Below are 406,924 nucleotides of genomic sequence, written 5' to 3' on the forward strand. Positions count from 1 at the left end.
CAAGGTATTCTCGTAGGACTTGATTTTCTTTTTCTGATAATGCATAAATTCTACAATTTGGTATATTGGCGCCAGGTACCAGGTCGATCTGACAATCGTACGGCCTGTGAGGTGGTAAAGAACTCTCTTTCTTTTCACTGAAAACGTCAGTATATTCTGAATACTGGGATGGCAGATCAACTTCCTTCTCAACTGCAGTAGCAATAGAGTGTTGAAGATTTCTTTCTTTGTTTCGCCTTGGTTGAAAACATCTTTTTGCACAAAAGGAAGAAGAAAAACGCAAAACCTGGTTACGCCAGTTGATGCATGGATTGTGTAACAATAACCACGGAATTCCTAGGATAAAACCATATTGGGGTGCTTGGATTATATCGAGAGCGAAAGATCTCACAGTGGTTCTGATTCTCATCATCTTTGCAAATCATTTGTATTCTTGAAGTTTGTTTGGTAACAGGGCCTCCTGCCAATTCACTGCCATCAACTGCATAAACGACTTTGGGAATCTTTTTCTTGACACTGGGCATATGTAAGTCTAGTGCAGTTTGTTGATCCACAAAATTTCCTGTTGCCCCTGAATCAATTAGAACTTGTACATTATGTCTTTTTCCCTGCACAGGCATTTGTACTAAAATTCAAAAATGTTTGACATAACGACTTGTGCACGAGCACACTGAAGGGATTGTTAATTTGCCCAAGAGGTCCCCTTCATTTTTTCTTGGGCACTTTAGTTTTCCTGTGAGTCTTCCAAAGCAACCGCTATCTTTTTCTTTGTTACAAATGTTGGATCAATTTTACCTTTGGGTTTCTTTTGACATTCTTTTATGAAATTATCCTTTTTTTTCCACAATACAGACACTGACCATTTCTCTGTTGCATGTCTTTTTCCTCTTTGGCCAAAGATGGGCGAACAGTTCCAATATCCATTGGGTCTACCATAGAATCTGAGGACACTTGAAGGTGTCTGGGCCTTTCCATTCCCCAGTTAGTTTTTTCCCATTTTTTCCTTACTCCTTTTCTTTCAGAGAGTCTATGATCTAACCGTAAGGTTAGATTAACCCCTTCGCTGCCAGGCCTTTTCCCCCTCCTGTGCCGAGCCTTTTTTTGGCTATTTGGAGCAGTTCGCGCTTAGGCCCTCATAACTTTTTGTTCACGTAAGCTACCCACGCCAAATTTGCGTCCTTTTTTTCCAACATCCTACGGATTCTAGAGGTACCCAGACTTTGTGGGTTCCCCAGAAGGAGGCCAAGAAATTAGCCAAAAAACTGTGAAAATTTTGTTTTTCTAAAAAAAATTGGAAAAATGGGCTGCAGAAGAAGGCTTGTGGTTTTTTCCCTGAAAAGGGCATCAACAAAGGGTTTGCGGTGATAAAATCACCAGCTTCCCAGCTTTCAGGAACAGGCAGACTTGAATCAGAAAACCCAATTTTTCAACACAATTTTGGCATTTTACTGGGACATATCCCATTTTTACGATTTTTTGTGCTTTCAGCCTCCTTCCAGTCAGTGACAGAAATGGGCATGAAACCAATGCTGGATCCCAGAAACCGCAACATTTCTGAAAAGTAGACAAAATTCTGAATTCAGCAAGGGGTGATTTGTGTAGATCCTAGAAGGGTTTCCTACAGAAAATAACAACTGAAAAAGAAAAATATTGTAATTGAGGTGAAAAAAACATCAATTTTTCTCTAAGTTTTACTCTGTAATTTTTTCCTGCAATGTCAGATTTTCGAAAGCAATATACCGTTACGTCTGCTGGACTCTTCTGGTTGCGGGGATATATAGGCCTTGTAGGTTCATCAAGAACTCTAGGTACCCAGAGCCAATAAATGACCTGCACCCTGCAGTGGGTTTTCATTCTATGCCGGGTATACAGCAATTCATTTGCTGAAATATAAAGAGTAAAAAATAGCTATCAAGAAAACCTTTGTATTTCCAAAATGGGCACAAGATAAGGTGTTGAGAAGCAGTGGTTATTTGCACATCTCTGAATTCCGGGGTGCCCATACTAGCATGTGAATTACAGGGCATTTCTCAAATAGACGTCTTTTTTTACACACTGTCTTACATTTGGAAGGGAAAAATGTAGAGAAAGACAAGGGGCAATAACACTTGTTTTGCTATTCTATGTTCCCCCAAGTCTCCCGATAAAAATGATACCTCACTTGTGTGGGTAGGCCTAGCGCCCGCGACAGGATATGCCCCAAAACACAACGTGGACACATCACAGAAAACAGACCTGTTTTTAGCAAAGTGCCTAACTGAAGATTTTGGCCTGTAGCTCAGCCGCCACCTAGGGAAACCTACCAAACCTGTGTATTTCTGAAAACTAGAGACCTAGGGGAATCCAAGATGGGGTGACTTGTGTGGCTGGGACCAGGTTCTGTTACCCAGAATCCTTTGCAAACCTCAAAATTTGGCTAAAAAAACACATGTTCCTCACATTTCTGTGGCAGAAAGTTCTGGAATCTGAGAGGAGCCACAAATTTCCTTCCACCCACCGTTCCCCCACGTCTCCTGATAAAAATGATACCTCACTTGTGTGGGTAGGCCTAGCGCCCGCGACAGGAAACGCCCCAAAGCGCAACGTGGACACAGCCAAATTTTTGAAGGAAAACAGAGGTGTTTTTTGCAAAGTGCCTACCTGTAGATTTTGGCCTGTAGCTCAGCCGCCACCTAGGGAAACCTACCAAACCTGTGCATTTCTGAAAACTAGAGACCTAGGGGAATCCAAGATGGCGTGACTTGTGTGGCTGGGACCAGGTTCTGTTACCCAGAATCCTTTGCAAACCTCAAAATGTGGCTAAAAAAACACATGTTCCTCACATTTCTGTGGCAGAAAGTTCTGGAATCTGAGAGGAGCCACAAATTTCCTTCCACCCAGCGTTCCCCCACGTTTCCCGATAAAAATGATACCTCACTTGTGTGGGTAGGCCTAGCGCCCGCGACAGGAAACGCCCCAAAGCGCAACGTGGACACATCACAGAAAACAGACCTGTTTTTAGCAAAGTGCCTACCTGTAGATTTTGGCCTGTAGCTCAGCCGCCACCTTGGGAAACCTACCAAACCTGTGCATTTCTGAAAACTAGAGACCTAGGGGAATCCAAGATGGGGTGACTTGTGTGGCTGGGACCAGGTTCTGTTACCCAGAATCCTTTGCAAACCTCAAAATTTGGCTAAAAAAACACATGTTCCTCACATTTCTGTAGCAGAAAGTTCTACAATCTGAGAGGAGCCACAAATTTCCTTCCACCCAGCGTTCCCCCATGTCTCCCGATAAAAATGATACCTCACTTGTGTGGGTAGGCCTAGCGCTCGCGACAGGAAATGGCCCAAAACACAACGTGGACACATCACATTTTTTCATAGAAAACAGTGCCTACGTGTGGATTTTGGCCTCTAGCTCAGCCGGCACCTGGGGAAACCTAGCAAACCAGTGCATTTTTGAAAACTAGAGACCTAGCGGAATCCAAGATGGGGTGATTTGCGGGGCTCTGACCAGGTTCAGTTACCCAGAATCCTTTGCAAACATCAAAATCTGGCCACAAAACACTTTTTCCTCTCATTTCGGTGACAGAAAGTTCTGGAATTTGAGAGGAGCCACAAATTTCCTTCCACCCAGCGTTCCCCTAAGTCTCTCCATAAAAATGGTACCTCACTTGTGTGGGTAGGCCTAGCGCCCACGAAAGGAAATGGCCCAAAACACAACGTGGACACAACATATTTTTTCACAGAAAACAGAGGTGTTTTTTGCAAAGTGCCTACATGTGGATTTTGGCCTCTAGCTCAGCCGGCCCCAGGGGGGGTGGAAAAATGCCCTAAAATAAATTTGACCCCCCACCCACCCAAACCCCCCCTGCCCAGGTGCGACCCTTGCCTACGGGGTCGCTACCCCTGCGTGACATTGGCGCCAAAAAACATTTTCCCGGTGCCTAGTGGTTTCTGCCCCCTTGGGGGCAGATTGACCTAAAATCGACCAATCTGCCCCCAAAGGGGGCAGAAATGCTCTAAATACAGTTTGCCCCCCAGGGAAGCGACCCTTGTCTGATGGGTCGCTCCCCATCTCTAAAAAAACAAACAAACAAAAAACAAACAAAAAAAAAAAAACATTTGCCCTGGCGCCTAAAGGTTTCTGCCCCCCCTGGGGGCAGATCGGCCTAAAATAAATTTGCCCCCCCAAACCCCCCCCCACCTCGGAGCGACCCTTGCCTACTGGGTCGCTCCCCCTGCGTGACATTGGCGCCAAAAAACAAATCCCCGGTGCCTAGTGGTTTCTGCCCCCTTGGGGCAGATTGACCTCAAATCGACCAATCTGCCCCCAAGGTGGGCAGAAATGGTCTAAACACAGTTTGCCCCCCAGTGGAGCGACCCTTGTCTGATGGGTCGCTCCCCATCTCTAAAAAAACAAACAAACAAAAAAAAAAAAAAAAAAATTGCCCTGGCGCCTACAGGTTTCTGCCCCCCCTGGGGGCAGATCGGCCTAATAATAGGCCGATCTGCCCCCAGGGGGGGCAGAAATGGCCTAAAATAAATTTGCCCCCCGAACACCCCCTCCCCCCCCACCCCCCGGAGCGACCCTTGCCTACGGGGTCGCTCCCCTTGCGTGACATTGGCGCCAAAAAACAAATCCCCGGTGCCTAGTGGTTTCTGCCCCCTTGGGGCAGATTGACCTAAAATCGACCAATCTGCCCCCAAGGGGGGCAGAAATGGTCTAAATACAATTTGCCCCCCAGGGGAGCGACCCTTGCCTGATGGGTCGCTGCCCATCTCAAAAAAACAAAAAAAAACCAAAAAAAAACACACAAAAAAAAATTGCCCTGGCGCCTAGAGGTTTCTGCCCCCCCGGGGGTAGATCGGCCTAATAGCAATAGGCCGATCTGCCCCCAGGGGGGGCAGAGATGGCCTAAAATAATTTTGCCCCCCCCACCCCCCCCCCCGGGGAGCGACCCTTGACTACAAGGTCGCTCCCCTTGTGTGACGGCGCAAAAAAAAGATCCCTGGTGCCTATTGGTTTTTGCCCCCCTTGGGGGCAGATTGACCTAAAATCGGCCGATCTGCCCCCAAAGCGGGCAGAAATGGCCTAAATACATTTTGCCCCTCCAGGGGAGCGACCCTTGTCCAAGGGGGTCGCTCCCCATCTGTAAAACAGAAAAACAAAAAAATCCCTGGTGCCTAGTGGTTTCTGCCCCCCTTGGGGGCACATCAGCCGAATCAAAATAGGCTGATCTACCCCCCCCAGGGGGGCAGAAATGGCCTAAAATATTCCCCCCCCCCCCCAGGGAGCGACCCTTGCCTAAGGGGTCGCTCCCCTTGTGTGAAATTCACGCAAAAAAAAAAAAACTCCCTGGTGTCTAATGGTTTCTGCCCCCCTTGGGGGCAGATTGGCCTCATCAAAATAGGCCAATCTGCCCCCAAGGGGGGCAGAAATGGCCTAAATATATATTGCCCCGTAGGGGAGCGACCCTTGCCTAAGGGATCTCTCCCCACCTAAAAAAAAAAAAATCATCAAAAAAAAAAAAGAAAAAAGGTCCCTGGTGCCTAGAGGTTTCTGCCCCCCTGGGGGCAGATCGGCCTAATAATAGGCCGATCTGACCCCAGGGGGGGGCAGGAAAGGCCTTCCTAAAAAAAATGCCCCCCCTGGGAGCGACCCTTGCCCAAGGGGTCGCTCCCTTTTGCCAATTTCACTGAAAAAAAAAAAAATCCCTGGTGTCTAGTGGGGTTTCAAAAGCCGGATTGCAAGCAATCCGGCTTTTGAAACCTGTGAGAGACTTCAAAGGGAAGGAAATACATTTCCTTCCCTTTGAAGCCTCTCGGGGCCTCCCCCATGGGATTGAAAAAGAAATGCAAAAGCATTTCTTTTTCAATCGCGCTGGAAGCTCTGCTTCCAGCGCGATGGGGGAGACCCTGTGACTAATCAGCGCGCGCTGACGTCACAGAGGGGGTTGAGGGGGTTGGGGGGGTCGGGGGTGGAAGGGGAAGGGCTTCCCCTTCCATCCCTGACTTGGGGGGGTGGGGGGGAACCCCACAGAGGGAGCGCTAGCTCTCCCTCTGGGCTCTGTGCACAGGACGTAATGGTTACGTCCTGGGCACAGCAGCACTGTGCCTCAGGACATAACCATTACGTCCTGGGCACAGAAGGGGTTAATTAAATCAGTGCAAGTTTCTGGTTGAGGCTCATCCTGGGCCAATACATCTTTTAGTTAGTCTTTTAGCCCTTGATTAAATACTATTGACCTTTTTTCCTCAGGCCAAGCGTTTTCCACTACTAACCGATTGAAGTGTGACAAATACGTTATCAAGTCTTTATTTCCTTGGCGTAATTCTAGTAACTCTTTCTCTGCAGACATAGTTATTGCACGTCTATCAAATACCTTTACAAATTCTTCTATAAAACAACGCCAATTATATAAAAGGGGACTGTCTAATTGAACTAATGGCACTGCCTAAGATGCTGCATCACCATTCAGATATGATATCATAAATGCAATTCTAGATTGTGCGTCCGGAAAAGCACTGGGGCGACACGTAAAATGTAACTCCACCTGTGTCAGAAAAATTTGAACCTTTTTGGGGTCCCCTGAAAACCTTTCTGGTGCAGCTAGAGGAATCTGTGTCGGCACGTTCACAGCTATGTTAGTAGGTGTGGAAAGCGTAGGACGCGACTCAGAATCAGAACCATGTAACTGGGTTACTTTACTTACTAAATTAGCTGCAAATTTTTTTTGAGTCTGTCAAATACCTTTGCATCTGAGCAACTGCTTGCACAAGGGTGTCTAAGGTGGCCATTTTTGCGCAGCTCACGTACAGACCAAGAGGAAAGTATAAATTTGTGGGCTCACTATTCTGTCACGGTGCCCTTTCCTCTGGATCTGCACGTTGCCGGTGTCACCAACTCAGAGAGCTATTAAAGCACAGAGTTATGATGAGCCAGGCGGGGGGGAAGGGAATTAGGATAGGTAACTGCAGGGAGAGAGGTCTGAAAGGAAAAGGTTAGAACAAATATGCATATACTCATTCATAACAATATAACTCGCCAATAGATTGTTGAAAAAGGAGTCTCGGTAATATCAGATTGAGACCCTTTATGAATTGGGCATAGCCCCTTTGAATCATGAAACAAGAAATTAACTGAGACCTCTGAACCTTGAGAAGGCAAGAGCCTTGGACTATGGGCAAACTCTGATTATCAATCATGCAACTACTATGCATTCATAAAACGTTTGATCTCAGTCTAGACATTCGCAAAAACTTAAATATATATATCTCACATATCATCAAAGACTTAAATATGTATCTCACATATTATGCTTCCAAAAACAATGAAACTGTGACTTGCTTATCTTTGAAACATTTTCACAATTGCCATCTAGGCCTGAAAGTTTTACTCATGAAAACTGAAGTGCTTTGATTATTTGACCAAGGGAGCTTTACTCATGTGAACTGAAGCGCTTTGATTACTGTGCCAAGGGCGCTTCACTTTCTGTGAACTAAAGCGTTTTGAATGCTGTGTCGAGGGCGCCTTACTCATGTGAACTGAAGCGATTTGCTTTCCGTGCCTATGGTGCTTTACTTCCTATGAACTGAAGTGCTTTGAATACCAAGGCAAGTGCACTTTACTCCTGTGAACTGAAGCGCTTTGAATATCGAGGCAAGTGCGCTTTACTCCTGTGAACTGAAGCGCTTTGAATAACGAGGCAAATGTGCTTTACTCTGGAGAAACGAAGCGCTTTGAATATCGAGGCAAGTCCGCTTTACTCCTGGGAACTGAAGCGCTTGGTATATTGAGCCAAGAGAGCTTTACCCCTGTGAACCGAAGCGCTTTGAGTGTTGTGCCCGGGGCGCTTTACCGATGAGGCCTGAAACGCTGGATGGGCAAGTGAAGTATAGTACCCCCTGTGGTGGTCAGGCTGGTGATCTGTGTTCCCCCTGCTGTCGGATGAACCAATCAGGCCAATAACCTCCTGCCTTCATGTACTGTAGCTATGTATCTCTTGTAGTCATGGCAGCGAAGGCGCTCTAGTGCCACATTGTACAGCTTTCTGGTCTCCAGCAGCTTTGCCTGCGACTCTGGTGTACCGTCAAGGTTGTTGTCATGTTGGTGTAGTCTGTCCTCTAGCCTTGTAATATCCTGATCAAGGTTGCACCCGATACCCACTGTTTGTCCCAGACAGTGTCCCCGTATTACCATTTTGAGGGCCTCCCACTCAATACCTCTACTAGATGCTGACCCAGAATTCAGTGTCAAATATTCAGACAGTCTAGTTATCAGTGCCTTCCGGTAGGCATCGTCTTCCAATGCTGTAGAGTGTAATCGCCACGTCAGGACAAGTCAACGGGTCTGCCATGTTCATAAGTAGATCAGCAGTGGGCTGTGGTCTGATATTGTCCTACCTAGGTACTCTGTGTGCTTCACCATACTACTAAGGGAAGCAGAGCAGAGTATACTGTATATTCTGGTGTGCACTTGGTAAATGTGTGAATAGTATGAGTAGTCCACAGAGTTCTAATCGGAGGAGTCCTCCAGCTCCAGGGGGTCTGGCTCAGACCCGAGCTCCTTGTCTGAGCCTCCCGTTTCTGCCAGAGATTTCTGCTGACACCCACTTTCTGTGGCGTGCCTGATGCTGTGTGGGCTTTGTCACTCATTTGTTTTCCGTCTGGTCTCGTGGACGCCTTCTCTTGCCACGGCGCAAGGGGGTGGGGGAGGGCTTGAGTGGGTGTGGCCCTCCAACATACTCTTCAGTTTAGAGAGAAATATCAGGAAATACCTGATTCCCTCTTCACGGAGCCCGTTTCACCTCCATGAAGGTGGCTCATCATGACTGGACCGCCGCTGTGAAGTCTAGAAATAGGGTGGCCTGACCTCCCTATTTCTATTTCAAATGGTCCTGCCTCGCAGGCCCTCTGCAGCAATAGGTCGCGGTCTCTATAGTGTAGAAGTTTTGCCACTATTGGTCTCGGGGGTCACCCCGGTGCTGGCTGACGGGCTGGGACATGGTGCGCCCGTTCCAGTGCAAAAAATTGTATGAGGGGGCGTTCAGCCATAATCGATTGCAGCCAGGACTCTAGGTAGGCTACTTCATCAGGCCCCTCCACTCCCTTTAGCACTCCCACAATGCGCACATTGTTGCACCGGCTGCAGCCTTCTGCGTCTTCAGCTCTGTGTTTGAGTTGTTGGATACGCTCTGTAAGTTGAGCAATTTGGGATTTAATTGCTTGGTGTGAGGGCTGTAGATCCTCCTGGGCTGCCTCTGTGTCTTTCGCCCTGTCAGATAACCTATGATGGTCCGTACGTAGGTGACTTAATTCCTCTGAGACTTTGCCTATCTCTTGGCTCAGAGTCAGTTGGGTAGCTTCGATGGCCCCCAGAATTCTGTTCAGGTTGTCTTGCACATTGGAAGGCATCAAGTCTTCACTCACTTCTCCATGCATCTGTGGTTGGTCACGGCCAGAGGCCGGCAAGTGTAACCCTTGTGATTTAGGTCTGGGTTTCCCCATGGTCAGCATGTGTCGGTTAACAAGTGAAACTCAGAACTGCCATGCTTGTCCCCAGTGTTCAGGCAGCAGGGTCAGCTTTTCCAGGTGCAACTCAGGTGGTTGCCGGTAGCCCACCACTCCCCGGGGACCACCGGCCACAGTCCAGACACTGGAGGGTCCGCCAGATGCCCAGGGTGCACCACTCACACAAAGCAGCAGTAGCCGTCAATCCACTGGCTCCCCACCCCAGTTATTGGGTGCTACTTCCCCAACAAATCGCCTGTAGCTTGGGAGCTGTATGCTTACTCCATGCTGGGGGTGCGTGAGCCACTCCACACCGGCTCCCACAGAGTCTCACTCCGCTCCCACAGGTTCACAGGACTCACGCAGTTCCTCCTCGCCAAATCGGGCCCACCTGCGGCAGCTCATGCACTCTCTGCTGCTCATCGCCTCCTCGGTGCGGGCCCTCACTGTCAATCCTCCAGGGAGGGCTCGGGCTCTCTCCCTCACACTGGGAGGTCTTCCTCCCGATGGCTGCACTCTGCCATCTGATGGGTCTGCAAAACCGGGGACAGGCTGGGGGTCTACACCACCCCCCCATGCAGGGATGTCTATTCATGCCATGGCCACACTCTGCCACCCCACCGATCAGCAGCAACCAAGGGTCGGCTCCAGGCCTCTCCCCTCCATGCAAGGAGAGCTTTCCGTTCTACTTCTGCACTCTCCCGCTCTCTAGACCAGCAGCAGATCGAATCAGGCCTCTGGCCACCTCCCAGTCGTCCACGCGCTAGACCTCACCATTCCGCCCGTTTCCGTCGGCCTTCAGACTAGCCTTCCAGTGCATCCAGGACACCTCCCCCAGAATCTCTGCTCATAAGAGAGCCTCCGACCCCACTTCTGCACGACACGGCCCCCCATCGCCGGACCAGATATTTGTTGAGCCGATCTGGAGCTCTGAGATTAGGCGGCTGCCATCTTGTCCAGCTAGGCTCCGCACCTTTTCACCTGTTTGGGAAAGGTCCAGTTTCAATGCTTGGGCACTGAAGGTGGTACAGAGAGGGTACATGTAAGGAAATGCCTCCTTGGCATGGTTACCCCCTGACTTTTTGCCTTTGCTGATGCTATGTTTTGATTTGAAAGTGTGCTGAGGCCTGCTAACCAGGCCCCAGCACCAGTGTTCTTTCCCTAACCTGTACTTTTGTTTTACACAATTGGCACACCCTGGCATCCAGATAAGTCCCTTGTAACTGGTACCCCCTGGTACCAAGGGCCCTGATGCCAGGGAAGGTCTCTAAGGGCCGCAGCATATCTTATGCCACCCTGGGGATCCCTTACTCAGCACAGACACACTGCTTGCCAGCTTGTGTGTGCTGGTGAGGACAAAACGAGTAAGTCGACATGGCACTCCCCTCAGGGTGCCATGCCAACCTCACACTGCCTATGCAGTATAGATAAGTCACCCCTCTAGCAGGCCTTACAGCCCTAAGGCAGGGGGCACTATACCATAGGTGAGGGCACCAGTGCATGAGCACTGTGCCCCTACAGTGTCTAAGCAAAACCTTAGACATTGTAAGTGCAGGGTAGCCATAAGAGTATATGGTCTGGGAGTCTGTCAAACACGAACTCCACAGCACCATAATGGCTACACTGAAAACTGGGAAGTTTGGTATCAAACTTCTCAGCACAATAAATGCACACTGATGCCAGTGTACATTTTATTGTGAAATACACCCCAGAGGGCACCTTAGAGGTGCCCCCTGAAACCTTAACCAACTACCTGTGTAGGCTGACTGGTTTTAGCAGCCTGCCACACTCGAGACATGTTGCTGGGGAGAGTGCCTTTGTCACTCTGTGGCTAGTAACAAAGCCTGCACTGGGTGGAGATGCTATCCACCTCCCCCTTGCAGGAGCTGTAACACCTGGCTGTGAGCCTCAAAGGCTCACCCCCTTTGTTCCAGCGCCACAGGGCATTCCAGCTAGTGGAGTTGCCCGCCCCCTCCGGCCACGGCCCCACTTTTGGCGGCAAGGCCGGAGGAGATAATGAGAAAAACAAGGAGGAGTCACTGGCCAGTCAGGACAGCCCCTAAGGCAACCTGAGCTGAAGTGACTCTGACTTTTAGGAATCCTCCATCTTGCAGATGGAGGATCCCCCCAATAGGGATAGGAATGTGACCCCCTCCCCTTGGGAGGAGGCACAAAGAGGGTGTACCCACCCTCAGGGCTAGTAGCCATTGGCTACTAACCCCCCAGACCTAAACACGCCCTTAAATTTAGTATTTAAGGGCTCCCCTGAACCTAAGAATTTAGATTCCTGCAACTTACGAAGAAGAGGACTGCTGAGCTGAAAAACCCCTGCAGAGAAGAAGAAGACACCAACTGCTTTGGCCCCAGCCCTACCGGCCTGTCTCCCTCCTTCAGAAGAGAACTGCTCCAGCGACGCTTTCCCTGCGACCAGCGACCTCTGAATCCTCAGAGGACTGCCCTGCTTCCAAAAGACCAAGAAACTCCAGAGAACAGCGGCCCTGTTCAACAAAGACTGCAACTTTGTTTCCAGAGGAGCAGCTTTAAAGACCCCTGCAATCCCCGCCAGAAGCGTGAGACTTGCAACACTGCACCCGGCGACCCTGACGCGACTGGTGGAGAAACAACACTTCAGGGAGGACCCTCCGGCGACTCCGAGACTGTGAGTAACCAAAGTTGTACCCCCTGAGCCCCCACAGCGACGCCTGCAGAGTGAATCCCGAGGCTCCACCTGACCGCGACTGCCTGACTCTAAAATCCCGACGGCTGGAAAAGACCCTGCACCCGCAGCCCCCAGCACCTGAAGGATCGGAACTCCAGTGCAGGAGTGACCCCCAGGAGGCCCTCTCCCTTGCCCAGGTGGTGGCTACCCCGAGGAGCCCCCCCCTTGCCTGCGTGCATCGCTGAAGAGACCCCTTGGTCTCTCATTGAAACCTATTGAAAACCCGACGCGTGTTTGCACACTGCACCCGGCCGCCCCAGTGCCGCTGAGGGTGTACTTTTTGTGTGAGCTTGTGTCCCCCCCCCGGTGCCCTACAAAACCCCCCTGGTCTGCCCTCCGAAGACGCGGGTACTTACCTGCTGGCAGACTGGAACCGGGGCACCCCCTTCTCCATTGAAGCCTATGTGTTTTGGGCACCACTTTGACCTCTGCACCTGACCGGCCCTGAGCTGCCGGTGTGGTGACTTTGGGGTTGCTCTGAACCCCCAACGGTGGGCTACCTTGGACCCCAATTTGAACCCCATAGGTGGTTTACTTACCTGCAAGAACTAACATTACTTTACCTCCCCCAGGAACTGTGAAAATTGCACTGTGTCCACTTTTAAAGTAGCTATATGTGTTTTATGTAAAAAGTATATATGCTATTGTGATTATTCAAAGTTCCTAAAGTACTTACCTGCAATACCTTTCAAATGAGATACTACATGTAGAATTTGAACCTGTGGTTCTTAAAATAAACTAAGAAAATATATTTTTCTATAACAAAACCTATTGGCCTGGAATTGTCTCTGAGTGTGTGTTCCTCATTTATTGCCTGTGTGTATGTACAACAAATGCTTAACACTACTCCTTTGATAAGCCTACTGCTCGACCACACTACCACAAAATAGAGCATTAGTATTATCTCTTTTTGCCACTATCTTACCTCTAAGGGGAACCCTTGGACTCTGTGCATACTATTCCTTACTTTGAAATAGTGCATACAGAGCCAACTTCCTACAGTACATGAAAGAACTTTCGGCTTTGCCTCAACAAACTGGGACTAACCAGGAAAGCTGCTGTGTGGGATGATTTCAATCTCTGTTCAAGGAGGCAAAAGTACCTGTCCCTACAGAGGAGGAAGGCGAAGGGTGCTATTCTTTTGTCTTTTTGGTCCCAAAGCCTTCAGGGAAATTCAGAATGATCGATCTCAGAAAAGTCAACAAGTTCATATCGAGTATCCCTTTCAAGATGGAGACCCTCCAGAACATTATACCACTAATTTTGAAGGGAGACTTCCTAATCTTCTTAATCACAGTGGATTTGGATGATACCATCGGAAGTTCCTCCACTTTAGTCTGTGTGGGGCCCATCAGTTGCAGTTTCAAATTCTTCATTTTAGGATACACCAAGCCTAGAGATTCTTCACCAAAACAATGCAATAGTTAGTGGCTTCACGTCATTTAGAGGGATAGAAAATGTATTCCTACCTAACTGGCTTCTTCAGTAGGCTGAAAATAAGCTGCTTTGGAAGGTTGGAGATATGTTCAACATTGCCTTCAGATGCATGGCTTATTAATAGATTGTCTGAAATGCCAGAGTATGCCAGCCTAGAATAGACTTATAGGGCCCAGCTCAGGAATGACTTGAGCATGGTGTTGTAGTGACCAGGCCACACAAAAGGTAGAGTTTGAAGTTGATTTATTGGTAAGGCAAAGCAAGCCTACATGTCTTGCCTGACAGAAGTCCCAACTAGCTGTCAGCCCTCAAAATTCCATGGTTGGAATCTTAACCTATGACAAGCTGTGACATCAACACCCACTATCTGGCATCATCATAGCTTAGCAACACCACACACACCTCCCCCTTTACAATAACAAAAAATATAATAATGTTCAGCTAAAGAAAGTTAAAACATGATTATTGTATATACCCTTTGTATCCTGCATTAAAAACATAAAGAAAACACTAATGGTATGAAGAGAATAGCAAATATAAACAAAATAACTATCATGAGTATAGTAATACATTAAAAAACATAGTCCCATATTTATACTTTTTTAGCTCCGCATTTGCATCATTTTTTGACGCAAAAGCGGCACAAGCTTACAAAATACAATTGCATTTTGTAAGTTTGCGCCTCTTTTGCGTGCAAATGCAGCGCTAAAAAAGTATGAATATGGGCCGTAGTGAGTATAAAGTGTGAAAATCATGAGTATAGCAAACGCAACAATTACCCCACCATAAAATTCTTTAACTTTGCAGGAAATGCCACAGCTCTTGTTGAAGAGGTCACTTTCAATCCTTTAATAGATTTAGCTGAATTCACATTGTGAGAGGAAGCTTGTTTTCATTGTCCCCCAGCACTAATAGATGCATGTACATTCAAGGGTCGGGTCACATTATCCACATTCATGGGCAGTATACCTTGATTTAATGGAGTATCACTTTGCAGAGCAGTTGGAGAACCATTACTTGGTATACCATACTTCTCCTCTTCTCATAACCATGGTTTGGAATTTCCTGATTCACCACAGTTCCATAACACATTTTTGTTACAATTTGAGAGTTTGCTCAAATGCCAAACTTTCCCATTACTTAACTTCGCCAAACAAGAATACACGTTACACACTTTGAATGGTTCAGAGAAGTGATTGTCACACTTCCTTACTACTTTGTCCAGCTTAACACACACCCAATCACCTTCCTATAGAGATACTTCTTTGACTGTTTATCTTATCATAATACCTTTTGTAAGTCTGACGTGCTTTTTCTGGGTTGGCTCTGACAACTTCAGGTGACCTCTTACTCTGATATTCTTGAGACATCCAAACAACTAAGTTTTGTGAACTGTTAACATATGTTAAAGAGCTTAAAGGGGCTATATCCTGGTATTGTGGGTGTTATTCTGTGCACCCAAACAAGTTTATCAAGCTCTTGCTCCCAGTTTTCACCAGCATTGATGGCAGCCTGAATACTCCCCTTAATCATTCTATTGAATCTTTCCACGGCACCATACTGGGGAGATGATACACCAATGTCTTCTTTATTTTGATGCCATTTCTCACAGGGAAAATTAATTTTTTTTTTCAGCTGTGAATTGTCGACCATTGTCACTCTGAAATGACTTGGGAACCCCTTCTCTCAAGAACATCTCCTCGAGGAATATAACTAAGCATTCTGCATCCACACGCCCACACACTTCCAACTCAGGCCATTGGAGTAAGTGTAGTACAATAATATTCCTAGGAACCCCTTTACCATCAAAATCTGACCTAGAATATCTATGGTCAGAACCCCCCCCCCCCCCCCCCACCCCAAATGCGTTATGAGGAATTTCACTTGGGCCTAAAGGTTTTTTTTAAACTACAAGCATTTTATCAGCATTTGTACAGTGTACACAATTCCTCATAAATGTTTCCATGTCATTATCAATTCCTGGCCACCAGTAGGAAACCTTTACTCTTTGTTACGACGTCTCTGAAATCAATCTTACACTCTGTGACTTCTTATTCTTCTTCCTGCATACTTTAGCCTAATGCCCCATAGCCCCACAAATCAAACATTTGGCTCTTAGAACACAATATTATTATTTTTTTTTATCTCTGGCAAGTTGATTCTTACTACCGCACCTGAAACAGCTAAAATTCTTGTCCTGTTTAGCCCTTTTGGTCTTCCGTTTAACACCTTCGCTCTCTTTCCCTTTATTTATGCAGACATTTACAAATTTATACAGACACATCGTCCTTTTCTTTGTGAACGGATGCAGTGGAAGTGGTTGTGGCAGCCTTGGCACACCTCCTTGAGAGTTCACTCTTTTTGACAATAGCAATGATAGCTTTCAGGGATTAATCACCATTTGCCCAAAGCCTTCCTTGTAAGTTTGAATCATTGGTGTGCATGATAATTTGATCACAGATGAATTCATCGTGCAATGTGCCACACTTAAAACAAATTGCTAGCTTTTTCAGCGCAGACGCATAATTCTCAATGAAATGTGAAATGTTCTTTAATCACAAGAGAACAGTACTGGGATCGGAGAACATGGCGGGCTACGGAGGTCACGTAGCGTGCTAGAGCGCTTCCTGTTCCGGTTCCTGGGGGCGTGGCAGGTCGCGGTGGGCGAGCGGGCTGCGGCTGCAAGCACACAGATGTGCGCACCGCAACTAGTGAGACCCGAGGCAGTCTGGAGGACAGCGGGGGCTGTCTGGTGGCACCGGGCCGCGCTGGAGCTGCACCGGACCCGTAAAAGCGTGGCACGAATTCCCCTTCGGGGGAATAGCGGCAGCGGTAGCTGCAGAACGGGCGGAGCAGCAACAGAGAAGTTGCGGCTGGGAGAGCAACCCAAAGAGAATCCAGAGAAGGGAGCCAGGAAGAAAACGGTGAGGCAGCGTGGGAGGGGGGGCGTCTTCCCTGCTCCCCCGCTTCCCTTAACAAGAGTGGAGGGGACAGTCCAGTCGCCCCAGGACAATTTGGTTGCGATTACAGAGGAGAAGGGGGACAAGGGAGGATCAGCAAAAAAAAAAAAATCCTGAGACCTAAATCTGGGGAAGGAGGTAGGAGTGCGGGGAGGAAAGCGGGAGAGAGCAAGCTTAAGGGTAGAGATAAGTTGACGCCCTTTCTAAGGTCTTTTTTTAAAGTGAGACCTGAGGTAGTTACACTTACCCCTGGTCAGGTTAGAGTTGCAATGGAGGTTACCACCAGGCAGGTGGAAAACGGTACGGGTGAGGGCAGGGAGGGGACGAGGTCCGCCCCGCCACGGCCAGGAGAAGAACAGACGGCCCCAGTACTAGTTCAGACTCCAAACGATAACCCTTCAGAGGTTCAAGACTTCGCGCCTAAGTTGGCAGTGCTGGAGCCCCCTCAAGCTGCCTCGGTGATCGCCCCTTTACTGAGTTCCTCGTTGGAGGCGTTAATCTTGTCCATTTCTGAGGATGTAAAAACGGGCTTTGCGAACTCAGAAGTAAACCAAGGGGAGATAAGAGAGGTTTGTGCTAATTTAGAAAAATAAATTGATGGCGTAATGGAAAGAACGCAGGCCCTGGAAGAAGCGATGGGGGGTATGAAGGAGGAGCTGGTACAGCATAAGGGCGAGATCGATACATTGAAGAGGAGCGAACAGGCTCTAAAAAACAGGGTGGAGCAGATGGAAAACTATTCAAGAAGAAATAATCTAAAACTGCAGAAAGTGCCGGAAGGTGCGGAAGGGAGCGATCTTAAAACCTTTGTAGTATCACTAATCAAATCAGCGGTGGATCTGGAGGAGACCGAGGATGAAATCGGGAAGGATATTCAGAGAATCCATCGAGACCCCTTTAAGCTACGAACAAACAGTAGTAGACCTCGGAAAATTTTGATAAACTTTTTGTCGTACCAGATGAAGGAAAAGATTTTATCTAGAGCATTGAAACAGAAGTCCTTAAGAGTGAAGGATATTGTGTTTGAGATTAGATCTGACCTATCCAGGGTGACTATGGATAGGCAGTGGGAACTGGGGAAACGGTTGGAGATTTTTAAATCTTTGGGGGTCTCGGTCCAGCTGAAATTTCCAGCCTTCCTTAGGGTCATGTATAACAACAAAATGTATAACATCAGAGACATTAGTGAAGCGGATGAATTATTGGTTGTGGTCAAAAATGCGCAGTCTACTGAATAAGGCTGCGTGTAATGTGCAATGATGAAATTCTCCCAGGAACCTCGGGGTGCTCTAAAATTTGGATCATTATGGTCCTTAGTTGGGGGGGGGGGGGGGGGGGGGGGGGGGTTCTCCACGGGTGGGGGTGAAGGAGGCGGGGAGGGGGAGTTGGAAGAAAGTAAAAAGTAGTGCCTCGTTCAGCCCAGCTATCTGTTACCTAAGATTGATAGATGGTTAGCAGGGAGGGAAGCCAGAGGGTGCAGAATACACCATTACAAATTCTTTCATGGAATGTCAATGGCTTAAGGGTGCGAGGAAGAAGGGAATGAATATTACAGTATCTGCAGGATTCTACGGCACAAATTTTAGTTTTGCAGGAAACGCATCTCACAAAGGTGGAGTGTACTAACATAATACAAAAACTAAGATGGGTTCGAACATTTGCATGTACAGAACACAACTATCATAATAAAGGGGTGGCAATTTTAGTTAAACATGCACAGCAGGGGGGTGTGGCAATCCTGGAGTCTAGATCAGATTTAGAAGGGCGATGGGTGATAGCTAAAATACAATTTGGGGGTTGGAATCTGGTCTTAGCAGGCTACTATGGGCCCAACTGCGACAATATAGAACCCTTAAAGCAGCTTTTTTCTCAGCTTTTGGAATTTGTCGGACCCGGTGATTTTGATGGGTGACTTTAATGTGGTATTAGACAATGAGTTGGATAGGCATAACTGTAAATCACGAGGTACACCTAAGTCGCAACAGTATTTAAGGAGAATGATGAAGGAATTTGGTTTGTGCGATATTTGGAGGCAAAGGGCAGGGAATAGCAGGGACTTTTCTTTTTTTTAATAAGAAATATAGACATGCGTCGCGAATTGATTATTTTCTATTAGATATGCGTTTGAGAGAGGAGGTGAAGAATATTGCGTATCTGCCTTCGCATTTATCAGATCACTCTGCGGTGGTGTTAAATATGTGCTTTCGTCCGACAAGTTGTAGTGACCGGTGGACGATTGATCGGACATTGTTATTAGATCAGGAGGGGTTGCTAAAACTGCGTAAGGAAGCCAAATTCTTTTTTAGTGTAAACTTGGGCTCTGCTCCTTTATCTGTAGTATGGGACACGTTTAAAGCGGTCATCCGTGGGGAGTTAAGGAGTTGTTCTATCCAGAAACATAAACGGCAGAAAGAAGAGATTTATGCACTGGAGCAGGAAATGCGAAAATATAAAGTTAAAATAATTGAAGCAGGGGAGACGGAGGCTTTGAGGGCCAGCTGGGATGGGTTGAGAAGCCAGTTGGAAAAGATACTACAGGGAAGAATTCAAAGCAAATGGGGAAGCAAGCAAACTGGCCCATTTCGAATACGGGGAAAATGCGGGGAAGTTGTTAGCCTGGAAAGGCAAAGCTGATCGTGTTAGGAACTACATCAAGGAGGTTGAAGTGGAGCATTCAGGTGAAAAAAGAACAGATGAGGCGGCAATAGAATCGGCCTTTCGAAAAAAAAATTCGCAACTGTATTCGGAAAGGCTAGAGGTGGATGAAGGTATGGTAACGGATTGGATGGGGGCTGATAGATTTTTAGGTTTATCGTTGCAGGAGAAGGAAGCATTGAACGCCCCAATAACGGCTGAGGAAATTAGGAGAATCCTGACTAGTAGTAAGTCGGGAACGGCGCCAGGCCCGGATGGTATTCCAGTGGAAGTTTATAAGGTATTAGGGGACTCAGTTATCCCAGTATTGACAGAATTGTTTGGAGGGATCCTGGAATTTGGCAATGATATTCCTCTTTCATGGAATGAAGCGGTGATCTCCTTAATTTTGAAACCGGATAAAAATCCAGCGAAGTGTGCCTCATACAGGCCTATATTATTGCTGAACAGCGATTATAAACTGCTAGCTAAGCTTCTAGCGGATAGGCTGAGTAGGATAGCGAATAATCTAGTGCACCCCGATCAAAAAGGCTTTTCTAAAGGCAGATATTTGCATGAATTAACTTTCGAACTGATCGGGGCAATAGATATGGCCACAACGTTTGGGTCGCCTTTGGCAGTTATTATTTTAGACGCAATGAAGGCTTTCGACCAAGTTAATTGGAATTTTTTTAAATCGGTTTTGAGGCGGGCCAATTTAGGCTCCAAGTTTTGTGGGGTAATTGACCGGATTTATACATCCCCTTGTGCTAAGATTTTGGTGAACGGTAAACTTACAGGCCCTATTACTATTTCAAGAGGTACGAGGCAGGGCTGCCCCCTGTCGCCGGTTTTGTTCAATCTGTATATTGAGCCATTTGCTAGAAAAATCAGACAAAACCCTCTTATTTCGCCCTTCTGCTGCAATGGCTGGGAAAAGAAAATTTCTTTATATGCAGATGATCTACTAATATATACTAATAACCTGCCCCTTGCCTTTAACACAATCAAAGATCTGGCTGAACAATTTGGAAGGATATCAGGGTACTGGATTAATGTGGGGAAAACAGAAACAATGCAGTGGAATATGGAAGTAGGGTCAATAACAAATAAGCAGGAAATACGGTACCTGGGTATCTTAGTGACCCAAAATTTGAAGGACTTAGCGGAAAGGAATGCTCGAAAGTTATTAGCAGAATGTAAAATTATGCTTCAAAAATGGGCATGTCTCCCTTTGACGATTCTTGGGAGGATAAATCTAATTAAGATGTTTATTCTGCCCAAATGGAACTTAGGCCCGTATTTATACTTTTTTTAGCGCTGCATTTGCGCCGCTTTTTGACGCAAAACGGCGCAAACCTACAAAATACAATGGTATATTGCAAGTTTGCGCCGTTTTTGCGTCAAAAAACTATGCAAATGCGGCGCAAAAAAAGTATAAATACGGGCCTTTGTGTTTTCAGCTATACCCCTGGCAATGCACAAGGGACACCTGGATAAAATGCAACAAGCGATAAGTGGTTTCATCTGGAACTCAAAGGGGCCGAGGATATCATGGAAAAAGCTACGCAGAAGGAGGGAAAAAGGAGGATTGGCTCTCCCTGATTTGACATATTATGCGTGGGCTTTCTTGTTTAAAAACTCAAGGATGCTGTTTATATCCCCAGACGGTTCAGCAGTGGGCCGAATGTACAAGGCTATGGTGTTGTCTGAAAAAGGGGGCTTACAGTCTTTTCTATTCAAATTTGGTGACCCTAAATTCTTCAAAAAAGTTAAACTAAAAGTGCTGCAAGGAATGGCAAGGAGTTGGTACCAGTTGAGGCGGCGGTTAGGTGTACATTATTATAGCTATCAGGCCCCTATATGGGATTCCCCGGGCACCCCAGAATGCTGTCAGGATATCCTCGCATTACCACTTAAAAGGGCAGGTGTGGAAAGGTGGGGGGAGATTGCGCGAGATGGTACTTTATGCCTTTGGGATGAATTGGTAAGAATAACGGTTCTCTGTCCAGGTTAAAATATTTACAGATAAGACAGTGGGAAAAAGAAACTAAGGGGGGATTGGGAGTGGTAAATGCCCTGGAAGACTCTTTTATAGACCTGGCGCTCTCGGCTTCGGGGAAGAGGGTGGCGGTTTGGTATTGGGAAATATTAGAAACTTTGGATGAGAACTTTGACCTACCAAGCAAGTTATGGGGCAAGGTGATGTCAGGCGACAAGATTGGGTTATGGTGGAAGAAGTCGTATACGACATTGTATGAAGTAGTGAAGCCGGCCCCATTAAGGAAAAACCATCTTTATACTCAACATAGAGCATACATATCTCCGGCAAAACTGTCCAAATTTAAGAAGGGGGAGGTGATCAAGTGTCCGAAATGTGGCGGGCTAGGAGCAACGGATATACACATGTTCTGGGATTGCCCCGCTATCCGGTTGTTCTGGGAGGAGGTTTTTAGGGCATTATCATCTATGTTAGGCTGGAAAATTAATGTATCATTCCCATTAATTATATTTGGGCAGCTCCAGGATGAGGGGATATGGAAAAGGGTGAACAAAACTAATCGTTCATTTGTGTTCTATGTAATTGTGCTGGGACGGAATGAAATCTGCAAAAAATGGTTGAAGGAGCACTCTCCGAGCTATACTGACTGGTTGAATGCTGCTCTCCGTGCGGCAAATATGGACCTAAATGTGCAGGGCTCAAAGAAAAGCGTAGAAATGTGGTCACCATTATTAAATTGGCAGGGAATAGCCTAAATCCGCTCCCCTGCTAAGTTTACTGCTGGGTATCTATGTGAAACTGTCTCAATGATCTTTTCTTTGCCTCAGTCCAATGATTAAGCACCGTTCGACGCCTCGGCAGGTCTGTTTAGGCAGACCGGGAGTTACAAAGGTGCACCCCCTGACTTGAGTCTCTCTTCTTAGTCAAGAGGGCGAAAAGGTTACAGGAACGAAGAGGTGTCTCAGTAAGCGGAGCTGAATGAGGACAACAAAAAAAAAAAACAAGAGAACAGTACTAAACACACTAGTAAGAAATATACTACTGTAATTATACACCCCTGGTACTTACAGTTTCTCAAACTGACAGAACTTCAGTTCCAAAAAAATATCAGATCACCCCTTCAGGCGCAAGATATTTTAGAGTGGAAGGAAATGTAATCATACTGTGCTAAATCCTTGTCAAAAGGAGGGCATGTCACCACTGAAATCCTGAAACTCCATTCTCAATGTGCGTATCACCGCTAAGATATTGTACAAAACAGCCTTGGTGTGTGACATAGTTAGACAGGAGAGCGTATCGCTGGTAACCAATGAAGAATAACATTTCCTGTAAAATACACGTGGTGTGCATGTAGGAAGCTGGCCTGGTGTGTGGTGGTTTCCTAAGGTACTTACTCCTCATACCAGGTCCAGGTATCCCCTCTTAGAGAAGTGTAGGCAGTGTCTAGAAACCAGGCTCTCTAGAGGAAGCTGTGGATGAGCAACTTAGACTTATCTAGGAGACATGGAAAGCTCATGCAAAACCACTGTAGTCACACAGCACTTACACACATGAAAGAAAACACTCAGTTGTACAAAAATAAAGGTACTTTATTTTTGGTCACACAATACCACAAAGTACTAGAAGGGCAACCCTCCAACAGGAGGTAAGTAATAAGCTAATTATATACACTAATAAACAGTAATAGGCATAGAAAAGGTTAGAAAACAGTACAAATGTAAATAACCAATAGTGACCCTAGGGGGAGCCCAAACCATATATTTAAAAAAATGGAATATAAACACAGGACCCCCTCCTAGGGGAGTGGAATGTGTAGAGGGGAGCTAAGAGTACCAGAAAACCACAGTAAGTAGCACAGTACCCCCCCACGACCAGGAAAGCAGCAGTAAATCACTGGAATTTCACTAAACCACCCAAAAGGAAGGAAAAGAAGGAAAGAAGACACCCAGACAAGTCTGCAAGAAACCAGCGGTGGATTCCTGGAGAGGAAGACCTGTGAAGACAGGGGACCAAGTCCAAGAGTCACAGTGGAGTCCAGGAGGAGTAGGAGCTACTACCCACCCAGCTGTACTTGCAGGAGTTGGTTGACTGTGATGAACATCAGGTCATCACTGCATCCAAGGAGCCGGAGAAGAGTTCCTGAGGGATGCAGAAGATGTCCCACACCAGAGTAAAGATTGCAGATGGGTGTTGGTGCAGGAATTCCACCAACAAGCCTTGGCTAAGGCAAATTTGCGATTAGTGGAAAAGTGGTGCTGCCGGGGACCAGCAAGGCCCAGGATGATTCAATCCAGGAGGGGGAGTCAGAGGGGACCCTGAGCAACACAGAGCCCACAGGAGCAAAGGCAGCACCTACAGAGTCCCACAGGATGGGGAATACAGAGGGCTGTGCGTCGCAGGAAGATGTGCTGAGGGCTGGAGCTGCACATAGCCTGAAGTTCCCTTGGAGGAGATGCAAACAAGCCTTGGCAGATGCAAGAGGTGCAGTGCACAGGGGTACTGACCTGCGTGGGAAGGCAAGGGCTTACCTCCACCAAAGTTGGACAGCTGGCAGAGAGGACCAAGAGGATTACTCTGGACCACCACCCGTGATTCAGGATCCACGCAGCTCAGGATGAAAGGAGATCCAAGCCGTCTGTCATAGTTGCAGTAAGTGCCTGCGGATGCAGTGGAGTGACTCCTTCACTTCAAGGGAGATTCCTTCTTCCTTCTCATGCAGGCTGAAGACTTGCCGCCCACAGAGGATGCACAGCCGGGGAAATGTTGCAGAAGCTGGAAGGAGCAGTGGAAACAGTATTGCAAGAAGAGTCTTCTTCATGGATGTATATTGTCGGTTCCTGGAGGGTCCAGTCACTGTTCCAGTGGCTAGATGTCGAAGTGGAGGTTGCATAGGAGTCCTGCTGGAATCTTGCAAGCCGAATCTGAGGAACCACCCAAGAGAGAGACCATAAATAGCCCTGAAACGGGGATTAGTCACCTAGCCAGGTGACCACCTGTCAGGAAGGGGGCTCTGATGTCACCTGCTTGGCCACTCATATGGATTCAAAATGGCAGAACCAAGTGGCCACTTAAAGGAGCTCTGGGCACCACCCCTGAGGTGGTTATGGAGAGGGGAATGGTCACTCCCCTTTCCTTTTCCAGTTTCGCACCAGAGCAGGGACTGAGAGTCCCTGGACTGGTGCAAACCGGTTAATGCAAGGAGGGCACCAAATGTACCCTTCAAAGTATACCGGTGGCTTGAGGAGGCTACCCCTCCCAAGCCATGTAACACCTATTTCCAAGGGGAGAGCGTGTTGCCTCCCTCTCCCACAGGAAATCCTTTGTTCTGCCTTCCCTTGCTTGAGCAGGTCAAGCAGAAGGAGGGCAGAAACCTGTCTATGGGGTGGCAGCAGCACAGGCTGCCCTGAAAACCCCAGAAGACTGGTAGGAGCAATAATGGGGGTCCTCCAAGGAGCCCCCAGAGTGCATGAAATCATACAACCAACATGTCTGATACCAAATATGATCAGGTCCAGAGTTACCATTATGTAGCTGAACCTGTGTCGAGTTTCACGGGTAAAATGGCTTTCCCACACATACAGAGTCCAGTACAATGGAGCTGGAGTTCATAGGGGCACCTCTGCTCATGCAGGGGTGCCCTCACACACAGGGGCCTGCACCCTGCCCTCTAGATTAGGAGGGCCTACCATAGGGGTGACTTATAGTGACCTCTGGTGAAAGGGCACATGCATCTTTTCATGCATCCTGCAATATGGCATACCTGCAGACACATTTTGCATGGGCTCCCATGGGTGGAATAATGCATGCTGCAGCCAATGGGGAACCCCCGGTCCCCACTGCCCCGGGTCCCTAAGTACCATATACTAGAGACTTGTATGGGGGCACTAGTATGTCAATTGTGGGGTGTGCAAAGTCCTAAGAAACCAAATTTAGAGGGAGAGAGTACAATCACTGGGGTCCTTATTAGCAGGATCCCAGTGAAAACAGTTCAAGAATACTGATAGCAGGCAAAAAGTAACCATGCCAAAAAAGAGAGTACTTTCCTACAGTAATGTTGAGTGGATGTGTGCAGAGATGTCCACTTCACTGCCTGGCAGATATCCAGGACTGGAACTCTGCATGCTAACACTGTGGAAGCAGCAGTTGCTCTGGTGGAATAAGCACGCAAACCCTCAGAGGGGTTGCTTTTTCGACAAAGCGTAGCACATCTTGATGCAGATTAATACCCATCTTGAGATGGTCCTTTTCTGTACCACCCTTCCTTTCTTTGCACCCACATAGCCCACAAAGAGTTGATTGTCCACATGGAAATATCTGGTACGATTGAGGTAGACCACCAACGCTCTTTTTGGATCCAGGTGGTGGAGTCCCTCCTCCTCATGAGAGGGATGTGGGGGTATGTAAAAAGTAGGCAAGGTGATTGGCCAACATGAAAATGTGTCACCACTTTGGGAAGGAAGGAAGCCCTGGTACGATGCACCACTTCATCAGGATGGACAGCTACAAAATGGTGGCTTTGAAGAGAGAGCCTGGAACTCACTCACTCTGCGAGCAGAGGTGATGGCAATCAGGGAGGCAATTTTAAGAGTCTAGAGCCACAGGAGACGGTTGTAGAGTGGCTTGAAAGTAGCACACACAAGATGTTAGGACCAAGTTCAAAGCCCACAGGAGCATCATGAATGGGATAGGAGGTAACTGGGGGTGGGTCCTTTAAGAAACCTCTCAACGATGGGAGATTTGAACAAAGAAAGTTTGTCTGGCAGTCTTAAAAAGGCAGAGATGGCAGACAAATAACAATGAGGGTGCCCAGAGCAGAGCCCTGCTGGGCAAGAGAGAGAATGAAGAGGAGAACCTCTGAGAGGTGCAGAAAAGGGATCAATATATTTGTCAATACACCATGCCACAAATTAGTTCCATTGACAGGCGTATACTGTTTGGTGGAGGGACACCTGGCTGCCAAGTTAACGTCACATACTTCAGGCGGAAGGTCAAAAGCTGTCAACCACTGCCGCTTAATCTCCACGGAAGGAGGTGGAGACTGGAGAGTTTCGGTTACAAGACCCTCCCCTGCTGCTGCGACAGAAGATCCTCCCAAAGGGGAAGTCTGGTCAGAGGATCGATGGCCATGCTCAATAGCTCGGGATTGCAGACTGTTTGTGCCCAGTCCGGAGCCACCAAGGTTACTTGGGCCTGGTTGTGCCTGATCTTCTTCAGAACTCTGGGCAAAAGTGACATAGGCGGGAAGGCGTAAAAAAAGGCCTGAGCTCCACTCGAGACGAAAAGCCTCGCCGAGTGAGTGCCGCCTTGGAAACTCCAATGCTGAAAACAGCTGACCTTGCACATTCTCTGGGGAGGCAAACAGATCTAACCAAGGCTCTTCCCACTACTGAAAGAGACCTCACACCACCTCCGGATGGAGACGCCATTTGTGATTGACTATGCATCGACGGCTGAGTTCATCTGCTCTGGTGTTCAGAGAGCCCGCCAGATGTTGGACAACTGGCAAATGCCCTGGCGTTCCAGCCATGTCCAGAGGCAATGAGCCTCTTGACAGAGGGTCTACGATCCCACTGCACCCTGCTTGTTGCAGTACCACATGGCAGTGGTGTTGTCGGTGAACACTACTACTGCACTACTTTCCTCTTGAGAGAGGGAAGCAATGCCTTCAATGCAAGTCAGAACACCTGGAGCTCCAAAAGGTTGATGTGGAGGCCAGACTCCCCCAGAGACGAGAGGACTCTGATCTCCACCTTTCCCATGTGGCTGCCCCATCCCAGTAGTGACGAATCTGTCACTATAGTGAGATCTGCAGCTGACCCAATCTGAATTCAACAGCCACCACTGCAGATCTAGTGCAGTCCCCTCTGAGATCTGGACCATGTCAGAGAGGTTCCCCTGATGCTGCGCCCACTGGAACTTCAGGTCCCACTGCAGAGCCTACATATGTCATCTGGCATGTTCAACCAGCAGGATGAATGCGGCCATGAGGCCCAGCAGCCTCAGTTATTCTCCCCGAAATCCAGGATAAAGGCTGAAACATTGGAAACATAGCCCAAATATCCTGGACTCACTTATTGTGAGGAGAAGCTCGAAACTGCAGTGTGTCCAGAACTGCTCTGATGAAAGGGAGCTTCTGAGAGAGGAGTCAGGTACGACTTTGGCACATTTATAGTTAACCCTATTGAATGCAGGAGGTTCGCTGTAGTCTGGAGGTGGGAGACAACAGCCTGGGGCGAGTTCGCCTTCAACAGCCAATTGTCAGGGTAGGAGAAGACTGAAACCCCTAACCTGCACAGATAAGCTCCAACCACTACCACCATCTTTTTGAACACCGAAGGGTGCTTTAAGGCCAAAGGGGAGGTCGGCAAACTGAAAGTGGTCGTGACCTACCACAAAACACAAGTAGCGTCTGTGGGCTGGCAGGATGGGAATGTGAAAATAGGTGTCCTGCAAGTCCAACGCTACCATCCAGTCTCCAGGGTACATGGCTGACAGGACCTGAGCTAGAGTTAGCATTTTGAACTTCTTCTTGAGGAATAGATTGATGAACCGGAGGTCTAAAATAATGTGAATGCCCTTGTCCTTTTTGGGTACCAGAAAGTAGCAGGAATAACAACTACAACCTACATCTGGCACAGGGACTCTCTCTATGACTGTCTAGGCCAAGAGAGCCAAGACTTGCTCACCGAGAAGTGCCAAGTGATCCTCCAACATATGATCATATGATGGTGGAATGTCTGGAGGGGAAGTCTCGAAGGGGAGGGAGTAGCCCCTTCAGACAATTTGCAACACCCAACTGTCCGTGGTGATGGATTCGCAGTGGGGCAGGTGATGGAGGATCCTGTTGCCAACTGGTCTGGGATGTTCCAAAGGACTAGGAAAGCTTGGAGGCATTGGAAGGATGTGGGTGGGCCTCTGGCTCCCTGATCCACGAGCATGTGGAATCCTGTGTCCGCGTAGAGACTATGAAGTATGTGCGGTTCGGTGGCCATGTGGAAAAGGACGCGGCTGGGTGCCCCTTCTGTAGTCACAAAAGGGGTGAAAATTGGACTGGGGGGGGGGGGGGGTGAGGAGCAGCTACGAGGCCAAGGGACTGAGACGTAGTCTGGGAGTCCTTAAAGGGCTCGAGGTCTGAGTCCACCGTGTCTCCGAAGAGACAGGTGCCTTCAAAGGCAATGTCCACTGGAGATTGATGGACATCCCCTAAAAAGCCACATGTCCTCAACCAGGCATGGCGCCTCAAGGCAACCGATTTCCCTAGTGAGTCGGTCATATACAACCCACAACGAATCATGAACTTTGCTGCATTTCTCCCGTCAGTAACAGCTTGGGAGAGACCTGCCCTTGTCTCCTCTGGGACTCGAGGAAGGAGCTGCTTGACCGTATCCCAGACAGTATGGGAATATCGGCCCAAAAGGCATGCAGTGTTCACAGACTGCAGTGCTAGACTGGGTTTTGTCTCCCCGTTCCCCTTTCTGTTGCTGTGCCACCCATTCCAACTCCTTCATTGGTTTGCACCTCCCCAGTTTTTTTTTTTTTTTTTTTGTAATTTACCATTTTAAAACGGCAATCATCCATGGGCCCAGTTCGCAAAGGTAAACTTAAGCAGTTGGGCTAAACTTAGACACAACGTCTAAGTTTACGACTTTGGGAATTCACAAAGGGCATTTACGAGTACTATCTATAGGTCCGTACTCTAAGTTTAGACCAAACATCTAAGTTTACCTATGTGAATCTGTTAACATTAAGAGGCATATTTATACTTGGTTTGCTCCCTTTTAGCGTCATTTATTTTGACTCCAAAACAGGGCAAACTTGACTCCATATTTATATTTTGACACTAGATGGGTCTAGCGTCAAAATATAAATATAGGAATTAGTGTTATATTGTGGATGCAGCAAACTACCTTGCGCTAATTAGATGCAAGGTAGGCATTTCCGTCCCCCCTACCGCCTTATTTATACTCCGGGACAAAAACAACGCTCACTGAGTAGGCAGACCCAAATAATAGTGGTAAGCCTGCTGAGCGCCATTATTTAACGCCTGGGTCTGACCAGTCATTAGGGGACCTGCGGACCCATTTCCATGGCTAAACACCATGGAATGGGTCCACAGATGCCCGCTCCACGAACATTCCCACCCACACCAGAGGGATGCCATAGGATGGCGGACCCCATCCTGGGTAAGTACAGGTAAGTATTTTTTATTCTATGCCATTGGGGGCCCCTTACATGGGGCCATCTGCCTGGCACTGGGTATTATGGCTTTTCCCAGGGGGCACTGGTCCCCTGGGCTGGCCATTGGGGTGGTGGGCATGACTCCTGTCTTTACCAAGACAGGAGTCATTTCTGGCCCACTATCCCCCCCCCCCCCCCCCCCCCAACCCCCTGGCTAGCATTTATTTGTTAGATGCTAGCCATTCCTTGGCGCCAGTGCATGCCATTCCATAAATATGGCGCCCACCTGGTGCTATGGAATGGTGCTAGCAGGCGCTAAGGATTTTGACGCAAACCGTGTTCGTGCAGCTTTGCGTCAAGATCCATAAATATGGCCCTGAATGTTTTTTTTTCTTTTTAAACATTAGTAGGTTGAATATGAACACATGCATGTAACTTTACATTCAATATATTGAATCTTGTTCCACAACTTGACCCAGCATAGTGATTTAGATACTATCAGCTTCAGTTCAAGAACGATTTCCAAAGTAACTCCAAAGATGACATTTAAAGAAAGAAGAAACCATTCATCATGCACCCGAGTCAATTACTTTCAATTATAATTATTCATTATACACCGTTCACCCGCTGTGGAGGGGAAAAGGCAACCCTTTATGCCGCACACATATTTGTCATCAATTAGGCACTGGAAAGGCATCATCATTAAGCAGCTATTTTTGTAGCAGAACCCAAAAATACTCTGCGGCGTGACACTGGAGGTGGCGACTATGCATTGGCGTCTAGTTGCAATACATAAAGGCCCCTGAGCAGTAACTCGGCTCACGTGGGTGTGGGTCCTCATCCCCAGTCCATAGCCACAAAATGTTTCATGAACAATAATACCACACTTGGGAACTGTTTCACACCAGCGGGGATATTCTTGACAAGTACTAAGACTCAGATTCTTTGGAGAATTTTGAAATGTATGATGTACAGCCTTCTGATGGGTGTTAATGCACCAATTCGTGAGCTGGAGTGGTCCAAATCTGCTTCTGAGAATTGGTTTTGGAGCTCTTAAGTCCATCGAGCTGGGCTTGCTAACAGGAGCTTCAGAGTGCATGGGAATATAGAGGTATGTGATGAGGCCTTTAGGGGTCATGGTTGTAATTAGGAGGGTGGTCTTGAAGTGAGGTTATTTGGTGCAGGAAAGTGTCAAAGGTGGCTTTACAAACCATCAGCAACCTGTAGTATAGGAGTGTTACCAGGGGTGCGACCCTCCTGTTCCAGCTATGTCCTACATTTGAACAACCGTCCCTCCAGAAAGGGGTCACCAACTTAAAATTAATAATAAATGAATATATACATATATATATCTAAATAAAAATCCGCTATGAGCAGGACACAACTACATCGTGTCTGGAGACTTCAACAATCGGAACATGTCCCAACCAGAGACAAGGCTGGGCTACCGCCGCCGAAGCATCCTGAAATACTGCATCAGCGAGCTTGCGCTGAGGAGCTCAGCCAACCAAAATTACTCTGTCAAGGAAAAATCTAAGTCTACCTATAAAAAATCTCTCTATATTGGATTACATCTTTTTAAGTAAAAATCTCTTAAACAGATGTGCAAGTTACCAAATCCAACACAGAAGTGAAAGTGACCATCACCCTATAATCATCAAGTTCAATGTGAGCGCAGTGATTTAAGAGGAACAAAATTCAGCAGGTCAACAACTGTCTACCAACGTCAGCTTACTTATCTAGAGAGTTAAATGGGGCCCGGCCTGTGTGACCAGATACTCTGGTTGGAAACAAGCCAACGCACACCTGGACATGGGCTCTGTGAATCAATGGGCTGTAATAGTAGAACACTTATTTAAAGCCTTAAACGCACACAAACTCATCAATCTGCGAGGGGTGTCGACTCGTGGATGGCTGCACTGGAAACTGGACGACAACAAAGAATTTAACAAGAGTAAAGGGAAGTGTTGTTGAGCTGAGCTACTACACATACGGGAGAAGAGTGCGAGCACAGAAAGTCGGATGAAGGAGGCAAGGAAACAACAACAAAAAAATCTGTTGAAGCACAGACATATGGAGGAGGAATGGAAAAATATATATATATATATATGTATTCCTTGCTAGCAACCTGTAAGTTTTGGAGCTATGTTAATAGTTTGACAAACAGGTGCACAAGGGAAAATGCTGTACAGGCAGAGGAGTGGTTGGCACAAGTTACAAAACTCTACGTCAATCCTGAAAAAACTGACAGCCCAAAAGATGCCCCCCGAAGATAACCTATAAGAACTATATGTGGACCCAAGGGTCTAAAACAAGGATGTGTTGTTGCCCCTACCTTGTTTAATCTATATACGGCTGACTTGGGCAGGGAACTACTGAAAGGGAATATCTTCCCACCCAAGTTAGGATGCCTCAGAGTGCCCATCATGCAGCATGCTGATGATCTTGTCCTGTTGTCAAAATCGGGATGAAAAGGATTCTGGACATACTCCATCTACAATGTTAAGAATGCCTTACAAGCAAATGCCACTAAAACTATGGTCCTTCTATTTGGATGACGTACGAGGAAACGTCAGTTGGAGTGGCACCTGGGCCCTTTAAGTGTTAACACTGCCAACAAATATAATTACTTAGGTGTCTGGTTGTCAGACACAGGTAAACAGACTCTGCATTATAGCCTACAAAGCCACTCAACAGAGGGAGTTTGCATTTACCAACTTCGAAACTTTTAAGCGCCTGCTTGATTTCCTGCCAGTGCTAGGTTACTCTTCTCGAAAGTAGCATCTGTGATAAGGAGTTTACAATTCTATGTCAGAACCAGAGGCGAGGATTATACTTCCTTTTTTTCCTTTGCTTGAACATAGCAGACTTTAAAAGCAAACTACATTTCCCAGAACAGCCTGGGTCAGAACTACAACTCTTCGTCAACCAGTCCTGTGACTCCATGGACCATATCCTGCTGCACCGCTTCAGGCACTTCCTCTTTCTTTCCTGCTCTCATGAGGATAAGTGCAGTTCCTTTGTATTTCCCTTTCTTCCCCCTTGTGGCGCGTGCAGTGCTTAGGGCAAGTCTCCGCAGCGGCGCCCTAACCTTTTCTTTTTCAGGAGAGCCGCTGGGGCGTTCGTCACCACCCCATTCATGGCCTGTTTTACCCAGTCGGCTCTGCGGTGATCCCGCGCACCTGCAGAGGGCAGGGCGGTGCTCATTTATGGAGCAACCGTCCGCGTCAACCCATTTGGAGACGCCAATGGCCTTGGAAGCCCTGATGCCCTGCGGTGGGGACTGGATCCAGGTCACACACAAGTGCCTTGGCCTGATTATTAGCAGTAGAGGCCCATGGTTCAAAGGTCTGTGCGGAGTCGCAAGGCTCGTTTTGCACCATTGGCCAGTATTTCCCATTTTAGGGGCGAGAGAGCGCCACCGTCCGCTGCAAGGGGCCGGGCCCAGGCGTTTTAGACTCTCCCTAGATACCTTAAGGAAGGTGGCCCCAGGGGATTACCCCAGAAGTGTTCTGCCACGGCTTTAAGCCTTTCAGGCCCAGGGGATTACTGCTATCAGTTGGCACACTGTGCGTCAAATTGCTAGTGCGGACCTAGACTCAGCCAAATCGCCTGCTATTCACCACCACATTGAGCGACTGCAATAGTGCACCCCATTTTGGCCTGTACTGTCACAGCTCTGCCATACAAGATGAGGAATATGTGAAGGAGGAGACCATCTTGGTCCTCCCATTGACAGTGAATTCTGCAAGGTGGTAGATGCCTCTATCCATCATGCAGTGGCCACCGAAATTGAGCCTCTCGAGAGACGCCTTCTACAGTTGGCGTATTTCTGCCCAATCCCCCTCAATCTTTCCTACCCACTAAAAGGTCCTCGAACTGGGAGCAGGTGACTCAGCGGCCCCCTAAATGCAAAATAGAAAGCGGACTGAATATGTCAGCTTTCGAAAAAATGAAGCAGACGTTCATAGAGCCCCCTCTTCTGGACACCCCGCAAAGCGACCCTTTCACGCTGCCGCCGTCATCAGATGCTGACGAGGATGACTCAGGCAACTCCAACGACGAGGCTGGCCCATCTAGACCTTGGAGGCCAACTCAGACTCTACCAGAGCCCTCTCAGGTTGCTGGGTCATCTGACATGCTTGAACCAGAGGACCTGCTTCACCCCGCTCCTCAGAGTGGGTCCTCTCTAACAAGATTACCTGTGGCCGGCAGGCTGTGCAAACCACCAGAGAAAGTGTCCGCCACCCCGGACATTGACACTGAGATGGCCACGTTTCTACCGAAATTTATCAAAGACCCCAAAAAAGGGATGAAAAGGATCTGGAGGGCCTGTCAAGATAATTTGCTGGACATTTCAGGCCCCCACATGAGGATTTTAAAGCCGGCAGATCAAGCCAAGGCAACAGATACCCAGCTATCCCCGGAGGTGGTCTCTGCTTGGGCTCAGAGAGCTGTCATATTCCTGGGCAACTCCAATTGGGCTTTCTCTGCTGAGATAAAGGTGGCCCGAAGCTCAGGGATCTCGCGTCTATGGAGGCGGGGCTGGTGACTCAGGGTAATCTCTTTGGGGACCCGTTTACCAAGTAGCTTTTGAAGTTCATCTCCACCTTTACATCCTTGGATAAGGCACAATCCTCCATAAAAGAGATTTTCCAGCCCCGCCTTTTCATGGCAGCCGGTCGTAGGAGAGGCCGCTCGATCACCCGTTTTTATATTGAAGGCCCCACCAGAGGACAAGCCCCATGTAGGTCAATGGAGCAACCTCGTTATGGAGAATTCTTCCCCACCAGACGGGATCAACAAGGCAGAGATGCCAAATGGTCCTTCCGTTGACAACTGCAGGGAACCAGACCGGTGAGTGTCATGTCAGGAGTTTTCACTCCAGTTGGGGGCGGCTGGCTCAGTTTGTGCACATTTGGGAGTCTCTTACATCAGATCCTTGGGTTCTCAAGACCATCTGTAGGTTTCAGCTAAAGTTCTTTGGGTCCCCAGTTCATACTTCACTCCCCCTTCCTTGGCCTTGTCCTGCGCTCAGGAAACTCAGGAAATGGGGGAACTGCTCCACAAGGCAGCTACAGCCCCAGCTTTGCTTCATCCTCTGGGTTTCTTGAGCAATATCTTCTTAGTGGACAAAAGAGATGGAGGTCAGCGTCCTGTGATCAACATGAGAGAATTCAATGGTTGGCTGTTGTACCGCCACTTGAAGATGGAGGGTATCCATCTGTTGTGCGATCTTCTGTGCCCCAGTGACTTGATGGTGCACCTAGATCTGCCGGATGCTTACCTTGCGGTCCTGATTTTACCCCCAGTGCAGTTTTCTGCAATTCCAATCGAAGGGGCAGGTCTACAAGTTCACGACCCTACAGTTTGGACTGTCCTCAGCCCCCTGGTGTTTCATCAAGGTTTTGAGACCAGTAATAGAGCACCTCAGAGAAAGGAGCATCCGATTGATCATCTACCTCAACCTATTGATGATGGATAAATGCCCCTACAAGCTCCAAGAACAGCTACAGTACGCCATTTCCCTTCTGGAGAGTTTGGGGTTCTTGATTAAATCTCTGCTGGCACCCTCCAGGCAAACAACATTTCTCAGGTTTGTCATAAACTTGGTGGACAAAAACCTTCAGTTTGCAGTCATGCAAAATAGCGAAAATTTGCATGGAGTTAAGGAGGATTCTTTCGAAGGCCTCAACCTCTCTGCGCCAGATCACTCGAGTAGTGGGGTTTCTTATTTTCTCGATTCAGGCGATCTTTCCAGGCCCTATGCATTACAGGGCCCTTCAGCATCTAAACTCCTCCAATCTGTGCAGAGGTCTCTCCTATTCAGAACAGGTGTCACTGACAGAGGACGCAAAGGGCGAGATGCGTTAGTGGCTCTTGCACATGGAGGCCTGGAATGGCGAGGCAATTTTCGGCTTGTATCCAGACATTATCATAGAGTCAGATGCCAGCAGCTCCGGTTGGGGAGCTTGTTCACTGGGTGTAGGAAGCTGGCTCTGTATATACTATATCAAAATTAGATATAGTGTGCACAGAGTCCAGGGGTTCCCCAGAGGCTTGACAGAGGCAATAATAGATAATACTAATGCTCTATTTCTGGTAGTGTGGTGGAGCAGCTAGGCTTATCAGAGGGTAGTGTTAAGCATTTGTTGTATAGACACAAGCAATAGAAGAAACAACCACTCAATGACAACTCCAGACCAATAAAATTTTATATAGAAAAATATATTTTTGTTACTTTATTACTAGAGCCACAAGACGCAGTTCAGAAGTAAATACTGTTGCAGCATAGACATCAATGTAACTTTGTTTCACTTAAGTCAAGTAAACAGTTTTTAAGAAAACAGAGAATATCTATTTTAAAAGTGGACACTGCATTTTCAGAACAGTTCCTGTGGGAAGAAAGTACAGTTTTATAGGTAAGTACACAATTTACAGTTCCAGTCTCCAGGTTATAGGTAGTCCACCACTGGGGGTTCAAGTCAACCCGAAACACCCACCACCAACAAAATGGGCCTGGCCAGGTACAGAGGTCAAAGTTGAGCAATTTTAACGTGGGCTCCTATGGAGACTAGGTACTCTGAATTCGGCTTGCCAGCAGGTAAGTACCCACGGCTCGGAGGGCAGACAAGGGGGGATTAGAGGAGCACTGGAGGGGTCCCAAGTAGGCACCAATCCCACACCCTCAGCAGCACTGGGGCGGCCAGGTGCAGGGTGCAGACAGGGCATCGGGTTTCCAATGAAACTCTATGAGGGGCCCCGGGGGTCACTCAGTCGCTGCAGGCGAGGTCCAGGGGGGTGGCTCTGGCATACCACCAGGTGGACAGAGAAGAGGGCTGCCTGCTAATCGTCGCTGCACCGGGTGTCGATTTCTCCAAGGCCTAGGGGCTGCGGGTGCAGTGGGTCCTTTGGCGTTGGTTATCTTTGTCCAGGGCAGTCGCGGTGGGGGTCATCGTGGAGAAGTGGAGAGGTCAACGCATGGTGGGCTCTTGGTCGCCATCGCCTGGGGGTCCTCTCTGGTCGGTTGGGCCACCTGGACTCGGGCTGTGGGCGTCGGGTGCAGAGTGGGTAGGACTTGCGCTTCTGGAGTGAGGTGGGAGTCTTTTAGAAGAGGTTTCTTCTTTGGACAGGGCCACTGTCCACTGGAGTTTTTGATCCTCTGTGATGCAGGCAGTCCTCTGGAGGTTTTTCAGGTAGCTGGACCTGCAGGACGCGTCGCCTTTCTTCTGCAGGTTCTTTGAAGCAGGAGACAGGCCGGTAGGGCTGGGGGCAAGTCAGTTGTTGTCTCCCTTCCTTCTCTGCGGGGTTGTCAGCTCAGCAGCCCTTCTTTTCTTGTGGTCATCAGGAATCTGGCTAACATGGTTCAGAGATAAATACTGGATTTATGGGCGTTTTTATGGGGTAGAGGGCAGTAGCCAATGGATAATGTCCCTGAGGGTGGCTACACCCTCCTTGAGCTCACTCCCTTTGGGGAGGGGAGCACATCCCTATCCCTATTGGTTCTAGTCCTCCAAAATAAGATGGAGGATTTCTCAAAGAGGGGGTCACTTCAGCTCTGGACACCTTAGGGGTGGTCCTGGCTGAGGGGGTGACTCCTCCTTGTTTTTCTTAATTATCCCTCTGGACTTGTCGCCAAAAGTGGGGGCTGGTCCAGGGGCGGGCATATCCACTAGCTGGAGTGCCCCGGGGCACTGTAACACGAGGCCTGAGCCTTTGAGGCTCACCACTACGTTCTACAGTTCCTGCAGGGGGGAGGTGTGAAGCACCCCCACTCAGTGAAGGCTTTGTTTCTGGCTTCAGAGAGCACAAAGGCTCTCACTCCAAGGGGTCAGAAACACATCTGCGAGTGGCAGGCTGGCACAGACCAGTCGGTCCTACATTAGAGGATTGGGTAAAATGCAGGGGCACCGCTAAGATGCCTTCTGTGTGCATTTTTTAATACATCCAACACTGGCATCAGTGTGCGTTTATTATTCTGAGAAGTTTGATACCAAACCTCCCAGTATTCAGTATAGCCATTATGGAACTGTGGAGTTCGTTTTGACACACCCACAGACCATATACTTAATATGGCCACTTTGGACTTACAATGTCTAAGAATGAACTTAGACACTGTAGGGGCATATTGCTCATGCAGATATGCCCTCACCTGTAGTATAGTTCACACTGCCTTAGGGCTTTAAGACCTGCTAGAGAGGTGACTTACCTATGACAGGCAGTGTTTTGTGTGCAGGGCATCCTGAGGGGGATGCCATGTCGACTTTACCTTTTTCTCCCCACCAACATACACAACCTGCAGTGGCAGTGTGCATGTGTTAGGTGGGGGGGTCCCTAAGGGTGGAACAATACATGCTGCAGCCCTTAGGAACCTTCCCTGGTCACAGGGCCCTTGGTACCACCAGTACCTTTTACAAGGGACTTATCTGTGTGCCAATTGTAGAAACAATAGTACGTTTTTAGTGAAAGAGAACTGGTGCTGGGGCCTGGTTAGCAGGGTCCCAGCACACTCTGTCAAGTCAGCATCAATATCAGGTAAAAAAAAAAAGGTTGGGGGGGTAACTGCAACAAGGGCCATTTTCCTACACCGGAAGAAAGTGGTCGTTGGCTAAATATGCACTTCACATCAACTGCTTGGAGCTCCTGGCAGGCTCTTTCGCGATTCAACGCTGGACCAAGAACAGGGTGAACTGCATGGTTCTACTCAAGATGGACAATTGGTCAGCGGTCCATTATATCAACCACCTAGGGGGCCCAAGATTGAAAGTCCTGGCAGACCTGGCCAAGGAGCTTTGGCCGTATTGTCTGGCGTACAATATATCTGTCACGGGGGAGTACCTCCCAGGGTCCTTGAATCAGATAGCAGATTGGTGTTCATGGGGATGGCTAGACACGAGTTTGTTGCATTTAGATCTTCAAGTTTTTGCAAAACTCAGCTCAATCTGGGGTCCGTTCACTGTGGATCTTTTTGTGTCAAGGCTGGACCATCAACTTCCCAGCTACGTGTGCTGGAAGCCGAACCCTCAGACTTGGGTGACAGATGCGTTTCTCCAGGACTGGTTGAAGGAGAAGGGCTATACCTTTCCGCCTTTTGCCATGATCAAGCACCTGGTGATGCAGGTACACAGGCAGCGCAGGTTGTACTGATCACACCGGTTTGGAGATCTCAAGTGTGGTTTCCGGTTCTTCTGGAACTTTCTTGGGATTTTCCAATTCCTCTCTCCCAAGATCCAGATATTCTGTAGGATCCGCCAGCTCAGAGTCACCTGTTGGTTCTCCAAGGACGCCTTCCTCCCATGGCCTGGAGGATTACAGGGAACGATGGAGAGTCCCAGACCGGAGACGTGGAGGAGCAAAGACTCCTGGCCTCAGCCTGGGCAGATAGCACCTCTAAGAGGTATACGTCCGCATGGTCACAGTGAGTTCGTTGGGGTCTTCAATTGGAAGAAGATCCCATGGGGTGCGACTTTGTCAGTCTTTAATTTCTTGGCCTCTTTGGCATCCAAGGGTATAGCTTACTGTACAGTACATGCGTATCGGTCTGCCATCTCAGCGGGTCACTTGCCCATTCAGAACTTGCCGGTGTTAACATCCTTTAACGTGTAAACTGTTAGTAGGTATTCGCCTTGCTCTTCCCCCACAACCCAAATATTCAAATTTATGGGATGTTAATCTGGTCCTCAACCTTTTTCAGTCCTGGCAATCGAACAAATACCTGTTGAGGAAGGAAATATCTGCCAAGCTAGCGATGTTACTGTGCCTGGTTTCTTACAGAAGGGTTTCGGATATTCGTGTTCTTGACCTTTTGAGCAGGGTTTTTACGCCCTTAGGAGTCACCTTTCATGTGTCCAGACAGACAAAAACTGACACAAGGTTGATTTCTTATCCTGCTTTTGACAGGGCACCTAAGTTGTTTGTAGTGAGATGCCTCAAAGCTTATGAGCATGGAATGAAAACATACGCCCCCAAGGGGAACGTCAATTGCTGATTTCCATTAGGAAACCATTCAAGGCGGTCTCATCACCAACCGTAGCTCAATGGGTGCGATGGGTTATGCATGAGGCAGGGATCAATGTGGCTCATTTTGGGGCACAGTCGGTCAGGGGTGCTATGGCATCTAAAGCTTTTTCTCTGGGTGCTAGGCTGGAAGACATTATAAATGCAGCTGAATGGTCATCTGATTCCATGTTCAAGCGGTTCTATTTTAAGCCCATAATGGACATGGCATCATTAGTGGTGGATAAACTTTGAACAAGCATAATCCTCGCCTCCGGTCCGGACATAGAATGAAAGATGTCCTAGCTGTCGTAACGGAAAGTTTCAACTCTATTAAGGACACGGAGACAAGGATTATTCCCTCCCACACGGTATGTCATGCTCCCGCCTGGGGAATGAGTTTCATGGATCAGAAGTCTGGTTAGGAGTAAGTAATCAAATGTTTTGTTGCTATTTAAGACTTTGGTTTCTATTGGATGTGTTGGTCAAGATATTGGTAATAACTGTTCTTTTGCAGCAACAATGGAGGGTAAGTGGTTTTAACTATAAGTTCAGACGTTCTTGTTTGGCTTGCAGGTAATGAATCTAGCAAAGGTGATCGAGTTGTCTGTTATCTTCCTCTTGTGTCAAGAAAGAGGAAGCGCCTGAAGCAGTGCAGCAGGATATGGTCCATGGAGTGATGGGGCTGGCTGACAAAGAGTTGTAGTTCTGGCCCAGGGTGTTGTGGGAAATGTAGGTTGCTTTTGAAGTCTGCTGTGTTCGAATAAAGGAAAGAAAAGAAGCATAATCCTTGCCTCTGTGTCCTTAATAGAATTGAAACTTTCCGTTAGACAGCTAGGACATTTTTCACTATCAGAAGACTTTAACTTCTATTTAGATTTGGATTTAGATTAAGATACTGTTGCCCTGTTAGATTAACTGCATTGGTCTGTCTCAAAAAATAGGATGCTCTATTCGCGTTGCCAGTCACATGTTGGGCAGGGCATTCTCAAATAATGCCTTGCTCACACAAAGAGGGTCCTTACCTCTGATATGGTCAGATCACCATGGCTTACTTTTTGAGATCCCTTTGAAAACTAAGCATTGACAGATTGTCAATAAGCAGAGTTCTATCAAGTTGTACGCTTGGAATAAGATCACCCCCACAGAACTCCAGTCAAAATTGGAGCAGTCTTTTCCAGAGATAACCAACAGATGTAGATTCAGCTAGTACTACCTATTTTCTTTGGGTGAGCCCAGCAGTTTCTATGCTTGCACCAATCAAAACACACTTGTCACATAGAAGCATACCCTCAGCACCTTAGTGTACTGAAGCTTTAAATGCTCAAAAACAACAGTGTAAAAAAACAAGAACACTGATGGAGAATAGCTTATAGTGAGGCAGAGAAGGAACAATATCAACGCTGTCTAGCGGAGTACAAAGCCGTGCTGATCAAAGAAAAATCAGATTATATTGAGCAAATAATTGAGTTGTCTAAGAACTTGCCCACAGAGCATTTCCAGGCAGTAAAGAAAATATTGTCAACTCCAGAAAATAATCAATTGAACTACAGTCAAGAGTTTTGTAATTCACTTGCGATCTTCTTTCAGGATAAGGTCATGCATATTTATCAGAAGATCCAGTAAAGTAACCAAGAGGGATTTCCCCCCCCCAACACAGGAAACCCTAATGTCTCTACAGCTTAGTTTCTCATAATTCTCTCCTTTCTCCCTACAGCAGACATCTAAACATCATCTTCTGTCGAAATTAGGCTTGCCTTTTGATCCCTGTCCCCCTTTGGTGAGTAAATTAGTACCCAACACAACTGTTTTTTTTATTTTATTTTTTTAAACCTATCTTTAACTCTGTTGAAGATCGTCTGTTTCCCTAGATCTTGGAAGTTAGCATAGATTCTGCCTCTGTCGAAGAAATCTAATCTGAATCCAGCAATAATTATAGGCCTATCTCTCCTCTACCGCTACCTGCAACAATTATTGAAAAAGAAATGAATCAGCAGCTCTCATACTTTATTGAAAATAATCACGTACTAGATTCCACTTAATCTGGGTTTCGTAGTGGGCATAGTACTAGGACTGCTCTTATTAAAGCAATGGAAGAGATATGAGTTGCCACGGATGATGGTGGATGTTTTGCCTTGGTCCTGTTGGACCTATTGGCAGCATTTGACACAGTTAATCATGAACTCCTAGTTGAAAGGCTCAGAGATCGGAATTGGTAGTTCTGCCCTGGCCCATCTTTGGTCTTTCATCTCAGAACAGAAGCAAATAGTGGCTTTGGGTCAATTCGTGTCAGCATCCTTTTCACTCCCTTGTGGGGTCTGCTCTGAGTCCCACACTGTTTAATGTGCATGTCACCGCCCTTCCCATCTTGATTAGATCCTTTGGCTTTGCTTTAACATCGTATGCGGATGATACACAAATAGTGGTTGCCTTGACCAAAAAATCTAAGAGCACAGGAATGAGGTTCCTTGACTGTATGTTGGCTGCTAGCCCGTGGATGTACAAAAACTATCAAACTCAATTCTGAGAAGACCGAGGTGATTCCATTTGGGAATTAGACCTCCTCCTGGATGCCACAATGGTGGCCTGAAGACCTGGGAAAATTACCTGTCTCGGTCAACAAAGTAAAAGAAATTTAGTAATTATAATGTATAATAAACTGCACTAACTTGGTCTCCAAATGATAATCACCTTTTCTACTTTCCACTCATTGAAATTAATAATAAAAAACAAAAACTCCCTTTTGTGCCTTTTGAGGCCCGGAAAACGCTAGTAACTGCATTTGTACTTTCAAAACTAGATTATTGCAATGGGATCTACCTTGGAATGTTACACCAGCATCTAAATAAATTACAAACTCTTCTAAATGCTGCTGCTTGTCTTTTGCAAGGGTTCCCCAAGTATAAATCTGCAGCACCAGCAATCCAATCACTACACTGGTTGCCTATTAGGAAACGAATTCAGTTCAAGGCTTTAGCATTGCTCACAAAGCATTGCATCACATTGGCCCAGACTATCTAATGAAGAGATTTAAATGGTCTCAACGTAATTGGAGCATACGCTCCTCAGGTCTAAACAAACAGATCATCCCAAAAATTAAACGGGCCCAATGGAGAGGTAGGAGTTTTGTTTTCAACAACTAGAACCATTGCACCCCCCCGCCCCCTAAAAATCAGATAGATTTCCAATCTCTTGGCATTCCGGAAAGAACTGAAAACCTGGCTTTTCTAGGTCTGATCCTCTCGAGCAATTTCTTTGTATTAAAATTTTCTTGGGCCGCACCTTTTTAGCAGTACTCCTAGCACCAGGACACCTTCCGGTAATCATGTGCTCTATAAAAACTTGTAACTAACATTCGAAGGGTGCTGTGGGTGAAACTCTTACCAACTATAACGAATGGCCATTTGGCCTTCCAAGGTATGCTTACTGAACCTTTGGAGCACTGGCATATAACTGCATATAGGAAAAAATGTTAACATCCTAAAATTTACCCGGCACACCTTGATTGACCTTGAGAAAATAGACATTTTGTGCAAAAATCTCATCAAGTACCATCACTAAGTACTCAGAGCGGATTTTCATTGAGAGGAGCATTGTCTGATCTTCCAGGATAAGATCTGTTGGTCTACACTCTTGGGCAGTGCTATCGCCCAATTGAACGTGTTACTAGAGGGCATAATAGACCCTTTAAAAACAGAGATGATTAAATAACTCTCAGTTACATCAATGAAATGCGCAGTCAATCCACAGCCGCACGGGAAACATGTGCCATGACATAGCAGTGTGCAGTTGAAAGCTTTCATGTCGATAAATCACTTGAACATCTGGTCTCAGACCAGGGTAGGCGTTACCCTCCAAGTGCGCCATGACTTCTACCATCATGCAAGTTGTAGGCAGCTGTCTCTATATATGGTGCACTAAAATGAAGTACACCGTGCAGAGTCCAGTGGATCCCCAAAGGTTTGCAGAGGTAGAAATAGATAGGTCTAATGCTCTGTTTGTGGTAGTGTGGGCAAGCAGTGAGGCTTATCAAGGAGTTGTGTAAAGCATTTGTTGTACTTAGAGGCAATAAACGAGACACTCTCAAAGAATAAATCTGAGACCGAATTAGAAAAATAACATTTGCTTTTATATATGCTTTGAAGCAAAGAACTTCGTTATAAGGTACGCAGTTTTTTAAATGAAAATACTTTTCAGTTTAAAAAAAAAAAAAAAAAAAAAACGACAGTACAATTTTCAGAGACTTCAATGTTAACCTATAGGAGGAAAAAAAGAATGCAGTTTTGCAGGTAAGTACTTGACTTACAAATCCAGTCTTCGGGTTTTAGGTCTACACCAGGCAAGGTTCAAATCAGTACCAAGAGTGCACCCACAGCGGCAGCCCCGTGCAGAGTTCAAATTTGGAGTTGGGTGCCTAGTGTTAATCAATAGAGACTGGGGGTGAACAAGGCAGTACCAAACTTACATGATCAGCGACACAGGGGTGGCTGGGTGCAGTGTGCCAACACAGCGGCGGGTGCCCAATGTTAACCAATAGAGACGGGGTAACTGAAGATGTGTTGCTCTCAGGTGAGTAAAGCAAGGTCAGGGGTCGATCTCCTGAAGTTGAGGTAAGTACAAGTGGGGGGAACAAGGCAGCATCAAACTTACACCCTCAGCGGCCGGGCGCAGAGTGCCAACACAGAATCTGCCGCCCAATTTTATCCAATGGAGGAGATCGGTTTCAGAAACAGGTTGCAGGCTCTGACCAGAAGGCCAGGCAACGAGAACCCACAGCTGCCCAGATAAGCAGAGGTGCTGGGGGACATAGAGGCACTGTTGGTCGTGCTCCCCAAGGCCCTAGGGCTACGGGTGCAGGGGTGTCCTTAGGCCTCAGAAAAGTCTTACCTGGCAGGTTGAAGGCAGGGGGAGTCTTAGAGGTGAGGTTACAGGCATTGCCGTGGAATCCGGCAGGGGTCAGCCCACAGCATACTCTTGCTCAGAAGCGCTGGGGAACCATCACAGGACCGGTGGGCCACTTGGTCTTGCGCCATGGGCATCGGGTGCAGAGTTGGGCCCGGAGACGGTTTCACGATTCCTCAGGCAGAGTTCTTTTTCTTTAAAGTTGGTTTCTTTTGGACGGGTCTGCTGTCCACGGGAGATCTTGGTCTTTATCAAAGGTAGGCAGTCCTGGAGGTCACTGGGCTGCAGGACAAGTCGTCTTTTGGCCCAGGATCTTTGAGGGCTGCGGACAGGTTGGTAGGGCTGGGGCCAAGTCAGTTGGTGTCTTCCGTCTTCTCTGCTGGAGCGACTCTGAAGTGTCCTGCTCTTCTTAGGTTGTCAGGAATCTGAGTTCCAGTGTTCAGGGGTGCCACCTAAATACTGAAGTTACAGGGAGTGCCAGGTGGTAGCCAATGGGCTACTCACCTTTAGGGTGACTGCACTCTTTTTATGACCACGTCAGTTGGGAAGTGGGCATGACCCTAACCCTAGTGGCCTAATTCCTTCCAAACATGATTTAAAAAGTAGTGCCCACGTTAGCTTGTCTACCGAAGGGGCACTCCTAATTGAACTGATTTTCCCGCCTGTGCTGTCGCCAAAAGTGGCGGTCAGAACAGGGGTGGTTGGTCATCACCATCTGGAGAGACCTGGGTCACATTACAAAGGCAGCAAGGCCTTTGAAGCTCTCCATCCCCCGCATCCTGCCTGGGAGAGGACGTAACACCTCTGCCCACTGCAGGCTTTTGTCTCTGGGCCTTAAGATCATTGGCTCTCACCATGTGGGTAACTAAACACGTCTGTGGTGGATAAACTGGTTAGGACCAGTCAGTCAACACACTAGTAGCTGGTTAGTTTTCAGGGGGCATCACTGGAATCAGTGAGGGTTTTTTTACTATGAGATGTTTGATACCAAACATCACAGGGTTCAGTGAAGTCATCATGCAGCTGGGGAACTGGTAGTGAGCAATGTCCAGCACATGCATTTAAAATGGTTATTCTGTAAACTTACTATGTCTAGGAATCTACAAAGACATAGTAGGGGAATATTTGATCATGCATATATGCCCTCACATGTAATATAATGCACCCTGCCTTAGGGCTGTAAGGCCTACTAGAGAGGTACCTTACATATACTGCATGCAGTGTTAGGGGAGATGGCACACAGGCTGTGTGCCACGCCGTGTTTTCAATTTTGGGAGTGCCTTGTCATGCAGACTGCAGCAGCAGTCTGCATAGAGATGGGATGGTCACTTGGAGATCAAGTGACCAGGTGTCTTGTTTCAGGGAAGGAACACTGGCAATGCAAACCTTGTTAGCGGGAGCCCAGTGCACTTCAGTCAAAGTTGCATCTAAAAAACATGCAAAAAGTAGGGGGTTACTACAACCAGAACCGAGCTCCCTACACAGCTGAAACGTGCTGCATGACAGAGCAGTGCGCTCTTTAACGCGGTATGTTCACAAAGTGCTTGTCTTTAAGTTTTCTGTTTGCAGAAGGAGTCCTGAGCCTCAACATTACGCCCGTCCTCACACACAAGATACTATGCTCTTTATTGCATACTTATATACTAACCTGCACATGGCACTTGTATGTTCAATCTGTACAGGCTACATAATCTGGCTTGAAAGATGCAGAACAGCAACCATGCTCAGGCATATCGCACTTCATTGCATGAACACTAAAATGCAGCATCCACCCATCAGCCCGTCAGTGTTTGTTCAGATCAGTATATAGATCACAGGTGTTGACCGTCCGCTCCCCACTTTGCATAGTCGTCCTTAAAAACTTCTTGGCTGGGCACACACAAAATAGCAGGCGTGGCTTGTGCATGTTGATTCTCTTCGGATCTTTACTGTCAGTTTAAGTTAGTGTTTTGCACCTTAGGGTTTTTAACCTATTGGTGGCCCAATTTTAATATTGCATTGCTGGCATGGTTGTGCTCCTAAGATGGTTGCTCTTGTGTTATCCTTAATTTGAGTGTTTTAACCCTTTTATGTGTTTGTAATGACTTTCAGTAATCAAACAATAAAGAATTGTTGGGTTGCTGGCTATATTTGTTACGACATATACACCTGTGTTGTGATGTCATGAAACATGTACTAGTGGCCATCTTGGAATGCTTTTTAGTAAAAAAAAAAAAAAAAAAAAAAAAAAAAAAAAAAAACTTGTTTCATGATGCCCACAGACACGTGCACATGCATCAAATGCACTGATGGTCATCTTTTTTTTCCTTTAAGACATCCCCAGATCGCTGCCGGTGCAAGTACATTGGTATTCCTAAGCTTTGCCTTGAACTGTGTGCTCAAATCAGACACACTGCTGGCCATTTTATCACTTTTTCTTTTTTTTAAATATTTTTCACACTGCTTTACAAACAAGTGTTGGCAATTTAAAGGAAATACTTATCGCTGTTGCTAATGATTGCTTAAATATTCAACGAAAGTCTTCCACAGCGGAGTCTGGGGGAAGAAACATTTAGGAAATTGACGTGCTGCTATTGGCATAGTACCTGTGCCCCACACAACCACACAAGAGATAAATAACAGAAGTATGAATGTGGGAAAGCCATATGCACGGGAGAACAAAAAAGTAAAGAAAACATTGTGCACGAAAGCCTGTGCCTTCTGAACGCCATGAAGCTCAGTGCTCAGAGGTCACCTAAATTCCAATGTTGTTCACATGCTCCCTCGGCTACTGTCGCCCCCCCACCTTCTATAATGAGCTGAGGGGTTCCTTGGAAGATTTTTGTGAGCTCTCTGATGGCATAACGGAAGGTAAGAAAAAAGGATCAGAGAGTTAAATAGATCTGTTTAGGCAGGGGGAAGATACATTTAAAAATAACAAAAAAAAAAAAAAAAAAAAAAATTGTTCTTCACTACCACCATCCTCTCCTGCCGCCTCGCTTGTCCTCCTTTCCTGTTCTGGTGTCCCAGTAAATGCTCCATAGCAATCCTGGTGCTGCTTTCATGCTAAAGCTAGCATGAAAGCAGCATCAGGATTGGTCTGAGTGGCAGTGACTGCCGCTCAGACACGACCCTGGGGCCTGTGCAGTTTCTCCAGTCCGGCTATGTACAAAGCGGGGCTGGAGAAACCTAGGTGCGCATGTGTTTGGACAGCAGTCTTAGGCCGTCCAAACACATGCGCACAATTCCACCCCCACCCCACCTCCTGTGGCCCAGCCCCGCCCCTCCCTGTATCTTCTGGCTGAGCCAGTAGCGGAAAAATAAAATAATATTCAAATATCGTTTTATTTTTCTGCCTCTGGCTTTTAGCCAGTGGGGCGACACTCCTCCGCCGTTGCGGAGGAACTGCCCCTGGTTTTAAGAAAAATATTACATCTCACCTACATCCACTGGCCGGTGAGAGACAACAGGAAGCAAGAGAAGTAGGGAAAAGAGAAGAAGCGGGAGGAGGAGTGTATATATAGAGAGATGGAGGGGGAGTCGCAAGGGCCGATCAGGTTTGCCCAGCAACCCTCCCAGTAGGTAAAGCATTCACGATGCCTGCAACATGACTTAGAAGCGTGAGAGGTCTGTACAGAGATATCTCAGTCAGCAGTTTGCTCTGCACGGGTGAGGTGGAGTATGAGCAAGTATGCAGGGCATGTTCATTCCCTGGGTTTGTGGGAGAATAACTGTATATATGGTTCCTAGATCTTATCAAATTGTGGCATCTTCTGCTCAGCGACCGCCGTCAATTTTTCCAGGCCAAGAAGTTCCCACAGTGTATACAGCCAGCACAGCTGTGTAGGTATTCTGGCCATGCCCCAACACGACAATATGACTTGTTTGGCTGCGCAAAGGGCCAGGGTAGCTCATCCCTTTGCTGAGCTCAAAGGGTAGGTCAGAGCAGTAGGGAGCCCCAAGAATATACAGCTTGGGAACCTGGGGAGATCAGTATCATACATCTTATCAATGTCGGCTAGGACCTTAGCCCAGTATTGTTGCAGTTTACGGCAGTGCAGGGAGGATGTCCACTGACTCGCCCAACAATGTGCACCCCTGCCCTGCTTCCACTTAGCCGTTCTGGCTGGAGTGTAATAGCAGTAGTGTGCAAGCTTAAGAAGCGTCTCTTTACCTGAGGCGCTGAGCAGAGGCATGGGTTTGGCGCAAGGTGGCCGACCATTCTTTGGGAGTAAAAGAACGTTCTCATTCCTGTTCTCATCACTGCTATGCTGCCATTTTGGCATGGGAGAGCTGAGTATTGAGAAAAGCGTAGATGTCAGAGACAAGGCGATTATCTTTGGGTCGTGTGAGTAGTCACTTTTTGAAGGGCAGGAGGAGTCGACTAGCCTGTGGTCGGTTCTGTAACCCAGTCGCAGATTGCTATATATTGCCAATGTGCGGTGGTGGTGGTGGTGGTGGGGGGGGCGATATCATGGTTAATCCGAATCTGTGCAAAGTTAATTAGCCCAGCCTGATCAAAGAAGTCCCCTATCCTTTAATAGGTGGCTTGCTGTCATTGTACAAGTGTAGTTCCCGGTATGCAGGGGAGAAAGTCGGGGTTCCCTATTATCAGGGTTTGGGGTGAGAAGCAGGTGGTTAGTTTCTTCGATAGTTGTACCCTATCCAAAATACCTCTCATCGTCCTAAGCACAGGGGAAATATACACCCCGGGTGGCCTATGGGGTTTAGGCAGCCATGGCACCTTCCAGCTATAGAAGCATCAGTGCTTCTCCGTGCAGGGTCCAGCCTGGTCCATCAAGTAGCAGAACTGGGATGCTTGACTGTCATGTGCGATGGGGAATGCCAAGACCACCCTCAGCTCGGGACAAGTATGTCTGTTTTTTCGCCGTGCTGGCCTTCTTACTCACCCAGATGTAGTCCTCTATAAGGTGTTGCAATTTGCGCAGGATGAGTGTGTGGTTGTTGCAATGGCAGTTTATGACAGAGTATCTTGGGAAGTAGGGTCATTTTGACCACTGCAAGCTGTCCCAGCCAAGAGACAGTGTAACCTTTCTAGGAAAGGAGATCGGACTGCGCGGTACAGAGGAGTGCTGAATAGTTACTTTCTACAGTGCGCGCCAGCCTAGAGTGCATGTGAAGGCCCATATATACAACCCCTTGGACAACTCCGATAAATGGGAAGAGATGCGTTGGTCAGTCTTTGGGACAGTGAGATTAAGTGCTTGTGATTTCTGAAGGTTGACTTTGAACACTGATGCTTTCCCAAAAGCCTCCAACTCTCTCATCAGTGGGAGTAATGAGTGGATCAGATGTGTGGAGCCGATCATAACATCATCCGTATATAGGACAGGCTTGTGTTCTCTCCCTCCCATGATTATAACCATAGTAGTAGGATTTCTGCTGATTCGTTCTGCAAAGGGCTCCATGTACAGGGCAAAAAGGACTAGGGCCAGGTAGCAGCCTTATCCAATGCCTCTGGAGATGTCAAATGATGGGGAGATCAGGCCACTGACCCTATCGGCCACATTGGAAGCCCATGTAGCTACAACAGATCCAGTGATGGAACTACTGCCCAAAGATGATTTTATTGAGCAATAATTGACGGTACAGCTGAATGCTTTCTCGGCATTGACCGACAACAGAAGGGCAGGTATTCATAAGTGCTGGGTTTTATCAGAGAGATGGCAGTTGTTTGGTATCACTGCAGCCCCTCTCAGGTATAAACCCGGCTTGATCGGGAGCCACCAGACTCTGCATGTAGGGGGCAAGTTGGACCACCAGTATGGTAGTAAAGATCTTGTCGTCAACATTCAATAATGAAGTTGGCCGGTAGGATGAGCAGAGTGCTGGATCCTTGCCCGCCTTAGGGAGCACTGTAGTAGTAGCCATTTTCATGGTGTCTGTAAGAGAACCAGTAGTGCTAAATGAGTTGTAAAAACGAGTAAGGAGGGGGGTAGGGGTGCTGTGAACATTTGATAGAATTGAGATGTGTAGCCACCGTGACCCGGGATTTTGCCTGGTTGCAACTGATTAAGAGCCGCAAGTACCTCATCAGCGTGAATGTCCATGTTTAGTCGCGAGGTGTCCTCTTTCGGAATGCAGTAAAAGGACCTGCGTCAGGTAGGACTCAGCATCTTCCCTTGGAGCGCCTCAGCTGAATATAAGGAGGTGTAGAAGTGTTCAAAAGTCTGAGCAATTCGCTCATCTTGGTATTGCTTAATACCTTGCGGTCCCTTAATTTCTGCCACTCCTTGTTTAAGGTCATGAGCCTGTAAGTGACTAGATCTGTTTAGACTAGTCTTCTTGTGCTGCTCAGTCATATTCAGCGAATATGAAGTTCAACCTCCCAGCCAAAACCTGCAGATTTGAAGAAAAACACTGCAAAGGGTGAGTTAAGCACACAGCAGTGGAACTTTTCAAAAGGTTGAGTGAACCTGCAGGCCTCACTCCAGGGACACAGGGTAAAAAGGACCTGTTCATTATTACTGAACTGTGTATGCTGACACCACCGTGCCTGTGCTGCTTAGCTCTTGGTGAAGTCGGTATCCTTCCACCACTATGAGGGTAGCGCTTTAGGCTCCCCTCCCAGTTCCACAAGACCGCAATTCGTGAGGCAGTCATTTGTCATGGCGCACATGCATGATCTGTGGTTGCCTACGGCAAAAAAAAAAATATATATCAATATCGGGGATCCAGACAACAGTACAATTGGGCACTCATGGCAGAGGTACATGTATTTAACCACGCAGAGCACCTTTCCATCCAAGAAGTACAAAAGATTTGCACATCTACAGATGAGAAACTAAAAGAGTGCATTTACAGATAACTACAAGTACTCATAGGATGGTTCTTTCAATATTGCTTTTATGTTTTAAGGTAAATATATGCAATGAGAACCCAGTTAATGAGTTCTCAATGTAAAGAGTAGAGTAAGAATACCTGCAGAAGCTACCGAAGAAAAACAAAGGGTAAAATTAGAAACAGCAGATTTTCCTACAATGATCAAAAGACTAACACTGGATGGCAAATCTGCAACAATGTAATGGTTCAGGTAGCAGTAGTTTAGACAAGAGATTTTAATCCCAGTGAGGAACTGGTCTCCTGGATAAAGGTAGCAACTTCTTAATCCAACCAAGGTAATTACTGATCACAAGGAGGCAAACGTCTGTATGCTCAAACTAAAATTCACGGTCACCTCACTGTCCAGTATGGACAGTAGCCCCCCTCAATATGTTTGGAAATCAGACAAAGGGCAGGGTTGGTTGACACAGCTTTTCCAAACCAAGCCAAGGAAGTCTATACCAACTGCACATGCCTCCCAGATCAAACTACTGCAGATCACTTCTGTCCAGGTGGTGCTCAGTTGTCTGACAGGAGACCTTTGTGAAAGGCAATCTGCAGTCCCTGCGATGTTCTGACCTTAAGCTCAACTGAAAAAGACAAATCCTTCAGGCAAATAGACCAGGGCAAAATTTCCACCCGTTAAAGACAAGAGGCACTTGAAGGGCTTGTAATCTATTGGGACAGTAAACAGCCACCCACAAATAAGGTCTAAAGTGCCTGAATAGGCAATCAAAAATAATTCCTTCCTAGTTGCAACCAAGTACTGTGTTCTGTGTAAAAACCTGACCAAGGCAATAGGATCTTCCACAGCCCTTGTTGAGTTGAGCTATGTCCAAAAAGGGTTGAAGCCAAGCGCGGGGCCAACTCATTGGAATAACCTTTCATGTCTGGAAGTAGGCTATGCGGTCTGGCGGTGAGTCTGCTGGCAGCAGTGTTGGTGGGCTTTTCACGGAGACAACAATCATCCCAATCGTAAAATTTTGGTGATAGACAATCAGGGATTGCCATCCATTTTTCTCCTCATCTATCGCATAAAGACACACTGGCCAGGCAAGCCGAACGGGTGGCTTAACTGGTACTGGATAAGTCAGTCATTGTGGAGTAACAGACGGCAACTGTGCCAATGGCTCAGGTATGGTTGCTGTGAAAGTTGAAGAGTCTGTGGCGACCGGTTTCTAGAGAGGGTTGAGATGGAAACCAGAATAGTCCATCATATTATGTATCTCATTAGCAAGGTGTACTGGTACTTTAAACATTGCTGGCTCTTGGTAGCACACCTCTTCATAATGCCCATCATAATGACCACTGTAAGAGTGACCATAATTCTTGAAACTACTACTCAGGGTTGTACTCCTCCACTCACCCTCGTTCTACATGGGGTAATAAGGTTGTTTTTCTTCTTCTTGCCACCCAATTTGTAGTTAAGCAGGACTAATGACAAGACCAAAATGACATTTTCCCTGTAACTCCTGAGTATCTAGAACTTTCGGCAGATGCTGAGTGAAGATCTTGCCCGGCCAGGTCTATTCAAGAAGGAGAACAGTTGAAATCTTCTTTGCACTCTTTTTAAGAAGTGTCAACTGTGTTGTTGGTAGTAGCATCATCAATAGAGGCCAGGCTGCCACAGGAGGTGTCATCAGTGGGGTAGTTGGCAGGCTAACTATAGATGAAGTAGCAGTTATCCAGGTAGAAGACACAGTCAACTGTGAGCCAGGCAGTGACAAGGCTTCTATGATGACTGGCATTCAAGATGGAAATATCAGCAGGAAATTTAATGGATGTGGGAAAGCTCCCCAAGACTAGTGATGGAGTAGGCATCAACCGTGCTGTCAGCGAGAATTTGTCTGGAGGATTGCATTTGATGAGGCCTGGCCTGAGGGGACACTTTGGTTTGCCTGTCTGGCTTGGTCAGACCTTTTCACGGCTTTATGAGGGGTGCTCTGCAAATTTTGAAACCGTCAAAGATAACTTAATCCAGTGGACTTTTCTGCGGTTTCTTAACATCTGAACGGGCACACCAGGTAGGCTCATCACTTGAAGAGGATGCTTTCCCCGCCCTAGTCGTCTTCTGTAGCCATATGAGAGTTATGGAACAAAAAGTCCAGCAAATCATGCAGTATTTTGGCTCAGTGTATGGGGTGAGGCAATAGATACACTCCTTGTGTGGGTCGTGTGAGTAAAGACATTTACCACAGGAGTCAAAGGGCCAAAATAAGGCATTTTGTCACAAGGGAAACATTTGCTCTTCTACTAGGCCAAACTCAAAAGGCAATTGTCTTTGGAAATAAATGCCAGAAAAGATGCAGCAATCCAGGAAAGATGCAAGTTTAACGACTAGAGTAAAGACCGGTCTGCATGCATTAGAAATTTGAAGTATCGCGATCTCTATGGGAGTGGCGGTCAGTACACTCACCTGACTGGTTGGAGTTTGGATCATTTCAACTAAGTGACTGTGCTTCAAATGTGTAGCAGCTGTTAACTATTCTAATATAATGTTCTCCTTATTCCAATATAAACGTTCCTAGCGCCACAGGAGTCATACAGATTTAAAAGGTTTTCTTCTTGGAACATTCGGCCATGGTTGACAAAATAGATGCTCTTGACTAGACAATCAACTACAAAAGGAAGCACAAGACTTAATTTCTTCAACAAATGTGTAAAGGGTGTATTGATGACTCAACTCAACTCTCTGCCCTCTCCACAGCAACCTTAAGGCTTGAGATGGGCCTGCAAAATGCTTTTGTTCAAGATCTCACTGGGGTTGTACGATGGGTGGTTAGCATAATGAACTGTGGTTCGTTGAGGTTACTGTTAAAAAAAAGAAAAAAAGTAAAAAAAAAAAAAAAAGTCTTGGCCGGCAGCAGGACAAAATACACAATTGGCTGGAATTTTATACATGCCACAGAGCTCCTACAGTTAGACGCTGCCTCTATTCCCACACTTCCTCAGTCACAGTTAAAAGCCATTCTTAGACAATTACCTTGGCTCGCAAGCCTTCGCCGAGATAAAAAGGCCTGCGCATACAGGCAGGGCTTTCAATCTGCAACGGACACTATCATTTTGAGGAAAATGCAGCCCTACCCCAGCTGGAACCTGCCTCACGGGATCAGGCGATTCTGGCTCCTACTGCGTCAGGGGCTGCTTCCCCTCAAAATATTGCGGGCCATATGGATCTTCAGCCACTTGTAATCTTGGTCATAATGGTGATCAAGACCTGAACCATGTAGTTTTCATATGTCAGGCCTTGCTGTTATTCTGCCGTAAGTGGATACGCCCTATCCGTCTCAAATTTTCTTTACGTACTGCTTCTGAGCTAATGCTGGCCTTGTCTGATCCCCCTAATGAGATGTTTTTCTACAGAGTTTAACTAATATTGTGTTATTTATTCATTTTATGTATTTGTTCTTTATATGTGGACCTCTATAGAGTTACTTAACATAATAAACTTGAAACTTGACAAGAGACTCAAAAGTTTAAAATTATATTTCAAAAGTAGTTCTTTATAAGAGTAAAGATAATTCTCACCCATTTCCCAAACGTAGTAGAAATTCACGGCAATTGAGTCTGAGGGAGAGAGAAGAGAGAGAAGAGAGAGAGAGAGGTAGGGAGAAAGAGAGAGGTAGGGAGAAAGAGAGAGGTAGGGAGAAAGAGAGGTAGGGAGAAAGAGAGAGGTAGGGAGAAAGAGAGAGGTAGGGAGAGAGTGAGAGCGAGCGGGTGAAAGAGGGAGAGAATGGGAGCAGGAGAGAGAGAGAAGCTCACTCTCTCCACCTAAATGCCCAAAATTTGGTCATAAATGAGGTGAATAGACTGCATATAGTCTATGGATTTTTTCAGTATGTTTGAATGCATGTAAACATTGCTATGGTAACATTGCTTACCAATGGTTCCCAGCCAGCATGTGAATCTATGAAAGATCTCTGCTGGAGAGTCCAGCATGTGAATCTATGAAAGATCTCTGCTGGAGAGTTGATAATTTTAGTGGCTTCAGGGTTAAACCCATTGGTTCGCTTAGTTTTAAGCTCTTAAGTGCAGAGATGCCTCCATCATTATTTCTGAGAACATAACTGACTTCTTACTGTTCATACATAAAACAAATGGTATTTAATGTTTTCTGAAACCTGGACTCTAGTGACCCAATTCCACTACCAAGGGAGGCCCTATTCTTGTGGTCCTGGGACAGTCGATGCTTTCGTATTGATGATGCCAAGACTTTTGCAATGTTTAGCTTGATTATGCCAAAGTAGTCAAGTGTTACCTTGCACCTGCAGAGCTCGAGGAGCACCCAGATATCAAGCTTAAATGGTTTGGAAGCTTCATTGTTTGTTGGGTTGGTGCTCTTCACCACAGACACACACTTAACAGGCTCTGCAGCCTTTGGGTCTAAACTTCGGTGCCAGTTTCACGATTAGCTATGGACTCCCATTCCTTGAACTGCAGCAAAGGCATTCTCTCACCGCCTAATAGCCAAGCATGTGCAGTTCATTCAAACACCCTGCACCATCAGATACCTAGTCCAACATTTCTCCACATTCTTACTACAACATATAATTTTGAAGGTTTTGGGGTATGGTTCAAAAGAAGACATTCTGTTTGCTTGCTGATGCTATGCAGTGAAATTAGCAAACAAAACAGCAATTCTCATATGGACTGGAGAATTACTTCGAAAAATTGGTGATAAAATGTAATCTTTTGCATGCTGCTATCTGTATTTGTGGTTCTCTTTTCTCAAGGGTTTTGCGAGGGGAAAGAACATCGCTACAAAGACACTCCATTGGGACAACCTCACACATTATTGTTATTTTTAATAGCAACTCTGGATTCACTAATTCAATAGCAGAACTACACTTTCTGTGTAAATCTGCAACCTTGGCTTTGTCACCATCTGACTAGAGTTCGGAATAGTCAAGTGTGGAAGACTGAGTACCAAGTGGACATAGAGGCAAGAAAAGAAATGGTCACTATGTATCTTGATTTCAGATTGCTTGTGTACTCCTCAGTGAACAAGGGAAGGACTGAGAGTTGCTACTGAAGTGGGCGTGCAAGCCATTATTTACTTATATCCAGTTTAGATAGCTAACTACTAAAAAGGCCTAAAGGGTACACCTTAAAAACTTCTTCACAGATAGAGATTAGCCTTTCGAGATAGGGATAAATGGATGAAATGGTTCTATTTCATGTAAAGGCTAGGTGCTAGGACCATTCAGAATCCACAAAGGTCTAGATGAAACTGCTGCACCACTTCTCCCCATTTTCACGTTATGATAAATATGGTGACTGCTTACAAGAAAACCATGAGGGTGAGGACAGAGTCTACGATGCCACAACTCAGGGCCGGCTTTAGGGCGGTGTGAGTGGGTATGGTCACACCAGGTGCCGGCCTGGATTAGGGGGCGCTGACCCTAGGGGACGCTGTGTTTAGCAATAACTTAAATTCCTGGTGCCTCCAGCCTTCAGGAAGCAATTATAATGTCAAGATACCTCTTGTGATTAATGTTGCTGCTAGGGAAAGAGATGGGAGTTTTATCTAGTGGCAGCTTTGACTCAACAAAGTAGTGTAAAGGGTTAATGTGCCTGCTGCAAAGAACAGAACTATATTTTATGAGGATAGCTGAGTGGATTAGTAAAGCCAACCTTAACAAGCGCTTAATGGAGAGATGTGGGGCAAAGTTGCCGGGCGGTAGTGAGGGGATCCGAGGAGGTGGTTATGGGCTGGTGGGGTGCCAAAAAAGACTGTTGCACAGGGCACCACCAGCACTAAAGCCGGCCCTGCCACGCCTGATGTGTCTTCCTTTCCCTTCTGTGTACTTTATCTGTGAATAAACAATTGAAAGCTAATTCTAAATAAAGGAACACAGATCGCCAATATTCTGAACAGTGCTGGTTAAAGAGATTATTATTGACAAAGAACATCATATCATGCAGGGTTGCAACAACACTCATGCGATCAGCAAGTGTTCTCACTGGCATCTAGGTGGACAGCACATTAAAAAGGCAGCAATGAAGACTACATATTATCTTCTTAAAACTCTGAAGAATAGTGTATTCAGTGAGTGGTGTTTTACACTTGGTTTATTCATATGTACCGAGAGGTATATAAACGGAGAACATTGGGGGTGCAAACATTATTTTGGTTGCATGAAAAGCCCAATCAGTAAACCTGAGAGCTTAAAAATGTTTAATTGGAGAGAAAGCAGAATTCGATTTTTCGTGACAATGATTGCAAACAATATATAATGCAACAGCTTGATGCAATTGGGAGAGTGCAAAAAACAGTACTTCTTTTTGTTTGGATAAGTAACGTATTCTAATACAACTCTACACCCAGTTTGGTAAAACAGTTTACAGGAATTATGGGGTTCTGGATTTTCCTTCAAAGGTGAACTATTAGGCAAAGGAGTTCACCCCCAATTTTACCCAATCATCTCACTGCACTTGAGTTGTCCCTAACCCTACTGCACTGGCATAAGCGGAGAGGATATCTATTACTTGTTTGGTTTCTAAGGTTAGTCTGGCTTCTGTTAACCAGTCCTTTGCCACTCTTCTGGACTCCCCCTTTAACTGGTTGATGAATTTAGCTGCCAGCTCCAAATCTCCATGCTCAATGCAGTAAGAGGCATAAGAAAGTAGCTTGAAGGTATCCAGGTCTTCAGGGCTGAGCGCCTTAGGAGGCTTCAGTTGTTTAGGTTCAAAGAGAAGAAGGGACTGCAGATAAGACAAAAAGTATTGATATAGACTATTCCTGGTTTCGTCAATCAGGGCCACCCTGCGTGCCAGTTTATGGATGACGTAAAAGCGAGCTCTCAGTGCTTCTTCACTATAAATACCGCGATTCAAAGACTCATGTGGAAGTGCTGCAGTTAAGGCTTGTGTAAATTCATTGTCGGAACAGCAGGACTGGATAGCTTGGACCGAACTTTCAAGAGGTTCAGTAGGGCTATCCCCTGATGCAGTCTTCAAGGTAAATTTCAAAGCTTCTACTGAAAGCCACAACTGATGCGCCTTCCGGGCCTCCTCTTCAGCAACTGCATGTCCTAAAAAAAAAAAAAAGTTTTAATAGATCACTTATTCAAGACTGTAAAAGTCATTGTTTAAGATTCAGTAAAGACATCACATGCATCTTGAAGGAAAATATAGTTACCTGTAATCCTATTCCATTTACAGGGTAATCCTCATCAAAGTTAACACTGAATTGCTCAGCTCATGTGCGGGATCACAGAGAACTTTACAGAAGGAAAATGTTACTCACCTGTAAGCATTTGTTTGTGGCATGTAGTGAAGTAGATTCACATGCTGTGCATACTCCAATCATCTATTGTTGGGCTCGGACATGTGCAAGTTGTTTTTCTTCAAAGAAGTCTTTCGAGTCACAAGGTACAGGGACTTCTCCTATTGCTAGTATTGCGCATAGGCAGTATATTGTTTTATCCGCACAGCAGGTGATGCTGGAATGGAGCTGAGAAAAGAGAAAAAAGATTGACCATGCAAAGCAAATAGAAAAGAGAGATAGCTGCAAAAACCTAAGGCATCCGTGAATCTACAGCACTACGTGCCCATGAACAGTTGCTTACAGGGAAAGTAACATATTCCTTTGTGGCTTGTGTAGCTGTAGATACACATGCTATGCATAGACTGTGAAGCAGCCCTCCATGAGCAGTGGCTAGCCTGAGGATTGAAAAAGTGAACTTCATACAGCCTGGTCACCATTAGTTTGCTGGTGAGCTAATACATCCACAAAGTAATGTTTAATGACGGTGTGTGGGGTGGACCAAGAACCTGCATAACATATATTAACTATTGCTATAGGAATGTTACCTAAGAAAGCCATCGACACCACATTTTTGCAGGTAAAGTGGGGTTTGGGTGGGGAAGGATGTTGCTTTTTGGTTTTAAAATCACAGGTTTAAATGAACCTCACTAACCACTGGGCTATGATTGCATTAGAGAAAGCATGGCCATTGCATGATTTTGTGAAAGAGACACAAATCATGTTTTGTGAAAGGGTTTCGTCCTGTGAAAGTGGTACATGAGGGCCCTTTTAAACCCAGTGAGTGAAGGCTCCTTTGTGCTATATATTCTGGGTGTGGGCAGAACATCAGCCATTCAATGGATTGATTAAGGTGGAAAGAGGATACCACCGTAGGGTAGGAATTTAGGATTTACCCTCAGGGCGACCCTGTCCTTGTGTACCAACAAAAACGGTTCTTCTTCTAGGGTGAGGGTTTGAGGCTCAATACACATCTGGGAGACGTGATAGCCACAAAAAAGGCTACCTTCCAAGCTAAGTACTGGAGTGGACATGCATAGAAGAGTTAAAAAAAAAGAAAAAAAAAAAAAAGGGCCCATGAGGCATGTGAGAACAATATTGAGGTTCCATAGAGAGGCAGGGGCTGCCCTAGTGCTTCCTAGAAGGCCTTAGCAACAGGGATCTTGCACAGGGATGTGTGTTTCCTGTTCTGCACATATGCAGCAACTGCAGCTAAGTGAAGCCAGATAGACGTGAAGGCAAGGCTTGAGGTGTGCAAATGGCACAGGTATGAGACTGTCGTGGACTGCAGGGTTGAGAAGCTTGAAAGGGATGATGTGTTTAGAGAGACACTATTGGACAAATCATTTCCATTTGCATGCCTAGTAGGCTTGCATTGTGGGTCCACCCACCTCCGTGAGGGTAGACTTACATTCAAAAACCAAGGTTGAGCTGCCTGAGGTTTGGGTGTTTGACTGTGCCTTGGCTCTAGGTGAGGCAGTCTGGCTAGTTGGGCAGTTTCACGTGAGGCACTAGGGAGAGATTGAGAAGGGTGGTGAGCAACTAGGATCAGCATGAGGGATGTTTGCTTTTGAACCACAAATGGAAGGAGTGGGAATGACGGAAAAGCATAGGCAAATATCCCTGACTAATTTAGCCATAGTGCATTGCCCGTGGATTGAGGGTGTGGGTATCAGGAGAAGAACCTTGGGTATTTTGTGTTTCAGTAGTGGCGAATAAGTCTACGTCGGAAATGGAAGCACAGGAGTAGGAATAGCTTGTGGAGCCTTCACTCAGTCTTTTTGCTGTATCCTGCCGAGCATGTCTGCGAAGTTGGTGTCCACCCTCAGCAGTTGCTCCTCTAGAATGTGGACGCTGTGGTAAAATGCCCACTGCCAAATGCCCTGAGCTAGTGCTTACAGCTGTGGTGAGCGAGTGCTGCCTGTTTCTGAAGGTAGTACATGGCCGTCATGTTGTCTAGTCATATAAGGCATACCTTGTGCTGAATGCGGCAGAGAAAGTTAACTGGACGGCTATTAGCTTTAGATGGTTCAAGTGGAGACCCATTTGGGGCGGTATCCACATGGCCTGATCGGTTAAGTCTTGTAAAGGTGCCGTCCCAAGCGGTCCGGGAAGCGTCCATGATGGTGGTCACTTGCACTACTGGGTAGCGAAAGGACTGGTCCTGCAACAAACTGTTGCTGGTCGACCACTGTAGAGAGCAACACATACTAGCCTGAATCAACGCTAGATCTTCCTAGTTGCGAAAGGATCAGTCCCGCAACAGGTTGTTGCTGTTCCACCACTGCAGAGAGTGAAAGATGCTGGCCTGAATCAACACTTGATCTTCCCCGTGACCCTTTGCTGGTGACCATGGTGTTATTAGGCACTCCTGGAGCAACTGTATGTGTAGTCTGGCTCTGAAAACTATGGCGAGTCAAAGCGCCATCATGCCGTGGAGGCACATGAAAATGCTGACAGTTAATTGGCAACCTAGCTCAAAAAGGGACATTAAAGAATGGAAGGCTTGGATCCTTATTAGGCTAGGGTAAGCCTTTCTGGTGACTTAGTTGAGAACTGCCCCTAGAAAGGGCTGAACCTGAAGGGACTGAAGGTGGGGCTTCACTGTGTTGATGGTAAATTCCAAATTGTGCCAAAGGTCCAGCCAGCCGTCCAAGTAAGGGAATATGTTGATGCCACCCCTCCTTTGGTGGGCAGCTACCACGGCAAGACACTTTGAAAACTGGGCACCATGGTGACCTAGAAAGTTAGAACCTTGAACTGCAAATGCTTGCCACTAACTTGAGCTGGAGGTACGGGCGGTGTACAGGGTGGATAGGGATGTGAAAGGAGGCATCCTTCAGTTGGAGGGCAGTCATGAAGTTGCCTTATTGCAGTAGAGGACTGACATCCTGGAGCGTTACCATGTGGAATTAGTCTGAGAGGATGTATTTGTTGATGGGCCCGAGGTCGAGGTAAGGGTGGAGGGACCTGTCCTTTTAGGGGATGCATGTACACCCCTTTGCCGCAGTGATTGGGAGCACCGGTTCTTTAGCCCCTTTGCAAATTAGCAGATTCTTCTTCCTGAATAAGGTGCTGGTGTTCTGGGGAAAGGGTGTATCTGTGGGGAGTGGATAATGTACTGAGGGCGTTGCAGTGAGTTTTAGACAGTAACACTGTCATATGATGGAGATGACCCAATTATCAGAGGTGATCTCCTGGCACAGGTGTTGTGTGCTGCTTCGGAGAGGTGCCTCCTTTAGTAGCTCCGCCTTTCCCTCTACCCCTGGAACTGTTCTCCCAGTAGCTTCCCCGTGAATACCACTGTGAAGGGGTTTGTGGCTGCTGTGGCCTAGGGGAGGTGATCTTGGCACCTCCTCTGAATTATGACCTGTGAAACGAACCCTGTGGAGTAGGGGTTTGGAGGGCCCCCATGCCATTTGTGGTATGCTTGTCCATCTTAATTATTTTGAGCATCTGGTCAACCCGGGATATATGTACTACAAGGGTGTCTGGCGGGAGTTGTCCCTTAATGTATGCATCGTCTGAGGGTCAGGCTTTGCATTTTTTGTTCACCCTTGGGGTGACTACCCTGGCTTTAACTAGCTAATTGAACATCTAAGGAGACGTTTTCAGCATTCCCATTAGCATAGGGAGGAACTGTAAGGAACGTTGGATGGAGGATGTCTCCTCCTCCTGAACTTAATGAATTTCCATTTAGTGGCATCCTGCTTTAGGACCTCATGGTAAGAGGATTTGTCATCTGGGGAGGATAGCTTGGTGGGTTGGGTAGGGGAGCTGCATGTGATTGAAGTGAAGGATCCAAAATGTGTTTTTGGTGCTAACCACTTTAGGTTGTGGTGGACCGGAACCCTGAATCTGGGCTTTGGCGCTTGATGAGACTCCCACAGGGGCAGTGCTTCGCCTCAATTCAGTAATGGGAATGTTGAGGATGGAGGGGTGTCTAACTCACTGCCAAGTATTCCTCGTCTGGGCCTGGACAGGCTGAGAGTCTTTGATCTCAGATTCAGAGTGGGAACTAGCCTCTGGACTGAAAAGCAGAAGCTGGTCGGCTGAAGGCCATGGCTGTAATTCTTCTTCAAAATCCTAGTCCCCAAAGAAGTCTGGACGTAGTCTCCCAGCTGCTTTGCCGTAAGGCTCCATACAGTGTGCTAAAGAAATACAGCTCGTTGAGATGGATGGGGTAGTGTGAAGACTCCGAAAGAGTAATAGACTCAACAAGTACTATACTAACTGGTCTCGAGAATCTGAACGGGCCTCAAGACCATCACACAGGGGCGTCGACCTGGAGCTTGGTTGAAACATTGCTGAACCAGATGGTGGGCAAAAAAACAACATACAGTTGGAACAGATGCCCATGATGTACTTGGGCATCTGCTCTGGAGCTCCAATCCAGACAGCAGTGTCTCATAATTGTATGTATGGACCTACAATCTTTCTTACAGACTGAAGACTTGCCGCCCTGTGGAGACAATGTTGCAAGCAGTCTCTTCATCGTGGGTGCAGTTTGTTGGTTCCTGGAGAGTCCAATAGCGGTTCCAGTGGCTATAAGTCGAAGTAAAGTTGCAGAGGAGTCCTGCTGGAATCTTGCAAGCCGAACCAGAGGACCCATCCAAGAGAGAGACCCTAAATAGCCCTGTAAAGGGGATTGGTCACCTAGTCAGGTTACCAACAATCAGGAGAGGGCTCTGACGTCACCTGCCTGGCCTGGCCATTCAGATGCTCCCAGAGGACCCTGCCAACCTTGGATTCAAGATGGCAGAACCCAGGGACCCTGGTGATTGACAGGGGAGCGGTCACTCCCCTTTCCATTGTCCAGTTTCACACCATAGCAGGGACTGGAGGTCCCTGAACCGGTGTAGACTGGTTTATGCACAGATGGCAACAAATGTTCCCTTCAAAGCATACCAGTGGCTTGGGGAGGCAACCCTTTCCAAGCCTTGTAATATCTATTTCCAAAGGGAGAGGGCGTTACCTCCCGCTTCCAAAGGAAATCCTTTGTTCTGCCTTCCTGGGCTTGAGCTGTTCAAGCAGCAGGAGGGCAGAAACCTGTCAGAGGGGTGGCAGAATCAAGGGCTGCCCAGAAAACCCCAGAAGGCTGGTAGGAGTAAAGCTACGGGTCCTCTAAAGGAGCCCCCAGAGTGCATGGAATCATACTTCCGATACTGGCAACAGTATTGGGGTATGATTCCAACATGTTTGATACCAAACATGCCTAGGTTCAGAGTTACCATAATGTAGCTGGATAAAATACCTATGTCCAGTACACGCATTAAATGGCGTCCCTGCACTCACTAAGTCCGTGCAAATAGCACTGGAGTTTGTGAGGGCACCTTTGCTAGTGTAGGGATGCCTTCACACACAGGTACTTGCACCCTGCCCTCTGGGCTAGGAGGGCCTCCCATAGGGGTGACTTGCAGTGACCTGTAGTGCAAAAAGGTGCATGCACCCTTTCATGCAGGCTGCAGTGGCAGGCCTGCGGAACAATTTGCATGGGCTCCCCATGGGTGTCATAATACATGCTGCAGCCCATGGGGATCCCCTGGTACCCCATTACCCTCAGTACCTGGGAATCATATACTAGGGACTTACATGAGGGCACCAGTATGCCAGATGTGGAGTTAAATTACAAAGTTAGAAGGGAGACAGCATAACCACTGGGGTCCTGGTTAGGAAACACATTGGCAAACAGGCAAAAAGTGGGGGTAACCATGCTAAAAAGAGGCTACTTCCCCACAACAACCTACTTCTGATGCCAGCACCTTCCCAATGGCTCCGCTGGCCAAAAGAGCCAATACTTCCTCATGGAACAAGGAGGGTTGGTCCTCCGTCAGAGCGGCCTGGCTCCGGCACGTAGGTAACCCCCATGGTATTCCCTTTGGCGTGAGTGTGACTACAAGGGAAAACCCCCCCCCGGTTCTAGCCAGACCAGAGGCAACACGCCCCCAGCTCCGGGGCCTACCCCACCGTGAACTACCTGTTCAGGTAGGACACACACGTTTACTTTGAGCACCGTATTGATTACACGTGCTCCGACCCTGACGAATGCCCCTGACCTACCAGCACTTAGTGAGGGCAGAAACATGTTGGTCATGTACAACCCCTTTTAGACTCCAAGAGACATTATCCTCTAACGAGCCTTTCCCCTTAGTTTTAGTCTTACCAACATGCACCACTATTAAAATTAATAAGAGCCACCGGTGACATGTTAGGTAATTTTATTATTCACCCCCTCTGGATCACTGTAATTATCCAGTCAATTTAATTTCAGCACTCCCTCTGGTTCTTTTAACCAGAGGTTGAGTCCGCCCGAGTAGTATCATCTTACTTAGGTGGGGCTAGGTGGTCATATGATGAAGCATGACACTACTATGTGTGTGAGACCACCTAGTCCGTAAAGGAAAATCCCCCGTCATTCCTGTAGGTCAACACAGCACCCCTTATCCAGCAATCTTAAATAACCAGACACTGGTTAAAAGACTAACCCAGTCTTACCCCCTGTTCCCACTACCCCACACCTTTTGTGATTATATGGTCCTCCGTCAGCCAGTCGTGAAACTGTAGGCCAGGTGGGTGGTTTTCAGAAATGGGATGGAGTAGCCCATATGGACGATTTAAGAACCCACTTGTCCGATGTTATGGACTGCCAGTGGGGCAGGTGATGGCGAATCCTGCCTCCCACTGGACGTCCGTGCTGGTGTAAGATGGACTGCTAGTGGGGCAGGTGAAGGCGAATCCTGCCTCCCATTTGATGCTCGTGCTAGTATAAGGGCAAATTAATAGGGCTTGTAAGTTGTGGCTCGCCTAGGAGAACCCTCTGGCTGGTGGTCCCTCATGGTTTGTGCAATCTGCGGCCACAAAAAAGCTGTAAAGGATTTAGTTGGTAGCCCCCACCGTATCCACAGAAGGGGTGAAAGGCAGACAGCGGTTGGTGGGGAGCCATACATAGGTCCGCAAATCTGTCTGTAGCCCTGCTGTCTTTAAGGCCCTCCAACCCAGAATGTGCAGTGGTTCTCAGGCAATGGTGGCGTCAGGGTGCCATTGACAACGCAATAGTTCTGCCTAGCGAGTCGGTTGTGTCCAGCCCAGATTGGATGGTGAACTTTCCTGCATCTCGCCTGTCAGCAATGGCTTGGGCGAGTATGGCACGGGCCTCCTCCAAGACAATGGGTAGAACTTGCACAACCGAATCTCACACATTATGGGTTTATTGGCCCAAACTGCATACAGCTTTCACCGGCTGCAGTGCTAGGCTTCTAGAAGAGAACATGCTCTTACCAAAAAGATGTCCAGCTTTTTGGATTCCCTATCTGGTGGTGTGGTAGAAAATGCGCCAGGGTTAACACACGAGGTGGAGGCTTGGACCACCAAGTTTTCTGGAGCGGGATGCTGGGTGAGAAAACTAGTGTCCGCAGGAGTGGGGCAATCATTCTATGCACAGAAGACCATGTGCAGGGAATGGACCAGGCCCCACACAGAATATCTGTAAGAGCTTCAATAAATGAAAGGTGAGGTTCCTTTGGGGAGACTCCCAGCTGTAGCACCTCTGTCAGAGGAAAGCCTGAAGTGGTATTGTCATTCCTGTGCCTGTTTGCATTGACTGCCACTGTGGGCAGCATAAGGTCCAGGACCTCTGTTGCCCTCTGCACCACCATTACATCAGAGGCTCCCACCTCCATACCCTTAGTAGAAGGAAAGACCGAGCCAGTGTCTAGTGAGGTGTTTAACTCACTGGCATTGGCAGTTCTTCATGTCTTCTGGTTCATCAAGGGGGTGGGGGATATATAAGGGTCTTCAGACCCCTCCCAATCGACCGGTTCTCCTGGCTTATCAAAAGAAAAATGCACTGGCTCAGACTCAGAAGGCATGGTCCAGCCGGAGTCAGGTGATGCTGATCTGGCTCTGTATCAGATAGGAATGACGATGGGGAACAATAGCACTGGTGGCTCAGTGTAATGTTGTGGCCACATGGGCCACTTGGATCCAGTACTGGATCCCTGGGGGTCAACTGGCACCTAGGGCGGGCTCGCCAGTGGGAATCTAGTATGGACCACTTCCAAGCCCATAGGTCCCAAAGGTTCTCCAGAGGGGTCAGCCCATCCAAACAGGAGGTGCATGTCCTCATAAAAACGTTAGTCTTGGGCAGGGGTCATTCCTGCTCTGGGAAACTCAGGACCCAGGCACATGCTCCATCGCAGAGGAAAGCCTGAAGTGGTGTTGTCATTCCTGTGCCTGTCTGAGGACTTGGACCCGTGTGGTGAAGTTGAAGAGCACTTCAAATGCTTATGCTTTTTGGACTTACCCGATTACTGGAATTGGGGCTGGGGCTACTATTGTCGGGAGCGGCTCTGCGAGCGGTCCTGGAACCTTACGTATGACTCGATCAAGAGTGTCCCAGGGTCGTCAGAGTTGTAAGAGGCTCGAAGGAACGTTCCTGCAGCACCTTCGGATTCATGGCTTGTCAGTCCTTGGAATCATGGTGCTGCTCCAAGCACCACAAAAAAGCAACTGTGGGTCTCTTCATAGACAATTGCGTGTGACAGGCACCACAGTTCAAAATCTGCTGTTTTTTCTGTTTTTTAAGAGACAACCCCCGTACACCAGGAGAGAAAACCACCCCCTCCTTCACAGACACTATACCTGACACTCCTGCAGCCATCACTTCAAAATAGTTTTGACTAAACGTTGAAAAGAAGTCAATCAAAAATTTACTGTGGTAGCTCTCTCTGGATCCGCTCTGACTGACATGAATAGAACTGATGTCAGGGTGCTGGGGTGGCTCCTATATAGGCATGGACATCACAGATCTGAACAATGCCACCGACCAGCACACTGGGGTGCTGCTCAAGAATTTCTGGATCCAGTCTGCTGCCTAGGGATAATTCTAAGGTAAGTAAACTGCAGCTAGTCGTAAGAGAGAGTAAGAGAGAGAGTAAGAGAGTGACATAGAGAATAAGTATATAGAGTTTTTTTTTCACAAAAAAAAAAGGTTATAGGGACGTTATAATTAGGTTCTGAATTTACTCATACAAAACCACAGAAATGCAGCTTTTATAGTAAAAATTATTGCAAGTAAATATAACTCGCGGATAGTCTCTAATATCACGCATGGTGAAAAATCATTTTAAACCCATGATTTGACCCTCATGCACCGCTTTTCCACATCCCTGGAGCCAGAGTACCTTCACCCTGACCACTTATATCACCTTTCATTACAATTATCAGCCCTGGGGATTTTCACCCGTAACATAATATGGTGGCCGCAACTTTCTACTCAGGTTGTGGGCAGCCAATCACATCATTCCTGTTGGCATGCGCATTCCGACCAGAGATTTCCAAATTTATTTTCCTTTTTATATCTCCTAACCTACTGAACGGATTTACAGCAGATAAGCAAAAGCGTAATCTGCGCACCGAAAACTAACTTTCTAACAAATTTGGTGCAATTCCGTCCAGTGGTTCGAGCTGTAGTTGTGTTTAAAGGTCCTATGAGAATTAATATGGGAAAAGCAACTTTTTTTGACACCTCCTTTTTCTCGGCCCCTGCTGGGCGCATCACCCCGAAAGTTTCTGTGCGCAACAAGAACCACCGGCACACATTTTTGGGAAATGTTTGTGAAGACTTGTCAAATGGTGCCAAAGATATGGGCAAGTCAAAAAACGTTTTTTCTACGTAAACATGGTTCTAACTATAACTACTTAATGGCGACTGCCACTAGGTAATTAATATATATATATCTATATATAGATCTATATATAGATATATATATACATACATACATACACACATGAAACGAGTTGCGGTATGAAGATTGCTTTTTTTATTACTTCACAAGAAAAGGCAACGTGCAGAAAAAACACCCGATGGGTTTTGGTGCATTAGACATCTTGATCACATGTAACCAGTGTTCACCCCAAATCAGACATAAATCATTACTTGTCACTAACATAGAAGGGACAAGGATCCAACCGAAGTCCACTCTTGTGTCAGACATCTTGTAATGTGTCAACCATAAGCATCATTGTTAAGGATGCAATGATAGAAAGTGTTCTCAATAGAGCAAACATTTATACTACTAGGAATTGGTGGCAGCCATTTTGGTACTCGACTCGAGTCCCAAGAAAAAAGGAAAAAAATAAAATAAAATAAATAAAGCTGGCAGGATTGGAATACCCTGACCCTATAGGCCTGGTGGTGGGGTCCCACAGGAACCCTGCCTGGGATCTGCAGCAAAATGTTTTTAAATAAAGCAAGTGCATTCTCCATCTTTCTTTAATCCTCCCACCCCCTCGGGTGGGCCAGGTCCTGGGGGGGAACAATATATATATTTTCCCCTAAAACAAATGTGCCAAGCCCCTGTTCCTGTTGGACAAAATCAGCCCAGGGATGGGGACATATGCCCCCTCCCTTACAAAAATGTGCCGGGCTCTGGATGATGGCGTACCAGCCAAAATTGTCACGGAACACCAGACTCTGCCGGGCCAAAAAAATGTGCCAGGTCCCTGGGGCCAAAAGCAGACCAGGACTGTATTTTAGCACAAGCAAATATGCATGTGTAGATGTGCTCACGCAAAAATCTACTGAGCGTTAAGTTCACTTTCCCTCCAATTAAATGATATGGGAAGAGCTTGTGAAAATCCTTAAAACATGCAAGTTAGTAGGTTTGCAAAGACTCCAAGGTATTCCAGCCCTGGAACTATTGCTTCCTTCAGCCCCAGTATGTAGATCTTGAGAAAGGTGGCAAAATAAGGAAACTGCTATAGTGGGACTTAAATTGCTAGTGTTCAAGCCCTACTACCGTATTAGCCCTGGCATATTCAGAGAGGTTGTTATCAGAGCTCTTACATAATGCGATCACTGCCATAGCCTTCACACTAATTGCCAACAAAGGAACAAGTAGATTTTCTATTAAATTCCACACCCCTAGTCAGGAGTGAAAGGTCTCGTAGGGTACAGGGAAGGGTCTATGGCACCTGGAGGGACAACTACATAATAATCCCAAGGGTCATCCTGGGGCTCCTGGTTTTAATGAGTATCAAAGGGGTCTAATGGTGGAGGGCTTCAGGAGGAGGAGGAGGTGGAGGGCTTCAGGAGGAGGAGGTGGAGGGCTTCAGGAGGAGGAGGAGGTGGAGGGCTTCAGGAGGAGGAGGAGGGGGAGGAGGAAAGCTTCAGGAGGAGGAGGGCTTCAGGAGGAGGAGGAGGGCTTCAGGAGGAGGAGGAGGGCGAGGACTTCAGGAGGTGGAGGAGGGCTTCAGGAGGAGGAGGTGAAGGGCTTCAGGAGGAGGAGGAGGCGGAGGGCTTCAGGAGGAGGAGGAGGTGGAGGGCTTCAGGAGGAGGAGGAGGGCTTCAGGAGGAGGAGGAGGAGGAGGAGGAGGAGGGCTTCAGGAGGAGGTGGAGGGCTTCAGGAGGAAGAGGAGGAGGGCTTCAGGAGGAGGTTGTTTGGATGAGCAGGTCTTGGGTAGAGCAGACTGGTGGCGCTTTTTAGTTTCTTTTTCTGCTTTGGAGGTGATGGGGGTCTAACGCAAATTGCTCCACAAAAGTGAGCTTCCTCTTGCAAGGGAGAGTCTCATGCACCTGTGGAGGGGGACTTTGCTATGATTTTGCCCATGTGAGGCTGGATATACATCCTTCCTTGGTGAGAGTATAGTTCCTTCTGGAGGCGTTGTAATATAGGTAGCTCCTGGTCTAAAGGCTCCCATTGATGGATAGTGTTTGTGATGGTTTGTCCCTCCATTACCAACTGCTAACCCTGTTTTCTGTGCTCCTCTGGAAGATATTGAAGTAACTTCTCCATTTCGTCCTAGTGAGGTTCATCGTACTGCACCAAGAGAGCCTGGGAAGGGGCAAAACGGCAGTGGTTAGCAGCCCTATGCTGCAACCCTTTTCCTCCCATGGAGTCTTATCCTCTTGCTCTCCATATCTGGAGGCAATGTGTCTCCAGTGGCTTGGAAGTTGGCTCTTGAGAACTGTGGTAGCAACTAGAGAGTCTGGTGACCTCCATGATATGGTCAGCTGGTGCAGGCTTATATTTTTTTGTCCACTCTTTGTTATGACCCTAGCCCTAATAGGGTCCTTAAAAATCTCTTCATTATGTTGGAGCATACCCTTTAACATGAGCAGGTATTGTTTGGCCCTGTGTGTGTTGAACAGTGTCAAAAAGGAAGTCATCCTCCAATAGCTCCCTTTGTAACTCCACAGTGTGGAACGCTGCTGCCCTCGCTATTGACCTCTTGATAAGAGGCTGCGTCCTGTGGGGAGGGGAAGGGAGACCGGGGTAAAGATCAGGATCATTGTCTACATGGGAATCTGTGTTGTATATGTCCTATGGATCGTTCCCTTGTGCCGCCCCCCCCCGCCATACCCACCAGTGTCTGAATGTGGCAACCACTAAGGGGTGAAGATAGTGGTGGAGGGGAATAGAGAAATGAGGTAATGGTGAAGGTGAAGGTGGTGGATGTATGGAAGGATGTGGAAGGCAGAGCTGGTGGCCTTGTCCATAGTTTCCTCCCAAGGAGGAAGTGGCATTTCCAGAGTTTGCTCAGAAGTCAGCTTCCTACTGAGTGGTGGAAGAGAGCAGAGTTTTGCAATTATGCAGCCAGTACCCACCTGCATGTGTTTCTTTCTTTTGTCGAATGTCCAGTTTTACCAAAATGGGTGGACAGGTTAAGTAGAGGCAGAGGAAGTCTTTGCAGTTTTCGTCTCTGAGGGTTTCAGGTCCGCAGCTTTGGACTTCAAGGGGGAGGCACTGTCTGGGTCGAGGTGGTGGAAGTTAACTACGCGTCCGGCACTGAAGGTTGAGTCAGCGCTGAACGTTAGTCTCGGTCCAGATACGTCGATGCCAAAGGTTTTGGCTCGGCATGTACTTTTGGAGCCAGGCCCAGGGGCAGGGTGTACAAAACAGTTTCAGATTCGACTATGGCTAGATAGAAGTGGTGGATCGGGGACCTGAGATTCTAAGACCATGGAAGCCGAAGGCCTTTTGGCCAGCTTGGGTTGGAGGGAAGGGGTAGGGGACTGCAGTACTCACAGTGTTGAGCAGATGGAAGTTCTTACATCTCCAAATCTACTTGGAGGTTGGAGCCACAGCTTTCATCAAGAGAGAAGGCTTCCACTTATTTGACAACTGGTTGCTCCTGGGTATGCGCCTCAAAGAAAATATCGGGTGTGTTGTCTATGGCTCTATAAATCATCTTGAGGCAATGAGTCCTGTGGTCCCTGTAAGGAAATGCCTCCTTGGCATGGTTACCCCCTGACTTTTTGCCTTTGCTGATGCTATGTTTTGAATTGAAAGTGTGCTGAGGCCTGCTAACCAGGCCCCAGCACCAGTGTTCTTTCCCTAACCTGTACTTTTGTTTTCACAATTGGCACACCCTGGCATCCAGGTAAGTCCCTTGTAACTTGTACCCCTGGTACCAAGGGCCCTGATTCCAGGGAAGGTCTCTAAGGGCTGCAGCATATCTTATGCCACCCTGGGGACCCCTCACTCAGCACAGACACACTGCTTACCAGCTTGTGTGTGGTAGTGAGGACAAAATGAGTAAGTCGACATGGCACTCCCCTCAGGGTGCCATGCCAGCCTCACACTGCCTATGCAGTATAGATAAGTCACCCCTCTAGCAGGCCTTACAGCCCTAAGGCAGGGTGCACAATACCATAGGTGAGGGCACCAGTGCATGAGCACTGTGCCCCTACAGTGTCTAAGCCAAACCTTAGACATTGTAAGTACAGGGTAACCATAAGAGTATATGGTCTGGGAGTCTGTCAAACACGAACTCCACAGCACCATAATGGCTACACTGAAAACTGGGAAGTTTGGTATCAAACTTCTCAGCACAATAAATGCACACTGATGCCAGTGTACATTTTATTGTAAAATACACCCCAGAGGGCACCTTAGAGGTGCCCCCTGAAACCTTAACCAACTACCTGTGTAGGCTGACTGGTTTTAGCAGCCTGCCACACTCGAGACATGTTGCTGGCCACATGGGGAGAGTGCCTTTGTCACTCTGTGGCCAGTAACAAAGCCTGCACTGGGTGGAGATGCTATCACCTCCCCCAGGCAGGAGCTGTAACACCTGGCGGTGAGCCTCAAAGGCTCACCCCCTTTGTTCCAGCACCACAGGGCACGCCAGCTAGTGGAGTTGCCCGCCCCCTCCGGCCACGGCCCCACTTTTGGCGGCAAGGCCGGAGGAGATAATGAGAATAACAAGGAGGAGTCACTGGCCAGTCAGGACAGCCCCTAAGGTGTCCTGAGCGGAAGTGACTAACTTTTAGAAATCCTCCATCTTGCAGATGGAGGATTCCCCCAATAGGGATAGGAATGTGACCCCCTCCCCTTGGGAGGAGGCACAAAGAGGGTGTACCCACCCTCAGGGCTAGTAGCCATTGGCTACTAACCCCCCCAGACCTAAACACGCCCTTAAATTTAGTATTTAAGGGCTCCCCTGAACCTCAGAAATGAGATTCCTGCAACTCACGAAGAAGAGGACTGCTGAGCTGAAAAACCCCTGCAGAGAAGACAGAGACACCAACTGCTTTGGCCCCAGCCCTACCGGCCTGTCTCCCCTCCTTCAGAAGAAAACTGCTCCAGCGACGCTTTCCCCAGGACCAGCGACCTCTGAATCCTCAGAGGACTGCCCTGCTTCCAAAAGACCAAGAAACTCCCGAGAACAGCGGCCCTGTTCAACAAAGACTGCAACTTTGTTTCCAGAGGAGCAGATGTACAGACCCCTGCAATCCCCGCGAGAAGCGTGAGACTTGCAACACTGCACCCGGCGACCCCGACTCGACTGGTGGAGAAACAACGCTACTGGGAGGACCCCCCGGTGACTCCAAGACTGTGAGTAACCAAAGTTGTCCCCCCTGAGCCCCCACAGCGACGCCTGCAGAGGGAATCCCGACGCCTGGAAAAGACCTTGCACCTGCAGCCCCCAGGACCTGAAGGATCGGAACTCCAGTGCAGGAGTGACCCCCAGGAGGCCCTCTCCCTTGCCCAGGTGGTGGCTACCCCGAGGAGCCCCCCCCTTGCCTGCCTGCAACGCTGAAGAGACCCCTTGGTCTCCCATTGATTCCTATTACAAACCCAACGCTTGTTTACACACTGCACCCGGCCGACCCCGCGCTGCTGAGGGTGTACTTTTTGTGTGGACTTGTGTCCCCCCCCCCCGGTGCCCTACAAAACCCCCCTGGTCTGCCCTCCAAAGACGCGGGTACTTACCTGCTGGCAGACTGGAACCGGGGCACCCCCTTCTCCATTGAAGCCTATGTGTTTTGGGCACCGCTTTGAACTCTGCACCTGACCGGCCCTGAGCTGCTGGTGTGGTGACTTTGGGGTTGCTCTGAACCCCCAACGGTGGGCTACCTTGGACCCCAATTTGAACCCTGTAGGTGGTTTACTTACCTGCAAGAACTAACAATAACTTACCTCCCCCAGGAACTGTGAAAATTACACTGTGTCCACTTTTAAAATAGCTATATGTGTTTTATGTAAAAAGTATATATGCTATTGTGATTATTCAAAGTTCCTAAAATACTTACCTGCAATACCTTTTAAATGAGATATTACATGTAGAATTTGAACCTGTGGTTCTTAAAATAAACTAAGAAAATATATTTTTCTATACAAAAACCTATTGGCCTGGAATTGTCTCTGAGTGTGTGTTCCTCATTTATTGCCTGTGTGTATGTACAACAAATGCTTAACACTACTTATTTGATAAGCCTACTGCTCGACCACACTACCACAAAATAGAGCATTAGTATTATCTCTTTTTGCCACTATCTTACCTCTAAGGGGAACCCTTGGACTCTGTGCATGCTATTCCTTACTTTGAAATAGCACATACAGAGCCAACTTCCTACAGCCCCGAAGTATTTTCTTCCACCTGAAGAACAAGTTACTTACCTTCTTTATGACACTATTTGGTAGAGACTATGGCCCTCATTCTGACCCTGGCGGTTCCCTACCGCCAGGGCCAACGGGGGCGGGAGCACCGCCGACAGGCCGGCGGTGCTCCCTTGGTCATTCTGACCGCGGCGCTTTGGCCGCGGTCAGAACGGGAAAACCGGCGGTCTCCCGCCGGTTTTCCACTGACCCTTAGAATCCTCCAAGGCGGCGCAGCTCGCTGCGCCGCCGAGGGGATTCTGACCCCCCCTACCGCCATCCTGTTCATGGCGGGAAAGCCGCCATGAACAGGATGGCGGTAGGGGGGGGTCGCGGGGCCCCCTAACAGGGCCCAACTAGGCTTTTCAGTGTCTGCGATGCAGACACTGAAAAGCGCGACGGGTGCTGCTGCACCCGTCGCACGCCTTCCACTCCGCCGGCTCGATTCCGAGCCGGCTTCCTTGTGGAAGGCGCTTTCCCGCTGGGCCGGCGGGCGATCTGAATCAGATCGCCCGCCGGCCCAGCGGGAAAGTCAGAATACCCCTCGCGGTCTATTGACCGCGGGGCGGTATTCAGGCGGCTTCCGACGGGCGGGCGGCAACCGCCGCCCGCCTAGGTCGGAATGACCACCTATATCTAGCTGCAGAATCCGTATCTTTGATTTCCCAGGCGTCAGGCTGGATCTGGAAACTTTTGCTTCAGAAATACCCTTGTGCGTGCCATCGGGTGGCTCGGTTCGGTTTCACGTGGTGTTGTCAGCCCCAATGTGACAGTCACCTATATAGGAGTGCAGAGCCATGAAGCAAACTGACTATTGCGTGTCCAATCAACGGCCGTGAAAACAGATCACCCTGACCCTAGCAAATGAGCCCAAAGAGTGGGGAGGCATAGGTAGGTGTATGGAATCTGCAGCTATATATAGTATTTACCAGATAATGCAATACCAAAGGTAAGTAACTTGTTCATCTGATAGAGACTTCTAGCTGCAGATTCATTACCTCTGAACATACACCCCAGCCATATCCTCCTGGCGGTGTGCTGTGGACAGATTTTCTAAACTAGAAAGTCCTGCAGGACCCAACGTGCAAAATGCCCGCTCCTGCGGACCTGACTGTCCAGGCAGTAGTGTTTAGCAAACGTGTATAGGGACGTCCACGTTGCTGCCTGACTGATGTCCAGGACTGTGACTCCATGAGCCAACGCTGTGGTTGCAGCTTTTCCTCTAGTGGAATGAGCTTGTAAGCCCTCTTGAGGCTGATTTTTAGCCAGGGCGTAACAGATCTTTATGCAGAGAACGACTGTAGGAAAGCATTTTTTGGTGTGGTTAGCCTCCCACATTTTGCATGGTACCTGAAGTAATTTCAACTGTTAGTGCACTGTGTCCCTGTTAACCGGGTCCCTGTTAACCAGGTCCCCAGTGCCAGAGCTCTTTCCCAGAACCACACAGTTGTTTACAATTGGCACATTCTTTAGCAGCCACTGTAAGTCCCTAGTAAATGGTACCCCTGGTACCTAGGGCCTGGGGTACTAAGGAAGGCCCCTGAGGGCTGTAGCACCTGTTGTGCCATCCCTTGGGACCTCTCACCAAACCCACAAAGAGCTGCCATTGCAGACTGTGTGTGTTGGTGCAGGTAAAATTGAAAACATGACCTGTCACATACCCCAGTGTGCCAGGTCCCCTACCACAGCATGTACCAGGTGTAAGTCACCCCTACGGCAGGGTGCAGCAAGACACATGTGAGGGCATATATGCATGAGCAAATATGCCCCTACAAAGTCTGTCAATTCTTAGTCATAGTAAGTGAACAGGGAAGCCATTTTAAATACAAGGTCTAGACATGGTACCTAAGGGTTTCCCAGCTACATGATGACTTCTCTGACTATAGGGATGTATAGTATCAAACATCTCAGATTAATAAACCCTCACTGATTCCACTGAGGATTTATTAATAACTGTACCCAGAGGGCACCTTAGAGGTGCCCCCTGAAAACCTACCAGCTACTACGTTGTTGACTGACTGGTCCTGACCAGTTAAGCCACCACAGCTGCATTTCTGACCCCCGCACCCCTCTCCACACCACCCTCCTGACACCTCCAAGGTGAGGGCCAGCAATCTCAAGGGCCAGCGACAAAAGCCTGCATTGGGCAGGGGTAGGATGGACATTCCAGGGCGTGAAGCTTCAAATACCTGGCCACATTTGAAATGAGACCAAGGTCTCTCCAAATGGCGGAGATGATCAACCTCCTGTCCTGACCCCACTTTTGATAGCAGAACAAGTGGTAAAATTAGGCAGATTAGTAGATGTGCCAACTTCATGCCAGTCCCACCCCTAAGGTGGACAAGCTGAAGTGGACACCACTTTTTAAATTCCTCCATCTTCGTTTGGAAGGTATTACATCACTAGGGTTGGGGTTATGCCCAATTCCCAGCAGAAGTCACCCTAAAGGTGGTCAGCCCATTGGCTACCACCTGGGACTCCCTGTAATGCCCCTAAATTAAGTATTTACGTGGCACCCTGAACCGCAGAATTCAGATCCTGATGATCTACAAAGAAAATAATATAGAAGAGTCACACCTGCAGAAAAGGAAAAGAAAAAGCAGCTGACCTGGTACCAACCCCACAGGTGCCTGCCTGCTGACCTCAGAGGACTATGCCCAAAGACGACTTGTCCTGCAGCTGCTCTCCAGAAACCAAGGAGGACTGCCTGCCTCCCACAAAGACTCAAGACTGCTGTGAGCAGCTGATATGCTCTGCAACAAAGCCTCAAGAAAGCACTCTAGAGCAGCAAAGACCAGACACCCGAAGTGATCACTGCACCCAACGTCCATGACGCGAGGTGAAGCCAACCAATGGTGCCAGCAAGGGTCCCCTGCTGTCCTGAGTCTGAGTCCATTGTGGTCTCCCCCATCTTGGACTCCCCCAGGTCTCCTGCAGCCTCTGCATGCTGGCCCCCTCTCCATGACCTTGTGGTGAGAGAAAACCCGACACCTCCAGCAACCACTGCCCCTGACTCAATCTGAGGTGGGTCACTGAAATCAACAATGTCTCCAGCTCACCTGAGCTCAAGTGCACCCTGGGTTCACCCTTGCTGGACTTCCCGATGACACCTGCAGCGTCAACCCACATCACACTCTGACCAAGAGTACTCCCGGACGAAGAAATCCGACACCTCTCAATCCGTCACCCTTGGGCCCTGGAGGAAAGGACCAAAGGTGTACCTACTCCCCCCCCTGAGCACCCCATGTTTGTAACCTACCAGCTTATTGTCCCTGACTGGCCCTCTAGCCAGAGCTTGCAGCCTTTTTCAACAAGGTCTGTGTCCCACTGAAAATCATTGGCACCTGACACCTTACTGCACCTGTGTGCTGTCCTGAGTGACTGGCCAATGTGGTTCTGATCATTGCCTAGTACTTACTTTAACTCTACGAGATTGGCCTTGTAGGTCGTTGTTAACTGTGTGTTTGCTGAACATTCTTTTCCTTCACAGGTTAACATTGAAGAACTCAATACAAAGTGCCAATTTTTTAAAACTAAAAAGCATTTATGCTTGAAAACGTACTCCCTTATAATGAAGTTCTTGGGTTTAAAGTATAAATAAAAAGAAGCATTATTTTTCTAAATTGGTCTTGGATTTATTCTTTGAGTGTGTGTCTCATTTATTGCCTCTGTGATGCTTAGCACTACCCTCTGATAAGCTTAACTGCTTGCCCACACTACCACAAAATAGAGCATGAGTCCCATCTACTTTTGCCTCTGCAAACCAATTGGGGATCCACTGGACTCTCTGCACATTGTACTTCTTTTTAGCGCACTATATAGAGAGACAGCTTCCTACAATGACCCAGTGTGAAATGGTTAGTTTCTGTACTGCCTGACATTTCTTTGCTCCCACATATCCCATAAAGAGTTGGTCATCCACCCAGAACTCTTTTGTGCGATCAAGATAGAACGATAATGCTCTTTTTGGGTCCAGTCGGTTTCCTTAGAGAAATGCAGGGGAGCAAAGAAGGTGGGCAGGGTGATAGTCTGTCCCAAATGAAATGGGGTCACCACCCTTGGGAGAAAAGAGGCACAGATGCGAAACACCACTTTGTCAGGAAACACTGAGATATGGAGGCCTGGGTGATGAAGCCTGCAGCTCACTCACCCTCCGGGCATATGTTATGGCGATGAGACAGGCTTTTTTGATGGTGAGCAGCCTGAGGGGACAGTTGTGAAGTGGCTGAAATGGAGCAGGCATGAGGAACATGAGAACCAGTTTCAGGTCCCACTGGGGCATGATGAAGGGCGAGGGGGAAAAACATATGTACGAGCCCCTTTAGAACCCTATCTACAATAGGGAACTTAATCGAAGAAGGTTGACCAGGTAGCCGCAGATAAAGCAGTTTTGTAGGGAGCTGGGTTCTGGTTTGAGTACCCGCTGCCCCCCCACACTTTTTGCCTTGTTTTTAGATGCAACAAGTACATTGGATTCCTGCTAACCAGGTCCCCAGTGTCAATGTTCCTTCTCTCAAACAAGACACCTGGTAACTTGATCCCGAAGTGACCAGGCCCTTTAGCCCCCTATAAGTGACTAGTAAATGGTACCTAGGCGATGGGTACTGAAGAGGGCCCCTCAGAGCTGCAGCACAACTTGTGCCATTCTGAGAGACCCAGCACCAACCTTAGGCAGACTGCCATTGCAGGCTGTGTGAGAAGGTGCTCCCAAATTGAAATGGCACACCGCCTCTGTGCCATGTCCCCTAACACTGCATTGAATATATGCAAGTCACCCCTCTAGCATGCCTTACAGCCCTAAGGCAGGGTGCATTATATTACATGTGAGGGCATATATGCATGAGCAGATATTCCTCTGCTATGTCTGTTGATTCTTAGACATAGTAAGTGAACAGGGAAGCCATTTTAAATGTGTGTTGAATCTATTTTAGTTTCCCCTTGGACCACAGGAGTCAGCTTAGCCTTTGGCTTGCAGGCCTGTGCTTCCGTCACCTAGTGACCTTTGACCTACTTAGCTTGCTCTGTTTTATTTAATTTATTTTATCATTTGTTTTAGCTTTTGCCAAGTGCTTACATTTTATAAGAGCGTTTTTAATTGGCATCACTAGCACTGCTACACGTGGATATTGTCACCATGTCAGTTTCCGACTTATGTGATAGGAACAGATTTATTCTTTGTGTCCCATTTATTGCCTCTGTGAGTACAACAAATGCTTGCCACTACTCTTCGATAAGCCTAATGCTCACTCACACTACCACAAAATAGAGCACCAGTCCTATCTACTTTGGTCTCTGCAAAACCAATTGGGGAGCCACTGGAGACTCTGCACAGTATATTTCATTTTAGTGCACTATATAGAGAGTCAGCTTCCTAAACAGATAGATAGCCCTTAAGAGTTTCCAGTGCAGAGTTCTGCTGTGCAATGGACAGAATGAAAAGAACATCGGAGAGAGAAGCAGAAAGTGGATCTAAAGACTTCTCTGTACAATATTTTGGAAATCTTTGCCAACAGCAGGCATTTACAGTTTTTGTGAGGAACCCCTGGCTGCTAAAAAAACATTACAGATTTTGGGAGGAAGGTCAAAGGCTGTCAACTGTTGCCGCACAATCTCCACAAACCAAGGTGCACAGTTGACAGGTTCCGGTGGAGAACCCTCCGCAGATGCTGTGACAGATGATCTTTCTCAATACGCAGCCGGATCAATGCTAATTTTCAGAGGTTCTGGATACCAGACTCTCTGTGGCCAATTCGGAGCCACAAGGATTACTTGGGCCTGGTCTTTCTTAATCTTCTTCAGAACTCTGGCCAGGAGTGGAACGGACAGAAAGGCGTATAGCAGGCCTGAGCTCCACTTGCGATGAACATCATAAAGTGATTGCCGCCTTGGAAACTCCAATGCGCAATACTGGTGACATTGAGCATTCTCTTCAGAGATGAAGAGATCTAACCAAGGCTCTCCCCACTGCTGAGAGTCCTTGTGCCACCTCTGAGTGGAGACACCTCTCGTGATCTGCTAGACAACGACCGTTGGTTATTCTGTCCTGGCGTTTAGAGAACCTGCCAGTTGTTGAACCACCAGGATTATGCCCTGTTGTTCCAGCCATTTCCAGAGATTTAGGGCCTCTTGACAAAGGGTCCATGACCCCACTCTGCCCTGCTTGTTTCAGTACCACCTGGTGGTGGTGTTGTCTGAATACCTGCATTAACTTCCCCTTGACAGAGGAAACAAATGCTTTCAATGCCAGCCAGAGCACCCGGAGCTCCAGCAGATGGATGTGGAGTCCAGATTCCCCTGGAGACCAGAGTCCTCTGATCTCCACCTCTCCCAGATGGCCGTCCAATCCCAGAAGTCATGCATCTGTCACTACTGTGAGGTCTGGTTGGGGAAGGAAGAGGCGTCTGCCCTTGACCCAATCGTGGTTGGTAATCCACCACTGCAAGTCTTTTGCCGTTTCCCTCCGAGATCTGGACCATTTCGGAGCGATTTCCCAGATGTTGCGCACACTGGAATTTCAGGTCCCACTCCAGAGCTGCATATGCCATCTGCCAGGATTTACCAGCGGGATGCAGGAGGCCAGCAGCCTCAGAGTCAGTCTCACGACACCCTGGATGGAGGATTCAGCATAACCTGAATATTCTGGACTCTGAAACTGCACTGTGTCCAGAACAGCTCCTATGAAAAACAGTGTCTGAGAGGGAGTCATGTGTGACTTCAGCACGCATATAGTGAACCCCAGCGAATGCCCAGCGTGTCAGTCATATGCAGGCCACACGGAATGGTGAACTTCGCTGCATCCCTCCTATTTTTCACCGTTTGGGAGAGGATGGCCCAGGCCTCCTCCGGGACCTGAGGCAGCACTTGCGCAACCATATATCATAAGGTGTGCAAGAAACTGCCCAATAAGCATGATGTGTTCACCGACCTCAATGCCAGTCTGGTGGAAGAAAACATCTTTCCAAGCTGGTCTAGCCTCCTGGATTCCCTCTCCAGGGGAGCGGAAGGGAATGCCCTGTGGGAAGTTGAGGCTTGAACTACCAAGCTCTCATGGGTGGGGTGTTGGCTGAGGAAACTAGGGTCGCCCCTGTGCTGGGCTTGGACCAAGTTCTTAGCAGGATGTCAATAATGTGCCTCATTAAAGGGTAGAAGGGGTTCGGAAGTGGAAGACCCAGGTTGAAGAACTTCAGTCAAGGAGTGTGTCTTAACAGCCACCGAAGGCAGTTTGAGGTCTAGGACCTCAACTGCCCTACGCACCACCATAACTTTGGAAGCTCCTTCCTTCGTGGCCACAGTGGGGGAAAGAGTAAGCCAGTATCTGGAGGGGTGTTAAGTCCACTAGCGTCTCCTAGTTCCTCATACCAGTCCAAAAACCTTTCTCACTTGGTGTTCTAAAGGGTCCTGTGACCCCTTCCCAATCTTCTTCCATGCCTGCCTGCTGAAAATAAGGTTCAGGCTACGATCTGCCACCACTGGGCACAATTGAAACAGTTCTGGCTCTGGATCGTCTGAAATCAGAATGAAACTGGTGCTGCTGCTGGATGCCTAGAGTATCGGCGCCATGACAGGTGCTTGAGAAAGTCGCATGGGTACAACCAGCGCCAGTCAGGAATCGGATCCGTGAGACCCCATCAGAGCTGAGACCGAAGTAGACGACACGGCTGCTGTATGCCACTTCATTCTACACTATTACTCTGTAACAGCTTCAATCTTTGCCCCTTTATTGTATGGTATTCCACCCTACCTCACTCCACTCTAAGGCAGGCACGCAGGGGCACTGTCTGGGCCACACAGTGGGAATACGCAGTGAACTCTACCTGGAGTTGTCTCCTTTCGATGTCACTATCCATGGACTAGATAATGTGCTGGATGAGGACCTGGAAGGTCTTCCTAGGTTGCTTGAGGCTAGGGAACAGTATAACTTGGCACTGGAGCACCTTTGGTGCCATAATTATTGGCAATATATTGCCCACACCCATGAAGAGGAGGAGAAGCCGGGGAGGGTACTGGCCTGGTTGGTCTGTCCAGAGGTACACTCATCACCCGTGTAATGTCCACAGAAATATATAATGAAGCACTTTCACATATGTTTCGAGACCTCTGGAGACTGGGAGACACCGAACCAGCGACCCACCTAGTTTTACAGCAAATGTTGCAGCTGGGTACAGGGAGCCACTTAATCAAGTCCTTTTATAGAGCCGCATAGCTTGGGGCAATCTCTGAGGGCAAGCCCAGGCCGTGCCCCAGATGTGCGACTTTAGATGCGGACTACATCCACATGACGCGGGGATGCACTCAACTGCATCCCCACATCCTCACCTGGTGTTCTGGGTGGCAGTTCTTACGAGGCTACATGCAACCCTGAACCGCACTTTGGAGAATTCAGTATAGATCTGACTTCTGGGGAACTTTCCTAGGCCCAGGCCTAAAAAATTAGGGAATAGATTTAGAGATATAGCCCTGATACTGTTTAAAAGGAGAATCACCATGTCCTGGAAGTCAACAGGAGGAGAGGTGGGCGGTTCTAGATTTGTGGAATTGGCCAGGGATGTGATACTGTAGGCCAGGGCAGAGAAAGGGGCGTTGCAGAGGGAGGAAGCATGCGGAGTCCACAGATGCAGCATAGTTGATTTGTGGCCAGAAGTGTTAGATGAGTGGGAACACCAGTCAGAAACACAGGCTGCGAAAAGGTGTTCTCCAGGGGGGAAGACGGAGACTGGACTGAGACTGTTCATGCAGACCCTGGGGGTGCTGCGTAGACGTGGGGTGAGTGGTCTGGACCAGTAGGCCTTGGAGTATTCTTCCCACCCCTTCTATTCTTATGCCTTATTTTCCCCCTTCCCATGTGCAACTTTGGGGTGAGAGTGTACCATCCACACCCAGTTCAGCATTAGTAGCAATCTCTCATGGGACATAGTTCGAAATATATAGTTTGTTTAGGGCAGTTTTGCAAGATAAGATGGGCACCCACATGTAGGATAGGCCAACACATTGGGCAGTGTTGAATCCTTGCACTGAGTCCCGACCAGGGTAGGAAAAACACTGGGCGGTCTAATAGTCACGACCACTTTACACATGCACGGGGCCTTGTGGCCACACAGGGACAACAAGGACTCCACGCTTACTGTCCAACACCCCATCGGGGCTCTGGGAGTAATGGGACCATTCTCAGGCCACAGCGGAGACATTTCAGCAATATTGACAATTTTTAATATGTAAGATGGATACGTATACACTGTATTTACACACTAAATGCCTATAAAAACATAGTTTTTTTTTTTTAATTGTCCCCATGGCAGCTTCAAGGCAATCCCCAGATACACTTGCCCTACTTTTCCTTTATTTTTCCTTTTAAAAACGATTTATGAAATTACTTTATCTCACAATCTTTATACCAGTTACTTTAGGATACATTTGATTACTTTTATTAAAGAAAATAAAGGCCAGAATAGCCTGCATTCAGACTGCAAAACCGTTTAAAAAAAAAAAAAAAAACATTAATTGGACTTTTAGAGGTCTCAGGGAACCTAGCGTGTTAGCAGGACAGTTCAGAGCTTAGGACTATTATTTAGGATCCTATGGAAACATGCTTTTAAGAAATATCTAGAGTGATCATATCACAGGAAGTCTGATCCTACCTTTCCTAGTGCCCATAGAATTGCTGGATGGTTGCGCACACGAAACAATTGGTAATATTGCTACTAAAATAGCCTTCTATAAGCAATTCCGAGCCTAGTAACTATCCTGTCTCAAACTACTGCTGCCCAGCATGCATGTTAGCAGTACGGAGGCGAAGCAACTCCATTTGGTTTTTGCAGACCTGCTCCTCTCTATCCTGCTAGACTGGGTTCTGGCCAATGCATGGAGTCAAATGATGCATCTGTGGCTTTTGATACCTTCTAAAAGAGAAGACAGTTCTGCATTTAACTGAAGACCTTTTTTGCTACATTATCAGAGTGAGTGGGCTGAATTACAAATTTCCATTTCCACTGAAGAGTCACTACAACCTAGAATTCCTCACAGGTCATCTCTAAAGTCCAGTGTTGTTCAACATTAGCTTACTCGTTTAACATGACTTGTTGAATCTTCAATTTCTTTTCTCCACTATAGTTATTTTTGCAGTCAGATGATTCTAAACTAAACTCTTTAATATGTGCATGCATTCAAGCTGTACACCGGTAGATTCAAAATTAGCTTTCTTAACTAAATAGCAATATAGAAGAAATTCTAGTGTTAAGCGATAACAACCTCGGGACCTATGACCTCTCGTTGGCTGTACTTGGCCTGATACTAGTGAGAGAGAGCAAGTTTTACTAATAAATTAGTGGCACAGAAGTAGCATATGCATCTGTAATTTTAAAGGCCTAATAAAGAAAATAACGTAGAAATTAAAATGTGCACTTTTTAATTGTAGTGAGTCATGTGGCCACCATTTGTAGTTTAACATCACGTTTAACATGAAAATATCATGCATTTATAAATGTGTTAATTTTTAATGAATATTAACATTAAAGTATTTATGTAGAAACAGTAGAAATTAAGTATGTTATGAGTATTATTTGAATATGGATTAAACACACAAATTAAATGATTTCATTACGTTCAAAGAAAATAAATCTACATTTAAAATTACTAAATTGCTTTGACATAACGAATTATATTATTATAGATCAATAATTTGCTTTGCATATTTGATTTGAAATATAAGGTGTGCAATAGGTTTACTAATGTATTAATTGTATTAATGTGTATTTAGGCTTTTTAACATGATTAGGCATGGAAGGTTCATTTTGGAGACAGTAATGGAAAAGTACTTGTTTAGGTTGTCCCCTCTGACCTGATTTTTTTTCCTAGGCAGCAAATGTAATGTAACAATATTTGTTCTAGCTTTTGAACTAGACAGGAAATTTTCCATTCTTATGTGAAAGAATATTAGTTTAGTTTATTGTGTATCATGAGAAAGGAACTGTAAGTAGCAAGTTATTAGAAAATGAATTATTTTGGCGGAACCATATGAAGTCATGTGGATAACAATGGAACTTTGCTGTGAAAACAGAGAAGTTGCGAATTTGGTAGCATCACTGCTCAACCAACGGATTCTTAAACTGATGCATAGTGTGCCCATCTGAAGAATCAATGAATGAATTTTGCATATTTTAATTAGTGAGGAACTTTGAAACTTAAGTTAGTGCATTGCCAGTTCTATGTCTGCTAAAGTCTGCTGTCACATTCGCTTCACTAAGTCCCCAGATGAGTTCTCATCAGTCATAATTGTCCAATGCGGTTTCAGTACTAATATACCCAACTATTTCTAAACTGCTGATTAACCCTACGTGCAGACTGTGTTCTGCACCATTCTGATGTTGCTGATAACTGACGCCAAAAGAAGACGTCCATTCCTGTGTAATCATCTTGTACGCGGTCTCATGAGGAGAGGTATAACTAAATGTGGTTTCTTGTTTCCTTTCTAGCTTAGTCACTTACACCAGTGTGTGTATATATATATATATATATATATATATATATATGGAAAATGTCACTTACCCAGTGTACATCTGTTTGTGGCATGAGACGCTGCAGATTCACATGCTGTGCATTATCCTGCCATCTAGTGTTGGGCTCGGAGTGTTACAAGTTGTTTTTCTTCGAAGAAGTCTTTTAGAGTCACGAGACCGAGGGACTCCTCCCTTTCGGCTCCATTGCGCATGGGCGTCGACTCCATCTTAGATTGTTTTCCCCGCAGAGGGTGAGGTAGGAGTTGTGTATATAGTAAACATGCCCATGCAATGGAGTAAGTATGTATGTACATAATGTGTATAAAAAATAGTATATATTTACAAATTTACAAGTTTCATCCAACGTATAACGGCTACAGGCTCCCGGAGAGGCGGGAGGGCACATGTGAATCTGCAGCATCTCATGCCACGAACAGATGTACACTGGGTAAGTGACATTTTCCGTTCGATGGCATGTGTAGCTGCAGATACACATGCTGTGCATAGACTAGTAAGCAGTAATCTCCCCAAAAGCGGTGGTCTAGCCTGTAGGAGTTGAAGTTGTTTGAAATAATGTTCGTAATACAGCCTGTCCTACTGTGGCTTGTTGTGTTGTTAACACATCTACACAGTAATGTTTTGTGAATGTATGAGGCATAGACCATGTGGCTGCCTTACAGATTTCTGTCATAGGTATATTTCATAGAAAAGCCACTGTGGCGCCTTTTGTTCTAGTGGAGTGCGCCTTTGGTGTAATAGGTAGATCTCTTTTTGCTTTGAAATAGCAGGTCTGAATACATTTCACTATCCATCTGGCAATACCTTGTTTGGATACTGGATTTCCTGCATGAGGTTTTTGGAAGGCTCCAAACAATTGTTTTGTTTTGCGAAACTGTTTTGTTCTATCAATGTAATACATTAGTGCTCTTTTAATGTCTAACGTAAGTAATGCTCTTTCGGCTACTGAGTCTGGTTGTGGAAAAAAAAAAACTGGGAGTTCCACTGTTTGGTTTAGGTGGAACGGTGATATAACTTTTGGTAAGAATTTGGGATTTGTACGGAGAACCACTTTATGTTTATGTATTTGTATAAAGGGTTCTTGTATAGTAAATGCTTGTATTTCACTTACTCTTCTAAGAGATGTGATAGCTATCAGGAAGGCTACTTTCCAAGTTAAGTATTGCATCTCACAAGAGTGCATGGGTTCAAATGGTGGTCCCATGAGTCGTGTTAACACAATATTGAGGTTCCACAAGGGGACTGGTGGTGTTCTCGGGGGTATGATTCTTTTTAATCCCTCCATAAATGCTTTGATGACTGGGATTCTAAAAAGTGATGTTGAATGTGTAATTTGCAGATAGGCAGATATTGCTGTGAGATGTATTTTAATAGAAGAAAAAGCTAGTTTCGATTTTTTAAAGTGTAATAAGTAGCTTACAATGTTTTTTGCGGAAGCATGTAGTGGTTGAATTTGATCATTATGGCAGTAATAAACAAATCTTTTCCATTTGTTTGTGTAACAATGTATTTTCTAGCTTGTTTAATAACTTCCATACATTCTTGTGTAAGGTCTAAATGTCCAAATTCTCAGACTTCAGGAGCCAGATTGCTAGATTGAGCGATGCTGGATTCGGGTGTCTGATCTGTTGTTTGTGTGGAGTTAACAGATCTGGTCTGTTAGGTAATTTGATATGAGGTACTACTGACAGGTCTAGTAGTGTTGTTTACCACGGTTGGCGAGCCCGGGTTGGTGCTATTAGTATTAGTTTGAGTTTGTTTTGACTCAGTTTGTTTAACAGATAAGGAAGGAGTGGGAGAGGGGGAAAAGCGTAACCAAATATCCCTGACCAACTCATCCATAACGCATTGCCCTTGGACTGAGGGTGTGGATACCTGGACACGAAGTCTTGGCATTTTGCATTTTCTTTTGTTGCGAATAGGTCTATTTCTGGCGTTCCCCAGCGTAGAAAGTAATTTTGTAGTATCTGGGGATGAATTTGCCATTCGTGTGTTTGTTGGTGATCTCGACTGAGATTGTCGGCCAACTGGTTTTGAATCCCTGGGATGTACTGTGCTATTAAGCAAATGTGATTGTGAATCGCCCAATGCCAAACCTTTTGTGCTAAGACACCGTTGTGATGAGTGTGTCCCTCCTTGTTTGTTTAAGTAATACATTGTTGTCATGTTGTCTGTTGAACCACAGGTTCAAATTTTACATGTAATATCTTGTTTGAAAGGTATTGCAGGTAAGTACTCTAGGAACTTTGAATCATTACTTTAGCATGTATACTTTTCACATAAAACACAATAAGCTGTTTTAAAAGTGGACACAGTGCAATTTTCACAGTTCCTGGGGGAGGTAAGTTATTGTTAGTTTTCACAGGTAAGTAAGTCACTTACAGGTTTGAGTTTTTGGTCCAAGGTAGCCCACCGTTGGGGGTTCAGAGCAACCCCAAAGTTATCACACCAGCAGCTCAGGGCCGGTCAGGTGCAAAGGTCAAAGAGGTGCCCAAAACACATAGGCTATAATGGAGAGAGGGGGGTGCCCCGGTTCCAGTCTGCCAGCAGGTAAGTACCCGCGTCTTCGGAGGGCAGACCAGGGGGGTTTTGTAGGGCACCGGGGGGGACACAAAGTAGCACAGAAAGTACACCCTCAGCAGCGCGGGGGCGGCCGGGTGCAGTGTGCAAACACACGTCGGGTTTCATTCGGTTTTCAATGGGAGACCAAGGAGTCTCTTCAGCGATGCAAGCAGGCAAGGGGGGGGCTCCTCGGGGTAGCCACCACCTGGGCAAGGGAGAGGGCCTCCTGGGGGTCACTCCTGCACAGAAGTTCCGTTTCTTTAGGGGCTGGGGGCTGCGGGTGCAGGGTCTTTTCCAGCCGTCGGGAAATGGAGTTCAGACAGTCGCGGTCAGGGGGAGCCTGGGGATTCCCTCTGCAGGCGTCGCTGTGGGGGCTCAGGGGGGACAACTTTGGTTACTCACAGTCGTAGAGTCGCCGGAGGGTCCTCCCTGAGTTGGTTGTTCTCCACCAGTCGAGTCGGGGTCGCCGGGTGCAGTGTTGCTTCTTGCGGGGAATTGCAGGGGTCTTTAAATCTGCTCCTTGTAACAAAGTTGCAGTTCTTTTGGAGCAGTGCCGCTGTCCTCGGGAGTTTCTAGTCTTTTTCGAAGCAGGGCAGTCCTCAGAGGATTCAGAGGTCGCTGGTCCCTTGGAAAGCGTCGCTGGATCAGGTTTCTTTGGAAGGCAGGAGACAGGCCGGTAAGTCTGGGGCCAAGGCAGTTGGTGTCTTCTGTTCTTCCTCTGCAGGGGTTTGTCAGCTCGGCAGTCCTTCTTGTAGTTGCATGAATCTGTTTTTCTAGGTTCAGGGGAGCCCTTAAATACTAAATTTAAGGGCGTGTTTAGGTCTGGGGGGTTAGTAGCCAATGGCTACTAGCCCTGAGGGTGGGTACACCCTCTTTGTGCCTCCTCCCAAGGGGAGGGGGGTCACATCCCTAATCCTATTGGGGGAATCCTCCATCTGCAAGATGGAGGATTTCTAAAAGTTAGTCTCACCTCAGCTCAGGACACCTTAGGGGCTGTCCTGACTGGCCAGTGACGACTCCTTGTTATTCTCATTATTTTCTCCGGCCTTGCCGCCAAAAGTGGGGGCCGGGGCCGGAGGGGGCGGGCAACTCCACTAGCTGGAGTGTCCTGCGGGGCTGTGACAAAGGGGTGAGCCTTTGAGGCTCACCGCCAGGTGTTACAGCTCCTGCCTGGGGGAGGTGTTAGCATCTCCACCCAGTGCAGGCTTTGTTACTGGCCTCAGAGTGACAAAGGCACTCTCCCCATGGGGCCAGCAACATGTCTCTAGTGTGGCAGGCTGCTGGAACCAGTCAGCCTACACAGATAGTCGGTTAAGTTTCAGGGGGCACCTCTAAGGTGCCCTCTGTGGTGTATTTTACAATAAAATGTACACTGGCATCAGTGTGCATTTATTGTGCTGAGAAGTTTGATACCAAACTTCCCAGTTTTCAGTGTAGCCATTATGGTGCTGTGGAGTTTGTGTAAAACAGACTCCCAGACCATATACTCTTATGGCTACCCTGCACTTACAATGTCTAAGGTTTTGCTTAGACACTGTAGGGGCACAGTGCTCATGCACTGGTACCCTCACCTATGGTATAGTGCACCCTGGCTTATGGCTGTAAGGCCTGCTAGAGGGGTGTCTTACTTATACTGCATAGGCAGTGAGAGGCTGGCATGGCACCCTGAGGGGAGTGCCATGTCGACTTACTCATTTTGTTCTCACTAGCACACACAAGCTGGTAAGCAGTGTGTCTGTGCTGAGCGAGGGGTCTCTTAGGGTGGCATAATACATGCTGCAGCCCTTAGAGACCTTCCCTGGCATCAGGGCCCTTGGTACCAGAGGTACCAGTTACAAGGGACTTATCTGGATGCCAGGGTGTGCCAATTGTGGAATCAAAAGTACAGGTTAGGGAAAGAACACTGGTGCTGGGGCCTGGTTAGCAGGCCTCAGCACACTTTCAATTCAAAACATAGCATCAGCAAAGGCAAAAAGTCAGGGGGTAACCATGCCAAGGAGGCATTTCCTTACAAATGTGTTTGTGGGTTATTAGTGGTTGAAATGCTTTCAATGCTAGAAAACACTGCTAACAGTTCTAAATGATTTATATGCAGTTGTTTTTGGTGAACGCCCCATTGTCCCTGTATACTGTGCTGGTTGAGGTGTGCTCCCCACCAGATCATGGAAGCATCTGTTGTGATCACGTATTGAGGCACTGGGTCTTGGAATGGCCTTGGTTTAAATTTATAGGGTTCCACCACTGAAGCAAGGACTGTGTCTGGCGGTCAATCAACACTAGATCTTGGAGTTGACTCTGTGCTTGTGTCCATTGCTTTGCTAGGCACTGTTGTAGGGGCCGCATGTGTAGGCTTGCGTTTGGGACAATGGCTATGCATGAAGACATCATGCCTAGAAGTTTCATTACAAACCTTACTTGATAGTGCTGGTTTGGGTACATGTTTAACATTATACTTTGGAAGGCTTGTACTCTGTGTGGACTTGGAGTGGCAATCGCCTTTTGTGTGTCGATTGTTGCTCCTAAATATTGTTGTATTTGGCACGGTTGTAGATGTGATTTTTGGTAGTTTAGAGGGAACCCTAGTTTGTGTAGGGCTTCTATGACGTATTGTGTGTGTAGAAGACACTGTTGCTGAGTGCTGTTTTTTTATTAACCAATCGTCTAAGTAAGGGAATACGTGCATTTGCTGTCTCCTGATGTGAGTGGCTACTACTGCAAGGCATTTTGTGAATACCCTTGGGGCGGTTATCCCGAATGGTAACACTTGGAATTGGTAATGCACGCCTTGGATTACAAACCTTAAGTATTTCCTGTGGGAAGGATGTATGGGTATGTGGAAATAAGCATCCTTGAGATCTAATGTTGACATGTAGTCTTGTTTTTTGAGCAAGGGAATCACGTCTTGAAGTGTCACCATGAGAAAGTGATCTGATTTGATGTAAAGATTCAGTGTTCTGAGGTCTAATATGGGTCTCAGAGTTTTGTCTTTCTTTGGAATTGGGAAATACAGGGAGTAGACACCTGTTCCTTTTTGATGTTTGGGCACTTGCTTGTTTTTGTAACAATGCTTGGACTTCTAGTTGTAACAGGTCTAAGTGTTGTTTGGACATATTGTGTGCTCTTGGAGGCACATCTGGTGGCAACTGTAGGAATTCTATGCAATAACCATGTTGGATAATGGCTAGGACCCATGCGTCCGTAGTTATGTGTTCCCAGTTGTGGTAATATGCAGTAAGTCTTCCCCCTACTGGTGTTGAGTGGTGGGGGTTTGTGACATTGAAGTCACTGTTTGGTTTGTGGGGTTTTTGAGCTCTGGAATTTCCCTCTTGCTTTAGGGAATTGTCCACCCCTATATTGTCCTCGAAAACCTCCTCTCTGATACTGGCCCCGATATGTGGGTCTGACTTGTTAGGTGGAAGGCTCTGTGGTTTGGGAACGAAACCCCCCCCCCCCCTAAAGTGCGGCTTTCTAAAAGTGCCTCTGCTCTGTGGGGAGTAGAGCGCGCCCATGGCTTTGGCTGTGTCCGTGTCCTTTTTGAGTTTTTCTATTGCCGTATCCACCTCCGGCCCAAACAATTGTTCTTGGTTGAACGGCATATTCAGCACAGCCTGCTGGATTTCTGGCTTAAATCCGGAGCTCCGTAACCATGCGTGCCAACGGATGGTTACTGCAGTGTTCGGACCCCTGCCCGCACTTCATCTTTAACAAAGCCGACGACATCATCGACCCGCACCTCCAGACCGTCATCAACTCTTCTTTTTCTTCTGCTACCTTCCCCGAATGCTGGAAACACGCCGAAGTCAACGCCCTACTAAAGAAACCTACGGCTGACCCGAGCGACCTGAAAAACTTCCGCCCCATCTCTCTTCTGCCTTTCCCAGCCAAAGTAATAGAGAAGACCGTCAACAAACAGCTGACCACCTTCCTGGAAGACAACAACCTGCTCGACCCCTCACAAACCGGATTCCGAACCAACCACAGCACTGAAACCACCCTCATCTCAGTCACTGACGACATCAGAACCCTGATGGACAACGGTGAAACAGTCGCCTTCATTCTGCTCGACCTCTCGGCTGCCTTTGACACCGTCTGTCACCGCACCCTAATCACCCGCCTCCGCTCCACCGGAATCCAAGGCCAGGCCCTGGACTGGATCGCCTCCTTCCTCTCAAACCGTTCCCAAAGAGTTTACCTCCCTCCGTTTCGCTCAGAACCCACCGAGATCATCTGCGGCGTACCCCAAGGCTCATCACTCAGCCCGACACTCTTCGATGTCTACATGAGCCCCCTCGCCAACATCGTACGCAAGCACGACATCATCATCACCTCCTACGCCGACGACACCCAACTTATACTCTCCCTCACCAAGGACCCCGCCAGCGCCAAGACCAACCTACAAGAGGGTATGAAGGACGTCGCAGATTGGATGAGGCTCAGCCGCCTAAAGCTGAACTCTGGAAAAACGGAAGTCCTCATCCTCGGCAACACCCCGTCCGCCTGGGACGACTCCTGGTGGCCCACGGCCCTCGGCACCGCACCGACCCCCACAGACCACGCCTGCAACCTCGGCTTCATCTTGGACCCTCTTCTCACCATGACCAAGCAAGTCAACGCCGTGTCCTCTGCCTGCTTCCTCACCCTCCGCATGCTCCGCAAGATCTTCCGCTGGATCCCCGCCGACACCAGAAAAACCGTGACCCACGCCCTTGTCACGAGCCGCCTGGACTACGGCAACACCCTCTACGCCGGGACCACAGCCAAACTCCAAAATCGGCTGCAACGCATTCAAAACGCCTCGGCCCGCCTCATCCTCGACATACCCCGCAGCAGCCACATCTCTGCACACCTGAGACACCTGCACTGGCTCCCAGTCAGCAAAAGGATCACCTTCCGACTTCTCACCCATGCACACAAAGCCCTCCACGACAAGGGACCGGAATACCTCAACAGACGCCTCAGCTTCTACGTCCCCACGCACCTCCTCCGCTCCTCTGGCCTCGCACTCGCTGCTGTCCCTCGCATCCGCCGCTCCACGGCGGGTGGGAGATCTTTCTCCTTCCTGGCGGCCAAGACCTGGAACTCCCTCCCCACCAGCCTCAGGACCACTCCGCTTTCCGGAGACTCCTAAAGACCTGGCTGTTTGAGCAGCGATACCCCCCCCCCTTTTCCCCTAGCGCCTTGAGACCCGCATGGGTGAGTAGCGCGCTTTATAAATGTTAATGATTTGATTTAATGATTTGATTTGTTCACTGTCCTTGCCGCCGTGTCTGCTGAGTCCATAGCCGACCTTATTTAGTTGTTAGAAATAGTTTGACCTTCCTCAACAACCGGGTGGGCACGTTTTTGGTACTCTTTGGGAGGGTGCTGAATGAGATGTTGCATTTCATCTCAATGTGCCCTGTCGTATCGTGCAAGTAGAGCCTGAGAATTGGCAATCCGCCATTGATTGCTGCCTGTGCTGCCACCCGCTTGCCTGCTGCATCGAATTTCCGACTTTCCTTGTCGGGCGGTGGTGCGTCTCCTGAGGATTGGGAGTTTGCCCTCTTTCGGGCTGCTGCCACTACCACCGAATCAGGAGTTAATTGTTGTGTGATAAACACAGGGTCCGTTGGGGGAGGTTTATATTTCTTCTCCACCCTAGGCGTGATGGCTCTGCCTTTTACTGGGTCCTGGAACACTTGTTTGGCGTGTTTTAACATGCCTGGCAGCATTGGCAAACTTTGGTATGAGCTGTGAGTAGATTACAAGGTGTTAAACAAAAAGTCGTCCTCTATGGGCTCTGCATGCATTGCTACATTATGGAATGTAGCTACCCTTGAAACCACCTGCATATATGCAGTGCGGTCCTCAGGTGGTGACGGCCTTGGCGGGTAGCAATCGGGACTACTGTCTGAGACCGGTGCATCATACAAGTCCCATGCATCCGGGTCATCTTGGGTCATCCCCGTGTGTGTCGGCTATTGCATCATTGGGGGTGTTGCTACCGGGGACAGGTGTGGCGAATGCAATGGAGATTGCTGTGGCGAGAAACTTGGTGGTGTTTTCTCTTTAGCCACTTTCGCTTTTGGCTACATTTCCGTCTCCTGGAATGCTAGCTTACGCTTGATTTTTATTGGAGGAAGAGTTTGGATTTTCCCCGTGTACTTCTGTATGTGCAACCTCCTCTGGGTATGGTCTGGCTCTCCCATGCCCAGTTCTTGTTCAAATCTGTGCCCTTGCAACTGAGTTGAAAGGCCTTGCTCTTCTGTATAGGAGCCTGGTTTCGGCTCCGAGGCTGCATGTTTCGGCACCAAAGCTTTTTTTACAGTCTTTTTCGGCTCCGAGGAAACCTTCTTGACTTTAGGGGTGCCGAACTCTCGGTGCCGAGATGGTTCGGAGCCGGTATCTCGACCGGAGTCGGATGTCTTCGGCTGCTGGGAGGCCTTTTTCGGTGCCGATGTTTGGTCACCGTGTTTTTGGGTTAAGCCATGGCCTGTTGGCAGTGGCACCCCCTTGGCCTTTATTATCTTTGAGTAAGTCTTTGCCGGGGCTGGTTTACTCACTGTTTGTTGCTGTTTCGGCTGCTCACTTTTGGACTCGTCCGAGTCGGAATCTCGAATGGAGAATCTCTCCTCTTCCTCGACGTCAATCTGCTCGGCGTCGATGCCATCCGGAGTCTTTGATCTCGTAGTGTTTTCTTGGATCGAAATGCCCGACAGGCCTCGCAAGTATCCTCCCTGTGTTCCGGAGATAAACACAGATTACAGACCAAGTGTTGGTCTGTATAAAGATACTTTGCGTGGCAATTGGGGCAGAAGCGGAAGGGGGTCCGGTCCATGAGGTTTGAAGATGGACGTAGTCGGGCCGACCAGGCCCAGCTGGAGAGTGGAAGCCCCGAAGGGCCGCCGGAGCGCTTCTTTCTTCGGTGTCGATGTGCTAACACTAAATCGGTACCAAGCACGAACAATACCGTCAAATTTTCCAATAACTAACTTTCCGAATCGAAATACAGAGCAAACAGCAACACGTCCGAACCCGATGGCGGAAAGAAAACGATCTAAGATGGAGTCTACGACCATGCGCAATGGAGCCGAAAGGGAGGAGTCCCTCGGTCTCGTGACTCGAAAAGACTTCTTCGAAGAAAAACAACTTGTAACACTCCGAGCCCAACACTAGAGGCAGGATAATGCACAGCATGTGTATCTGCAGCTATACAAGCCATCGAACATATATATATTTAGTTAGTTGCCCTAGTTAGATGATTTTTCCAAATTATTTTTGTCCTTTTATTTTTGTTTTTGCCCGCATGTGCTAGCCCGTTCCCACACATCCTAGTCCCAATCTTGGTTAGTCTTAGGAATGGCCCAGATCTGAAAGTGATTGATAAAACTGTATTTTGATGATTTACTGATATCATCATCTGCTTTGATGTCTGAAAATAATGTTCACATTGTATTGTTGCTAATCTATATCATCCTTTTGGAGTGTCTAACAGTATTGATCTTTTCTAGGTTGAATCTTTTCAGACACTTTGATCAGCCTATGGTTTAATGTATGTTTATAACTTAGTTTTGCGCACCATTTACGTGACATTGATTTTGGGATTGTAATAAAGCTTTGAAACTTTATTTAGTTTGGAGTTTTGATTTATTGTTGAATTGTTCATGGCGTTTAATACTGTATGGTTTTTATGCCAATGACTTGCAATTGTATAATTCTGACTACTGACTCTGTCACCAAGTCCAAAGATTGAGTCGACCTCTGAAGGTGAGTATTTATGATGGTGTCTCACCCGAGCACTTGTGGTTTCTGAACCTAAGGTGGGAAGAAGACCTCCGAAGGTGCTCCAGCACTAGCTCCTGCTAATTCAGTCTGTAACCTCCTTGTGCAACTTGACGCGAAAGTGATCTTTCAAGGTCATATTAAAATTGTGACTAAACTATGCCACTTTCACTCTGTAGCTTGAATAAAATCATTCTGCTTCTTCCTGAGCAAGTGATGAATATAACTGGTGCAGCAACATTTTTATTTATTTATGGTATTTCTGCAGTGTGATTACCCCAAAGGTGCCCAGGAACACTAAGTCTTCTAACCACTGGCTACTACAAAGGCAGCTGGATTATTTGTTGGTACTGATTCAGCAACTACAAAAAGCTGCAGTCAAATTAATAACTGGTGCTAGCTGGAGTAGTGATACTGTGCTTATTGTAGATCAGCTTCACTGGCTGCCTTTTCTCACAGGTTGCTATGAGCAATATGTCTCCATGCATACCATTAGTCGAAAATGGAGCTGTTAACAGTTTATTTTTGGAAAGCCTGTATAAATAATCATGCTATTGAAGTTTAGGCAACCACATTACGAAACTACATTTCAGTTTCTTTCCAGAAAGGACAGAACACTCATGCCTCCTGCACACAAACTGAAGACATGGCAGTTTACGCCATAAACATAAACCGCATGATTTGTAGGCTTTGTTGTATGTTTCAATTTCATGCCGTTTGCATGCTATGCTTGTGATGTAGTCACCATCCAGATCACCTCGACAGCAGCATACTTAATTGAAGGACTAAAATAAAGGATAGTACTGCCTCACATACAAGAGTCGGTGCCTACTGTGCTCAACCTGCTAAAACGGTGGTTAGCAGTAGGCAGGTCATTTTTATATAACCTCTTTATCTCTGCATTCACAACAGTTACAATGGTCTTACCTTCAATAGCCTGTTCAATGCCTTTCAGGCGGGCATAGGCTGTGTTTATGTCCAATGTAAAGTTGTCTAGTTGCTCCTGAGAACGCTGTCTGAACTCCATTTCTTGATCAGATAATTTTTCAAACAAATCCTGGAAGCAATGTAAACAAATTTAACATTTCACAGGTAAGAAAGTAGCATGACAAGAGTAGAAAAAAAATTATGACCTCAATACAGCACCCAATACATCACTATTAAGTAGAACAACCACTGTATTGCAAAACGTTAACAAGGAATCATCTCTTTTCCTTCCATTAAAATGTATTCAGAAGCACCAAAGTACTTGCAGGGAACCTGTAATATTATTTGCATTACTCATAGGTAAAGTTGACAAGAAAAGGTTATGTACCTTTAGACTGGTTCTCCATTTTATGAGTCCTCATTGAAGTCAAACACTTGAATAATTCCATATAGTGTGCAGACCCCGGAACACCTTTTTGCTATGTTTTCTTCCATGGAAACAGCATCCTAGAATGTCTCTGTCCATTAATTCATATACAGATCTGAAGAATGGTGGCATAACTGAGAACCCATGGATCACTGCCAGAACACTGGAAACATAAATATTGTGTGGAAAGAATAACGTGTCCCGTTTCAGATTTCTGTTTAAATATCTGCCACATTATTTCACAAATATTCTAAATACCTCTCCAGATTATACTCAAAGAACTGCACTGCAACATTCAGATGGAGAGAAAATTCCTTTCAGCAGAGAACATGAAGATAAAATGCAGCCGGTTGCATTTAGACTGAACAAACAGAAAGTAAGAGCTTCAATCAATCACGGTCTTGTATAGCACACTACTAGCCCATAGAGTCTCAAGGCGCTGAGGGGTAACCTCACAGATCAGTTGAAGAGCCATGTCTTGAGGTCCTTCTTGAACTGAGGCAGCGATGGCGACTGTCTGAGGTGCAGTGGTAAGGTGTTCCGGCAATTTGCTGCCAGGTATGAAAACGATCTTCCTCCAGCCGAGGACTTCTTAATTTGGGGTACGTTGGGGAGTGACTGTTGGGACGAGCGGAGCAGTGTGGGAGGGGAGAACCAGTTGATAAAGTTGTTGAGGTAGTTGGGTCTGTCGTCGTGGAGGGCTTTGTAGGCGTGTATTAGGAGATTGAAGTTGATCGTCTCTTCGACGGTGATCCAGTGGAGGTTTTTCAGGTGTTCTGTGATGTGTTCTCGGCAGGGGAGGGCTAGGACGAGTCCGGCGGTGGCATTCTGGATCTGTTGTAGCTTGTTCAGGTTTTTCTTGGAGGTTCCAGCATAGAGGGCGTTGCCGTAGTCAAGTCTGCCTGTGATAAGGGCATGTGTCACAGTTTTCCGGCAGTCGGTTGGTATCCATCTGACGATCTTTCGTAGGAGTCAGAGGGTGTGGAAGAAGGTGGAGGCAACGGAGTTGACTTGCCTGGTCTTAAAGCTTGACCCTTTAACAACCTCTTAAGCACCCGTTTTCTATATCAATATCTATATATACACCAATGTCCAGTATTAAAGCAGTCAGGGAGGAGTGCAGGTCCTTTAGGATTTCAATGTAGATTCCTACAATGCAGGACCAGCACTACAGGTATGTAACCTTTTCTTCTGCATTGAAGGAGTAGCAAGTTAAGTAGTCAAGGTAGCTGATATCTAACGAAATTATATACAGTGGTCGCCACTGCTTAGGTACTAAGGTGGGGAGGGGGGTCCCAAAACAAAATTTCCAGATGCAACTTCCATAGGAAATTTTAGATAGCTTTAAAGCTAAAACGGCAGAACAGAATTACACAAAACTTGGCAAAAAGCTAGATCTTTAACCCAGAAAGCATGCTTTTTGTTATTTTGTGTAAACGTTAGGTAGATTTTGAGAAATTAAGGTTCAAAATATATTGATATATTGACAGTTCAGCTTGAAGTAAAAAGAAAAAAATATATCAAACATTGTGAATGGCTACAGAGGCTTTTTGGAGCAAGCACTCTGATTGGCTGGCTGCAACAAGAACAGAAATGTTGCGGCCGGAATTACAGGACTCTTGGACTTGGTCCTGATGTTGTGAATATGTGTTTTTTAAAAACTGATGTAAGGGGGCAGGGTAAAGACACCCTGCCTCCCTAGTCCTTGTGGGGAGATCCAAGAGGGTCCCCCTAAGGGACAAAATTGTTACAATTCTTTTGTGTTGCGATCCCATGGGAGTCCAATGAGACCAACCCAAAAAAATGAAAAAATGGAGTGCTGTATGTATTTCTCCCTCTCTCCAAACTAACTTTTGGTTCCAGGGACTCCATTCTCCGGGGCCCAATGCAACGCTGTTCCCTGGAACATGCACAAAGAGCAAGGAGCAGACTGAGGCCACAGGAGCCTTAGGGCTTCCCCCACATCCCCCAATGACGCTCAAGTTGTGGGGTTCCAGGTAGGTCCAAAAACTCACTTAAATCAATGTTGTTCCTGGCTGCTGCTGCAGGGCAGGCAAGAATAGAATACATGCCAGTTCCGCAGCGCTGGAGTAGGCTTGGCCTTTGACCCCCAATGACTCAATACCAGGCCACCCACAATATAAAAAAAAATATATAAAAAAAATTGCTGCCTTGCCGCTCATTAAATATTCACAGCGCTCCGGCTGGAGTGACCCATAATGACCTGCGTAGGCTTGGTTTTAATTATTTTACTTCTCAAAGTGCACCTAGGAGAGGCAAGGACACCACCAAAAAGCTCCTCCAATGATATTGAATTGATGACCCCAGCAGAGGAGGTTTTAATTCAATTGGGATTTTTGTTCGTAGGCTCTGGAGTGCAGGAACCTCTTGTGGTTGATCAGATGGCTACATTATGTAGTCTGGAGAGAGTATAAATACTCAAACATGTTGATGATTATTATGAATACAAAGGCTTTATTGCCAATTCCAATAACAAATGTTTATATTGATTACTCCACACCATAAGGATGCTATGAAAAACCTTTAAGTGGCACCGTTAGAAACACCAAGAAAACAGTAACACAGGCCCTGATCACCAGCAGATACGTCCAGGCCAACACATTCTACGCAGAGTGCACAACACATCTCCTGAACAGGCTCCAAACCGTCCAGAACACAGCAGCATGACTCGTCCTCAACCTATCTCACCGTGCCCACATTGTCTGTCTCTCACTCACACACACAAATATATGTGTATATATTTATATATATATGTGTTTGTGTATATATGTGTTTGTGTATATATATATATATATATATATATATATATATATATATATATATATATATATATATATATATATATATATATATATATATATATATATTCACACACACAAAGCATTACACATCACAAGCCCCCACCTACCTCAAAAGCTGCATATGCTTCCACCACCCCACGAGACAACTTGGATTCACAGGACTCTCAATAGCACAGGTAGCCCGCACACAAAAGTACACAACTGGAGGGGGCACGCTCTCATGTTATCCCTCAAAGCCTGGAATGACGGGCTAGTAGGCAAGCCTTTTATAAAAATGACACCCCTTTATACTATGATACCGTGGCTGGTATAGGTGGAGGTATTTTAAATATGGTGTTCAGGATCCACTAGAGGTGAAATAGGATTTGAGGGCATCAACAAAGTTAATTCCATCTACCGTAAAGCGTAGTATTTAATAGTGCATTCAATAAATATACTTTTCCTTTTAACAAGGAAGCATACTGACTGGACATTAATTCCAGTGGAATCGGAAAACCAAAATAGATTTAACTCCTGTCCATCATCTTTTAATATTCACTGGAAAATAAACACAGCTTACGCCACCACATATATATCTTTACTGGTGGAAAAATAGTTTTAAGTACTTCTAGAAAATCTTTACTGACTGGATTCTTAGAAAATTAATCTTGCTGTGGTGATTTTCTATACGAAGTTTTAGCAACCAAGCACAATTTTTTGGAAGAGATTTGTAATTTGGATTTGGCTAGATACAGCAAGAAAGGAAGTAGGGCTTCTTCCTGGCAGGAGACAAGATAGCGGTCCTTACTGAAGCACCATATACAGAATCTCTTCAATCTGAGGGCCTAGCATGATCTTGTCAATTGACATTTCGCCTCTTTAAGTATGTCCATGCATTCTTCAGGAAGACTCAGATGTCTATTCTTTCTGATGTCAGAAGCCTGACAGCCAAATTGAAGGACTGCAGACACAAGTGATGTATTGATAATACAGAATTGAAGGTCAGGTCTATTTCATCTGCAAAGTAGTTTCTTGCAGTGTATGAGTGACCTCTCTACCAGGTCTGGGTACCACCACTTCCTCGGCCAGTCTGGAGCTATTAATATCACATTGACCTTGGATTGGCTTAGTTTACCATTCACCATAGGAATGATTGAGATTGGAGGAAAAAAGAGTTGACAAATGGTGTTGTCCAATTAATCAACAGGGTATTGCCCGATGAGCTCTGTTTTTGGTGCCCTTGATGTGAAGCCTCAGTATTTTTTATTTCTTGCCCAGGAGAATACATCTACTGTTGGGAATCAACTTTCTCAAAAGATGGCTCGGGAAACGTCCTCGTTCAGGACCCATTTCTGATTTTTATAGTGATGTTAATTGAGAAAATTCACTTCTTGGTTGTGGCTTCCTAAGATGTGCATTACTGTCAGAAAAGAACACCGCATATATTAACTTTGTTTATTGGTATTTTCAAGACATTACATCTCATAATCAGTGTAGACACAGCATGGTATTTACGTCATATACAATATCCAGTAGAATTATTGTCTTCTTGGAAGTACCACAATGGGACCATGTCTGTTTCAGAGTCATACATTAAGTCCAATTGAGACATTTAGCATGAATGTACCCATGGATCGTTACATTAGGGGTATCACATCTGAGATCCATTATTCAGCATTAACTTGGTGTTACCAATCAAACTTTTAAACAGAACTAGTAACATTTAACATAGCGCCTGAAGAACATTTCTTTGCATAAGTGTGTAAGGGTAGTCAGGGTATGGTGGGGGTATCCAGTAGGTGGAGCCAGCGTCTTTAGACTTTACAAGCTCCGGCAGCTGGGGAGGGTCATTGTAATTAGGTATGGGGCGCATCCATAGTCTGCACGTATAGCTGGTGCACTGCGCAGCAGTATACCCCAAGCAGTTCCCACCCATCAGCCTCCGCAGGTGCTCCTGTAGATTGGTGTCTGCGGTGCATGTATAAGGTGTCCCCTTCTTGAGACCTCATCCACTCAGTGTTTGGGCCCGGGATTAATCAGATTATACGAACCCTGTCCTCCGCTTCCCGGCCGTCCTCTCGCTCCTGCATCTCCCACATCTCCAGCACCTCAGACCACAGGGGGGGGGGGCAATGGGGTGCACACACTCCTCTTGCCTCCTCCATTTTGAACACACGTATCTCTGCCTGTGCCAACTTCATAACATCCCACTTCATCTGCCAGGGTGGGACCTGTGGGGGATTTCCAGGCCAAAGCTATCTGCGCCTAGCCAATACCAAAGCGAGATCCAAAAACTTGTTGCCAACTTTACTGGCGGTGGTCTGGGGAATAATCCTATTAGGCAGTGAGAGGGGCCTAGTGTTAGGGGCCGGTTTAAGACCTCCACTAAGGTTCCCAGGGCCTGGCACCAAAACTGCTGCAGCCTAGGGCACTCCCATGTCATGTGATCGAAGTCTCGATCAGTTGTGTTGCATCTGGGACATCCCCTGGGTTCCCCGCTGTATATTGTCCTAAGTCTGTGGGGGTTAAGTACGTTCTGTGGACATAATTATACTGAGTATTTAAATCATGAAATACGGGACACCCTGTAGGGGTAGGCCAGCACCCTCTGCCACTCTGTCTGTTACCTCCCCTCCCAGCGTCGTCTCCTATTTGGTTCTCAGCTATTGCAGCAACTTCAGTCAGCTCGCTAAGGGCCCCGTAGAGCCAGACGACTAAGTGAGTACCCTCCTCCATTGTCAGTAAGAGCTGGAGTATTTTCTGCACGCCAGGCTCTGCGTTCACCGTGCTCCACAGATCCCTCACAGCATACACCAACACTCGGTAGGTGAGAAATTGCCCCAGCAGTATTCCAGTCTCTGCAGCAAGTTCCTCAAGTAGCATTAGAACACCAGTCCTGAAGCAGTCCCCCAGTGTCTTCACGCCTGCCTCCGTCAAGGGTTGCATTTGGCCTGCCTTAAAGGGGTGGGCCGGGGCCCCATAAGGTACAATCGTCAATGGCAGCTCGAGGTGTATGGGACCTTCACCCCAGTGCACCTCAGGCACCGTCGCTAACAGGTCAAGGTCACCTTTAGTAGCGTACTCTGGGTCACGAGGTGAACCTTGGGGTCCAGCATCTTAGTTAACACAGGTCAATGCAAAAATGGAACTGAGCCGCGAGGGGTTCAATAATTATGGCAAATAGCAGGGGGGAGAGAGACGGCAGCCCTGCCTGGTGCCTCAGAATATTCTGTAGACTTCTGAGATTTTCTTGTCTGTCCTCACTCTTGCCACTGGAAAACTATATAGTAGCTCCATCCTCCTAGTCCCATCCTGATCATCACCGCCTGCAGGTAATCCCATCTCAGTGAATCGAATGCTTTCTCCAAGTCAATTGAAAGGAGCACAGCATTAGGATGTTGCACATCATAAGGGACCTGCAGAAGTGAGTACAAACATCTATGGGTCAGAGATGTGTTGCGTGCAGGTACAAAACCATTTTGATCTTCATACATCATTTGGGAGTTGTGAGGGAGTAGTCTGTTAGCTGTGGTTTTGCTCAGTATCTTGAAGTCGCAGTCCAGCATACATAGAGGCATAGATAGAGGCCGGAAATCGGTCATTGAGGCTTCTTTAGATTTAGTTTTGGGCAAGGGGACCACTAGTGCTTCCCTCATCGTCTCTGGGAGAATACCCTTGTCGTACGCTTCTGTGTACAGTTCAACCAATTTGGGTGTTAGGATGTCTGCATATAACTTATTGAACTCCATGGAGTCTGTCCAGTGTTTTGCCTGCTGCCAGTTGTTTAATGGCAGCCTTAAGCTCCTCTAATGTTACTGGTTTGCCCAGGGGGTCCCTATCTGCCTGTTCAAGTGTTCGTAGTGGCAGTGTCTGCAATTGGTGTCCCAACGTCCACAGCAGATCATCCTCAGGCTGTCTGTAATGTATGTTGGGGAGTATACCCACATCCAATCGGACACACAGAGACTTGTGATCATACTGCACTCATTTCCAAGGCACACCAACCAGGCTAACATTCTACCAGATTTACCCTCCTCTTTATGTATTGAAGCCAAGTACCTCCGATAATTGTGGCAGCGCAGCCTTTCCAATGTCTCATTATATGCCTCACATGTATTAAGCAGCCGTTGTCGCCCCCCTGACTTGTGCCCTGTTCATTATCTCTATGATGTAGCTCCCTCTCTAGCCAGGTTAGGTCACGCTCAAGGGTTCGCCGGATTCCCACCGTCTGTCCGATAGAGTGTCCCTGTGTCACTACCTTTAAGGCCTCCCCTTCTATACTTTGGGCTGTGGTGGACTCCTTATTGATGTTAATATGTTCTGTTAAGTGTTTCCTGAGGGAGTCTCTATTAGTCATGTCTTCCAGAGATGCTGGCTGGAGTCTCCACGTAGGACTGGAGTGCTTTCGCTTGCACAGTGCCAGGTGAGCAGCAACGGACTCAGGTCCGACAGGGTGCGGCCAAGATATTCGGTGTGCACGACCTCGGGGCTGAGAGTCTTAGAACATACCACCAGTCTATTCTAGTGTGGAGGTGATGAGGGCTCAAGTAATATGAGTAGTCCCCATCTTGGGGGTGCTGGATTCGCCAGACATCCTCCATGCCCCAGTGGGTTACTCAGTCGGTCAGTCCCTTCGTCGTCCTGTGTGCCACGGGTAGTGGGGGAAGAGAGCAATCCATCTCTGTGTTAAGAGTGCAATTAAAGTCCCCTCCCACCAGTAACTGTCTGCCCCGAGAATCTAGCCAATCGGCTTGCGAGGGTATGCAGGAATAGGATCTGGTCCTGGTTGGGCGCATAAATACATCCCAAGGTGATATGCCTCCTGTGCATTCTGCCCTCCACCAGGACGTAATGATCGTCCTGCTCTATATCAGCGGCTATGACTTTGAAAGGAACCCCAGCCCTTAAACATATCAGAGTGTCCCATGCAAATGCAGAATATGTGGTGGCCTATACCTGCCCCGTCCATCTGCGTCAGACTTTAGTGCGGTGATGTGCGTTTCTTACAGTAATGCTTTATGGACCCCTCTTCTCTTCAGATACACAAGGATCTTGTGGCATTTAGTGATAGTCCCCATACACCGGACACTCCATGTTACCAGCTTGTAATCAGCCATAATAGTAAATTGTGGTCTGAGTGAAGTGCATGTCTTCCCTATTGGCAGCACCCCACTATCTCCCTCCCTCGTTCTCTGTCCACCTGGATCCTTGTCAGAACAGCAATATTTGACCTCACTTGCGCAATTTGGTAACGCTCCAACAACAATCCCCAACTCCCACTTCCCAGAGCAATCCAGCAACCGCCAACTGCCCAGACTATAAAGGTTAAAATTAACAACTGAAACAGGTCATGTAGTAATCTCGCCATCAACTAGCGGGTGGGCAAGAACCTTAGACATGGCCGCCGCCGCCTGTTGAGTTGGGAAAATTCCCCATCAGGGGCTGTTTGTAGGATCCATGGTGATGAGAGATCTATCAGCCCAGTTTCTCCACGGTGTGGGGGTAACTATCGGGATCTCATCCGTATGATGTGAGTCAGAGTCAGTGGAGGGTGCTCGCTGGTAGCTTTCTTCTCCGCTGGATTCTCTTGTCAGTTTGTTGCTCTGTAAGGATGCAGCTGCTTTCAGCGCCGTCTTCCTGTCATTGTCACTTTGTGCCGGGGTATGTCCAGGTCTACGTTGGGGGCGGTCCCGTGGCCTCGGAGACCTCCTGCGTTTCCGCTGGGTCAGCTTTCCCTTTTTGGTGATGGTGTCTGTGCCGGGCCCAAACCTCCTCCAATGTTTAGTATAAGAGTGTGTTATTCATTATTACCCGCAGGTTGGCTGGGAACAAGAGCAAATACTGGATGCCCTCCTCCTGAAGCGCTCATTTCACCTCTGTGTAAGAGGCCCGTCTGGCCTGTACCTCAGCTGTTAAGTCTTGGAATAGGGACACCATTCTGTTAGCCACCCTGAAAGGTCCAGCCTCTTTGGCATGTTGCAGCAGTATTTCTCTGTCTCTGTAATGTATTAATTTGGCCACAACTGTGCACGGGGCGGCCTGGGGCCAGCAGCCTCATTGACACTCTGTGCACCCTCTCTAACGCAAAAAAGGCAGTGAGCCGCTCCGGAGCCACCTCCATCCTCATCCACTGCTCCAGGTAGGACACCTCCGGAAGACCAATAATGCGTACATTATTTCTTCAATTTTGGCCTTTCGCATCCTTCACTCTGCGCTCCAACCAATGGACACGTTCAGTCAATTGTACCATTTGGGCTTTCATCTCTTGGTGAGATGGGTTTAAGTCTGTGAGTGTGGTTTTGGTGTTCCGGACCCTATCAGCTAGCTTCAGATGATCAGGTGTCAACAGGCCCAATTCAACCGAGACCTGGCCTATTTCACGTTGCAGCATTGTTTTGGTGTCCTCAATAGCCCCAAAGATAAGAATCCAGGGTAGCCTGGAGTGAGGTGGGGACGGGGTTTATCATATCTGACTGCGCCATTTCGCTCGCTCATTGCTGTCCTTGTGGTTCGGCCCTATGTCTGCCCTATGTAGTCATCCACAATGCAGTTAGAGAGTTCCCAGGGGAGCCCCAGTCTGTTCCCAGTGGGCTTAAGGACGACTATCTTTCCCCAGAGCCTCCTGCAACGGCACGGTGAGGCCGGGTCTTGCGTAGCATAACAGTACAGCTATGAACGAGGCTCCTTTCGTTCAATTAGCCTCCCCGGTCATTATCTTATATTGTAGTGTCTTCTCCTGTGCAGGTTGTCTGGTCCTGCCTAAAATGCACCAGTGGAGAGTGTGGGCTTAATTCTGACCCTGGTCACCACAGCTCACCAGTCCCCCAGGGACCTGAAAAGAGGAGGGGGGTGTTCGAGGTGGGAGAAGTGGGGTTGGTCTCTTGCCACCAACGTTAGCTCCTCCGCCTATCAACCCTGGGGGGGGGGGGGGGCGATGGCAGTGAACGTATCAGGTGGCCCTCCCAACCCAGCGACTCCCCCACGCCTCTCTGCAAGGCCACTCATCCTTCAGCCGCCTTCCCGGCCCGGGTTCTCACTGCTGCTCACCTCCGTTCACTACCTGTCTCTCTCCGCCTGCTGGGCCATCAACCAGGCAAGCAGCCAACACCGGGGTCCCGCAGCAGCACCCCTTCAGGGCTCCCCTGGCCACCAGGCAGGGCAAAGCTCGTCATGGTGTCGCGCTCTGCTCCTGCTCGATCAGTGACTATGGTGGGGGTGGGGAGACAGGAGGTTGCAGGTCTGCTCCTTCCCCGGTGTCCCCCACCTAGTCCGCCACTCCTCTCTCAACGGTCTGTGGGCAATGGAGAGGACAGGCAGGTCCAGCCCTCCCCCTGATGTGTTTCACCTAGACCAGGCCAGACCACGACTCTCCTCAGCCCAGGCTAGGCCACAAGGTCGCACATGCAGTCCCCGGCCAAGCACTCTGCCCAGATCCACAGGGTTGCCTCGTCACCAGCCTCCTGGGCCCCCTACTCAGGGCCTCCACCTCCGCTCGGCATGCCAGTCTGACCGATGCAGGCCCTCCCGCCAGCACCACCTCCTCTCAGTCGGCCACGGCCCGCTTCCCTGGCACTTCGGAGTGAACAAGTTGATTCGGCTTCTGCCCTGCACTGCGGTCTTGCAGGGTCAGGATCTGGGCCCTGATGGGGCATGCAGTGGAGGATATTTGTTGGGCCGATGCGGAGCTGGCTGATTGAGCGTCCGCCATGTTAGCCGACCTGGCCACGCCCCGGCATCCATCACTATGGTCTGTGTTGGAATTTTCTTTTGGAAGAATACTCCTGTTAGGAGATTCTGGTCGCTGCATCATCTCAGTAGCTGTGTCACCTAGCTTGTTAGGGTTAAAGTCTTCTCATTTGCCTGTCTTAAAGATCACTGATTTTTGAGTCACTGTTGGAGGTCTCATAAAAAGTCTCTCTCACCATGTGATCATTTTTCCCTATTCTAATTTCCTCTCAATAGTTCAACATTACTTTGTCCAATATACTGTAATTCTTCTTTGTATTTACTGGACAATTTAGAGCTAAGATTTCTTGTCTTGTCCCCTCTATCTCCCTATTTAGCTTGATCTATAAACATCCTGTTAAGATCCCTAGATGTCTTCTTTAACTTATTTTCCAACTTATTTGCTCTTTCAAAACGTTTATTCTTAGGCCCTTTGAATCCAGTTAATCAATATCATCGAGTCCCACCACTTTGATGACTCATGCTTACACAGTCTCTCCAGTTTGATGAACGAATCTTTAAGGCTTTTCGGTTTGTTTCCTTGCTTTCATGCTTGATTCTCCTTGTTTCTGTAAATAAGTCACTTGTCAACTCTCCATGTTTATTCAAATGTTTCGCAATACCTCCTTTATCCAAAACTACTGTTCGTCTTGAAACTCCCTTTTAGTTGAAAGCCTTGCCTTCTTCCAAATTCAGATAACCATTTACTGAGACTAGGAATCATCATTTCAGAGCACTAAACCTCCAACACCATAACCCCAATGGTGTGTTTCCACAATCCATTCAAGCTCCAATGGAGTTGAATTATATCATTATTCCAATTCTCTTTACTCAATCTATAAATTAAAAATTCTATACTACAATTTCTTCAATAGTTCATTTTATGTAATTATCTTTTAAATTTGAATCTTCACAAACTCCAGAGGGAAAAGCCACACAACTAACACGTGTTTCAAGGTAAAAACATCCTTTTCAAGGCTTCAAATTAAGGACATTTTATAAGTTGAGATAAAATCATATAGCCATTTTTGTTATATTCAATGTAACCTCCTTCAAATTCCGTATCAGGAGATCATCATACTGGAATTCATAATGGATCAGCTTCCCGTTTTGTTTTTGTGGAGAATTGATCCATTGGGAACTCCAATTGTTCATTGGGAGTTGATCCATTGAAAGGGAGCGTGGCTATTTTGAGCAGTGCTTCGTGTTTTATACTGGACAGCTTTACCCACAAAGTCCTGCTCAGAGGGATGCCATGGCAGTATTCTGTGCCAGAGTTAGGATGAGTCCACAGCAGCACTAATAACCTGTTTGGAGGATAGCAGGCACGGCTCTTCTGCTATGGCAGAGGAGCGTTACTCCCTGCTCCACCCTTCCCCCCCTCCCCACACCCTCTTCTAGCCAGCAGGAGCAGCTGCAAAACTTTTACAATAAAATTATAATTAACTATGTTTATTATTGTTTTATTGTAAAAGGGGTGGGGCCATGGGCTATGACTAGCATGGAGGGGGCAGTGCACAGCACTCCCCTCAGTGCGCATGTATGTTTGGCCACCTGTCTCGGGACGGCCAAGCACACATGGGCACTGTGCTCTCGCCAACTTGGAACTGTGTCACTGGGTTGGAGACAGCAGGCAGAGACCCCCACTCTGCCTCCAAGCACCCTTGGCTTGGCGCTGGGGCCAATCCAATAGTTGCTGTCATGCTGCCAGCAGCATGACAGCAGCGTTCGGATTGGCCGTAGGGCAGGCTGGGAGCCTGTGCCTGCATGCAGCTTCAGTGGAGGCAGAGGAGCATTGCCGTGGTGGCAGCGGGAATCAGTTTTTTTTCCTTTTTCTAAATGAATCCCAGCCACGCACAGTCCCGCCCCTTCAACGCGCCACAAGCCACATCTGGAGAACTTTCAATAACCATCTCGAAGCAATCTTGTTGGTGTCTGGCAAATCTTCCATAGAGGATTTCATTCCATACCAGATTTCTGGTGACTACTCTACAGCAGCGCTGCTGCATTCTTAGGAGAGGTTGATGCTGTGCCACATGTTTTTTGCAAGGAAAAGTTGTACTTTCTCTTTAGGGAGGAGTAGCTGACTCAAGAGTGGATGTGTTTTTGTCTTACCACCATAATAATGAGTATAGTTTAGGGCCTACCCTGAGGAATTTAGTGTTTTGTTGAGGTGGTCTATACCTCAGTGGGTTTGGGGTAACTGCCTTTATAACGGCCAGTCAAAAATGAATCTTCTTCCATACCTCGAAACCCCAGACCTAGAGTCAACAAAGGTTTAGGAGCTGTCCTAGTATCAAGTGTCCAACCTTACTCACACTGATGGGAGGGATGTCTTACTGGTACCTCATGAAAGATAATGTCATCAACTGGCGTGATTACTGATGGAGATTGTTCAGGAGAAGTAGGAGTGTATGTAGCCAAGTCTGGGGTCCGAACAAGGTGTACAATACTGGAAAAATATCCGCTAGCTTTGGATGAAGTAGAGCTCCAAGGTGAAATCAATCAAGGAATTTGTAAAGCGCACTACTCACCCGTGACGGTCTCAAGGGGCTGGGGGGGGGGGAGTTTGCACTGCTACTGTTTGAATAGCCAGGTCTTGAGAAGACTCCTAAAGGTAAGGAGGTCCTTCGTCTGACGCAGGTGGGTGGGAAGAGTGTTCCACGTATTAGCAGCGAGGTGCAAAAAAGATCTGCTGCCAGTTGTAGTTCTGCGTAGGACGGTTGCGAGGGCTTCGGAGTGGAGCTCTCGGGTCAGGGTGTAGAAGGAGAGCTGTCTCTTGAGGTATTCTGGTCCAGTGTTGTGCAGTGCTTTGTGAGCATGGGTGAGGAGTTTGAAGGTGATTCTCTTGTTGACAGGGAGCCAGTGCAGGTCTCTCATGGCCTGTGATGTTGCAGTGGTGGGGGATGTCCAGGATGAGGCGTGTGGAGGTGTTCTGGATGTGTTGCAGCTTTTTCTGGAGTTTGGCCGTGGTAACTGGGTAGAGGGCATTGCCGTAGTCCAGTTTACTGCTTACGAGGGCTTGGGTGACTGTTCTTCTGGTTTCCATGGGAATTCATATGTAGAACTTTCGGAGCATGCGCAGGGTGTTGAAGGAGGAGGAGGAGATGAAGTTGACTTGCTGGGTCATGGATAGTGAGGAGTCGAGGATGGGGAGGTAGAGAGGACTTGGAGGGGTTGTTTGGCGCTGACCACAAAACCCCTCCCCGCATTCAAAATTTCAATGCCCCCGGGACCTGACACACTTGGTGGCTTCATAAAAACAAAGTCGGGAGCCCACACTTGTTTTTTGTTTCTTTTACATTTTTGCAGTCACTTTGTGCAATCACGAGTCTGCAGCAATATGTTCTTTTCTTAAAAAGAAAAAAGTGCTTTTTTGCCCTGGCGGGCTACCCCTGGGAACCCAGCACCAGAGCTAAGCGAGGGGTCAGGGTGTCCCTGGAAGCAGAGTCCCAAGATGGCTGCCAACACTTTCTAGTTTGAAGTGTTGGCACCCAATCAGAGCTCTGCAGCTTCGTGCACGAGCTCTTATTATTCGTGACCGCGTCAGGGAGGATCCGCGGCCATAGACATACAAGTTTATTTTCCCTTTAATATCTCAAAAACTACTTTTACATCAAATAACCAAAAGCACAATCTGCAGAACAAAATCTAGCTTTCTGCCAAATTTGGTGTCATTTCGTCCAGCAGTTTGGACTGTAGTCGTGTTCAAAACTCCTATAGGACTTAACATGGAAAACACATGTTTTTTTACCCCCCCCCCTCCCTTTTTTCCTCAGCCCCCGCTTGACGAATCACCCCAACATGTCCCATGCGCAACAAGAATCAACGGCACACTTTTGTTTGGGAAATTTTGGGAAATTTCATCAAACATGCCAAAGATAGGGAAGTCAATAAACGCTTTTTCTATGGAAACATGGCCTTAACTATAACTACCTAGTGGCTACCACCACTAGGTAATTATATTTGTGTGTGTATATATGTGTGTGTGTGTGTGTATGTGTGTGTGTGTGTGTGTGTGTGTGTGTGTGTGTGTGGTGGGTGTGTGGTGTGTGTGTGTGGTGTGTGTGTGTGGTGTGTGTGTGTGGTGTGTGTGTGGTGTGTGTGTGGTGTGTGTGTGGTGTGTGTGTGGTGTGTGTGTGGTGTGTGTGTGGTGTGTGTGTGGTGTGTGTGTGGTGTGTGTGGTGTGTGTGGTGTGTGCGCATAATCACTGAAAAAATTCAAGGTTACAGGGATGTTATATTTAGGTTGATATTTTACCCATACAAAGCCTTAGAAATTCAGCAGTTATCGTTATATTTATAGTTATACCTAGGTTAAGAAACCATAACTCATGGCCTAAAGTTACTTTCCGGCACAAGTTATAGTTTATTCAGATAAGTATAACTTTAAGTATAACTACAACTGCTAAATAGCTATGGTTTTGTATGGGTAACTATAACGTTCCTGTAACCCTTGTTTTTTTTCAGTGAATTTCTATGTTTTTTTAACACACACGTTAATATTTGTGTCAGGTTGCAGCAAGCCAACCAGGGCCTTGCTTTTCCCCAGGATCTGAGTAGGACCCTCAAATCTGCGGATTGGCCAGAAAGCAAAGAAATTTTTTTACCCATGTGTCCTATGGGGTCAGGATACCTGTATCCTCAACCCTTATAAGTGTTTACCCCCCCTTCAGGCAATGCAGAAAAATTGGCAGTCAAAACTTTCCTGTCAGGTTGCGGCCAAGCAATCAGGGCCATGCTTTTCCTCAAATCCAAGGAGGATCTGCGTGACCTATATATACACATTTTGTTTTCATTTAATAACTAGAAAAATACTGAATGGATTTCCACCAAATAACAAAAAGGCCTCTTTCTGGATCAAGAGCTACCTTTCTGCCTAATGTTGTGTAATTTTGTCCAGTGGTTTCGGCGCTATTGCTGTTCAAAATCGCATGGACAAATGAATGGGGAAAATGTGTTTTGACCCGCCCCCCCCTCCTATTTAGCGGCCCCTGCTTGACGGATCACCCCAAAACTGTCTAGACCAGTGGTTCCCAACCTTTTGACTCCTGAGGACCCCCAATGAATCATTACTGGAAGCCGGGGACCCCCAGCAACTTGTACGATTTAATTTTCAAATATTAAAACAGTAATTCACAAAAAATATAACAAGTACACACCAAACAAATAGTCAAATTATGACAGATAAAATGTGTTTAAATATATTGTTTTACTGATTTTATACTGCTTCTTACTAGAACTCGTTTAATATTTTGTAATGTAATCTGCTATATGGTTTTTATTTTCTTTTTTTGTATGGCTTCATTTATTTTGTGTTTTCTTTATTCTTTTTGATTGTTGATTAATGTTATTAGTATGTATTCTTTGCTTTTATGATTGAATTAAATCGAATAAAGTATTTTGATGATGACAGATAAAATTCTTTTATATTGAAAAAATCGAAACATTTTATTGGGAAGGTTGGCGCTGCATCTCGGCAACTACCTTTTCAATGTTGGGTTTTAATTAGGAAAGGTGAATCCTCAGGTCAGATTCTACATTTCCGGAGTGATTTCTGTTTTTATTTTTTAGGTATGCAAGATCTGAGAAAGCTTTTTCACATAAATAAGTGAAGGGGAAAGGAAGTAAACCATAAGGGCCTCTCATCTCTCCCTAGCCACTCTGTCACATGTACTTCATTTGTTTTATAGCACCTCTCATACCACTGTAGGGTGTCAGGGCACTTTACAGGGGACTACAAGGTGTAGGATTCACATGTCATCCACACTGGTAGGCATTTTCTAAGAGTGCTTGGTCCGGAAAAGAAACAAACTTAGGATTCAGAACACAGCACAGTGATTAGCGATGACGTTAGCGCAGTGCTTAATTTGTAAATAAAAACGTGCCGGTGCCCAAAGCCCTCCTTTTAAACACGTGCCTAGTGCAATTAAATGTGGGTACATGGAATACTGAAAGCCATCTCAGACTCTTCAATCCAAATAAAGCCACTCCCTGCCACTTCAGCTCACTCTTCCCTTCCTCCGTCTTTCCCATATGTGTCTTTTGCTCGCAGCAAATGCTTGAGACAAAAGAATAAGCCCCGGCCCGCAAAAATAAGTGCTGGTGCTCAGCACTGGAAACAACAAGCACAAATTAAGCACTGCGTTAGCAATAAGAATGTATTTCTACACAAGCAAACCTTTTTAGCAGCATAAGGAAAATGAAAGACAAGGAAAAAACAACATTCTAATTTGTGCCATGCGGTTTGCATGCAGTTCTTTAATGGCAGTTCACAGCTCACTGTGCTAGATTACGATTATAAACTGCATAGTAACAAAAGAATCTCTGTGACAAATGCAGTAACCCACTGTGCCATGCACATAAAATACTGTTTTTTGCATGATACACATTCTTTGCAGCAGGCATATTAACCATCTGCGCTACCTTTGAGTCAAAACTGCCACTGCACAAGACTCCCATCTCTCTCCAGCAGATACATTAATCACTTGAGTTAGCTTGAGCTTTTATTTTTGCAGTACAAGGAGCTTTGCAGTGCGTTTAAAACTGCTCAACAACGGAAGTAATAAATATGAAAACACGCGCGCGCTGTTTGTCAGATGCCCCAGCTGGAGAAGTGCCTTCCTCCCAGCCCAGGCCTGTGGATCCCCTGGGAATGTGCCATGGACCCCTGGGGGTCCGCGGACCACAGGTTGGGAACCACTGGTCTAGACAGCAGCTGAAGCGACCACCATTGTGTTTTGGAACATTTTGTGAAGATTCATCAAACGGCGACAAAGTTATTGGCAAAACAAAATGCTTTTTCTATAGAAAATAGGTCCCAACTATAATTAACTTGTGGCTACTGTCACTAGGTAATATATAAATTCAAAGCTAACAGTTTAAAACTTTTTCACAAATCCTTTTCGTAAAAGTAAAGAGATAAAAGTTAGTAGGATAGTGTAGCCCTATAAGCTGTCATGTGAGTTTAAATACAAAAAATGGACAGCACACTACCTTTGTCACAATTAAGACCAGTAACCGCCTTTCAAATTCTTTTAAGGGTGAACGGAGGTATCACCCTCTGACCATTGGTGTGGTAAATTCAACAACTGCACGGTACTGGGGGGAAAAAACACTGGGGAGATACAAAAGGGTGTAACTGACGTACTCTTGAATTAGAGATGGTATAGTGACTGCATCTTAGGTTACTATGTGGCAATGAGGAAGCGTTTATAAAGAAAGATATTTCCCCTGAACATGGACAGGAACCCGAAATGTATCGGAGTTTTTCAGTTTGATTGTTGAATCAAGATTCATGACGATACTGAATTTGCATGGAAAGTTTGTCATTGTAACGAGAAATTAAACCACAATAAATGTATGTATGTATTTATGTTAGATTTATAGAGCGCATTCCGGCTCACAAAGAGCATCGAAGCGCTAGATGATTGGAGAATATTCAACTAATGAAGTAACATATGTCATGGAATCGAAAAACATATATGAGTTTTAACCTCAACAGAGGTATTTGTGAGTGCACAGAAGGGACGCTGCTCCAGCTCAGGAGCCAGTGCTTTTATTATGTGAGTTTAAAACAGTGCCTGCACCTTAAAGGACCCTGGGACCACCAGTATCCCATCATGCCCAGCCGGTGGCAGTTGCTTCAGTTCTTTTTGACGACATGTGTGTGTGTGTGATAGGTAGATCCCGTAATCGCCTCGGTCATCTCCACCGGGGAGGCGGGAGGGTTTCTTATGACTTCAATGGAGAGTCCCCTAAAAGATAACTGGGATTTCAGGTAAGAAACCTTTCCTTCTCTCTCAGGGGATCTCCATTGATAGGCATGAGCAATTAATAGAGTAGCAAGCTCCTCTCCACTAAGGGAGGTGGAAAAGAGAGGAACAACTAATCTAGCCATTCAAGCAGATACATTTCTGAGGGAGGCCTGTCCTACTGGAGCATTTATTCTAGCATCCGAGCCTAAGCAATAATGCTTGGTAAATGTGTAGAGAGATCTCCATGTAGCTGCTTTGCAAATTTCAGCTATAGGGACATTTGTCATTAATGCGGTAGTAGTGGCTATAGCCCTAGTAGAACGTGTTTTAGGTCTAGCTGATAAGGTCTTGTTGGCTTTCTGGTAGCATTAAAAAAATGCAGGATACTATCCATCAGAAGATAGATTGTTTGGAAGTAGCTAGACCTGTGCGGAATGGACCATAGTTGATAAGCAGTTGGTCCGACCTTAGTAAATCTCATATTTGTTTATGTAAAACTTTAATATTCACGTCAAGGGAATGGAGTGTTCTTTCTACGGGAGTGTGAGGAGGCTGAAAGAAGGTTGGTAAGGTAATTGTCTGATTAACATGAAAACCAGAAATCACCTTTAGAAGGAATTTCGGATGAGTCCTCATTACTATCTTATTGGAATGGAAGACGGTGTAAGGTTCATGAACACACCCCTGGATTTCGCTAACCCCACGTCCTGATGTGATTGCACAGAGGAAAGCAGTTTTCCACGAGAGGTTATGCAAGGAGGATTTGTGAATGGGCTCAAAAGGAACCTGTGTGAGGTGTGAATGTACTATATAGTGCACCCACGGAGGAGATAGGCGCCTTATGGGAGGAAAAACCTTTTTTAAACCCTCTAAGAAGTCTTTTATGACTTGCATTTTGAAAAAAGAGGTTAGTGAAGGACATTTTCTGTAGGCAGTAAGAGCTGTTAGATGAACTTTTATGGAAAGGAATTGTATGCCAGACTTTGCCAAACAGAGTAGATAAAGAAGGATGACATCTTCCTGGCAGATTGTTTGGTCCACGTTCTTGAACAGTAAGTTGTCCATCTGAACAAGCAGGAATCTGGCTGTGAATAAGGGAAGAAAAAGTTCAAGCTCCAGGTGAACTGTACAAAGTTCGAGAAGACTGAGAAGGGATGACGTACCACATCGAGAAGACTGATGTGGTACGTCATCTCTTTCTGAAACCATCCTCCTTAGACTGCATCAAATTGTACTCCTCAGCCAGACCTCTCCTCTCAACAGGCACTAGCCACCGTACCCCGCATATGGAAGACCACGACCGGAGGAAGATCCTTCACCTACCTTGTGGCAAACATCTGGAACACCTTGCTCTTCATCTCAGGCAGTCACCATCATTGCTTCAATTCAAGAAGGACCTTAAGACCTGGCCCTTTAACTGAAGCACAGACGTCCGACCCCCTCAGCGCCTTGAGATCCTTACAGGTGAGTAGTTGCGCTCTATAAATAGGACTGATTGATTGATCTGGAGGTGATCCATGTGTGCTCCCCATCCTAGTAACAAGGCATCTGTTACTATGGTCTGGGAGGGGACCTCCTGATGGAAGGGCATACCTCAAAGCAGATTCTTTGGATAGCACCACCATTTTAGACATTGCGATGAATGGGGGTAGAACGTGATCCTGTCCTCCCAATTGCCTGCGAGTTGTTCCCATTGACATTTTGGAGAGGACTCATACAGATATGGGCAGTGGGAGTTAGGAAGATGCATAAAGCCACTGAGCCGAGGAGAGAGGACACTGATCTCATCGATAATCTCTTCTCCAAAGGACACAATCTTCCTTGATTGGTGTCTATGAAGGTCACCAAATAATGCAGCTTCTGAATAGGAGTAGACATTGACTTGGTGTGGCTGATATGGAGCCCTAACTTTTGAAGGAGATCACCTGTCCACTGGTAATGAAGATGGGTTTCTTTAAGATTTGATGCCTTGATGAGTCAATCATCTAGGCAGGGTGTAGACCAAGACTCAATGTTTCCTTAGGTGGGCAGCTACCACCGCCATGCACTTTGATGTTCAACTCCAATGTTCTGGGTGCTGACTTGAGGCCAAATGGATGCATTTCGTATTGGTAATGGTCTTGACCCCACCACAAACCTCAAGAACTTGCGATGCTTCCTGGCTATTGGTATGTGGAAGTATGCATCCGGAAGGTCTATGGAGCAGAGCCATTGTCTCTGGTGTACCTGGAGATAGATCTGATGTAGTGATAGTATTCGAAACTTCTCTTGCCAAATCCATTTACTGGCCAATTTCAAGTCAAGAATGGGTCTGAACTAGTTCTTGGGGCCTTTCTTCTTTACCAGAAAGTATCAAGAGTAAATGCCTATTGCATGTTGTATGAGAGTAACAGACTGCACTGCCTGCTTCTGGAGAAGGATGTTGACCTCCGATTGCCGCACCTGTAGACGTTGATTGGATGGCTTTTGTGGTATATGCGGTGGAGGACTTGAGAACATGAGAAAATACTAATTTTGAACCAAATTTAGCACTCAGGTGTCTTTAGCGATGTTTTGCAACTCTCCCAGAAAATAAGAAATGCGTCCCCCTACCAGAGTGGGTAATGGGAGAGGGGGAAAGATTCATGGTTTTGAGCCTGTGGTGGGTTTTCCATCTTAAGCAGGCTGTTGGTTGTTTCCTAACTCTAGGTTGCTTATGGTGCTGTTGCAGCAAGGTCTCTGCTGATGGGACTGCTGGCCACCTTGATACCAGTGAGGGTTTTGAACCCTCTGGGAGTAAAAATGCCACTAGTAGGGCTTGTGATGCCACTTCTGTTCTTTCTGTGTTTCTAGGCCGACTGCCTTGAGAGTCTCCACTTTGGATTTCATCTGAGCCATCTCATCTTCTGTGTGGCTGCCAAGGAGTGTAGATCCTGAAAATGGCAGATTCATGATTCTTTGTTGAGTCTACATTTTTGGGGGCCGTGAGTTTAAGCCAGGAATGCCTGCACAAAGCCACTCTATGACAGTGTTCATGTGCCGCTAGCAAGGAGGAGTCAGCTGCGACACTAATGATCGGATTGGAGACCATCATTCCTTCATTGACGACCTCTAGGAAATCTTCCTGTCTTTCTCTGGGAAGATCATCGTAAAAGGCTCTATTGTAACTTCCTAGAAGAACCGATGCACTTGCTGCTTTCATAGTTGTTACAGCTGTACTGCATTCTTTGCGGCCTACGGAGTCCAGCTTCCAGCTCTCCTTGTCAGGTGGTACAAAAGAGGAAGGAGTGGTAGCATGTGGTTTCTTGACCGCTAACACAACCACAGAATCTAGAGTTGGGTCGAAGCAGAGAAACAGAGGATCCTGCTCAGGAGGTCTATATTTCTTCTGCAGCCTGGATAGAGCAGACTTGGCTGAGTCTGGAGTCAGGAATAGTTCCATTGCTGGTTCTAAGAGGCCCAGCACCAATGGGAGGAGAGGTTGTGATGCAGAGCGATGATGAAGCATCTCAAATATGACTGACGTGCAAGGGGTTGTGAAGGGCATCGGTGTGTTGAGCTTCGCAGCTCCTCTCACCAGTACCTCTTGGAAAGTGGTGATATCATCCACCGGGGAAACTCGTGGTGGTGGCGGTGAGTCTGACAGTTGGTGAATATCTTCCTGTAGAAGCAGAAGTAAAGTAACATGAATGATGTCTGATTCTTGTCTGTAATCTTGATCATAATGTCCTCCTATTGTGATGTCCTTGACATTGATATACTCTTTGCCGTCATCCTCCCACGCTTCAATGCCGACAGACTCCTCAAGGTCAACCTTCTCTTTGACATCAACAGACTCCTCAGCATCGACCTTCTCCTCGATGTCAACCTCCTTCTTCATGGTGCGTCTTCAATGTCGACCTACTCTGTGTTGATGCTGGCCGTTGCCTCTTCCTCAACGTCAACCCAGCCTTTGATGGTAAACAAGTAGGCCCCCTACCTTGTCTCGACATTAATCCTCTCAAAGTTGATCTGGAACAATGTTGTTTTTGGGCTGAACTCGTCTTTTTGGACATTTCATGTCTGGGGTACTTAGAGGTAGATGGAAACGCCCTGGTAGAGGACCAACCCTATCCTCGCCTTGATGTCCCAGCTTCAGACTGCACCTGTTGCCTGCGTCTCTCTTCTGTGCCATGGAGGCTTTGAAAATGTCCTGCAGTGTTAGCATTTGTCAGGAACATGACTCTGGAGGGCAAATAATGCAGACAGCTGTTTGAAACTCACATAATGACATGACAGACAAGAGGACTATGCTACACCTTCCTACTATCCTTCATCTCTTTACTTTTACAAAAAGGGTTTGTGAAAGAGATTTAAGCTGTTGGCTTTAAATGATATATATATATATATATATATATAGATAGATAGATATATATATAGATATAGATATATATATCTATATATATATCTCTATCTCTCTATCTATCTATCTATCTATCTATCTATCTATATATATATATATATATATATATATATATATATATATATATATATATATATGGGTTGCTTGACCCTTTTTTAAGTACAATCTGGAGAATTTGCCCCTTGTAGCCGGTTCCTAAAGACTGGATAATGTTTTCCTCTTAAGCGATTTTGCGAGCCCCTCCAAAACAAAGCCAAACATCTACACTAAAGTTATACTATGGAAAAGTGCTCCGGGATCTCTGCACGTGGGTGGGACTATTCAGTGTTTAGGAGTTCAATGGAGATCCCCCCAAGAGAGAACTGAGTGTTCCTAATGTCATTGAGTGACGGTGTCTTTTCGAGGTCTATTTAGAATGGTGAATGCTTCATGTCATCAATGTGCAGAAGTGGATCCTTCTTTAAAAAGAAAGTAGTTCTGAGCTGAAGGGCTTGTCTGCAATGTCGGAGTCTTGTCTATAGTCTCCAATGATATTCAGAGGACATCGTTTTTACCTGCCACTTGTTTTTCTCCCTCTTTAAACCGTCCTCTGTGGTGGTCTGTACCACAAGGTGGTAAGGAGAGTGAGGCATGTTGAGAGACCTATGATTCAAGTCTCCTTTTCTTTTTCTCCCTTCTGCCCTCATATCCTCCAGAGTGCTTCTTACCTTGTACCCCATCTATCCTTCATAGCTCTTTTTGACTTTTGCTTGCAGACAGAATGAGAGGCTGGGAGACAAACCAAACATAATTTGTGGGCGTTAATTGCAGCCTTCTCTCTACTACATGAAGGGCATGCTTAGAAAAGAGATGGCATTTAGACAAATTCAATCAGACTGAGAAAACAGGATTTGGTCTGCAGCAGATGGCAAAAACGTTACTTGAAGTAGAGAACACACACACACACACACACAAAAAGGTGTTCTGAGATCTTAGTCTCACAAGCCGGGAAAAAAAACCTGGATCTGAGAAGCAACTGCCAGTGCAGTAAATTCTGGGAAGAGGTGTCTCCCAGATTCTTAAAAGGGCAGGCTCCTTATTTCTGTGCTCAATGTAAGACTAACAGGCTCTATTTTACCTTTATGTTCTCTGCAGAAAGGACTTTCATCTGAATACGGCAAAACGGATCTGTGTATACACTTTGGAGATTAATTTTGAGCGTTCATGAAAAAATGAGGCCTCATTCATGCTTCCATTCCATAGATATAGGATGCAGTTTCCATTGAAGAAAACTATACAAAAATGTGTTTCGGGGTCAGCAGGGAATTATTCAAGTGTTTAGGGATATGAATGAAGATCCTACAATGCAGAAGTATCTTTATCGATTTGCTAGAATGCTACAATGCTGCAGGTAATGGCAACTAAAGAGACCGTCTAAATCCAGTAACGAGGCCTTGTGTAATGGTGGACGCATTTGCTTTTAAAGGAAAATGAGTAGTTCCCAAGCTGAACACTAGGATCTACTGGGAGGAAAGACTGTCTCACTGACCTCCAAGAAGTCTTATCGTCATTCTTAAGATCGAGCTTTGTGACTGAGATTTCCAATAAAATTCCTGTAGGCAGTGAGTGCCAAAAGATGTACATTAAGTGATGAAAATTATATCCAAGACCTTACAAGATGAAGAAAGTAAGGAATCGTCACTTCTGACATCTGGAGGAGGGGTAGTTCTTTTGTATACACCAGATGCAGAACCTCTTCCACTTGAAAGCGTGTAATGTAGTGATGGAAGGACACTCTGGGCCTGATTACAACTTTGGAGGAGGTGTTAATCCGTCCCAAAAGTGACGGTAAAGTGAAGGATATACCACCAGCCGTATTACGAGTCCATTATATCCTATGGAACTCGTAATACGGCTGGTGGTATATCCGTCACATTTGGGACGGATTAACACCTCCTCCAAAGTTGTAATCAGGCCCTTTATCTCTTGTAAAATGTCCTCAAAGTCTAGAGGCAGGTTTAGATGTCCATATTGTAGGAATTTAGGAGGCAGGATACTAAGCTCAACAATTAAAGGCTGGGGTGTGGGATCTGGCCCCCAAACTTGTACAGGAACATTGGTCTGCACAGCAGCTTTTGTTGTGGGTACTCAGTTAGATGTAGGAGTCTGAACTAACACTGTCACAGGTGTGCCTGAGGTATCAGGATCATACTTACCTGTTAATCACACAGTTTGATCGGCACATTCAGGATTAATGGAAAAGCGTTGGTGGAGCGTACAAAAATGTCCCTGACTAGTCTATGAAAATGGTACTGCAATTCAACCTTTGTTGGTAGTACCTGGAGGCGAAATCTGGGAATTTACTGTTTGCTATCTCCACACAATGTGTGGAAAGACCCATTTCTTGAAGACAATTTGCAGTACTCCAATCTGAATGGCTAGCAGTTGAACTGGTGTGATATGCAAATCTCTTGCAATCAGCTATCTACAGAACGTTTGTGCTTCTAGAGACAATGGTCTGCGGCAAATCCACCCCTGCTTGTGCAACTAATACATTGTGCTGTATTATACATCAGAACAAGAAGGAATTTTGTTTTCTTGAAAGACAGAAGGAACAACTTCAGAGCTAGATGGACAGCTCTTAATTCCTCCAGGTTAATTTGAAAGGATATCTTCTTTTCTGACCAAGCAACTTAAATTTAGAGAGGGCCAGTGCATGCACCACCATCCCTGAAGAGATGTGGTGTTTGTAATGGACTACAACATGGATGGCTACATACAAGTCGTTCTTCCCACGGATACACTCTTGTGACCTGTGACTGCGCCCAAATAGTAAATCCTTTAAAATGGAATAGCAGTAAATTTCATCATGTTGATATATCGAACCAGGTGGCAAGGAATGTCTCTTAGTCTGATCAAAAGACCTCAGAAGTTACTCTTGAGGCACTGCTTTTGTAAGCCAGATGTCTAGATATGTGACGACGCACATCTTTTGTCACCTAAGTTGCGCAGAAACTACTACCATGCACTTCGAGAACGTTTAAGGGTCTGATTTCAGTCGGAAAAGGCAGGACTTTGAACTGGAAGTGTTTGTTGCCTGCCTCAAACCCTAAAATTGTTATGCTTTTTTATAATGGACTTGAGAAAATAAGCATAAGAGGAAGAAAGATCTGGAGACAATGCCTGGAGCTTGACCATGTCATGGATAGTTGCACTCTCCATGTCTGTCACAGCACACCTTCAACTTTGTGCACCCAATGTAGACGTGGAATGTACGCCTGATCACTTAGAAAAATGCACTCTGTGCTGGGTAGAGTATCAGTGAAAGACAGCCCCATCTTTTATGGATGTATTACTGAATATCGACACCAACAAAACCATGGTACAAGAACATAGAGGACAGAGTACTGAGGAATAAAATATCTAAAGGTAACTCCACATCTACGTATCTTGAAGATGTATGTACATTTACGAATATGGAATAGAAAATCTAGACTTGCTTACCTGTTGATATTTTGTCCATGAAGTTCTGTGCCACAAGTATTCTGAGTTCACTATTCAGGGAGCACACCTTCTTTTACCCGAGACAGACTTGGCCGCATTTGGAAAAGAGGATAAAGATCCCTGTGTACGTGCACCTGCCTGCATTGTGATATTAGAGTAGTTCCTGGGGCTCCTTTCATACGGCTGCTCTTGAGATGAGGCAGGGAGTGGGGGCGGGGAAAGGGGAGGTTGTGCATCAACCTTTAAGTGGAATTCTTTGCAATCATATCTGTAAAAGGCTTCTCTCAGTTGCAGGTGGCCATGCCTCTCTGCAAATCAGCTAATGCCCAATTGGGGTTGTAACAGCTCACATTCTATGCTGGTGCAATACAAATTGAAGAAGGCGTACAGATGTTAGTGGCTCCTTCCATAAAAACAAATTAGTCCAGGGGCGCAATAAGGAAGAGTAAATGTCTATTGCACTTTGTGTAATATTGCCAACGGAAGAAGAAAGGTGATTGAGATTACGCCATGTTTGAAAAAAACATAACAAAACCAATTGCCATCCTATTCTTGGAAAAACAGATTTGTTAGTTTAAGATAAATTCAATACTCATTTTCTACACAATAGACGACCTGACAGAAAACTGCTCACCCTCTGTAACTCTGCTTTCAGCTCCAGTTCTTGAATATTGAGAACATCTTTCAGGTGATCACTATGGGCAGCAGCCTGTCTGCGCATCTGTGTTCTCATTTCAGCCTCCATAATTTCACGGACCTCTTCAATCTGTGAGATTAAGGAAAAGAGTAATGCACATACAGCAAGGAATTGACAAAGGATTAGTCAAACAGCCAAACCCATTTAATTGCCTCCCAACTAAGGGATGGGCTTGCTAACTAACCCAACATTGGCAAGAAACAAAAGTAGATGATCCATTTACTTTGTTTTATTCTCACTTTATAAAGCCAATAGTAAGAAACAAGTTACCTGTAACTCTAGTTCTCCAGTGCTGGTATCTTTTATAGTCACATGCTTGAATCATTCCCAGTCATCAGGGTGGGAATCCCGGTTAATTTTAAATAGCAGTTAATATTATTAAAATGGTCATGGGCCTCAAAAGTATTAGCTTAGTCGAACATCCATTTCATTTGAGGCAACTTGAACTTCAGCCAAGGAGGTGGAAGTGCTAGCTCACCTACTCTGCCTAGATGCCAACATAGCTTCGATTTCATAGTAGAAAGCATGAGAAGAGTATGTAATAAATGAACCTCGGACCGAGGGTAGGTCGCTCCCCCTGCCGCTGCAGCTCCTCCAGGTTCCTGAGTTCCTGAGACCCACCTCACAGTAAGTACCCCCCACCTCCCAGCCCCTCGCCCTGCCCTGCCCTGCGCTACTCACCCTCTCTCCTGCTTCTTTTCCTCCTCTCTGTCTCTTCCTCCTCGCTCCTCCTCTGCAATCTTCTTCTGTACTCTTCTTTTCCCCGTCTTCTCTCTTCTTCTGTGTGCTCCTCAGCCTCTCCTGTCGCCTCTCTTCTTCCTCATCTCGTTCTGTGGTCTTCTGCCTTCTGCTCTTCGTCTTCTTTATCTTCTTTGGTGATCTTCTGTTCGTCTGCTCTTCTGCTTCCTCGTCCCCTGCATCTTCCTCTGTGTTCTTCTGTTCTTCTGTGTTCTTCTGCTCCTCTGTGTTCTTCTGCTCTTCTGTGTTCTTCTCTTCTGTTCTTCTGTGTTCTTCTCTTCTGTTCTTCGGTTTTCCCCGACTTCTGTCTCTTCCCGCCCCTGTCTCTGCCCTCCTGCTCCTGCCTCACCCCCCTCCCTCACTCGCCTCCCCCTCACTATCACCGCCATCTACCCTTTTGCTACCTGCCTCCCTCACTCCTCTACCTATCTCTCCATCTAACTCCCTCACTCACCCCCTCCTCCTATCTACCTATTTTTCTATCTCTCCACCTATTTCTCCATCTATCTATTTCACTATCTCTCCCCCGTCCCGACACCCCCTCTGTTACCTATCTTCCTATCCTCTCACTCTACCTCTCACCCTCACCCACCTCTACCACCCCCCCTCCCCTATCTTCTCAACCCTACTCCTATCTATCTCCCTATTCTCCTAAAACTCTAACACTCACCCCCCTCCACCCTTAAACCTACCTCCCCCAGCTCTTCTCACTCTACCTGTCCCCCCCTCCCTCGCGCTTTCCCGCCGCGACCTCCTGCACACCCCCGCCCCCCAGCTCCCATTCGCCCCCAGCTGACCCTTCCTCCCCTCCCCCCCTCCCTCTTATGGCGGGCGCGCGCAGCGGGAGAGGCGCGCCAGAGGCAAGCCCTTCTGCGCCCGTCTGCGCCTGGCCCGCGCCCAGCGCCACGACCCCTGGTCCCCAGCTCTCCCGTACCCTGCTGACCCGCTACGACCCCACCACCCTCCACGCCCTCAACCCCGGGCGCTCCAACACCTGCTTCCAAGCCCACCCCAAACGCACCCATGGACCCTTCGCCTGTAACTCCTGCAAACGCATCTTCCACCACGCAACTACCACGACCACCAGCCCACGCCCCATCAACCACCTCAAGTGCATCCTGGTCAACGCTCGCTCTGTCCACAAGCACGCCGTTGAACTCTGGGACCTCCTGGACTCCACAGCTCCGGACGTCACCTTCATCACGGAAACCTGGATGAACGCCTCATCAGCTCCAGACATCGCCACTGCCATCCCCGAAGGCTACAAGATCTCCAGAAAAGACTGCACCAACCAAGTAGGAGGAGGTATCGCCATCGTCTTCAAAGACCCCATCAGCGTCACCACCTCCACCGAAGACACCCCTCTCGCCGCTGAACATCTGCATTTTCAGATTCGCACCGACCCCAGGACCACCCTCAGAGGATCCCTCGTCTACCGTCCTGCCGGACCGCGCGCCCCTTTCAGCGACGCCATCGCCGACTTCATCTCCCCGCACGCCCTTGCCTCGCCGGACTACATCCTCCTAGGTGACCTCAACTTCCATCTGGAACAGAACAACGACCCCAACACCACCGCCCTGCTCGACAACCTTGCCAACCTCGGCCTCAAGCAACTGGTGAACACCGCCACCCACATCGCCGGACACACGCTGGACCCTATCTTCTCCGCCAGCAAACACATCTTCTTCAGCCACACCTCCGCTCTACACTGGACCGACCACAGCTGTGTCCACTTCACATTCCGTTGCGAGACCCACCACCTCCGCACTCAACCCACCCCTCGTCGACAGTGGAACAAGATCCCCGAAGAGCAACTCTTCTCCGCACTCGCCGCAAACCAACCCACCCTCACCACCGACCACAACGACGCAACCCCCAGCCTCACGAACTGGATCCCCAACTGCGCAGACAACCTTGCTCCCCTCAAACGCACGCATCGATAGGCCAACACCAAAAAACCTCTCTGGTTCTCCGACACCCTCAAAGAATACTTGTCGCACCCTCGAGAAGGCCTGGCGCAAGGACCACACCGCTGACAACATGGCCGCCCTCAAGAACGCTACCCGCGAACACCACCACCTGATCCGCGCTGCCAAAAGGAACTTTTTCACCGACAGACTGGACAAAAACAGCCACAACAGTAGAGAACTTTTTAGCATCGTCAAGGAGTTCGCCAACGCCGTCATGCCCTCACAGGATCTGTGCGATTCCCTCGCCACCTTCTTCCATCGCAAGATCAGCGACCTCCACGACAGCTTCGGACACCAGACCCAACCAAGCATCACCGAACCCGCACCCCCGGCCATCACCCTCAACGACTGGACCCACATCAACACTGAAGAAATCAAATCCATCATGAACTCTATCCACTCCGGCGCCCCTTCGGACCCCTGCCCTCACTTCATCTTTAATAAAGCCGACGACATCATCGCCCCCCACCTCCAGGCCATCATCAACTCTTCTTTTTCTTCTGCTACCTTCCCCGAATGCTGGAAACACGCCGAAGTCAACGCCCTACTAAAGAAACCTACGGCTGACCTGAGCGACCTGAAAATCTTCCGCCCCATCTCTCTCCTGCCCTTCCCAGCCAAGGTAATAGAGAAGACCGTCAACAAACAGCTGACCACCTTCCTGGAAAACAACAACCTGCTCGACCCTTCACAAACCGGATTCCGAACCAACCACAGCACGGAAACCGCCCTCATCTCAGTCACAGATGACATCAGAACCCTGATGGACAACGGTGAAACAGTCGCCCTCATCCTCCTCGACCTCTCGGCTGCCTTCGACACAGTCTGTCACCGCACACTAATCACCCGCCTCCGCTCCACCGGGATCCAAGGCCAGGCCCTGGACTGGATCGCCTCCTTCCTCTCAAACCGTTTCCAAAGAGTTTACCTCCCACCGTTTCGCTCAGACCCCACCGAGATCATCTGCGGCGTACCTCAAGGCTCATCGCTCAGCCCGACACTCTTCAATGTCTACATGAGCCCCCTCGCCGACATCGTACGCAAGCACGACATCATCACCTCCTACGCCGACGACACCCAACTTATACTCTCCCTCACCAAGGACCCCGCCAGCGCCAAGACCAACCTACAAGAGGGTATGAAGGATGTCGCAGATTGGATGAGGCTCAGCCGCCTAAAGCTGAACTCTGACAAAACGGAAGTCCTCATCCTCGGCAACACCCCATCCGCTTGGGACGACTCCTGGTGGCCCACGGCCCTCGGCACCGCACCGACCTCTGCAGACCACGCCCGCAACCTCGGCTTCATCTTGGACCCTCTTCTCACCATGACCAAGCAAGTCAACGCCGTGTCCTCCGCCTGCTTCCTCACCCTCCGCATGCTCCGCTAGATCTTCCGCTGGATCCCCGCCGACACTAGAAAAACCGTGACCCACGCCCTCATCACGAGCCGCCTGGACTACGGCAACACCCTCTACGCTGGAACCACCGCCAAACTCCAAAATCGCCTGCAACGCATTCAAAACGCCTCGGCCCGCCTCATCCTCGACGTACCCCGCAACAGCCACATCTCCGCACACCTGAGACACCTGCATTGGCTCCCAGTCAGCAAAAGGATCACCTTTCGACTTCTCACCCACGCACACAAAGCCCTCCACAACAAGGGACCAGAATACCTCAACCGACGCCTCAGCTTCTACGTCCCCACCCGCCTCCTCCGTTCCTCTGTCCTCGTGCTCGCTGCCGTCCCTCGCATCCACCGCTCCACGGCGGGTGGGAGGTCTTTCTCCTTCCTGGCAGCCAAGACCTGGAACTCCCTCCCCACCAGCCTCAGGACCACCCAGGACCACTCCGCATTCCGGAGACTCCTAAAAACCTGGCTTTTCGAGCAGCAGTAACCCCCCCCCTTTTTTTTCCCCTAGCGCCTTGAGACCCGCACGGGTGAGTAGCGCGCTTTATAAATGTTAATGATTTGATTTGATTGCATGTGAATGCATGAAAGCGCTGGGGTAAGTGAATAATTTAATCTCCAACATTAGATCCTTCATATAATCAGAAGCTTGAATCACAATGGTAAGCAGTACATAACAATCATGCGGAATGCCGAGTAACCTTCACTGAAACAGATCACAGAGGAAAGCCTGTCCCACTGCTTAGTCTACTTCACAAAGGTAGTAGTGCTTTCTGAATGTGTGCCCGCCCCTCGAAATATCTGCATGCCAGATGCCTTGCAAAGGTACACTTGTGTAGCCATGCTTCCGGTGGAATGCGCCCTCACTCTTCCTTGTGCGGATGCTTTGGTTTGTTGTGGCAGAAGGTAATGTAGTCTGAGAGCCAATGTGTTATTCCCCATTCGGACAGGGATTGGCCTATCCTTGGGTGGCTGAAGTTGACAAAACAGTTGGTCAGAAGATACAATGTTTTTCATCTCGTCCATGTAAAAACTTGATGCGCCTGCTCCCATCAAGTGAGAGCAATTATTTTTCTGCTGACACTGTGCGACTGGGAATAAAAGACCACAGAATGACAAGCTCAAAGGTGAAAATCAGTAGGGACCTTGGGTACAAACATAGGATTGGTTTGTAAGATGACTTTCTCCTTAGTAAAGCAGAGAAAGGGTTCTTTCACTTTAAGTGCATGCATTTCCCCTACTCTGCGATAATTTGAGTGCCAAGATAAGGTCTGTCTTTCTTATACATGCTGGGTGGATTGGTTCAAACAGTCGCAGCAGGAGCTGGCTGAGGAAAGTACTAAGCTCCCAGTATAATGGTGAGCGCAATACAGGAAGAAATGCTCTGAAAAGTCAATTCATAAAATTGTTTTGTTAGTCTCTGTGGAAAAAAGTGGTCGAATTATCTTCTGTTTTTCAACATTATGAGATTGCTGTCAGATGGGCTTGTACTGACGAACAAGCTACTCACCTTCAGCGACAACTTTTCTGGTAAAAACTATTCAATCACAGATTTCTCACCTTGTTAATTTCCTAATGTCCCAGACTGGATCTAAAAACTTTAAAGCAACTCCCTTGAGCAAGAACAGGTGGCGTTGTGAGGCTGCACATTGGATACATATGCTCTGAATATGATTTTGGGGCCTCCGTTGTGGCCTCCAGCCACCTGTGCGTGCTTTCAGTTTCTTTCTGATCTCTGTCCGTGTCGTTGATGCGGAGACCTTGCAACCAAACAGTGCAGTGCGCAGATCTTTAGATTTGGCAGATTAAGAAATTGTATGAATCCATTCCACGGAATAGGGAGGAAGGCGGGTCGGTAAGGAACCTGTTTTTCTGATAGACTTCTAACCACAGATTCCTCACCTGGTGAATAGATACAAAAGCAGTACACCTCCTAAGGTGGTGGAACTGTGGAATGCCTCAGATCAGGAAATCTTGCAGGATAGATTGGGAAAAGTGCCTATTCTGCCAGACCTGACCATCGAGGCATTAATGTTTTGTGAAAGTGTGGAGAGATGCCCAAGAATCAGCCTAGCAGATGTCCAAAGACTGGCATTTCTTGCACCAGCGCTCTGGTGGAGTAGGTGTGCATGCCTTCAGGAGGCTGCTTCTTGGTTAGTTTACAGCAGATCTTTATACAGAGCACAATCTATCTGAAGACGGTCCTCTTATGCACCGCCTTGTCTTTCTCACCCCCTGCGAAATGGACAAAAAGTTGGTCTTCCTGTCGGTAATCTCTAGTTCAGTCAACGTAAGAACTTAGCGCCCTTGGAGGGTCAACAAGATTAATACATTCTTCTTACATGGAGGGATGAAGTGGCGCAAAGAAAGCTGGGAAAGTGATGGATTGCCCTATGTGAAAGAGTGTGACTAGCTTGGGCAGGGACGCCTTTTTGTCTGCAGGGTTAGTTCATTTAGTGAAACAAATGTGTATAGTAGAACCACAGACAAACCTTCAGGTTCACTCACTCACACACCTAGTTGATATAATGGTGATGAGAAAGTCTGTTATGATGGGGTGTACATCAGGTAGATGAGAACCAAATTAAGCTCGTACTGTGGCATTTTTAAGGGGGGTGGGGAGAAATATGTGGACTAGACCTTTCAAAAAACTCATCAAAACAGGTGACTTGAAGAGGGATGGGTGGTTAGGTAAACTTAAGTTTAAAAGAGCCAAGAGAATGTTTAACTGTTGTCACAGAAATGTCTTACTGGACTTAGGATAGACAGAATAACAAAACATCTGATAACTTTACGGCATAAAAAGATTTTGTGGCCTGGCTGCCACAGTGACACCAATCACTGTGCGAGGAAGATCGAAAGCCATTGTTGTTGCTCAATCTTCACACAAGGAGGTGTACAGTGTGCAGAGCCTGGTGGCGGACTCTGCTGTGTTACTGCAACTGGAGGCTATCCCACAGGGGCAGCTCAATGCCAAAAATCCCAGGTACTACAAACTCCTTTACCAGTCTGAAACATTGAAAATGACGTGGACCCGGTCTCCCTTGGTCCTTTTCAGAACTATGGAAAGAAGCAGGAGAAGAAAAATGATCTACAGGAGTACATACCCCCAGTGCTGCATGTTCTCTGCGGCAGCACAAAAATTGTACCAGGGTTCTTCCCACTGATGAAAGATGCCCGGTGCCACCTGAGTTCATCTGCCATTCTTGATCCAGTTTGCAACAATTACTTACTTTGTCTGCCCTGGTATTTAAAGGTCCTGCCAGGTGCTGGGCAGTCAAGGATATCTAGACAGTACTGCTTCATTAAAGAAAGTATCTATTCCCAGATTGCATTTGTCAAATCTCTATCAGCGATATAGTAATATAACCGCAAACACCAAAGCTGGGGCTGCTATGCCTCTAGTGGAGTTGACCCTGCTCTACGCAGTGACCTGCCAGCTTTGAAAAGGAGCATGGCAATTAGGGGTTATCTAAAGAAAGGAATAACTGCTCTGATTTTTTTAAAGACCTTAGTTCCATCAAGGTATGACTTTAGATAGCATTAGACAACTAAGGAATGCAGCGAGCTCTGCAATTGATGGAGGCTTTAGAAATTTCATGGAGATACTGTAGGTGTCAGGTGTGACTGTACCCTGATCTTTAAAACCTGTTCCCCAGCAACAACAAGCATTGGCAAAGCCAATAGGTTTCGCCTTTGTTCTTTCTTTTGCATTCTATTTTAGTAACTGGATAATAAATATTAGATTAAAGTTATAATAATGTTTGTTTTAGATTTCATGAACCGTTAATAGTTGTTTATGTTGTAGTATATTTTAAATTAATATCCCAGGGTTCCAAACTCTTAATTTGTACCTTATTTAATATAGCACTGTTTTAGAGTATTGTAATGCGCAGTTAGTAAAGTGCCACTGCACCTGCAGCACCATTCATATCATGTCCCTTTTAACTGCAAAGTAACTGCAATTGTGACTGCCTGTTTAGTAGTAAAATATAGCAATATTTGGTGTTTAGAGGAGCTATGACAACTTTTGGCCCCGGTGACACTGCGCCTGCTGCACAATTCAAATCATGACCTTAATGCCTTCAAGATAACTGCCCTTGTGACTGCCTGTTAATATGCCACTGAGAGCATAACAATCCGAAAAAAAAAACTTAGCTCAATTATCCGAATTACTCTTCTTTAAAAATGAGTGACTGATAATTAAAGAAACGGACACAAAAATAATTTTAATATTTACAACTGTTATTCAGCAGAAATGTAATTATTAAGTAATGAAAAACACAACATAATGAGCCCACTCACTGCTTGCTTTATATCTGCACTCGATACTCCATTGCAAGATGGCCGACATGTTTACACACATTTCAACGCAAATCGACTTGCGTTCAGTTCATCTTTTCGCGTACAAACACCAAGAAACCAATCACTAAAAACCGTCAGGTGTACTTCGGGCATGCTCCAGCAACGGCAAAATCAGAACAGAAAGCAGAAGAGCAGGAAGTGACCTGCTAGCCAATAAAAAGCAAGTAAATTCAAGCAAAACTGGAGTGACATTTGAATGAATAAACAGGAAGTTTAGGTAAGTAAGGGGCGAAGTGGGAAAGGTTCTAAGTCCCTTTAATTCCTTTAGTGCATCCTACCTGGTGCGGGTCACGACCACTGGACGTCACCAGTGAGGGCTTTGAAAAATCCTCTGGTGCTTTGCAGTGGAGGATTTATTTATTTTTTTTATCCCTAGGGAGAGACAGAAGAGCGCCCGAGTCATCTCCTGCCCTTCCGTCCATCTGTGATGTCAAAACACCGCGAGGTGCAATGACGTCACATTTGTTTTCCCCACCAGACCAGAGACAGCAGGTAAGGCCGCTCTCTACTCCTGTGGGGATAACAGGCCCAAAAAAGGGCTCCCCAGCTTTCAGGGAAGCCTCGTTTTAAAGGGGGAGAGTCTCCCCTTTCAAACAAAGTCTTCATGAAAGGGTTTCCTGGGTGTGGATAGGGGCCACGCTGCAATCCACGGTCAGGAAACACCACTAGACACCAGGGATTTCATTTAAGGGGTCGGCCCTCATTAGCCAGTAGCAGATATGGCGTCTTGTTGGATGACTGCTCCTCAAGCCCTAACTCAGGTTATGTAAGACAGCTCTAAGGCAGGATTAGACACCGAGACAGCAGATACTGAGACCAGCATCTGAGGGAGAGGACAACGGAGCAGAATCTGAAAGTGATTCTTTCAGTTGGCGGTGTCCCATCTGTAACTCCTCTTCCAGCAATTCTGAGGGAGATGATGACAGTCGTGCTGTCCCTTCACAAGCACAGTCTGTGCAGCGGGACAACAGCAGCAAGTTAGCTCAACCCAGAAAGCAGGCACGTGTTACAGCAAGCACAGAGAGTGCTCTCTTGGCAGCCCCCCAATTTAGTTCAGCCTCAAATGTTACTTTTCACTAGCGACGCAGGACTGGATGTAAAGTCGTTAGGACTAACTTTTTGCCAATTGACTAAGTCCATCTCTTTCTGCACAGTTCACCCCAGGGTCACTAGCAGTCCTCATGCAAGAACTACCGTTGACCCTTGTGAGATCCATTCCTGCCGCGGGGACTAGACCCAGGCACACCAGTGGGGTAGTGTTTTTATCAGGACAAGTTGGGGAACCCTGGGTGGTAGAACGTTTGTAGATCCCTGCACATTCATGTAGTTTTAGTTTACATCACAGGAATGAAAGGAAAAATTGTGTTTTTATTCCAGGTTTCACCTTTGAAGGGTATTCTGAGTAAGACAATTTTGAAGGATCCACACAAGCAATACCTCCTTGGACTCTCCTTGATGTCTACTTTTCAGAAATTTCTGGGTTTGATAGGTTTCCCTACATGGTTGCCGATCCCAGGACTAATTAATACACTCACCATTGTTATCATAATCGCCACAATATGTTTTGGCCCATCCCTCACGTGGGCACTTGGCCCACCCAAACAAGTGAGGTACCATTTTTATTGGGAGAACTGGGGGAATGCTGGGTGGTAGGAAATTTGTGACTGCCTGCAGATTTCAGAACTTTCCATTACAGAAATGTGAGGAAATTTTGTTTTTTTAGTCAAAGTTTGAGGTTTGCAAGGGATTCTGGGTAACTAAATGTGGCAATAGCCAGGCATCAGCCCACCCTGGATACCTCTAGGTGGTTAGTTTTTAAAAATGTACAGGTTGGCTAGGTTTCCCTAGGTGCTGACTGAGCTAGGGCCCAAAATTGAGCTACCTACACTGGAAAAAAGAACAGTTCTCAGTTGAAAAATGTGATGCTTCCATGTTTCATTTTTGGGATGTTTCCTGTTGCAGGCACTTGGTATACCCACACAACTGAGGTACCTTTTTTTATCGGGAGGCCTGGCGCAATGTCGTGTGGAAGGAAGTTAGAGGCTCCTCACAGATTACAGAACGTTTCATCACAGAAATATGACGAAAATGTTTTTTTCAGTCAAAGTCTGAGGTTTGCAAGAGATTCTGGGTACAAAAAAAACATGATATGAGCCCACTCTGGATACCCCTAGGTGTCTAGTTTTAAAAAATGTACAGTTTGGCTCAGTTTCCCTAGCTGCTGGCTGAGCTAGGGTCCAAACTCTCGAGCTTCCCATATTGGAAAACAATAGCCAGTTTCAGTGGAAAAATGTGAGGAGTCCAATGTTGCATTTTAGGACATTTCCAGTCACAGGCACTAGACCTACCCACAAAAGTGAGGCTCCATTTTTTTTAAGAGACTTGTGGGAGCATAGAATAGTAGAACATTTATTATAACCTATTGGATTCTGCTGCATTTGTGCCTTTCAAATGTAAGCCGGTGTATAAGAAAGATGACATTTTGAAACACCCTCCAAATCATAGGCTAGCATGGGCACCCACAAATTCAGAAATGCAGAAATGTCCACTGCTCCTAAACTCCATATCTTGTGCCCATTTCAGAAATACATAAGTTTCCTTGATACCCATTTTTCACGCTGCCTATTTTGCTATAAGAATTGAACTATACTCGATACTCAATGAAAAACCATTGTACGGTGCACCTCAGCTGTTGGTTCTGGGTACCTAGGGTTCTTAGAGAACCTACAAACCTTATATTTCCCTGAAATCAGAAGGGTCTACCTGATGTAATGGTATATTCCTTTTGTCAATCAGCCATCGTGACAAAAAGTTAAAGATGAAAATGTTGCCACAAATGCCTGATTTTTCATACTCATTTTTAATATTTATTTCCACAGTTATTTTCCTTAGCAAAACCTTGAGGGATCTACACATATGATCCCTTGCTGAATTCAGAATTTTGTCTACTTTTCAGAAATCTATAGCTTTTCTGCATCACCTACAGGTTTCACACTGGTTTTCACCACAAACTAGAAATAAGTTGAGAGCCCAAAAAATAGGGAAAATAGGCTAAGGGTTAATGTTTTTTTCTTTTTTTAGCAACATAGGACTTCGCAAGCGCAGTGCAGGTGAAACCTAAAAAAAAAAACTGGTGGGGCAAGTAGGAAACTAGGTAAGGCGGGATCCCCTCAACAACTGAAATCTAAGATAGTGATCACAAAAAAATGACTTCTACTTTACAGTTTGTTGAAGCTAATGAAATTTAACATTCAGCTCAGACTGGATTTCGCTCTAATCACAGCACGAAATTAACAGTTGTGCCTGCTCTTGGACAAATTATGAAGCCATGGAGTTTTTAACATTCCTGCTGCGCTGATTCCTTTATATCTTTTCGTGGCTTTTGACCGAGTTATCGACCACATTCCTCTGTCTAGGCTGTGTGGCTTAGGAATAAAAGATCTCGTCCTATCAAGGTTTTGTTATTTCATTTACTCTATGTATCTTTCTGCATCTCATTTGCATCAATTGACTCCTCTAGCAGACTGTGCATCTGCAGTGTTCCCCCCAGGTTCAATCTGGTCACCTTTGTTTTTAACCCATATACAATCCCACTACCTTACCTGATTCGATCTTTTGGGTTTAGTCTATTTCTTTAGGCGTACAATACCTAAAACGTTGTAAAGCTAACCAGTGATCGTCAGTCAGTGATGGCTCAGTTATATGACTCCCTCCCTAAGGTTCAGCACTGGGTAAGTGAAAATCATATAAAATTGAACAGGAACAAGACGGAAATCCCATGCCCTACTAAACCTCTCTGTTTTGGGAACTTTCATTTTGGTCCCCCACCATGGGCCCTGTGCCCACCCCAGCGGTGATTCTTGTCTTACTTTGATAGATCAGGCTTCTTCATTAGTTACATTTTGTATTTTCCAACTGAATCCACTAAAAATAATTCTGTACTTTTTTCCCTTCCCTGGAGTAAAAGTTTTAAATAAAAAAAAAAAAAAAAAAAAAATGTTCCAAGTCAAGTCCTACTTCCGGCAGAACCTCTATGAAGCCCCTTTAACTGATCTGTAAATAAATAAAAATAAAAAATTCAAAATATTTATTACACACATATATATATATAAATATATATATATATATTATTGTAAAGTACTATGCTCCATCTTTTTCTTTCAATGTGTTTAACACGTTGGTTTTCGTACAATGTTCGGGACAATTTGACTTAGAATAACAAACACTTAAGGAGTATAAATAATATTAAGCTTTAAAAACATCCATTCTGGAACGGAAATGATGACCAGCTGTGCCACCGAGGATCTGTGGCAATCTTATGTTTTTCTCTCTCTGTACCTTTTTGTCCTGTTCCAGTTTTATGTCACTTCTGTAGTGCTCCAGTGCTTTCGCCACTGAAGCCTCCAGTGCTTTCTGGTCTTCGAGTTTCTGGTGTTCCAGGGCCGTCTCAATATGCTGCTTTTCTCGGACCCGTTGCTCAGCCATCTCCTTGTTCAGCTGGTCAATTCGCCGATGAGCGTGGGCAATGAGCGAATTCAAGTCGTCTGTACTCAGCTTCTCAGCTAAGTGGGACAGAAATGGTTTGCATGTTAGCTAAATTAACTCAAATGTAAAAATGTAAGTGATCTTTGCTCAGCAGGAGACAAACAATAACAGCAGCAGGATGAATACTATCTTGAATATTATCAGTGGGACAAACTGCGGGTAGCTATTATAGATCATCTTTTTCAAAAAGCAGTGCATTTAAATTCATCTCCACCTGTGTACAGTGCAAGATCTCTCGCACTTTTCTAGTTACGATAACATCTGAAATGCTTTATTAATCCCTTTCAACACCTGAAGATAAACCACTGATCAGCTACATGCATATCTATTTCACAGGCTCATGCAATATCTTTATCAATGGTTTGGTTTTTGTACTTAATCAATCGGTTTAAAGCAGAAAATGAACTTCTATCCTTCAATAAAACAAAGGATCAATAACCTATAGTGGAATGTGGAGTTAAATGCCAGTTCCATTGTGTTCCTCGAATAAAGCTTTGGTAATTTTTTCCACATGAACATGCACTTTGTAAACCTTCACTAAGAAAAGTATTTATTCTTTCAACTAAGCTGTTTGGTTTATGAGAAACAAGTTGTGTGTATCACGGAATGTTTAATCTTCTGAGAGATAAACTACACTTCACTATCAGAAATTATAGTTTTACGGAAACCTTCATTGCCAAAAAAAAAAACTCATTAAAAAATCCCAACACAGTATCAGATGCCCCGACGAACATCCAAGCACAATAATTGAATATTTGCATTCATTTTAAAACTGATGTGTTTGCTGCACTCGGACAGGTTTTCCCAGCATTGCCCCAGTTACGTGGCGTCTCTCACGCAGCCGGTCTCTCTCGGATGCCACCAGTGCTGGCATCGGCGTCAGTTCCCTGCTATCCTGGTTTAAGTTCCATATTCTGAGCCGCTGCTACGAGGCTCCAGAAACTCCAGTGGCTGACTACTGTCATGTCTCCAGGCTTTGGGACTCAACAGAGGATGCTTTTGCTAAACACTCAAGTTCTCGAACTCTCGATTAATGATCAGACCACTAGAGGACATTCAGTAGATTATTGTGTTGAGAAAACAGAACCACTCCGAAACCAAGCATGGCGAAGAAATATTCTGAGAAATGATCCAGTAATCAGAGCTTGGTATAACTTGTGAATCAATGAAGGCAGAATTCCTACACTGGGAGCTACATGACTTCAGGTAAAAGCAGAGAGGTTTATATGCTCTCCCAGTGCATGACTTAGTACAGCTTGTGTAAACTTCCCGTCTCGTGGATGGAGTTAGCCACTGGTGTGAAGGCGAGGAGACATCTTACTAGATACTGCAGAGTTTGATACAAGAGGCAATCCACCGCAAGATGCGTGTCTTTCAAAGCGCTAAAGTAGTCTCATCTTCCAGAAACTCACTATCTGAAATGCAGCGGCGGAGAGCACCTGTAATTTAAAGGCTTTGTTTTGTTGCTTCAGAGATTAAAAATCAAACGTGGTTTAACAAACAGCCAAAACACATCTCTAAAATTGTACGTCCTTTGAAAAAAAACACACAGAGCTACATGAAGAATATCATACAGCGTAAAACATTCAGAGCCTGGATTTCAGGAGCTCTTTGAATTCATCAGGTGCAAAGAACTTACACTTCGCGGGTAAAGATGTGCCCAGAGTCACAACGCTAGCAGCAGAAGTTCCTTGTTGGGAACAGTTAATATCTAGTACTGTTCACAAATCTGGAAAAGCCAGTTAACGGTCTTGAAAATGTAATTTTTCTGATCCATGCTCTAGGTTCTCGCAGATTCTATACCGTGAAATACCCCCTACAGCACCCAGACTTAACATGAAAAGCCTGCACGCACAGAAGAACATCTATTACAACAAAGCACATACATCTTTGTGGTGGTAGGTCAACTGGCTGCCATGAAAAACGTCAACATCTTCCTCAAAAACAGAAAAACCATTTGGTGTGTTTTTTAGCCGCCATACATAATCCTTTAAAAGGAAGAGAACAAGTATCAAAGCAAACAATTTGAAACTGTTATAGCAGGTGCAAATACACCTACTTTCGTGGAAGCTATAACAATTATAACCTCCACAAGAACGCTCAGTTTCCTTAACCAGCGAAAGGACAAGGTTTAGCAAACATATACTGGAAATTCACGTCACAGTCCACTAAAATATGCCCCTCAGAGATCGACTTCACAAACAATGAAGAAGGCACACTGCAGTTTAACAAGAGGAAAACATAGTATTGAAAGACTACCAAATAGAAAATATAATCTCCACTATTTCCTGATGTAACTGCTACTCATGCAAATCATTGTGAAAAAAACCTGATGGAATATCCCCACTTAGGTCAGTTGTGCAGCTACAATGGAAATTATGTGACCAATTTACCAAGAGCAGAGAGGCAGACCTACCTGTTAGAATTGAAATAACTTTGTTCCCAAGACCAGAGTCAGGTTTGGCTTGCAGGCTTGAAAAGACTCCCCTCCCTCTCCTTCAGACTTTCTGACATAACATGTCACCATCGTGTTTCCATGTAGGTCTAGAACATGTTAATGTGCACTCAAGTAAAGAGGTCTGGATTAGGAGACTTGCCCAAGGTAATAGTTCATCTGGACCCACAATCCTCTGACAAATAGAACTTGAGACTGTTTCATGAGTAAACACCCTAAACTAAGAGAGGGGCATTCATAATCATCTGTGCCTCAGGCCAGGGCTGTTGGCATGCCTACTCCATAAGCAGGATATTCACCAAGGCTTACTAGTGCAAATCCTACTATTACACCTAGATTTAAATAGGATTGGGCCTGATAACATCTCAGGATCCACAGGATCTTCAATGGAGCATAAGTAGTTGGGAATATGCAAGAAGCTATGATTGCCAGAATGGAAAGAAAAAACAAGCCAAGCAGATAAGTTCATGGTATAAACAAGTGTACTACGTGCTGTGTGTAGAACAGCTGACACTCTTCAGTGGATGAAAGGTGCTTCCCTGAACTGTTTGGAACTGTACTGAAACCTGAACCTCAGGCTTAGCACCAGAAAAACATTTGAGATGCGGACAAAAAAATCCCAGCTGGTGTAAAAAAGCATGCCCTTGTTGATGACAGTACTCTGGATGGCTAGTCCACTCACAACTGCCAGTCGTCCAGGTAAAGACAAATGTGGAGAACTGAGCACCACAAATGTTTAGCCAATATATCCATGTTAACCATCTTCTAGACACAGATCTGTCACCAAAATAAAGTGTCTTCAGCAGGTAGTGCTGACACTAACCATAAACCTGGGAAACCTCAGATGACCATGTCTTACTCAGAATATGAAAATAGGTGTGCTGGAGATCAAGTGACCAGACAATAACAAGGCCCATAAACAGACTTCTTCCCTTGCTTTCCTTTTCTGCCAGAAAATACATTTCGCAGAAGCTCAGTCCACATGTTCACGGATACACTGGCTTGATCACCTACATATGTGGAATAAGTGCACTTACAGCAAAAATACGTCCAGCTAGGGTGGGACTAAGGGGGAGGGAAGATACTGGGGATAGAGTAATGGCAGGTGGCTTTCTAATGATGGGAAGGAAAGATCCTTTGTGAATAATGTGAAAACCATACGGTTTCCTATTCAGTCTCTTTCAGTACTTTGGAAAGGAGGACAATGGTCCACAATCAGGGTCTCATGGACAGGGATGATGCTGCTGCTAGTGGCAAGAAGGCAATTTACAGTTTATCCCTAATGGAGTCCCTGCCCTCAGAAGGTTGATTATGCTGCTGCTGCTGAAGCATTTGAGGATGCTGTCCTTACTGTGCCTACTGTGACCCCTTAACTAGAATGGAATGCACAGCATGGCGAAACAAGTCCCAGTGCCCTTGTAGTTGGCAAATTCTTAATATTAAGCTTATTGTTCTCTTGATCACCAAATCTTTTTTCTCATCAAATGATATAACCAAAAAGTGTGCCCTAATACCTCCTTGAGATCATTGTGAAAATCATTCTGGAGTGCACGTGCAACAGCACACTCGAAACGGCCATAACATTACAGTTCAAGGTAGTCCCACAAAGTGTGCTTAGAAGAACAAGTTACTTGCCGCTGGCACTATTCTTTCCTCACCATTTGAATATCTCTAGGAACCAGGCTAGGTCTGGTTACGTAACAGCAATTGCTCCCGTGTCTGACCCCGTAAGGATTTTGCACCGTTCCGTAAGTGACAGTGTAGAGGTGCATATAAGAGACACCCCTGCAAGCTGATGCCTGTTTTCTCACTTTTCTGCGTGCCTAGATGCAGATCAGCCATTAAAGATTGGAGGCGACAGTGTGCCGAATCTAACTTGAAACAGTTAGAGACTACTCCACAAAATGGGGACATGGGAAATCGAAGAAAGAATCTGCTGTTAGACTATCCACCACAAAGAGTGTTACCAAAAGTAAATAATTTGCTTTGATAATGAATACTTCTAACCTTATCTTCTCAAGCACCCAAGCAGCAGCTACCAAAAAGATGCAAGGCTGAGGAGGGAGCTCATACCAAGTCCTGTAAGACTGAGATGGCAAAATGATTCTCCCTGTGGTTTAGAGTGTTGAGTCAGTAGTGCTTGACAAACGTATCCACAGACGTCCAGGTGGTAGCCTGCAGATGTTTAGGCCAGGAACACATCTTGGCACTGCTGTGGATGCAGCCTTGGCTCTGGTGGAATGAGCCCATCCACCCTCGGGACAAGGTGGCTCCTTCTGGGCCTGGCAATAGCACGTCTATAGGTACAGGACAATCCACCTGGACAGAACTTTCTTTGGGTCTAACTCATGAAGCCGCTCCTCTTCTTCAGAGGGAGATAGCAAAGAGAAAGAGGAAAGAGGCAAAAAGAGAGATGAACCACATAGAAGGGCAATAAAACCTTCAGCAGAAAGGCTTGAGACCTCAACACCAGTTTGTCAGGAAAGCAAGCAGTACACAGAGGTTACATTGACACGTAACTGCAGCTCTCTCACATGGCATACAAAGGTAACAGTTCTAAGGAAAAACATCTTGATGGCTAGAAGCAATAGAAAACAACCATGCACGGACTTGAAAGGACTGCACACCAAGAATGCAAAGTAGGTTCCACTGAGGCATATTGAAAGGCATTGATGGAAACGTGCATCAGTTGTTTTAAGAATCTCACCACAATGGGCGATTTGGCCACAGGCAGCTGATCAGATATATGTAAAAAGGGGGAGACGGCAGACATAAGGCCTTTCACTGTTCCCACAGTAAAGCACTGCTATACCAAAAATAAAACAAAAAATATAAGGTCAGATAGCTTGGCCAACAGAGGATGGTCCTCGCATCAGGCCACACATTTCACCAAATGCCCCAAACAGATAGATTAAGTCAAATGGCATTTAGCCGCAGTAATCACAACCTCTACTCAAGCTCCATTCCTGGAAGTCTAGGTTTTGAAGATTCAGGTGCAGGACTCTTGTCTGTTGCAGAGACAGGAGGTCCTCTTAATGAGGAAGAAGATTAGAGGGCAAATACTCAGCTCTGGTACCACAATTCCCTGGCCTAATCCACGACAATCAAGATGACTTGAGCCCAGACTGTTCTGATTGTCCTCAGTACTCAAGAAAGGAGGTAGCAAGGAAATGCACAGGAGCACTGCAATGCATTGCAGACAAAATGCAACCAAAAGACATTCTCCTAGCAGGAACTAAAGTGAACACAAATCATAACACTGTTAGTTGTAAGCAGTGGCTAAAAGGTCCTGCCAGGGTACACTCAATGGGCTACGATGTTCTGAGCCACCCAGACTGACATCTTGATTAACTTGTCCTCCCTGGCACTGAGCAACTCTCATCACAAGCGAGATCCCTTGATTGTCAAGCCATTTCCAAGGTACAGTCCGATCTGGCACAAGATGCAAGAACGTACTTCCTCCTGCTTATTATAGTACCACATGGTGGCTGTATTGTTTGCCAGGACAAGCAGTCTCCCCTTTGATGTACAGGAGAAAGGCCTTCTGAGCCAATTGAATGACACAAAGCTATAGATGATTGAGCTTTCATTTCGCTGGGGACCAGAGAACTCTTCTCCCAAGTGATGGTCCTAACCATGAAATGATGCACTACTGTGAGCTCTTGTTGTAGTATGGAGAACGGCCTGGCACATGACAAGCTAGTGTCCACCTGCCATCACTGAAGGCCCTGAGCTCTCTTCTTGAGATAAAGGTGCTATGTCTCTAGGAATCAAAATTGGCAGGACGATGCCTGAGGCCAGGTCTCCAAGAAGCCTCAGAACCGCCCACATCAAGACCCAGGATTCAGCCTCAAACATCAGGTCTTTGGTTTGCTGCTGGAAAGCCCCCCAGGCATGGAAGAAACGTGAATGCCATACAGAGGGAGTCTGCGACTGACTGTACCAAGAATGCTTTTATCATCCATTCATCGAGGTACAGGAATACATGTATCCCTAATCGACAAAGGTGGGCTGTGACCACCGCTGTGATTTTTGTGAACACCTGAGTGGCCAAGTTAAGACTTAAAGACAGAACCGCAAATTGAAAATGTTCTGACCTCACTACAAACCAGTGTGTCTGCGGGACTGCTGGACTGGCACATGAAAGTATGCATCTTGCAAGTCCAAGGATACCATCCAATCCCAGGGATCCAGGTTGGAAAGATCTTTGGTCAGAACGAGCATCTTAAATTTGTCCCTTTGCAGGAAATGTTCAGTTGTGAAGATCCAAAATAGGCCAGTGCCTTCCTTCCTTCTTGTGCACCAAGACGTGCATCAGTAACACTCTTTGCCGTTCTCTACTTCTGGTACCCTCAACTATGACCCCTTGGGCCAAGATTGATTGAAACTTCTGCAGAAGAATGGCACCATGGTCTGTTGAAGTGTGAATAAGAATAGGATACAAGGGGCGGGGAGGAGGGGACATGTATGGTAGGGTGTAACATTTCAGTAAAATCTATAGTTTGAGGATTGCGGGTTTTGAGTTAAAAATTGCGAGTCTTGCAGGAAAACTCAAAATCTGCCCTCAAACACCTGTGCATGGCTCTGGAAGGGAAAATCAGAGAAGCTTGGAAGTTGTTGAGGTGGGTGAGAAGGTTGAAGTCTGCTGTCCGTGACCTCTGCTACCACCACATCCTTTGGAGCTGAAAAACCTCTGAGCTGGCTGCTCCACATAGTGTGTGGATTGAGGACTGTGATATGCTAGGCCATGGAAGTGCCCCATAAATTACCTATGTTGTTTGTGGAACTGATGATGCACTGAAAGCAAGCCTAAATAGTGGGCTGAACTTTAAAATGCTCGAGATCAGAGTCAGCCTTTTCTCTGAAGAATCTGGAGTCAAAGGGCATATAAATTAGTGATGCCATCTGCACTGCCAGAGAAACCTGTGGCACACATCTACGCATGCCACATGATTACAACACTTGTGCACATGGCGCAGGCCACACAGTCCATTTTGGTAAGGCTGCCTCTCAAAATATATTTTGCTATGTCTTGTTCATCTTGACTTATTAAGATAAGGACATTCTTGAAAATGAATCAGTACGACCAACAATATCTTGCTGGCCATCTCCTAAGGGGCATGTGCGTAGTCCGCCACAAAACAGTATTTAGGGACTGAGGATCAAATTGGCAACGAAAAATCATACTTTTTGCTAAATATGTGAATGTGCTTTGACTCCCTAACTGGTGGCGCAGAAGGGAATACATCTGGGTTGGCCTGCTTTGTGAATGCCTGGACCACGTGATGATTAAGAAAGGCCGGGTTTCCTGGGACTTGCCTGTGTGGCCTAGCTATTGGGCGACCATCCTGGAGAGGCAAGCACAGCTTCACCCATGATGCCATCAAGGTTTCTATCAGGTCTTCTTTAAATAGTTGCAAGGGCTCCAATGTGCCATGCAGAGTAAACATGATTTATGTCTAAACAATGGATTCTGACTCAGCGGTTGGGAGCTTAAAAATAAAGTACTTCTGTCACTATGCGGACAACAACTGTGAACAAGGCACTTTCTTCAGGGGTGATGGTGGAGATTCTAATTCAGTCTCAGGAGAAGTGTCTAGTGCACTAATATTTTGCAAATACATGTACAATCCAGCTGCAGAACAGTGAGGGAAGAGTGAGTTGTCTCCCCTGTCATAGTAGTCTTCATCATGTAGTACACTTGTAATATGTGGACTATCTGACTCAGAATTTAACATGACTTACATCCTCTTATAGTAGTGGCATCGAGGAAGAGGATGGGGGGTCATCGAAAGTTGGATTTTGAGTTTTGGTTACTTCATAGAGCAAATGGGCCTAGCTTGGGCGCACACTGGTTCTAGGTCAGAGGATGATGATGGTACTGAATCCGAATAGATGCTGCTAGAGTTGGGGGATTAAGCACTGGTGTGATGGAGATCGGCGTGACCTTTAGGGCTGGAATGAAAGACTGGGCTTAAACCAGTAGGGAGTCAGTAGAGGGCCCAACAAGTTCAGTCAACAACATATGAGCAAGTTAGTGGAAGTGACATTAGGGCTCATACAGGTTCATAAGATCCCAAAGGCACGCCATAGAAAGGTGGCATCACCTTGAAAGCATGGCCTCTTTGCTGCATAGTAGACAATGGTGCTTGGGGCAGCCTCCTAATGTGCTTGGAGTCGGATAACATCTGCAGAGCTGGACCAGTTAGTGTCAACTGATAGCGTCCTGCCTGTGGGGGAGTGGCAGGAAGGTGACGAATCCCACTTGGACTTTTTGCGCTTATGGCACACCTTGGACTTCGACTTACCCCATGATTTGCAACTTGGATTGGGATTTGGTGTCTAAGCAGCCCCATGACTTGGGCCACATGACTTGGAAGCAGAACATGATCACAGTTTTGAACATGGCTGTTTCTTGTGTTCTGGGATGTAGTTTTGCTACCAAACCCCCTGACCACCTTCAGGTGCATCGGGGATCATATTTTGCATAACTGAGTCATGACTGGAACCTAGCCACCACAGGCAAACGTATTGCAGATCCATGACCAACATTTGCAGTCACAGCAGGAGTCCGTATAATCAAAGTTGTGAGTGTAGCATTTGATCCGCATTAAAGGATGCAGAAATAAGTAACTAACTGTGTTGCACATGGGCGGCTCCGCACCACTACTTCCAGAGCACCACTACTTTCAGTGCAATAGGTCATTGCAGAGTTTGACAGTGCCACCTACCAGCACAGGGGACCAACTGCTATTAAAACTCCAGACCCAGTCTGGCACCTGTGGATAGTCAAAAGGGGAGGAATATGTTGTCTATATATGATCATACTGCAAGATGATGTTTGAAATGGCCTCAAATGTGTTGCGGTAAGTGGGGAGTTGACATCTTAGCCACTTCCCAAATGATGGGGGAGATATGGCTGAGGAGGCTGAGTTATTCACTTAAAAAATGCTTGCCAATGCAAAATTTTATTTTGCCTAATAGTTTAGCCTTTTAACTTTTAGTATTCAACAGGATTGCGGGAAAATGATACCAGATTCTCTATCAAAATGGAGGGATCCACCTAAGCTTTCTGCCAGCTTGTTTATCAATGGGCTGACAACAGCTTCCTGCACGCAGCTAAAATAGGGTCAAGGGCCAAAGACTGACATTCAAATTTAGCAAAAGCATGGACTAAACATAAGAACTATTGACATTTCTATTCTTAAATAAGCCATAAAAATGGGATGAAGGAGACATATGGACTTACGGTATGGGAGACCCAACAGTGGTGGTTTGTGAATTTATTTTGGATTTGCTCTGAATGCACTTTCATGGTCTGGAAGTATGGTGCCATGGAAGGCGTTAGCTGCTACTAAGAGAAAACACAGTTCCACCGCTTACTGCTTGTGTGCCTCCGCACCTCTCCAGTAGCATTTAACAGCTCCATGAGTCATTCAGCTGCCTACTGGACACTTGCCGTCTTTTACGTTACCAAAAACACCACTAGCTTTCCCATTGCTTACAGCTCTTCATTCACAATGGATGGAGCCATCTCACAGCGCTACAAATAGAGCACTACAGTTAAAAAACACGACATTTGAATTCTGATGTGTACTTTCATGTGTGCAGTGGCTGTTCCCGGCCAGACATAACCATGAGAAACTAAAACCAAACCTGGTTTTAGGCACTGTTTGACCCACTCTCAAAGCGGCAGTGATATAAAGCTGTAAACTAAATAAAGGCACAATGCTATGTAGGAATGATTTCCACATTAAACACCCTAATCTTATGATAACACCGTTTTAATAAAGGAATCAAGAAAGACACTGCAGAAAACTGGTAAGAAGCACTTCACTTGTTCCACGATTAAAAGTTAGGCAGAGCCGTATACACCGGGGGAATCACAAGTGGCACGATGGTCCTATACCCAACACTGCTGGGTGTGGGAACAGTAAACCCACTGTTGAACAGGGCAGGGTCTGAGGGCACCAGCTCAACACGGCCCCAGTCAGAAGAATGTGAATCTATTGGGAGTGAAGTTTGAAAGGGCACAGAATGCTTCCCAGGGCATGACAACAGCCTCTACTGGCACAAGATGCACTGGCCACTCACTGGGCCCCACCCTGCTGCGACCCCTCACTCAGATTTACTACTCACACCTGGGACCGGCAATCATTTCTTAGACCTGGTAAAACTGGGTTAGCCTGTTATACTCCATTCGGGGCTGACTATTTTCTAGTAGCTTGATTTAGGTGCTGGAATACCCGACCAAAAATGTGCATTACTGACACCTGGCATTGCCACAACTAAATCCAGCTAACTTGTAATCAGTGCCTAAATGAGTCTAAGACTTCAAATGTAGATTTCAAAAATTAATATTTTCGTTCACTGCATGAAAAGTGTCAAAGATACTGAAGTAAATGCGCTAATGAACATTTTGAAAAAGAGCACTCGCCCAAATCTCAAATGTCTATAATAGGAAAGGAAGTTTTGAAAATGTTAATGAAAATTCTTCACTTATTAAGTTAGTGTTTATCTATGCAACACCCGACAACCACAAGCAAGCAACCAAAGTTTCCCAATTAGTCTCTTACAAAAAAAATAAAATAAAAAAATAAATTATATACGGCAGTGGACTACGTCGCAATATGAATTAACTTTACAAATATAAAAAGAGAAGAATGTTTACAAGTGTCTATGTTCTGCAAAATTCTCACCGACGTGGAAATTGATTCATATGCAAGATAGTTCAATACACTATTACAAAATCAATTAAATGCAAATAACTAAACATGACAATAACGAATCCTCATGTCATAAATGCAATAATGATAAAAAGATGAGGATACAGTATTAATAAAATGCGTAGGATAGTCAATATTCAATTAAGGCTCTATTTAACACGGACTACCTTTTTATACTCCATGCCTTTTTTTTTTTTTTAGGAAATCCTTAGACAGAAACTATAATTCCCATGCAAGTCCTATTGTTTCAAGTTCTATTGCTTGTCCTAGCTGCTTTAAAATGCACCAGTAACCAGTTTTCTCCTAAATTTGTTAGGGTAGACCGCATATAGTCACAACTATAAATAAAATGCTGTGATTAATGTTACTTGCTGGCTCAGCTCCTGTACACATGACCAGGCAGATCTGAGGAAAAGTGTCAGAAAAGTCCCTGACCAATCTATCAAAAGCAGATTCCCCTTCATCCTCTGTTGTTAATAGGGTGTCATCTGTGCATTTTTTGCTGTTAATGTCTGAACAGCTTCATTTTGTTTCTGTGCATTTATTTTTCTAATGAAGTTTATAAATAAAAATGAAAATGTCACTTACCCAGTGTACATCTGTTCGTGGCATCAGTCGCAGTAGATTCGCATGTTCTGCAATAGCTCGCCATCTGGTGTTGGGCCGGAGTGTTACAAGTTGTTTTTCTTCGAAGAAGTCTTTCGAGTCACGGGACCGAGTGACTCCTCCTTTTGTCTCCATTGCGCATGGGCGTCGACTCCATCTTCGATTGTTTTTCCCCGCAGAGGGTGAGATAGGAGTTGAATTGTAATAATAGTGCCCATGCAATGGAGTGACTAAGTATGCACCTATTTAAGGTTGAGATGATACATATATAAATAATTGAAGGTAACTTCCAAACTGCTACAGGCTCCCGGGGAGGCGGGTGGGCACATGCGAATCTACTGCGACTGATGCCACGAACAGATGTACACTGGGTAAGTGACATTTTCAGTTCAATGGCATCTGTCGCTGTAGATACGCATGTTCTGCAATAAACTAGTAAGCAGTTATTTCCCCAAAAGCGGTGGATCAGCCTGTAGGAGTGGAAGTAGTCTGAAATAATGTCCTTAATACAGCTTGACCTACTGTGGCTTGTTGTGCGGATAACACGTCTACACAGTAGTGCTTGGTGAATGTGTGAGGCGTAGACCATGTGGCTGCCTTACATATTTCTTGCATTGGGATGTTTCCTAGAAAGGCCATGGTAGCACCTTTCTTTCTGGTTGAGTGCCCTTGGTGTAATGGGCAGCTGTCGTTTAGCTTTAAGGTAGCAGATTTGGATGCATTTAACTATCCATCTGGCTATACCTTGTTTTGAAATTGGGTTTCCTGCATGAGGTTTTTGAAATGCAATAAAGAGTTGTTTAGTCTTTCTGATGTTCTTTGTTCTGTCAATGTAATACATTAATGCTCTCTTGACATCTAATGTATGTAGTGCCCTTTCAGCTACGGTATCTGGCTGTGGAAAGAACACTGGAAGTTCCACTGTTTGATTTAGATGGAACGGTGAAATAACCTTCGGCAAAAATTTAGGATTGGTCCTTAGGACGACTTTATTTTTGTGTAGTTGTATAAAAGGTTCCTGTATAGTAAACGCCTGAATCTCGCTTACTCTTCTCAGGGAAGTAATGGCGATGAGAAATGCCACCTTCCAGGTTAGGAACTGTATGTCGCAGGAGTGCATGGGTTCAAAAGGTGGACCCATAAGTCTAGTTAGGACAACATTTAGGTTCCATGAAGGAACAGGTAGTGTTCTTGGTGGTATAATTCTCCTAAGGCCCTCCATGAATGCTTTAATGACTGGTATTTTATATAGGGAAGTTGAATAGGTAGTTTGCAGGTATGCAGATATTGCTGCAAGGTGAATCTTAATGGAAGAGAAAGCTAGGTTAGATTTTTGTAAGTGAAGCAAGTAACCCACTACATGTTCTGGAGTTGTGTGTAATGGTTGTATTTGATTAATATGGCAGTAGCAAACAAATCTCTTCCATTTACTTGCATAGCAGTGCCTGGTGGATGGCCTTCTTGCTTGTTTTATGACTTCCATACATTCTTGGGTAAGTTGTAAGTGCCCGAATTCTAGGATTTCAGGAGCCAGATTGCTAGATTCAGCGATGCTGGATCTGGGTGTCTGATCTTTTGGTTGTGCTGTGTCAACAGATCTGGCTTGTTGGGCAATTTGATGCAGGGTACCACTGATAGGTCTAGCAGCGTTGTGTACCAGGGTTGCCTTGCCCAAGTTGGTGCTATCAATATGAGTTTGAGTTTGCTTTGACTGAGTTTGTTTACCAGGTAAGGAAGGAGAGGGAGAGGAGGAAAAGCGTAAGCAAATATCCCTGACCAGTTCATCCATAGGGCATTGCCTTGGGATTGTTTGTGTGGGTATCTGGATGCGAAGTTTTGGCATTTCGCGTTCTCCCTTGTCGCAAACAAGTCTATCTGAGGTGTTCCCCAGAGTTTGAAATAAGTGTTCAGTATTTGGGGGTGAATTTCCCATTCGTGGACCTGTTGGTGATCTCGAGAGAGATTGTCTGCGAATTGATTTTGTATCCCTGGTATAAACTGTGCAATTAGGCGAATTTGGTTGTGAATTGCCCAATGCCAAATTTTTTGTGCTAGCAGGCTTAACTGCGTGGAGTGCGTCCCTCCCTGCTTGTTTAGATAATACATTGTTGTCATGTTGTCTGTTTTGACGAGAATGTATTTGTGAACTATTATTGGTTGGAAAGCTTTTAGTGCTTGAAAAACTGCTAGAAGTTCTAGGTGATTGATATGCAGTTTTGTTTGATGTACGTTCCATTGTCCTTGTATGCTGTGTTGATTGAGGTGTGCTCCCCACCCTGTCATGGAAGCATCTGTTGTTATTACGTATTGTGGCACTGGGTCTTGGAAAGGCCGCCCCTTGTTTAAATTTATGTTGTTCCACCACAGAAGCGAGAGGTAAGTTTGGCGGTCTATTAACACCAGATCTAGGAGGTGACCCTGTGCTTGAGACCACTGTGATGCTAGGCATTGTTGTAAGGGCCTCATGTGCAGTCTTGCGTTTGGGACAATGGCTATGCATGATGACATCATGCCTAGGAGTTGTAATACCATCTTTGCCTGTATCTTTTGTGTTGGATACATGCGTTGTATGATGGTGTTGAAATTTTGAATTCTTTGTGGACTTGGAGTGGCTACTCCTTTTGATGTGTTTATTATGGCTCCCAGGTATTGTTGTGCCTTGCGTGGCAGAATTTTGGATTTTGTGAAATTGACGGTGAACCCTAGTTTGAAGAGTGTTTGTATGATATGATTTGTGTGATTTGAGCACTCTATTAACGAATGGGCTTTGATTAGCCAGTCGTCTAGATATGGGAACACATGTATTTGCTGCCTTCTTATGTGTGCTGCGACTACTGCTAGACATTTGGTAAAGACTCTTGGTGCAGTTGTTAATCCGAAAGGCAGTACCTTGAATTGGTAATGTATTCCTTTGAATACAAACCTTAGGTATTTCCTGTGCGATGGGTGTATTGGTATATGGAAATAAGCATCCTTGAGGTCTAAAGTTGCCATGTAGTCGTGCAGTTTTAGCAATGGCAATACTTCTTGTAGTGTGACCATGTGGAAGTGGTCTGATTTGATGAAAGTGTTCACTACTCTGAGGTCTAGGATTGGTCTCAGCGTTTTGTCCTTCTTTGGTATCAGAAAGTACAGTGAGTAAACTCCTGTGTTTATTTGTGTGTTTGGCACTAATTCGATTGCATTCTTTTGCAATAGTGCCTGCACTTCTATCTCCAGGAGATTGGAATGGTGTGTTGTTAAATTTTGTGCTTTTGGTGGTATGTTTGGAGGGAATTGTAGAAATTCTATGCAATAACCATGTTGGATAATTGCTAGAACCCAAGTGTCTGTAGTGATTTCCTCCCATGCTTTGTAATAATGACCTATTCTTCCCCCCACTGGTGTTGTGTGGAGGGGGTGAGTGACATGTGAGTCATTGTTTAGTAGTAGGGGTTTTGGGGCTTTGAAATCTCCCTCTATTTCTAGGGAATTGCCCTCCTCTATATTGTCCCCGAAAACCTCCTCTATACTGTCCCTGGTAAGTGGACGGTGTTGCTTGTGAGGTGCTGGCTTGTGTGCTTTGACCCCGAAACCCCCCTCGAAAGGGCGTTTTACGGAATGTGCTGTAATTCCCTCTGCTCTGCGGGGAGTAGAGTGCGCCCATGGCTTTGGCAGTGTCCGTATCTTTTTTGAGTTTCTCAATCGCTGTGTCCACTTCTGGACCGAACAGTTCTTTTTCATTAAAAGGCATATTGAGAACTGCTTGTTGAATCTCTGGTTTAAATCCAGACGTTCGGAGCCATGCATGCCTTCTGATAGTTACAGATGTATTAATTGTCCGTGCAGCTGTATCTGCAGCGTCCATGGAGGAACGTATCTGGTTGTTGGAGATGGTCTGTCCCTCCTCAACCACTTGTTTTGCCCTATTTTGGAAGTCTTTGGGCAGATGTTCAATGAGATGTTGCATCTCGTCCCAGTGGGCTCTGTCATAGCGCGCAAGTAGTGCCTGGGAGTTCGCGATGCGCCACTGGTTTGCAGCTTGTGCTGCAACTCTCTTACCAGCTGCATCGAACTTGCGGCTTTCTTTATCTGGGGGTGGTGCATCTCCAGATGTGTGAGAGTTGGCCCTTTTCCTAGCTGCTCCTACAACAACAGAGTCTGGTGGCAGCTGTGTTGTGATGAAAACCGGGTCCGTAGGAGGCGGTTTATACTTTTTTTCCACCCTTGGTGTGATTGCCCTACTTTTGACCGGGTCCTTAAATATGTCTTTTGCGTGCCGGAGCATACCAGGGAGCATAGGCAGGCTTTGGTAGGAGCTGTGGGTGGAGGAGAGTGTGTTGAACAAGAAATCATCCTCGACCTGTTCTGAGTGGAGGCTTACGTTGTGAAATTGTGCTGCTCTAGCCACCACCTGAGAGTACGCGGTGCTGTCTTCTGGTGGAGATGGTTTTGTAGGGTATGCCTCCGGGCTGTTATCTGACACTGGGGCGTCGTATAGGTCCCATGCGTCCTGATCTTGGTCACCCTGGCTCATGGTGGTGTGAGCTGGGGAGTGTGATGGCGTTTGTGCTGGTGAAACGTTAATCACGGGCGGAGGAGAGGGTGGTGGTGTAACTCTTTTCACCACTTTTGGTTGTGGTGCTTGTTCCGTCTGGAACTCCAACCTTCTCTTTCTCCTAATGGGGGGAAGGGTGCTTATTCTTCCTGTCCCCTGCTGAATGAAGATACGCTTTTGCGTATGGTCCACATCAGTTGCTTGTAGCTCTTCCTCAAACCTATGCTTTTGCATTTGGGAGGTTAGCGAGTGCTCTTCTGTATAAGAGCCTGAAGCCGGGTCGCTTGCAGTTTGTTTCGGCATCGAAACTTTGTCTGCGTGTTTTTTCGGCTCCGAGGTGACTTTTTTCCTTTTCGGGGCCGAAACCTCTCGGCGTCGATCTGTTTCGGTGCCGCTGTCTCGGCGTCGAGCCGTGTCCGCACCGGCATCTCGGTGTCGAGGCTTGTCTCCAGCACTTTCTCGGTCCCGAGAAGGCTGCGTGCCGGTGTCTCGACCGGAGTCGGACGATCTCGGCACTGTTTGGGCCTTTTTCGGTGCCAACGGTCGGTCACCGAATTTATGGGTCGAGCCATGGCCTGGTGGCAGTGGCGTCCCCTGGGCCTTGTAAATGTTTCTTTGTGTGGTTTTCGACGTCTTACTCACGGTTTGTGTATCGTCGAATCCTTCGGAGTCCGAGTCTTGGATCGAGAAGGTACCTTCCTCTTCTTGTTCCTCGAACTCCCGTTGGGCTGTCGGTGCGGACGCCATTTGAAGTCTTCTGGCTCGACGGTCTCGGAGTGTTTTTCGGGACCGGAACGCACGACAGGCTTCGCAGGTGTCTTCGCTGTGCTCAGGTGACAGGCACAGGTTGCAGACCAAGTGTTGGTCTGTGTAGGGGTATTTATTGTGGCATTTGGGGCAGAAACGGAACGGGGTCCGTTCCATCGGCGTTCTTCAGCACGCGGTCGGGCCGACCAGGCCACGACGGAGGATCGAAAAACTACCCCGAAGGGCACCGGAGCTCTTCGATCTTCGATGCGGTGTGGAATCTAAGTACGCCGATCCCGAACGCAACAATACCGACGAAAATCTTCCGAAATTAACTATTTTTTCTGTTCCGAAACTCGGAGCGACAGGAACACGTCCGAACCCGATGGCGGAAAAAAAACAATCGAAGATGGAGTCGACGCCCATGCGCAATGGAGACAAAAGGAGGAGTCACTCGGTCCCGTGACTCGAAAGACTTCTTCGAAGAAAAACAACTTGTAACACTCCGGCCCAACACCAGATGGCGAGCTATTGCAGAACATGCGTATCTACAGCGACAGATGCCATCGAACACAGAGTTATGTACAAAATACTGAAGACTCTTAACAGAATTCTTTGAGATAATTATTTTCTTACTAAAAGCCAGAATTAATCTAGCTGATATAGCTTATCTCATTAGTGTATCACATAAATAATCATTTACTAACATCCTGTGCAGTTATACCAGTGCTCATCTCCTAAAGTACATTTCAAAAAGCCATAATCAATTACATTGTTATTTGTGTTTAATGAAGTGACTATAAGGTGGCTAAGTTACCCAGGGTACAGGCCACGAAATTATGTATTTTGAGAAAAATTAAAAAATATCTTTCTAGCAAAGCAAACTATACTCCTCTATTTTCACATTTTGCTCCGAGGTGTAGAAAATAATTTTCTACTAGCATTACTAAATTCATTTTATTTTCCCATAATTGTAAGGAAGTCTATTCTTCCATTGTTGCTCTATAACTGATCTTTCTATCACTGATGCGGTGAACCTTAAATTTAATTTTACATCTAACTTGGAAACTAATTCTCCTTCCTACAATACAACCCAGAGATATCAAATTTCACTTTTGTTGGGCAAAATCTTCCCACTCATCTTCCTAGATAAGATTAACATTTTATTGACACAGGTCAATTATAAAAGAGCCGTTCCCAATCACCTAGATGGATGCTGCATAGGGTATCTATCAATGGTTTGTAGGATGCCTTCTAAATAATTTACGGATCTAATATAAGACGAACATCCAATAAAACAGTACATACTTTAAATTAGGTCCAGGAGAACCTTATGCTTCATTTGGTGGAAATAAACCAGTCCTTTCTTTTAAATTCCTATTGTTCTTTTTTCCCCACCATTGTTCCAGAATGTCTTCATGTACAATAAAATGTAGATTCAGTTTTTTATACAACCTTGATATAGGGGTACCTACTCCCTAAACACAAACATCCTCTGATATCTCCAAAGTACCCCAACCCCTTTCAATCTCATCCTATAAACTACAGAAATGCATATATTAAGAACAAAATCCTCACTAAGGTAACTTGAATTCCATTTGAAGGGCAGAGAAGGGCTTAAACCTGTAGTCTTTCTGTAACTGTTCTTACATGAAATAAATAATTTAGTTATCTTCGATAGCTCTTTATCTCATGGATACTCCAAGTAACAGCAGATTCCTCATCTGAGGAATCTCGCCAGGCACCAAACTGGATCCCGAATCTTTTGTAGTAGCTCTTGCATGCTGTCAGGTGGTGCCATCCACCTCTGTTGTGACTTCTTCTGGCCTTAGGACATGATGAGAGCCCCATAAAGATGCCACTAAATGGGATGACCTCAGTTTACTCAGTCAGCATTCAATGCCAAAGAATAAAGAGCATAGCATACAGAGCTGATCTTTCAATGGCACCACTAGACAGCTAACCTGGGACCTTAACAAGATCCGAAAGTCCACAACACAGAATGGGAAGGTGGGCGGATGGCGAGGAATCTGCTGTTAGAGTATTCAACAGAAAGAAAGTTACTGAAGATAGTTAATATTCTTGTGATGGATATTTCCAATTTCATCAATGCTAATGTGACTGCCTAGCAGATGTTCAAAACTAGAATACCACAGACTAAAGCAGCAGTTGTAGCCTTTGGAAGAATGCCCCTGGAGGTGCTCTGGAGGATCTATTTTTTGGCAAGAGCATAAAACAATTTGATGCAGAGGACAACCCATCCGGACAGGGTAATTTTCTAGACCATCTTTCCTTTATTTGTACCAGCGAGTCCAGCAAACGCTTGATCATCTACCTGTTACTCCTCAGTGCTATGAATGTAGAAGCTAAGGGCAAGCTGTGGGTCCAACTACTGTAGCCCCTGTTTTTTAGATTCATGTGGCATGAGAACACGAACACCAGAAGCTTGTCAGCCATGTGTGGAGAGGTGACATCACGTTTGGAAGACAGGATGCACATATAGTAAACACCAGTTTGTCAGGAAATAGGGTAGTATGTGGTGGTTGAACTGACCAGGCATGCAGCTCACAAACACAACATGCAGGAATGATGGCAATGGAAAACACGGACTTCAAAGTTAAAGAGTCTTATAGTACAACTGTAAAGAGGCTTAAAAAGAGCACACATCAAGCATGTTAGAACAAAATTGGGGTCCAACTGCCACATAATTAAGGGTGCAAGAGGAAACATGTGTAATCCTTTTTAGACAGTGCATCACAACTAGTGATTTCAATAACAAAGGCTGAACAGGAAAATTAAATAAGGCAGATAGGGCTGATAAATATCTTTTCACAGGGCCCACAACAAAGCTTTGTCAGGTCAAAGATAACACACATACAAATATATCTGCCAATCTAGTTTGTAGAGGATTAACCTGCTTCTTCTCGCTAGAGGCGAGAAACTCGGAGCAGCGACCAGAAGAAACTGATTTGGTAGTAGGCAGGAGACCAGCCAAAATCACATGCAATACCACAAATGATAGATCAAACTCATCTGTTGTGTCAGCTCTGTCTTCACATACGAAGGTGTAGATTGTGTAGGTATGCACCCTGACTTGTTGCTCGGACAGAAAATCCTCCCGAACAGGAAGACAAAGTAGAGGGCAGATGCTAAGCATCAGCAGTTCAGAGTATCAGACCTACTTGGGCCAGTCAGGGGCCATCAGAAACAACTGCACTTTGTCCCCTTTGACTTTCCTCAGGACCTGCCGGATCAGCAGGAGAGTCTGAAACACTTATAGGAGGATGGAGCCTAACCAAAGGCAGAGAAGCTTTCTTAGAGACCCATGAGGAGGAAACTCCAAAGTGGAAAAGGATGGAGAGTAAGAGGTTTTTTTTGTTTTGTTTAGAAGTAGCGAATAAGTCTATACCCCACTGGGTGAAGATCTTCTGTGGCGCCTCCAGAGCAGCAAGATGATGCCTTTGAGTTCCTTTGCCCTAATGCTGAGGGATCCCACTAGCTGAGTGACTGTCAGGAGAACTCTGTGAATTGCCAGAGCTCCCAAACCTCCAGAAGCAGGCTCAAGACCCCATTCCATCCTACTTGTTGCAGCCCCAAATGGCATACATATTGTCTGTCAGCAACAGGAACGACCTGTCCTTGATGCTTGAAGTCTTTAGGGCGAGCCAAATGGCTCTTACCTCCCGAATATGTATGTGGCAGCATGGCTGCATCTGAAAAGAAAGACCTCTGAACCCCACCTTGTCCAGGTGACATCCCGAGCCCAGAGAGGACGAATCCATCACTACAGTAAGCTCTGAAGGGACAAGGACTAATTCAGCTTGAAAGCAGAAACTATGAAAGGGTGTGCATTTGCCAATGTGTGCGAGACAACATCAGGATGCATCTTGCCAAGAGCCTAAGCAGTTTTACAACCATCAAGGCTGGAACACAAGCTCTTCTCTGACACACTGGGATCATTGTATGAATGTCCAATATCATTGCAGGAAGGATTTCAAGGCAACTGTGCCCAGAAAGGCCTGATTAAGAAAATCCTCTGCAGTAGCTGAAGATGGTATTTGGGGTAGTGGATGGAAAACCTTAGGGTGGACAGTACCACTGCTTCAGCTTCCAGCAGCTGCGGTACAGGAATAAGAGTGTTCCCGACTTAGCAAGATATCTCACAACCATCTACATTACCTTTGTAAAGACTTGACAACTAATGTAAGTCCAAGGGCAGTATGATCAATTGATAATGGCCTAAACGCCGCACAAAGCAGAGATATTTCCTGTAGGACTGCAGGACTGACACATAAGCAATATCGTACAAGTCAAAAGACATCCATTACTCAGAATCCAAGGCCTACAGAATCTAGCTTCTGCTTTTTGGGGAAGGTTTGTTCCCTTACAGCCTGGTCCTTGACATAAATTATAATAGAGGGAAAATTTAGGACCTTAATCTAATCTATGATACGCAAGGGATTCAGATCACTTGATCAGGGGAAGAATAGTGACTGTCACTATCTGGCAAATGTCTGCTGGAGTCCTGGGAATGGTGGATGCTTAAAGAGTACAGTATCCTCAGGGAGCAGGATTATTCACATTTCCCGGGGCACACAGATCATAATCCAGGCTCAATCCCCTGATCCTAGATAAACAACTGATTCACCCCTCTTTGAGGCAATTCAACAGCCCATCATACTTTCAGACTATGGGTCAATCTCTTGCAGTCACCTTCAGGCGACCTAAACTCCAGGGGCTTAGAGGTACATGGCAGCTACAGGATTCCCTCCTGCAAAACCCTATAACGATTTCCAACATAAAAACTAGCATTACAGACTATATCTCATACAATGATGCACAGGAAATATAAGCAGATACCCTTTGAAATGCATTAAAAGCTGTTCTCCTATGTAACTTTATTGCAGAATCAACCAGCCTCCTCAAAATGTGTACAGCGTTTTGAGCGAAGCTCACAGACGAACTCAGTGAACTGGAACGCATCCACAAACATACTCCTTACCAGGAAATTTAAAGAAGATCCTCATCAAACGAGGACAAATCAAAACTTTAAAAACAGATCAGGTAATTTATCTACTGGCCAAGCGTGACACAAAATACTGTACATTGGGAAACAAATCAGCTTATTGGTAGCCAAACGTTTCAGGCGCGGCAAGCCAAAAGCACAATAACTGAAGTTAAATCCTCTGATGAGTGCGTACACACCCCCCATTCAGAAAAGGCTAGATGTGACCACGAGTATTATCCATGACTACGCAAAAGCCAACAGACCCACAAACCAGAACCATTTGCATGGCGGGAGCTGCAAAACCCAATCTGCGGCAAGTGGGTAGTGAACATCTTACCAACCCTAAATCAAAAGAGGAGATTCTCATGGCTGTCCCTGGCTTATGGCCCTCTAGGGCTCCAAGCTCAGATTGCTTTACTACCGTCTTTTATAAATGATTGCATTAAAGCCCTTCCCCATGCTTCATAAGGTCTATGACCAGATAATCCAGGAGGGACAAATGATCCCACAATGTCAGAATCTATCATTCTCCAGCCAGGCAAGGATTCAGATGAGCGCCTGCCGTACTGCCCAATCTCCCTCCTCAACATGACGCCAATGTTTTCAGAACAGTAGAGACACTGAAATTGCAGACATTGATGGAGGAGCTGGTGCATTCAGCCTAGTCGGACTTCATTCAGAAACAACATGGGGGGGGAATACTAAAAAGGCTCTACACTTCCTGGATTTAGATTAAACGAGGTCTAAACAATCCTCCCTAGATGCGGAAAAAGCATTTGGCAATATGGACTGGGAATTTATGGAAGACACATTGAGGGCAGTGGGGATAAAGGAGGGCTTTGTGAAATAGCTACTGATGAGGTATCATGGCCCCAGAGCCAGTACAAGGGTTAATGGGCTCATAACGCGTGAATATTATCAGAGGCCCGCTGTCTCTTTGCCCTTACTCTACAAGCCTTGGCGCCCAGCACATACAAGCCAACCCCCACATAAAAGAAATCACATTTTGCACCCAGGACCTAAAACTGTTCCTGTTTGCCAACAACATTTTGCTTTCTCTCATGGACATCCTGAGCTCCCTCCTATATGTGTTAGAGGAACCGGCAGGCTATCAGAACGTCTCAAGATTTAAAATCAATATTTGCAAATCAGAAATCCTAAACATTTTGACTCCCAAAGCTGTGGTCCAACTGGCAAGGACACTCACCGTGCTGCGAATATCAATTACCTTTGCTTGACTTTGACCCTCAACCTATCCAAAACCAAAAAAAAAGAAATTTCTACGATTCAGGAGAAGGGTGAAGGCTGAACTTAAAAGCTGGGAACATGAAGCACTATCTTTACTATGCCAAATAGTAGCTTATAAAATGTTCATTCTACCTAAGATGCTCTACACTTTTCAAACAGTGTTGCTCCATATATCCAAACATTAAATTAAATACCTTCAATCAATGTGCTAATCTTATGTATGATTAGGCAAACAAAGAAAGACAACTGTGTCTGCACCAGGGAGAGCTGGTGGTCCCAAACGTAGCCCACTATTATGAGGCAGCCCACCTGTGATTCCTGATAAATTGGACAAGTAGGAGACCAAAAAAGGATGGCTAAAGCATGATGTATGATTGACCACACTCTTGTGGCAGGGCCGCTTGGCAGCCCAGAGACACAGCAAACTAAACACTCTATAAATTGCCAGTCACATGGGTACACTAGATAGCTTGAATACAGTGACAGTTTGATATGGGCTCACCTCGTTCCCATCCTTCTTCACTCACGTTTGGGCAATTAGGATTTCACTTTGGGTCTTACCAGGGCTCCTTATCAGAAATAGCTAGAGGGCAAATGTAAAACCTGTATGCCACTGGTTGCTCAATCCTAACATTAAACAGGGAGCCATCATGGTCTTCACCCCCTTTGAAAAATACCTCATATATTGCCCAGGGGATAAACATTCTAGTTCCAAAATGTACACAATGTTAAATGGCAACCGTGGAGACTGTAAATTACATTCCAACATTCCTAGGAAAAGGAATTAGGCATTACACTAAATCAAAAACAGTGGGAAGAAATAGTGGCACAAGCCTATAACTTTGCCACCCAGGTTGAACGGAGGGAACCACTTTTAAATATTCGCTATAGGTGTCACTATACCCCGGAACACCTTGCAAAGATAGGAGACGGGAGAAGCGAATTATGCTGGAGGGTGGATAGGCTGTGTAGAGGAGGGGATGTTGGCCGAAGTGTTTTTGTCCGGTACTTGATTGGTGCATTTCTGGATTGGGGTCTTAACATTTAACTGATCACAGAACTGGAGGTAGCTCAATTACCCAAAGTGATAACGTTGGGTCACCCAGCTGCAGATATTTATTCCTTGCATGGCAGTTGCCTAATATTTCATGTTATTTTATATGTTACTGGTAGCCTACCAATCAATCCTTGCCCTGAGTCCCACAACTACCCTCCACAGAGAACAGAAATGGTCTCAGGAATGCATCACATCTTCAATTTTCTTCAGGAGCTCAGATGAAACACGAAGAACAGTATGACTGGTTTCTGAAGGCAAACTGGTTCCCCTTGAACCTGTTTGATATTTCAGTCCTCGGCGTCGACCAGAAAGAGGTGGTTCGGCATGTTTAGGTCTCAAGTTGGATCTCTCCCAGTGGGAATCCTCAGATACTGTGTTTTCATCCTTTCCTGGGTGCAGCTTACTGTCTATAACCTATATTTTCCTTAATTTTTCATTTAAAAACCAAACTAAGGCTTTCTAAAAGACATTTTTTTCCCATCACGCTAGCAACAGTTTTCCTTAAGTATACATTTATAGAAAAAGAAACAAAAAATGGCCTGTAGATAGGCTTCCAAAATTACTATTTTTGCTATCTTTTTTTATCAGAAAGTAATACCTTTTTTTATTTTAAAGTACCAGGTGTTCCCAGTGTGTGAGTGAAGTCACTGCTATGGCTATTAATGTAGATCCACTGGAAGAGAGGAAATGCTGCTGCTAGGTATGTCAGACTTTATTTCTCAGTACATTGCTGTTTTAGACTATTGGCCCATCAAAAGTGCTAAAGAGTACACATTTGCAATCTGGCAAGGGATCAATGAAGATACAAGAAGCCATGCTGCCTAGAGCAAAGGAATCTTGTCTACTGTTGGCGACGGAGTCTTCAGTCACCAAATCACCATTTGCATGAATGTTTGTTGACAAAAAATACTTTTGCAGGTTTTGTGTTTAGCGTTGACCCCAAGTATGGATCAACTTGGATGAGATGACCCTCAGTCCCAAGTCTTAAAGTAGTTCCAGGGTTGACTGGAGGTCCTTTAGTATATTTGGAGCGAAGTTGGAGTTCACTAGCCAGTCATTTAGGTGCAGATACATCAAGATGCTTTTTCATTATAGATCCATTGCTACCACTGCCATGCACTTGGAGACTGACTTCAGGCCAAAAGGTAGAAGTCAGTATTGGTAGTGAGGGCTTCCTATTTGAAACCCCTGGAATCTCCTTTGCTCACAGAATAACAGAATTTGAAGGCACTCATTTGTAGAACTATGGAAACCACCCCATCTCCTTGAAGAAAGGTGAAAGAAGATATGATGAAGGAGCAAGCATTCGGATTTCTTTCCTTCCAACAAATTTGTTGGCATTATTTAGATCCATGAAAGTAAATATACCAGACTTGATCACCTTTTTAGTAGTAAGAAATATCAGAAGTAAATGTCTTTGCTTTTCTTGTGTCTGAGGACACACTCCACCACATTCTTTTGAAGAAGAGATTTCACTTCCCATACTAGCCAGCCTCAGGTTAAGAGACACAGGTGATTATTATGACATTGGCGGTAAATACCGCCTAGGTGACACCCTCCAACATACCGCCACACCAGCTACCATCCGATATGAGCACTGCCTGTCTTCCGCAACAATAAGGGCAGAAATCCTGCAGTGCTCATGGTGGTGGACGGTGGTAAGCTTGCACTGCTAACACGAACACCACCCTGCCAGAAAGACTCCGCCAGCCATATTTTGACCTGAAATATGGCATGGCGGTGTTCTGCTGGCGGTAGCAGCACCCCTTCCTGGTCCCTGTCGGACGACTTCCTCGCCGGACAAGGCAAGTCATCCGACCAGGGTGGGAGGGTGGTGGTTGTTGTGAGTGTGTGTCTGAGTGTGTGTCTGAGTGTGTGTCTGAGTGTGTGTCTGAGTGTGTGTCTGAGTGTGTGCATGAGTGTGTGCATGAGTGTGTGCATGAGTGTGTGCATGAGTGTGTGCATGAGTGTGTGCGTGTGTGTGTGCGTGTGTGTGCATGAGTGTGTGTGCGTGTGTGTGTGCGTGTGTGTGTGCGTGTGTGTGTGTGTGCGTGTGTGTGTGTGTGTGTGTGTGTGAATGAGTGTTCTGGTCGTATGCGTGAGTAAATGCGTGTAAGAATTATGAAGTGAGCGCATGTCTGCATGTCAGTGTGTAAGAATGTGTGAGTATGTCTGGAAGTATGCGTGTATGCCATTGTGTGTATGAATGTGTGTATGCCAGTGTAAGTGAATGAGTGTATGCATGGTGTGTGTGGGTGTCTGTGTGCGTGTATGAGGGGTGGGGGTGTGTGTGAATGTATTGGAGGGGGTGGGGGTGTCAGACGCCAGCCTGGAGATAGACATTTCTGACCTGGTGGCTCATACCGCCATGGCTGAAATAGGCCGATCAGCCCCCCAGGGGGGCAGAAATGGCCTACAAATATTTTGGCCCCCTGGGGAGCAACCCTTGCCTAAGGGGTTGCTCCCCTAAAGCCAATAAAAAAAAAACCAAAAACCTCTGGTGTCTAGTGGGCTTTTGTGCAGCACTATCGCTATGCCAATGTCATCTGATGTCACAGGGGTGGGGGGGAAGGTAGGGAGGAGGGGGGTTTGGTGGGCCGGGGAAGTGCTTTCTCTGCCATGCCTGCCAACAGGGAGGGAGGCCCACAGGGCACGCAAGGAGTTAAGGGCCTTATTTGTGATATTATTCTAATTGGCCTGAACATGTGTAATTCACCATGCTCTTTAGGGACTAAATATATGGTTACACTGCATTACGTTCTCCCATTCTGTTTTCATGTGGGGCTGACTATATGGTTACATGACCATGTTTCTTACAAATGTTATTTTTATAGTGGTGCCCTCTAGGGGCTGTTCTGAGCATTACAGTCAGGATACTACAATATTCACTGCACTTGGAAACTGGCCTCATAATGCTTTGCAGGGCATTCTTTTTACAAAACTTTTTGCCCATAACTCCCCGCACAACGTGCTCTTTCTGTCTAGGTCATCTCTGGGTCCCCAACACTAGACTAGGGGAACCCCAAAACAACAATATAAAGTATAATAAATAATGGCAATATTTTCATTTTTTGCTGCAGAGGAAGAAGGTAAATGGAAGTGCTTTAGTTATATGCAGAGCCACTGGAATTATGTGGCAGAGAACCAAATTATGCGGCAGGATTGACCAATTTATGTAGCAAGAAAAGTCGAGTTATGCATTTACAACGCCAGTAGCTCTAACTCAAGCAAATGCGAGACCTATTACATTACAAATGCTTGCTTCCTTTTATGTTGGTTAGTTGTTGACTGTTACATTCAGGTTTTCATAAATTTTTGGCGAAGACCAAGGATCAAGTTTATTCTGTGACACACGGAAGCAGCTGAGATAATATGACAACTGAAATTAGCATCTGCTGACCTGTATAATTTGGGCTGCACACTTAAACTACTAATCTGAGTATGTCCAGAAAGATAATTGTTAGAAATGATGATAATCATATTGATTGGGGCGGCGTGACCAGCAGGAGAACTGGTGGCACGTCACTCTTGAAGAATACTGTTTTGCACCATAATTTTTCATATTGTATGCTTGAGATAACGCATAATATGTGACATATAAGAATGCTTGAATGTCAATAAAAATATATTTGAAAAATGGAAGGGTCAAGTGTGAAGAGTACATAGACACTGAGTGAGAAACTGAGTGCATTTTGCTTTACACTTGAATCTGATCGTCAAAAGATCTGAATACTTGAAGCCACTGGATATCCAGTTTTTACTGTAGGTGGGTATATTAACAGTCTGTATTAAGTATTAAGAGGAATTCAAGATGACATGGCCATCAACAGTTTGATCAATCAAACTAATGTTGATTTCAGCTTTTCGATTTGTCAGGTGGAAGACTGAAGATATAATTATTGTTTATGATGGAAATGATTTGCCTGCACTGGTGTTTAGAAGAACACCTAGTAAGAACTAGATTGATACTGTGGGCAAAGGTTGAGAGTTAGCCACGTTGATGGAAAGACCCAGCATGTTGAAGAGCTTCATGCATTGCTTTGTGGATTTTTCTGATATTGAACATTCTTCCCTTACAGCAGCCAGTTGGCTAGCTCTGAAAAGCTAGACAATTTGCCACTGGACTCATCCACTTTGTATATATTTGTGGCACTGACTTGCAACCAAATGGCTTTGAAATGCTAATGGTCATAGGCTATCTCAAATCTCAGAATTTTGCAATGTTTGGGGTGGATGAGTAAACATCAAACCAGTAAGGCCACAAACTGCTTCCTTGAATAGTGTTCAAGCTGGTCAAGATCCAGAAAGGGATGCACTCTCTTGATGTTTTCCTTAGAGTGAATAACCTGGAGTAGAACCCTTATCTGTGATAGGATTAGGGGAAGGGTATCAGGATCCCTTTGAAGCATAGACAGTATCTCTGCCTGAAACATTTCCCAATGATGGCAAGGAATCTTCCACAGTGGCATTTGTTTTGAGGGAATGACCATATTTTACCTGGTCCAAAATCCATACTTTGGTTGTTACAACTTGCCACTGTGCACAGAAAGTAGAAAATCTGTCACTCACAGGCCCCGTGAAACGTAGCCAGGATCAGACCAGCACAGTGTCATGGATACTGCTGTTCAGAAGTCTTATCTGGATGGTATAGTGGAGTAAGGTTGTCTATTGGAGAGGAGCGACTAATAATATTGTCTGTGGTATGGCAGCTGTGGAAGTTGCTGTTATGGAGAATAGTATGGTTTGTAACAGCATCTGTTAGACACTTCTGTATCGATGTTATCGTCGACATTGATGCACCCCCACGTGCCTTTCACAAAGGTGATTTACATCAAAAATCGGATCCAACATTCTATGCTGAACTTCGTGTTTGAAGGAAGTAAAACTTAGTCATTCATGCTCTATAAGAACAACCTCGCCTGCCATCCCCCAGAAACCAGTGCTGTCCACATCTAGAACTGCTATCAATCATGGCTGCAGAAACGCTTTCAATTTCCCATTGAATGGCAGATGCTTTATCAAAATTTGTGTGCACACTAGGCTATGGTGAAATCTTCATGTAAAATAAAGTTGCATCAAACCCTTGACATGCCCGTTTTGCACCGGCGTCTTTTGTCCTATTGTGGCTTGAACCTGTTCCCCCAGCTTATAAGCTGGATGGCATAAACCTTCGGAGCCTCCAATCAGCACAAGTGCAATGGCTGCTGCACTCAGCACTTTACATATTGTTTTTATTTGTCCTACATTTACTAGCCTGTAGCATATGTTTACACACCCACTTCTTCTGCTGATCAATTTTATTTAAGTAAGGCCTGCTTTACTGTTTCTTTAATTTTACCCAGCTATAATACTTATTTTTATTTATCCTGGTTTGTCACTCTCTCATGAATTGTGATATACTATTTGTAAGTGATTTTACTATACTGTTTTTATTTAGGAGCTTTTATGATTTACTGTGCTAAATCGAATAAAGTGATTACTCAACTGAATGGCAAATGCTTCTTCCCGTATCTCCTCTAGCTACAAATTAATGTATGGAGCCATATCTGCCCACCTCTGGTCATCGTATGTGCCAACAATGGCCATAAAATTTGCTGCCTGAATGACCGTCATTGCTACTTTGGGAATTACTCTCCCAAGATTGTGTCTATCACGACCTTCTCAGTTCGGCGTAGCTCTGCAAGGCAAAAATAGGTTTCTAGAACAGTGCTGTGGTGCTTGCATCACCAACAAATTGGCTTTACGATGGCAGAAGAGAAATGTAGGCATAATATGCTATGTCACTTTTTATTTATTGGGCACAAAACCTTTTCTTGGTATTATGGGCTAAATTGCTGACAACAGAGCAGTAAAGACAATTAGTAACAGGAATTTCTGAAAAACTATTTTTTTAGTTCTTTGCATAAGGAAACCTAATTAGTCAGACCAAAGGGAGGGAGAGAATTTCAGATAGATGGAGCCACATAAGGAAAACTGTGGCCACCCATTTCCACTTTCCTGAATCTGGGGCCTGCAGAGACGTAAATGAAGAACAAAGTACTTGAACCGGACAGTACTTAATATTTCTTTACAAACTAAGGTCTCTCACCTACTTAATCTTTGAAGATAAGGTAGCAGATCTTGAATTTGATCCTTTAATTTCACACACAACCAGCGAATTTCTCAGAGCATCGGAGAAGTATGTGAATACCTCAGTGCTTTATAAATTAATCTAACTGCTTTATTCTGAATCGCTTGTAGTAGGAATTGCAACTTTTTTGTGAGGCTCGAGTATAGGAAATTTGCAGTTTAGTTAGAATTTTACTAGAGCTAGAATAACCATTTTAAAGTTAAAGAACTCCAAAGCCTTCAGCTGGTGCCTGGGAGTGGGAGCCAGGACAAACTCCCAGGTGATCCCTATAATTGACTTCAGAAGATTTCCTTATTGTGTAAAATTACTATTTTGGTCTCATCATAAGTTATCATATAGGTTTGAGTTGGTTACTGGTCATCCATTCCTAAACATACCACATAGTGTGAAATGTTTCCTTAGAGGCAAAAGAATCCTCCAGCTAAAAAAAGGATATGGGAGTCACTCACTTAGTTTTATAAAATCCTATCTCAAGTTCTTTAATGAGAGACCTCACAAAGGTTAAAAAGGTAGGGGGATAAAGAAGATCCCTGAGGCACCTCACCTTTGACCTGGCCTGCCTTGGCTTTAAATACGTCAAGGTGAACAAGCTTGGGTAGAGCTATCAAGGAAAGATCCAATCCATTCTATAGTTAAACCTTTTATACCAGCAACTTCCACATAACCGACCAAGATTTTATGGCTGGTTGAGTCATAAGCCTCAGAGAGGTCCAACAGGGTCAAAGTTACTGTTTGTCCGATGACGCCGCCCCATGCACGAATGGTGAGCATAACCGATTACGCATTATAGCCGGCTTGGGGGAGAGACATTTTGTAGGGGGGGGGGGGGGGGGTGTTGGTAGGGAGTGTTGTGGGGAGGTTAAGATAAAACAGTTTTCTGAACATTGTGTGCCACATGCACTTCCAAACCTTGGAAGTAAATGGTAAACGGTGTCAGATTTGTTCAAATATTGGGGTTCTTCCCCTTGCTTTTTTTTGCAGCAGGATGACAATAGCCCCTTTACAGAGAGGGAATTATATCCCTCTTTGAGAGGGATAGTAATGGACCAGCAATTTCAGATTTAAAAAGTTTTAAAATGCGACAAGGATAAGAATCCAAAGAGAAACCAGATTTCACCTCAAACATCAGAGAAATTAGACTATCTTTCTCAACTGAAAAGAACCTGTACATGGTTGTAGGATTCCAATTCAAGGCAGGACAGGACATTACATGATTGGGTTTCTCTATACTTCTAGACAACCTAGGGATAGTCTATGATCATCACACACTCTTTACAGACATCAGCGATGATTGGGATCACGTTCACCAACTTCCTCTAAGCCACCTTAACAACATAGAGTAAGCGATCCATATTTGTCACATACACTGGCAAATTAAATTGTTTTGATTTCATATCTACTAATGAAAACGGGAACTATTGCATGAAGTGGAGTGTGTGCAGTTGATAATGGATATTCATGGTTGGCCAGTTCAGCAGACGTTCTTCTAGAATGTTTAAAAAGTTCTGCTTCTACAACATCATTGAGATGGAAAGTACCGATGTAGAAATCTTGCACAGTGTTGTAACGTAGGTAATGTATGTAATTCTTTACACTTATGTATATTGATAGATTAGCACAGTCTTGTGCTATGATGTAACATTAGAACCTTTGGTGTGGGGAATTCTATGGGTGGCGGTTGGAGTGGAGGAAGCTGGTGGTGAAGGATCCTCTGCTTGTACAATGTTGTCTGGGGCTGCTAAATAAAGAACCTACATCAAAATAAGACTGCAGAGATTACAACAGAAATTGGCGACGAAAGTGGCGCAGCCCTGGACATGGTGAAGCAGATTGTGTTGATGGAGAGACAGTGACACTACTCTGCCTGTTGCAATGATACTGGAGGCCCTACCGTAATCAAGCTTGGCAGGTGAATCGGACGCAGTACAGGATTGAAGAGGACCAAGGAAACTGTTAATTAGTGAGCCACAAAATACTTGTTTGTTTCCACATGAGTCCTCTAAACATACAAGGAATGCACTTCGACAGTCTCAGAGGATGGATTCAGCTGTGGCAAGTATAGGCTTAAATCAGCACGAACGTGAGTACATCTAAAATCCATTACCTACTTTATGCGTCTCCCAGCCAGTCCTCAACTGCCGGATCTCGAGGATTGTGTATCCTCATTACCATATGATATAACTGTACTGTGAATTTACCCACAGTGTCTCCTCGTGGCAGACATATTTCTGGTACATTTGCTGTTGGTTAAATTTCAGCATTACAAAGATTCGCTGATCAGCACAGCTTATATTGTTGATAGATGAGTCAATCATTCTCTGCTGATCATCAAAGCTGATTACGAACACGAACGTTCGAACATTTTGAATGTGGAATCAATTTGAAGAGTTTAATATCATTAAAATGTTATACAACTACGCCACCTACAGGGCTTTTATGTAATAACAGCATTTTACACAATTGTATTATTACAATCAATGTTCACGTTAGTTGATCTCTATTACTAACACATTGCTGTTTATTATCAAATTTAACCGATATATTGTGCACTTGTGTTATTTTCTTTGTTTCTGCCATCTCATTACAAGCAGTGAAACATGGGTGCATTACGCTCATTGAACTTATCCAATCCTCAACCATTTATTCCTGCGAAAGGAGAGCCCACTATGCCTTGGAAGGAATGGAAAGAGTATTTTTGTAATTATATAGACACTTTTGAGGAAGAGGATTTTTCACCGGAGACAAAAAAAAAAAGGTACTGCTGTATTGCTTAGGTCCAGGAGGGCTTAAAACATACAATCAGATTGAAAAGAAACCCAGAGAAGGAGGGAATGTATTTACGCATGCTTTGGAGGATCTTGATGCACATTTTTCACCTATAGTGTGTGTTACTGTAAATAGGTATAAGTTTTTCCAGAGGAAACAAGGAAAAACTGAGAATGTTGATGACTACGTTGCTGCACTTCGTGCTCTGGCGTTAACATGTCGTTTTGGTCCACTCCAAGAAGAACTTATTTGTGATCAAATTATTATGCATGCGAACAACCCAAATATTCAGGATAAACTGTGGGTCAACGGTGAAGCACCTCTAAAGGAAGTGATTGCTCTAGTAAAGAAAGCAGAACTTACTGGTAGATGTGCCTAAGCGGTAATGGAAGTACAAGAAATAAAAGAAGTTAACAAAATATCTCATGCAAAATACTGGAAAGGTGGTGAAACTAAAAAAAAGCTTCAAGAAGCAACGGATTATAATTGCAAACCCATAAGTGTGGAACAAAAGAAGTGTTATAGGTGTGGGAGCGCTGACCACTTAGCATTTTTCAAAAAATGCCCTGCAAGGAACCAAAAGTGTTCTCATTGTGGTGTTGTAGGTCACTATGCAAAGGTTTGCAGGAGGAAATCTGTTAACTCAAAAGTGAATGTTAAATACAATAGAGAGGACAGTGACTCGAATTCCGATGATTTGGAGAATACGAATGTTCATCAGGTGTTTTGTATAGATTACGACATTTTAGGTGTAGATCAAGTTAAAAGGATGAAACCATGGTGTGAATTGGCGGTAGGAGGGGTGATGGTTAAGGTGATTGCAGGTTCAGGTTCACCCTTTACTATAGTGAATGAAGATGTATGGAAGGATAAATTGGTGGAAAAATTAGGCACAAATCTGAGGTTGTTGCCAAGAGCTATACTGGAGACAAAATTGAATTTGTGGGTTTCCGGGAGTTAGAATTTCAGTTTAAAGAAAGGAAAGCACAGTGCAAATTGTACGTTTCTAAAAAGGGACCCTCAGTCTTCGGTTGGACGGACCAGGGTGATTTAGGAATAATTTTGAACCCCAACAGTCCAGATCCAGTGTTGACAATTAAAGAAAATTGTGAGGGAAAGGAAGAAATGAACGAGTTACTTACCTTCGGCAACAACTTTTCTGGTGGATACATTAGCTACCTGTGGATTCCTCACCTAATGAATACTCCCATTGCGCCAGCATTCGACGGAAATCTTCTTCCTAGCTTCTGCACGAGGACGTCACAATTGCCCACGCAACGCCGTCTGACGTCATACAGGCAATAAGAGGTCCTCGCCGATGTGCCAACATCAGTACCAACATTTTTTACGTGCCTGAGAATAATAGGCCATTGAGATAAAAGAACAAACAGCAATATTTAATGATATTCTAAATAAATACAGTATCCTAAGAACTTAATTTTTTTTTTAAAAACAAATAAAGAAACATATGAACAATTATATATATATACATATGAACATATATACAGAATATATATATACATATAAGTCCTCAAAACCAAGAGGAGCACACTCAAGAACTACTTGGTTAGACCAGACAGGCAACATGGAGGCGGGTGGGACCGTGAGGAATCCACAGGTAGCTAATGTATCCACCAGAAAAGTCGTTACCGAAGGTAAGTAACTCGTTCTTCTGATGGATACAACTACCTGTGGATTCTCACCTAATGAATAGAGTCCCAAAGCAATACCGCACTCGGTGGAGGGTGCCTGAATGGTCAAACCAAGAAATCCTGCAGCACCGACCGTGCAAAATGGCCATCCCTTCTGACCTCAGAGTCCAAGCAGTAATGCTTCGCAAAAGTGTGAAGGGATGACCAAGTTGCTGCCTTGCAGATTTCAACCACAGGAACACCCCTAGCCAAGGCCGAAGAGGCCGACTTAGCTCTGGTGGAATGAGCTCTTATACCATCAGGAGGTTCTTTCTTTGCTAAAGAGTACCACATTTTAATGCGAAGAACAACCCATCTGGAGAATGTTCTCTTGTGGACTGCCTTTCCTCTCCTCTTTCCCACGTACCTGATGAAGAGCTGATCCTCCAGCCTGAAATCCTTCGTTCTATCCATATAAAAGCTTAGCGCCCTCCTTGGATCTAAGTGGTGCAGTCTCTCTTCTTCCTTTGAAGGATGAGGCAGAGGATAAAACGTGGAAAGAGTAATCGTTTGGGCCATATGAAAGGGTGAAACAACCTTCGGTAGGAAAGCAGCCTTGGTCCTCAACACCACCTTATCCCCATAAAAAGATGTATAAGGGGGCTTTACAGATAGAGCTTGCAACTCACTTACTCTCCTTGCAGAAGTAATTGCAACCAGAAAAAACGTCTTTAGGACCAATAACCTTATGGGGCAAGAATGCATAGGCTCAAAAGGAGACCCCATAAGGAAAGTTAGAACCAAGTTTAAGTCCCATTGAGGCATAACGAAAGGAGTAGGAGGGAATTTATTAATAAGACCTTTCAAGAATCTAAGTACTATAGGGGATTTGAACAAAGAAGGCTGGTCTGGAAGACAAAGAAAGGCTGAAAGGGAAGACAAGTATCCCTTAACCATAGCCACTGCACAACCCCTCTGTGCTAGAGACAATGCAAAAGATAAAATATCTGACAAGTGAGCACGTAAGGGATCAATCTGCCTCTCTCCACACCAAACCACAAATTTAGACCACCTATTAGCGTAGATAGATTTAGTGGAGTGTCGCCTGGCCGCTAAGATAACATCCACTACATCAGGCGGGAGAGAGAAAGAACTCAGGTTGCCCCGTTCAATCTCCAGGCATGAAGGTGCAGGCTCTGGAGGTGGGGGTGTAAAACCTGCCCCTGCGACTGCGAGAGGAGGTCTGCCCTGAGAGGGAGACGGAGCGGAGGGCACAGAGAGAGTTGGAGAAGGTCCGTGTACCATACCCTCCTTGGCCAATCCGGAGCTATTAAGATTACTTGGGCCCGGTCTTGGCGTATTTTCCTCAAAACTCGAGGAACCAAAGGTATGGGGGGAAACGCGTAAAGCAACTGGTCGCACCAGGTCATCTGAAACGCGTCCCCCAATGATCCTTGTCCCGGATACTGGAGGCTGCAGAATAACGGGCAGTGCGAGTTCTCCCGAGTGGCAAACAGATCTATCCGAGGAAACCCCCACATCTGGAAGATTAGACGGACTTGATCCGGATGGAGGCGCCACTCGTGATCGGCCGAGAAATGGCGACTGAGACTGTCCGCATGTACGTTCAAGACTCCGGCCAGATGATTTGCTACCAAGCAAATCTGATGGTCCTTTGCCCAGGACCATAGCCGAAGAGCTTCTCTGCAGAGAAGGTACGACCCTACCCCTCCCTGCTTGTTTATATACCACATCGCGGTAGTATTGTCCGTCAGGACCTGAACCGACTGACCGCGAAGGGATGGGAGGAAGGCCTTGAGAGCCAGTACAGTCCGTAACTCCAACAGATTTATATGAAACATCTGTTCTACTGGAGACCAAAGACCTTTGATCTCCAGGTCCCCCAGATGAGCTCCCCACCCTAGAGTGGAAGCATCCGTTATTACTGTGGCCACAGGTGGAGCTTGCGAGAACGGCCTTCCTCGGGAAAGATTGCCGTCCACAATCCACCATTTCAAATCCGTGGCAGCATCTCTGGAGATCCTCACCGAGCCTTCGAGATCTCCTTTGTGTTGAGACCACTGCCTTCGGAGACACCACTGAAGAGCCCTCATGTGCCAGCGAGCATGTGTGACCAACAGTATGCAAGAAGCAAACAGACCGAGCAAACGTAGGACCTTGAGGACCGGAATAACCGCTCCAATTCGAAACATTGGATCCAACGCCTGAATGTCCTGAGTCCGCTGAGGTGGAGGAAAGGCTCGATCCAATGTTGTATCCAGTACTGCCCCTATGAACAGGAGGCTCTGTGAGGGCTCTAGGTGAGATTTGGGCACGTTCACTGAAAAGCCCAGGTCGAACAACAACTGAGTGGTCAACTGAAGGTGATGCAACACGAGCTCCGGAGACTTGGCTTTGATCAACCAGTCGTCCAGATAAGGAAATACTGCTATCCCCTTCCTTCTGAGCTCCGCTGCAACCACCGACATCACCTTCGTGAAGACTCGAGGTGCTGAAGTCAGACCAAACGGGAGGACCGCAAACTGATAGTGCTGCGACCCCACCACAAACCGGAGATACTTCCTGTGCGATTTGAGTATCGGGATATGAAAGTAAGCATCCTGCAAGTCGACAGACACCATCCAATCTCCATTGTTCAGCGCCAAAAGCACCTGAGCTAGGGTCAGCATCTTGAACTTTTCCTGTTTGAGGAACCAATTCAAGATCCTCAGGTCCAGGATTGGCCTCAACCGACCATCCTTCTTGGGAATCAGGAAGTATCTCGAGTAACAACCTTGACCCCTTTCCTGCTCTGGAACCAACTCCACCGCGCCCTTTGAAAGGAGGACTTGAACCTCCTGTTCTAGCAACAGGAGGTGTTCTTCTGAGCAATGAGATGGGCGGGGCGGGATGGGGGGCGGAAACGCCCGAAAGGGTAGGGTATAGCCTTTTCTCACAATGCCGGTAACCCAGGAGTCTGATGTTATGACCTCCCACTTGTGGAGAAAATTCAGTAACGTCCCCCCTACAGGAGTGGAGTGAGAAGGAATTGGCGGAAGCCTAAGGCTGCTTCCCATACTGCACCCCTCCAGAGGATGAGGAAGAGGCAGAGTGCTGCTGAGTGGCTCCCCTGGTACGGACCCTACCCCTCCCTCTGAAAGATCTATAGGAGAGAGCAGAGGTGGGTTGCTGGAATTTTCCTCGAAAGGAGGAGGAGGAGGAACCACGACCAAATCCTCAAAACCTCCTAAAAAATCTGGAGGAAGTAGAAGAAGTGGCTTGCAAGCCCAACGACTTGGCAGTGGCCCTACTCTCCTTGAACCTTTCTAAGGCAGAATCCGCCTTGGCGCCGAAAAGCTTGTCACCATCAAAAGGAAGGTCTAATAGGGTCGATTGCACATCAGAGGAAAATCCAGAGCTACGGAGCCAGGCCTGCCTCCTCGAAGCCACAGCAGTGCCCATTGCTCTAGCAACCGAGTCAGATGTATCCAACCCAGATTGAATAACCTGGGTTGCAGCTGCCTGAGCATCAGAGACCAGGTTCATTAATTCCTGAGGGACCTCTGTGTGCATCGATTTAATCTCATCCATCAGGGCGTAAATGTATCTCCCTAAGATGCATGTAGCATTGGTGGACTTCAACGCCATGCTACATGACGAGAAAACCTTTTTGGCAGACATGTCCATCTTTTTAGAGTCTCTATCCGAGGGTACAGCTGGAAAGGACCCAGGAGCAGATCGAGCTGAGCACGAAGCCTGGACCACCAGGCTTTCAGGTGTTGGATGCCTGGAAAGAAAGCCTGGGTCAGCCGGTGCAACCCGATACCTCCGAGCCACAGATCTATTGACGGCCGAAGAAGACACCGGCTTCTTCCAGACTTCCATAATGGGGTTCAGTAGTGCTTCATTGAAAGGCAAAAGTGGCTCTGCAGATGTAGAAGCAGGGTGCAACACTTCTGTCAGGATGTTCTGCTTGGCCTCAGTCACTGGCAAAGGGAGGTCCAGAAAGTCAGCCGCCTTTCTAATGACAGAATGAAAAGAGGCTGCCTCCTCTGTGTATTCCCCAGGTGATGACAAGTCCCATTCAGGGGAGGTATCCAGACCACTAGCAGTGTCCAGTCCATGGAGACCCTCTCGAGAGTCCTCAATCTCCCCTTCCTCCAAAGTTTGTCTCCGGTATTCCTGTTCTTCAAGGAGGCGAAGAGCAAGCCTCCTTGAATGCAGCCTCTCCTCTATCCTCGGCGTCGACATGGCGTCAGCAGACATCGAAGATTGACGCCGATCCTAGGATCCGTCAGATGCCGGGTCTAAAGGCACCATGGTTTTCTTTGGCGCCGAACGTGGAGCCGGACGGAGTGAAGACTGTTCCGGAGTCGGAGGAGGTCTAGTCGGCGTCACTGGCTGAGACGTCGAAGCCGCAGGAGCCGAAGCCACCGGAGCAGATACCAGCGCCACGTTTCCCAGGGGAAGAAAGGGCATAAAGGGTGCCGGTCGAAGTGGAGCCGGAGCACCCATGTTGAAGGCCAAAGGCCCTGAAGGACCAGCCGGTCCACCACCTGGAGCCATCTGTTGGAAGATGGAAAACATTGCATTCAGGAATGCGGTACTATCAGCTCCAGGGGCCGGGAAAGCTGGGTACTGAGGTGCCTGGTTCGAAGGCGACATCGACACCGGTCTCGACGTCTGCATAGACGGAGAAAACACCTGAAGCTGCGGAACCTCGAAAACTGAAGGAGGATGAACCGATGACATGGGTGAAGTCGGTGAAGCCGGAGAAGGTAACGGCGTCGTCGGCTGGGGAGAGACAGTGGGACTAACTTCCCAAGTCTTCCGACGTCGAGCTGATGGTGACCTCGAACAAGACCTCTCCCTACTCGACCGGCGCCAAGATTCGACGACGCGAGTCTCGATGACGCCGATGCGACTTCGGTGACGACGACTTTCGGTGACGTCTCTTCTACTTCTTTTTCGATTTCGCAAGAAAAAGTTTAGCCTCACGTTCTTTCAGGGCCTAAGGATTCATATGTTGACAAGAATCGCACTTGTCAACATCGTGGTCGGAACTAAGACACCACAAACAGTCAGAATGTGGGTCCGTTACCGACATTTTGCCTCCACACTCACGGCAGGGCTTGAATCCTGACTTTCTTTGCGACATTGTAATGCCTCAAAGCAAAAACAGCCAAAAACACACTGTAATTGTCGATACAGCAACAGTAGCTCCCTCGAAGATAACCGTTTCGAATGGCACTGAAAAAAGGGAACTGACGTCAGCAAGGACCTCTTATTGGCCGTATGACGTCAGACGGCGTCACGTGGGCAATTGTGACGTCCTCGTCGACGTGCAGAAGCTAGGAAGAAGATTTCCGTCGAATGCTGGCGCAATGGGAGTATTCATTAGGTGAGGAATCCACAGGTAGTTGTATCCATCAGAAATTGGATTCTTACCCAGAATTATTTTCTGGTAACGTGGGGCTGTTGAATGATTTTCAGCACAAAATAGAAATAAAATCCTCAGCAATTCCATGTATTCATAAGGTTAGACAAATACCTATGTCTATTAAGGAGGAGGTTCATGATGAATTGAAAAAACTGGTGGAGGGTGGCATTATTGAGCAAGTTGAGTCAGCAGAATGGGTTTCTCCATTTGTAGTTGTAAGGCGTTCCAATGGTAAAGTAAGATTATGTGTGGACCTTAAGGAGCTGAATAAAAACATCTTAATTGACCAGTATCCATTACCACGCATAAATGAAATGTTTTCCGCAACAAAGAATATGTGTTGGTTTTCAACTATCGACCTAAAATCTGCTTAACATCAGGTGCCATTACACCAGGATAGTAAGAAATACACAACGTTCATAACGCCTTTTGGATGTTAGCAATATACCCGAGTGCCTTTTGGACTAGCATCAGCTGCAGCGATGTTTCAAAGGATTATGAGTAATATATTTAGTGGAATATCTGGGGTGATGTTTTTCCAAGATGACATCCTAGTCATGGGTAAAAATAGAGAGTAACATGACAATAAGTTGAAACAGGTTCTAGAAATCCTTAAGAGGAAAGGTTTGACAATAGAAGCGCGTTTAGAGGAAGGAGGAGGCGGCACACAGGGCAGGAGCCCTTTAAATTTGACTCGCGCTCCCGCCGTCGCGGGAAGCGCGTTTAGAGGAAGGAGGAGGCGGCACACAGGGCAGGAGCCCTTTAAATCTGATTCGCGCTCCCGCCGTCGCGGGAAGCGCGTTTAGAGGAAGGAGGAGGCGGCACACAGGGCAGGAGCCCTTTAAATCTGATTCGCGCTCCCGCCGTCGCGGGAAGCGCGTTTAGAGGAAGGAGGAGGCGGCACACAGGGCAGGAACTCATGATGACAACCCTGTATTAGGGTCGACAAGGGAAGTTTCTTCCTCTAGGACACACGACAAAGGTCCAAATAAACTTACTAACCATGCAGACTTTTTACATTTACCACCTGCCTGCAATCCGTACGTTTTGGTTCTCTCAAATGTTCCTCCCCTGGAGTGCTCCAAACAAGAAGATACCCACTCCCTAATCAGAAAAGCTGGTCACTGGCTGAACTCTAATTTCAAATCTAATTGTTTTTATAATTATAAGATTCTCATGGCCCGAAGAGTGAGGAGGGTAGGATATTCCAAGGCATTGGAGGAGGGAGACTATGTCGTCTTAAATTTTGCTAATCCTCGTTCAGTAGACCTTTTTTTGACCAGTTTGGGCCATTGTAATATGTCAAATAACAGGATTCAAATACATCCATTGTGTCATTTTTACGACCCTATGCTCCTACCAAGCCACACTGTCACTAATTCAAGTATTTACAGACCAGACCCAGAAAGGCTTCAATTACAGGTTACTGTACCCTCTAGCCACCGGTTCTCGACTCTTAGCCGTCTTGACGAGAACGATTGACTAACGGTGTTCCACCCCTGTTTTTTTTAACAGGGAGAGACCGAAGGCTGGGAACGTCGACGTGGAATGTACCTGGGACACAGGAAACCCTGAATTGGATCTGAAAGTTCCTATAAATACTAAAGTTCTAATGTCATGCCCTGTGTCTAGACCATTAACTCTGCTTAGTTGGAATATAGCAGGGCTGCGATCCAAATCTGACAATTCGGACTGGAAGAGTTTTATTTCCTCCTACGATATAATCTGTCTACAGGAGACCTGGTCCAAAGATACGTTCCTTCTGAACGGTTTCACCTCTCTGTGTCAGCCAGCACTAACCTCCCAAATGGGGAGAGCTAGTGGCGGCCTTTTAGTTCTTGTCTCCGTACATCTTCCGCTTTTAAATGTGTCTTTAATCTGGTCTTCTCTTTATTTTATGGTTGTCTTGGTCTCTATTAGTGGCCTAAAGGATATCCTAATTTTAAATTTTTATAATAATATCCCTAGGGGCTTCCTTATGGGTCATCTGGAAGAGGTATCGGACCTTATAGATTCCTCACATGTTTTGCAGAATAGTGATCTAATTATTATCTGGGTGGGCGATTTCAATACTCCTCTGTGCAGCAAAGAACACATGGATCTGTGTGCCTTTCCTGCCGAGGGCAGAGAGTCAGTAATTCATTTTAACCATACATCTGAAGGAGATGCCTTAAATCTTTTTACTTCTAAATTTGATCTGGTTCATGTCACCGAGAAATTGGCCCCTGACGCCTGTAATACACCAACCTTTACAGGGAATTTGAGGGGGAGCATTATCGACTTCATACTTATCAGCTCCTCTGATTTATATGTAATTCAAGAATTTAAGATTACGCCCCATTGTGCAAGCGATCATAACCCCCTTAGCATCATATTGGACCTAAAAATTTTCCAGGCACCCAAGAATAAAAGCTTGAGCATTGCTACTGCTTATAATCCAAATTGTGGCATACGTCTAAAATGGGACAAAATAGATCCAAACATTTTTAACCAGGAAATTGTAAGAAGTAGGTCTGACTCGATTCATATGTGTCTGTCCCAGCAGTTCGATTCTGACCGCATAGTGTGTGAATTTGAATCCTTAAGCATTGATATCTCACGCGCCCTGGCGGCGGACAGGCCCACGAAGGGGCAGGTGGCCCATAGATGGTTCGATTCTGCGTGTTCATCCGCCCATAAAAAACTCAAAGTTGCACTTAAAGCAGTTCCTTTCTCCCGTCAATTAGTCAAAATAGCAAGAGACGATTATAAGGCTGCCATTGACAAACGGAAATCAGAAATTAGGTCTAGGGCCTGGGGCGAACTTTTGGCTGCATCTGAACAGAAGGATACTTCTAAATTCTGGAGAGTGATAAATCACTCTTACTTTTCTGATAACCATTCTTTGGCAAATGAATGTCTTATAGCTGAGGACGTCTGGCTAACTCATTTCAGGAAAGTCTTCTGCTCAGAAACTTATGAGAATACAGGGAGTGCAGAATTATTAGGCAAGTTGTATTTTTGAGGATTAATTTTATTATTGAACAACAACCATGTTCTCAATGAACCCAAAAAACTCATTAATATCAAAGCTGAATATTTTTGGAAGTAGTTTTTAGTTTGTTTTTAGTTTTAGCTATGTTAGGGGGATATCTGTGTGTGCAGGTGACTATTACTGTGCATAATTATTAGGCAACTTAACAAAAAAAAAATATATACCCATTTCAATTATTTATTATTACCAGTGAAACCAATATAACATCTCAACATTCACAAATATACATTTCTGACATTCAAAAACAAAACAAAAACAAATCAGTGACCAATATAGCCACCTTTCTTTGCAAGGACACTCAAAAGCCTGCCATCCATGGATTCTGTCAGTGTTTTGATCTGTTCACCATCAACATTGTGTGCAGCAGCAACCACAGCCTCCCAGACACTGTTCAGAGAGGTGTACTGTTTTCCCTCCTTGTAAATCTCACATTTGATGATGGACCACAGGTTCTCAATGGGGTTCAGATCAGGTGAACAAGGAGGCCATGTCATTAGATTTCCTTCTTTTATACCCTTTCTTGCCAGCCACGCTGTGGAGTACTTGGACGCGTGTGATGGAGCATTGTCCTGCAAGAAAATCATGTTTTTCTTGAAGGATGCAGACTTCTTCCTGTACCACTGCTTGAAGAAGGTGTCTTCCAGGAACTGGCAGTAGGACTGGGAGTTGAGCTTGACTCTATCCTCAACCCGAAAAGGCCCCACAAGCTCATCTTTGATGATACCAGCCCAAACCAGTACTCCACCTCCACCTTGCTGGCGTCTGAGTCGGACTGGAGCTCTCTGCCCTTTACCAATCCAGCCACGGGCCCATCAAGACTCACTCTCATTTCATCAGTCCATAAAACCTTAGAAAAATCAGTCTTGAGATATTTATTGGCCCAGTCTTGACGTTTCAGCTTGTGTGTCTTGTTCAGTGGTGGTCGTCTTTCAGCCTTTCTTACCTTGGCCATGTCTCTGAGTATTGCACACCTTGTGCTTTTGGGCACTCCAGTGATGTTGCAGCTCTGAAATATGGCCAAACTGGTGGCAAGTGGCATCGTGGCAGCTGCACGCTTGACTTTTCTCAGTTCATGGGCAGTTATTTTGCGCCTTGGTTTTTCCACACGCTTCTTGCGACCCTGTTGACTATTTTGAATGAAACGCTTGATTGTTCAATGATCACGCTTCAGAAGCTTTGCAATTTTAAGACTGCTGCATCCCTCTGCAAGATATCTCACTATTTTTGACTTTTCTGAGCCTGTCAAGTCCTTCTTTTGACCCATTTTGCCAAAGGAAAGGAAGTTGCCTAATAATTATGCACACCTGATATAGGGTGTTGATGTCATTAGACCACACCCCTTCTCATTACAGAGATGCACATCACCTAATATGCTTAATTGGTAGTAGGCTTTCGAGCCTATACAGCTTGGAGTAAGACAACATGCATAAAGAGGATGATGTGGTCAAAATACTCATTTGCCTAATAATTCTGCACTCCCTGTATGTATGTAAATTCCTCTGCACCTTTTATTTTAGACTCCAAAACTAAGGCCCCAAACATCATTTTTGATCTCTATGAGGTCAAAAATGCCATTGACAGATCAAGGCAGGGAAAAGCTCCTGGCCCCGATGGGGTTCCCGCTGATCTTTTTAAATCAGAAATTGATCTTTGGGGTCCGTTAGTTACCAATGTGTTGAATAGCGTGGCAAATAGTAACGTGCCCCTCTCATGGAAATCGGCTATTATTGTTCCTATCTTCAAAAAAGGAAATAGACAAGATCCTTCTTGTTACAGACCAATTTCTCTTATCGATTCGACGGCAAAGATTTTAGGTAGCGTGATCCTGTCCCGTTTGGAAGATTGGGTGTCCGAGGCCCAGATTTTATCTCCTATTCAATTCGGTTTCAGACCTGGTGTAGGCACAGTTGAGCAAGTCTTAAACTTGCAGCTGATACTCAGCAAATATGTGACAGTCAAAAAAGAGTCGATTCACATGGCTTTCATCGATCTAACCAGTGCCTTCGATATGGTTAATAGGTCAAAGTTATGGCAAATTTTGGAAGCCTTAGGCTGCGATCCGCCACTATTGGAACTTATTAAACGCCTACACACAGACATAACGATTTCTGTTCAAACCGGCTCACACGGGCAGAGAACCTCCCCCATCCCGTCAACTAGGGGTGTAAGGCAGGGATGCACCTTAGCCCCTTTTCTTTTTCTGATTTACATTAATGGGCTCTATGATTCACTGTTAAAACATGCAAAGGATATACCGAGGATGGGCCAGAGACAACTTCGTTTTATTATATGCAGACGATGCAGTTTTAATTGCTCGTACAGCAAACGGTTTACAAGGACTACTGGATGTATTTTATGATTTTATGTTGAACCTTGATCTGAAAGTAAATTACCCCAAGACTTTTGTTATGACTTGTGGCCCACGCAATACAAAGTCTAAACAATTTACTATGGGAGGGCACACCCTTACTAAGGTCAAAGAATTTTGTTATCTAGGCATGTACATGAGTTCCTCTCTGTCCTGGAAGACACACATTAATTTTAAGCTTCAACAGTTGATAAGGAACAACAAAGCAATTTTTCGCTTTTCAAATAAATTAGGTCACAGGCCCCCTGCACAGTTGAAAATTCTTTACAATTCCAAATGCACTGCATCAGTCCTTTACGGGGCAGGCGTCTGGGGCTATAATAAAATACCGTTTCTCCAGAGTGTTGAAAATAAATTCCTGCGCAGATTATTGTTGGTTCCAAAATGCACCGCAAATATCATCTGCCATGAAGAACTTGGTCAGTGCTTTTTGGAGGACAGGGTCTTTTTGGCCCCCCTATTACTCTGGATCAGATGCTGGTCAAACCCTACGGCAAGTTTGGTTCAAGACTGTATCTCTGACTGTCTACATTTGGAAAATTCAAATAGGATTCCTTGGCTTATGTTTTTGCAAAACTCCTTTGAGAACCTAGGCCTTAGATACATGTTTGATGACCCTCATTTGTTAACTATAAACTCTAGGTCGGTCTTGAAGTCTACTTACTTCAAGCATATATCAGAGCTGAGATTTTATAATTCCCTGAAATTGAAATCCTTTGATTCCTACTCTCGGATCGTGACCGTTCCATGCCTTGAACCCTATTTGACTTGGTTTTCGAGTTTTAGAACAATTTCCCTTTTAACACTTTTTAGACTTAATCTAATTCATTTTAAGGTAGCTTTCCCCGAACCATGTTTCTGGAAAAAGGATTTACCACTTTGTCCCTGTGACTCCAAATCAACTCAGAGCACTTTGCACTTTTTCTTTTTGCCCTTTATACGCTACTCCTAGAGGGGCTTTTATTTTACCTACGCTACGTCTTCTTAGACCCATTCATTTTAAGGAAGCCCTACTATATTTTCAGAGATTGTCTGATATTCAAATTTGTCATCATGTATTAGACTTTGTCACAGCTTCCTTAAGTATTAGGAAAAGGCCTACTCCTTTTTAAAAATTTTATGCACGTATAGTATATTATTTTAAAGCCAATATTTGTACTTTTTTGACTTTGTGATTTTTAATTATGTCTTGTATATTTATCTATGTATGTTAAGGGGTTTTAGATTGGATGCTCATGTGGTGTTTTCAGCAATGGTATTAAGTTTTATTTTTTTATTATTTATAGATCGGTAAATGTGTCTTGGTTTGTACTTTTATGGCAACTGCCGAATAAAGTTAATTTGACTGACTGACAATAGAGTATAGTAAATGTAAATTGGCTGAAGAAGAAGTGGTTTACTTGGGTCATAGCATCAGCAAGAATGGCATTAAACCGAAGCAAGCTTTAGTGGAAGCTATCAAAGAGGCTCCTTGTCCTGCTGGGAAAGAGGATGTGAGAGCTTTTCTAGGTTTAATTGAATTTTATTCCAAGTTCATTAGGAACTTTTCTGAAAAAACGTACCATATACAACAATTACTCAAGAACAAATCCAAATTTATTTGGTCAGATGAGTGTCAAAGGGCGTTTCAGGATTTAAAAATTGAAATTTGTAAAGCACCATTTCTGAAGGGATTTGATCCCAAATGCAAATCCATTGTGACAACAGATGCAAGTAATAAAGGGTTGGGGGCTGTACTAACACAGTGTGATGATGAGAACAATGAATGGGTTGTTGCCTTTGCATCACGGTCTTTGACCCCAGCTGAAGTGAGATACTCAGTCATAGAGAGAGAAACACTAGCTTGTGTGTGAGCATTGAACCATTTTCGTCAATTTGTGTGGGGACTGCATGTCGTGTTGAGGTCTGATCATAAACCTTTAACAAAGGTTTTGACCACTGCTGGATTACAAAATGCATCTCCGAGATTGAGCAGGATGTCAGTAAAATTGTTGGATTTTACTTATGATGTACAGTATTGGCCTGGAGTCAAGAACAAAGTAGCTGATTTTCTAAGTAGAATGTCATTACCAATTAAAAATGTAGATGAATTTATGTGTGAGGAGAGTTGTGTGGCTGTATTATTTGATGAGGGAATGGAAGGTATTGATATTATGGAATGGAAGGAAGGATGGATTAAAGATGACAGTTTAAAAAGAATAGCTGGTTACATAAATGGAGGTTGGCCTGAAAAAAGAAATCTTGGGGCAGATGGAAACATTTTCTGGGAGGTGAGAAATGAACTTTATTTAGAAAACAATATAATGTACAGAGGTGGAAGAGCTGTACCTCCAGTTTCTCTTAGGAGAAAGATCCTAGATTTATGTCATGAAGGGCATCTTGGAATATCCAAAACTAAACAAAGAGTCAAAAGCAGATATTGGTGGCTTGGTCTTGATAAGCAAATTGAAAAAAAAACAATGGACTGCATAGAATGCAATAGTTCTGATAAGTGTCAGAAAACATTTAAACCACCTTTATTACCCATTGCTTACCCCAATATGCCCTGGGAAAAGATAGGTTTGGATGTGGTGGGACCGGTGGAATGCAATAATGGCGAATACAAATTTATTCTGGTCGCAGTGGACCATTTTTCAAAATGGCCAGAGATTGAAATAGTTCATAAGGCAGAATGGGAAAGAATTATTACATTTTTAGACCAAATATTTACAAGAGAAGGTCTACCTAAAACTATGATTACTGGCAATGGTCCTCAATTTGTGGCTGAGAAATTCGATTTAAAAAAAAAAGAAATGGTGTAATCCATATCACTACCTCATTATACCATCCAGAAGGAAACGGTTTAGTGGAACGATTCAACAGGGTCATCAAAGGGAGTATCCAGTTGGCCAAGAGTAATGGTTTGAATTGGGAAAGTGAGCTATGTAAGTTAATTTGGGCTTACAGAATTACTCCCAGTAGCGTCCCTGAGGAAAGTCCATTTTCCTTGATGAGAGGTCGTGAACCTATCAGCAAGGATCTTGGTTGGCTATCGTCTGGTAAGCGAGTCGAATGGTAACCTGATCAAGTAAGATTGAAAATCAACAAGGCTCAACAAGCATATAAGGAGTGGAATGACAAGAAAATCGGTACAAGAGAATCCAAAGTAAAATGTGGAGATTGGGTTAAAGTGAGAAAAAAGATAAAAGTCTGAAAAGGAGAAAGCAGATATTCAGAGCCTTTGAAAGTATATGAAGTATTCCGTAACTCAGTTAAATTAAGTGATGGGAAAGTGTGGCATTTGGGCAGGGTTTCCAAGTGTAGGAATGTTAAACAAGCTGAAACAGAGAATGTCAAGAGTTATGATTGGTTGGAAACAGATGAAAAGGCGAGTAGTGAAGAGGTAAATTTATACAGTAGATTAGTGAGGAGTGACAGTAAAATACGTGCGCTTGAAACACCAATTCATGATAGTATTCAGCATTCGCTGCGTGAAAGTGAAGCAACAGGTACACAAAACAGTACAAACAATGACAGTCAAATCAACACTGGAAGGTTTGGTAGGATTAGTTATAATAATAACTTTTATTCGGTATGAAAAAATTCATCCATTACAATAAATAATCTCCAATACATTTGTTAAAATTAGCAATAAAACCATAAAGAAGAAGAACACCCATCAGGAATAAAAACATATATAACCACATGCATAGAAATAATAAAATAGAAAAAATTCATTCTAAAAACTCTACATTGTTACGCCAAGTAATAGCTCCCTTCAGGAATGATCCCAGCCCCTTCCACACCAATACATCTGAGGCCATCTGCAGCCACATAAAAGCAGGACGATATTGCACAAAACCCTTGGGCCTTAGGAGAGGTAATAAAAAACGAGTTCTGAATGGTGCATAAAAAACATAAAACAAAGTAAAAAGGGGCAAGGTCTGTTGGGACACCCCATCACAGGGACAGGGTCTAATACATTTGTCCCCATACTGACCTAACGGGAAACACAAATTACTTCTAATGATCCCCTAAACGGAAACGGGTTATGAGAGACCTTTCCCTCACATCCTTTATCTCTAAGAGATAGCGCTCAGGACCTACCCACATCTTTAACATAATGAAATCTCTGATCGATTTTTTCCCTAAGGCCTCCCCCTCCCTCCTGTTCTACTGGATTCTTAAAAAATTCTCCTTAGCCCAATTCTTATCACACCTGGTCAGGCCTTCAGGATAATCAACCAAGTCAGGCCGCCCCAAATCACGAGCCATCTTCCTTATGTGCATCACCCAGGGAATATTCTTTACATTGTCACAAGCCAGACAATCCTTTAAGATATCCCTATTCGGAGTGGCATGTTCGTTAGTCCAAATTGAGATCCATAGCAGAAGGGGAGCCAACTGAATAGTGTCCTGAACAAACTCAAGCTCCAGCTCCAAATGAAGGCTAAAACCAGGTATATTTTGTCCAACTCCCAATAGCCTTCTACAAAACCGATTTTCTTCTACCGTAAGGGCTCGGGAGTCCCCATACCCCCAAAGTGCAGCACCATACAGTAGGACGGGGAGGCATTTCCGCCTATAAATTTCAAGCAAAGGCTTGATGGGTTTACTACCTACCCTTACAGCAAAATCAAAAGTTGCGCCAACTGCTGCGTGAAAAAGCGCACCCCTTCTGGCAATACAAGGTTTCCAAAAATAATCCCTAGGTATGGAAACTCATGAACCCTACTAATAATTTGATCCTCCACCCTTAGCTCCCCCACCCTACTCAGGGGTCTTCCACACACCATAAAATGAGATTTCTTAAAATTGACCTCTAAACCCAAAGCTGACAAAGGAGGCATAAGCTCTAACTATTTCCCGGAGACCATTCATAGTACGGGCCATGAGGACTGCGTCATCCGTGTACGTTAGCACAGGGATATCAGTACCATTCACTTTTGGAACATCCCTACAGTGTTTCATCGGAAAATCAGACAATCCATTTGTATATAGAAGGAACAAAGTAGGAGCCAGAACACACCCCTGGCGCACACCCCTTGAAAGCTTAAAGGCCTCTGAGCTTTCCCCATTCGACCCCACCCTCACATTAGCAACCGTCCCAGAATGTAGATATCGGAGCAACTCTACAATATTAGGATCCAGCCCTAGCTGATTTAATCTTTCCCATAATATAGAGAGGTTCACCTTATCAAAGGCACAGCTAAGATCCATAAAAGCAAGATAGAGCGTACCTTTCCTAGCCTGCGTGTATTTGCCAATCAGCATCAGTAGGTTGAGACATTGATCTCGCGTGCCAAGGCCTTCCCTAAAACCATACTGGTCCCGGATTAAGATATCATTCCCTATCATCCAGGACTCCAGACGCCTTAAAATAATCCGTCCCAGGATCTTCACCGAAGAGTCCAGTAGAGAAATAGGGCGGTAGGACTTAGGATCATTCCGGTCGCCCTTTTTAAACACTGGGACAATACATGCCAGTCTCCAAGAGGCAGGGATACCCACAGTAACTGCTGCATTAAGGACATTTAAGAGAACAGGTGCCCATAAACTGGGGGTCCGCTTTATACAAGTCCATAGGGATCGAATCCGGGCCCGGAGCTTTGTTGCTCGCACTACTCTGTATCGCATCCATAACCTCCTGGAGCGAAAACCTAATGGCTAGGTTCGGAGCCATCTCAAACTCGTTCTCCCGGTTATTTCTTAGGGGAGAACCCTAAAAAATACTACAAAAATGAATTACCCATGCATCCGGGGCAATGTTACAGCCAAGGCCCTCAGATGTATCTGTTCCAACGGAACCTCTATTTACCACTCTCCAAAACAGGCCAGGATCCTTCAGAGCTATGGCACGTTCTAACTCTTCCCAGGCTTTATCTTTATGTTTTATCTTGCTATCCCTCAGGGCCCTCTTATATTTCATTCTAGCTTCTTTTACGAGGACCCAATCTCTCGGATGTTTCTTAGTGGCCATCTTCAGGTTTGCCCTTGCAACATAGCAGGTCTTATCATACCAACCACAATTACGTTTACTAGGTTGGCTGCTTACTGAAAAAAAGGCAGTCTCTCACTGCTGCATTTACTACTGTTATTGCATCCATAACAGTTTTAGAATTAGGAGCCTCTGTCAAGAGTGTGTCCATAAATAAATGTAAATTTTCCTCCACCACCCTTTCTACAACTTTTAGGGAATCCACTTGCTTCCACCCAAGCCGCCTACCCTGGTCCTTTATCTCCACTACTACCGGCCTACCTCGTCCTAAATTACGTAGGGCTCCAGGGAGTTTAAAGGATACTATAAGGGGATTATGATCACTGAAACTCTCCCCCAGCACCTCCCCCCGAGTCACCAGGTCTTTCTTAGGTGGAGACATAAAGATATAGTCAATAGTGGATTCAGATCCTCTTCCCACATAGGTTGGGAGTTGATGAGTGCCTACAGCTTCACACACATTCAGAAGGCCCATCTTCCTGAGTTCCTTGATTAGAACCCTGCCTCTGGAATCCTGCAGGCCATCCACTGAATGATCCTCGCAGTCAAAGATAAAGGGATTAACCACAGTACTGAGCCTCCCAGCTTAGCATTAAAGTCTCCAGAGACAATAGCACAGAATTCTAACCCCATCTCCTCCATTCTGTATTTCAAAACCTGAAGAACGGAAAACAGGGCCCCAATTTGGCATCCCATATCCCACACAGCGTTATAAAAGTTAACCAGTAAAATATTCAAATTATTAGAGAAAATTACCCATACCAGCAATATACCTTGGTGATTGAAGTTAATTTGAAAAGCACCCACTATCTTAGATAGGCGGATTAGGGTAACCAAGCCACCTTTTGAGCGGCCACCAAGAGACTTCACAGCTGGAATTGCAAATCTATTATACCCATCCCACACAGACAACCCCTCTGACCAGGTTTCCTGAAGCATGATCACATCAAAATTAGTCACACACCTAATCCACGCCTGATCAGATAACTTGGCATCATAGCCCGCAATATTCCATGAGAAGTTTACACTGTGGGGGCACCTCTTCCCGTATAGCCAGGGTCTTGGCGCATTGTCAGTCCACCCCTTCCAAGGATAAATTACTGTTAGTGACAGTTCTTCTGTTGGTTGCCTGGTGATTATTCTGACCAGGGGGGAAACCTACCAGAACCTGGAAACACCCCGGCACTCAATCGCATGTGGTCATAAAAATAGCCCAAAGGGACCATACCAATTGTACCAGGTCTAAAAACAGCAGGGTGGTAGGTAGAAAGGAGCCTTTGACTCAGGGCAGGGTATCTAACATTTATAATAACACAATCTTCATCCCCCACTTTATTTTTGGGCCCAACCCATCCAATTCTTCTGGCAAACAGAATATCATTGAAATCCTTACATGAGAAATCACAGTTCTTACTCAACCAATATCCAGCCTTGTTTGTGAGTTGGGCCGTGGACTCAGTTACCCCAGGGGCAAGAGCAGGTACATTCGTCAATACCACCACACAGGGGGCACAAGCTGGGGGGAGATCCAAACAGGTCAATGCAGGCCTGGCCGTCGGGAGATTCAGATTATTCCCAACCAGCTGTTGGTCAGCCCCCCCGCTACCACAATTTCAGGATCAGGCTGTCTACTACAGCTAGGCCTATTGACAGTCCTATCTGCCCTTAATATAGAAGTCGGTGCAGCCGGCGCAACTTCAGCATGAGCGCCCTGACCCCCAGAATTTCCAGAATTAACCAATAGCTGAGATGATTTTCCCAGAGGCCCCAATGGCCCTGCAACGCCCTCCGGCAGGAGCAACTCCTCACAAGGATGGGATCGCCTGGTTGGGGCCACACATCCACCTACACAATGCCTCCCCTGACTTCCTTGCACAGATATCAGAGAAACTGCCTTTTCTATGGCCAATAGTTTCGCCACAACGGGGATAAAATCTCCTGGATCATTTCACGAAATTTTTACAGTAAATTAGTAACATCACAACCCAGCTGCTGGCAAGGTGCAGGGTCATTACTCGTACCCTTAGGAAGTTCCAAGGGGGATGTTTTCGACTTGGGAATCGATTTCTTTAAGACCTTTTTTTTTCTCGGGGGGGGGGCTACATTTATCCAGGGGGCAGGCCGGGGGAGAAGATAATAAAAGTCTTTTACTTCTTCTGGAAGGGCCTTGGCCACCAGAACCCTCTGTAGTCTCTATTAGCTCAATTTGAGCAGGTTCAACATCAACCATAACAGTACCTTGGTCTCCCACCGGATAAGTTACCTCCACATCCACAACCTCACGAGGACCACTATCTATTGGGGCCAGACGCCAGTCCTCCAGTTCCATGGATAACCTCCTTTCTGCCAGATCAATCTCCTTTGTTACGACCCCGACAGCTCTTGCAAGGAAGGAGTCCAATGTGGTGGTACCACTTCCCTGTCTACTGCCGCCACCGCCCCCTCCCATGGGCCCAGTTAATGGACCTCTTTTCCTGCCCATTTTAACAAAATGCTTCAATAACGAGATAACAGACTATAAAATTTAAAATATTAGAAACCCACTAGATCCACTAAGAAGGCTCCAAAATGATCCCCAATATATAATAAATGTATAAATAGTCACCATTCACTGCAGATTAAAGAGGGGTGGCCCAGCCCAGCCTCTAACGGGCGATGACGGGCGCCGCCCGCGCGCGTCCCGCGGTTGCAGGAGCACGTAGCAGTTTTTAAAGGGCTCCTGCCCCGTTTGGTGCCGCCGCCTTCACTAATGACGCGGTAGGATTAGTTCCAAACCAAATATGTTTGATGACTTTGTATGTATTGATACAGTTTAATGGAAAAATATAATGTTTGTTTCTGTTAGATTTTTTTTTTTTACATTTCTGTTTTTATCAACCTGTATGAATTTAAAAAGAAAATGTGTAACTTGCTTGTAGTGTATTTATGTGATAAGATATACGTGTATGGAAGTTCTACTATTATTATTATTTATTTATTTTTAAATATAAAAAGGGAAGATGTGTTGTAACATAGGTAATGTATGTAATTCTTTACACTTATGTATATTGATAGATTAGCACAGTCTTGTGCTATGATGTAACATTAGAACCTTTGGTGTGGGGAATTCTATGGGTGGCAGTTGGAGTGGAGGAAGCTGGTGGTGAAGGATCCTCTGCCTGTACAATGTTGTCTGGGGCTGCTAAATAAAGAACATACATCAAAATAAGACTGCAGTGATTACTACACACAGTAGCGCTGAATACTACACAAACATCATTAAGAAAGTTTACATACCCTAAACTTTGGTGGTTCCTGATTCGATAGTCCCCATCATATTGTCTGTCGTTATGAGAGGTGTGTTGGTCCTGGCCCTTTTTACAGGGTTTTCTTCGTTCTTTTTGCCTTTTTCCTCCCATTTTTCCTGACTTGTTTTGGTTGGCTTTAGGACTTTGGGCACTTTACCACTGCTAACCAGCGCTAAAGTGCATATGCTCTCTGTCAAAATTGTATTGGTGATTGGTTTATCTATGATTGCATATCTGACTTACTAGCAAGTCCTTAGTAAAGTGCACTATGTGTGCCCAGGGACTGTAAATCAAATGCTACTGGTGGCCCTGCATCACTAATTGTGCCACCCACATAAGTAGCCCTGTAAACAGGTCTCAAACCTGCCACTGCAGTGTCAGTGTGGTCAGTTTTAAACTGCCAGTACGACCTGACAAGTGTACCCACTTGTGAGGCCCAAACCTTCCCTTTTACTATATGATAGTCACCCCTAAGGTAGGCCCAAGCCAGCCCCATGGGCAGGGTGCAGTGTGTTTGTGTATTTAAGAGGTAGGACATGTATTGGTGTGTTTTACATGTCCTGATAGTGAAAAACTGCTAAATTTGGGTTTCACTATTGTAAGACCTATCTCTTTCATAGGTTAACATGGAGATTGCCTTGAAATATCTTAAGCGCGTTTTTCCACTGGGAGCAGATAGCGATATGGAGTTTTGGGTCTCTGATCTCACAATAATTTAAAAGTACATCTTTCGGTGAAGTTGTTTTTTTAAACTGTACGGATGAAAATTCAATTTTCAGAAAGTGGGCATTTTCTTGCTTAACCATTTTGTACCTTTGCCTGTCTGCTGGATTACACGTCTGGGGCAGGGTGAAAGTTAGGCTGTTTGTGAATTCACTCTAGACAGTTAAAAAAGGGAGGTGAGGTGTTCTCCCAATATCCTGATGGGTATTCGTGGGCTACAGTGGTGGGAGGAGCGGACGCTTTCACCTGAAAAGGGCTGTGCCTTTACTCACACAAAGCAGTCTCTAACCCCCTGGAGTGTGTCTGGGGTCAGGGTACTACACTACAAAACTTTCCTTTGAAGTTCACTTACTTCAAAGACAGAAAGGAGTATACGTATTGGACCCCCTGAGCTCACAACTTTAGAATCCTTTTGGACTGAGGACATTCTGCCAGGGAGAAGAGCTGGATGCTATAGGATGGACTGCCATTCTGCCTGTTGTTTTGCTGTGCTGGCCTGATGCTTGCTGCTACTGTCTTAGGAATAAAAGGACTGGACTTTGCTTTCTACATCCTTCTTCCAAAGGTTCTCCAAGGGCTTGGACTGAGCTTGCCTCCTGTTAGAAGTCTCAGTGACATCAAAGACTTCATCTGCTGGCACCTGGGCTTTCTTGCTGAAAGTCCTGATTTGCCAAGTGATGCCAAATCCAGCCTCTGGGCCCTTGGAAGTGAGTTCTGGTGAAACCAAGTACATTGACTCTACAGCGACTACGGAACCAACGCCGCTATCTGCACTGGAGCTGTGGTCCCTGCTGAGTCTACTACTGCGACTGACAACGCAGGCCCGGCACCACTGCAGCGCCTCCGAACTCCTGCCACAGTGCCATGTACCTGACATCCAGGACACCTGACTCTGCGGCAGGACCTGTGGCCCTGTGGTGTGATAATGACACTGCGAAGTCAACGCGTTGCATCTTGACCTGCTGGATTCATCGACCCTGCCGGATCATAAGGAAATGATGCCTCATCACAGATGCCACCTCACCTCTCCTGCAACCGTAAGGAACCAACGCATCACTTTCCCTGCTGAGCAGTAAGGAACCGATGCCTCAGCTCCCGAGTAGCAGCAAGGAACTGAAGCCACACCAGCTCTGGCGACACCTCACCTCCCCGACTCCGTGCAACATCTTTGTTTAATCGTTGTAGGAAAGCACACTTTTTTTGGCATGGTTACCCCCACTTTTTGACTGCTGTCAGTGTGTTTTGACTGAGTTCACAGGGACCCTGCTAACCAGGATCACAGTGACTGCTCTCTCCCTCTAAATTTGGTTGTCCCTGACTAAGTACACCCCACAATTGGCATAATGGTGCCCCATGTAAGTCCCTAGTATATGGTACCTAGGTACCCAGGGCATTGAGGCACCAGGGGTTCCCCATGGGCTGCAGCATGTATTATGCCACCCAGGGGAGCCCATGCAAAATAGGTCTGCGGGCCTGCCATTGCAGCCTGTGTAAAAAGGTGCATGCACCCTTTCACTATAGATCACTGTACCAGGTCACTGTAAATCAATCCTTGTGGGGCCTTTATAGCCCAGAGGGCAGGGTGCAAGTACCTGTGTGAGGGAACCCCTGCATGAGCAGAGGTGCCCCGACGAACTCCAGCTCAATTTTCCTGAACTTCGTGAGTGAAGAGAAACCATGTTAGCTGTGTACTGGACATAGGTCACTACCTATGTCCAGCTACATAATGGTAAACCCTGAACCTAGGCATGTTTGGTATCAAACATGTCGGAATCATACCTCAATACTGTTGCCAGTATTGGTTGTGCGATTCCATGCACTCTGGGAGCTTCTTAGAGGACCCCTAGCTTTGCTCCTACCAGTTTACAGGGTTTTCCCTAGCAGCCCTCGCTGCTGCCACCCTACAGACAGGTTTCTACCCTCCTTCTGCTTTAACAGCCCAGGAAGGCAGAACAAAGGATTTCCTTTGGGGGAGGGTGGCAACACTTGGTGCCCTCCTTGCATAAACCAGTGTGCACCGGTTCAGGGACCTCCAGTCCCTGCTCTGGAACGAAACTGGACAATGGAAGGGGAGTAACCATTCCCCTGCCCATCACTACCCCAGGTGTGTTGTCCAGAGTTTCTCCAGGTGGCCACTTGATTCTGCCATATTGAATCCAAGGTAGGCAGAGGCCTCTTGGAGCATCTGAGTGGCCAGGTCAGGCAGGTGATGTCACAGCTCCCTCCAGATAGGTGGTCACACTGCTAGGTGACCAATCCCTCTTTTAGGGCTATATAGGGTCTCCCTCTTGGTCTGGTCCTCAGATTCAAAGTGCAAGATTTCAGTAGGCCTCCTCTGCAACGTTTACTTTGACTTCTGGCCACTAGAACCACAACTGGACTCCACAGGAACCTACAATCTGCAGCTCCAGCGAGGACTTCGCTCTGCAACATTGTTTCTATGGCTCCTTCGAGCAACTGCAACATTTCTCCAGCTGTGCATCTTCTGAGGGTGGCAAGTCTTCAGTCTGCACCAAGGCTCAAGAAGGAATCTCCCTTGAAGTGAAGGAGTCACTCCCCTGCATCCGCAGGCACCAACTGCAATGACGACCGGCGTGGGTCATCTATCCTGCAACTCTGTGTGGATCCAGCAACACAGGTGGTAGTCTTGAGTGGTCCCCTTGGACCCCTCTACCAGCTGTCCAACTTTGGCGGTGGTGAGTCTTTGCCTCTCCTTGCAGGACGGTACCTGTTGGACCTGGCCCTTTTTACAGGGTCATCCCCAAACTTTTGCCTCCTTCCTCCTATTTTTTCTGACCTGTTGTTGTTGGCTTTTGAACTCTGGGCACTTTACCACTGCTAACCAGTGCTAAAGTGCATATGCTCTCTGTGTAAATTGTACTGTTGATTGGTTTATCCATGATTGGCATATTTAATTTACTTATAAGTCCCTAGTAATGTGCACTGTATGTGCCAAGGGCCTGTAGATTAAATGCTACTAGTGGGCCTGCAGCACTGGTTGTGCCACCCACTTAAGTAGCCCCTTAACCTTGTCTCAGGCCTGCCATTGCAAGGCCTGTTTGTGCAGTTTCACGGCCACTTCGACTTGGCATTTAAAAGTACTTGCCAAGCCTAAAACTCCCCTCTTTCTACAAAACTCCCCTTTTTCTACATCTAAGTCACCTCTAATGTGTGCCCTAGGTAACTCCTCGAGCAGGGTGCTGTGTGGGTAAAAGGCAGGACATGTACCTGTGTGGTTTACATGTCCTGGTAGTGTAAAACTCCTAAATTCGTTTTTACACTACTGTGAGGCCTGCTCCCTTCATAGGCTAGCATTGGGGTTGCCCTCATACATTATTGAAGTGGTAGCTGCTGATCTGAAAGTAGGAAGGTCATATTTAGTATGGCCAGAATAGTAATACAAAATCCTGCTGACTGGTGAAGTTGGATTTAATATTACTATTGTAGAAATGCCACTTTTAGAAAGTGAGCATTTCTCTGCACTTAAATCTTTCTGTGCCTTACAATCCACGCCTGGCTGGGTTTAGTTGACAGCGCCTTGTGCATTCACTGAGACACACCCCAAACACAGGGTACTCAGCCTCACTTGCATACATCTGCATTTTGAATGGGTCTTCCTGGACTGGGAGGGTGGAGGGCCTGCTCTCACACAAAGGACTTCCACACCCCCTACTGGGACCCTGGCAGACAGGATTGAACTGAAAGGGGACCTGGTGCAATTCTAAGCCACTCTTTGCAGTCTCCCCCACTCCAAAGGCACATTTAGGTATAAAGAAGGGACTCTACCCTATCACCTCAGACACTTCCTGGAGAAGAAACCTGAACCAGAACCTGCACCCTGATAAGAAGAACTGCCTGGCTGCCTAAAGGACTCACCTGACTGCTTTCTACAGAGGACTGCTGCCTTGCTGTTGCCCTGCTGCAGAAGTGCTCTCCATGGGCTTGGAAAGAGCTTGCCTCGTGTTCTCTGAGGTCTCAGGACCAAAAAGACTTCTCTCTTTCAACTGGACTCCTTGTGCGGCAAAACATTCGACACACAGCTTGTTCCGCGGTGAATAATTCACTGCACGTCGAACCGGAAAGACGCTGCTCGACTTCCCGAGGAAAAGAACGACGCTGCGCCTGCGGTGCGACTGGAACTTCGACACACGGGCCGCCTGGACAACGCCGCCCGACTCCCAGAGGGGAAATCGACGCAGCGCCTGCCGTGAGGAAGAAAATTCCACGCACAGCCCACCGGAACGACACGCAGCTGGACTACAAGCCCAGGATTCCACGCACAGACCCTGGGCGTCTGAAAACCCCACGACCCACAGAGGAGACCTGTCCGCGCACCGGAAATCAACGCAACGTCTTACCCGTGTGAAAAATAACAACATAAGTCCGTGTGTGAAGGGGCGAAACTAACACACACCATTTTTCCACGCATCTCCTCCTCTGTGGCCCTTTGCAGAGATTTTTCACTCCAAACCAGGTACTTTGTGCTTGAAAGAGACTTGGTTTGCTTTTTAAAGACTTAAGACACTTTATATCACTTTCCAGTGATATCTTTACATTTTCATATTGCATCTTTGATCGTTTTGACCTGAAAATATCCAGATAAATATTATATATTTTTCTAAACACTGTGTGGTGTATTTTTGTGGTGCTATATTGTGTTATTGTATGATTTATTACACAAATACTTTACACATTGCCTTCTAAGTTAAGCCTGACTGCTCAGTGCCAAGCTACCAGAGGGTGGGCACAGGATAATTTGGATTGTGTGTGACTTACCCTGACTAAGGTGAGGGTCCTTGCTTGGACAGGGGGTAACCTGACTGCGAACCAAAGACCCCATTTCTAACAGTACCCCTGTGTACTGCGAATCTTGCAGCTACCAAGGCTGCTTGTATCTCCTTTCAAAGGTTCTTCAGGCTCCGTGTAGGCCCGGCCTCCAGCACTCTTCACTGCAACGCGTGGTCTCCTGCCTGCTGCTTCAGTGACGTGGGACTCCTTTCCAGGTGTGCTGAGTGGGCCTCACTGCGAATCTGTGCCTGCAAGTTGCCTGTGGGGGCTGCATCCACGATTCCTTGCTCTCCTGGCTGAATGGGGGAGGGGGTCACCTGGAACTCCCCTTCTTGGGTTGAGTCCCGTTGGCCCTTCCTGGTCCCAAGCAGCACTGCAACTTCTCCTCTGCAACTCTTGCCTTTGCCAAGGCTTGTTGGTGGTTTTTCCACACCACTGGTGGACTCCAACTCTTCTTCCGACGTGGGACATCAACTGCATAATTTCTAGAATGCTTCCTCTGCTGCATAACAGACTCCTGGTCCTCGCCGTCGACCTGGTCCTGCATCACGAAAAGGGTGGGTGGTGGCTCCTACCTCAACCAAACATTCCAACTGGAACTGGACTTGGTCCCCTTCATGTGCAGGTCCTCTTCTGTCTGGATCCATCGTCTGTTTCTTGCAGTCTTGCTTGGGTCCTGCACAGTCCTTTCACAAAGTTTCTCTGTGGCTTTGGGAAAAAACAGGCACTAACCTCTTCTCTCCTGGTCACTGGGGGGCACTCTGGTACTTACCTTTTGGGGTTCCTAGTTCCTCCAGCTCCCCTCTACAGATTCCACTTACCTGACTGGGGGTCTGACTTTCACATTCCATTTTTTTAGTGTATGGTTTGGTCTCCCGTTAGGGTCTCAATTGTTTACTTTTATTTCACTGTTTTTTATGTCTTTCTATGCCCATTCCTGATTACTAAGGTGTATATAATAGTGTGTTTACTCACCTGCTAACAGAGTATTGCCTATACATTATTGGTGTCACTAAAATAAAGTACCTTTATTTTTATAACACTGTGTGGTTCTTTCATATGTGTATGAAGTGGTATTGCATGAGCTTTGCATGTCTCCTAGATAAGCCTTGGTTGCTTATCCGCAGCTACCTGGCTTTCTAGACATTGACTACACCTCACTAATAGGGGATACCTGATATAGGGTGATAACACAGGTGCTCACCACACACCAAGCAGGCTTTCTACAATTGTTTTCAAAGGTACAGTACTGGGGGTCCATGCAACTCTATTACAGGCCTGCATACCCTCTTGAGTGGTGTCAGACAGTTGGTAACAATTCTCTCAAGATGTTGTGATATCCCCAGTTGGAGCTATGGTGTTTCTAAGCACTATAGTAAGTTTTATCTTTAAGAATTCATATCTATGCTTGTGCATGTTAGTTTTTTTTCGTTTTAGTATTGTTTTATTCGGATAAATGTTGGCTATTTTTCTAAACTTGTGTGGAGTGTGGAGGTGTGTGGAGCGCAGAGTGGTGGTGCGTGGAGGTGTGTGGAGTGCAGAGAGTGGTGGTGTGTGGAGGTGGTGTGTGGAGGTGGAGTGTGGAGGTGTGTGAAGTGTGGTGGTGGAGTGTGGCGTGTGGAGGTGGAGTGTGGAGGTGTGTGGAGTGTGGAGGTGTGTGAAGTGTGGTGGTGGAGTGTGGCGTGTGGAGGTGTGTGAAGTGTGGAGGCGGAGTGTGGAGGTGTGTGGAGTGTGGAGGTAATGGTGGGTACACAAATACTTTACATATTACCTCTGAGATATGTCTGACTGCTTGAGCCAAGCTACCAAGTGGTGAGGGCAGAGGTTATGTTAGCTGTCCCTACTTGAACAGGTTTCACACCACTGCCCACTAGAGACAGGGTGTCATAACCCCAATTAAATGTTCCTCTTCATTGAACCTGCATCCGCTTTCTTCATGTAGACAGTGCCAATAGCATCATCATTATCCTCTACTCCTGGCATTTCACACAGTCATTTGAACACAGCTGGTTGCAGTACCAAATAGTCCCTCGTCATGGGACTCACCCTGAATGTCAAGGAACTTCGCAGGTAATTGAGAACATACCTTGCTGGGTGGTGGACCAAAGACATCTTTGTCAAGAGCAGCCTTCCTTTCAGGAATCGCTGAGGGTGGTGACAATGAAGGTACAGCAATTGTCAACAGAACAGCAGGCTTCGTGTCAAATTGTCAACAGAACATGTTTTAGACAGTGTTTTCAGCAGAACCAGTTTTGTCAGCAACGGTGGATGAAGCTTAATCTGTGATTGAACAGGTGCAAACTAGACTAGGACAGCCGGAATAATCTGTTGGAGAGGTCGTTAGTGGTTGGATCATCTGACAGAGGTGTCACGGTCAATATGGCAGCGTTTAAATTTAAGATGAATCTCAGAAGGAGATTTTGAAGTTGAATTTCTGGGGTACTGAAGCCTCAGCTGAGGGGGAGAGGGTTTTGAATGCACAAACACTCACTGGCTGGTGTTGGAGTCTATTCTTACGGAGAAAAAGCAAACAGTAATGAACTTTGGTACAGTAGTTATCAACATGATACACTGCACATCATTTAGGAGAATAATCAGGAAATAGAATACTTGCTGTGTTTTGATCATACGATTATCACAGACGAGGCACTCGGCATGGGGTGTACGGTAGGTAATAAAGGAAAACCCTGGGTCACAGTTTTATTAGTTAGCATTATGGTCAAGGTCTATTGTTCAGTCCGAGTTATCTGGCTCCAGGGTGACTAAATAATCCCTCAGAGGTTAGAATGTTTATTACATCTCATATTCCATGAAGATTCATCATTTCAAACTTGTGCTTTTGAGTGAACATGTATATTTCTTAGTCATAAAAACAGTGCCCTGTGAAAGTCTGCTGTGTTTGGAGATCTTTCTCTGGGAGCTAGAAAACGATGTAGCTGATCCTCTAGAGCCCAATGGGAAACTAGTAGATGCTAGAATTATTGAAGGCGTAGTCTCAGTTTGACTGCACACAACTCTGCCAGAGGCTACTTTTCTTTTCTTTCAGTTTTATTGTTAAAAATGGCAAACGTTTCCAGTTAAATATACGTGGTGAATAATTTGATTACTTGATATTAAAAAAAAAAAGATCGCTGCCTTGCACTGGCATGTTTTTCGTTTATTTCATGTTTTTGTATATGAATAATATACTAGAATATGCATTCCAAGAAACATGTACATATCAAGAAATATTCTATTGTTTTTATCAGACAGAATCCTGGGCACAGAGTTATTGTTGGGTATTTGCTGTATTGCAAATCCACACACTGCTTTGGAGAAGCAGGTGCAGTGGCTTCTTGAAGATCTCCATAGTTTCTTTAGAGAAAGGAAGTTTCAATAATGTCAATGTTCCCAAGGATGGACTCTGGGAGGTGAAGCTAAAAAAATAAACGTATGGGTAAATGGGGCTAGATGTCGAACCAAAGAAGCAGATTAGGACGGGCTGATGAACACCTATGCCCCACTAGGATGTCAACCAGGACCCTAGATGTCGAAACTATGTCAAAAGAGCTGCCAAGGCCAATTACTCTGGAAAAAGAATTAACGCAGTACTCTCAAGAGAAACGCTTTTTTAGAGAAACTGCAGTTAACATAAAACTCCCAAAAACATATGGATGTCTCAGGCAGCCTTACCCAAGAGTACCCAAGTATTTCAAAGTCTTTTAAATTAGATCTTTTGCCCAAATTAGCTGCTACAGTTTAACCATCTTAAAAGACAGATAAATAATATGGCTAGCTTTAAAAGGACATATCAGCACAAGAGTGGATGTATGTTGCATCGTAATGCTGCCACAGTGACAATGAAAAAAAGGCTCAGGGCGTTAAAAAAAAAAAAAAAAAAAAGTATTAAGTGAAAAACGTAAAGATATAGGAGATATCATGTGACCCAAAAAACATATTTTAATCACTTCATTAGCAGTTTAAACAAACAGTAGGAAGCAGGGTATAGACCCATAATAGGAGCCACCAGTTCATAATAACAAACTAGCTTATGGTCACTAACCATACCTCAGAACCCAAACCAGGATATTCGCCACACGTCAGCAATTCAAATTAGTTTGCATCTTTATGATCGCATTTAAGTAAATCTTCAATGACATGACACAACCATCATTAATGAGTATAGAATGTGTGAGTGACAAGTAAAATAATGGGTAAGAAGCACACCTTCAATGAGTGTGCTCAGGCAATGAACACTGTGGGTAAGAACTGGTCCCACTTCCCACAAGGCTGCTCCTTTCTGCACCTCCGGACATAAAAAGCAGTGCACCCCCCCCCGCCCTCCCCCCGTGAGTACCTCTTTTTTGCACCCAGACCGTATCATAATCTCTCTCACTAGGGTCCGGTAGCCTAACAACAATCATTGCTCCTCTGTTCCTCCATATCATGAGGCCCGCTTTAATGACCAAGGTTGGTCGATCAACCATCCACTAGAGTACAGTTGTTTAGTGATAAGACATAGACCTTACTATATGTTTTTAATTTTCTGCTGTGGCAGAGCAGTGTTCAATTGAAGGAATAATTCAGTTAGAGCTTAAACCTTTCAGTCTCCATTTTGTCCTTCCAATCGTTCCACAACTTCAGCACAAAAATCAACGTCCCAGTATTTGCTGCATTATTCACTGCACGATCATGAGCCCTACTGTTTAATTTGTGCTTTTTTCCTTCTACTAATGCCTGTGTTTTATTTAAAGCACAACGCTCACCACTATGCAAGAGTGATCTCTTGTACACTGCAGCCGATTCAGACCGCCACACGCGTCACCTGCGCCTGTTGAGTACTCGGTCATACTCTGCCACAGCGACAGCTCGGTTGCTGCTAGCCCTGGTTTGGCTGCTGTCCCTTCTATTAGGGACGCCTCCCTGGGGCACGAGTGCCACTGTTTTTGGCTCAACCATCAGTTCCCTAGCTCATCATTTGTTTGACCTCCTCACATTCTCGGAGCTCCATCACAGACAGGTCGCAAGATTAGGCACGTCAAATCCAGGGTTTCAGAAAAACTCAGAACGTTACACCAGCATTAAACCTGTAGGTTCATTGTTACAGGGATAACATTCTCAGCAACACAGCTTACCTACTGTGAGCTAGCTCACAAGTGCTGTGATCTGACTCGGGCTAGCTTAGCTCCCACCACTTTCAAAAACATTATTTTCAAAATCAAAAGAGTCAAGAGAAGAGAGAAGTGTTTCAGGTTCCATGATGAAAATATACTTGAGATTGTAACTGTCAGTGTAGCGCGTTCTGGGCTGCATGTCATGTCTGGCTGCCTTAATGAAGCAGATTTATTCAGTTTAATGCCATCAGATTAATTTTCCCATCTATTCTGTTTATCGTTTTCTTTTACAATTGAACTTGTTACGAAAAATAGAGTTATAATTCTTACCCATTCTTAGCTATTTCCATCAGCTATTTAAAAAACAGTGATTACATTTATTTTTATAGCGAAAAATAATTTTCCGTCTGCTGAAAAATGTTACAATATTCTACTTGCACGCAGAGTTATTTGATGTTCGACTTTAAAGGAAACATCACGAGTAGAGGGGCCATCTGGAGTTCTTAAAGGGACAGGACTCTTTTCACCCTTTCACATAAAGTCTATAAAGTTACATTGTTTAACAGTTTTTTATTTTTAACCCGCCTTTGCACCCAATATTTTGACATCTATTTTTAAAATGATTCAGGGTGAACCGGTTAGAAAACCAGACTGTTTTTCATGGAGCTCTTTTTTAGCCTATGAACAAATGGATTCTTGACACCCTGTGTAATATCACCAAAGCACAGAGTCCACGCAGGCAGTGGAAAATAACTCAACCATTTATGGCTATCAATGAACATCCTACGATGCAGAATCATTTGTCCTCTCTTGAAGAAACAGGGCCAGCCTCCTTGCTCTATCCTGACGTTTTTGAAGTAGGCATTTTGAAGATGTCACAGCATAATGCTTTGTGCTTGTGGGCAAGCAGTACATTCACTGTTCTGTTGTCATCAGCATGACTTTTCACACTTCACAAAATTACCAAGCCATCTCTTCTTTTTGTCGTGGAAGTTACAATTTTCCTCTGGGAAAAAAAAAATATGAAATAACCCCTGAGCCAGCTCACTGTACAGCGCAGCTAAAGCTAGGAATGGAAAAGTGCCAGGGGGAGTTGAAGGAAATACAAATCCAGTCAAATGCAAAGAATATGTCCAGATAGCGCACAGCTCTGACTGGGAACACCACTCTATATGGTGTATGGTAGAAATCTGAGCTATGGTGCTGAGCACATTCTCCTCAATGGCCAAAGAGTCATTCAAAATAGGACAAATATGTTACTAAACAAACACAACTGTTTAACCCTATGGGCGTTTCAACAATGTTCATTGCTTTTTAAATGTACCAGAGTATCCCCTGCTGGATGAGACGGAATGCTTCAAGCATGTGAATTTATGAAAGTGTCATATCAGATAAATCAAAAAGTAACCGCATGATCTAATTATAAAACATCAAAGCAACAGATGTTGTAGCAGATCCACCACTGGCAGTGTCTTCAGACAGACTCCAGGCATCCATGGTGTGTGACAAGAATACCTTCCCTAGCAATAGCTTCACATTACCTTTCCTTCATCACGCTGTTTGTTAGTAAGAATTAAAGACTTGAATGATCTCTCCAATGGTCACCTTCACACTATCCAGTTGCTTTCATTATTCACAACAGTAACCAAAACCCCAGTAAAAGTGTGAGCGGTATCATTCACTTCAGCTTCCAGCAGCGTTAATATTCTATTTTTCAGATTTCAAATCAACATCTTTATGAGCAGTTGTGTCTTAGCAAAATGTGCTTACTCAGAAAGAAGCGCTGTTAATCTCAAAATCATTTACCATGAGTAAGCTCGTCTTACTCCTGCAAACTATGAGCAAGTACCTTATTTAGGGGGTCACTAGGGTAACGCATTTGGCTGATTTAGCGTCTGCGCACCTGGTGGTTTCCCGGTCTCATTTAGAGGTGAGTAACTGCCAGGTAAGGACCGATGGAGATGGTTTCAGCAGGACTGTCCTTTTTAGGGTAGCTCTCCAGACACCATGCACGGTGAATGTCCAAGTCCTCCCAGCAGTGTCAGGCCGGCTTTTCCCCAAACCAAACTACGCTACGACTGCTTCTGGAGAACACAAAAGAATGCAGACCTGTCCGCCGGCCGAGCAGGAGTATTTTTGCCAAAGGTGTTAGCACCATGTTACCACCATGGCAGTGGATGCACTTTCGGGCAGGCTGCGGCTAAAACTCTCCTACAGAAGCCTAAAGGAACTTGCAACTCACACTTCTGCCTGGAGATTCAGGTGTAATTCACAACTAAGACAGAAGTAAGACAACTACTTAGGAGAAAATCTTTGGGACTCATACACACAGTATTTAATGTGACACACAGCCAATCAAGTTGAGTTTGTTTTTAAATGCGATGAAAACAATGTGCAAAATAAAGTTCAGAGGTGTACTTATGTGCTACTATAGACTTACTTCTTCCTTTCCACCCAGATGTTAAATCCGGAGTTACACTGTCCAGTTCTCGCTGAAACTCTGCTCTGGCCGCAGCCACTAGCTCATGATACTGAGCTACAATCTTAGCTTCAGATTGAGCAGCCTGGACCTAGGAAACAGAGATGGGAAGAGTTAGTGCACCATCAACTAAAACAATTACGTACATTACAAGTTTTGTCCATTCTAAATCAACTTACAGAAATTTGAGGATGCTTTAGAGTTCAATAAATTGTCAAGCAGCCCGCTTAAGGTCCAACAGGGACAGGCCTGGAGAAGGCCACCTTAGCGGTCATGTGTGCACAGACATTGCTGGAAGGTCTGACCCATGCAGTATGTAGTAGAGAAAATGCAAAACATGACTCATCTGGAAAAGAGGGTCTTGGATGTAGATCAACTGGTATCACGGACTTAAAAGATAACAAAAACTGTATGGAGGGCATGATATAGGAAAAGTTATCAGGGGACCTGGTTGAGGGAAGAGTTTGTTCACCAGAGCACCACAAATTCTATTCCCAGTCAAAACCTTGGAAGACAAAATGGGTAAGTCCCCAGGAACACTTTTTTTTTCACTAATGAACTCTGGCCTAGTTTCAAAAATGGAGCTTCAAGTCGCATGTGCCCTGGGTGCAGAGGATTTCTGTATCGATCTGGACAGAATCAGGTTAAGTTCCTACAAGACTAATGAGGACCTTACTCACCACGATCCAGTGCACCAGTGACCTAGGCTATCCAAGTACCTCATCCCTCTTCTGCACTAAAAATCCTCAATTTTGAGGGGGGCCGACCCACATCGACAGGCAGCTTTTAGCTCTATTCCCCACTAAACAGATCTGAAGCTGTAGAGGTGCATTCTTCTGTGTTGCATTCTTCCGTTTACTTATAAGGTCTATAAAAGACTCAAATGACAGAGGAATGGCAGGTTTGCTATCATTAAGATACCTTTGCATGAGGTTCCGGTTGGAGGGACCCCCCCCTCCCCCCCATTCCCCCACTACTCCAAATCTGAGAAGGTTCCAATGGCTACTAGGTTCAAGTGAGGATTACATTTAAAACTTGTGTGAATGGTGAAGCGCGTAACTATTTCAAGAAGCCAATTCTATGTTAGATATCAGCAAATACACTTCAGTAAAAAATTCAACTATTTACCATGCCAAAAAGAGCCAGAGGAAGAAGCTCTTCATTTGTGCAACATGCTCATACCTTCTGCAACTCCATTCTGTAACACCTTTGTGAAAAGGAGACTACATACATTTAGGTTTTGGATGCAGTTAATACATCTGCTGTTCTTGTTGTTGCAATCTATTGGATTAATGAGTACTCAAATGTTCCATGCATGTGTGGGGAAGAAGGCGAGTCGAGAGAAAGAGATGGTAATGACTAATAAGAAACATACTGAGGATGATACAGACAATGATGCCACTACTGATGCAATGCAGAGCACATTCTCTCTCCTGAGATAACAGGATAGGTCCTAAACCTGCAAAACTGAATCTGGTACAAAGACAGGTCTTCAAGTTCAAGCCTCTTTCGGCATGTCTGCAAGTAGATTTTACAGTTTCTCCTCATTGGATTTGGGAACTGTGCATTCAGTCTTTCTTTGCAGGACCAACATAGCTGGCTTGGAAGGAGTTAGGGGGACATGGCTGTTCCAGTCTCAGTTCTGCCAGATACTAGTCTCCAGAGTTAGTTAGTGGAGGAAAACCTCTCCGGGGGGATAGAAAACTAGTTATGTGTAATCCAGTTCTTCACTGGGGTTATCTTTCTCTCACATGCTTTATTCGTTCCATAGTGTCAGGCTGAGAATCCACTGTACTTTTGTTTAAAATACCAATAAATAATATTGAAATGGCCATAAGCCTGACAATAGTGTTTGTTTAGTAGCACATACACCTCATCTGCAACAACGAAAACTTCAGCCAATGAGGTGTAAGTGTGGCAAATCAATCAGGTTTACTAATGCTGGAGACCTGAAGTCTACTGTTTTTTTTCCCTCCAGAACTGGATTTTTAATAGATTCATATGCTTGAATCAGAACAGTAAGGAATATATGTAATTTCACAATAATTCACAATGAGCAGTAATCAGGCTTACTTAAAATGAAACAGACTAAGTTGTCGCACGAGGAACTTTCAACTTGCTACATTCTGCACTATATTTTTATTAACGTCTCCCATCAAAGTGCCTTTTTGTAAGTTTCGATTTTAAAGGTTTTATGTACGTACTTAGAGCAACAGTTTTCATTAACTGCGTACTTAATAAAATTGAACTGGAAAAAAAAATTGAAACAGATTGCCCAGGACTTTTTGGTACACTGTTGAATCAGCGGAGGCACTCAAGTAGGAAGTAGTGCTTGGTGAACGTGTGCTTTCTCATAGCCGCGTGGCATTTATCTGTATAAGCAGTCCCGTAAAGAATGCAGCAACTTCTGACACGCTTACAGTGGAACGCGCAGTCACCCTATCTTGAAGGGGGGTCAGCGATTTCTTGCGGCAAAAGGTAATATAGGCTGAGAAACAGTGGACAACGCTGTACTTAGAGGGCAACACCTGCCTGGATAGCCAAAGGAGACAAAGCTGCTGAGCGGATATCTTTGGTTTTCTTCATGTAGAACTTGATGCACCTGGATACATCCAATGTATGTCCAGTGCATGTAGTGTCCTAATAATAAGCATTAAAGGGTTTGGGAAGAACAAATGAAGAATGACCGGCTCACTCAAATTAAAGCCCGAAGACACTGTGGGCAAGAACTCTGGGTTGGTGCACAAAATACATTTATACTTTTTGTTAAGTGCAAATATACTTCTTTTATCATGAAGGCCAGGCGCTACTGCCTCTCGCTGATAATGTCACAGCCATAAAAGTGCTGTTTTCCACAAGATACTAGGGATACTTCCGGTGGATGGGCTCAAAGGGGACAGCACTAGCGGACTGGGCGCAATGTTCAACTCCCTGGCATAGGGAGATGTTGAACGGAGATGGGGAGAAACTCTGAAAAAGACTTTCATTAACTGTTTGATGATACTTTGGGCAAATAAAGAGTGGAGCATTCTCAGATCTTCGAACTCCTGCTAAAGCTGCCAGATGGACTCTAATCGAGGAGCACTCCAGGCTTCTTTAGCTGAGTGAACAAGGCAAGGCCATACATTGTGAGACTTTATAGTATTGAGATGTAGACTTATTTTCGCCTCATTGGTAAAAGCGCTTCTGTTGTCAGGTTTATGTGTAGTAGGCAGACAATCTCGAGCTACTACTGCTGTGCAGTCTGCCAAGATGTCCAAGTAGCCAAATCCTAAATGATCAGGTACAACGCTGTTAGGTTCAGTGACTTCAAGGAGTGATGCTGGACTTGTCTGTTGTTACTGGAGACAAGTGTTGGATGAAGCTTCAACGTGATAGTCAGACGTTGGGTCAACTGAATTAAGTGTCTTCCAAAAGTGGCATGGCCATGCTGGGGTTATCAAAATCCGTGAGCACGGCTCTGCTTTGGCCTTCCAGAGCCTGGTTGGCCTCTCAGCTACCTGCGCTAGTACTATCGCATCCTGGTACTTTCCCCAATAGCGCTGCTTATACTGCAGGGAATTGGCATACTCTGGCTGGCTCTATTTGTCTCCCTTCGTGAGCCCTGTTCTGGTATTCTTCGCATGGTGAGCATTCACTCTGACTTGATTGGGCCCCACCTGTGTGTCAGGCCCTAGGGAGTTAACTCATTTCACCCCGGAGAGTACGCTTGAGCGGAGATTGCATCCAGATGATCTTACGACAGCCGCTGATTTTCCTACCTTTTCGTTTCAGTTATTCTCTCTTACCACTGAGTACAAGTTCTCAGGCATAAACTGTAATGTCCTGATGATGATCCTGTTATTGTGTAAGGAAAAATGTCATTGACTCTCGCGTACTGACCCTATTAAATGTATAAAATAATGAACATAAGGGCAAAAGTGCTGCTGTAGATTGATTTGTGACTAACCATTTAAAAAAAAAAAAAACTTTTTTCACACATTATTGTCCGAGTTCTTTTGTTTATTTAATTTTGTGTCCTTTGTGTTTTGTGTTTTGACCCACCGATTTGATTTATTTGTTAAATAAATGTGATTTTAATTGTTCTAATGAATATCTCGTCTGGGCATAATTGTTTCTTAGTAAAATCTTGTATACGTGTGGTATAGGGGCCCTTGTTCCTTTGCAGCATTCCAAAGAACTCTGGCAATGAGTGGAAATGGTAGAAAGGTGCAGGTGAAGACATTCAGCCACCCTATGAAAAAGGAGTGGTCTTTGGAATCCGGTTGCCAGTACCAGCTTGCATAGAAAGGGCATTTCTTGCTCTGCAGTGTGCCGAATAGGTCTAGAGTGGGGCGACGCCACTCCTTGAAGACTTGCTGGAGTTCACAGTGGAGTTCCTGTTTACGGTAACTCAGCCGACACCAACAGAGGCAGTCTGCCGGTTTGGTTCACAAAGATATCTACACTGTTCATGATGGCCCAGTCAGATAACAGCTGTGCCATTTCAGACAGTGTGGGATATTGTACCTTCTTGCTTGGTGATTTGACACATTGAGGTTGTGCTGACAGATCTGAATTAGATCAGCATGGTTGACTAGTTATTGGTGAAACGTCTGCAATCATAATCAGCTTGCTTGCAGTTTCAGGACGCTGATGTGGAAGGATCAATTCTTCAGACCACATGCCTCTAGTGGACAGTTCTTACAAGGGAATCCCTAGTCTTTCTTTGTGGCTCAAAAAGGAGGCTTGCATTGAGGGTTTTCTCAAAATCTTCACCACAAAAGAGCTTTTCTGAGGCGACAAGAGATACTCAGCACATTGTCCCACAAGTGTGTCAGTTGTTGTCACTCAAGTTCCAGCTCCTGTTTGATTGGTCTCGGTTACAGGTGGCAAACTAGAATGAGTCCTATGCAGAATGATATAAGACCCATCAATGACTTGAAAATTCTGACCACGTCTGTCTGGCATCTGCAGTGAGTTGCAGGAGCTTATTCAGGATGAAAGGAAATCTCCGAATGAATAGTTCTACCCTGCATCCAGGAACATCAAGTATAGGGTATAAGGATGTGTGGCATCCTTTAGATTTAGAGATCTTTCTTTCCTGCCCCAAAAGGATTGCTTTTGAGGGACGTGCAAGTGTTGTTCCTAAAAACGAGGGTGATAAGGGGGCTTCTGATTACAGTTTGTGTCCTAATTCTGTTGTTTGTAGCGACCAGCAGTTTGTAGTGATTACCCTCCAGTTGGATGCAAAGTGCAAGATCTTTTCCCCTGGTGCCTGATTGGGGGTGATGGTGGTGTGTAGCCATTTTTAGCTATAGTTTTATACATGTTATTTTAGCAAACTAGGCCTGCCGCTACATTGCCATAGATATGTTTTATTTTAGCTTTGTTATATAATTTTAACAGTAGCCACATTTGCGGTCTTGTTTTATTTTCACTATCTAGCTGTTCTTCGCCCAGGTCAGCACTAAGTTCTTAAACAAGACATTTCTTTCACTCTGTGCTTTATCAAGGCTGCAATGAGATAGGTTGCCGGCAAAAGTGGTACTCTGTCTTCAATGGTCACAGAAACATACACACTCTTAAGTGGGGATCCTTTCTTAAAACATCAGCTGTTTTATTATAAAAACACTACTTTGACCCATATACATTAGAGGGCAATTCTAGCCACATGACCACAACTATATGCTGATTGCTTCCCTACAGCTGCTTATGTAGACTACAGGCCTCTTGCTCAGGTATGAGGGATGATGTCTTCCCAGGGGAAACCTAAGGGCAGAATTAGAGATTAACATGCTGTGCTCTAACATAGCTTAGGTAGGAACTATCCCTAAAGACCCTAGTGACAACATGGTAGCGTTATTTTTGTGTTTTACTCTTCTTGCCACAATTTTAATCTTGGTGTGCTTCATCGTCCTAGTTATTGCAATACATGCCTTAGTATCTAAGATGCAGTTACTTCAATAAAACCTTATTGAACTATACTCTGCCTCGGATTGTCCTTGCATACGTGAGACTAATGTAACTGAGAGAAACAGATGAGATCTGAGGGACCACGATTTCCCTGAGGAGTCATTTAGGTCATGCGCCCAGTTGCCCAATCATCCCTGCTCTTGGGTGGAGGTGAGGCACTGCTAGTTAGCCAGAACAAAACCCGGAATAGGCCGACAGGTGTCACATGGTGTGGGACGAGACTCAGTCCCCCGCAGTACAGGTGATTCTGCCGCCCAAATCCAGTAGTCTCATTATGATAATGAGAACCTACGCAACATTGGGAAGTGTAGCACTGGAAGTAGGGTGCACTTAGTTTTGCCATAAAGGCATCTCTGGGACAACCTTCTTTTTGCCAGAGGCCGTTTGCAGGATCGGAGTGGTGTTTTCTGTCTCATGGAGCAACCCTTACCTTATAGCAACTGTCTGTAAGGATAATATTCTCTGCCCTGGCTGCCAAACTAACCAGAAGCACCTCTATAAAATACCTTCATTGAGGGGCTCCCTAGGCACAAGCGGTGTCTGTCTACTGATTGTCGACCTGCTTTCTAAAAAGAGGCTCCATATCAAAGGGCATATTGGGGATGTTAGCTTACACTTCAGGATGAAGAGATGGGTTTCATAGAGAACTGCTGTCTAAGTGCAGTGACACTAACAACTTCCTTAACATTGCCTTAACAACTTCCTCAACTCGTCAAGAACCAAGTCTTCAATGGCTCCCTTGATGACATCACCATCAAAAGCACAACTGAGAGCTACTTTGTCGTCCCAGAGTACTTTCACTCCCAGCATGTCCCTGATGTAGACCATTTCTACCATTTGAATCACACTGATGTTGTCACCACGGATCCTCAAGGAGCTTCCATACTGTATGACGGCAGAGGATGTTTGTCCAAGAAGAATCCATCTTGGATTCAAAAATTTCCTCAGAAGGGGAAGCACAATGATGAACAGGCAGTTGATACTCATGACTTTGATATTCACTGAAAACCTTGTGACTATGAGGACAATCTACTTGAGGGAAAATTACTCTACTCTGATTAACCTGGCTTTCCACTGCCTCCATTAATCCATGCCGCACTGGACCTGGACTCTAAAAAAATAAAATGGAGAGCTTATGAACCACAATACCTCCACTGGGATACTATACGCAATACACAGCTCTGTGCCCTTTGCCAGTTTTACAACATGCTCTTTCTCAGTCAAGCACTTCAGTCTCATAACAGCCTTTATGTGCAGTGCTGCCTCTGCTTACACTTAACATGACAATGGACTGCAGGAGATACCTGTGGATTTACAATCTGCAGAGCCTCTAGGCAAACATGTATGCCTCTACCCTGAAGTAGAGGAAAGGATATTTCACCACCCAAATTCTATCAACACAGAACAGAGTCATATTGACGTAAATGGTAGCAATGACTAAGAGAGCATCCTTCATGGGTGAAGAGCCAAGTCCTGGGCTACACCAAAGAGGTTCACCTCCTGATAACGTTCATAGTTTTCATAGCCTTGCTAAGAGGGCTTCTCAAAAATTCAACCTACTGATTTCCACAATCAAAAAAGTAATTCACTGTTGATTTTTAAGACAAGTTGAAGCGCTCCATCAAAGCCATTCCCTTGATGGATAATTTGTGGGATGAATGCCTTTGCCTGTATGAAGAATTCAGCAAGAGAGACAACTTCTGTTGCCAGGCTTGGTAAATATTGCAATGCTACAAGTTCAGCTCCAGCTTATCTACTCAATCGGGTCAAGACAAAATAAGTAGGATCAGTGGCCACCCAGAGAAGATCTAAATCTCTTTTTACTTTGCATAGTGCCTTCATGCAAGGAAGATTTTTGCCTTGTTGTACGAAATCTACCTTTTTTTGTGTAGTCATCCTACGTTTGTAGCCTTTTGCGGGACCCTATACAATTCTGCCTGCTTTAGAACTCTGTGCACTTTACTCGTGCTGACCAGCAGTGAAATGCTTGTGCTCCCCCTTCTAACATGATTGAATTGGCATACTGCTAATGCGCATATTTAAGTTACTTATGAGTCGTACTAAGAGTACAAACGTGGCTTCAGGCCTACCACTGTAGCCTAACTGAAGCAGCGTAAAAACTGCAATGCGACAGGTCAAAATAAACCAGTCAGGTAAACCTCCCTTTTAAATGTTAACATGTCACCCCTCTGTAGGCAGCATAGCCCACATGGCAGGATGTATGGTATTTACAAGTAGGACATGTAAGAAATGTAATGTTAACACCCTCATTGTAGACCCACCGTCTGGTCGCTGGAGGATTATGCTTTTTTACAGTGGCCTCCTCAGACTGGACTTTAGAGTTAGATGTGATAGGACTCATGATTACCATAGATTCCCACACACACCTACAGCCCTCAGACCTAAATACTGTCTGAATACTTTAGCCACCATGAAAATGCCCAAAGTCAGTAGGGTTGGGCCCAGTACCTTTTACCCCATTGGTTAGCATGTGCTCAGGAGTGTTTCTCACACACTAGCTGGTGCCATGTGTAAATGTGGCAGTTTCAGGCACCCATGCTACTTCAGAACACTTCCTGGACCTGTGAAAGATCAGACAATGCTATGTGACTGGTATAAAGCGCTGAAGGACTGGACTTGCTCCTTCTTGTACCCAATGGACATAAGGCATACATCCTTTGTGGCTACAGGGAGACAATGAACTACAAGAGGCCTTTACTGCAACTGCTCAGCTGATATGTGGCAACTGGGCCTGGGCTGGAACCTGATGCTGGCCTCTACATGACACCCTGTGAGTTTTTAAGTGCCTCCGCTGAGGTCCTGGGGGCTTTGGAAGTGTACTTCTGTGGACTGCAACTCAAAAGCGCACATCAGAAGGTAAAATGTTAGACCAGAATGAACCTGAATGGTGTATCCCACCCATGCTTCATTGCATTTTAGCCTTCAATTGTGCATAGGCCCCATTCTACAGTGACTATTGACTACCATTGGCGCTTTGTGGTTTTTGGCGTTCTTGCTACTTAAATTTAAAAAAAAAAAAAAATCATCTTTCTGGTTGCCTTTACTGTATTTTTGTTATTTGGGTGTCACTTTTCTTTTATATTAAACATTTATTTTTTTGTGTATTTTTCTTATTCGGTTTGGGGTTCCTAATTCTATTGCATTTTGCCCTAATTAGTGTTTTGGAACTGCATAACTACCTTCAACATTGCCCTACAATAAGCCTGTCTGTTCTGTGCCATAGCTACCACAGGCTAATTTAGTGACTTTGAGGGTTCACCCTGACAAGGGTTTTTATTGTTCCTTGAGGTGGGCAGTCACCCACCTCAATTAATCTAATTTATTTTGTTAACATGGCCAAAAAGTAGAAGCATTCCCATCAATGCCTTTAATGATTTCAAGTGCCAGTGCTATTCTGTCAAGTTATAACAGACAGTTATGGAATGACATTTCTTCCTTGGAAAAATTACCTCCGACTGCAATGGAAAGGGGCAGAGTTTTGCTTTGTGGGAGGAGGGGTGGGGGAGGGGTCGAGATGTATTTGATGCTCCACTGCATGCCTCTAATTACAGTTTTAGGCAAATAACAGAAGCAGTGTTATATGGTTGGATGAGAAGCACATCCTTCCATATCGACATCTAATATAAAGTGCTTGATATGCTTTTTGATGGGAAGCAGCAACAGCTTTTTGGGAATTATGTTGATGATGCATTACATTCTATGAAGATGGCTACAGATAATGCCTGACCACTGTACACCTTTAAATGTAGGCAGGGCTTTGAATCTAATAGAAAGATCTTATATGGGCAACATGGACATTCCTCTTCTGGTAATGTTCGACCATATAACATCAGCCATTCTCATCCGCTACCTACCAATAAGCCATATAGCGATAATCCAAAAAATTTCAGTGAAGAGGCACCTGCTCCTTCTTTTCCAGCAAGTCCAAAGACCATGGCAACATGCCTGACTTATAGGGCCACCGCCTCTCTCTCCATCCATAAAGGTAGAGGAGAAAATATGGTCTTTCCTCCTAACCTGATGGCTTATAATGTCTTTAATGGCAGGTCTTGGATATCATCTGGCATGGTCACATGTTAGAATAAACTTATAGACTGTTTCCAGCACCTCAGAGAAGGCAGCACCATATGTTTCTGAATGTATCTCAGGAAGTGAGCACAAACCTTCAAAAAAATGTTTATTAAGCTACTGCCCAAATCCCAACACAATCAGGGAATCTACTTAAGGGTCTTCCTCGCATGAAAGAAAGCATAAGAGTGGCACCTGATTCTAGATCTAAAAGCACTCAGCACGTTTATCAATGATCAGTCTTTAAGGATGGGCTCACTGCTCGAGTTCCTGCAACCCATCAACAGGAACAATTTTCCAGCATCGCTATACTTGTAGGTTGCCTATTTTCTTGTACCAGTCTACCTGAAAAAAAAACAGGAAGTTCCTTTGACTCCTGGCTAATTCAACATCTCTAAGAACAGCTGGATCTTCAGAGGAGAGAGGTTAATGGGAAAACCTGGTCTTGGTGATTGCTAAGATCAAATAGTCACTCATCTGCTGGTTGAGATTGTGCAACATCTTTACAAGTCAAGACCTGTATTTGTCAGAATCTCAACGTCGTCTCACCACAGAAGCATTCCTATGAGCTTGGGGAGACCTTCTCAAGGAACTCTTTACCAGCAGCTTGAGGTCAGCAGAGGAAACAATTCCACATCATTATACTGGGACTGTATACTGTATTGGAATGGACAATGTGACCACCCTCCATAATGGCTGGACAAAGCCTCATGAACTGCCGAAAGAAGCTAAAAACATTCCCTACAACATCAGACTGTGGGTAGAGCATGATCCAGATCTCCAGAACGTAATAGAAGATGCCCACGCCATGCTCAGCTTGGACCAACACGAACTGCAACTGATTTTCAACAGATGGAGTGGATCGTCCCTTGATCAGCATGGACTTAAGATGACCTAAGCTTTCTTACACACTAACCGATAAAGACTTATTTCCTATTACAGTTAGGGCACTATAACCCCTCCTTTTTCTGGTTGGGACTCTTACTACATGGGTCTGGATCTGGTTGGCGATAAATTGCAAATAGTCAGCCCTGCTTTCGAGTATGCTTGTATAGTGTACAGTAAAGCAGCATAATACTTAAACTATACAAGCATTCTTTGAACCTCCTCCCTGATTTTAAGTCTGGGAAACCTCCACTGTGTATTAGTATATTCACTTGCGTAAGTTGCATACTTTTGGAAGTATACTTAAATATCTGCCATTGCTAGTTAATAAGAAGCGAGTCAGTTAGAAGAAAATCATTTACTTGCCTGTAACTATAGTTCTCCAGTCCAAGATTCACATGCTTGAACCAATCCCCGTCATTGAGATAGGAGTCCCACAGTACCTTCGAAAAAGTAGTACAATGATAGGCACAGACTGGAAAGGCCCTAGGCCCTTCAGTTTAGTTAACATATTCTAGTTTTTTTTTTTTAAAAGAAACTAAACTTAACTTTCAATCAATTAGGTTGCAAAACCCTTTTGAACACCCCTTTGCGAAGCTCCAGTCCCTCAGATTTTCAGAGCAGGAGTGTAAATAAATACCCAATGAGAGAGAAGGGGAAATTCACCGGGGAGGAGGGTGGATTGCATGTGAGTCTATGAAAGATTCCAATAGTGGGGAACTACAGTTGCAGGAAAGAAACTTATTATCTTACTCCGGTATTGGATCTTTCATTGAGTCACATGCTTAGCACATTTTTGCACAACGTTTAAGATATATTCACATAGGGATAGAAACATACAAATAGGTATTTTTTTATTATTATAATATTATTATAATACCGTCACATTAACAGATATAGAAACAGGGCAAAATGTGCGTTACGGATTAGCAGATGGTGGGAATGGTTTAGTGTAATGGCTCACCTTCACCGGAAAAGATGTTCTAATATCGCTTGGCCCACTGCTGTATCTTTGTGCACTGCTGCATCTCTGAACTGCAGCTTCCAAGTAGCAATGCAGAGTAAAAGTGTGTCTATTTGTTCCAGGTTGCTGCCCTGCATATTTCCTGGCAAGATAAACCAGCAAATAATGCAGCTGAAGTAGACATAGTTCTTGTAGAATGAGCACACACTGTTGTCTGTAACAGCATGCCAACTTTCCTGGGACAGAATTGAACAGTGCTGGATATCCATCAAGCTATGCTCTGTTTCGTTGAAGGATAGCCTTTCCTTGGAGTGCTGGATACTATGAAAAGGTGATTCGACTTGCAGGGTGTTTTGTCCAAGGAGAACTTTAAGCACCTCTTAACAGCCAAGGAGTGCAATGGTTTTTCTGCTGGCATCTTTGGGTCTGTCAAAAAGGTTTTCAAGAATACTGGTTCATTGAGGTGAAAGTATGATGGAACATTTGTAATAAATTTAGAGTTTGTTCAAAGAACCACCCTATCGTTTACAAATTGCAGGAAAGGTTCTTGAATGGTGAACGCCTATATCTCACTGACTCGTCTCACAGATGTTAGAGCCAATAGAAAAGCTAATTTCCAGGACAGGAATTTAATTTTTGGATGGGTTTGAATGGAACTCTCATTAGTTGTGTTTAGATGCCAAATAGATGGAGGCCTAACTAATCCCTTCAGGAACTGCTTTAAGAGTCAGCTCGGCCATAATGATTATGATGTTGTTGATCTTCTGAAGCAGGAACTAGCTGCCAAGTGAACTTTTATGGATGTCTGAGCAAGACCAGATTTTGCCAGATGCAGGAGATAAGGAATGGTTTCTTCCTGTGTGGATGATATTGGATGTATATTAGAATGCTGGCACCACATGCAAACTCGCTTCCATTTGAGGCAGTACGTTTTATTTAAATGGTCTCCCCCAAGCTCTGGTTAAGATGTCTCCGCACAGGAAAATTTAAATGTGCAAATTGGTTAAATTTAGGAACCAGGTTGACAAGTGCAAGGATTTGGTATCTGGATGCAGACCTTGGCCCTGGCTCATCATCAGAAGAGACGGTATCAGTTTCAGCTGGATGTGAGGTCTCACAGAGGAGGAGCAACTCTGTGAACCAATACTGATGTGGCCATGTTGGAGCTATGAGAGTGATACTGAATGGCTCGGTCTTTATCTTCCTGAGGATGTTTGGGAGGACAGGAATCGGAGGAACAGCATAGGCAAAGATTCCTGACCATGCAATTGAAAATGCATTCCCCCACAATCCCAGTTGTGGATGCCAACTTGAGTAGAACCACCATTTCCAGCTATGGGATGTATGGAAGAGGTCTAGATTTGGTTCACCCCACTGGTAAAATATGTTCTGCAGAATCTTCTGATCAAGTTCCCACTTGTGGCAAGCAGTTCTCATTCTGCTGAGAGTATCTGCTATGGTGTTTTTCTTACCCAGAACATGTTCCGCTGTTAAATGCACTTAATGACGATTAAACTATTCCCAGATATGTCGTGCTTCCTGGGATAGCGGGTGAGATTTCATGCCACCCTGCTTGTTGATGTAGTGCTCAGTCGTAGTATCATCTGCATGAATGAATACAGCAGAATTTTTGATTCTGGAAAGAATGGCTTGCAAGGCTAGATATTCCGCCTGGAGCTCGAGCAGAGACTGGTATGAAGTAGAATCTGAAAGAATTCCCATTTGCTGTGGACTTGTAAATCCTGTAGATGAGCTCCCTAGCCCTCTAAGGAAGCAGTGGTGGTGATGACCAATGAAGAAGCCTGAGGTGTAGAGGAAAGACTGACTGAAAGGTTTGGGTGGCAGGTCCTCCAGGGTAAGGCCTTGATCATGCCCGGAGTGACTTGGATGAGGTCGTTGAAAGATCCTGTCATTTGTATCCATTGCCTGTCCAATTCCTCCCGGAGTTGACGCATGCGCAGGTGGCAAAAAGGAGGACTGCAAGATGACATCACCTCAAGGAGGGATTTGTAAAGGCGAACAGAAAGTGACTTTTCTTTGGACTATATGTGCTGGGTTAGCAATTTTGTTTGTCTTTCTGGTGCTGGATATGCTTGATCAGAGTAATCAGTGTGGCTCCCTAAAATGTTATCCTTTGAGTTGGTTGAAGACTTGTCTTCTGTGGATTTAGTATAAGACCCAGATTGTTGAATAGGAGCATGCAAGCGGTGGTCGATCTTTGAGGGGCTTGGCGCAAGGGTGCTTTCTCTAACCAGTCGTACAACAAAGGGAACATCTGGTGTTTCTCTTGTCGCAGAAAGGCCGCTACTGGTGCCAAACACTTAGTAAAAATGAGATGACTTCAGGCCAGATGGGTGCACTGTGAAATGATAATGGCGGCCAGGTACAGTGAATCTAGAATTATTCTGTGTTTTGGGTGGGTAGAGGCATGAAAATATGCATTTAGGAGATCGAGGGTCATCATATGGTCTCCTTGGTTTAGAAGGTGCAGTATGTCCTGCAGTGTTACCATGCAGAATGTTTGCTTCTTTAGATGGGTACTCAGGTTTCTTAGATCTAGGATCGGTCACCACTCCCTTGACTTCTTCTGGACCAAGAAGAAACAGGAGTAGAAGCATCTCCCTTTCTGAGGTGAGGGAACGGTATTGGCAATGTCCATGGCGCAATTGATGATTTAGGATGAAGAGCACTGTCTACTGCAATATCGAGAGGTTTATCTAAGTAGGGACTGATATCCGACCACATCTGGTGATCATACCTACCAAGAACAGCTAGAGGGTCTGTTGGTCACATCATAAGTGCTGAAATTGAGGAGAAACATTTTCCTATTCCATTGTCGAGGCGCATAACCTCTATATCTGGAGGTACTGATATGGGCGCTGAAGGGTTTTTTGAGCGATGCTGGGCTGACTGGGTAATCACAGAGTAGGGCTTGGGATGTCCAGTGACATAAGCAGGAGAGGCATCTGGGGTTTCTATTCTTTATATAGGCGTGGTAACACAGCAGCTACTGGGGCTGGGTTTTTTAATGCTGTCATCTCAGATGTAATCGACAATGGGTACAGACCTGATGCTCTTGTGGTAGGGCTCCTTAAAATCATAGAGAAAACAGACTGTTTTGTAGGCAGGGGAAGCTCGAATCTCCCTGCTGCTCTCTCTAAAAGATTATGGAACCCTCTTAGATCTTCGGGAGGTGAATCTGCAGAAGGTGGCATTGGGGATGACGGTGTTGAAAGAAGGAAGTTATCTCACTCATTGTGAACATCACATAGCTCACCCTTTTCTCTTTATGAAGTTGAAGAGTCCTAAAGAGGAATGATTTGCTGGGTTGGTCTCGTAGATGAGTGTGTAAGCAATGGCCGTAGTGTTTGTGTGGTCAATGGTTGCAAAAGCAGAGACTTCACAGATGGAGGCATCTGCCTTAGTGATGGTGTTGTAGGCAGGAAACACTTTTGGCAATCTGCCAACATAAATTGTAGATCAAATACCAATGATCTGGGGAGACATAACGTGTACTCTTGATATTGTTGGTGAAATTGTTCTAGAGGCTGATAATAGCTCTGGTTATAATATTAGTAGTCTTCATCTTCCTGTTGGTATTTGACCTGAAGCTCAGATGGACTGTGCGCAATGCCAACAGGACATTGGTGATCAGAGTCATCCTCATCCAGGAGGCGACTAGGCTGCAAGGATGACACTTTACTGGGTAATGTGTGTTCTGGCCAGATATATTTGGATGTCTGGTTTCTCTTGAGTTTTCACTCGTGAACGAGGTCATTGATGGGGTCATTGACAAGGTTGTCAACGTGGTAGTTGACTGATGATTCATTGACGACAATGTCATTGTAGATTTTAACGTTGATGGGGCTGACCTCAATGAAGCCGGAATAATCTTCACTGTCGACGGTATGGGGGTCTGAGCTGTTGGCGACACTGTAGTAGTCAAGTTGGACGTCATTGTCAACAGGGTGGTCATAGTTGCCATATTGACCCCGCAGTGGTTGTCTTAGCTATAGCCCCCACCATGCGCAGATTTTTCTTCATTATTTTGACTGCTAATGCTTCACTTATATTTTTAATAATAACGTTATAGAAGTGGTCACGAGTGCTGTAATATCTGGGGCAATTAGCAGTGCATGGCAAGGACGCGAGTTATAGTTACCTTAGGGCACAATTACAGTTACTTGTAATAAGTAAGTATAACTGCTGAATTTCTAAGATTTTGTATGAGTAAATGGAGAACCTAACCATAATGTCCCTGTAACCTTTGGTTTTTTTCCAGTGAATTTCTATGCTTTTTAACATGAATTAATTTTAGTTACTATACGTTAATCCAACCAATGTGGCCAGGTCCTGCGGCCAACCCTCTATAACCACCCAACCCCGTGCACAGCCTTCAACCGTGTGCGGCACATGTTGGCATCAGGGCCTGTCTCTGGTTGTGATAGTGAGTGTGACAGTGTCTGACTGGGTGTGAGTGGGTGTGACAGTGTCTGCCTGGGTGCGAGCAAGTCTGAGTGGATGCGAGAGTGTCTGTCTGGGTGTAAGAGTAGGTGTGATAGGGAGTCTGTGGGTCTGAGTGTCTGTGTGTGGTGTGAGAGTGTCCGAGTGGGTATGTGAGTGTCTGTGTAGGTGTGTCAGTAACTGCATGAGTGACTTTTGCAAAGTCATCTTTTAGCCCTATTCATCCCCATTTTTGTTTGTTGCTGACTGGTGCTGATGACAACTGACTGACTGTGCCCTGGGCTCTGTTACCCAGACCCAGGCCAGTGCTATTTCAAAACACACACATGAGTAGAGTACACTAGGTATTAGGGTGAACTTCCAATTGTCCTGACAGACTCTGTAAGTCCCTAGTATATAACAGGGCAAGGGTGTACAATCTGCCTATAAGCCCCTAGTATATAATAGGGCATGGAGATTAACCCTACAGAATTTCTGCACTTGCACATGTGCACTGCTGCATGCATCCTGCCCTTTTAAATGCAGACTTGCCTTGCAGCCTGCCTTTAAAAGTTAAATTCCTACCATTTACATGGCAGCCCCTATAAGTCCCTAGTAAAAAAATGTGGCAATAGGTGCCAATTACCTATAAGACCCTAGTACATAATAGGGCATGGAAGTAGAGGCCTAGCAGAATTGCTGCCCTTAAGATGTGGGCACTGCTGGACATTTTCTGTCATTTTTAAATGCAGCCTGACTCTGCAGACTGTATTTAAATGGAACTGGTGCCCCAATTCGACTTTGGTGCTGCGGGCACTTTAAATGTGATGATCTACCTTATTCTCACATATTAGGTACCCCCAGGTTCTCCCCTAGGTGTTCCAGGGCCAGGGGGCCATGAAACTATAAGCAGGGGCCTTATAAAAGATGTTTTATAAACCCTGGTTAGGGAAAAACTGATCATTTCATTTTTTCCCCATTATGGATATTGGCCTTTATAGGCCATCATTGCTATATTGTATTTCATGGTAATAAATAGTAAGGAAAAGCGCCGAAAAGTCATTCTAGGAATTAAACGATTTGTTTTCATAAATCCATCAAATTGACATTGGTGAATTTATCACAACTTGTACAGAAAATAAGTTATAAGACTTTTCTTTCTGTAAGCCAAAAATCCAGCCTTCTGAAGGTCCCCTCGGATTAGTCAGTGCTAACAGGATTAGCAGAGCTGCTTGATTAAGTGATAAGTGGCTGTCCAGAGTAAAGCCTAGGATGGTTTAGTCAGCTCTTAATTTCAGACATCATGGATTTTGAAAGAATAGTGCTTTCTGGGACAGGAATATGCCACACTTTGTAGGGAGTAGTCATGCATCTGGGTGTCACTGCATTCTATTGGTTTAATAGAGAGAGAGAGTTACAGTAGTACAAGAGGGTTCCCAAACAATATCTTATTATAGTAGAACCATGAAGGGAGAACACACCCATTCTATGATGTAGCTGTGGTACAGTATCGTTATACTAGCTGCAGGGTTCAATAGCGTTCTAATAATCTCCCTCTGCTCTGCCCCAGATCTCCAAAAGGGAACCAGACAGTTGTTTCCTTCTAGAATAATCCTCCCCCAGGCAAGCGAAGTAAGCGGGGGAGGGCAGGTACAAATAAAATGTTATAGGAGGACACGAGTGTTGGTGAGGAGAAGGTAGTTTCAAATGACCTCCGGCTAGGGAAATATGAGCTGGGGATTAGGGATGACGTTCCAGCATGGTGTAGAAGAGAGTAGTGTCCTTCCCTTGATACGGGGAAAGGAGCCCTGAGAGAGGACCTTAATATAGGGATATAGGGGTATGGGGTGCAGAAGTGTAAGAATTCCTCAGTAATAGTAGTGTAGATAAATAGAATGGACAACTCGGAATGTTACGAAGAGCAGATATGGAGTAATCAGAGGCGGGCAGGAATTATCCAAAGGAGGAGGGATTTTCAAACCAGACTAGTAAAAAGAGAAGAGTGAGGCTGTAAGTATGCAAAAGAGGAAAAGATAAGGGAGGAAAGGAAGAGATGAGGAATAAGAATAGAGGAAAGAGAGAAGAGGAGGAGCATAGGCAAAGGCGGGGATGTATATAAGAGAGAGGTTAATGTTGATAGGAGTGATGGCAGTAATAGTATTAGTAGTAGTAGTAGTGACCGAGGGGGGAAGAAAGAATCACATAAAGAGGGGGGGTGGTGGTAGAACTGGGGTCGTAGGGCAGGCGGAGCGATGGTAGCACGTAAGAGGGGAGAGGTTAATGAAAATGAGAATGAAGAAAGAGAAAAAGATAATGACGGGGGGGTGACACAGCCACGACAGACTGCATGTTAGCATTCAGTAGAGGTCAATACTGAATCAGAGGGGATATAATTCAATAAGGAGCGACTTTGAATGATTCAGAGAGGTGGAGCCTCATCTGTGTAAGTTGGTTGTGATCTCTCGTGGGGGGGGGGGGGGGGGGGGGGGACTTAGTTTGTTGATCCGAAGAGAAAGGGCGACCAGGTTTGTAAGAACACATCTGTTCTATCCTGTAGGTCATATATGAGTCGTTCATGGGAGGCCGCCTGATACACTGCAGCGATCCATTCTTCATGAGAGGGGACGGCTGCTGCACGCCAATGTCTGAGGATACATAATTTTGCCTTGGCCAGTGCGGTGTGCAGTAGTCGGCCTTGTGGTCGGGAAAGATCATACAGCTCTCTAGTATCATGCAGTAGTAGGAGGAGGGATGGGGTGAGGAGTAGTGGCAGGGGCAACACCTCCCCAAGGGTATTTCCCACCAATCGCCAAAAGGGTTGTATGGCCGGACAATCATGTAGAATATGGGGTAAGTCGCAATGAGTGTGCGGGCATCTTCAGCAAGATGCATAGGATAATAATACTGCAGTGTGCAGTTTCTGGGGGTCCAATACCAATCATGTAAGGTCTTAAAGACAAAATTTCAAAACGGGCCTCTCGGGCCCCTCGGGCCCCTCGGTCTCTGGCCTCGATCAAGTCTGCCCGGTCCTCTAGGTCGTAGTCAATCTGTAGGCATGTCTGCCATTTATTCTTAAGGGAATTAAAGGAGGGGGAGTGAGAAAAGGTGCTGATTCAATAATGCCTGTAGTCCGGATACGGCCCCCTTCAGTTGACCCCAGGTTTCCATGTATTCAACGTCTTCCAGGTATTCCCCGATATGAGCTGGTCTACCCGCGTGATACCTCTCAGGTTCCAGTCCCTCCAGAAGATAGTCTCTTCCCCCCCCCCCCCCCCAATCTGAAAACTTTTATTGCGCCATAATGGGGCTCTACCATGTAAATGGGGGTCTACTTTTAAGGATCTGCGCCTGCCGCAAAGCTTTCCTCATAGCTCCAATCATAGGATTGGTGGTTCATTGATCCACCGGACCTGTACCATAAAGCATCTGGAGGCCGTATGAGGCACTTGAGAGCGTCCGTTCTACTTCCACCCAGAGTGGTGGATCTCGTGCGTTCAGGAGTAAAAAGACCAGTTGCGAGAGATGTAATGCGGAGGCATAGTGTTCAAATGAGGGGAGGTTTAGACCTCCAAACTCACGTCGGGCTAGTAGCGTGGATCTAGGTAATCGTGGCCGTGTGGATCCCCAGGCGAAAGCGCGAATACAGCGGTCTATCTCTCGGAGGAGAGATAGGGGTATATGCAGGGGGAGCATGCCCAGGATATATAGAAATCTTGGTACGGTCACCATTCACACCGCTTGCACTCTGCCCCACATAGAGAGACCTAACTGAGTCCACTTCTCAAAATCTCGCTTCATATTGCTAAGCAAGGGATCTAGATTGTCAGTCACTATTTTATCCAAACCTTTGTTTATGTCGATGCCCAGGTAGCGAAGACATGAGTGTTTCCATTTGACCGGGAGTCCTTGTACTGAGGTGCTGACTGCAATAGGGGATAATGGTAGTGCTTCACTTTTACCCCAGTTTATCCGATAGCCCGAAAGATGTTCAAATTCCATTAGGATCTCTCTAAGGGCTGGGGGGGAGTTGGGTAAGTCGGTGAGGGTTAGTAGAATATCGTCCGCGTATAGGTAAATGATGGAGCTCCCGTCTGGGATCGAGATTCCCGATATAAGATTGGAGCTACGAATAACCGCTGCTAAGGGTTCTACGGCCAGTAGAAACAGTCAGGGGGATAGCGGGAGCCCTGTCGTGTCCCTCTGTGGATTGTAAAGGTGTCCAAGAGGAATCCTCTGCCGTTTACCTGGGCTGTTGGGGAGTCATATAGTAGGCGCACTCTATTAATGAAACTAGTCCCTAATCCAAAATGTTTTAGGATTTCAAAAGGGTACCACCATTGTATTCGGTCAAATGCCTTCTCGGCGTCTAATGAGAGGGCAAGGGCTTCCTCTCATGTGTCTTGTGCTGTCCAGATAGAATGAAAAAGTGTGCGGAGGTGGTTCCTTGAGGAGCGGACCGGTACAAAGCCCACTTGGGTGTGGTGAATTAGGGAGGGGATTACTTTTTTGAGGCGAGACGCCAATTTCTGCCAATATCTTGATATCCCCATTAAGGAGGGAGATGGGGCGGTAGCTTCCACAGAGAAGAGGGTCCTTTCCTGGTTTGGGTAAGACTGTGATGGAGGCTTTGTTGGAGAGAAGGTGTAGAGAACCTGTCTGATCAGCCCCTTTGAATGCCTCATATAACGCTTCCACAGTGTCAGCTCCTGTTCATTTATAGAATTCGGATGTAATCCTCTCCTGGTGCTTTATGATATGATAGGTTGGCTATCACCTGTTGGATCTCTACTTTGCTAATGTCGCCCTCTAAGAGCGCCCTACCTTCGGCCGAGAGACAGGATATATTTGCTCTCCGCAGGAAGGCATCCAAGCGGTTAGTGTCCTCGAACGTTTCTGGGGTATAGAGGGCTTGGTAATATCGGCCGAATTAATTTGCAATATCCTGAGGGTGTGTGATAAGTGTGTTGTCTCGGTTACGTATTGCTGGTATGGCTAGTGCAGCTTCCCTTTGATGGAATTGTGCGGCTAGCAGGCGACCTGCCTTCTCCCAGTGTTCATAGTGGCAGCCTTTCAGCCTTTGTAATGCATATTCCGCCTGTGAAGTAGAGAGGGAGTTGAGCTCCATTTTAGCTTTTCTGGTGGCGACGGTTGAGCGGGTGGGGGCTCGAGTGTACTCCCTGGTGGCGTGGGCTATACTATCTTCTAGGTTGCTCTGCTGATCCCTCCTTTGAGCATCGAGGATGGCCGCATCCCTCATTATAAGTCTTCCAATAGTTGCCTTCTCCGCCGCCCAGAGAAGCTGGGGCGAAGACACCGAGCCCTTATTATGCTGAGGGTATGTGGCTACGAGTGCTTTAAGTTGTTCCTTTCCTTTCGGGGTTCGGTATCTGGGATTGGAGAGCCGCCAAGGCTTACGGCCGGGTGTGATCATCCTGAGTTCTAGAGTTAACAAAACCAGGGAATGATCAGACAGTGCAGCCATGAGAATTTCTGACATTCAAATTGATTGCACTATCCGGTGATTGACCAGAAAGTAGTCTTGTCGTGATTGAGTGCCATGGACAGAGAAGACAAAAGTGTATTCATGATCGGAGGGGTGGGAAAGATGCCAGCAATCTAGCAAGTCGTGATCTGGTAGGACATCATGTAGAGGGGCTCGATCTGCATTGTTGCCCATATCAAGACCGCTTGAGCGATCCAGGATGGCGTCTTGAACAATGTTCCCCTAGTATACATTGTGAGGCGCCAATCTGCGTTAATAGGCGGTTGAGAGAGAGAAAGAAGGAACGTTTGGAGCCTGTGGGAGCGTATATGGAACCTATACAAATTGTGGCAGGGTCTACCGTGAGTTTGGCGAGGACGTAGCGTCATTCCGGGTCATGCCATGTTTTGAGTAGCCGAAACTGTAATGAGCGACAAAGGAGTATTGCCACCCCGCACCTCCTCCCTGTGCCCTGCGTTCCGTCATGTACGGAGGGTAGTCCACTGAAAAGCACTTTGCCCACCCAATCTCTACGAAGTTTTTCGGACTCTGATGAGGAGAGGTGTGTTTCCTGTAGTAGGGCAACGTCGGCATGTTTGGAGCGGAGATAGGATTGAATCTTCTGCCGTTTGATGTAGTGGGTCATACTGTGTGCATTCCATGACAAGACTGAGCGGAGTCGTCGACCCCATGGATGTGCGTAGGGAGGGCCTAGTCTGCAAGATGCTCAAGTTTCTGTGTTCGATGATAGAGAGAGAGAGAAAAGGGGAAAGGAGGTGTTACGTGTAAAAGAACTACGCCCAAGCGTAAGATGGGGAGGGGACGAGGAAGAGAGTGTGGTGGAGATAAAGCCCTCGGTCACAGAGTGAGGGAGAGTTAGGTAGGTGGAAGGGCAAGTCAGAGGGATAGGAGATAATGTATAGAGAGCAGTATAGAGAGACAAGAGGGAGAGAGAAGTAACCCCTAAGTAACCGGGAAGTGGTTAGCGCTCTAGTAAGCACAGGGGTGAGGAAAGGGGTATAGAGATCTAAGAAAAAGCAACAGGAATAAGCAATGTTAGGGAAGGGGAGAGGGATGAGAACAGTAGCGGAGAATAGCTCGCTACCGAAAGTCCTATTAAACTGCAGGTCTGAACCTGTAGGGCCCACGCGCCGGGAGGGCATTGTTGTGGGGTGAAGGTGAAGTGGGGGATTGATGGTTCGCTTGCAATCTTTTAAGTCCGCCAGGGGACCTCCTTGTTAAATAATTTTGTATGGCAGTGGGTAGGTCACTGAAGGTTATGGGGGCTGAGGTTTGGGAAGGCAGATATGATGAATCATGAGGTATTACTTAGGATATAGACAATGTATGGCATGTATCATAGTGGTGTAGGGTGTAAAGAATTACGGCGGGCGGGGCTGTGCTCTGGGTGGGCGCCCAAGTAAATACTCAGAGGGCGTAGTACCAGTGCTGTCAGAGACAGGGTGAGGGCGGTGCTGCCATTGTCCCCAACCGGGGAAGACAGTACCCGAAAGGCCTGCTTTAGCGGTTGGTAAATGTGCCCTTGCTAATCTTAGGGGCTAGGGACAGGGGGTAACTGTATGACTTCGTCTAGGGGATGTCTAGGGAGGGCCGATATGTCTCCGAGGACTTAGTGTAGGGAGTTTGTTGTACTAGAGCACCGAGCGCCCTTCCAATCGGTCATGTGTGGGGGAATAATCTGCTGGTGTGGAGTCAGCCTTCCCCTTGGCCGAAATGTGAAAAATGTTGAGGGGGGGCGTGGGGAGAGGCTCGTTATAAGGAAAAACATTTTTTAATCTTGTAACAACTGTGTCAGAGAAACCACATCACAAAAAATAAAGAATATGCAAAAACAAGTTAACAGGACATTTACCACCGCTGTGATTTTTCATTTGTCCAATCATAAGTTTGACCCCGGACTATTATAGCAGCAGCACTGAGAAGAGGTAGCGGACGTTTTGAACCTTTCACTTACAATAGGAGGAGGTTGGGGCCCAAATCCCTCCCAGATCCCCTCCTGCCAAAAAGATAGTAATCAATTAGATTAATTGAGTTTGCCACTTAGCTGTCCGAAAGTGGGAGGATCTGGTGACAGATTCGAATCAAGAATTCCTCCGGGTCTCTAGGAGATCAATGTCCTGGATGGTCGCCGATTAATGGTTTCAAGGGAGAACGGGATTAGTCTCTGCCCGTGTCCTGGGTGTGGTCGATCACCGCTTGAAGGACATGATCACGATTGCCATGAGATTTAGGGGGACGTTCGTACATTCTGCCTCTCTTTTGTGAGGATGGGCGCTGGGGTGAGACCGCGGGGATAGAGTAGTGAAGGTGTCCCCTATAGGGAGGGAGTCAGAGTCCAGGTGTACGGAGGTAGTATCCATGGGGTGGGAGGCAAGGTTGCTCAGAAAGGAGCCGAGGTCTTCTGTTTTGGTAAAGTCTCTGGATTTGCCGTTGTATGTGATCCACATTCGAGCTGGCTCGAAAAGGCCATATTTAATATCCAGGTTCCTAAGTTGCGGGCGGAGAGCCAGAAATGCCTTTCGTTTTTCATTTGTCAGTCTGGAGAAATCTGCTGCCACTCTGATCTCGTGACCCTCCAGGGAGACCGGGCCTTCAGATCCCTCTTTATGTTCCGGGATACCAAAAAAGCGTATGTTGTTTCTGCGACTCCTATGTTCCAGATCGGTAATCTTTGCTCGGAGGGATCGTAACTCCACCTCCTGATCGGGCAGTACCACTACTTGGTCATCCACGGCTGTGAGACGTTGGTCCAAGGCATTTGCTGTCTCCTGGAAGCCGGCAATGTTAGCGTGGATGGAGGAGGAGGCCACAGTTAAATCTGTTATTTTTATTTCCATTGCCTCTAGGCGGCGTCCTACCAAAGCAATCTCCTGCAATATGCTGTCTGTCGCTCCCAGCGTAGAGGGGTCAGCTGGCGAGGGTGAGGGGCAGAGTGGGGTCATCTGTGCCGCCATGGTTTTTGGTTGTACAATGGCCTCTGAGAACAGCAGTTGGCGAGAGTTTACCTTTTCCTGTTTGGCATTTCCCCGAATGTACGAAGGTCCCAGGGGGAGGGTATCTAGTAGGTATGTGTGTATTGGTCCCAGGTCTCGCCGCTCGTGGCCCTTGGTACAGTCGGACAGGCTATTGGGACTGCAGCCGTTGTAGGTGGGTAACTCGGCAGATTGTGGATGGGGGGGGTTTCACATGGGATGGGTTAGTTGTTGAGCTGTGCGACCAGTGGATGGTGTTTTCACTTCTAGACGATCTGGATGTCCATAGGCCCAGATTCCTGTGCCATCTGAAGCAGTTCGTGCTATGTCTAAATCTACCTCGGGTCCCCCACCGGGTGCTGAGGTGAGGGTATAGAGGTTAAAAGAACGGTGGTCGCAGGGAAGAGTCTGGAGGGGGAGCGACTTCAGGTGTAGTGCCGCTATAGTCCGGTGAGAGATCCCTCCCCTTTGTATTGTCTCGTTGAAAGAATCAGCCTCATCACCCCAGCGAGGAGTTCCCTGTCAGGACTACTGAAGAGGATGCCAGTTTGTTTCAGAAAGAGAGCTTCGGTTATGATTGTATTACCCTCTTGTTTGTGAGCCAAGGGTTTGCCTGGTGAATCTTTCATTATTCCATCCAGGAATGCTGTGGAGCAAAAGTCAAAGTTTCTTTAGGGGATCCCACCATTGTTTGTCAGTTTAAGGGCCTCCTGGTGCAGGGCTTCGTCATGGCTCTATGATCGAGCCGAAGCATGGGGTTAAATAGTTAATTGCAGCAATGCCCCGGGGGGGGGGGGGGGGGGGGGGGGGGAAGGCAGGTATGTCCCCCCACTCCTTAGTTGTGGGCTCCGGATGTGTGGTTCTGTTCGCGTGTCTCCTGTCACGGGGTGCAGGGATAGTGGCGTCCTCAGCTTCCCCTGAAGACGCACTTGTCTCCGGGTTCGTTGCGTGCACTAGACCGTGGCTCGACGCACCACGGTAGGCCGCTTGCGGTCCGACGTCTGATTCAGCTGAAGCGGCTGTTCCGAGCCGCGAATCCGCATTGTTTCTCAAGTCCACGTCTCCTGAGGTATTGAGAGGCTGCGGAGGAGGTTGCTGACGGAGAATTGCACCCCCGCTGAGCCTCCGATCCAGCCCGGCACGCAGAGCTTCTCCTTCAGGCGGCCATTCGCTTCGGCAGCCAGACCACGCCCCCCCTTTGCGCCCCCCCCCCCCCCCCCCCCAGCATCCAGTGGATTTCAAGGATTTGGCCAGGTGCAATGTGGGAATTGTGGTCCAACTTTCCAAGGACCATCCAGGAGATTCCTGACCCTTGGATTTATATTTTGGACCCTCTGTACCTGCAAGGACGACTTCAGGAAATGCCTCCTGAAGATTGGAGAATTTTGGTAAAGTCGGCACTTTGAATTTCTAAGCACTAGAAAGTGTTTATTCTTTTAAAATTCATATCTCTGGTTTCCTATATTGGACTTATGTCATTTTGGTGTCTATTTACTCATAAAAATACCTTCGCCCAGTGTAGTTTTTGTTTCTGGCCACAGAGAGCACAAAGGCTCTCACCCCATGTGGTCAGAAACTCGTCTGGAAGTGGCAGGCTGGCACAGATCGGTCAGTCCTGCACTAAAGGATTGGGTAAAATACAGGAGGCATCTCTAATATTCGCGATCCTAGATATCCATATTTTTTAATCTCATACCTCAAAAACTACTGAACGGATTTACATCAAATCATAAATAAAACGCTTTCTGGACCAAGAGCTAGCTTTCTGCCAAATTTGGTGTAATTCTGTCTAGTGGTTTGGGCTGTAGTCATGTACAAAATCCCTATGAGAAAATGCATGGGGGAAATGTGTTTTGGGACTCCCCCTTTTTTGCCTGACATTTGCAATATGCTCGGTTTCTTTTAAACAACAAAAAAAACACTTTCAGAAACAAAATATTACCTTTTTGACAACATTGTCAAGATCAACAATCATGTGGTGAAGATTCTCTTCTGCTGATGTTATGTGAGGTTTTGCTCCATCAACTGGTGTTTTCTTGGCATTATCAATGACACTCTTCATCCTCTCCAACTCTTCCCTTAAAAACAAATTGGTGAGTATAAGTAAAAACAGTTTGAGTAAAATAATCAATATACTCAGGTATTCAGATTTATGAAATTAATTTTAAAAACATGCATACTAAGCAAAATTAACACCCTGTAGTGAATGCTGCAATGTGTTTGGACAATCAATGTTTAGAAAGCTGTAATTACCTATTTGCCTGTATTCAGAGTTTAGGGAAAATATGAATCAAGGAAATGAAGCAGATGGGGGCAAAGTAGTTGAGAGGAGTGTGATGCCTGTAGTGACCAGCTACTGTTATTTATCCTCAGGGGTAAGTAAAAAAAAAAAAAAAAAAAACAGTAGTAGAAGTTGCAAATTTAAAGATTTAGCCATGATAAATGGCAGAGGGTTCTTTAATATTGCAAATTTAAAATATACATTTTGTGAAAAGCCCTCCGAGATACTGATTTTGAATAAGATATTATACAGTCACCTTACACTTCTCATTGGATATCCCACATGACATCATCGCCCTACATGTATAAGTGTGTGTGTGTGTAATCTTTGCTAATCCATAAACTAGAACAGGTTATGTTAGTGTATTTTAGTCTTACTCACATGTTTGTAAACACATGTTGGAACTTTGAGGTTCCTGGGTAGACCCAGAGCTATATATGCCCAATGAAACACACTACGTAGATTGTGAAGTCATGTACACATGATGCAGGAGCAGTGTATATTTATATGAATTCCATTTTGAGTTGGCAGTATAGTGTGAGGGAAAGATTGGAACAAGAGGGAGCAGCACATCAGAATGATCTGCTAGACCCATTAATCTGATGTTATGGACTGACAGTGGATTCCCCCTCCAACCGTGCACCCAGGGTCTTGCAGAATCAAACTAGGAGGGCTTTGAGGATGCAGCTGCCGGGGGATTGGTGGCAGATGACTCCTAGCTACCAGACCCCCAGGGTCGAAATTCACTGAGTCCACATCACTGCATAGCTTGGGGAGCTTGCCCAGCATGGTGGCGGGGATATGGTTGGCGCGGTGCCATGCGCCTTCCGTACCATAGCCACGAAAGGGGTAAAAGGCAAACTGGGGGGAGAGGTGTCACTGAGAGCCCAAGGACTTGGCCGTAGCCTGCAAGTCCTTGAAGTGCTCCAGCTCCAAATCTGCCTTTTCTCTGAAGAAATGAGTCCAATCGAAGGGCATGTCCACGAGGTTGGCCTGGACATCACCCAAAAAGCCAGATGTTAGCTAGGTGTGCACTGAACGTTCGCCATCAAAACTGCTCTGCCCAGCGAGTCTGTGTATCCAAACCACACCTAATGGTGAACTTTGCTGCATCCCTCCAGTCTTTCACTGCTTGGGAGAGGATGGCCCAGGCCTCCTCCGGGACCTGTGCCAGCACTTGCGCAACCGTATGGTATGGGAGTAATGGCCCAAAAGGCATGCGGTGTTCAACGACCCCAATGCCAGGGTGGTGAAAAAAACATTCTTCCCAAGCGTGTCCTGTCTCTTGGATTCCCCACAACGCTCTCCGGGGTGGGATGGTGGCTGAGGAAGTTAGGATCACCTGGGGCAGGGTGATGACAGTGGGCAATTGTCCTGTTCACAGGAGCCCCTGTGCTGGGCTTGGACCAAGTTCCCAGAAGAGCTGCATTAAAGGGCAATAGGGGTTCACACTCTTGACTGAAGCACTTCAGTCAAGAGTTTAGTCTTGACCGCCACAGAGGAAAGTTCGAGGTCAAGGACCTCAGCTGCTCCTTCACCTCCACCGCCATTGCGTATGATGCCCCCCTCCTCCGTAGCAATGGTGAGTAGAGAGAGCAAGCCAGAATCTGGATAGGTGTCCAGTCCACTGGCCTCTCCTAGCTCCTCATATCAGTCCAAGGAAGTTGGAGTCTTTAGCTAGTATTCTAAAGGGTCCAGTGACCCCTCTCATTCATCAGCCAAAACTGGCTACTCAGAAAAATGCTCAGGGAATGACATAGGACCAATAGGCCCTAGCAGCTCCAGAATCGGTGTTGAGCGATGCCGTTCTGACTACGAGTCATTGGGGATCAGAATGGGGCTGGTGCTGCCCGGGGCATCGGCAATGTGATCGGCGCTGGAGAAGGATCGCTGGCACGACAGGTGAAGTCGTAGTCAAAATCACTAGTCTTAGCTCCAGGTAAGGTTCCAAGTGGTTCATAAAATGAAACATATGGACCGTTTCCCAGGGTGCCTTTTTGCAGCAGTGGCCCCTACCTCAAAATTTACCAATCACAGACATTTTTTTTCCGAAGGAAGGAAAACCATAGCCAATACTGTTGGCATCAGTACCAACTGCTTGTCTACTTAAAGAAAAGTGTGAATGAAATATAAACCTTCAAACTGCAAAGGCTGTAATGATTGTTCAAACGGTTCCGGATACTTTAACTAATGGGACAGGACTTCACACTGCATGATGAAGACAAAGTTGATCCGGATACCATAGGAGTAACCTTGCACCCATTTCTCATATCATTTCTTCTCTCTTTGGGGCAAGCAGAAAAGTGGATCCACAGGCTACTCATAAGTAGGCACAGTCAACAGGGAGGCAACCAATCCTGGCTTCTGTTGTTGTCTTGTACACAGGTGTACTCAGTGTCAAGCTGATACTCTGAACACCATATTGGCTTAGAGGGTCAGAACTATCTTTTTCAAAAGTGAAGCCAGAGACTTACCAGAAGGGCTGAACTTTTTAAAAGTCCAAATCCTGATCACATCTTTTTCCTAACTGTTGTAGAGCACATTTATAAACTTCATGCAGTTCTGTTGAAAAGGAGACCAGTTTGGGCTAGAGAAGATGGAGATGTCCACTGGTCTTGCCTGGAGGACCATTGTAATTACAGGCACCATTCATATATATCCTAGACATGCTGAAGGTCAAGGTCCCCAATTTGAAGGAGGGACTTAATTTCACTATATCAACAAAAGTAAAACTATCACCGCTCCCGTTTTTTGTTCTGTGTTTTGCACACACAAAAAAACATTTGCAATATGTGCATGAAGTGGTGTTATGCATTTCAATTCAAGCTTTGTTTTACAGTGTGGCGGGTCCCCCTACTGTCTGAAAATTAAATATCCCACACAATATTGCATCAGATTCTATTTGCATTCCACAGCGTTTGCTGGGTTATAGCGCTTTTTACATGACTCTCAGCCGTACTGTTCAGCATGGATAAAAGAAATTAACATTGACAACTCCAATAGCCACTGAAAAGGGGATAGAGGAGCTAGGTTTCCTTTAGAAAATAGATTAGAATTTTTGCTGCGCAAGGAACTGCTGATAGTCTTTCTGTACACTGCCATCTTATAGATAGTGGGGTGATGGGTGGGACTGCAACCTCTGTTGTTCAAGGTGAAAGGGACCCCTTGGGTGAGGATGGCATTTGTTTCCCTCCCCCCGTAACAAACGCTCTTCGTTTAGGCTGATGACCTCCAAGTGTAGAAATCTCACACCTTTTTATGCTTCTGTTGTGGGTGCTCCAGGTTGGAGAAAATCCTGCTGTGAAGAACACCATGCTACACGAAGGCTGGGTCTGGAGAGTGGCCTTAAGAAGGCACATGAAATGAGCTAGTTCTGAAACCACAGGCAGAAATGGGACCCCCTGATCCACACTTCAGTTCCAATTCCTCTATGTTTAAGGGAATGTAGTGTGCAACAGAATTCTCAAAGGACTGCTATGCCACCAGAGTTGGTGTCGGCCTGAAATGGAGCTTGCCAGAGGTGAGGGGTCATCACATCAGCTGTGGTAAGCCGAATCAATCCAGATCCGATCAGATCATTAGAGCTGCAACGAGCACCTGCCAGGCCAGCTGGGAAGAGGATCCAGCTCGCCTTGCTTCGATTTTCCCTGATCACAGCCATAATCCCAGCCCCCTGACCTACCTCAGTAAAAAATTGTTGTCCAGAGGACCAAGTTACTTACCTTCGGTAACGAATTATCTGGTAGAGACTATCTAGCTGCAGATTCCTTACCTTAGAATTCCCTGGCATCAGCTTCGAATCTGAAATTTTTCTGCTGAGCAGTACCCTGCACATGCCGTCCGGTGGCGTCTTTCGGATCCGCGTGCGTCATCCGGCTCCGCGTGGCGTCGGAGGCTTGGGTGGGTGTAAGGAATCTGCAGCTAGATAGAGTCTCCACCAGATAATTTGTTACCAAAGGTAAGTAACTTGTTCATCTGATAGAGACTTCTAGCTGCAGATTCCTTACCTTAGATACTCAAGCTATAACCCCTGGTGGTGGGTTTGAAGGATATATTTTATATTAGGAAGTCCTGCAGGACTGAGCGGGCAAAATGCCCCTCCCTTCTCACTTGGCTATTCAGGCAGTAGTGTCTCGCAAACGTGTGTAAGGAAGCCCACGTTGCCGCTTGGCAGATGTCAAGCACCAGCACACCACGACCTAATGCAGTGGTAGCATGCTTTCCCCTCTAGTAGAGTGAGCCCTCAAGCCCTCTGGATGCTGCTTCTTGGTCAAAGCGTAGCAGATCTTTATACAGAGAACAACCCAGCGCAAAATGGACAGTTTCTGTACTGCCCAACCCTTCTTTGCACCAACGTACCCCACAAAGAGTTGGTCGTCCACTCGGAAATCTTTTGTGCGCTTAAGGTAGAACAATAATGCTCTTTTTGGGTCCAGCCGATGGAGACGTGCCTCTTCCTTAGAGGGATGCAGTGGTGCAAAGAAGGTGGGCAGGGTGATATTTTGACCCAGATGGAAAGGGGTCACCACCCTGGGGAGGAAATAGGCACGAGTTCTTAATATTACCTTGTCAGGATATATCGTGATATACGGTGGTTTTGAAGATAAAGCCTGCAGCTCACTCACTCCCCTGGCAGATGTAATTGCCACCAAAAAGGCTGTTTTAATAGTGAGCAGTCGGAGAGGACAGTTATGCAAGGGCTCAAAAGGAGTACACATTAGAAAAGTGAGAACTAGATTAAGCTCCCACTGGGGCATCACAAAAGGCACAGGTGGAAACATATTTACAAGCCCTTTTAAGAATCTCTGTACAATGGGAGACAAACAAAAATGGTTGAATCGGGCAAACGTAGAAAAGCCGATAAGACAGCAAGATAACCCATGAGGGTCCCCAAACAGGAACTTTGTTGGGCAAGAGATAAAATAAACAAAAGGATATTAGAAAGAGAAGAAGAAAGAGGATCTATAGAGCTCTCTGTACAATATGAAACAAAACGTTTCCATTGGCAGGTGTAAAATCGACTCAGTAGAGGCACGCCTGGCTGCCAGAATGACATTACAGACATCAGAAGGGAGGTCATAAACCATCAACTGTCGCCCCTCAACCTCCACGCAGGGAGCCGCAAAGTTGCCAGGTTCGGGTGAAGAAGCTTACCCTGCTGCTGCGACAGAAGACCCTCCCGAAGAGGCAACCTGATTGGAGGACTGATGCTCATTTTGAGAAGCTCTGGATACCAGACTATCCGTGCCCAATCCGGAGCCACTAGGATTACTTGGGCCCGGTCGTTCTCGATTTTCTTGAGAACTCTGGGCAGAAGTGGTATGGGCGGAAAGGCGTACAGGAGGCCTGAACTCCACTTGCGACAAAAAGCGTTGCCTACCGAGAGCCCCCTTGGAAACTCCAACGCACAAAACTGCTGACATTGCGCGCTCTCTACGGAGGCGAACAGATCGAACCAAGGCTCTCTTCACTGCTGAAAGAGTCCTTGCGCCACCTCCGGATGGAGATACCATTCGGGATCTGCTAAGCATTTTTGGCTGAGCTCCTCCGCCCCAGTGATCAGAGGACCTGCCAAGTGTTGAACCACCAGGGTTATGCCCTGCTGTCCCACCCATGTCCAGAGACGCAGAGCCTCCTGACAAAGGGTCCACGACCCATCCCAGAAGTGATGCATCTGTCACTACTGTGAGATCTGGCTGGGGAAGGGAGAGGGGTCTGCCTTTAACCCAAACGCAGTTCACTAACCACCACTGCAGAACCTTTGCAGTTCCCTCCGAGATCTGAACCACGTCGGTAAGATTCTCCTGATGCTGTGCCCGTTGGAACTTCAGGTCCCACTGCAGAGCCCTCGTATGCCATCTGGCATGCTTGACCAATAGGATGCAGGAGGCCATGAGTCCCAGCAGCCTCAGAGTCTGTCTCACCGAAATCCAGGATAGAGGCCGAAACATCGGTATCATAACCTGAATATCCTGGACTCGCTGCTCGGGAGGACAGGCCCGATACTGCACTGTGTCCAGAACAACTCCGATAAAAGTGAGCTTCTGAGAGGGAGTCAGGCGTGACTTCGGCACATTGATAGTGAACCCCAGCAAGTGCAGGAGGTTCACCGTGATCTGGAGATGAGTGACGAGAGCCTGGGGCGTGGGAGCCTTCAACAGCCAATCGTCGAGGTAGGGGAAGACTGAATTCCCTGACCTGCGCAAATGCGCTGCCACCACCGCCATCACCTTCGTGAACACCCGAGGGGCACTGGTGAGACCGAAAGGGAGCACGGTAAACCAAAAGTGCTTGTGGCCCACCTTGAACCGCAGGTAACGCCTGAGGGCTGGCAGGATGGGGAGATGAAAATATGCGTCCTGCAAGTTCAACGCTACCATCCAGTCTCCTTGATTTAGGGCAAACAAGACCATCTTGAATTTCTCCTTCTTGAGGAAGAGATTGATGTCCCTTAAATCCAGGATAGGGTGAAGGCCCTTGTTCTTTTTGGGAATCAGAAAGTAGCGGGAATAACAACCACTGCCTGCTTCTGACATCAGGACCCTTTCTATGGCTCCCTTGGCCAAGAGAGCTGTAACTTCCTTGTGGAGCAAAATTAAATGATCGTCCATCAGCCGTTCTTTTGTCGGAGGGATAGAGGAAGGGAAAGACTGGTAGAGAGGGAATAGCCCTTCCGTATGATCTGCAGAACCCATTTGTCCGTTGTGATGGAAAGCCAGTGAGGGAGATTAAACTGAATCTTCCCTCCAACTGGAAGGACGTGGTCCTGCAGAACCACACTAGGAGGGCTTAGGTGCAGTGGAGAGGGGGCTGTGTGGTGGCCGACCTCTGGCCAGATCATCTGGGTCTGATGGTACCACAACCACGTCCTCTTCTGGGATGGTGTGAAGCCTGAGAACGGTGGCTAAACTGTGGCTGGCGTGGTACCACGCCCCTTCCGAAGGCTCGGAAGGGGCGAAAGACAGACTGCTGTAGTTGAAAGGCCCAAGGATCTGGCCATAGCTCAAGAATCCTTGAACCTCTCAAGCGTGGAGTCTGCCTTCTCACCAAAAAGGCGAGAGCCATCAAAAGGCATGCCCATCAAACTTGACTGGACATCCCCCAAAAAGCCAGTTGAACGTAGCCAGGCGTGGCGACACAGGGCCACTGATGATGAAATCGCTCTGCCCAGCGAGTCGATCGTGTCCAATCCACACCTGATCGTAAACTTGGCTGCATCTCTCCCATCCTTGACAGCCTGGGTGAGAGTGTCCCGTACGGCCTACGGGACTTGGGGCAGCACCTGTGCCACCGTATCCCATAAAGCATTGGGAAAAACGGCCCAATAGGCAAGAGGTGTTTACAGACCTCAATGCCAGGCTGGTGGAAGAAAACAATGTTTTTCCAAGCTGGTCCAGCCTCTAGGATTCCCTATCCAGAGGAGCGGAAGGGAAGGCATCATGGGAAGTAGAGGCTTGGACCATCAAGCCCTCTGGGGTGGGGTGCTGGGTCAGGAAACTCGGGTCACTTGGAGCGGGCCTATGGCGGCGGCCGACCGTCCTATTCACAGTAGCCCCTGTGCTGGGACCATGTACCCAGAAGGACATCTGTTCGGGCCGCAATGAAGGGCAACATTGGCTCTGATGTTGTCACCCCTGGGTGACACACCTCTGTCAGGAGATTCATCCTGACTGGCACCGTAGTCAAGTCTAGGTCCAAGGCCTCAGCTGCCCTATGCACCACCATAGCATAAGAAGATCCCTCTTCTGTAGCCACATTAGGGGGAGAGAGCATACCAGTATCTGGAGATGTGTCCAGTCCACTGGCCTCCCCTAGATCCTCGTACCAATCCTGTTCCAGGTCATATTCCAAAGGGTCCTCAGAACCCTCCCATTCCTCTCCTGTGCCTGGCAGTTCAGAACAATGCCCAGACAATGATCTGGGCCGAATCTGCGCCATTGGAGTCGGCGTCGTACAACGTTGCTCCAGCTCTGGAACATCCGGTCTGAGGATGGGGCTACCACCGGTAGGCGCCAGTGGTGGAGGAAGCGTCTACGTCGTACCCGGCGCCGGAGGAGGTCGACTGTGAGGGACCAGCGCCGGTCCGGAACTGGTATCGGATCCTCGGGTCCCCAACGGCACCGAGGCTGAAGCTGCTGATATCTAACACGAAGGGGCCCCTGCTGACACCATAGGGCCCGAAGACCCACCCGAGGGTGCAGCCCGCTCAAAAACGAGACGCATGGCCTCGTAAAATTATTTTATTTGAGCGGGGGTTGCTCCGGTCCTCGGAAAAGGAGGAAGACGCGGAGTCGACCCTGGCGACGGCACCACGGAACCGCGCTCAGAACGTCGACGTTCCCTAGAAACCTCGTCGGCCGACGGGCATGGCAAAGTCGTAGTCCGCTTGGACTTCTTCTTCTTGTGCCTCTTACCTGAATGATCAGAGGACCTCGAATGCGAGGAAGAGGACTTGGGGCTCCAGGAGCAGTGCCGCGACCTCCTCCTACTGCAGGACCGTGACCTCCTCAGAGTCACGCTGACCGAAGACGGCTGTCGGGTCGAAAGAAGCTTGAGGGGTCTCTCCCTCAAGGCCTTTGGAGTCATGGCCTGACAGACTGAGCACGAGGTGGAGTCGTGATCCTTCTCGAGGCACCAAAGGCAAACTCGGTGCAGGTCCATCACCGACATGGCGCGATGACATGCACCACACAGCTTGAACCCAGTGTTTCTCGCAGACATGACTTCAAACAGTCAAAAAGGTGAGAAAAACCTTGACGTTCGAAGAAAGGGTAGCTCTAATCCGTATCTGCGCTTAACGGGCGCGGAAGGAAAAGAAATGACGTATGCGCGCCGAGGTGGCGTCTATATAGACAACTGTCACGTCATTGATGGCTCCAAAGACTCCATGTGGAGCCGGGCGACGCCACGCTGATCCGAACAATGCTACCTGACGGCGCGCGCAGGGTACTGCTCAGCAGAAAAATTCCAGATTCGAAGCGGATGCCAGGGAATTCTAAGGTAAGGAATCTGCAGCTAGAAGTCTCCATCAGATATTTTCATTTTTGATTTGTGTTTTTGGATCATTAGAGTAGTAATGTTGCTTGGGTAGACATTACTGATCTGGGCCAAATTTTTCTGGACAACATTTTTAAAAATGGCAGATGTGTTGCAGTGATGATGTAATATTTCAAGAACTATGAGACCTATTTACTTCATTTTGGTGGCAAAACATAGGTTTTGGGGGTCAAGTAGTTTTATAGAGACAGCAAATTACTCCTCAGAGCAACCCTTCTGCCATTTACCAAAATGGCAGCTATAATAGAGGAAGAAGGGATATATAGAAATGAAACAAATAATGTTTTTTAATCCTTTTATGTATACACCAAACAATGTTTATGATCTGAATATGAAAAATAAAAAATGCTTATCACTCCTGTTTTAGACACATTTTCATAGTTCACTTTATTTGTTTCGACAGTCGTCTGTGGCACACATGCAGGATGTTGAACACTTGAAAAGAACATATCGACAGGCACATCTTTTTATAGCATAGGTTTTGCAAGTACATGTACATTCTGTGGGTAGAAACTTAAAGGTTCATAGGTTTTAGCACCCCATCAATATCCCCAACCAAATTGACACGGATCTTCTTTTAGATATGCATGATCCAAAACATTTACACATCTTCTGATCAAGTAGAACCCTCTTTTAATGTGTCCACGCACAGAATATGGAAGGCCGGTGGAAAGTCACTTAGTGGGACTGATCCATTCAACTCACTGTACCGAAGATCGTCAAATGTGCAACAATCGGAACTCGTTTTCCACACATGAACGAGGTATTTGTTTACAACTTCAAAGTCACAGTCTTCTTCTGTCTGAGCAAATCCTTTTACGTTCAGCAGTTAAAGCTCCAAGCTTTGTTCCAATTTTGCTCATAGTGTCATCACTATAAGAATACGTGCCTTGATAAGAACACTGGGCATCTCTGGGTCAAGTTTCTTGTACAGAATATGAAGCGGGATTAAGTGTCTTTTCTTGACTGTTCCATAATGTATACATAGTTGACAATCCTTGACTTATAAATACTGCAACAAATCTAAGTAGCACAATAATAAGATCTGTGACATTTGACAGTACAGAGACTCGACTGGAACCATTTCGAATAACCTACTCAACATGTGGCATAACATGAAGATTAGCTTCCTCCAATTTGTTTTTAAGTTCTTGAACAATATGGCCTGTACCTTTTGAATCTCTCTGCAGGCACCAACTCCTTATTGACAACCATTCAACTTGCAATAATTGAAAATTCAGCGTTCACTGAAGTATCAGCAATGTTTTGGCAAGTTAACATCTCCCAGCTCATCTTGTTTGATGTTGATGACCAGAATTTATCAAGTTGCACAGGTATATGTGGCCAATTTTTGGTGCAGACAAGGTCAATTGTTCCACTTGTGGACATTCATCTGATTCTCTCACCTTCTTCGACAGATTGTTCAAGGTAACTGTCAAAGACAATGTGCAGTTCTTGCAAGGTGCACACTGACTGACATCTGTAGAACAGTCTGAAATACCTCTACGAAGTTTGGCATGGATGAAATCTTGACCATTCACAATTGTGACATAGTCCATAACAGTTTTCAAGGAGGACACCTTTTCAGATTTAAATTCTTCAGGTGAAGGTTTTGTTTTGAGCTCTTGATTTTACAGCATGAGCTGCCAACAAGTTCCTGCTCTGTACTAGGTCATTATAATTTCTGGATACACCAATCCTGTTCATTGAAGTGATTTACCCTATACTTTTGCACCTATCATACACTGCTTGGGCAGCCATGTGTAGCTGAGTTTTCTTTTTGCCGTGATCGGATTCATAATATGTGATTTAGAAAAGACAGTACATTTGCACAGCCTAAGCCTATCAAGTTCATGGGATTGTCTACCTCTTCTCCGCTTATATCTTCAAAGCCATCATCAATGTTGTCTGCTTATATCCCGAACTCAACAACTTTAGTTTGTAACAGTTTTGCTTTGCGGATATAACAATGGTGTAAAAAATGTTAAGACAACATCAGGCATTCTTTTTGACTCCAATGATTTGCAGAGCTCTGAGGCATCACTAAATTTGTCATTAAGACCAAAATCTAAATCTTTCAGGACATTTCTTAAAATGGTTCCTGTGCTTTTACTGTATTCTGTGATCTTATTTTGGCAGCCAGAACTTCAGGAGTCAAATCAGTTGAGAACACAATAAGTGGCTCATTCTTTTTGTTAATGTGGCAAAAATGAATTCTGCCATTGTACATTCTCACCAGAAAAAAATCTTGATTTCATTATTATGGATCAATACAGTTTCATCAATGTTGACCATTATTTCTCTGATCCCACTGAGTCTGACCCCGCAGCCAGCACTCAAGAGTGGCTTTAAATCTTAATTTGCTTTTTCAAAGAGGGCAAATTTAACAGAAGGCTGGTGGTTCCGTTGCTGCTCAGAGCTCATTGTACATTCATATTTTTGAATGTATGCATGCATGCAGTTCAGTTGGGAATACAAATCCGCTGCAAATACATTCACTTCACTGTTTAGATCAGCTACTTGGCTGAAAACTTCATCTTGCAAGAAACTAGCTGCAGATAAAAACATGTATGCCCATTGAGACTTGCATACTCTGTACTTTGTTCATTCGTCAGTCCCTTTGACTCTTGTTCTGGCTAAACCACAGATAACACATTGAAGATCCTCTGCTTTCTGATCAGTTGTTGGAGGTGGACAAGGGGTAACGATTGATCTTCTAAGTAGATGGGCACTGGGTTTGATTGTCCTCGCTTTCTCGGAAGAGTCAAATTCTTGTTGTGATTCATTGGTTTCTGCTATTTTTTGATGATTTTTCCCAAGTTTTTTTCCACTGATACAACTCGTTGTTCCAATGATCAAATAACTGATCCTCTTCACCCATCAGTTTCAATCTTTTGCAAACTTCATCTTGTCTTATTTCTGCAGCATCTCAAACTCTTCTCTGTCCAGTCGCAGTTAATGTTAGCTTTTCTTTCGGATTAGTTTGGAATATGACACATTTTTCTTTGTTGAATGAGTACTCAGATTTTGTAGTTAGCAGCACTCTGTCAGGAGGTAAAGATCCTAGGTAAAGATCATCTTCAACCACCTGCTGCGCTCATGTTTATGAATTTAGATCAACGGAAAACCTGAAACAAAAAGGATATTAAAATAAATTACAAATATGATGGCTAAAGCACATCATTATAGAGCAGCCAATATGCAAAATGGCAAAAAGGTTTCTCTGAGGAGTTATTTTCTGTCTCTATAAGACTACCTGACCCCCAAAACATAAGTTTTGAAACCAAAATAAAGTATATAGGTCTCATGGTTCCTGGAATATTACATCACTGAAAAACATCCACCATTTTTAAAAATGTCATCCAGAAAAATTTGGCATGGATCAGCAATGTCTACTGAAGCTAAATTACTTCTCTAGTGATAATGTGTGGTTTTTTTTTTCTTTTTTTTAATTTTTTTAAGAGAGGTGTATCAAGGGGCCAGGACTATCACATCCACAAACATGAACACTGAGGAGGTGGAAAGAGATTGCAAGTTTGCGCATAGCCCAAAAGTAGGTGATCGTGCAAGGAGCTGGGCAGCTGCTGCAGTAGCACCAGCCCCTCATGAAGGCCAACTAACACAAGACTTAGATGTTGAGATGAGACTTAGCTTTTGTTCAGGAAGGACAGGGGTGATTTGCACCCTGCTCTAAAAGTCAGGTCACCAAATTGTATTGTGTGTGTATTATTGCATATAGTATAGTTCAAGTGTTCATTAAAGTACTTTTTATATTTAAAGTGAAGCACTGGGTTAAATGACTGGAAGTTTGTTGAGTGCTGAGCTCTGGCACCCCAAGACTATCTCTCGGAGAAGCTCAAGGCTGCATCAAGTGCTGAAAGGGCTGTACTTGGCCCAGACAGGGACAGCCACAGTAAGATGGATCTTGGGACATCAGATGCAGACAACCTCAACCCCCGTGACTGAGGTCTGGTTACAGACCACCTCCTCCCTGTGAACAGGTTCTGAGAATAGAGACAAGAAAGAGATAAAATACAAGGGGCAATGTTTTCTCTTCCCAGGGCTGACGTGAAGCAGGGTATGGTGTCAAAAGGGTGATACAGACTAGATTAAGCAAAACTGAAGGCTACAAAAACAAAAATCAAACTGTAGAGGCTCATGAGTCTTACCATTTAAGAGTTACTTCTGGCATACAGGGAAAAGTGGACAAGAAGCATCTTCACGTCTCATCTAAATTCTTCCTTACATACGGTTTAAGAACATGCATAAGTTATGGCTACGGATTACTTCTTGTTAGCTATCTCCCTTTCTTCTTATAGTTTAAAATGCTTTTATTGAAGATCATCTTTGGAATGGGAGCCAGAGACATCTACTACAAGGCATTCGGTTTAATTTTTGGTCTTCCTTTTTAAACATGGTCTTTAAAAGGGGAATTGGGGCAGTAACATCAAGAAAAGTATTTGAAACAAATGGTATTAAGTTTAGAAAGGCATTTTTAGGGGAGAGAAATTTCTTTTTTTACATAACATGTTCTACAACTACATGTAGTCTAGGGTTTATCAATATTAAGATCCTATAATTAAGAAAGAACAAGTTACTTACCTTTGGTAACGCCTTATCTTGAAAGACAATATCTAGTTGCAGATTCCTTACCTTTGAATTCACCCTAGGAGTCAGACTGGGTCTGGAGATTTTTCATGAGCAGTACCCATGCACACCATTAGGTGGGGCAGATTGGCTCAAAAGCTGCGCAGATATAATATGACATTGAAGTTCCTATATAGGCGCACCAGAAGCGCAGAGCCTTGAAGAACACCAACTACTGGTGCGTCAAACCTAAGGCCCAGAAAGGAGAGTCCCTGCCCCTAAAATCGGTTTGCAGAGCGGGGTGGATGGGAAGTTTGGTAAGGAATCTGCAACTAGATATTGTCTCTATCAGATAATGCATTACCAAAGGTAAGAAACTTGTTCATTTGATAGAGATTTCTAGTTGCAGATTCCTCTCCTTTGACTAGATACCCAAGCAATACCACTCCCTGGAGGAGGGTCTGCGAACCAAGATCACACTAGAAAGTCCTGCAAGACAAAACAGGAAGAAACCTATTCCTACACACCTGACTGTTCAGGCAGTAGTGTTTGGTGAATGTGTGCAGAAATGCCCATGTGCATTGGTCGCAGCTGTAGCTCGGGTAGAATGAGCACCCAAACCTTCAGGGGGTTTCTTTTTGGCCAGTACATAGAAGATCTTAATGCAGAGTACACCCCATCTGGAGATACTCCACTTCTGCACTGCCTAACCTTTCTTCGCATCCACATAACTGAAAGAGCTGATAATCCACCTGGAACTCTTCTACGATCAAAGCAGAATGCCAACACTCTTTTTGGGTCCAGGCGGTGGGGTCTCTCCTCTTCCTTAGAAGTGCAAGGGAGTGAGTAAAAAGTAGGCAAGGTGATGGATTGGCCTACATGAAAGGGCGTAACCTCTTTTGGCAAAAAGAAGGCCCTAGTGTGAAGCACCACTTTGTCAGGGTAGATGGAAAGATTGGGCAACTTAGATGACAATGCTGCAGCTCACTCACCCTCTGAGCAGATGTAATGGCCACAAGGAAGACCGTTTTCAAAGTGAGAAGACTGAGAAGACAACAATTGTCGAGAGGCTTGAAAGGAGCGCACATCAAAAATGTAAAAAACTAAATCAGATCCCACTGGGGCATAATGAATGAGGATGGAAGAAAAAGATGTGTAAGGCTTTTGAGGGACCTATTAAGAAGGTTCATCAGGCACCCTAAAAAAATGAAGAAATAGCAGATAAATAACCTTTAAGGGTGCCCACAGCAGAGCCCTCCTGGGCCAGGGAAAGAATAAACAACAGGACCTCAGAGAGAGGGGCAGAAAGAGGGTCAACAGACTTGTCAGTGCACCTTGCCATAAATTTCTTCCGACAACAGGCCTATACCATTCAGGGATGTGGAATTCCTAAGGACATCTTGTTTGGGGTCAAGGGCAACAAGTTTTTATGTTTACTTTGTCCTCGGGACAAGTAGGCCCAACCCTCTGCAGCACAAACCCTTTGGCTGCTTGTTTACAGAGAGTGGAACTCTCTGCAGTTGAGGTAATGTGTTTCCAAAAGATAATGCTGTTCGAACTTGTATTTATGGTTCATTATTTGAAAGCCTTCATTATTAGGGTGAGTGCTGTAAATAAATGTTTTAAGGTCACACTTCACTACGGACGTTGGTTCCAGTACAAAAAAAAAAAAAAAATGTGTATACACATGTTTGAAAAGTTTAGGCTATGAGGCTAAGTATAATGCTCCCAGAATGCTCTCTGATTAGATGCAAATGAAGTGTCATTTAGTAAAATGTGTTGATGCATGCTAGTATTTCCCAAAAATATTTCTAATGGAAAATCAGTGTAACCATTTTTAACACGAATATGGGAAGCATGAAAATAAACAAACACTGACAAAGCCAACTGATCTGACATATTTTTATAAGTCTTTTAGTTTCATCAATGCATGTCTTGTTTTGACACGGCTTTTGTAACATTTTATTGTTGTGGGACCTACCAGGCCCTCAACATTGTAACAAACACTGGCAAAAAAAAAAAAAAAAAAAAACAGTTTTTGAACTCTAAAAGCACACTTTGCCACCTGTGGCATAACAAAGGCCCTGCAGCCGCCCTCCTGGGGGCCCCTTTAGCACAACACCTGCCCTGAGTGAGTCTGGAGAGGGGGCTCCTCCATGTTCTTTGCAAAGGGGCAGCCTCCAGTTTCGTTACGTCACTGATTGCCACTGTAGTTCCTGACACTGAACAAAACTACTTTGTGTGCCAATATGCTCCTTGTGGAAGAGTAGAATGCGATCACTCACAGTGAAGCCAGCCGAAAGAGTGTCTTTGTTAACACCAGACCTAATTAGGGACCAAGACCCACATGTAGGTAGCTTTTTGCATGTCGCAAACAGCGAAAGTCGCTGTTTGCGACGTGCAAAAAGCACATTGCGATGCACAAACCCAGTTTTGCGATTCGGTAACCTGGTTACCGAATCGCAAAACGGGTTGTCGCAATTAGGAAGGGGTGTTCCCTTCCTAATTGCGACTAGCAGTGCAATGTAGGATTGTTTTGTGACCGCGAACGCGTGCACAAACCATTCCCAGTTTGCACCCATTTCAAATGGGCGCTAACACTTTCGCAAAAGGAAAGGGGTCCCCATGGGACCCCTTCCCCTTTGTGAATGTCACTGTAAACATTTTTTCAGAGCAGGCAGTGGTCCTGGGGACCATTGCCTGCTCTGAAAAAATGAAACGAAAACGTTTCATTTTTCGTTTTTGTAATGCATCTCGTTTTCCTTTAAGGAAAACGGGCTGCATTACAAAAAAAAAAAGAAACTGCTTTATTGAAAAGCAGTCACAGACATGGTGGTCTGCTGTCTCCAGCAGGCCACCATCCCTGTGAGGGCCGCTATTCGCAAGGGGGTTGCAAATTGCGACCCACCTCATGATTATTCATTAGGTGGGCATTTGCGAAGCCCTTTCGAATCACAGATGTGTCAGGGACACCATCCTACATTCGGATTTGCGAGTCGCAAATCCAAACCTACCTACATGTGGCCCCAATTTCTTAAAGAAAGTCACAAAAGTGCACCCATGGTATATGTCGTACCCCTATAAAATATTTGTGAACTGTATTTTAGCATGGGTAAATACGCATGTGTAGATTTGCTCATGTGAAAATCTATTGAGCATTTGCAAGTTCATTTTCCCTCCAGCCACTTTCTTCCCAACCCTGGAAGAAGTTCTAATTCTGCCATTGTCAGGAGTAAATGTCCAACCTTTCTTATTATAGGAAAATATTAGAGAGAAGCTGGTGAAAATCTTTAAAACATGCAGGTTAGTAGGTTTGCAGACTCAAAGGCATTCCAGCCCTGGAACTATTGCTTACTGCTTCCTCCAGCCCCAGTATGCAGATCTGCAGAAAGGTGGCAAAATAAGGAAATTGCTACAGTAGGGATTGAAACTGCAAGTATTCAAGCCCTACTATGGTAGTAGCCCTGGCATAATCAGAGAGGCTATTATCAGAGCTCTTCATAATGAGATTGCTGCCATAATTTGTCGCCACACTACATGGCACCAAAGGGACAAGTAGATCTTTTTACAGGACAAGTAGATTTGAGAAGCAACCTGTCCCCTGGACAAGTAGATATTTTAATAAATTCCACACCCCTGCCATTTTGGTGGAGGGACACCTGGCTGCCAAAATTGCATTACAAACTTTGAGTGCAAGGTCAGAAGCAGTCAACTGTTGCCGCTCTTTCTCTATGCAAGAAGACGAAGATTGGACAGGTTCAGGAGCAGGATCCTCCCTTGCTGCTGCGACAGAGGGTCCTTCCAAAGGGGCACTCTGATCGGAGGATCCCTGGACATGCTCAGCAGCTCAGGATACCAGACTCTCCGTGCACAGTCCGGAGTCACAGGGATTACTGGGGCCTGATCATTCTTGATCTTCTTGAAAACTCTAGGCAGAAGTGGTATGGGTGGCAAGGCGTACAGGAGGTCTAAGTTCCACTCAAGAATCAAAAGCGTCTCAGAGTGAATGCTGCCTTGGAAACTCAAACGTGCAAAACTGATGACATTGCGCATTCTCTGCAGAGACGAAAAGATCTAACCAAGGCTCTCCCCACTGCTGAAAAATCATGACACCTACAGATGGAGGCGCCATTTGTGATCTGCTGGACCTTTTTGGCTGAGGTCATCTGCTCTGGAGTTCAGAGAGCCTGCCAGATGTTGAACCACCAGGATTATGCCCTGCTGTTCCAGCCATGTCCAGAGGCGCAAAGCCAACTGACAAACGGTCCACAACTCCACCGTGCCCTGCTTGCTGCAGTACCACATGGCGGTGATGTTGTCCATCAACAATCAACAGCTACACCATATTTCCCTTGATAGAGGGAAGAAATGCTTTTAATGCTAGCCAGCTTGCACAGAGCTCCAACAGGTTGATGTGGAGTCCGGATTCTGCTGGAGACCAGATGTCTCTGACCTCCACCTCTCCTAGATAGCTGCACCATCCCAGGAGTGCTGCATCTGTCATTAATGTCAGATCTAGTTGAAGAAAGGAGAGAGATCTGTCTCTGACCCAATCGCAATTCCTTAACCACCACTGCAGATCTTTTGCAGTTCTCTCTGAAATCTGGACCTTGTCAGAGATTCCCCTGATGTTGCACCCACTGGAACCTCCGGTCCCACTGCAGAGCCCACATATACCACCTGGCATGTGTCACCACTAGCAGGAGCCATGAGGCCCAGCAGTCTCAGAGTAATTCTCACCGAAATTCAGGATAGAGGCTGAAACATTGGTATCATAGCCTCAACATCCTGAACTCACCGCTGGGGAAAAGAAGCCCACAACTGCATTGTGTCCAGAACAGCTTGAAAAAGAAGGAGCGTCTGAGAGGGATTCAGGTGCGACTTGGGCATTTTTATAGTGAACTCTAACAACTGCAGGAGGTGGGAGACGAGAGCCTGGGGCAAGTCTGCCTTAAGCAGACAGTCAACGAGATGGGGAAGACTGGAATCCCTGATCTGCGCAGATTAGCTGCGACCACCGCCATCACCTTGGTGAACACCAAAGGGGTGCTAGTAAGGCCAAAGGGGAGCATAGTAAACTGAAAATGCTTGTGGCCTCCCATGAACCGCAAGCAACAGGCAGGATGGGAATGTGAAAATAAGTGTCTTGAAAGTCCAATGCTACCATTCAGTCTCCTGGGTCCAGGGAAGATAAAACCTGAGCCAGAGTGAGCATATTGGTCTAGGACAGGGCGGAGGTCTTTTTTTAGTACCGCAACAGCAATGTCATATCCGGCGCGGACAACAAGGACAGTAGGACGATGATGCCACCTAACGGCATGCAGTGGTACTGCTCACAAAAAAACTCTGGATCCAGTCGGACGCCTGGGGGAAATTCAAAGGTAAGAGATCTGCAACTAGTAGTCTCGATCAGCTCCCAGTTGTTTTGTTGGCTTTAATATGCTTTCTATAACATCAAACTGTGCACAAGGTGCCTTGCTTCAAAAACATTGTGGATTCAACTGAAAAACCATAACACGTAACATTTTGGATTACAAGAATGGAGTATCAATGTCTGCCAGAGCCGCAGGGAGTTTAATCAGCAAACTTGACCAGCACACTCACTCATAATTCGTGTTGTGGCATGGCCTGGTGGTCAGGAAGGGGCAATACAGACAAAGTTTAGTTGGATGCCCCACCGCATGCTGGATGTTCCTTTCATCATTGTGGCTCTGCACCTTACATGTTTTTCTTGATGTTCATTTCAGAGCTTGAGCTTGTCCAATACACTCCTGTAGGGCCTACAGCACCTCCACAGGCTGGAGCAGCACCTATGAGATCCCACAGGACTTCCTGTAACTACTACAGGCTAAAGCAGGACCCATGAGATGCCACAGGACTTCCTGCAAACTATCACAAGTGAAGCTTAGTGGCCCATTTTTTATTTCAGATATACATTCTCACCTAATTTGCAATGTAACCGGTCAAATTTAGAATGCAGGCGCAAGGGTCCTCAATTTACTTTCCTGGCTTGCCTTCAATTATTTTAGCAAGTGATCAATCTTAATACTTTTGATGCACGAACTGGCAGTCTTGTTTTTGCAAATCTTGGAGGGAAACTGTGGAGTCTGTATTGTGTAGGTTATGAAACTTTGTATAGCTGTAAAGTATTACAACTGTTAAACATACACTTCTGCAAATTGGAAAACATATGTGTAAAAGTGAAGACCCTGAAAATTGAAATTGGAGTACATTTAAACTTTGAAGTAAGGAAGTAAAACATCAATGTGAGAACACTGCAGAACACTGAAAGCATGAAACAAGGGTGGAATTACACTTGTATGTGGGACTAAGTTAAACTAAGAGGCAACTCTGAAGGACAGAAACCCAATACCCGGCACACAGAAATGCATAAATAGGTAAAAGGGACACGATAATGGATTATACCCAGAAATGTAAATGCTGAGCATTGCTTTAATTATTTTTGTGTACTATCTAATAGGATAAAGCATCTTGCTGGCCCAGAATTCCACTAGAAAATTCTTTAGGATGCATGTTAGTGCATCCTGCTGTGGGAGGCTACGGAGTGATGACAGCAAACTATTGTGATGAACATGTTTCTTTTTCAGGTGAGACTCCAGCCTCTTATTTTGCCTTTGCTCAAATGTATTACTTAATCTGACACAAGCCTCCTGGGTTCATGAGTGGGGGCTGGAAGTTCCTCGGAGCACACAGGCCTTGCAGTCTCTCCAGTCATAAGGGTAGGAGATCAGTATCTCGCTTGACTGGTTTTGTAGTCAGAATGATTCAAGATATCACAGAATTATAAATGCATGAATATTTTAACTTACTCCTGTGGGATCATTAAGTCCATCACCATTCTCATTTATTCGATGGTGGTCTGATATTTACAGGGCAACCTAGCTTCCAGACTACCTCCACGATCAAGCGAGGAGTACATGTGCTGCTGGTTTGATCAGACTTCAGAATGTTTCCAGATATTGCACATGTATAAATGCATGAGCATTAGAACTTATTTTTAGATGATAAACACAGTGCATGTATGTCTTAAAGTTGCTGGTCAGCAACACATTTATGAAAATGAGCATAAAAATAACAAAAAAATTCAATACACTTTTGATAATGTCAAAATGATCAGCTCAAAGAAGCATTGAACAATCACTTATCTCTAGGCTTGATTATGGCAACATGCTGTACTTCAGTGCGCCCACAAAATTGCTGAAAAAACTTCAGATTGTACAAAATGCGACAGCATGTTTGCTTTGCCATGCACCAAGGCACTCTTCGGTTGCTACTTATTTACATAGTCTTCACTGCCTACTTAGTGTAAGAGTGTTCAATTCAAAACATTGTGCCACCTGGATATAGTCATGTGTTTATCAATGGGCAAGTGGTGATACTACAGATATATAAGAAAGTGGTCAAAATTTAACAGTAGTGTTAAAAACAGTTCATAGCTGACACATTAAAGTACAACTTTTTTCTTAGTTTAAATCAGCGCTTATAAGAACTAGACAGCGCCATTTCGTAAACAAATGTCTACCTTTTATCTGAATGACACAGTGTTTCACGATACCCCCAGGAGTCTCTCCCATAAAGCCTTGCAGCTCATGGACGCCATCAACAGTCACATAATTGATAAATGTGACACAAGCCATGGTGTTGTACCAGGGACACTTTATATTGTGTGCGTGAGAATTTACAGCAATTATAGAATTATAGCAATCACAGAATACATTTTTCAATAGTAAGAAACCACAGAATACTGAGGATTCTTTCCATGTGATGAAGTCTAATACAAAGTCAGTTAGTGCTGTACTATTCTTGGAAGGTTTGCCCTTGCGGAGTGATCTTCTAGTCATGTACCAGCTCAGACCACAAAGTTACACAAAAGGGTGAACAAACATACAACACAAAGAAAATGTACATTTAGATGTATATGTCTACTATGGCACAAGTGTCAATTATAAATTGAAACACACTGAAACAGTCCTCGTTAATAATTGTAGATGTCTGGTAGTAAACTGTGGGTCAAGGCTACTCACTTGGCTTTCAGAAGAGCATCAGCAGCTTCATCTACTGCCTTTCGTCGTACAGTTAATGCATCATCCAAGGCACGCCACTGAGCAGATTTCTTTTCTGCTGGAACCTAGAAATGTATCGGTTTCAATTCACTCATATATAAACAGTGTCTTTATTTTCAAGTTGACAAACAGATCTAAAAAATATTTTGTTTCTGGAAAAACATTTAAAAAAAGGAAAGTTATTTAACTGTGATTCTAGTTCTCGGTCAGGGGAATCTCCCCTAAAATCATGAGCACTTAATTGCCCTGGTTGCAAAAAGGGTCCCAGAGAACGTTTTACCAAATCTATACAAGATATACTTTTCTTTAGAAAACAGTTTTTAAACAAAGCATTTTTAAGCAAACTATTATGCCTATATTGGACACAATGGTGTGTGTGTGTATATATATATATATATTTTTTAATTATTATTAAAAGAAGGCAATTTAAAATGATCACTTAGCTAAGAAAAATTACTAGAAAAAATATTTCAAAAATGTTTTTAAGGAAATGTAAGTGTAATGAAGAGAACTGTAACTACACAGTCTGTACCCTACGAAGTCTAGAAAACTGGCAATGCACCTTTAAGGAGCTGCTTTAAGAAATATATCATCGTTTATAACCCAGTTGTAATTCTCCTAAGCATTCTGCTGAGGTAACCTGTGTCTTCATTCTGAGCACCTGGAAAGTGCATCATTGTTAAATGAAAATTTCTCGCTATTAACCACTTGGAAAAGTCTGGCTCTCATTTCTCATTGCGTGTTCAGATAATACATTAATGATGTATGGTTCGTCAGCATAAGCACAGAGTAACTCCTTGTTGATGGAAGAAAAGAGTTAAGAACCAGATTCACTGCTCTCAATTTCAGTAGCTTGATATGGTTGGACGTTTCTTTTTAAGATCATGTCCCTTGTCCTCAAAATTGATATTAGCTAAGCAACCCATCATAATTATTCATTACGATGGTCTGGACTGAAATGTCTTTGTGAAAACAACCCCTTTCAAATGATTCTTCAGTCTGCACCGCTATGCAACAGACTGAATCATAGCCGGAGATAGGATCAATTTGCATCCCTAACTGCTGTAGCACTCTCAACAGGCCTCATATGGTGGAGTGCATGAGGCATCAGAAGTTGCAAGAAGCCACGATCTCAATGAGGGTGAGATTTGATAGGTTTTCACCTGTGTCATCTTCAGAAGATTGTGACAATCCAGACGGACAGATGACAGGCTCTCTCCCAAACAGTACACTTTGCCACCTATCAAGCAATGCTCACAGATAATGAATGAACTCTATTGGGAAAATCCATTCTGTTAGGATGGCAGTGTCCTCTAAAAATGAAGCATAAGCTCCTGCGCAATTGTGGCGAACACCATCATACACGTGGAGAAGGGTGCAGGTGTTAAGTCCAATCAAAGGCATTTTTGCTGGTAATGGTCTTTCTCGACAAGGAATCCGAGAACGTTTTGATGCTTATCCACATTTGGAGTATTAAAATATGCATTCACAAAGTCTATAGCATACATCCAGTATTCTAGACAGAGTTGAGAGAAGCTGTGGTGAGAGGCTAGCATCCGCAATTTATCTCTGTTTATCTGTTTGTTCTGCAATTTTAAGTCAAATATAGGTCCGAATTCTTGCTTTGGTCTCTTCCCTTCAACAAGAAACCAGAAGGTAGACCAAGTACACTCACTTTCTGTTTTAGAAAGGAGGAACTCCTTCCACAGCTAGTTTTTAAGAAGAGTGCGGACTTCTTCTTGAAGCCAATTTAGATGACAAGACCTATTTCAAAGAATAGCTGGATCAGGTGACATGCGCCTCAAAAGCCATTTTGGAAAACACAGAGTCAATCATTTGTGTAGCTGTATCACTCTATTTCTATATTCCTCCTACTGGTGTGGCAGATGGAATGGGGAGCGGGGGGCATAAGTCCTGGTTTTCCTTGTGAGGCAGCTGCTCACCACATCTATCTCTTGTTGACCTATTTATGCTGGAACAACTTCTGCTGCTGGTGTTGTTGCTGCTGGAACAGTTGTGGGGTTTAAATCCGCTGTGAGAAATCACACTTCCAATGCTTTTTATATTATATTTTTTCCAAACCTACAGCTTTGAGCAATTCTATCTGTCTTCATGCTCTACATTTTCTCATCAGCTTGTCACACAAAAGGTGTGGCGCTAAATAACTGAAGATTTAGAAACTAAACACAGTTTTAGGCCTGTGAATCTTGAATCTAAGCCAAGACAAATCGTATGTGGCCTAGGTAAGGGTCATACGCAACTAGGACTGATGACTTGGCAGATGCATTGACCACACGGAGACCATCATGCCATCGGTGAGAAACTCTTGAAAATCTTCCTTATGTTCATCTAAATCTTCATCAAACACAGCAGATATAAAATATCACTCTGGGATTCCCAACAAAGTAAAGCTGTTGCATTGGCAGTTTCATAGCACCAGCACACATGGCGCACATCTTACTTGCGAATGAAACAAGGCATTTTCATCTTCTTGTCAGAATAAACTGTGGATTTGTCTACAAGTAAAAATGGGCCTTCACCTCTAGCCTTTAGTTTTCTAGTCTAACTTACCTAGCTCAAGCCAAAAATCAAGAAAGGGTACAAATATGTTTTATAAGCCTTGGAACAAGAGTAAGCAATAGTCTTGCAATGGAGCACTGACTAACTCAAAAATCAATAAATGGCCATAGCGGGAGGCACTTACATTGAGCTTCGCTGCCGCTCTAATAAAAAAAAAAAAAAAAACGTCCTTGAAAGTACCGAGGGTTGTCATCCTGCAGTGCTCAGACAAGAAGTACCAATTCAGTAGCCTGAGGTCGAGAATATTCTGCAAGATACTATCCTTTTTGGAAACTAGAAAGTGTAAGGAGCCCGAAAGTGACCACAGGTGTGGTGACACCTGCTCAATGGCACCCTTGGTCAGGTGACGGAACATTCCTTTTCCAACAGCCACTGCAGTTCCTGTCTGACTGCATGCTGATAAGATGGTATGTCTGGCAGCATGGTGCAGGAATCCAAGAATTATCAGGTGCTGAATTACGAACAGGACTCACTTGTCTAAAGTTATTTTCTCCCACTGAGGAAGGGATATCCTGATTCTTCGTCTGACAGGCGTTATGTGGTCACGAGGATGGAGGGCAAGTCACTGCAAGTCACTGTTTGGAAGTTGTGGCACCCTTGCCAGAGTCACCTCAACCCGGGTAACCTCCTGTTCTGTAAGACTTGGAGGTGTGCCCTTTCTGAAAGGACTGCTGCTGTCTGAATCCAGTATTCTGGGTTGTGGTGGCAGCCTTACTTCCATCTCCTTTTTGCTGCTTAAAACACTCGGTTTTGGGGCACTGGGTTTGCAGGGCCCCCAGTGGCTTCAGCAGTGTATTCATCTTTCCAAATTGTCCACCTGACACCCAAAAAAATATTCCCGTTGAATTGCACAGTGGAGAGGTATGTGAAACCTCAGGGTGAACACCCAACACTCATAAGACATGCAAAGTATCAGAGAATAACACTTTTATTCACCTGCCTGGAGGCTGTATCAGTACCGTCCAAGGCACACCAATTATTAGAATTAGAGAGGACTTTCCCCTTCTGCACAAGTTCTTTACCTCTCTTTCAGTACACCTCTAACAGATGTTTCATTAGAGCCCACCCAATTGAGGCCACCAATGTACGTGCTAATTTCTGTAGTGGTCACCCAGTAAAATTCATGTTTGTCTTCCTGTACTAACTGTTCTACTACTCTCCCCAGTCTGTTTGTGAGTAGTTCAGAAAGGACCTTAAAGTCTCCATTAAAAAGAGGTATCTCTTTGAATGCCTCCCCGTGTTTAGGTTCCTTGAGGATTTCAGGATTATTGAAACAGTTTGCTCAGTCCAAGGGTTAGGAACTGGTTCACCCTCAATTAAAAATCAGTTGAACAGGGTCTCCGAGAATGAAACAATTGTATATTTATTTATATAACTCGAGGAATCTTATGTTTGCAAGCAGATATGCCTCTTTATAGTTTCTAGTTTCCCCAATTTTCTTTTACAGCTCTTTCTCTGAAAATGGTTCACTTACACGTCCATTTTGTCCCTCCGTGAGCACCATAAATGGCTCCCCAACAAATGTTTTTCCCACTCAGGTACTATATCTTTATATAGCTTGTGAAAATAAACGGAATCACTGCGTCTATATCCTTTATATCCCTGAAGTTCAGACCGATGTCCCTATTTAAAATCTGCTTAACACAGTTCCTATGTGTTAAGCAGAGTTAGAGTTCCAATTTCTCACCATACACAAAATGCTTTAACTTGCTGTTCTACAGTTTCTTTATTCTGTTCTCTTTCACCATTAATCGAACAGTCAATTGCATCCTAATTCCTTCCCTAACTAAAATTAGGCTGCAGTAGCCTAATTTCATAGCTTTTAATGTAACCTGCCAGTTTATTCTGCTCTTCACATTCTCTTCATATTCTTATTTTGATATTTTCCCTGAGATTTTAATAATTATCCCTCTGAAATAAGACATATGAATCTCAGATCTTTGCGACCAAGGCTGTTCTAATAATGAACCTAAACTTCCTTTAGAATAGTGTCTTATCTCTACCATAATCTCATTTCCTACAAGTAATTTAAGGTCAATAGTCCATGTAATACTACAGAGAGACTAACTAAAAAGAGTGAACAAAACGTATCAAATCATTCAGAAATGGAGTGATATTGCTGTCAAGAGATATGGTCAGGTAAACATAAAAATATCAATTGTAGCTAAACATACCTCTCTGTTTAATACCAGTCCCATTAGTTTTGACAAAAAATACATTTTGAGACTACAAGAAAAAGTTAGTAGTTTTATTAGGCCATGTAAGGTTGTGAAGCATTCATAGAATAAGTTGAGGACGCATTTCGATAAGGGTGAGTTGGTTCTTCACTTTTTACTATAGTGTTGGGATTTTCAATTGAAAACTGTAAATACTTATGGCATTTTCGGGCAACACAAAAATGACTATCATTGCATGAAGGACTACATGGAATATGTAGATAATTTACTTATGAAATTGCAGCTCCAAAGTAATTCAAACGTTGAAATTATTGGAACAACCATCAAAGTTATGGTATGACCCTCCAAGGTACATTACTAAAGCAATTTAGCTCCAATTTGGGAATCTCCAGATACTCCATCATTCTTGAAAGATCAGCACAGTGCCCCTTTGAGGGTTGTGGGAATAGTGACATGGGGGCTATCGATGGAAAAGGACAAATTGTAGTCTTGGAGTCAGTTTGAAGAGGTGACAAAGTTATCAAGGTTCAAGTATGTGTAATTAACATCATTGTTCAAGAGACTAAAATAGGAAGTAGATCTACAAAGTAGATCAGTTAAAAATAAAGTTTCAAAATAGTATCAGCAACTACGTGGCGCAGCGGATGTCAATCTATGTCTATCTTATAAAGTATGGGAAATAGACTTGCCAGTGCTGGAGCTAGATGACTTATGGCAAGCATCGTTATGCACTCTTTATACAACAGTATAACTTGCACCAATAAGGAGAAACCGCTTCTCTGCTTTGCACAGGTTTTACTGAATACCACAGATAATGGCTGGGTACCAGATCGAACAAAGGGGAGATTTAAGAGGGGAGAACAGCAAGCAAATTATATTGGTACATTTGTAAGCTGCCCAAGTATAACAACGTTCTTGGAGTGGGTAACTGCTGCACTACAGCACTTACTCGAGGTAAGCCAGACTCCTATTCTATTTGGGTTAAACGATATTGGAGACGGGAAATACATCTGTACAGGGGGCAACAGGTTTAAATGTATGTATTAGATTTTAAAATGTGCAATTAAAAAGAGAATGAATATATGGAGATGCTATGAAAAGTGGTAAGAACCAAGAGATTGAGAACATCATGCAGTCCAATTACTACAGAAGATAAATATTGTTCATTAACAATGTGATGTCCTTAAAGTGATGCCTTTGAGCCTTACAGTCAGTCCAGTATCTACAGAGATACATTAAATTGTGATGATATGACGACTTAACATAAAAAGCATTTGTGATACATTAAGTGTCGCATTTGCGAAAGTTAGAGGTATTGGCGGTGACAATGACACTTTTTTTTTTTTTTTTACTTTTGCTTTTTGTATGCAGCAAAAAAAAAAAGAAGCAGTTTAATCAGATGAAAGTGCAAAGCAATGTTCCATGAAACAAGTACTTTGAGAAGTTGGGAAATGTGTGTTTGAGATCCCCCACTACAAACAAATCTCGAGGACCCGGGGGAGGGTTACTATCTGGCTGTGTGGAGAGAGGTCACAGACACAAAGGACCAAGGGCCATATGTACGAACACGTTTTCCCATAGACACAGAATGGGCAAAACTGCTTGCTACATCTGGCCCCGAGTGAGAAGCCAAGCCCCTGCCACAAAGGTGCAGGCATGGACCTCTCCTGCTTGCTTCGGAGTTATGAACACCGCAGCATGAGACCAGCTCAATATTTCAATCTAGCTTTAGCACCCGGCAGGTGTCTATGGGAATTCACCTGTCCAAACGTGAGGCAGGGGAAATCTCCAGAGGGCGAGTTGGCCATAAAATGACTAAGAATTCCGCGTTTGTTAACTGATTTCCGCTGCACTAACGAGTATTTTGAAAGGCAGAAGTAAAAAGTTGTAAGCGTTCATCCGAAATAAGAAATTCTGAATTACATTACATCTGTATACACGGATTAGAGTTCTTCGCACAGACACATTATCACCTCCCTCCGAAGCAATACACTAATCGTGGCAGCCAGAAACAAAAATAGTGACCACGAACTCAGAGCAGTGTGAAGAACTATTGAGAGGGCAAGGTGCTTCTTTTAATAAGGAGGCGTTTCCACAACAAGTGAACACTGGAGGAACACGTTGCACAAAGCGTGTTCCCCAAAGAGCGTGCAAAGACAAACAAAAGTCAATCAACGGGCGGAAGTTTGACCCGAAGGTTTACTGCTATGTTAGGCGCAAAGGACATAAACCACGCATTAAAAGGATAACAATGGTAAAAGCCTGCTGTGTATTGTCGCCTTGTGAGATTTCAAAGGGGGCGGCAGGGCGATGAAATGTGGCCGAGAATATTTGTGGCAAAAGCAGTGTGGCGTAACATACAGAGTTGCCAACTTTGAGAACCGGGAACTGAGTTCCAGTCTGCCACCGGCTCTATTAAAAAAAAACAATAAAAAAATGCTGATCTAAAAATAAACAATGGAAATCAAAAGGCAGGTAGATAGTGTGAGTGTGTGGAAGTCCACAAAGGAAGCGCATTACCACTGAATAAAGAATGAGGCCCCTGTCGCTTAGAGACACGCGGAAGAATTAACCATGGTGCGTGGGCTCCAATAAACACAACAATGCTAAACATGAAGCCGAGGCAAGAGAAACAATATATGGCAACGTGAAGCGGAGGGGGCAAAGAAAAAAAACAGAGTGCCACACTAACCTATATGGCCATCTGTGCAATCATCCATGTAACAAAGCAGCCTCAAGGCGGGACTAACATGAAGCTTTTTCCTATGAAATCAAGGGAATTTCGAAAGGCATGTCAAGGAACTAATTAAAGTGATCGGCGTGATGTGGGCGTGTTTAAACCCCACAGATGTAGATTACAATGTGTCCAAGACAGCGCTGTCTAGCTCGACCTAAAAAAGAAATTCTTGCTTGTTTATTTGTTTTACTTTACTGTCATAAAAACAGACTAGCATGCATGTATACTATTTTAAACACATAAAAATATACTGGCCTTTCCACAAAAATATCTATTACGTTTGTGTGCCTTTTAAGATAACCACTTACAAGGCAAAATTCATTAGCTAGAGCTCCCTCTACCCCCCGGCTATCGCTAACTAGTTTGACAAATTTTGTGCCCAAAAAACTATAAAATTGTGGCCGAAAACAGCACAATTTGAGGTATTTTTGCAACAGGATCACAATGTGCTTGTCACAAATTTACTGAGCATATACTGTGAGCACACCAGCACCACACATGCAGCAAGTCCAGCTGGAAAGGGGGGTGAGTGATGCCAAAGAGACCGCAGATTACAATTTAAAACGTGCACTCTCTCTGGCACCATCCTGATGTCTCTGAAATACATTCTGCTGGAGGGGGCTGTGAATGTGGCTCCTCTACATTCCGCCATTTTATTGTAAAGTACGTTGGTGTTGCTTAACGCCTCACTGCAGCAGCATGTATTTCATCATGGTCTGAACATGAGGCTGATGCATGGAGGGTCGGGTCCAGGAGGTCTAAGAAAACATGGCAATGGGACTGCAGGAAAGCGAAAACTGGAGGGGGCCGTTGGGGTGTGGGCTGGTGAAGGTGACACGGGAAGAGTGAATGCAGGTCTGCTCTCCCGCCAGGAAGCTCGTAGTGATGCTTTTTACTGACCCAGCACGGCAGCGCAGTCTCAATACAATGTGGGTTTAACAGTTTGAAGATTTTGCAGGGACTTTTGCAAAAATCATGGGATTTTTTCTTAATTTATTTATTTTATTAAACAAAAGTACAAATTTTGCGAATTTATGGAAATCACAAAATCCTAAAGGGCATCTTCAGCCTGCTGGGCAAAGGAACCCGATGGCCAGCATCACTATAGTTGGAGACTAAGATTTTGCTTCAGCCTGGGATTTTTTTCACACAACAGTAGATCACAACACGCACCAAGTTATGCACTATTACCAAACACTTCCGTAACAAAAAGCCAGAGCTGGTCGCTTCGCCGTTGCTGGCTTGCAGTTTACCTCGGAGTCGTCCATGGCCTCTTTCAATCTTCGGGCATGAGCACTGACCGCGTGCACTGCAGCATCCTGGGCAGTAATTGCCTGAAGTGTAACATTAGCAGTATGGCTCAGAGCTTCTTCCAGAGCTGCAGCAATAGCTACGGAAAAAACATGAATAACGATGTTTACACTCTACTTCAGAATACAAATGTAATTCCTACAATCGCTTTGCTTTCCCAACCGCTCCACTCGCAGGGGTCTGGGCACAGGGGAATTGTGAAACTCTCACTTGAGAAAACTTAGAAGGATGTGGATAATACTGGGCAGAACTGAGTAACATAAAACAACTTAACTTCTTGTTTATGCTCCTTTAAAACAGTGACGGGACACGCTAGTCAGAAGTCTCTAAAGAGACACTCTAATACAGCCATAAGGTGTTACATAATGAAGCTGTAAGATGGGGGAACAAATGAAACAGAGGAGGAGGAAAATGAGGGAAGGTAGAGAAAGATGGACAGGTTAGAAGGATAGAGAGAAGGATGAATGAAGATAAAGGATGGGTGGAGTGGGTGATGGAGGATCAATGGAGAGAAAGATGGAAGAATGGATGATGGATGGATTGAATGGCTATAGGAGAGAAGGATGAGTGGGTAAAGAGGATGGATGGGCAGAAGGATCGTTAGAAAGAAGGATAGATGATGGATGCTGCACTGTTTGATGAATTGAGAAAATGACAGGCAATGGAAAGAAAGATGGATGGATAGATAGATGAGTGAGAAAGAAAATTAAGTATGGATAGGGAAGGAAGATTGAGTAGATGGATAAAAAAAAGACAATTATGACAAGGAGGTAAAGATGAAAAAGATAAAGGATGAGCCATTTCAAAAGAGTGTCAGAGCTATGCCCATTGTGAACTACTTATGGGAGTAGGGCTTAAAAGTAATGAAGAATCCAGCCATAGTGACTATGGTTCTACAGCGCCTGGATAAGACGTAAAGACTTTAGAGGATGCTCCTGCATTTCTCACTGGCCACCCAAAGCCTGATTCAGTTTTCACACAGGTAGCCCAGCGCAGATCTCAGTGCCAATCACAGCGCCTCTGGGCAAAGAGGGTATGTGCCTTTATAATATACGCAAGCACTCCTCATCTTTGTCAGCACTTACAGTTAGGGCAGCAAATTCTCTGGCTGTTCTTGGAAGATATGATCACCAACTGTGGGTGACAGTTGCTACATATGTGGACCAGCAGCAGGAGGAGTTTAAAGCAGAGGTCAAGAAAATTTTGCTGGTGGGGAAGTGCACATGATCGGATGTGATAGATAGTGCCATGGACATTGCTACTGCTGCATTCAGGTAACTTGCAGGTGCTGTCGTATTCAGGAGACAAGGCTGGCTCAAAGCAACTTTTTTTAGTCTGGAGCTCCAAAACAAAGTACTAGATCTACCCTTCGATGGAGAAGCTTTTTTCGGCAAGCATGTCAACAACTCCCTGCAAGCCATAAAAACAGACATTGTCACAGCTAAATCACTGGGAGCACTTCAATATAGGAAATTGCCCTTTGGAGGTGCCCAAGGAAGAGGTCTTCCCTCATACAGAGGAGTTTACCCACAATATCGTTACCTCTCATATTAATCTTCCTCTCAGCAATTTTGTCCTTGGTACTGACAACGGCACCCACCACAAGCAGCCTGCAGTAGGCCCACGCCAAGAGGCAGAGCGGGACGCTGGTTGACGTCAATGACTGCTTATATGCTCCGGCTTCTCCCCTTTCCTCCGTTATAAGGCTAGAAGGGAGACTATTCAACTATATTTAACGCTGGCAAAAGAGAACAACTGACCAATGGGTCTTAGACCTTGTTCAATTGGATCATACTGTAGAATTCATCCAGACCCCACCTCCATTATGAAACATATATGAATTCTCAAGTTGGAGGTCAAAGCCATGCTCAAGAAAGAGGCGGTAGAAAGAATTCCTACATCACAACAAGGGAAAGAATTATATTCCTGTTTCTTCTTGGTCCGAAAAAGTTGGAGGGAGTGGGGACCAATTCTCAGCCTCTGAGATCTCAACACTTCTCTCAAAAACAGTCATTCCACATAGTAACATTGCAGGATAATCTGCTATTTCTAAATCAGGGAGATTTGCAACCCTTGAGGTGTATTATTTACATCCCCATCCACCCATCGCACAGAAAATTCCTAAGATTCACAGTAGCCGGCAGCCGTTACTAGTTCAGATTTCTTCCCTTTGGTCTGAAGTCTGCACCCCAAATATTCAGTGTTTAGCACCTGTAGCAGCCTTTTTAAGGAAACACAAACACCAGGTGTTCCCAGATTTAGACAGTTGGTTAGGCAAGGTGCCTTCCGATCAAGTGCACAGAGATAGACAATTGCCTGCACAACCCTATTCAAAGAGTTGAGTCTCGCTCTGAATTAGAAGTCTGTCCTTCAGCCATCAAGGAACATAACATTTTTGGGAGCAACACTTGATACTACACTCAGCAAAGCGTATCCACTTCAGAGAGACAGTTAAAGCTAATGTCCTTAGCAAAATTGATACAAGGAAAAGTGTCTTTCATTTCACCTCTACAAGTCCCTACTAGGGATGATGTCATCATGCATTCCTCTAGTTCCATTTTGCTACGGATGCAGAGGCTCCAGGAAGAACTAGACAGACAGTGGATACATACAACAGGCCTTTGGACGACGACATCATAGTCCATGGTCAATGCCATATTTTGGTGGACGTAACAGACAAACCTGTTAGTCAGCTTTTCTTACCTAAGTCTAGCTTCTCAATTGGTCATCACCAATGACACCTCCATAGAAAGATGGGAGAGCTTACCGTCAAGACCTGCAGGACAGCGGCAGGTGGCAAAAGTCTTATCTATATTTCAATCTGCTCATGGCAGTGCACCTAGCATTACAGGCTTTCCTTCAGAGAATAAGAAACTCTGCAGTGCTGATCGGAACAGACAATTCGACCACAATGCACTACATCAACAAGCAAGGTGGTGCGGGACCACACCTCCTGTCTCAGGAGACACAAGACATCTTGGAGTGTTCTATCTGGCACAGGGTGCATCTGTGAGCAGAACATGTCCCCGGAAAGCAAAACACAGTAATGGACACACTCAGCAGACTGAGGACCTCTTACCATGAGTCGGAACTAGATCAGGAAATCCTCTACAATGTCTTCTTCCAGAGGGCAAACTGAATATTGACCACTTTGAAACCCCCTAGAGCCGAAGTGACTGTTCTTTGCAAGCGGCATCACCATCAGGGATCATGGGGGAATGCATTTTTGATTGCGATTTCCATAATCTTTGCTTACGGCTTTCCTCCCATACCTCTACTTTCCAGAGTCCTCATGAAAATGAACACTGAACCATGCAGGATGATTCTCAGAATCCTAACGTGACATCGCCAGCACTGGTTTACAGAGCTGCTTCTCGTCCCGGAGAAACCTCACATCCACTTGAAAAGGATACTCGCTCTTCTAACAATGAACAAGGGCCAAGTGCTGCATCTGGATCCCAAGTCTCTTCACTTATTGGCTTGGCTCCTGAGCACAATTAATTTGCCAATTTAAACGTCTCTCCAGACTTCAGCGACATCCTTGCCAGAGCACACTTAGAAAGTACAAACAAAACCTGAACCCTTTACGTGGAAACAATTTAGCATATGGTGCCAACATGCGAACATACATCCACTTTCCTCTTCACCTGAAGGGAGCCTTCATATCTCCTGCAGTTAGCACGCTCGGGATTGGCTCATGCATCCATCAAAATCCATTTGATGCCCATCTTCAGCTTCAGGCAATCACCCACGTCGCCGTCATTGTGGTCAGCCAAAATAGTTAAACAATTCCTCAAAGGATTATTTAGAGGTTTCCCACCAGTCAGACCTCCTCCTCTGCTCTGGCAACTGAACACTGTGCTCTCACAGCTTATGAAGCACCTGCTTGCACCCTTTCTCAGTGCGGATATTAAATTCCTTTCTTGGAAGGTTGCTTTTGTAGCTTTAACTTCTGCTAGACAATTGAGCGAGATTCAAGCCCTCACCATAAGGGAACCTGCAATTTAGGGTCAATTGGGTGATTCTTCGCACAAACCCAAAGTTTGTTCCTAAAGTCCCTTCAGACTTTCATCTCAATGAGCCTGTCATTCTAAAAAAACATTTTTTCCAAATCCTCCACCACCAGCCAAACATGCACTAAGTAGAGCACAGAGAGAAAAAAAAAAAAAGAAAAAAAAAAATGGACTACCTTTTTGAAAACAAAAACTGATAAAAATATAAGTTTTTTTCAGCTCTGCGTGTTCCTGAAAGCTGGGAAGATAGTAAATTTAGCACAGCAAGCTATTTGTTGATGCCTTTGTTGGAACTAAAACCAGACACTTATCTGTAGAACCTTGTTCCTATTTTTCACAACAACAAAAAAACTCACAGTTTAAATACATTTTGCCTATTTTCTCCATTCCCACCAGAGGAATCTACAAACTACAGGTACCTTTAGGATCCCCAGTATGTTGGGGAAAAAAGGACTCAAAGTTGGAGTAGATGGATTATGTGAAAAAAAAAAAGTTATGGAGCCCTAAGCGCAAACTACCCCAAATAGCCAATAGCATTTCAAAATGTGGAAAGCCTTTCCTCATATTTATCTGTCTTTCTAAAATTATAGACGTATCTGGTGTCTTAGATGCATAAACCTATACATACATTGTTCTTTTTGAATGAGGCATTAAATCTGGGGACTCATCAAATACATGATTAAGAAAAACAGCCATTTATGTCTGTGAATAAATCTAGCAATATCTCAATGTCTCCACTGCATTGCATACAGTAAAACTGAAGTACTCCATAAGGGAGACTAATGCAACATTTGAGCCAATAAAATGCTGAAATGCCTTAAGTAGGTATTTCAACAAAGAGGCAGACCCAAAGCTCATCTCTGTAAACTTTTTTTGTCTGTTGACGTGACAATGTGCGCTCTGGCAAAGAGCTAATGCTTACTCTAGCTAGACCAAAGAATTTATGTAAAAGATTTCAAGAACAGAGTAGTCAAAGTGCAGCCGCAAATCTGTCTTAAGAGATCGCAGAGCATGAGTCGGCCCAGGGAGTCACTGAAAACAACTATGGAGACACAGGACTAAAGCCATGTTGGTAGGATTACATAAATGGCTTCCTAACTTCAAGCTAGTTCTAGAATTGTTTTGTTTCTAGTACTCCTCACTTGAAATATTCCTAACATGAAGGCAACTACGTAAAATAGCTGATAAAGTAACAACTATTCAAACAGGCACCACCATGCACCAGATCATACATCCTATCTTTGCTTGTTCATTCTTTTCTTGTTCAGCGAGCCTGGCAGCAACTTCCTCTGGTGGTCGCTCCTTCAGGGGATGAGATCCTTCATGTGCACATTCGTCACAAGCTTTACCTTAGATAAGAAAGAGAAAATCTCACTGAACCAGGAGTATGTATCCATATATCAAATGGACCACATCTGTTACTCCAGTATACACATCATTTTAGATAAAAGTCCAAGGCAAACCAGAGGGAAAGCAGACTATTGTAGCAATCTGAAGCATAAGCCTGAATATTAGGTCATTAGTTTGACTAGTCGCGGAAGCAATGAGATGTTAAAACATGTAAAGCAACAAATGTTACAACAGTTTCTATTAAAAGGCAGATAGTGCAACATCACTGTCCTATTCAGCGATCAAGTATGATAATAACTTGGCATCATATAAGAGCATAAACTACAACGGTTTGCCAAAATTAAATTCCTTGTGAATAAAATAAAATTTCAAACAACTTCCTGTTCAGATCTCCTTTGAATCTTCAATTTTAATTACTACAAACCAGAAATCCTTTTTGGTTCTAATCACAACAGTAATTTAAATACCTATTAGTTCTTATTATAAATCTCATACTTAATTTCATTTAGGAGTTAATCTTGTAATATAAACACTTAATACATTTCAATGTGATTCACTTTTCAATTCCTTAAATGACACTTTCAGACTATCACTTTGCGTGAGTGATACAAAACAATCATCTAGAATTAACAAAGTTACATTCCCGAACCTATATCTCCATAAAAGAAAAGTAAATACTGTAAAGCTTGAAGAACTATTACTGGCATGCTTGTTCACAGTCCATGCACTTCTCTACGACTATTAACCGGATCTCAAATTGAGTCTAAAGTTTATTTTTGGTTATTTGACAAGTATCCATCTTTCCCTAAGAGTGTTCCATGAACTTTTTGTTGCCCCCATCATGGATATGATTTTAAAAGTCCATTACCACATGGTATTTAAATACATTACAGAAAATAGTCCTTGAATTAGAAAAGGTAATTTAAGGTTTTATTAAATCCTCCTGTTGAAAACGAATCCAAAGCAGTTGGCCAACCACATTTCGTACGTATCAAGATTCTTCATAGGGTTTAGTAGTGTCCAAGCACTGAAACCTTATTTGGTCAAACATGTGGCACTGCTCCCTTAAGCGTTGGGCAGTAGGTGACTCAATATTTGATATTATGTATAATTAATGGTTTGTTTCACCTTATTGTTGCTTTGAGGATAGTTTTAACTATACTTGATTTACCACACAGGCATTTTGCTGCGTGCACGACAAATTGCATTAACATGTAATTAACCCTTCCTTTTAGCCGATTAACCAGCGTGAGGAAAGATGCTTGGTTAAGATATAAGTATACCAGCTACCTGAAAGCAGAGATGTTGCTATTTCTGAGCCAAAAAAGGTCTGTTGCCTTTTTAACACCCACCAAAAGCAAAGGCAAGGAGGTTATGGTGATTTGTTTTTCGAAGTGCATCAGTCAAACCCCATATCTTTTAAATTCATTTCATTTGATTCCAAATTGCAATCTCTCAAAGCCAGCCAATATGCTTTTACACTCTCACTTCAACTCTGAACATTTTAACCTTTCTTTGCAGTGAAGATCTCAAAGATTTGCATGACTATCAGTCTTGAAAATGCTCAGAGATCATTGTATTAAAGATCTTACTTGAATCAGCCCAGACTTTTGCACAAAACATTTAAGGTTAATTACTAAATCTCATTATTGTAAGAGTCAACCCTCAGCACTTCTGCCAATTCTAATTAACTAGTCATGCTGTTCAACCGCTTTGAGTGAATGCATTGTTACTGGAGCCGGGAAGTTAGTAGCAATAAACCTCCAGATCAAAAAGTCTTGCTTGAGGACTTCGTCAATTTCTGTCCCATTTTAGAAAAACGTTGGAGAAGCTTGTTGCTGACAGTTGTGAGTAAACGCATAGACCTCTTTTAAGTCTGTCTTTATCACCAAGGAAGTAGTGCTGTGTGCGTTAGACAACTGTCACATGCTGACTGACTGTGGTAGTGCCCTAGCGCTATCCCAGCTATGTCTTTCAGCCATCAAACATCATCTGACATAACTTCAACAGCCTAGCCAGAGGCTGCTTTATGGGTACTGTTCTTACGAGTCTTAAATCCTTATTAGTGCGAATGGCACAAGCAGTTGCTTTCCCACCGTTTTTCATCTCAGAAGCCAGAAAATTGATGTCCAGCACTGATACATTCTCTCTACCTTTTTGTTCAACCTGTACATGCAGCCTCTTGACAAACTGATCAACCACTCATGGGTCCGAATTAAGATGTAAGCAGATGACAAGTTCATGTTTAGCCTCACATTGCTCATGTTCAAGGAGTGATGCTGACAGCAGGTTATATGTTTGTTGCCTTATCCTGCGAGGTAGTTTGTAACCAAATGATTCCAGTCTAGCCTTAACCACTCAAACTAAAGATGCCAACGTTTAGTTTATACAGCAGTGGATCCTGAAATGAATACCCCCATTCAACGAAAAACAGATGTGCAGCCAAGTGATTAAAATGTGTTGATGCATTCTGAGATCGAATAAGCAAATTCAATGGCCCTAGCGCACCCTGTGAAGATACTTCACCTGGTACAGAACGTTGCGTTGCTGCTAATAAACATGCTCTCAAGACCGAAGTAAATTTACCCGGTGCTTTCATTCCTCCCATAGTTCCTGATTTGCAAAGTTAAGATCATCATACATAATTGAATCTAACAGAAGACCAAAATTCTCAGCCTCCAAATGTTAGTTGTACCCTTCGAATTAATTTCTTGTACTAGCTAAATGATGTTCTATAGATGTCCTAATTGTGAAACACCATCCCTCCTACCAGTGTCAAGCCTAATAGGATTAATTTGACTAATCAGTTAAATAACGTCCACTGCTAGGCTCTTTTCTCTACCAAATCATGTTTATCATCACTGGTCACAACTCAATTGTTACATTTAAGTCAGCACCAAAAAGTGGAGTGAAGATATGCTTCATAAAATCAATATAACATTATTACAATCAAAGGACACCAAACATGGGTAGATGCTAATCATAGCCTTATAGAAAGGTTGTTTGTTTTGAGGTATGTTTCCTTAAATCAATTTATGCACTTCCAATAAAGTTTTGTAAATCAGTGTTCGATGTGGTAGTACAGCTACTTTATCAATACTATTTCATAGGATTTAGCAACATCTTCCCACATCTACAAACAAGATTTTTATATTTTTTTCTTTACTAAAAACACAGCTTTTACACAGTCCTGATGTCAATAGAGCCTGGAGATGATAATCACAAAGATTTCTGAGACATATGTTGCTTTCCTAAGCAACTGGTACGTGCAGAAGCTTCAATTTTCAAACAAAGAAATATGACCATCATAACACTGTTCTCTGACAAAGCAAATTAATCTCCAAGTGTTAAACTGAGAGCCCATTTGACAGGAGGAAATTCTGCTACTGCTCCTCTGGTCTAGAACAGCCATATTTCAACTATTTGTTATACTGGCACCCGGAAATAAAGAACTGACATACCCGGAAATATGGTTCTTTAGTGATAGGATCAGCTGCAGTAAATAGTGTGCCTGGTCAAGTATATTAGAAGAGACCAGATGGTGATGGTTCGATGACTTTATAGCTACTCCATTCTGGCTTTTTCATAGCAACTGTCAGTTAAAACTTGGCAAAGTGCTGTTTCAATAGGAAACTAAACCACACTCTATCAGTTGAACATTCTTCAGGTGCAAGATATTTCCATTCATCACCTCTGAAAATGTGGTCATCAAAATTGGCATCTCATTTTTCCCACTCGTCATCATCACCATGGTCAATGTTGAATTCAAGTATGTGAGATTTTTCTATAGGCCTCTTCTGATCCGGACGGATGGGAAAAACTAGCATCAGAGAGCCTTAGCAATTCACAGATGTTGGGATTGTCCTGACAGTACTTATGGTAAGAAAGGCTAGCCTGGGCTGCTGGTGATAAAGTGTTGGTTGACCAAAAGCAGATTCACCAAAGTAGATTCAGGTACGCTCTTAAAAACCTCCTACCGAGTTTGTCCATTATCTCTTGCAGGGATATAAAAATATCTACGCATTACTAGGGCACAGTAGCTTAAGTTCAATATTGTGTGAAGAAAGATGGTATTTGTATTGTTTGTTATGTTTTACGAATTCACCACTTAGTGGGAACATTATACCAGCTTGTGTAGACTCTTTGTAAAATCTAGAATAAATGCAAGAGGTACAATGGGTTCTAACCAACTAAATTGGTGGAAACATTATTTGCAAACGTGGAGCTCTACAGCAAAGCATGAACCCAGCAGAAACAAATAAAAATGCTTTAAATCCAGAACCTCAAAACTTAAAGGCCTTTTTCCTGATTGTGAAGAAAGACGTTGTTGTGCAACATTTCCACAAATGCACCTTTGGCTGAAGGTCTATTAAAGTTTCAAAAGCTCAAAATGCACAGAATTAATATGATTTGAATCACCTTTAATTGGTTACATAGTAATGTTTTCTTGACAAGCCTCATGAACCAAATAATGTATTCAGAAGATTTCCTTGCAGTCAAAGAGGTCATTGGGGCTTCATGGACTTACAGAGGCAGACCTGGGGATTCTCATAGCATTTTGATAATTATGTGGGAGTTTCTTTTTTGTGTTTAATGAAGGGTTACTCATTCTCTTATGACACCACATTAGTAAGGTGAATTGCACCATATCACAGAGCATGTATTATTTATGCTTTCATTAGAGGTAGTCAAACAAGGAGTGGCACCAGGGAGTCCACCTTGGTCCTGAAGAGGAGCCTAGGGGTAAGGCTCCGAAACATGTGGACTAGGAAGTAAGGTACATTGCATCCCCCACTTCCACAGCCCCTTTATAATCATATCACCTCCAAGAGATCTATTAAATCATTGGAATTACTAGGAGACAGGTATTTTTAACTCACCCAAGACCCCACCACTCCTATCCCTCCTGTGATTCACATTGATGAGACTACATCAGTGCTCCCACGTATCCCATAGGTCGTGGCACGCCCAGCACTGTAGCGGAATGGGAAGAAACCCAATAAAGAAGCATGCCACCAAGGGGTAACCCTGTTGGGTGAGGGTTTTTCTAACAGGAAAATCCTTTTTCCTGTCCATCCTGTGATAGTTCTTTCGGCTGGGCCTCTGTGGTAATGTTATGTAGACTAGAAGGAGGACAGACCGAGCCCCACAACCTCCTTCTCCCTCTTTGTTTTTGTAATTCAGGGACCCGCTCAAAGCTATGACATGAACCTGCATTAGCATTATGCTAAATATACAATCTGGCTCTATTACAGAATGAACATAGGTACTATGTGTGTGCCTGTTCTCTGTTCTCTTCATACAGGAAATATCCAATAATAGTTAGGACACACTAACAAACTACCAAACATACAGTTTGTTCCAGATGGAAATCTCTATTTTCCTTGGGATTACAGGTGCATGAGTCGGTATCTTTAGGGTAAGGAGGACTCACATATGCGTTTTGAAACTTTATCAAGCCCTAGGTCTCATAGCGACGTTGTCAAATGAGATACTTTATCTACTGCACTACATTCTTGCCTCAAATGAATCGGAGTAGCTAGCTATTGGTTTTTAAATGCATTTGGGGGACTGCACTGTATTATGATGGATTGTTGAATGTGTGATAATACTATTGATCTCTAGAAGGTCTTACTTGAACAATAGCAACTGAAGTTGATTTTAATTATCTGGTGGTAGACAGAAATCTGAATGAGATATATACTTGGACTGTATGTATATGGAAGTTTTCCACTGTTGCCTTATAGTTCCTATGTTGTGATTAACTGCTGAAAAAAAAAAAAGGCATGATGAAGTGGAGAGGCACCTCAAAAGGTGGTCCGTCAATTAGAAATTCTGCATTTGCATTCTCTATATGCACACGGATACAGAACTAAATAGTACCATCTTATCTTCCATTTTACTTAAATATGTTTTTATGACAAATTACTTCTGATTACTATTAATGCCCAATTAAAATCCTTACATTGCACATTTTGTTCTTCAGATCTGAGGGTCTCAGCAAGATTAGTTATCTTGTCAGAAACGTCTCCCTTCCGAGACAGTATCCATGCTTTAGCATTTCGAGTTGCTGATAGCTTCAGATTTGGTACAGAAATTTACTTACTTGAACTACTCTTACAAGTAACTAACTTTCTTACTTCACATTTTAGATCCGCAATTGACAATTTTAAATATAAATTTATGGTTGCAGTCTAATTGTGGACTGTACTTTTTAATATCAACATGCAATATTTCCCCACACAGCAGTGCCCTGGACAGTCACAAATATAAGGCAAAATAATGAATTAATAACACAGAAATGTGGGAGGAGTACCTGAGGCATCTGGTCTATGTTGTGCAGACTCCTGATTTGGGGATTCATGTATATGAACGGCTGGAGCTGGCACGGACAGGCTGTCACCAGTTGCAGAAATAATGTGAGCTGCTTGTGAAGAAGCTGCAAAGGAAAATACTTTGAAATTTTAAAAACATAAAGTTGGAAGGCTTCTTTCTATATAAACTATCAATCCCAAGTAAATACAGTTTATTTTAAAACACCATATGTTTTTGTTTAAGCAAGTTACGTTTTTTCTATGCAGTAATGCAATAGTGTACAAGATTGTTTAAGTTACTTGTATGAACACATCTGGGTAATCAATACCTTAAAAAGCACATAGAACACATGCAACGTTTTAGAGCAGTGGTTCCCAACTTTTTAACTTCTGTGGACCCCCACTTTAGTATTTTACTGGATCCCAGGGACACCCACTGAACCATAATTGGAATCTGAACACCCCCCACTGAGTCATTACTGGAAGCTGGGGACCCTGGCATAAACACTGTCAATGATTTGAAACACAAAGAAATACACAACAATACACAAACAAGCATTCATCAAACAAAACTAACACATTTTATTTAATTAGCAAACAAATATGCTGCTCCAACGAATCAATCTGAGGATACCAAATACATTTTTAGCCTCCAATTTAAACCTCCTGACATTTAAAGTATGTTTTAAAATTTTCAATTGTACATTTAGCCACTTTATTTATATACACTTTACTAAACTGTTAATATTATTTAATTTTGTAAGCAGTTGCGGATCCCTGAGGAGGCTTCGCCGACCTCCCACGGGTCGCCGGACCACAGGTTGGGAACGACTTTGAAGCATTCCCAATAATTAAAACACCCAACAAAAGGTGTGCTTTATTTGCTTATCAGTATTTTAATGTCTGTGAAACAGTGGCAAGGCTCTACTTAACATAGTGCAAAGAACACGTTTTTAACAGAGGACAATCCACTCAAGGAAAGGACTAAACAAGTACACATAGGCGAGAGAATGATTTTCGGATTTAAGAAAAGGGCTAGCCATACTCAAAAACTCTATTGGGCAAGTAATTAATCTTCCTTTTCAATCCATAAATCTGGAATAATGGCAAACAGTAACAAAGAGTTCATGTAAAAAGAAAATCAATATTTTGTACAGTTCTGTATTTATTGTTGAAATGATTCTGAGAAAAACCTAAATGTGAGAAGAGAAGTTTAATGGGTGGATTTAGCATATGACAGCTACAGTACATCCTCCCAAAATGGTAGGTGTCTCAGAGTCACCCTATCACGAGTGTACACATGGCATTACAATGGGAATATGGACATCAGCCTATATTTGTCTCACTTAGTCACAACTGGTTCCCTGAAGACAACCATGACCAAAACAGAAACACCTTCCATCCCAAAAGCGCTGGTAGAGAAGCCAATGCTGAAAGATGACATAATGAAAGTAACAAGCCAACAGGCCAAAGTAGAGAATGCCTTTAAACACACTGGAGCTCTAGTGGTTTAAATACTGCACAAAATGACAGTAACAGTGGAAGAGGTTTCTAACAAATGGAGGCACCCACAAATTCCTTACATTAACCTCACCAGTCTGGATAGAGACCCTTTAAAGTGGTCATAGCTTTCCAATGACAATAAGTGGTGCAGCACAGTGCTTAATTTGTAAATAAAAACGTGCAGGTGCCCAAAGCCCTCCTCTTAAACACTCTGCTGCTGCAATTAAATGTGTGAGCACTGAATACTGATGCAGCGTAATCCTGAAGCCATCTCGGGTGTCTTTAATCCATTTACAGCCACTCCCTGCCCCTTCAGCTCACTCTTGCAGCTTTCTGCTTTCTCCAATTGCGACACTTTTTCGTTTCTCTTCCTCCGTCTTTCCCATTTGTGTCTTTTGCTCGCAGTAAACGCTTGAGGCAGAAAATGAAGAGCCTGCCCTCAAAAATAAGTGCCGGTGCTCAGCACCGGAAACAACACACACAAATTAGGCACTGGTGCAGCACAACTTCTAATGGAGTAGCATATATTCAAATTATAACATCACAACTTCATATATACCTAAAGCCCACTGGTGTCAGTGACATCCTGCATCTGTTTCATACCACAGCTGTAATGATAGAGATCCAGAGCCAACCTTTTTACAGTTAATTATTCAACATTTTGTGAGTGAAATCGAGATTTTTCAACAGAGTAGTCTGGCTTTAAGAGATGCTATTCCCATAGAAAACAAACCGTTTACAGAACCTGCATCGTCGATGTGTGCAGTGTCTGGGTAAGATTCATGATCTTGCATCAAATGACTTTTGTGCCCTTATGTAGTGTAAAATCCATAAAGCACAGAGAGACTGAGCTTCAGCAGCTTCTTTCAGAAATCTATGATCAATCTTTAATCAAGAATGGTTCCACTCCTCTACATTTCTTTAAATTATTGGGAGCAAACTTCCAATCGTCACGCAGGCCACCAATGAACAACTCCGTGACATACACCGTTACATACCAACAGAATAGCTACTTACTAGTTCGCTTGAAGGCACTTTATTGCTGCAAGTGGTTAAAACGTCTCTCTTCATCCAAAGATCACTGAATGCAGATCCAAACGTTACATCTTTATTCAGTACAATGTGTATACAGCCGGCTCAGAGAACAGTCTTAAGCAACTGTCACTTCGCCCATATACATTCCATTTCCCCCATTCTAATTGTCATGGCAACTTCATAAACACTGAACTTGAGCATGTAATATACAACATATCTCCCTTATTAACAACATAAAACACAACGGTGTTCAAAATGATACATTAACTATTTACATGTTATATTAATACCATGTTAAATTCATTCTCTATATCTTCCTGGAATTTTCCTTTGACGACTACTCCTCCGTAACATTAGCTTCAATAGGTTCAATTATATCAAGTTTACACAATCTCTCTAATTCCTCCTTTAAAGGACCTCGCAAAACCAACGGTACACTTCTAACTTTGTGAGCTATTGGAGTAATATTTTCCTTCAATATAATTTTGTGTACAATTTTTTTTAAACAACCCAACTTCGTACTAAATAATGTTGGAAATTTCTGTGCCCATGTTGTTATATTATCAGAAGCTGTTGATAATACCTGATCTTCGCTATTTTACACAAAATTATATTGAAGGAAAATATTACTCCAATAGCTCACAAAGTTAGAAGTGTACCGTTGGTTTTGCGAGGTCCTTTAAAGGAGGAATTAGAGAGATTGTGTAAACTTGATATAATTGAACCTATTGAAGCGTCTGATTGGTTAAGTCCAATTGTTTTAGTACGGAAACTAAATGGAAGGATAAGGATGTGTGTGGACTTGAGGGATTCAAACAAGTGCATATGGATTGATCGCCATCCTTTACCAAATATTGCAGAATTGTTATCAGGTGTGTCTGAAGGGAGATATTTTTCAACGATTGACCTGTCAAATGCTTACCATCAAATTATATTACATGAAGATTCTCGTCATTTGACATCACTTATTACGCCAGAAGGTGCATCGGCCTCAGCTGTTTGTCAGCAGGTGATGCAAAAATTGTTGGGAGGTGTAAAGCAAGTAAGATTTTTTCAGGACGACATATTGGTTTGGGGTGTTGACAAACAGGACCACAACAGAATTTTATATGATGTGTTGTGCATTCTAGATAAGGCTGGTGTAACCGTTGAATTGAATAAATGCAAATTTGCTATTCGAGAAGTGGAATACTTAGGTCATACATTGTCGGAACAGGGTATAAAACCCAAACATAAATTAATGGAGGCTATTGAAATGGCTCCGGATCCATTGGATAAAGATCAGTTACGATCTTTTCTAGGTTTGGCTGAATTTTATTCAAAGTTTGTGGACCATTTTGCAGATAGAGTTAGACCCTTGAGAGAATTGATGAGGAAGGGTTGTAAGTTTGTATGGTCAACAGAATGTGGAAAAGCCTTTAAGAATATAAAGGATTGTATTATAAATGCTGTAGCCTTAGCACCATATAAACCAGGTGACAAACTAATTATTGCAACTGATGCAAGCATGTATGGTCTAGGTGCTGTTCTTATGCAGAAGAATAAGAATGGCCGTGAAAGAATAATTGCATTTGCTTCAAGGACGTTAAAAGGTGCTGAATTAAATTACTTAACTATAGAGAAGGAAACTATGGCATGTTGGTGGGGTATTCAACACTTTAGAAATTTTGTATGGGGAGTTGATTTTGAACTTTGGACAGACCATAAGCCACTAATTGATGTTTTTACAACAAAAGGTGCAGGAAGAGCTACTCCACGCGTTGCAAAATGGTTATTCAGATTACAGGAGTATACTTTCACAACAAAATACATTCCTGGAATAAAAAATGTCACTGCAGATTTTTTATCTCGATGTCCATTAGATGGAATGAACCATGTGGAGGAAGACGATATTTTAGTGGCAGATATCGTATGTGCAAGTCTCAAAGCAATATCAGAACAAGAATGGAGACTTGCAATAGAGGAGGATGAAATTTGTCAGAAATTAATAAATTTGTTGCCAAAACGTTGGAAGTGGGAATGGGACGAATCAGTTGAGATCTATAATTATAAATCTATTTGGACAGAATTGTCATGCGTTGATGGAATTTTAAGACGTGGTGATCGGTTATTAGTGCCAAAATCATTACGGCATAGAGTACTAACTGCGCTTCATGAGGGTCATGGCGGAATGTCTGCTATGAAACGCAAAGTTCGATTGGATTTTTGGTGGCCTGGTTTAGATCATGATGTGGAAAGATTTGTGAGGGAATGTGTTGCATGTGCGCATAGTGATAAGTCTCATAGTCCAGTTAATACGCCGATAACAGCTATCGATTTTCCTGAATATCCATGGCAGAGATTGGGTATAGATGTATGTGGACCTTTTGATATTTTAGGTAGTGAGAGTAGTTATGCTGTGGTGCTGATGGACTACTATTCCAAATGGCCAGAAGTTACCTTTGTCAGGGAAGTAAAGACAAAAGTAATTATAGAATTTTGTAAAGAAGTGTTCAGGAGAGAAGGATATCCGGAGATTTTGGTTTCTGATAATGGTCCACAATTTCTAGCAAAAGAATTTGAGGAATTTTTAAAACAGTGTGGAATTTCACACAGGAAAACTGCTGTATATCATCCACGTGAGAATGGTCTTGTTGAGAGGTTTAACAGGGTTTTGGGGGAAAACTTACAATTGGCTATGAAATGCAAATTGGATTGGAAGGAGGAAATGAAGAAAATGGTGTGGAATTATCGCACAACTCCACATTCTTTGACTGGTGAAATTCCGTTTGTCTTGTTGAGGGGTAGGAAGGCTTGCACCATAGCTGTTCCAGCTTGGATGAATAAGGATAGGGTAGTGAGAGTGGATGAAGAAAGCATGAGAAAGGGTGTTAAAATGAAACAACAAAAATAGTGTTCAAAGGGAAAAGAACATAATGAAAATTTACATTGGAATGTAGGTGATGTAGTAAAAGTTAGAAGATTCCAGGACTATAAGAAGGGTGAATCTAAATGGTCAGATCCTAAAGAAGTTCGGAAGGTAATGAAATATTCAGTGATTCTGGATGATGGGAAGAAATGGAATCTAAGGAATGTTGTGAAATGTAATGATTTAGAAACAGACAAGTTTAAAGAAAATAATCATGAATTAATAACAAAACAAACAAATGTAGGTAAAGATGTTATGGAGTATAAAGGGAAAAGTTATGAAGGAATAATGTTACGGAGGAGTAGTCGTCAAAGGAAAATTCCAGGAAGATATAGAGAATGAATTTAACATGGTATTAATATAACATGTAAATAGTTAATGTATCATTTGGAACACCGTTGTGTTTTATGTTGTTAATAAGGGAGATATTGCCATAAAAAAGGAAAAAAGACTTATTCATGTAAAGTGTTGAAGGTGCAGACAATAGTGTCAACATTATGTTAGTTTGATATTTTTGTACTAAAACGTCTCTCTTCATCCAAAGATCACTGAATGCAGATCCAAACGTTACATCTTTATTCAGTACAATGTGTATACAGCCGGCTCAGAGAACAGTCTTAAGCAACTGCCACTTCGCCCATCTACATTCCATTTCCCCCATTCTAATTGTCATGGCAACTTCATAAACACTGAACTTGAGCATGTAATATACAACAGTGGTTAAGATAGTTTTATATAAAAAACATTACAATACAATACTCCCTGCTTAAGGACTGGGCATCTGTTGCTCCTGGTGGACTCTATGTAGTACTCTTTGGTGGATTAACTATGCCACAACTAAGGATGATTCCCTTATCGCTCCTGGATGGATTTTATGTAATAGTCCCAGCGGCCTAACTGCACCTCCAATGAGGTTGATCCTCAGTTAATCCTCAAAGGAGATCATATAAAATATTCCACAGCGGCATAACAATGCCTCTTCTAGGGTAGGTGCTCAGGACAACCTTGGTGATCTCCTGTATCTTTACAGCGCCTGCAATTTGCTAAGCCCTATCATTCTTAAATAGACCACATTATAGGACTCCCATGATTTCTTGTGCCTCCAATGGTCTGAGCCTTTGTCATTACCTGCTCCATATAGCATAAAACCACGCATGCTTGTCGCAGCGTCACCAAACTTCACACACCTCAAAAAGCACTCTTTCAGCCATGCGCTCTGGAAGACACCCAGGAAAATCGAGGCGCTTCACAAACATGCTAGAGGAGCAAAGCACTATTAACAGAGCATCTACTTAACTGATCAGCTACAGAGCATTGCGGGCCTCTCCCGGGGTAAAAAAGTACCACACAAATACCAACATAAAACAATACTTACAATAGGTTACATAGATATTCATGATATGATTCCGAATTACATCATACCGGTCACCCAAATTCATTCATCCTTTTGTTTTCCAAGGGTTTTGTCACATTATTTCAACTTTGTTGGTATTTATGTTAAATATATTATGTGCTAGGATTATTCATTAGGAAACACGTTTGTCTGTTAAAACTAATGTGTTATGGGACTGCAGTTAAATCCATAATATCGGATTAAAAAATGTAACTTAAGGACAGTAAATGCTTCAAAATGTCACATTCCTGCCTAAATACATCACAAGAAAACAACCCTAGGGTGCAAGACGGCTAACTTAATCAAAAGTGTGACTACTGGAGTGGACAATCTGCGAATATGTGTGACACACCCATGTGATGGAAAGACTAGCATTCATTTTTTTTGTTCGTTCTGCAAATAATCTATGCTAATGCCCTGCAGTGGCCTGTAGCGACATGTGTTACTTTACCACACCAACAACAACAAACAAATTACAAAGAAGAAGAAAATAAAATGTGTATATGTATTAGCTACTTGTATTTATTTTTGTTTTAAATAATCTTTATTGAGTTTTAAAATGAAGCAAACATTCACAATACTGTATGTAGGAAGATGATACAGGTAGGTCAAGTATCTTATCATTAAGATCATACCAACAAGTTTAACACCCCACCCCCTACTCCTCACCTAAACTCACCCAGCTCTGGTGCAAAGTATGACAATTAACAAATTAGTAATAGTACACATAATAATGGCACAACATGGTTATTCATCTCTTTGGTCATGAGCAGTACTAGTTAGTTGCCCAGTGGGTACGTCTGTGTAAGGTTCTCTCCGGTCAGCAAGCACAGCTTCCCCGGCTTGGAGGTAGTCCTCCAGCTTATCGTCACTGTCGACATGTTTCATTCTAACCTCCTTTGCCGTGGGCCATGCAGTGATATCCTTGAGCCAATTGGCATATGTAGGAGGGGGCTGTACTCAACCAATTTATGGTTATTTGGCGTTTTGCTAGGACAAGGCCCAACAGAACAAATTTCCTGCTAAGTTTCCTACCAGAGGGGGAGGGCATTAGGCCTAGTATTACTTGTCATATTTCCAGTGTTACCCTCCACCCAGAGGCCTTTTTGAGATTGTCAAGGACCAGCTGCCAACATGGCCAGAGAGCCACAAAGTCCCAGATCATGTGTACAAAGTCAAGCTTCAGCACGGGGGACATGTGTTGGAATGTGTAGGGTAGATGGTGTGTAGGGTCTTGGGGGAGAGGTAAGTTTGGTGAATAAAGTTATATTGTATAAGTTTAAACCTAGCATTGGAGCTGGCACTGCAGACCCCAACATAGAAACGCTCCCAGAATTTCCCTGGTAATGAGTCCGGTAGTAATCCCTCCCATTTGGCCTGGATCAGGAGGGGGTCTTTCGTCTACGCTTGTCTTCCCATAATAAGTCAAATAGAGAGCTGTCAATCATCTTAAAGTATTGCCAAGGAATCACATAGAATGTGCCCTGAAGGACAAACAGGCATGTAGGGAGCAGTACCATTTTTGCAATGGCAAGTTTTTCCTTAAGGAAGAGGCAGGTCTCTCCAGAATCGTTCGGAGGCTTGTAGCCCCCAACTACTCTTCCGATATTAAGATCCAGGAACTCTTCTCGGTAGGCACTAGGCAAATTCCCAAATATTGGACGTGATGTTGTGTCTTAGAGGAGTTGACCCGTAGTCCAGAGATCTCCCCAAACTCCTGCATCACCTGCAGGATTATGGGCACAGAGTAGGTTGGGTGACGAAGATATATCAGGGCATCATCTGCGTAAAGGGAGCCCACATGAGTGGTCTCCCCTATTGTAATCCCCCAGGGACTCATTGTTTTACGAAGTCTCTCCACCAGAGGCTCTATCACGAGCGCAAACAGGAGAAGCCCTGCCTGTTACCCCTGCATTGACTAAACAAGCCAGAGACATCCCCCACCTGAACGCACTTGGGCACAAGGGTCTGTATACAGTAGCTGAATCCACTGAATAAAATTAGGTCCTATTCCAGCCTTTCTCAGGACATGCCATAAGTACATTCAGGTTAAAGAACCAAATGCCTGCTCAATGTCCAAGAGGGCCAGCGCAAACGCATCATCATGGCTTTGTGAGGTATGAAAGATGTGGGAGATGTGTCTTAGAATACGCAGGGTGCTTCTCCCAGGGATAAACCCTCACTGGCCCTAGCGTACGAGGGATGGAAGAAGGTGGACAGCAAGTATACTACTGAGTATTTTTACATCACTATTCAGAAGGGAAATGGATCTGTACGCTGATGCGATGGTAGGGCCCTTGCCAGGCTTATGGATCATTAATATCACAGCTTCACGGTACTGCCCTTCTGAAGGGCTTCCTCAAAGACCTCCAGGAGCTTGTCAGCTATAATATCTATATATACACCTGCGATAAAACTCAGCATGGAGACCATTGTTTCCCGGTGCTTTGGCAGTCTTCAACGTCCAGACTGCAGTGAGGATCATCTCCCGTGCAATGAGCTTATCCAGGTTGTTATGGCCATCAGAAGTAAGGCTGGGGAAGTGGAATTCCTACTATGGCACGCGGTTGGGCTGATCCTCGGCAAGCATAGATGTCTCTAAGATGGGAATGATAAACCTCATTAATGACCCCTTGTGTGTAAACGGGACACCCTGTGCGATAATTTAAAAGCAGGATTGAGGTCCGGGAATCGTCCACTTTAGCCAGGCAGGCTAGCATTGCGTCTTCTCTCCCTTGGCGTGAAGTCTCTGGTGGTGCACAGTGAATGTGTGTTTCTTTTTAATCTACGCCAGTCATCTAAAAGGGTCTTAAGGGTCACTCCTTAAGCTGATCTAGATGTGAGGGGAGTGCTCTCTCCATGGCCCAGCACCTTTTCGTGTTCCCTAGGTCTCTTTCAAGCTGCCGCAAGATTCCATATATTGTCTAATGTGCCGTGGCTTCAAAGGAAGGTCGATAAGTGCGTCTGCCAGGAGACGCCAAAGCGGTATTGCTGGTCTACCAGTCATTTTCCCAAGCACTAATAGGACGGGAGAATGGTCTGACAGATATCTAGGCAAGTAGGAGATTCCGGAGACCAGAGATACGAAAGCATCAGAGACAAAACAATAATCCAATCAGCTAACAGGAAAATTGTTTGACTTGTGGGTATTTAACTCCCCAGAGGTTGCTGAGGTGCAATAATGGCATTATGTCATAAGGGGCCAGATGTCCGAAAGTTTTGCAAGTCGCAAATCGGTCGCAGCGCTATTTGCGACCTCGCAAAAAGCTAAATGGTATGTTCCAATGCCATTTCGGAGTTCCAAATAGCGATGCGACCCATTACCGACTCGCAATGATTGAGACTTGAAATTGCGACTCGCAATTAGGAACTCGCAAATTGCGAGTCACAAACCGAATGCACAAGGCAGTCGCAAATTACGACTAGTCGCAAAAAGCGCGTTTTGCACACCCAGATTAGCACTGATTCAAAACAGGTGGTAACCAGAAACAAAGTATAAAAGGAGACCCAGAAGGCATCAGGGTTTCTCAAAATGGCTGCACTATACATGATTGGATGGAGGAGGAGAGTCCAGGCTGCCCAGCAGAGGAGGAGGACACAGAGCCAGGAGAGGATCTACCGAACCAGGCAGACTATATTTCAACAAACTGAGGACGAGATTTATGATAAATACAGACTGAGCAGCGCAGTTATCCTAGAGATTATTGAACTGCTGAAACTTCAGCTAGAAAGCCATATAATATGTGGCTGCTCCATCCCCACACATGTGCAAGTGCTCACTGCACTTCTTGGCCTCGGGTAGCTAATACACACGCTAATACACACACACACACACACACACACACACACACACACACACACACACACACACACACACACACACACACACACACACACACACACACACACACACACACACACACACACACACACACACACACACACACACACACACACACACACACACACACACACACACACACACACACACACACACACACACACACACACACACACACACACACACACACACACACACACACACACACACACACACACACACACACACACACACACACACCCCTGAGGCAGAAATTAACAGCACCAAGTTGGACTTCTACAGAATTGGCAACTTCCCCCATGTAATAGGGTGTGCGGACAGGACACATATAACAATTTGCCCACCAGCAAATCTGGAATATGTGTTCCGCAATAGGAAATGTACCCACTCACTAAACATCCAGGTGGTATGTGATGCCCATAATGTCATTACTGACATTGTGGCTAAATTTCCAGGGAGTACACGATGCAAACAAATTAAGGCACAGTGGGATACACTGACGCCTAGAACGTGGGGAGTTTGGCAAAGGATATTTATTAGGTACTGTGTAGTACACTCTGTCTTAAATGCATTTCACTGCATAACCATGTGATGCCATGCTAATTTTGCCTCTTGTCACACAGGTGACAGTGCATATGCTCTGAGGCCATGGATACTCACCCCATACCTAACAACTGGCAACCAGAATGAGAGGCGATACAACATAGGACATCGGCGGACCCGAGCTGTCATTGAGAGGACCTTCGGCTTGTTGAAGTCACGTTTCCGATGCCTGCACAAAAGTGGAAGGGCACTCCAGTATGCCCCAGAGAGTGCATGTAAGATCGTGGCTACATGTGCCATCCTCCACAACATCGCCACCAGGTGTGGACTACATCCCACCCTTGACGACACAGATTCGGAGGATGAGGAGCAAGAGCTACCATACAGACAGCCTGGGGATGGTAGCATCGTATTGGATGGCAGACAGAGACTGGACCACATTGTAACTCACTACTTTGGCAGGTACATGGCAACCGTGACAACACGCGCAAATGTAAGACACATATAGCCAGGTGGTGCAGTACAAAAATAAAATCCCTTTAATGTCAGGTGTGTAATAATGAACTTTTGACATCTCAACAGCAAGAAAAAAGCAAAATGTAATGTCTGACACATTTACATAATGTGCCTCAGGCAAATCCCAGAATAGGTGGATCACACCCTCCTACGACTACGGCCACCATGGGCCAATCCTGGTTGGTCCCCTGATCCTTGGCGGGCACTGCTACTCCGCAGGATGCGTGCATCTGAGGCTGAAATACTGCTCACGCTGGAGATGTCCTCACTATGCTGAGGGAATTCGCCAATGCCCCTTGGTGCCTGGGTGGTCTCTATTAGGTCCACTGCATGGCTGATGCGCCCTAGTCCCCTTGCCACATCACCCGCAAAATGCCCAAGTTCAACCTGCAGCTTTGCGGTGCGCCTTGACAGGCAGGTAGTAGTGGGTGCAAGGCGGCCAATTGACTGACTCAGTCGGTCCAAACGGGCAGCAGTGTTGCGCTCTCTGTGCCTTGCATGGGCCCTATCTGCCACCATTTCCCTGACCATGTCATTGATGGAGCTGGTGAGGTTTGCCATGTTGTTGTTCATGGCAGTGAATTGGTTGTCAACATTGGCAAAACCCTGGGAGAGGGTCTGTTGCAGTCTGTGCAGGTTCCTGTTCATAACCCGCATATGCTTATTTGCAGGCAGTGACTGCTCAGTAAGCATTGTTCACCTGTGACATCCTCCTCACTGGCTGACTGTGTTGGACGCTGCCATCTCCGCCCAGACCCAGCTGACCTATGAAGCAGACTCCCACTCATCTGTGGCCCCAGTGTCCGGTTGCCTGGCTCAAGATCGATATCTGTGTCCTTGGTGGTCTCTCGTGCATGGTGGGCAAGTGGTGTAGTCATGCACTCCTCTGCTGTTACACTGACTGCCTCGTCTGCTGTGTTGGTGGCAGATTCTTCTCCCTGCACAGTAGAGTGGTTGGTGGGTACTTGTGGGAGACCTGTGGGACACAGGGGATACACTGACAGTGCCTCTCATATGTTTGGTGTATCACAATAAATATTTCTCAAAAGTTGGACTACTGTACTACATTGCCCATAATACATTGTTCTGTAGTTTGCAATATGGGAATGGAGCAAATCTGGAGGTTGCATCCTTTTGTGTCTTGTGGTTGTATGCATGGTGCATTGAGTGGTGTAAATAAGTGATTTTTGCTACTTTTGGATGTTCCCGGGGCAGAACTGTCTAGGTCTCCGATTCCTACCACAGCCTCCGGCTCCAGAGTGGTCTCCACCATGCTCTCAATGGCTGTACGAGGTGGTACTGTTGATGGTCCTCCTCCAGTTCCGTGTACCTCCCTCATCTGCTCTGCCAACCTTTCTTTCGTCCTGGACCTGAGGTCTTACCACCTTTTGCGGACCTCATTGATGGTGCGATGGCTGACTCCAATTGCATTTATTTTACTCAGGATGTCCTGCCAGATCTTCTTTTGTGTGTCAGGGACACTCATTGCTGCCTTGCCAAACAAGACATCATGGTGCAGGCAGCACTCCTCTGTCAGGACCTCCAGCTCCTTTTCAGAAAACTTAAGTTTCCTCTTCCTCCCAGCAGTGGGTGTCTCCTTGTCCTGAGCTGACATGGCTGTTGCTCCTCTCAGCTGGGTGCGCCTCTGCTGTCTGTGCTGGGTAGGCTCCTCCCTGTTCCAGGGGGGTACTTCCTGGTTCTGATGTCATAACTCAGAACCAGGATTTATGTTTTCGCCTATTTTATCACCACCTGCGCACAATTTGCGGGTCAGTCACAATTTGCGAGTCCAGACCACACCCTTGTGCAATTTGCGATTTCGCAAATAGCAGTGTGACTCCGCACAGAATCGCAAATTGGTATTGCGATTTTTACCTACATCCCATGTTGCGAGTCAGAAATAGCGATTCACAAAGAGTCGCTATTTCCGACACGCAATTCGTTTGCTTTGTACATCTGGCCCCTAATGCCTCTGTCATAGGAGGTTCGGTGAGCCGTCAAGATGGAATACATTGAAGTTTGCGGTCTAGAACACAGTTACAATCCGCCGCCAAAATAATATCGGCTGCTAGTTAAGGTGAGGTGGACTGTGCTACAGTGGTGTAAAAATCAATACAATTAATTGTTGGGTGCATATACATTAATGTAACAGACTTCATACCCATCCAGAGTGCCATATAGTACTACATATCGACCCTCCAGGTCCAGGATGTGGTTCTGATGGAGAAAGGCGACCTCCTGGGGCCACCTTGATCTATAGCCCCCCACCCCCCCACTGTAGACTGTGTATGACTTGGCATATAGCTGTCCTTTCCAGCGCTTCTGAATAGAGGAAATGCAATTTACCCATATATGGGTTTCCTGCAGAAATGCAATGGATATCTTATAGTGTTTTAAGTAGACATGAACACTCCTAGGTTTTTCCAGGTGGGCAATAATGCGAACATTCCACGTTATGGGTTTAACAGTGTGTTCCACCATCTATAAATAGTGATACTCTTTCCCACCCCTCCTAATGGGACTGCCACATCTTGTGTCTCATCAAGAGGATAATTCTGAGGCAATGATTATGTCTGTGGAGAAGTGTGGCACAATGGTTAGAGCGGCAGACCCTGAAGCAGAGATCTGGCTCAAGACCAGGGTTCAAGTCCTGATTCGGCAGGTCTTGGACTCAATTCCCTTGGACCAGATAATTCTCGCCTCGGTGCCTAATCTAATTAATGAGTCCCATTCTGCAACTCTGGGTAATAGCTTGCTTAATCTCCACAACGGCCCCAACAGCGCTTGGATGCCTGGCTTCACCCTGGGGCTGCCCAGGAGTGGGCACCTCACAGGGAAAAGCCAGGAGGGGTTCCATAGCGGTATGAGTACAGCGCCTCGAGACCCTAACTGGGGAGTAGTGCGCTATACAAGTGCAAAGTTTAAGTCTGTGATGCACAAGAGCAAAATACAATATCCTGCATCAACAAACTCATTAAAATAAAATAAACACCCAACTCCCTTCTCTCGCTCATAAGCAGCAGCGCCACATCCACCCACCCAGCACCGTGGCACGTGAGGGATAGCAATGGCCATCCCATTTCCCCAAATAGAAACACAAACTAGATCAAATCAGAAATAAGGCAAACCAAAGATACAATATGCAGTGCTATAGATGTGGATGCAAAAGAAGGTGCAATTTCAAACACACTGAAGTTTCCCCACTACATCACACAACTCTCTCCTAGAGCATCAAAATCAGGCAGCAGGATAAACATGTATTATGCAATCAAATTAATCATTCAAACTCTACCCGCCAGAGTTATTAATAGTCTTTGTTTGTGAATGAATATATCCCATGGCCAGAGGCTACTCCATCTGGTCCCACTACCGGGGGCTCAGTAGTCAATGCAGATCCATCCCAGTTTCACTGTACTCAGTGTTCGTTGGGCAAGCCTCTGAGATCATTCCATGCCAGTGTGGTCACTAGCTGTGATAAAAGCACTGTAGCCACGTTGAAAGGACTCTCCCAAGTCTGGAACCACATCTGTAGATCGAAGCATTCCAGCTGGGCACTCCATGATCTTTCCCGATCGTCGAGAGTCATCCACGCTTTTCTCACACCCTTCCCGCTGACGGGGACGGGTAGACTAACACTGCAGATTAGGAGTCTTTTGATCAGTACTTTGACTAAAGTTTTGAGGGAGTGTGTCCAGCCGTCACTCGTCTCAGCAGGACTGAAAAGAGAACCGGGCCGACCCTCGGTGCTGAACTTTGCTGGAAAAAGGAGACTATATTTCAAACTTCGATCTTAAATTCTTTTCTTGACAGTGGAAACTGTTTTTCTCGGTTCTTGCACTCTTTGGGTGTAATCTTGGAATATGGAGATGGGCTTCCTTTGATACAATGAAGGCTCCGTACTCTAATGCTCTGCAGGGTGGCATTGCGTCCCGAAAGTTGAACAGGCGGGCAATGATCGCATGCGGGGGAGCCCCCATCCTCTGCGGCGGAGCCTACGCCCTGTGGGCTCTTTCGATCGTAAAAAAAACTGGAAAGTCTTTTTTGCTTAAGTACTGCAGTGATCTGTACCTCCATAAACAGCTCAGCAGACTGAGGTTTCCAGAGAGGGAGCGGAGGGGCAAAGTGGAGGTAATTCCTCCGGGATCAGCCCTCTGAGTCGTTTATGCGTTCACTCAAACATGCTGTCAATTTCAGGAAATCTGAAATCGTGGTATGCAGGCAGCAGACCTCTTGCTGGAGTGTGTTTACATTTTGTTCTGCCATGGCCACATGGTCCGATACCTTGCGCAAGTCCGCTTGGAGCAAGCCGGCATCGACCACAACTGCCTCAATTTTGTTAACCACTTTGGATTTGTAACTCTGATCCTTCACTATGAGATCTGCCATGGATGGAGTAGAAATCTTCATTTCCGTGACAGGTGCTCTGGGACGTGCCGCCATTCCCTGCCCCCAGCTCTCTGCCTGAGCAGGGGGTTGCAGCGAGTGGGCATAATAGACTAGTTTATTTGTCTGCGCTGATTTACAGCCCTTGTCTTTTACCGTGGTGGCAGAATAGTGAGCATCAGACCACCTCAGAGTTACCTGACCAGGTTAAGCAGCACTCTGAGGCATCTTCACCAGCATTGCAGATGTTTTCGGCCAGTGGTGGCCACAGGTGTGTCCACTCAATGCAAGATACCAAGTGTCCCCCGTCACAAGAGTCAGTGGCACCGCCCCCACACCACTGACATTGTCAGAAGTGTAGGGAGGATTCAGGGTCCCCAGTGCTCGAAATATAGGATCATGTAGGCAAAATCAATGTATAATACAAATCATTGTAAGGAAAGGAAGTAACACACTAACTTACTGGGAAAACGGGCATCAGCTGAGGTGAACGGCACAAAGAAGATCGAGCGCAGAATGCTTGATAGGGGACAACCATTAACCAGCTTCATAAGACTCTGCTCTTCAACCCAGCCCTCCCATGTGATGACAAATCAATGCAGAGTTCTGAAGCAATGTCCAATAAATGATTAGTTACAGTTTAATGACTGCTCCCTATATTGGCACCAGAGTGGCAAACCCACCCAAGCTCACAAATGTGTGAGGAGGAGGTTAATAAGATTCCCACAGCTGTAAGTTGCCCTTATGATAACAGAAAAGAGTCAAGTAGAATATCTACAACAAACAGGCTTGTACAGATTAGACATAAAAAATGGTTTTTACTTTTGGCTCCAAGCAACTGCTGTCTTCAACAAGGACACCAAGTATGAATGAATGCTCCAGTCATGCTCATGAGATGAACTGTTAAAGAGTTACCACAAACTCGGTCTACTGGTGTCAACGGAGCACCACCTTAGCACAGGAGACTAATGAGACATGCTGCTCTATGCATGCAATACACAAAGTTAATGGAATGGCAGCCTAAGAAAGACCGCATCGATTTCCAAAAAGCATATGAAATTAATAAGCTAAAATAGGTATAAAGACATTTTACTTCGGTTCATGAGAGATTGAGAATGGCCTTATTGTTATCTGTTCTGCGAATGTTGTATTCTGGAATCTGGTTATAAGTATCTGAAGGTCAAATGTTTTTACGTGAAGGTGGGACAGTTGAGCATGTTGGGCGCAGGTTACATGTTTTCTCCTGTACCACCGATTTTTATGAAATGTATTTCTATTATTTCCACATACAACTATACACCGGGGAAGAGGACTACACCCCACTGCTGAATCCATCAGACAGGAAGGAGCAGAAAAGTTAAAGGAGTGTGTTCATGGAAATAAAAAACGAAGAGACACGACTCGGTTTCATTTCAGCATGGAGTTCAATGCCTGCTTATACCCCTAAAAATCACAATGCTCCCGCAAAAGACCCAAAGCACACCAAAGGCAGTGCAAAAGTGTGCACAGGCTCGACTGGGACATTTTGTGAGCTACAAAGAGCATTTAACGAGGCCAGTGATGTCAGAGCCTGGCAAATCAGTATGCCTGACGTCATCCATGCTGGCACAATCCTGAATTATGCCCTAACATTGCAGCCCCTTTACAGGAGTGGGCAGGAATGTATCATTCCTCTGCCACTGACCTGCCAGTTAAACAAGCGCGTCAAGCCAATGTAGATGTGAATGAAGGGTGTTTGTAGAGAATGTATAACAGGCAGTTGGCAAATTCCAAAATTTGCTCTGAAACTACAAAAGAGTGCAGCTTGAGTGGTGTGGTTAGACACATTGAGAGAGGGTGTCATCTGGTGGGGAGGAATGCCAGAATTAACTTGGTGAGTGAGGACAGTTATTTTGTGGAAAGTGTGACAAACACTGTTCTAAAGTGCAGCTTTCAGTGTGTGAAAAACAGTAGTAGACAATAAGGAATTCAAGACTCCAACTGCCAAAAATATTATAACAGAATTTTTAGGATCCAGTGATTAAAGTGTTCATATAACTCAGTGCAGAGAAGATGTTTAAGAATGCTTTGCAATTCAGGGAGCCCAGGGAACCAGTTGTAAGCCCAGGTGCCAAGGGTGACCTTAGAACAGACTGGCCTGGTTTCTTTGAAGCCTGGAGTGAATTTAACAGAGAAGTGTTTATGGCAATGTGTATGTGGCCTATAAAAGGTCAGGACGTTCCAGACAGCTGTTCGCAAATTATTTTTGATTGGACACCAAGGCCAGGGAGGAGTGTGTAAATTATAAAGAAAAATGAAGAAAGTTTATGCAAGCATGGCAAATGTTTGTGTAAAAGGAAAGGGTTGCAATGGTAAATAAAGGAAGTAGAAATGTAGGAGGAAGTGAAAGGTGTTTCTAGACAATGAGGGAATTAAAAATGTTTTGTGTTTGTTATCAAGCTGAAGAACGCTCAAAACATGAAGCACAAGCCAAAGAAGCACATGATACTGAGCGAGGAAGCACAAGCTTCTGAGTATGAGAAACAAATTAATGTTGTTATTGATAAGTGAGATTACACTGCAATTGCACTTGTTGAGATATCTTGATGGTCCTCTAAAATTGTTATATATTGACCTACGTCATTGGGTGGGTGGACACACATTCTCCAAGATTAGGAGAGGACAGTTGAGGGAAACATGCAACCTACTTTAACAAGCTTATCCAAGCCTATCTCCAAACAACTTAATTTGAGATTTTGTTGGAAATCCTTTGTTTTGGAGCTCATAATAGATGCTTTATCTTGTAAGGGAAGATGTAATACTAATATTCTTCTAGAAAGTTTTACTGTAATCCCAGCCTTTCCATTATAAGATATGTTATAGCTATGTTGTGGCGTCTCTTAGTCATGTGTCCTGATATTGTATCAATCAGTCAATGCTTTAACCATCCCCTCTCCCAATCTGAGGTGTGAAGGATGGGCTCTTTAGTGACCACCCTAACTTTGATCCATAGACCACATGATAACAATTTAAGGAACTCACATTATTTTAGAGGCCATACTCCTTGGGCATATCAACAGCAACGACTCTACCAAGAGGGGAGACAAAATTTAAAAAATAGATTCACCCCGCTGGGTACATCATTTAACTCTTTCGTTCTTCGCAGTGGTAATGTAGCTAGTCCCTTCTAAATCATGCATCGTTAGAAAAGACAACTTTAAGCTTTTAAATGATTCATTACCTACCATTTCTTTAAAGATTCAACTGCATATCACTAAAAGCAGACAATAATATGTAAATCTTCAATTACACCCTCTTGACCCTCTTAGTATTTGACATCAATATATCGGATGCATGACTAACATGAAAGCAGGGGTTTAACGTGGAAAGATGGTCACATCAATCCCCTCAGTGAATACATTAAAAATAAATGTATCATGGTAAGCCATTTGTTCGTTAAATTATATACTGAACCGGGGAGTCAATGCACACTATTGCACTCAAGCAATGTATCCGGGATATAACATGAACCACTGCGGTACTACACGCAGAAAAGTCATTCAACACTACCAAGCATATTTTTGCCATCCAAAAACAAATAAGTAATTCTCCTGCCTGAATCATGCTGGTTAATAAAAGAAAGAATACTCTTTATATTATCTGTTCCTTTATAGATTTATACCATATAATTTGGTCCCCATACACCATTCCTAGAAAGACTTCCTGTCTATTAACCAATATCTTTATGCAGGAGCAGATTAAGGATACATACTTATACAATACACACTATGGAAGGGGAGGATACTTTCTTTCAGAAAGAACATTTTTAAGCCACAAATGGTGGAGAAAATTGGTTTAGAAGAATCTTCACCAGAACTTGCAGTACCACGTTTAGCAAACAAAACAACTTTACTCCCAAATGCTCTGAAAAAGTTGACTATCACAACTGAATACTCAATTCCCAGCATTTATTGAACAACCAACATTGAAGAATATTTACAATTGAAAAGACCAATTCGGTCAGAATCTCAATTATTTCAGAAAAACAATCTTTTCCATAATTTTCGCAAACCTAATATTCTTTCAGACTATATACCTTCTGTCTTTTCATCCACTGAAGAAGAGATGGTAGCAGGGGGGTCACTATGTGGCTTGTTACTCTGCTGTTTAGATTCCTTCATCACTTCCTCTACTGATGAGATTTTTAATTGGCCAGGCTTAGTCTAAGATAAAAAGAAACACTGGGTTTAAAGGCAATAAAAGATTAAAATGATTTTAAAAGTTATATGCAAACCAAAAAAAGTCAGACTTCATACTTATCATATGGTAAGAAACAGGCAGTTATTCACCTTGCACATCAAATTTCAGACTGCTATGTTTCTCTCAAAATTGATTTAACAGACTACAGTCATTATGAATGCAATAGTAAGGGTTTATAACAATTTTAGTCATAAATGCTATCCACATGCCACTCCTTACTTGCTGGGCTCCAAGTTCAAAATAACATACCCAAATTATCAAAGTACCATGATATAAAATATACTGTACTACAGAGTCAATAAATAAAGTGGACCTAATGTTAGTTTTAAGTCCCATTTTAGAGTTTCTTCACAGTGACTTAAATCTGATGAGCATTCAAAAGTCGAGACCAGGATGAAATACGAACAAAATGCATTCCCTTGCTTGGTTAATGTTGAACCCTTTCATCACACTTGGTGGAAAGGCAAGCTGCAGTCTGTCCAAAGAAGCATAATTAAGTTCAGATGAGTCTACTTCTGACAAAAATAGATGCCAATACGCAAAATGTAGAACAATTATAATAATTCACCAGAACCATGAATCTGTGTGCATTCACTATGAATATAAAAGTAAGTGAGGTTTTTTAAACTACCTGACTGAACAGGCTTTCCGGTTTTCCATTCCCATGGTCATCTTCAATGGAAAGGTTTGAAATTCTTCCATAGATAGGAGGAACAGAATAAGGGAGACCAGTGAGGGCTCCTGAACAGTCTGATTCAGTTCCTTGAGTGAGTAGTTTGCAAGACTCACTGTCAAGAAATCTCCAACCAGCTAGCTACATCACAACAAGCCTCTGCAATTTTGAAAAGGGTTTATTTGGCTTTGTGGGAGCAGTTGGGTAGAAACAATGTTGTGTTTATTGAAGAAGACACCGTCTACAAAAGGTCTACTAATATAAGGATCTAGTTGTTGATCCTAGACTTAAAGACCTAGCAGCAGCTAGTCCCTGTTCAAAGCATACAAGATCCAGATGTGTACTGCCAAAAAAAAGAGCGATGATCTAGTAAGGTAAGGTTGTACTTTCCCAACAAACCAATGGATCTCAATCATATTCACATTATCCCATGAAATTGGAATTTTAAGTTCTAATACTTTTAGATATTTTTCAAAAGTTGAAATTAGTAAATACATTTACTAGCATTTCTTTTAAAGTTGAAATTGTTAAAAAAAAGGAAAAAAAAAAAGTTTTTTTGTATAGGTTTCTCCTTTTTAACAGTTGGATTGTGTATTTAAAGGGTAGACAAATTGAAGGCACTCATTGAGAATCATAATGTAATGTTATTTAAAACGTATTGTTAAATATGCACAGAACGGCTCAGGCCACTGCACAACAACAAATTCAAATTCATCAACACTCCAATGACAGCCAAAGCACACAATGGAAAGAACATCCAAGAACAAAGGAAACTGTACAGCCTACATCTGGGTGAAAAAACGAGTGGCAGAAGGGGACTCTGCACAGCAATGCAATATGATTAGGAAAGATCCAACTGAAATAGATAACCAAAATGGCATTAATCTAAAATACACAGGTGCAACCTTCCGACCTATACAATCACTATTGGAGAACTACAACATAACCCTCCATTACTACACTCATTGCAGGAGCTATGCCCAACCATTGGACACAACTTCAGGTACCATTTGGCTGCAGGCAGCTGTGTAACTAGGTGCACCATATTTTCCAAACGTACCATTCCCTCTGCTGGCAACCACAGGTATCAGGCTGACTGCAATCATGCCTTTTTAACTATCTGCATTTCTTGCCTCCTCAACTGTGACTGACAGACGTCTAAAAAAAAATAAAGAATTCAGTCACCATTTAAGGTAAGATTCTTCAGCATTATTACTGCCTTCGGTACCAGTTAGGCTTTTCAACTAGGTGTGTGTCTTCCCATGCATTCCTTGCTATCAGGAACTTTGACCACCGTCATCGGGCCTAGTAAGCCATTCTCAAAGATCCCAGCAATCAAGAAGCTCTGCATTACAGAAGCAAAGTCTCCATCATTGGAGACTTTGCCTACTGAGTCATAACTGAAAGCTGGGGACATAATCTGTTAATATTATTTAACTTTCTAAGCAGTCGTGGACCCCTTGAGGATGCTTCGCAGACGCCAGGGATCCCCAAACCACAGGTTGGCGACCACTGCCCTCTAGTAACTATAACTCATTCCTTCGCCCTGCACAGCTAATTATCTCACATATTACACCACTCAGGACATGTTCAATGACGTCATTGATAACTTCAAGGCAAGATCTAAAATTACATCATTAATGACAAGATAGTGCATGGGGAGGGCGCGAGTTTGTTATCTTAGGTCATAAGTGAGATAAGTAACTGGTGAATTTCAGTGGTTTTGTCTGTATAAAACTGTACACTTTAACTGATATTTTCACCTAACTAACATTTGTTCAAGTTTTTTTTTTCTGAAGTGAGTACATATATACAGAAAACAGTGGCGGTTGCCACTGTGTAGTTTTAGTTAGGTCACAGTTTCCATAGAAATATCATTTTATGTTTTGTTAATAACGTTTGGGCTGTTTGACAATTCTTCATGAAACTTTCAGAAAAAATAAAATAAAAATCACTCATGTGTTTGGGGTAGGCTTGAAGGGTTTACGAAGTTAGGAGTTCGATGTATCTGGACACTCAGTCCTATGGTATCGATTTTTAAAAAATATGGGGCTTTGTAATTGGCCAAGGGAGCTGTTTTGCTGCTGACTTGATCTCTGCCAGGTCCGGTCCAGCGGAACTGAGCACTCTGACTGCCTGGCAGAAACACTTAACCTGTGGCTGCCATTACAGCAGGTGAGGACTCAGTCCGCATGTCCTGAAACAGTTTAAAAAAAATAGATTACATTTGAACAAAGTAGGGGCACCCTGAGATGACACTTGAGGGATCCCACCAGCAGACCCCTCCAAAAAAATAATAATCATGCCACAGGTACCACAGAACTCCAATGGGAGCCAGCGCAGCCCTTCAGTGTGAGCCACCCCCTCAAGCCACCCTCTCATAGTAATTCACTAATGTGCAGGCTTAGAAACGGGAGCTTGCATTAGCACTGTGGTACTTTGAGGGTGATGCCTGCATCGTGGGTATCACGGAAGCACTGTGGTGCCCAACAAAAACTCATCTAAAAAATTGTTAAAAAAGAAGAGGCAAGGCTCTGCAGCCAACCCATGCTCCGCACAGACAAACGCCCGCGCTGCCCCTGTGCCCAACTTCAACATGGACATCCCATCCTTCATTGTGCACCGCATTTGGCAGGGATGTCCGCCACCTTATCCAAAAGTTTGTGTGAATATCGCCCCAGGAGACACAATGTGTTAACTATTCTAAGGGCAAAGCAAGTTGAGGAGAACACTCTCTTGGCAAATGATTCCCTGCCAAGTGGAGTGGTAGGGTATGCAGCGGTGGTCGGCAGACTTGTAGAGACTAGAACCAATAGGCTCTCCAGATTGGGATTCTGGAAAATAAGGTCTGGATCTCCAGGGGCAGGTCTATGTAGACGTACCACCAATGTACTGACCGCCAGGCAAGACACTGGTTTGGTCCAAATGCTCATCAGGATATCGGTAAGAGCATCGTTGATTGGTAACAGAGGTTCTTGACCAGGTTACCCAAGGTTCAAAACCTCTTTAGGTATATTAGATTTTACTTACTAGGTAGGCAGAGTCAAGTCAAGGACCTCTGCTGCCCTCCTTATGACAGTGGCAAAGGAGGAAATGTTGCAGATTTCTCAGGGGCCCATGTTGGGGTGGGTGAGGTGAGACCAGTATCAGGTGAAGTGTCTAGGCCACATGCATTCTGAAGGTCATCAAATAAGTTATCATTGTCATAGTATTCATGGAAACCACCTTCTGCTTTCTTTCCACAATTGGTGATAGGTGTCAGGCTCTGAGTGGGCATACTGGTGAAGCCATCTAATAGGTTACCATTGTCAAAGCATTTGTGCAAACCTCTTTCTTCCCAAAATTAGTGATAGGTGTTTGGCTAACCAGTTGCTCATCTGTAAACGAAGGGAACTGACCCACACTTGCTATCTGATACAGAGGCCTGCCACGGAGCTGCATTACACCACCTATAGACAAGTGGGGAAATTGCTTGAAAATTTCCGGATCCAGCCTGGCATCTGGGGGAAATACACAAGGTTAGGAATCTGCAGTTAAAAGTTTCTATCAGAAATGTTTACTTCAGACAAGGACAATATTACGTGCACTTAAAGGGTTAGAATTTGGGTGTTTTAGGGGACAGGATTTCTCCAAAACGAAAAATAAATTTACTCAGAGGAAGAAGATATTTTTCAATATATGGAAATGTATACAAGACACATAAGGATGAGTTATTGAGGATATCGTTAAGTGGTGTAGCTGTTCAGGGGTACTAGTCCAGTAAATCTTTCAAAATCCAGTAAGAATTTTACCCAATTACAGGAGTCATTCAGATTCCAAGGGCATTTGGCCTCAGGGAAGCTATTGTTTTAGGAGACTTGTAAAAAAAACAAAAAGAAAAAAAAAATAGGTTTTTAGAAACATTTTTATTTCTATTGAAAAACACACCAGTGTCCTATCCCCAGGGAACCCATAAATCCTACATTATGCCCGGCTGGGTACTTCTAGGATGCGCCTCAATATGCAACCCCACCACATGGGTTAAAGATATGACGGTGTTCCAGTATGTGTGGATAACAGGGCATGACCATACCATATGATAGGAAGTCTCCCTGGGACCCTGGCATCTCCCACATGCTGGGGAAGGAAGGACTCCCGTTTTCCACAGCCGGAGGGGCGTGAGATATGCCTGGTGAAGAAATTTAAATTGTACGAGTTGGAGCTTCACCGACATCAAAAACTCGCAGGAAGCCATACATGCGTCCTGCCAGTCAGCCTCGTCCAAGGCTCCTACTCATCCTTCCTGTGTCACCCTCAAAGGACCAATCAGGTTGACAAATGAGACGCCAAGGGCCTGTAAGTCTGCAAAATTTCACCTGACCCATAAACAAGTGGTCCTCTAGTGAACTACATTCTGGGACATCATCCAAATTTCACTTGAATTCCAATATCGCATGTCTAAGCTGTCGACAGCAAAAGAAAAATGGGAGGTGGGCAATTGGAAATCCACCTGGAGGTTCTGAATGGACTTGGGGCCAGATGTATCAAAGGGTTACCCATTCTGTGTCTATGGAAAAATGTGTTCATACATATGGCCCCGGTCCCATACATCTCCCAAGCGAGATATCTATTTATTCCAATCCTCGGGAACCCTCCAGGGACACTACCTGAGCCAGCCATCTGCGGTTAGCGTCTCAAAAGCAAGTTTGCCGTCCCAGCCTATCCACCTCAGCGTTGCCCTCCACGCCGGGAAGACAACCTGAGTCTGTTCTGGAAGGATCATTGAAATGGGCGCCCCGTACACAATTCCTACTACTTTATTCAGGTCAAGGAGGAACAATTCTCCCAGCTATATTGTATCCCCCATGCAACCTGTCGTTTTTGGTCAATAGTAGGGCCACCCAATAGTAGAGACAAACGTCTGTCATACCAAGAACTACCTCATATCCGAAAAGGACATACTTGCAAAAAGCCACTTTCGAGGGTTTGTGTTCCCAGATAAACTATCGCTCTATGGAAGCTAGAGAGTCAAACTAGTCTTGTGGAATATGGAGAGGATAGTTTTGGAGAACATAAAGTAGCCTCAGGAGTGTCATCATTTTGATAAGAGGTTTTCTGCCCATAAGGTTTAGGAGGAGCTTATCCCATCCATGACCTTTCTACCCACAAGACAAAGATCCCCAGCTCTCAAGATACAGAAAGTTCAAACTGGTGTATTGGGAATCCCTGGGTGCCATATTACGTCTTGGTGGTCACCCCGTATTGGCACCAGGAGGGACTTGTCCTGGTTAACCTTCAGGCCGGAGGCTGCCCCAAAAGATATTAATTAAACGAGGCCCAGTCTCTGCAGGACGAAAGAGGAACAACACATCATCTGTGTATAATGCTATTCAGTCCTCCGTCGTCAAGCCCCAGTTAAAACCCGAATCTTGTGCATCACGCTGGACCCAAACCACCAAGACAGCCCAGTCTGGTATCTTGTTTGATAGGAACCATAGGTGCCAAAACCCTGTTGATTCGCACTCTGGGACAGCATAGAAGACCCTGACATAAGCCCAGTATTTGGGCCCAAGCCCCACTTGGTAAGAGATTCACCCAGGAATAACCTGCATACGGTATTGAATGCCTTATCAAAATCCATCAGCAAAATGCCTGCTGAATCCCCAGAGACTTAATTTCGTCTAATGCCAGGTGCTTCGGCCGGATTCAGTGTGGTGTCTTATGATGGAGAATAAACCCACAATGGTCCAGATGGACAAACTGTGGCATCACCTCAGAAGGCAACTGACTAAGAGCTTTGCATAGAGTTTAACCTCTATGCTGGTAAGGGAGATAAGCTGGTACGAGGCACATTGGCCCTGCAGGCATCCCAGCATGGGTAGAGTAACCAGAGTCACCCGGTCTATGTCCTGCTGGAAGTGGCCTTTGGTGCTTGGCTCAGTAAATTATTCCAAAAAGGGAGGGGGGGTGGGGGCGTTTTCAGTATTATTCTATTAGATAGCCATATGAGAGTGGTGTTTACCCAGAGTTCAGATCCGCTAATGCATCCCCCCCACTTCCTCAAGCGTGATTGCGGATTTAAGGCTATCCTGTCTGCTGCTGACGGATACAATCCCCTTAGAGTTCTCCACCATCCGGCCTGCTCCATCCACTATATTGGGTACCACCCTGGATTCCATATGTTCGGTAGCTAGCCAGTGCAGGAGCTTGTATGACTTGTCTTCATTCATGCACCCTCCATGTGGAAGCCAACCAACATTTGCAGGCTTCTTCCATGCATAGCTGCCGCAAGGCTGTCCTATTGAGTATTAATTGGTGATGTATCAAAGCTGTCTGTTTACTTGGATTCACTGGTTCCCAGGACAATATGGAGGCCTCCAGATGCCGAATTTGAGCCTGCTTTTCACGGTCCTCACTCCTGGCATAGAAGCAAGCGCTACCCCTCACTGAGGCCCAGCATCCCTCCCACAATATGCCAGTCGACTCCACAGTACCATTATTTAGGTCAAAGAAAGTTTTCAGTTCATCAAATAAATACTTAAACAACTGCTTTTTGGTGAGGAGCCAGGCATTAAGTCGCCACACCGGGAGGCCCCCAGCGTCTGGGTCCCCAAAATGAGTTAACAGGGCATGGTCTGATATTCTTCGGGATAGAATATGTGAACAAGTAATCAAATGAGGGCCTGTGAGCCACGTGTTGCTGATGCAAGTGAGTGTTTGCGTCTCCCAGGGTTCCAAATGCACAAGGAGTCGCTCAGTCCCAAAACCGCCCATTCTGCCACGCCAGTCCCTGTCTCAAGGGCCCACCTGTATATCTAAACTAATCCTGCAGGTCCACAATATAGTTAAAGTCCCCCACCCACACGGCTGATACCCCATGAGGCAGGGAGCTTATTAGCTCCCTAAGAGTCAGCAGTGTAGAATGTTGTATGACTGGTGGAACATATACACTGATTAAGTTATAAGGGGTACCTTCCATAGAGCCCTAGAGGATTACATATCTGCCTTGAACTTCCCTTGTGACTTTAGCTACTACTAAGGGCATGCCTTATGAAAACGGATGCACCCCTGTGAACCTCAGGAGTATTCTGCAAGGTATACTCTGTCGTAACCCCTGCAGGCCGGGAACAGCCAATTGTGTCCCTGTAGATGGGTTTCTTGGAGCATCAGGATCGCTGGATTATATCTATGTACAAACTGTAGTACGGCTCCACAACAACCACACAGCAACAGATTTGGTTTCTCTCCCCCCCCCCCAAAACCAGATTCTGGATACTGTGGGGACAAAACAGCAGACATTAGCCAAGCCTCCTACGAGCACTCCACTGCACCTTACAAAGAAGTATTGCAACACTGTTCAATCAAAGAGTTTTGTTTTTTTAACTCCATCACTTGCGTAGATGGTATTCTACAGTATAAATGAACCAACACATTTTAAACTAACCTAAAGATTGTGAGCAGTTTCTCAGTTCATTTATGGCACTGAACTGTTACTGCATGCTACATTTGCTGAACTGATTTTCAGATTTAAGTATGGCTTTGCTTATTGGCTCACTTTTGAAAAGAACATGTTGGTTAGGAGCATCATTTAAATAATCAAGGATTCCATGGTAGCTTTCGTGCCAGCAATCAATAGATAGCTACCCATCAACAACTTTGTTTGTATGGGTAATAGCAGGTCTTTATTATTTTGCCTTGTGCATGACAGAGTGCTGCAGAGCTCATGGAACCACGTGACTCATTCTTAAAGTTGTCGGTCCTGTGACAACATGTATGCATGAATGCATGTATATGGTATAGAGGGAAACCCTAGCCAAAAAGCAGCGGATCGCTGTACATGGTCAAAGACAAAGGCAAGCTTAAAGGCAACAACTAACAGGAGAGAAAGCAGAGTTGTGGATGGTTAATGCATTGTGATGTAGTGTTCTTTAACTCTTTCCTAAACTGGAGCAACGTTGGGGCAGTCCTGATAGGGATGTTATTCCAGAGCCTGGGTCATCGATGGGAAAGGACCATTGTCTTGTTTTTACTTGTTCACGCTTCTTAGTCTGTTGTCTTAGGGTGTCCTGGCTCTGTGTGTGGTAAAACCACCAGAAATGGTGAGCTTGTCTGCAGGATAAGTGGGGGTGCTGGTCTTGATGGTTTTGTAAACAATGCAGCTTGTTTGAAGATGGTGTGGGCTGGTAAGGGAAGCCAATGGAGTTGCATCAGGCTGTCTTTGTTTTTTGGTAATGTGCTCTTTGATTGCAAGGTTGGTGTCCAGTGTGAATCCAAGTGATCAGTCATTCAGTGAGAATTTCGTGTTCGAAGCGGTTAAGGTTCAGGTCACTAAGCCATGTTGTACTGCAGCTTGTTTATTGTTCTTGGCCAATAGTACATATTATGTCTCCGTTGTGTTGTGATTCAGGTAAGAGCTAGACAACCAGGTCTGAATGATGTGCAAGCAGTCTTTGAGGCATTTGATGTCTGAAGCAGATGTGACTTCTCCATTGAGTTGTGTATCATCGGCATATTTCTGAATCCTGATACCGTTATCAGGGAGTAGAGCACAAAGCAGCACCATGGAAACATTGAAGATGACAGGAGACAGTATGGAACCCTTGGAGACTCAACACCTGATGGGGATCTTTTGTGACCCAGGGGTGCTCATGTGAACAAACTGGTGCCAACTGGAAAGGTAGAAGTTCAATAAGTTAAGGGGATTTCTGGTGAATCCTATTGGCAACTTGAGGGTGCAAATCAGTAAACTGTGAGGGTGGAACGGTAGACTGCGTCAAAGACATTCAAGTGGTCCTGCGATACGAGGAGGCCGGGTTCACCTTAATCTGTGGTCAAGAAGGCATTGTGTGCAATATGTAAGGTAGAGATCTCCATATGCTTCAGTGTGATCTGAACCCAGGCTGGTAGTCATACAAGATATGGTTAGCAATTATGTGTCTTTGGAGTTGAACAGACTGCTTTTTTCCAATGATGTGCCAATGAGTAGTAGGTGAGTGATTGGCTGGTAGTTGGCGAGGTCATCAGGGTCTAGTGTATGTTTCTTTATGAGTGGGAGGATCTGGCCAGTCTCAGGAGGGAGTGGAGTATGTCAGCCAGATCTAGGAGAGAAGACCGACTATAGCGGGACTAAACAGAATGAGGTAGGTGGAAGAGGTGAAGCAGGCTTGGTACTGTCGAGGTGCTGTTGGATGTTCTGTATTTTTTCCATTGAAGATGTTGTTTGCATTTCACTTGTGTGGAGTGTGCAATAGATGGAGCTGGCACGGGGGGAAGGGGGTAGTGGGGGTGGGAGGACAGCGGGTGGCAAGGGCAATGCAGTGCTTGCTTGCCCTAAATAATGTTCTGCTTCTGTTGGTGGCTTAATTGATGGTGATGTATAGAATGGTTAGGCTGACTTGATCTGGTTCCCTGACAGGAATGGAGTGGTATGAGGAACTGGAAGGATCCATGTTAACATGGTCCTTGTTTCGGCAACAAAATTATCAGAATGTATGAATGAAGTCTATGGCATAACATTAAGACTCATTGATGGGGGCTTCTTAGCATCACCTTGCTAACAAACAATATATGCTAAATTGTTACATATTTGAACTGCTGATGTTGTAAAAGCCAGAATATGTTTTTTCTATTCTCTGTGCTGTGGTAGCAAGCAATCTGACTGCAGGCTGACCTTGTGCGAGCATTGCGCTGGCAGAATTAAAAGCTAAAACTGAGCAGCTTTAGTGTTTTCTAGTAAACTAACAGGAGGACAGATCTCTGTCCTGTGTAACAAACATAAGATCCAAGTGTGAGGGGACCCCGCCTTTTCCACTGCTCTAGTTCATGAAAATTGGATAAAAACACCCTAGCAACTGGGACAGAGCAAGCCAACCGACTGGGTGCAGGAGAAAGATATTGAAAACAGGGTTTCATGTTTGAGGACTAATGTCAAAGAGGTATGTCGAGAGGCTTTACATGACTCTGCAAATCTTATGATCCATTTGATTCAGCTGTAAGCCAGTTCAATATGGTTAGAGATTTTTCTAATAGGGTACCGGAATGTAATCAATGGTTGGGGTGAACCTAGCTTCCATCCTTATTATTATTATTTTTTTTAACTACAAAGAATATTAAGATATTAACTCTTGTTCACTCAAATTATATGAGGATAGTACTTAATAAATTCTAATACATTATAAACAGGCATTGGCACTGCCAATAGGTCTGGCATTAAAGGAATGTTGTATGGTAATGTTAAGCTTTATAAGTAAATAGCCTGGGAATAGATTTGTGCACATCAAAGCACAGAACTGTAGAATAATACTGATGTAGGTTAAAAGGTCAGGTAACATTTACACTGTCAAGACAGATCTAAAAATCCATTTAGGTTAATGACTTCCCTCCTCCCATCTATGCTGCCAGCAGAGAAAAACAACATAAATTATCTAGTTATCAAAGACACTTTAAAAGCATTTGAACATTCAATCTGGCTCCCAACATGTGGACGGTGCCAAAGCTCCTTTTTAGTGATGCTCACATAATTGCCTGACGACAGCTGCATTGTCGAGCCAGACCATAACAAGCAATATTTTAATGTATACTAATTATGAGGTTCAGAACGTTGCTCTGCTCTATCACCTGCAGATGTAACATTCTCGGACAGGTTTGACTCCCAAAGATTTGGAGTAACAACACAAGACTCATTGAATGATGCCTAACCTCGATGAAACAGCAGGGATGCGGAATTCTTATCACCTGACCCCCGGGACATATTGTTTTGGGTCAAGAGCAACAAGATGCCATGTTTATTTTGTCCTTGGGACAAGTAGGCCAAACCTCTGCAGCACAAACCCTTTGGCTGCCAGTTTACGGAGAAGGGAACTGTCTGCAGTTGAGGTAAAATGTGTGTCCATATGTGAATGATGTTCGAACTTGTATTTATGGTTCATTAATGAAAGGCCTACATATTAGGGTGAGCGCTGTAAAACGTTTGAAGGTGACACTGCACTACTGCACAGAGGTTCCAGTTAAAATGTTTTTTATTAAAAGCGTACGCACGTTTGAAAAGCTTAACAATGTGAGGCTAAGCATAATGCTCCCAGAATGCTCTCTGATTAGATACGAATGTTTGCAGAAGCTTTTAAGCAAGAGTGATGATTCTTTGCTTTCAAAATAAAAATGTTCAGAAAAAAACTTAAGTAGGAAAAAAACGGTTCGCTACTATGAAATTTTAGGTGCTATTTCTTTGAACCGTCATTTAGTAAAATGTGTTGATGCATGGTAGTATTTTCAAAAAATACTCCTAATGGAAAATCAGTAGAACCATTTTCAACATGAAAATAAACAAGCACTGGCAAAGCCAACCGGTCCAACATTTTTTGTGAGTCTTTTGGTTTCGTCACTGCATGTCTTGTTTTGACATGGCTTTTGTAACGCTATTGTTGTGGGAGCTGCCAGGCCTTCATCGTTGTAACAAACGCTGGCAAAAAAAGAAAAAAGAAAAAATGTTTTTGGTCTCAAAAAGCACACATTGCCACCAGTGGCATAGCAAAGTCTTTGCAGCCCCCCTTGAGGTTGCCCCCCCCTCAGACCAGCATCTTCCCTGAGCAAGTCTGGAGGGGGCCCCTCCAGTTACATTATACCACTGATTACCATGGTAGTTCCTGGCACTGAACAAAACTACTTTGAATGCCAATATGCTCCATGCGAAAGAGGAGAATGCGATCACCCACAGAAAAGCCAGCTGATAGATAGAGAAATAGAAGTTCAATAAAGAACAAAAGTGTCTTTGTTAACACCAGACCTAATTAGGGACCCAATTGTTAAAGAAAGTCACATACGTGTACCCATGGTATGTCTTTGAATTAGTGGCTTTCAAGAATTCATAAGAACTTACAGAAGTAGACCAGGAAACTGTATTCCTAGAAAATATTTGTGAACTGTACTTTAGCACGAGCAAATATGCATGTGTAGATTTGCTCATGTGAAAATCGATTGAGCGTTTACAAGTTCACTTTCCCTCCAACCCCTTTTTTCCCCAACCCTGAAAGAACTTCTACTTCTGCCACTGTCAGGAGTAAATTTCCAACCTTTCTCATTATGGGGAAAAGATTAGAGAAGAGCTGGTGAAAATTCTTAAAACATGCCAATTGGTAGGTTTGCAGACGGAAAGCCATCCCAGCCTGTAACTACTGCTTACTGCTTCCTCCATCCCCAGTATCTAGATCTGCGGAATGGTGGCAAAATAAGAAAATTGCTATAGTAGGGATTGAAACTGCAAGTTTTCAAGCCCTACTATAGTAGTAGCCCTGGCATAATCAGAGAGGCTATTATCAGAGCTCTTACATAATGAAATTGCTGCAATGATTTGTCGCTGCACTACATAGCACCAAAGGGACAAGTCGTTTTTTTGTTTTTTTTACAGGACAAGTGGCTTTAAGAAGCAACCTATCCCATGGACAAATAGATATGTTATTAAATTCCATACCCCTGAAACCATCCCTTGAGAAGAGTATCACTAACGGCTACAGAAACCTAGGACTCTGAGTGGGACTAAAGGGTTTAAATAATTTCACTGCTTTGAAGGGTTCCCTGCTTCTGATTGGCTTCAGAGCTGGAGGATGAATGACAAGTGGTGGAAAGGATGGGGACTGCGTGCACCTAGGGAGCATCAAAAGTACTCCTCCTACCAGAAAGAAATGGGATAGGGGTTTGAAGGAGCCGCACAAAGGCCTCACCTAGGACATAGGCTTCTCTCATCCAACTGTGACTGACATTTTAGTATACTTCAAGCTGAGAGGGAAAACCCTTCATCTTCAGGAAAACTGCCACAGAAGGTACTAGGAAGGAAGGATTTATGAAAAGGTCCTTGGGTCAACTGAATTTTGTGTTTGTTATAGGTATTGTGCCCAAGACACCTGCAGGGTCTATGAAGGGCTTAAGGGTTTTGAAGGGACTAGAACCCCACAGAGTCCAGGAACTGTAATTTATTAACTTCTCTCCGATACAGTGAGGAAGGAAAGGTTCAGTTATTATAGTCCCGCCAACCCTGGTTACTGAGGCCGCAGGCCCCTCCAGGCTGAAACAAGCAGCTCTTTAGTAAGAGCACTCATGAGGAGTTACAACTGACAAGCTTAAACGATTGTGTGAAAACTAAACAAAAGTTTAATGGGTAAGTTTCCATGAGGCTAGAGAACCCCAGTGGGACAAATGACAACAGACTTACTACTGCCAGAGAGATCCTCCCAATGGCCAAAGGTGTAGTGGTCAGAAAAAATGAAGAGAAACAAGAGTCTTAAACCACGATGTGGCCATACGATTGACAGAGCACCAAAACATCAGTGAACTTTAAAACATTTGTCTCAGGAAGGTCCGGCAAGTGTGTACCATTCTGCAAGAGGATGGCAATGTATACTTTATGGTTGAATTAAAAATATCTGTGTACCCCAATATACATATATGTGAGAAACATTTAAAAAACAAATAGAAAAGTGCACATGTAACCCAGTGTGTGGATACTGTTTTTGCGTGAAACTCTATTACTGGATAAGATACAGAACCATGGTTAAGGATCAGGAATGACTTCATCCGATCCGGACTCAGGAGGATGAAAGGGCGAAATGGATGTTATTTACAATGAAACAAAGTTAAGGTAAACAAGACCTTGAATCACTGGGATAGCCCCAGTATCTAAATTGTCCTCTACAGACCGTTGAATGGTTTTCAGTCATGCAGACACATGGGGCCAGATGTGTCAAAAAACCAAATTGCATTTCTTAAATAGCAAATTTTAAGAAATCGCTATTTAAGAAATGCAAAATGGTTTGTATGAATTTTGCGATTCGGTAATAGCGTATTCTTAAAAATCGCAAATGCTATTACCGAATCGCAAATAGAGAATCCGACCCCATTTGCACCTATGGACCTGTTGCAAATGCTTTTGCATTTCCCAAATTGAGAATTCCAGTTAGGAATTCGCAATTTAGGAAATGCAAATCCCAGGGTGCTGGGGGCCTAAGGCCCCCTCTGCTGTACTCCAAAAATATTTTTATAGAAATGTGAAGCACACACATGCCTTAGGGGCGTTTGTGCGCTACATGTCAATTTTAAAATGCATTTGTAACGCATTTTTTAAATTTGCACATGGTTACCACCAAACTTTAGTTTGTGGTAAATGCATTTCCTAAATGCCCAATACGCATTTAGGAAATGCGTGATACATGTGCTTTGGAAATCGCAAATAGGAATTCTCCATTTGCAATTTCCAATTTAGAGAATTGCAATTTGCGATTCTCTAAATGGGGGTCGCAATTTCAAGGAATTGTGATTCCTTAAAATTGCACTGTGAATGCCTTTCATACATTGTGAAAGGCAATACTGCATTCGCAAACAGCCGAATTTTGCAATTGGCCCTGTTTGCGAATGCAAAAAAGCTTATACATCTGGCCCTTAGACCGAAAACAGCTCAGACAAATTCAGGTCGCTGATCCACACTACTGCTGAAAAGTAATGTGTCACAGGTGTAAGCAGCATAACACCTATATCAGAGTATAGGTAGGTGGAAGGGAGCAAAGTTAGCTACACAGTCAACCCAGGGAACGACCAGGGGGAGGGAGGGGAGTGTTACAGTGATTTATCAATCCAAAGGAAGCCTAACAAAGTTATTTTCCAGTTATTTTGCATGATGTTGACAAAACACAATTAAATCCACAATCAGTCTATAGATTCAGTTAATGTACATAATACTAGATCTATAATTTAGAAGGAGCCGCTTGCAGTCAACAGAAAAATGAATGCTTAATAAAATGCTTAAATATGATTAAGAGCAACAGTAAGAAAAGACGTACCACTTTTTTAGGCACTGGCAGAGTGTATGGTGCCGGACCAAGTGTCAGCTCAAACACTTTTTCAGAGTAAGGGATTGATTTCTCCACTTTTTCTCGGAAATGTGGGTCCAATTTAGCATAGAAAACAGTGCCACCAACTCCTCCGCCTACAAACAAGAGTGTTCCTCCAACAATTTTCCCTGCTGTTGCACTGAAAGAAATATATCATTTTGAAAATTACCATCATGTGCAAACGGTTCCAATAGAAAAATGAAATCTCGTTTTTAACAGTTGAAATTACTTTTTATTAAAGATCACTCTCACAGATAACTAAAACCCACAGGCACTTCAACAATACTAACAGTTGTATACATGCTAACAATTAACTAGCACATAAAAAGAGGAGGAAGTGCAGATTCAAAGGGCAAATAGTCTGAGAACAATAACCAACACAAACAAACCTCTTACCATTCCCACTCCTCTAAACAGAGAATCAGACCAATGGGGTACAAATTGACCCACAAAACACCCTCTCATTGAGTAAACCGAAACCACTGTGTACATGACTTAAGCTTCTTTGCCACCCATCCCTGACCTTTGAAGGGGACATCTTACTCATATTCATTTGTGATATAGCGGTTTTTCCTCACAGGCCCTCTTTGCCCTACACAAGGTAAGCATGAACTAGTGAACTCCACTATGTAAATGTTTAATGCATACTGCTTTCTCCTATTCTCAGAGGAGTGCAAGAAACACAAGCACTAGTACTAGTACTGAAAACCCACTCGAGAGGGTTTCAGCAATTGCATTTGCTCCTACCTTTGGAAAGGAAGACGATAATTTGATCTACGGAGAGCAATCACAGAGTCAAGCACTCACAACTAGACAGAATAATCCACGTCTTAAATACTCACAAATCTGTGGTTGATTATAAATAACACAAATATGTATGTTAAAAGGTGGCGTCCCCACAAGATGGATGCCATCTATAACATGTGTATCTGTCCGGCATCCACAAACGGTTTAGTTAATATATGGAAGAGTGCATTTCCCTACGGTTGCCTTCAAATGAATGGCAAGCATACACGTGAATTCTGTTCACACAGTTTCAACACAGCATTGCACACATTTTGGAAAACTACATATATTAGTATCATTGTCTTTTGAATGATACATCAATACTGATCAGTAAAGAGGAGTGTAATCTTTCGCCCACGCCATAATATGCGAAATGGTTATTATTCATGTGTGAGTTCCGCAAGCCAAACATGCTACATAAGTTGAAAGCTGTGTTCAGGACCTAACAGCACTATATTTTTAATCATCATCGAACTGTTCTTAGTTATTGAAAACAAATGCTTGTACCTACAGCTAATATAATAATAGTCCCAGTCTATCTTTGTGTTTTTGTTTTTTTATTAGAAATGCAATTTTGATAAATTAGAAGAATTTAACGAAGCCGGATAGTATTTTGACTGGTACTGCAGACATTTTTAAACGAATGCACAAAAACTGTATTCACGTCTAGTTCTGTTTTTCATTAGAATTTTGAGACTTTTAGTGCTGGTTTTATACTCCGAATTCGAAGGAAAAAACAGAATTGGCCAAAGTAGTCACGCTATGCCTACCCCCACTGTTGGCTTCCTGCCCACTGGAATTTTTGTCAATGAGCTTCCGTTCAAAAGGTGTTGCCAAATAAAAGAGCAATTTTGTTCAAGCTTGACTTGTAATTCGTGGTGGGACGAAAACGGAAGACTATTTGACATGGTCCATCCTGACTGTTGGGCTGATGCAGCTCATTCTGCTCTTTTGAAGATGAGCATTTGGCATCCAATATCACTTCTTTGTGAGGTGGCTCTCACAGGCAATCTTGGTCAAATCACCTGTGATGTGGTGAAGAACCTCTTGCTGTCAATCTAGTGATGTTAGTCATCTCCAGAGGTCAGACCAGAGTTTACCTGCTACATCTGTAATGAACAGGTTTGGTTACTGATCCATCCCAATCTACCAATGGCACCTACTTCTCTACCTACATGCCAGGTCAACTGCCCACAGAGAGGCCTTCCTGGGGAGGCCAGGACATTTGCTGAAGGGAAGCAGAGTGGGCCCTTATTGCTACCTGCTTGAGGTGCCTGGTCAACTCGTCAAGATTGGGACTTGACCAGTGCATCCAGTGTTGCCCTGGGTGCACTGGTCGCATGAGTGAAAACATTAGTTACATGTAATTTCAGTTCTCCAGCATTGGAGTATTTTATATATTCGTGCTTCAATCTTAATTTCAAACAGCCGTAAACAGGATTTAAATGGCCACAGGCCTCAATAACTGTGTTTGATTAGTCAGCACACCCACCTCATTTGAGGCAACCTGAGTTTCAGCCAATGAGGTGGATGTTGCGGCTCTTCTACTCCTCCTTACAGACCATCACAGCTCAGATTTTACAGCCCATGTGTGAGAAGAGTATATACATCAGCCACTGACAGTGGAAGAGAGAGGGTAGGTTGTGAAAATATGTAAGAACCCAACCCTGGAAAATTGGCTAGGAGGTCTGTGCCTGGCTAGAGATTCCAGTCAGGCACAGTGACACAAAAACACCAGACCTTGTGGGCTTTTGTAGGGTCTTGTAGAACAACTCTGAAAGCTAGCTGGATCCAAGGCAGAAACTAAGTAACAAGGAAAACCATTTGAAGCTTGTCAGAAGGAGTGGGATGGGTGGGGGGGGGGGCGGTGGAGAAAAAGGGAGAGCGAAAGAGAGAGAGAAAAACAATTTTTTAAGTATCCAATTAGTAAACCATAGTAACTGCAAATTGAAATCAACATATCTTATGAGCACATGAATTTGTGAAGGCCCCATCCTGACGCTGTCATTCTTCTCATGGAGTAGTTTACCCCTATGGCTCAGATTATCCACACATACTAGGACATGTTTTCATCATATACTTTAGCGTAATCCTCACCCACAACTGATCACCATTTAAAAGAAATTTAGAAAAACTGGTATATTTCAACAACATTCTTTTGCTGCATTTCTTACCCAGCCTTGAAAGAGATTTGCTGAAAAGCAATCTGAACAATCAGATAACTAGCGTCACACACAAATCTATAGGTTAATTGGCATCATGAAGTTTCTACACCCACAAGGTCATCCAAACATTGGATTTTGTCATTTTACATAAATCCACTTGAATACCTGTCATTTGACAAAACAACCTTATAATGATGTTCTTGCAATGAATATAAATAAAAACAACTATTTTAACAGATGGATTCTTCATCGCCCAATTGATTGGGCTAAGCCATTTGCATTCTTCCGGTACGCTTTCCTGTCTAAATTGGTACAAGCTCTCCTTTCTAGTCTCTTTGTCTTCTATTCTGTTACTTCTTCCTGTGTTCTCAGCACCAAATGTGACCATGTTCCATTCCCCTGCCAATCCTGGAGCTTGTAGGCAAATGGAAATACACATGCATCTCCCAGTTTGTATATTTCAAGTTAGAAATTTTCAATGTACTTTTTTCGTTTACTTTTAAGAGCTTGCCTTATTTGCTTCTTTTGGAAGTTGGACCCAATATTCGCCACTTAAATACTATAATTACGGGATTTATGTCTGCGGTCTATTCAGGTAAAAGCAAAATAATTAAAACGCTTTGGAGTTGTGCCGGAAGAAGACGACTGATGAAGCACACACTACTCTCTCTGGTTTTAGGTAGCAAGGAGCAAACAACTGGTGTGGCTATTCTCAAGTTTAACATCTCAATTTTGTCTTACCCTTGCCTTCTGCCCTAAGCATAATTCAAAAAGGGTATTATTTGAGACCGCATCAAATCTCACAGACACCCAATGCTCCTCACACCGCCCATTTCACCCAAAGACAAAACACTATTTTATAAGAATCTTAACCATGGTTTTAAACTGTGGTGGCATTCTTTAAATAGCAAGGGGAAGCTAAACAGAAGACACACAACTAGTGCCCTACCGTTGTAAAAAGTTACAAACATTATATGCAATAAACAATCTTTAAACTGAGAAATATAGTACAATACTAACTGATGTGTTTAGTGCATTACATACCCAGAGCCTCCTGATGAAGCATATCTATGGCATGGTTGTAGTGGACGGAGGGCCGATTTACCACACAGGCAGTTCTATAAAATAAAATGAGAGAGAATGAAAAAAACACAAACACAACTGCAATTTACCAAGGCATCAGACATCACAGAATACTGCTTCCAGTCTTCATGTACATAAGTTAGGATTCAAGGTCACATTATTATTATTATTATTATTATGTTATGTAGATTTGTATGGCACAGCGCATCAGCTGAGATAGTATGGAGGTGCTGCAGCTGTTTTGTGCATAGTATACATGACTTAAAAAAGCACACTTTATTTTCACATATTATCTGGTTTCCAAGTCGGTTGAGAACTTTGATTACCAAAATGGGACTTTTGATGTTCCTATGGTTTTGAATACTTTCTTTTCTTCTGTGTGTCGGACTTCAGGATCTACTATCCTTATTACACTTGGGTAACTCACTCCGAATATGAAATGTGTTGCTTGAGATGACTCAGTGCTATGTGGTGTAGATTCTTTTATGAATACCTTGTTGCTGACTCATGTCGGATGCAAGCAGGGAGACTTGGCTACTGACAAAAGAGACAGAAAAAGAGCTGGATTTACTAATAAATTGCTTGAACAAATGGAAAAAGCAAAGAACTTCGTACTGCTGACGATGAAGAACATTTTTGTGTAGTTTACATATAATATCGGGGGGGGGGGGCAATTCACTCAACGATAAATTTGGATCTAGTCAAATACTTCTGTCATTTTTGGCTGCAGAACCAGATAGCAATAACACTGCAATGTCTTCTGGGAAAACAGAACGTCACTGAATAGGCAATCAAGGCATTTTCGATATGGTAGTGCATGGAAATTGCACCCGGAGGTTTTCCAAGGACGCATGAGGAAATGGGTCTGTGTCATAAGAAACTGTTTGCCTCCAGACAGTCATCTGCTGCTGAGACATTACAGCTGAATGCTAGATCTGGAGGTGGCAGAGGCTGATGCATTCCTGCAAGTTTGGCTACCAGACGTCAATTATGCCTTTCTCCATGACTCCAAGGGTGGCAGACCAAGTGATACAGCAAGAAGGAATCCTGACCTTGATTATCCCAATCTGAACATTTCAAGCCTGTTTCCAGTTATGATGGAATTTTAAACCTTTTTTTTTTTTTTTTTTTATATACACATTGTCAGCAAGGATGTGGAATTTATCTACTTGTCCATGGGACATGCTGCTTCATAAAAACTTGTCCCTTTAGTGCCACATAGTATGGTGACAAACTATGGCACCTACATCAATATATAAGAGCTCTGATAATAGCCTCTTTGATTACCCAAGGGCTCATACCATTGTAGGATTTGAATACTAACAATTCCCTTATTTGCCACCTTTCCACTGGAGCCGGTAGTAGGAGTAAGTAATAGTATCATAGTTGGAATGACCTTTTTGAGGTGTGCAAGCCTACTAACTTACATGTTTTGGGGGTTTCATCAGCTCTCCTTTAGTCTTTTACCATACTAAGAAAGGTTAGAAATGTACTCCTGACAAGGTCAGAAGTAAAGGAAAGTGAACTTTAAAATACTCAACAGGCTGCAATGTCCACTGCGGGGACATTTTTTTTGGGTGACCCTGCATACCGGTCGGAGCTGGGCTTGACGGGCTCCTAGGCCTGCTCTATGGGACTCCCAAACCCACAGGAACTCCCCGACTACACGCAGGTGTGTCTGTTGTGCTGGAGGGCAGCACTTAGCTTCATTGGGTGGGAACGCAATGTCTCTGTTGTGGTATGGGAAGTCAATACTGCATGTCACTGGCCTCCAAGGTTTTATGCAGTGGGATATTGAAGGAATCACATATCTTGGGAGATGTCTAGAGAGTGGGGAGCAGGGCATAATGTCCTTTCAGGTAATGCAAAAACAATAGCAGCTGTCCCGCACACAATTTCACCATTATCTCAAATTACGCTATGCTCTGTTAGTGCACCTCCCCAAGTCCAATCCCCTAAAAGCCAAGATATTAATGAGGCAGAAGGTAAAGAGTGCCATCTCCAGGATCTACCGCTCACTAATCCTCCATGCTCCGGATCACTTTCCTGGGCTGCGTGCATGGTGGGAGGCATCAGTGGGTGACCACGATGATGAATCGTGTGAATACAGATTGGCTCCTAGGGAGATGGCTCTCTGTCTGCAACTCCTCATGATTCAACTTAATTACCAGCATTTTGCCTATCTAACCCTCCCACGCCCACCTGGCAACTTCACCGAGCCAGCAGGGTTTACCAGGCCCCTTGTGCACACTGCTTCCTAGGGGAGGCAGACTTCTTCCATACGGTATGGGCTTGCCCCGGCTGACACACATTTGTGCAGGGTGAGGAAGGAACTCTCTCTGGTCCAAGGCCGCTTGACTGAACTTACCCCTAGTGTCCCACTGATGGGTTTATCGGAGGGGGCGTTGCTGAAGCAATAGCCGATATACAAGGCACATGGTTGCCCCCGAAAATATGAAAAGAACTGGGCGTGGGGTGGGGCGGGGGTACCCTGGTTTGTATGCAGGATATTCATGTCTGTATACTGGCAAGGTGCCTATTGTGTGGACATGTGGAACTGGTTGTGTGTCTTTAATGTTGTTAAAATCAATAAACTTGGTTTTCAAAACAAATGCTCAATAGATTTTCACATGAGCAAATCTACATATGTTTGTGCTAAAATGCAGTTCAGAAATATTTTTGAGGAGCACAATTTTGTGGCCTACTTCTGCTAATTTTTGTGAACTTATGCAAGCCGTATATCTGCACTAATGCAAGGACATATAGCATGGGTTGCACGTTTGTGACAATCTTTAAGAACTAGACTCCTATCTCTCCATTTCCATATCTATTGACAGTGACAGCACTCTGCTCTTTCACAAAGAGCATATCGGCACACTACGTAGTTTTGCTCAGTGGCAGGAACTACTGTGGCAGTATGTGCTTTCTGAAACCCAAAGTTTTTTTTGTAAATGTCTCTTATAACGGTGAGGACCCAGCAACTCCCACAACAATAGAGGTTTACAAAAACAATGTCAAAACTAGACTTGCATTGAAAAAAACCAAAGGCTGACCACCAATGTTGAACCGATTGGTTTTGTCAATGTCTGTTTACTTTCATTCTTGTTAAAATTGGTTACACTGATTTTCCAGTATGAATACTTTTTAGAAATAATATCACTCATCAACACATTTTACAAAATGATGTTTCAAAGAAATGGTACGTAAAATTTCAGTTTAGCATAATGGTTTTTTTCCTAGTAGTTTTGTGAACAATTCATATTGAAAGCAGGGAATCATTAATCTTGCTGTCAAGCTTCTGTAAATATCTGCATCTAAGAGAGCATTCTGGGAGCCTCATATTGTTAAATCTTGCAAAAGTGTGTGCACACTGTCATACTGGAACCACTGTCAGTAGTGCAGCCTGAGCTTACATTTCCTTAGAGGGCGCACCTAACAATAAAGGTTTGCATTATTGACACTTAAATATAAGTTTGAACAGAATTAACAAATGGACACAAGTGTTACCTTAACTGAAGACAACACCCTTTCCCGATTCATAGTGTGGTTCTGTAATCTGCCTGTCAAAGGGTTTGTGCTGCAAGGGGTTGGGTCTACCTGTCCCAATGACACAACGAACCTAAAAACATGTTGTCCTTGACCATAAACATTATGTCCTGGGCATTGGGCTAGCTACAAGAATTCCAAACCCCTGCTGTCATCTGTTCATCCTTGTGGTAAAGCTTTGCTGCAGTCATTTTATGATTTAGCCTATACACATTGGAAAGAGCATTTCTAATTCTATGCTATAGCTGGAATACCTGTGACAACCATCTTGTTAAAATGTTTGCATGCATCTTAAGCAATAGGGAAATGTATTAATCCAAGTCCTAAAACAGCTGTGTGACAAGTGAGTGTGATGTGTATTCGTAAAATACATTCAATTTTGCCACAAATGTGATACACATTTTGCACAGTAAAAAAAAAAAAAATATATATATATATATATATATATATATATAATGATGTTTTAAATGTATCAGCCAGCAATATTATATTCCTCTTAGCATTTCTCTATGTAAATGAACTGGTTTTCATAAAGTTCTATAAGAAGAAGTAAAGTGATGTTATTGCCTGCGGCACGTGAAATCAAGTAATTTTACCTTTACACACAGAAATCCATTTCCTGGATTCCTCTATTTTGTTCAGTTCGTTAAACTTGGTATAACATTTGTCGACACATATCTGTATGATTAAGTAGAATTCAGAACAAGTACTCACAAGAGGCAGTGCAAGGAGGAGAGGATTAATCTTTCTCTTTGCTTTTATTACACAAAGTCAACAGCAGCTGTCGTCACCGTAACAGAGTACAAGGTACCCCAGCATAGGAAACAAAATGAGTTTAGAAGCCACTCCGATCTCATTTAAAAGTGAGATTTTATTGTCTTCACACCAAGTATAGAAGTACAACAGGACCCCCCATAATGTGATCTGCTCAACTGCCTCCCCAGCCTTCTTCGACCTTCCCTCATGGAGCCCTTTCCCAACATTCTATCATTAAAGCTATACAACAGAACCTAATACATCTTACTAATCAATATATGAGTACACAAATCAAAACTACTCAGAACCTAGTTATACATATACAAAGAAAAGAAACTAGGGAACAATCTAATTACATTGTAAGTTATACATAGACAAACAAAAATCATCACAAACATTATCTTAATAATCTAAATGGGTATGCTTACAATACATTTTCTTACTTAACTTTCTTCTAACCTTGCCGGAGTTACCTTTTTTCTATTGGGATGCATCCTAAAAGTATATTCGTACACAAGACTGGTTTCATTCTTGCTGTCTTCATCATATTTTCCACTCTCTCCAGTTTCATTATGTACTTTCCCACCATCACAAGGAACCAATCTCCTTATGTTCCATTTTTAATTACCTTCCAAAATTACAGTATTGCCAAAAAAGTTATTTTCTTTTTACTTGAAAATATTGATTCTACCTTTCCCACTGTTGTGCCCAATTTGACTCTGACATACACTCCTTTCCCTAAATGCATGTGCACGTTTTAATTTACTGCTGTGTCTTCGACAATATTTCATTTGCTTCTCCTTCTCTCGTCCAATCAAAACATTTGCATCACATCTACTGTCTTTTTCAATCCATACCAGACTAGCTGCTGTCAAGGGATTCCTCCCTCTAAGGAGAACAAAAAGTGATTCACTTATTACTGTGTGTGGCGTTAATCTATAATTCCATAACATGTTTCACGGATCATCTTTCCAGCTGAAGCCATTCTCAGCAGCCAATTGGAAACACTACCTCAAAACCTCACTCAATCTCGTAACTACTCCGTTCTCTCTGGGATGATACAACACAATCCTTTGTTATTGTATATTGTGAAACTTGAAAAGAAAATCTGACATTTTCTCTGAAACAAATTACGGACCACTGTCCGTGGCAATGCCTTCTCTTGCAAATACATCTCTGCAGAGTGCAATCACAACTTCCCACTTCCCTTCATCCACGATATGTACTTCTGGTCATTTAGAGAAGCCACCCAACACAATGACAAACGTACCCCTTAATCCAGGATTACCAAACAGACCACAGATGTCCATGACAAGCTTTCTCAATGCACCTTCAGGACACTTAATTAGTACTATGAGTGATTCCCAGACCACACAAGACTTATCACTAGTCACAAGGCTGTTACAATTCCTCACATAACTTTCTACATCCCTGCTCATACCTGTTCAGACTTTCCAAGCAATTCAGCATTCATCCATTCTTGTCTTCATGTGCTCAAGTTGTTGATCATCTTTTTTAACCCTTTGTGTAAAGTTACTGCACCCTTCCATTCATCCTCAGTAATTGCTCCTTGATGGAACAACCCCATAGTGGCCAATATTCACTCTTCCACATCTTGGTCCTCCATATCTCCCTTCTCTGTTGACACAGTGGGTTATCTTGAAAGCCAATCTGCTTTAACATTCCTTACACCAGGAACATATTTCATCGTAAATGTATATTATTGAAGCCTAAACAACCATTTGGTTGTATGGGGAGTAGCTTTGTCTCATTTATTTGTTGAAAAAACATTTAGCTGAGGCCCAGGTAATGGAATTAGATATACGCCACATTCAGTAACAGGTGAATCACCTTTTGTACTCCTTAGAGGGCAGCAGCGTGCAACAGTAGTTAGTCTGGTATGGATGAAAAAAGATAAGACAGTGGTTGTGATCTCTCCTTAGCTCGAATTTTGTCCCCCACAAACAAGTCCTGAAATATTGGACCATACCACTAACAAGCTACAGCCCTTTTTCAAACACAAAGTAGCTTTGCTCATCTTCCCTCAAGGTCCTTAACACAAATTCAAAGACTCTTTCTTCGCCCGATTTAATTGCTGAAGCACCTCAACCAGACCATACGCACTAGCATCAGTACTAAGGATTGACTTGTATTTCGGATTATACAACTTCAGGAGGAGCTTTGGTTATGCACTTCTTAATAGTTAGGAATGATTCTCTACATTCACCACACCAGGTATATTTTTCACCATTCTTTAGAAGTAATCTCATGGGCCTAGTAATATCCACAAAATGATTTACAAACTTTGCGTACTATTCGAATTGTTCCTTACTTCTCGGGGTTGGTGCACACTGAATGGCATCCAACGTTTTAACTTAGGTTTAATGTAATCGACGCTGATGACATCTTGTAGATATTCAACCATCAAAACAGCAATTTACACTTATCCATACTAATAGTCAATTTGAACTCCCTGAGTTTTTCCAAGACTTATTCAAAAATACAATCATGGTCTTGCTTGTCTTTTCAATAAATCAAAATATCAATCTATTACAGCCAATACTTTCTGCATCACACGCTCAAAAACTGCAGAAGCAGAGACTAACCCAAATGGCATTCTTAAGTACCACTGAGGTATCACTAATGATGTCTGCTGCTGTCGTGGTTTCCTTTTGAAGCCTTGCTTAGACACATGATTTTAGCTTAGGCCTGTTGTCCTTTTCCCTAGTTACGTGCTTCATTTCATTTATTTATTTTAATTTATTTCAGAATAGCTGAATTTTTAGCAGGAATGTTTTCTTTTTCTAATCAGCTGCTATTCTGCAAAAGTGTTATTACTTTCTTTGCACAACATTTCACTGTTTACCTCTGCCCACAGCTGCTCAAGGTGATACATGATAATCTATCTAATATTACCGCCCCAAGAGTGCAACACATGATCACGTCAGGCCCGTTTCTCAGAACATAACACATTTTGTTATAAAAACATTACACAGGCCGAAGATGGTTAGAGAGGTCATTACAGTCAGAGGAGCCATCCTATGCTGTGCCATTTCATTGCCACTTTGCGGAACTCAGCCCTGTCTCTATAACCACCTGAGGAGACTGCGGGCAGACCCTTGCTTTTCAGGTATGGGGCAGGTGTTCGTTCCATGGACCAAGTACAGGCAGAAAAAGGCTATCACTGCGATGCTCGTGTGTAGAAACGAGAAAGTGTAGGTAGGAATTATACATATATGTTTATTCCAATATGCTGGGATTGTTTATCTCCTTTTCACTCACTGTAACAATTCTAGTTATGCTAGGTTTCATCTCTCTAATAATCACAGCTCATATATTTTACAAGCGATTGCAGGCTTTTCAATAAATATAGTGAAAACTGTCCTTCATCTTTTTGTCTGCCTGTGTTTGTGTGAGACTTGTTCTGCCGTGACTTCCCTGAGGAGTCAGAATGTCATGCGTCAGGCTGCCACAAATCACGTTTACTTCTATGTTTGGGTGAGGTGCTGCTAGCCAGCAGAAAGGGTTAGGCCAACAGCTACTAGACGGTAGGAGATCGACTCAGTCCCCTACATGCTATGGTGATCGGATGATGAAGCCACTCTCAGTGCGAAGGAAGTGCCTGGTTTAGAGGGTGACACTGATAAGCTGATGGTGCAGCAAGAGGCATCTGGATTGCAGCCTGGGGCTGAAAGACTTCACATTGGTAGTGCTGAACTCTGGATAGCTACTGACATGATGCAGCCGGCGTTGTCGGCCTTTATTGGTGTCGCAGGGTGTAGAGTGAATCCTGAAACCTTTTTGCCTATACATTTCTTTCAGTTGTTTATTGAGGAAGTATTTTTGGATGAGACTGCTGACCAGACTAATGTGTATGATGAACAGTATTTGAGGGACAACAGTGCCAGACCTAAGCCCCACTCTAGACCTAACCGGTGGACTCCCACAAATTTTGAGGAGTTGAAGAAGCTCTTGGGTTCGACTTTTTTGGTGGGCTTGATAAAGAAGTTGTCACGGTCTTCATATTGGTCTACTAGTACCTTGATGGCAATGGATATATTTCCTGCAACCATGAGTCTTGATCAATATTTGCTTCTGCTTCGAATGCTGCATTTTGTTGATAATGCTTCTGCATTCCCACAAGATCATACCAATTGTGACAGTCTTTTTAAGACTCGGCCTGTCCTGGATCGCTTTGTAGATCATTTTTCAGAGACCTATGTTCCTAGATGGCACGTTATGGAGCTAAGATGTATCTGCTGTCAGAGTAAGACTGGATGTCGTTGAGTTCAGGGTGTACACTGATAAGGATTCCAGTACTGACCCCCCTGGTTGTCCGTCCACTTTTGGAGTTAGTGAGAAAACTGTGTGGAAACTTGGTAGAGGACTTTTTTTTTTAATTACTTTTTTTTAACAAAAGGTCACCGCTTCTACGCAATAAGCTATATTCGTGTGCAACTGTTCAGGGAACTGGTCAAAGTGGACACTGCTGCTTGTTGTACAATCCAGTGCTTAATTTGTGAATCAAATAGTTCTGGTGCCTGAAGCTCTGCTCAGAATTCGGCTGCTCTTGCAGTTAAACATCAGCACGCCAAATATCAAGGCTGGTGGTGCTTAATAAGCTACCACGCAATCCCTATCCCTTTTTCTTGCGCTGGCTGGTTCCTTCTTTCTCCCTTTAAGGCAGATTTGCTGTATTTCTTTCTGTCTTTCCGATCTGTTTGTTTTGAAAGTAACTTGGGCATAAAATAGGTGCTGGCCCCCAAATATAAGTGCTGGTGCCCCCCACCAGCTCAAATTAAGCACTGGTACAATCCGCTCTAACCGTAAAGATTACCTAAAAGAGCTTGTTTGTGTAAAAAAAAAAAAAAAAAAGAAAACTTGAGGGGACAGAGCAGTGCCTTGCATAGTGAAACTTCTACATATGAAATTTGCAGACATGAGAGATGTCTACATGCTGACTACCATCCATAACGAAAGTACTTCCCCGTGACTATTTGGGCTCAAGTGAGAAAACCTGTATGTATTTTAGACTATAATAAGCACATGGGTGGTGTAGCTATAGTAGACCAGAGGTTGGAAACATACACTATAAGGCTAACATTTGGTATAAGACGTTGGCTATCCATTTATTCAACTTAGCAACCTTTAATGCTTTTGTTCTATTCCAGGAGTGTTTGTTCTCCAGAGTCAAAAAAGACATTTGTTCAGTTTCAGCAGTTTCTGATACACAGCCTTGTTGCAGTGGAACAGGCAAGTGTTCCTAGAGTCGGAGTGGTGGAGGATGTAGCTAGATTGGAAGATCGTCAGTTTGCTGATCACATTCTCCCACGCCCAAAAAAGACTTTCCCAGTAGGGGCTGTAGACACTGTATGCGAAGAGGTGCGTGGAAGGATGCTAGTATGTACTGCTCCAACTCTCCTTCTAAACCTGGGCTATGTGCGCCCTCATGTTTTAGATTGTACCACATGCAAAAGAGTTTTTGGGAAGCAAAAGTGAGCGTAAAAGTGAACTGCCTGGTCTGTAAAGTTTTACATTTTTTGTTCAGCTTCACGTTTGGCATTAGTGTGATGTATTTTATTAGAGCTATCTCAGAGGGAGAGCTACGGCAATCCTGCAATTATCCACGTAACAGGAGCAGTCTGCAAGGTGGTAGCAAAACTGCTCCCTTGGGGGGGGGGGGGGGGACATAAAGCATTTACCAATGATAAAGGATTTTTGAAAGGCAAGCCCAGGAACGAGGAAAGGTGATGTGAGTGCAGTGGGCGTGGTTAAAAGCCCACAATACTTACAACAGGTCAAAGTGCTTGTGCGCTCTTCCTGCCATAGTTCGAGAAAGTTACAGATTAAAACAGACACAATGGCTGTTTTTTTTCAACTCAATTTTTCCACCAAATACACCTCCCCAGAAACCACGCTTCCTTCAAACTGCAGTGATGACTTGAAACAACTATGGGTAGCTCTGTTCCACAATAGCCCACCGGACCTGCATCAGTATCTTCTAACTCAACACTGGTTAATTGACAATACGTGCTCTCATCAATTATAGTATAGGGCGAACAAGAATCCGCCCACATCTCAACACTCACACCAGCGATCATCACTTCACATCTGGATGGATTTAACTTTCCTCAACATTTAATAATTGGCAATGCATCACCTCGGTCTGATCATTACTGTTATGTAAACCTTCCTCATCGTCAGAAGAGCTTTCTTAAATCATTCGAACTGTTGGTCTACGTTTTTAGCACCTTTTCTTTGTCCTTCACAATTAGCCTTAAACACATTTGAAAAATTATCTGGCCGTTACAGTCCATCTCAATCATTAGGAATCGTCATAATGGTATAAAATATCCTGTGTTATAATTAATGTTTCTCCTAGTTCAATGTTTTCTGGTAGGGAACATGTGGCTGCATATGTGTTCTAAGACTGCATTTCCACAGCGAACCAGCAGATGGCCCTTGAGAACATCCATTCCTACATCTTGCTAGATAATCACAAAATGTTGAGGTGCGATTGAATCCTCAGGTTTCTAGTGACCGATTTATTTTACGGTGCGTTTTAGAACCACACTCTCCCATCTTTTCAGCGCTGTGGGTCTGCTGAAGTTGTTAATGCCTCCAAGTGAACACCCCTTTCAGGCAGGGCAAAGGAGCGTATTACAGGCTTTTGGGTTGTACTCTAGCCAGGGACACTCCCCCCTCCTACCCACCTCACTGTACCACAACAGTAACATACCTGCGGATTGTAAGGTGTTATTGCCCCTACTGTACTCTCCACACTTACCCATTTGATGATAAATAAATACCCATCGTGCAGCAAGGGGACCCCAGTTTATATGAAGAGGAAGAAGGGGATTTTATTTTGGAATTACAGAGGTGGTAGACGCCTCTACTCAGCGAGAGGTGATCAGTGACCTGGAACCCTTTGGGAAGAAAGCAGTGACTGGCTGCAGCCCTGTCTGAACCCCTCCTTGGGAGGGAAGATCGTGTCGCACCCCCTGGGACAGGTGGACCTTGAATCCAGGAGAACCACATTCCCACCAAGCCAAACGAAAACTAGAGGATCCGAATGCGGAAAACACCTTTCACAGCCTCAAAGAACCATTCCTGGGAGGGTCCAAAAGTATACAAGAACGGAAACCAAGCAGGACCTCAAGGTTCCTCAAGTGATTCTTTCACCAACTATGACAGCATGATTCCCATCATATGCTCCCCAAACAGGGAAGGGGGTCTTCCATCTCCCAGGGACACAGATGAGGGGCTTGATGCGGGTAGTCCTTGCCACCCCTCATCGCACCTAAAGATCAACCTAGTGAGGGCAAGGATCTTCTCCATAAAGCACCACGAGATACGTGGGAGCCTAAGACCATCAAACCAGGTCCCCTGAGGACAAGGCCACCCATTAAGTCACCACCTGACTTATAAAACCATTGGATTAGGAGGTTAGAACTGGTTTGAGGGCATAATGCCCAACACCTACTTGAGTGGATAAGGTGGTGGTGAAGGCACAAATTGATTCCAAGATGGCAACTTTCCTAGCAAAATGTGCCAAAAACCCTAAACAGGGTATTGACAGATCAGGGCAATCCTGCCAGGATAAGCATCCTGATGTCACAGGGCCCCTGACAAAGATCCTAGACAAGGTGGAGGAAGCAAGAGAGTTAGGCTCTCTGATGTCACCAGGAACAATCCAAACTCGTAGACCAGGAAGCTGAGGCACTGGTACAGAAGGGGCTGTAGTTTAGACAGCCCCACATACCATGGGCTTCAGCACAACCATCTTTCTGGTCCAGAAAAAAGGCAAGGGTTTCTGCCCAGTAGTAAACCTCCAAGATGCCAACGAGTGGGTGGTAGTTTGCCATTTCAAGATGGAAGGGATCCACCTTCACTGAAATATCATCAGATAAGGTGATTGGATGGTCTGGCTGGACCTAAAAAACACCTTATCTTACAATACAGATTTTCATCCTCACCACAGGTTCTTGCACTTCCAATGAAGGGGAAGGACTTATGAGTTCCCGACTCAAACATTCAGCCTGTGGTCAGTACCATGGTACTTTACAAAAGGTCCCGAGACCTGTGATGGAGTTCCTCAGGGAGAGCCGCATGAAGTTAATTGTTTACCTGGATTACATTTTCCTGATGGAGCACCTTCGTATGACGCTCTCTATGCAAAGGGCCTACGTTTTGAGGTACCCCAGGACAAATCTATATTCCAACCCGTGCAATCCATCCAATTTCTGGGGCTCATATGGATTCGGTCTCAGCAAGCCTCAAGTACCAACCTCAACAATAATGAAGGAGATTCAATGTTTTGAACAAAACTAGGATCTGAGGCGGTTAGCCTCTTCCATTCAGGCCATATTTCCACGTCTATTACACTACAGAGTGAACAGGCATCTGAAGGTAGCTTGTCTCAGGAGAGGTCCAAGTTATTCAGATTAGTGGAGCTTTCTGGCAATGCCATGAAGAAATTCACTTGTCTTCAACCACATGCAAGCTGGAAATGACAAAGCAAATTCTCTGTCTTCACCAAACCTGATCACAGAATCCGATGAAGGCAGATCAGGCTAGGGAACCAGATGTGGAGACTGGTCTACATGAGAACAATGGTCAGAAGGAAGAGGAACTAGGCCAATGCATAAAATACCTGGAGTTGCTGGTGGAATCATTTGCTGTCAAAAGCAGGATGAAGGGATTAGCAAAGTGCTTCCGAAATACTATCCTCCTCAGAATGGACACTATCTCGGAGGGAGGCACCTGTTCCCTTCTTCTTGACAAGATGACCAAGGACCTGGACAACTAGGTGGCAGTCACGACAAAGTACTTGCTGAGAACTAAGAACGCAACAGCAGAATGGCAATCCTATCACACCTTGGAGGCCAGCGTCTGGTCAATGCATCGGAGGGTTAATGTAGCTCATGGAAATCACACGGACCGTTTGCCTCCAGACTCTACCTTCAACTTCAGAGGAAATACAGTCGGAAACCGGACTCAGCAGCACTGGGTCTTGTTTTCTGCAACTTTTGTCACTGAAGACCAACTATCGCTCCTCCTTTCCCCATGATTGCACTACTAGCTTCAGAGGTGGTAAAGCCGGTGACAGATGTGGTGCTCATCACCCCGATATGGAAGTCGCAAGTTTGGTTCCCAGTTCTGATGGAACTTTCTTGGGATTTATTGAGCCCTCTCCCTCACCTTCAGAATAGTCTGTTAAATCCAAAGGGGGGATACCTTTGATGAGTACTGTAAGGTTTGTTTCCACTGATGTCTTGGAGGACTACACAAAATGTTAGCTGTTTCCAGGCCTTTCTGATCGAGCTTAAGAGCTTATCAGGAAAGCCTGGACAGACAGTGTAGGAGGTTGGCCTGGTGTGTGGTGGACAACTATGGTGTTGGCACCTTATACCAGGTCCAGGCAACCCATATTAATGAATGAAGACAGTGTCTAGGAAGCCAGGGCTCTCTAGAGGTAGCTGTGGATGAGCAGCCAAGACGGATCTGGAGGAGTGCAAAACACTTGCAATACCACAGCAGGTACACAGTAGCCTATCATACCTATACATACACACACACACACACACACACACACACAAACGCAGCACTAATTAGGAACTACCACAAGAAACAACAAGCATTGGCAAGAATTAATAAAGTTAAAAAAAAAAAATTTAAAAAAAAAAAAAAAAAGGGCCTGAAGGGAGGACCAAACTATATACTAAAATAGTGGGATGCGAAGTGAAGTCCCCAGCCTAAGAATATGGAGTAGTTAGAGAGAAGCTGAAAGAACTCAGGACTCTAAGAGGTGAGTACCTAAGTGACCCCCAGCAACAAGGAGAGCAGAGGTAAGTACCTGGACTAACAATAGGACTTAGAAAATGTATTGTGCAAGAACAGGACCAGACCAGAGGAAACCAAAGGTGGATTCTGGAAGAAGAGGGCCTGCAAAAGAAGGGAACAGAGTCCAGTCCACGATGGAGTGGCCAGACGGGGCAGGAGTCACTACCCACCCTTCTGTGGATGAAGATCCGGGTCGATGGGGGAAGAAGATTAGCTGTGGAGCCAAGGAGCCGCAGAGATGTCCTTGGAGTGGCGAAGATGATGTTCCACATCAGTCGCTGGGTCCTAGATGGTCAGTGGTTTAGGAGAACCACCAACAAGCCTTGACAAATGCAAGAAGAAGAAAAGAAGAGTTGCAAGACTGAAGAGGACCAGCAAGGTCCAGAGGGCTCCACCCTTGGAGGGGAGTCCGGGCTGACCCTCAGCAGTCAGGAGAGCCAGCAGAAGCAGTCACAGGCAACCCACCGGCAGCAGGCTGTGTAAGCTGCAGTGCGACCCAATCAGCACACTTAGAGAGGAGTCCCACATCGCTGGAGCAGCAGAGAGAAGAATGTCCTTGCAAGGAGCAAGTGCTGAAGGTTGGGGCTACTTGGAGCCTGAAGATCCCTTGGAGCAAGAGACAACAAGCCTTGGTTGCTTCAAGAGTTGCAGTGCACAGGGGTACTCTCCTGCAAGGAGAGGCAAGGGCTCACCGTCTCCCAAATAAACAGAGGACCAAGGGGACGACTCTAGACCACCACCTGTGTTGCAGGATCCATGCAGTTCCAGAGGAGAGCAGAGCCGCACGTCATTGATGTAAGGGTCAGAGGGTGACGGAGAGTGACTTCTTCACTCCAAGAGAGATTCCTTCATGCTTCTTGGTGCAGCTGAAGTCTTGGCGACCCCAGAGGATGCACAGCTGTGGAAATGTTGCAGTTGCTGGAAGGAGCCGGGAAAACAATGTTGCAAGGGTAGGTTGTGTTTGGAAGTTGCAGGCTTGTCGGTTCCTGAAGTGTCCAGTTGCAGTTCCAGTGGCCAGGAGCAGAAGGATATGATGCAGAGGAGTCCAGCACGCCGAGTCTGGGACCCACCCACAAGGGAGTCCCTAATTAGCCCTACCAGGGGGATTGGTCACTTGGTAAGTTGACCGTGGGGAAGGGGGGGGAGGGGGTACACTGACATCACCTGCCTGACCTGGCCACTTAAACGCGTCCAGGGGCCTCTGCACATCTTGGTTTCAAGATGGCAGAATCAAGTGGCCACCTGGAGGAGCTCTGGGCACTCCATCCAAACCCCCCTGCCTCCCCCCCCACTCCGGGGTGGCGATGGACAGGGGAGTGGTCACTCCCCTTTCCTTTGTCCAGTTTCGTGCCAGAGCAGGGACCGGGGTTCCTTGGGCTGGTGTAAACAGATTTATGCAAGGAGGGCACCAAATGTGTCCATCAGAGCAAATCGGTGGCTCGAGGAGGCTACCCCTCCCAAGCCTTGCAGCACCGATTTCCAAAGGAGAGGGTGCTGCCTCCCTCTCCCACAGGAAATCCTTTGTTCTCCATTTCCCTGCCTGAGCTCGTCAAGCAGGAGGAAGGCAGAAACCTGTCTGAGGGGCTGCAGCAACTTGGGCTGCTTTCAAAACCCCAGAAGACTGGTAGGATCAATACTGGGGGGTCCTCTAAGGAGCCTCCAGAGTGCTTGGAATCATACAACCAATACTGGCATTAGTATTGGGGTAGGAGTCCGACATGTTTGATACCAAACATGCCCAGGTTTGGAGTTACCATTATGTAGTTAGGCACATGTAGTGAGTGACTGGTGTCCAGTACACTGGTAAAATGGCTTCCCCGCACTTACGAAGTCCACCGGAATGGAACTGGAGTTTGTAGGGGCACCTCTGTTCATGCAGGGGTGCCCTCACACACTGGGACCTGCACCCTGCCTTCTGGGCTAGGAGGGCATATCATAGGGGTGACTGACAGTGACCTGTTGTAGTGACCCATGGTGAAAGGGTGCATGCATCTTTTTCATGCAGGCTGCAAGAGGGGGTCTCCAGACACATTTTGTATGGGCTCCCATGGGTGGCATAATACCTGCTGCAGCCCATGGGGGACCCCTGGTGTCCAAGTGCCCTTTCGTACCCAAGTATCATATAGGGACTTATAAGGGGGACACCAGTATACCAACTGTGGAGTGTACAAAAGTCCCGGGTAAAGAGCTTTGGAGGGAGACAGCACAATCACTGGGGTCCTGGTTAGCACGTTCACAGTGGAAACAGTCTAGGCACATTGATAGCAGGCAAAAAGTTGGGGTAACCATGCCAAAAAAAAGAGGGTACTTTCCTACAGACAGCAGAGTAAAGAAGGTACAAATTGGCTTGGGGACAACCACTTTATTGCTATGTTGAATGGGATTTGGACCCTGGGGGCCTTGAACCTTGTCCATGTACTGAACTCTGTCATAACTTGTCACGGAAGGTCAGTCTAACAAATCAGTCAGTGCTTTTCACTTGCCCGTTTCAGACAGTCATGTACGTGTTGGTGCGACAGTAGGGAACACCCACTGGTATGCAGATTACTAAGAGTGGTATGTCTTTGAAAACTTCCTACAAGAAAAAAACACTTATTTGGAATGTTAACCAAGTGTTGAATGGGTTTCCCTCCTGGCAAATCAACAACTTCCTTACAATGAAAGAGTTAACACATTCATTCATTCATTTACTTTATTCGGTGCAAAAAGACCATAAAAGACATCAAATAAATAAAACATACAAATTTCTCAGTCATTAAAATTTCTAAAAACGTTATTAATACATTTTCCGAATACCATGAGCAGCATATATGAAATTTAATACAGCCTGAATTGTGTCCATATTTCCCAGATCGTGTAAATGGGAATAAGCAAGCTGGCTAGTTCTAATATTATTACACAAAAATAACGGATGTAAAAACCTTTTTCTTGGAACAACATATAAAGTGCAAAAAAGCATAAAATGTAACGCACTCTGAGGTGTCTTTCCATCGCAGCGACAAGGAGGAAGGTTCTTAAACCAGGTTCCACATACTGGAAATGCTACCAAGTAATGTAAAATATTTAGACGTAGCCTCGTGAGTAAAAACCTTTGTCGCTCATGATTAATAATGGTCAGATACAGCTTTGGTTGAAATTGCTGTGTCTCATACCTCGACCATAATCTCATTACACCAGATGCTGACTCCATGGCCTGATTTTTCTGCCAGAATATATCTTTAACCTTCTTAATATCCTGTCTTGTTAGGGTGTCTGGTTTAAGAAAAAAATCCCCTAATCCTAGTGGTAGGAAAGAGAGAAAACATATTTAAGCCAGGGTATATCCAGAGATCGTGACAAGAGGAGACAGTCCTGTATCACCTTTCTACATAAATGCGCTTCTTACTTAGTCCAGATTTTAACCCACAATATTACAGGATGAAGTTTTATATAGCTAGATATGTATCTCAAGCCTACCTCTTTGTGACAGAACTTTACTGGAGTGGATTGAGGGACTGCTAATAGCCTTCTTAAAAATGTGTTTTCTATAGTCTGAAGTCCTGTACATTCCGCATACCCCCAGACCCCGGCTCCAAATGTCGCAATAGAAAGACACTTAGAGGAGAAAACAGTCATCATTTCTTTAACAGGTTTAATGTCGGAGTCTTTTCGCGAACCTAAAAACTGCTTCTATGGCTTTTTGGAATTGTATTGAACGTATATTAACTAAAAATTTCCAATTAAAATCTACATCAATAGGAACCCCCAGATACGTAAAATGTGGGACCTTGAGTATCTCATGCCCGTCTAAAACACATTTTTTCATTTTTGCTAATTTGGGTCCGGTCTTCATCACAAATGACTTAGTTCTATTTATTTTAAGACCAAGGTTCCCCATAAAAATATTAAAAGCATTTAATAAAATCTGGAGGCCATTTGCTGTCCTTGAGATGAGTACAGCATCGTCCGCATACATAAGTACAGGGATTGGGGAATTATTGATAACTGGAGAATCCTTCCCTGATTCGCAAAGAAATTTCTCTAGGCCGTTTATGTACAAGAGAAAAAGAAAAGGGGCAAGGACACATCCCTGTCTAACCCCCTTTAGTGAGGGAAATTTCTCTGTCATGCATCCCTCCTGAGAATAGCGGACCCGAGCCTTTGTACAGGCATGAAGTTTACTAAGTAATATAACTATATCTGTATCCACGCCCATATCCAGCATTACCATCCACAGTTTCTCCCTATTGACTGTATCAAAGGCACAGGACAGATCCATGAATGCTAGTTGTATGCAGCCCCTTTTAACCTTAGTATATTTCTGGACTATGAGAGTCAAGTTAAGAGTTTGTTCCACTGTGCCAACACCTGGGCGAAAACCAAATTGTATTTCTGAGAGGGAGTGAGATTCAGTCGCCCATTCTTCTAGCTTATTTAGGATCACTCGACCTAAAATTTTGACTGAGCTATCCAATTAAGAAATTGGGCGATAACACAAAGGATCGGCCCTGTCTCCCTTCTTAAAAATCGGGACGATGATCGCCTCTTTCCACGAATCTAATAGAGGGCCTGCCACAGCCGATCTCAGGACATTAGTAAGCAGTGGTCCCCAGAAATCTGGGAGTGCTTTATATAAATCGGAAGGAATTCTGTCTGGGCCAGGGGCTTTCTCAGGGGGGCAATCTTGAATGGCTTGTTTGAATTCATCCACACCTATAATATTACTAAAAGCCAGACTTAGCTGATCATTTCCTGCAAACTTCAGACAGTTTAACATTTCTGGTTGAACATTTGTCTCTGTGGCGAATGTTTTTTTTAAATAGTCCACCCAAGTCTTGGCTGGAATGACAGTATCGATGGACGTCTCATGTTTGTCATTCGACAATAAAGAGTTAACCACGTGCCAAAATGCAGTTGTATCTTTAATTTTACTTGCAACCATCAGTTCCTCCCACGCAGATTCACTTAGTTCGACTTTCCTTTTAGCAAGTGCTTCTTTGTAGTTTTTCCTAGCAATCTTAATTGCTTGTCGGTCTTGAGGAGATACATTGATTGTTTTCTTTAACTTACTTAAGGATGTGGTACATGCGTGGTTAAACCATCTTGAGCCATGAGCTTTGTTAGTGCGAGAGGGCTGTAATTTCTCCGCCATATACTTTGTCAAAGAGGAAAATGCATGGACGATTTCATGGGGGGCCCTATCTTCATCCAGGGATGTCATAACATCTGACCATTTATTCAGAAACAGATCTTTAAAAAAGGTATTACTATTTATCTTTCCCCATTTAATTGTGAGTCCTTTTTGGGATGAGAGCTTCATAGCAGGATGTCGCTTCCCTCTTCTTGAGTCACTCGTCAAATCCAGGTTAATCACAATAGATAAGGGGTTATGGTCACTAATACAAGTCGGAGTCACCCTCAATTGTCCTGCAATAGAGGATAGTTCTCTGGAATAAATGATATAATCAATAACAGTATGAGTGTCCCCCCTTACAAATGTTGGTATCCCTCTAATAGCTGGTATGGGAAAAAGAAGAGAGTTTACTGTTATCAAAGAATTAAGAGCATTCCCATATGGGGAGTGTTTAAAATGTTGAGTGGGATTATCATTTTCGTCCAAAAGTCCACAACAGTCCAAGAGCTCTGGCTCACACAGGTGGGCATTAAAATCACCAACCCAGACTATTCTTAGGTCCTTTTTACTAATAGTTGTTACATTATGTATTAACATCTCCAAACTACGAACCACACTTATATCAGAATTATCAAAAGTATTGTTATAATAGTTGATCAGTAGTATATCGAATGGCTCTGCTAATTTCAAAGATAGAGCCAGAAAAAAAGGAGGAGATGTACCCACAACACGTGCTTCCATCCCTCCGGCCTCCACAGATAGAAATGTAACCAGACCGACCTTAGCTCTACCCGTGGAGGCCTTAGTTGCAGGAACACTATATGTGGTATAGCCATTGATATGCAGGGATTCTGTGAGCCAGGTCTCCTGGCAGCAGATAAAAAGATTTTCCGTCACAAATTTTATCCAGTAAGGGTTTCCAATTTTTGATTTTAAACCTGCAACGTTCCAGGAGATAATCCCTAAAGCTGTCATGCCCTGTGTATCACGTATATCGGGGGCACCCTTGGATTGTAAGAGGGACTGTGGCAATATATTTGTTCTCGGAGGGCCTTGCAGAGAAGGCTCGATTACTAATGGTCAGTCTAACTGCTCTAGTGAGGTCAAAGGCTTATACCTGTTAGATAATGTCAAGATGGTATCAGGGGAGTTAGAGGGACCAGGGTTACTGAAATTCTGGTTCCCAGAACAAGTTGGATCCAGGTGACATGGATTTAATGTCGGAAGAATAAACTTGGTCAGGCGTTGTACTCTTATAGGCCCTGCAGGTGGTCTCATAATCGAAAGATGGTGGTACAAAGCATTAACAGTCCAGGGACTCCTGAAGTTTATTATGATACAATCCCCAGGTAATGTTTTAGGAGATAGGCCAATCCAAGGAACTCTTGTTACAGTTAAAATGTCCCCATGGAAATCTACCCGCCCTCCCGAGTGCTTTCCTACCCAGTGAGTCACTTTATTTAACAGTGACACATGGGACTCGGGATGAGTGTTTTCTAATATTGGGACATTTTCCAAAATTAAGATATAGGGGGCACATGCCAACGGAATCCTCAGGCAGGCTATTTGAGTTCTTGTTATCTCATGATCCGCTAAGCCTTCCCTTTTGGTTATACCCCGCTGTGACTGTAGGTTTATAGAATCCTGGAATGCCTCTAAACTCAGTGGTTTTTGGGTTGAATTCTGGGCAGGAGTCAATCCACAATTTTGGTGTTGGTGCTGGTGAATAGGCGGAGCTGGTAAGCAAAGTGGGACAGAGTGATTGCGATTGTTCTGAGTTTCTGCCCTCGATGGTATAGGGTTTATATTTATTATAAGTTCAACCCTCTGCTCGAGGGTGGCCACTCTCTCCAGAACTGACAAACGCAGCTTTTTAATATCTCTAAGTTGATCTTCAATCTGAGAGAAACAAGTTATGATTGGATCCGGATTTTTACAATCTTTTAGTTGTTTCCCTGTCGTTTTTTTTTTTGAGGATTAGATAAACATTTCTTCTTGTTCTTCTTAGAGCCTAATAGGGGCTTTCCAAAGTCGTGCCTGTCTGCTGGAGATCCAACTAAATCTATGGGGGTTACTGCAATAAGGGGGGGGGGGTTGGGAGTTACTTGCATACTTTTTTTTTTTTTTGAGGTGGACTCCCTGGAGTTGTGGGGGTTATTTGATCAATTTCTGTTATTACACAAGGGTTTCCTGTCTTACTTAGTCTTGGTTAATGAAGGTATAGCAGGCAAAGTCCTTCCCTCTCTCCCTCCCTTTCCTGCTTTCTCAAGAGATGACTCGAGTGGCTTATACTCTCCCAATCTCTGTCTCAATAGCGCCCATGACTGAGGTTAGGTAGCTTGTTATTAACCTAGGAGGAGGAGCCACCTGAATGAATTCCCTTCCCCCATTATCTCCTTTACGTTTTCCCATTGAGGCGGGCTAGTCCTTTATCCAAGAGAGGTGCGTTAGTCTCAATGCCCCAGACTAGGGAGGAGTAAAGCCGAGTTATGCTCCGGACCTATCCTCTGTCTCAAGGAGAAATTGTCCAGCCACAGCCTTCTACCACACAGAACCCCCTGAAGTTGTAGCACAGTAGGCCTTGCTGTCACCTTGCGCACATATAAGTCAGCAGAGTACAAATGGCGGGCTAAGTTGAAAAAATAAAATAAGATTTAAATACCCAAGTCACAGTTGGCGAAGATTTCAGTCTGCTTTCCTTAAGTCAGCAGCTCTCCATAAAGCCAAGGCCACCAGTAGAAGAAGAAAAAGCGAAAGGGAGGGGCCCAGCCCAGTCTCTTCCTGGTGAGAACGGGCGAGGCAGGAGCGCGATATTCAATTTAAAGGGCTCCTGCCCTCCTCCCCAACGTCACCGGCACCAGCAAAGCGCTTCCCCAGAGCAACTTGAGTACCGTTTACTCAGGGTCCTCCTGAACCGTGGAGCTCAGAGTGGGGGGCCCGGCGAGTTTCCTGTGGCTGGCCCTCCTCCTGCTGCTCGGTTCCGATCACGGCTGCCACACAATATCTTCAGGCAGCCAAACGCCTATGGGTTGCCTAATCCGAAATCTATAGAAAGATATCGGGGGGGGGGGGGGCCCTGCCTCTTCCTGGCAATGACGGGCAAGGGCGGGCCCGCCCTTGGCCCGGGCTTTGCCCGGGCGCGTCCCGCGAGCGGGAGCGCAGTTGGTTAAGCTTAAAGGGCTCCTGGCCCTGGATCAGCCCCTCCTCCTTGGCAGCGGCAGCAGCGTTGTGCGCGTCCCACACATAAGTTTGCAATGCTCCTTTGTTTAATTGCATACATACAGTATCTAATGTTAAAGCTCTAGACCTTTCAAGCAGAAAGTCCCCCTCCTCAGCCACTTTTTCTATTTCCTAGAAGAACAAAATTTAATACCAAAGCAAATTCTTAACCTGAACTAAGGGACTCCCCTAAGTTGTTCATGATTAAATGCATAAAGGCATATGAAGCCGGGACAGAAGAAATCAGTCCTTAGGTGCTAAACAATTGTGAATTGTCATTTCAACAAAAAAAAAGTATTTTAAGGCGGTATCATCTCCACGCACAGCCAGATTGATTAGGTGGGTGATGATTCAGGCTGGAATTGACACTTGCATATTTGGGGAACATTCATTAAGAAGTGACATGACATCCAAGGCATTTTTCACTTGATGCAAAACTCAATGAGCTCATGAAGGCGGCAGACTAAACTTCAAACAATTAAAGCACTAGAAGGTATGGCTTCAATCTTAACTAATAGGCTTTAAACTAGCATAAACCTCACCTCTGGTCCTAACATAGAATACAAAAATTGCTAGCTATCAGTCAAGAATTAGCTCAATGAACTGATACAAAGATTTTATATCTGTCTTGGACTCAGCCCAATGGAGTTTGGTGTAGGTATACATTCTTTTACTGGGAGTACTATATTCTGCAATACTATCATGGTAATGATAACTTGCTTTGTTAGACTGTGTGTGGGACATGGCCCTCTCTGTATGGTCACTTCCAAACTTTCTGCCTTAACCCTTCCTGTTTTGCTGAATATTTTTTGTTGGCTTTATGACTCTATGCATTTTACTATTGCTAACCAGTGCTGAAGTGCTTATGCACTCCTCCTAAAGCTTGGTAAAAATTGGCCAACACTTGATTGGCACTTATAATTTACTTTTATGTCTCGATTATATATTACTACATGACCCAGGGCCTGTAAATTAAATGTTACTACTGGGCCTGCAGCACTCATTGTGCCACCCACTTAAGAAGCCCTTTAAACATCCCAGGCCTTCCACTGCAGCCTGTAGTGCAGTTTTAAATTGCCAATTCAACATGGAAAAATAAACATTTTCCCAGAACTAAACCTTCCTTTTTAAATACTTCTAAGTCAACCCTAAGGTAGGACCTAGAAGCCTATAGGGCAGGGTGAATGTTATTTAGAAACACAAAACATGGGTTTAAATTTTACATGTCCTGGTATTGAAAAACTCCTAAAGTCTTTTTCCACTACTGTAATGCCTATCTCTCAAACTGGCCAGCATTGGGCTATCTTATTACATTTAATAAGTGCCAACTATGGATTGGGAGCAGGTGGAGATATGCTGTTTAAACTCAAATGAATGGCAATTTCAAATAATATAAACTTTATTTGGTCATATTAAAACAGACCACAAACGTAAAATACAAAAAAGCATACATAACAAAAAGGTAAAACAAAGCAAACTCAAAGACAGCCCACACAGATAAAATTAAAGTGCAATCACCTAGTTCAGTACATGGTGCACTGATGTAATGGATAAAATATCTGCAATTAAAGTGCAGAGACACAAGAATTAAGATATATGTGGGTTTCGGTTTTACATGCCCTGGTAGTGAAAAACTTCTAAAGTTGTTTTCACTACTGTATGACCTATCGCTCAAATTGGCTAACACTGAGCTACCTAATTACATTTAATAAGTGCTAACTATGGAGTGGAAGCAGATGGAGATATGCTGTTTAGACTCAATTGATTGGCAGTTTATAATCCTCTCAAATAGTAAAGTTGAATTTTAAGTCACAATTCTGAAAATGTCACTTTTAGAAAGTTGGCATTTTCTTGTCTCAACCATTTGTGCCTTCTGCCAGAGTCCTCTGTCACACGACTGTGAATGGCCCTGCTGTTGGAGATTGTGTATTCCTCCCAGATAGTGACACAAAGGGGATTCGGTGTGGACAGAATGGGCCATACTGTCAGGATGGCTGGGGTTGAGCTGTTCCATGCCCACCTACACTTTGCCTCCTGCACACAGAAAGGAACATGTGCCAGGCTTTTGTCACCCCAGATATTCTGGTGCCTTGAAAAGGGAAGGAAAACATTTTCTAGAACCAGAGGTGGGGATAGGACATGATGTCCTCTCACGGATAAATGTTTGCATCAGGTATACATATTGGTTCCCCCAGAACCACTCTTCAATACACTCCTGACCTATGGAAGGGTTAAAGAAAGGACTGCCCTGCTACCAGAAGCACTGCCCTACTGGTGAAAGGCCTACCCTGTTACCCTGCTGTCTGAAAAGGAATACCGGAACCTGCTTCTTGAACCCAAGACCAACAGAGAGACTCCAAGGGCTAGCTGACTGACATTCTGTGTGAGCTATAGGGACATGAGGGCTTGAACACTGCTGCTGGCCTCTGCTGGAGTGTGTCTTAACTCCTAAGTGATGCCCCGCCTAGCTACTAGAACCTTGGTTTGGTGCTGGAGTGTCCCCCCACCAGAATTAAAAACCTGGGATGTAGAAGATTTTTCAACAAAAACTGCTTACAACCGAGAGGAGACTGGGACCTACCTACCAGCCGATCTGCCTCGGATGCATTGCTGGTTAGACTAACCTTGGGGTACCTTCCGCTATGTTGTTGTCTGCACCAGCAAATCATCTTCAGTAGAACCTCCCGGCAGCAGTATCTGCCCTCATGGAGCCCTCTTCAGCAGTAGCTTATAGCCTTATCCCACTGGGAGAACTCAAACTCCAGAAAATCTATGTCAAAAGGTAGAAATCTTCACCGGGCTCGACGATGACCAGCACCCCACCAACTAAGACAACCTTCTTGGCCTGGTGCTTTTCCCCATCTTAGTCAAGGGTTTCACCAAGACCTCGACCAGCAGCTTCTAGTCATTGACAATGTAGTCTTGGACACAGCTTGTCATCTTACCAGCTGAGACTCTACCTTCTTTGGAACTTTTTCTTGAAGTTTCTTTTACCCCCAGAGGTAAGCTCGGACTGGGCCCAACCCACCCCGGGCTCTGTCACTGTCAGCCTTAACTTTTGACCTTGCCCCAGTCTTGCACAACCAGATACCTGCTGTTGGCAATTTGATCTTTTAGGCAGTAGATTTCACTAAAAACTTCAAAATCACAACTTCCGTTCTACTGATTGGATTTAATTTGTTTTAGTGTCATTTTATTTATTTAAATCTACTCCACTTTCCTAAATTAGTGTAAGATTTTTCTTGTGTTGTATTTTACTTTATTTCTGTTTGTGTGCTACATAAATACTTCACACACTGCCTCCAAGTTATGCCTGAATGCTGTTGTGCCAAACTACCGAGGGTTAAGCACAGGTTAATTTAGTGACTTTATGGTTCGCCCTGACAAGCAGTGTAATATGAGTGGGGCTTCCACCCCACTTATCTAGTAACATAAATTCTTACATAATGATATTGTGAACAATTATAAGGCGAAATAAGCGAAAGGACTAGCAGTAACTCAGATTATGGTTTCTTAGGTACTGAATAAAAAGAGTGACAATGAGGAAGACAAGAATGCTAAGTTGCAGAAAGAAAGTGAATGAACAATAATACTATTATGGTGATTCCTTCTGGTTGTGATGAACTACATTTTTTCTATTATTCCTGGAAAATGAACCATTTTATGGTGATTAGGGCCGCTGTTCATTTTAGTTAATAAAAGCAAAAAGAAACCATAATCCTCGTGCTGTTTTTGTAATAGAACTGAAAACCTTCCTTCATAACTGCTAGGAAAGTTTGTATTCCAAACTAGACCCTTAGGTCAATTTGGAGTCCCACCTGTGCTGGCTTTTTAACGATCTAGAGAGATAAACTTGCGCTCTACTTAATATAGTGACTTTGTTCTTCCTGCAAGGATACAACAGAGGCACTGACCTTTTTACCACTGATTGGGACATATGATCAAAATCTTTTCAATAACTGTAGTTGTGCTTCCCTCCTTTCCCCAACATGTGGTTTGAGGCCCTGGGGTAGTGTCCTGTTGATTGATGTTGGTTTTCCAGGTTCAAGGACTCCTGATATATTGTGATTTGCAAGTGATCCCTACCTACAAATCTCACTTTCAACGTGGTAAAAGCGAATCAGCAGGGATTTCTTTAGTGCAACTTATTTTAAGTTCCCTATATGTAATTAAAGGATTTTTTTTAAAGATATACCTGTGGGGGCATGGCTATGGCACGAAGCTGCGAAGACCTGCAATGGGGCTCCTGTGGGAACCACTATCACCAGACTCCGGCAACTACCATCCACTATCTCTGGAGAACGTATCCTTCATGGAATCAAATAAGGAAGAGCAGAACATAATAAAGTACCTGTTTGGGCTGCACAGAGTTGCCGCAATAAAACCAACAGAAACCAGGCTTAAGAGGTCTCGGCTGGGCTACTAAACCAAGATGGAGCCTACAAGTATGAGACCGACACCAACCAAATACTAACAGACGTAAGAAACTGATTAAACACCTGAAAGAGGAATAAGGGGTGATGAGGTGCAACAGCCCCCAAGAGAGATTCAAGGGTGGATTATGGGAAACTGTGACTTGAAGTACACTTGCCGAATTGGAGAAGTGGGTTCTGGTGTTTCGAGCTTTTATGGGAGTGCCAGCAGAAGGGAGGAGCACTAAGCCGCCATAACCCTGCGTGTCAAGACTCCTTTGGAGCACAGCACAGGTGACTGGATCTTCAACAACCCAGCTGGTTGCAGTATTGTGCACTGGTGGCAGAACATAGGAGTATGCTGTCAGAACTCACCTGAAAACAGCCCTGCGCCTATGAGGCCAGACATTGGAGCAGAAAAAAAAAAAGCAGTCCCAGGAAGCATAGCATCCCTCTACTAAGGGGCAAACTCAAGAAGCTTACAAAGGTGCCTGATTCTGCAAATGTCCCAGAAAACTGTTCCTAATATTGCACCCTTGTGTTAGCAACAAAAGCACACAATAGCATATGGTGCAGATAAACCCTATGTACTGAACTCAGCCCCTCATCAAATTTGTTTAATCATTTAATATTGTTATGCATTTGATTGTTACAATGGTAGGGGGTAAAGTTACAGGAAGGATGAAGGAGCATATTGGTCACCGGTGGAACCAATGTTGAGTAACTGAGGCAGTGGTAAGCACTGAGTATAGGCGCAAACAGTGGACATCACAAAACATTTATCCCACATAACAAGTGAAGGAACACTCTTGATTCTTCTATGATGGGTAAAATGGTTTCACTGAATGCAAGTGGACTAAATTCACCCTGCAATAGATTAAAAATTTGCTGGCCATTGGATAGGAAAGATATATTACAACACTCCAGAAGCCAAACATAAGGAGATGTGATGAGCTGCACAGAAACACAAACAATACCAGAGAGCGCACCAGCCCTCAGCATGAACCCAACATAATGGTGTACCTCTCTTCTTTCATAAATCGCTGGGTGTCATCCTTATGGCCAGTGAAAAAGAAGGGAGATATGAAATGGGGACAGGTTGTATCCAAAACATACGAATCACAATAGTGACTGTGTAGGACTTGAATGGGGCACAAGACCACTTTCTAATAACCTCTAGGAACAATGGTGAGGGCGAAATGACAGTAGCAGAAGACTTTAAATTAACAGGGAAAGATCAGGCTCTAATAAATCCCACTTAAGTGCATTCGCTAAAAATAATATATATGTATATATATTTTTTTAAACATAAAAAGGTGCAAAGGAACTTGGGTCTACATGATCCCTGGAAAAAGCAACAGGGAGAGTTTATATTTTTCTCACCTTTTCACCAAATGTATTCCAAAATTTACTACAAACTGGTAACCAACAATACTAAGCACCTCTTACACACCATCATGTCACTAAAAGGTAACCTTAATCTAATGTCTTTTATTAAAGCAGAACTGACCCTTTAATGAAAGCAAAGTTGCCCAAAGATATAAAGCTAGGACCACATATGCGAAGCAGTTGCTACAAAAACAGGGATATGGATGTATAGGAGACATACAACTATTTGGGTACGACCTTCACCTCAGTAGTGGAGAAAATGGAAGCCGATGGAGTGTCTATGAAAACGTATACCCCCCCCCCAGAGTCTCTCCGAGAGGATGACAAAACACCCTACATATTAGTTGTATTACTTCCACATTTGTCTCCTGCACAGAGAGACGTGCTGGAGGTCCCCAATGCACAAACCTGAAAGAAATGGCACCCATTAAATCTCTTAAGATGCACAAGAACTCAGACATACATTGCTTCATTGGATGCTTTTATAAGGCCTATGCTAACTCTTTAGCAACACATTTGACTTCCATTTTCAATTCAATTGCAAGGGAAGGCAAAGTGACCTCCCTCTTAGGAGTGCTGTCAATCGACAATCCAAAACCAGGTAAAAACCCTAAACTTTGTACCTCAAATTAGTACAATAGCGCTTCTCAATATTGACGCAAATGTGTATACAAAAATGTTTGCAACCCAAATAGAACCTCTTCTGGCCAATTTAATATATCCAACCGCTCAGAATTCATTAAAGGCAGACAGATTTGAAAAAATTCACTGCACAGGCCTCTTGATCGACAATGCCAAAAAGAAATAATATAGCAATATTCATTGCATTCGATGTAGAAAAGACCTCGACCGGGTCGACTAGCGGTTTCGGGCCAATACAGTTACTCTCAGCGAGACTGGGACTCACATTTAGAACCATGGCAATGGCAGGCCAGCACTTGCTTACCACAAGGATGGCCCTAAATGGCAGACTATTCCGCTTTTTCATACTGTGAAGGGATACCTGTCAAAGGGGTACCTATTTTGCCCTTAGCATCAAACCATCTGTGGAACATATCAGAGACGACAACAATATCAAGGGCATTGGCGGTGCTGGCTCAAATATGCTAATTAGAAACTGAGTGATTACGTGTTTAAGGAAAGTTCACAGAGAAACTAATTGTAGAGAAAATAACGTGCAAGTTTGAAATTGTAACCATGGAGATTGTCAGCCATTTATGCGAAGTTATGCTAAAATAGTTACGAGATGTGTGAAGTAATGAAAATGTGAAAGAATAATGTAGTAATATGTCATATTGAATTGTATAACCTATGTTTTATATTGATTTGTAGAGTTAACTTAGCCGTGAATAAGGCCCATCCTTTTTCCAGGCCTCACAAGAAGGGCTGAATCACTAACGCTCTGCAGAGAAGCAAATGCATGACTTGACCCTGAACTACCCGATGTTAAAGTTGCCTAGCTAGAATTTTCTGCAATGTACCGGCGGACAGGAGAGGAAGACAATTTGATACAATTATGGGTAGAGCAGGCTAAACGTACCTTCCCAGGACTTGAACAATGGAAGCACTGACTGAAGAGGAACATGCAACATTTCGATACCTGAAGAGCCGAATGATGAAGACAGCGTATAGTGGACCAATCCGTGTCTTGTGAAAGGACTAATATTAGAATTTATAGATTTGGTGAACAAATATTATAGGTTAAGGTCATATCTGCTGACTGACTGACCAATTGGTAATTAGGGGGATGGACTGGGAGACCCTAATAAAAAGTCATGACAAGGGACTAAAATCCGAGATGCTGGAGAATTTAGGAGATGAGAGGGAGAACTGGTGAAGTCAGAAGACACTGTTCGAGATTCTGTCATTGGGCTTATACTCTTGAGAGCCTGATGCTATGCTGATCTATTGATGACCTGAAGACGAAGACTGACTGATGCTGATCCATCTTGTGGATAGGTAGCTATGAAAATGTGACTGACTCACTTGTGCCTTTTCTTCTAGGTACCCACTGCGCTGTTTTGTAGATTTTCACTTAGAAAGAGGTTTTCCAAATTCATGTTTTTCCTAAATTGTTTTGCATGAAGCCCCACATGCTAATGCTAATCTTGGTTAGGTAGGCTTCCTAGGGGTGACGAAGACAGTGACAATTGACTGACAAACTAATTGCTGAACTCTGCAACTGATGCTGTGTATTCATTTATTGGCTTATGTTAAAGCATTCGAGCATATGATTTCTTAAGTTTTGATTAGATCATGTTAATGATGTCCATTAATGAATTAATTCTGAGCTGACTGAATAAAGTTTGATCTAACTCGATGATTTAGTATTGTAACCAATAGGGAAATAAAATTGTTTAACTCTTTACCGAGTTGGGATTATTCATGAATAGATGCTTTTAGATGTTATCAGTTAAATAGTAATTGTAAGTTATGCTGATTATTGATGTCAGTAGTCACTACATGATTAGGATATTCTATGCGATCCAAAAAGTTCAGCGACCTATATGCCTCCCCATGTAAGTTTAATTACTAAGGACCAGGCGCATAAGCAGCAGCAATGCAGAAAAGTTATTCTTAGCTGCATGTGATTTGTTGCTGTCTGTATCCCGCATTTACAATCCCAATTATTATTGTTTAGAAACTTGCAAGGTTTAGGATAAAACTTGGCGAAATCAATGCTTTTGAACACATTAATGCATTAAATGAGCTGAAATCACAGACCACCTTTCGATGAGTAACTTGATTGATTAAATATCTAGAAGTATTAATTACTCCCAAAACATCAAATCTATACAAAGCCAATGACCCACTCAACACTACATGAGGACCTCCAAAAATAATCATCTCTCTCTATTTCATCATAGATGGCAGAAGTAACACCATGAAAATTAACATATTACCTAGAATCCTATGTCTTTCATGTCTTAGCTATATTGGTACACAATGACATACAAACAACCAGGTCAGCCTCCCAATGCCTACATTAGCACTCCCACAAATACTATATTAGCAATCTGGGAAACCCTGATGCGACTGAAACAGACATTTCCCTAACCACGCATTCCCACTGATAGCAAGCCTGCTTTTACACTCGAGGTATAATCTGGCCCATTTGTTAATTGGAAATTTCTGATATGTTCCATGGAAACAATATTCTGACATTTGAAACATGCGAGTATCGCAATCGGATAAAAATTAAAATTAAATGTTTTCCTTATCCCTCAATATGTCACTAGGTAATTAATCTGGAAATGAAAGCTGCAGCTACCCAAGACTTAAACCGTCAGCAAGGGGACTCGAAAGGGACAATCTCTACGCTATTTTAGAGACCTCTCGTCCAACACTTTGCACCTACAGAAAGGAGTGGGACAAAGTCCTGGGCACAGAGGTGGAGGAGATCCAGTGGCAACATGGCATGACATAGCACACCATATGCACAGCATCCTGGGAATGGAAGTCCATTACAAAACCGTATACAACTGGTTCAACCCCCAGAAAATACATTTTACCTGCATACATACATGCAGTGTTGGAGAGGTGTGACCTAGTGGGAGGCTTAAAACCGATCAGATGGAACTGTCCCTATAGAAAACCATTCTAGGTGAATATCCTAGCAGTAATGCAAATAATATTGGGATATCCTTGAGATTTGCCGTTTTTCCTACTGAGTCTATGCATGCCTCTCTAGGAGCATCAAAGTAGGGCAGACCGCCAAATGCTTTGGAATTATTTGCAGCTGTATGAATTGGACTGTCTTCATTTTGGAAAAAAGAAGGACCCTTCGCCTAGCTTACACTGACATTTACAGTTATAGAATATCATGGCAATGGACAGACAAAACATAAATATAATCATATCAGATCAATACAAAGACTTTGAAACAACACAGAGCCCACTACTAAACTCTAACTACAACTTTTTACATTTTCTCCAGATCCCTAAACTTGCTCACTTACTGAGTGAGGGAAGCCTTTTGAGGAGTTTGTCTGAATTTAAATTGCACCCTTGATCTGTGATGTGTAACGCTAAGACTGATCTTGCCCACATGGATACCCGTGACCACCTACTAGGGGGAGAAATACTGTGATACCTGTACTGGCTGATCTAGTTGTTGGGATTAAAAAAGTGGGGGAGTGGAAGGGAGAAGAGGGAAACGGATTTACAAGTGTCAAACTATAATCAGAATCCATTTTTCATAAAGGAAGTCACAATTCTTCACCAACATAGTTCTAACAACACTATGAAAATTCAATAAAGACATGTTAAAAAAATAAATAAAAAAAAGATATAGCTCCAATTGGAAACTAGGTTGTTTGTAATAATGCATGACTTATGTCATAGGGCATATGTTAACTAGTACTACAGTCTTATGAAGTGAGCCATGACTGCTTGCCTCCTTCCCTCAGAGCCAAGCATACACAGAAACTGACTTGGGTCCTCAATTGGAGTGTGATCCTAACAACCTCGAAGACCAGGAGTAACTTTACACTTCCAATTAAGGATTCTACCTGGTAAGTACGGACTTCATAATACACCGAAAAAGCCTCACGCAGGGTGTACACCACTTGCTGTGGGTGGGACTGGTAGGAGACAACGTTTTGAATAAATATTTTTTCTTGAGTGCAAGGATGAATCATGAGAGGTGCTTTGTGATGATTAAACATGTTATTTAACAATTCACAAATCTTCCACAATCATCATCTCTGGTGTAAAACCCAAATCTGGTCTATTTACAGTAAGAACTCTTTCTTAGTTAGCTGTTTGTATCACTGTGAATGTTGACACTAAGTATCCAGTCTGTAGAAGACGAGGAGTATTAAAGAATATGCTGATAACGGGGGGGATTTTATTGGAAAATAAGTACAGTTTAGGGAAAGAAACAGAGGCACTAGCATGTCCCAACCTTCTCTCCAACAGCTCCAACCTTCAATGCCAATTACTCAAATTCATGTTAACACTCTCAAGATCCAGTGCATCATAACAAACATTATATATTGACATTCCATAAGCAGCTGGGATACAACCCTACCCCCAACTATATAGGAAAAACAAAGAGACAACCATAGCAAGAATTACAATTCACCATACCCCTCAAACTTTACAGGCACTTCTCTTTTAACTGCATACTTCACCTCAGCCCATCAGCATTGAAATGCATCCCTTGAGAGGGAATGGAGTGTCCATTAGGATCCACTTGTACACAGGACTCAGGCTGTACACATTCCTCCATACTCCAAGGAGGATCTTTTGATATTTCAATATCCAAAATCGAAGAAAACCTTAGTTGAAGCATCCTCATTACCACTAAATGCCACATACTACTTATGGTCTCCATAGACACTTCGCTGAGATTCTACACTGATGCTCCATCCTCTTGCAGCATCATTAAGGAGCTCAACACATTACCAGAGAAAGACCCCCTTTTCTCCACTTTAACTGTAATTTCATCCACTGCTTACATCGCATCAGTCTACTCAATCCAGTATCTCCTGGTAGATTGTCTTGTATTGTAATAGTATTTATATAGCGCTTACTACCCCTGATGAGGCGTCTAAGTGCTTTCCGGCGAGTAGCATGCTACTCCGGAACCCAACAAGAATTAGTGATGGATTAGTTTAGGGAAATAGGAGTACAGTTTTAGTATTATTAGGAGTTCATTTGAGCCGCGGATATGAGAGTTTGTTAGTTAAATTGACTGGAGAAATGGAGGGGTGGAGGATGAAAGAATCCAGAAGTGTTAATTGGGAGTATATGGTAATAGGATTTAGGCTTGGGATGAGTAAAGGAGATGGAGGAGGGAAGAAAGAGTCTGTGGAACGGGTTAGGGAGATCATAGTAGCAGGGTGGGATAAATGAGGGAGAATTTAGTAGGGTTGTTTGGGAGACCATGGTAGTAAAGTGAGGTTTGGTGAGTTAGATGAGGAAGCGGAGGGAAGAGCTTAGGCAGAGTTATTTAGGAGATGAAAGTAGTAGAATGGATTTGGGATGAGTCAGAGTGGGAATGGAGGATAGATTGAAAGAGACATGACATATGGTGATGGGTATTTGAGTGTGATATAAGATGAGAGCATGGATTCATAAGTATCTAGGATAACAACTTATCTAGGAGTTATGCAATGACCTATGAACATGTTAGGTCTACCTTGTGGCGCGCAGATTTCACGGGTGCAAACGTGAGGAAAGGACCATTCCTCCACAATCTCCAACACCAACAATTTCCAAACAATTGATTTGTTGCACTCCAAGAGAGTTTTATTGCTTCTATCCAAAAAGTGTAAAAAGACACCACCAACGCGTTTCAAACTCTCGGTCTTGATCACAGTTTACCTACTTTTTTTGGACAGAAGCAATAAAACTCTCCTGGAGTGCAACTAATCAATTGTTGGTGTTGGAGGGAGATTATATATATATACACACATACACATACACACTCCCACATGTGCACACATACATGTACATATACATATTTAAACCATGAGTAAATATACTTAAACAGGTTTAAAGAGTGTGTGTGGAGTTTATTGTTATGACATAGTAGCGATACATATTTTCTAAAGAACTATAAATAACTAGAATATACACATAAGAAAAAAATATTTATCAACATAGGCATATGCAGTCCATAGTTGTTTGAATATGGTGGTTATGAAGGAGAGACAACTCGAGTAGTTTTCTGAAGACAAGAAAGTTATCTTTGGCTCTTGTAGTTGGGGGTAATGAATTCCATAGTCTGGCTGCTTGAACGGAGAAGGATGTACCACCTATAGTCTTTTTCTTGTATGGTGGTGTTCAAAGGCGGGGTGCCAATCTTGAGCGGAGGTTTCTTTGTTTAATGTATTTGGTTATTTTGTTTCTGATAAAAAGCGGTCCTGTTCCATGTATAGCTTTGTGGGTGATACAAAGCAGCTTGAAAGTGCATCTTCTGGCAACGGGTAACCAGTGTAGTGCTCTCAAGGCAGGGGAGATGTGGGCTTGTGGCTTTACATGTAATAGTAGCCTGGCTGCGGAGTTCTGAATACGTTGTAGTTTTTTCATATTAGATAGAGATGATCCATGGTAGAGGCCATTGGCATAATCCAGTTTGGATAGTACAAGCGAGATAGTAGCTTGCATCTTGTGTGGGAATCCGAGGTGGGGGTGGAGATGCGTCAGAGTCTTCAAGGTGATGAAGCTTGTTCGTGCTGATTTGTCCACTTGGGCATTCATAGTTAACTTGGAATCCATTGTGAGTCCAAGGTTTTTAACTTCCTTGGATAATTGAGGAGGTGGTCCGAGATCTTCAGGCCAGGCGCACAGTGGGTCATAAGTTTTCCAGTCACCACATATGAGTATTTCTGTTTTGGAGGCATTTAGTTTGAGATGGCTCCAGGTCATCCACTGATCAACGGCTCCAAGGCAACTGAAGATTTCTGAGTTTTCAATGTTTTTGGGGCATTCTAATTTAAGTAGTATTTGTGTCATCTGCATACTGTAGTTGTAGCATGTGAGATGAAAATCATTGATCAGTTCTGGTAATGGTATGTAGATTTTGAAAAGCAAAGGTGAGATGATTGATCCTTGGGGGGCCCCTGCTTTTGTGAGATAGGGTTTGGATGAGAAGGGGGGGAGAATAGATTATATTAGATCTTTTTTGAAGATAGGATGTAATCCAGTCGAGAGCAGTCCCTTCTATGCTGGCTTCATGGAGTCTTTGAATTAGGGTGTCATGGTCAACCGTATCAAAAGGCAGCCGAGAGGTCCAAGAGAAGTAGTGCAGCAACTCCATTGAGGTTGACTGTGTTTTTAAGATCATCCCAGATTGCTATGAGTGCCGACTCAGTGCCTCTTCCTGGGCGGAATCCAGTTTGGAAGTCTGAAAGTATAGCATTGTCTTCAATGAATTGTGACATCTGGGCGAATGCTGTTCTTTCTATCAGTTTGCCCAGGAAAGGTCCATTTGTGATTGGTCTGTAGTTCTTGGGGTCCTGCAGATCTAGGTGTGTTTTCTTTAACTACGGTCATATGTATGCCTTTTTCAGGTCGACGGGAAACGTTCCTGTAGTTAAAGAGTTGTTGAGGATTCTTCTTACAGGTGTGGCAGCAGAAGTAGATAAAAGAATGTTCTTGAAGATTTGTGGTGGGCAAGGGCCAGAAGGGCAACCGGAAGGCCTGCTTGCTTTGACCAAATCCATAAGTTCACCTTGGGATATTTGTTTGAAGGACTCTAGAGGCTGGGTTGGATTATTCTTAGAGGGTATTTTAGGAAAGGGGTTGGTGCTGATGGTTTTCTTCTGTTTTAAATAGGAGTCCAATGTGTCTGCCTTGGTTGTGTAATGAGTTGCCAGTTTGTTTGTGAAATCTTGAGTAGTGGGATGAATTCCTTCCATGCATGTAGGTTTTCGAAATTCATTGAGAATTTTATAGAATTCCTTGGTTGTAGATTTAGCATTTTGAATTCTGTCTGAGTACCTTTTTTTTTTTTTTAGCTTTTTTGATTGATGATTTGTATATTCTGTTAAGTTTGTGTAGTTGCAGTTTGTCTTGATTGTTGTTTGTTTTGAGCCAGGTCTGCTGCAACTTTCTGATTTGTTGCTTGATCTTTTTAGGTTCTGTGTTTCTCCAAGGTGTTGGTTTTCTTTTGTTGTGTTTAGTTTTTCTGAGTGGTATTAGGATATCAAAAGCTTCCTGTAGCCACTCAAAGTTTTGTAACAGAATTAATTGTATTTATATCTGTGTTGGCTGTTAGTTGCGTTTCGATGTCATCAAAATTGAGTTTGCTCCAAGGTCGATAGGTGCATGTATGTAAGTAGTTGTGGGGTGTGTTGATTTGTGGAGTTTTGTGTCGGAAAGTTATCAAGTGGTGGTCTGACCATGCGAGTAGTGTGATGCTATGAACGGTAACTAGTTCAGGCTTAGCAAAAATGACATCTAGGATGTGTCCAGTGATGTGTGTGGGATTGTGTACAATCTAATGTATTTTCAATGCGACTAGGCCAGTGGTGATAGCTTTTGGATGGGGCATACTGGGTTTGTCAAACCAAATGTTTAGGTCCCCAAGAATGCATCGGTTGGAGTATAGTGTAATAAGGTTTGAGACTGTATCTAGAAAAGCATCTGGGAATGTTGAGTTGTTAGGTGGAGGTCTGTAAAGGAGGAGAAAGTTACAGGAGGAAGTTGGAGTAGGGTGGCATCTGGTGAGGAGGGCTTCACCACCTTGTATGGAAATGTCTGTTTTACCGAGATGTATTGCCTGTTTGAATATAAATCGCTAGTCCACCTCCTCTCTTGCCTATACGGTTTTGTGTGATGGTTTGATAGCCCACAGGAAGGGCTTCACTGGGGCCATGTCATCTTCCACCCATGATTCTGTTATGAATAGTAAGTCAGGTTGTATGTCAGATTGTGCATCTAGACTTTCCCCAGTATAGCTGAAATTCCCAATTCATTTTTCAGCCATAAAGGAGCTAACCTTGAGTCATGCCTACAGCATCTCAACAGCTCAAATGGAGGAAAACCTGTGACAGAATTTGGGGTGATTTTATAGGTAAGTAATGTGGCCTTTAAACCTTTGACCCACTCAATGCCTCCACTTATAACCAAATGAACAGATTCTTTGATAACACAGTTAAACCATTCTGTCAATTTACTGCAGGGTGGTTCATAGCTATCCTCTTATGTTTAAGAGTATATCTCTTCAAGTACATGCTGAATTTTGTACGTTAGCTGTGGGCCATTATCAGATGGAAGGTACTCAAGAAGACAACACCCGCAGAACACATCTTCTAGAAAGCTGACATCACCACTACTCACAATCTATAGCAGCTTCACCTTGGGTCACTTAGAACAATAATCCACAAGTACCACAGCATAGGTTTTCTTTCTGGTAGGAGCACAGAACATCTCTAAGATGTCTATGCCCAGCTTCCACCAAGGCCCCTCCGGGAGAGCAATTGGGCATGGAAGCACAGCACACAATTTGGCCAATGTATTATTACTGTTGAAAGGTTCCCAATGTCTCATTACTTTGTCTGTTTTCCTATCTATGCCACGCCACCAAAGTTGAACGCTGCTCCCTCTCGTGGTTGTAGCCACCACCATGAGCCCCTCATGAAACTAGGAAATTGCGGCATCCCTCCAAACACTTGGTACAACTGCCTTATCTCTCCAGAGCACACCACAAGACCAGACACCTCTCCTTGAATTCTGACAAAAGGCTTGATTTTGCCAACCAAATTCCTCTCATCCATCTACTGAACTTCTAGATACCCCTCAAACTCTCTTAAGAAAGGATAATTTACTGAAACCCTCATACAATCACCCCCTGTATATCTTTTGCATGCCCTACCATAAATGATTCCCAAGACCAACTCAAATACACGGACATTACCTCACTCACCTGCTTATCATTCTCTGCAACCCTCTCAGGCAAAGGTAGTTGGGACATACAACCTACTTGATGATTACTCTTCCAGGCTACATGTTCAAATACAAACTGGAAGTTCTGAAGCATGGCCATCATTATCCTCCCTCCACCAGCAAAAAGCATTTTCAATAGCAAATTATGGTTAGTCCTTACAATAAACGTAATGCCCTTAAGAAACATGCTGAAACGTTTTCTGCCCAAGTGCAGGCTGGCAGCTACCTTTCAATCATAGTAATTCCTTTCAACCTCTGGTAGAACTTAGATCAGTGTGCTCCTACCAACTTTTTCTGGCTATCACTTTGTTGCAAAGTAGCACCCAAACCACATCCACTCATATCAAGGGACAAATACACCTTCCACCAAAAACAAACTATTTCAAGCAAGGGGCATACACAATGTCATGCTTAATTGAATCAAAAGCACTCTAAAATGTTTCCATCATGATTTACACTTTTCTTAAGCAGTACACTGAGTAGATCCAATTTTACAGTAATTCTCAACAAACGTTGCATAAAATTCTGTGAGGAAAACAAATAACATGAGCTGCTCAATGGTTTGGCAGTTTCCAGAATGGTACTAAAGTGGATGTTTGTGGGCTCAATACCAACCTTTGAAATTGTGTGACCTAAGCATTTCACATAACCAGCCTTTGTTTAAATGCCAGTCCCTTATCGGGAAAAGCCTGGAGAGCCCTCTTCATCCTGAAATCCTACTGTAAGGCTATCACCTTGAAAAGCAATTGGCCCTTTGACACCTCTCAAAAGTCTCCCGCATTATGCTTTGGACTGCAGAGGTGCTTCAGAACAAAGGGCAAGTATTTAAATTGGAATAGCCCCTCTGATTTCGCAAAAACAGTTAGGGGACTGGATTTTTCCCATCAAATTTAATGATGAGAATACTGCTACCACTGTCACAGTTGAAATAATGTTGTACATGTTGGGTAAATGGTGAAAATCTACCCATATATCATTACGGAGACTGAAGGTTGGCAAAGAGGCAGATTTCCTTAGCTTTTACACGCAAGCACTGAGGGCCACTAATGTCAAAAATTCTCTAGGTTCAATTGCATTTTCTTACATAGATCTTTCAGGATCTCTCAGTTCACCCCTATAAAACAACTGAACATTCCTCGTCTTTTGTCTCATAGGACTAGCCCCATCCATGAACTTAATAGGGTGCACAAAACCTTTGTATTTCCATAACTTGTCAGTTAAAACTTCCCCAAAATCTCTTTGTAGTCCATTTTACCACGTAATTCCTCTTGAACCCGTTACTGCTATGTGCTGGGTGAATTGTTCTGGAATTCAGCAAACAAGCACAAGCTTGTACGAGTAATATGTCTCCATTCTTTCTTGTCTGCAACATACAGGGCAGTATGTGAAAACAGACAACTGCAGCAAATTAGGCTCAAAGGACGTTTTTGAATTTGCATTCCTGTGGGAGCTGATTTTCATATTATTGTCAATTAAAGCCGACCAATAACATGAAAATCAGCTCCCACAAGACAAGGTCACATCAGGCTGCAGTATTAACAATGATGAAAATTTATTTTATTAGTTAATTAAAACCATTAAAAAAAGTTCCTTCCACATAAAATTTAACAAAACAATACTAGTGCAGTAAGACATTTATAGTACAGTAAAAGTCGTGAGATAGAAATGATATGATACATTCTACAGATTTGGTTTACCCCTGCTTGGATCCGATTGTTAGTACAAGACTTTGTTGCAGTGCTGGCTGAGTACCCTATAATACGGTATTGGTGCAGTAAAACATTGGTAGTACAGTAAAAGTCGTAAGAAAAAAATGGCATCATACATTCAACAGACTTAGTTTACCCCTACTTAGATCCGATTGTTTGGTACCCGACTTCGTTACAGCACTGGCTGAGCACCCAGAAATGCTGCCTAAGAACCTTCTATTCTTGAGGTGTTCATACTGAGTTAAAGGATTTTGTTGCCATTTTCACCCTCCCTATGACAGGGTTGTTTCAGGAGAGAGAAATTTTGAGTGAAAACATTTCCAAAAATTGAACCCAGCCTAATATTCATTATGGTATTTCGTGGGTTAAAAGCTTTGATTAATGCTTGTCTACAGGATCTGATCCTTAAACCATTTAATTCTTTTTTCAGTAAAAGTCTTCTTTCAGCAGCCAAAGCTGGGCAAATGTAGACTATGTGCACCAAGTTTTTGTCTGCCAGGTGACTTAGATGGCACTCCTGAGAGCCTACTTGCTGCTCTTTCTTCCATTTTGGCATGACGTCTAGCACTGGAACTTCACCCAGCCCGAGTCTTAGAAAGCGTTGCTTGGTTTTCCGTGAGTAGGGGTCAGCCATAAGGCTGCCGTATTAAAAAATGGATTAATTGTGTGCACAAGTCCCTGCATGTTCAAATTCTCAATAGCACAGTCATGTTTTATGTGCACAAACCCTGCACTTTCATGTTTTCATTCAGTTTCAGAAAATCATTTTAATTCATCTACAAACCATGGCGTCTGCTTCCATGTAAGAAATGTTTCAATGACTTCCGTGAAAGGATGTTCTGATTTTGCAACATTGCATGGCCACTCGGTTCAGCCTCCATTAACATATTCATGTTACTTATATGTAAAAGCAGTTCATTGTTTCTTCTCTCATGTTTTGCAAAAATAAATGATGTGCACCTTTATCCAATGGTGATTGGTGCTGTGTAAGTTAACATTTCAGTGCAGTACATTTACGTAATACTGTGCTATTACAATTGTGTGCTTTCTGTTTGGCGAACAGTCCGGATTGCTATGGGAATTGTGTGCTTTTTTTTTTTTTTAGAACACTCGATTGTATTTATTTTACTTTCAGCTTCAGAGCAGCGAAGGCTGACGCTCAGATGTCGCAGAACCTTGCCTGGACTTTGATTGAGACAGCTTTTATGTCAGTCTGCTAGACACTTAGCGAAGTGTTGATTATACTTTTGCCTACAACTGGATTGTGCTATTTCCCCAAGTTTGATTAACGAACCTTTTGCCTTCTGTAATGCTAACGTTGGCTACTGAATAAATCTTTACATGAAATTAGTGTCTCAAACCTTTTCCATATGTTATTGACTACATATGTGACTCCTGGATTCCTCCTATTCCCGCGACTTGAACTCAAAAAAATAAGACGAGTTTGGGTGTAAACATACCTTCAGAAGTTAAACAATAAGAATAAAAAAAAAAAAAAAACATTTACATTGTGGAGTTCATAATTCTACAGTAGGAAACTGAGTCTAAAAAAGTTAGGATAGGGCAGTATTGTACAGCACAGCATCGTCACATCGAAGGCCTATAGCACTAATATTCTGAAATCCCGAGCATAGAAAAGCAAAACTGCTCCTAATTTGAGGACTAGGAAAGAAACTGTTTCAAGTATCCAGCTAAATACCAGATGGTTAATTCTGATGTAATGCGAAGCGGGAGTCCTTCACAAGTGGGCTACTGGTATCAGGAATATCAACAAGTTGGCTCAAGTACAAGTTGAAACGGTACATCAAACATCCCGTGCTCCTGTCACCCTATTCCTTCCTCCTGTTCAGTTAACTTCTAGATAGTGAGGGACGCGGCCACTGGGCGAACTGAATTAACAAGGTCACGTCCTTCCAGTCAAGGGTGTTAAAAAGTGCTAGCTGTTTCCCTACAATGTATCCCTCAAGGCGTCTGACTTCGTGCAAGACCCTCTTCCCAGGCGCTCACTGAAGTTAGTTAACTTGGCAGAAAGATGAGGAGATAAGTGATGCCAAATTTAAACTGCCGCACGCGCCCCCTTTCTAAAGTGTGTACAACCGCAAACTATGAGATACAGGTCAACCCGCCCCCTCTTACTGCACCGCCACGTTCATTGGCGAAGCTGGGGGGTCATTCAGGGCATGATCCAATCGGCATGGGGAGACGTTCTTTCGGACAGGGGCTCGCGCTGACAGGAGGCGGACACAGGAGGTGAACTTCAAGAAGGCTGAGGCTTTTATCGCCAACGTCCGACTTGTATATAAAATTAGTGCGTTTCTGTCATTCCAGCAAACATGGTCAAAAAGAAAAACTAGCATGCTCCTTCTCACTCAACAAGCCCATTCATCTATCACATGGCTTCTTACCTGGGCCGCTGATCCTGCTTTGCGGCACACACGCAGCATCTCTATAGGGATGTAAAGAGTTATTGGACGGCAGTTAATAAAGCATCACCGGAGCAGAACCTTGTGGTGTTGGTGAGTGCGGCGAGGAAGGGCAGCGCCTTTCTGTGCTGTGCGTGTGGGTCACACCAGCTGCAGTCTCATAGGGCGCTCTGGTGGCAGAGTCAGTGCTCTCACCATAGAAAGAGGACTAAAATGCCAAGGCCCCTCCTCGGCGCACGGATGCATCGCGCTTTTTTACAAAGTAAACAGTTCAGAGTGAGAGAGTCTAGTTTACACAACATGAGTTTTACTCGCACTATAAAAACAAATTCGTTTATTTATTCTGAAAGCACGAACTTTTTTATTAACGAATTTTAAATATTTTTAAAAGTTACTGGTGGATTTTTACACAAATATGAAATAACAGAGACTTTCCTCTATTTGGAGAGTTCTAATAATAAACGCAACTTTTCTTGCCGTTATCGTTGATGTGCTTGGGGCAAACTATTTACAAGATGGCCGCCGTCCTAGCTGTCTCTAAGGCATGGACGCCACACTGCTAAACCTTTTAATAGTATTGCTCTTTCCATGACTCAAATCTGGGGGGGGGGGGGTAATCCGTATAGGGCGCGCGCAGATGAATTTTGGACGTGACGTACAACATGGGCACTGTAGTTCTTCCTCTAATTGCGACTGGCGAGGCAATACTTTAACCCCTTCGCCGCCACGCCTTTGCACCCTCAGATGCCAAGCCTTTTTTTGGGCTATTTGATGTAGTTCAAGCTTAGGCCCTCATAGCCTTTTGTCCACATAAGCCATCCACTCCAAATTTGCGTCCTTTTTTTCCCAACATCCTAAGAATTCTAAAGGTACCTAGAGCTTGTGGGTTTCCCTGGAGGAGACCAAGAAATTAGCAAAAATACAGCTAAAATTTCGTATTTTTCAGAAAAATTTGAAAAAAGGGCTTCAGAAAAAAGGATGTGTTGTTTTCCCTGAAAATGGCGTCAACACAGAGTTTGTGGTGCTAAAATCACCATCTCCCCAGCTTTCAGGAACAGGCAGACTTGAATCTGAAAACCACATTTTTCAACACAATTTTGGGATTTTACTGGGGCATACCCAATTTTTACTATTTTTTGTACTTTTGGCCTCCTTCCAGTTACTGACAGAAATGGGTGTGAAACCAATGCTGGATCCCGGACAGATAAACAGTTCTGAAAAGAAGACAAAATTCTGAAGGGGCCATTTGTGTAGATCCTTCAAGGTTTTCCTACAGAAAGTAACAGCTAAAATACAAAAAAAATAAAAAATGAAATTGAGGTGAGAAAAGAGCTATTTCTGTCCACGTTTTCTTATAACTTTTTCCAGCTATGGCAGAATTTTGAAAGCAATATATTGTTATGTCTACTGGACTCTCCTGGTTGCGGGGATATACAGGGCTTGTAGGTTCATCTAGAACCCTAGGTACCCAGAGCCAATAAAGGAGCTGCACCTTGCAATGGGTTTTCATTATATACTGGATATACAGCAATTAATTTGGTGAAATATAAAGAGTAAAAAATAGGTATCAAGGACAACTTTGTAGTTCCAAAATGGCACAGGATAAGGTGTTGAGAAGCAGTGGTTATTTGCACATCTCTGAATGCCAGGGTCCGCATACTAGCATGTGAATTACAGGGCATTTCTAAAATAGACTTCATTCATACATACTGTCTAACATTTGTAGGAAAAAATGTAGAGAAAAACAAGGGGCAATAACACTTGTTCTTCTATTCTGTGTTCCCCCAAGTCTCCCGATAAAAATGGTACCTCACTTGTGTGGGTAGGCCTGGTGCCCGCAGCAGGAAGTGCCCCAAAACGCAACATGGACACATCACATTTTTACGCTGAAATCTGATGTTTTTTGAAAAGTGCTTAGCTGTGGATTTTGGCCTCTAGCTCAGCCAACACCTAGGGAAACCTAGCAAACCTATACATTTTTAAAAACTAGACACATAGAGGAATTCAGAATGGGGTGACTTGTGGGGCTCTCACTGAATTCTGTTACCCAGAATACTTTGCAAGCCTCACCATTTGGCAAAAAAAAACACTTTTTCCTCACATTTCGGTGATGGAAAGTTCTGGAATATGAGGGAGAGACAGAAATTTCCTTCCACCCAGCATTCCCCGTCTCCAGATAAAATGATACTTCACTTGTGTGGGTAGGCGCAGTGCCCGCGACAGGAAATGCCCCCAAAACACACATGAACACATCACAATTTCTCAAAGAAAACGGACATGTTTTTTGCAAAGTGCCTAGCTGAGGATTTTTGCCTCAAGGTTATCCGGCACCTAGGGAAACCTAGCAAACCTATACAACTTGGAAAACGAAACACGTAGGGGAATTCAGACTGGGGTGACTTGTGTGGCTCTCACTGAGTTCTGTTACCCAGAATCCTTTGTAAAAACCTCAACATTTGGCAAAAAAACACTTTTTCCTCACATTTTGGTGCTGCAAAGTTCTGGAATCTGAGGGGAGCCACAAACATCCTTCCACCCAGCAACTTTGAAAGGGTTGCTACCTCTGCCACCTGGCCCCAGGACAGATGGGGACAATACATAGCCCCTCTATTAACCGGTACTCTCCAGGCGGCTTACCAGGCCATGAACCCGGGAGGTACAACACCCTATCAGGATATCAAGAAAAGCATATTAGAACGGGTAAGATTCGACACAGAACACTATCAGCTCCGATTCAAGAAGGCTAAATGGGGGCCTTCAGAAAACCCCAAGGCTTTGTATTTTCGAATAAAAGACTTGGGCCTAAAGTGGTGACATTATAGAAACCATATTGTTGGAACAATACCTGGAAATACTAATTGCCTCCACCCGCAACTGGATTAAACAACATCCTAACCCAGATACTTCAACCACCATTGAGTTAGCGTGTGCCTATCATCGTTCCATGGAATTTAAAACCACACCACATCGCGTGACCCCTAACCCATCCAAAGTTGCAGGGAGTGGGGGCATATTGCCCGTGTATGTCCCCACAAGACCGACAAACCTGAGCCCATGGAGAAAGGCATTACCCGGGGATGGGTATATTACATAGGAAATGAAGATAAACAATACAAAAAAGAGGTACTGATCAATTGACGAAGAACCCTAGCTCTAATCGATTCTGGCTGTAGCCAGTCAGTTGTCAGAACCAACTTGGTCAATAAAAACGCCCTCATTCCAGGGGTCACAGTAGCTATCTGCTGTATTCATGGAGAGTCCCGGGAATATCCCATGACCTGGGTCTCGCTGACGTGGGAGGGGAGAGGATTCAAGGTCAGAATGGGAGTGGTAGACCGTCTAGTAGAAGAGACTATAATTGGAACCGATTATATACACTTTGCTGCTCTTTTAGATAGTACACAAAAGACAGAAGAAAGCGTTCCCTGGTGGAAAGATGCCCCTTTTGCTTCCAAATTTATACCATCTACCCCAACAAGATATAAACCGAGCGAGAACAAGAAAAGGGAAACCAAAAGAATATGGGGGTCATTACGACCCTGGCGGTTGACGGAGAAGTGGCGGTTTTACCGCCAACAGGCTGGCGGTAAAAAATTTGGAATTATGACCATGGCGGTTACGGCCATGGTCATCCGCCACTTCTCTGATCAGACCGCCATGGCGGAGACGACTGCTGGGCTGGAGACTTGGGTCTCCAGCCCGGCGGCCGTCACAAGACCACCAGCTCACTCATGGGGTTTAGAACCGCCATGAAATCCATGGCGGTAAGCACTATCAGTGCCAGGAAATTTCTTCCCTGGCACTGATAGGGGTCTCCGCCACCCCCCTCCAGCACCTCCCTCCCCACCCCTACCCCAACATCACAACACAGACACACACCCGACAGGCATGCAGACACCACCAACACACATTCCCGCACACACACGAACAAACATGCCAACAGACACACACACAGTCATACACGCACACCCTCATTCAGACATACACGCACACATCCATACAGACATACATTCAGACACACACACACACATTTCCATTCACACTACACCCCGCATGCATACACGCACTCACACACCCCCTCTACATACTCACACGCACACCCCCATGCACCCAATGAAATTCCTTCCCTGGCACTGATAGGGGTCTCCACCACCCCCCTCCAACACCCCCCTCTCCACCCCTACCCCAACATCACAACACAGACACACACCCGACACGCATGCAGACACCACCAACACACATTCCCGCACACACATGAACAAACATGCCAACAGACACACACACAGTCATACACGTAAACCCTCATTCAGACATACACGCACACATCCATACAGACATACATTCAGAGAGCCACACACACATTTCCATTCACACTACACCCCGCATGCATACACGCACTCACACACCCCCTCTACATACTCACACGCACACCCCCATGCACCCACACATCACACAATACCTCCCCACCCCCCTCCCCTAACGGACGATCAACTTACCTTGTCCGTTGATCTTCCGGGAGGGGACGGGATCCATGGGGGCTGCTCCGGCGCCAGCACACCGTCAACAGAACACCCCCACGCCGAATCACAGAACGTGATTCGGTGGGCGGTGTTCTGTTGACGTGGCGGTGGAGGTGGAGAAACCTCCACTTCCCTGCTGCCCGCCAGTATGGCTGCTGGCGGCTTTCCGTCCGGAAAAGAACGGAGGGCTGCCAGCAGTCATAATACGTCGAGTGGAAAACCGCCACCATTGGCGGTCTTCAGCACGCCGGTCCCTCGGCGTTCTTGTGAAAAGACCGCCGAGGTCGAAATGACCCCCTATATGCTTCTAAAGACACTGAACCAACCAGGGTAATTTCAGAAGTCACCACTTTCACTAGTCTCCCTCCTTTTCGCTCTTGTCAAAGGGAAGATCCTACCCTCCTTGATGTCTGGAGAGCTGCCCGACCTAGAAACCCTGGGGACAAGTGACCCTCTTTTTTCCATTTATAAGAACCTGTTATATAGGATCACAAACCCTAATAACCAGGAAAAGAAACAGTTGCTCGTACCAGAGCCTTACCAGCTCCAGGTCTTACATTTAGCTCATAGTCAGCCAGGAGGGGGTCACTACGGTAGGGGGAAAAACGAAGAGTATGTGTTGAGAAGATTTTACTGTCCAGGAGTGTTTTCACAGATCCGGAAATTTTGCCAACAATGCCCCATGTGTCAGTTTATTGATCCAGGACCTCGGAAAAAGGTTCCCTTACAACCCCTACCCATCATTGAGGTACCCTTTTCCAGAGTAGGGATGGACATAGTAGGACCCCTCATATCTTCTTCTAAGGGTTATAAATATATACTATTCTTGGTTGACTACGCCACCAGATATCCTGAGGCCCTTCCCCTCACTAGTATTAACACAAAGAGTGTAGCCAACGCCATGATCAGGTTTTTTTCTCGAATAGGTTTTCCTACAGAAATATTAACTGACCAAGGAACCCAGTTTATGCCAAAATTAATGTCCCAGATCTGCCAACTGCTAGATATTAAACACCTCAGAACCGCAGTATATTACCCACAAACCGACGGCCTGGTAGAAAGGTACAACCGCACCCTAAAAAAGCTTTAAAAAAAATCAGTATCAGATTCTGGTAAAGACTGGGATAAGAGATTACCCCTCATTCTCTATGCGATTAGGACACATGAACAAGCCTCTACCGGGCATAGTCCATTGAACTGGTCTTTGGCCGACAACCCGAACCCTACTTGATATGGCAGCTGAGATGTGGGAAGAGGAGGAAAGTGGAGAAAAATCCCTTTTAGACTATACCAGTGACCTAAAATCCCAACTTCAGTCGGTATGGGAGGATGTAAGAGAAAATCTAGAGAAGGCCCTAACCAAACAAAACATTACTACGATAGAAACGCTCAGATGTGTACCTTAAATAAGGGAGAAAAAGTTCTTGTCCTTTTACCTAGCTCAGAAAATAAGCTACTGGCCCGGTGGCAAGGACCCTATAAGGTTCTAGGAGCCATCACTCCTGTTACCTATACTATTGAGATAACAGAAAATCCAAAAAGAACTCAAATCTTTCACATAAATCTCTTAAAAAAGTGGGAAGAACCCTGAATGCCTGAAAGAAGAGGAGAACACATATCATGTTCCCCGTGACAAAAGACCAAAGAAGCCTCGGACATTACCACAAGAGACAAACGTATCTACAGAGACTTATATCTTTGCGCTTAAGAGATTAAATAAATATCACGTACGACAGTCCTTGGTGTAATCATAATCATTTAAAACCATAATACCTAGGCGTAACGAGAACCCACTACAGTGACATTATCAAGTTAATAGTGCTGAAACCTCTTTTGCAGTCACTGGTAGTGTTTTGTTACCCTCAAAACAGGTTGCATTTGTTCTGTAATCTAATTCCCAATATTGTCAATATAGTTTCTGAAACCTTCTAATATGAGTTTATAATTAAAAGAGAATCGTTGTTGATGGTGTTTAAGACTGTTAACTTTACCAGTGCTAATGACTGCTAAAGTTCTTGTGCAGTCTTATAAACATGGTAAAATTGCCTTACACCCACTTGGCTCATTTATTTACATGCAGGTCCCTAGAAGAGTGGTAATACACATACCCAAGGCCTGTAAGTTAAATGCTACTAGTAGGCCTGCAGCACTTATTGTGCACCCACTGAAGTCACCTTTCCAAACATGTCTCAGGCCTGCAATTGTAGTTTGTGTGCAGTTGTAAACTCCCTTGTCGACCTGGCAAAATAAACTTTTTGCCACCCCTAAACATTCCTTTTTAATGACATATAAAATACCTCTATGGGAAGCCCTAAACAGCCTATAGGGCAGGGTATAGTGTATTTAAAAAGTTGGACATGTACTTTTAGGTTTTACATATCCTGGTAATGAAAAACTCTTAAATGTCTTTTTCACTAATGTAAGGACTACCTCTCCCATAGGATAACCTTGGGTTGCCCATTTCAATTTATTAAGTGATAACATTTGCTTGGGAATGGGTCAAAACGCCATGTTTGGACTCAAAAGAATTGTAATATAAAACCCTCTTTAATGGAAAAGTCGGATTTTAAGTCACAATTCTGAAAATGCCACTTCTAGAAAGTTGCCATTTGCTTGTCCTAACCATTTGGTAGCAGCAGTCTGTACCCTGGGTAATATGACTAGGTGTAGTTGGCAGTTGGTGTTTGTGTATTTGTCACAGACAGTATCATAAAGGGGGGGTTGGCAGGATGGGCCACCCTGACCAGATGGAAGGGCTGAGATATCACCTACCACACTTTCACTTCAGAGGAGATGCATCAGCACACACATTCTTACTAGCCTTTTGTGACTCTTGACATCCTGGGACCAGGGCAGGGGAAGGAAGGAAGTTCCAGAACCAGATGTGGCAGGGAGTCTAGAAGTTTCTCCCATTTCAAAGCTGGCACCAGGTATTAACATTGGTCCTTCAGACCAACTGTTGAGTGCACTCCTGAACCTGTGGATACTACAGAAGAAGGACTGCTGCCAGAGGACTATCTTGCTACCTGGGGAGGAAGAATGGACCTGCTCCCTTCATTCCGTGCTCCCTGAAGTGACTCCAAGGGTCAGTTAACTGATCCGCTCTTCAGAGCTATGGGGACATAACAAGCTCCATCATGGTCGAACTGAACTTATGTCTTTCTCTGGGTCTAGCAGGACCAGATGACCGGGAGTGGCACTTTGTGCTTTAAACCACTATACTTACCTATATTCTTGAAATTGCATGTCTCAGATCGTACTGATTGGAATTTTGCTTCTTTGGTCTCAAATGGTTTATCAAATTATAATCTATTTTTCTAAATTGGTTTGGGATTTTTCTTGTGTTGTCACTTTATTACAGTTTGTGTGCTTCATACATACTTTACACATTGCCTTTAAGTTAAGCTTGACTGCTTTTGTGCCAAGCTACCAGAGTGTTAAGCATAGGTTAATTTAGTGACTTTTGTGGTTCACCCTGGCAAGAGTTGTGGTTGTTTCTTGAGAAGGGTTTTCACCCTTCCCCCAATCAATACCCCAATTTACCACACCCATCTAGTAGCATAGTAGCAGAATTACTAAGTGTGAAAGCAGAAAACCTGGGATTAGTCCTTCCTGCTTCACCAAATAGTATGGCCCTAGGCAAAAATATGTCTTGAGTTTAATTTAATAGACAGCAGGGTTGTTCCATGTACAATAGGAACCTGAATTCAGCTGACTCTGTTCCACCAGCAACTCTTCTTTCTTACTATTTCTGCCTATATGCAGCTTGTGCTCCAGCTCCAATTGAAGGCAAGGCACAGGAACAAAAACACCAACATTTTGGCTGCTTACCTTTCTAAATGTTGTGCAGCTAATGTTGATTTTCTGGCTTCCTGATGTGCTGCATTTTGGGAGAATTACAGAGTGGACATTTTTCTACGTTCTTCCTGCTGATTTCTTGCAGGCTTCTGGCGCTGGGAATGCTGGGAAAAATCAAAGAGAGGACGCAAGGCAGAATTGAAGGGGTTTTCCTGACTTGCTCCTGCCCTGTGCATGATCCTTACAGCAGTGCTGGAGTTTAATTGTTCACCTGCCGAATGTATACATAGGTATGCAGAACTATCCAATCATGTGACCAGGACCATTTGGTGGTGTTGAAATGTTTGAGAGTGGGAATCCCTAGTTCTTGTTCTTCACAAATTCCCTTTCTATATATAATTGATCTGTGAATGGACTTGAAGAGATGGAATCAGTAATGTGATGAGGAACACGTACATTTGCTAGAGAGAACAGGGTGTGGGAAATTGAGTTTTTTGACTTTCTGTTAATAACACACCATACATACATCCATTTTTAAGTCTCCCCTAGGCAGCGCACAGGCTGCCTCTTCGAGACATGCTGTATCTCATCTGTGGGCTCAGAGACACACCCATCTCCTGTAATTTGTTACTTTGTGTGCCCTTCCAAAATCCTTGATTTTCTGTGGGCAATCGCTTTCATTTGTCCCTCCTTTTGGTGTGTTGCTCACACCCATGGTGACTGGTCCTATAACTGGTAGGCTTTTACTTCTCGCCATTTGTCTTACGTTCATGCACAATTGTTTTCTTTTGCCACTCAGCTCGGCCTTAGGGAGCAGCAGAAGTAAGTGCTTTACAACCCTGCATGTCAGCCTTTTGTCGTGTGGCTTCAGCTGTGTGGGGAACGCCTGTGCAATGCAATCCAGTATCAGCACAGCACCAAAGGATTTGGGTCTGTGTAAATATGAAAGGACAGATGGACCTGAAGGAAAAAGCTGTAGGGTTATTGAAAAACTCGCACACCCTGTCATCCGCAGCCATTATGGTTTCAACAAAATACACTAATATTGTATGACTATTCAGCATTAGCCTGCGTACTTTGAGTGACTCAGGCTATTTTTGCAGCTTTACTTCAGTGCAAAAATAATTGACAATGGGCTTGTGAATGACTAATGACTTTATTCTAGTTTTAGTTTTCTGCTCCTCTCCCAGTACTTTGACAATTTCACTAAGCAAAGGATTCTGTCCTGACTTGTCTAAATATACTCTAACCTTGGACATTCTTGCTTCACTTCCACACAGATGCCAGAAGGCGGGGGCCAGAGATGCAAGTGCAGCCCTCAAGAGAGGGCTAGACATGTTCAGACATGTTATTACAGTATTGGACGCCGGTGCATTACTACCATCCCCAATGTATATGTTCCACAAACACAGCATCCTTTCCACAAATCACCGCCACCACTGGACACCCTCCCAACCTCAAGAACATTCCTCTCTCTATCAAAATTTAGCCCCCGCCCCAAAACATGACTAAATTTACCAGATCCCACATAGGCAATCCTGCATACTCAAGTTTAATCCACATCTAAAGTGAGTGCAACAGAAACTCACTTATTTTAAGCAACTTAATTTTTAAATGCTCTCCATAAGTAACACTCGCTCTCGGAAAAGAAACTATTTAAAAAAAGGTCTGGACAGAAATTTAACCCGTCTTCTTATTAATACAGTATATTTGGGTTAAACCAGGTATACTTTTAACTCATTCATTCCCTTTTATGAATACATAGCAGTTTGTTTTATACACATTAATGTATCTGATTGACCAGTTTGTGGCAAATGTATTGCGTTCTGGCGTCACCTAGCAGCCAGCGTGTTTACAGTCAAATACAAATTGTTTTCTAATGTGACCCATCATGCTATTACACTTACTTAACTGCTATCGGCTGTTGTCTGTCTCTGTCTGTATGCTGTCTATCTGCTGTCGTCACCTGTCTGCTGTTGTCATCTGTCTGCTGTCATCACCTGTCTGCTGTTGTCAGCTGTCTGTGTACTGCCGTCTGTCTGCTGTCATCTGTCTGCTGTCTTTCTGTCTACTATCAGTCTGTCTGCTGTCTGTCATCTGTCTGTCTGCTGCATGTTTGCTGTCATCTGTCTTCTGTCATCTGCTGTTGTCTGACTGCTGCCTGTCTTCTGTTGTCTGTCTGCTGTCAACCTTCTGCTGTCTGCTGTCATTGCCTGACTGCTGACATTGCCAGTATGCGGTCATCTGGCTGTCTGCTGTCTGTCTTCTGTCATCTGTTTGCTGTCATCTCCTGTCTGCTGTTATCGCCTGTCTGCTGTTGTCTTTCAGTCAGTCTGCTGTCATGTGTATGCTGTCAGTCTGTCTGCTGCAGGTCTGTCATTTGTCTGCCGTCTACCCCCTGTCTACTGTCTGTCATCATCTGTCTGTTGTTGTCTGCCTACTGCCATCTGTTTGCTGTCAAGTGCTGCCATCGCCTGTCTGCTCTCATCAACTCTCTGCTATTGCCTTGTGTCTACTGTCCTCTTTCTGTTGTTGTCTGTCTGTCTGCTGTCTGTCACCTGACTGTCTACTGTTGTCTGACTGTCTGCTGTCTTCCGTCTGTCCTTTATATGTCTGTCTGCTGTCTGTATACTGTTGTCTGTCTGCTGTTGTCTGCCTGCTGTCTGTTGTCTGCTGTCATCTGTCTGCTGTGGTCTGCCTGCTGTCGTCTGTCTGCTGTTAGTCTGCCTGCTCTGGTCTGTCTGTGTGTCATCTATGTATGCTTCTTCTAACATTTTTCTTTACCTTATTTGTGCTTCTTGCTCTCTCTGTTCTATTTTCATTTCATCCCGCTTGTTACTAACTAGCATTTCCAGAGTGTCTCATGTCTCGTTCTGTTTACCAGCATCCATCACAGTGTAGGTGTTTTCTACATCAAGATCATATTTTTTAACTCAACTTGCAGTTTCAGTAGCAGGGTAACTTAGAAGTTGGCCATTCGATTCCTAAAGCAAGAGACATCAGCAACATACCTAAACAAATAGCTGCTGTGTTCTGGATAATATGCTGAATGCCTAAACACTTATAAGGGCCAAAAGGCAAGACCTATTGCCTATTCTATGTCTTCTGTCGGTCTATCTGCTGTCTGTCTGTTGTCCGACTATCTTCAGTCTATTTTCTGTCTGTCTACTGTCTGTCTACTGTCCTCATCTGTCTCCTGTCGTCACCTGTATGCTGTCATCACCTCTCTGCTGTTATCATCTGTCTGCTGTTGTCTATCTGCTGTCTGTCTGCTGTCATCTGTCTACTGTCGTCTGACTGCTCTCTTTCATCTGTCTGCGGCCTGTCCGTGTCTGTCTGCTGTCATCTGTCTGTCTGCTGTTGTCTGTCTGCTGTCATCTGTCTGTTGTCTGTCTGCTTCTGTGTGTCTGCTGTCATCTGTATGCCGTCTGTCTATTTGCTGTCGTCTGACTGTCTGCCTATCGTCTGTCTGCTGTTGTCTGTGTGTCATCTATGTATGCTCCCTCTAACATTTTTCTTTACCTTACTTGTGCTTCTTGTTCTCTCTGTTCTATTTTTATTTTATCTCGCTTATAACTAATTAGCATGTCTAGAGTGTCTCATGTCCCTTTCTGTTCACCAGTGTCCATCACGGCTAGGTGCTTTCTACATCAATATATTTTTTAGCTTAATTTGCAGTTTCAGTAGCAGTGTAACTTAGAAGTTGGCCATTCCATGCCTAAAGCAAAAGACACTACCAACACCCCTAAAAAATAGCTGCTGTGTTTGGATAATATGCTGCATGTCTAAACACTTATTAGGGCCAAAAGGCGAGACCTATTGGCTATGCCATTGCTTGTTTGTGTATCGCAGTCATGATTTGCAGAGAACAATTAATGCCCCTTGGGCTGTTCTAAAGCTATCTCACTGCCCACTGTGCTCACCCTGTTTCCCCCTTCCTCCCTGGTCCCTCCTAGTTACTGTTGGAAGAATTGTATTTGCAGCGATAACAGGTTAAGTTTAATACAGTCTGGGAACACGGGTGACAGACTTAATCAGGGCCACGCATATACGTATGGAGAGCACACCACTACACTGCCTACTTGCCCATGTGACGAAACCAAAAGGATGCAAAAGGGCCTACAAATGTTTACAACTGACTTTAGTGTTAGCCCAGCATAGAGTGGCTATCACATGGATGGGACAAAGAGCAACCACAGTTGAGTCCTGTCACAGGGGGGTACAGGAGTGGGCGCTGGCTGAAGAGGCACATATGAAAGGGAGAAGACAAGATAATAAACTGCAGGAACATCTGCAGACTTGGAGGGAAATATCCAATGCGTTCCACCACTCTGATACAGGTATGGAAACCACATACAGTAAAAGCCCTGATGCTAGCGAAGATGAGGGCGCAAACACAGGTGGAGGGGACGATTAAGGGAGGTGATGGGGAGAAGAACGCCGCTTGCCTGTGGTGTACCACAAAACGGGGGACACCATAGGCGGTTTGTGTCGGTTGTGGTTGTGGCGTGGCGAGACGCTTCACACCACGAACTGCCATGTATTATATACAGTGTGCCTCTGACTGCTGCTTATTGTTATCTGAAAACCAAAATAAAGGTTCTACAACAAAGTTCAATAGATTCTTTCTTGCACTCTTGCATTGTCAAGAAATAGTTTGCTACAGAAATTAATTCAGAAAGATTTTTGTTTTGCCAGCCATTACATATTCTTAATTGTTCCTGGCATTAGGCAACATCCCTTAAGCAAAAGCAGCTTCTATTGCTTCTTGAGAGATCCTAGCAACATTCACTATACTATACCTGAAATCTCTTTTAAGCTACCAAGGAAATTAACAAGAGCTCCCCGTAGTTTGGTGTAAAATTATTCTTGTTCAAGTTGGTATTAGTTGGGTACTCTTAAACAACAGCATTCAGAAAAAACATCTTTAGCCCCTAATGGAGCAGCATCATTAGCAGGAGGTTGCCATAGCCAGTTGACCTTGATTGGAAGTTGGTCTTACACTGCTCCTGACACAATGACCTGTAGTAATTGACTAACATCAATTTTGTTATATAGAAAAGTACACTGTTCCAAAGGACGACAAACCTATTTGGTGTATAGGGAAGCAAGGGCGAAGGGAGTCAGAGATACAATTGGTATCAGGAGAGCCCTCAAGCACCCACTAGGGTGACAAGTTTCATCATTGGGCTATCTCCTTGTCAGACCGGTGCTGCAATGTCTGGCGGACCACCCACAGATTGGGATGGTACTCAACCGAAGGCAATTTGCCAGGTGGAGGTCTGGAATGAAAACTGACTAAAAAGATAGTGAGAGATGTATGGGTGAAGGAGAGTGAGGATAAGATAAAATTGTCTCTGAGCCTAAAACATCACTTATTTAATGAATCAGAAGAAAGGTTCAGGCCAAGATTAAAATCATTCAGAGTCTTAGCGGGAATAATGTCCCGGTATACTCTATAAAAAAGGAAGGGTAGTGTGCCTAATCCTGTCTATTTATGGTCAACATGTTTTGCGTCTTTTTGTGGTCAAATAATGATCCTGTGACGCTTCGTCAGGACCCAGAAAACTACTTCTCTGTTGCGCCACGGCCGCAAACGTGGGCAGCGGCGGCGCAACATTATGCAGCAGCAGCGGCACGTGGGCGGGCCGCAGGGGAAGCCGCGGCTCCAGTCAAGGGTTGCGGCACTCGCCGTTTCCCTTTTCTGCGGCCGCGGATTCCGGGAAGGACGCGGCAGGATCAAAAGACCCGAACCGGGTCTCGGCACTCGCCGCACTTGCCGCGCTTAGCGTGCTAGTGCTATTTTTATTACAGTGGGATTCCCATTACCACTCCTTTTTACCACTTACCGGCCACACAAGCTGGATATTTGCACATGACTCCCTTTTATGCCTATCCTTCTCTTTCCCAGCATGCTGCTCACTTCCCCTCTTCCCAGCATGCATTGTTTCTCCTTGTTTAGACGCATATTCTTTATTCATTGTTATAACCTCTTCCCCAATCCAAGATGGTGGTGTTTCTACTTCCTGTTTTCTACTTCCTGTTTAGGGGTATATAAGGGGAATTCTGCTTCTTGTTCATTGCGTTGCAACACTCCTTTGGTGGTAGTCACGCTCCGGCTGGTTTCCTCTTGTGGATCCAGTTATTCCTGACCTATCTTCGTCTCCAGTTTTCCTGAACTCTCGGATCATCAGTTCTAACATCCTTGTGTCCTCCTTCTGTTTCAGGGAGTTCCTGTTGGAGGTTTTTTACCCTTTTGGGGTTTTTCCTCTGGGAATCCTTCTGGAGGGCACGGACTGTACTGGCTTGCTATTCTCAAACAACACCGTGGCTACCGGAAGGGGTCACCCCTGCCTCGGCCAGAGCAGAACCTGCCGGAATCGGGGTCGTTCCCCAACTCTCATCAACTTCGACGGTAAGCCCAGTGAAAACCGTGACAGCTCACTTCCCCTCTTTCCAGCATGCATTGTTTTTCCTTGTTTAGACGCATGTTCTTTATTCATTGTTATAACCTCTTCCCCAATCCAAGATACTGGTGTTTCTACTTCCTGTTTTCTACTTCCTGTTTAGGGGTATATAAGGGGAATTCTGCTTCTTGTTCATTGCGTTGCAACACTCCTTTGGTGGTAGTCACACTCTGGCTGGTTTCCTCCTGTGGATCCAGTTATTCCTGACCTGTCTTCGTCACCAGTTTTCCTGTACTCTCGGATCATCAGTTCTAACGTCCTTGTGTCCTCCTTCTGTTTCAGGGAGTTCCTGTTGGAGGTTTTTACCCTTTTGGGGTTTTTCCTCTGGGACTCCTTCTGGAGGGCACGGACTGTAGTGGCTTGCTATTGTCAAACAGCACCGTGGCTACCGGAAGGGGCCGCCCCTACCTCGGCCAGAGCAGAACCTGCAGGAATCGGGGTCGTTCCCCAACTCTCATCAACTTCGACAGTAAGCCCAGTGAAAACCGTGACAGATTGCAACGGCCAAAAATCCAGTTGCAGTCCGGAACCATGGATAATCCAGTGGCAAATACGGAACCCACCAGCCAAACCCTGCTCATGACTATACAACAACAGGCTCAAGAACTCCAACAGCTACGTACTGAAAACACCGTCTATCGACAAGCCTTTGCATCCAGGACCACTGATGTCCCCTCAGTATCTGCCACTACACCTCGTTTCTCCGGGGATCCTAACAAATTGAGAGAATTCCTGGATGCCTTGACGGTTTATTTTGCTTTTCCCCCTCACAATTTGTGCAAGACAAGACCAAGGTGGGGTATTTAATTAGCGCTTTATCGGGGCCAGCCTTGGCTTGGGCCACTCCTTTAGTGACAAGAAATGACCCCTGCCTGTCTAATTATTCCAACTTTGTCACTACCTTTAAACAGATGTTTGAGCGCCCTGGACTCGAGTCTTCAGCAGAAGAAGCTCTCTGCGATATCCAAAAGGAAATCAAGATGTATTACTATACATCACCTGTTTCAGACAATTAGCAGCGAAACATCCTGGGTGGAACGTACCTTGGTGACACTGTTCCGCAGGGGTCTCAGAGAGGACATTAAGGATGAACTGGTGCACTCTGCTAGAATAGAGAACCTTAAAGGATTGATGGATCAGACCCTGACGATAGAATATCAGTTGAATGAGCGAAGAATGGAGAAAAGGAAGAGTCATTTGCCATCCCACTCAGTGACGTCTCGCACCTTCCCTCATCGTACCGAAGAAGTCCGTCCTGAACCTAAGGGGGCTACCGAGGAAGAGCCGATGCAAATTGATACGGCTCGAGGACCTTTATCAGCTAGTGAAAGAGAACACAGACGAAGGAAGGGACTTTGTCTGTATTGTGGTGCAGCTGGTCACCTAATTCGCACCTGCCCGTTCGTCCAGCCAAGCCTTTGGGAAACGCCAACTCCCATCCTCAGTGAGAAGGGTAAGGACGGGATATCGTGAAATACCTTCCATTTGTTCTTCCAGGGAGGAAGGAACTGCTCTTTTTCTTTTACCAGTTATCCTTCACTTAACTGATGGCCGGGAAGAAAGAACCCTGGCTTTATTGGACTGCGGAGCCAGTGGCATCTATTTAGATGAAGCATGGGCCAAAGACAGATAGCACAAATACCTAAGGAAGTACCAGAACAAGTCCACACGGTGGATGGATCACTCTTGGCCTCAGGACCCGTACAGTATACCACCCCTACTTTCTGTCTCCAGTTTGGGAAACACCAAGAAAATCTTTCGTTTGATTTAATTTCATCACCACACCACGTCATGATCCTGGGAATTCCATTGCTCACACGGCACAACCCTTACATCAACTGGGAAACAAGAACTATTTCTTTATCCTCTCACTTTCTCACTTCTGCCAACACCACTGCTACCTAGCAGGAGATTATTGGTCCCCAAAAGGTTTCTTAGCAGCACCCCCTAAGGTGGGATGCTCTATTAACGTCCTACAGGGAGTACCCAGTCATTATCAAGAATATGCCGATGTATTCCAGAAGCCAGAAAAACCTGAACTGCCACCCCATAGAGAATTCGATTGCGCCATTCCTTTAGAACCAGATACAGTGGTTCCTTTTGGGCGAATGTATTCCCTAACAGAACCTGAGAAGCAGATTGTTAAGGAATACCTTGATGAGAACATACAGAGCGGATTGATTGCTCCCTCCTCTTCACCTGCAGGGGCTCATCTCTTCTTTGTGCCTAAGAGGACGAAAGATTTGTGTCCCTGTATTGATTTCAGAGGATTAAACAAGATCACTATTAAGGATCGGTACCCGTTACCCCTTATTAAGGACATCCTGGAAGCGGTCAGAGGGGCAAAGAGATTCACCAAGTTGGATCTCAGAGGAGCATACCATCTTTTAAGGATCAAAGAAGGTGATGAGTGGAAGACCGCTTTTAGAACACCTTTCGGTCACTACGAATATTGAGTAATGCCATTCAGACTCACCAATGCCCCTTCCATTTTTCAAAGGTTCATGGACTCTATTTTTTCCGACCTTCTACAACAAACAGTGGTTGTTTATCTCGACGACATTTTAATATTTTCTGTCCACCCAGAGCAACACTCTAAACATGTTCTCCAAGTTCTAGAGAGACTCAGACAACACCATTTATTTTGCAAACCCGTAAAGTGCGAGTTTGATCGAACAGAGGTAAAATACTTGGGATATTGCATTAACCAAACTGGGGTCGCCATGGATTCAGACAAGGTGCAAGCTATATTGGATTGGCCATCTCCCTCTTCCATCAAAGAGACTCAGGTGGTCATTTTGACCCTGGTGGTCCGAGACTGCCAGGGCTAATAGGACGGAAGCACCGCCAACAGGCTGGCGGTGCATCCAGCCCTATTACGACCGCAGCGGAAGCGCCGCGGTCGCACCGCCGGGGCCGGCGTTTTCCCGCCGTTTTAGCCCCGGCGGTGATAATCCGCCAGGGCAGTGGTGCAAGCAGCGCTACCCTGGGGATTATGACACCCCTACCGCCAGCCTGTTTCTGGCGGTTTGCACTGCCAGGAAGAGGCTGGCGGTAAGGGGTGTCCTGGGGCCCCTGGAGGCCCCTGCACTGCCCATGCCACTGGCATGGGCAGTGCAGGGGCCCCCTAACAGGGCCCCGGCCAGCTTTTCACTGTCTGCATAGCAGACAGTAAAAAGCGCGACGGGTGCAACTGCACCCGTTGCACGGCCGCAACACCGCCAGCTCCATTAGGAGCCGGCTCCTATGTTGCGGCCTCATCCCCGCTGGGCCGGTGGGAATGTTATAATGGGGGCCGCGTGAGTGTGGCCGCACGGCGGTTACAGCCTGGCGGGCGGCGCTAGCCGCCCGCCAAGGTCGTAATGACCCCCTCAGTGTTTTTTGGGATTAGCCAATTTCTATTGACAATTTATAGCAGACTTTGCCCAGAGAACCAGCTACATTACTCAAACCCTTAAAAAAGACCATCTAAAGAAGGGCTTTTGTTGGACACAAGACGCAGAATTAGCCATTCAAGACTTAAAGAAAGCCTTTATTGAGGCTCCTATTCTACGACACCCAGACACCAGCAAACAATTAATTGTTGTCGCAGACGCCTCAGAAAGAGCCATTGGGGCTGCCTTACTGCAAAGACAAGACGATGATGATTTAGAGCACCCTGTGTTCTACCTGTCACACATTTTATCCGATTCAGGGAGGAACTATTCCGTGCTAGAACGTGAATTACTCGCCTTAAAAAACACGTGCACATAATGGAGACACTTCCTGATGGGCTCGAAAGAACCCTTTGAAGCCCGGACAGACCACAGAAATCTACAATGCTTGAGAAACTTCCAGTGTCAGAATAGCCGGCAGGCTCGATGGGCTTTCTTTTTCAGCCAGTATGACTTTTATATCACATACATTCCTGGTTCTCAGAACATCCTGGCGGATGCCTTGTCTCAACGTTATCCTGAGTGTAGCGATTCTCCTGTGCAGAACCTATTTGACAATAATAAGATCATTGGTTTAGTACAGACTTTTTTAGACCAAGTCAAGTCCGAATATTCCCGTCTAGAAGATACAGAGCTGAATAAGTTGCGTCCGCAACTTCATATAGGTCAAGGGTATTATTACCATGATAAAGCCCTGTTCTTACTCACTAAGCTAGTACCGACTGAAGCCTTACGAATGTGCCATGATTCTCCCATCGCAGGTCATCGAGGAATAAAAGCTACTCAAGAACTTCTGCTTCGCTCCTTCTGGTGGCCAACTCTCAAGACAGATACTGAAGATTATGTATCATCCTGTCCTATATGTGCTCAAGCCAAGACACCCCGTACTAAACCAGTAGGATTACTTCGCCCACTACCAGTACCCCCAGGTCCATGGCACACTATCTCCACAGAGTTCATGTGCTCTTTATCCTCTTCAATGGGAAATCAAGTAATTATGGTAACTGTAGACTCCTTCACTAAAATGGCTCACTTCATGGCCTTAAGAAAGTTACCAACGGCAAAAGAATTAGGTCCAATCTTTACACAAGAAATCTTTCGACTCCATGGATTACCTCAGGTCATTATATTGGATAGGGGTCCTCAATATATCTCCCGCTTCTGGAAACAATTCTGTAAAACCTTGGGAATCGAAGTGGCCTTATCATCAGGGTTCCATCCTCAAACTAACGGGCAGATGGAACGACTCAATCAAGGCCTCAAACAATATTTACGTAGTTTCTGCAATGCTACACAGAGTAATTGGTCTACCTATTTGGCACTTGCGGAATTCTCCTACAACAACTCAATACACAGTGCCTCGAAAGTCTCCCCTTTCTATGGCGCTTATGGTTTCCATCCTAAGGCCTTCCCAACTCCCCTGAAAGATACTTCCAATCTTCCTGCCATCTCCTCCTATGTTCGACAGCTACGGGGTGTCCAACGTGTTATCCATTCAAACCTTGTGGCCACTAAGTCACGCATGAAAAAGATGGCTGATAAAAAACGTTGTGAGGCTCCTCACTATCAGGTCCATGATAAAGTTTGGCTTTCCTCTAGATTTCTACCTCTCCGACTTACTCAGAACAAATTTAAACCTCGTTATTATGGTTCATTCCTGATTCTCCAGAAGATTAATCCAGTGTCTGTGCGTCTTCATCTGCCCCAGACTTGGAAGATACATCCCGTGTTCCATGTCTCTCAACTCAAACCTTACCTCCCTGATCCTTTTCACAGACAGTTCTCCTGTCCTCCCCCTCTGTTGATTGATAATGTGCCCGAATACGAGGTCGAGGAAATCTTTGACTCTCGGTTTTTCCATGGACGTCTCCAATCTCTTATTCACTGGAAAGGCTACCCGATGAGTGAATGTTCTGGGGAAGATGCCCCTTCAGTTCATGCCCCTCTTTTGGTCCGTCGCTTTTTTTGGCTTTTTTCTCACAAACCTGGGACCTCGGGGGGCCTACTGTTGCGCCATGGCCGCGAACGTGGGCCGCGGCGGCGCAACATTCTGCAGCTGCAGTGGCCCACGGGCGGGCCGCAGGGGAAGCCGCGGCTCCAGTCAATGGTCGCGGCACTCGCCGCTTCCCTTTTCTGTGGCCGCGGATTCCGGGGAGGACGCGGCAGGATCAAAAGACCTGAATCAGGTCTTGGCACTCGCCGCATTTGCCACGCTTAGTGCGCTAGTGCTATTTTTATTACAGTGAAATTCCCATTACCCCTCCTTTTTACCACTTACCGGCCACACAAGCAAAAGCCGGATATTTGCACATGACTCCCTTTTATGCCTATCCTTCTCTTTCCCAGCTGCTGCTCACTTCCCCTCTTTCCAACATGCATTGTTTCTCTTTGTTTAGACGCATGTTCTTTATTCATTGTTATAACCTCTTCCCCAATCCAAGATGGTGGTGTTTCTACTTCCTGTTTTCACCTTCCTGTTTAGGGGTATATGAGGGGAATTCCGCTTCTTGTTCATTGCGTTGCAACACTCCTTTGGTGGTAGTCACGCTCCGGCTGGTTTCCTCTTGTGGATCCAGTTATTCCTGACCTGTCTTTGTCTCCAGTTTTCCTGTACTCTCGGATCACCAGTTCTAACGTCCTTGTGTTCTCCTTCTGTTTCAGGGAGTTCCTGTTGGAGGTTTTTTACCCTTTTGGGGTTTTTCCTCTGGGATTCCTTCTGGAGGGCACGGACTGCAGTAGCTTGCTATTGTCAAACAGCACTGTGGCTACCGGAAGGGGTCGCCCCTACCTCAGCCAGAGCAGAACCTGCCGGAATCGGGGTCATTCCCCAACTCTCATCAACTTCGACGGTAAGCCCAGTGAAAACCGTTACATTCTCCTGTTCAAAAAAATGTATATAGTCATGAAGTGCTGGAGTGTCACTTACAAAATGAAGACAATTTGTCAAAGTCAGTTGGACAATCAGTCGCCCTGCATAACAATGGAGGAGAAATGCAAGTTAGTGCCAATGTGCAAATAAGCACAAAAACGGTGCAATCACAGTACAACCAACCCCAAAGTGCCACATGTAAAAATAAAGCAAAAAAGGCCTACCATCCCATATTCGAGAGCGAGCTCCCTAGGACTGCGCTAGTCACAACCAAGGAGGTACTACTACAAGTGAGAACAACATAGTGACAAACAACTGCACGTCAATATGTATAGACTTAGCAGGTCATAGGGGAAGCGCCAAAAACATCAAATTGAAATGGTCACGACATTCATGAAACAAGGTTAGTAATGATAAGAAATCAAACAACAGTCAATAGGAATCAATAGCTTGAAAAACTTCATTCCTATATGGGTTAAATTAGGTGCAGGTACGTGGGCCCTGTACATAGAGGAGAACTTACTCACAAAGTAGCAAGGAGGAAAAAGCCAAGAAAACGAGATTAAATAAAAGGCTATAAATAGCCCTTGTATGCAAAGTCTGCAAACAGCTCGCGTTCATCCTTCAATACAAAATGTAAGTAAAAACGATGGCAACCTAATGGAAAAGAGAGGGGAGGGGGGGCGAGCTTCAGAGCCCCCAAGCCTCCAGACGACTTACTTCTACCACCTCCATGGTCGCAGATTCACCTGCCCTGTGCTGCACGCCTGTAGACGCTCAGGCGGCGTCTTCGGGCTCTTTTTATGTGGTGGCTCATCTGAAAATATAGACAACTTTATTTAGTGGGTCAACACTTTGGACCCATTCTTGAGATTTCCCGCCCATTTTTCATCTACACACATCTCCTTTCTGGATCTTGTGATTAAAATAGATAACGGCAAACTTGTCACCAGCACCTTTCACAAAAGTACTGATCGTAACAGTTTACTTCTGTATGATAGTCATCACCCTAAGGCCCTGCGTGACAACTTACCTGTTGGCCAGTTCCTTAGGTTACGTCGCAATTGCAGCTCCATCCAAGCCTTTGACATCCAGTCCCTTCAACTTAAACAGAAACTCCTTGATCAACACTATCCTAAAAATATCATTAATCCTGCTTACAAAAGAGCTCAGAACAATCACAGAGATGCCCTATTGGCACCTGTTCTTAGAGAGCCGGGTAATTGTCTGACATGTGTCTTCACGTTCACCACACTGTCCAACTCTATTAAGAAACTTATTAATAAACGTTAGAACATCTTACAGAGTGGCGGCATTCAGATCCCGAGGCCCCTGTTTGTTTTTAAAAGATCTCCTAATATACGAGATTTAGTTGTCCACACACGCCCTCGCTTACATCCTCACTCGGTTAAACAAACTACTCAATGGAACGTACCTCTGGTCATTGGGCATTATCCGTGTGGCTCCTGTAATGTTTGTCCTCTCACTAAGCGCATTGACAGAGTGGACCTTGACCATTTCGGTACTTGGCATTTGAACAAACATACCAACTGTAACACACGCCAATGTATTTACTTGATTTCTTGTCCTTGTAATTTGAAATACATTGGGATGACAACCCGTCCGGTTTAACAACGTATCAATGAACACCGGAGCAACATCAGGTGCTCCCGTATTGCAACAAAACTTAGCTCACACTTTCTAGAAGCTAAACATGGTCCTGATGACATGTGGTGGATTGTGTTACAGGTGCCGAGACACAATGGTAATGATCCCAACTTCTTGTTTAAAATTGAACAACGATGGGTGTTCAGACTCAAGACCTATAGTGAAGGTCTAAATGATGAGATTCCTTGGAATTCTTTAACACTCTAGAACCTGTCTACAGTTTCAAAAAACCTGTTTTTGTGCACCATCCATTTTTGGTTCTCTGCTATTCTGGGTTCTCAGATGACACATGTTTATTTCTACGACTCAAGACTGGATGCCTCAATAACCTCACCCAGTGGGAAAAACTGTTTTCCGTGTTTTTTTGTGTATTAGGACTTGGATGTGCTGGTGATCCAATTTTTAGTATAGATATACGCCACCCACTTGGTTGAGTGACTATATATGGATCTCATACAGTTCCTTTCCAAGTTGATCCTGGAAAGTTGCTCGTTTCTGACTAAAAACTACCTTTGGTAAGATGGCTGCCTTTTTAATACATTAGGTGCCCTCACATCATTCTAATGCCTGTTTATATCTGTTTATACACTTTGGGCCTTATTTATACTTTTTGGTGCAAAACTGCACTAAGGCAGTTTTGCCCCAAAAAGTTTTGCACCGGCTTGCACCATTTTTTAGCACCAGCTGGGCACCATATTTATGGAATGGTGCAAGCCGGTGCAAAGGGTAGGCTAGCTTAAAAAAAAAATTACATTAGGCAGTTTTGAGTCAAAATAAATGATTCTGACCAGATTAGCATCATTTTTTTACGCTAAGGGGCGTATTTATACTCTGTTTGCAATGAATTAGCGTCATTTTTTTTTTACTCTAATTCAGTGCAAAACTAACTCCATATTTATACTTTGGTGCTAGACCCGTCTAGCACCAAATTTATGGAGTTAAAGTCATTTTTTGGAAGTGGAAACCTACCTTGCCTTAATGAGATGCAAGGTAGGCGTTCCCGTGCAAAAAAATGACTCTATGGCCTTAACACCATATTTATACTCCCATGTAAAAATGGTGCAAAGGAGGGAGGAAGGGTCAAAAAATGGGGCAAAGCTTGCTTTGCCCCATTTTTTAAGACCTGGGTCTTGGCAGGTCTTAGGGGACCTGTGGCCCTATTTCCATGGTGGAACACCATGGAATAAGCCCAGAGGTGCCCTCCCTAGGCCCTAGGGGCACCCCCACCCACACTAGAGGGACTGCGAGGATGGGGGACCCCATCCCAGGTAAGTACAGGTAAGTGCATTTTATTTTTGAAAGTGCCATAGGGGGCCCTGAAATGGGCCCCCATATATGGCACCGGGTGCAATGGCCATGCCCAGGGGACCCCTGTCCTCTGTGCTGGCCACTGGGGTGGTGGGCCGAGTCATGTGGCATGATAGGTTTAGCACCATAAAATGACGCTAATCTGGTTAGAGTCATTTATTTTTACTCTAACCTGCCTAAAGCCATTTTTTGGTGCTAAACCCTCTTCTTCTATACTGCCAGCCCCACCCGACTAAAGTCATTTTTTTAAACTCTAGCCTACCCTTTGCACCGGCTTGCACCATTCCATAAATATGGTGCCCGGCTGGTGCACAGAAATGGTGCAAGCCGGTGCTCAACTTTTTGGTGCAAAACTGAGTTAGTGCAGTTTTGCAGCAAAAAGTATAAATAAGGGCCAATATTTTGTAAGTTTGCGCCACTTTTGTGTCACAAAATGATGTTAATGCAGTGCAAAAAAAGTTTAAATAAGGGCCTTGGTGCTAGATGGGTCTAGCACCAAAGTATAAATATGGAGTTATTTTTGCACCGAATTAGAGTTAAAAAAAATGACACTAATTCGGTGCAAACAGAGTATAAATACGCCGCAGAGTATAAATATGCCCCTAAATATGGTGTTAAGGCCATAGAGTCATTTTTTGCACGGGAACGCCTACCTTGAATCTCATTAAGGCAAAGTAGGACTCCACTTTCAAAAAATGACTTTAACTCCATAAATTTGGTGCTAGAGGGGTCTAGCACCAAAGTATAAATATGGAGTTAGTTTTGCACCGAATTAGAGTAAAAAAAAATGACACTAATTTGGTGCAAACAGAGTATAAATATGCCCCTTTGTATATGTACACGAATACTCTAATTCGCTCAGCTCTCAAATTAATATTGATCCCAGCCTGTCGATCTTTTACGGGGTTGTGACACTATTCGTGTCATGTATTTGTACGCTCTAGCTCCTTCCAAGATGGCCGACAGGCCAGAACAATGGTCCTTCTTTTATTTCTATGATCCGGAGCAACCGGCCGGTTGCTTCCGGATCGAGACGCGTGTAGAAGACGCGTCTACCACATAAAAAGAGCCCGAAGACACCGACTGAGCATTTACAGGCGCGCAGCATGGGGAAGGTGAATCTGCGACCATGGAGGTGGTAGAAGTAAGTCGTCTGGAGGCTTGGGGGCTCTGAAGCACGCCCCCCCTCCCCTCTCTTTTCCATTGGGTTGCCATCGTTTTTACTTACATTTTGTATTGTAGGATGAACGCGAGCTGTTTGCAGACTTTGCATACAAGGGCTATTTATAGCCTTTTATTTAATCTCCTTTTCTTGGCTTTTTCCTCCTTGCTACTTTGTGAGTAAGTTCTCCTCTATGTACAGGGCCACGTACCTGCACCTAATTTAACCCATATAGGAATGAAGTTTTTTAAGCTATTGATTCCTATTGACTGTTGTTTGATTTCTTATCATTACTTACCTTGTTTCATGAATGTCGTGACCATTTCAATTTGATGTTTTTGGCGCTTCCCCTATGACCTGCTAAGTATTTACATATTGACGTGCAGTTGTTTGTCACTATGTTGTTCTCACTTGTAGTAGTACCTCCTTGGTTGTGGCTAGCGCAGTCCTAGGGAGCTCTATCTCGAATATGGGATGGTAAGCCTTTTTTGCTTTATTTTTATATGTGGCACTTTCGGGTTGGTTGTACTGTGATTGCACCGATTTTGTGCTTATTTGCACGTTGGCACTAACTTGCATTTGTCTTCCATTTTTATGCAGGGTGACTGATTGACCAACTGACTTTGACAAATTGTCTTCATTTTGTAAGTGACACTCCAGCACTTCATGACTATATACCTTTTTTTGAACAGGAGAAGTAGTTTTCTGGGTCCTGCCGAAGCATCACGGGATCATTTTTTGACCACAAAAAGACGCAAAACATGTTGACCATAAATAGACAGGATTAGGCACACTACCCTTCCTTTTTTTATAGAGTATAAGGGGACATTATTCCCGCTAAGACTCTGAATGATTTTAATCTTGGCCTGAACCTTTCTTCTGATTCATTAAATAAGTGATGTTTTAGGCTCAGAACCAATTTTATCTTATCCTCACTCTCCTTCACCCATACATCTCTCACTATCTTTTTAGTCAGTTTTCATTCCAGACCTCCACCTGGCAAATTGCCTTCGGTTGAGTACCATCCCAATCTGTGGGTGGTCCGCCAGACATTGCAGCACCGGTCTGACGATGAGATAGCCCAATGATGAAACTTGTCACCCCAGTGGGTGCTTGAGGGCTCTCCTGATACCAATTGTATCTCTGACTCCCTTCGTCCTTGCTTTCCTATACACCAAATAGGTTTGTCGTCTTTTGGAACAGTGTACTTTTCTATATAACAGGTTACTTGGGAGACCGTACACTGGACCACTAATCTCCCTGTCCCTCTTTTGTATTTAATAACATCAATTTTGTTCAGATAATAATTTTCGAAAACTATCTGCTGTACTTAATTAGGTTTTTAGGCATTGTCCCATATCTGCCTCCTAATATTCAGAAGGTCTAATAGGGAGCAAGAAACGTGCATAGGGACACACCCCCTTGTACAGAATTAGGTTATTCTCACAGTGCTTAAAGGACAATGGGTTCAACATGCTAAAGGTAATTGAAATCGTAGGCCCTGCATCCAAGATACCTGCAGTTGTTTCATAGCCTCCACGTACTAATTTAGGAAATTCGGCAACTGTTCTGGACTAGGTTTAGTTTTAGGTTCTTTCAGTCTTAAGATTATTCAAACATTCACAGATTTTCTGTAAATAATAGTTTTAAAATAATTAAAAGTGCACTTTTCCTGGAGGTGGTTTTACAATACTGGTGGTAGCAGTTCCTATTTTTCATTCCAACAATGGTGCTGCATTTGTCCTCTGGACTTTTAAGGATGCTGTGTCCTCTTTGGAAGCATGACTGCTATATCCTTACGCTCCTCTTCTGTAATCAATCTTTGTAGTTGAGCGAGTAAGTGGGACCATACAAACTTATCACTTCCCTGGTAAGTAGTGAGAGGCTGGCTTGAGTCTTTCCGATGATACAGACTCCTTTTATGTAAAAAGAGATGACCCCAAAACCCCAATGTCAGCAAAGACAAAAAAAAACAACCCTTGTGCTTTCCAAATGTGCATGTGTATGCTAAGTGTAAAGTGGTGTACAAAAAGAAGATACCCTTCACCTGACACTCTTTCCCCTCCACCCAACAAAACCCTCCTCCCACACCTTCCTTTTGGGACTCACCCACTGTTCTGCTCTGCTTCAGACTGAGAGGGAACAAAGTGAAAGCAATGCAAAAAATACAGCAATCTAAGTCTGAGTAATGAATTTAGTAAGGTACTTCCCAGGTTACATAAACGAAACGAGTAACGTGAGCTTTTATTTATTTGTATTTTTAGCTCAGCATTGCTAAGATGTCGGCCCAGCTCTCACATAATCCATCACCAGAAGACCATTTGTTCGTAAGAACATTATAAGGTTCTTTCTCCCACCTGGGAATTTTATGTACAACCTGGGAAACTGCCTGGGAAGCTGCTTTTGACTTGTTGCCAAACATTTTTGTAAATCTTACACTTTTTAACCATCCACCCTCATACTGTCCTACTACACCAATTTGTTCCGCTCTGCTTCAGGCCCAGAGGGAACAAAGTAAAAGGAATGCAAAGAATGCAGCACTCTTAGTCTGAGTAATAAATGTATTAAGGCTACAGGGCAGGTTACATAAATGAAAAGAATAACATGAGCTTTTATTTCAAATGCAGCAACATACGTGCAGCTAAAATGATCACAGCAATTGAATACCAAAGAACCTGCAATACATCAACAATAGATATATATATATATATAAATAACTATACAGTGAGTACATATATTTATGCATGCACACATCAAAGCTAGAAATAAGAATTAAAAATGTATCGCCATAGGGCTTGACTCCAACATCATCCGTTGTCTGCCAACTTCAGGTTGTGGAACCCTGGACAACCGAGACAAAAGAGTACAACCCTGATGGGATTACTGTCTGGGCAATGCCTCCATTCCCGGAGAGGAGTTCCTTCTTTCTTAGCTGTCAAGCTTTCCCACCTTATATACTTTAAACAAACTTAAGAGGAAGGTTCTAGAAACCCCCCTGCCTTTGAGTAAGTTGTGAAATTCACGCGTTGGTCGTATCAGGTCAGTGTTGAGAAAACACCCTAGAGACTGGCCAGATCTCACAGTTTATTTCCAATACCGAACTGTACCCTACTCTACCATAAACATTCTCAGCCTGGTACATTCTTATCTGTATTCTTCCCCCATGTTATGTTCTCTTCCCTGGTGAGAAAAGGCAAATAACATGTTAACAAGCTGTGCGCAGAAAAATACCTGCGCCACCAATGTGACAGCATTTGAAGTTAAGCTAAGCACAAAAAGGGGTCAGTGGCCAAGATGGAGGCGGTGGTTAAATATAGATAGCATTACACCCACTCAGGAGAGTTGCGGCGGCTCAACAGCTTCGATTGGCTCTCCTCAGTGATTATCCTGCCTCCCAGCTTAAAGATATATGGGTCCGGTTTCTGATAGGTAGGTATTTTTCTTTTTTTTGACTTAACCCTTTCTTTGTCTCTTTCATAGGTGTTGCCACGTTCGGCCTGATTGCTGTGGGGGAACACCTGGTGTAAGCATAGGGATTCGAGGCCAGTCTTCTCACAGAAAAGCTTTTCCTGCAATATTATCTTTTCTTTTGAGGCTTACTATGCCGATTATAGTTTTGCTCATGGTGCATTGGTGCTGTCTTTCTGAAAGCTTGACAGCTGTTCTGTGAATTAGGAATTGCAGCAACTATCTTCTCACAGAGCTAAGAGCGATTTCTATGATGTCGACATCTAAGCATAATCTTTGCTTCTTGGTGTTCTATGAAAAAGGTGCCTTATCAGGTCTGGGGTCTACAAAAATGATTCAGACTCCTTATGTTTTATGAAGCTCACTGCATGACATTTTCAGTTCAGGTCCTTTTGCATGTTCATGGGATTTCAATGCTGGTAAACAACTGGTGATTCCTTTGAGTTCTTTTGCTTCATTGCACGATGCAGAGAATAAGGAATTGTTCAGTTTTCATCATTATGAACACCATCCAAACCTCATTCTACTACTATGATCTCTCATGTAACCCTTTCCAGATCGTCTCTCCTCTATCCTTCCTTAACACACCCCAAACCACATTTTATTACAGTGATCTCCCTAATCACCCTTTCTAGACTCTTCCCTCCTCTATCCCTGCTTTGACTCATCCCAAACCCTATCTAACTGATATGAACTCTCAAATAACACTATCTGGACTCTGCCCTCCTCTAGCCCTATTTTATCATATTCAATCAAACGAACAGACTTCCATATCCACTCCTCAAATTAACAATTTATATTTCCCTATACTAAACCACCACTAATCATTTGGGTTCCGGAGTAGCATGCTTCTCACCAAAAAGCACTTCAGCGCCTTGTCAGCAGTACTAAATGCTATATAAATACAATTACAATTATTCAGTACTTGACAGAACCTGCCAATTTAAATCACTGATTGCTACCACATACATTATCCACCTATACAAGACTGCAACATTTTGAACAGGTGCAAAACCAAGGCAGGTGTTGTGCAGCACTCAGCGCATACATTCAAAACGGCTTCAAATTGGTTAGCTGGAGTTTAGCAAAGTTACTTACTTGGTTACAGTTACTCATTACATAGAAAATCAAACAACCAACAAAAAGTCCAGCAGTTTCTACATTGCCCCAACTCTTTATTTTTCTCCTTGTTTATAACCAAACATCCATGATTCATCTTGACAGCATCTGTGCAAATCTGCATAAGATTCTTTTTCAGACCGCATTAGCAGGGCCTCTATGTCAATACCTCTAGTTGAAACATAGCAATGTTTTAAAAAATGATTCAAGGCTGTTGAACATTGGGCTTCCAAATATAAAAAAGAAAATCCTACAACAATATTGTTTTTATTAAACAAAATGTTTAGGGAAATATACAGCTACCATCACCTCAGAGGCTAAGATATTCACATTGCCCCACTGTTGAACTTTAACATGGATACAGTTAACAATCCACCACTCATTTTTACAAACACCAGGCAAAGCACACATTTGAAGTAATGACTGGGGTAAAATGTCCTACCACTATGTAGGAGCATTATATGGTATGGGTTGTAGCCAAAGGTGGCTTAGCTAATGGCTTGTGTAGGAGCTACGGGATAGAGAGATTTTGACTTTCAAGAAAAGGGAATGGATGCTGCAGGAAATGTATTCACAGATGTCTTTGCAGAAGTCATGCACCCCTAGATCAACACTATACAAAATATGCAATTTGGCTATGAAGAGCCAAAAGATTTACACCAGACCACAAAAGAAGAATTAAACGATAGACCAGGTTGTGACAACGTTGAAAGAATTTACCAGGTTGGTGTGATTTTTGGTGAAATGACTGATCAATTAAGGAAGAATCAACTCATTTTACAGTGGAGGAAAAAAAAGACTTGCAACAATATCTAAAGCCATATCAAATGATACATTACAGGAATAATTAACAAGGTGTTTGAGAGAACTGAGCATAAAGAAGGAAATTACACAAAAAGAAAGAAATGTATTGAAAATAAGTTATGAAGGGGAATGTAAAAAAGAAGGAAAGGCACAAGAATATGCACAATGAAGAAAGAAAAGGCAATGATAAAACAGAGAACGGGATCTGTCACAGATTTGCAAAAAGACAGAAGATGGATGCAATGCTAAACCCATTAAACATTCACCCTGTGATCATTGCGCCAGTTAGCCTGGCTGATGAGGGGTGATACCCTGAAACTGGTCCCAAGATGCTTGTTTCTGGTCCAGGGACGACCTGTCCTGGCAGTTCGGGCTGGACTGTTCCCATGGAGAGCAAGGTCAAGACTGATTTGCATATTGCTGGGTCCAAACTGGGGTGGCATGTTGAACAAAATAATGATGAAATGATGGATTAAACCCAGATCTGTGAGTGGGGATGAATGTTTGATTTGTTCAGCATTCCATCCATCATCTGTTCTTTTTGCTTCTGTTACAGATTTAGGCATGCTTAGTGCACAACCAACAGGGCATGCCAAGCCCAAGATAGTAGATGCATTAAATACAACAGAAGAGGCCGCTTCACAAAAAACTTGCAGTGCACATTTCAAAAACATGGTACGGCATAAGAGGAAGAAAACAGAATTTCAAAATATACTATGCATCAGAGAGGACTAAAGGGATGGGAGAGGCTTTGGGATTATACTAAAGAATTCAAGGGCAATGCAAAAGTTGATGGATAAGGCACAATGCTGGGAGATGATTCTGGGTATTTGTAGACCATTTTACACAAAAACATATAAAATAAGGCCATGAGTAGGAAAACAGGTTTTATTCATAGACAAGAGTATCAACATACTGGGAAAACAGACTTTTCTGAGAACAAAGTTGGAGGATTAAAAGTGTATGAGCACAAGATCAGGGTGAATTCAGGAGCACTCAGGGGCATCACCTCAAACCAGTTCCTATGGAAGTCACGGAGGGAGTCAAAGAAATGTCAAAAAATGAAGAGTAATAAAACAATTGAGCAAATTTAAGTAATCAAATGGCTTTCATTTGTGGTCATTTCTAACAATGAAAAATGTAACTCTTTGCTCCTGTGTAGACTTGAGAAATGTAAATAAGATTATTCAACTAGATAGCTGTCTCTTACCTAACATAAGCTAAATGCTGATGACTTTAAAAAGAGCAAAAACCTTCAGCAAGTTGGGCTTACAATCAGCATACCATCAGATTAAACTTCAATCAAAAGCAAAACTCAACAACAGCATTTGTGGCATCTGAAGGTATATATCAATTTTCAAGGTCACTATTTTATTGGCAATGGCATGTCCAGTTTTCCAGTGACTTATGCACAACATATTCAAAGTTTAGAAAAATACTCAATACTTTCAGAAACATCCCCATGTATAGACAAGACGAAGAGTAGAAGAATAATACATTGGCCAAAGTACTATAAACTGTATTAAATGCAGCACTCACACTAGTGCTTAATATGAGCTGTGTTTGTTCGTTGGGGCCACTGGTGCTCATTTTTGTCTAACAACACTAATGTTGCTGCACCAGACATTTACAACAGCAAGAAAGTGAAAAACACATAAAATAGAATGAAGAAGAAAGAAAAATACAGAAAAACTGTCCCAAAGAAAGAAAGTAGAAACTCCTAGGAGTGAGATAAACGGGCAGGGAATGTATGATGGTGGATTAAAGAGGCATCAGTTAATTTTAAGGATATTGTAAATGTACTTATATAGTGCTTACTATCCCTGACGAGGCATCAAAGCGCTTTTCAGTGAGTAGCAGGCTACTCTAGAACCCAAAGGGTTAGTGGTGGATTAGTATATGGAAATATGAGTACAGAAGATTTATAGGGAGGTATGAGTTAATTTGAGTAGAGGACATATGAGTCTGTTAGTTGATTTGAACAGAATAATGGAGGGATAGAGGAGGGAAGAATCGAGAAGTGTTAATAGGGAGATCATAGTAGTAAGTTGAGATTTGGGATGAGTACAGGAGAGGTGGTGGATAGAAGAGTCTGTAGAAAGGGATTGGGAGATCATAGTAGTAAAATGGGGTTTGGGAAGAGTCAAAGTAGAGATAAATGAGGGAGAATGTAGTAGGGTTGTTTGGGAGATCATAGTCGTACACTGAGGTTTGGGGAGAGCCAGGAGGGTTGGAGGAGGGAAGAGTCTGTGAAGGGTTATTTTGGAGATCACAGTAGTAGAATGGGTTTGGGATAAGTCAGAGTGGAGATAGAGGATAGATTGATAGAGGTATAGGAGGATGGTCAGACAGAGTAAAGCTTTCGAGAGAGTAAAAGATTTTTTTCTCTTGTACAGTCGGATTAGAGGCATTGGTTTTCAGCGCACCAACATTTTATTGCACTGACTGCGGGCTTCTGAGCAGAGCCCTGGGCACAAGCACTCTTTCTTTTACAGGTTAAACATTGACTCACACTAAAAAGAGAAAATGTTAATGCAACCTGCTGGAAAGAGAATACATGGGACAAGCTGTTTAAGGGGAGGAAATCAAGCTAAGTCAAGACTTGTTAAAAACAGTAAGAGAATCGCCAGTGTGTCAATCTTTTATGGTAGTAATAGAGTATTATTCCAAGTTTGTTTGTCACTACAGTACAATAAAAGAGCCACTAAGGAAACAAATGAAATAAAGCCAAAATGTCAAATGGAATAAAAGGCAAAACAACTGCATTTCAGAACACAGAGAAACAGTTCCTGGAGTTGAGAATCTTAAAACCATTCTCTACCAAAATAGAAACAATATGATGCAGAAACAGGAAGTAACTGTGTTTGCATTAAGAACTCTGACTGCAACAGCAGGAGATATGCAATTAGTGATGAAGAAACACTAGCTTGTGTGTGGGCTGGAACACATTTCACAACATATTTTGGGGGTCGAGAATTCAATTTCAGGTCTGACCACATACCACTGCTGAAAGTGTTAGAACAAGGAGGTACGGATGAAGTGTCTCCAGTACATGCAAGACTAGCATTTAGAAGGAAGGAGTATCTGCAAAAGATGGAATAGCACACCAGATGGAAAATAAACAGCTTGTAGGCTTTTTGTCAAGACTGCCAAATGCAAGTGTGATATGCTCAGGAACAGAAACCATGTAACTGTCTTCTCCAGTGTTGAAGAACTAGGCATATGTGAAGGATAACCTACAAAAGAAGAATGGGTAGAAGAATTATTAAGATATGAGATAATGTAGACATTTATAAAAGAACATGACTGTATTTCAGAGACAAGAAAAGAAAGCACACCACAACATTTTTGGGAGATCAAAGAATAACTCTCCACAAAAGTGTTGGATACTCGGAAGAGACATGCGGGTGGCATCTCCCAGTTCAAAATGCTAACTTAACACTGACATATCAAGAGTGTAGGAATTTGGCTCTGTATGCACTATTTCAAAGTAGGGAATAGTATGCACAGAGTCCAAGGGTTCCCCTTAGAGGTAAGATAGTGGCAAAAAGCGATAATTCTAATGCTCTATTTTGTGGTAGTGTGGTCGAGCAGTAGGCTTATCAGAGGGTAGTGTTAAGCATTTGTTGTACACACACAGGCAATACATGAGGAACACACACTCAGAAACAATTCCAGGCCAATCGGTTTTTGTATAGAAAAACATTTTTTCTTAGTTTATTTTAAGAACCACAGGTTCAAGATTTACAAGTAATGCTTTACATGAAAGGTACTTCACTTAGGAACTTTAGGAACTTTGAATTAGCAAAATAGCATATACAGTTTTCACATAAATGACATATAGCTATTCGCCCACTACCAGTACCCCCAGGTCCATGGCACACTATATCCACGGATTTCATGTGCTCTTTATCCTCTTCATTGGGAAATCAAGTAATTATGGTAACCGTGGACTCCTTCACTAAAATGGCTCACTTCACGGCCTTAAGAAAGTTACCAACGGCAAAAGAATTAGCTCAAATCTTTACACAAGAAATCTTTCGACTCCATGGATTACCTCAGGTCATTATATCGGATAGGGGTCCTCAATATATCTCCCGCTTCTGCAAACAATTCTGTAAAACCTTGGGAATCGAAGTGGCCTTATCATCAGGGTTCCATCCTCAAACTAACGGGCAGACGGAACGACTCAATCAAGGCCTCGAACAATATTTACGTATTTTCTGCAATGCTACACAGAGTAATTGGTCTACCTATTTGCCACTTGTGGAATTCTCCTACAACAACTCAATACACAGTGCCTCGAAAGTCTCCCCTTTCTATGGCTCTTACGGTTTCCATCCTAAGGCCTTCCCAACTCCCCTGAAAGATACTTCCAATCTTCCTGCCATCTCCTCCTATGTTCGATAGCTACGGGGTGTCCAACGTGTTATCCATTCAAACCTTGTGGCCACCAAGTCACGCATGAAAAAGATGGCTGATAAAAAACGTTGTGAGGCTCCTCACTATCAGGTGCATGATAAAGTTTGGCTTTCCTCTAGATTTCTACCTCTCCGACTTACTCAGAACAAATTGAAACCTCGTTATTATGGTCCATTCCTGATTCTTCAGAAGATTAATCCAGTGTATGTGCGTCTTCGCCTGCCCCAGACTTGGAAGATACATCCCGTGTTCCATGTCTCTCAACTCAAACCTTACCTCCCTGATCCTTTTCACAGACAGTTCTCCTGTCCTCCCCCTCTGTTGATTGATAATGTGCCTGAATACGAGGTGCAGGAAATCTGTGACTCTCGGTTTTTCCATGGACATCTCCAATATCTTATTCACTGGAAAGGCTGCCCGATGAGTGAATGTTCTTGGGAAGATGCCCATTCAGTTCATGCCCCTCTTTTGGTCCGTCGCTTTTTTTGTCTTTTTCCTCACAAACCTGGGGCCTCAGGGGGGGACCTACTGTTGCGCCACGGCGGCGAACGCGGGCCGTGGCGGCGCAACATTCTGCAGCTGCAGCGGCCCGCGAGCGGGCCGCAGGGGAAGCCACAGCTCCAGTCAAGGGTCGCAGCACTCGCCGCTTCCCTTTTCTGCGGCCGCAGATTCCGGGGAGGACGCGGCAGGATCAAAAGACCTGAATCGGGTCTCGGCACTCGCCGCACTTGCCACGCTTAGCGCGCTAGTGCTACTTTTATTACAGTGGGATTCCCATTACCCCTCCTTTTTACCTCTTACCGGCCACACAAGCAAAAGCCGGATATTTGCACATGACTCCCTTTTATGCCTATCCTTCTCTTTCCCAGCATGCTGCTCACTTCCCCTCTTCCCAGCATGCATTGTTTCTCCTTGTTTAGACGCATGTTCTTTATTCATTGTTATAACCTCTTCCCCAATCCAAGATGGTGGTGTTTCTACTTCCTGTTTTCTACTTCCTGTTTAGGGGTATATAAGGGGAATTCTGCTTCTTGTTCATTGCGTTGCAACACTCCTTTGGTGGTAGTCACGCTCCGGCTGGTTTCCTCTTGTGGATCCAGTTATTCCTGACCTGTCTTCATCTCCAGTTTTCCTGTACTCTCGGATCATCAGTTCTAACGTCCTTGTGTCCTCCTTCTGTTTCAGGGAGTTCCTGTTGGAGGTTTTTTACCCTTTTGGGGTTTTTTCTCTGGGACTCCTTCTGGAGGGCACGGACTGTAGTGGCTTGCTATTGTCAAACAGCACCGTGGCTACCGGAAAGGGTCACCCCTACCTCGGCCAGAGCAGAACCTGCCAGAATCGGGGTCGTTCCCCAACTCTCATCAACTTCGACGGTAAGCCCAGTGAAAACCGTGACATTCTCCTGTTCAAAGAAATGTATATAGTCATGAAGTGCTGGAGTGTCACTTACAAAATGAAGACAATTTGTCAAAGTGAGTTGGTCAATCAGTCGCCCTGCATAAAAATGGAAGACAAATGGAAGTTAGTGCCAATGTGCAAATAAGCACAAAAACGGTGCAATCACAGTACAACCAACCCCAAAGTGCCACATGTAAAAATAAAGCAAAAAAGGCTTACCATCCCATATTCGAGATAGAGCTCCCTAGGACTGCGCTAGCCACAACCAAGGAGGTACTACTACAAGTGAGAACAACATAGTGACAAACAACTGCACGTCAATATGTATAAACTTAGCAGGTCATAGGGGAAGCACCAAAAACATCAAATTGAAATGGTCACGACATTCATGAAACAAGGTTAGTAATGATAAGAAATCAGACAACAGTCAATAGGAATCAATAGCTTAAAAAACTTCATTCCTATATGGGTTAAATTAGGTGCAGGTACGTGGGCCCTGTAGATAGAGGAGGACTTACTCACAAAGTAGCAAGGAGGAAAAAGCCAAGAAAACAAGATTAAATAAAAGGCTATAAATAGCCTTTGTATGCAAAGTCTGCAAACAGCTTGCGTTCATCCTTCAATACAAAATGTAAGTAAAAACGATGGCAACCCAATGGAAAAGAGAGGGGAGGGGGGGCGAGCTTCAGAGCCCCCAAGCCTCCAGACGACTTACTTCTACCACCTCCATGGTCGCAGATTCACCTGCCCCGTGCTGCGCGCCTGTAGACGCTCAGGCGGCGTCTTCGGGCTCTTTTTATGTGGTGGCTCATATGAAAATATAGACAACTTTATTCAGTGGGTCAACACTTTGGACCCATTCTTGAGATTTACCACCCATTCTTCATCTACACACATCTCCTTTCTGGATCTTGTGATTAAAATAGATAACGGCAAACTTGTCACCAGCACCTTTTACAAAAGTACTGGTCGTAACAGTTTACTTCTGTATGATAGCCATCACCCTAAGGCCCTGCGTGACAACTTACCTGTTGGCCAGTTCCTTAGGTTACGTCGCAATTGCAGCTCCATCCAAGCCTTTGACATCCAGTCCCTTGATCTTAAACAGAAACTCCTTGATCAACACTATCCTAAAAATATCATTAATCCTGCTTACAAAAGAGCTCGGAACAATCACAGAGATGCCCTATTGGCACCTGTTCTTAGAGAGCCGGGTAATCGTCTGACATGTGTCTCCACGTTCACCCCACTGTCGAACTCTATTAAGAAACTTATTACTAAACGTTGGAACATCTTACAGAGTGGCGGCATTCAGATCCCGAGGCCCCTGTTTGTTTTTAAAAGATCTCCTAATATACGAGATTTAGTTGTCCACACACGCCCTCGCTTACATCCTGACTCGGTTAAACAAACTACTCTATGGAACCTACCTCCGGTCATTGGGCATTATCCATGTGGCTCCTGTAATGTTTGTCCTCTCACTAAGCGCATTGACAGAGTGGACCTTGACCATTTCGGTACTTGGCATTTCAACAAACATACCAACTGTAACACACGCCAATGTATTTACTTGATTTCTTGTCCTTGTAATTTGAAATACATTGGGATGACAACCCGTCCGGTTAAACAACGTATCAATGAACACCGGAGCAACATCAGGTGCTCCCGTATTGCAACAAAACTTAGCTCAAACTTTCTAGAAGCTAAACATGGTCCTGATGACATGTGGTGGATTGTGTTACAGGTGCCGAGACACAATGCTAATGATCCCAACTTCTTGTTTAAAATTGAACAACAATGGGTGTTCAGACTCAAGACCTATAGTGAAGGTCTAAATGATGAGATTCCTTGGAATTCTTTAACACTCTAGAACCTGTCTACAGTTTCAAAAAACCTGTTTTTGTGCACCATCCATTTTTGATTCTCTGCTATTCTGGGTTCTCAGATAACACATGTTTATTTCTACGACTCAAGACTGGATTCCTCAGTGGGAAAAACAGTTTTCCGTGTTTTTTTGTGTATTAGGACTTGGATGTGCTGGTGATCCAATTTTTAGTATAGATATACGCCACCCACTTGGTTGAGTGACTATATATGAATCTCATACAGTTCCTTTCCAAGTTGATCCTGGAAAGTTGCTTGTTTCTGACTAAAAAACAACCTTTGGTAAGATGGCTGCCTTTTTAATACATTAGGTGCCCTCACATCATTCTAATGCCCGTTTATATCTGTTTATACACTTTGTATATAAACACGAATACTACGATCTTTTACGGGGTTGTGGCACTATTCGTGTAATGTATTTGTACGCTCTAGCTCCTTCCAAGATGGCCGACGGGCCAGAACAATGGTCCTTCTTTTATTTTTATGATCCGGAGCAACCGGCCGGTTGCTTCCGGATCGAGACGCGTGTCGGAGACGCGTCTACCACATAAAAAGAGCCCGAAGACGCCGCCTGAGCATCTACAGGCGCGCAGCACGGGGCAGGTGAATCTGCGACCATGGAGGTGGTAGAAGTAAGTCGTCTGGAGGCTTGGGGGCTCTGAAGCTCGCCCCCTCTCCCCTCTCTTTTCCATTGGGTTGCCATTCTTTTTTGCTTACATTTTGTATTGAAGGATGAACGTGAGCTGTTTGCAGACTGTGCATACAAGGGCTATTTATATCCTTTTATTTAATCTCGTTTTCTTGGCTTTTTCCTCCTTGCTACTTTGTGAGTAAGTGCTCCTCTATGTACAGGGCCCACGTACCTGCACCTAATTTAACCCATATAGGAATGACGTTTTTTAAGCTATTGATTCCTATTGACTGTTGTTTGATTTCTTATCATTACTAACCTTGTTTCATGAATGTCGTGAGCATTTCAATTTGATGTTTTTGACGCTTCCCCTATGACCTGCTAAGTTTATACATATTGATGTGCAGTTGTTTGTCACTATGTTGTTCTCTCTTGTAGTAGTACCTCCTTGGTTGTGGCTAGCACAGTCCTAGGGAGCTCTATCTCGAATATGGGATGGTAAGCCTTTTTTGCTTTATTTTTACATGTGGCACTTTGGGGTTCGTTGTACTGTGATTGCACCGATTTTGTGCTTATTTGCACGTTGGCACTAACTTGCATTTGTCTTCCATTTTTATGCAGGGTGACTGATTGACCAACTGACTTTGACAAATTATCTTCATTTTGTAAGTGACACTCCAGCACTTCATAACTATATACATTTTTTTGAACAGGAGAAGTAGTTTTCTGGGTCCTGCCGAAGCATCACTGGATAATTTTTTGACCACAAAAAGACGCAAAACATGTTGACCATAAATAGACAGGATTAGGCACACTACCCTTCCTTTTTTTATAGAGTATAAGGGGACATTATTCCCGCTAAGACTCTGAATGATTTTAATCTTGGCCTGAACCTTTCTTCTGATTCATTAAATAAGTGATGTTTTAGGCTCAGAGGCAATTTTATCTTATCCTCACTCTCCTTCACCCATACATCTCTCACTATCTTTTTAGTCAGTTTTCATTCCAGACCTCCACCTGGCAAATTGCCTTCGGATGAGTACCATCCCAATCTGTGGGTGGTCCGCCAGACATTGCAGCACCGGTCTGACGAGGAGATAGCCCAATGATGAAACTTGTCACCCTAGTGGGTGCTTGAGGGCTCTCCTGATACCAATTGTATCTCTGACTCCCTTCACCCTTGCTTTCCTATACACCAAATAGGTTTGTCGTCTTTTGGAACAGTGTACTTTTCTATATAACAGGTTACTTGGGATACCGTACACTGGACCACTAATCTCCCTGGCCCTCTTTTGTATTTAATAACATCAATTTTGTTCAGATAATAATTTTCGAAAACTATCTGCTGTACTTAATTAGGTTTTTAGGCATTGTCCCATATCTGCCTCCTAATATTCAGAAGGTCTAATAGGGAGCAAGACACGTGAATAGGGACACAACCGCTTGTACAGAATTAGGTTATTCTCACAGTGCTTAAAGGACAATGGGTTCAACATGCTAAAGGTCATTGAAATCGTAGGCCCTGCATCCAAGATACCTGCAGTTGTTTCATAGCCTCCACGTACTAATTTAGTAAATTCGACAACTGTTCTGGACTAGGTTTATTTTTAGGTTCTTTCAGTCTTAAGATTATTCAAACATTCACAGATTTTCTGTAAATAATAGTTTTAAAATTATTAAAAGTGCACTTTTCCTGGAGGTGGTCTTACAATACTGGTGGTAGCAGTTCCTATTTTTCATTCCAACAATGGTGCTGCATTTGTCCTCTGGACTTTTAAGGATGCTGTGTCCTCTTTGGAAGTATGACTGCTATATCCTTACGCTCCTCTTCTGTAATCAATCTTTGTAGTTGAGCGAGTAAGTGGGACCATACAAACTTATCACTTCCCTGGTAAGTAGTGAGAGGCTGGCTTGAATCTTTCCGATGATACAGACTCCTTTTATATAAAAAGAGATGCACCCAAAACCCCAATGTCAGCAAAGACAAAAAAAACAACCCTTGTGCTTTCCAAATGTGCACGTGTATGCTAAGTGTAAAGTGGTGTACAAAAAGAAGATACCCTTCACCTGACACTTTCCCCTCCACCCAACAAAACCCTCCTCCCACACCTTCCTCTTGGGACTCACCCACTGTTCTGCTCTGCTTCAGACTGAGAGGGAACAAAGTGAAAGCAATGCAAAAAATACAGCACTCTTAGTCTGAGTAATGAATTTAGTAAGGTACTTCCCAGGTTACATAAACGAAACGAGTAACGTGAGCTTTTATCTATTTTTATTTTTAGCTCAGCATTGCTAAGATGTCGGCCCAGCTCTCACATAATTCATCATCAGAAGACCATTTGTTCGTAAGAACATTATAAGGTTCTTTCTCCCACCTGGGAATCTTATGTACAACCTGGGAAACTGCCTGGGAAGCTGCTTTTGACTGGTTGCCCAACATTTTTCACATTTAAATCTTACACTTTTTAACCATCCACCCTCATACTGTCCTACTACACCAATTTGTTCTGCTCTGCTTCAGGCCCAGAGGGAACAAAGTAAAAGGAATGCAAAGAAAGCAGCACTCTTAGTCTGAGTAATATATTTTTTTAAGGCTACAGGGCAGGTTACATAAATTAAAAGAATAACATGAGCTTTTATTTCAAATGCAGCAACATACGTGCAGCTAAAATGATCACAGCAATTGAATACCAAAGAACCTGCAATACATCAACAATGAATATATATATATATATATATATAAATAAATATATAGTGAGTACATATATTTATGCATGCACACATCAAAGCTAGAAATAAGAATTAAAAATGTATCGCCATGGGGCTTGACTCCAACATCATCCGTTGTCTGCCAACTTCAGGTTGTGGAACCCTGGACAACCGAGACAAAAGAGTACAACCCTGATGGGATTGCTGTCTGGGCAATGCCTCCATTCCCGGAGAGGAGCTCCTTCTTTCTTAGCTGTCAAGCTTTCCCACCTTATATACTTTAAACAAACTTAAGAGGAAGGTTCTAGAAACCCCCCTCCCTTTGAGTAAGTTGTGAAATTCACGCGTTGGTCGTATCAGGTCAGTGTTGAGAAAACACCCTAGAGACTGGCCAGATCTCACAGTTTATTTCCAATACCGAGCTGTACCCTGCTCTACCATAAACATTCTCAGCCTGGTACATTCTTATCTGTATTCTTCCCCCATGTTATGTTCTCTTCCCTGGTGAGAAAAGGCAAATAACATGTTAACAAGCTGTGTGCAGAAAAATACCTGCACCACCAATGTGACGGCATTTGAAGTTAAGCTAAGCACAAAATGGGGTTAGTGGCCAAGATGGAGGCGGTGGTTAAATATAGATAGCATTACACCCACTCAGGAGAGTTGTGGCGGCTCAACAGCTTCGATTGGCTCTCCTCAGTGATGATCCTGCCTCCCAGCTTAAAGATAAATGGGTCCGGTTTCTGATAGGTAGGTATTTTTCTTTTTTTTGACTTAACCCTTTCTTTGTCTCTTTCATAGGTGTTGCCACGTTCGGCCTGATTGCTGTGGGGGAACACCTGGTGTAAGCATAGGGATTCGAGGCTAGTCTTCTCACAGAAAAGCTTTTCCTGCAATATTATCTTTTCTTTTGAGGCTTACTATGTCGATTATAGTTTTGCTCATGGTGCATTGGTGCTGTCTTTCTGAAGGTTTGACAGGTGTTCTGTGAATTAGGAATTGCAGCAACTATCTTCTCACAGAGCTAAGAGCGATTTCTATGATGTTGATATCTAAGCATAATCTTTGCTTCTTGGTGTTCTATGAAAAAGGTGCCTTATCAGGTCTGGGGTCTACAAAAATGATTCAGACTCCTTATGTTTTATGAAGCTCACTGCATGACATTTTCAGTTCAGGTCCTTTTGCATGTTCATGGGATTTCAATGCTGGTAAACAACTGGTGATTCCTTTGAGTTCTTATGTTTCATTGCACGATGCAGAGAATAAGGAATTGGTCAGTTTTCATCATTATGAACACCATCCAAACCTCATTCTACTACTATGATCTCTCATGTAACCCTTTCTAGATCGCCTCTCCTCTATCCTTCCTTAACATACCCCAAACCACATGTTATTACAGTGATCTCCCTAATCACCCTTTCTAGACTCTTCCCTCCTCTATTCCTGCTTTGACTCATCCCAAACCCTATCTAACTAATATGAACTCTCAAATAGTACTATCTGGACTCTGCCCTCCTCTAGCCCTATTTTATCAGCTTCAATCAAACTAACAGACTTCCATATCCACTCCTCAAATTAACAATTTATATTTCCCTATTCTAATCCACCACTAATCATTTGGGTTCCGGAGTAGCATGCTTCTCACCAAAAAGCACTTCAGCGCCTTGTCAGCAGTAGTAAATGCTATATAAATACAATTACAATTGCTCAGTACTTGACAGAACCTGCCAATTTAAATCACTGATTGCTACCACATACAGTATCCACCTATACAAGACTGCAACATTTTGAACAGGTGCAAAACCAAGGCAGGTGTTGTGCAGCACTCAGCGCATACATTCAAAACGGCTTCAAATTGGTTGGCTGGAGTTTAGCAAAGTTACTTACTTGGTTACAGTTACTCATTACATAGAAAATCAAACAACCAACACAAAGTCCAGCAGTTTCTACATTGCCCCAACTCTTTATTTTTCTCCTTGTTTACAACCAAACATCCATGATTCATCTTGACAGCATCTGTGCAAATCTGCATAAGATTCTTTTTCAGACCGCATTAGCAGGGCCTCTATGTCAATACCTCTAGTTGAAACATAGCAATGTTTAAAAAAATGATTCCAGGCTGTTGAACATTGGGCTTCCAAATATAAAAAAGAAAATCCTACAAAAATATTGTTTTTATTAAACAAAATGTTTAGGGAAATATACAGCTACCATCACCTGAGAGGCTAAGATATTCACATTGCCCCACTGTTGAACTTTAACATGGATACAGTTAACAATCCACCACTCATTTTTACAAACACCAGGCAAAGCACACAATGAAGTAATGACTGGGGTAAAATGTCCTACCACTATGTAGGAGCATTATATGGTATGGGTTGTAGCCAAAGGTGGCTTAGCTAATGGCTTGTCTAGGAGCTACGGGATAGAGAGATTTTGACTTTCAAGAAAAGGGAATGGATGCTGCAGGAAATGTATTCACAGATGTCTTTGCAGAAGTCATGCACCCCTAGATCAACACTATACAAAATATGCAATTTGGCTATGAAGAGCCAAAAGATTTACACCAGACCACAAAAGAAGCATTAAACGATAGACCAGGTTGTGACAACGTTGAAAGAATTTACCAGGTTGGTGTGATTTTTGGTGAAATGACTGATCAATTAAGAAAGAATCAACTCATTTTACAGTGGAGGAAAAAAAAGACTTGCAACAATGTCTAAAGCCATATCAATAGATACATTACAGGAATAATTAACAAGGTGTTTGAGAGAACTCAGCATAAAGAAGGAAATTACAAAAAAAGAAAGAAATGTATTGAAAATAAGTTATGAAGGGGAATGTAAAAAAAGAAGGAAAGGCACAAGAATATTCACTATGAACAAAGAAAAGGCAATGATAAAACAGAGAGGGATCTGTCACAGATTTGCAAAAAGAACAGAAGATGGATGGAATGCTAAACACATTAAACATTCACCCTGTGATCATTGCGCCAGTTAGCCTGGCTGATGAGGGGTGATACCCTGAAACCGGTCCCAAGATGCTTGTTTCTGGTCCAGGGACGACCTGTCCTGGCTGTTCGGGCTGGACTGTTCCCATGGAGAGCAAGGTCAAGACTGATTTGCATATTGCTGGGTCCAAACTGGGGTGGCATGTTGAACAAAATAATGATGAAATGATGGATTAAACCCAGATCTGTGAGTGGGGATGAATGTTTGATTTGTTCAGCATTCCATCCATCATCTGTTCTTTTTGCTTCTGTTACAGATTTAGGCATGCTTAGTGCACAACCATCAGGGCATGTTAAGCCCAAGATAGTAGATGCATTAAATACAACAGAAAAGGCCGCTTCACAAAAAACTTGCAGTGCACATTTCAAAAACATGGTACGGCATAAGAGGAAGAAAACAGAATTTCTAAATATACTATGCATCAGAGAGGACTAAAGGGATGGGAGGGGCTTTGGGATTATACTAAAGAATTCAAGGGCAATGCAAAAGTTGATGGATAAGGCACAATGCTGGGAGATGATTCTGGGTATTTGTAGACCATTTTACACAAAAACATATAAAATAAGGCCATGAGTAGGAAAACAGATTTTATTCATAGACAAGAGTATCAACATACTGGGAAAACAGACTTTTCTGAGAACAAAGTTGGAGGATTAAAAGTGTATAAGCACAAGATCAGGGTGAATTCAGGAGCACTCAGGGGCATCACCTCAAACCAGTTCCTATGGAAGTCACGGAGGGAGTCAAAGAAATGTCAAAAAATGAAGAGTAATAAAACAATTGAGCAAATTGAAGTAATCAAATGGCTTTCATTTGTGGTCATTTCTAACAATGAAAAATGTAACTCTTTGCTCCTGTGTAGACTTGAGAAATGTAAATAAGAATATTCAACTAGATAGCTGTCTCTTACCTAACATAAGCTAAATGCTGATGACTTTAAAAAGAGCAAAAATCTTCAGCAAATTGGGCTTACAATCAGCATACCATCAGATTAAACTTCAATCAAAAGCAAAACTCAACAACAGCATTTGTGGCATCTGAAGGTATATATCAATTTTCAAGGTCACTATTTGATTGGCAATGGCATATCCAGTTTTCCAGTGACTTATGCACAACATATTCAAAGTTTAGAAAAATACTCAATACTTTCAGAAACATCCCCATGTATAGGTAAGACGAAGAGTATAAGAATAATACAATGGCCAAAGTACTATAAACTGTATTAAATGCAGCACTCACACTAGTGCTTAATATGAGCTGTGTTTGTACTTGGGGGCCACTGGTGCTCATTTCTGTCTAACAACACTAATGTTGCTGCACCAGACATTTACAACAGCAAGAAAGTGAAAAACACATAAAATAGAATGAAGAAGAAAGAAAAATACAGAAAAACTGTCCCAAAGAAAGAAAGTAGAAACTCCTAAGAGTGAGATAAACGGGCAGGGAATGTCTGATGGTGGATTAAAGAGGCATCAGTTAATTTTAAAGATATTGTAAATGTACTTATATAGTGCTTACTATCCCTGACGAGGCATCAAAGCGCTTTTCAGTGAGTAGCAGGCTACTCTAGAACCCTAAAGGATTAGTGGTGGATTAGTATATGGAAATATGAGTACGGAAGATTTATAGGGAGGTATGAGTTAATTTGAGTAGAGGACATATGAGTCTGTTAGTTGATTTGAACAGAATAATGGAGGGATAGAGGAGGGAAGAATCGAGAAGTGTTAATAGGGAGATCATAGTAGTAAGTTGAGATTTCGGATGGGTACAGTAGAGGTGGTGGATGGAAGAGTCTGTAGAAAGGGATTGGGAGATCATAGTAGTAAAATGGGGTTTGGGAAGAGTCAAAATAGAGATAAATGAGGGAGAATGTAGTAGGGTTGTTTGGGAGATCATAGTCGTACACTGAGGTTTGGGGAGAGCCAGGAGGGTTGGAGGAGGGAAGAGTCTGGGAAGGGTTATTTTGGAGATCACAGTAGTAGAATGGGTTTGGGATAAGTCAGAGTGGAGATAGAGGATAGATTGATAGAGGTATAGGAGGATGGTCAGACAGAGTAAAGCTTTCAAGAGAGTGAAATATTTTTTTCTCTTGTACAGTCGGATTAGAGGCACTGGTTTTCAGCGCACCAACATTTTATTGCACTGACTGCGGGCTTCTGAGCAGAGCCCTGGGCACAAGCACTCTTTCTTTTACAAGTTAAACATTGACTCACACTAAAAAGAGAAAATGTTAATGCAACCTGCTGGAAATAGAATACATGGGACAAGCTGTTTAAGGGGAGGAAATCAAGCTAAGTCAAGACTTGTTAAAAACAGTAAGAGAATCGCCAGTGTGTCAATCTTTTATGGTAGTAATAGAGTATTATTCCAAGTTTGTTTGTCACTACAGTACAATAAAAGAGCCACTAAGGAAACAAATGAAATAAAGCCAAAATGTCAAATGGAATAAAAGGCAAAACAACTGCATTTCAGAACACAGAGAAACAGTTCCTGGAGCTGAGAATCTTAAAACCATTCCCTACCAAAATAGAAACAATATGATGCAGTATTATTGTGAAAAGAATAACACAAACAGGAAGTAACTGTGTTTGCATTAAGAACTCTGACTGCAACAGCAGGAGATATGCAATTAGTGATGAAGAAACACTAGCTTGTGTGTGGGCTGGAACACATTTCACAACATATTTTGGGGGTCGAGAATTCAATTTCAGGTCTGACCACATACCACTGCTGAAAGTGTTAGAACAAGGAGGTACGGATGAAGTGTCTCCAGTACATGCAAGACTAGCATTTAGAAGGAAGGAGTATCTGCCAAAGATGGAATAGCACACCAGATGGAAAATAAACAGCTTGTAGGCTGTTTGTCAAGACTGCCAAATGCAAGTGTGATATGCTCAGGAACAGAAACCAAGTAACTGTCTTCTCCAGTGTTGAAGAACTAGGCATATGTGAAGGATAACCTACAAAATAAGAATGGGTAGAAGAATTAATAAGATATGAGATAAGGTAGACATTTATAAAAGAACATGATTGTATTTCAGAGACAAGAAAAGAAAGCACACCACAGCATTTTTGGGAGATCAAAGAATAACTCTCCACAAAAGTGTTGGATATTCGGAGGAGACATGCGGGTGGCATCTCCCAGTTCATAATGCTAACTTAACACTGACATATCAAGAGTGATTGACAAGGACACTAATTGAAAGACTTAAATAAAGGTATTAATGGCCCAGCATAGGCCACGCAGTGGAGGACTGGATAGAACATTGCACGGAATGTGAAGAAAAAAATAAACGGCTCACAACATGCACCTTTTACATGACTACAATTGTATTTTGTAAGTTTGCGTCATAAAATGACACAAATGCGGCGCTAAAAAAGTATAAATATGGGCCTTAAAGTACCAGAAGAGACATGAAGGTTAGTGGGTCTGGACTCCATAGGGCTCATGGGTGTATTACCACACAACTTATGTTATGCTGTAATAAATGTCGATTACACAAGCAAATAGATGGAGTTGAAGCTGATGGAAATAAGGATTTCAAGTGTTTACAAACCAATGACACAGAACACAAAAGAACAACACCATTCTATCCTCATTGTAATGAGCAGATGTCATGGCTGAAGTTAGAGGACAATGAAAAACTGAAAGTGTCCACGGTAGCACTCTACAAGTAAAAAATAAATGATAGCAGGCAAAAATAAAAGAAAGGACATAAATATAAACTTCCCTTGTAAGATGGCTTAATTACCCCTGGATTCAGCCCCATGCAACAAGGAATAGCAGAACACGGTGTTGATACTTTCAGAATGACCCACAGGCTGAGGAAGTTAACTGATTTCAAACAACAAGTTGTGTATGTGGTCCACCAGCCAGATAAAACAACAACTTGTGGCACTGACATGAGATTATCTAGGGGTCTCTCTCTTTGTTTGTTATTGATGGAGGGTGAATGTGTAGCGATGGCGTCCATGTTTACACTGCCGGGAGCCTTTCTCTCACATAAACCTTTTTGATGGGCCTTGGAATGTTAACAGGCAACCCTCAATATTTCTGACTCAAGAGCAGGTGCTTGTATTTCCCTCTCATAGTGGCAATCTCCTTGTATGATTACAGTTGTTAAACTTATCTTGAACTGGTCTTTGTGTGCATGATTGCTTCAGTGTAGCGATCGAGGATGGGTCACGTTGAAGCAGAAGCCAGATGACCAGGAGAAGACTGGAGGCCGTGGAGTGGCATCGAGTGTAAGGGTGCCTGCAATTAGACAAGGCAGCAAGAAGAAAGGACCCACTCATACCATCTCACATAGTAAGATATCACAGAACTGAAAATATCAGAACAAGACTTGGGCTATGCTGCAGCGGAAATTAGTTTATATCTCACAAGTCCTTGTGTTTGGATGTGCCTGCTCCGCTCAGCTCATTCACTTTTAGTATTTCTATACCTCTGTTGTTTTCTCGCCTTCCCTCTTTGTTTCCTATTTGTGAGTCTTGTGACTCAGTTGGTTCCAAAAACAACTAGCATTTCTGTCTTGGCTTACACTCTGCTGCCTCCTGTGCTTGGGTTTGTCAGTGGCTAACACCCACTGCACAGGGTACGTTTCTACACAGCATACGATCAATGTGGCTAGTCTGAATCATCAGATACTCAAGCATTCTCTATTTTCTCTAGGATTCCACCCTCCTGTTGAGAGCTGTACACCAATACCTTGTTAGGAACTGCCTAAAGCCAATAGAAGAGGAGCCACAGCCTTTCTTCCTTTCCT

General features: G+C 44.5%; 1 protein-coding gene across 2 annotated transcripts; it reads right to left on the bottom strand.

Moving 5' to 3' along the window:
- Positions 1–57,198: 57,198 nt before the first annotated feature.
- Positions 57,199–357,670, bottom strand: IMMT (inner membrane mitochondrial protein). 2 transcript variants are annotated; one of them, XM_069204314.1, is made up of 14 exons: positions 357,469–357,664; positions 314,640–314,713; positions 310,594–310,783; positions 294,953–295,079; positions 274,758–274,880; positions 268,324–268,440; positions 263,021–263,157; positions 254,235–254,338; positions 232,207–232,342; positions 205,415–205,544; positions 137,147–137,370; positions 124,263–124,394; positions 97,056–97,185; positions 57,199–58,178 (listed from the first exon to the last, which is right to left on the bottom strand). In XM_069204314.1, the coding sequence occupies exons 1-14, from the start codon at positions 357,505–357,507 to the stop codon at positions 57,571–57,573; spliced, it is 2,271 nt and encodes a 756-aa protein (XP_069060415.1). In that variant the 5' UTR covers positions 357,508–357,664; the 3' UTR covers positions 57,199–57,570. The 2 variants fall into 2 exon arrangements, with proteins under 2 accessions (XP_069060415.1, XP_069060424.1); XM_069204323.1 differs by lacking the exon at positions 268,324–268,440 and having other exon boundaries at positions 357,469–357,670.
- Between the last annotated feature and the right edge of the window lie 49,254 nt (positions 357,671–406,924).

The sequence above is a fragment of the Pleurodeles waltl genome, chromosome 1_2 (assembly GCF_031143425.1).
Source record: "Pleurodeles waltl isolate 20211129_DDA chromosome 1_2, aPleWal1.hap1.20221129, whole genome shotgun sequence".
Lineage (NCBI taxonomy): Eukaryota > Metazoa > Chordata > Amphibia > Caudata > Salamandridae > Pleurodeles > Pleurodeles waltl.

Bases quoted from the DNA above. Each gene is read 5' to 3' on its own strand.
- IMMT (XM_069204314.1), bottom strand. From the start codon at position 357,507: ATGCTGCGTGTGTGCCGCAAAGCAGGATCAGCGGCCCAG. The intron at 274,881-294,952 runs GTATATAGTCTG...TTTCCTTTGCAG, and splicing joins AGTGGATGAAAAGACAGAAG to CTTCTTCACAAGCAGCTCAC. The intron at 124,395-137,146 runs GTACAGAGAGAG...TTAATCTCACAG, and splicing joins AACTGGAACAGGACAAAAAG to ATTGAAGAGGTCCGTGAAAT.